Source organism: Lepidochelys kempii, chromosome 8 (genome assembly GCF_965140265.1).
Source record: "Lepidochelys kempii isolate rLepKem1 chromosome 8, rLepKem1.hap2, whole genome shotgun sequence".
NCBI lineage: Eukaryota > Metazoa > Chordata > Testudines > Cheloniidae > Lepidochelys > Lepidochelys kempii.
The window spans coordinates 53,563,946-54,140,661 of record NC_133263.1 but is presented as its reverse complement, the minus strand read 5'-3'; the positions used below and the strand labels follow the sequence as shown (position 1 = coordinate 54,140,661).

The 576,716-nt window shown below is 48.1% G+C and overlaps 4 protein-coding genes across 11 annotated transcripts; all 4 read right to left on the bottom strand.

Moving 5' to 3' along the window:
- Window positions 1-267: 267 nt before the first annotated feature.
- On the bottom strand, window positions 268-7,647 carry LOC140915933 (uncharacterized). Of its 5 annotated transcripts, none has more exons than XM_073356595.1 (3): window positions 7,123-7,427; window positions 6,229-6,522; window positions 268-2,817 (listed from the first exon to the last, which is right to left on the bottom strand). In XM_073356595.1, the coding sequence occupies exon 3, from the start codon at window positions 2,704-2,706 to the stop codon at window positions 1,549-1,551; it is 1,158 nt and encodes a 385-aa protein (XP_073212696.1). In that variant the 5' UTR covers window positions 2,707-2,817; window positions 6,229-6,522; window positions 7,123-7,427; the 3' UTR covers window positions 268-1,548. The 5 variants fall into 5 exon arrangements, with proteins under 5 accessions (XP_073212696.1, XP_073212694.1, XP_073212697.1 ...); XM_073356593.1 differs by having other exon boundaries at window positions 6,229-6,517; XM_073356596.1 differs by lacking the exons at window positions 6,229-6,522; window positions 7,123-7,427 and adding an exon at window positions 7,534-7,647.
- Window positions 7,648-7,858: 211 nt separating this feature from the next.
- On the bottom strand, window positions 7,859-17,360 carry LOC140915932 (uncharacterized). 4 transcript variants are annotated; one of them, XR_012160324.1, is made up of 4 exons: window positions 16,897-17,360; window positions 13,490-13,728; window positions 10,860-12,399; window positions 7,859-9,863 (listed from the first exon to the last, which is right to left on the bottom strand). XR_012160324.1 is itself a non-coding variant. In XM_073356589.1 (3 exons), the coding sequence occupies exon 3, from the start codon at window positions 12,285-12,287 to the stop codon at window positions 11,124-11,126; it is 1,164 nt and encodes a 387-aa protein (XP_073212690.1). In that variant the 5' UTR covers window positions 12,288-12,399; window positions 13,490-13,728; window positions 16,897-17,360; the 3' UTR covers window positions 10,473-11,123. The 4 variants fall into 4 exon arrangements, 3 of the variants coding, with proteins under 3 accessions (XP_073212690.1, XP_073212691.1, XP_073212692.1); XM_073356589.1 differs by lacking the exon at window positions 7,859-9,863 and having other exon boundaries at window positions 10,473-12,399; XM_073356590.1 differs by lacking the exons at window positions 7,859-9,863; window positions 13,490-13,728 and having other exon boundaries at window positions 10,473-12,399.
- A 2,945-nt stretch (window positions 17,361-20,305) lies between these two features.
- Window positions 20,306-30,290, bottom strand: LOC140915931 (uncharacterized). Its single transcript, XM_073356588.1, has 2 exons — window positions 30,062-30,290; window positions 20,306-22,994 (listed from the first exon to the last, which is right to left on the bottom strand). Exon 2 carries the CDS (start codon window positions 22,888-22,890, stop codon window positions 21,724-21,726), a length of 1,167 nt encoding a protein of 388 aa, XP_073212689.1. The 5' UTR covers window positions 22,891-22,994; window positions 30,062-30,290; the 3' UTR covers window positions 20,306-21,723.
- A 121,769-nt stretch (window positions 30,291-152,059) lies between these two features.
- On the bottom strand, window positions 152,060-573,881 carry CACNA1E (calcium voltage-gated channel subunit alpha1 E). The gene is made up of 51 exons (XM_073356587.1): window positions 573,773-573,881; window positions 567,731-567,937; window positions 415,258-415,732; window positions 381,045-381,310; window positions 360,533-360,639; window positions 359,813-359,952; window positions 325,672-325,775; window positions 322,788-322,940; window positions 320,708-320,889; window positions 283,942-284,045; window positions 252,212-252,327; window positions 247,761-247,814; window positions 247,240-247,329; window positions 246,644-246,853; window positions 245,693-245,805; window positions 245,299-245,411; window positions 244,991-245,122; window positions 244,534-244,606; window positions 242,928-243,045; window positions 242,308-242,375; window positions 238,921-239,018; window positions 235,652-235,708; window positions 229,740-230,348; window positions 227,899-228,188; window positions 220,882-221,041; window positions 220,071-220,200; window positions 217,604-217,663; window positions 216,090-216,196; window positions 208,014-208,025; window positions 204,326-204,422; window positions 202,418-202,578; window positions 201,320-201,457; window positions 200,340-200,541; window positions 197,992-198,156; window positions 196,844-196,954; window positions 194,869-194,952; window positions 194,608-194,733; window positions 193,827-193,892; window positions 190,554-190,645; window positions 189,741-189,906; window positions 187,679-187,806; window positions 184,770-184,866; window positions 176,496-176,601; window positions 172,807-172,914; window positions 172,123-172,223; window positions 171,601-171,707; window positions 167,326-167,434; window positions 164,804-164,932; window positions 162,554-162,734; window positions 159,329-159,519; window positions 152,060-157,577 (listed from the first exon to the last, which is right to left on the bottom strand). The coding sequence occupies exons 3-51, from the start codon at window positions 415,704-415,706 to the stop codon at window positions 157,038-157,040; spliced, it is 7,320 nt and encodes a 2,439-aa protein (XP_073212688.1). The 5' UTR covers window positions 415,707-415,732; window positions 567,731-567,937; window positions 573,773-573,881; the 3' UTR covers window positions 152,060-157,037.
- Window positions 573,882-576,716: the final 2,835 nt, after the last annotated feature.

Sequence of the window (576,716 nt, the reverse complement as noted above, 5' to 3'; positions counted from 1 at the left end):
GTGGCAAGGGGCTTGGAGTCCACAGCTCTTCAGTGAAGCAGAACGGAAATTCAGATCAGTTTAAAAATCGGTATTTTACTAAATTGAATATGCAAATGAATAATACAATCAGTACAGTATCCCTTATGTTACTTGAATTGATACTAAATGTAAGTAACCTTATGATTCCCCAAAATTTTACATTGTCAATGTGCTGCAGAACTTCATATTGAAAATGCATAACTGCACTGTATAATTTGTTGAGGGAAGCCAGTAATTTTGGGATACCAGTATCTTTTGGCATGGGAGGCAGTTTGGAACTGTGGGATGAATACATAAACTGGATGTTCCTGCTAAAATGATCAGCCATTAAATATTTAATGTTAACATTTTAATGTCCATCATTAGGTTTCAAAGTCAACAGATCCCCTAAGATGAATTGTGCAGTTCAGACCTCCTTTAGAGTAATTGTTTCCAGTATTTGCAGACTCCGGCAGATCTCACTGAGAACTAGGTTTTATTGGGACTTAATTTTTAAAATGACAGCTAAGATTCTAGTGAACACTTTGTGCAGCACACAAGGCCCTAGGTACAGGCATTGTGAGTTCATGGCATTCAAATGATTTGTTATGATGAATTTCCTCATGCTCACAGGGCCCCAGAAACAAGGAAATTTAAATTAAAATGTAATAATCAGCAAGACGTAATTTTCACTTTGTTGTTTTTGCCACTCTTCTGATTTTAAATTCTCAAATATTTGTTATTGTAATGCAGTAGCTGGGAATGGTCTCTACTCCACTTAGACACAAGTGGCACAGATCCATACAAACAATCCACTCTTCCACACACTTCACAGCCACTTATACAAGTCTCTTTCCACCCACCGATATACATACATAACCATGGACAAAAGAGTATGTATTGGCTTCAGCTGTTTAATTAATTGTCAAATTTATTAGGGTTCTGGATTTTTACAGCCAACATACTTCCCTCCCAAACAAACATACTTCAATAAAAACATGACAGAATGCACAGAGAGAAGGTATGGATTGGCCAGCTCTGACTAAATGGACTGTGCAGTCCTTGCAAAGACTGCAATGACAGATCTCCAAATCCAGTGCTGAAGAGCAGTCACAATCAGTTCAGCCCAGGACTGCAGTAGGGCTCCATTTAACACACCAGGCCTAGAGAAAAGCTCAACTTAATGCACCCCAAGAAAAGTCCAGCTAGTTATGACAATGCTCACTACCTTGTAGGAGCTTCACTTCCATATATGTCCTTTGACTTCTCTGACCTCATTATTTAATGGACATGGAGCTTTTTCCTATTGTAACTCCACAAGACAGGTGCCAGGCCGGTCAGTATTGACTACCTGCAGGGATCATGGAGTTCCTTACAAGGCAATATCTCCATAATAGACTTATACTGGCCCTCCTTCAGGAAGAGAGTTGTGGACCAGTTTGTGTGTGTGGGGGGGGGGGGCTGGGAGCAATCTCTCTAGGATAACTGAACAGTTCTTGTTCTAGTGACAGGCAAAGAATGGTGACCGCAATCACAGAGCCCTAAACACTAAGATTTGTCCACTTTATGTGTGCGCTCATGCCTCCTTAGAGTGCCTGACTCTGTGAAGGAATGACCACAGTAAGCACAAGAGTAGGGTTTTTCTCCAGTATGGATCCGCTGATGGCGCTGTAGTGATGCCAGTCTTGTGAACGTCCCTCCGCACTCTTCACAATAGAAAGGGCGCTCTCCAGAGTGAGTCTGTTGGTGCCGTTTCAACCTCAGTAGTTGGACAAAGGCCATACCACATTCTTGACATTTATATGGTTTGTCCTCTCGATGGATCACTTTGTGTTTCGACAGCAGATTAGGTTTACGGAAACCTTTGCCACACATTGGACAGATGTAAGGTTTAGACTCTTCTTCCCCAGGCTTTTTATTTTCTGAACACTGCTGGTCAGTGTTTCCACTGCCATGCTTGTTTTGGTGCAATATTGACCATGGGTTCCTAACCATGCCATTTCCCAAAACTACCTTGGAGCGCTCAATTTTGTGCACATTGCGTAGGTGCCTCCAGACATCAGCCGTGCGGATGAAACCCTTGTCACACTCTGGACACTTGTGTGGCCTGTCACTAGAATGAATGAGCTTGTGCATTCGCAAGTTTGCAGCACGGAAGAACTCTTTGCCACAGATGGGGCATTGGTATGAATGCTCTGTCAGATGGATATGTTTGTGTTCTTGTAATTCACCCAGATCCTGGAAAGAGACACCACACTTCTTGCACCTATAAGGCAAAGCTTCTCCAGAGATGGGCTCCAGGTCCTCCTCATCAAAAGCATCAACAAGAATGATGTTTTCATCATCCTCACTTAATCCTCCCTGAGGTTCCTCAGAGGAATAGAACTCCAGATCCTCATCTTCACATTGAAGGTCAAAGTTGGTGTTGGAAGTGACAAAGACCCCAGCTGTAGTCTCACCTCGCTTCTGGTAGTAGGTCTCATAGGTTTCCTCATCTTCACACTGCAATTCTACAGGGAGTTCTTGCTTACCTGAAGGTCCAGCAGGGCTACAACCAGGACTGCATGGTTGAGAGTAGTCTATGTCTACCTCCAACTGGAGACTAGATTTGCGACCCACCCGCTCAGAGGAATGACTGGAGTCATCTGAATGCTCCTCACCTGTGTCATAAGTGCCGTTATCGGACTCCCAGTCCACCTCGTCCATCCTGTGGTGTCATATACGGAGAGTGTATATGGCTTACTGTGGATGTAAGTATACCATGTTCTTATAGTCCTTCATGATTGGTTCATCTCGTTCTCAACTCCAATCACAGCCCTTCCGAGAAAAAACAGGTGATGATTTCATTAGCCAACTCGCCAACATTCATATTAAGTAAAACGAAACAACCACAACAGAGATCTTTTTCTGGTGAACAGAATAATACTGAGACTTTGTACATTAGTTTCACTGTAGGGGACACTGGGTAGTTTACTATGATCATCAAATGGAACATTTCTATATCTCCATAAAATTAAATCCTCTATTTTAATTGGATCGTTTTGGCAAATCTGAATAATTAAGGTAACAGCTACTCGTTTCTCTACTCTTAAAAAAAACCATTAAGAATTTCTACAATTTCTGTTTTAGAATTTAATAATGTGGATGCATCCACTTCACATATTTGGTGATCAGAGATTTGGTTTTGAGTTTTCCCTTGTTTTGTAATATGATTTAAAAACTATTCCCACACTTCTTTAAACCCTTCTACATCTATTCTACTCTTCTCCACAATATGTATATCATCATAAGATGGGACTTGTTAGATCTGAAATTCATTTTCCCTGGTAAACATTGATCCTGACAAACTTTTCCACACAAATAAACCACATGCCCTTTTCGTATTAAACGCTCAGTAATGACCAACAGCCTGCCAGGCTACATAACAGAAGCAGCAAGAACATTTTATCATCTATTTTTGATGTTGTTGTTCTTGGGCCACTCCAAAACATTACTGTACTCTAATTGCTTTCTACTTTTCTAGTCTAGATCATTGTCTCCTTGCTTCTAGCTAGCAGAAGTCCTTCTGGGGTCTAGTACAATTTATAAAATATTTTAAATTGCATCTCTTCAATATTTAAATCCCTGCCAGCCATGTTGCTTCTTTTATGTTATTTGGCCTATTTGTGTGTCAGCCATCTAAAGTTTCCACATCAGATAGCCCTAGCCAATCCTGAGAGAACAGCAAACATTTTTCTTCCTTTAAACATGGGCGGGACTGAGATATTCAAACTTATTCACTTAACTCCCAGGACAGACTCCCTTCACTACACAGGGCTTTATCAGAAGATTCATATTAAGTGTTCTCTTTGCATTGCTAGAGATATATCATTATGTATGAGTGACCACCAAGCACTTTATTTCCCTGTGCCCCGAATCTGCTCCCTGGCAGGAGCGCCAGGCAAGCCTCCACTCCCTGGCAGGAGTGCTAGGATGGGGAAGCCCCCATGCCCCAACCCCATTTCCCAGCAGGAGCACTAGAGGGGTGGGGATTTGGGGGGGGGGGCAAGGAAAGTGCAGGTGGAAGGGATGGGGAGGGGCCCACACTTGCTCTGGCCCAGTGCCCCACAAAACTGTAATCCACCTCTGAATACCAAATCAACAGCCCCCTCCCCAACTCACTGACTTTCCCCATACATACCCTTCTACTCATTCTCTTATGTATAGTATGTGATTTGCCCCTTGCGCGCCCCATCACCTTCCTTTTCTGTCCCATCTTTCCCCCCCTGCTACAGGTGATTCCCCAGCTCCACCCTTCCACATCCTTATTTGTATGGATTTGGTGTTCAATGCCCCTTCACTTGAATCCCAGCACTTTCCTGTGTACCCAGTAACCTCCACCCATCCTAGTTCATTCTTTTTATTGCCTACCCATTTTCTCATTCTCCCACATGTTATCATCCCATCTTCTTCCACACATTCACATACCTCACAGGGCTAAACCTGGAGCAGTAAATTGTTTAAGGATGTGGGAATGATGTGCCATCCTAACTCAGTATTGTGTGTCACTTACTCCCCTTGGAAGAATCTGGTGCCATACCCCAATGGAGAACTGCTCTAAATACTGCTTACACTAGACATCTCGTGCTGAATGCACTGCTAGTATATATTAAACAATAAACTAATCTCATAAGAACAGTCATACTCGGTCAGACCAATGGTCCATCTATCCCAGTATTCTGTCTTCCAGCAGTGGCCAATACCAGATTCTTCAGAGGCAATAAACAGAACAGGGCAATTTATCGAGTGATCCATCCCCTCTTGTCCAGTCCCAGCTTCTGCAGTCAGAAGTTTAGGGACACCTAGAACATGAGGCTGTGTCCCTGATCATCTTGCTAATAGCCATTGATGAACCTATCTTCCATGAACTTGTCTAATCCTTCACAACATCCCCTGGCAACAGATTCCACAGGTTGACTGTGCATTGTACAAAGTACTTCCCTTTGTTTGTTTTAAACCTACTGCCTATTAATTTCATTGGGTGATCTCCTGGTTTTTGTGTTATTTACTCCTTCACATAATACTTCCTTATTCACTTTCTCCACACCATTCATGATTTTATAGACCTCTATCGTATCCCCCCTTTGTTGTCTCTTTACTAAAATGAACAGTCCCTCCTTTTTAATTTCTCCTTATATGGAAGCTGTTCCATCCCTTTAATCATTTTTGTTGCCTTTTGCTGTACTTTTTCCAATTCTAATATATCTTTTTGAGACAGGGTGACCAGAACTGTATGCAATATTCAAGGTGTGGGCATACCATGGATTTATATAGTTGCATTATGATATTGTCTGTCTTATTATCTAACCTTTTCCTAATGGGACCTATATTCTGTTGGCTTTTTTGACTGCTGCTGCACACTGAGCTGATGTTTTCAAAGAACTATCCATAGTGACTCCAAGATCTTTTTCTTGAGTAGTAATAGCAAATTTAGACCCATAGTTTTGTATGTATAGTTCGGATTATGTTTTTCAATGTTGATTCTTTACATTTCTCAACATTGAATTTCATCTGCCATTTTGTTGTCCAGTCACCCAGTTTTGTGAGATCCCTTTGTAACTCTTCACAGTCAGTTTTGGCCTTAACTATCTTGAGTAATTTTGTATCATTTGCAAACTTTGCCACCTCACTGTTCACCCCCTTTTCCAGATAAATTATTAATATTTTGAACAACACTGGTCCCAGTGCAGAGCCTTGGAGGACCCTGCTATTTACCTCCTTCCACTGTGAAAACTGACCATTTAGTCCTACCCTTTGTTTTCTATCTTTTAATTAGTTACTGAGCCATGAGAGGCTCTTCCTTCTTATCCCATAACAGCTACTTTGTTTAAGAGCCTTTGGTGAGGGACCTTGTCAAAGACTTGCTGAAAGTCCAAATATACTATATTCACTGGGTTACCCTTGCCCACGTTTGTTGACCCTTTCAAAGAATTCTAACAGATTGGTGAGGCACAATTTCCCTTTACAAAAGCCGTCTTGATTCTTTGCCCCCAACACATCATGTTCCTTTATGTGTCTAATAATTCTGTTATTTACTATAGTTTCAACCAATCCGCTTTGTACAGAAGTTAGTCTTACTGGCCTGCAATTGCTAGGATCACTTGCGGAGCCTTTTTTAAAAATTGGCATTACATTAGCTATCCACTAGTCATCTGTTACACAGGCTAATTTAAGCAATATATTACATACCACATTTCTGCAGTAGTTCTGCTATTTCATATTTGAGTTTCTTCAGAACTCTTTGGTGAATACCATCTGGTCTTGAGGACTTATTACTGTTTATCAATTTGTTCCCAAACCTCCTCTATTGACACGTCAAGCCAGGACAGTTCCTCGGATTTGTCACCTAAACATTCTCTGCAGTGAAGACCAATGCAAAGAATTCATGTAGCTTATCCACAATGGCCTTATCTTCCTTGAGTGTTCCTTAAGCAACAAAATTGTCCAGTGGGCTCACCGTTTGGCAGGCTTCCTACTGCTGTACTTAAAAAAAAAAAATGGCACTGTTAATTTTTGTGTCTTTTCCTAGTTGCTCTTCAAATTATTTACTGGCCTGCCTAATTATACTTTTACACTTAACTTGCCAGAGTTAATGGTCCTTTCTAGTTTCCTCAGTAGGATTTGACTTCCAATTTTTAAATAACATCTGTTTGTGTCTGACTGCATCTTTTACTGCTGTTTAGCCATGGTGGCATTTTTTTCAGCTCTTCATTGTTTTCTTTTATTTGATGTACACACATAGTTTGAACCTCTATAATGGTGTTTTGAAAAAAATTTCCATGCGGCTTGCAAGCACTTCACTCTTGTGACTGTTCCTTTTAATTTTCCGCCTCAACCATAATCTCAGTAGTACAACTATCCCCGCTACAACACTAGTAGTAGTTCCAACATCGGACACTCCAAGTATAGGGAAGTGGAATATGGGAGAGAAAAAAAGGCCAACAGGAGGGGGAAGAGACCAGAGGGGACTGTGGCTGGAGATGCTGAAGGAAGGAGGAGGAGGAGAAATCAAGGGAGAAAGATGCCATGCCAAGACACAGAGAAGAAAGTTCCCACCGCGCCAGGCCCGCCCACCAGACACACCTGCCTCCAGCACAGCTCCCTGCAGTCCCGTTATCAGGCAGCGGCTCCAGGGACGGGGCGGGCTACATCCCCCGACCTGAGACAGACACCGACAGGGAATGAGCCTTGCGGGGCCGGTCCCTCCGCTCCCTGCAGCACCGTGACCCGCCCCGCCCGGGCCAACACGCTCCCTCTGGCGGCTGGTGCCCGCGGAGCGCTGCCCCCCGCCTGCTCCCGGCTCCGGTGGAGCGAACACCGGCCATTCGCTGCCCCGCCCCGCGGCTCTGCCCGCAGCGCTCCTCGCCCGGACCCGGCCGCCTCCCGGGCGTGTCCTGCCCCGGCCCCTCCCCCCGCGGGGCGGAGCCCGCCCTGCGCTCACCCGGCCCGGAGCAGCGGGCGCTGCCGGCAGGGGGCTCTGGCCCCGGGGCTCACCGTGCGGGGCGGCCCCGCGCCTCAGCCCGAGGCTGCCGCCCGGAGCTCTAACGGGGCCGGCCCAAGCGCGAGAACGGAGCGGGGTGAGCGCCCCATGCCGCGCCGGGGGTCCGGAACCCTCCGCCCCACTGCGCACGCGCCGAACTGCAGGAGCGCCTGCGCAGCGGCCGCCCCGCAGCCCCTGGCGCGGCTGTTACTGCCCGGAGTCCACCAAGCCGCGGGGGCTCCGCGGGCGCGGCGGGTGGGGGCGCCGGCTGCGTGCGCGCAGAGAGTGGCGGGGCCGGCGGCCTGAAGTGGCGCTGGGTTTTTTGGCGTGTTATTTTTTATTTAGCCTTCCCGGTGCTCCCATCAGCTGTGGGCACCGCTTCCCCCCGGGGCCCTCCCGCGGCCAGCCTCTCGTCTCTGTCCACATCCCTCTCTTGGTGCCTGCAGCAGCCCCCCGCCCGGGAAAATACTCTTTGTGTGAGGTCTTTGATCAGCGGTCTTCTTAGTTTTACCCCAACTGGTACCTTGACTCCAAACTCTCTTTTCCTGCTCTACCACCCATCACAAGCTGCTGTCCTAGGGCACAGCCACGCACTCCCCCCCCCTAAAAATGTACAGGCAGGGATAGTATTTGCCCACGATGAATGTTACTTCAAATTTCGGTTGTGTAGTCTCCCCCTCTTTAACCCCTGGGAAGCAGAGGAAAGGTCATTGGCCCCTGCATCCCTATTTAAGGTGGGCACTTTAGCACATACTTAAGTCCCAGTGAAGCCCCTGGGACTCCCACCCATGCTTAAAGTCAAACATATACTAAGCTGCTTTCTTGAATCTAGACCTCAATGAACTGATTAAACTATATTCTAGTGCCTTTCTTAATGCATATTCCAGGGGTGGATGTATATAAACTATAATTGCAAGGATGACTATAACCATCCATTAGTAAATTTCACCACAAAGATCACCATCCTACAGAACTAGAACTTTAACCGTTTTGTCCAAATATTGGGAAGTTGTTATATGTTTTCCTCAAGAACCATGTGTGTCCTTCCATCAGCATGATAAATGAACACAAATGTTGATTTCCCTTTTCATAGCAGAAACAAGTGGCCTTTCCACCACTGGTTTGGAAAACCTCACTCAAACTCACAGTAATCTCTCTTTGTCCATATTTAATGATACTTCAACCAAAGAAGTGGCATTCCTGGATGAAAAATAAAACCTTCAAAGAGACCAGTTTTCATGACTGCATTTAGTCTCTCCCTTTCAAAAACTAGGGCCATTAACTGTTGCAGGGTAATATTTTCTGGTGACCCTAAACATTTGTATTTTCATTCTGTAAAAAAGCAAACAGGATGCTGAAAACTACCCATGGCAACCAGAGACGTTATTTCGTGCAAGCCCGCTTCAAATCTAAGGGAGCCCAGAAGACGTATACAAATGCCTCACACTACAGAAATATATAGACTTTATATACAAAGTGTTTCATAAAAAAAAATATATATACCATCCCTGCATACTGCAGCTAGATCCATACTTCAGCCTTAGGGGAAAGAACAAGTATTGTGAAGGAGGGTAGCTCAATGAGCTGGAGCAAGAGGACAGTAGAAAATATTTTCATCACAGGCACTGTCTCCATCCACAACCATTCATGGCAACTAGTGATGAGCTGAAATAAACTCTAAAACAATGCATTTTTAGAGTATGACTGTGTAATATAAGCTTATAAGGAATTTTACTCCTAAAGTTTTCACCTTAAATCACTTTTTTTCAACTAGGTGGGCAACAGACTAGACAAGGGAGGGCATGAGAAGAAGACAGGAAAACTGGGGGCATTTTTACTTCATCTATCGCACCACTCACTGCAAAGAGTTCCTACAACCATGGGTAAAATAGCAGACACCACCTTGGAAGCCATCCTGCTCCCACGATCCCTCACCATAATATAGCCAGCTACAGGAGCAGTTGGCATATACAATGTTGCCAGCAGAGGAAGCACAGGTGTGGCTTAAAAGGACATTTATCAATTACATGCTCTCATTAACATCCCTACCTACTTTTAAGATATCTAATAGGCCCTACATAATGGTACTAACTGCTTAGCTGAGTGATTTATGGGACACTATCAACTTGAAATAATGATTACAGCTAACAATTTTGTACTTACTGTAGTTACAAGTAACTCCCAAGATTTATAGGACTTAAAAATGATTGTTCACACTTGTTTAGTTTACACAAAGTGTTGTCAAATGCCCAAAGTAGAGAGAGTCAGGTTCACTGTTTTTGTGAACAACATTCTCAGAAATTTGAAAAAAAATGGGTGGTTAGCAGTAACAGCAGAAGCAGAGCTGAAATGAAAAAAAGAGAACAATCAGCACACAAGTGAAGTAAAAGGATACAGGAGGAGAGGTGTTCCTCTTAGGCCAACCCAAAAGACCCTTCTGGGACCGCCCCCCAACACATAGCAAACCAGAAACCACATTTAAAACATGTTAAAAAACTTTAAAAGGCATGCTATTTTAAGGGTTCAGTAGCTGAAAATTTGGCAAGGGGGGCTAGTCAGTCAGTTTAGAAAAGAAAATTAAGTTGACACCATCCCTTTAAAAGTGCCCTAGAATTTCTAATAAAGACAGATACTGCTTAGCATATTGCATCTTCTAGAGTGAGGAACCTTAAATCTAAATATTAACAGTAAAAATCAGGAGTATTCTCCTTATTTTTATTAGCATTTTCTGATTTTAAACTTTCTGACATTTCTTACTGTAATGCAGTGGCTGGGAAGAGGAAAGGCTCTCCACCTAGCCACAAGTGGCACAAATCCATACAGGCAACCCACCATACTCATATGCACTATCACAGTGAGCCATACAACACTCTCTCCGTTTATCAATATACATATATAGGACATGGGTTATGTAAGCACATCAAAGATCAATAAATCCATAGGCAAGTGCATGCATAAAGGATGCAACTGAATTAGTTATCCAGTTTAATGAAGTCCTGGATTTTTACAAACAACATGATCCCTCTCTTCAAAATAAAGATACTTCATTAGAAAACATGACAGAATAAACAGGGAGAAGGTACGGATGGGCCAGCTCTGATTAAACGAACTGTGCAGTCCTTGCAAAGGCAAAAAAAATGACATATCTCCAAATCAAGTGCTGGAGAGCAGTCACAATCAGTTCAGAGTCCAGGACTGCAGAAGGGCTCCATTTAACCCATCAGTCCTAGAAAAAAGCTCAACTCGATGCACCCACAGAAAAGTCCAGCTAGTTATGACAATGCCCTGTACCTTCCAGAAACTTCACTTCCATATATATATATCCTTTGACTTCACTGACCTCATTATTTAATGGAAATGGAGCTTTTTCCTCTTGTAACTCCAGAGGACAGGTGCAGGGCCAGTCAACAAAGACTACTTGTGGAGATCATGGAGTTCCTCATGAGGCAATGTTTTCTTATTAGAGTTATGCTGGCCGTCGTTGGAGAAGGGGGCTGTGGACTGACCTGTGTGTGTAGGTTGGGGTAGTTTCTCTAGCAGTCTTGAGCAGGTCTCGTTCAGGTAACAGGAAACAACGGTGACCACAACCATGGAGCCCTAAATACTACGATTTGTCCACTTTATGTGTGCGCTCATGCTTCCTTAGAGTGGCAGACACTGTGAAGCAACGACCACAGTAAGCACAAGAATAGGGCTTTTCTCCAGTATGGGTCCGCTGATGGCACTGTAGTGTCACCAGCTGTGTAAAAGTCCTTCCACATTCCTCACAGTAGAAAGGGCGCTCTCCAGAGTGAATCTGCTGGTGCCTTTTCAACTTGAGCCGCTCAACAAAGGACTTCCCACATTCTTGACATTTATGTGGTTTGTCCTGTCGGTGGATCACCTTGTGTCTGGACAGCAAATTGGGTTTACGGAAACCTTTGCCACATGTCGAGCAGATGTAAGGTTTAGACTCTTCTCCCACGGGCTTTTTATTTTCTGAACACTGCTGGTCAGCGTCCCCACTGCCATGCTTGTTTTGGTGCAATGTTGACCATGGGTTCCTAACCATACCATTTCCCAAAACACACTTGGAGCGCTCAATCTTGTGCACGTTGCGTAGGTGCCTCCAAATATCAGCTGTACAGATGAAACCCTTGTCACACTCTGGACACTTGTGTGGTCTGTCACTAGAATGAATGAGCTTGTGCATTCGCAAGTTCGCCGCATGGAAGAACTCTTTGCCACAGATGGGGCATCGGTATGAATTCTCTGTCAGGTGGATCTGGTTGTGTTCTTGTAATTCACCCAGATCCTGAAAAGAGACACCACACTTCTTGCACGTATAAGGCAAAGCTTCTCCAGAGATGGGCTCCAGGTCCTCCTCATCAAAAGCATCAACAAGAATGATGTTTTCATCATCCTCACTTAATCCTCCCTGAGGTTCCTCAGAGGAATAGAACTCCAGATCCTCATCTTCACATTGCAGGTCAAAGTTGGTGTTGGAAGTGACAAAGACCCCAGCTATAGTCTCACCTTGCTTCTGGTAGTAGGTCTCATAGGTTTCCTCGTCTTCACACTGCAATTCTACAGGGAGTTCTTGCCTACCTGAAGGTCCAGCAGTGCTACAACCAGGACTGCATGGTTGAGAATAGTCTAAGTCTAACTCCAGCTGGAGACTAGATTTGCGACCAACCCGCTCAGAGGAATGACTGGAGTCATCTGAATGCTCCTCACCTGTGTCATAAGTGTCATTATCGGACTCCCAGACCACCTTCACCTCCATCATGTGGTTTCTTACACAGGGCTTATATATGGCTTATTGTGGATGTAAGTATACCATGTTCTTATAGTCCTTCATGATTGGCTCATCTCATTCTCAACTCCAATCTCTGCCCTCCCTAAAAAAAACAGGAGATGATTTCATTAGCCAATTTGCCAACATTCACATTAAGTAAAGCTAACAACCACAAGAGATTTTTTCTGGTGAACAGAATACCACTGAGACTTTGTACATTAGTTTCACTGTAGGGGACACTGGTTAGTTTATTATGATTATCTAATGAAACATTTCTATATCTCCATAAAGTTAAATCCTCTATTTTAATTGGATCTTTTTGGCAAATTTGAATAATTAATGTAACAACCTCTGGCTTATCTAGTCTTAAAAAAAAACATTAAGAATTTCTATAATTTGTGTTTTAGAACTTGATAACATGGATCCATTCACTTCAAATATTTGGTGATCTGAGATTTCGTTTTGCGTTTTCCCTTGTTTTGTAATATGATTTAGAAACTATTCCCACACTTCTTTGAACTCTTCTACATCTATTTTACTCTTCTCCACAATATATGTTGTCATAAGATGCGGCTTGATAGATCTCAGATCTATTCCTTGTGACAAACTTTGTTCCTGACGATCTTTACCCCACAAATAAACTAAATGAAATCCACTTGATCTTTTCATAATAAATGTTCCATAGTGACAAGCAGCCTGCCAGGATAATATAAGAGAAGTTGCAAGAACGTTTTTATTTTTGTTGTTGTTGTTCTTGGGCAATTCCAAAACATTCTATACTCTTATTTTCTTTCAGCTTTTCTAGAACACATCATCATTTCTCACTCCTAGCCAGTGCAAGTCATACTAGGATCTAGTATAATTTATTAAATATTTTAAATTGTATTCATTCAATATTTAAATCCCTACCAGCCACTTTGATTCTTTTACATTATTTGACCTATTTCTTTCCCAGCCATCTAAAGTTTCCACATCAGACAGCCCTAACCAATCCTGAGCGAACAATGAACATCTTTCTTCCTTTAAACATGGGCAGGATTGAGATATTCAGACTCATTCAAGTGAAGGTCTTAGACTTAACTCTCACCACACTTGGTTTTGTCAGACGTTTCATATTAAGTGATCTCTTTGCATTGCTAAAGATATTTAATTTTGTATGAGTGAACACCAGATTCTTTCTTTCTGACACTGACCACATAATCATGCAGCAAGCACCAACAACATCAGGCACACCAAACAGCCAACCATATAGCAGTAAGCAGCCATGTGTGGGGTGAAGGTCGAAAGAAACTGCAGAAGCTCATGTTGTTCACTCTCAAATCACCAGGAACAAGAAAGCATTGTGATTTCTTTAGCCACCTCCAGCCTGTCATCATAACTTGCGTTATTGTGAAGCTCTCCAGGATCTTCCACACTCTTGGGTAACCTCCAGCTGATGCCACAGAGAGAAAACATTTTGGAGAAATAAGTAGGCAAGAAAAGGATTCTGAACTATCCCCAGAGTCAGGTAAAATTACAGTAGACGGCCAAGCTGCAAATAGCAAGAAAGATTTTTCAAAGAAAGCTAGCAGAGTGAGGAGGGGACAGTTATAAGGAACAAATCCAGTTCTTAGGTTGAGGAGTTTCTACAATTCTGATCTTTTTGATCAAAAATATGGGGTTATTTTATCAATATTTTCCTTTCAAGACAATATCCGTTGATGCTGCAGTGTCAGACCACTTTGATCACCCTTCCCACAACAGCAGTACAAAGTACTAACACTGGCACCATTTGTCAAGAATCAAGTAGCGTGACAGAATTTAGATTAATTCCGGCTCTCTTTCTAATGTTGACCGGCTGATAACAGCATCTTGAGAAATAACCCCTACTGCACTGGTTAATTGGGATTTTATTTCCTGAGGGCTAAAATAAATCCTAAATCTCAGAGAGCGAGCCAAGATTAATCCAGTAACCAAGATAAATGTTTCACCATTGCCAATCTATAAAAGAAAGTTTGCAGCTAAACCTACGTGCATCATAAACACAGCTGAGAATCCTTTAGCACTGGCCCAAATGAAATAGCTTAATACTCTCTGAAGAAACTCCCTTTACAAATAATTTTCATTGGCAGTGGGTACGGCCTGTCTGAACTGGTCAAAATCAATCTCCCTGATCCATAGAAGCTTCTTGTAAGGAATGCACTCACTTTATGCCACATCAAAGTGTAGTTTTGAAGGACATTTTCCAGACCTCCCCCAGCAAGTTCCAGCACCTATCCCACTCCCTCTGCAGTTTCTTTTATTTTCCTGACATTTCCCTCCCACCCTATTAACATTTTAGTCACCCTGAGACTAAGCTCCACTCAAGACTGAGCTCCACTCAAATTGCCAGTATAGCCCAGCAAGTGCATCTATACTATTATCCCAGCTGCCCTTGGCCTGTGAAACTAGCTCTTTTCACATTCCTCTTTTCCTTTGCTCTCCTCTCCTTTTCTCCTCCCTTTATTCCCCAACTCTCTCTCCAGTTCCTCTTGATCAACTTTGTTCAGGTTCCACTCAAAATCATTAAGGTTTCTCTGGCTGCAAGTGATTGTGATCTTACACATAAATATCAAGCCCAGGCCAGTCTCATTAATTTCACTTGGTGTTTTTCATATCTCAAGATAACTTAGTAATGTATTTAGGTTGAATGCCTTAACTTACACAAGTCTTAAGAAAGACTTGTTTTATTCACTAAACAAACTGACCTTTGTTACTATCTTTCTAATGAAATATTAAATCTCTTCAACTCTTCATTAGTCATAGCCTGGGAAACAAGGGGGTAATTTAAGCGGGGCCAGGCTTTCACCCAAGGTCTTTATCCAGAATGATCACAAAAATAATAAACCAAAACACATGCACTCCTTCTCAGTATACAGAATATATATTTATTCCAGCAGAGAAAAAAAGAAAAAAGTTATGCCCTAATAATTCTACCTATACAGTACTGCAACAAATCCCTCTAACTACAATATGAACTCAAATATGCACTCCAGATGCACATAGAGGGGGGCAGTCTTGGTTGACACTATACTTTCCAACAGATAACTACAAAATCAACAGCCTCTCAACTCACTGACCCTTCCCATAATACCCATCATCTCCTCATTCTCTTGCATATAATATGTGATTTGCCCCTGGGTTGCCCTATCACCTTCCTTTTCTGTTCCATCTTTGTCCCCCTATTTCAGGTGATTCCCCAGCTCCACCCTTACACATCATTATTTGTATGTATTTGGTGTTAAATTGACCCTTCACTTGAACCCCAGCGTGCACCTACTAACCTCCAGCCATCACCCACCTATCAATTGCACAAATACAAAATGGGATATGACTGCCTAGGAGGAATTACTGCCAAAAAACACACACACACACACACACACCCCATCACGATCTGGCGATTATAGTGGATCAAAAATTAAATAAGAGTTAACAAAAATACTGTTGCAAAAAAGGCAAAAATCATTCTGGGAAGTATTAGCAAGAGTGTTGTAAGCAAGACATGAAAAGTAATTCTTCAGCTCTGCTCAGCACTGATAAGGCCTCAACAGGAGCATTGTGTCCAGTTCTGAGCACCACACTTCAGGAAAGATGTGGACAAACTGGAGAAAGTTCAAAAGACAGCAACAAAAATGATTAAAGGGCTAGAAAACATGACCTCCAAGAAAAGATTTAAAAAACTGGGTTTGTTTAATCTGGAGAGAGAAGACTGGGGGGGGGGGGCATAACAGTCTTGAAGAACGTAAAAGGTCGTTATAAAAAAGAGGGTGATAAACTGTTCTCCTTATCCACTCAAGGCAAGACAAGGAACGGGATTAAACTGCAGCAAGGGAGACTGTTTAGACATTAGGAAAAATGTTTTGCTAGGGTAGTTAAGCACTGGAACAAATTACCTAGGCATGTTGTGGAATCTCTGTCACAGGAAGTTTTTAAGAAAAAGTTGGACAAACACATGTAAGTGATGGTTCAGATAATACTTAGTCCTGCCTCAGCACAGGGACTGGACTAGATGACATAGTGGGATCCCTTCCAGTCCTACATTTCTATGATTATATTTCATTCTTTTTATTGCCTACACATTTTCTCATTCTACCATGTATGTTATCATCCCATCTTCTGTTGTCATACCCACATACATCACAGGATAAAACCTGAAGCAGTAAATTGTTTCAAGATGTGCACTGCACACACTATCCTAACTCAGTAATGTGTATCTCTTACTCCCCTTGAAAGAATCTGATGCCATGTCCCAGCAGTGAATTGCTCTAAATACTAACACTAGACACATCATACTGGATGCACTACAAGCATATATTACAGAGTAAACTAATCCCAACCATAATCTCAGTAGTACAACTATCCCCGCTACAACACTAGTAGTAGTTCCAACATCGGACACTCCAAGTATAGGGAAGCGGAATATGGGAGAGAAAAAAAGGCCAACAGGAGGGGGAAGAGACCAGAGGGGACTGTGGCTGGAGATGCTGAAGGAAGGAGGAGGAGGAGAAATCAAGGGAGAAAGATGCCATGCCAAGACAGAGAAGAAAGTTCCCACCGCGCCAGGCCCGCCCACCAGACACACCTGCCTCCAGCACAGCTCCCTGCAGTCCCGTTATCAGGCAGCGGCTCCAGGGACGGGGCGGGCTACATCCCCCGACCTGAGACAGACACCGACAGGGAATGAGCCTTGCGGGGCCGGTCCCTCCGCTCCCTGCAGCACCGTGACCCGCCCCGCCCGGGCCAACACGCTCCCTCTGGCGGCTGGTGCCCGCGGAGCGCTGCCCCCCGCCTGCTCCCGGCTCCGGTGGAGCGAACACCGGCCATTCGCTGCCCCGCCCCGCGGCTCTGCCCGCAGCGCTCCTCGCCCGGACCCGGCCGCCTCCCGGGCGTGTCCTCGCGCTCAGCCGGCCGGCTGCGGCCCAGGCGGGGGAGCGGAGTGGGGGGAGCCCCCCCGGTACCACGCCGGGAGCGGCAGGACCTCCAGCCACACACACTCACCCTTCGCCTTAGTGCGCAGGCGCTTAACTGCAGCAGCGCATGCGCATTGTCGGTACCGAAGCCGGTTGCGCGCCTGCTGATGCCCAGGGTTGAAGCAGCTCTGGGGCTGGGCGTGGGGGTGGCGCCCCCGGCCGGGCGGGCGGAGAGACAGTGCCCGCGGATGGGTGGGGGCGGGCGGTTAACGGAGGGGCGGAGCCCGGAGGCAGGTGGGGGGCCCCTGTCGCTGCTGGACAGAGAGATCTGGTGTCCGGTTTTTTCACTCGCTAATTAGCTTTAGCCTCCTCAGGGCTCGCAGCAGCCGTGGGCATCGCTTCCAGCCTGCGGCCCTCGCCCTCTGCCAGCCTCTCGTCTCTTCCCACATCACTGTCTTCTGGACTGCATCCGCTGGCTGGCTCAACTCAGGGCGGCTCTACCTTTTTGCCGCCCCAAGCAGCGAAGCAAAAAAAACAAAACAAAAAAAAACCAAAAAACGGCCGCCGAAGAAAAATAAAGCGAAGGGCCGCCGACGAAGGAGCGCCGCCGCCCCAAGAACGGCCGAAGTGCAGGCCCGGCTCCAGCTTACTTGGCTGGTGCCTAGAGCCGGCCCTGGGCTGAACAAGAGCTTCCTGCGAGTTAGTGCTCCACAGACAAGCCCCCCCGGCCTGCGAAAATATTTTTAGATCCTTGATCAGCGGTCTTCTTAGTTTTACACCAAGCGGCACCATGACGCCAAACTTTCTTTTCCTACTCTACCACCAATCGCAAGCTGCTGTCCTAGGTCGCAGCCGCGCACTCTTCCCCCTCTACCCTCAGACTGAAAAAATGTAGTCAGGGATAGTGTTTGCCCAGTATGAATGTTACTTCAAAATTTGGCTTTGTAGTCTCCCCCTCCTTAACCTCTGGAAATCAGAGGAAAGGTCACTGGCCCCTGTTTTATCCCTCTTCCCTTGGGTGATGTCTGCCCTCTCTAGCTAAGATCCCACTGAAGTCAACAAGACTCTGACTCATGCATAGCCAAGCATGTACTACTTTCTTGAATCAAGGCCTCAATACACTGATGAAACTATATTCTAGTGCCTTTCTTAATGCCTGTTAATGAGAGGTTGGTGTGTATAAACACCAATTCCTAGACGTTCCTTTGGTCTGACCCAGTATAGCCATTCTCTCAATTGTGAGGATTACTATAACAGACTGCTATGACAAGACAGGTTTCTATTTGTAAATTTCACCACAAAAGTTGCCACACTACACAGCTAGAACTTTCACCATTTTGTCCAAATGGAAATTAATATTGGGAAGTACCATAGTTACAGGTTTCCCTGAAGAATCATGTGTTTCCTTCCATCAGCATGATAAATACACAGATGGTGATTTCTCTTCTCATAACAGAAACAGGTGGCCTTTCCATCACTGGTGGATGACCATTTGTAGGGAAACCTACCAAAAACCTCACAATTCTTCTTTATCCAGATTTAATAATTCCACTTCAACGAAAGTCATTTCCACTTTATGAAAACTGATCTCTTTGAAGAGCTTATATATTTTCATCCATGGCACATTAATACAGTTGCTATCCATTTAGATCAAGAGCAGAAGTCCTGAGCTTTCACATAAAGATGAATTTCTTGCTTCAACCCCACCACTTCTCTCCCTCTCCTCAGCATGCTGCACGATATTTATTGACAAAATGAGTGAGTGCTTGAACTGTTTTAGACAGTAATGCTATCGAGTCAAAACAATTCAGGTTGTACGATTCTGGTTAAGAAAATCACATGCTGATGTCTGTATTCAACTCTAGTGCCTACTTTCTCATCAGAAGATTACTCTAGTAACTGGAAGAAAGGTCACAAACTGATTTTCCCCACCCGTTTCCCCCAAGCAGTCTAGATACTGTGAACAAAGTGGATGCAAACACTTTCCTTCAGTCAGCCTCGTGCTAAAGACAGGATCACAAATCAATTCAAGCATTTAGATCTGACTGCATATAGTCTCCTCCTTGCAGGGCCATTAACTGTTGCAGGGGAATATTTTCTGATAGCCGTAAACATTTGTATTTCCATTCTGTAAAAATGCAAACAGAATGCTGAGAATTCCTCATGGCAACCAGACTTTCAAAAAGTTAGGAGGCATTATTTCATGTGACCCCTCTGCAAAGCTAAGGGAACCAAGTGGATATACACAGATGCCTCACTGTAGCAACACAGACACACAACTTGTATATAAAGAATGGTCTTAAATTTAAAAAATACCATCCCTGGATACTGCAGCTAGGTCTAAGATTCACGTTTCAGCCTAGCCTAGGGGCAGAGCAAGTATTGCAAAGGATGGTAGGTATATCAGCTGGAGCAAGAGGACAGTAGAAAATAATTTTTCATGTCTGTCTCCATCTACATCCACAACCATTCATGGCAAGTAGAACAACGAACCCACTAGTCGTGAGCTTGAGTCAACTCTAAAACAATGCATTTAAGGAATATGAGAATACCAGTGTGTGTAATATACGCTTATAAAGGAAGTTTAGGGATAAAGTGTTCATCTTAAGTAAGTGTTTTGTAACCAGATGTGCAACAGACTAAATGAAGGAGGGTTTGGGAACAAGAGAGGAGTAGGAGGGGTGTTTTCACTTCATCATTCAGATCAATCCCACTGCTAGAAGAGCTCCTACAGCCATGGGTAATGCAGCAGGAAACTTCTTGAAGGGCACCTGCCTTATCACCATGCTCCCACAGTTCCCATTATACAGACAGCTACAGGAGCAGTTGGCATATCCAATGTTGGAAGCAGAGGCAGCAACAGGAAGGTCAGGTGAGGCTTAAGGAGACTTTTACCAATTACAAGCTCCCTCATTCAAGTCCCTACCTACTATTATGTTATATAAAAGGCCTTACATAATGGTACCAATGGCTAGCCGAGTGATTGAGGAGGCACTATCAACTTGAAATTACAAAACTGTTGTATGTAATCGTTCTTACTATAGTTACGAGTAACCCCCAAAATTACTATGACTGAAAAGAGATGGTTCACACTTTTTTTGTTTATTTACCTGTGCATTTGACAACATGTAGCAAACCTGATCTTATGCAGTTTTTGTGAACAACATTCTCAGACCTTTGAAAAAAATGGGTGTTTAGCAGTAACAGCAGAAGCAGAGCCAAAATGAAAAGTGAACAGTCAGCAAACAGGTGTACACATATACAATGAAAGAGCATGCAGAAGGAGAGGTGTTCCTCTTAGGCCAACCGAAAAGACCCTTCTCAAAAAACAAGGTGGGGGAAAAAGCCAGAAGCCATCACATTTTTAAAAAAGAACGTTTTAAATATTCAAAGGCATGCTATTTTAAGGGTTCAGTAGCGCAAAATTGAGGATTTTTAATTAGCCTGTTCAAAAAAGAAAATTAAATTGCCAGGATCCCCTAAAAAGTGCCCCAGAATTTGTGATAAGGACAGATGCTACTTACCATATTGGATCTTCTAGAGTCAGAGCTAGAATCAGGAACCTTTAATCCAAGTACTAAACAGTGTAAAAAACAGCACTATTTTCCTTATTTTTTTTTTAATTAGCATTTTTGTGATTTTAAATTCTAAAACATTTGTTACTGTAACACAATAGCTGGGCAGGGTAAAGCCTCTCCACCTAGACACAAGTGGCACAGATCCATAGAGACAACCCACTGTTCCCATATGCATCATCACAGTGACCCATCCAACCCTCTCTCCATGCACCAATATACATACAGGTGACATGGGTTATGTAAGCACATGAAGGATCAGTATATCCATAAGCAAGTGTGCGCGCAAAGGGTGCAACTGTTAATTAAGTTTCCAGTGTATTAAAGTCCTGGATATTATTTTGCAACTGACATGATCCTTCTCTTTCAAATAAAGGTACTTTACTAAAAACCATGAAAGAATGCACAGAGGTGTGGATGGGCTACAGCTGACTAAGAACTGTGCAGTCCTGGCAATGGCCTGCAATGACAGATCTCCAAATCCACTGCTGGAGAGCAGTCACTTTCTAGACAGTAGTACCCATCAGTTCAGGGTCAGGACTGCACCAAAGCTCTATTTAACACATCAATCTTTGGGAAAAACTCAATCTGACACACCCCAAAAGAAATCCAGCTACTTATGACAATGTCCAGCACCTCCAAAGGGCTTCACTCTCCACATTTGTCCTACAGCTTCTCTAACCTCTTTCTTCAGTGGCACAGCAGCTTTTTCCTCTTCACTTATGTCTTTACTTGTAGAGATCATGGAGTTCCTCCTGAGACTCTGCTTCCTTATTAGAGTCATATTGGCAATATTTGGGGAAGGTAGCTGTGGAATGACCTATGTTCATAGAGTATGGAGGTTTCTTAAGAAGCACGGACAGGTTTCACTCAGATAAGAAGGGAAACAAAACAACCACTACAGCAGGTGAGGTACTATAAACTCTAAGACGTCTTCACTTGGTGAGTGCGCTCATGTCTCCTCAAGGAGCCTGACTCCGTGAAGTCTTGAGCACAGTAAGAGCAAGAGTAGGGTTTTTCTCCAGTATGGATCCGCTGATGACGCTGTAGTGATGCCAGCCGCGTGAAGGTTCCGCCACACTCCTCACAGTAGAAAGGGCGCTCTCCAGAGTGAGTTTGCTGATGCCTTTTCAACCTGAGCAGCTGGATAAAGGACTTTCCACATTCTTGACATTGATATGGTTTGTCCTGTCGGTGGATCACCTTGTGTTTGGACAGCAAATTAGGTTTATGGAAACCTTTGCCACATGTTGGACAGATGTAAGGTTTAGGCTGTTCTCCTCCAGGCTTTTGGTCATCTGAACACTGCTGATAGGTATCTCCGCCACCATTTTGGTTCTGGTGCACTGAAGACCATGGGTTCCTAACCATACCATTTCCCAACATTTTTGAACGTTCAATCTTGTGGACATTGCGTAGGTGCCTCCAGACGTCAGCTGTGCGGATGAACCCCTTGTCACACTCCGGACACTTGTGTGGTCTGTCACTAGAATGAATGAGCTTGTGCATTCGCAAGTTCGCAGCACGGAAGAACTCTTTGCCACAGATGGGGCATCGGTATGAATGCTCTGTCAGGTGGATCTGTTTGTGTTCCTGTAATTCACCCAGATCCTGGAAAGAGAGACCACACTTCTTGCACCTATAAGGCAAAGCTTCTCCAGAGATAGGCTCCAGGTCCTCCTCACCAAAGGCATCAATAAGAATGATGTTTTCATCATCCTCACTTAGTCCTCCCTGAGGTTCCTCAGAGTGCTCAGAGGAGTAAAGCTCCAGATCCTCATCTTCACATTGCAGGTCAAAATTGGTGCTGGAGGTGACAAATACTGCAGTGGTGGTTGAATCACGCTTCTGGTAGTAGTTTTCATAGGTTTCTTCCTCTTCACACTGCAATTCTACAGGGAGTTCCTGTCTAACTGAAGGTCCAGCAAGGCTGCGAGCAGGACTAGATGGTGGTGAGTAATCTTCCTCTACCTCCAGCTGGAGGCTGGCTTTGCGACCCATCCGTTCAGAGATATGGCTGGAGTCATCTGAATGCTCCTCACCGGTGTCACAAGTATCATTATCAGACTCCCAGTCAACCTCCACATCCATCCTGTGGTGTCATAGAAGGTGCTTACTGATGGGTAATCATGGAGACATGTACATATGTTCTCTCATGATCAGACCTTTTCATCTTCCGCTCCAATTGCAGCCTCCTGGGGAAGGATAGAGAGGGGGAAGGGGGAGTGGGGCAAGGAGAGGGAAAAAAATATTTCGTTACCTGACTTGCTGAAGTTGATGTCAGGAAAAGTGAACAAACGATACTGAGACATCTGCCTGTCTAAAAAGAAAAAGGAGTACTTGTGGCACCTTAGAGACTAACATTTATTTGAGCATAAGCTTTCGTGAGCTACAGCTCACTTCACTGGATGCATTCAGAGGATACCCTGCTATTTTACTACACTGGCATATGGAAAATTCTTTTAATTGAAATATTTAAGTAGCCACATGTAATGCAACAATTTGTTTTATGATAAAATCTCATTCTCTCTTATACCTGGATGACCCATATGCAACTACCTCAAATAGAAAGTGCAAAATATCACATCACCAAGTAATTTTTTTTCTTTTCTAACAATTATTTAGAAGTTAGCCCCACCTCTCTTTGAGCACTTCCGTTTCCATTCTTCATACCCATATTACATTTTCATAAAACGTGCCTTGTTAGATCTGAACTCTGCTGGCCCAGATATATTGCTACACGATCTCCCCACTTTTCTGACAATTAAGCTAAGTAAAGCACTTTTCTAGCTGTAGTGCATACATGGTCCCCATTAATATTACATCAGTGTCTGAGCACAGTGTCTAACTCTAACATTCATCCTCACAATACCCTGTGAGGAAGGGAAGTGCTATCACCACCATTGTACAGATTGACAACTGAGGCACAGAGAGGCTAAGTTACTTGCCTAAGTTCACAAAAGAAGTCTGTGATGAATCAGGGACTTGAAACCGGACTGCCAAAATCCTAAACTAGGGACCTAACCAGTTGACTATTGTCATTATCCACAGTCTGTTTGTGAAGTGTGTGTCAGTGTACACAGTCGAAGCAGCAGGTACATTTTCTTTTATTATTATTTTGTTCTCTGCAAGATTTGAACACTTTTTTTTTTTAATCTCAGGCAAATCCAAAACCATGTCCGAGTTCTCCATTTTCTTTGAAAGTTCCCCACAAGATATCATCTCTCATTGCTGGCTGGTGCAAGTCAGACTGGGGGCTAGTACTGTATAATTTGTGAAATATTTTAAACTACATTCAATCGAGAGCTGCAATCCCTACTGACCATGCACCTTCTTCTACCCACCTGGCCTATTTCTTTTCAGAATATTTTAAAATTTTCATATCAGAGAGCTCCAGCATCTGAGCAATTAACAAATGGGTCCCTTTCAGCAGGAGCCAGCTTGAGATATTCAAACTCACCAGGCCAGAAGCATAACAAGGGATTTTAGTGCTCAGGGCAAGCAAGCTTATTTGCGCCCCCTAAAGGCAACGTATATGGGGGGGGGTTACGTGCCCCCCAGATTTCTGCTTCCATTTAGCACAGAGATTTTCATGTCCCCCAGGATGCCCATCCCACATTTTGAAAACCATTGCCTCCTGCCAGGAACCAGTGAATCAGAAGCTGGTGGGAGCTGCTGGCCCACTCAGGCCCCTGGCTCTCTGCGCTGTGGGGGTCAGGGTGCCAGCTGACTGCCCTCCCTCCCTTGTTTCCCAAGCTGGGCCACCTCTGCATGGCTGGGCGTTCCCCAGGCAAGCAGGGCAGCAGTCCAACCTGCACCTCATTTACTCTCGTTTCTCCCCCGAAGGAGCCTGGCGCCGGACGCCATGAGATGTTCCTGGAGGCAGTCACTGGCCGCTGCCCTGGCACTCCTGGGTCTGTTGCTGCTGAGCAAGCGCCTAGCTGAGCATCTCATGATAGTTGGGCTCCGCAAGCAGGGGTTGGCTCCAGAGGGCGTTGCTGGCTGGTGCGGGCTCCTTTGGGGAGAGGCGTGTGTCAAGGGTTTACTTGGAGCTGTGCCATCCATCCTGCCTGGGGAGCACCTGGCTGTGCAGAGGTGGCCTGGCTCAGGGAGTAGGGCAGAGAGGGCTACCAGGCAGCCAGCCAGCGCCTCAGCTCCCACAGCACAGAGCCAGTGGTCTGAGAGGCTTCCGCCAGCTTCCCATCCACTGGCTCCTGGCAGGAGGTGACGGTTTTCAAACTCTGCTAAATGGAAGGCAGAAATCTTGGGGGGGGGGGGTGTACCTGACCCCAGCCTGGTTACTGTCCTGAATTAGGCTACAGCAGCATTTCTCAAACATGGTCACCAGGAAATTTTTGTGTGGCTATGACAGCCTCCGAAGTATGGGCAGAGATGGGGGGGGGGAAGGGGCGTGTGTGCAAAGCAGCAGCCCTCCCTGCAGCACCCAGATGTTGCTCCTGAACAGCCATTACCAAGGGCAGCAATGCACACTCTTCAGAGGCTCCAGGCTGCACCTCTGGAGACACGTGGCGCCAGTGTGCACGATGTCAGCTCTTCTCAGTGGAGGTGGCTACAGTGTTTGGTCACCAGGGCACTCCCCTGATCCTGCCTGGGGCACAGGGAGCCTGGGACTCTGCAGGTAACTGGTGAAATCCTGACCTACCTTCCCTGGGAAGAGCTCTTGCTGAATGGCCGCGGGAGGCAAGGACAGAGAAACAGGGCAGGGCTTCCCCTTCCTGGGTCCACACTCACTGTTTACAGTTGCTGTAGCTACCCCAGCAGCTCAGTGGCTTGGCAGTTCCCCAGCAGGATGAGGGGCTCCCTCTCCATGACAGGCTCTGAGCACGAGAATAGGAGTAAAGTCCAGGTGCACTGAATGGGGAGCTCTACTTCCTACTGCCCTCCTACTACATAAATGAATGACAATGATTTGGATGTGTATATATGCATATTTATTCATTTTTCCTAAAGTTAATTAAGTACTTTAGGAAAAATTGTCAGTGATCACCTGCACTCTGAGGCCACCAAAATTTTTGTTGAGAACCCCTGAGCTACAGATCTAATCTTTAATTCCCAGGAACAGAACTCCCAGAGGAAGACAAGCTTCTTTCAGCAAACAGGAGAAGAAGATTCATGTTAAGTATGTTACTAGAGATACAAGGTGAGTGAGGTTTCAGAGTAGAGCCGTGATAGTCTGTATCCACAAAAAGAAAAGGAGTACTTGTGGCACCTTAGAGACTAACAAATTTATTTGAGCATAGGCGTTTGTGAGCTCACTTCATCGGATGCATACAAAAGCTTATGCTCAAATAAATTTGTTAGTCTCTAAGGTGCCACAAGTACTCCTGTTCTTTTTAAGGTGAGTGAGGTAATATCTTTTATTGGACCAACTTCTTTTGGTGAAAGAGACAAGCTTTTGAACTTACAGAGCTCTTCTTTAGGTCTGGAAAAAGTGTTCAGAGTGTGACAGCTAAATAGGAGATGGAACAGATTGTTAAGCATAAGGAGTTCACCTTAAATGGTCTCTTGAAGCATGTGTGAAGTGGGCAGTTAACACCTTTGCAGTTGTAGGACAAAAGAGGATTAATGGGTTACAAATTTTTGTAGGTTTCAGAGTAACAGCCGTGTTAGTCTGTACTCGAAAAAGAAAAGGAGTACTTGTGGCACCTTAGAGACTAACCAATTTATTTGAGCATAAGCTTTCGTGAGCGACAGCTCACGTCATCGGATTAGTTTCTAAGGTGCCACAAATACTCCTTAAATTTTTGTAGTGAGCTATAAATCCAGTATCAAGTATCCGGGGGTAGCAGTGTTAGTCTGTATCCACAAAAACAACAAGGAGTCCGGTGGCACCTTAAAGACTAACATTTATTTAAATTCAGTATGTTTATGAAGTTATGATTTTTAGTGCTTAGCAAAGTTACAAATTTAAGCTCCCAGGCTCATCTTTTGAAGGTGTTGTGCAGACTTCCTTTAAGAAGGAGGACAGAGATCAGATATGGAATGAATGTTTTATGAGAAATGTTCGCCCACAGGCGATATGGTATTTTGTTTTTGTTTTTAATCAGTTTTCTGTGCGAGTTTGACAGCACAGTGATTCTCATTTCACCCACACAGTTGTTATTGGAACAGTTAGTGAACTGGAGGATTTACACCAGATGTTAAGCCAATTACTTCACCCACCTCATCTCTCTCATATCCTGGGACCAACCCAGACTACACTGCCACTGCAAGCCACGTTGCTAGAGACATTTAATTTTTATGCGTATCACCAGGAAGCTTTGCTACCAAGTATTTCTTTCCTGATACTAATTATAGAAAGTAAGCCACAAGCTCCAGCCACCGTAGAGAGATTGTACAGTCAACCCCCATAGCAATGAGCAGCTGAGGATGGGGATGGGACAAAAGAAGTTGCCGAAGCTCGTGCTGTTCACTCTCAAAATTACCAGGGGCACGAAAGCATTGTGATCTCTTTGGCCACCTCCAGCCTTCATCATAACTTGCATTATTGTGAAACTCTTCAGGATCTTCCAGACCATTGGTAACAATCAGCTGGTCCCACAGAGAGAAGAGATTTTATAAAAAATGAACAAGTTGAGAAAAGGTTTTCTAACTATAACCAAAGACACAAAATCTATGGCTGAGCGATAAATACAGGAAGTTGTGCGGGGGAGGGATGAAGAGGAAGAGAATTAGGAAAGAATTGCTGGAACACTTTGACCAGGTGATGATGCGAGTACTCTGATTTCTCAAACCTGTGGTTTTTTTCTTAACATGTGCAAGTTTAAATTGTCAGTTACTTCCACAAGCAAATGGTTCCTAACTCATTTTGCCAATATCCACTCTGACAGCTCAATTTATAAGCCGGGTCCAAGACTGTGAAGTCAAGAGAGATGGGTCTATTGCTTTGCAGACTTCCTTAACATATGGTAGGACAAGGAAAGTGCAGATTCAATAATTTCTGCACAGCCTCTGACACTTAAAAAAAAAAAAAAAGAGTGGTGGGGAAGAAGTTTTTCCTCCTGATTTAAAAAAAAAAAAAAAAGGAGTACTTGTGGCACCTTAGAGGCTAACCAATTTATTTGAGCATAAGTTTTTGTGAGCTACAGCTCACTTCATCAGATGCATTTAGTACATATTTAACGTTTGATTTAACAAACAAACATGCACAAATCTAACCTTAAAAACTAAAACAGACTGAGATCCTTGTATACGCTGAAGGACTACCAAATATTTTTGATCTATATTTTTTGGTATCATAATTGTCATCTACTGATTCCAGAAAGTATCATCATCTAATTATGTGTGCATCCAAAACACAAGTGGGATTTCTCTAATTCTTCCCTATGGAATGTCTAGATTCCAGGGAGGAACTTTTAACAGCTTCACTTGCAGTGGACATGGGTTTTCTGCACAATTGGACATAAGTAATTTCCCCAAACCAGACAGGCTTCCTGTAAGGATTGTGCACTCATTTAAAGCATATCAAAGATCAGTTTGTAGGGAACTCCTCCCCAATGTGCCCCCAGACTTGTCTTGTTGCCTCTGCTGCTTCCCTCCCCTTTTCCTGACATGCCTTCCCAACTATTCCTTTTAGAAGAGTCCAGTGTCCCACCAGAATGAACACTAAGGCCTGGTTTACTCTAGGAATTTACATAGGTATAGCTACATCTTAGGGGTGTGAGAAATCCACACCCCAAGACGCATAGCTACACTGTCCGAACCCCCAGAATACTTCTTTCGTCGACTTAGCTACCGCAGCTCAGGGAGGTGGATTACCTACTCTGAAAGAAGAATCCTTCCCATTGGCGTAGGTAGTGTTTATATTGAAGTGCTGAAGCAGTGCAGCTGAAGTGTTTTAAGTGTAGACAAGCCCTAAAATAAACCCAGATTGCCAATCTAGCCCAATCTTTATTACAGATTAGGATGAGTTCATCACGGGGACAGATTATCCCACATCTACCTCCTAGGGTTTCTTGCCCTTTCTTTGAAGCATCTGGTGCTGGCCACTGTCAGAGACAGGATACCCGACTACATGGACCACAGACCTGATCTAATATGGCAATCCCCTTGTACCTAACAGACATCCTATATGTACCTCAGCTCACTTTGCTTATGTAACATGCTCCTCCCACACCTCTCTCCTCCTACATTTCCTCTACTTCTCCCTTTATTCCCTGCTGTCTCCCCATTTCCTCTTGCTGAGTTTTGTCCAAGTTCCGCTCCAAGCGATTAAGATTTCTCTGAGTCCAAGTACCTATTTCTCCCAGACAGAAAACCAAGCCTGTATTTTAGAAGGCAAAATGAAGCTCCCAAAATACTAGTCACTTGAGAGCTCTCCCAACACACTCTGGCTTTGCCCAACTACCACTTATTTTCTCCCCCTCCAGACCAGGGTTTACCTCTCAATTTCCCATCCCTCACCTCCGGGTTGGACCAGTTTCCCTGGCCCCTCTTTTCCTTTATCTATCTACAGGGAGTTTCAATGGTGAAACTAACATACGTTAATGAATTTATTCCTCAGTGCCAGGCAGAGCTCTTCAGGACTCTTGGACATCTTTTTTTCTATTCTAGCAGTGCTTTTGATACACCTGCTGAAAACATTCATCTTTTAGACTGGATCTGCCTCACGCCTCTCTTCTTTGCTGACATTACCTTTGGTTAGCCTTTCTATGCAATCCTCCTAGCCACTTGCATAGCAATGCCTGTATCCTCACAGGTGCTAGAGCTAGGGGTGCTACTGCACCCATTGGCTTGAAGTGGTTTCCATTATATGGAGCATTTACAGTTTGGTTCAATGGCTCTCAGCACCCTCACTGTACAAATTTATTCCCGCACCCCAGTGTATACTGTCACTGTGCACCACCTACTCTGCCCCCTCCCCACACTGCTACAGCCAGGCCCTTCCTGCAGAACAAGGTCCACTCCTATACCCCCTTCCCCACATTAGCATGGCACACACATCTCCTGGCATCTCCCCCCACCCTTGCTAGCAGGGCCAATCTCCTGCGGGCTGCGGCTTCCCTCCTGGGCCTAGTGGCATGCAGGGCCAGGCCGAGGACGGGGAGGGAATGGGGTACCCTGGCCTGCTCCCCAGCCCGCCGGGGCAGCCCCAGAGCTGCCAGCTGGTGCCCGGTGGGGAGGGGGCAGCAGCCTGGCCGTGGCCGGGCGGGGAAGGCACCGGGCCAGGCAGCAGCTCCCCGCCGCGAGCAGGGGAGGGGGTGACCCAGACTGGGGGGAGGGAGGAACCGCGGCTAGTTACCGGCGCTCCCAGGACTGGAACCGCTGACACGGGGAAGCCCCCGCTCTGCAGCCGAGCTCCACGCGGCGCCGGCCGGCCGGCCGGCAGACCCAGCCTGCCTCGGCCCGACAGCCTCCCCCGGACGCCGCTTACAGCCCGGCCGAGCCGGCGGAGGCCATTGTCTGCCGGACCGCCTGCAGGAAGGAGGAAAACAACCCCCCACCGTGTGACTGACAGAACCAGAGACCGCCCCCGCGCTGCCCAGCCCCGTCTGACTGACAGAGCCAGAGACCGCCCCCCTCCGCCCGCCCCCATCTGACTGACAGAGCCAGAGACAATCCCGCCCTGCTGTGACTGACAGCCAGAAATCAGCCCCCCGTACCCCACTGCACAGCCTCCTCTGACTGACACAGCCAGAGTCTGCCTCCACCCACCCCGCCATGACTGACAGCCAGAGACCAGCCTCTCCCGCCCCACGCCACTCTGCACAGCCCTCTCTGACTGACAGAGCCAGAAACCACCACCCAGCCATAGCCCTGCTGTGACTGACAGCCAGAAACCACCCACCTCGCACCCCTCTGCACAGTCCTGGTGTGACTGACAGAGCACCATAGACCACACCTCCCGCGTCCTTCTGCCCAAGATGGATGTGACTGACACAGCCAGAGAACAGTCCCCCCCACCTGCCCCTCTGCATGGGCAGAGCCAGATACCATCCCCCCTCCTCCCACTTCACAGCCCCCGTGTGATTGACAGAGCAAGAGACTGGCCCCCAAGACCCCAGCCCTGTACACAGCCCCAGTGACCAGTCCCCCTCCCCACTGCACAACCCCACTGTGACTGACAAAGCCAGAGACTGCCTCCCTCACCCTTGTGCACAGCCCTGCTGTGATTGACAGGCCCAGATCAGTTCTATCCCACCTCTCTGCCCAACCCTATTGTTACTGACAGAGCCAGAGACCATCCTCCCTTCTGCACAGTCCCAGAGTGACTGACAGAAGCAGAGATACAACCCTGCCCCCTTGCACAGTCCCAGTCACTGTGAAGGAGCCTGATATCAAGACAACCACAGATGCATCTATATTAGCAAGATCAGGAGCAGACTAGTCTGTGGAATCCTTGATAAAGAACAACAAAATACTTGACCAGGAACAACAAAGAATGTAAAAGACAAATTGGATTCTCCCTTGAGAAATAAACCACCAACCTTTTACTCTAAATACAGTTAAACAAGTTGAAAAACATAATTCCCTACCCTACTACATAAATGCCCCTGAAAGGGGAAGATATGTCTGTTCCATAACCTTTAAAAGTATTTGACTCAAAAGGGCACTCTGGACTTACCTTTAAAGTCTCTGAACCGAACTGATGGGAAACAAACTAAATCTACGTACAGTGCAACCAACCATCCCTGATCCCTACAAGACACAGAGGAATAAAATAGATGCAACTTCAGCCCTACACTTCACAGCATATATATCAGTGCACTATCAAATCTATTAGAGAACTCTCCAAACCCAGGACTCTATATTAAACCGACTCAGATGTATGATGCTTGAACTATGCAAGTAAGCTGTCATATTATCACCCCCACAAAATACTCTGCAAAGGAACCTACACCTGCTACAAATATACTGCAACATATGGATTCTACAGGTCAACCTTGAAAAAAAAAAAGAATAATGATTGTCTCCAAAAAAAGCTTTAAACAACCCAAATAAATTTAAAAAAACATTATTTTGGAAAATGCAGAAATAGAACAGGTTGAATTATACATATCTGAGTTCCATCTTCAAACTTCAGGCTTTCTGTAAAAACATTAGGAGAAAAAATATGTTTTCAGGCCTTTTATACCATAAAAGAAACCAATGAGTAAATAAAATACACCAATAAAACTACTAATGAAATTATTTGACAGCACCCTTTATTATGGGAACAGAGTCTGAGGCCAAACCTATTACAGCCAAAAATACCAAGTTGAAACTTTGATAGAAACCCCTCAGTTTTGCAAGCAAGCATAATGTCTACATAGCATTTCATACAAGAATGGCTGCACAACAGAGATTAAATGTTTATTACCATTTTCCAAGCCATCCTAGAAAAAATATAATTTCTGGTGCCACCTCTATGAAAGCAACACATACATCTTCCACAGCAGATCACTAGAAGCTTAACAATTCAAACCAACTGACTTGATTGACAGAGCCTGAAACCAACCTACATTTCAAATTGTGGAGATGCAATCTGGTACTCTTTCATCTGTGGCAGATATTTGTGTTTATGTTGGTGCACAGTTCTGACCATCATTCTCAACATGTTTCTATACCTTTTGTCTCTGAGGATTGGTAACTTTAAACCAAACCCCCTGATAACTGATGCATTGCTTTTCAACAGATCTGAGGGCATAATGAGAACAACAGGGAATTCTTAGGACTTTTTCTTTAAAATTTGTATATGGCATGTTTAAAAATAAAATATCTTTATTAAAGATAATCAATAAATCACAGTTACTATTTCCAGAGTTGGTGAAAGAGAGCACAGTACTGACTGGAAAAAATATATCTGCAAGGAAGAATTATGCTGGTGAGGTTACATGGAAAGGGAAGAAAATAGAGAGGAAGCCACCTGGTTAGACAGAGATTTCTGCCTGCTTTCAAATCTCAATCCTGTACCTGGCAAATCACAATCCAGACTAAGGGGGAGCTGTTTCAGCCCATACCCTGCAACCTTGGGTGCCTTATAATGCCTTTCTGAAATAGCTCATACCTGGACCACTTACAAACAGGTTTCCCTGAGTGTCTGTGTGCAACTGCAGTCTGACAGTCACACTTGGGTTACATTCTGGCTCTCACCAGCCTTGGTTATATAGCAGGGTGACCCAAATACACCCAGTATGCCCTGTACTGTCCAACCCTTTCCCAGACAATACAAGTTATATTAAGTGTGGAAGTAGATAAAGGGAATTTGGGTGCAGGCCTCTGAAATGAGCAGGAGTCAGGCTAACTCTAGCTTTAATAACGCGAGATTTGTAGAAGCAGGGATAGTGCGAAGCGAGTGGGAAACGAACTGTGAAAGAGGCTGTTGTGACCTTGTATTAGATAAGAATAGAATGTAGACTATAAGAGAAATTGGTGAGAAAAATAAGATATCATGAAGGAACATGTATAAACAATATGCAGCTGTTGCTTATTATTGTCTGTAATAAAGGTATAAATGCTTGCTCTAATTGTTTATCTTTAGAGAGACCTGCCTAGGTGGGGGAAACCCTGTGTCCTAGTGCACTCTCTCCCTCTGTGCAATTGCTTGAGATAATTAAGTGTATCTGACTTGCTGCACCTAACCTGAGAGTGAGAACTGTGTTTTTCTCCAACAATTTGGGGGCTCGTCCAGGATGGCAACGCCTGTGGAGACAACGGCAGCTGCTGCGGACCGTTCCCCTTCGAACCCCATGGCGCCACAATAGAGGTAAGAGACCTTTTGAAATCTCTATTGGGGTATCGGAGGAGGACTGCCCGTGAGGCCGTCTGTCCCTTTTGGGCTTACGCCATCCGAACTTATTGATTGTGCAGCAAGATCAGATACAGAGCGGTGCTGGGGAACTGTTTTACCATCCCCAACAAGGTTAGTTTGATGTGGTGCTGGGGACTTAGTTTTGCCACCCCCAGTAAGGTTAATGCATTAGGTTATTGCTCCAGGGCTGAGGGGTTGCTACCGTCTCAAAGGTTATATTAAGTCTGGACATAAAGCATTAAGATTATTGTACAGGAGATGCATCGTGGTGTGAAGATACAGAAGTCTTGGTGTGTGTGTGTGTGTTAGTGTGAATGAGGGCCATCGAAAGACGCCCAGAGCTCCCTGCGCAGCTGTAACCTCGTGACCGGGGATATCTCTAACGCAAGCTCAGTGGCTGCATCTTAGTGGATCGGTAAAAGATCTGACCCAAGGCGGCTGTCTCTGCACGGCATGACCGGCGAGGGGTCTGCCTGGGTCTAGGATTGTGTGACCCCATCTCTCCTCCCTCTTCTCCTCCCCATTTGAACCACTGACTAGTCTAATCACCTCACCGGAGGCAATTAGAGTATGCGGCATTGTCTTTCTGAGGCTAGCCGACGCTCTTTGCTGAAGGGGGTGTAGGAGGGTCGTGGACATCCTCAATAAATCTTTCCTGTGTGAGTGCCTGAGGAGAGAGAGTGAGAATCCCTTAGCTCATGAGCTGCTGAGCAGACAGGGCGCCTCCTCCGGTGTGTGTGATTGGAAAATGGGTGGGGGGCAGTCTAAGAATTCCCCCTCACCCCCTAAGGGTACTCCTGCATACCACATGTATGTGTATTATGGTCCCAAAACCTGCAGGTATTTAGAAAACTGGAATTTTTACACGCGTGATAATCCATCTAAACAATTCCCACTAGAAGGTACCTTCAATTTAGATAAACTTACACACCTCAGAGGAACCCTTACATCATCAAAAGCCTCTGATAAACAGTGGGAGCAATTTGTCTATTGGTGGGAGGAAGCGACAAAGAGACTCCATGAGTCTCGGGTGCGGAGTCTAAAGGACTCCCAGGAAAAATTAAAAACTCAAGTACAGGACTTAAAACATAAATGCAAAGCATCCGGATGCCCCCCTGCCCGAGCAATTCCCTCTGTTCCTGTATATCCCCAATTGGTCAAGACTGAGAATGAGGGGGAAGCTGCTGAGGACACTGTGGATTTTTTCAGCAATGTTCCACAGCAGCCGCCATTGCCTCCTCCCCTTCCGCAGGCTGTGCCTGCTAATGATCTCCCTGCAGCAGCGTCAGTCTCACCCACCCATGTATCGACTAAGCAGATTACTTCTTCTCCTGGGGGAGGGCCTTCCTCTTCACCACAGAAAAGCGATTCCGATACCAGGCCCTCAACTAGCTCACCTGATCCTGATCCTTCTGGTCCAAGAATCTACCACACTAGGAGCCAGGTATCAGCGCTCCAGGCTCCCTTAAGAGAATTGCCTGGTGCTGGAGGGGATTTGGTTATAGTTCATGCCCCATGGACACCAGGGGACCTTAGAAACTTGGTAAAAGAATTTCCTAATGTCAGAGAGGAGCCAGAAAAGTTTAGAGAAGAGCTCCGGACAGTGATTCAGTGTTATAATCCATCATGGGCGGATGTTAATCAGCTCTTGCAAGTAGTTATGCCAGCCGAAGTTCGACAACGGCTTTCCAGGCAGGCTGATTGGCCCGATGCTGACCCTGGAATTGAACGTAATTTAAGAGAGGCTAGAGACCGTCTTTTGAACTCCATTGTGGAGGTTTGCCCTAAGAAAACGGATTGGACAAAGATTAACAACTGTAAACAGAACAAAGGAGAGCCCCCTGCTGATTATCTAGACAGACTGACTAAGGTATTTGAACAACACTCAGGAATTGCCCAGCCAGCTGAAAATGCCAGAGAGGCAGTAGGGGCTGCCTTTGTTCAGGGACTCTTGCCTAAGGTCCAGCAGCAGTTAAGGACTATCTGCATTGGCTGGCAGACTAAACCCCTTTCTGAATTGGTGACATTTGCCAACCATTGTACAGCTTGCATAGAGCAGAAGAAGGAAAGTACTGAAACAAAACTTTTGGCTTTGCAGTTGCAAACTTATCAATATAGAGGCCGTGGGGTAATGAGCGGAGGACGAGGACGAGGTCGGGGGAGAGGGAAAGGTCCTTCATATCCTGCCCCGACAGGGAATACTGCATGCCACTTTTGTGGCCCAGAGGGACGCTGGAGGAACGAATGCCCAAACCGAACATCTCAGAATCCTTCACCCCCTTTCCCAAATCCTGAAGCACCGGCCTTTCCCCCACCAATTCTTATTAGGACAGCCTGAGGGAACATAACTGCATCATGAATCCTTTAATTCCTATTAATCAAGAAGGCCCATATGTAAATTGTAAAATTGCAGGACAATCTGTTGCTTGTCTTGTGGATACTGGAGCTAGCTGATCAGCCTTAAGATCCTTAGAATTTCCCTCTGTTTCTTTGTCATCTTCATCTATTAATGCCATTGGCATTTCAAACCAACCTGTTCCACATCCTGTTACAAAAACCCTTTCTATTTCACTAGGGCCCTTTTCTGACCAACACAAGTTCTTCCTTAGCCCCTCCTCTCCTGTGAATTTGCTGGGAAGGGATATTTTGTACAAATTAGGCTGTACTATCTACTGCACACCAGATGGCGTATTCTTACAAGTTCCTGATGAGAATACCAATCTGGTGTTGGCCACGCTTCATAGAGCAGTGCCAACTAAATTGCAGACACCTCTCAGCCCTGATTTTGTTTATTTGCTATCACAAGTTCCCCCTTATCTTTGGTCTCGACATGCAAATGAAGTGGGACAGATTCAAACAGCCAAACCAGTTAAGGTTCTTGGTTTTTTGTTTTGTTTTTTGTGTGTGTATGTGCATCACCATGTTATTTCAAACAGCAAAAAACTTAAATTCAGCTCTCCCCACCCCAAGGATCCAGCTTCCTCCAGCACCAGCTCATGCCTTAGCTGTCCCCTTGCTCTGGGCTCGCTGATACTCCTGCTGCAGCTGGGCCAGCACCTCCCTCTGCTGTTCCGCCTTCCTCTCAGACTCCTGCATCTGCAGATTCTTGTTGACCCTTCTAAACCACTGCCAAAAGTACCACAATACCCACTGCACCCTGAAGCAGAGGAAGGAATAGCTCCAGTAATGGATTCTTTATTACAGCAGGATATTATTGTTTCCACTACTAGTTTTTGTAATACACCTATCTTTCCTGTCAAGAAGACAGGAAAGAACACCTATCGCTTTGTTCAAGATCTCTGTGCGGTTAACGTTGTTGTTTTGCCCTCTTTTCCTGTGGTTCCAAATCCAGCTACAATCCTTTCTTGTATTCCCCCTTCAGTCACTTATTTTACTGTTGTGGATCTTTGTTCAGCATTTTTTTCCATTCCCATTCACCCTGATAGTCAATATTTGTTTGCCTTTACCTACAAAGGACGTCAGTATACCTGGACCCACCTGGTATACCGAGTCTCCATTCCTGTTTTCCCAGATCTTAAAGAAGGATCTGGATGATGTGATCTTTCCAGGCAAATCTGTGCTTATACAATATGTAGATCTTTTGTTGGCATCCCCTTCCTTTGAATCCTGTGAAGTTGATACTTTGGTTCTTTTGATTGCTCTAGCTGCTAAGGGTCACAAGGCATCCAGGGGTGGCAGGTTTGTAGAAATTTTGGTGGTGTCCAGAACCCTCTGACCCCCCCAAACTCCGCCCCCTACCTGCCTAAGGCTCTGGGAGGAAGTTTGGGTGGGGGGAGGAGGTCTGGGGCAAGGGGTGGGGGTGCAGGAGGGGGTGAGGGGTGCAGGCTCTGGGAGGGAGTTTGGGAACAGGAGGGTGTGGAGGGACGGGGTGCAGAGGTGAGGGCTGTGGGGTGGGGCTGGGGATGAGGGGTTTTGGGTGTGGCTGGGGATGAGGGGCTTGGGAGGGGGCACAGGGCTAGGGCAGAGGGTTGGGGTGATGGCTGTGGGGTGGGGCTGGGGGTTCATGATGCAGTAGGGGGCTCAGGGCTGGGGCAGAGGGTTAGGGTACCTGGGGGTGAGGGCTCTGTCTGTGGCTGGGGATGAGGGGTTTGGTGTTGGAGAGGCTCAGGATTAGGGCAGAGGGTTGGGGTGCAGGAGGGGGTGAGGGGTGCAGGCCCTGGGACAGAGTTTGGGAGGGAGTTTGGGTGCAGGAGGGGGTGGGAAGGGGGTGGGGGTACAGGCTCTGGGATGGAGTTTGGGTGCTGGGTCCAGGTTCCGGGCTGGGGCACGGGGAGGGTGTGCAGTATGGGTGGAGGGGTGCAGGCTCTGAGAGGGAGTTTGGGTGCAGGTTCTGGGAGGGAGTTTGGGTGCAGGAGGGGGTGTGGGGGAAGAGATGGGGGTGCTGGGATAAAATGATGCTACTATGTGCCGGCACCACAAGTTTACAAGGGTCAATTAAAAGTGGAAAGTCAGAAGCAGCACTTGCCTGCTTCAATATATTATATTTTGTTGTATCTGTTGTGATGAAATGGGAATGTTCTTAATGTTTTCTCTGAATACTGTGTGGGTGCCTCAGTTTCCCCTATGCATTTCTTAAGGATCTAGGTGGTGGGATAAGGGTGTGTGATTGTTGTAGAACCCTAGAGGGTCAGTGTGATGCTGTCTGCCACACCGTGTGCTTCCCACAGCAAGTCTGCCCAGGCGGGGCTCCTGGGGAAGCTAGAGGGCCCTGCACCCCAACTCTGCAGTCAGACATGACTCTCAGCCAGCCAGTAAAACAGAAGGAACACAGTCTAAAACAGAGTTGTAGGTACAGAAAACAGGACCCCTCAGTCAGGCCAATCTTGGGGGGTGGGGAGCCCAGACCCAAATTCTGGGTCTCTCCCTGTTTCATAAGAACATAAGGACATAAGAATGGCCATACTGGGTCAGACCAAAGGTCCATCCAGCCCAGTATCCTGTCTACCAACAGTGGCCAATGCCAGGTGCCCCAGAGTGAGTGAACCTAACAGGTAATGACCAAGTGATCTCTCTCCTGCCATCTGACAAACAGAGGCTAGGGACACCATTCCTTACCCATCCTGGCTAGTAGCCATTAATGGACTTAACCTCTATGAATTTATCAAGTTCTCTTTTAAACTCTGTTATAGTCCTAGCCTTCACAACCTCCTCAGGCAAGGAGTTCCACAGGTTGGCTGGGCGAAGAACTTCCTTTTATTTGTTTTAAACCTGCTGCCCATTAATTTCATTTGGTGGCCCCTAGTTCTTACATTATGGGAACAAGTAAATAACTTTTCTTTATTCACTTTCTCCACACCACTCATGATTTTATAGTCCTAGCCTCTTTAATCTCTCCTCATATGGCACCTGATCCAAATCCCTAATCATTTTAGTTGCCCTTCTCTGAACCTTTTCTAATGCCAGTATATCTTTTCTGAGATGAGGAGACTACATCTGTACTCAGTATTCAAGATGTGGGTGCACCATGGATTTATATAAGGGCAATAAGATATTCTCCGTCTTATTCTCTATCCCTTCTTTAATGATTCCTAACATCCTGTTTACTTTTTCGACTGCCGCTGCACACTGCGTGGATGTCTTTGTAGAAATATCCACAACGCCAAGATCTTTTTCCTGATTAGTTGTAGCTAAATTAGCCCCCATCATATGTATAGGTGGGGTTATTTTTTCCAATTTGCATTATTTTACATTTATCCACATTAAATTTCATTTGCCATTTTGTTGCCCAGTCACTTAGTTTTGTGAGATCATTTTGAAGTTCTTCAGTCTGCTTTGGTCTTAACTATCTTGAGCAGTTTAGTATCCCTGGCCAGCTCCAAACTGACACTCCCTCCAGCCTCTTCTCTGGCCTTTGTCTCTTTTCTGGACAAGGAGGGCACCTGATCTCTTTGTTCTCCAACAGCTTCAGCTGGCACTTGCAGGGGAGGGCCCAGGCCATCAGTTGCCAGGAGACAGCATGTCAGCCATTCTCTGTGCAGACAACATCACACTGGCCCTCTAGGACTCTACAACAATCACACACCCTTATCCCACCACCTAGATCCTTAAGAAATGCATAGGGGAAACTGAGGCACCCACACAGTATTCAGAGAAAATATTAAGAACATTCCCACTTCACAACACCTGTATACAACCAATTATATACTTTAAAGGGTGTAAAATAATCAAGTATTGTGCTAAACACAATCCTACCCCAAACTGCCAAATTTAAGTTGTTTTTCCCCTCGGGTGAGGGCTCTGGGGTGGGGCTGGGGATGAGCAGTTCATAGTGCAGGAGGGGGCTCAAGGCTGGGGCTCAGGGTTGGAGTGCTGGGGGTGCAGGCTCTAGGGTGGGATAGGGCCAGGGATGGGGAGCTTGGGGTACAGACAGGCTGCCCCAAGGTTAGGATCAGAGAGGCCTCCTCCCCCCACCAGCAGCAGCGAGCTCCAGGTGAGGGACCCCCCCCTCCCCTGCTGCCCCTCACCGTAGTCTCACTGGGGGTGGGGGATGGGGCTGCCTCTTGCCCAGTGTGGGACAAGAGTGGTGGCTGCGGGGCAGGGCGGGGAGGGCAGGTTGTCACAAAATTAACCCAAGCCCCAGCTGCTCAGGTCCAGGAAACTCTCAACCCCATCTCCCCTGCAGTGGGTGAGTAGGTGCTGGGGGGAAGGGGACTGCCATCACATGTGGCTTCCTTCCTCCCCTGCTGCCCCTCACCATAGCCTCACTGGGGATGAGGGATAGGGCTGCCCCTTGCCCAGCATGGGGCAGGAGTGGTGGCTGCTCGGGGGGGGGCACATCAGGGGGTCAAACTCTCACCGAAGCCCCAGCAGCTGCTCAGGTGAGTGAGGTCCACTCTGGATGATCATGTTTCCCAGAAGGCCCCCTTGGCATCGCCTCCTGGTGGGTGCCGGGGGAGGGGAGGGCTGGCAAGCACGTGTGTGCCTCCTCTCCCTCCCCCTGCTGAGGTGCAGCAGCCAACTGCCCCAGAGGTGTCCCTTGTGCTGTTGCCATAGGCACCAACAACCAGCAGCAGCAGCTGGAAATGCAGGCAGACGAGGGAGAGGCGTGTGCCATGCTTTCATTCAGGCAGGGACGCTCCGGGGCTGGGAAGGGCGCGGGGTGCTCTGGGACTGGGGCCCGCTCCAGGCAGGGCTGGGGGAGAGACCCAGCTCCAAATATTGGTGGAGCAGGGCCCCCAGCCCTGAATAGTCCTGGAGCCCGAGCACCACGAGAGAATATAACTCGCCGCCCATGAAGGCATCCCAGGACAAACTCCAGCAGTGTCAACCCAGAGTTCATTATTTTGGGCATGATATTTCACCTGGCACTCGCCATTTATCAGACTCTCGTATTTCAGCCATTTTAAATGTGCCTAAGCCTGGTACTGTTTCTGAAATGTGAACTTTTCTGGGCATGACTGGGTACTGTAGACAGTGGGTTTTGGGGTACACAACAGTGATTAAGCCCTTACAGGATCTGACTAAGTCAGGCACCCCTGAGCCACTTTCTTGGTCCCCACAGGCTGAACAAGCCTTTGTAACTATTAAGCGGGCACTCTCTAGTGCAGTGGTCTCCAAACTTTTCGGATCGCGCACCCCCAGGGCCAGCTCTAGGGAAGCAAAAAAAAAAAAAAAAGACCTGCCACTGGCGTGCCGCCGAAGACAGAGCGGGGAGAGCCGAGCTGCCACCACCGTGGCCGTGGCGCTCCTTCGGCAGCACTCCTCCTGCTGCACACCTCCAAGAACGGTCTTGCGCACCTCCCACTTTGGAGACCACTGCTCTAGTGCACTGGCCTTGGGGCTTCCTGATTGTGCTAAACCATTTATTCTTTTCTGTCATGAGCGTAATGGGTTTGCTTTGGCTGTACTAACACAAAAACACAGGGATAAACACCATTCAATTGCTTATTACAGTACTGCCCTAGATGCTGTGGCAGCTGGGTTTCCTCCCTGTCTTTGGGCTGTGGCTGCATCAGCCTTGTCTGTTCAATTATCTGACTCTATAGTTTTAGGATCACCCTTGACTGTCGCTGTACCTCATGCTGTGGCAGCACCTCTGTTAAAATCTAAGACACAGCATCTGTCCACGTCTTGCCTCACAAAATATGAGCTTGTGTTGCTGCCTTCGTTTCATATTACCTTGTTTGGCTGCCCCATTCTAAATCCTGCCTCCCTGTTGCTTGGGCCGGAGGATGGGGAGTCACATGACTGTGTGTCTGTGATGTCAGTGCTTACCCATCCAAGAGATGATTTAATGGACATACCTTTGCAAAATCTTGATCTTATTTACTTTGTGGACAGCTCATGCTTGCAAGATTCCAAGGGCAAATTGGTTGCTGGTTATGCTGTGTGCTCTTCATATTCTGTTATTGAAAGCGCTTTTCTTCCTTCTAAAGGAAAGGAGTACTCTCTAAGGTGCCACAAGTACTCCTTTTCTTTTTGCGAATACAGACTAACACGGCTGCTACTCTGAACCCTTTCCTCCTTCTATGTTTTCAGCCCAGGTGGCTGAGCTCATAGCCTTGACTCGAGCCTGAATTTTGGCTCAGGATCAAGCAGTTACTATCTATACAGATTCTCGCTATGCCTTTGGAGTGGTACATGATTATGGTCTGCTTTGGAAGTACAGAGGTTTTCTTACATCCTCTGGTTCTCCTATTAAGAATAGTTTGTATGTATCTACTCTGTTGGATGCCCTTTTATTGCCCAAAGCTATTGCTGTTGTCAAATGTACAGCTCACCATACCCCTCATGATGAAGTTACATGTGGAAATGCTTTGGCTGATTCTACAGCCAAAACTGCAGCCCTTTCTGCCCCTCAGGCTGCATATACTTGTGCCTTAATCAAGCAGCTCCGTTAGCTTCCCTTGAAGATCTTGCCAAGATCCAGGAGGCAGCGCCAGAAGCTGAGAAATGTTCTTGGAGTGCTGCTGGATGCATTTTACACACTGATCACCTTTGGCATTCTCCAGATGGCTGCCTGGTGGCGCCTAAGATGTGTTTCCCCTATTTTGCTCGTGTATACCACAGAATGGCACACATAAGCAAAGGGGGGGATGGTTGCTGTAGTTAAACGAGACTGGTATGCACCGGACTTCTCCTCTGTGGACCACCACTACTGCCAACAATGTGTGATTTGTCAGCAACACAACATTGGTAAAGCTGTTAAAGTTAAGCAGGCAGCCCATCCCCCTCCTTGGGGACCTTTTGTAAATATTCAGATTGATTTTATTCAAATGTCTAAATGTTGTAATTATGAATATGTGTGAGTTTTAGTTGATGTATTCTCAAATTGGGTTGAGGCCTTTCCCTGGAGAAAGGCAGATGCCAAGACTGTTGTGAAGCTTCTGCTTAAGGATTTTGTACCATGATTTGGCATCCCTGTGAGTATCAACAGTGATCGTGGAACTCATTTTACTGGACAGATTGTAAAGGAGTTATGTGCAGCCTTACAGATTCAGCACAACCTCAACTGCCCCCACCATCCGCAGTCTGCTGGGACAGTGGACGTCAGAATGGGATTTTGAAAAATAAACTGGCCAAGATCTGTGCTGAGATGAACTTAAAGTGGCCAGATGCCCTCCCACTGGCTTTAATGAGTATGAGGGCCACTCCCAATCAAAAGACTGGACTCAGCCCTCATGAGATTCTGACCGGGCGCCCGATGCGACGACCGGCTGCACCCCAGCTGACCCTTGCCCAGATGGACATTCATTTAATGGATGACATAATGTTTAATTATTGTCAGGCACTAATGAAATGTGTTAAGTCCTTTTATACACAGGTGAAAGAAGCCCTACCCAAGGATCCTGAGCGCCCCTGCCACTCGCTGGAACCAGGAGACTGGGTCTACATAAAGGTCCATCAGCGAAAGACCGCCCTGGCCCCAAGCTGGAAAGGTCCTTACCAAGTCCTGCTAACCACCAACACCACTGTGAAGTGCCAAGGACTGACTACCTGGACCCATGCTTCTCAGTGCAAAAAGGCCTCTCCACCTCGGGATGATTCCCCGACTGATAATCAGTCTCTCTCTCCTCCTGATGCTGCTGTTCCATCTGGACAGCAGGAGAAAAAGACAAGGTGAAGTGCTAGTAACCTCTCCCTTGTCCACTGACAGACCTACTGCACCTTTGAATTTTGCTAGAAGAATCAAAGCATTTCAGGGTGATGTGCTAGTAACCTCTCCTCTGTACAATGCAAAACCACGACTGTTCCAAGAGAGAAGAAGGAACACCCGCTCTGCTGAAACCACCAAGATGCAAGGATTCCTGACTACAAAAGACATTGAGAATTGGCCTTGGTGGCGAAGACGGAGCATTGTACATTGGCAGGGAGGGAGTTGCGGGATGTATTCTTGGGAATGTGGAGTGAAGTGGTGGGGTGGGTTTATTCCAGGGGCTGGAATTTGTGCTTATGGGCAAGTACCAGCAGAATGCACTGCCCTCCCTAATTGGCTTCCGGATGATGAATACCAAAAACGCCTTACTGCCACGAACATTACTCCTACCATCCCCTCCACCTTTGCCACCACTCCTGTAAGTTATCCAAATACAGACGATACTGTATATTCTAATGAAACCTATTGGCCAAGACCTTCACATCTGAGTGACTTATTGAAATTTTGTTCAGAAAACCTATTTTTTAAGGTTCAGAATAGTTCATATGAGAGAACAATTGAATGGAAAACAAATGGATCAGTGGAAATAGAAATATATGATATCACTACAGATGAACCCCGAGAATCAGAAATTGTGATTAGTGGGTTCTATAGCGAAGTAGATATGATGGTCGTTCCTGGAGTTTGTAAACTGTTAGATGAAAGAGGCCCTCGTTGTTATTTGGTCACCCAATTAGTGAATAACCAAACATATACCCAAAGAGTTTGTTCTGTAACTGGAAATTTTACCTGTACTGAAATTATTCCAGTAAATAATAATTTAACCTGTACCATACTGCAATATACCCCCTCTTATGCCATTGATGCTAATGCCTCTCGGAAGTATATAAAGGTGTTTAGCCAACAGATGTGGTATAGTACTGTACCAGAAAGAGATGTAGTAGGATATCGATGGACTGTGATTAATACTACACTAGGGACTATAAAATTCACACTGCCCTTGTCCAGTTTTCAGATCACCTCTACATATCCAAATTGCTCAAGAGGGGCTGCCATTAGGTTAGCACAACAAAGGGCCTTGGTTTCCTCTAGAAAGAAGAGGGACTTAGATGGATCCCTATGGGATGGGGCCAATAGTGCAGCAGCAATTTGGAACATTTATAGAAACCAAGAACATGAAGAGAAATTAGGACAATTGGAAAAAGCCACTGGCCTTATAACTGGAGCGCAACTAACCCAGGTTCAGGCTGGAGTTGGTGAATTACGTGTTATCTCCGCCCTTAGTTCGATGACCCAGAAGCTGTTGACAGAGATGGTACTGAATATCACTGAGGCTGGGAAGGCATTGCAGTGGGATCTGGCTTGCTCAGAAATCCAGGATTTCCTGAATGACCAGCTGATGGCCATTCGGAGTGATCTAGAGCATCAGGCCTGGCCTACTGCCCTTACAGACACTTCAGGCGTATCATCTGATCTGTGGCCATGGAGACACACTTGGAGATTTTCTGGGTGGAGGTGCAGACGTTCGCAGTGTTCCTTCCAAGCATACGGACCGGTTGGAGGGATGTGGGCTCCCACATACCGAATCCTGCCGGGTCCGTGGGGAGGATGCATGTGGGACTGGGTAATTCACCGAGACATTTGGGAACTTAGACTACCTGGTATGCCTAATCGGTTTTTAGTCAGTGCTCCCAGAATAACCCCCGACATTTGGATAGGGATAGGGAGTCAATGGACATTCTGGCCATTAGAACCCCCACAGCTTCAGTGTGTACGTAAACTGAAGCCAGGGGAAGTTGTCACCGTTCATGACAACGTTTGTTGGGAAGGTATGGGACAAGGAACTACCCTGACAGGACACCTACTCTTCCAAGCTAATGATAGCTGTGTGCATGTTGAGGCCACCATGTTACAAGATATTCATTTTAATCTCACCACTGCTGCAGGCAACCATATTATTTATTGGCCTGCAGATAGAATTTTACAATCAGCCCTTAGGTTTCAGATACCCTTGAACTGGACCACCCTAGTACCTGATCGATTTCAAAATTTACTTTCAATCCTACCAGAGATTCAGAAAATTACTGAATTACAAGGGCAACTTCATATGCTTCAAAATATATATCAAGTTGAAAAGTATGCCTTTCATACTGCATATAGAGTGTCTACTTTATGTACTAAGTATGATGTACTGTGTTTTGTGACTAAAACTGTGCAACAACCCCATCATATTATCACTATGGGAATGTTATTGCTTGTATTGCTGTTATTTGGTTTAGGGTTATGTTACTGTTGTTGTAAAACATGTAATGATAATAATACTTTCCATGTCCATACTAACCATGCATTGTCATTGTATCCAAGTAAAACCCCTAAGGTTGAAGTATTTGATGCAGAGTTTGAAATACAAAATTTAATGAAAATGGAAATTTAAAATTGATAGTTGTGCTGGAAGCACAAAAGGGAGGAGTGTAGAAATAGATAAAGGGAATTTGGATGCAGGCCTCTGAAATGAGTAGGAGTCAAGCTAACTCTAGCTTTAATAACGTGAGATTTGTAGAAGCGGGGATAGTGCGAAGCGAGTGGGAAACGAACTGTGAAAGAGGCTGTTGTGACCTTGTATTAGATAAGAATAGAATGTAGACTATAAGAGAAATTGGTCAGAAAAATAAGATATAATGAAGGAACATGTATACACAATATGCAGCTGTTGCTTATTACTGTCTGTAATAAAGGTATAAATGCTTGCTCTAATTGTTTATCTTTAGAGAGACCTGCCTAGGTGGGAGAAACCCTGTGTCCTAGTGCACTTTCTCCCTCTGTGCAATTGCTTGAGATAATAAAGTGTATCTGACTTGCTGCACCCAACCTGAGAGTGAGAACTGTGTTTTTCTTTCTATATGGCAGGGTGACCCCAACACACCCAGTATGCCCTGTACTGCCCAACCCTCTCCCAGACAATACAAGTTATATTAAGCCACTTACTCCTTTAAAAGAATAATATGCACACAACTTGTCGCCCCAGATGTAGTTACCCAGACACATCAATTTAAAATACACTGGATTAGATAAAACAGGTTAATTAACTACAAAGAGATCAATTTTAAGTGAGTACAAGTAATGAGGCATAAAAGTCAAAAAATGGCTACAAGTAAAACAAAGATATGATGTTTACTATTACCTGATTTAACAAATTACATTAGATTCAAGCAAAGTTTCTCACCACATGCTTTCAGCAGTCTTGCTGACCCAACCCTGTAGGTCAGGATCCCTTCTCCCCATAATCCAACAAATGCTTCCTTTGTTGCTTCAGGTGCAGCGAATGTGATGGGCTGGGGTACCTTGGGCTGTTTGTCCCTCCTTTTTATAGTTTCAGTCCCCCTCTTGAAAAACATTTCCAGATGGGCAGTAGGAGACAAAGAGTGTATGTGGAAGGATGTTCCCTGCTGCTTTTTTCTCACCCCTATGAACTTTCTTTTTTCCTCTCACTGCTTGATTACTCTGTTTACTACATAAATGCAGGAGAGACCTCTTTGCCAACCTTAGTTTGGGCAGGGCTGTAGGGTTTGGAACTTGTGTTAATAACACCATACAGTGGAATCTTATAACTTCACATTTCAATGTTGCCAAATACTGGCCACAGACCAACAAATTTTGAGTTTTCAAATGATACCTTACAAGGCATATGTTGAACCAAGATTATTACAATAGTATGTATTCTACCACAAAACCCATCGTGCAGCTGAACATGTGCAGAAAAGGATTTTATTCTTTTTAAAAGGGGCTAAAAAGGCAAGAGCTCGGAAAAGATTACAAAAAAACTCCCTTCCCCTATCTTCTGTCTGTCATAACTATTTAGGTTAGCTCTGATCCTACAATCCATTGGAGCCATGCCGGTGGTCACTCACATCCCCGTGGAGCCCCTCTGAAGTCCAGGGATGCAAGGATCTGCCCACGCAGACCTGATGGCAGGATCAAGGCCTTATCTTGGGAGTTCTTCGGGGCAAGTCCTTCATCTTCGTAAGACTGCAGCAATCATACATAGCACATTGTGAGCACTAATGGAATATAAATGATTACAGGGAGCTCCTTGTGGCAGAGGGCCTGTCTTAGTACATCTTTATTAATGGGGATAGCTCTTTATTTCTCTCTCCCTCCTCATCTACACTATTAAGGCTCTAGCGATGAAGAAAGGAGGGACTGTGAAAGAGATTTGTATAAGAATAGGAGGGGGATAAAGGTATCCTTGGGCCTGGTTAACTAAAATGGTCTTTCTTCAGGGAAGAACTTTATATCAAAGGGGAAGTGTCATCCACACACTGAGTCAGCCATTTCCACCCTTCTAGCTTTCCTTGTGAGAACCTCAGGGTAGAGAGAAATACAAGAGAATCCCTTGCAGAAATGCAGCTCCCCAGTTCAGATGATCTGACTTCATACCAGCTTCCGACCCTCATTCTGTGCTCTACAATCCCAGTCTCCCACAGAAGGGAAACCAATAGCACACATGACATCTTACCTACCACGGTGATGGGCACCTTAGAAATACCATAGAGGGATGTGCTCAGGCTGGACCCAGCCTGTGGCCTTCATTGGCTAGGGGAGGGGAGCAGAAACAGCAGGAGGCTACCACCAAGGCTAGAGTTCAGCAACTTAGCAACAGTTTCCATAGCAACAGAACTCACTGTGGTACAAGGCAGCAGCTTTTGTTCTCTGGCCGGAGGACTGCAAGCCTCTTTCTCTCTGCAATGTTGATGCAGCCCAGACCTTGCGCTAGGTGAGGTTACTCTGAGCCCTGGTCTACACTAGGAGTTGAGGTAGAATTTAGCAGGGTTATCTCGATTTAACCCTGCACCCGTCCACATGACGAAGCCCTTTTTTTCAACTTAAAGGGCTCTTAAAATCGATTTCCTTACTCCACCCCCGACAAGGGTTGGCTTACAGGGAATTAAAATCAACAAAGGGGGTGTCTTCACATCAAGGAGAAACAAAAACAACTGTCATACAGAATAGCCCCCTCAAGGATTGAACTCAAAACCCTGCATTTAGCAGGCCACTGCGCAATCCACTAAGCTATCCCTCCCTCTTGTACTTCAGGCAGGACTGAATCTCCATTAAACTTTTCAAGGTGCTCCTGACAGACCTCACCAAGATGATTGTCGGCCGTTGATTTCACGGGGGGAAGGAGGGAGCAAATGAATACAAAACAAATCTGGTGTATTTCTTGTTTTGATCCACTCCATCTATCTTTTACATCTTAGGCTGGCAGCAGATGGTGCAATAGGACTACTAGCCATGCTCATCTCCACCCTGCTCGCCAGAAGACAGTACAAAAGGGCTGCCGGCAGGACTAAAGAGAATGACCTGGTCAAGTCACTCCTATTTTAGTCCCTGCGCCCATGTCTGCCCAGGCGCTCCTGACTGACCTTACCAAGGAGGCCAGGAGCACCTTGGACATGATGACGATGGTTATTGCACCGTCTGCTGCCGCAAGGCAATGTGTTGCTGCTGTGTAGCAATGCAGTACCGTGTCTGCCAGCACCCAGGAGATGTACGGTGACAGTGAGCTGAGCGGGCTCCATGCTTGCTGTGGTATGGCTTCTGCACAGGTAACTCAGGAAAAGAGGTGCAAAACGATTGTCTGTCGTTGCTTTCACGGAGGGAGGGAGGGAGAGAGGGCCTGACGACGTACCCAGAACCACCCGCGACAATGTTTTTGCCCCATTACGCATTGGGATCTCAACCCAGAATTCCAATGGGTGGCGGAGAGTGCGGGAACTGTGGGATAGCTACCCACAGTGCAACACTCCGGAAGTCGACGCTAGCCTCGGTACTGTGGAAGCACTTCATTGAGTTAATGCACTTAATGCACTTAGAGCATTTTGTGTGGGGACACACACAATCGACTATATAAAAATGTTCCTAAAAAACCGACTTCTATAAATTCGACCTAATTTCGTAGTGTAGACATACCTTGACTCGCATGTCTCCAGAAGCCTGAGTTCCAATATGTGGGGAGCTTTTCTTAGGAAGCCTTCTTTGCTCTACAATGCATCTCCATGTCAGTGCTTTACCCTCAGCCACCAAGGTTATCCACCCACACTTCTCCAGGAGGCAGCTGAATCTGTACTGCCCTGATTGCAGAAGGTGATCACTGCAGCTCTTGTAAGGTGTGAGCACAGCCTAGAACAAACTAAAAGCTCTGCACTTCACAATGGGGATACGGATTTCAGATAGTTGATCCCTTTCATATCATCACCATTATAAATTATTTGTATAAGCCCTTTATTTTATCAAAAGGCTTATCATTGTTAGATCCTTTTTCTGTACATTTTTTTCTTGCTGGTCACTGAGATCTAGTACATGAGACAAATTCTCAATTGGTGCAACACTGTTGTCTTCGGAGGGGTTACATTGGTTTAATCTGGAGCAGAATTTGGCCACTGGTATGTAAAACACACACTCTGCGTTATGGTCTGCCTGCTTGATTTCTTCAGCAGCCACAATTTTGGGGCACACTGCGCTTAGCCGTGAAAAGTTGTGCAAGGAGTCTCCCTGTGCGGTCGAGCACATAGGCCGACCAAATTTCCAGGGGGCCGGGGAGTGAGCATGGGCCCTGCTTGTTGCTCAGTGCCATTGCCAGTGATAGCCACTCAAAAGGGTGGGGGAGAAAGCAAGACAAGGATCCACCCCCCTGCACGACTCAGCTGAGCTGGTAAAACATTGGAGGAATATGGGTGTCGGGGCCACTCCATCATGCTACTGATTTTAAAAGACAGACTCCAGCCCCCATATTTAATCACAAACATTGCAGAGGGACACCCCTGTAGACTATAAAGCCACAATAGTACATTCATGGGTTTGGATCTGGTAGTATCCCCAACTCAGACCGCAATAAATGCAATATTATCCTGTTATGACTAGGAGATCACAGTAAAACACTCATCTGACTTTGATGCCTATGATTTCTATACAGTAAGAATATAAGTCTAACCTTTAAAATTGTGCACAGGTGGGGAGGAAATGAAGTGGTAGGTGAGTAAACAACAGAAATTAAACAAACAGACATAACAATAGTATAGCTGAAAACAGGACCAAAGGCTGGCTTAAACTGATTAATGGCAACAATATTGCTTTAGACACAATGGTAACATGCAGTTTCCTTTAGTACATCCCTGCCTCTGTTCTTTCACAACCCCATAGCTGTTCAAATTACAAACACACACTCATAACCTGCACAAAGCCACCTAATATTCACTATGCTTCTACACAAATGTACATTATTATTTATATTACCATAGCGTGTAGGAACCTGAACAGTTGTCTCCATTAGTTTGGCATGAAAGTAACCTTACAAGTTATACTAAACCTAGACAAGTCGGCTTAAAGTATATTTTTAATTGTTCTGCACATTCTCTGTCATTTATATTTCTTGCATGGAGCTAGGAAACTCGGGATGGTGAGTCTGGATATTGACTAAGCAGAAGAAATAAAGTGAGGGTGGACAACTGAGAAAATAAAATTCTGCTTGTTTATCCAAAGTATCCATGAATTGTCTGTCCTGGATTTTCCATTAGTCATTTCTATGGACATTGTCTAGCTCTGCACAAACATTGCTTACCTGCATAGCCAGCTCACCATTCAACGGATAAAATATTGCTACATATTAGAGCTGGTTGAATAGTACTTGTTCACTTGTGATGTTTGTTGAATACTTCTGAATAGTTTCACCAAAACCAGGATTTATTTGCAAAGCCACCAAGTTTACAGTTAACAAGTGGCAACCTATGGATTATTTGCAAAGTATCCAAAGTTAATAATCGGTATCCACGCCTAGACAATGATTGCTCAAATCACAGGGTTCCATTTCTTGCACTTCACTGGATGACTTTTAAACCAGAAAATAATGGACAACAAATAGTGAATAGTACAATCAAACACAGTACAACTCTAACACTTTGAGGATACCCAAACATTTCACAAATGCCTGGCCACTATCCACATATTCATGCCTTAGGAAATAGCAGCCAATGGGATTCAAGGTGTTTATTAATAAATATATTTGCAGCGCTATTTCTCATTCTTTGATCAGCTCTATCATTTATAAGAATTCTGGTTATTATTCATCATTTGTATAACAGTGGTGCCAAAAGGCCCCAGCTGAGACTGGGTCTCCATTATGTTCGGTAATGTACAGAACAATACACATATACATCCATACACGAGACAGTCCCTGTCCTGAAGAAATTACACTCTAAACAAGACAAAAATGTACAGAAGTACCTGAGTCTAAGTACTTTCGTTGTTGAAATTTTATTTATTTAATTTGAAGTCTGACTGTACAAGCAACCATTAGGGAAGGTGAACAATTGAATAAATACTTTCCTCCAACTTTACATGTTCTGTGGCTTATAAACAAAATTATATCTATGGTTGCCTGCATTTATATACTGTAGTTTGTGGTTCCTGCTCAAAGCCCACTGCCATAAGTATATGACAGCATTAAAAAGGTGCAATGAAACCACTTTCTTACATGCCCCAGCTTGCTATAGGCCAGTGGTTCCCCAAATTGTTCTGCTACTTATGCAGGGTAAGCCCCTGGCGGGCCGGGCCGGTTTGTTTCCCTGCTGGAAGTGGCGTGGGCCGAGGGACGTACTGGTTGCCGCTTCCAGCAGCTCCCATTGGCCTGGAGCAGCGAACCGTGGCCACTGGGAGCCGCGATCGGCCGAACCTGCACACGTGGCAGGTAAACAAACCGATCCAGCCCGCCAGGGGCTTTCCCTGCACAAGTGGCGGAACAAGTTTGGGAACCACTGCTATAGGCATTCCTCTCCATAATAGCTTCACTGACCATAATCAGTGTCTTTTGCAGTCCATGGAATTAGGGCTACTTTGTAAGTTTCCTCCCTGGTCTCTAGTATGTTGATATGTGAATTACTTAGGTTGACAATGTTCATAGGCTGCTGGACTGATCGGTAACCTCCCAGTGGAGTTGTCCCTCTCCCACCCTTTTCTCTTCCCTTTTAGGTAGTAAATGGTTAGGTTGGGGGACCTACTACAAAGTAGGAACAAGGTAAACTTTTCTCTATTGGACACATCTCATTCCCTGATTTAAAAAGTCATTTAATCCAAAGTGGATAAAAAACTGACTTCTATACTGATCATCTCCTCTTCAGAAAACACTTTTGTTATTTTAGAAGCTCAGTCTGGTGACCAATGAAGTATATTTGCTGAAGTATGTTTTATGCAAAGCAGATTGGGGACAGGGCAGTGCTGAAATACTCTTCCTCAGGGTGCAAATCCCCTCCAGCCAGAAGAGAATTTCATTTTTCTGGTCTTGTTTCTTAGACAAATGAGAAATCTGCACCAGATAAAACTAGGACTGACTTCAGTAGCACTTGCATCCATTTATCAGCGTTAAATTTGGCCCAGAGACCCGTGTAGTTGTGTGGGATAAGAGCTCTCTACTGATCAAGGATGAATTAAGCCATTGATGCACACAGTATTGTTTTATGCTAACACAATCATGAAAGATAACCATACACCCTTAAAAACACAAACAAAACAAACAGTTTGCTAGAGTATCACTATAGTAACATACCACAGAGAAATCATTGCACAACAAAAGGCCATTTAGCCAAATAAGAATGCATGCTTAAATTTCAGCCCTTCTTCTCTGTGGGCCCTAGTCCTCTCATTGTATTCAATTGGCATCTTACCACTGACTTCTATTGGAAGAGAATTGGCACCCCTCATTTCCTTCTCAGTCTCCCCATAGACATCACTAGCTCTCAGACTTATGTACATTGCTTGCTTTGGCCTTACTTGACAGATTCTTCCACATGTTTATTGTTCCCTGAGTGGAAGAGATCTGCTCGACTCTTCTTCATATCCTCATTCTGACAGATCTACCACCAGAGCTGGTAGGAAACCAGAATTCCTATTCTGTGGGGAATTCCAAAGTAGCAAGAAAAAAAATTGTTCCTAATCAGAATAAGTAAAAACATTTTTTTTTCCATTCTGCAGGAAATTTTGATTCAGGACCATTGAACCATTTTGTTTTGATAGTCTTTCATTTTGACTCATTTAATTTTGACTGTTATATTAAAATATATTTATATGTTCTATTTATATATAAAAATAAAAATTAAATGGATTAAAATGCCAGTCAAAATGATTCATTTAAACTTTTTCTCATAAAAAAATTGAGTCTAAATCAAAACACCTTACAGGAATATTCCAGTTCCTTTCTCCAGAGCCAAGGAAGAGCTCTGTGTAAGCCCAAAAGCTTGCCCCTCCACCTGTAGAATTTGGTCCAGTAAAAGATATTATCTCACCTACCTTATCTCTCTCATATTCTGGGACCAACATAGCTACAAGACCACTGCAAACATTCATGGGAGCATGCTGATTTCAACAAAACTGCATTTTCTGGTGGAAAAACTTTTTCTGTTTAAAACTTTTCAACCGGTATAAGGAATCAGGGTATAGGTAGTCTGGCTTAGCAGTCACAGCTGGGCTGGTGTGCACATATTAAGAACAGCTACGAGGCATACTCAGCGAGTAGGGATTGGAATAGTCACTAGAGCAAGGATCAAAGAGCAAAAGTCAGGGTGAGAGTCAGGCCAGGGTCAGAGACAGTAGGTCAGGGTCAGAGTCTGGCTGGGGTGAGGTCAGAGACTGGTGATCAGAAAGCAAGGGGATATCAGCAGGCCAGAAGTCTGTGTAATTTCCCAGACAACTTCTTGGGGCATCCTCCAGAGTTAAATGGCCCCTGCACGCTAATCAGAGTGCCCCAGGGTGCTGTCACTCTGGATCCTTTGGACGGTACTTCTTGCAGTGCCTAATCTCCACAGTGCTCCTTGGATATGGCTCTGCACAGCTTCCCAGGGGTGATGTGGGAATGTCAGCTGTCCTAGATTCTGCAGATCAAGGGATCTAGTCTCATGGATCCTCACAACCAGCTCTAATCTCAAACCCCTCCAGGGCTTTTTAGTGTAATCATTGAATTAGATGACTTCAAAATCTCTTCCCCAGTGAGAATAAGCTCAACTTCAAAAAATTTTCCTCATTATAACCTACTGTGACAAAGTTCCTCCTCTGCTTTCGTGGGTCCTGCGCTTATTGGCAGATTTGCTTGCCTCAGAGATTCACGGCAGCCCTCAGTTTGGACACTTTTGCTAGTGGCTCAAACCTGTCATTCACTCAGCTAACCTCATCACTGGCCAGCATGGGGAAACGGAAGAACAATCCCTGCAGTCTCTGCTGATCCACCTAGTGGGTCGGGGGACAGGCCAGGGACCTTCCCGTCTGGTGGGACCCACAGTCCAGGACAACTCCTCCTGTATCCAATAGGGAGTTGGGGGGATGGGGGAAACCTGGGCCCGCACTCTACTCTGGGTTCCAGCCCTGTGGATCTCAGCTGTCTATCATGTTTCTTGTACCAGCTGCATGACAGCTACAACTCCCTGGGCTACTTCCCCATGACCTCCTCCCAACACCTTCTTTATCCTCACCACAGAACTTTCTTCCTGATGCCAGATAGCATTTGTACTCCTCAGTCCTCCAACAGCATGCCCTCTCGCTCTCAGCTCCTTGCGCGCACCTCACTGACTGAAGTGAGGTCCTTTTTAAACCAGGTGCCCTGATTAGCCTGCCTTAATTGAGTCTAGCAGCTTCTTAATTGGCTCCAGGTGTCCTAATTAGCCTGCCTGCCTTAATTGGCTCCAGCAAGTTCCTGTTAGTTCTGGAACCGCCCCTGTTACCTTACCCAGGGAAAAGGGACCTGCTTAATCTGGGGCTAATATATCTGCCTTCTATAACTGTCCTATAGCCCCACAAAGTCACGGGACCTCCTGGTCAACCTCCTCCTGGCCCTGGCTAAAGTGGCCATCTATAAAACCAGAGTGAGGAGGTTGGCCGATGGAGTCTCCTGTGACCGTGGGGCCTATTTCCGATCTTCCGTCTGTTCATGTATCCGGGCAGAGTTCCTCTGGGCAGCATCCAGTGACTCCCATGATGCCTTTGAGGAGCAGTGGGCGCTGTCTGGGGCTCTCTACTCAGTGTTCCCGTCCCGTTCCCTTCGTTTGACCCTTTGACCACACTCCTGTCCCTGTTAGTTGTCCCCCATATTCAATTGGTTTCCAGGTCCTGTGGATCTCCCTCTTAGGCTGGAAGGGTGGGGAGTGGATCCTTTAGCAGTGGGGCGGGCTTTGCCTGCCCACTTCCCGGATCCCAAGAGGATCACTCTCCTGTAGCCATCTGGTCTGACCCTATCACACTACATTAAGCCAGTGTGGGTCTTTGTCCACCTCTAGTAGCTGGTCCCCACAAGGAGCTAGAGAATCTGCTACTGCTGCTAGCTAGGGGATTGTAGGCCCAGATTTTTAAATATATTTGGGCAGTGCTTTGCCCAGCGTCGCAACACCTAACTGATTTAGGAGCCTAAATCTCATTTTCCAAAGTGACATAGGCACTTAGGAGCTTAAGTCTCATTGCAAGTCCATGAGACAGTCTCCTAGGTCAGTTAGGCATTGCAATGCTGAGTACAGCAACACCTAAATAGCTCTAAAAATCTGCTCCTTAACCTTTTAGCTCAAGCAGTAGCTGCTCATACGTTTAGATCCAGATGTCTTGTGTTTCATCCCCAGTGATGTCCCATCTACACAGAGTCATCATGTAATTTATAACTTGGAATCATCTTGGGTGCCCGGCTCTTTCTCCTGTCTCTCAAGGGCCTTAATATCCTTCCACTGAATAGGCAACAAAAGCCAACTAGCAAATAGTACTTGTGTTTTAACCATTTGATCCATAGAATATCATTTATTTTGATGTGCATTCTCTGTCTCTCTGTTGATGCACTCCAATAATCAATTGGCCTTTTGTACCATGGCATCACATTTATGACTCCAAGCATTTTTGCATAACACATTGTTTTTCTTGATTAACATGCTGGATGACTCTTCTGTGTGTACAACATATATTTACTGGCCCAGCCACCTAAAAGATTCCTCCATCCCACTAACGCTGGATTTGCCACATCTTCAGCTCAGCTTTCATACAGAAACTATGTGATTTTATAGTTAACATTCTCATCCAAACCATTCACCTAGGAGGCCCTAAAGTGACCTCAAAGGACACTTTGAGGTGAGGCAGGAAAAAGCAGGACAAAGACCTTTATGACCAGTGACAGCCCATGGACAAACCATTTGTGATGGGTTGGCTCACAGAAACCCCCTTGGGTCTGCCACCTGATATGCTGAGACTACCTGTGAGCCTGTTTTCCCTGCCAGCTTGGGACTTCAGTGTCCTGCCTAGTTGTGCCAGACACACTAGCCTGCTACAAACACAGACCCAGGTCTGAACAACGTCCCACAAGCTGCAGGCTTAACTGAAAAACAGTTTAAGAAGTGTTCCTCTCTCCAGCACTCAGATACCCAACTCCCAGTGGGGTCCAAACCCCAAATAAATCCATTTTACCCTGTACAAAGCTTATACAGGGTAGACTCAAATTGTTCTCCCTCTATAACACTGATAGAGAGATAGACACAGCTGTCCCCACCCCCAGGTATTAATAAGTAAAGGTGATTTTATTAAATACAAAAAGTAGGATTTAAGTGGTTCCAAGTAACAAACAAAACAAAGTGAATTATCAAGCAAAATAAAATAAAACACGCAAGTCTAAGCCTAATACAGTAAGAAAGTGATTACAGATGAAATCTCACCCTTAGAGATGTTCCAATAAGCTTCTTTTACAGACTAGGCTCCTTCTAGTCTGGGTCCAGCAATTACTCACACTTCGAATAGAAAAATGATACATGCATACAAATAGGATGAATATATTCAGTAGATCATAACCTTTGCAGAGATATGTTACATGGCATATGTAGCATAAAATATATTACAGTTATGTCATATTTACATTAATAAGCAAATTTCTATAAAGCATTAAGGGGTGCAACGTCACACCATGGTTACAGGTAAAGGGAATTGTCCAATGAGAGGCCCCCTTGCAAAGGAGAACCTACCTGCTGACTGGCCGGTAGAGATCATATGTTTCTAAAGGGCATGGCTTCTGTGCCCCCCAGCCCTGCAATGGCTGTACTGGCTGGTATGTTTTGTCTCATACTGGGAGTCTCTGTTTGCTAGCCATTAATCAAATACATTTCCCCTATCAATTGCAATGGCAATTTAAAAAATGCCAATAAGTTAAACAAGAGATCTATTTGAAGTGTTTTATAGCTCATTACCATAATACCCCATTCTCATCTCTTTCTAAGCCCTGTTGGCCGTCTCAGTTCAAATGGCATTTTTCAAGGAGATTCCCCACTTTATACATTTTCACTACAAATAGGCCAGCAATTGCTTACTGTACTTCAAAGTGTAGGTCAGGGATTCTCAAACTGGGGGTCGGGACCCCTCAGGGGGTCGTGAGGTTATTACATGTGGGGGTTGCAAGCTATTAGCTTCCACCCTAAATCTCGCTTTGCTGCTAGCAGTTATAAGGGTGTTAAATATATTAAAAAGTGTTTTTAATTTATAAGGGGGGGGTCACACCCAGAGGCTTGCTATGTGAAAGGGGTCACCAGTACAAAAGTTTAAGAACGACTGGTGTAGGTGGTTGGGGTTTTTTTTTTTTTTTGAATAATAGAGATTTACTTGTCAAATTTGCAGCCTCCCCGAACCTGACCTGTCATCACATGCCTTAGTTACGTATGATGCCTCCTGTTTTTCTCTCTTAATTCCCACTAAAATTCATGGACTGGGTACTAGTTCTATCTGTCATGTGGCACAGTAAGTCCTCTTGTCTTTCAAATGGTATAATATTTTCTTACTGTGTTTGCCAATTACTGAAAGGTTTTTGGTTAGACAAGGGCTGGCAACCCACAGTGCAGCTTTTCTCTTATTTTTATCTGCTGTGTTTTTGTTGAACATGTGCAGATTTCATTTCTCTTATTGGGAAGCAGCTAGGGCCTGATTCCTGGCTATTGCTCCACTTCTAGGGTGGTTGTAATGCTTTAGAGTTCAACCCTGGACAGTAAGAGGTTGCGTCACTGCCTGACCTGTAACCCTCAGCGTCTCTATGCTGTGCAGCTTTGGTTCAGAGCTCTGATACCCAACAGCCTGCTTACAGCCTGCTGACCTGACCCTGGTTTCCACCAGCCTGGTTACTCCTTGCAGGGTAACAGCAACACCCTTAGTCCTCTGTAGCGCTCAGCCCCTCTCTCTGCAGCACCCATAAAACCTTAACAAGTTCGCTGCTCCTTTAAAGAGACAGTACACAGCTAGCTTCTCAACTCAGCTGGGGTTGACAAACCCTCCACGTCAATCAAAGACCTGAGCTGGTTTACGGTAAAAGCAAAATAAGTTTATTAAAACAGGCCATAGGTTTAAGTGATGCCCAGTATAAGGAATAAGGATAGAAATGGTTACAAACAAACCGAAGTAAAAATAAGCTTTTAAGACTAAAACTCAACTTAAACTAAAATCTATTGTTTAAATAAGTTTCTCTCACCTATATTCAGTTTCCAAAGACTTTCACAACCCCCTTGGTTAAAGGTTCCACTTTTCTCAGATGTACAAGAGCTCTGGCCTCTTGTGTCTGCCCAGTAATGGCTACCAAAATGGCTGTGTGTCCTTACTTATAACTTCTGAAGTTAAATTACCTTGCTTCAGGAGACAGGAAGGTTTCCTGGGGCTGCAGCTTCCATCCCCCACTGACAGTGTTAAATGGCCATCCCCCATTCCAGAGGCGGATTTACAGTAAAACACAGGGTGCCCTGGCAGAAGGTTGGTCCTGCCGGCTCTTGGGGCTCCTGCTGCAGGCTCTGCACCCACAGGCAGCCAAGCTCCCTCCCCCCCTAAGCTGCAACGTTCCCATCCCTCCCCCTCCCAGCGCTGCCACCACTACTGAACAGCTGTTTGCCAGCACTCAGGGCGCTTTGGGAGGGAGGAAGGGGAAGGAGCGGGGCCACAGTGCGCTTGGGGGAGGAGGTGGAGGCAGGGCGGCGCAAAGCCAGGGCCCAAACACTCTCCCTACACATACCCTCCCCCCCAACTCAGCCCCCTGCCGTGAGCCGCTCTGGGCAGCGGTGGGGCAGGGGGGTGAGAGCACCCCTACGACCCCAGTCCACACCCCCTGCCCAGACTCCTGCACCCCCCTCACACTCCCAGCCATGACTCCTGCACCCCTCTCACTCCTCCAAATCCCTGCTCTCCCTGACTCCTGTAACCCCCCCATACACCCTGCCCCCCCACACCCCCAGCCCACCCTGACTCCTGCACCCCCCCCACTCACATCCCCACCAGCACCCCTCGCACCAAACAGGAACTGCCCCAGGTAAGCGCTCCACATGCCAACCCCCTGCCCCAGGCCTGAGCCCCCTTCCGCACCCTAACTCCAGGCCAGACCCTGCACTCCAACCTCCTTCGAGGTACGGATTATTACAACTGTGAGCTTGGGGTACACTGAGCAGCGCAGGACAGCTGAGACTCACTTCTAGATCCCAGGAAGTCTCCTGCCCTCTGGCACTGGGATGATATTAGGTGGACAAGGGTTCAACTCCATTGCAATGACTGTGGATCTCAGTGGAGTTACATCAACCAAGGACGGCAGTTATGCAGTAATGTACCAGGCCCCTAAAATGCTGTAGCAGAAAGGTCCCATGCACAAAATGATACTCTTACAGTGAAGTTATAGCACTGAATTTCTAATCTCACAGTCACTGCTACAGCAACTGTTCTGATGCCACACACAGGATTGTCCCTTAATTAATTAGTAAAATGAAGCCTAAGACTCTGGACCGGGACTCAAGAGAACCGAGTTCATTTCTGAGCTCTGCCACAGATTCCCTGTGTGACCTTGGCCAATTCACTGCGTTGCAAGCAGAGGGTGCAATTCCAGAATGTGTCGAGGTACCCGATTTTACTTTAAATTGAACTAGCTTCGGCGCTGACCGTGGGGAAGCCCTGGCCGCACAACCCCAGGTACTGGTGCTGAAATGCATCCTGCTGCGGCTTCCCTGCTATCGGTAGTAGAGCTAGCTAGGGTACGTCTACATGTGCTGCCGTTGCACCCTGGTTACAGAGTAGACACTCCCGAAGTCTCTGTGTCTCGATTCCCCATCTGCAAAATGAGGAGAACAGCACTTCCTCTGTCCCATCATTTGGGGGACTTGTCCATGGAAGAAGAAATTTCCAAAAGGCACAAAATGGCACCATGTGCTAAACTCCTATTGACTGTGTAACCCTTCTGCCCGTCAGAGTTGGCAGCAACAAGGGCCGGGTTCAATATCTAGGGGATCCATTCCAATAACACAATGCAAACCGGCTCGAGCCCCCACCCAGTGACCTGGGACAAATATATACCACCCCCGCTGGGCGCCTCCAAGAGGCAATACTTCCCCTCTCGCAAGCACATAGTCTGAGTGTAGCAAAAGTCTTTTAATAACAGAGAGAAACAATGTGGCATTATGTTGGGGAAACACCACCAACAGGATTCATAACACAACCCATGAGCAAAAACAACCCCACCCCAGGCAAATTGGGGCATGCCCTTTTCCCTTTGGTTCTTGAGTCCAGCAACCCCAAATCACCCAAAGTCCCAAAAGTCCAATGCCCCAAAAGTCTCTGTCCCTGGTCAGGGCAGCCCCAGAGTTCGAAAGTTTATCGGCGGAGCTTTACCTCCCAACCTGGGTGGAAATGGGACGGGGGTAAGAGGCACCTTACGTGATCTGAAGCTGACCGCCCCATAGCTCCATAGCGGCGCTCCGCTCCGCCAGCCGCCCCACAAAACTCCTTCGCTCAGCTGCACTCCGCTCCGCCAGCCGCCCCACGAACTCCTTCGCTCAGCTGCGCTCCGCTCCGCCAGCCGCCCCACGAACTCCTTCGCTCAGCTGCGCTCCGCTCCGCCAGCCGCCCCACGAACTCCTTCGCTCAGCTGCGCTCCGCTCCGCCAGCCGCCCCACGAACTCCTTCGCTCAGCTGCGCTCCGCTCCGCCAGCCGCCCCACGAACTCCTTCGCTCAGCTGCGCTCCGCTCCGCCAGCCGCCCCACGAACTCCTTCACTCAGCTCCACGGCCCACAAGCAGTTCCTGCCATCCACACACTGCTCCGTGTCGAACTGCTTCACCAGCCGTCCGGCAAACTGCTCCACAATATATCTTCAGGCTCCCCCACTACTTAACACAACACTCAGTGATTTCAGCTCTTAGGTGAATTCAGCTTATAGTAGGGGAGCCCCAGTGCTGGTGCACTGTCAGCCCAAAGTGAGCTCAGCAGCCTATAACTAGACTTCTAATGAAACCAAAATTAGCTCTGATATTCCATAGTGGAGAGAGGAGGAAGTGCAATCAGCATGTAAGGCCCTCACCAAGGGGCCCATGCCACCAAGTATTAATACTTGTCCCCAGCCTCTCTCCATTCACACAGTTTTGGAACCCATGACCCTTGCCTAGCGAGTGCTACTTAGTTGATGGTGAATCCCTCCATCATAACAAAAGGCCACGTACAGTTCCAAGCACAGTTCCCATAATCAGGGTAATAACAATTTATTCTTCCTGCCCCAATAACAGAGACACTGGGGATCCCACAGCAGCCAAAGTGACCATTTGGGCAGCTATGGTCTCATTCTAGGCGGGGTGGGTGTGCCTATGCAAATGAGATCAGCCCCTGAAGTTCTTTTCCACAACTTGCCACACCTCACCACCAGATGTCAGGGTGGAGCTCATCCTGACACTGCTTACAACTGTAAGCACTTTAGGGACTCTTCCACACCCTGTGGTGGTGGTGGTTTTTTTACAGCACTGAGTGAAATGGAGCTCTGATCTTGGCTGGGGTCTCGACGCCACTGTAACAAACAGCCATAGCCTCCCGAAATACTGGCCAAATGCATTTTGCTAACTACCAAAGTCTATTTTCTAAAGCTTGCCATTATGCAAGCATCCCCTTTGACAGATTAAATCGCTCATTTTCTTATCCTTGGTCTTTGTTATCCCATTCATTCTTTTTAACTTCTGTCTATTTCAAGTGGGAACAGTTTTCATGAGGTGTTATTGAAGTTTCTTCTGCAGTTTGACATTCAGGTTTTTTGCTCCTTTAATTGTTCCACTAGCTTTTATCGGCTTATTATTTTTTTTTAATAGTCCTTGAGTTCTGTTCCTTCCCACATTGCTTATGATTTGCTGCTTGTGGAAGTGACTGTTTATAACCATATTGAATCACACAGCAATTAAATGTTATCCCCATTAAGTATAAATAGGGAAAAGGGCATCTGAAGCCAGTTTCTCCAGCTGTTCTTTTAATATTCCCCAGCTTCCTACAAGAGGTCCTTCAAATAATGCAGTATTTTAATCAAAATCTTTAGGGGCTTCCATTTCACAATACATCTGTCATAAATATAAAGGGAATGGTCACCACCTTTCTGTATACAGTGGTATAAAATCCCTCCTGGCTCGAGGAAACATCCTGTTACCTGTAAAGGGTTAAGAAGCTCAGCTAACCTGGCTGGCACCTGACCCAAAGGACCAATAAGAGAACAAGATACTTTCAAATCTTGGGGGCAAAAGGCTTTTGTTTGTGCTCTTTGTTTACATGTTTGTTCTCTCTTGGGACTGAGAGAGGCCAGACAGAAATCCATCTTCTCCAACCCATCCTAATCCAAGTCTCCAATATTGCAACCAGTATAGGTAAGCCAGGCAAGGCGGATTAGTTTAGCTTTTGTTTTATGTGAATTTTCCCTGTGTTAAGAGGGAGGTTTATTCCTGTTTTCTGTAACTTCAAGGTTTTGCCCAGAGGGGGATCCTCTGTATTTTGAATCTGAATACCCTGTAAAGTATTTTCCATCCTGATTTTACAGAGGTGATTCTTTTACCTTTTCTTTAATTAAAATTCTTCTTTTAAGAACCAGATTGATTTTTCATTGTTCTTAAGATCCAAGGGTTTGGGTCTGTGTTCACCTGTACAAATTGGTGAGGATTCTTATCAAGCCTTCCCCAGGAAAGGGGGTGTAGGGCTTGGGGGGATATTTTGGAGGAAGATGTCTCCAAGTGGGCTCTTTCCCTGTTCTTTGTTTAAAATGCTTGGTGGTAGCAGCATACTGTTCAAGGACAAGGCAAAGTTTGTACCTTGGGGAAGTTTTTAACCTAAGCTGGTAAGAATAAGCTTAGGGGGTCTTTCATGCGGGTCCCCACATCTGTACCCTAGAGTTCAGAGTGGGGAAGGAACCCTGACAACATGACACTCAGTATTCAAGGACAAAGTGCCTGATCCATTGAATTCAATGGAAAGACTCTTCCTGACTTCACAGGGCTTTGGATCATGCCCCAAACCCTCTGTGCTGCTTCTTTCTCCTTTAATCACTATTAAAAATACCTCACACATCTATGGATTATTGACCAGAACATTTTGGATGGCTCCCTTACAGCTACTTCTTTATTTACCATGCTTAGCTTATATCTTCAGATAAGGTCCAGAATAGCATGTGGTTGTCTTGGCTGTTCAACCATCTGAATAAAGAACCAAAATCCCAAATGGGTCGTCTTTAAAATCACTTCCTTATCCCTGGTTTTTAACTGCCCCAGAGACCTGCCCAAGAATTACTGGGCAACATTTGTGCTCAAAAGTTCTCTGCTGTGTTGGCTCCAAATCTGCATCTTCTTTTCTTCTGCAGATTCAGTATCATACCCTTCCCACCCTCTCCCAACTGCTACAGACTGCTAATGTACAATATTACAAGTCATGTTCCTATATAAGCCAAATCGTTGTTATTCCACTTCCAGTCACCTTATCTAGGAAAGCAAGTAATTTTTGTTAGGCAGGGTTATGCATTTGCTTCTGGTATTTGTAGAGGAGATAGACTTTGTTAGGATATAGATATTCAGGCCTGTCTGTAAAGGCCTGTACTTTAAGAATTTAAGTGTATTCTTATCACTTGGCTAGTGATAGAGGTATAAAAGAAAGAATCAAAATCACTGTCTGCCAGTGTAAGGGCCTTCTCTTACTGTGACAGTCTGAGGCCCTGTTCTTAAGCTAAGGCCTTTGGCTAAGCAACAGAGGCAGCCATAAACTGGGAAGCGACCAGTCACATCCTCACATTCCAAACTAGTCACATTGAAATAAGGTGCTATTGGGCTGTCAGGCACTATCAGGACAGGATTGTATTCCTATCACCTCCAGAGAAAGGGAAGTGCCTAGAAAATGTAAAAGGAAACTTAGTTTGATAGCATCCTGTCTGGCAAGAACTCACTTATCAATAGCTGGGATGTGAAATCCTCACTTCTGTATTGTTTTGTCATTATAGTTCCCACTTTGCTGTTGTTTGTCTGTATAATCTCTGTCTGGTTCTGTGATTGTTCCTGTCTGCTGTATAATTAATTTTGCTGGGTGTAAACTAATTATTGTGGTGGGATATAATTGGTTACATAATCATGTTACAATATGTTAGGATTGGTTAGTTAAATGTCAGTAGAATGATTGGTTAAGGTATAGCTAAGAATATTACTATATAAATTAGGGGCAAACAGGAAGTAAGTTGGGATTCGAAAATAAGGAAAAAGGAACTTGTATTTAAGCTTGCTGGAAGTTCACCCCAATAAACATTGAATTGTTTGCACCTTCGGACTTCGGGTATTGTTGCTCTCTGTTCATGCGAGAAGGACCAGGAAAGTGGGAGAGTGAAGGAATAAGCTCTCTAACAGACTTTACCCTGCTTTACCTGCTACTACAGATGTAGTAAAAACAGTACGTAAAATTACTTCTTGGCATGTAAGCAATACCACTGTAAATTCCTCCCTCCTCTTGTTTGTGCTCTCAATCCCTGCTACTCTTTTGGGGGTCTGAGTTTCTAATCCAAAGCTCAGATTTGGGGCCAGACCCTGAATGCATTGTGAAATTTACAAAGGAGTTGAGCTGGGGGAAATTTAGGGAAGCTATTGCAAGATATGGCTGCTGTTAGAGATTACCTGCAATTCCTTCTTTGCAGCCGGACAGCTGAGGTGCACCTTGCGTATTTCTTCACTGTTGTCTCCCCTCAGTCAGGTAGTCCTGGTGAAGGAACGCACGCTTCCATTGTGCAGACTGGGTTATACACAGCATGGTAAACTGAGGCACTGGAAGGTGACAGGACTCTGCAGGCAGAGAAAATGCAGCTGGACAGAGCTGAGCCTGCAATGGTCACATTAAGAGTCACCACTGGGGACAAGAAGCCAGACACATATCAATGTATAGGTAAGGGTGAATGGATACAAGGATGGGGTGCTGAGACGCAGGAGCTGAATGGGGGATGTACAAAGGATAGAAAGGTGGGTAGATGGGCGGAGAGAGGACCAAAGAGATGAGTGGTATTTTAATGAGTGAGAGAGGAATGAAGGGATGGCAAGAAGAGTGTAAGGAGGTAGGGGAGCATAGTTTACTCCTAAGGGAATTCTGCACCAATATTAAAAATTCTGTGCACAATATTTTAAATTTCTGCAACATTCTGCAAGTTTTATTGGTCAATAAATAAAAGTGGAGGCTCCAGCATGGCAGTGGGGAGCACAGGCCACTGGCTGCATGAAGGTGGGAGATCACCCTGCAGCCCCTCCCTTCCCCCAGGACACAGACTCAGTGGTGAGGCTACACCCGACCCTGACACAGCACAAGGCCTCAGCCTGCCCCAGAAATACCCTGGGCCCCTACCCCTCTGAGCCAGGTGCACCAGGTGTGGGGCAGGCAGGCTCAACCAGGGAGCATCCAAGTGTGAAGGGGTTCAGTGTGGGGGGAGCCAGGTGTGGGGGGAGAGGATTCTGTGTGGGACAATATGGGAGCAGGAAGCTCAGTGGTGGGGGCAGGGGGGGAGATCTGGATGCACAGAGGCTCATTGAGGGAGTTCCAGGTGCAGGGGCTGTGGGACTCTACAGGGGCTTCTAGCTGAAGGTGGTTGGGGCCCTCAGTGGGGTGGGCGTCTGGGTGCAGCTAGTTGGCAGTCAGTGGGGTGGGGGTCTGGATGTGGGGGCTCAGGGTGGTGCAGGGAGGTGGGGCTCATCAGGATGGGGTTTGAGTGCAAGGAGCTCAGTGCGGGGGTGGTCTGGGTGCAGAGGTGGGGGTCTGGAGGCAGGGGGTCTGGTTGCAGGGGGGCTCCAGATGCAGGGGTTGAGGTTCAATGGGATGGGGTATGGGTATGGGTTTGGAAGGCTGTGGGGGGGTGTCTGAATATACAGAGTGAGGTTTGGCGGATAGGGGAGCAGCTCCCTGTACAGTGACTCCTCCTCCTGCGGCTGAGGAGTGATAAGGATAGGAAGCAAAGGAGGATGCTGAGCTTCCTGCATTCGGGGTAGGCGAGTCTGACACACCCCAGCCACTCCTTGCAGAGGAAGAGGATGTTCCATCCTCTCCCACCTCCAACTTAGCCAGAACTAGCAGCTGATCCTGGTGCAGGGTAGGAGCCACTGGGTGAGGTGTCCCCAGCCCTGCGGTGATTTACCTCTCCTCTGACTGCTCCGGGTGCCTGAAATGATATACCTGCACTGCTAGGGACCACTCTTGCAGCTTCTCTTTGCTTCCCTGTCAGAAGCTAATTTTTCTACGGGGAAGCAAAGAAATCTGCAGGGGACATGAATTCTGCGCATGCAGAGTGGCACAAAATTCCCCCAGGAGTAATAGTTAGACAACACAGCTAGTGCTTTTTATCCTTCACCCTAAAGCCAGGATCCTCATCTGCTGTTAATGGACACAACTCCACTGACTGCAATGGAGCTATACTCTCCATTGGCATACAATCAGCACTGATTTAACAGATTCAAATTCATCATCCGAGCATGGGGATTCAGGGTGTGTTAGCTATTCACAGAAAAGCAGTTAAGAACCTATCCAACCTGTCATATGTTTGTATCTTGTATTAAAAACTAACGGTCCTCCACTGAGAGTGAGACCAACACCTCTGCAAGACCCCAGACGAGCAAGCTTCCAAGGTCACTTCTGAGCCCAGATATTCTGTGTGCTCTCACCACGTGTCACCAATGCAGCAAAAATGCCCTTGTTCTTGAATCTCTAAAACTATTAAATGGAAGGGGAAAGGCATTACACTATTGAAGTTCAAGACATCCCATCTCAGTGAGGCTTCTGGTTCAAGTCTGCAGACCTAGGACTGAAGAGACTTCAAGGAAATCATTCAAGATGTTGTCTATCTAAATCCAGCCCTGGCTCTGAAACTTTATAGGTTTGCCCACCCCTAATTTAAATGAGATAAACCTTAAAATAGCTTACAGATATGGCTGTCAAAGAGCCTCCCTCTGTACCTAATAGAGGAAGCTTCAAAAACACGATCATGTCTGATAAGAACCTTCTTTCATTAGGGCTCTGTGCTCACATTTCTGAAGGTAACTGGTAAAAACTTTAGATGCTCCCATTGAGATACTCCCCAATTTCTTTACAATAAGCAGCTGCAGCAGCGATTACCCAGGCAGTAGGCTGGTAATGCTGATAATGTACCTGATGCCTGCCGGATGGCTGCTGTCTTTCAGATTGTCCTGGTGGACCCTGCATGAAAGACTCCTTCAGGGGTTCAGATCTCGATGTTGTGTAGCTTGTATATCCAAGAAAAGAAGGCTGCATGTTAAAACAGTGAACGGTGCGGATGGACATAGCCAGAATCTGCACTTAGAGAGATGGGGATTGGTGTCTGGCCATATAGGATCCAAACCTTGTCTTCAGAATATAGGTCAGCAATCTGATGCCACTGCCTGATTTGGAGAGGAAGAATGGTCCAGTGGTTAGAGTAATAGCCTAGGACTTGGTTTCCATTCCCTGCTTCATCACAGACTTCCTCTATGACCTTGCCCAAGGTCGCACAGCCTTTCTCTGCCTCAGGTCTCCATCTGTAAAATGGGATTACTTCCCTACCTCAGATGGGTGTTGTGATGCCAAATGCATTAGAAGATTGAGAGCTATTCAGATACTACATGATGAGGACCATTAAATTATCTAACGGAGGTAGATATAACTTTGTTCCATCAACAAACAATCCATTTAATGGCTGGGGATGCAGATGTGGACCCAATAAATGTAGAGACTCAACTGTTATAGAACTGCACTTCAAATGACAGAGAAACCTACACATTTCAGAAGGTCAGTTAAAGGGAATGTCATGGTGGAACCAAGGCTCAGGCCTTCTGAAATTTGAGGAAACTACTTTGAATCCCTGCTGATATATTCAGGGGTGTATGGGCCTTTAGGTCACATCCAAACATGACCAGAGAGGACCAAACTTTCAGGCAGAGTCTGATTTTTGAAGCTGCAAAATTGCACATGTGGTATTTATGCACAGATTGGGTTGCGGGGCACTCAAGTGCACGATTTGTGCTTGGAAATGAAATTGCATGTGCAGTTTTGTGGGGGCTGGTAAGGGAATGTGTGAGGAATGGAAGAAAAAGATTTTTCTTCTAATAGATATTTACATTTCAGTAGCACCATCACTGCAGTATCGGCCCATTCCTTCAGTCAGCTGAGCCCTGAATGACCCACAACTACAAACCTGTGCTGAGATACTCTAGGACTGATTCTTTTCTGTTGATATTTTTCTTTAGTATTTTATTTCTGATCCTTATTGTTAAGGTAGGCATGGGTATGTATTGTATAAAGCCTTTTCTAGTCTCCCATTTCTTGTGTTCGGCGCTATCGCTAAAGGACAGATTGGGATACCCTTAACTCCACAAGCAGTTCTGTTAATTTTGATGGGGCTACTTATGATGTAAAGTGCTCCTTAGCACAAGTCAGGCTATCACAGGCCTAAGATACTTGTAGATAGTTATAAATAATGGTGAAGATTTTCAAAAGTAATGATGCCTGTATATCTGGGTTCCCAACTTGTGATGTCTTACAGAAACCTTAAGCTCAGAGGGTGGGTGCTCAGCACTTTCTGAAAATCAGGCCCCTTTAAGGTCTCTCAAAAGCTAGGCACTTCAAAATTGAGTCTCCTGAAGCCACTAGTCACTTTCAAGAATCTTGACCAAGCCTCTTGGTTGTTATAAGTTCCTGTATGTAAAAGTCATCTTACCAAAGGAAGGGAGGAACAGTAACATTTGGAAATGTTGGACTTGCCTGTACACTCACTTGAGCATCCTGATTTTCCCAGTCTGTATTGCATTTGTTTCATTCAATCAGGATCTGGATGGTGGAGCTGAAAGAATCTCATCAGACATGCTCACTGACGGAGGCAAACATCAAGAGGTAAACGTAGGTCATCCCTGTGTAATGGTGCCAGAAGGATTTAATCCTATTCCACTTGACATCAAGATATCCTAAACGTTGTTCACCTTCTGTACCTAGAATCACTAGAGGAAGGATCAAGAGGTTGCTGTGTCACTCACTGGAGGTCCCTGAGGCCCCTTGGGTCCTAGATCCCCTCAGAAATTTTTCTGGCCCTGTGGGATTGGTCCAAAGACAACGCTCACATATGAATGACTGCATTTACTTGGGGGCGAGCTGGGAGAATATTTGGGAAGTAGCACGAGGGGGTGCATTTCCCCTGCAGAATGAACTGCAATTTGATAAGGAGAATGAGACGTTCTGCAATCAGCAGTCAAAGATACTGCCAGGAAGAAGGAAGCGAAAGGAGAAGATGAAGCGGGCGTGGGTGCTGTTGGCGACAGTGGGGAATAAGGATATTAATTTCATGAGGAGGATAGTTTTGAGGGTGAAGTTGAAGCAATTCTGTAGTTTGTGATGACAATTATGGTGAAGATGAAACACATGGTGGCTGAGTAACTGGAGAAGCGCATATGTTTTTATATGCATTAAGAGGATGCTTCAGCAGGGACAGTGATAGGTTATGTTGTTCTGGCGATGATGATGACGATGATACAAATGAAGAAGATACGATGCCAGAAAAAAACAACAATTTTTTTAAATGACGATAGAGAGATTTACTGGGAGTCCTGAAAATAATACTAAGAGAGAAGAGGGATTAAGATTCAGTAATAGAAAATGGCCTGTTGGGTCGAGTCCATCCTCCTGGCATAGCGGGACACACTGCAGTCATCCAAGAGAGGGAGCATCAGATATTAAACTGATTATGTGGTACACTGTACCATAGCCAGAATAGTGGTGAAAAGAGGAGGAGGGTGAAAGATGAGTAAGCAAAAATTTTCAGAGCAGTGAAGTGCAAAAAGCAGTAAGCTATGAGAACAAACACCATGGGGGCTGCACTAAGGATGCTGGAGATAAGCAGGATGTTGGGGTTGGCAGTAAATATGAAGACAATAATGGGAAGACATTGGTAAGGAAGAAACTGACATACAGCAAGATAGTATGATGATTTGCGGATGGCAGCTAGTTGGAGGAGTAGTTTTTTTTCTGCTGACAGTGCTCAAACCGCCTTAGCCTGGCAGATCACATAATATTGTCATCAGCTCTGGATATGGTGGACAAGTTCTGGAGGTGGGAATGGCATGACTAGCTCATAATAGCAGATAGCTGGATTCTTCTGCCCACCTTAAGTTTTATCCCAGACTACAGACTGGAATCCAAGTATTGCAAATTCTAGCATTTGGCCTTCATCAGTATTCTAACAAACTTTGATCTCTACTGTAAGGAATATAACTTATGGTTAAGTTACATACAGGAATGGTTTTGGCAGACTGCTTACCTTGGCTTCATAAGATCTCTGCGGGGAAAAAGGGAAATATATCCATAAGTACAACAGGTTAAAAGAACACAATTTAGTAATATACTTTAGTTGCTAGCCTGGCACCATTAGCCCTCTTAGTGCTATTTTAAGGCTATGATTACACCTTGGATGAAGCTTCCAGTTTTCTGCTGTGCCAATTTCTCATTGAGGAATTTCATCCAATTTAATCAAATTTAGCAAAGCTTCTATTATGTCTAGAGTTTCACGGTTACCGCATTTGATCGTGCACTTCTTTCCTTTTCAGGCAAACTTCAACAAAAGCCGAAGGGAAGTCTGCCTGAGTCAGGAGTGGGAGACTGAGCCCTTAGTGTCCTTTTCCCCCCATGAAGTTCTGTGAAAAGAGAAATGTTTTGCTAATGAAAAAAATTGTCATCTGCTGTCAGGCAAAGATCTGGTAAAACAGATTGCATTGTCAAAGCGGCAGAATTTGGCTTTTTTGAATATAAAATGAAAGTCAAAATATGCTGGTTTCATTTTATGTCTCCACTATTTATTCCTTTTTCCACAGGATTCAATACAGAGGTACCCTATAGTTTCATTTTAGCCCCCACTGCTACATAAAATGGATACCTAGTATGAAGAACCCCTGGTTCTGTTTTCCTGTTATTACTTTGCATTAGGTTCTGGCCATATAAATGAGGGTTGTCAATTAATCACAGTTAACTCACGCGATTAACTCAAAAAAAATAATCGTGATTAATCGCACTGTTAAACAACAGAATACCAATTGAAATTTATTAAATATTTTGGATGTTTTCCACATTTTTATATATATAGTATTCCGTGTTGTAATTGAAATCAAAGTGTGTATTATTCTTGATTCACAGTGCAAATATTTGTACAGATAAACAAAAGAAATCGTATTTTTCAATTCACCTCATACAAATACTGTAGTGTAATCTGTGTCGTGAGAGTGCAATTTACAAATGTAGATTTTTGTTACATAACTGCACTCAGAAACAAAACAACGTAAAACTTCAGAGCCTACAAGTCCGCTCAGTCCTACTTCTTGTTCAGCCAATTGCTAAGACAAACAAGTTTGTTTACATTTACAGGAGATAATGCTGTCCTCTTCTTATTTACAATATCAATAGAAAGTAAGACCAGGCATTTGCATGGCACTTTTGTAGCCGACATTGCAAGGTATTTCCGTGCCAGATATGCTAAACATTCGTATGCCCCTTCATCCTTTGGCCACCATTCCAGAAGACATGCTTCCATGCTGATGATGCTCATTAAAAGAATAATGTGTTAATTAAATTTGTGACTGAACTCCTTGGGAGAGAATTTTATGTACCCTGCTCTGTTTTACAAGCATTCTGCCATATATTTCATGTTATAGCAGTTTCAGATGAGGTTATTCATTTTAAGAACACTTTCACTGTAGATTTGACAAAACGCAAAGGTGGTACCAAAGTGAGATTTCGAAAGATAGCTACAGCTCTCAACCCAAGGTTTAAGAATCTGAAGTGTCTTCCAAAATCTGAGAGGGACGAGGTGCAGCGCTTGCTTTCAAAAGTCTTAAAAGAGCAACACTCCAAATGAGGAAACTACAGAACCCGAACCACCAAAAAAGAAAATCAACCTTCTGCTGGTGGCGTCTGACTCAGATAATGAAAATGAACATGCGTCAGTCCACACTGCTTTGGATTGTTATTGATCAGAACCTGTCATCAGCATGGACGTATAACTGGGAATGGCGGTTGAAGCATGAAGGGACATATGAATCTTTAGTGCATCTGGCACATAAATATCTTGTGATGCTGGCTACAACAGTGCTATGCAAACGCCTGTTCTCACTTTCAGGTAACATAAATAAGAACTGGGCAGCATTATCTCCTGAAAATGTAAACAAACTTGTTTGAGCGATTGGCTGAACAAGAAGTCAGACTGAGTGGACTTGTAGGCTCTAAAGTTTTACATTGTTTTATTTTTGAACGCAGTTTTTTTTTTTTTTGTATCTAATTCTACACTTGTAAGTTCAACTTTCATGATAAAGAGATTGCATTACAGTACTTGTATTAGGTAAATTGAAAAATACGATTTCTTTTGTTTTTGTTTTTTATGGTACAAATATTTGTAATACAAAATGTAACGTGAGCACAGTTCACTTTATATTCGGTGTTGTAATTGAAATCAATATATTTGAAAATGTAGAAAACATCCAGAAATATTTAAATAAATGGTATTCTATTATTGTTTAACAGTGCGATTAATTTGTTTAATCACTTGACAGCCCTAATATAAATAAATGTGTAATGTATTAAGAGCCTCCCCAGGCTTCCATTTGGTTTACCTTGTCCATCATAAATATTTGTTTATTTTTTGCATTAGATGATTCTATTTCCAGACTGGAGTAACTGGGTTACAGTAAATCCCTAAATCCTAATGATTGTTTAAACACTGGTCTTAGCTCCAGGTGAGAGCAAGGTATGCCTGTTCTCCAGCCCAAATGACCCATCACCTCCGCCAACTGCAAAATGCAGCTCTGCCACTGCCAGGTCTGGAAACAGAGAGCAGCTTCCACAATTGCACTTTGCTGGCATTTGCACTCCCAGCTTCTGAGCGCTTTGGGATCACATACTGCAGTGCCTAGATTCACACTCAGAATAGACGTGTGTTCTCAGATCCACCCACCTGTGCACTAATTCCGGCATTTGTACTCCCAAATGTGACATTCACTGATGCTGTGATTTGCATGACTCCAAGTGCTGTGGAATAAGAAAGCTCTGGGCTCAGTTGTGTGCCACCTTTCTATTCTTTTCCTTTCCTCCCTTCAGACTAGTGATCCTTTAAAACGCTTTGGGACCAGCAACACCTTGTGAGAACAGAGACACACTTGTGGTTTCCCTACATGCTTTACAGAAACACTGTTTGTAGCAGTGACTTAGTTCAGAGAGGCATGTCTTGGAGTACCAGGGACACCAATCCTAAATGATACCCGACTTCACATCAGTCTTTTGTTAGAGAAAGCACCCTGATAATCAGCTCTTGAATCTGTTTTTCCAAGGCTCCTGCTTCGGAACTTATTCACATATCGCTTCACTGCCAAGGAAGCCACCCTCAGTGACGCAGACTCTACCCTGCTCATGTTTCCCAGCAAGAATAAGTAGTGATACCATGGGTTACTCACTGGTGATCCAGCTGGGCCTGGCAGCCCTGGGCTTCCTCTGGGTCCCTGAAAGGAAAGATTTTCTTCAAAGGAAAACAGTTTGTAAAAGCTGCCTGCAAGGCTTGCCTGAAAGTGCTTTGGGTTAAGCAGCTGGTTCCCAACTCTTTGGTTCTGCCAATTGCTTTGCAAGCAAGCGCCTTTCCTGGATCATCTCTTCTCAACACCCCACAACTCAGTCCTCAAAAGGTTTTACTCTGTTCAAACATCAGGACTGGGCTCCACAGATCACTAAGAACAAGCTGTATGGAGCTCCTTCCCTGCCTGACTCTTTGCTACACAATGTCTTGGATCAGTGTGTTCCACAGAGCTACATGCTGGAAAAAAGGTGACAGATTGACTGCCACGGAGATATAACCCCTCTATCCACAGAACAAGATACAGCATGGGCAATAGCAGTGTAAGATCACCTTGAGCCATGCTGCCAGTGAGCCTCAACCCCTATCTGGAGGGAACACTTGTAGGAGTAAGAGGAGAGTTCAGTTTCCATGGCCCATTCATTCTGGTGCCTCTCTAGTGAGACTGCCAGAAAGATGCCAGTCAGCGCCAATTGAGGTGAGGAGGACACTCGTCCACTGAAAAGCCCCAAACAATTTAACATAGACCAACATCTGGTCATGACTTCTGGCCATTACTACAAGGCACCATTGGAAGGTGCTTGGATAAGAGGGTGATGAAGGCAGTGTAAGAATCAAGACAGGACAGAAAGATAGTTCTTGGGTGGAGTCAGACAGGTTACCTCCAGGGGAGAGGATCCATGTCCCACCCAAGCCAGCTGGTCTCCCTGTGAAAAGTGTTTTGTATTTTCAGTATAACATTTTGGTTGAGGTGCGCAGTGCAGGTTGTCCTGGCACTTCTGTTATACATTCTTATTTTCAAGGCTCTTGGGAGCAGAAATCCTTAGATCAAATCTGGCACATAAGGTCAGAGTTCAGAGTATCAGCCGTGTTAGTCTGTATCCGCAAAAAGAACAGGAGTACTTGTGGCACCTTAGAGACTAACAAATTTATTTGAGCATAAGCTTTCGTGAACTACAGCTCACTTTGTCGGATGCATGCAATGGAAAATACACTGGGGAGACTTTATGAACATGAAACAAAAGTTGCAATTCTTCAACAAAAAACCTTCAAAAACAGACTCCAACAAGAGACTGCTGAATTGGAATTAGTTTGCAAACTGGACACCACTACACTAGGCTTGAATAAAAACAGACTCTCGTTGGAATCTGTTTCTGAAGGTTTTTTGTTGAAGAATTGCAACTTTTGTTTCATGTTCATAAAGTCTCCCCACTGTATTTTCCACTGCATGCATCCGACTAAGTGAGCTGTAGCTCACGAAAGCTATGCTCAAATAAATTGGCTAGTCTCTAAGGTGCCACAAGTCCTCCTGTTTGTTTTTTTTTAAGGTCAGAGTGATACACTATACATTTTTCAAAAGGTTAAAAGCAGCTATGTTAAGCCTTTTTTGACAGCAACAAAAGGTATTTGCAGAGGAGATTTCCCAAGAGCTTCAGGGTGCTTTCAGTCTTAAAACTGATCAACAGTGGCAGCAAACATGTATTTCTTCTTCAGAACTAGCCACGGTTACAAAGAACAGACCAAAAAAGGTGTCTTAGGTTCAAACCTGGATCCAAGTCGTATGTGATATCTTTGTAGAAACTATGAGTGAGGCACCTAGGAAGCACGTTACTGGCAGCAAAGCATCGAGAGACTGTCTGGGCGGCCAGACTACAAGAGTTATGTAAGCAATAGGTCCTTTACATCCATGCAGAATTTTACAGAGAGATGACGGAGAGGTTTCATATCAGGGACTGGATTGCTCGGGACACCAAGAATGAGGATACAGAGCCTTTCACATCTCCAGGTTGCTTGTCCAAATCCAGCTCACATTAGGACCAACTGGCAGTTGGTACCATCTGCTGGCTCTCTGATGCCCTATGTAAGTGGATTTGGGAACTCAGCTCAGTCCTTAGGTTTCCACAGTCCACAAGTGTCACCATCACAAGCTGGGAATTTTCAGCAGAAAGTGCAAAGGTGAAGAGAGGCCTATGGTTCCAAAACCACACCTCAGAGGTGGGCCCTGCAGCTTAGGGGTGTGTTATGGGAAGCTACCATGTCCGTTGTCTGGGCTGTACCTGTCCCGTGAATCCAGTAGACAGAGGATGTCAGTCCTCAGGGCTCTCCCTCCAACACTTTCCCCCAACAGTAAATGCATCAGGGTAGAAAAGGAGAGACCAGGGGAATGAATATACACGTCCCATTTTAACTTTGAAGTGGAGGGAAATAGGTCTTTTTTCCTGACGTTTTTTTCCCCCTTCCTCACTAAAATCTATGGCAGATACAAAGCCACCAGTCGCTGCCTCGGGGCAGCTTTTTGAAAAACATGAGACATTAACATTTCAAAGGTATTCCCACACGCTCCCAAATGAGGCAATGCTGCTTCCTCCTCCACCCACTTTGTCGCTAAGCAGTTTGGGGACTTGTTAATACAGGGATTTTCATAGCAACATTGGGGTAAAGCCATCAGCCCCGCCAGGAAAAATAATCTCTAGAGCCACACCATGGATCACAGGCAACTTGGAAGAGAATGTGTGAAGCTTCCTATGGGAGGGCTGCAGCTGATCATGTGTGTGCTGTGCCCCCAACAGCCCTCAGCCACTGATTGGAAGGGGGAAGATGGGGGACTGACTGGCTCAGGGAAATCTGGTTAAGAGCAACAGAGAACCTTTCACCTCTAGGTGGCCAGCTCCAGCCCAGCCTAGGTCTGATAGTAAACATACCATGATGGATAGATTACATACGAGTTTTGTGGCCTCCCTTCACTTCCTAGCAACCTCACTGTTGGCACTTATTTGTACCAGTTCTAGATAGTCTCAGAAGATGCACCAAGGCCTGAAAGGACATTGAGACTACGCTACCCTAAGTCTAAGAGGTAGCCTTCTCCAAGGAAGAAGGGTGACTGGGACCTTGCATTCCAGCTGTGTGTGCTGTACCTGTTCTGTGGTTAGAGTTCTTCAGGGCTGTCACTCCAGCACTGACATTAAAATCTATACAAAGCCTCCTGTTTTTCAGGTAGGGAAAGAGGTTGTTAAGGACTGATGCCTGGAACCACCAAGTTAGCCCCTGGTGCAGTTTTTATAGCTGTGTCTGTTAGGGACACGTTCTTTTAAAAAAATCAAAATGGTTATCTAGGTACAAGGCCTAGTTTGGACACAGCTTCAGATCAGCATAAAGGTGTCTTATACCAATGTAGCTTGTTCCTCTTCCCGTATGGGAATAAGCTATTCAGGTGTAAGACACCTTGATACCAGTATAACCGCACCCATACTAGGTGCAGCTTAACTAGCTTAACTACAGAGTGGTACAATCTTTCATGTGTAGACAAGGCCATAGTGAAGGCAGGAGAGCTAATGAAGCAGGGAAACAGCTTCAGAGGACAGGAGGAGCTGGCAGACCTGGCCAGTTTCTTTGGCTTCTCTTTGAGGAGCTAAATTATGAATAAAAGAAAATTATTTTTGCATTAACACAGAAGATCTGAAATGTGATCTGTATCGGTTTGAGAGGTTACAAGAATGTATGGATGTGTGTGAACATGAGTGAAGTCTGGAATGACTGGGGATGTTAAACACCAGGGAGCCAAAAACTCATGAGATTCTCAGGCACAAAGTTCAAAAGAGGATCATTATAAAATATTAGTAAAAATGTAACCAACCAAGTATTATGGAAAGTTCCATTTTCCTTGGAAGAATTACTGGGTAAAATGTGGCAACTAAATTTAATCATTAATGTGCAAAATAAAAGGGATTTTAACTCTTCTTGAAGTGCACATTTAAATGCAATCTTAACTGCAGAGCTGCTAGTGTCACCTCCATTAAAAAAAAAAAAAAGCGAGAAATACAGCAAATATTTAGACCAGGCCTTGGGTTTTCATGCCCATTTTTGTCTGTGCACCCATCTGCCAAAGCAGATGTATGCTTATTTTGTGTGGGCAAACTGGCATTTGTATGTGCAAACATCAGTTAAGCATGCCCATTTTGGTGGGCACAGAGTCAGTTGTATGCACCAAAACAGCTGCGTATAAATAAAGACTGGTTAAAAATGTGGCTCATCTACCTGTAAATGTGAACTCTGCCTACAGTTCCCAAACACAGGGATCTAGGGAAAGTGCAAAAGTACAAAGGTCAGAGTAAATAAATTCTAATGTTTGGCATGAGTTAAAGGAGGAAATGTTACCAGTAGTCTCACTCCCTGCTTCCCAGGCAAACCAATCAGTCCCATTTCTCCCAGTAACAGCTAGTTAAAATGAGGGATTGACCAGGTTAATCCCAAATCCGGGATTGGTTAGTGGAGTTCCATATTGTGGCAGCCAACTGTTCTCTTTTGAGTCTGAGCATTCTGCCATAGAACTGCAACGGTAGATCTGCTAGGACAGTTCGAAGTCCTGCAAAGTCACTTTCATGTTGCTGGTTGTGAAAGGTAAAGCTAAGTACCACACAGCCTCATCTAACACAAAGATTTCATTTTCCTCCCTGTGTAGGAAGGGATGAAGGACAGAGGAAGTGGCAGCAAAAATAATGTGCACTAACCACCCTAATGTCTTATGCAGGAGGGACTTGACGTCTCCTCTATAATCCATCAATAAGAGGTAGGATATGATTCATTCACAATGCTTCCATAAGTGAAAATGAGAGGGATACAGCGAATTGCTAGTTTCAAATTGAGTAACCATATATTGTAATTAGAGCAGGATTGTTGCTACAATGTGTATGAGACTGAACATTAACTAGTTTTGTAAACACATCACCAGAGTAACACTCAGGAAATCTTCTCTTCATACGAGTATCGTTAGCCCTCTATTGCTCTTAAAACACACTCCATAAATCACATCAGATACTGGCTATACTTCACTATTAAACCCCAGGCTCTCAGTATCCCATTAGTAAATCCAGAAGTGTTTTCCATATGGAATCACACCAGCAAATGCAATATGAGCCCAATCCAAAGCCCAGTGAAATCAATGGAACGGCTCAGTGACTTCAGTGTGCCTCAGAATAGACTCTGTATTCTCAAGCTAAATAGTCTATGAGTGAGAAAGTTACCCTCTTTCCTGGGGCACCAGAGAGCCTCACTTTCCTTTGAAGCCATCATCACCCTAAAAACACAATGGCAGAGTGAGTGATGTCTGATTTGTCTCATAGATAACTCAGATGTGACTCTAGACAGCAGTAACCAAAGGGCTGGCCCTGGTACGGCGCATAGTCACTTCCACATGTTGCTTAAATGCTTCAGGTGATTTTTGCCCGGAAGCAATCAAGACATCCAAATGTATGTTTTGGCTAATGAGGCTCTTCCCCCATAGTGACTTGCCCTGGTAAGTGGGTTAGGAGACTGACAGACATGGTCATTAGACCTGTGTGACACTTTTTCAGTGAAACATTTTTATTCTGATGGGGGGGGGGGGGGGGAGTCAGCTTTTCCAGCAAAATGAAAACCTTTGCAAGAAAAAAAACAAAAACAAAACAAAAAACCCCCCAACCTTTTGGTTCATTTCCCCCCCTCCCAGTTGAAAAAATGGAAACTAAAAACGGAACTCTTTTGGTAAACATTTGGTTTTCAGTAATAATTATTGGATTGTGGTATAATTATATATATGTTTTTCAAAAACTAAACTTTTACTTTTTTATTTACTTTTAAATATTTCCCAGAAACTGAAAATATGTGGATTTTGGTTTTCATTAATAAAAAGCAAAAAGTTAAAAACTATTTCTCCCCCTCCCCAAATTGAAACCTGTCATAGAAAGATAGGTGTCATTGTTCAAAGGTCCGTAGTGAGAGTGGCCTGACAACTGTGGAGAACTTGCTGGTAGTCCACAGAATACTGGCTGGTCACCTGAGAACTAAACACCATCCCTTTCAAACATGGGTTTGTTCAGGCTTTTCCTTGGCTGGATTGTCTACACCAGTTCAACTCAGCCCATGTGGCACTGTCAGTTGCCTTCTATTAACTGAACACTCAAGCCAGGTGCTCCGCCAGCTGGGTAATGGACCTTAATGCCCCCGGTTACTCTCCGGGTCCTCTGCCAGCTGAGTGATAGAATCCAGAGCTTCTGGTTGTGGCCTGCAGGCCCTGCCAGATGGGCAATGGAACCTAAGCTTCCTGCTCCTGAAAGCAGGCCGTATAGTACCGAACCAGGCTCCCCGCGACCACAGCTAACCAGCTATGGACAGGTCCCATATAACCAAATTACTTTGAAGGTGCTGTGTTAGCTGGGGATTGCATCTCAGCTCCCCACTCACTGCCTAAGGCCTCTACAAGTGTTAATTAAATGCAAGTAATAGTACAGTCAGGAAACAAACAATTTTCCAGTTAGAACCAGTCATTCGATCTGCTGTTTAAGAATCCCAGACAGTTCATTACTGATGGTTCGGGGCTGGAAGAAGTGGGTCTTACCAGTGGTATAGTTAGATCACTTCTGCCTCGCTTTCCCTGGGTGCCAGTTGTACCCAAGAAAAAGGTTATGAAGAGCTCAGTTAAACTCTCCATTTGTCTGCAGCACATCAAAGAGTGCAGATCTATGTCCCACAGTGAGAAGCAGCATCTGAATTAATTTCCCACCGTCTGATGGGAGTAGGTTTCACATGGCAGCAATCTATGCCATGATTCACACGCCTCACTACAGTGCAACGGGATTCATTTCCTGAGTGCACTAGTGCCAGGGCTCTCACACACCCAGCTCACAAGGCAGCAGGATCCACTTACTGTGCACCTAGTGGCAGCATTTGCTCATAGAATATCAGGTTTGGAAGGGACCTCAGGAGGTCATCTAGTCCAACCCCCTGCTCAAAGCAGGGCCAATCCCCAATTTTTGCCCCAGATCCCTAAATGGCCCCCTCAAGGATTGAACTCACAACCCTGGGTTTAGCAGGCCAATGCTCAAACCACTGAACTATCCCTCCTCCTCATGTGTGCCAGGACCTACCCACTGATATGCTGCTGCCAGGTTTTATCCTCCTAGCCCACCGAGCAGTACAGGATCCACACACCAGGACTAGGATTAAAAGTCCTGTCCTCTGAGTGCAGCAGGCTTCATCTTCCAACGCCCTAGTGTCATGGTTCACACTCACACTCTGACAGTGGTAAGTTTCCTCAGCGTGCTCATGCCATGCATGCCCAGACCCTACAGTAGAGGGGTATGGGCTTGCAAACCTGTCCTGTGTATGGCAGTAGCTCATCTTGCCTTTGCTCCTGGTTCCCCTTGAGGCAAACACAAGAGAGGAGGTAAGAGCTCAGCTATGAACCAGTGAGAACAGGGCAAAGCAGCATCTTTACACAGCTAAACTTTAATGATGGAGTGACCAATACATCTGCAATAGCACTGCAGATAGATATGGGATGTGAGAGTCTGGTGTCAATCTTGTTTCCCTGTGGGTACAGGCGGAGCTTGCTCACTTCTGCGTCATCTCTCTCCAAATCGACCGTTTAGACCCTGAGGTCCCACGGAGAGCCAGCGGGACCTGGATTACCAGTCACATCCTACACCACAGCTACAGATAAGTGTGCTTAAGTCTAGTCACATATAAACACACTGATCTATAAAACCAGGCAGCGCATTTCCCAGCACTGGGGAGCCCCAAGGGAAGCATGGGAAATGGATGGCTTAGCACCATGAGGATAGATGAGTGAGAGTGAGGAATATTAATATCCCAATTTAGAGAAGCCCAGGGACTGGCCTGGCGACAGACAGAAATGTGTCATCCCGAGAGGGGCCCAGGATTCAACATAAGGCGAACAGCAGTGTCTCAGGGCTAATTGTCCCATGCATGGAGAATGGTAATGACTCAGTGCCGCCAGCCACTAAAAGCGACAACACAACAAATGGAATTCTCTCAGCTTGAGGCATGGAGAATGGAAATATCTCCACTCTGGCACATAAATACAAATGCTAAAGCTCAGAGACGCTGGAGAGGACCACGAATGGGAAGTGCTGCCCAGCACTCGCAAGGGAAGCAGTTCCTGCACAGCGCTTTCAGCATGAAAGGTGAGACACAAACGTAAAATGTTGTCATACTGTAGTGGGTTAGCGGTGGTCCTTCCCCCTTTGGGTCAGTGGGAGGCCACTCCATCTCACTATGGCGCTGGGCATCACCCACAGTTAGGGAATTAGCTGAGCAACACACAGCCCATGCTTCTGGCCAACAGTCCGGGCAGAGCAGTAGTCAGCTGGGGTCTCCAGCCTGCAATCAGGGCAGAGGAGCAGACAGTTATGGGTCCAGACAGTCAGGGTGGAGCAGTAAGGAGTCTGTGGCTTGGACCTGTACTCAGGGCCAAGCAGCAAGCAAACAGTTATTAAGCCAAGCCCTTAGTCAGGGCGAGGCAGTAGCGAGTCTATGGCTCAGGCCTGTATTCAGGGGCAAGCCACAAGAGGGTCAGGTATCCTACCTCCAGCAAATGGTCGACAAAAGCAGAGGGGAAAGTGCCACTCCAAGGATGGGGTGGCAGGGATAGGGGACATGGGCCATCCCGACTCCCCCCCCCCCCCCCCGGCCCAACCCACGGCCCTAACAGCAGTGAAGTATTTTGCCATTGGGTCTCCAGCAGCAATGCAGCCAGGTTAGGGTCAACTGTCCCTGGGCCACTTCCTGCCTTCCCTCGGGTTGTACCTGGCTCCGTAGGGGGTCCTCCAGTTCATCAGGGTAGAAAACCAGTGGCAGTCCCAGTGACTCCTCAATGTCTTTGTCAGTGAGTAGCTCTGGCCAGTTTTCAGCCCAGTGGGAGTCTGCTGCAGTCTCCCAACTTGGGAGTAGGCAGGAGGCATCTCTCTCCTTCAGCAGCTGCAGCACAACTGAGCTCCAGACCCCAACCTTTATACGTCCTGTTCCGGTGGGAGGGGCGAGTGCAGCCTGGCTCCGCCCATCAGGGTTTGCAGAGTGGTCCCTCTGCCTCTGGCTCAGTGGGAGGCCACTCCACCGCACTATACATGCTGATAGTAGCACCTCCATCAAAGGCCTGTCAGCCTGGCAATAGTACGTACCAAGGGCCTTTGGAACCGAGTGCCCTTTGCTCCTATTTGGCTAATGGTTCTCTGGAAGATACAGGAACAGGAGATCAGCCGTGCTGTCAATGCCACCACGCCACCTGGCATCCCATCGTTAGGCATGCACTCCCAGCAACGTGCTGCCAGTTTCTCACAGCACTGGCCTGTTGATGCCAGCAGGGTGTAGATCCGTGCGACATTCTTCCCAGCAGAGCCAAGCAAAGTGTCAAAACAGCTGCATGGAACTAGGTTTAAAATTATAAAGGGAAAATACACATGAGATTGTTCTGTATTATCCCAGCAGGACAGGAGGCAGAGCAATAATTTAGATGGCTCCTGCGTTTCCGTGAAATAGGACTTCACCTATAGTGACGGGGAGGCACACAGCTGTCTCTGAATGATTTCCATTTAGTTAGAGTGATGCCTCTCCTCTGAGCCTCCTGCAGCTAGAGCACTGACTGTTCCCAGGGATGTACTCTCCCTGCTCCCTAGCAAGACCAGGGAACCCTTCATCCCCCCAGAAGCCAGTCTGATCCTACACTGCAGCAAGGGGAAGAAAGGCAAAGGGTAGATAAGCCCTTCCACAGAGAGAGGGCTAAACTCACATTGCTTCTGACAAGGTGCTGGTTGCACAGGCTTCAATCCTCTAAGACATCTGCAGGAATACTGCAGCAGGCTGCGCCATTCCCAAACTCTTCCTATCCCCATTTTGCACCAAAGGCTCCAGGGGAGCTTTACAATTGCTCATGAAATGTGCAGCACTGACAGCTGTTGGGACCGTGGGCCCATTTGTGCACAGAATGAATACAGCACGAGCAGTGGCTGGCAGTACAAGCTGTCCCCACCTGCTTGCTCTGCCAGCATGCCTCAACCCTGCTCTGGATAGACCATCTCTAAAGGGAAGAGGGAGGTGTGACCTCCAGACCATTCCATCCTGGGCAAATTGGAGGAGATTGCCAACAATGGGCTCCTGTAGGGATGGTTTTTCTGACCCTTGATTCATCGTTTATGAGCCACAGAGTAGCCATCAGGTGGCTGGCAACACCGCGCAGCATGTCTTCGGTATGAACCTTGTGAAACAGAGGTGAGGGGCTCCAGCTCCTATTACAGATCCCTTGAACCGCACAGTCCCCTGGCTCCTAAGGTCCCAATTTAGTGGTCAAGTTTGAGGAAGGAACTCTGGAGTGTCCAAGGGTGAATATTAGCAAAAGCAACCTGTGTGATGGGACTGAGCAAGGGCTTTCTTGGTAACATCAGTGCTTAAAGCGGATACCAAGGTGACAGGCACCATTAGAAATACCAGCGCTAGATTAGACAAAGGGACCCAGGCCACTCAGCCTCCCCTTGCAGTTTGCTGTGCCCACAGTACAAGACTGCAGAATCCCTGGGCGCACAGCTTAACCTGAGATCGAACAGGAACGCAAGAGGCATCTGGTGCCAGGAGACTCACTTCCCCCCTGGAGCACCTGAGATCCCCATGTCACCAGCCTGGCCCTGGAACAAGAGACCTTTGTCATTAGGGAGTCAGCGTGGACCTGAGTCCTGACAGAGAAGAGAGAGAGAGAGAGAGAGTGTGTGTGTCACACACACAAAGTCCAATACACCAAAGGGAGGCTAAGGAAAGGCTCATGCCATTAAAAACCCCAACTTGCAGATCTTCCCCTTCCAACCCCAGCAATTACTGACTGGGTGTCCTAGGTGCCCTGCAGGCTCTCTCACTTCAGAAAGCCCCTTACAACTTGGAGGGCCCTGAAGGCCAAAGTCCCCACCAGTTCCTGCCACTCCTGTGGGCCCCTGTGACAAAGCAAACACTGTGCAGTGTACATAGATACTGCCTGCAGCCAAGTGGGGATCTTGTCCACTCTCACACTGAGCAGGGTTCAGCCTAGTCACTAAAGGACAAGACAGCTCTATGGGCAGCTTAAGCAGCTGCAATAAATGTTGCTGATGATCCAGTAGGAGGGTGCTCTTCCCTCTGAGTCAGTGTTAGGCTAGTGTTCCAGCACGGCATTAGGGTCCTGGTGCTGCTGATGTTTGGATGAGACATAGAATCATGCTCTGATTGGTAAAGCGATTCCTGTATGGATAGTTTAGAAAGCACGTTGAGCTCCTTCTGGAGCAAAGGTGCTGCTCAGATGCAAGTCAACATCATTACATTACACACAATGTAGAACCAGTGGCGTAGCTAGGATAGGAAAACTGGGTGGTCCCCGGCTTTCAGGTGGGCGGGCGGGCAATGACAGGGGGGCCGCCTACTCCCAGAGGGAGATTATGGTTTTGTGGGGCTCTGGGCCAGAACAAGTGGGGGGACCCTCCCCACCCCTTCCGCCTGCGTCCCACCTCCCATGCTCCTGAGCAGGGTCGGGGTGTGATTTGTGTGGGCCTGGATGCTAAGTGAGTGGGCCGGCCCACCTGTGGCTACACTTCTGTGTCGAATCGACAGATCTGTGTGTTGCTGTCTCAACTCTCCACCTAACTGTCTATCTGCCTTTAGTGGAAAGTGGCTGCGCTGGCCTGTTACGATGGAGAATGTTGTAATGTTGTAGCATGACTGTGCCATGACAGGCCAGTGCTGCCTGGTGGCATGACGGGGCCCATTGTCATGGCAGCTGTGATGCAGTGTTGTCAGCCTCACTGCATGGCAACACCTGAGGGTTTTTCCACACCTGAATGGAACTAGGAGTTTCTGCTACTTCATGCTGCTATTGCAGAATATGGGAACATGCCAAAGTCTGGGAGCTTCTATAAAATTTGGTATGAGTGGAGACCCTTGTTCCTTTTCCTTCCTAGGTCACTTGTTTATACAGCATCATCTCAGTTACCATTTCTTTATTACAGATGCATCCACCCCTGCCACACACACTGTTTTGCCATACATCCTCTCCTTCTCCAATCCAGTCCGATCGTTGATGACCATAGGACCCGCCCAAACTCCTGTGCTGTATGCTCCAGCAATTAGAGAAGCTAAGAACCTGGGGCCTGATCTCAAACGTGGTCTGGCGACATACAGCAGCTGGAAACCTAGTAGATCCAGGCCCGAGGATTGCCCCTGATGAGGGGAGTCCTTGGATGATGTAGAAGTGATATATGGATTTCATGCCACCCCACTTCTGGACACGCACATGGAGGCCTGGCTGGGGAAAAGTTGGCATGGCTGGAGCACCCTTACTCCCTGGCAAACCCCAGCTGTTGGGATGGGTCATTAGGCTTGTGGGAAACTGGCTGTAACATCTCACCAGCCCCAGGATCAGGGGACTGCAAAGGTGGCATAAACCCACCTTTGCCCTCCACCCTCTCAGGTTCTGTGCTGAGTACAGCTCACCTAGACCACAGAGTCCAGACTGTATTAGCTAGCGTGGCAAAAACTCATTGTACTATCCCTAAATAGGAGTCAGGACCTAGGAGAGTCACCCCAAGATATCCATAGAGAACACCCACTGGCCACCTGGGGGTTCAATTAACCAGTCATTCTAACCTAGACCCAAGTGTCAATGCAACGAAATACAACTTGGGAGATGTAGAGGAAGCATAAGCCTCATTTTTAATCTTCATGACCACCAGATGTCACTGTTCTACAAAAAATGCGGCAGCTGGAGCAGGACTCTCAGAAGAGACCGTCCTGGTGCCCTTCTCCCTGGCTGCTCTCAAGGTGAGAATATAGACAGCTCATCACATGCCCCCATGTTAGTCATCAGACCTCAGCCCCTCTCCCGAATGAGCCACATCTACTTGCAGCTGGACAGTCTGTGTTGTCCCATTGGTGTGGAGTGATGCATGTGGGTCAGAACATCCCAAACAGCTGCAAACGTGAGCAATCCCCACCGGGGACCCTGGTTCCAGCTTGGGCCCTGGATCAGTTATAGGCCCTGGTAAATAAAACCAAGCGGTGACTTTTCATCTCCCCTCAACACCCCGCACTTGCTATTTCTTTTCTTAAGGGAACGCAGTTCTCATTATCTGCTTCTAGGGACGTGGAAACTGAACCTAACAGCTGAACCCAAGCACAGCCCCACAGGATGACAAGAACAAGGGTGACAGCAACCAATCAACAGCCAGCCAGCGACTATCAGTGTGCAGAGACAGCTGCTGAAATGCCAGGGCCCGTGGTAACACGCTGCACAGGTCAAGTGAGACTCAGCCATTGATGGTTGCCCTAGACTTGCGGGAATGGCTTGAGTTTGCCTGGCACAAGCCAGAGAGTTTAAGAGCTCTCAGAGACAGAGGGGGTAGGCTCCTAGACTCAAAGTTTAAGGCAGAAGGGACAGTCATAATCATCTAGTCTGACCTCCTGCACATCAAGCCCACAGAACCTGACCCTCCACTCCTGTAACAGGTCCCTAATCTCTGGCTGAGTTACTGAAGTCATCAAATCTTGATTTAAAGACTTCAAGTTATGGAGACTCCACCATTTACACTAGTTTAAATCAGCAAGTGACCCTGCCCCACACTGCAGAGGAAGGCAAAAAAACCCCAGGGTCTCTGCCAATCTAGCCTGGGGGAAAATTCCTTCCCAACCCCAAATCTGGCGATCAGTTAGATCCTGAGCATATGGGCAAGACCCACCAGCCAGCCACCTGGGAAAGAATTCTCTGCAGTAACCTAGAGCCATTCCCCTCTAGTGTCCCAACGCCAGCTGTTGGAGATATTGGTTAGTAGCAGACACAGATGGGTCATATACCATACCACCCCCTCTCCATAAACTCTTAGCCAGCCCAGTCACTCCTCTGTGCAAACCATGGCAGCATGTCACTTACTAGACTCCTGGTCTCCCTGGTGCACCAGGAGGTCTGGGTCTGCCCTGGAATTCAGAGAGATCTCCCCGATGGCTGTGAACTCTCCTCCTCCGGCATGCAGCACATTCTCTGCTAAGCTTGGGGCTGGAACAAGAGACATTTTTCTAGGTGTGGGATCAAATTCTGCTTGTGGAGTCACAAGCTCAATGGAGTTGCATGGAGCATAAGTCAGAGTAGAACGTGTGAAGTCAGTAAGCAGCCTGATTACCCAAAGGAGTTTCACTGAGCACAATGGGGCCCTGACCTCAGTTGAGGTGGTTAGGTGCTACTGTAATACAAATGATAAACAGCTACTACAGAGCTCGGTTGCATTAAAAAGTTATTTTAAAATATTATTCAGGAGACTAAATGAATATTATAAAATCACTCTGTTGCAAAAGGGGCAGCTAATTGGTCACAACCACTTCCTTTTATTTTGTACCTGAGCAGTTTATTTCCTTTCCCCCTTGGCGTAGGGTTTAACATTTATAAGTACTAAGCCTCCCCCTGGTTCCCACAATCCCTGCTGCTCTCTTGTCTCTAGGTCACTCTCCTGCCTTTATTTCTAGGGACCTCACCAATTTCAGGGTCCATCCTCGCCTTTGATCACGGCTGAATTTGCACTGAAGTTCCAGCCCACAAAAGCAACCTGAAGCAGCCACCCTGGGAGGAGAGCTGGGTTAGGCGTGAGCTTCCTTGGTCAAAAAGAAGCCTCAGAGCCCACCCCTAAATCAGAATCCTGGACAGGGCTACAACTATCAGGAGGCACCGATACCTGACACCTACGCAATGTGTCACCACACCTGCTGTGCCCTGCAGCCTGCCTGGAACAGCTCTGACCTACAGTCTGTGAACCACTGAAAGTAGATTTCCTTCCAAAGGTTCAGTGTTTTGCAGGGCTAGCTGGCGGAAGACAAACCAGGATCCAAGCGTTCACGTAGCATCCCCCTCCACTATGGGTTTTCCTAAGTGCATGGATAACAAAATGTCTCCTTGCATTCTATTTATATTCTGCAAAGTTCAAATTCTGCCCCTCAACCCCAAGACAGGATAACTGCCTGTGGTTTAGTCTCTAGCATCTTCCCATCCCCCTGTTGACTTCACAGGTAAATTGGGCTACCGTTGTGTTGGCTTAATTTACCTGGGAACCCCAACAGGATGTATATTTACCTAACAGTTGTCTGGAAGAATCCGGTTTTTCTCTTTGGTTTTATTTCCAGTACATATTCAGAACTCCTGAAATATCATCCATACATACATCACGCAATGATCACAAGGGTCAGTATTACATAAGCTTTTATTAGCAATTTTACATGATCTTCTTTATGAAAGTAGTGGGCTACGTGCAATGAGTTTGTCAGGCCTGCTAAGAGTTGCTGCTGCCGAACAATAAGCTCTTTACAAGTTGGCACTGAGGGGTTCTTAGGGTTACAAACCCATCTCCAGCTAGTTTCCTTTGCAATACTAGGAAATACTCCCACCAACCTTACATCCACCATCTCCAGAGCTCAGTCCCACAGATGAAGGCTACAATTTGAGATTTTCAGCAGGCTCAGTGTGTCCCGGACACAGCACCCAGAAGCTAGGCTTGGGTATGATGAATCTCAATATTTAGGCAATTCATTTCCCCAGCGAAGTCCATCTTGACCTGAGCGTTTATGAGATTACATGCTTGAATCTACTCTGGCACATTGCACTGTTGCACGTGTCTGCAGACTCCTTTTATGTTACAGTCCTTCCTTCGCTAAGTCCTAGGCAGGCGATACACTATCCTTCAGGAAGCAGAGAGTGTCAAGTTTCAGTGAAATGCTTCCATTTACCCATTATAGCAACCACCTAATGGAGCAACCCTGATCCGGTGTCTGACTCAGAGTACCCCTAAATGCTGCCTGTCTCCATGCCTCCCTCTAGCCTACTTTACGTTAGATACCTGCGGGATTCACCAGATGGCACTGGGCCACAGTCACCATGGAAGCGTACGCAATAGTGCGTACAAGGCACGCAATGAGATCATTTGTTTCCTTTCACTAGTGGCGATGGAACCCTTTCAGTCGCACACTCCGTTTTGCAGGCACTCAGCCTCATTTGTGACAGAAAGTCACTGGATTGTTTAGAATTTTGTTCCCATTTATAACTAATTAGACACCAGATTCCTTAACCTCACAAAGCAGTGTACAATGGTAATTGAGTGGAGATTTCACTGCTGTTGTTTGGAAACCCACACCCATGTTACCCTCAGTCTTCCCCTACCCCGTAATTGTATTGCTGAGTCCCTGGCTCAGCTACAGGGGCTCTGGGCTCTTTTCTGCTAGGTGTAGGCAATATGGTCTGGCAGTCAAGAGGCCTGAGTATTCCTGGCTCTGCCACTGATTTATTGTGCAACAGTGGACACCTTTCTGTGCCTCTGCTTCACTGCCCACCCTGGGTCCGTCACTGCAGACTGTAAGCTGTTGGGGGCAGGGACTGGCTCGTGCCCTCTGTTTGTACAGCACCTTGTACACTGATCTGAGCTGGGAACTCTAGGCACTGCTGTAATACAAATGATAATTTTTCTATTCCAAGGCTGTAGATTCTAACACCTAAGAAGAACTTCCCTGGGACCCACATTTCATGTTATACTGCAGGTTAACACATTCCAGCTGCACCCCTGGCTGACACAGTTATACCCATGTAAGTTTGTAGTGTAGACCAAACCTCAAATAGCATGGTACCTAGCACAACGGAGCCTAGGGTTTCCTCAAGAGACGTCCCTCGTTTCCTCATCTCTATACAACAAGATCAGGAGTGTTGCAAAAAAGCAGGAAGAAATACCCCCGGCGAATGCAGGTGTGTACTGCTTATTATCATTACTATTATTAAATAATAAATTCAGGCGGAGGGGGTGGGTAGGGGTGTTAGAAAATAGTTCCTTATTTTTGAAATACATCAGCAAACCTAATAGAGCTGTGCTCTTAGTTGGCATTTCAGAATGACCATAACATGGTTGCAGTAAAGAGGAACTGGGTATTCTCCCCCCTTTCCGAGGCGAGAGGGGATTAGGTCCCTATGTTCGTTCAGCCCCAGGTTGCCCCCATACTACTTCATTAAAGGGCCCTATCTGAGGAGAAATACATTCTCCGAAGGGAAGACAGTCCAGCCCGAAGTTTTGCACTGACTGTGCAGCACTGAAGCAGGTGCAGTGCCCTTACATGCATGCCAACAGCTCCCTGGGAGCCAGGTGAGCCCATCTTCCCTGGGAGACTGCAGAGCAACAGAAAGAACTCCCTGAGGTCAGGCCACTAAGAAGACCCATTGATTCCTGACTCCCACTCACTGCTAAACCAGCCCTGGTGGATGGAGAGGGCCCCGTGCACCAGCATGCGCAGCTCGGCTGGCTGTGTGATCCCCATGTGGATCGACTCTGGCATCCACCAGCCTCAGCTCCTTCAGGGGCCCCTTCTCAGAACTGGCATTCTTTTTGGCTGCTCTTATTCAGAATTGTGCACCTGGAAATTGAGCGACGAAGGCTAAAAGTGGCCTGTGTGAATTGGAAACGGCATAGCTTAGAACAGAACAAACTGTTCTCTAGTGGTGCCAATGAGATCACTGGAGACAAGAACCATGAGGTTGACTGGGGAAAATATCCAGCTTCAGGGAAGGCTGAGCTGATAGGAAAAGAAACTGAGGATCTCCTTGGAGCCCCTTTCAGGGTAGGAGGTTTGGACTGACGTCATGCCTCAGTCCACCCCACCACAGTGTATGATACGCAATGCGCTATGCACAACTCTCCTTGCTGCACTGGTTAAAGTAGATCAAAGAGTGGCTTGTCCCTTACCCCGGAGGCTGTACGCGGTCATGGGTGTTACTATCATGTGACCAAGTGACACTGCAACAACTTGTGTGACTGGCCATGACCCAGGGAGGCAAATGGGGAAGTGTATATGAAAAAGCACCCATGGCCCCAAGCAGGCCCAGAGCCAGACAGCTCGGGTGGGGAGTTGGGGGCGGGGGTGTGGGTGAGAGAGAGAGACTTGTTCCTTAGTGGAGCAGGTAGGAGCCCAAGGAGAGAGGCAGCTGACAGGACTATTCTGTGTCCTCTCATTCTAGCTAGTTGGGGGTGGCCAGGTCTAGGATCAATCTCCCACCCCCACCCAAGGGGAGGGAGGGCTGGCAGCATCTGGTGTTTTCTGCCTCCTAAAAGGGATGAGGAACAAGTTTGGGGACAGATCTTCCTATAGGAGAAAGAAGGCAGAAAGAGAGATGCCAGCTTGGACAGTTCCTCTCCTGTCTGGTGTGAGACCCATTAAAGCCCCATAAACCCTGCAGCCAGCTCTCAGCTCCTTCTGCTGCTCCTACTTGAGAACTCCTGAGGCAGGAAAATCTAATTGCACCAGCCAGGGAAGAGGGGGAGCTCTGGAAAGTGAGAGGATGGGGAATAGCCACCCCCTTCTATAACCCCTGCTCACTAGCACTGTTCAGACAGGTGCCAAGGCACAGTCTGGATGAGCTCTTTAATTCAGGAACTCTAGACTGCTAGGCTGAAACAAGTGCCAATTCTCTTGCTCAGCATTACCAGCTTGTGAGTCTGAGGTGAAGGCACAGGGCTGAGACACCACACTGGCTCAGCACCTCCAGCTGTGATTACTGGGGCTATCTTGCATTTTGGAGCCAGGGGGAATCCTTATTGAAGTGCAGATAAGAAAGACGTTCAAATTGCTATTTCTCCTCAACATGGGGACATACAACGACAGCTAGTAAAGGCCCCAAGAGCAGCTGCTTCACACTTGATTTGCAAAATAAATGGGTTTCCCACACGCAAGCATGGAACATAAGGGTCTAGTAAGACACTGGCTAGTGTGTATGCGCACCACTGCCTGGCTGGATGAAATTCATCCACTGCACCGTGTCAGAAGCACAGCTCTGGAAGGGAGAGGTCACGTTTTATTTAAGCCAGTTTGCCCATTGCTAGAAGAAATGGGAAGTCACCACCACTCCCTTCAATTACAGTCACAGCAGACGGCAAACTCCGGTCTCCCTTCTCTCTCCCACCTTCCTTCATCTCTCCTCCTCTTTCTCACTCCACCACTCTCCCCAGGGCAGGGTGACAAGATTGTTTATATGGCATACATGGTGCTGTACAGACACACACAAGGTAAGATCCCTGCACCAGGGATCCCACAGGACTGAGGAAACACCCGTGTGGATAATAAAAATCTTTGTGCTTTGGACCCCAAGGCCCTTCCCCACTTTCCTTTTCTTCCACCGCCACCTCCCCTTCTCCCATCTTCCTCTCAGCCAGCAGGCCTTTGGCACTCCTGTCACAGGAAGACCTGAAAAGGAGTTTGAGGCGGCTGGGGGGGGGAGGGGAAGGAACCAGGGGCTCCTTGTACAGTAACTCCTCGCTTAATGTTGTAGTTATGTTCCTGAAAAATGCGACTTTAAGCGAAACAATGTTAAGCAAATCCAATTTCCCCATAAGAATTAATGTAAATAGGTGGGGTTGGGTTCCAGGGAAGTCTTTTTTCACCAACAAAAGATTACACACACAGAGTGCAAGTTTAAACAATTTACTACTGTACACAGGGCTGATGATTGTGAAGCTTGGTTGAGGTGGTGGAGTCAGAGGGTGGGATATTTCCTAGGGAATGCCTTACTGCTAAATAACGAACTAGCGCTCGGCTGAGCCCTCAATGGTTAACCTATTGTTGTTAATGTAGCCTCACACTCTACAAGGCAGCACGAATGGAGGGAGGGGAGGCAGCACGGCAGACAGAGACAGACAGGTATTGCCCCTTTAAGGACACAATCCCCACTCTAAGTACACTGCCCTTTTAAGTAGATCAGCAAGTTGAGACAGCAGCTGCTGCCAGCAAGCTCCCTCCATCCTGAGCCCTGTTGTGGCCCTCCCTCCGCTCTATGGAGAGGAGGTAAGCAGGGTGCAGGAGCAGGGGTACACCCTTACATTAGCGCCCCTCTTCTCCCCCCTGCACAGCAAGCAGGAGGCTTCTGGGAGCAGCTCCAAGGCAGAGGGCAGGAGCAGCAGATGGCAGTGGGGGGCGGGGGAGAGAGGGACAGCTGAACTGCCCGCAATTGATTGGTGGGCAGCTGCCACACAGGGAACTGAGGGGAGCAGGGAGCTGATGTGGGGCTGCAGGTCCACCCTTGTTCCAAGCCCCCACCAGCTAGCTCTAATGGGCTGCTCTTCCTGCAAGCAGTGGACCAAGCAGGCGGCTGCCAAACAACGACATCTAAGGGAGCATTGCACAACTTTAAATGAGCGTGTTCCCTAACTGATCAGCAACGTAACAACGAAACAACGTTAACCAGGATGACTAAGTGAGGAGTTACTGTAGGTCGGTATGAATGGCCTAATCCAAAGCCCTTGGAGGTCAGTGGGAAAACTCCCATTCTATTCAAGGGCCTTTGGCTCAGGCCCACAGGCTAGCGTCGCCAAGGGCAGAACCTCACCGGCGACATGCATTAGAAGGACAAACTGACTCTTTATGAAGTACACTGTGAGAGATGCTCCAGCACTGTGCGCTGGAGGGTTTCCACTTCAGTCAGCCCAAGGCCTCCTGGTCAGTCACTCAAAACCAGTTGTGCCGCAGAATCCTTTGCGCTGATTACTACAGAGCTTCAATGACAGAGGCCAGCAGGAACGGAGTGCTGCGTATGCAGCATTTCCGGTACACCAGAAGGACCCGATGGAAGTGACAGAACAAATTCCCTTTGGCAGAAGAGAGAGAGAGCGTGCAGCTCCTATCTCCTTGCCCCGTTCCAGCCCTGGCCAAGAGCTGGCAAATGCTTTTGGGGGTCATGGCTACAGCTCAGTAGCATTGTCTGGTTGACTGGCAACTCCTATTACAAAAACGCTGAGCCAAGTTCCCCCTTCCAGAGCCTGACACACCTCAGGGTTAACAGCTTTGTGCTAGTTTCAATGCACAGCTGCAGGCTCACGTGGGGCAGTCCAAAACAGAGCGGGGCCCAAAGAGAGAGAAAAGCAGGTCATGTAGTTAAGCCATTAGGCTGGGACTCAGGAGAACTGGGTTTAATTCCTGGCTTTGCCACAGATGCCCTGTGTGACCCTGGCCGAGTCACTAAATTGCACTGTGCCTGACTGCCTCAGGTGTAAAATGGAGAGAATACTGCCTCTCATCCTTTGCTTGGCTTTTCTAGTTAGAACACAAGCTCTTTGGGCAGGCCCCGTCTTACTGGGTATTTGTACAGCACCTAGCACAACAGGGACATGGACTTAATTGTGGGTCTCTATTATTTAGATTACAGTAGGATCTAAATAGTGAAAAATAGACACTGATAGTCTGGGCATGCGCACACGCCCACCCCAGTTTGTATCTAAACACCAGTGATAATAGGCTTGTATTCAGGAACTGGAGGTACAAACACTCCCCCTTACACAGAACATCTCCTCCTTTCCCTTATGGCAGCTCAAGGGAAACCAACACTTGTTCCCCTCACCTATGTGAAACTTACCAGTGCCCCAGGGAGTCCCTCCAGCCCTGCACATGGAGGCTACCCACTAATTCCCTTAGGAAAGGGGAAGAAAATTCAGTTTTGTATGAGGGGGGGATAGACACATCCGCACAATCAGAAGACAAAGGACTGCACTGAAAGTCCCCGTAGAGCAAGGAATGCAGCAGTGCCAGCTTCCCCCCAGCAGTGCTCCCCCTCTCTGCAGCAGCATGCACAGTGCCTCATTAGAGCTAGCAGGGACCCCGGCAGGATGAACTGCCTCCCAGCAGCATCCTTTTATCTGCAACAGCGTAAGCTCTCGGACACAACAGTCCCCTTGGCGATGCCAGCATAGTCCCCGGGGGTTTGAGGGACCCACAGAGAGGAGCTGTCCTACTTCCTGGGCTGTATTTTCTGCACTGGTTCCAATAGAACTCTGCTTTCTTTACCTTTAGCCCTCAGGGGCAGTCCTGTCAGCTACTCCCTCTGGCCCCGCATGGACCGTAACTGGAGTTCAGCTGATTTGCATCCATTAAAAAGGAGCACCTTTTTCTGGCTTGGGCAATCCTTAAATATACCACCATAAAACCAACCACACCTTCCCCCATTCAGCCATCCAGCAGCCTAGCCCCAGCAACCAGCAAAATACAGCCCGAAGATCCACCCCCATTGCCTTCCCACTCACTCACAGCTAGAGCAAAGAAACAGGGCTTGCAGTTTCACAGGCGTAGGTCTGTCTAACCTCACTCACTGGTGCGGTTCCAATTTGGACGGTCTGCTGTCAAGTCTGAAGCATCGGCAGCCCTGTAAGAACAGCCCCCTGCCAGAGGCGGCTGATTAAGATTCAGCAACGGGGGGAGGCTTCTTTTCCTGAGGGCTGGGCTACACTAAAGTTATGTTGACCAAGCTACATCATTCAGGGGTGTGAAAAATCCATTACCCCCCCGAGCAACATAGTCCCACCGACTTACCCGCCTCTGTAGACAGCGCCAGGCTGATGGAAGAATTCTTCAGTCAACCTAGCTTCCATCTCTCGGGGAGGTGGATTACCTGTGCCGACAGGAGAACCCCTCCCGTTAGGGTAAGTAGTGTCTACACTAGCACAGCTGCAGCATTTCAAGTGTCGACAAGCCCTAAGACTAAAACTCTATGTCAATGAGTTTTCACTGGGTTAGGTCATGGGCGGCCCCGAGCTCTGGGTTACAAGTAGCGGGTAGCTCCCCAATGGCTGAGCCCCTCTGAAAGGAGGGGTGGGCCAAGGCTCCAGCTGAGCCCCTCAACTGGCTGCAGCAGCAGCCGCCTGGCAGTGGCTGCTCTCTCCTACTGCATGCGGGCCAGGATGTAGGTGGCCCATGCAGTGGAGCATGAGAAGCTCCCCTCACGCCCTTGTGAGGGTGGGAAGAGCAGCTCCTGCAGGAGCCTGCAGGAGCCTGCAGGAGTACACTCTCCCCATCCCTCTGGCCCAGAACAGTTTTCTTTCCCCATCAGGACTCCCTGTGGGCAAGACACTCAGCAGCACAAAACTCAGCAGATCCTTCCACCCTAAAACCTGATCAGTTTGTATTGCCTATTACTAAAGTCCCAGGGTTACTTCAGTGCAGGCTTAGCTATTGGCACCAGAATTATTGGACCTTATACCAGCCCTGCCTGCTACTGCTCAGCTGAGCTCCATCCCCAATCAGTGCTTGCCTATCAAGGCAAACTCTTTCAGGTGGGACCTATCAGGTTACTTAACTCCTTTCCAGGCTAGTGTGGGACTGAACACCCCATCACAGAAGGGAAAAGGTTCAAGCCCCATTGCTTAACTCAGAGTGTTCTCTCTAGACCAGGGAACCAGGCCTCAGGACTTCTGCCACCAACTAGGTGACACTGTGCCTTAGTTTCTCCAGTTATAGAATAATACTGACCTCCCTGGGGTGATGTGAAAGGTAATGGTTATTTGTAGAGCCTCATCTGTCAGCCATTTTCAGTGTGTAGATTACTGACAAAAACACTAGAGAGTACACTGCAAAGAAGAATCCCATGCTGGTTGAAGGACGGACTAGGTGACTTTTTCCTGTCAGTGTCTTGGATCCTAAGCAGCGTGTATACAGTGAGCTTAGTCCTGGCACCGAGTGGCTTAGAGGAGTTTGAGAGAGAGAAGGGGATGATACAGAAGCCAAGAGTGGGTTTATCATGTGGCTTGAGGGCAGAGTCTGTGTCCCTCCACTTCTACCCTGTGCTCATGTGAAGTGACTGCTCTGAACAACACTCTCAGACTGGAATGGAGGCAGGAGTGGGCATCAGCAGTTCAGAGGGAGAACACAAAGCCCCTGCACAGAATCACCTAGAAGATAAACACAGTTCATTTAAAAATTTTATATATATATATATATATATATTACACATACATACATACACACACACACACAGAGTACACCACATGCTTGGTGAGCTTATTATTATTCAACCCCGTATGCCATGCAGACAGCCTGAGCCTCATACTGGGGCTGGAGTGTTTTGGAGCATACATCTAAGCGTCTCTGCAAATCATTGATTCCTGCAAAGCTCCTTCTCCTCTAGTTCAGCTGAAAGGTACTTATGAAGGAGCTCTCTCATCCCCCTTTATGCTAAATAGATGGACAGGGTCCCTCTTGCCCACTTGCTGTTTAAGGTGAGGTGGTCAGCTAAGAGGAGACTAGCTAGGTGCACAGACAGTTAGAATAGAGCTGCAGACATTGTGAAGGGCGGCAGCAGCAGTCTATCCAATAGCATATGGATTGGGTGGACAAGGAAGCACGAGAGCAGTCATATCCTGAAAAATGTGTCATGGCTATGACTCTAGGACGCACGGCAACAGGAAATATGCACACACACACACACACACACACACACACCCGGGATGGGGACTCCTTCTGATCCTCCAGCTCTGAGCTTCCCCTTCTCACCCTGGGGTCAGGAAAGATCTCAGGAAATAGAGAAGAGATTTACAAGTACCCAGAAGCTAGGAGATCAGAGATTCCCTCAAGTACTGCAAAGGCAGTCATAGAACATGGTTCGGCTCTGAAGTGACTTAAACAGTATCATGGGCATATTGATTCCAGAATAAACACACTGACAAATATGAAGAGGAGATGCTCAGCCTGGGATCTGAGCATCATGCTTGACCAAAGTGTCTTGACCCTTCAAACTTTAAAGGTAAAAAAAATAGCCCAGTACCCCACTGGACCAGATAAACCATTGGTCTGACCTAGTCTGGTAGTTCTTATGTGCCATTAACATGCCTCTGAGTTATCTAGTCTTTCCAAAAATTTGGAAAACGAACAAGTGCAGTCATATTACATAGCTTCAATGGAGTACAAGAATCAGCAAGAATGGACTAAGCATCACTTGCAGCCCACGAATTCCAGCAAAGCCCTGACCCCTACATTCCTGTCAGTCCTAGAGGCACAGAACATTAGCAAGGGCTGGTCTATAAACACACACAGACCTAAATCAGCTTTAATTCACACACTTGATTATTTCAATGCCAGTCAGCACGTGGACACTTCTATTTCAGTTTGAGTGTGCTATACCAATTTAGCAATTGAAGCACATTGAAACCCGTTTCAGAGAGTCCACATTAAGGGGTTGCACGGATTTAAATAAACCCATTTCTAAGGTTAAATCAGTTCAAACACAGTATGTCAAGAAGGCCTAATGTGCTGATGGAGAGCAGCCAGACCCTAGGTAAGGCACTTACTCAATAGCGAATCTCTTCTTGAACCTTAACTATAGGTCTCTGGACTTAGTCATATTTATTAATAATTCCAGCATTCCTAGATGGTTTGAAAATTGATATCTATTTATAGCCTTAACTGGATTTGACAGTCCCTGCCTGGGAATACAATTCAAGACACAGGTGACATTTCTGTAGGAGAAGTGACTGATAAATAGAAAGCCTCTTATTTTCATTTCAGACAGACCTTGTTTTCTTTGGGGGCAGGAAGCCGTCTCAAGCCTGCTGAGCTACTGCCCCATCCCCTTGAAAACAGTACAATCAATGTAGCTTTGGTGAAGCAGGATCTATCACAGAGGTGGGCAAACTATGGCCTGCAGGACCCTCCTGCCCAGCCCTCGAGCTCCCCGTCCCCAGTTCCTCCCCTGCTGACCCCCTCCCCTGCAGCCACACAGGCAGCACAGCTGGCTCCATCTGGGTGGCAAGGCTGCAAGCTCCTGCTGCTCTGAGCAGCATGGTAAGGGGATGGGGAGCAAGGGTTTGGATAAGGGGCAGGGAGTCCTAGGGGACAGTCAGAAGACAGGGAGCAGTTGGATGGGGTGGAGGTTTGGGGGGGGCACATTGGGGACAGGGGGAGTTGGATGGGAGTGGGGTCCTGGGAGGAGGCAGTTTGGGGCAGGGGACAAGGAGCAGGGGGAGGGGTTGGATGTTCTGATGGAGGCAGTCAGGGGGCAGAAAGTGGGAGGGGGTGGGGGCCAAGCTGTTTGGGGAGGCACAGCCTTCCCTACCCAGCCCTCCATACAGTTTCGCAACCCCGATGTGGCCCTCAGGCCAGAAAGTTTGCCCACCCCGATCTAACAGAAAAGTGTCTGGGGCCGTAAGGTAGTGTACTCACGCTCGGGAGCGCCCTTTTGCGGCAGGGTGCAATGCTGCAAGCGACCCTCATCTCCAGCCACCTGTTGGGTCTTTTGCAGCTCAGCCACATCACAAAGTTCAGTCCCCTTCCAGGGTGACAAAAAAAGAGTCTGATTGACAGTCTAAGCTACGTGTCCAAATAATTCTCCTGGCCCACTCAGGCTGCACTGCAGTGTTCCAACCGGCCCTCGCTCAGCAGCCTGGGCTTGTATGCCCCTTTCTTCAGGGGCTAGCACAGGAGCCCAGGCCCACCCTCTGCTCTGTGTTCTGGCCCCAGGACCCTGCATTGCTGCTTCTGCAGACATGCTGCTGTTTTCCTGGGCCACTTCCTTGCTCTAAGCCCCCTTATGCTGCTTCCCCACAGCCTGTGTCTAACACAGCCTCTGGCTTCTCCCTTCTCTGCTGAACCAAATACATCTCCTGCCCCTCCTAGGCACCACAGATATGCTTTTGCTGAGCCTCCCCCTCCTGCAGCATTCTTCCCAGATTGCTTCTTGCCTCAGCAGGTTTCCTCTCAATACCTGCCTCCCATCCCCAGGGACTCCAGCAGTTTCCCCATGGGCTCTCCCTGCTCCTCATAGGCCCTAGCTCAGGCCCCCCCGGAGCCTAGCCCTACTCCCTGTGGGTTTTCCCACCTGTAGGGCTGTACTGCCTTCTCCAGACTCTTCCCAGAGAGAGGATCTTCTGCAGTCTTCCCCCTCTCTCCCTACAGTTCTCCGCTCTGTTACCTTTCATAGCTGGGGTCACTAATTATCATTATGTGGCCATATCATCATCAGCTGGGAGCTAGCTGCAAGGTCATTGGCCAGGTTGGCTTCCCTTAAAGGGCCAGACAGTGACAGGACCCAATCTATCTCTAGGGTAACTTCGGGTATGTCTACACATGGGGAAAAGACCCCTGTGCACTGCAGTGCCTCTGAGCACATCTTTACTGAATGTGCAGCTTAGGGCTCACTCCCAGAAAAATCTGATATTCTCAAGAGCCTGGAGGGAAATAGAGAAACAGATGTCCCAGGTTCAGACAGGTGGATCAAAGGCAACTGATTCCCAGCACTTGTAATCCTGAGCAGCCTTGAAGTGATAGTCAGGAAGGCAAACTGATGTTCTTGTTCCTTTTCTTCTAGGGAACTCCTGACCTTCAAGGAAAACCAGGGCCTGCAGGTGATGCAGGAAGTCACATTAAAGCCTTTACTTTCTCTTCCTCGTCATCTTCAATTTCTCTAGATCGGTCTTGGTCCTCTTCGCCCTCTCTCCCTGCAGAGCCTCTCTATTTCTCTCTCTGGGAATTTTGCAGTGGTGTAAATGATAACACAAGACGCAAGGCAATGGTGAATCAGGCCCTCTACCTTTCTAGTGCTGCTAACCTCTGCCAGGCATAGGGCTGTCTGACTTTCCCTCCCTTTTCTTACATGCTGTTTCAGCATGGTTCTTGTTTTACTTTCTGGCTGGCACATAACCATCAGTGGAGCTTCAGATGTTGGGGGAATGCTGCCGTAGAAACAGTGCTCGCAGTATGATTGGTTGAGTTTGCTGGCTTTTTAATACTATGTAAAAAGTCTCGGAGGGTAACTCTATGGTTTTCTGAATTGATTACTGTAGGATCTCTGAAAGAACATAGAGGACCCAAAGGGGAGCTGATAAGTACGGATGGAATTTGGTAACTGCACTTTGTACAAAGGGGCCTCATGACCACTGGAAAACATCCCCTTTGCTGGCAGTGAGCGACCAGAGCTGAACATAGTGTAACTACCAGTGTAGCCAAGGCCAAGATGTCTTCAGCCATTAAAACCTTGCTGGATTGAACATGGTTTTTTAAATGCTGCTAACCATAGGTTGCTAGGGCCTGTGCTTGCAGCTACATAGCATTCAGAGCTAGCTCAGCTGCACCTGTTGTACATTTCTTAGCATCTTGGTTCTATATATCCCTTGACTCTTGCTCCCATCGCAAGAGCACAGGTTTCCACAGAGATGAAAGATCACTGTAGGTGGGATGCAATCACCAGATTGCATTCAGTGGAGTCACACCCACTTCCACCAGCTTAGAAGTTCACCTGTTGCATTATGCATCTCGTACTATATTTTCACATGGGTGAAGGACAAAACAAACGTCCCTGAATTATTTACACAGCCTTAGAGTGATTCTGCATATGATCCATTCCGTACTGGCCCCTACCTGTCAAATCTGGTTTGTCACATCACATAGCTGCCGGTTTGCTTGCTTACATCTGCTAGATATTTAATGTTTATCGAGGGCCCACCAGGTTGCCTGGGAAAAAGGGGCTCAAGAAAAGGAGGGCAGATCTAGGCTTAAGGGAATCACAGTTCAAACAGGGTCTAGGATAGCTGTGGTCCTGGGAAGATGCAGATTTTCTGCATACTCTATTGCAGGGTGCTGGCTTAAATGTTAGCTGAATTTTTCCATCAAAACAGCTCCTACCTGCTGTTAAAATCCTCCCACCTACCAAGGAGCACCACTTATGCAGACTGATTCTTAACCATCCCCTGCTCTCAGCCAGGCTTGGGCTCCAGGGCACCCCCCCACTCTGTCTCATGTCGACCATGTCCAATATCCCTCTTTAGTAGCCTCAAAAATAAGTTCCTTTATTTCAGAGTTTTCCTCCTGAACTCCAGTGGGGCCATATCCCAGGCTCTCTCATTATCCTCCTCATTGCTACCATAACGTGCTGGCCTGGATGTTTGTTTAAACCCTATACTCTTATGGCAAGGATTCTCAAGGCAAACGAAGGAGCCCATCCCTGGCATGGGAAAAGGGGTATTGTTTCAGCCTATCTGCAGGCAGATAGATGTAAGGATTCCAGGGAATATATCCATGCACCCTTCAAATTCATTCCCTCTATGTCATATTGAGGGCAGTAACAGTATCCACCCCTCTGACCATCCTCATGGTAGAACACCTGCAGCTGTTTTCGTTTGCTCCTGTGTAGGGCATCAAGGGTAGAATGGGTGAACCTGGGAAGCCTGGCATAGAAGGACCACAGATAGGTCGTGCCTTGAGTTAGTTCAGACATAGAGGGCCAAATTTTGCTCTCATGTTCATGGGAATTATGCCAGCATGACTAAGCAGAATAGCCCAGAGACTCAATGTGTCAAGGAAACTACCAAACAGATCACCAGCTTAGGTAGGAGCAGTGTGAGACCAGAAAGAAAAGGTTCTGGTTACAGCCCACGGAGTTCTCAGACAGCTGAAGGCAAAGGGCTGGGGGACTCTCTTGATTGACCCTGAGGAAACGCACAGATTCCTGGGAAAGATTGCAGCACAGAGCAAGTTCACCCCTTAGACCCATCAATGGCTATTGAGGGTACGTCTACACAGGGATCAAACACCCTGCTTTTGGCCCTGATTCAGCAAGATACTTAGACACATGCCACGCTTGACACCTGTGAGCAGTTCTGTTAGTGGCAGTGGGATTACTCATGTGCTTGGTTAGCCACATGCGTCAGTGCTCTGCTGAATCAGATGCTACAGAAATTTGTACCAAGGCTGCAAGGAGTGAGTGCCTGCAGTTTAGAGCCAGCCTGCTACAAAAAAGATGAAGGAAGTGTCACTGATGTAACCTGAATACTCTCAGTCACTGTCAAAGCTGTTTGGGTCATTGTGTCAAACCAACTATTTGTCAAATTTAGGCTATTTATTTTGGTTTGAGAACCACTTACAAGCTGTTTCTGGTTTCCATGAATGAATTAATAGGTTTTTAAGCATTCACCAGACAGCCTGGACAAATCATCTTCAAGCTACAGGGTGTGTGTGTGTGTATAGGTGTTGTTTGAGTGCTGTTCACTACAGCCACTCACTATTTGCAACTATTTGCAACTGCTGGTGCACAATGAGTCACCTGGTGTTACCATCTCTGCTCCCTGGTCTGCCCCAATTCTGCAAGCTGATCTGTATGGGCGAAACCCTGGCCCATCTAGCCCTGCAGAACGCCGCAGGACTCTGTGCAGGGGCAAAGTTCTTCCTGCACAAAGCAGCTTGCAGGATCAAGACTGAAATGTTTAAGAGAAGAGTAACAAGCGACAAATCATTCATCTCTGGTACAAATCCGTGAAACCTTAAGGATTCATGAATTCTTTGATGAACCTGGTGGTCACCCAAACAAGAAACAGGATCAGCCCTCAGGGAGAACAGCAAATTGAATCAGTTTCATTGCTTGGTGACTATATTGCAGATCTGGTCTTTTGTCCAGCTCTCTTTACTGGGTGCACCTGCCAGTTAAACACAGCTTGCTTTATTCTCTTGGCTTGGGGTTATGGAATTGGCTGCTATGTTCTGATTCCAGCTAGAATCTCCAGTGAGAACAGCCTTTTTGGTAGGGTTTAGGCTTTGGGGAATTGTGCACAAATAAGGAAGGGGGGCGGGGGGAGAATCCAAAGATTGATGAACTCAGGAAACAGAGCTTTTGGGCATTTCAGTGCAAGACTAGGGGAGCAGATTCAGGCTGCTTACTTCATTTCAACTGAGCAGAGTCGCTCATTCCAAACACGGCCATGCAGACAGATCCAGGCAAGGTTTTCTCAAGGGGGTGGTTGTAGACAGAGGGCTGGGGCTGTGGGGGAAAAGCCCAGCTGGATTGAGGGAGCAGCCACAGTTGTGGCCAGCTCAATCAGGCCCAGCTGGCCCCTATAAGAGGCTGTGAGCCAGAAGCTGAGGCAGTCTCCCTTTGCTTGTAGAGGGAGAAGGGCCTGGTTGCAAGGTGCCAAGCAGGACACCTAGATTGGAGTAGGGCTGAGGAAGGGCCAGAAGAACTGGGAGCTCCGGCCTGGAAAGCCTCAGGCTGAATAGGTGCAAGGTTGCAGAGGGGCAGCCCATGGGTAGGTGGAGGCAGTAGGTCCAAAACCCCCTTGCCTGTGATGAGTGGTGTATATGCTGCAGTCTGCCCCTGATATAAGGGGCTAAGTGGGGACTGGCAGTAGCCCAGACTGAGGTGAGGTGGGGTTAGAGGGTGGGGGTTCCCCTGGGTGGGGAGACCCAGAACCTGAGAGGGTGGGGGTACTGCCAGGGAGGCAGCACCCCAGAGAAAGGGGCACCGGGTCCTGGGAGGGACATGGGGGCTGGCAGTAAGGCAGATCACTGGCCTGCACAGGGCACTCTGGTGGCTGGATGAGCTAATTCCCAATGACTACCAGCAGGAGGCACTGCTGGATGAGTCCGAACCTTTACAGTGATGGAAACTATTTCAAGCCAGTGGGTGTGACAGCACTCCCAGTATCTCTAATTCCAGCACCTATGAAAGGAACCACAATGACCCTCTAGTCTGACCTCCTGCATAACATAGACCGTAAAAGGTCTTCTATTGACTCCTGGGTCAAGCTCATAGCACCCAAAAGTGATTAAAAAACTTGGTGTAGGAAAATCCACTATGTCCTTGGTAAGTTGTCCCAATGATCAGTTACTCTCCGAGTGACAGGTTTCAGAGTAGCAGCCGTGTTAGTCTGTATTCGCAAAAAGAAAAGGAGTACTTGTGGCACCTTAGAGACTAACCAATTTATTTGAGCATAAGCTTTCGTGAGCTACAGCTCACTTCATCGGATGCATTCCGAATGAGAAATCTGCAGTTTTTCTAGTTGGAACTTGTCTAGCTTTGGCTTCCAGCCCTTGGATCCCATTAGGTCTTTGTCTGTTGGACTGAAAAGCACTCTTACCAGAAATTTCTCCCCCTGAAGGTACTTATAGACCATGATCCAGTGACATAGGTATTTCAGCCTCTGTGATTCACATCACCCCTGGCGGTGGTCCCTAATGGTCAGCAATGAGGGGTGGGGGACTTGGATTGCCGCTCCCCGCTGTACTTGTTCTGTGACTAACTAGAGGAATTCAGTCTCTTGGGCAGCAGATCTGGCACGCTTCACTAAAAATAGCTCCCATCCATCCCTCGACGCACGCCGCCTTCTACTGATTTTCTTGTGACAGGAATTTGGAGATCAGAACAGAGGTTCAGCTTCCAAAACAGATGGACTCTGCAGAAATCTGACACCCTGCTCTCCCCCTCACTTACCTTAAAAAGCCACTTCGCTCCCCTCAGACGCATCCCTCTCTGTGGCCTTCTGTGTCTCTCCTTCTGCTCTCCCTGCAGACTCCCCACTTCTACCTTCTTCTCCCCACTGCTCCCATGACTTTGGGACCACATGGTTTCCCTCTTTTTGTGGTTCCTTTCCTCCTCTGGGCCTGACTCAAACCCCACAGAAGTTAAGGGGAGTCTTTCCCTTAACTTAATGGGCTTTGGATCAGGGCCTACAGTTACTGCTATATGCATTTTGAAGGTGCTAGTTACCAAGGTTTCCCTGCAGCATATTTGCCCCTCTCCCCCACCCTTCCTATGACTAGGTCTATCACAGACTTACCCTTCCTCACACCCATGTTTTCTTCTACCACGGGGAACCCACACCCTCCCTCAGCTTCTCTTCAGTCCCTGTTTGCTCTGAACGTACGTTAGTCAGGAGACAGAGGTGGGAGCTGAAAGGTTTGTCCCACTGTAGTGGGCGATATACCAGCTCCTCCGCTTACTAAACACCACCCCACAAGTACACGCAGGTATTGCGCCCGGGCAGCCGGTCATTGTCTGGAGGAAGCAGGACTAAGTCCAGCCAACAACGCCTCAGTTGTCAACCATGGCACCATATAGTATGGCCTGAGAAGGGTACAGAGAACAGAAAGGAGGGGTGAAAAAAAAAAAGACGATTAGGGGTATGGAACAGCTTCCATGCAAGGAGACATTAAAAAGACTGGGACTGTTGAGCTTAGAAAAGAGACAAGTAAAGGGGGGGGGGAATATGATAGAGGTCTATAAAATCATGACCGCTGTGGAGAAAGTAAATAAGGAAGTGTTATTTATTCCTTCTCATAAACACAAGAACCAGGGGTCACCCAATGAAATTAATCGGCAGCAGGTTTAAAACAAACCAAAGGAAGTATTTCTTTACCCAACGCACAGTCAGCCTGTGGAACTCATTGCCAGGGGAGGCTGTGAAGGTCAAAAGTGTAAGGGGTTTTAAAAAAAAAAAAAAACACGTTTATGGAGGATGGGTCCCTCAATGGAGAGTGAGCAGAGGATGGGATGGGTCCAGCACAGACCAGCTGAGCGCTCAGAGGGAGACTATTTTTTCCCCTGCCCTTTACTGTGACGTGTCCCAGGTATTTCATCCTGAAGAGGGAAGTGAAGAGACAGCCCCTTCTCTCCCTACTTCCTTGATGCCCTCCTGGCTGTGAGCTCATGCTCAGCATGGCTCCGGGAGTTCCCGATGCTCCATTTTCACCAGGTGGTCCCTGAATGGGGTGGGAGAAAGCCAGCTCCTCTGTTAGATATCACATTCCTCATTACTCCATGACTCTGGAGCTGGGGGCCTGGACAGACCCATATCAGAGGGGCAATGTGCTTACTCACAGGAGGTCCTAGCAGTCCCATGCATCCCCTGGGTCCGTTTGTGCCTGGGATGCTCTGGACAGAATACACAAAGATCAGGAGGACCAATCACAGCAGCTAGCCACAGAGATGGAGGCCAGCCAGGGCCATAGAAACCCAGGGATAGAAGGGAAGAATGAGGCTAATTTCCCCTTTGTCTAATGCCCATTTTGCACTGGGTCAATGATTTCACAAGGTGGAGGGTAAGGGGTATGCTGTAGCGAGTCAGGTAACAGCCAACAGGGGTTGCTTTGGAAGAAGGCATAAGTCAGAACTGTGCAATATTATACACCGAGGACAGCTCCGTCCTGAGCCCAGCTGGCAACCAGGCCATGACCCAGCATGGGAGGGCCAACAAGCTGTGTAATTGTGTTCTGCCTCATTCTATCGTTGTGTCTACCATGCCTTCATAGAAAGTGGCAGCTCAGCTGTGTGGCTGGGGGCTGGATTTACAGCCATTCCCCTGTCTGGTCCCTCAGTGGCTACGGTTCCTGTTCCAGAAGTCATTTTCAGGCTCTCCCTCCCCACTTGATGCTCTCATGAGGACATGATCTGCCCCTCTCTCACTCTGAAGACCCAGGAACAAGGGCTGTTAGGGTGAGTCATGCAACAACTATCCAGAACCAGGACCTCCTCCCACACTCCAATGCTCACTCATTTCTGCTGGAGAAAGCAACTGCTTTGATTCCTTTTAAGAGGTGCAAGACAAGAGCTGCAAAGGGGACAGGCTGCAAATTCACAGCTCTTCCCACAGCTGACACAGACTCCTTAGTATCTGTTAAAAGAGGTGAGACCAGCTGACAGTGTCACAGTCTCTAGGAACAGGGATCTAAGCCACAACTCTTAGCTGGGATGCTATTTAAAGAGACACTCCCATTCAGTTGGAACCCACAGTTTGGTCAGTTTTAAGGTTTATTCTAATCTGGTGAGAAAGCCTCCACAAAATTTAAATAGACACAGTTTTAAGTGAAAGCAAAATGCAAAGGAATGGCCACAGGTAACCCCAGCTTCAGACCTTCCCCTGCCAGTCTGAGCCACTGATGACCAGATAGCTCTCTTACACCCTATCACACCCTTAATGTGGAGGCCTTTTTGAATGCAAGCTTGGGCCCTATCATCTAAAGACTAGGACCCAAGCCCAGAGCTGCTGTCTCATTAATGCTTCCGCCACTCAAGCAAGTGTCTTATCAAGCTCTGGGGCCACTGAACAGAGTGTTAGCAGAGAGCAAGAGCATCTGGAAGATCACAGGTGTCAACTGGGCAAATGCAATACTTGCATGATAGCCAAGTCCCCCATCAGCCTCATTTCACCGTTGTTGCCCTGCCAGAGACAGGAGAAGGCCACTAAACCCACACACCAATACTCTGCAGCATAGGGGCTGGAACTAGGAGAGCTAGGGGTGTTGCGGCACCCCCTGACTTGAAGTGGTTTCCATAACATCCAGGGTTTACAGTTTGGTTCAATGGCTCTCAGCACCCCTACTATACAGATTGCCCCAGCACCCCTGCTCTGAAGAGCCCTGTGCATCATGGACAACCCGTGGCTAGAGAGGCCTGCTCCCCCTACTACTATCTATGCAGTGGGGAGCTCCAGAGGTTAGAGGGGTTTCTTTTCTGAACAATTAGAAACCCAGGGAATGCAGCGTTAGGGCTGCACATCTCAAATATGGCCCTGATGCACACTTCGACAATCACAGCCTTAACTCTGCCCTAGCAGAGACAAACAGCACTGAACTATCATTGTTAGAAACATGAATCAGTGTTCCACTACACTAATTGCTCATCAGCAATTGCAAGCAGAAAGGTTGCAATGCTATAGTAGAAGCCGGCTGTAATAAACCTACTTCAAAGTATTTCAGTTTCCATGCTCAAATCCAAACTAGCTTTACGTTCTGCTTTTGTGGGCATCAGGAAAACCTCTCTCAGAGAAGACGTGTGCTCTTGCTCTTGAGTTAGAAGTTAAAAGGCAGACGCATTACAGATTCTTGCTTAACAAATTCCATGTTTGCAAGAAATAAAAATATTTAACTAAAAGTAAAGGGAAAAGCACCATTTAAAAAAGGCATAATTTAAAAGACATTTTTCCATCACAAGGTTTGCACCCATAAGTGTGTGTGCCCAAATCACGCATCAAGAAAGCAATGGACTGTAGTGCTACTCCTCATCGCATTATATTTTCCATAATTAAAGATATCCATGGGCTTCTTTAGGCCCATATTCCTCTCCCCACACAACGAAAAAGTAGTCAAGGCCAGACATTCATGGTGGAGACTTGTACAAATTCTCCATAAGCCAAGTCATCTATGGCAGATAGTTAACTGATGGATGGAGCTCAGTTCTCCCAGGGAGAGCCAGCCAGCTGAGAGGATAATCTTCCTTAAATCCAACCACAGGAAACATGTGTAGCACATTTGGCTTTATTCTAAAATGAGATGGTTGCAGCACGAGTGGGGCACAATTTAGGTAATGGCTGTTGCCTCTGGGTGTTGTCATAATACAAATAAATACTAGAGCACGAGTCAGTGCCTTGTTGGAGGAATCTAACATCAGCTTTTCATTCTGTGGGGCTGGAATGAGCTGTTTGTTGGTTTAGCTGGAACACTCTGGAAAGGTAACATGTCCTCAAATCCCCAAGATGTGTCTGAATCCTTAACTTCACTTTAAAAAAGTTTTTTTGTGGTAGAATTTCCATACTTATTAAAAAACAGTCTTACAGTTTTCTGTGGGTGAACCCTGATTTCCTTACCTTTATCCCATCTCTCCCTGACACCCAAGCACTTCTTCATAGCCCTGCAACAAGGCACATAAGAACGGCCCTACTGGGTCAGACCAAAGGTCCATCTAGCCCACTATCCTGTCTTCCGATAGTGGCCAGTGCCAGGTGGCCCAGAGGGAATGAACAGAACAGGTAATCATAAAGTGATCCATCCCCTGTCGCTCATTCCCAGCTTCTGGCAAACAGAGGCTAGGGACACCATTCCTGCCCATCCTGGCCAATAACCATTGATGGACCTATCCTCCATGAATTTATCTAGCTCTTTTTTGGACCCTGTTATGGTCTTGGCCTTAACATCCTCTGGCAAGGAGTTCCACAGGATGACTGTGTGTTGTGTGAAGAAATACTTCCTTTCATTTGTTTTAAACCTGCTGCCTATTAATTTCATTTGGTGACCCCTAGTTCTTGTGTTATGAAGTGAAAAGTCCCAGTTTTATTAATCTCTCCTCATATGGAAGCCATTCAATACCCCTAATAATTTTTGTTGCCCTTTTCTGAATCTTTTCCAATTCCAATATATCTTTTTTGAGATGGGGTGACCACATCTGCACACAGTATTCAAGATGTGGGCATACCATGGATTTATATAGCAGCAACATGATATTTTCTGTCCTATTTTCTATCCCCTTCTTAATTATTTCAGCACTCTGTTCACTTTCTTGACTGCCGCTGCACATTGAGTGGGTGTTTTCAGAGAACTATCCACAATGACTCCAAGATCTTTCTTGAGTGGTAACAGCTAATTTAGATCCCATCATTTTATATGTATAGTTGGGATTATGCTTTCCAATGTGCATTACTTTGCATTTATCAACATTAAATTTCATCTGCTATTTTGTTGCCCAGTCACCCAGTTTTGAGAAATCCTTTTATAGCTCTTCACAGCCTGCCTGGGTCTTAAATATCTTTAGTAATTTTGTATCATCTGCAAATTTTGCCACCTCACTGTTTAACCCTTTTCCCAGATCATTTATGATTACATTGAATAGGAGTGGTCCCAGAACAGACCCCTGGGAGACACCACTATTTACCTCTCGCTATTCTGAAAACTGACCATTTATATCTACCCTTTGTTTCCTATATTTTAGCCAGTTACCAATCCATCAGAGCACCTTCCCTCTTATCCCGTGGCAGCTTACTTTGCATAAGAGCCTTTGGTGTGGGACCTTGTCAAAGGTTTTCTGAAAATCTAAGTACACTACATCCACTGGATCCCCTTGGTCCACATGCTTGTTGACCCCCTCAAAGAATTCTAGTAGATTGGTGAGGCATGATTTCCCTTTACTAAAATGAACAAAATTCCACAAATTATGTTAATCAAAATGTCTGACAATATTGTTCTTTATTATAGTTTCAACCAGTTTGCCCAGTACTGAAGTCAGGCTTACAGGCCTGTAATTGCTGGAGCCCTTTTTAAAAATTGGCATCACATTAGCTATCCTCCAGTCATCTGGTACAGAAGCTGATTTAAATGATGTTACAGACTACAGTTAGTAGTTCTGCAATTTCGCATTTGAGTTCCTTCAGAACTCTTGGGTAAATACCATCTGGTCCTGGTGACTTATTGCTGTTTAATTTATCAATTTGTTCCAAAACCTTTTCTAATTATACCTCAATTTGAGGCAGTTCCTCAGATCTGTCACCTAAAAAGAATGGCTCAGGTTTGGGAATCTCACTCACGTCCTCAGCCGTGAAGACCGATGCAAAGAATTCATCTAATTTCTCCGGAATGGCCTTATCGTCTTTGAATGCTCCCTTAGTATCTTGATTGTCCAATGGCCTCACTGGTTGTTTAGCAGAATTCCTGCTTCTGATGTACTTTAAAAACTTTTTGCTATTACTTTCTGAATCTTTGGCTAGCTGTTCCTCAAAATTCTTTTTTGGCCTTCCTAATTGTATTTTTACACTTCATTTGCCAGCGTTTATGCTCCTTTCTATTTTCTTCACTAGGATTTAACTTCCACTTTTTAAAGGATGCCTTTTTGCCTCTCACTGCTTCTTTTACTTTGTTGCTTAGCCCCAGGGGCTCTTTTTTTGGTTCTCTTAGTATGCTTTATAATTTGGGGTATACATTTAAGTTGAGCCTCTATTATGGTGTCTTTAAAAAGTTTCCACACAGCTTGCAGAGATTTCACTTTTGGCACTGTACCCTTTAATTTCTGTTTAACTAACCTCATTTTTGTGTAGTTCCCCTTTCTGAAATTAAATGCTACAGTGTTGGGCTGCTGTGGTGTTTTTTCTGCCACAGGGATATTAAAATTTAATTATATTATGGTCACTATTACAAAGTGGTCCAGCTATATTCACCTTTTGGACCAGATCCTCTGCTCCACTTAGGACTATATCAAGAATTGCCTCTTCTCTGGTGGGTTCCAGGACCAGCTGCTCCAAGAAGCAATCATTTAAGATGTCAAGAAACTTTATCTCTGCATCCCGTCCTGAGGTGACATGTACCCAGTCAATAGGGGGATAATTGAAATCCCCCATTATTATTAATGTTATACACAAGGTTAAACACACTGATATAATGAGCAGGAGCATGTTATTCAGCCAGGTAAGTGGTCAACCATGTAAGTTCCCTTAAAGCAGAAGAAAAGGGCTGCCAATGCCAACCCCAAGCTGAAGTGTTGGCCAAATACAGTAGACAGCATGCCTGCAGGACCCTTTCTGATTTAAATTACAGTTGTTGCTGCTGCAGCCCATGGATCAAATTCCACTCCCCATTATGTGGGTGAGACTCTGAAGGGCACAATCTGGCTCTGCTGTTTTAGCTCTGCCCCTTTCATTATGCCATTTGATGCTTAATTTCTTTGGCATCCTGGACCTGCACTGGCCAAGCACCCCTGACACCACTCATTCCCATATTGGAGCTAACTGGATGCATTACACAAAGGCAATTGCTCCAAGTAAGTAAAAGTGTGGAAGCCAGTTTCCTGCAGTTGGATCATCAGGACAGCCTCAGGTACATGATTGTATTTAACCCTTAGATTTCATTCGCCCTCCCTGCAAGGATGTGGCGTGGTCAGTTGGGAATAAGGGCTTTGTTCGACCCAAAACATTTCGTGTTTAGGCACCATTCCCAAACCAGAAATGACAGTGGAGGTTTTGGAAATGGTCAAACATTTTGACATTTCCAAACTTTGTTTCAGTCAAAGAAAACAATTTGCCAAAAATCAGTCACAAAATGTTTTGTTTGACCTGAAACTGGATTTATTGGTCCCCATCTCCCAAAAGCACCCAACTCTACTCCTGAATCCTGTATGAAGAGCACTGAAGCAGCTGGTGAAAGGTGGACTGAGTGCTGGCAGATCTGTGCTGAAGGGATGGGCAGGCTGCTGTATCTCCCTGCTCTGCTCCCTGTTCTGAACAGTATACAGCAAACCTCCGAGAGAGAGAGCAAACCTCTCCAGAGAAATGGAGCAGCCATGGACCTGCTCCACAAACAAGCTTGGAGCCAACAGTAGCCCAATAGCTGGAACTGGGCACTAGCAGCCAGGCCTACTATGATAAAGGTCTAGGGAGAATCAAAGCCCTGGAGTGGGACTCAGCAGAGCTGGGTTCAGCCTTGGCTCTGACAGACTGCATGACCTTGGGCAAATCACTTAATCTCTGTGCCTTGCCTGTTAGAGGAGGGTAATGATGTTTGTACACCACCTAACACAGTCTCCAGCTGCTACTGTTAAATCATAACAGCCAGAGTCCCTGCCAGTACTGACAGAGTGTGATCAGACAAGGTGCTGCTGCCTGCCTGGAGAAACAGGAAAGGCAATGAGAGTGGTTTTTGCTCCCAGGCTCTGCACTACCAAATCTAAGGGCAAGTCTACACAGCATTTTGGAGTGAGTGGGAACCTGGCCCCCAGCCCAGTTTGATATCCCATCCCCCTCCCTAGGTTTCAGACCCTGAGCTCCAGCCTAAGCCACAATTCAGTGTGCTGTCTACCCAGCTTTCTTCGAACACTAGTGCGAGTCCATCTGTCAACCTGGGAAGGGAGGCTTGCTCCTGCTCACTCCCAAATTTAGTGTAGACATACCCTAAGTAAGAGGCTTCAGCTCCTGGCAGCAGCAGCAATCCTGGCGAAGGAGGCAAAGGTTGGCTTGGATGCAACCATGTGGGAGTGGTTTTGCAAAGAAAGTAGAGATTATGCATATCCCTGCAGGAGAGCTGGAACCATGGGTGTGGGAACAGGTGGGCCAGGGGGCCCTGTCCCCCCCTTCTACCAGCTGTAAGGGTGAGTGACAGGGAGGGGGCAGAGCCTCATGGGGAAGGGGCTATGGTTTGGGGTCCTGTGCTGCCCCCCCACACACACACACTTTCGGGGACCTTCCATTGCTCCTGTCTGTCCAACCCACGTGCAAGCTTTTAACCCACAAATTCTTGCTCTCCCAGGGTTTTTTATATATTGTAACACCTCCTGAGGGCCGGGGGGGATGAGAAAACTCCAGGAATCCGCCCACCTTTCTCCTCGAGTCACCCTTCCTGCTACAGCACCAAAGCTCCCATCTGGCTGCAGAGAGCTGTGTATTAGGGCTTCCACCCCTAATGCTGCTGTGGGATGGAGAGCAGTACAAAACACGGTTCTCCTGTTCATGCCCCCGGGACCCGCCTGCAGCATTTGTGACCCTCCTAGGCCCTGCCAGCCAGGAGAGGAGGGGAATACACTGAGCCCCAGTGTGAGAGGCTGCTGGGGTGGCATTGTGAAGCCACAAGAATAGAATGAAGCTTTATGTTATAGAACACCTTTATATGGGCGCTGTCACCAAGCACTTTCCCCAGGAGAGGAGCAGATGCAGGAAGCGTGTAGGCAAATACTGCGGCAGAGAACTGCCCACACAGCACCTTTGAAAGCTACTGTATTGCGAGAACACTAGCCAGAAAGCCAGGCCTGCGGGTAATACATCAGCCGCCCACTTCAACACAAAACCCCTTTGGGTTGGGGATACGGTTGGAAACAGTTCAGTGACCTAACGTGGGGGAACCAACCCCACGGCTGAGAAGCTCCCACAGCTTTTCATCTTCAAGTGCTTCAAAAACATCCGCCTATTTGAACAATGGCAGCAGGCCTTATGCCAATGGTGAGCTGGAGCCAGTTCACACCAACCGGTTGTTAAATTTAGAAGCAGTTTTAGAACTGGGTTGTTAGAGCTCCCGGCCGGGGAGGCTCCCTTGGCCCCTCCCCAGCCTTGCCCCTCTTGCAGAGCCTCAGCGTGTCACGCTGCCAGCGCTCTGGACCGCTCCTGGGCAGCTCGGCAGCGCCTGCCGCTTTGAACAGATTGGTAAGGGGGTGGGGCTGCAAGCTCCAGTGGGCTGTGCAGCATCCATACACACTGCCCTGAGCAGCATGGTAAGGGGGCTGGGCCGGGGCTGGGAGGAGGGGTTGGATAAGGAGCAGGGAGCGGTTGGAGAGGGTGGAGGTTCTGGGGGGCAGTCGGGGAACGGGCGGGGGGAGATGGGTAGGCAGTCGCTGCCCCAGAAAGTCCCAGCCAGGCTGGGGCAGCCCCCCAGGCAAAGGGGGCCCTGACTCATGGTGCTAGGGAGGGTGCATGGTGTAGGACTCAGTGTTCTAGAAGGGGGCTGTTGGAGACAGGGCCGGCTCTAGGCACCAGCAAAACAAGCAGGTGCTCGGGGTGGCACATTTCTAGGGGCAGCATTCCAGCGCCGGCCCTGCCACCCCTAGAAATGTGCCCCCGCCGCCCCAGCTCGCCTCTGCCTGCTCCCCTGAGCGTGCCGCCGCCGCTCCGCTTCTCCCCCCTCCCAGGCTTGCTGCGCGCTAAACAGCTGTTTCATGCGGCAAGCCTGGGAGGGAGGGAGAAGCTGAGTGGTGGCGTGCCCGGGGGAGGCAGCAGTAGTGGTGGAGCAGAGGCGAGCTGGGGCAGGGAGCGGTTCCTCTGCCACCTGCCCCCGTTACTTCCTGTGCTCCCCACTCAGCTTTGCCTGCTCCCCTGAATGTGCTGCCTCTCCCTCGCCTGAAAGGGAGGGGGGAGAAGTGGAGCTGCGGTGTGTTCAGGGGAGCAGGCAGAGTGGAGGTGAGCTTGGTGGGGAGCTGCAGGAAGCAATGGGGTGGGGGGAGAAATGCGGTACGCCCAGGGGAGGAGGCAGCAGGGCTGGGGATTTGGGGAAGGGGTTGGGAAGGGGCGGAGCTGGGGGGGCCACAAAAAAAAGCGGGAGCAGCTAAAATTTTGCTTGGGGCAGCAAAAATCCTAGAGCCAGCCCTGGTTGGAGAAGAGGCTCGGTGCTAGAGGGGGGTGCATGGAGCAGCACCATTTGGGGGGCACAGGGCTATCCTGCGTCCTGTCTTGGGGCAGGGGCCGCGCTGTGGCTGGTACCTGTGCTGCGCAGTCATCTGGGCAGCTGCTCCGGGGCCCTGAGTGCAGAGGCTGATCCGATGCCGCCTCGCTCAGCGGCTGTGGCCAAGCTCCATGCTGCTTCCTGCTGGGCCCAGGAAGCGCAACTGGCTGCTCTGGGCAGGGAGATCAGGCACCCTGTGACTGGGCGCTGCGTAGGGCTGGGGAGCTGACCCCTGGCAGCAGCAGCCTCCTCTGCCCCAGGAGCCGGGCAGGGCCAGCTGGTGCCATGGCTGGGGGCTGCCTTGGGCATGCTGGGGCAAGCCCCGTCCCAGTCTCTCCTGCTCCTGTGCTGTGGAGCTGTCCGGCCTCCGCTGCTCGGGGCTGCTCACATCCTGTGGTGGGGAGTCAGGCAGAGAGCAGCCTTTGCCTGCAGGGAGCCACCGCCCCACATGCCGGGAGCGACCCCACTGATGCAAGGGCTGCAGGACTCCTGCGCCACCAGCAGGCACCTGGGATGGAGAATGGGCCTGGGGAGGGCAGAACGGAGCCGAGGGGGGTGGTGGGAGGGGGCAGGACAAAGGCACATCCCTTAAATCAGAACTTTTTATAGGGAACTGGTTGTCAAGATTTTGGCAGCTCATTACTGCCTTACGCCCACCTGGAGATGCATGAAAGATCTGTTGGGCAGTTTCTCTGAAAGCCAATCCCTCTGGGAGGGAATGCACCCCTGGATTCACACCCTACTGTAATAATCTGTGAACAAAATATGCCTTGCAAGGTATCCTTTGAAAATTAACAACTCTCTGGTCAGCAATATGATAAAATGCCTGTAGCAACATTATACATAAAGTTATGAACATAAGATGAAATTCTGACAGAAGTGTGTTTAGCAGATGAGGCTGGGGCAAAGGGGTAAGCCTGTTTCTCAAAGACAAAAGATAAGTGGGCACCTCTAACCAGGGCCCATCAGCTTTGATGACATCACCTGTCAAGTAGCCATTCTTTGGCAAGGAAGCGGGGCAGGAACCAACATCCGCATCTTAGTAAAGATCATGGAACCTCTTTCACCTCAAGATGCCTCATCTCCATCCTCACAGCAGGAGCGAACTTCATCTAGGGGTAACCCTCAGAAATATGCATTTCAAAGAATGCCTGGACTATAAAAAACAAGGGGCAAAATCTTGCCAAATTCTCTCTCCCTATCCATCCCTCTCTCTTCACCCAAGACAAAAAACAGCCACTGGATTTTGGGAGCCTGAGTATTTGGTCAGCAATATTACTCAGAATGTGCAGTAAGGGGCTTCCCCCTTGAATCAAGTCTAGTTTGTTAAGTTTTAGTATTTTCACAAGCATTCTCTTTATTTCCCTTGTACCCATTTCTGACTTTAATGCCTTAAGTTTTAATTGAGTAAAAGTGTATCTCCTCGTAGTTAAATAAGCTTGTTTTATTCTTGAATTGAAGCTAATGTGGTGCATTTGCACTGAATTGTGTGGGTAGCTCCATTAAAAGTAGCAAACTGTTGTATATTGATCCCCTTTCAGGGGCATGGACCTAACATAACTGGACTGTCTAGAAGAGGGCTAGAACATGTGTTTTTTGGGGAACTTCAAGACTGGGAGTGTACTGGGGTCACCCCGAGACCAGTAACAAAGGCTGCTGGAAGCCAGAGTGTGGCTGGCTTGTTGCTGATGGGGTCAGACTTGTTGGACCAGGGCTGCAACTATACACTGCCCCTCAGGGTGGGACCTGCATGCTGGTGGCCCAGGTAGGAGCTACAGCAGCTAAGCATTGTGAGGCATCTGAGGTTGCAGGGTGGGGTGACAACCCCTCACTGGTCTGGATTGCACCCCAAAATGTCTTAGCCTCTCAGAGCTTAGCAGCCCTTAGCATCACAATGAATATGGGCCTGATCCAAGCACCATTAAAGATGACACTGAAAAGATTTTCCATTGACTTCAATGGGCTTTGGATCAAACCCTATGAGCATTGTGTGTGAGCCCAGTTCCTGGCACATAACTTGGATAAATGACTTTGTAGCCCAGAAAACAGAGTTACCAATTAAGTTATTAGTGGTATGAGCCAAATGTGACTGGCATCAGTGAAGCAATGGGACTTGCACCAGGCTGAATTTTGCTCTCTGTTCTATTTGCCACTCTTGGAGCATAACTGGATAAACAGCCTTGTTCAGTTTCAGGCTATGGGTCCTCAAAGGGTTTGGAAGGACACTAAGCGGGGGTAGGCAGCACTTACAAGCTTGCATGTACATGTAACTCAGTTACTGACAGGAGATGGGCTGTGTGATTAAGAGCCAAGGAAGAGAAACAAAATCTCTTACCATCAATCCCAGGTCTCCTTGAGCTCTGTATGGTTGTAGGCCCACCAGTTGCTGGAAAAGAAGGAATACAGTTCAGCCAACTGGATCCTCAGAGTCCAAAAGAAATCTCACATACCTGTGTGTACACATATGCTCATACCTTTGCATATACATACATATTGTACACACACAAAATCCTTAGGGAGGCAGGGGGGTTTGTGATGCAAAGCAGTCTAATGATTCCTTTCAGTTCAGTCTCTTCAAGGTCTGGCTTTTCCTTAGTCTCAGAATTGAAATCCCTCTTCCCTCCCAGTTCTATGGGCCAGATCCTCTGTGGGCATAACTCCACCAAAGCCAGCAGCAGAGAACTCAACTCTATGACTTTAACCATAGACTTTAACCTTGGGGGAGGGATAGCTCAGTGGTTTGCGCATTGGCCTGCTAAACCCAGGGTTGTGAGTTCAATCCTTGAGGGGGCCATTTAGGGGTGGGGCAAAAATTGGGGATTAGTCCTGCTTTGAGCAGGGGGTTGGACTAGATGATCTCCTGAGGTCCCTTCCAACCCTGATATTCTATGAACCAGAGGGCAGAGGCATATTCGCTTCCCCAGCCAGCACCAGCTAGAATAATCAGTTGGCAGAGATACTCTTGGGAAAGGCAGATCTACTCCTGGCATCTTGTCAGTATCAGCTATCAGCCGGGACTCCAGCAGTGTGAACTTCCTCCCAGCAGTCCCAGCCAGAAGGTCAGCAGTAAGGTACTCCTCACAGCAATCACCCATCACTGCCAGCTGGAAGCCCAGCAGTTATAATAGGTAGGTACTGGATTTGATTGAAGCAGTGGGACTTACAAGGCTGTTACAGAGATCGTGTTCCTTACCATTGAATATATTCTGTTTAGAGCCATTTTAGAGCCATTTTTAGACAGAAAAGAAAGAGCAGCTTCCCTTTTGAGTCCGAACTGCCCACGCCCAGTGAATTTAAACATCGATGCGGGAAGTGGTCCAAAGACAGACATCCTTAGACAGTCAAAAAATTAAATTAGTTCACCTTCTTACTTTGTTATAATGTAAAATATAACAAGTCTGCAGTTTGTAAAGATTTCTCCACCCCCTTTTTATTTTAAGAATATCAAGTCTGAGTTGCACTCATTTTCCTGGAAGTCTCCAAGGAGATGAGTTCTCAGCTCATCATTAAAGGTGCTAAGTTGCTGAATATCTAGGATACATCTTCTCTCCCCTCCCCGCCCCAAGTATTTTTCAGGCATTCAAGTTAAATGGATCAAAAAACCAAGGAGCCAAAAGTCTGATTAAAAAATTCTCTCGTTTTCCTTGCCTGGGATCTCACAATGCTACCAGCTCTGCTAACATCTAGGGAGGAACTCCAAGATCAGAACAGCCTTCCTTCTGGCCTTAAACTATGAACCTATTGTGCCTTCCTAAGAAGGCACTAACAACCCCTTCAATTTCTAATGGAAAAGAGAATAGTTTGCAACAATTTTAGGGCTTCTTTAGACATGGCAAAGGAAGGGCTCAAACGGCACAGACTGACTTGCAGCTGATGCTTCTATCTAAGGTATTTATCAGACCACACCATAAATGTAGCATCTGAGGGTATGTCTACACTGAAAAGAAAACCCCCTGGCACTGAAACTCACAGCCCGGGTTGACTGACTCGGGCTTGTGGGGATACAACTAGCAGAGTAGATGTTCAGGCTTGGGATGGAGCCTGAGTTCTGAAACCCAGCAAGGGGAGAAAAATCTCATAGCTTGGGCCCAAACAGCTACACTGCTATATTTAGAGCTGCAGCTCAAGCCTGCGTCAATTAACCTGGGCTCCGAGACTAGGTGCTGCAGGTTTTTCTTTGCAGAGCAGACATACCCTGAGTGTCTCACAATCTTAATGCATTTATCTTCACAGCACCACCAGCTGCTAGGAAAGTATAAGCTCCATTTCACATGTGGGAATCCGAGGCACAGAGAGACTTTCCCCAGGTCATACCCAAGAAAGTTTGTGGTGGAGCAAGGAATTGAACCCAAGACTCTCACATGCCAGGCCCCAACCACTGAGCCAGTCTTGCCTGCTTAAGCTTCTTTAAAAAACTAAAGGGGGGGGGGGGAAGACGGAGAGAAAAGCAGGAAGGGGAGAACTGAGGCTGAGAAAGAATGTAAAATGAAAAAATTCCCTGGAGAATGTGAAAGAGGCAGATGTACCCGTGAGGTAAAAATCAGGGACACAGTTGGAATCTACACCTCTGGAATGAGTCATCTAGGGGAACATTGCTGCTGGTCGTGTCAAGATTTGCAAAGATACTTTTCCATGGACCAGGAAACCCCTGAAGCAGGGAGAAGGCAGTTAATTTACCTGCAGCGCCTAGCAGCATCTCACCCTACTGACAGATTGTAAAGGGCAGCAGGGGAGTGATACGATGGAGGGACAGGACTGCAGAATCAATGCAGAGCAAAACTCCCAGAAAGCTCCAGGCAGAAATGGCAACCCCTGCTAAGAGCCTTATTGCCCTGCTGCTACATAGCCAGCAAGGCAGGGCTTCTACTCAGCATTAGATAGAAGCACTAGATAAGGAAATGGTTTCACTCGAGCCATGCAGCCATTAAGGTTCCTTCATGGTGGGAATGGGTAGGATGGTTTTGGAGCAGACAGGGGCAGGTGCCAGCTACTAGAGGAATGTGACACCCTCCTCTTATGAGTGCCCCCTGGCTGCGGGGGGCATCTGCTCCTCTCTCAGTTTATGGTGATCCGCTGGTAGTGTCAGACAGTTTTGGTGTCTCAGTCCTACACACACATGTCCACACGAAACACAAACAAAGCAGACCCCGTGTGGGGTAAACCAAGGCCTATCACAATGCCTCTCAGTCTTTACACTATCCCAGCCCTAGTGTTGAGCCATACCCACAGGGCTTCCTTCCTGGGGGCAGTGGTTTTGCATTCTCTGGGCCTTTCTGGCCCCAGCTCAGCCACTAAGCAGTTCAGTTCCCCTTCCAGGGGTATATCGCAGTTCAATATCCAATAGCTAATGGGTTGTGTGACACCCAAATATTCACCACTGTGATGTAATTAGGACATGTTCTGTACAAAGTATGTCTTCTGAGGTATCATTCTAAAAGTGTTGATCTGCTAGACAGTAATACCTCATTGGACCATACGTGCTATCATCATATGTGAAGTTTGGCTATGTATGTGTTACTGAAACATGTTGTGAGGTTGAAAACACCCACAAGCAGCCTTTCAGGTATGACAGTAAAAAGGCCCAACAATGTTAATGGCTTATTGAGGAAACACACACAAGCACAAGGATTACCCCAGGAACTGTGTACAATAGAAACCTCTCAGAGACAGCACTACACAATGGGAACTGTTTGACCAAGGTCATAAGAAGAGACTTTTCCAGCAAGTGGGGAGGAGATATAAAGGGGGAAAATTATATCATGGGGGGACCTCACTCTCCCTATAACACCACACCTAGAAACACCTGAGGAACAAAGACTGAACTGTGGGAAGTGATGGTCCCAGACTAGAAGGATTTTTAGCCTGTGTATGAAAACCCAGGAAAGCCAAAGCCACTTGTGCCTTAAGAATTTGCCAGCCTGTTTATCACTCAGGGTGAGAATTTGCTAATTTAAACCCTACCTATCTAGTGTCTTAAGCTCAGTTTGCAGTTTATTTACTAAGGTGATCTGTTTGTTATCACCTATAATAATTTTTAAAAATCTTTTGTAGTTAATAAACTTGTTTTGTTTTGTCTTTGAAACCAGTGTGGCACTCACACTTGGGGCAGAAAGCTGTTGCATATCTCTCTCTATATTGAGGGAGAGGGTGAATTTTATGAGCTTACACTGTATAGTTCTCTGTGCAGTTCAAGACAATACAATTTTGGGTTTTCACTCCAGATAGGGTGTGCACTTGCATGCTGGGCAGTTCCTTAGCTGAGCTCTACCATGCAGAGCGGATCTCAGCATCTGTGTGTGTCTCTACCTGTGTGTGCTAGAAGAGGGCTGGAGAGCCGTCACAGCAGCACAGAGTAAGTGAAACTCAGGCTGGTGGGACAGGTAGGCTCAGTGGTATCCCAGTTCCAAGTGGCACCCCAAGGGGGAACCCATCACAGGGGGACCCAGCCCACCCACTACTTTGGGTCCCAGCCCAGGGACCATATGAATAGCAGCCACATGCCACTATGTCCACTTTAACTTTTCACTATTCTGCTATAGTTCCAAGGGTCATTTCCCCACAGCCCAAGCATGAATGCTTTATGCTTACCATAGGGCTGAAGTCTTATACTCCTTCCCAGCAGCCAGCCAAGAACTCCTTATTACTCCCCTGGTCCCTGACAGCAACTGCTCTGTCCACAGTCCTGTAGCTCCCTCAGCCAGCCAGGAATACTATTCACACTCCTCCAGCTCCAAGCAGTAACTACCTGATTCTGGCTCTGCAACTCCTTTTATATGGCCCTCCTGGGCCCTGATTCGCTGCTCCCTGCAGCCTCTCTCCAACTGGCTGCTTCCTGTGCAGCCTCTCTAGGCCACTTGGAGGATTCAACTCCTCTGCTTCTTTCTAAGACATAGTGTGGTAGGGCCCTGTGGCTTCCAGAAGAGGGGCCTTTGAGACTAGTACACCCTGTAACAAGCCAGCAGGCAGTATCACAGGATAGCGGCCAGACCCTCTATGGGCAGCAGAGGTTGGCCAGGTTGCACATCTCTGCACTGTGCTTTAACTTTTATTGCTGTTTATAAGGTAATTCTGGGGTTCCCTCAATAAAGGCCTGATCTAGAGCCCAGCGGTCATAGAAAGAATTTAATGGGCTTGGGACCAGGCCCTAAGTGGTATCTTCTGGATGGGAAGCTACAGAAGCTGAAAAGGTCATACAGTCCTTGGCCACCACATATTTTAAATCCTGGAAGTAGCCCACCTTAGAGCAAAACTCAGGGAGTTGAAACTTAAACTCTGTTTTGTGTGCTTGAAAGGGACCATTCTGCAGCAGATCAAAAGGCACCATGAAGGGAAAGGGAAAGGACGCCCTGAGAGCCAAAGTATCACCAGACCCAATCTGATTGAGTGAGCAAAATGGGTGAAATACCTTCTGCTAACACCTCCTTCCCTCACTGGGCTGCTGGCACAATTCAGAGCCTGTCCAACAGCAGTTCGCTTGCAAGTGAGGAGAGCTCCCAGGGGAGAGAGGCAAAGGCCATTCATACACACAGCATCCCTTCACAGCATTCACAGCCGAAGGGCTATTACAGCAATGATGCTGTTGTAAGCTGCAGAGTCACTGTGGGATAGGGTCGCGTCCTCTATAAGGCAGCGGTTCTCAAACTGTGGGTCGGGACACCACAGTGGGTCACGATCCTGTTTTAATGGGGTCATCAGGGCTGGTGTTAGACTTGCTGGGGCCCAGGGCTGAAGCCCAAGCCCAAGACCCACAAACCGGGGCTGAAGCCAAAGCGGAAGGCTTCAGCCCTGGGTGGCAGGGCTCAGCTTATAGGTCCCTTGCCTGGAACTGAAACCCTTGGGTTTCCCCCGCCCCTGGCTCGGGGGGACAGGGCTCAGGCAGGCTCAGGCTTCAGTCTCCCCACCTGCGGTCGTATAGTAGTTTTTGCTGTCAGAAGGGGGTCATGGTACAATGAAGTTTGTGAACTCCTGCTATAAGGGGTGTTGGCTATGTAGCCACATATTTGATCCGATGTTTTCTAAAGCCAAACAAACCACCTGATTTGATTAGTTATGTCAGCCCTGGAGTTCAGACCTCATAAAACAAGCAGCATCCCTGCGTGGGAGCTGTAGCCCAGCTCAGGACAGGGCCAGTTTCAGGCTTATCACCCCCGCCCCCGTTTCACACACCCAGAGGCACCGGCTCTGTGCGTGCTCCAGGGCTGTTTGGCGGCAGGTGGGAGGCACTGGGGGGAGGGGGCAGAGCAGGGGCGGAAAGAGGCAGCACGAGGGCGGGCCGTGATCAAGGGAGGGGGCGGAGTAGGGTGGGAAGAGGCGGTGCGAGGGCGGGGCATGATCGGGGAGGGGGCGGAGAAGGGGCGGGAAGAGGCGGCGCAAGGGCGGGGTGTGATTGGGGAGGGGGCAGAGCAGGGGCGGGAAGAGGCGGCGCGAGGGCAGGGCGTGTTCAGGGTAGGGGGCGGAGCAGGGCAGGAAGAGGTGGCGCAAGGGCGGGGTGTGATCGGGGAAGGGGCGGAGCAGGGATGGGAAGAGGTGGCGTGAGGGTGGGGCGTGTTCAGGGGAGGGTGCGGAGCGGGGCGGGAAGAGGCGGCGTGAGGGCGGGGCGTGATCGGGGAGGCGGCAGAGCAGGGATGGGAAGAGGTGGTGCGAGGGTGGGGCGTGTTCAGGGGTGGGTGCGGAGCAGGGGCGGGAAGAGGTGGCGCGTGGGCGGGGCGTGTTCAGGGGTGGGTGCGGGGCGGGAAGAGGCGGCGCGAGAGCGGGGTGTGATCGGGGAGGGGCGGAGCAGGGCGGGAAGAGGCAGCACAAGGGTGGGGCTTGATCAGGGGAGGAGGCGGAGCGGGGCGGGAAGAGGCGGCGCGAGGGTGGGGTGTGATCGGGGAGGGGGGCGGAGCGGGGAGGGAAGAGGTGGCGCGAGGGTGGGGCGTGTTCAGGGGTGGGTGCGGAGCAGGGGCAGGAAGAGGTGGCGCGTGGGCGGGGCGTGTTCAGGGGTGGGTGCGGGGCGGGAAGAGGCGGCGCGAGGGCGGGGTGTGATCGGGGAGGGGAGCGGAGCGGAGCGGGGCGGGAAGAGGTGGCGCGAGGGCGGGGCGTGTTCAGGGGTGGGTGCGGAGCAGGGGCGGGAAGAGGTGGTGCGTGGGCGGGGCGTGTTCAGGGGTGGGTGCGGAGCAGGGGCGGGAAGAGGTGGCGCGTGGGCGGGGCGTGTTCAGGGGTGGGTGCGGGGCGGGAAGAGGCGGCGCGAGGGCGGGGTGTGATCGGGGAGGGGGGCGGAGCGGGGCGGGAAGAGGTGGCGCGAGGGTGGGGCGTGTTCAGGGGTGGGTGCGGAGCAGGGGCGGGAAGAGGTGGTGCGTGGGCGGGGCGTGTTCAGGGGTGGGTGCGGGGCGGGAAGAGGCGGCACGAGGGCGGGGTGTGATCGGGGAGGGGCGGAGCAGGGCAGGAAGAGGCAGTGCGAGGGTGGGGCTTGATCAGGGGAGGGGGCGGAGCGGGGCGGGAAGAGGCGGCGCGAGGGCGGGGTGTGATCGGGGAGGGGGGCGGAGCGGGGCGGGAAGAGGCGGCGCGAGGGCGGGGCGTGTTCAGGGGTGGGGGCAGGGCGGGAAGAGGCGGCGAGAGGGTGGGGTGTGATCGGGGAGGGGCAGAGCGGGGTGGGAAGAGGCAGCGCGAGGGCGGGGCTTGATCAGGGGAGGGGGCGGAGCAGGGCGGGAAGAGGAAGCGCGAGGGTGGGGTGTGATCGGGGAAGGGGCGGAGCAGGGGCAGGAAGAGGCAGTGCGAGGGTGGGGCATGATTGGGGAGGGGGTGGAAAGAGGTGGCGCGAGGGTGGGACTTTGAGGGAAGGGGCGGGGCCTTGGGCTGGAGCGGGAGTGGAGCACCCTGCCGGAAAGAAGGAAGTCGGCGCCTGTGCGCACACCAGTGTTATGCTGACGTAACTCCATTGGTCTCAACTGCGTTAGTCTTGGTTTAATGTCAATGTAGCAAGGAGGAGAAACCCAACGTGTTTTCCTCCTCCACTGTCTCCTCCCTTCTGTCTCCATTCAGCCTCCTCTCCTTTTGTCACCATTGCCGGTTGGTCAGCTGCTTTTAGCCTGCAACACATTATCAGCAGCTTTTGCATCTGATGGCAGCTGCTCCAGTTAGAGACGCGGAAGTGTTTACTTGAGATTCAGAGCACAATTGGAACCACTGCTCAGGTACCATGCTGCTGGGCACCTTTTGAATACTCAACTGTAGAGACGCTCAGTGCCAGATTATAATCTCATTTACACTGGGCTAAATCCAGGGCATCTCCTGGTGAAATAAGTGGAGCTAGTCCGGGATGTACACCAGTGTAACTGAGATCAAAAGCTGGCCGTAGGATGGGCTTGTTTGGCGGAGAAAGACTCTGTGAAAATACACTTGTTGATCTGGGGTGGAGTCAGGCAGAGACATCAGCCACTAGAGATTTGTTGCCTGGGTTGTTCTCTTCCAGTAAAAGACCTGCTGAACTATGGTAAGAAAAGAAAGATTTTAGGGCAAAAAAAAACCCCTGTCTCGCCCTGACGTGAACAGCTCCTGCGATGGGCTCAGGACACATGGATAACTTAGGGTTGCAGTTTGCACAGAGCAGACCTTTCTGCCTCCAGAAATGGCACGTGCACTGCTGCTGGATTACCGTAAAGACCGACCGCCTCTCTTTGCCAGACACGTAGATACCCGCAGGAGGGGCATGGTAGATGATCACTGATCCGATTAGAGATAGATGCCCCGCCCTGAATAACAATGTAGTTTCCATACATCTGGTGAAAACGCTGGCATAGATGTGACAGCCTAAGGCAGGGATGAAATGACAGTGCAGAGCAGAAAGCCAGCTGTGACCCTGCCATGAGCTCATAGGCTCGCTGGCCTTGCTGCCACGCTTCAGCCAGGGTTTTGATGCCGTCACTGTAGAATCAAACAGAAGGCAGAGGTAGTGCTAGCCATGATGTAGCAGCTGCCAGCGGGTGGTCAGAGGCTAGCTAGGACACAGCGTACCAGTCAGTACATGGGGTCCCCAGATTCTAGGCCTGCTTCCTGATCACAGTATCACAGCAATGAGCCGCAATGGGACCCTTGTGGCTGCTACACAGCAGCTATATCAGGGGAGCCAAAGTCTATTGCTTGTCCCAGCAGATGATTGATTTTGGCCCCATGCTGCGGGGAACGTGGCCAATCTATGACTTTGTCTATATCTGGGCTCTGTGCAGGGAACTTTCATAGGAAACCAGAGAGTGATTTGTGTGTTGACGAACAGCCCTGGCACTAAAACACTTTGAAGTCAGCTCCCCTTTCCCCGATGTCGCTCCTGATTCAGATGCTCCACAAGACCGCTCAGGAGACCAAAGCAAAGAGTGCCATTTGCAACCTTATTTCCCCACATCATCCCCAGTCAAGAGTGACGCTGCCTAGGAGAACGCAGGTTTACCTTGGGTTGTTCCATAAGAGAAGAGAGCAGATGCCATTGCACCATTCCTTGGAGCTCTGACTTTCCAGAGAGCATTACAACATCTTCAGCAGTGCTTTGCACTCCAGAACAGACGGCTCAACACCCGGTTGGTTAGCCAAGTTATAGTTAAATTGGGGGCATAATAACAACTCTCATTTGCCCTAACATTCACAAGTGTCTGTCACATGTGAAAGCACAGTAGCAATATAGGAAATAGGACAGGGACATCTCTTTCCCTTTTTAAAGATAAATTTGGTTTCTCCCATACACCCTCTGGCTGCCTCATAGACAACATTATCATCCAGCCGTATTAGGACTTTCTGGTTTTAAGTATCACTTTAAAGTGTAAGTGTGTAAATTCACAAGCCACCGCTTTATCGTCAACAGGGGTTGGCAAGTCGAGTGAGCAAAAGGCAGTCTCCCGCTGGCCGTGCTGGCTGGCGCTGTTCAGAGCTCAGCTCAGCCGGAAAGGGCTCTTTGCACCGCTGATACGGAGTGAAAGCTCTTAGGGAAAGCACAGTTCTCTGCCATCGCTCTGACTTTCACCGCGGCCCCTGCCAAGTTGGCACGACTCACTCACGCTGCAGAGATTTTTGAGATATGGCTCATTCGACTCCAGTTTCCTTCCAAGAAGAACCCATGTCCTTGTGATGTACAGCACGAAGCAGGCTATGGTGGGAGAGGATGCTACCGCAGAGCACTACAGGCCACACCTGTCCCCCCAGCCAGGGAACCTGTATGCAGCCATACCTTGTACGCTACACCCCAGGGCAAGTGGGACGAGGATGCTGTGACAGTTGGCAGGAGGGTGCTGGTCTACTAAAAGTGAAACCATCGCAGTCACTTTCCATGTCAAGGGCGGAGAGAAGGAGCTGGAGTGTAAACATGCTGAATCTAGGGCAGCCAGAGCACCCATGCAGCAGAGACAGCCTGTGGTGGGCTACATATGCCCCCCTGCCGCCCCCTGCCACAGCTGACAAAAGGTTATAGTGGCCCAAGAGCCCAATTAACCTACCAGGGTGCACTTGGAGGGGTGTGAGGCCTAACTGGGGATCCAATCCAGCTACGGAGGGGCTGGGTATTCATAAAGGGAGGAGCAAGTGCCAGAGGAGGCGCCGGGGGAGAGGCAGGTGGGGGAACAAACCTGCTAGATTACACCCTGAGCTGGAAGCCTGATTGGAGTCCGGGACTGCAGCCTGCCGAAACCCTGGGTAGAGGGAGAGTATGACAGCCCCTGGGTTGTGAAAGTGAAACCCGGGCATTTAGGATGGGGCTGGGACAGTCTGAAGCTGGGGCTAGCCTGCAAAGAAGGCGGCTGCCAGCTCTGAACCCAGCTGGGTTGAAGATTCAGTATTTTGCTATTTTCTGTCAGGCTTTAAGTGAAGCACTTTGAGGCCCTGCAAAGGGATGGACTTGTACCTGGCTTGGCCGGAGGGCCAGCTCACGCCAATGGCCGAAATAGGCCAAGGAGGCATGGGAGAACCGGAGTTCCAGCTGTTGCAATGCCACATACAGCTGTGAGGGGGCCTGGTGCAGTGGCAACTTTGCCACACACCCTGATGTCTGGCGAAGCATCCGTCATGGCCAAGGGCTCACACCCTCCAGGTCTCTTCAAGGCCAGCTCCTTGGTGCAATCCAATCTGCGGGAGGCCCTGCAAAGAGTTCTTAGAGAAATGACAGTGTGTAAAATACACGAAGGTGCCTCTTCTCCCTCCCTAGGCGTTCCCCCATTTACATATTAGAGCTTCTCCAGGTCCCCGCAAAGGGTCTGAGTGGGCAGAGAGAGGCAAAGGATGAAGCTAAAGAGGATACTCAGGAGGCGAGCAAGGTGGGGTCAGTTCACCAAGGTAATGGCAGACACCTGAAAGGGGAGGCTGGTCTGAATACGCCTTCCATCCCTCCTCAGACAGGGGGAAGGCAGGTTTAGGAGGAAGGTGTTACATGCCCCAAGCCATCGCCATGAGGCACCTGGGGGCAGTGGGTAGGGAAGGAAAGGGCTTGAGGATAAAGGTTTCGCTCAGGCCAGTGCAAGGAGCTCACCTTTGACAGGCTCAGAATGAAGCTAGACTGAGCTGAAGCAGGGTGAGAGGGTCATTGGGGATAGCAGAGGGAAGTGAAAGGGGGGAAATGGGTCACTTCGAAGCCCAGTCTTTGGGGCGAGACTCAAAGCGTCTCAGACTTTGCTTTCATCAGGCCTCATCCTTCTCCATGAAGGAATCAAGGCCATTGCAGTCACCTACATTGGGGGGGAAATTGCAATGTCAAAGTGGCTCTCCTTCTGAAGGGGCTGAAATGGGCCTGTTTTCACCTGGCCAAAATTCTTTTCAATATATGTTTCTGATGATCAAAAAATGCTCCCAAGATGACCCCTCTCCCCAGGGTTACAAAAATAAAAATGTCATTAGCTGGTTTAACAACATTTTCAATGCAAAGATGGGGGGAGGAAACATTAAAAAAAACACCCACAAAATATTTTGAGCGAAACAAAAAATTTCATGTCAACGATTTTGCACAAAAAGTTTAATTTGCTTATAAAGGCTGTATTTTTTAAATGAAAAAAAGCCTTCAGGCACATATTTCAGAAAGACTTACATGACTTCGGAGCCTATGCCCCATTTTCAAAAGAGACCTGGGCACGTAGGCGCTTAAATCTAATTGAAAATCAAAGGGACTCAGGCTCCTTGGTGGGACTTCGGAACTTCTGTGAATGTTTCGCTTCATTTAAAAGGTTCTGACCGGCTTCACCCATCATCCACAGTGAAGGCAGGGTGGGGTCTACAGCTGCCATGCCACATTCCTCTGCTGCCTTGGTGTAAGCATCAGCTTAGTCTCCATCAGCCCCATAGCCCAGGGGCTGTGTTATTACCTTTAGTGCCTGAGGTCCAGAACCACTGAGCCCCCACCCCAAACATTTAAACCAGCGAGTGCTATGGGTCTTCAGCACCTCTTGCAATCAGGCCACACATTGCTATCAGGTCACTCCTAGACTCACTGGGTGACTCAGTGGCATTTGTCACAATGAATGCTTAACAGCTGGAGTCAGGCACTGGGTTTTTGGGAGAGCCTTCGTTTGGGTTAAATCTTATCTGTTGCAATTACCCTAGTACTGCTTTTGGCAGCCCGGTATAACCCACTCCCCCTGCTTGCTTTTTTGAGTGGCATTCCTGAGAGACCTGTTTTAGGGCCGCTTTTGTTCTATATTCCTGTGGCTTTCACCACAATCTATCATAAGCAGCTGTGCTCTGCATTGCCGTTGTTCTGCTCGGCTATATTTAACCTTTCCATTCCCTCCGGATGAAATGTTTGACTCAGCGGCTGACAGGCTGTGGGGGAGAGCAAACAATGGCTAGAATAATTTTATGCCACTGGATTCCCCTGAGCTGGAGGTGCCTCAGTCAGTTTGAAGCCCCAGCTGAGTGTTTTTTTCCCACCATAAGGGTTCCACTGACTCCATCTTCATTTAGTAAGGTCCGGGGTGAAAGTAAGCTGGTACGCCCTGGTACGGCGTACCGACAAGAGCCGGTGCACTGTACCGGGGTAGCCCGGTGTTGTCGGTAGCTACCGGTATGGTGTTCTGCTCTTGTTCGATGATGATAACAGTCGGCTGTGTGCGTGTTCCCTCTGTGTGCTGCCCCAGCTCTGCGCAGATAGCTAACACAGCAGACCCCGAGAGAACCCCTCAGACTCTAGTAAGGTACGAAGGAACCCGAGCCAAGTTTATTGTCAAACGAAGCACAATAATAGTTCCCTATAGACTCTACAGGGCATACTATGAATTTGTGCTCCCTGGCAATGGACACAGCTCAGTCAGTGGCGGGACACTCCACTGCCCCCGAGGCTGGACAAAGATATGTGCTCCGGGACCTACTTTTATACCGTTGCAGGACAGATTACTCATCCTAGTTCAAAGGAATCTATCCATCATGTTGTCCTTTTGACCCTGTCTTTAAGATGCACCTGCCTGTTCCTTGTTATGTCTGTGGAGTGTCTTGCCGCCGTCTTGGCACGAGTTCCTCTACTTAGCACTTACGCGTGTGTGCGCACGTGCCTCTAACAACCTTTTCTTAGAATCATAGAATATCAGGGTTTGAAGGGACCTCAGGAGGTCATCTAGTCCAACCCCCTGCTCAAAGCAGGACCCATCCCCAATTAAATCATCCCAGCCAGGGCTTTGACCTTAAAAACTTCTAAGGAAGGAGATTCCACCACCTCCCTAGGTAACGCATTCCAGTGATTCACCACCCTCTTAGTGAAAAAGTTTTTCCTAATAGCCAACCTAAATCTCCCCCACTGCAACTTGAGACCATTACTCCTCGTTCTGTCATCTGCTACCATTGAGAACAGTCTAGAGCCATCCTCTTTGGAACCCCCTTTCAGGTAGTTGAAAGCAGCTATCAAATCCCCCCTCATTCTTCTCTTCCGTAGACTAAACATCCCCAGTTCCCTCAGCCTCTCCTCATAAGTCATGTGTTCCAGTCCCCTAATCATTTTTGTTGCCCTTCGCTGGACTCTCTCCAATTTTTCCACATCCTTCTTGTAGCGTGGGGCCCAAAACTACAGTACACCAGATGAGGCCTCACCAGTGTTGCATAGAGGGGAACGATCACGTCCCTTGATCTGCTGGCAATGCCCCTACATAGACATCCCAAAACGCCATTGGCCTTCTTGGCAACAAGGGCACACTGTTGACTTATATCCAGCTTCTTGTCCACTGTAACCCCTAGGTCCTTTTCTGCAGAACTGCTGCCAAGCCATTCGGTCCCTAGTCTGTAGCGGTGCATGGGATTCTTTCGTCCTAAGTGCAGGACTCTACACTTGTCCTTGTTGAACCTCATCAGATTTCTTTTGGCCCAATCCTCCAATTTGTCTAGGTCCCTCTGTATCCTATCCCTACCCTCCAGTGTATCTACCTCTCCTCCCAGTTTAGTGTCATCTGCAAACTTGCTGAGGGTGCAATCCACACCATCCTCCAGATCATTAATGAAGATATTGAACAAAACCGGCCCCAGGATCGACCCTTGGGGCACTCCACTTGATACCGGCTGCCAACTAGACATGGAGCCATTGATCACTACCCGTTGAGCCTGACAATCTAGCCAACTTTCTATCCACCTTATAGTCCATTCATCCAGCCCATACTTCTTTAATTTGCTGGCAAGAGTACTGTGGGAGACCGTGTCAAAAGCTTTGCTGAAGTCAAGGAACAACACGTCCACTGCTTTCCCTTCATCCACAGAACCAGTTATCTCATCATAGGAGGCAATTAGATTAGTCAGGCATGACTTGCCCTTGGTGAATCCATGCTGACTGTTCCTGATCACTTTCCTCTCCTCTAAGTGCTTCAGAATTGATTCCTTGAGGACCTGCTCCATGATTTTTCCATGGACTGAGGTGAGGCTGACTGGCCTGTAGTTCCCAGGATCCTCCTTCTTCCCTTTTTTAAAGATGGGCACTACATTAGCCTTTTTCCAGTCGTCCGGGACTTCCTCCGATTGCCATGAGTTTTCAAAGATAATGCCCAATGGCTCTGCAATCACATCTGCCAACTCCTTTAGCACTCTCGGATGCACTGTATCCGGCCCCATGGACTTGTGCTCGTCCAGCTTTTCTAAATAGTCCCGAACCACTTCTTTCTCTACAGAGGGCTGGTCACCTCCTCTCCATGCTGTGCTGCCCAGTGCAGTAGTCTGGGAGCTGACCTTGTTTGTGACGACAGAGGCAAAAAAAGCATTGAGTACATTAGCTTTTTCCACATCCTCTGTCACTAGGTTGCCTCCCTCATTCAGTAAGGGGCCCACACTTTCCTTGACTTTCTTCTTGTTGCTAACATACCTGAAGAAACCCTTCTTGTTACTCTTAACATCTCTTGCTAGCTGCAACTCCAGGTGTGATTTGGCCTTCCTGATTTCACTCCTGCATGTCCGAGCAATATTTTTATACTCATCCCTGGTCATTTGTCCAATCTTCCACTTCTTGTAAGCTTCTTTTTTGTATTTAAGATCAGCAAGGATTTCACTGTTAAGCCAAGCTGGTCGCCTGCCATATTTACTATTCTTTCTGCACATCAGGATGGTTTGTCCCTGTAACCTCAATAAGGATTCTTTAAAATACAGCCAGCTCTCCTGGACTCCTTTCCCCCTCATGTTATTCTCCCAGGAGATCTTGCCAACTTCTGTGAATGGGACCTGCCTCTGGCTCACAGCCCAGCTTTGCTTATCACTGCCTGGAGGTACTTTGGTTCAGACTTTACTTTAGTTCAGGCTTCAGGCTTCAGACTGGGCCTCTGATATAAGAATTCATGTTTCAGGGCCTCCGCTTACTACACCCGGCTTCCCCAAAGGGCAAGAGCCGGTACACCATACCGGGGTAGCCCGGCTTCCCGAGGGGGCAATTTAAAGGGCCTGGGGCTCCCAGCAGTGGCTGGAGCCCCAGACCCTTTAAATTGCCTCCAGAGCCCCGCTGCTGGAGCCCTGGGTTAGCGGCTGCAGGGCTCCGGTGACTATTTAAAGGACCGGGATGGTAGAAGCAGGGGAGCTGCAGGCCCTTTAAATAGCCCCTGGAGCAGTCATAGAATCATAGAATATCAGGGTTGGAAGGGACCTCAGGAGATCATCTAGTCCAACCCCCTGCTCAAAGCAGGACCAATCCCCAATTTTTGCCCCAAATGGTCCTCTCAAGGATTGAACTCACAACCCTGGGTTTAGCAGGCCAATGTTCAAACCCCTGAGCTATCCCTCTGGGGGCTCCAAGGCTATTTAAAGGGCTGGGGCTCCAGCTGCCTCTGCTGCCCTGGTCCTTTAAATAGCCGCTGGAGCCCTGCTGCTTCCCCAGGGCTCTGGCAGCAAATTAAAGGACCAGGGTAGTAGAAGCAGGGGAGCCCCGTGCCCTTTAAATAGCCCCCGGAGCCCCAGGCTGCTGCTGCTACTCCGGTGGGGGAGGGGAGGAAGGGGAGGAGAAGGACGGGGGGGCACTTACCTTACAGGGTGGGCTGGGGCTGGCTCTGACTCCCTCAACCCCGCCCCTTCTGCCCTAGGCCCCACCCCTTCCAGGGGCCAGAGCTAGCCCCAGCGTATCGGTAAGTCACTCGACTTACTTTCACCCCTGAGTATGGCTGAGATTGCTTCAGTCGCAACTGGTGATTTCTTTTGGGTGCTTCTTTTTTCCCAAGGGGGGGGGTCAAGTTGGTTCCCCCTCCAAAAGGGTCCTGATTGCCAGACAGTGCTGAGGAGCCGCCCTCTGAGAAGCTTGGCCTCCAAGTTTTGTCATTGCACTGTCCCCCCATCTCCTCCCAATTAGTAGGCACATATCGTTGCTCTCTTAGCAAAGGATTACACATTATCCGCTATGCACTAGCACCAGGTTGAGGGCATTGCTTAGGGATGATTTAAACCCACTTCTTCATACTTTCATCTTCTCAAGGCTACGCTTACGGTAATTCTTTATTCTCCAAAATTGCTGGTCCCTTTAAACCCAGGCTGGAGCTTATCCGGAACAGTGCAGTTACTATCCTTACAGGAGACTGGAGTCTATTACCTTTCCTTGGGTATGTCTTCACTGCAGAGTAAACACAGGTGAGCGGCATCTGGATCGGAGCAGCTGGGTTAGCCTAGCTCAGAGTGCGAGTAGCCATGCTGCAAAGCTAGACTCGAGCATATGGTGTCCTCACTGGTGTTGGTCTCTCCTGTGGGTCAATAGAACTTCTGCGGGCTTATTCTATTGTTCTTTGTGCTGCAGTAAATTTCCCAGTGAATTGTGGGAGAACTTGTTTGTCCTTCTGGCCTCACAGGGGAATTGTGGGAAGGCACTGGAGGACTATTAGCACTCCAGTGATTTAGCCTGAGTCCTCATTGCAAAATAGGCACGTTACCAGCTCCAGTGAAAGCCTCACTTGGGCTCTGCCTATACTACAAGCTGAGCCATATAACCTGGGTTGAAAGCACCCCTATACTTAGGTGAGAGGGTTTTGTTTGTGAAGAGAAGGGGGCAGGGGAGGCTAAAGCCAAGAAAGACCATTTAAAAGGGCCAATTTCACAAAGCTGAAAATAATTATGAGCCAAATCATCTGAGGGGAAGAATTTAATCAGAAAAATGCAAATGGTAGTTGAGAATTGTTTAAGAACACTTTACTAGATGCCCAAAATGCCACAATCCCATAATTGAAGAAGAAGGTTTTATTGGTTAAAAAAAAGTCAACCTGACTTTGAGGAGATGTGAAGGCAGTTATAAAATAATACGATGTAATGAATGGATGAGAGGGGCAGTTGATAGTAAAGAGTATAAATCATAAGCTAGGAATTGCAGAAAATTGATCAGGGAAGCAAAAGGATACAAAGAGACCTCTATGACCCCCAGATCTAAGGAAAATAAGTTTTAAAAATATATTAGGAACAAAAAGAATTGTAATAATGGTATTGGTCCATTACTGGATGGAAATGGTAAAATTATCAATAATAAAGCAGAAAAGGCAAAATGTTTTATAGCTAGTTTTATTCTATATTTGCGGGGAAAAAACAGATGATGTAGTCATATCATATGATGATAACATTCTTTCCATTCCACTAGTATCTCAGGAGGATATTAAACAGTAGGTACTAAAGTTAGACATTTTTAAATCAGCAGGTCCAGCTGACTTGCATCCAAGAGTTTTAAAAGAGCTGGCTGAAGAGTTTACTGGATGTTAATATTGATTTTCATTAAGTCTTGGAACAGTGAGGAAGTTCCAGAAGACTGGAAGAAATTTAATGTGTCAATATTTTAAAAGAGTAAACAGGATGACCTTAGTAAGTATAGGCTTGCCAGTCTGACACTGATTCTGGGCAAGATAATGGTGACTGAGATGGGACTCAATTAATAAAGAATTAAAGGAGGGTAAAAGAATTAAGGCCAATCAACATGGGTTTATAGAAAATAGATCCTGTCAAACTAACTTGAAATCTTTTTCTTTATGAGATTTCAAGTTTGGTTGCTAAAGGTTATAATGCTGATTTAATATACTTAGACTTCTGTAAGGCGCTTGACTTGGTACTGCATGACATTTTGATTAAAAAACTAGACCAGTATAAAATTGATATGGCACACATTAAATTAATTCAAAGCCAACTAACAGATGGGTCTCACAATGTAACAGTAAATGAGGAACCGTCACTGAGCCTGTGTGTTTCTAGTGGAGCCCCACAGGGATTTGTTCTGGGCCCTATGCTAGTTAACCTTTTTATCAATCATCTGGATGAAAACAAAAAATCATCACTGATAATGTTTGCAGATGACCCAGAAATTGGAGAGTGGTAAATAAGGAAGAGACAGGTCACAGATATAGGGCAGTCTGGATCGCATAGTAAGCAGGGTGCAAGCAAACAATATGTGTTGTATTCATGGCTGAATGTAAATCTAGGCTGAATGTAAAGAATGCAGGCTCCAATTACAAGATGGGGGACTCTATCCTGGGTATCAGTGACTCTGATAAAGATTTGGGGGTCATGGTGCATAATCAGCTGAACATGAGCTCCCAATGCAACGCTGTGGCCAAAAAAGCTAATGTGATCCTTGAATGAAGAAACAGGGCAATCTTAAGTAGGAGTTGAGAAGTTATTTTACCTCTGTATTTGGCACTGATGCGACTGCTGCTGGAATACTGTGTCCAGTTCCGGTGCCATAATTCAATGAGGATGTTGACAAATTGGAGAGGCCTCAAAGAAGAGCCACAGGAATGATTAAAGTATTAGAAAACAGTGATAGACTCAAAAAGCTCCGTCTATTTCGCTTAACAAAGAGAAGGTTAAGGGGACTTGATTACAGTGTATAAGTACCTACATGGGAAACAAATATTGAATAATGGGCTCTTCAGTCTAGAATCATAGGATCGTAGACTTTAAGGTCAGAAGGGACCATTATGATCGTCTAGTCTGACCTCCTGCACAACACAGGCCACAGAATCTCACCCACCCACTCCTGTAACAAATCTCTAACCTAGGTCTGAACTACTGTAGTCCTCAAATCATGGTTTAAAGACTTCAAGGTGCAGAGAATCCTCCAGCAAGTGAGCTGTGCCCCACGCTGCAGAGGAAGGCTAAAAACCCCCAGGACCTCTGCCAATCTGCCCTGGAGGAAAATTCCTTCCCAACCCCAAATATAGCAATCAGCTAAACCCTGAGCATGTGGGCAAGACTCACCAGCCAGCCACCCACCCTGGAAAGAATTCTCTGTAGTAACTCAGATCCTACCCCATCTAACATCCCATCACAGGCCATTGGACATATCTACCGCTAATAGTCAAAGATCAATTAATTGCCAAAATTAGGCTATCCCATTATACCATCCCCTCCATAAACGTATCAAGCTTAGTCTTGAAGCCAGATAGGTCTTTTGCCCCAACTGCTCCCCTTGGAAGGTTGTTCCAGAACTTCACTCCTCTCATGGTTAGAAACCTTCATCTAATTTCATGTTTAAACTTCCTGATAGCCAGTTTATATACATTTGTTCTTGTGTCCACATTGGTACTGAGCTTAAATAATTCCTCTCACTCCCTGGTATTTATCCCTCTGATATATTTATAGAGAACAATCATATCTCCCCTCAGCCTTCTTTTGGTTAGGCTAAACAATCCAAGCTCTTTGAGTCCCCTTTCATAAGACAGGTTTTCCATTCCTCAGATCATCCTCGTAACCCTTCTCTGTACCAGTTCCAATTTGAATTCATCCTTCTTAAACATGGGAGACCAGAACTGCACACAGTATTCCAGATGAGGTCTCACCAGTGCCTTGTATAACAGTACTAACACCTCCTTATCTCTACTGGAAATATCTTGCCTGATGCATCCCAAGACCGCATTAGCTTTTTCACAGCCATTTCACATTGGCGGCTCATAATCATCCTGTGATCAACCAATACTCCGAGGTCCTTCTCCTCCTCCGTTACTTCCAAGTGATGTGTCCCCAGTTTATAACAAAAATTCTTGTTATTAATCCCTAAATGCATGACCTTGCACTTTTCACTATTAAATTTCAACCTATTACTATTACTCCAGTTTACAAGGTCATCCAGGCTCTTCCTGTATGATATCCCGGTCCTCCTCTGTATTGGCAATACCTCCCAGCTTTGTGTCATCTGCAAACTTTATTAGCACATTCCCACTTTTTGTGCCAAGGTCAGTAATAAAAAGATTAAATAAGATTGGTCCCAAAACCGATCCCTGAGGAACTCCACTGGTAATCTCCTTCCAACCTGACAGTTCACATTTCAGTTGTGACCCGTTGTAGTCTCCCCTTTAACTAGTTCCTTATCCACCTTTCAATTTTCATATTGATCCCCATCTTTTCCAATTTAACTAATAATTCCCCATGTGGAACCGTATCAAATGCCTTACTGAAATTGAGGTAAATTAGATCCATTGTGTTTCCTTTATCTAAAAAATCTGTTACCGTCTCAAAGAAGGAGATCAGGTTGGTTTGGCACGATCTACCTTTTGTAAAACCATGTTGTATTTTGTCCCAATTACCATTGACCTCAATGTCTTTAACTACTTTCTCCTTCAAATTTTTTTTCAAGACTTTGCATACTACAGATGTCAAACTAACAGGCTTCTAGTTACCCGGATCACTTTTTTTCCTTTCTTAAAAATAGGACCTATGTTAGCAATTCTCCAGTCATATGGTACAACCCCTGAGTTTACAGATTCATTAAAACTTCTTGCTAATAGGCTTGCAATTTCATGTGCCAGTTCCTTTAATATTCTTGGATGAAGATTATCTGGGTCCCCTGATTTAGTCCCATTAAGCTGTTCGAATTTGGCTTCTACCTCGGATGTGGTAATATCTACCTCCATATCCTCATTCCCATTTGTCATCCTACCATTATCCCTAAACTCCTCATTAAAGACTGAGGCAAAGTATTTGTTTAGATATTGGGCCATGCCTAGATTATCCTTAACCTTCACTCCATCCTCCGTGTTTAGCGGTCCCACTTCTTCTTTCTTTGTTTTCTTCTTATTTATATGGCTATAGAACCTTTTACTATTGGTTTTAATTCTCTTTGCAAGGTCCAACTCTACATGGCTTTTGGCCTTTCTCACTTTATCCCTACATGTTCTGACCTCAATAAGGGCTTTCCTTGCTGATCCCTCCCATCTTCCACTCCCTGTATGCTTTCTGCTTTTTCTTAATCACCTCTCTGAGATGCTTGCTCATCCAGCTTGGTCTACAACTCCTGCCTCTGAATTGTTTCCCTTTCTTGGGATGCAGCCTTCTGATAGCTTCTGCAGCTTTGACTTGAAGTAATCCCAGGCCTCCTCTGCCTTTCGATCCACAAGTTCTTCAGCCCAATCCACTTCCCTAACTAATTCCTTAATTTTTTAAAGTTAGCCCTTTTGAAATCAAAAACCCTAGTCACAGATTTATTTTTGTTTATTCTTCCGTTCAGTCTGAACTGAATTAGCTCATGATCGCTCAAACCAAGGTTGTCCCCTACAACCATTTCTTATATGAGGTCCTCAATACTCAGCAAAACCAAATCTAAAATGGTATCCCCTCTTGTTGGTTCAGCAACTACTTGGTGAAGGAATCCATCAACTATCGCATCCAGGAAAATCTGAGCCCTATTATTATTACTAGCACTTGTCCTCCAGTCTATATCTAGGAAGTTAAAGTCTCCCATGATCACACAATTCCTATTAGTATTTACTTCATTAAAAACATTTCTCTAGCAGAGAAAGGTATAAAAACGAACCAGTGGTTAGAAGTTGAAGCTAGACAAATTCAGACTGGAAATAAAGTAAATTTTTGACAGTGAGGGTAATTAACCATGGGAACAATTTACCCAGGGTTGTGGTGGATTCTCCATCACTGACAATTGTTAAATCAAGACTGGATGTTTTTCTAAAAGATCTGCTCTAGGAATTATGTGGGGACATTCTCTAGCCTGTGTCATACAGGAAGTCAGACTAGATGATCACAATGGGCCCCTCTCTTCTGGAATCTATTAATCTAAAACATTCAGGTAAGAGCCCAGGCTAACTCTAGCAGGGAAGAGATTCCCCTTTGAGTCACTTCAGCCATATCTGCACATTTCACCCACCACACCTCAGGGGGAAGGAATGCAGTCTGCTGGGGTTCTGTAAAACATTCCTCCTACAAGGGGCGGGTTCTAACACCCAGCCCTTGTTTTGCAGCTTCTGTGGGGCATTCAAACACAATTAGCTGAGCTGACTCCTCTTAAAAATTGTCAGTCAGGGTTATTGGCCAGTAGAGAGAGGTTTGAAAAGCCTGGGGGCTCTTTGGGAACCTCCCCCCACACATGGTTTCATCATGGAAGAATTTCCTTTGTGATAGACTTGTGGATTTTAAGGTCAGAGAGGACCATTATGATTACCTAGTCTGACAGGCCTCACCCCAGGCGCAAGCTCAATAAGGCATGGCAGAGTGGGAGCACATCTTTTAGAAAGAGATACAGCCTTGATTTAAAGATTTCCCGTGATGGAAAATCCACCACATCTCTTGGGAAGTTGTTCCAATGATTAATCACGCTCCCTGTTAACAACATGTACCTTATTTCTGGTCTGAATGTGTCTGGCTTCCACTTCTTGCCACTGGTTCTTGTCAGTCTCCTTGTTCAAAGTGCCCTCTGCTCTCGGTATTCTTTTCCCCATGTAGGTCCTTTCAGACATGACTCAGGGCCTGGCTACACTGGAAACTTCAAAGCGCTGTCACAGGAGCGCTCCCGCAGCAGTGCTTTGAAGTGCGAGTGTGGTCGCGGGTGAGCACTGGGAGAGAGCTCCCCCAGCGCCCCTGGTAACCCACCTCCACGAGGGGATCAGCTCCAAGTGCTGGGAGCGCGGCTGCCAGCGCTCGGAGCCTGTTTACGCTAGCGCTTCAAAGCCCTCAGGCTTGCTGCGCTCAGGGGGGTGATTTTTCACCCCCCTGAGCCAGCAAGTTAGAGTGCTATAAAATGTAAGTGTAGCCAAGCCCTAAGTCACCTCTTCAACTCCTCTTTGATAAACTGAATAAATTGAGCACATTAAGTCTCTTACTGTGAGGTGGGTTTGCCAACAATTTACAGCACAAAGGGGAAACCAGCACACATGTTGAAGTAAGAAAAAATACAAAGGCAAGTACAGCATAAAGCCAAACACGATAGGTCAGAAAAACAACAGTTCACATGTGTTCATTGCTTTATGCCGTAAGGAAAATCAGAAAAGAACCACCAATGGAAAGAGAAACAAGTAATAAGAAATGAGGAAAACGAGGGGCTATAGAGTATCAGACAGATGAAATACCATAGGCTGTAATTCTTTTAGAACGTTACTTAATTCAAGAATGAGAATTTAGGACCTAACTCTAGGAAAGTATCCATATTCATGGAGTCACGTAAGTAGCGTATGCATTGAAGTAAAAGCCTCTTAACACATGCTTACTTGCTTCCCTGAATTGGATCTAAAAAAGGAGATTCGAGCCTCAAAGGCCTTTTTCGGTTCCAAAGAGATTAGCATCGTGGAGGCAGTGGACTCATGTGTCAAGACCATTATATTTATCAGTTGCTGCAAATTCCTTGGCCTGTATTGTTTTCTTACAATGCTTGAATGAATAACGTTAGCCGGGATAGGATTGATTCAACTCTTCGGCAGGCAAGTACCTTGGCCAGTATTTTCCTGTCCCCATATTCATCACAGAATAATTGGAAAACTGACCTGTTAATCTTTTATGCCAGGAGAGGGTTCAGAATTATTCCTAGGCCACCCCTAGCATGTGGTGTCTAGCTGAGCCTTGAATATCTCCAGTGATGGGCATTTGAGAACCGCCACTGGCAGGTTATTCCATTTCTCTAAATGCTCTCTAAGGCCCTGGGCCAGCAGAGCTCTGAAGCACATGCACTGAATTCAGTGAGACTCCGCCATGCTCAAAAGTTACGCATGTGCCATGCTGAACTGCTGCCTGCTTACACAGAACTCAAAAGGACCCTTCACCTTGACTTCAAGAGAAGCAGGAGCTTAGAGACCCTAATCGGGGGAGGGATAGCTCAGTGGTTTGAGCATTAGCCTGCTAAACCCAGGGGGGTGTCAGTTCAATCCTTGAGGGGGCCATTTAGGGATCTGGGGCAAAAAAAAATTGGGGATTGGTCCTGCTTTGAGCAGGGGGTTGGACAAGATGGGTCCCTTCCAACCCTGGTATTCTGTGATACTTCATCTCCATTTTTCCTCCTCAGTTTCAGTCCATTACTGCTTGCTCTGACCCCAATTACTACTAATGAGACTAAGTTAGCCTGGTCTCCTTTATAACTTCCTCTTACTGCCTGTATTTGCAATCATTTGTCATGTCTCCCTTGGGCTTTTTTCTGCCCTCTGCGATAAATAAGCCTAGTTTTAAATGTTCTAAGATGAGCGGAGTAATTTCCTTGCTCTTTTATTGAACTCATTTATTGGTGCTGCCTTTTTAAAAACAAAATCCTTTTTTAAAACCTATAAAATATTTATCACAGATGCACAGTCTGCAAAACTCTTTCACTGCTGATTAAGAACCAGCTATTGTACTGAGAACCCTCAGCTTTTTAAATAGCTCTGCAAAAATGGAGAGCTTGAAACAGAATACATGTTCTGATTACTTTTCTGCACATTTTGGATCAGACGGCCTCCTCCAAATGGTCAAACTGCGATGTCTTATTCCCTGCCGGAACTGTGTTCAGAGTAGAGAAGTGCAACAAGCAGGTAAGAGAAAACAGTATCCTGTTGGATTGTCAAACGCCCTGAAGTTGGCATGAAAGGGCATGGTTATGACACATATTGAGCCCTGGTACCCTGAATTTTCCTAGTCTTTTTTATTATTCTACAAAAAGCTAATGGCTTAGCTAGTGCACTGTGTGCTACAGATAGCTACACTATGCAAAAGAAGGGGGAGAAACACATGATGCCAAATACCATGTTGGGTATAAACAATTCTTGGGTGTTTTGATGTCAGCATGGTTTCAAGAACTTTTTAATAAACTCCCTCGTATACAATTTTTAATTTAATTTCTCTTGTAACAAAATGCTTTTATGACATTCACAGAACAAAATGGGTTTTTTCTGGCAACCTTCATGCCTTGAGATCTTCACTGATGTCAATCAAGTCAATTTAGTCCTGTGGATAAAATTGCTACTTTGTATTTCAGGGATGCCCATTCCAAATCATCTTGGTGACACATTGTTATTAAAAACTTGTTAGAGCTTTTTCTCACTCTGTTGGCAAAAAATGCATTACTACATTTTCAAAGTCTTAATTATTTATAGCATTCCAAAATCCATGGCATTCAACATGTTTAAAAGACTTTGTTGAAGCAGTACAACATGATATACAGTATTACTCACCAGAATACTGCTATCCTGCCATTTAAGAGCATGGACATGCCTGCAACATTCAGAAAGCTAAACCTGGTTTCTCCATATCCACTGGGGAATGGAGAGATACTTCTGGTGCAAGACCCTTGACCCAAGGTATCAAGCAGGGAGTGCAAGTAAGATGGAGCACGTTGGTTGTGTTTTGAAGGGAGCTGCCACTAAAGGTAGGCAGCTTCACATTGCCCACACAGCCCCAATGGCATATAGTTCAAGAGGAAGGGGGTCTGGCATGCAGAAGAACATTACTGTAATTCCTGGGGAAGGAGTTTGTGAGGAGTGTCGAGACCTGATCATGTTAAACTGTTGTGTTTAACGTTTTGAATGTGGAACATTATATTTCAGTTTGTTAACAAAAATTCTTGTTAAATCCAAGCCAGAGCATAACTTTATTATACAGGTAATGCCAGAGCTTATGCAGGGCTTGGCTAATAACAGGTGTTTGGGTTATTTGGCTAGCTTGTGGCTCTGTTTCATGACTTCGGCTACCATGACTAACTCGGTGTACCTGTAACGTTCCTAATGTGATGCAAGCGTTTTTGTGTGTCACAAGCCAGTGCGAGCAGGATCAAACCCGAAGTCTTATTTTAATGAACTTTTGCAAAATTTTCCATCTAAGAATGTTACCTGCTAGTTTGCTGTGGGCATTCGCTAACTGCCATACATGAACTATTGGAAGCCTCTAGCCAATTTTGTCTTTTTCAATGGGTTGTTTCCAGTGTACTGCAGCTGCCAGACTAGAAAAGCAACAGTGGGTGAGTGATGTCAAGTGAGATCAGAGAGACTGCTAAATCCACAATCATCCTAATGAATAATTATAAGGGAATGTAACTGTTCTGAATGAAACAGAGTCAAGAATGTCACATTGGAGCATGGGCCAGAGAAAGAGTTTCTCACCACCAGAAATGATTGGTGCTGGTAAGAGTTTGTTAAAGAGCATACAAAATGAGAGGGTGCACTTGACCCAGTTTTGTGCAATCTACCAGAGTCAACACAGAAATGAAATGTCTTTGAACCACCAAGCAACAGCAAGCACAATATAATTAAATGTGATGTCCTCCCAAGGAACATCACTCTGTGTGTATTATTTATTGTATGTGCTACAGAACATGTGTAGAGAGGCACTGGGGCAGATCCTCAGCCAGCGTTAAGCATCATAGTTCCATGCTGGAATAATTTAAGTCAGCTGAGGAGCTGTCTCCTGCGTTCTATTCCCAGCTCTTCCACTGACCTGCCGGATGGCCTTGAGTAGATCACATCAACTCTCGGCCTCTGTTTCCCCTTGTGGCCTTTGTCTAGTTAGATTGCAAACTCCTTGGGACAAGGACTGTCTCTTCCCAGATGTCTGTACAGCACCTGATAGACAGTGATCCCAGCTGAGCCTGCTGGGCGCCACTGTGACACAAATCAGAAGAGAAGGAAAAACAGGAAGCCGCTGGGTTAATTCTTTAGAACAAGTTTTTATTTTATTTTTTTCTCTGACAAAAAAACATTAAAGTTTTACATTTCTCCCCCCCCCCCTTTTTTTTTTTTTGGTGGTTTTCCTCTTGGAGCCAAACGAGCATTTATGTTACAATATATCCACCTCATCAACATGCAGTGCTGAGCTCAGCAGCTGGCTTGGGAGAGGTGCACCCAGACTTCCACAGGGATCACGGCTTTGGGCTGCCAATAAGAACTGTATTTACTGGAAGGGTCTCAGACTTGCCCTGGATGTGCCAGGACTGTGACTTTGGGGAAAAAACGAAAAGGGAATGCTGTGTGCCCATTTGCTGAGCATGTACTTTGCACCTCAGCAGCTGCTCTGCTTTCTCTTAGTCAGTCTTCACATGCTTCGGGTAACAAGCAAATGAAAACTGCACAGAGTCAACTCCAGAGGCAATGGTTATTGTTGAGAACAGCTGGATGTCTCAGTACCAACTGGGGATCAGTTAGCCAGCTGTGCACTGGTAATAGTATTGTATCAGTGCACCTCCAGTTGGATTGGACTGAGTGGGGTCTGGTTTATCCTGAAACACTAGATCCAGATCCAGAGATTGAACTATTTCCCTGATTTCCTCTGCCTCCCCATAGCCGGCCATGGTCATCCCTGCATGGACATTCTTGTTAGCTCCTCCCCCACCTGATGTCCTGCCGTGGCCCGCTCTCTACATGGAAGTATATTGTTACCGCCCCAGTTTTCCCCCTGCTATGTTGAAGGGTTATTAAGTCATAAAGAACATGTCATGGTTGGATTTAAGAAAACATCCCCTTGGTTTGGAGGTGCTTGCTTCAAGTACAGCAGTGATGCTTGGAACCTGACCATAAGCGGAGAGCTTAGCAGCAGAATCTCATGGGCTTGTCAAGGGGGAGAAAGGTTCTGTTGCTGTCAAGGCCATGGAAGATACATTATAAGGAAGCAAAGTTAGTCCGGAGACTTACAAAAGGGTATGCAGGCTGCAACAGTATCTTGAAACAATTTGCTCCCCTAGGGGGAGTCTTTCCCTTAGCTCTCTCATTTTTTGGTTTTACAGGCTGATACAGTATTGTCCCCATTTGCTTTCAAATCCCATGACCCCCCTGGGGTACTTTATCCCCTTCTAGAAGTGTAACCACACCCTGGACTCTGCAAGGTAGATCGAGTCAGTCCATGCTTATGGCGCCAGTGAAAAGAAAGACTCCCAACACTGAGGTTCATAGTGTAGCTGCAAACGAACAATTTCTGTATGTTAACAAAACACCAGTGTAGCTGAGTGAAAAGCTCTGCTCAGGCTCCGTATCCATGCTAGCGATGGGTGCTCATTACTTGGCCGATGAACCCAACAGGTTTTCAATAAACCAGCTGGTATTGGCGTATCATCGGCACCCCCCCTCAAATCATTTGGCCGAGGGCTAGTCTCGAACGGGGGTGGCAATGTTTTAGCTCGTTTCACACAAAGGGGCAAATTCTGCTCTAGTTCCATGGATGCCAGCCATCCCTCAGTGTTTTATTTTAATGGCACTTCGATTTTTACTGTTTCTCCTCGCTCCTGTTTTTATGGTTTCAACAGCAACTAACTTGTCAAACTGGAAATCTCAAATGATTCCCACCCAAGATCACGGATAGTCAAGAAGAAAATGCTTCCATCTCCTAATCCAAATATGTAGTGAAGTGTCTGTGCAATACATGGGGGGACAAGGGGAGACAGACATTCCATACAGGAGCTGGGAAGCACACAGCTCCCCTGACTGGCAGCTTTAACACCTGGAGAGAGATCCAACCTTCATCCTACTTCAAAGTTTTGGCTCCAGGAGCTGGACATGCCCCTTTCCCATCACCAATCTCAGTTCTGATTTGAGTGTCATGGCTCCACCTTTTGGAGAGAGATTGAGTCTCCATTCTGATTCAAGGCGTTTTGGGAAACAGCTTGAACCGGAGACTGCTTTCATGTGTCTGGAGAGCAGGCCAACCTCTGTAGGTGCTCAGATGTTATGGCAATAAGCAGAGTGTAAATAATTAGCTTGATCAGATAGATCTCTCTAACCTATCTCAGCCCCATTTGAAGCCTCTGGCGCCATCACTAGGCTGGAAACTCCATCTAAGTCCCGATCCTGCTGTAGTATTCAGACAAATCTGAGCCCACTCCTGGTTCTGTGCTCTAGGATCTAAAGTGTCAACTGATCTCAGTCCTGAATCCAGATTTCACTACCTGCAGAGCCACCTGTAGCCAAAGCTAGATTCTAGTTCCAGCCATGAGCAAATGACCCAGTCGACAACTTCATGGCCAGTCAATAAACTCTGAGCTGAAAGATCCATTATTTCCCTGGTGGCATATACCAGCACTCAGTCTAGATTCCTGGGGGCAAGGGGAACACACCTTCCCTTCAGTGGGGGGACCAGGATAAGCCTTCACAGGGGAGAGAGATCAGTTTGTGTGCTGAAGTGATATTAAGCTTGAAACATGATTTTAAAAAATTAATATTTCAAAACTCATAAACTTCATTGCACACTTGCTTGTCTCTGCTAGAACCATAATAATGAGACATAAGTTATAAGCTTTAAAACCAACATGAAACAAGGACCCTCTTTATAGTCCTCCCCCCCACCTAATGCACACACACAAAGACCCCCACCTCCCACCCCCAATAATGTATTTACACAGAGCATGGCTTATTGTCATAAATCTTTTTGCATTTAGAAGGTCAAGATGCAAACCGCTTTATTTACAATATGTATGGGGGGGGGGTCATCTCATCCACACCCCACCCGCCCATAACCACCTCCTATCCCAACAGTTTGTACCATGAGGAGATATGCCTTTGCAAGAGACCTTTGGAACAAGCTGACAGTAGCACAGCTGCCTTCCTGCTGCTGGAGAATTAGAGTCAGTTCCTCAAAGCTGATTGGTTCAGAATTATCCAGCTGCTGATTACTTCTGGTCAGTTCTGGAGTAATTCGTCTTCCCTTTGTTTTGTTTAACTGTGACACATTTCTCTGGTATCAGACTGCAGGACAGTACAGCCATGCACCCCTCCACCCCAGTGCAGTTGGAATAATAAATGTGGGCTTCATCCTTAGGTTTCAGAGGAAACAGCTAACGGGGATGAATAAGGCAGGTCTCACCTCTTGATCCAGACAGGTACTGAGCATCGACAATGTTCCTTAGTCACAGGGAGTTACGAGAGCCAGAATGGGCCTTTTACCGCTACTGATTCTTCCTGTATGCTCAGCCAGGCCCAGTTCAACACCCACTGGCACCAATGTGAGTTTTTCCATTGCCTTCAGTGGGCTGCAGACCAGGCCTTAGACCCCCTCCCCCCCCCCCCCCACCGTTGGTTTGCATTCTGCTCAATTATGAGAGAAATGCTAGTTATTTTTACACTAAAGCTTATCTCCGAGGAAATCGAAGAGGGCCCTCACTGGGGAGCGGGTACCAATGCTCCTGAGGATCAGCTTGGTCTGGTCCATGGCCCCGGTGGCAGTGAAGGCCCCAGAGCCAATGCTCAGCAGCTCTCGAGGCTCTTGCTCTTTCCCCAAGCTCCAACATTCCCCAGACCCCTGCCCCTCACAGCTCGCCAATGGCTCTGAGAGGTGGGGAACAAGCAGGTGGTGATGAGGGCCCAAAAGACCTGACCTGGGCTTAGGGTTGCCAACTTTCTAATTGCACAAAACTGAACACCCTTGCCCTGCCCCCTTCTGACCACTTTCCCTGAGCCCCCACGCTCTGCCCTGCCCCTTCTCTGAGGCTCTGCCCCCACTCGCTCTATCCCACCTCCCTCTGTCGCTTGCTCTCCCCCACCCTCACTCATTCGCTCATTTTCACTGGGGTGGCGCAGGGGGTTGGGGTATGGGAGGGGATATGGGCTCTGGGCTGGGGGTGTGGTCTCTGGGGTGGGGCCAGGAATGAGGGATTTGGGGTACTAGAGGGGGTTCCAGTCTGGGGCCAAGGGGTTCGGAGTTCAGGAGGGGGTTCTGAGCTGAGGCAGGGGGTTGGGGTGCAGGAGGGGGTTTCGGTTGTGGGCTCCAGGATGGAGTTTGGGTGCGGGTGGGGGCTCAGGGCTGGGGATTGGGAGGGGATGCGGGGTGTGGGCTCTGGGAGGGAGTTTGGGTGTGGGAGGGGACTCAGGGCTGGGGTGGGGGTTGGGGCACAGGTGCGGGTTTGGGCTCCAGGAGGGAGTTTGGGTGTGGGAGGGGACTCAGAGCTGGGGGTTGAGGCATGGGAGGGGGTGAGGGATGTGGGCTCTGGGGGGGGGAGTTTGGATGCGGGAGGGGGCTCATGGCTGGGGCAGGAGGGTGGGACATGGGAGGGGGTGAGGGATCCGGGCAGCACTCACTTTGGGCGGCTACCCACAAGTGGCTACATGTCCTTCCGCTCCTAGACAGAGATGTGGCCAGGCGGCTCTGTGCGCTGACTCTGCCCGCAGGCGCCGCCCCTGCAGCTCTCATTGGCTGTGGTTCCCGCCCAGTGGGAGCTGCGGAGCCAGCGCTCAGGGTGGGGACAGTGCACGGAGCCCCTGTGGCCATCCCTTCGCCGAGGAGCTGAGGGACATGTCGCCGCTTCTACGGCCCGGTCAGCGGTGCTCACTGGAGCTGCCAGGGTCCCTTTTTGACCAGGCATTCCCGTCAAAAACCAGACACCTGGCAACCCTACCTGGGCCTCACTGCACTTCACCTAACCTGAGAGGCATCAAGCTCCAGGGAGCTGCTGTGATGCATTGTGGGAGCAACATCTAGCCAAGAAAAGCCCAGCAGCTGGGTGGAGGCTCACCAAAGGGTCTTTGTTCAAGTCTCCTTGGGGGTGTTGTGCGCTGCCCCAAAGCGACAGGGGCTCAGGTAGTTATTGGCTCAGAGCTGCAGAGACAGTGGTTGCTGCCGGCAGACAGCTGCACCTTCTCCAGTTTCACTTTACATGGAAAGATTTGGGTCAGGAAATCCTCTGAGCGAGTCTTTACATTTTGGCTAAATGAAGGACTTAAAAGAGTGAAAGGAAATCAATGGGCCTGGACCCATATACAATGGGGCCTGTACTGCCTTCTCCTGGCTGACAGGCGGCCCAGCAGATATGTTCACAAGGTCTCTTCTGTCTGCCTCTCCCTGCTGTTCAAAAATGCTCCTGTGAGCTTCCTGGGCAATAACATGTACTACAAATTGCAGGAGAGACGCTCTTCGTACTGCCAAGCAGCTACCAAAAGCTCTTTATAACGGCAAACAGATTGGCAGGGGAAAGCTCCATATCGGAGATGAGCCTGAACGAAACCCCCAGACCCGGACAGCCCCAACTCTCTGAGCTGAATTCACACAGCCCAGTGCAACCTGAGTCTAAAGCCCCTGAGAGGGCCCTCTGCTCAAAACACAAAATGCCCCACCCCCTCGAAAACACTGAAAGTCAGAGCCACATGCCTAGCCCTGGCAATGACAGCCCAGCCCTTTAATCACTGTTGGTTTGTTTTTAAATGCACCCATCCCCTTATCATCTGGTGTCTGACAAATTAAAACCAAGCAACACAATAAATGAAACTGCTACGTTTCTGTATGGTTTGGCAGGTAGGCTAACAAGATCAAGCATAATGAGGTAGAGAGATCCTGCAAAGTTGTTTTGGATGGCAGAGAATTACTGGGCAGCCATTTGGACCTTGGGTTAACCCACATTACAGTCTAGCAGGATGAGACCTGGAAACTGGCCAGCATGGGAGCTGACAGGCCTGCTGGGGGATACTGAGAGAACTTAAGGCGCTGGAAGGGGATGGTCCAGGTCACTTTTAGGGATGCTTTGTGTGACTTCAGCAGCTGAAAGAGCTGTGCGGGGATGGATTCATCACTTGTTTAGGGTCAGCGAGAGGATCAGATAGCTAGGAGAAGGGTAGGATGGCTGGGGAGGAATTGGGCAGCTTGTTGGGGTGTTTGGGGGTGGCAAGAGGATTTGGCACACAGGAGAGAGGGACAGACACTCCTTGGAGTGAGGCCCAAGGGCACAGAAAGGCAGTGAAAGCATTTGGCACCTAGAATACAGATCTTTCCCCCAATCTCTGCCCTCGAGAACTGGGCAGTTCTGAGAGCTGGCTGAAATTTTTCATTGAAACATTTTTTCAGAAACTCAGAAAATGATGTGGGAGGCTGATCTTCACTTCCTGTTGCAGGTCAGCGAATACCACTGGGATTTCTAAGGACCGAGCTGTAGCTTATCCAGTGGGTGGTGCAGAATTAAACATCATGTGTCTAGAGTTAGGTTCTGGGTGGTCGAGGCTGCTGCACAAAATGGACAAAATAAAACACAATAACCCCACGACAGAAACGAGGGCATGACTGCAAGACACTAAGCTAAGGGCCACGTGCTCACACTTCCCAGATAACCCACCCCAAACATGTGCCTTCAGCGCACAGCATCCCCTCCTAGTCTGACAAGGCACACCAACGTAACTGTAGATGCACAATTCAGCCATCACGATTGGCTCGAGTAATATAGTACATTAGGTATTATTATTACATAGCATCTTCGGTCCCAAAGCATTTATACAGCCCCTAAGCCAAAGTCTAGTCCTGCTGAAATGACTAGCAAAACTCCCACTGACTTCAAAGGAACCAGGCTTTGGCCCTGTATGTACAAATATCACTCCTCGCCCTACTGAAATGCAACCACCTCTGGGGTGGAAACAAAACAGCCATCCTACACTAGCATCCCTCTGCCACAGTGGGCACAGCAGAGCAGGGGGAATTCAGGCTGGCAGAACAGAATTACCAGAGCAGTTACAACTGGAGCCGGAATTTAGCCACACACTGTATTTTAAATAGTACAGTTCCTGTATTAGGAAGTTAACCCAGATGGCTCAACTTCATGAACTCTACTACGGATAAGCACACTCGTCCCGAATATGCTGCACCACAGTACTGCAGGCAAGCTTACTCATCCTACACTGCTCAACCCTCTTCCTACAGCTGGACAACCCCCGAGTCCCCCAGCACCCCTTATGCTGAATCCGCTACCACCCTCCACTTCACCGCTCTCAGCAGGAGCAGGATTTTAGCCCATTTATCTGTACAGGTACCTTAAGACAAAAGCTGCTATATAATAATACCCACTCCATTATATTATTGTTGCCAGCCGCTGATTGCTGGTTTGTTCCCTTACATTTGCACATGTGTATGTGGAAGGGAGGGGCCAGGCCATCCTGGGAACACTGGCCGGTTGTTTTACTGTGAAGCGTGGGCAGTCAGCCCTCTCCTCTCAGACTGGATTTATTTTGTGCATAGCTGGACTTTAGGAAAGGAAAATTTCAATTTTCAAGCAGACCAGGCCAGCCAAAAACTAACTGCAGACAAATCCATTCCAATCCAGTACTGCCTGCCGGGTAAGCTTTTGGTCTGCACTCGTATATGCTTTGTGCATTCAGGTCCCAGTTCAGTATAGCATCTAAGCACATGCTTAAATCCTTTCCTAATTCAGCGTAGTTAAGCATGTGCTCCCATGCTTTGCTGGAGAGGGATGGATTGCTGAACCAAGGCCTGAACAACCTAAAACCGGAAGTGAAAATCAGCCTCCGACCTCAATTTCTGCATAAAGGCCACTGAATGGGAGAAGAAACGGTTGATTTGCTAAATCTGTCCTTTGGTCCTCTGAAGCACTTGTGCCAGGTACTGCACATTGGGGACAGCACACACAGCTGATTACATATGTGCTTCCTTTGAAGATTATTGCTGAAAGAGAGAAGACAGAGCATGTACCTAGAAACACAGCTTCCGAGGGAAAATCAGTCCTGTTCAGGTTTTGCTGTTTACAAGAAAGCCACATCATATAGAATAAACGCGCTCCCCCGTCCTTCTCCCACAGACTGAGGTGCTATGCACGTGCAGAATTGCAGAGCTATGGGAGAAAAATGGCATAACCGCGCAATAAACTGCATTCATCTTGCTCCTTCATTCCCCGCACTTGCACTCTGCCCACTAATCCATCCTCACACCAAGATGACTTCGAACAGCCGAAAACCCTGAGCAGCTCCCCAAATCAACCTGCCACGGAACTGTTTCTTCTTGCCCTCAAATGTGGAATTTCTTCCCATCATAATTAGACTGAGCAGAGGTCCCTTGATAGGTGATCATCATTCCTGACACAGGGACAGCTCGATGGCCAAATACTACATGATGCTGAAGTGCTAGAAATGGGAGCTTTAAGGGGAGATTTTTTAAAGGCCCAAATGGGAGTTAGGTGCCCAATGTTCACTGACCTTCCAATGAGATGTCGGTGCCTAACCCCCATGGGCTCCTTATCCCATTGGAGAGGGGAGATTCTCAGCGAGATACACAGCATGCTGCTCCTAGCTCTGGGCCTTTAGATACTTTGAGATACTGGGCCTTGCAGCCATGACGTTTTTATGGTTAATAAAGCTCATTTTAGGTCCTGTTGCACCTGGCTAACAGGTGAAGGGATACAATAAACAGTTCCAATACACCTGTCTAAAACTTGCCCCAAATGGATTGTTTCTGTACACTGCATGGCATTATACAGCATGATGGTGTAATGGAAAGGTTGAATAGGCCCTTGGTTTGGGTTGAGCTGACAATTCACCCCTGAGTAACATAACCTTCTCAAGCCAATGCTAATAAAACCCCGCTTGCATGACACTGTCCCATCAGGTACTTCATATATATATTTTAAAGCTTCTCAAACAAACCTTTTTCAATCCATACGAGATTGAAGGCACGTTGACGGTGCCAATCTGTTTGTGAATTGGGGGAGAACATTCTGCCTAGAACTGCTCCAGTGTGCCTGTAATTTGCCGGTGGAAGAGTAGGCAGCAGGCCACGAGGCAGGAAGGTTAAGATTTTGGAAACTGACTGGGGTCACATGGCTCATGGCGAATTGAGAACAGCTGAGAAGCTAAATCCTCCAGTCGGCTTTGAAAATCTCAATCCAGGTCTCCTTGGTCAGATCAAAACCCTCCTCCATTCCAGGTCAGAGGGTTGCCAAGCCCAGGAGAAGTTCCAATGATTGTGGTGATGCAATCCACATCCAGTTCCTGCACCTGAACTTGGGAAATAAAGGATGCTGCCCACATTTTTTCCAGTAGGGACATGGGGACTGGATTCAGTCTGTAGCATTGCCTCTGCAGGAGATCTTGAAAGGCTAATATGCCTGAGTGTTCCTCCATGCAGCGATGAATCTGCTTGGGGAGAAGGACTTACCCCCAATGGCCATGCTTTCCATCTACACCTTCCATCTCCTCTCTAAACCAATTAGTTTGTTTTTGAAAAGTACTGTGCTCAGTCCTTCAGTTTCATTGTTCGAGAGGGTGGATTCATTTCCTCTGGGTCTCTTGGGTTAGGACTGGGCTGGGCAGAGATTTACATACTTCTCTGCATCACCTAGCCCTGCTCAACTGGCACTAGGGTGGCTCATTAGGGCAGAGTCTGCTTGTGTTTGCCAAAGCAGTTTGCTAGTGCACAAGACTTTCACGCTCAGCCAGTACAAAGGGGCATCAATCAGGACCTGATCCAAAGCCCACTGATATTAGTGGGAACACTTCCACCGACTTTAGTGAGCTTTGGATCAGACCCCTAGTGCACACTCTGTCCGTGCATCAGTGAAACACAGAGGCACCTGAGCCGCAAGGACGGGAGAGTATGGTGCCAGGCCAGCTGCACACACGAGAGGGAGTGGGGAGGTATTGGTGTAAAGAGATATTCCCACCCCTTTCTCTAGATTTTCAAAGTCCCATAGCCCAGCAAGGAACTCAAATAAGTGCCCAAGTGTAAACTGTGAAGTGGTAACTTCCTTGGCACACACTCAGATCCTCAATCTAGCTGGTGCTCAACCACATGCAAAAATCACAGCCCAGCCCAAAATAAAACCGCCACCCATGTTAATATCTCCCGGAAGGTGTTTTCTTTTGTTTTAAATCCACCTACAACTGTATTTTGCATTTCAAACAACAGGTCTGCCGCCTTCCAGGCAGGGGAAAAGAGGAGCCTGACCCAGCCTCGTTTGTTCAACTGAACAAGACGCAGGTTAGGAAAAATACCATACCTGGCACCGTAACTCAAGAGAAAGTCTTCGCCTGCTGGCTAGAGGTCCTGCGGGAGAAAAGTGGCCCTGAAGATAGCGTGCACCAGTTGACTAAAACAAATACCTGCATGTGTATATCTTTATATATACAGCATATAAATATATATACACACACATACCGTATATACACACACACATACCTATAGTTCTCAGTATATAAATAATATATGTATGAGCAAGGTGGTTACGTTCAGCAGCATTGCCCCCAGCCCCTCCTCCCACAATCTCCCCATGGTACAAGCTGTTTTGTTTTGGTTTCACCCGAACCCATCCCCTCCCACCATGCACAGCAGTGGCTGGCTGTCTGCTGGGCCCCAGTGCCATCGCCCGCCCCCACCCCACCTTCCTCCTGGCAGTTTTGTCACTAACACATCTGGGAAGCAAACCAAAAGCCACGGGCAGCACAAGAGAACCCCAGTGATGGTGTCTGTGTCTCTGGAAGGGCCCCGCATCTGTCTCGATCATCCCACTCTGACTTCCCAAGGGAAAAATGAAACGTGCTCAAAGCCGCCTGCCGGGATCTTTTGCCAAGCTTCAAGGGAACAAGGCAAATACATATAAATCTCTGGGTCCTGGCTGCTTCCTGCTGAGTTTTGCTTGGCAGCAGATCCATCCTCTGGTTTCCCATAGGCATAAAGTCCTCTTTTGCTTGGGAGGGGCATTTCCATGGTTTCACACTCATCCCACTGGTGTGTGAGCCTTACTGGACCAGAGGCGTGCAAGCGAATCAAATGCTTCTTTGTGCAGAAAAAAAGTGGGGAGTGGTCAGCGGGTTCAAATTTTTTTTTGCACAAAGATTTTATTTCTCCTGCATTTGATTTTGGGTTCGTTTCATTCCCACGCGTGGCGAAGAGCATGCAACAGAGGGAGGGAGCGGCCTCTAGCACTTGTCATCTTCTTCCGTATCACTTAGCACATCGATGCTAGCCCCACACATCACCCCTTGCGCCGCCCCTCTCCTCCTTCTCCTGTAGTGCCCGTTGGGCATCTGCCAGCCGTGCCGCAGGGGAGGGGCTGACCCGATGGTGTTGGAGCGGCCAAGACTGGTGGCTACAGCAGCCTCAAAGGTGAGCGTCTCCTCCTCGCCGCAGTCTGAGGCGTGGGAGTCGTCGTGCAGGGCCAGGTATGGCTCTGAGATGTAGCGCTGGGGGGTGGAGTGCCGGCTCTGCTTTCCCTGCGGAGAGCTGGAAGACTCGGTCAGGCAGGTGTCGTTCGTCTCCAGGGCCTGGGAGAACAGAGGGGACCCCCCCTCGCTCTCGTCAGGTTGCGGGGAGGTGTCACAGGAGTGCCGCATCATGGAGGCATAAGAGAGGAGCGGCCGCGGCTTTGGTGGGACTGGAGGGAGCTGCCGGCGGCCTCGTCTCGGGGTGCTGGTGTCAGATATAGAGGGGATGGAGCTTTCACTCAGAGAGCCCATGCCCTGCAAAATGGAAGAAGACAATCACGTGTACAGCACAATTGGGATGGGATGGTTTGGTCAAAAGCTGTGTCCTGCCCCTTCAGAAGCCCCTGATGAAAAGTCATCTCTCCATGGCTGTGTCTTCCCTAGAATATGAGGTGTCTTCTTAAATCCAGTTAGCCACGGGAGAGCCTGGTCTTGAACTCAACCTGCAAACTCCTGTGAATACTCCAATCTGCTTTGTCTTCACGAGGATTTTACCTTGAGTTACACCTGGGCTACACCTAAAATTCCTCGCTACATTGCTCAGGGCTGTGAAAAATGTCATGTTCTATGCAATGGAGTAAGATCAACCTAACCCCACTGCAGACACCGCTAGGTCGACGGAAGAATTCTGGTGATGTAGGGAAGCGTCTATGCTACAGCATCAACGCCGCAGCAGTGCCCCCGGTTCTCTCATTGGTGTAGCTAATCCACCTCCCTGAGAGGCGGTAGCTAGACTGATGGAAGAATTCTTCCATAGACCTAGCACTGTCTACACCAGGGATTGGGTCAGCTTGACTATGTCTTTGAGGGGTGAGAATTTTTCACACCCCTGAGAGACGGAGCTACGCTGATGTAGCTCTTCAGCATAGACCAGCTCCTGGTGAAGACCAGGCCTCAGGAAATTAGAACAGAGTAAACAGAGGTGGAAATTGTCTCAGCTGCTCCCACTTTCCTTCAGTGATCTCACAATGGTGTGCATTGGGCATCACAATCATCCATTTCACAGTCCTACACTTGTTGCATCACAAAGGTGCACCGACAAGGTCAGGGACGGACGTCTGCAACCCCACATGGTGTCAGTGGTAATTAACGGTGTTCTCAAACACACTGACAAAGAAACTGTTCACATGAACAGGCCTGATTCTCCCCCGCTGTGCTGCTTGGGCAGCTGTTTGCACTAGTGGAAAAGGGGTGTCAAATACTACCAAGAAGAATGGTACCATTTCACACCCACACATCATGGGTGTAAATGATTGGACAAGGGGCAAGGCTCTGGAGAAGCTGGGCTTGTGTCTTGGTTGGGGGGATGATAGGGAAGAAAAGGCAAAAAACCCTTAGACTTAAACAGGGATGGGTTGAAGGTGGCTGGGGCTCCTATGGCAAAGAGCTGTATGGAGGAATGAGACTCTTCCTCAGCTACTGGTAGCACTACAATAAGCGTTCTAATTGATGGCGCATGGCATAGGACTTGGTACTGTTATCACCACCACCACCAGTTCCCTGCTAGATTTACAGAAGAGGCACTTACGTCCCTGGGCACTGGGCTTTCACAAAGGCAAAGCACACAGGTTGCACTAGGATAATACAATAACACCCTGTGTGGTCTAGTGGATAGAGTCCTGAATGGGGACTCAGGCGTCCTGGTCCAGGGTCTGCCATGGACTGACTCTGTGACCTAGGTCACATCACCTGTCTGTGCCCATGTTTCCCCTCCCACCCATTGTCTGTCCTGTCTAATTAGCTAGGACGCTTTTGGAGGCAGAGTCTGTCTCTGGCTGTGTGTTTGCACAGCCCCTATCACAACAGAGCTCCAGTGGCAGGTAGGACTTTTCAGCGCTACCGTAATATACAGAATAATTGACCAACGGCTGCCTAACCCCAGAGATAGGAGTGCAGGGATCTCAGTGTTTTTACAGATTTCCGGGGGGAATGATTGCTTGCCTCCTTTCCTGCCCCAGGATCCCTGCCTGGAACAATGGCGTTTGGGCTGCTGGTTTCATCCCTACCTGCCTGTTTGGCGTCTGCGACCTGCCCTCGCTGGGTGACCTGGACTGGCGCCGGACAGGAGACTCGCCGTCTGCCTGAGGACTCCTCTCCTCCGAGTTGCAGCGGGAGATGTCCGGGGACAGCAGGTGCTTGCGTTCTTTGGATCGCCCTCGTTCTCTGCCGCCCGAGCGATGTGTCTCCGACCTGTGGCCTGGGGAGGACAAAGCCAGACTGTAAGGCTTCCCAGTGGGACAGTTGCTGCAATTTCTTCAAAGTGGGGGTCCAGAGATCATAACCACCCTAGGAGGGTGCTGTTGTCTTAACTCTAATGTCCAGAGCTCCCTCTCTCTCATACTCTCTCCATTCTGCTAAACCAACACTTCCCCTAGGCCAGGCAGGTGCGGCACTGTCCCCATGCCTAGGATCCTGTAAAAGTTCCCTCTACCCCACCAAAGGAGGAGTGTATCTCTACTGCTTAGTATCTTCTTACACCCTCCTCTTCCTCCTAAGCAAAGTGCTTGTGACAGCCGTTGTGATTTCCTTCAGTCTGCGGTGGCTCTGTTCATAGCATGGAAATTGCTCTCCTCTGGATAGTTAAAGACCTCTTTACTTGGGGCTGACAAAGTCTTTCTCCTTCCTCTTTCTCCAGAGCCTCAGTGCGTCCTCTGACACCATGGACCACTTTCTCCTTCTGCGGCACCTTCTGAACTGTACTGCTCCCTCCTACAATGGTTCTGCTCTCGTTTTATTGGGCTGTTTCCTCTCTGTCTCTGATGGCGACTCCTCCTGTGTCAAGACACCACCTTGACTAAGCCCCAGAAGGCTCAATTCTCAGCCTGTTGCTGTTCTGTGACTTCTCCTTCTCAGTCAACTTATCTCCACCTTTATGCTTCCCTGCAGCACCACTCTCAGCCAGATGGAACTGTAAGTGCATTTGGTGAGCCGCGCCCCATGTACTTTCGACCTGTCTGAACCAAGTAAACACCAGGACTCTGTCGCAGCTTCTTTCAGGGGAACGCCTGGCCATCCTCAATCACAACTCTACCTCCTGCCTTCTTGGCACAGACCTCCCATTTGCCTCCACTGCCTGTAATCTTAGCATCTGAACTTTCCTTCTCCTCCCACATCGCCCGTGCCTGTAAACCTGCTCATCACCCGCTCCACAACGATGCCAATGCAAGCCACTGCCTCACTTTCAGCGGAAATTCTCATCCATGCCTGAGCCATGGCAACTCTCTTCTCCATGGCTTTGCCAAGTCCCACCTCACCAGACTCCAAGAGGTGCAGAATGAACCCAATGCACAACTACAGACTAGGGACCGAATGGCTAGGCAGCAGTTCTGCGGAAAAGGACCTAGGGGTGACAGTGGACGAGAAGCTGAATATGAGCCAGCAGTGTGCCCTTGTTGCCAAGAAGGCCAATGGCATTTTGGGATGTATAAGTAGGGGCATAGCGAGCAGATCGAGGGATGTGATCGTCCCCCTCTATTCGACATTGGTGAGGCCTCATGTGGAGTACTGTGTCCAGTTTTGGGCCCCACACTACAAGAAGGATGTGGATACATTGGAGAGAGTCCAGCGAAGGGCAACAAAAATTATTAGGGGTCTGGAACACATGAGTTATGAGGAGAGGCTGAGGGAACCGGGATTGTTTAGTCTGCGGAAGAGAAGAATGAGGGGGGATTTGTTAGCTGCTTTCAACTACCTGAGAGGTAGTTCCAGAGAGGATGGTTCTAGACTATTCTCAGTGGTGGAAGAGGACAGGACAAGGAGTAACGGTCTCAAGTTGCAGTGTGGGAGGTTTAGGTTGGATATTAGGAAAAACTTTTTCACTAGGAGGGTGGTGAAACACTGGAATGCGTTGCCTAGGGAGGTGGTGGAATCTCCTTCCTTAGAAGTTTTTAAGGTCAGGCTTGACAAAGCCCTGGCTGGGATGATTTAATTGGGTATGGGTCCTGCTTTTGAGCAGGGGGTTGGACTAGATGACCTCCTGAGGTCCCTTCCAACTCTGATATTCTATGATTCTATGAATGCTGCAGCCCTGTCTCCATACAGTTCCACTGGCTCCCTGGTCACATCAGGATCCAGTTCACACCTGGTTTCTCAAGTCTTCTACAGACTGACTCCAGCTTAGCTTACAGACCTGATTTCTCTCTACTTCTCACTCCCTCTTGGGGCAGCTCATGGATATACACCAAACCATTTTGCCATTGTTTTGGCCCATCCCTGCATAGCCCCCTCTTCTCCTTCACATAAATAGCACTTGCCAATCAGAAAGCCAGTGGCACCAAACTCAACTGGTGCTGCAGTGAATCCTTTCCACCTATAGTGGGAGCCAGAGTTGAGGATCTGCAGCCACTCATGTAAGGCAGGGATGGCAAACTTGACCACTGCCAATCCTGATGCTGCCTGGGACAGGGGACAGATGGCATTGCTGCTGTAGAAGAGTGCTAGTGGCTCAGCACAACTCCTGTACATGCTGCTGCCGGCGTGAAGGAGCAACAGGAGACCAGGACGGGGGTGGCCCCCTTCAGGGTTAGAGGAAGAACACCCCACACCGAGTAGAGCTGAGCCAGATGGACACTGGAGCAAGGGCCTGGTTGGTAGCCCAATCATAGGGACCTGAGACAGATGTTTTGTGGCCCATGCCAGCTGGAGGAATGCTGGACCGCAGTGGGAGGGACCCCAGACCAAGACCCAAACATGGGACACCAGCTGGCCTGCTGCAGCTGTTCTGGCACCTCATTTTGGCAACTCTTGGACTGCAGGTGCAACTTTTATAGAACACTATTTCTTCCCTGGTCTGCCTGCTGCCCCCTCTGCTTGTTCAGCCCCCGCTGCTTTTCTGTCATCTCCACACCTGATACAAGGTAGCTTTCCTCTTTGCAGCTCCTGCATCTCTCTGGCTCATGGACTCTCCATCTATTTTCAGATTTCATAAAAATATGTCTCCCTTGCCCATATTTCTTAGCAGCTCCCTCACCTCCTTGCTCCTTGTGGAACTCTCCGACTGTATAATTTAATCCTGTATACTGTTCTACTGCACATCTCACATGAGAAGAGCAATGCATGATGATAAAGCTAGACTGGATTGGACTTCTAGTTCTCGATTCTTTACCATTGTCTTTGGGCAGAGTGCTCCACGACTCTGCCATACCCAATAGTAACACTGAAGCTCCGCCTGCAGAAAGGAGTGAATTACTCACCGAAGAAGATTCTTGTACTCTGGGAAAGACCCCCCTCACCTGAGTCTGCATTCAGGCGGCGAGCAGACAGCTGCAGCGAGGAGTGGTAACTGCGCCGGCGTGACTTGTAGGTGTTTTCACTGCTTCGCTCCATGGAGAACTCATCCAGCCAGGAGCTGTTAGGACGCTTGTCCCGGATGGTGGAGAATGATCGTCTCATAGAGCTCGTGTCTGTAACCACCTGGAAATGCACCCCATGGGATGATTAATGGAAGCCAGCAGCAGCAGCAGGGGGAGGCAGATAGGCCACTCCGAAGTCAAGGTGTCTAATATCAGAGAAAGACTAGTGCAGTGTCTCCTGCTCAGACACCTTCCAGGAGGGAGTGCAGGAAATTTAACAGCAAAGTCTCCAGAGCTGCTCCAGCATCTACCATTGAATTAAAAAGATAGGGCCAGATTCTCAGCTGGTGTTAATCAGCACAGAAAAAAGAAGAGCAAAGGAAATTCAAAAGGGAAGAGAAAGGAAAGCTCCTATTGGCTTATTTGCTCCCATGTCTCTCTCCTTTTCAATGTATTTGCATAACTACTGCCATATTTCCATGTACTTCTCCTCGGCCTGTCCCCTTCTTACCAGCCCACCATCCTGTCCTTCATCCCATGCCCTTCCCCATCTGCCCTCTCTCTTGTTGCTCTCATAGCCGACTACCTGCCCTTCTAACTTTATACACTCTCCATATCCTTCACCCCCCTTACACCATTTCTCTTCCATCCCTCCATCCCTTCTGCCACCTTATTCCTCCCCATTCCCTCTCCTCTCTCATCTCAAAGGATCCTTTACAGTTTCCATGCTTCTCCTCTTCTGTTCACCATTTCTTTCCCCTCCTGTAATCCAACCCTTGTTTTCTTCCCTTTCTCCACTGTTGTCTTCTCTTGTCCCTGCTTGTATTTTTCTTGCCTTTCTTTATCTGCTTTTCCCTTCTCCATCTTTGTATCCATTCTTTTCCTTCCCTTCTATCTCCCACCCAATCCCCTCTCCTTGGATTTATCTCCCTTTCTCTTCTTGTGCCTTCTTTCTGACTTGCTTCCCGCCACCTCCCCTTGCTGCTTGTGCATTTTTCCCTTTAAAACAAAGCTATTTCCTTCCATTTCCCTCCAGTCCCTTGGTGCTGTTGCCATATTGCCTCCCTTCCCCACACTGTGTTCAGCCACTCCTCCCAGAGATAGTCAGTCCCCTCTGTGCCTGATGGTAGAGCAGCTTCTGCGTCCATTTGGACTGTCTCAGACGATTTGGGGATGATTGTGCAGGCAGTATTTGGGAAAGATACAACAAAGAGCCATTAAACATCCATCCATCCATTACCAGGTGCCAAATTACCAGTTCACTCGGTAGCATCAGCAGAGCAAAGTTCTCCTTATCTCCCCACTCCCCAAAGGGCCACTGTAGACAAGCAATGTGGATTTAACCCAAAGAAAGTACTAGGAACATTGCATCCCACCCCCTTTGGCATGGAAGGGCCTGTTGATACTGTCCCCACTACTGAAGAAATATGAGGTCCTGATACTCCGTGCCAAAGGGTTATGAAAACAACCAGAGAAAAGCTTTCATGTCTCGGTCAAAACAGAATACGAGACAAACAGACAGAAAAACCAGGCAGACAAACAAAGAGATGGAGCATGGCCTGGACTGATCAGGACAGACTACCCAGGGCCAGACACGTGTGCATATGTTTGGGGACAACAGCAGAAGAAGGAAAGATGAAATTGGGTAATTGTCAGTACAAATGTTTGTCAGGTGGGGAGGGATACTTTGAAAGTGTTGCATGTTGAATGAAACACCAATGAACCAGTCCTGCTGAACTACAATGGGGGTGTGCTAGGGGGAACAGAAGGATGGTCCAGTGGCTTGGGTTCTATCTTGGGAGATCCGGGTTCCATTCCCTGTTTCACCATAGGCTTCCTGTGTGACCTTGGGCAAGTCTCTCTGTGCCTCAGTTCACCATCTGTACAATGGGGATAATAGCATCACCCTCCCAGGAGTGTTGTGAGGGTAACTACAGTACGGACTGTGGGGTGCTCAGGTACAGTAGGAATGGGGGCCATGTCAGCACCTAAGATAGACAGTTTCCCAATGCCCTCCAGATAGAGACCCACCGGAAAAGCACTAGCGATACCTGGCACACTGCAGTAGGGCCTGGCAGTGCAGCATCAAACACATCACAGGGAAAAATATGGGTTCTCTTTTCATATCAGATAGCTACAGCCATGTACTTCCACTTCTGCTTGTCTGGCTATGGTTTTGTTTGGTGTTACCTGGGGATCCACAGTCAGGCGTGGCATGGAGGAGGCCCTCCCAGATACAGCGCGCTCCTGAGTGTCCACGGGGAGATAGTTGCCACGGTTAGAGGGCTGCACGCTTTGAAACTCTCTAACCTCTGGCTCCTGGAAATAAACACACAGCCAAGCTCGTGGGATTTTGTTTGATTAGGTCACCACTCCTCTCCTGCCAGTGTCTGTGCTCCTGTCGGACTGGGAACCACTTGACAGGAAGGGAACCTGCCTCTTTCAAATCTCAGGACCAGAGTGCAGTTTTTTGGTTGGCCAAACACTGAGAATGGCTGGATTTGGTATTAATAGCCATTTCAGTCTCAGGCTCCATTACAGAGACCCAGCTCACAGGTTCCTGCGCTGGCTGACACCCAAGTAAACTTCACTACTTTTTTATTTTAGCAATGAGAGAAGGAAAACCAAGACTGATTTTTCTAGCTCCCTGGAATATCTACCCTTCTGCTGCTTAGTTTTCTTTTATTTCCTTTTTTTAAGCTTGCAGAATCTTCTAAGTTTTGATTTTCTAAAAGATTTTTCCAGTCATGTCCAAGTTAAATGAATCAATGTCACATTTGTATATTTTGGTTAATTTCTGGCTTTAAAAATCTCTTTTGTTTTGGTCAAAGAGGAAAAACGGAAGCAAGTGCTACTATTTTGGGTTGCCAGGAAGTGACATCCGATAGATATGGTTCATCATCAGGAAGTGACAATAGAAGGGATGAATTCAGAGACCCCCTCCTTCATAGCCAGCAGTCTCCACAAGAGGTTGACCAGGCAGTTTCCGTTTTTGGCTGAAGGGCTGAATTGTATGGAGAGGTGCCGTGTGTGTGATACAGAATTCACAGAGATAGTGCTACAAACTCTGAGAAGCATACAAATCAGACTGGAAATGTACAGTGATACAATACTGCAGTCCAACAAGTGTAAGGGTGGTGCCCAATGCACACACGTGGACATATATACACATACACAGACACTAGTGCTGCTGACTGGAATGTGGGCATATGTGTATGTTCACGTTTGTGCAACACAGTTCAACAGTTCAGTTTCGATAATGGACACCAGCACTGACAACAAGATGAACACGAATCCCAAAGCAGCCGATACCATCGTTCAGCACAGGGTACCCACTGAAATGAGTATTTAATAAAAGGAATCGACCTGTGAAGAAAAGGATAGTTTACTGCATTATATCAATCCATTGTACTACAGCATCACAAAGTCTTAGAGCACCTCCCAGTCTGTGATATTTCCTGTGCACTGATGTCCTGGGCCCAGAAACAGAGAGAGGAGGAACAATGGGCTGCTCAGATGTTCTTTAGAAACATAGTTAAACAGCACCAGGCACATGGCATCCTTAGTAGCTCTGATTAACATGTCGGGCCAGATCTTCAGCTGCTGTAAACTTGCATAGCTCCAATGGAGTCCTGCTGATTTACACCAGCTGGCCATCTGGGTCTACCTGTCAATATGTGGTGTGTGTACATTTTGCATCTCCACACTCCCTACAAACCAGGCCTGTGCACGATCTGAAACATACCAAGATGGGCTCAGAACGCTTGTGCATGCTCAGTACAGCCATACAAACATGGGCTCTCTTTCTCCCAAAAGACTACTGGACCACTAGTCAAGTAGGCAGAGGAGCCCATGCACTATACATGGGGGAGGAAGCAGGGCCCTTAGAGTGCTGCATGCGTGAAGAGCCAGCTGAAGCCCACCTGCCTTACAATGGAAGGACTCAAAGGTTAAAACCATGTTAAAAGCAATTCTAGAGAAGGATCTAGCATGAAATGGGTTTCCATATTCCTTTTATGTAGGGCCATCCTGGTGTGACCTATTTTAGGACTGGACCCAAACCCCACTGAAATCAATGAATGGAAATACTCTCACTGACTGCAGTGGGCTTTGGATCAGGCCCTTAGACAGGAATACGTCTTAATTTGTTACAATGGGTTCCAAAAGATAGTTAAGAGATCAGTGTTCTCCCTCTTTTGCTCCTGCTATTGATCCCCTATTGGCAGAAGCCGGCACATCGTGACCTTACATTGTCAGTGACAAGAGATCCACACTTCCCACTGCCAAGCAGGAGGATGCTGTCAAAGCATTTGTTTCCCAAAATCAGGGTAGGGGTAGGGGAGTGGGCGGGGGATGGAGGGAAGAAGTAGCAAGAGGGTTGGTATTATTGCTTGGACCAGTGGTTCTCCACCTGTGGCCCACAGGCTGCTTGCGGCCCAATCAGCACAGAGTTTCAGCCCATGTGACATGCTCAGGGCCATATAGGTAGTACTGGATGTAGTATAACACGTTGTGGGCTGCATATGTGGTCCACAATGGAAACAGGTTGAGAACCATGGATCCAAGAAGGTTTTTGAGCGGTGTGCATGTGTGTGGGACCGCCCATGCCCGCAGGTTGGGGCAATAAAATTGGAACTACCTTTTGGAAACAGAGCAGGGCAGTGGTGCTGAGACCATAAAGGAACTACATTAAAGGTAGGGCATTGGTTTACCAGAGACTGCTGCTCCTGGAACTGCCCATGTGTCGAATCCATACAAGCCAGTTGGAATATCTCTTGAGGAGAGAGTGGACTCAGCGACGGGTACCCACTCCGGCTGCTCCTGCAAAGATATTCCAACTTCAGAGAGACAGAGAGAGAGAACAAATCTTCATGCTGCGATCACTGACAGCCTCTCTGACTTAAACCTCTAAAAGAGAAAAAGGCGACCTCATTTCACTCAGCACTGCATTCTCAAAGTTCTCCTGGCTAAAGGCGCTCCTTTGGTGGGTACGCTGTGAATTGAAATTAACAACTTCTCATCTCCCATACAAACTTCAACCTGGCATTCCTGAGTACTGTCCTGACAACTGGCACGTCACTGAAAAGGGACACCCGTTGTGCCACCTGCAATGTGGGAGCACAGTGACAGTTCCAAAATGAGCCTCCACCTGGCGGTCATGGTTGGCTGACAATCACAAGAGCTTTACTGTTCCTAGATTGACATTTTGTTTCTCTGTGAAGCAGTCCAGTTCTTTTGCAGCTAACGGTGGTGCAGTAGTACAGGGATGGCTTCCCCAGGGATGCCTGCGATTATGGGGATGGCATTACTAATGTGACATGCACGTGCCTGGTGGCTGCACTGTCTCTGAAGAACAGGGTGTTGTGCCACTCAGGACAGAAGTGTCAGTCATGTTCAAGCATTATTGATTTTTTCTTTTCCTCTTTTAAAATTTTTTCAGGTGAATTTAGAGTTGGCGAAAGCCACTAGATTCCCGGACTGAAGTGCACACTGACTCTCAGAAATGGTACAGCAAGAGTAGAGTCAGGGCAAGCTTCCTCATACTGTGCTGCAATGGCCTTCAACTCTGACCGAGAGGGACCACCTCTAGGGACGAGAGGGTAACACAGTCTTTATGCCACATTTCTCATTTATCCCTTGGCCTCTCTGCTGAGACTGATACAGTTGCCACCGGCTATGGTGGTGCTTGCCTACTGGGAGAAAGGTTGAGACCATGCGCTCACTTCACATGAGCCAAACAGCAATCAGATGGCAAGGACTTAGAATCCTAGAAATTTAGGGATAGAAAGGACCTTGAGAAGTCATCAAGTCTAGCCCTCTACACTGTGGCAGGACCAAGTAAACCTAGATCATCCCTGACAGGTGTTTGTCCAACTGGTTTTTAAAAACTTCCAATGATGGGGATTCCACGACCTTCCTTGGTGGCTATTCCAGAGCTTAACTACCCTTAGAAAGTTTTCCCTAATATCTAACCTAAATCTCCCTTGCTGCAGATTAAGCTCATTACATCTTGTCCTACCTTCCATGAACATGGAGAACAACTGATCACCAGACTCTTTATAGCAGCTCTTAAGATATTGGAAGACTGTTATCAGGTCCCCGCTTTAGTCTTCTTTTCTCCAGACTAACCATGCCCAGATTTTTCAACCTTTCCTCATAGTCATGTTTACTAAACCTTTTATCATTTTTGTTGCTCTCCTCTGGACTTTTTCCAATTTGTCCATATCCTTCCTAAATTGTGGCACCCAGAACTGCACACAGTACCCCAGCTGGGGCCTCACCTGTGCCAAGTAGAACTGAACAATTACCTTCTGTGTCTTACAGACAACATGCCTCTCGTTACACTCCAGAATTATATTAGCCTTTTTTGAAGCTGTATCACATTGACTTGTATTCAGTTCATGGTCCACTATAACCCCCAGATCTTTTTCAGCAGTACTACCACCTAGACAATGATTCCCCATTTTGTGTATTTGATTTTTCCTTCCTAAGTGAAGAACTTACTGAATTTCATTTTGTTGAATTCAGACCAATTCTCCAATTTGTCAATTTTGAATTTTAACCTGTCCTCCAAAGTGATTACAACTGCTCCCAGCTTGGTGTCATCTGCAAATTTTATAAGCATGCTCTCTACTCCGTTATCCAAGTCATTAATCAAAATATTGAATAGTACCGGACTACGGACTGACCCCTGTGGGAATACACCCTCCCAATGTAACAGCAAGCCATTGATAACTACTCTATGAGTATGGTCTTTCAACCAGTTGTGCACCCACCTTATAGTAAATTCATTTAGACCACATTTCCCTAGTTTGCTTATGAGAATTTCACGTGGGGACTGTGTCAAAAGCCTTACTAAAATAAAGGTAATATCATGTCTACTGCTTCTCCTCATCCACTAGGGCAGTTGTCCTATCAAAGAAGGAAATTAAGTCGGTGTGACATAATTTGTACTTGACAAATCCATGCTTACTATTACTTCCAACCCTATCATCTTCCAGGTACTTACAAACTGATTGTTTAATAATTTGCTCCAGTATCTTTCCAGGTATTGAAGTTAGGCTGATCGGTCTATACCTCCCTAGGTCCTCCTTGTTCCCCTTTTTAAAGATAGGTACTATGTTTGCCCTTCTCCAGTCTTCTGGGACCTCCCCTGCCCTCCAAGAATTCTCAAAGATAATTGCTAATGGCTCCACGATTGGGTCAGCTAGTTCCTTAAGAACCCGAAGATAAATTTCATCAGGCCCTGCTGACTTGAACACATCTAACTTATCCAAACATTCTTTAACCTGCTCTTTCCCTATTGTGGCTTGTGTTCCTTCCCCTGCTTATCAGTATTACTTGTGTTGAGTATCTGGTCATCATTCACCTTTTTCGTGGAGACTAAAGCAAAATAGGCATTAAGCACCTCAGCTTTCTTCATGTCATCAGTTATTAGCTCTCTTTCCCCAGTAAGTAGAGGGCCCACACTTTCCTTTGTCTTTCTCGTGCTCCTAATGTATGTAAAGAACCTCTTCTTATTGCTTTTATGTCCTTTCTTCATGTAACTCATTTTGTGCCTTAGCCTTTCTGATTTTGTCCCTACATGCTTGTGCTGTTCTTCTGTACTTCTCCTTATCATTTTGACCATGTTTCCACTTTCTGTAGGATTCCTTTTTGATTTTCAGGTAATTAAAGAGCACCTGATGAAGCCATATTGGCCTCTTCCTATCTTCCCTTTGCATCGGAATAGTTTTGACTTATAGTCACTACTAATCTTGACCTGGTTTTAAACTAGGGACCTTGAAGTGAAAAGCTCACTATCTCTTTACCAGTCCCAGGCGCATACTAGTCCTACTTGATCGTACTGCTGGTTGTTCTGCTAATGCCATGCTGGGTTTTCAGTGCTGTCTACATAGAGCTTAGTGAAATTTGTCTGCTGAAAAAATGCAGATTTGGGACAACTGAAAGTATTTGCAAATTCATGGTGATTTCGGCAAATGATTTTGGCCCAAGTAAAAAAAGAAAATAAGTTTGAAAATGTAAGAACGACATTATCAATACACAACTTCTGAATTTTTTTTGACAAGATTCAAAAGGGCAACAGTGGGACAACTGCAGACTGAGTGCACCCCACTTCAAAATCGCTTATACCTTGGGGGGTAGGCACTCACCCAGGAGACCTGGGTTCAAGGCCCTGTCCCTGAATGATTCACACTTGAGTCTACCACATCCCCGGTAAGTGCTCTAACCACGAGGATATTGGGTGTATGGGGGGGGGGGGGGGGCTCTTCCTCCTTATTTTCTGTGACTCTAGACCAATGGTTTTCAAACTTTTTGTACTGGTGACCCCTTTCAAACAGAAAGTCTCTGAGTATGACCCCTCTCCCCCTTAAAAATTAAAAATGAATTAAATTAAAAATTTAATTTAATGAGGGCTTGAGGCTGTTAGCTCCATGGAGTTGACAGCTCGCAACCCCCATGTAACCATTTTGTGACTCCCTGAGGGGGTCATGACCCCCCGTTTGAGAACCCCTGCTCTAGACCTTCATTTCCTTTGCTCTTATTAAAAGGATCCAAAATGAAACATTTGAGAAGTTTCCCAACTTTTTCAATTCATTGAAAAGTCCGAGACATTTCAGGTTTGGTGTGTGAATGGAAATATTTTTCCAGTTTTTTGGAACTGCCAACGAACTGAAAAAACAGTTATTCTCACAGTTCTATGTCTATGTGGCTGGATACATGTTGATGCTGTCCATGGGCTGAAATGCGGCTCTTTGTGGTCCTTTGGTAACACTAATAAAAACACACCAGAAACTCATACTTCTGGACTCATCCTACAATGATCGAGATGTTTCTGCTGACCACCAGGATTTCCTTTTCCCCTGGGCTCTGCCTACTACCCCTATCTGAACCTCCAGTGCCATTCATTCAGGAAATAAAATAATGTCTGTAGGAACAGAAATACCAGAGCAGATATTCTACAGATATTTAAGGGCTATACTTACAGGCCTGAAAGGGTGTCCTGCTGGACGTAAGGCAAAGCTTTGGCATTAGAAAGGATCTCTGGAGGCAGAGATGAAGGCTCCATGCGCTGGAACATAGGGGCGTTTTTCTGTAATAAAAAATAAACAGACTGAGTCTGTTTAAAGTGCAAAACATTTCTGCTGCATAAAAAAGAAATCCCTTGTACAGAAGGTTAAAAGCATGACAATGCTCCCCCTTTCTGAATCCATCTTCTATCTCTCTAGTATAACCTCTACACTGCTACGAATACATTTGCTTTAAATCACTCACCTCTTCTTTTACCCGTCATCTCCTTCACTCACCCATCCCTTAAACCTTCAGATGGTCACTGTCTTAGTGCTGTGCCAGCCACTTGCTGCCAGCAGGTCGAGAATCTGTGTGTGGTCAGCATCTTGTCTGAAGGCCACATTGATACAGAACCCTTGCTCTGAAGGCAGTGTGAGCTCTCCGCTCTCCCCACAGCCAAAAAGCACCAGCCAACTCTTGCAGTGGTTGAACCTCACCTGTTCCTCCAGCTGCTGCTTCTGCTTCTTTGCTTTGCTCTGCTTATAGTAGTCCATGATCATCATGGCTGCATATATTTTGCCCACCGTCAGGTCAGAAGCTGCAAGCGTAAGGGGAATACTTTTATGTTAGCAGAATCAATAGGTGGGAAGGTCTGAAGACTCTATTGCCCACCCCTTTGCGATCTCATGATACCCATCTTACTCTCCTGATCCTTAAAAGACAAACTCTGTTCACTGCTCCAGAAGAAATGGAATTAAAAGACCAAGCATTGTGGGTGGAAACCCCTCCAGATTTAGGACAGTGTGGAGGTGGACAGCTTAGAATTACAGTAATGAAACACTGGAGATATGCAGCCTCATCAGGCAGTTGCTGTAACACCATCAACAGAAAGGGGGAACAAACAATCCTCTCCCCCCCACACACATATGGGTCAGAGGATCCCCCTGATCAAAGGGGTTTGATCTGAGAAGATCACTGCATGCTATTTATTTTCCAAGCGGGTCCAGGGTATTGGGGTGGAGAAAGGAGAAATTTTGCTCGTGTTAGAGAAAATCTCCTCTGGGCTTCTCCTTAAGCAACGTGCTGCTATTGCCATGTTTCTGTTCCCCTTGCGGGAGATGCCTCCTGCACCCTGGCATTGTGAGAAGTTGGCAGCAATGATGCAGAAGGAGGAGACTCACTTTTTGGCAGGGGCACTAGTACATCCAACATCTTCTGGGACAGGTGAGGCCAGATGGCCAGAATCTCCTTTTGCAGCTCTGAATCCAACTGCTGCCAGTCTGCACCACCTGGAACAGAGAGATAGAATGGGTCCTCAAGACTACCGATAGGATGGGCTGCAGGGAGGACGGGAGGTCCTTATGGGTATGTCTACACTGAACATAAGAATGGCCATACTGGGTGAGACCAATGGTCCATCTAGCCCAGTGCCCTGTCTTCTGACAGTGGCCAGTGCCAGGTGCTTCAGAGGGAATGAACAGAACAGGCAGTCATCGAGTGATCCACCCCCTGTTGTCCACTCCTAGCTTCTCACAATCAGAAGCTAGGGCCACCCAGAGCTTGGGATTGCATCCCTGACCGTCTTGGCTAATAGTCATTGTTACATATATCCTCCATGAACTGATCTAATTCTTTTTTTAACCCAGTTATACTTTCGGTCTTCACAACATCCCCTGGCCACGAGTTCCACAGGTTGACCATGTGTTGTGGGAAGGAGTACGTCCTTTTGTTTTAAACCTGCTGTCTATTAATTTCATTGGGTGACCCCTGGTTCTTGTGTTATATGAAGGAGTAAATAATACTTCCCTATTCATTTTCTTCACACTATTCATGATTTTGTAGACTCTATCATATCCCCACTTAGTCATCTCTTTTTCAAGCCAGACAGTCCCAGTCTTTTCAATCTCTCTTCACATGGAAGCTGTTCCATACCCTTTTTCATTTTTGTTGCCCTCCTCTGTACATTTTCCAATTCTAATGTATCCTTTTTGAGATGGGATGACCAGAACTGCATGCAGTATTCAAGGTGTGGGCATACCATGGACTGAAATAGTGGCATTATATTTTCTGTCTTATTATCTATCCCTTTCCTAATGGTTCCTAATGTTCTGTTAGCTTTTTTGACTGCTACTGCCACTAAAAACTCATGGCCAGCCCATGCCAGCTGACTCAGGCTGATTAGACTCGGGCTAATGGGCTGTTTAATTGCGGTGTAAACGTTTGGGCTCAGGCTGAAGTCTGGGCTCTAGGACGCTGCGAGGTGGGAGGCTCCCAGAGCTCGGGCTACAGCCCAAGCCCAAATGTCTACACAGCAGTTAAACAGCCCCTTGCCCCAAGCCTGAGTCAGCTGGCAGGGGCCAGCTGCTGGTGTCCAGCTGCAGTGTAGACATACCCTATAAGTCCAGCTCCATGCCCTGGGCATAGCTGAACGTAATCCTTTCCTTCTCTAAAGTTAAGATGGATTTGCTTTTAAATGATATGGCACCATGCAGCCATAATTGAGAGACAGAGCCACTACCAAGTGGCAACTCTGAATGGGAACATCCAATGGCATAAAGTGCTAGAAGGGAAATCAAATCCACATAAAAGCCTTTCACCCAGTGCAGATCTCCCTCCCTCCATCCCCCACACACCTGCTGCTAGCCCACTGTCTCTTCCTTTAAACTAAGTGCTGGTGAAAGGTATTGACAACCCGGGAGAACAAGGGTAACCCAGGTGTGATGTTACTGACATAACCTGCAACCATATAGATCATTGTTGCAACCACTGTATGTATTTGCAGCAAATATTGTACAAAGATTGCCATGTAAGGTGTCTACTGAAAGGTTGTGATTTGCTGATTATGATTGTGCTGTCTGTATGTGTGTATCATTTTTGTATTTAAAGTTATAAGTTTTGGCTCTATACTGTCTGTATTTCAAACTTGTGCTGTGCTTCTGGGTGACACCCCAGAAAGTTTAGCATCAGCACTGCCTAGCCTGCTTGATGGCCCATTAAGGGCCATCAGCTATACAACTGACCCACTGAAAGAAGGCAGATATACCTTATGACTCAGCAACGCATGCAGAGACATGCCTATGGAAAGAACTCTAAGGTTTTTTCATGCCATGTACTGGAATGCTTGTCTTTGGAACAGAGAAAGAAAGGCCATATAACAAAAGACTATAAAAGGCTGCTGCATCTCCTCCATGTTGTCTTCAATCCTGCTTCTTGCCTCTCCAGGGACTTTGCTACAAACTGAAGCTATGAACAAAGGACTGAATGACTCATCCCAACTGTGGATGTACTCCAGAAACTTGATTTGAACCTGCAATTTATTCCACCACTGCTACAAGCCTGAACCAAGAACTTTGCCATTACTGTATGTAATTGATTTCATTTAACCAATTCTAGCTCTCATCTATATCTTTTTCCTTTTATGAATAAACCTTTAGATTTTAGATTCTAAAGTATTGGCAACAGCATGATTTATGGGTAAGATCTGATTTGTATATTGACCTGGGTCTGGGGCTTGGTCCCTTGGGATTGGGAGAACCTTTTTTCTTTTACGGAGGTATTGGTTTTCTTAACCATTCATCCACATAATGAGTGGCAGTGGTGGTGATACTGGGAAACTGGAGTGTCTAAGGGAATTGCTTGTGTGACTTATGGTTAGCCAGTGCAATAAAACCGAAGTCTTCTCTGTTTGGCTGATTTGGTTTGCCTTGGTGTGCAAAGGAACCCCAGCCTTGGACTGTAACTGCCCTGCTTTAAGCAATTTGTCCTGAATTGGTACTCTCAGTTGGGTACCACCAAAGCCAGCATCGTTACACCAGGCAGAGCCACTGCAAGCTTCCCTATATGGCCTTACCCACGGGCTTCACATTTCACCTGGTGCAGCCACCTCTGGGATGAGAAGCTAATTCCACCCCCCCAGACCCATTCAGACCATGGCCTCTTAGCTGAGGCTGTCAAGAAGGGCGCCAGTTTGCTGGCGACATGGATACTTCTCCCATGGCCCCGTGGCTGTTCACGTTCCCACTCCAGTTCACGTTCACACAGGCCACTGGACAGCTGTGAAATCGGGGTTGCTTTCAGTCTCTTACACCTGGCCCCCAAGAAACCCAGTACCATGCCCTGTCCATTGGACTTTCTACTTGTCTCTTGTCATGGACCAAGAATGGGCAGAGTATTGGAGTGAAGTAATTTCCACATCCTCATAAGGGTTATTTTAAATATTTCCCTTTCTAGGGGTCTCCCTCCAGGGCTCCACCCACTCTCCCCCACCTTTCAAGCTCCCACAGGCTGCTGAGCGCAGGGTGTGACTTCCACAGGCTCCTATGAATGCTACTTTCTGCCCTTTGGGCAAAAGAGGTAGCTAGAGAACATCAGGTACTTGGGGTCGGTTTTTGTGATTCTCTTCTGCTAGGAGGAGGGGAGCTCTCCTCCTACATCTCTCCCTCTGGCTGTCATGGCCAGGAGATACATTCCTGCTTTCTGAGCACCACAGCTTCAAGTGGAAAGCTGCCCATCATGGAAGAGGGCAGCATCAGTACTTATGAGGAAAGCAGCTCCTTCTGGACCCGAAGATAGTTTCACACTGGAAAGGTTACAGAGCCAGCCGCAGACTGGGGTTGATTTCTCTCTTGCCTTCTCTTACTAGCAATTTCCTCCATCCCTGCATCTGACCCCAGAGCAATGATCCCACACTTTGCCCTTTGTGTCCCCGTGATGGCAGTACATATTGCTCAGCCTGCCAGAGGAAGCAGATAGGACTGAATGAACGGCCCCCTGCCCCTTGCCAATGTAATAAATAAATCAGCTCCGCCACCCCTCCCGCCGCCTGCACTGACCACTCCTGAATCCTCGTGCCGCTGCTCCCCACCGTCACCTTTAGCGATTTTGATGTCCAGTGCTGTTCGGATCAGCGCCATCAAGGTGGAGGTGAAATGGACCGTCATGTCCTCGGCCACAGGCATGTTCATCAGCACCAGCCTCTGCGCAAGAAAGAAAAAAAACAGCAGGCAAAAAACAATATCGAAAAACACACTGAGCAGGCAGGAGGGGAAAAAGCAAGAGAGCACGTAAAACAGCACAGGCAAAAAAAGAAGGGCAAGGATCAGCCCCTCCCTCCCATTCCAGCTCCTTCCACCCCCAATATTCCAGCTCACTGCCTTCCTATGCCTGTCATTTGGCTCTGCAGGACCCTCTGCTACAGCCCAAGAGCAACCCCTTAGCCTGGGGAGTGAGGGGGTGTTCCCTGTGCTTTCTGAAAGGACTCCTGAAAACTCAGGGATTCGGCTCTGGAAATTACTGAGGGGGAGACAGCCCCGGGGGATCGTTCCATCTCCTGCTTCACAGCAGCTTTGCAATCCAGCTTCTGCCTCATCCCCTGGGGACACCCTAAACCATGGGCACTTCTGATTGGCTGGCTTGCCTAGTATGCAACATCCTGGCGCCCCCTTTTTGAGTCTTTCAGAGATGACATTTGCTGGCATATGATCACACATGCATAGGATCCAACTTATCCAAGGGGGAGATAGAGAGAGGGCAGCCGGGGAGAGAGAGGAAGGCGACCAAGGCAGGAGAGGCAGGCCATGCTCCCTTCACCCAGAGTGGGACAAATCAAATGGCCAGATCCACTTTCCAGAGAGTATATTTTGCTCTGTGTATACATCAGGATTTCCCTCTCCCACACCGACCCACATCCATCCCATCCTTAGTGCTTCCTGCTGCATCATGCACAGCAGTTCTCCTGGGCACGTAGGTTCTCACCCAGCCACAACGCTAGCAGGGGTGTACGTGGGAGCAAGAGAGAGTGCTTGTGCGAGTGTTAGCAGCTACAGAGGAATATGTGGGTGCAGAAGCTGTTGCTAGCTGGAACACGGCAGACACTATCAGCATTCAGTAGGGGAAGTCTAGAAGCCAAGTTCCGGGGAGATCCTCCAGTGGCTTTTGAACCAAGTATCCCAGCCCCTGATCTTGGAGTCTCCCTCGTAATTCTCTTTGAGTTTTGTCTCCAACAGGGTATCTGACTCTGCATATCTTTTTGGGCCAGCCTGCCCAGAGCTCAACATTGCATAGCTCCTGTCCCATTCACAGCTTCCTCCCACACCACACATCCCATGCAGCTGGCCAGCAGGTTCTAGAGTGCCTCCCAGAGGCAAGAGCAGAGGGCACTGCACCAGCAGAGCAATCAAAGGGTCAGTTAAAGATAGTCATTCTAGCGCCCAAAGGTAAAAAGCCCCAGCTGGCAAAGGGATGGGACTCTCACCAGCTCAACCTCAGCATGGAGTGTTCTCTTTCCAGATTGCACGAGCTCTCCCTGGGGAACTAGTGCCAGGCTGGCACACCATGATCACTGCACGTCCAGGCCTACAGGAGGAACCCTCATAGCCTACCATCTTCTCATTTCAACATTTCCAAGTGAGTTGGGCTGGGAGCAGTATGGTTCAGGGTCATGTAGGTGATGGGACATCCTGGAGTTTCCTCCATCACTTGGAGGAGGCCTAGTTCCAGAGATCCCCTATCAATCCCACCTGTGGGGGCTGTCCAATTGTCTCTACTGCAAAAGGCCTGTATTATCCTTCCACTTCCCATCCTTATACTGAGTCAGATTTCCATCCTTTCCCATAATAGGAATGCTACATCCCTGGGTGTCCTGGTGAGTGTGTCAGACCCAAAACAGAGCTCTGTCAGAGTGGACAGTACCTCTCCTTATGGGGCATGTGATTTCTGATTAAATCAAACCAGGCTGGATCTTCCTGAGTATTCAACAGTTCCCCCTCCCCCTCAGCGCTAGCCCAGAAGGAAGGAAGGAAGGGTTGGTCTACCTTATAGGCCACTTTGGAGGGACATCTCTTGCCGAGGCCTAGCGGTGGTGACATGAGAGTCAGCATTTCATACATCTCAGTGTAATGGATGCGGCCACTGCTCATGGAGGAGGAAGGGGTGGATGGGAAAGATGGGGAGGAGGAGTAAGGGAGGGAGGGTGGAGGAGAGGAGAGGGAGGAAGATGCAGCGAGAGAGAGAGGAGAGGAGAAGAGGCATTCCCAGAGAGCAAAAACAAACAAACAAACAAAATAATAATACGGGAAACAGGAGAGAAAAAAACAAATGGACAAACAGGAAAAGAATAGGAAACCCGTTAATCAAGGCAAATCATACACAAGTGTCTGTCCTGATGAGGATTTATATCACTCCGCACACAGCCCCAGGAATGCCAGCTTAAACCATTCGCCTCTCCAGCTCTCTGCTGCTGGCTAGTTCTACTTTTCCCTGCAGTTTTGGCATTCGCTTCCTCGTCTGAACCCACCCTGCCCACCCCTCCAAAATACAGTTGCTCCAGAAGTCCCAGGGCTGTGTGCAAGCGGCATAAATCAGATACACGGCGCTGAAGCGATGGGTTATTTGGGATGTGGTGGCACATACCTCGGTGCCACAGAGGAACCAACAGTGTTGCATGGACTCTGCCGTTTCTTCCCTTTCTGTGTCCCAGGCACTATGTCAAAATGTCACATAACCCATGGCTGGAACGTCGTGTATCCCCATCTTGTAATGTCTATGCAATTGGGGGCAGCGTCTTGCATAGAAGGCAGTGGGCCAGGGTCATTTGTCAAAGGAAATATGCCCAGTTGCTTCCGTCTGGCCCTGTGGATGGAGCACTTTCCCACCATGCACCAGTGCAAAAGGCATGCTAGTGGCTGAGAAAAGAAAACCAGGAGGAAAGTTCTGCATGCCATGCTTCCGCCCCGGCTCTCTCCCACATGCTACTGCAAGTTCCACCAGGTTGGAGTTTAAAGAGTCTCAGCAGAGGCAGCTGTTTGGTCTTCCAAGATTGGAGCTCATTGGGATTCCCCCAAATGGAACAGTTACTAAGATTGCTTCCTTGATGGATTCCCACCTTGTGCTCCTCTGTTTGCAATGACCTGTCCAGATCTGTTGAGCTGAGGAACAGTATCACATATTTGTCATCTGATGGATTTCCTTTCTGGGACTGACCTCTCCCACAATGAGACTTTTGGGCTGCACCTCTCTTCCTGCAAATACTGAAGGCAGTTCAGATAGGTCTCACAGGGCCCCCAGGCTTGGCCACTTCTCTTCTGCCCTTGCACCAGATGAATACTTCAACATCTAAATTGAAACACCAGATGGATAAATGTAAATGCTTAACAGTGACCGTATTAACTATACATATGGAGTGGCGAGGCAGCCATTGCAGAGGCATCTGAAGAAGGTATCTCAGGTAGGGCTGACTGGGAGAGCGGTCAGTTCTAGAGAGGAAATTGTCAAGGAACAAACATTCCATTTAGGATCCTGACCTCTTTCCCAATCAGATGTAGCGAGCAATAAGGAAACATTAGTAGAGAGAGACAGATAAGGAGGACAGAGGAAGAATATTTCCTCTTCTCTAGTATTAGTCTAGTTTGGGAGCAGCAGCTTCCTCTTGAATGATGCTACCACTGAGGACTGGAGGTACAGGATGCAGTGCTTTCTACAGGTCTTGCTGCATAACCTGGGGGCAGCTTTGCAGATTATCTCTGTAGCAGCTGATGCCCTTTCTGTCCAGGATGCCATCAAGGAAGGTAATGAGTGAGCTCTGTCCCATCCTGGAATTGGCATATTAGTGTCTGCAGAGACTTCAGAAATGCAGCACTCGATCCAGCTGGCTATGGAGGATTTTGATGTGCTCAAGACCAGGCATTTAAGGCAAAAGTAAACAAATGAAGATGATGTTTCCTGAATGGGTCCATTCCATCTGGGTAAATTTTAGCAGTTCTTTTCACAGCTACCATGCACCCTGCTCCTCCCCGGAAGTGCGGAGCTTTTCACCAAAATGAAGGAAAAATGATTTCCTGTGAGGCGTGGAAGGAAGAGTTTACCTTGGTAATAAATGACTGATGTATGAGAGCTATGTTATCCTCACAGAACATGCTGTAAGCTTTGTGTCTTCTCAGAGCAAAAATTTCACAGGCTTCTTATCAACACGACTGTGACCAGAAAACTTGTCTTTATGACAAGGAAGAACAGGGAAACCGGGGCCATCAACTCAAATGGGGTGGGTAATTGGCTTGTAGTACTGCGGGCAGATCCCAGACAGGCCTAAATGCTGGTTTGGATGGAAGGGACGTTGATCATCTGGCAATCCATCAGTAGTTGGACATGTCTGCTTTTATAGCACTGTTTATGATGAGATGCAAAATGTGATGGGTGGAGGGTCTTAGGCTCAATTCTTGGCTGACCTATAAGAAATCCAGGACAGGCATGCCTTGTTTCCCAACTAACATCGCTAAGAGGATCCTGTTTATATGCTCTGCATAAACGGAAAGGGCAGAAAGCTTGCAGGGGGCTGGGAGATTATACATGGCCTTGCACTGCCCATCTTGGTTAGAAATTACTGTTCAACATCCAAAGTGTCAGGCTCAGATAGTCTGGGCTGTGATGCAGGAGTGGATTCGTTCAGATGGGACCAGTCTGTTGGGAAGGTGAATTGCAGGTCTCTGTGACTGCTCTACTAGGGCTGAACCATGGTGACAATCTTGGACAATTTGTGGCGAGAATGACCATCACTTCCACCTTTTTAAAAATAATCTTTTAATCTCTCTTCCTAGTAGTAGTAGAAGGGAAGTGGGTTGCACAAAGAAGCAGATTTGGCTAAACAGTGAGTCAGAGCTTCCGTTCCCAGCAATCTCTGGTCTGTGTTGCTGATGAAGAGCTTTGCTTTCATGTTCTGACTGAATGTAAATAGGTCCCCTGGGGGAATCTAGCTCATTGGATCTCAGCTAGAATACTTCTCGTTTCAGTGACCACTTTGATGTGTCTATCTGCTTATGGCCTAGCCAGACAGCTTTTGTATTCAGTGTCCATTTTTGTGCACTGTCCTGAAGGAGGCCAAGCAACATTCTGCCCAGGAGACTATCTCCATCACTTTGGCATTTAGACCTGCCTTCTTGTGGATTTATGCATGGCACAGCCATTGTCCCATCTGAACGAATCAGAGCATGCTCCTTCTTCACCTCTTCTTGAGTCATCAAGAGCCTGATCGTTCTTTTCTCTTTGATCCTAAATATGTTCCTTGTGCCCCGTGGGTCCCAAGCATGCTCCTCAAGCTAAAAGGCTGGTGTTTGTAGTCAGAATTTTTGGATGTGGATTGTGGAGGAAGAATGGTACTATCATGTGTTCTTCCTGTTTTCATCAATTGTGGGTGGCACCTCTCCTTTCCTTTGCATCTCTTGTTGGGAATAGTTCTAGGAAGTATTTAATTTGTGCTGGGGCTTGCCAGGGCTGAGCCCCAGCACCTCTCAGCTTGGCAGTTCATAGCCCCGGCACCCCTGGGCTTGCCGTGCCAGTTATGAAAGTCAAAACATTGCTTGAGTCCCAGCACTTAATTGCTTGAGCCCCAACCCCTCTTTCATTACAAATTAAGCACTGGTTCCAGACCTGCAATAGGAATCCCTGAAGCTCTTTCATGGGCACTCTTGCCCATTGAGTGATCTCTATATATAAGCCCAGAAGACTCAGTAGTTGCAGGTGAAGATGGATGGAAGATGCTGGGTTCCTTGACACCATGGAGGTAGTGGAAGTTAGTGTCTCCATCCTGAATTTCACCACCTTCATTGACCAGTCCAGCCTCTAGAGCTCTAAGATAGCCCCACTCCTCCAGATTTTTATCTGACTATGAGGAATTGAGGGGAGAGTTCCAAGCAGTTTTCATGCTGAGAGACGGGCTGTTCTGTCCCTAGCTCTGGGACGTGAAAGATCTCCTTCAGGATGGATCAATGCTTCTCAGCATCTCTTGAAGTTGGAGAAGGACTAAAGAAGGGATGGGTAGGGGGAGAGTCTGGGGCTCCAAAGTATTCATACTGCGACTCTCTTCTGTATCTACCTGTCAACTAGACTCTGAGGCTTGAAAAGTGTAATGCCCATGAATCCACCTGCTATGAATGTAACTTCTTTAGCAGTGAATTCCCTTTGTCATAGTTCTGAGGAGGCTGATGCTTTTTAGAATGTTGCACCAAGACATTGTGGCTTTTGTGAAGTGGGTGGTTGTCAGTGAGACTCTTAGGGTCGCTGAAGAAGCTTAGAAGTCCCTTCTGATCATGTCTTCTATCTTCTTGTCTGCAGGGTATTTTGGGAAGAAAGAACCTCCAGCAAAAATTATCATGCCCTTTGCCAGGAAGGCCACTGCTGCATTGGCTGAAAGGAAGATGAAGACAGAGTCTTTAGCTTCTCAGCCCCTGTGGAATTTCAGGACTAACCAACCAAGCCTTTTGTCAGGAATCTCCCACTCTTTTCAAATGACTTTTGCAAAGGAGGGACAAAGGAACACACCAACTTTTCTTGTAATTCTGGACAGGAGAGATTTGCTCTTGGCTTTAGCCTATTCCCCATGGTTTCAAACATGCCCAGGGAAAGAACGTCTCTGCTTCTCTGGCAGAGGGCTATGTTGGGAAGAAAACAGTTCCCGTGGTGTGGAGAAGGAGCTGGTGAAGGAAGATGAGGATCTCGGATGCTTTCTGGCCTCTCTTGTGTTTTCTAGCCATTTTGCCCTTTGGAAGGAAGATTCTCAACCACATCAAAGATGAGTCTATTTTCTTCATTGGGGCTCAGCCCTTGGTGGGGTAGGAGGGGCTTCTGTAACTGATGAGGAAATGCTGGGATACATCTACCCTGAAAAAGCTAAGATCCCCCGCTTGAGAAGGAAAGTTGGAAAGCACGGCAGCCTCTTCACCATGTGAGTCCATTATCCACTTGAGCACAGGGGTGAAGCCTCTGGGGATTTTCCCTTTTGGGACCAAAGGGGTTGAGGGGACTTTTGTGCTATCCCCAAGGTCATTGAGGACCATCCAGCTTGTTGAGTTCCAGGCACTGAAGATGATTGACCCACACTCTTGTGACAGTATCCTGGGCTGATGGTGGGGGGATGGGGGTGGAGGTGGAGGCTACATCATGCCATCCAAACTCTGAACCCCCTTCCCTGGTGGAGTGAGGGACTGTAGACTGGGAACGATTGTGGCACAGAGCACCCCTTTTGCAACTCCCAAGAGAGTCTCCTCCCAAAAGGAGCAGCTCTGGTTCTTCTGCTTGCTCCACCTGACCTGTTCTGCCAAGTTGGGAGAGAATAAATGGGGAGAAGGAGGCTCAGAGGGTTGTCCTGTTCCAATGCAAAAATTTGGACCTCCTGAGGAAGAGGAGGCAGATGGGAGGAAGATTTTGCTCACTGCTGCCCCAAAACGAGCCTGAAAGATGGGACGGCGAAGGATCTGGCTGGGGTGCCGAGTGGCTGCTTTGTTTGCCCTGCCAGAGGCAGAGAATTTAGCACAAACAGTGGCAGTGTGTGGCCAAGACCCTCGTGGACAAGTCTGAATTGCTGCTGGAAGAGAGGCACAGCCCAGATGTCTTGGACTGTGGGGGGGGGGGGGGGAGATCAGAATAAACCAGAAGCCATTGAGTCCAGCTGCTGGAGTCCCAATGGGTCACCTGCTCCATTGAGTTGTCATCTTTTTGCATCATGGCAAACCAAGAGCCGTGGTCTCCATTTGTCACCATTATGTGACAGCTCTTCATAGCCACTGTGCACCATGGTAGAAAACTGCAGTGTCCTGCGAGCTACCACAGCGACCGAACCTCTGAACAGGATTCCAGCGATTGATCAATGGGGTCTTTGCCTCGGTCACCTGCCTCGTTCTCCTTTCTAGTTTGCGCTCCCTCTTTCCGGTGACATTCCCGCACCCCTGGCTTTTATTCCTTCTCATCCACATCCCCTAGTTGTAAACAACATTTGGTCTCCATTCATCACAGGAAAGAGTTCCCATTGGGACAGCTCTGTGATTCTTGGAATTAAAGGTGCCTTCTCTGTGCCACAGGCAACATTCACATGCTGCACAAGTGTTTTGGGAACTCCAGGGTTCTCTGCTTTAGGGAGGAAGGCAAGGGAATAAATTTGTCTAAATCCACATCAATGGGGCTCTAAGACGGATCCCCCTCCCCTGTACCCTAAGGTAACAGCTGCTGGTTCTGGGCGGGGTTGGACCTCTTTAAACTCGAAGGAAAGCAACGTGAGGGTTCCCTTGTGAGACGCAGTGGTGGTGGAGCAGAGGAGGGTGAAGGAGGGGTTAATGGTGCGTCCCGTTGCCAGGTTATGGCTGGGGACTGGGAGGCAAACCTTGCACGCCACCCTGTAGGGGCAGTTCTTTCCCAGGCCCAGAGGAGGCGAAATCACCCGTACTAATTTGTACATATCCTTATACGGGATCCTGCCGCTGTAAAGGAAGCACACGTGGGTTAATAGGACACTGAAATAACGGAGAAGAGGAAACGAGAGCTTAACCAGGGGTCAGAGACCCAGTTCAGGTCCATGTCTCTCTCTTTCTGGCTCCAACAGACCTAGACTGGAGAAGGCTGTGAAAAATCACCACTATATAAGCATAGCTACCACCTTCTCCACTCCAAAGGGGTTAGCACCCTCATTCTCATCCAAACTGGGGATTCCCCGTGGAAAGTCTTGCCCTAAAGGTGCACTAGCTCAGATACCCCAAGTCCCAATAATGCCATATCGCAAGCCTACGACTGGTCAGAGTGATCTGAAATCCAAGGACATGATTGTACATGAGTACACAACTACTTGTTTAGGGTTCTAGGAATCTTTGCATTTTTATGGAGTTGCACCTAGTTATACCAGCAGAAAATTTGCCCTACATGGTCAGTTCATTATAGAAATCAGTTAATTAATCCTCACAATATTTCTATGAAATCAGTAGATGAGTATATTTTAACTCCATTTTACAGATAGGGAAACTGAGGCATGGAGAGTTAAAGTGACTTGCCCAAAGCCACATAGCTGTTCAGTGGCAGAGACCACTGAAGCCTCTCTAGCCACTATTAGAAAAGCCAGGGGGTGAAGCTGCTTTGTCTGTTATTTCCTCTGGTCCCGCCACACTTTTCTCCCATACCCTAGGTACTTTTCCATCACTGGCCAGAGATAACCCAACTTGTCTAGGCAAAACCATTCAGAACAGAGTGCAGGCAACTGGACAGAGTACATGGCATCCCTATGGGTCCCTTTATTTAATGTAGCTGGGGGCCTCTGATGACATTCATTTATTTATCTATCTATCCCCTTCTCAACACTTAGACCCGCAGCTCCATTCAGGTGACAGGACCCGCTCACATCTAGTGACCCTTCCCCACTCAGCGACGGGGATTAGAGCTGCCACCAATTTAAAAATTAGTCTAGAGCAGCTTGTTTCCTCCCGGTGTTTCCCATAATAACCGGCTAGACTCCATGACAAAACAGCATGGGCTCTCTTGCTTTGTGAGACTTGGGTGAGAGCGGGCACTGTACTACATTTGGAAAATGCCATCCACAGGGCCTGACAGCAGGTTCTTTCTTTGACTGGACTGAAGAACCCACGGTAGCACCCAGGTCCCAGGGCAAAGGGCACTACGAATTGCTGGTATCAAAACGTCACCCTTCCTAAACTTCTGAGGAGAGAATGAGCCTGCTTTGCGCTGCTTGGACCTCCCGAGTGTACATGACCATAGCTTCTCTGCTCTACGGCACCACGCACTGAAGTCTCAGAACTGTATGATGCATGTGCATCTGATAAGAGGACAGCCCTGCCTACTCCAGCCTTGGGGATGCTTTCACAGCGTGGGATGCTGCTGATGAGAAGCAGTCCTGGGGAGATGGCATCCACTCACTTGAGTCAGGTTGGAAAAGGTGCTGAAGTGGATCACGCTAAGGACAGGTACTGTTAGGAACAATCACTGCCTGGGTTAGCTCTCAGGAAGCAAAAAATCAGGTTGCAAAGGCGTGAGGGTAGATTGATTCCAAATGGTGAGATTCCAAGTGGAGCAGGGCTCCGGAGCTGACATCATCTCGTGCCTGAAGCCGATGCAGCACCGAGTGTATGTGGTTTCAGAGAGGCTGCCCAAAGTGCTGACCCAACACCGACAGGAGATGGAGCCCTGCGGCACTCGCAGTGCCAGTGAAGATCTGCACCCAGAGGGGGCACTCACAGTATTCCTAATGCCAATAAGGGCTGATGCTGTGACCAACAGCCCGGATGCACTCCCAGTGCTGCTGAGGGTTAGACCTCAGTAAGCTGCCCCAGAAACACTCCCAGTGACCTCAGGCATGCAAGCTGACAGCAGCCTTCCTGGAGCACTACTGGGGGTTGTGTCTGGAGCAGTCACCCTAAAGCACTTTCGGCTCCACCCCAATGGCCATGTGAGAGACCACCCTGATGCAATGCTTCTTCTCCAGTGTGGCAGGGCTAGATTGACTTGCTCTCCCAAGTGGGAGCTCTCTTTTCAGAGGGATCCTGGAGCAGCTGCCTGAGGAATCATTAGAGGATTCAAAAGCCTTCTCTTGTCTCAACAAGGATGAAGTGCATTGGCTGTATTAAATCTAGCCCTGTCCTCAGGCTCATCCCCATCCAAAGCATCTCAACCCTTTCTCAGTGTCTGAATATGGTCCTGAGCAGCTAAATTAGCAGGAGCCCAGCTACCTTCGCAGTCTCTCTGCTGGGCTCACGCATTGATTTAAATGGCGATTTTGCACACTCCGGTGTACAAAGTATTTGGGGGCTGGAGGAGGGACAGCTGCTTGCAGAGTGTCTTGAGGGTGTGGGAATCTGATTGGCAGGAGGAAAATGGGAAAGGAGGAAGATCCAGAGCCAACAGTTGGAAGGTGGCGGTGTGCGGAGGTAGCTGGGGACTACCATAGGAGCTACAGAGAGGGATGCAGCAGGAACATCCAAAGGTTTGGATAAACACTGTTCGTATTATGCTTATCTGAAAAGAACCAGCCAAAACCTTTGGACTTTAGCCCATCGCTAGTTATCAAAGGAGCAGGATGCCTGGGGGCTATAAGGCGGCCCACGAGCAGGATGGTGGCTCCGTGCCATTGGACCTCCTGGAAGCCAGCCAGTATTTTCCTCTCACAGCTGCGTGTTCCAGCAGCTCTGATTCCCTTCCCTTCCCTGACTGTCCCAGGTATTACAGCCAAATGGATTCCCAAAAATGGGGCTTCGAGAGGCCAGGGAAAGGAGGAGGAAGTTGGCTACATACCACGCAGCTCTGTCATATTCCGCCCAGATCCGGACAAACTCATCTAAGTGATGAGGCCCCAGGATGGAGGAATCCCGAGTCAGGTATTCAAAATTGTCCATGATGACAGCCACAAACAGATTGAGCATCTAAGTGAAAAGGAAAGAGACAGAGAGAAAGGGATGGAGAGATAGAGACAGAGCATAAAAGAGGGAGGGAAGATGGGAGAGTAATATATGGAAGAAGACAGAAGAAAAAGGAATCTGTAAATAAAGAGCATGGCAGTTTTGTGGCAGTTCCCCCATACACAGAACTCCTAAGTGCATGCGTGGAGCAGCTACAGAATCAGATGCTTAATTGTCACACAGCCCAGTAGTAATATTTTCAAACACAGCATCCGACTAGGTGCATAGTGTATCACAATGGAAATAGCCTCCCTTTGGTGTGTCAGTTACACCAGGCAGAGGACTCCTCCCTGACACAGTACGTGTCAACCTGCGTCCATTACGCTTGGGAGCTGTGGATTGTACTGGTCTGAATGTCCCCTAAACACCAGCATTTAACCTTCTGGCAGCCGAGAGCATGAGTAAGGAACCACACCACACTGGGCAAGAGGCAAGCAGGCAGAAAGGGTTAGTACATCAGCATGACTCTCCTGGGCTGTGTCTAGCTAACCAGTGAGAATCTGAACAGCACCTGGGCTCTCCTCACAACAGTGACTTGGCTGAGTCAGGGATCAAAGAGCACAGAAGCGAGGAGATCTAGCTAATGCCTTCCGACAGTGCTTTCCGAACCCCACAGCGTTCTTTAGCTGAGGGGTACACGGTGGAGGCAATGACCTTTTACCACCAGGATACTACACCATTACATTTGGATCACCGCATTTCATGCCCAGGGCTCTACCTTTTATTACTTCCATTCCCTTACATACAGTGTCCCCTCTTGTCTCTCTGTCTGTCCCTCTCACTCGCAGTTTCTCTATCCCACACCTTTGCCTTCCTTATGAAGGATGGGCAGAGTTAGACAGCTGACTGTAACTGAGGTTCTCCATCGCATTTCTGGCTTAGGGGCTTTGCTGTACGGGGAAATTTACCTGCATTATGTAACTGGTGCTATAGTTAAGAATACCCAGATAGAGAGTATATAGCCATATCTGGCACAACAATGGCCTTTTTTCAGTGTAGCTCATGTCGCCCTGGAGGCATAGTGGTTCCCAGCCGTGAGGACCTGGAGAGCTACTTTACCTTTGAATGGAATCCCAGGAAGCCACTGTGAACTGAGACCAGACAGTGTAAGTGGAGCTCTGATACATGGACTGATACCACCTGCTTTGATCAGCTACATGTAGGGATGCCAAGAGCCACAGGCTGAGTGTCAACTGATTCAGTGCAAGCGCGAATGGTGCCTTTCCCATGCACCCTCCTGACTGCACCCCCTTTTTCACAAAACAATTGAGTTCACTTCCCGCTCCATGAGTAGGCTCAAATGTCTGTGCGCGCGTGCACACGCTGGTGGGGGGACAACTGTAACTCCCCCCAGATTCCTGCCCCAGAGAGCATACATTCTCTTTTGCAACCACAACTTCCTTGTTCAATGGTAAAATAGGGACAGAAGGCAGATACAGATCACACACATCGACTTGACCCAGACAGCAGGTGGGCCTGCTCTCCATACGGGCAGTCACAGGGCAGATCATTTGAAATCTTAAATTAGCTGCAGGGCAAAATCTTGCTGAGTTGTATTCGTGATGAAAGGGACAGACCTCTGGGTTAGAACAGCCCCTCCTTACCACTGTCCCTGAAACCAGCTAGGCATGACTCAGAGTGATAAAACCCTTTTTTGCTGTCCCTGGGGTAAGAGTGCTAGCTTCTTTAGCAACACGGGGTCACGCCAGGGTAATGGAACCTGGAGCAGAGAGCAGAAGGCGAGATCTCTCCGAGTCTCTCTGATAGTGAATCCCACCCATTGTGGAGTAGTGGAGGGGAGGGGAGAGTAGGGTGGGGATGTCCCTCGGTTAGGAGCAGTCAGTGCTGAGTCCTCCCCAGAACTGAGAGATCAATGGAGTGGAAGGAGGCAAACTCACCAGGAAGGAGCAAAAGAAGATGAAGGAGACAAAGTATACGTAAGCCAGATCTGTGCCACAGTGCTCATTCTCATGCTGTCCGGACGTTGCCGTGGTGTCTGGCTCACAGCCTTTGCCTTCCAGGCATGACAGCATGATCTCCTGCCACGCCTCACCCGTGGCACTCCTGCATCCAGAACACACCCACCATTAAAAGCTGCTCAAAGCAGAGCCCCTCACTGCTCCACAACTTTACTACATATGAGTGAGATGCTTGGAAATTCACCACAACTCTCCCTTTGTAAATAAAATCTGCTACCTCAGAACTTATGGTCTCTGCCAATAACCAATGCCAGTGGCTTCTGAAGATGGCATAAAACCCCCATAATAAACTAAACTATACAGCACTGTATCATGGTGGGAGGCAGGTGGCTTCCTGACTCCAGCTAGTGATCATCTTATGCCCTAAAGCAAGAGGAGAAAGGACCCTTGAATTCCAACTGGCATGACTGCAGATGCTGTTCATAGACACAGCTGTTTCATTTCTATCCTGCAGCAGTAAGTTCCACACGTCAGAAATCCAATGCCTGAACGTCAGCAGCCCAAGGAGGACAGAGAGATTAACAGCTCCAAGTGTAAAGCTAAAGAGTCATTGTTGTATGTTTGGAGCTAAGGGACTTGTGATCCCCACCCGCTTTTTCTAGCTGGGGCACCCCAGCTGATCTGCTGTGGCAGACACTCCTGCAGCCAGGCAAGCCTTCAGTATTATGACTCAGGTAGGGATGAGATGGGGAAAACTGATATGTTTAGTAATGATTAAAAATGCACATGTACCTAAAAAGGAGCATAAGGGAGGCCAGGAAGCTGCGGAAGTTGTTGTGACGGTTAATGTGGCTTTCTTCATCTAATTTGATATTCCCAAAAACCTAAGGGCAAAAAGGAAAGAAAACTCAACACACAAGAACTGCCAAGCCAGGAAGTGCACCGACCTGCGCAGCCAGTCACTGGCATCGGTTACCTTCCCTCCCACCTGCCCGTGGAGCAGACAGCCGGTCTGATCTCAGCAAGGATTACACATCACAAAGGCTGCTCCTTCTGCTGGAGTGCACCCTTCAGGTCAGAGAGCAGTTACACTGGCTATCACCAGGGGAGGGACTGCACTAACACAGACAGACACACATATGTGGGGATGGTGAGGAATCCATCTGGCCAGCAGCTGTCTCCTTCAGAAGAGCAGATCAGGAAAGCCGTCAAATGCTTTTCATACTATGCTATCAAGAGGTTCTCTTTGTAAAAGGGTAGTAACGCCTTGGGTTAAATTCTCCCATCTTTCAAAGCATGTTGGTGCAACTCCATGAAGCCAACCCGTCAGTAATAAATGACGGGAGAATCCGGCTTATTGAATATACAGTACAGACCCGTTTACGCGCAGATGTCGGGAGTCAAGCCGTCACGATCGCGTGTTGACGGACCATGGGTTAAGAGAGCCATGCTGGAAAAAATGTCTATGATTCACTTAGAAAAAAACACGGTTATTTTCTGCTCTTTCTGGCTCGCATTTTTTTTCTTTCTTATGAAGTCTGTCATCCGCCGCAGATGAAACGCATTCGCGACCGATTCATCGGCTGATCGGCTTTCTCCAGAAACCGATACCTGCGCTATGCCGTGACGCTTTTTAAAACGACCTATAAACCCCTTGCTGGCTTGGAATGATTCATCCCCCGTTAAATTTCCAAATTTTGCCGCTTGGGCTTGAAGAATTGGCCCACTGAGCGGCGTTCCTTTCAGCCTTTCCTGAGCAAACCCCGTGCGCATGGCTTTGCCCGCTGTGGGCTTGGCTGACTAGCGCACAGGTTTTCGCTTAAGCCCTGCGGCAGAATCGATATTTTGTACAAAGCCGTTCAGTTTAGATTCATTTTTAGCCAGCCTCGGAGATCAGATTTGGCAAGCCCCATATCTTTTGGGGCTTTGGCCTGGGTTTCTCCGCTATTTACTCGATCTATTGCAGCTAGCTTTTCTTCTGCAGTGTAGGAACGCCGACGCTTGCCCTCTGCCATTATATTAGGCCTATGGTTAACATTTTCTAATGTAGTATATATATATTACTATATAGCTACTATATATTATATCTCTCTCTTGTGTGACAGTGACTAAGCGTGCGTGATACGTCTTTACCAATATCAGTAAAGACTTACAATACGTTTCCGCTCCACACTTCCTGTTGATTTCTATGTCAGTGAGTTAGTGAGCAAATCTGTAGCACTATATAGCAAGTTCCTGTACTACGTGTTAACGAGTCTCGCGTGTTAAATAGGCAGCACTGGGAGGCATGGTGCTACAGCGCGTTAAGCGGATTTGTGCATAAACAGGTCTGTACTGTATGTGCAGACATTTCTGGTACACCTCAATACATGAAAGACTGTGAAGCGCTCAGATATTATGTCAATTGGGGCTGCATAAGTATCAAAGACAAAAGAAATCTAGATATGATGGTTGCTGCATCTTGTGTGTGTTTCAGTGAGCTTTGAGTACATGCATCTTGAGAAAGAGGCACGGTCTGAACACAGAACTGGAGCCAGCTAAATTCTAAATCTGACTCTGACAGTGACACTTAACTCATGCCTCAGTTTCCCATCTGTACGATGGGGATAATAGTAGTGACCTACAATCCTGAGGTGTGGTAGGGCTGAATAAGTTTGTGTCTGGAAAGTACTTTGAAGAGGAAAAGTATTTTGTTAGTATCATTACGTATCTATTCTACTTTCAGCATACCTAAAAATACACTAACTGCTGACTATTTTTCCCACAAAGGGTTTTGGAACGTGTAATTGTAGAATATTTTCTGCCTCCAGCTATTTTGCTCAAACACCGCCCACTCAGCACTGCTTGGGGAATTTGTTCACAAAGGTGTTAAAACAAATCAAATACTATCGCACCACAAGGGGGATTAAATCTGATGGCACTTGTGAGGGGCTGAGAAAGCCTGGATGGGGGGGTGGGGAGGCAGGGGAAAGCGGCCAAAAATAGACCAATAGAGCACAGTCAGTCAAATTTTTTTGGGGAAACCCACTAAACAACTAAATTTCCTCTCAAACAAAGGAAACCAGATTCTCTATCCAGAGCAGGTGGCAATGACAGCCCTAGCAATGACCTCCCCTTCCCCCGCTAGCCAAAGCGCTTCCCAGCTGTGAACATCAGGCAGTTTTACTTGTCACGATGCCTCAATCACCGTGGAACAAAGCCCTGAGTATTAACAGCCAAAGCTGCCTTCCCAGACATCAAGTGTGGGTCTTGGACAGCCTTCAAACCACAAGATCAATCCTGCAAACCACATAAGCATCTGCTTAACTTTAAACGCACGAACAACCCCATTGACTACAGTGGGGCTACTCCTGTGCTTATGAGCTTTGCTGGACTGCGGCCTAAAAGCCTGTGTTCTGCAAAGCGCTGAGTACCCTCAATTCCCACTGACTTCAACTGAAGGATCAGGTCCTAGCCCTGGTTTCTGCAACACGAGGCCTTCCCAAACCCATACAAGGATGTTGGGCAACAGAGATTAGCGAGAGGAACCAAATCACCAAAGGCTCTCGCAAGGACCCTGTCAGACACGATGTTAGTTGTGAACCGGATTCGGCAGGTTGGGGCCAGACATTGGTGGGTCCTGAGTCATTTCTAAGGTTTTAGGAACTAAAGAGTTCTGCTTGGAAAGAAAGAGGTAAACTGAGCTGTCCATGTGGATTGCCCACTTGAGCATAATATGAGAGATCTCTGATGATGTAATCAACAGGAAGGGTTCCATCCATGTGAACTACACCACTGGAGTCACGGTGACATACTCCCTGGAGAAGGCAGTCTGGAGATGTACAACTCAGAGGATTCTGGGGGACACACACTGCAACCTGTGGGTGTATTAAACACTATAGCTCCTACTGCGCAAGCCTTCAAACCTCTTCAGCACCTGACCTGGTCAACAGACTCCAACACAATAAGCAGATGCTAGACTGGATAATACTAAAGTGGGTGACAGAGTGGACCACTCTTTACTCTGTCTGCCCCAGGAGAAGAAGCCTTGTAGGAGGATACGCACACCTGGACGCCTTTGCTTACCTGCATCCCAATGATTGCATATATGAAGAAAAGCATAGCGATCAAGAGACAGACATATGGGAGGGCCTGAAAGGGAAATACACAATAGTCTGGTTTACTACAGTAGAGGCTTCAGAATATTAGTAAAATGCAATAGCTTGTGACCTGTGCTAACCCTGCTATTGCCTATTGCAATTAGTTGCAAAGAACCAATCAGAATCACACTCCTTGCTGGAGTGGTGCAACATCTTCCTGACTGTTGAATTCCAAAACAAATAGAGGGACTAGAAATTAAAATGCCACATAATTGTGGTTTACAAAATACAGACAAAGAATTTAGCCTATGCAAAAGTATAACACCCAACAGCGCTACTGTCAAACAGCTGGCAAAGCATGCTGCGTACTGCTATGCAAATGAGCACATTCAAAAAGACCTCCAAGGACCCTCTGGAATGGTGCAGTCCCCTCCCCTCCATTTTTTGCAAGGAAGGTTTTACTGTTTCTCCCTCCTGCATTTAGAATTAGAGGTGGGTTAATTTTATAAAGTTCAGAGGGTTGGTTCATATAAACTCTCCACACTTTGGATGCTGATCCAAAATTTTCTGGTTCTTCCTGAACTCCAACAGCTCATAAGATCATAAGAATAATAGTTAGTCCTGCCAAGAGTGCAGGGGACTGGAGTAGATGGCCTCTCGAGGTCCCTCTCAGTCTTACAGTTCTATGATTCTAAGAATGACCCAAGTTGAGTAACTGTTCCACCACCACACTTGCCCCCGACAGGGGACACTGATGTGTCCTTTACCTTGAAGGACTGCACAAAGGTCCACAACAGGATACGGATGGTGTAGCCCTGGCGGAGTAGTTTGATGAGGCGAGCTGCCCGGAACAGCTTCAAGAAGCTCATGTTGAAGCTGCTGGTGTTCACCAGCTGTGAGAAGATCAAACAATCAGAAGAAGGCAAAAATCACTACATCTATCTACACCCCCAAGGAGAGGCAAGGAGCAAGGCACCCCCCTCCAGCCTTCCATCGCTGGCACAAATGTCCAAGGTCAGAATATTCACCTTGGTGTCTGTCAAGATGATTTCTGTGATGCTGCCAATCACAGTGATGAAGTCAAAGATGTTCCAGGTGTCCCGGAAATAATTCTGCAAAGAGATCAAAAACATGTGGATGGGGAGCACAATGATGTCAGATTCAGGCAACGCTGAAACACATGCCAAGTCTTCACACATCACCACCACCACCACAGATATTGTCTTCTTTCTGTGAAACCAGCCTCTGGAATACTGTCTTGTGTCTGAGGGGGTTGTAGCCCAGAACATATCTATGGTGAGGCAGATTTTCTATAAGGTAACTCTTGCACTGAATAGGCCAAACTGCTAAAAGAACATACAGAATTCTCTTGCATTGTCAAAAGGGGAATATAAGAACAGAGAAACTACTGCAGTCCTTCCTGAAGGCACAATCACAAGTGGGTGAGCCCAGAGACACAGTTGTCTATTTAAACTATGCAGCGGAGTATCTATCTATGAATATTTAATACAGTCAGGTGCCTAAATGGCTATCTACAACTTCTGAAGTCAATGGAAGTTTCGCCTGAATAAGAATTTCAGGAACCAGCCTACCAATAACACTTTGCCTTTACATAGCACCTTCCATTTGAGGAAATCAAAGTGCTTTTAAAAGGTGTGTAAGTATCATTGTTCCCATCTGATAGATAGAGAAAGTGAGACAGAGAGAGAGAGAGAGCCCAGGAAGTCAGACATGCAGCCGGAAACAGAATCCAGGTCTTTTGATTCCCAGTCCTTTGCTCTAAACACTAGACCATGCTGCCTCCCAGAGAGATAGATCTATGATTCAGAAAAGGGTTGCTGGTGTGCTGTGCACCCCAAGCACACATGCTGCTGGGATAGAGGAGGGCTCTTTGCCCTCACAAAACTGTCCATTGACTGGCTCAATATTCTGTCTCCATGTCACGGAGGGCTGTACACGGAGGTTGGTTATTCACTATTAATTATTATTTATCAAGTGCAATAGGTGTACATGGCCCCTCGTCAGCTTGCAACAAAAAAGTCACTGCCCCTTGCATCTTGCAATCTGACAGTAATAGTTTAATGTAAGTGTGCCATATGCTGGACTGCCATAGTGGAGAGCAACAGATGTCATCCAGCAGGACAGGTGAGAAACAAAAGGAAAAAGAAATAAAGAAAAAACAGAATCAGCTTTTCCTAAGGGTAGCTGAAGACAAGAAAAAGTGTTATGTTCACAAACAACAGATTCCTTGGGCTGAAAAATGAGATAATTAGTGAGGAGTGGCTGAGACTCAAGGGAATGATAATTAAATATGAAGCCTTTCACCACTATATTACCAGTTCCAATCTGGTATAAACCATTATCAATGAATGGGTATTTCATGGCCTGGTTGAAAGGAATTAGTGTACTCAATCCAGTTCCTAGTGCTCAGGCGTCAATGTAATATCAGCTGCCAACACAACTGGTAATAAACTGGCACCCTGGTTAGCAGCATCAGCAAAAAGGACAAAGGCTGAATAGGTCTAGACACTGAATTGCCCAGGTGGGGAGGGGTGACAATCTGAAAGCTGTCACCAGCAGTAAATTCACACCAAATATAAAAGTCCATTAAAAGTAACGTCGCCATTTGGGTTCAGCAGTGGGGGTGACACTCAGTTGCTCAGATTAAATGAAAACCCCAGATATTTCACTCTAAAATATTGACTCAGGAATCTGGAAAGCTCCAGATGTTGGGCTAGGAATCTGGAAAGCTCTGGACTGACCAAGAAAGCAGGTAGACATCCAGTGTCATGGTGCTTAACAAGACTCCAACACCCAGAATAAGTACAGCTCTCAAGAAGATGCCAGAACTAAATACCAGTTACATCCCAGGAAGCTACATCCCATTACTAATGCCAAAAGAAGAGAGTATTAGCTACACACTAGGAAGCCAAAGTCCACTACCACTGCCAGTTGAACTGAGTACCCAAAGCTGGTATGGAGTACTAGTACCAAATCACTTACCAGGAAGCCAAAAGCTATGATCTTCAGGACGCACTCCAATGAGAACACCATGGTAAATGCGATGTTCAGGTACTTAAGAGCCAACTCATATGTGTAGGGCGCGGAATAGTACTGCCAGAAAGAGAGAGAGTCAGAACCATCTACAGTCAGCTACCAAAATTGGGTATTACAATGAACCTTTAGTTCCATGGTAGGATTAGGCTTTGCCCAAGCCCCTGAGATTTATCCCAGGTGTTTAACTATTGACTGGCTAGTGACAAGCCCCCCACCCTTTTTTTTAAACCAGCTACATATCCAGTAATCCTCATTCTGCCCTTCCGCTTTGTTTCTGCTAAGGGAAGAGGATGGAGCTGACGGGAAGAAGGGTCTCCCAGGGGGCAACCACTGCTACGTGTTTATCACAGAATCAGCCCAGATCACATTACAATCGCCAGTGCCCCACTAATTCATGAGGTCCTTCTGTTGAGGGCAATTGTTGTTGCAGCATCACTGTTTGTTACCTACACTGTTCACATCGTAAGGGTGTACTGAACTTTCAAGTGTGCGTTTGTGCTCTTGAAAGAATTTCCTACAGGCTATGGGGACACCAACAACAGAGATAGGCCATATTAAAACAGGAGAGTATTAGCCATCCTCCTCAAGATTTGAGGAGATGGAAGTTGGCACTTCAATGTAGAACATGCAAGTGTCTGCACAAGGAAGACAAAAAAAAATCCTTGGGTGGAAGAACCTCATTTGGGCAAGCAAATCATTTAGTCAGATTCCTAACGTGTGTGTGAAAAATGCAGGTGCCATTTCAGAGGCTGGGGTGAAGTCCCTTTGAAAATCTGTCCTTGTGTGTCTTCGGGATTAATTGCCTTCCACATTTCACAGCAAGGACTGTGCTCAATGGATTGAGTGCAAACTGGAAATATTTGCTTCAGTAATAAAGACACCAGTGTAAGAGCCAAGGCTGTGACCACATCAGCTTCCCTAGTCAACTATACTAACAGACATGATATGATATGGGACCTGGGTGCCAAGACCCCAGCATCTTCTTAAAACAAAAAACATACTTTCTAAATCCCTCCCTGGCTGTTTCACCTCCTCTCCAATTCCCTACACAGAGGCATGTCATCCTGGGTCTCTGGTCTACCCGGTCAGCTCACCTTCATCATCAGCACCACGGTATTCAGCGCTATCATGGCCATGATGGTGTACTCAAAGGATGGGGAGACCACAAAGTGCCAGACGCGGTACTGGAAGGTGTGTCGGTTTTGAGGCATGTAGCGTGTGAGAGGTTTGGCACTAATGGCAAAGTCAATGCACGCCCTCTGGAACAAAACAAAGTCTGTCAGCTTGCACTCAGCTTCTCATCTTTCCTCCCACTACCCATGATGTCCTGTTACTAGTTCTCTGCTACAGGCGAATGGACGAGAGTGAATATTGTCCTCCTGAGCTGCGTGAATCCCAAGTCCCTGGGGGTTTACTGCATGTCATTACACAGAAGTGTGTTGACAGCCGGGGTAGATGAGCTGGGGAGAAATTGGGCAGAGTATCTGTTGCTATCAGAATCCTCAGGTCCTTCCTCCCCTGGAGGTAGGTGGGTTGCCCGTGGCCATGGAGGCTACTCTGATCATTATGCTGGAGATGCAGCCCTACAGAAACTCTTCCGCCATTCGGAGATCTTGGGGGATGATGAGTTCCCCAGCACCCAGCTGAGCTAATCAAGCTGAACATGGGTCAAGGATCTGTCCCAAGAAGCAGAAGGTCACTATAATCTGCAGCAAAATTTATGCCCTGTGATGTAGTGAAACAAGGCAGGATTTTCCCGTGACTGCACTGTAAGCAGTTTCTCTCCATTCACATTCAGCATAAAATAATGGCATGAGTTAATGACATTACTACTGTGGTTTAGGCTCAGCTGGAATAAACTTAGTCAATCAGAGCATGGGGACCCTGTACACTTACTGAGCTGTTACGTGACAGTTATTTTCAGAAACTGTCTCCTATACAGATCCCCGTGTCCTATACTGCCCTCCACATGCACACACTCCCTACAAACCACATGATCACACCAAAGCTGGCGGCCCCAAATACTTATTTTATCCAGCTGACAGAATGTAAAAAACTAAACTTAACTGAATTATGTCTCAAAATTGTTTCTTCGCTAGACGTTCCAGGAGAGTCAGACTAGGGTTTTTCCTGTGAACTCAGTAATAGCCATACCTTGGAATAATGAACACATGTGTCCTTCCACCTTGGCATTTCTTTAGGCCAGGATATGGTTATTGCCACATGGACAGGAAATGGCCTCAAATTATCATCTGAAAATCACCCATTATTTGGGAGCACTTAGGCAGTAACAGCACAGGAAATCCAGGCAGTTACATGTACGCCCACACCTTGAATACTGCGGTACAGTTCTGGTTGCCTCATTTCAAAATAGATATATTAGAATTGGAAAAGGTACAGAAAAGGACCACAAAAGTGTTTAGGGGGATGGAACCGCTTCCATGTGAGGAGAGATTAAAAAGACTGGACTGTTCATCTTGGAAAAGAGAAGACTAAGGGGGGATATGATAGAGGTCTATAAAATCATGACTGGTGTGGAGAAAGTGAATAGGGAAGTGTTATTTACCCCTCCATATAACACAAGAACCAGGAGGTCACCCAATGAAATTAATAGGCAGCTGGTTTAAAATAAACAAAAGGAAGTACTTCTTCACACAATGCAGTCAATCTGTGGAACTCTTTGCCCAGGGATGCTGTGAAGGCCAAAAGTATAACAAGGTTCAAAAAAGAACTAGGTAAGTTCATGGAGGATAGGTCCATCAATGGCTATTAGCCAAGATGGTCAGGGATGCAACCCCATGCTCTGGCTGTCCTTAAGCCTCTGACTGCCAGATGGTGAGACTGGATGACAGGGGATGGATCACTTGATAGTTGCCCTGTTCTGTTTATTCCCTTTGAAACACCTGGCATTGGCCATTGTCGGAAGACAGGATACTGGGCTACATGGACCAATAATGCAGGATAAAATGAAGATGAGGAAAATAATTTTCCTCTTCCAGTCTAGGGCAAAGCCTCTCTGGCAAGGAAGCAGGTGGGGGAGGGAACATGGCTCCCTAGCTCTCCCATTTGAGTGCCAATAGGGGTGATTCACAGCAGCCACAGATGGGTTTCCTTTATAACAATAGTCTCCTTTTCAAATAGCTGGGAAGCCTGGTGAACTATTGTTGGCTGCACGGTCAGGACAAAAATGTAATTAGTGAGAATGACTCAGGTGTGATTAAAACATCCTATGTTCCAGAAGTAAATGCAAAGGGAAGGCAGATGTCACATAAGCTGGAGTCTAGGCTGAAGAGAACTTTACTGGATTCCATCCAGACTTTCACATCACATGCCTTAGCCCTCAGCTCCACCACTCTATGGTCTATAGCTGAAGCTGTCTGTTGCCACAGTACATGAAAAATAAATTCATCCTGCCCTCTGCTCTCCTGTTTTAATGTGTTACCTCATTCTTCTCCAGACTGCACTCCTCCATCATTTTGTCTCCTTGCTCCTGGAAAGTGATGATGATGAGAGCCACAAAGATGTTGACAAAGAAGAAAGGGAAGACCACAAAATACACCACGTAAAAAATGGACATCTCCATGCGGTTACTGCGGCTGGGCCCCCGGTCCTCCTCAGTCACATCCACTGAATGCTGCAGCACCCTGGATGTACACGGAAAAAGAAAGGCACAAAGGGTCTCACAGATGCCAATGGCTGGTCCATTCTGGATGCCTCTCCACAGTGTACTTGACTAGGAGAACATCATGTACCCAATGGTACCACCTTTAATATTCATCTCCATCTGTCCCCACTGTGCAAACTGGTTATGGTGATAAAGCAAACCTTCTACCTCACCTGCTCAGTCATGGACACATTCTGACAATTCTGGTTACCTGTTTCATGACAAGATATTCCCCTCTCCTACATTACAAGAGTCCCAGAGCTCTTCCCATTGTCTACCCTGGCTGGTGGGCTTTGCCAGAGTTAAACATACATCCCTCATAAAAAAGGGGTATCCCAGAGCACTCCCTTGTTCACACACATGGAAGGAGATTGTCCGAGTTCAGCCAACACGGTGAGTGGACTAGCCCACAGAGTTCCCCTTTGACTTATGCTGGGAGATTGACTGGTCTCAAATTCCCCTCAGGCCTACTCAGGGTAGTGGACTATCCCAGCATTCGCCTCCCAAGAAGAGAGCTGGTTCCGCCAGGCTCCTATACCCATTAACTGGTGAGAGTTCTCACATACTGATATAATTTCTTGACCTATCTCCTTCCCCCCAACTCTTCTCTCAGTGCCTTCTACCCCTTTCCCAACTGGAGAAACCCAGTTACTATCCCTACCATTTAAACAGCTCTTCAAAAGGGGAATGTGAAGTTTCTTCATGAATCCTGTGCCCACGGACACCTGCAAGCAGACAGGACCAAGCACAATACTCACTGTGGCCACCCCTCTCCAGTGGAGACAGTGAAGAGCGTAAGCAAAGCCCAAATGATGTTGTCGTAGTGAAATTCATGGCGCTTCCACTCACGACACTTCACCTCCATCTTGTTTTTCTCATGGTCCACGTAGTTGCCTCTGTAAGGTTAGGGGGGAATATCAGGACCTCTTTATACTGCCAGGACTGAAGAAGATTTAATTTTGCGGGGCAGCAGGGACACTCTTCTCCCCTTGTAAGGATGGAGAAGTCTTGATGGGGAGAGAAAATTAAGGAAATTGGAGGTGGGGAGAAACAAGATGAACAGGTTGAAGGAGACAGAGAGAAGGGGAGAGAAAAAGCAATCAAAAAGAGAAGGAAAGAAGAAACCAGACTGGGAGAAGAGTGGGGTGAAAGAGTCAGGGAAAGATTGAAAGAAAAATGAAAGAGAGAAGGAAAAAGGGAGAGCTGGTAGGTTGAGCTTGTAACAGAGAATGTGGCAGAAGGAGAGTTCAGAGCTCATGTGATTCTTCAGGCAGCTGCACCTCCAGATTCTTAGCCCATCACAGGAGTTAATGTGAACATTTTGAACAGGGCAGCAATTCAGAATCAGTTTTTTCCCCATGGAATTTTTAATTGAAAAATGTGCTAGAAAGCAGCAGTGATAGTGCAGGAGCTGCCCTTGGAGCGAAGGAAGCACAGCTCTGGCTTGAGGAGACCAGTCTGTCTTTAAGTGAGATGGGAAGCTCACTGTTCATTTAAAGACAGGCCTTCCATTACTGATCCCACAGTGGCCTTCCCCCCGGAATGGCAGGGACCATGCTCTGAAACGCAGCAACATTTCACTTAAAGGATGAGAAAGGAATTCAGCCCTCACCGAGTCCAGACATCTGTACTAGTCCTTTAAACAATGCTTTGTGGCTTTGATTCCCTGGGAAATGAGGAGTGGCTCCAACCCATGACCAAGGACTTACTTCACACCCCAAGCATCTGAGGGGGTGAAAGACCAGAGTTTTCACTACTAGTCCTTCATGTATCTACTTCTCTCCACACCACGGGCAGGAGTGGATGTTTTCACACGGGAAGCAGACTGGATCATGCATGCTGCACAGTGTACCTACATGCAATCCTTCTCTGTGTCCTTAGAGCTGTCCGTACAGTAGAAAAATTTGCCCTTGAAGAGCTGGACAGCGATGACTGCGAAGATGAACATGAAGAGCTTGTAGACGATAAGTATGTTGAAGACATTCTTCAGGGAAGTCACTACACAGTCAAAGACAGCCTGCAGGAGAATGCAAACCCAATGGCATGATTCACCACGGAGAACCTATGTATTTTGTCAGAGGGTGGGACCAAAGCTACCTAAAAAGGACATTTGAGGAGATGTGACTCATTCCTGGTAGGAAAAGGTTGCCAGAAGCAGACACTGTCCCAGGCAGAATAGGCTATTTTATAAATGACCAGAACATCCCAAAATCACTTATGGGAAAGCATTGCCCCAATGGGCACAAAGGATATTTATACCATAAAAAGGTTCTTCACAACCATGTCTCAGGGCAGGATACAAGGCACCACAGTACAATTAGCAGTACTTAAGAACAGTTAGTGAACACTTATTTATTTAGCCTCACCTCCAACAAGAAGACAGACTGGATATCTCTAATTACAATTGAGAGACACTGTCCTGTATGGCAGGTAGGCCTGAGGAATAAAGAACTGCAGGCAGAGATCCATAACCTTACTTGCACTAGATGTTTACTCTTTCAGCATGATCATTCTTACCAGGGATTTCAGATAAAAGAACGCTGCTGTTTTGTAAAATATGCTTTTCGGAAATAACCTCGAGAAGGCTTACTCTCAACAGAGTACACTTTTTAAATAAGTCATTAATGTAAAAGCATTCAGCTGCTTTCAGTATACTATCAGCCTTGGGTTTTTTAAAACTCAAGTTTCCATGTATGTGTCCTGTGACCAACCCAGGGTGTGAAAACTCCAGTGCAGTTGGGCTTGTCTTTTTGTTCTCTGTTTGTGCAGCACCTAGCACAGCAGGGTCCTAGTCCATGACTGTACTAGACACTACGGTCATACAAAGTAGTAATAATTGCCAGAGCAAATGAACCCTTTGGACCTCTGCCGGCCTACCTGTGCTGGCAAATCAGATAGGTAGACCTCTGTGCTATCACTTGCAGCAGGTGAAGGCTGACTTTAAAAATCGGGCTCTGTGAGTTCACTCTTGCAAGGGAGTATTTTGTTTTATTTTGTCTCCGCTTCATGCAGTCTCCATTGTAGTATTCTGGACTCTATTCTGGATTCCGCCACACTAATTAAATCAGAACTGGAGGGGGTGTGAGAGATACTTCAGCCAGCCTCGTGGAAGCATCAGAACGACCAGCAATGCTGAAAAAGGAACAATTCTCAGTGCAAAAGGAGCCCAAGCGGCCTTGGTGGGATCTAAAGACAGACCTTTAAATCAAGAGCTGAGTTTTTCCAAAGTTGGTTGGTGGAGGGATCCAGGTCTGGAGGTTCGATCAGCCTACCAGTGTCAGCATCCAGGATCTGGGGGTTCGTGTTGAGGCTATTTTTCATTGCAGTGGCAGGTTAAATGATTCCTGTATATTGTGGGTGCTGAAACAAGGTTCTCCAGTCCCACATCAAACGGGCATTTAAGAATCCACACCTGCTTTACATGACTGAGTATCCATATATGAAACTTAAGCCGTCTATTATTAGTAAGGTGCCACAACTGAAGACTGAGTTTGTAGGAGACCTGTAAATCAACCTGTACGGTTTGTTGATTTCTTTGAGGTTTGGGAATGAAAGGCAATTGATATAAAGTGCAAGCACTACTCTATCTATTTCTAACCGGGAATTGGTCCTCATTCTGTCGGCTGGAATTCAAATACAATGAGAGAGGAAAGAGGAAGGATCTCTCTTCTACATTGGGGGACACTCTCTGATTATTACCTCACCAAGATTCTGTCTGAACCTGGCGATAAACAGAACCGAGGACAGAGAATTTTAAGCATTACCTTGAGTTTGGGCAATCGCTTGATGGTCTTCAGAGGCCTCAAGACCCGAAGCACACGCAGAGACTTAATGGTTTTGATATCCCGGCCTTTGTTGGTCCTACAGAGTTGGAAGGAGGCACACACACCCAAAAACAAAACAAAGAGAGGTAATAAACTTCCAGAGTTTGGGAGGAACTCACTGGAGATATTTAACAGCTTTCACTACTTCCCAAAACAGGGACGCATGAGAAATCTAGGGCCACAGGCAGCCTAGGTGAGAGCAGGTGTCAATCTATTAGCATCTGTGGGGCTGTACCTGCCTCCAGAAGCAATGAGTGTTCAAAACACATACTGAAAGTGTTTGCTAATGAAAAATTAGGACTCTCTGGATCAGAGGAAGGCAAGCAGACCACTAAGCTCAACATCAGCTTTAGTGCATTCCCTCTTCAATGAGGATCAACTTCAGTAGCAAATCTTGTTATTGTGAGAAAGACTGAGGTAACAAGGTTAAAGCAGGTGATCCAACACTTTCGCTGTGCTGGGCCATCTGTTTCAAAGGCACCACGCCACGCAGTATTCCTGTGGTGTCATAAACTCATGCTGCCTGGCAGGTCTGAGTTTGTTTTCCTAATGCAAACGCTTTCTCCGCTCTGTGCTATTTGCAAACGTGAAGAACAAAATGCCACCAATGTTGCAATTTTAAAAAAATTGCTTCTGCTGTAAGAAAATTACATCTCTATAACAACAATAATGTACAAAATAGAAGAATGCAAATTTCCTTTGTTGGCAAAGTGCTCTATCTACTGGTATCTAGCATAGATTTTTCTATTGCTCTCATCTCTAGTATCAGCCTTCTCTGTCTCACAAGAAAATCCTAGAAAAGCTTAGGCCATGTCCTCAGTTGTTTCATGGCTGAAAAACCTGGGCACACTCCCATTAACTAGCCTACTATTAGCTGTGGCTTGCTGGGCTGAGGAATGCTTTCCCTAATCAGTCTGACAGGTAATCTATAGCATAACTTATTACTATGGTTATAAGGAAAAAACAGATTTTTGTGAAGGGAAATGCTGTTAAAACCCTGATTTAAACTGCGATTTAAAAAAAAAACAAAACCCCAAACCCCAAAACCAAGGCAGGTAGCTACCACTATTGTAATCTGAGAACAATCAGAATCTTATTTTGTGTTGGTAAAATATACAAGGCTTTCAGTACATTGTGCATCCATCTGCTGTACTTGAAAACCTCTAGAAGGAGACTTATGACAGAGGGTACTTCTAATTGCACGGCTCCTTTTGTAAGGGTTAATACAATAGAAAGCACAATAACAGACCCAACCATAAACAGATGCAAAGAAAACCACTAATTAATACTCTTCAATAACAGTACACCACCACAAATACCCCATTTAACGCAACTGCACAAACATTGGGATTAACCCACTTCATGCTCTGGCACCACCGTTACTCTGTGGGAGATGTTTCAACACATTGAGGCCACTCCCGGAAGTATTTATCAGACTCTCCTGGCCTATGGCGCTGCTTGTGCAATTTTCACCTCCGATTTTTTATAAAGCTTTTGGGAGACAGACAATTTTTTATTTGGAAGGCAAACTTGCAGCCCATTTTCTCAACCCAGCAGCGTGAGGGTCCCCCGGTGAGATGTTCTCCTCATGAGGAATAGGCTGTGAAAGGGATTGGGGGGGAACATCTAGCTGTCAGTGGCTGACATATTACACTCGGACTGTGTGAGCTTTTTCTCATGAAACCAAGAGCTCGTGAGGGGTTTCAACAAAGCTTGGGGAGTTTAGGGTTAGGCCCAAAATGTGAAATCAGGAAGATTTTGCCTTGTCTCAGGTTTCTTTTGGCTTGGCAGGTCCTGGATCACCATCTCCAAACAGGCTTCCTCCTGATCTTTTGGTATCTGCTGGGGGGAGGAGTGCGGAAACCTTGGTGGCCCTTGGGAGCTTTTCAGGGGCAACGGTCAGATCCTACCCTGATCCTCCTTCTTCAGGAAGGTGGAGCAATGGCAAGACAAGCCAGCTCTTGCCAAATGCTCAGTAAGACAAGCATTTCACAGTGGGACCAGAAAATGGTGCTCAGACCCTATTGCTGTGCACCACCCTTTTCTTTATTCTGGGACTGAAACGCCAATAGCCGAGTGCACCCTGGAGGTCTCAGCCCCAGACCAAGGTAAAGGGCAGTGTGAAGCAGCATAAAGTGGGACTGGAGGATCATTTCTCATTCCTATTGCTGCAGGATGGAAAAGGATAGGGCAAAGCACCTATTTCCTGAATTTACCTGCTAAGGATTTGCAAGGAGTGAGAAAGGAAAAGTGTTTGACTTGTTCCTTTCTCTGAAGCAGAATGGGGAGGGGGACAGGTCATATAGCCATCCCTGAAAAGTCAGTGGGAGAAGAAGAGCTAGCTAGCCACAAGATTTCCACAGAAGATGGCAAAGTGTAGGTGGAAAGCCCAGGTCTGTTGGGGCTTGTGATCCTTGCCTGAGATGCGGGAGAATTAAGGGATGTCAGGGATCTTCTCCCTCTGTCCCTGCTGAGACCAAGGAAAGGGGCTGCCGGAGAGGGATTTACAATGCCTGGTGAAAAGCATGTAGAACTCTCCATAGTTTTAACCTGGGCATTGGTAAGACTCAGCAATTTCAGCTTAATTTCATGCAGCATTGTCTCATGTGTCTAAAACACAAGGGGTGCACATACAGACAGTGGCCCTTTAAAACGGCCAGCGGAACTAAAACCATTATGTGTTACACTGCTCTAACATGAACACCGATGACTGAACAGTGCTATTTCTTCAGTGAGAACATGGGAGTCTCTTCCACAAGACACTCTATTACCACACGGTTCCCAGACAATACTTCTAGGAAAGTTACAGGCTGGCTCACAAGCATTTTGACTAGTGGCCCCTGGGAACAATGTTATCAACCACTTTTCCCAAAGGAAAGGAACTCAAATGTTTTTGGAAACGATCTTCAGGTTTCTTTTCATTCTGGGGTCCAAAATTAAACATACAGGACATGATTCTGGAGCTATGCTGGTCTATGCCACCCAGTTGAAGGTGATAATTCACTCCGCCTTCTACCACTTGAACATGGAACAGTCCAAACAGCAGAATGCAAGGTTCTGAAAGCTCGGCCAACTGATCCCTCTGATTGGGGTAGCATCTGCTACTGCTTTATGAAAAAAGAAGGATAGGGCATATAACCATGGCTTCCTAATGTACCACGGACATGGTACTCTTCATCAATCTCCACTGTGTGTTTATTTCCAACACACACACACACACACACACAGTTCTGTGTGTTCTTCTATCTATCTTGGAATACAAACCCCTCTCTCTCTCCTTGTGAGGATCTCCCATATACACCTGGTGATGTTCTATCTGAGGCCCAGTTCATTGAGCCTTGATAGTCACAGCTGGAAAGATTGAGTACGGGGCACAGAACTTGCATCCTTTACAATGTTCTGATGTGTGCACCCACACAATTTTGATTTCCCCACCCCACTCCACGTCTTTCCGTCTTTACTTCCTTAGCGTGAAGTGCTGATGACTTTGCAAGGTGGAAAGGACAAATGTAGGCAGGAAGTCATATGGGATAAGAAAACTTCAGTTACACAGACAGACAAATCAGCTTCCCCAGAAGTCCATTTTCCCTGGCTTGTAACCCCAAAGAGAATCAAACAGTATAATTACCCCAATGTATTCCTGTGGGTGATCCAGTCAGGCAGCAGCAAAACAAAAACGAACAATAGGTGGGGAGAAAACAGAGAAGATAAGAAAATCCAAGAGAGAAAGAGAGCCAAGGATGACAGGGAACGAGATCTGCATTAGAGTGGAATCACAAGCCCGTCTCACAGCCTTGGCATTCTGATATTCTACACATTTCAGCACTACAAGGACATGTTTTGCTTGCCGCCCCCTCTCCCCCACCCCCTCACCCAAACTCAACCCAACCTGAATTTAAAAAGCAATCTGTATATCCACGGTACCATTAAGAAGATTTCCTTTACCAGGAACCACAATTCCAGACATTAACCTCTTCTCCATGGGAAATCAGGAAGGACTAACCTGGAGCTACCCCCCTCTCTTAATCCTGATGAACATACTCTAAATTTGGATGAGAAGAGGAAGTTGATTTGTAGCTGAGGTGTGGTCACTATTACAAGAGAAGCCAGAGGAGCGTGGTATTCTGGATGACACAATGGGCACAAGCCCTACCCGTGTCCTATCTGAACAAAATAGACAGAACATGAAATGAATGTGGTAGTCATCCCAGTCTGGTCCCTGAAGGACATGTATATGGAGCATTATATACTTTGGAGACTATATATATAAAATAACTAAGCTAAAGGTTTGACTGTGGGGATTCACTGGAGCTGTGGTCTCTCTGGAACTGCTGTTGTGCCAGGCTTCTCCCCTGTTGGTTAGAAAATTGGTCTTTGATATGAGCAGAATGTTGCTGAGAATGTAGCTGGTTATCGTGTTATCTCTAAACCAGGGGCAGACAAACTTTTTGGCCTCAGGGCCACATTGAGTTTCCAAAATTGTAAGGAGGGCCAGTTAGGGGAGGCTGTGTGGCCCCCTATCCACCCTGTTCCCTGCTTCTTGTCCCCTGACAGCCCCCCCGGGACCCCTGCCCCATCCACCCCTCGTTCCCTGTCCTCTGATGGCTCCTCTGGGACTCCTGCCCCATCCACCCCGCCACACTCCACTTCCCCTCACCGGCCCCGGACTCCTCCCTGCCCCTGACTGTTCGCTACCGCCCCATCTAACCCCTCCTCTCATTCCTGACTGTTTCCCCGGGATCCCTGCCCTATCCAACCACCCCTTCTCTCTGTCCCCTGACTGCCCCCGGAACTCCTGCCCCATCCACCACTCCCCCTGCTCCCTGTCACCTGACCGCCCCCAGATCCCCTGCCCCTGACTGCCCCCCGCTGCCCCATCCAACCCCCTCTCTCCTTCCTGACTGCCCCCCGGGACCCCTGCCCCCATTCAACCCCTCTGTTCCCCGCCCTCTGACCGCCCCAACCCCTATCCACCCTGACCACCACCCCAAACTCCTCTGCCCTCTATCCAACCCCCCCTGCTCCCTGCCCCCTTACTGTGCTGCCTGGAGCACCGGTGGCTGGCGGCGCTACAGCTGTGCCGCCCGGCTGGAGCCAGCCACGCACCGCACAGCACAGAGCACCGGGTCAGGCCACGGCTCTGCAGCTGCGCTGCCCCAGGAGCTCGTACACCCGCCACCCAGAGCATTGCGCCGCCGGCACAGTGAGCTGAGGCTGCGGGGGAGGGGGAAGAGCAGGGGAGAGGCCGGGGCTAGCCTCTCAGGCCAGGAGCTTAAGGGCCGGGCAGGAGGGTCCCGCGGGCCACATCCGTAGTTTGCCCACCTCTGCTCTAAATGGACCAGGATTTGCTGGAGACCGTTTAGCCGACTGACCATTAGATTTGCAGTGGAATAAAATTAGGTGAAATCCAGGTTAACCAAACGGCAGTTTGTATGAAGATTCCCACCTCTGCGTTTCCTCTACATTGGCACTACTACCAGGAAGCATATGCTGGGAGCTTTGTCTCTGAGCACTAGCTCTGGCTTGGATTTAGATTCAGACAGGTGTCCTTTAGGTTCACCTGAACTCTGTAGGCACTGAAGGTTTTGTTAGTTTCTAATTACAGGTTTTATCTCTGTAACAGTGGTTTTCAGGGCCTTGTGACCCTGACCCATCACCTACACACATGGTCTATTATGAATCAGCTTTTCTATGAGACTTACCACCACCCTCAATCACCATAGTAACGAAGCTCTTCACATCCCTCCCTCACGGGGGTGTTGGTTAAGTATCAGTCTCCCTATTTCACGGATGGGGAACTGAGGCACAGAAAAAGTGATTTGCCCCACGTCACACAGAAAGTCTGTGGCAGAGCCAGGAACTGAACCCAGGTCTCAAGTCACAGTCTTGTGCCTTAACCATCCTTTCTATGGGAATTTCCAATGGTTTATGCCTTACTGCTCCTCTCCTGCCCTGGCTTGGGAAGGAGGCTCACTCTGACATTAGCAAATGGTTGCACAGGCAGAGTTTCATGCAGTGAGTTTCATGAGGAGACTTCTCAGGACTATGGCTCATCCCCAACCATCAAAACAAATCGGACTGGGAGACCCACAATTTGGCTTTAAAATGCTGCTTCATGTTAGTAAATAAACTTTCATTGATAAATTTGTTGATTAGCAGCAGATGATGGGAGTTTCTTCCCGTATGAGTGAGGCCTCCTGGTAGGCCTGGAATGCTGATAGAAACCTGTCCACAGCTTGCTTTGGTGTCTACCCTCTGATGCCACAGCAGATAGGGCAGGTAGGCTCTGTTTTATCCTGCAAGCTGACAAGAACTGGAGATGCTACTCCAGACTGTCACCTCGGGGTTAGTGCGCTGTAATACTTTGTGGCCTCATAGAAAAATGCTGCACAGACTCCCGCATGCCCAAAAAAACTGCCCAGAGGTTTCTGGAATTTCCGCGCACACTCAGCACTCTTGGCGTGCCACTCCTCTGAGGGAGCGCTGCTCGCTGCTAGCCCTGCCGAGGGCACATGAAAATTCCAGAAACCTCTGGGGAGTTTTTTTGGGAGTGCAGGAGTCTGTGCACCATTCTTCTGTGAGGCCACAAAGTATTACAGCACTCTGACCCAGAGGTGACAGCCTGGAGTAGCGTCTCCAGTTCTTGTCAAAGAGCAAATTGACTGTGCCTTGGTGATTCATCCAAGGGCTCCCCATATTTATTTGAGCCAAGTCCCTGCTAGATATCTGCTGAGGCCAGTCTGAGCACGACTGTGAAGTAGGAGAAAGTCTGATGAAGCAACACACTTTTTAAAATCACTCTGCCCTGGATATTTAGAAGCAGTTCCCAGCCATTGTCCAAAATCCTAAGCTAATGGAATAGTTTAAAGATAAAGTTAGATGTGGTCTGTTAACTATTATATTCCCAGTGATGGAAAAACAGAGCCTTTATTTTGACTTGTCTAAACATGGGCTTAGTATAAACTGGGTTTGTTTGCATAAATAGGGCTCTATATTATTAGTATTATCAGGGTGCAGGTGAGGTATGAGAGAAGATGAAGAGCATATCAACAGGTGCTGCAGGTTAGGATTAAGATATATTAGCAGTTCTATGTGGAGATTTGCTCTGTAACTATTTACACTTGGCCTCGCTTTGACTAGGGCTTTAATCCAACCTAAAAAAACACACAACTTGCACCATTAATGTTATTCTGACATTGTTTCTAGAGACAGTACTGAAAGTTCTTCCATGCTGGGTGTTAGGATAGTGCTGTTTGCTCATAACTCCAAGAGAACTCAGACCTGCTACTACCAAGGGATGGAAAGACTTGCTTCTATCCCAGCTGTTCAGGGCCAAATTAATGAGAGGACTGACAGGACCATGGTTCGAGCTCCCCACTCTCAAGAAGTATGGGGGCTCAATCTTTTATAATATTGTAGAAATGGCTATCGCCACCTTTGGTGAACATGTAAAGCTGCAAATGAGTGCTGCTAGTTTACATAATACCTATTAAGAGCATGAGGGGAGACAATACCTAGCAGTGTATTTAGTTATTATTAATTTATTATTATTATTATTATTTATTAAACAGAGACCTTTGCAGGTATGTTGGGAAGTTTATGTAGGCTACATTTAGTTAGACACATTAGCTCTCCAGGCAGAGTTTGAGTAAGAGGCATTGAGATGGCTGCTCTCTGTGATGGCATACCAGAGTTTTAGGTGACATGGTGAAGTAGCAGGTGATCTATGGATTTGTGGCTTTACAGATCTGGGTTTGTCTGGATTAGTTTTTAATAACAACCGGGCTGTGGCTATTTCTTTGGAAACCTCACAAGAACTACACAAGGATTGCATGGCTATTTTGTGTCAAGTGTGCGCCATCAAACAATAGACTGAATGCTGTGTATCTAGAGAAGCCATTCTTCTGACATCTGGCCTTGTGCCCATTGGATTGCATCAGATACACTTTACTGATTCCACAACCATAGGGGAGCATCCCAGGGCAAACTTCCCTGAATGAAGAGAAGGTGTCAAAGCTTGTACAAATTTACAGAACATTCAAATACTCCATGAGTGTTCTAGCGTTTTTTCCCATGAGAAATGCTGAAGGTGATGACATACCTTTGTAAGGATATTCTATACATGCCAACCTCCTCTCCCCGCCTCCCGCCCACCTGGATTCAGTGTTCCATCTCTCACTCACTAAGCTCAAGTCTCCCGATTTCAGGACTCTACCACATTGCGACTGATAACAAAGATAACAGACTGACATCACCCGCAGACTTAGTGTTATGGGTCGCCACAAATATACAGCAAGGCCGTAAGACAGCCCCTCCTTCACAAATAGCATGGCAGTAACCCAGCTAGATGTGCAAATACCCAGAAAGTCCAAGGCTGTGTGCCTTTGTTTTGCTCCCACAAAAAGCAAAGGTGGACGAGGGAGAGGGGTGCATGGCCCCTGTGTGAAAACCAAATTCCACACAAAGAAGATCATCCAGGGAAAAGAAAAGTGAATTCAAGAGCAACCTGGAAGGCACTTCCCCTTGAAACCACAATGGAGCAAGGCAGGCAGCTATGGACATTTATAGTTGGTGAACATTCTGCATCTCCACAGGAACAGAGGATGGCAGCAGAAGGTGCCAATGCCTGGCAGTGCCCAGTGCCAGAGAAAAAGCTCCACCCACCAGGCTGAGGAGGGGACAGGCAATCCAAAGGAGAGACAGGTGTTCTTATAAATGCTTTATAATGTAAAAGCCGATTGGAAATCACAAAGGAGCAGCCGTCATTATGCTGAGGCAATTCTTCTCTTCTTTCCCTACCCAAGGTTATGAGCATCAGATCATTCTTCAAAAACAGGAGACAACTGCCCCAGGAAAAATTTGCAGGTTTACATTATAAAGTGCTCTTGTACATGGTGTAAGCAGCTACTGATCTATATATCTAGCACTACTACGTAGGGCAACATATATGTTTGTTGCAAACATACATGAAGGCATGTGGGCCTTCTCTGTGTTGGAATTTTGAGTGTCTAAACCAATGGATAGAATGCTTTCCATTGAGAATTCAGCTGCTCCCCAATGCCAAAAGATAGATTCCCCTTCTTAGAGATGGCCATAGTTGTAAAGGAGCCAGTTGCCAGTCACTGAGGAAGCCAGGTGGGTCTGCAAAACACTGGGGACAGAACCTGGGCAATGTCTGGGTTGGTGGGAGGGAGAGAATGTGCTGGTGACAGTGTCAGGCTGACAGCTCTGCAGACTGAAGTTCTGTTTAGCCACAGAACAGGCACAGCCCACGTGGTGACAATGCAAGCTCCCCCACATTGCCCTGCTGATGGGCCCCAAACTGACCAAGAAGGACCACCAATGTGGGTGAGAGCAGCATAGTCACCACGTGCCATTCAATCAATCTTTATCTTTCTGTTGAGGCTGAAAACCCGGGGGTCGGTTAGTGCTAATTGTGGCGGTGGTTTTCATGATGCAGACACTTGTCCATTGGGAAATGGCCTGAGAAGCCACCAACAGCCAGCAGATGGTAAGAACTTTCAGTAACTATTAGCCTGGATCTGAATGGCAACCAAGACATGGAAGGCTCCATTACCCTACTACCTATCCCTCGAGCTGCGTAGCCTGTCCTTAATTGCTGGTATCCCCAGTACAAGCAGCTATCCTGTGCGGAGCCACAGCCAGAATAGTAGCTCAAATGAGTATGAGTTCAATCTCCACAAGAGAGAGAACCTGGACAGGAGGCAGGAAGACCTGTATTTTCTACCCACCTGATAGAGCCACTATACAGCTCCTGTGGTATGGCTGACTCTAAATCACCTGAAGACTATACAAGGAGTCAGAGTCATATCCCCACCTAGCAGAGCACCTGCTCAGTCACCTGGCAGCCTGGCTCAATCCCCAAGATATGGCACCAGGGAGGTCCCAGAGGGCTGACCTCATTCCCCCCCTTCACTTTCTGGTTGGGTCCACAGGTGCATGAGCTAACCTGGTCAGATGCAGAGCCAGCTGAATTCTCCAGGGCTCTTGGCAAAGAGAGAGCCATGACTGAAAGGACCAGAGAGTGTGAGAGAGAGAGCAAGAGCAAGTGCATGAGCCAGTGAGAGAGAGGGAGCGAGAATGAGCAGGTGTATGTGCCGAGGGAGCGGGAAAAGTGACACGCAGAAAGGGGAGTGATGGATTATGGCCCATAATCCATCAAGTGACCTCAGGCCTCAGGATCCCTGAGGCCCCCTGCACAGTACCTGAGCTGTGGACAAACAGAGGGCTTCGCTCTCCACGACTGTCAGTCCCTCCCCTTCCACCAGCACTAAAGCCACGAGCGCACGTTTCAAAGGCACAAAGAAAGAACAACAACATGACAAACTCACAGCATGCTGGCACACAGGACCCTGCTCTCCGCTCCTTCCCTTCTCAGGAGGTACCTGAGCACTGAGCAGACACTGCTCAGCAGGATCATTGGCCCTCGAGACGTCCTTCTCTGAAATTCTTCTTCTACTGTGCCCATCACCATGGGCTCAGAGCCCCTAGATACCCACCCCCATCCTTCCCATGGAAGTACAGCCCAGCCCCTCACTGAGATGACACCGCATGTCCTCACTCAATGGGAGAGAGGGGGCTGGGCAAATCGGTAGAAATTAATTCCAACCCCCAAATATCTCCCTTGGAAACAGAAGGAAAAAAGCCAGATCCTCATTGACTGGGGCGAGGCCCTGATGAGGTCAGCCTGAGGAGCAGGTATGCTCCTGTTCTCTGTCCCCGTCCCAACGCACAGAATAAGCAGGGCAGTGCCATCCTGGTATTGTAGTGCCATCGCCTTGGTAACAGTCTAGGTTGCAACCACTTGGCTTCTGTGTGTTCAGGAAGGTCAGCATGTCCGGTTCTTCCCCCACCCACACTGTGTGCTAAGTGCAAAGCATCTCTCCTGCTCCGAATGGCTTTTAAATGGCAAGCCAGTCCTCACGCCATACCCCTGTGAGACTGAGAAACTGCATGCCACAAGCCTGCACCTGAAAACGGAGAATGCCGATCGAGGCGAAGCTAAGGACCTGCAGAACTTCCTGCCCCTTGGAACCGGCCTGTCCCTGCTGGCTAATGCACTGCTCCCAGCATGTCCCTGATAATGCAGCTGGTGGTACAGAGGACAAAGGGGCTAAAACAGCCAGTTGTGCTGCTATCTTTAATGAGGAGCACAAACCTGTAGCATATCCTGAGGGAAATGCCCTCCCCTCCACCAGGAGGAGTGTGATGGGAACTGGCCAGCAGATGTTATCACTGCATGGGACTAAGTGTTCGTTTGCCAGTACCAGCTCTGCCTCACACCGTACTTGTGTCACCTCTGTCCACCTTAGGTATAATTAGCAGATGCCTAACTCCATCTCTGCGAGCCCTGCTCTCCTTCCTTCTTCCCCCCTCTGCCTCCTCCTTTCTTCCACATCCGAGGCTGATGTCCCTGGCTGACGTCCCCACCAACGCTGACAGGGAGAAGCCAGCAGCTGCGTTGCTGGGCGGTCGGGCCAGGCTCGTAAGATTCTGTCTCTGCAGTGTGACTGTGGATTGCCAAGGGAATGGGAGGTATTCAGAAAGTGAAGGAGACCGAAGGAGGAATGGATTCACAAGAAAAACGCAGCTGGCTCTTGCTGCCATTCTAAGCTCGCCCCGCCAAGAGCGACTCGACACACCTCCCTGGGAAGGCAGCATAAAATGGGAGACAGCCACTTACGCCAAGGCGAAAGCCACCAGTGCCCCGACTACCACGATGAAATCCAGGATATTCCAGAGATCTCGGAAGTAAGAGCCATCCTGCAGGATCAAGCCCTGGTCTATCATCTGCAGGGAAGGGATGAAAACACAGGCAGTAAATACTTCACTTAGCACCATCAAGTAAAAACCACCCCACAAGTGGCCGGATTTGCAGGGTTGCTGAGCACCCCACTGGTCCCATTGACTTCAGGGAGCATCATGGTTGACCAGCCCTTGGACTCTGCTGAGCTGAAGCTGCAGGGGGCTGCACCAGGGACACCTGCTCCTGGGCCATCTTGTACCTACATAAGCGGCCTGGTCATCAGAAGTGCAGAACACTCAACTCCCACTGATGTCAATGGGAGCTCAGCACCTCTGAACATCAGGCTTATTCAGTTGCCTAAATATGGATTAAGTAGGTTGACCAGGTAGCAAGTGTGAAAAACCAGGATGGGGGTGGGGGGTAATAAGCGCCTATATAAGAAAAAGCCCCGAATATCAGGACTGTCCCTATAAAATTGGGACATCTGGTCACCTTCGGATTAAGGGGCCTAACTCTAGGCACCCAAGTGTAGAAATCCTGGCCCTAAGTCCTTAGAGGAGCACCACACAGACTCAGCCCTATGGAATTCAAGAGGTGGCCAGTAATAACAACACAACAACAAGCAGTGCCTATATAGCACATTTCATCAGTAGGTCTCAAAGCGCTTCACAAAGGAGGTCAGGAACATTATCCCCATTTTACAGATGGGGAAACTGAGGCAGACGGAGGGAGGTGACTTGCCTAACATCACCGAGCAGGCTAGTGGCCTAGCTACGAATAGAACCCAAGACTCCTGTACCCCAGTCCAGTGCTCTACCCACTGCGTCTCACTGCCTCTGTCTTGTTGGGATGCAATCGGGTCAGGATGTGGAGGAGGTTCCACAAAGGGGGTTTTTTTAATCCAAATTTAAGACAGAACTAACCCCAAGCTGTGATTTCGCATTCTGTTCGCAGTAATGCTCAGACAATTTCTACTCACAACGAGGAAGTCACTGTAAATTGAGACTGTGCCAACAGCTCCCCTTCTCCTCCCCACTCTGCCTGACCTTGCCAGGCTCACTCGGCGCTAAGGGAGAGACGGTTCAGGGCTAAGCTCCGCTGCCTGGAGTCCCCTCACCTCCAACAGCACGGCACAGCCGGCAGTTCCGCACGCCAGGCAGTGACAGGGCGAGGCATAGGAACGGATCTGGGCGGCTCCAGGGATTAAAGTGACAGCTACCCTCATTTACTTTCTTCTGACCAAATATGTTGGGCAGAATTTTGCACAGGTAGAGCAGCAGCCCGCGGGACAGCCCTGACAGCCTCTCTGCTAGCCAGTAGGTGGCAGCACTAAGGAAACAGCTGTAATTTAAGGGGACCCTGTTGGGAAAGCAATGCACGCCCGTCCTCCCGCTCCCCTCTTCAGCACACCTACACAAGCCTTTGGGAGCTCCTCCGAGTGATTCTCTTACCTTTATAATCATCTCAAAGGTGAAGACACCCGTGAAAACGTAGTCAAAATACCTCAGGACCTGCGAAGACAGAGCAGAGGCAGTGGGTGTTTGTGAGGAACATCCCCTCAGGCTGCACGCCCTGGGCTCACTCGTGCACCCTTCTAGGGACGCACATTAACTCCTCCACCACTGAAAATCAAAAGAAGGGCCTACATTCTTGTCCTGGAGCCAAGCTAGGAAAGAGCCCATTACCCAGGAGCACGGCACAGCCAGAAACGTAATCCAGGTATCCCATGAAAACTTCCTGGCCATTCATCAAGCCGCTACCTATGCTATAAAATCTTGGGTGCCTTTCTGTCTCAGCCAGGAGAAGATGGAGGCCTCTCTGCAGAGACTTGTGGCTGGGATGCCCAGTTCCCACCCCTGCAGGTAAAGCCCTCTGTTCCACTAGCATTGTCGCCTCCCCCCAGCTCATGTGCCCCGCCAGAGCTAACCCATCGCAGCCACTGGGTCTAGAAATCATTCAGTGCTGGGGGTAGCTAAGGAGGATTTCCAGTGGCCTGGGCAGTAGCAAACGCTGCTTTGATTTTTAACTCAGACCAGTGCAACAGGAATGCAAACCCTCCGTGTCCCTGCAGCGCAGTGAGAAATAACTGGGGGCATGCTCATCCTTCCCCTCCCCCACTTCCATTCCTTTCTGGCCCTGCTCTGCTCCCCCACTTCACTCTGCCTCCCATTAACCTTCCCTCGCTGCCCACTCCAGGGCTCCCTGCTGCTCCTGACACAGCACTGACTTCAGATTCCTTCCTCCTCTTCTGCAAACCCTCCCTTCTCCTGTTAAAGGGGCAGCGCCCCACCACTCTGCTAGCTGGGGGTGAAATTCACTGCTGTGCAGGATCAGCACCAGGTGTGCATCCTCTTATGTCCCCCCAAAGACGTCTTAGATCCTGCACCGCCTTTGGGCTGACACTCTGCAAAGGGATGAATTTCTGCCTGCATGAACATCAGTAGAAAGGGGACGATTTGACTACTGTGACATGGTATCCTCGGGGCAGTGACTGACTGGCTCACCTGAGCTGAGATTCACTAATGCCAGCTTCCTGACTCACTTTTCCTGTGCAGTCTGTGTCACCAACAACAGAGACAAGTAAGGATTTGCCATCCCAGCTTGCTAAATTCCAACTCTGGTTCTGCCCCATGGAGCACGAATGGCTGGTTTCAGGTAGGCACTCCTAGAAGGGCCCCTCCGTTCTAGGCGTGAGGCCATTCTACGTGGCTTACAAAGTAACCAAGGCTGGTCTGTGCTTTCATCCCCTGCTCAGTCTGGTTGGTCTGTCAATGCACCCAGGCTGCTTAAGTGCAGGTGAGATCAGATCAACAGCTTGTCCTCCAGGAACTGACAGACGTAACGCACCCATTACATTGCCACAAAATACCGGCTACAATAACACCAGAACAAACTGTGATTTCTCATTCAACAACCGAGCCCCCGATTCAATTTTCCTTGGACAAATCAACACAAAACCTTTTTCCTAGCCTCCCTCCTGCTGGATGACGTGATGTGATAAGATGAGACCCACGTCACAGCAACGGTCGTCTCTGTCCTGCTCCCTCTCTTTCTTGTGAGCCCTATCAAACCACCGGCCTCTGTTCACGCTGTTCCTGTGACCATCTCGCGGCATAGCCCCTCACTCAGTCTCCTTTCCTTTAACCTTGACATCCCCCAGCCCAACTCAGGCTATGTCTTCACTGTTAAGAAAAAGTGCAGTTTACTGCAGGAAAGTCACATGCACTCGCTATCTCGCTGTACTTCCTACTGGAGGCCAGGCTCTGCAGTTTTACCATGCAATATACTAGGCGAGTCAGTTACAGGCAAAGATATAGTGCAAACCTTACCTTGCTATGTCATGGGGAAAACCACAGGTGCTTTGTTGCCCCCAGGATTTCACAGTGGGATAATGATCACGCATTAGTTCTTGGGCAGCCTCAGTTCACCTATCCATCACATCGGACAAGTACCACCAACCTGCCTCAACCACCCTATTTCCTTCTCTGGCCTGACACCATATCCTCTCCCATCAAACATCCGCCCTTCCTGACCCTTGGTACCCAGTTGTATCTTTCTCTCCCAGCTGACTCTGAGGCCTCCACACATATTCCTAGACTTCAGATCTCCCTCTCTCTAACAGCACGCTAAAGGGTGCCAGGTTTAGAAATGATACGTGAGCATCTGGTTGCTCTGAGGGTTTGTAGTTCTGAACTTGATGCTGAGGCAGGATTGTGGGTGTCATGTGGATGGGCACGTGCAGTAGCAAAGAGGATGCTGGGGAATATATCCCAGCATGCCATCTGCTACCACTCTGCAAAGGAGCAAGACAAGTTAGCAAGTACAAATGCTCTTCCTCCTCTCCCCACTTTGTTCTGAGCACAGCTGATGGATTGGGCAGGAGGGGGCAGGGAGATCAGTAAGAAAGCGTGCAATCACTTTATTCCTATCTGAGTTAGTCAGGACAGGGTCCTCTGCTGCCAGGGCAATGCTGCTCGCGGCAATCACCAGGAGGATGCACATCTCGAAGTAGCGCAGGTTCACGATGTAATGGCAGGCCCGCCGCACTCTGCAGGAGAAACAGTTCAGAGCAATCAATAGCTGTGCGTCTACATTACCCAGGTCTTAGACAAGGTTACACACAAAAAAATGCATTGAACGGTCATTGGTTCGGTTGCACTCAGAATTAGGAAATGCCAGATTTGTGGTTGCCTGTGCAACCTTAATTTGGCCCCCTGTGCATTGAATCAGGCAGGGATCTTCTGTGGAAAAAACAGTCAATGAAAATGTAATTAAAGATCACAATGCGCACGTTGGGGGGACGAATGGAATGGAGCCAGGCATTGTAGGAGCTGGGCAGCTGGAGTCACAAGGAGTCCATGCACCGGCAGGAGCTGAGCTCTACCCCTGTATGGCTTCAGGGGTAGCAAGCATCAGGCTGCTCATGCATCTCCCAGTCCTGTTGTGTTGCTGAAGCCAGCTGGCCATCTGAGGTTGCTGCGGTAGCTGAGCAGGTGGGTGAGGGAGCCTGGGCCAGTATTGCTCCTGCCCCCCTGGAGCTGAGGAAGCAGCAGCAAATACAGAAAGTTGGTGGGGTGCAAGTAGGGGGCCGCAATGCTGGCTCAGGCTTCCCCAGCTCCTCCAGAGACCCAACTGGCTAATGGTAAAAACCTACAAGGCCCTGACCCATCAGATCCTTCCCTTCTCCAGGGCTCAGTTATTCCGGTACAAAGACCAAAGAATATCTCACGGGTTTGTTGTGCTGAAGATAAACATGGAGCTGTGAGGCACCATCGCTTTGCCCGTCTCTGAACTTTTCTCCTTCTTCCGTTTCTTCTTCTCTTTCTCCTCATCCTCTTTTGTCTCTGCCTCCTTTAAGGGGCTGGCTTCTCCATCCGTCTTGTTGCTAACTGCAAAAGAAATCAGTCCTTTTACTGACCCAGCAGGCTAACAGCTGCATGAGACATTTACCCTGGATGAAAGTACAGGACATTTTCACAGGAGATGGGCTGACCATGTCAACAGCTACAATGAGCTTTGGCTGCAGAGCTAGTGATGGGTTATCCACAAGGAACTGGCAACTGGTTGATGGCTTCCTGCCTGGAATACACTGTCACTCCCAAAATTGACAGGTTTCAGAGTAACAGCCGTGTTAGTCTGTATTCGCAAAAAGAAAAGGAGGACTTGTGGCACCTTAGAGACTAACCAATTTATTTGAGCATGAGCTTTCGTGAGCCACAGCTCACTTCATCGGATGCATACCGTGGAAACTGCAGAAGACATTATATACACACAGAGACCATGAAACAATACCTCCTCCCACCCCACTCTCCTGCTGGTAATAGCTTATCTAAAGTGATAAGCTCCCTTGCAAGAGCACTTTCAAGAGAGTATTGCACACCGAGGCTGCTGTAAAACTTCATGCTCTTCAGTCATTGCTCTGGCTGCTGCCTTGTGAATGCAACAACAAAAAGAACAGGAGTACTTGTGACACCTTAGAGACTAACAAATTTATCTGAGCATAAGCTTCCGTGAGCTACATCGGATGCATCCTTTTCTTTCTGAGGATACAGACTAACACAGCTGCTACTCTGAAACCAACAAAAAGAATGATGCACACTACTCAACCGCCTAAGAATATCATTTCTCCACAGCGAGAGGGACTGTGAACGGCAAGATTGCTGTTTTACATTCCCACATCCAAGTTCTGCTGTTAGCGAGAGACAGATGAAAAGGAAAGGACAGACACAGACTGTCATGCAGAGACAGAGACAAGGGCTCTAATGAGGCACTTTTTTGTGGTGATGTTTAATTAATAACACAATTTAAAATCTCTCACCTTGAAGGTGAGGGGAAATGTTCCTCTCATTTTTAGGGTTTGATTGACAGGCAATCAGAGTGGGATGGGTTCACTGTAGATAAAGTTTAATTTAGTGTTTCACATAGGCCTTGGCAATAGGGAAGGAGACAGAAGGGTGGGAAGGAGACAGGGAATGAGGGAGTAGGGAGAAGGAGACAGGATGGAGGTGAGAAAGGGGGAAGGAGAGAAAAGGGGAAAAGGGAAAAGAGAAGGGGAAAGAAGTCATATGAGTGAAGATGGATGGGAAAGAGGGGAGGGAATGAAAGAGACAGTAGGAAGGAGAAATGGAGAGGGAGAAAAAGACAAGGCACAGCCTGAGAGAAAGTGGGCAACTAACAACCACTGTAGAGCAAGCCACGACTGTGAGATGCATCTGCAAAGTGCAGGAGTCAAGACCAGAACCAGGGGCTGAGTTGCACATTTGAGCACAGCACACGCCCAAAGGGGAGATGCTTCTGTTTTGCCTGAGGTCTGGAGGGTTTGTCCTGAGCAATATGCAACAGGCTGTTCCACCCTCCTGGCACAGGCCTGGCCTTTTTTCTAGCACAGCTCTTGCGGGGGGAGTTTCCCTGTGGGCTCAAAGCACGGCTGAGAGACTCCTCCTGCATTTCTGTGGTTAGTGGAAAGAAGGCCTTGCCCCGCTGGGGATCAGCCTCGGTTACAACCTCCAGTGTAGCTGTACTAATGCAAACCGCTCGTGTAGAAAGGAAAAATCATGTTTCACTCCACTGCTGCTTTTCTTCATCTGCTTAGTTGTTACAGCAGTGCCTGAGGCCAGGGGTGGGCAAACTTTTTGGACTAAACGCCACATCTGGGAATAGAAATTGTATGGCGGGCCATGAATACTCACAAAATTGGGGTTGGGGTGTGGAAGGGGAGTGAGGGCTCTGGTTGGGGGTGTGGGATTTGGGGTGGGACCAGAAAGCAGGAGTTGAGGGTATGGGAGGCGGTTCTGGGCTGGGACGTGGGGGAGGGCTCCGGCTAGGGATGTGTGCTCTGGGGTGGGGCTGGGTATGATGTTATTGATGTAAACTGTGACCGTATAGATCATTGTTGCAACCACTGTTATATATTTGCAGCAAATATTGTACAAAGGTTCTCCAGTAAGGTGTCTATGAAAAGGTTATGATTTGCTGGTTATGATTATGCTGTCTGTATGTGTGTATCGTTTTTGTATTTGAAGTTATGAATATTGGCTATATACTTGTATCTCAATATGTTTTGATTCTAAGTAGCCTCAGTGAAGCATCTGGTCAGCTTCTTAAGAAAGGACTATTCTCAGGAAGTGCCCAATCAAGAAACACTTAACTGACAATGGACTTTGGGAGACGCCAATCCACATCTGAGCTTTCCTGGGAACGTTCAAACTAACATGTAAACAATGGCGTTGGCCTGCAAAGAACTGAGTCATGCATGGACATGTGACTTCCATGTGCAGAGAATATAAAAGGCCCTGAAAACCCCTCCATTTTGTCTTCAGTCCTGCTTCTGACCTCTGGAGAAACCTTGTTACAAACTGAAGCTCTGAACAAAGGACTGAATGACTCATCCCAACCGTGGTTGTATTCCAGATACTTGATTTGAACCTGTAGTTTATTCCATCACTGCTACAAGCCTGAACCAAGAACTTTGCCATTACTGTATGTAATTGATTCGATTTAACCAATTCTAGCTCTCATCTATATTTCTTTCTTTTTATGAATGAACCTTTAGATTTTAGATTATAAAGGATTGGCAACAGCATGATTTGTGGGTAAGATCTGATTTGTATATTGACCTGGGTCTGCGGCTTGGTCCTTTGGGATCGGGAGAACCTTTCTTCTTTTATGGGGGTATTGGTTTTCATAACCATTCATCCCCGTAATGAGTGGCACTGGTGGTGATACTGGGAAACTGGTGTCTAAGGGAATTGGTTGTGTGACTTATGGTTAGCCAGTGGGGTGAGACCAAAGTCCTCTCTGTTTGGCTGGTTTGGTGTGCCTTAGAGGTGAAGAACCACCAGCCCGGGGCTGTAACTGCCCTGCTCTAAGCAATTTGTTCTGAATTGATACTCTCAGTTGGGTCCCACCAGAGGCAGCATTGTTACACTGGGGATGAGGAGTTTGGGGTGTAGGAGGGTGCTCTGGCTGGGGGTGTGGGCTCTGGGGTGGGGCTAGGGATGATGGGTTTGGGATGCAGGAGGGTGCTTCAGGCTGGGACCAAGGGGTTCGGAGAGTGGGAGGGGGATCAGGGCTGGGGCAGGGGCTTGGGGTGTGGGGAGGTGAGGGCTCCGGCTGGGGATGTGGGCTCTGAGGTGGGGCTCGGGATGAGGGGTTTCGGGTGCAGGAGGGTGCTCCGAGCTGGGATTGAGTGGTTTGGAGGGCAGGAGGGGGATCAGGGCTGGGGCAGGGGGTTGGAGTGTGGCTGGAGGCTCAGGAGTGCAGGCTCCGGGTGGCACTTACCTCAAGTGGCTCCCGGAAGCAGCAGCACGTCCCTTCTCCAGGTCCTACGCAGAGACATGGCCACGTGGCTCTGCATGCTGCCCCGTCTGCAGGCACCGCCCCTGCAACTCCTGTTGGCCGTGGTTCCTGGCCAATGGGAGATGCGGGGGTGGCACTTGTGGCAGGGGCAGCGTGCAGAGTGGAGCCCCCTGGCTGCCCCTATGCATAGGAGCTGGAGGGGGGCCATTCCATTGCTTCTGGGAGCCGTGTAGAATGGCCCCTGACCCTGTTCCCCAGCTGGAGCGCCGGAGTGGGGCAAGCCCCAGACCCTGCTCCCCAGTGGGAGCTCAAGGGCTGGATTAAAATGACTGGCAGGCCAGATCCAGCCTGCAGGCCGCAGTTTGCCCACCCCTGTGCTAGGCACTGTACAAACACAGAGTGGTAGACAGCCCCACCAGGAAGAGCTAGCAGTTGAACTAGACCAGACCCAGGGTGGGAGAAGGGCTCTAGCACACAAGCAGAGTGAACAATGGAATGGTAAGTTTCAGAGTAGCAGCCGTGTTAGTCTGTATTCTCAAAAAGAAAAGGAGTACTTGTGGCACCTTAGAGACTAACCAATTTATTAGAGCATAAGCTTTCGTGAGCTACAGCTCACTTTATCGGATGCATTCAGTGGAAAATACTGTGGGGAGATTTATATACACAGAGAACATGAAACAATGGGTGTTATCATACACACTGTAAGGAGAGTGATCACTTAAGATGAGCTAATACCAGCATGAGAGCCGGGGGTGTGGGAGGGGGAAGAAAACCTTTTGTAGTGATAATCAAGGTGGGCCATTTCCAACAGTTGACAAGAACGTCTGAGGAACGGGGGGCGGGAATAAACATGGGAAAATAGTTTTACCTTGTGTAATGATTTCAACAATTTCCATCCCACCATCAACCTCAGCCTGGACCAGTCCACACAAGAGATCCACTTCCTGGACACTACGGTGCTAATAAGCGATGGTCACATAAACACCACCCTATACCAGAAACCTACTGACTGCTATTCCTACCTACATGCCTCCAGCTTTCACCCAGATCACACCACACGATCCGTTGTCTACAGCCAAGCTCTATGATACAACCGCATTTGCTCCAACCCCTCAGACAGAGACAAACACCTACAAGATCTCTATTAAGCATTCTTACAACTACAATACCCACCTGCTGAAGTGAAGAAACAGATTGACAGAGCAGGAAGAGTACCCAGAAGTCACCTACTACAGGACAGGCCCAACAAAGAAAATAACAGAACGCCACTAGCCGTCACCTTCAGCCACCAACTAAAACCTCTCCAACGCATCATCAAGGATCTACAACCTATCCTGAAGGACGACCCATCACTCTCACAGATCTTGGGAGACAGGCCAGTCCTTGCTTACAGACAGCCCCCCAACCTGAAGCAAATACTCACCAGCAACCACATACCACACAACAGAACCACTAACCTGGGAACCAATCCTTGCAACAAAGCCCGTTGCCAACTGTGTCCACATATCTATTCAGTGAACACCATCATAGGCCCCAATCACATCAGCCACACTACCAGGGGCTCGTTCACCTGCACATCTACCAATGTGATATATGCCATCATGTGCCAGCAATGCCCCTCTGCCACGTACATTGGCCAAACTGGACAGTCTCTACATAAAAGAATAAATGGACACAAATCAGATGTCAAGAATTATAACATTCATAAACCAGTCTGAGGACACTTCAATCTCTCTGGTCACTCGATTACAGACCTAAAAGTCGCAATATTACAACAAAAAGACTTCAAAAACAGACTCCAACGAGAGACTGCTGAATTGGAATTAATTTGCAAACTGGACACAATTAACTTAGGCTTGAATAGAGACTGGGAGTGGATGGGTCATTACACAAAGTAAAACTATTTCCCCCTGTTTATTCCCCCCCCCCCCCCGCCACTGTTCCTCAGATGTTCTTGTCAACTGCTGGAAATGGCCCACCTTGATTATCACTAAAAAAGGTTTTCTCCCACCCCGGCCCCCCTGCTGGTATTAGCTCAACTTAAATGATCGCTTTCCTTACAGTGTGTATGGTAACACCCATTGTTTCATGTTCTCTGTGTACATAAATCTCCCCACTGTATTTTCCACTGAATGCATCTGATGAAGCGAGCTGTAGCTCACGAAAGCTTATGCTCAAATAAATGTGTTAGTCTCTAAGGTGCCACAAGTCCTCCTTTTCTTAATGGAATGGTAGCAAGTGTCATGTTAGTTCCATAATTTTTTTTAGCGGGTGTGTGTTTAGTCAGGAGGGGAATCACCTAACTGGCAAGAAAAGGGAAAGGGTTGAAAGGGACAGAGCAGGGGACGAGGTATGAAGGGCAGGTGTGGAGTGAAGCTCAGGTGACAAGATGCAGGTATGTCTATGCTCGAGGAGACACACCCACACTAGTGCTTAGCCAGCTAGCACGCTAAAAACAGAAGCACAGCTGTGATGGCCCGAACAGCAGGACAGATGATGCCATCCGAGACGCTAGCTACATACTCAGGTTGACTAGCCCTGCCCCGTCACTCAGGCCACTCCCAGCTGCACTTCTCTTCTAGCGCACTGACTCGATGGGTCCCAGCGTGGGTACGTCTCCTCGAGTGGGAGCAGTCACCTCCCAGCTCTAGCACAGACATATTTGGCGAGGGAGGCAAGGTGGGAGCAGACAGCCGGTCAGCAGGGCAGGGGAAGGGAGAGAACAGTTTTGAGTCTTTTGACTAGAATGGCTGAAGGTCTCTGCTTTGTTTGCTCCTTCCCCTGACGGCTGGAGTCTCTGGCTGGTTGCTCTCCGCAGTTTTACCCCAAGGCCACAGTGGAGTGGATTGGGGGCGGGGGGGTGGAGAGAGACATGCCCCGCCTGTTTCCTGCTGTGTGTCTGGGAGCGGGGTTCAAGCAGGGATAAACTGCCCTGGATCAAATCACAGTATAAAGCATTTTTGGCTGTCTACACTAGGCAGGTGCATTAGTGCGGCTGTACTGGGCCCTGGCTACTAATGGCTGAGATGCTCAGTGGAGACGTGGCCTAACCACGAGGCAATGGAGAATGAATCATGGTGAAACATGGCGAATCAGAGCTGCAAGTGCCGTTATCCTGTGAGGCAACCTGGTAACCACCCAGCCACAGAAAAACCCCAGTGTTGGCTTTCCACATGTGGTAGCAACAGTGGGGGCACTAGTGTCATCTAAGCCCATCCAGAGCTTCCTTCGGGACTTAGGTCCAACTTGCCACACAGGATATGGGGCCTTGGCTATGAATTCAGGGTTTGAGGGACGATGGGGTGGGGGTGGAGGGTTGACAGTGCTGGGGCTGCATGAATGCTGGAGGATTCTCTGGGGAATCCACAGTGTTCCCACCAGCCTCAGGGGCCACTGCAAAGGAAGGCAGATCAGAGAGAGGCAAACAGCAAAAGAGACAGGTCCTCACTCTGTACCACAGTGGAGTCTTGGACATCGATCATGATGGTGGTGCTCTCGGTGACTTTCTCCATGTTGGCTGTGACGGAGGACAGCTCGGGTTCACTCCTGCTGATGGCTCGGCTCATCTCCATCTGCAAGCTGCCCAGCAGGGCTTGGTCACTGGTCTCCAGGCCGCTGCAGTCCTGCTCTGTCAAGCTAGCGTTCTTCTCCTCGTTGAGCTCATGGGGGACTTTGAGGGGACTCATTTCCCGCATAGCCCCAGCAAAGGCAGCATCACTGGCTGGGATTTCATTGGTTCTACAGGAAGAAAGGAGGAAGGCAAGGGGAGAGAGAAAGACAGGTGGGATTGTGTGGGAAGAGGTGGGATGGGGGAACAACAGAAGTGAAGATGACAGAGGGGAGCAGGGAGAGCAAATGGAGAAGACAAAGGAGAGAATAAAGAGGGAGAAATGGAGGTTGGGAAGTAAAGATAAAACAGGGAGAAAGAGAGAGAAATGAAACCATGTGTGCTTTTGGAATGATTGTTCTTGCAATATTAGAAAGGCATCAGCTGGAATACAATGAACACTGGATACAGTGCCCGAGCTCCAAAAAGCAACCCTCTGTGTCTTAAGCGACCGTTTTAAAGTATTCCTAAAGTTTTCTGTGCAATATTCTTTAGTTAAAGATCAGCCTCTGATAACCAACCAAGTTTTCATTGGTCACTTGCATAGCTGGTTAAAATGGATTTCCCAGTATTTCGTCAGTAAAGGGGGATCTGAAGCACTCCTGGAAATAATGACTATTATATTATTGTTATATTCCTATTTATTAGCAGCTGTTGGATTTGGCTCTGGTGTGCATTGAACTTTTCTCAGCGAGTTCCTCTGGCTACAGCGACACCAGTTGGTGAAGGCAGAAATAACAAACAATTCTATAACATTTTTCATCCATCGCTGTGCTCCAAGTGCTTTAACATCCTACTGCTGGAGACTCCTCTTTCCTGAGACAAGGACTGCCCTGTGTCCCCGAAACCCCATGCCAGCAGAAAAGACCAGAACAGCTGGGATTGCAACAAGCTGCTGGGGGGTTGGGAGGGACCAGCAGATCCTTTCCTGCCTTTGCTAATCTCCAGTCTCGAGGATGGGGAGAGAAATGATCTCCCTGTGGGATATCCAGGGGGCCCTGGAGAACACAGGTGGGAACATCTGAATAGGCTGTTGTATTCTGTTAGATTTAATGGATTGGGCATAGCAGCCATAACACAAATGTTACATTTCATGTTGGACCTTGTAGGGAGATGGGGGGAGGGGTCCTACTTAAACCAGGAGCCACGAGGTTTGCTGTCCCTGTTCCCGATCTGAAAATACTTCTCTTACGCCAGAAACTAGACATAGACCTGGTCAGAGCTTTATCACCTTGGGAGGAGACAGGGAGACTTCCCAGACCCTGGAGAAATGAGGATTACAGACCAAATCAGTGCCTTGTTTAAAAGCCAGCAGATGATGGTATTCTACATGACGGCTTACAGAAAGGTTACTACTGCACCTCGGGTGATTACTGGGGCACTGTCTGGAGCGTTGTTCTGAGCAGTGCTTCCTGCCTAGGGGAGGGAGCTATTGACCAGGATCAAGGGACAGACTGGCTCCTCAGGACAGACTGGGTGGGGAAAGCGAAGCAAAGCAAAAACGGACTAGAGGCTGCCAGAGGCTGGATGACAGATGAAAGGAAGGGCTCATGCCTGGGGATGCAGAACCATTGAGAGATCGGCCCACCCACACTGCCCTCCCACCCGCAGGCGCCAGGCTTGCCATCTCTCCACAAGAAGGAGCTGCAGATCATAGCCGTCAGGGATGGTGTGCCCTTTACCTGTTCAGCTCCTCGCCCACCAGTGGCTCCTCCTGATTCATGTCCTCCTTCCCCCCTTCATTTCTGGCCTGCTCTCCTTCCGTGGGATTGGCTTCCTCCAGGCTGGCCTCTTGGCTGGCTGATCTGCTCTCCAGGGCCCCAGCCGGCTCCTTCCCCTCAGTTCTCACTCTCCGGTGCCGGCTGCGCCTCTGGCTCTGCCTCAGCCGTGCTCGGTCTTCAATCCCTGTGCCTCCCCCTCCCTCCTCCTGCTCAGTCAGATCACAATTCCCGTGGCATGATTTCTGATGCCATTGTTCCCTGTCTCTCTTGGCTCGAGGGGATGGGCTTTTCTCGTCCTCTTTGGTGCTTGGGCATGAGTTGGTGCCTGCAGTGGGTTGGTCCAGGCCTTCCGCCTGCGGGTGCTCTGCGCTGCCTCCATGATCCTCTTCACCCTTCTCCAAGGTTACATTTTCCCCAGGCATTTTCCTCCTGAATATGCTGGCGTGAGGGTTGATCAAGGGAGGGGCGTCCTTGTTGAGGCCCTCCTGGCTCGACATCTGCATGTGCCTACGGAGCTGACTGGTACGCTGCTCCCACACCGACATGTGATGTCGCCTTCTCCTGTCCCTCCTGGGAAAGGAAAACAAAGGGGTTCAGGCCACCTCTGTGCTGTCAGAAACCCGAGAACCCACCCCTAGACATAGAGCGTGCACCTGGGCCCAAACGGACCCACACGGAGACCCTCATCGCCCTGCTCCTTGGGCAGGCGCTTCCCACGCAGCGGGCATGCAATGCTACCACTCTGCCTTGGGAGCGTTCTGCACCCACTTGGCACTGGTGTCAAAGCCTACACAAGACGCAGGGCTCTGGGAAATCCAGCCCAATGTATAGGAGAGCTCAGACATGCAGACACGTAGGCTCTGTACATCCAAAGACAGAACCCCGCAGCTGGGCAGGCCCATACACACAAGCATGTGTGAGCCTACATATGCAAACACAAAACCATACACCTACAGACACAAGGGAACGTGGGCATGCATGAGCCCACACATGCAAATACATGAACACTTGAACCCGTGGAGTCAGTATATGTGGAACAATGTATACAAAAATATGGATGTTACAACTGCAGCTCTACCGACGTAAACACCTAATGCACAAATGGGCCATTGTACCTAATGTACAAACACACATGGGCCACTCTACGCGAAATCCAGAAGCCGCTCCATGCAAAACCATGGGCAGATGTGCACAAACGTTCGTTAGCAGTCTGCTGGTCTCATCCTGAGAACGCGGTGCATCCGCTGACAGGGATCGTGCTGCTTGGTTCATGCTGTTCAGGGTGACGTTGGTGGATAATAAGATCATTGCTGTCCCAGATTAATCCAAGCAAAGCGCTCAGCTTTGTGTGTATCACCAAGACCTGGCTGGCTGATGCAGCTGCCCCTGCACTGACCGAGATTTCCCCCAGTTCGGGATGAGCTGAGAGAAGTCAGAGCAATAGTGGAGTCATGTTATTTGCATCTAAATCCAGAGGTAGGAGGTGCCCTGTTCAGAAATGGATTCGTCGTAGGCTATGTCTACACAAGAGACCTTACAGCAGCACAGCTGTGCTACTGCAGCTGCACCACTGTAGGATCTATCGTGTAGTCACTCTGTGCCGGCGGGAGAGAGCTCTCCCCTTGATGTTATAACACCACCGCCAACAAGCGGTGGCAGCTGTGTCGGCGGGAGAGAGCTCTCCCCTTGACGTTATAACACCACCGCCAACAAGCGGCGGCAGCTGTGTCGGCGGGAGAGAGCTCTCCCCTTGACGTTATAACACCACTGCCAACAAGCGGCGGCAGCTGTGTCGGCAGGAGAGAGCTCTCCCCTTGACGTTATAACACCACCGCCAACAAGCGGCGGCAGCTGTGTCGGCAGGAGAGAGCTCTCCCCTTGACGTTATAGCACCACTGCCAACAAGCGGCGGCAGCTGTGTCGGCAGGAGAGAGCTCTCCCCTTGACGTTATAACACCACTGCCAACAAGCGGCGGCAGCTGTGTCGGCAGGAGAGAGCTCTCCCCTTGATGTTATAACACCACTGCCAACAAGCGGCGGCAGCTGTGTCGGCGGGAGAGAGCTCTCCCCTTGACGTTATAACACCACCGCCAACAAGTGGCGCCAGCTGTGTCGGCGGGAGAGAGCTCTCCCCTTGACGTTATAACACCACTGCCAACAAGCGGCGGCAGCTGTGCCGGCGGGAGAGAGCTCTCCCCTTGATGTTATAACACCACTGCCAACAAGCGGCGGCAGCTGTGTCGGCGGGAGAGAGCTCTCCCCTTGACGTTATAACACCACTGCCAACAAGCGGCGGCAGCTGTGCCGGCGGGAGAGAGCTCTCCCCTTGACGTTATAACACCACCGCCAACAAGCGGCGGCAGCTGTGTCGGCGGGAGAAAGCTCTCCCCTTGACGTTATAACACCACTGCCAACAAGCGGCGGCAGCTGTGTCGGCAGGAGAGAGCTCTCCCCTTGACGTTATAACACCACCAACAACAAGCGGTGGCAGCTGTGTCGGCAGGAGAGAGCTCTCCCTTTGACGTTATAACACCACCGCCAACAAGTGGCGGCAGCTGTGTCGGCAGGAGACGCTCTCCCACCCACACAGCTCTGTGCACACCACCACTGGTGCTGGCGAAACTTTTGTCGCTCGGGGGGGTGGTTTTTTCACACCCCTGAGTGACCTACATTTTGCCGACATAAGTGGTGGTGTAGACATGGCCTCAGTGGCATACGTGTCCCAGGAGAGAATGAAATTGGGATCACAATGTACAGGCTGCCATCGCAGATTTCCCATGCCTGCTGCCTGGGTATTTGTCTAGGTCAGTGTTGGAGTCACTGAGGCTTTGGGCTGGTTCTTGTTTACACTACAGCCCCTTAAGCAACGCTCTGGCATTTACATTGACACCCGCATCAGGGCCTCTCTTCCCTGTCAGAATGGTGCTGAGGGGCCTTAATATAAATAAGAATCAAGCCGTACTGCACTGGGTGACCCCAAGTCCACACTCAGGGCTCCTGGGGGATCTCAGAGCTGCTATGAGTACTATCGAAATGGCCCCAGTGACTTCTGGCTCTGCACAGATAACTGGAGGTGAGGAGGATGAACTCCTGTGTCATGCTCTCATTATAGCTCCTTCAAGTTTGAAGTCAGGACCCTCCATAACTCCTACTGGATCAGAGGATTTATTTTACTGGACTGACAGACTTGGTTGGGTTTCAGATCTCTCTAAGGAGCATACTGTGTAGCCAATGGCCCACTCTAACAATGACCTGATAGGAAAGTATGATTATGTTTTGTCTATTAAACGTCCTCTTTCCATAGATTTTCCTCGCAGACCACAGTGTTATCCAGGTGGCTTGTGATGGATTAAATGTCAGAATGAGCCATCATCCCATTAACAGGATTCAAAAAAGAACTAGATAAATTCACGGAGGATAGGTCCACCAATGGCTATCAGCCAGGACGGTGTCAGCAGGGATGGTGTCCTTAGCCTCTGTTTGCCAGAAGTTGGGAATGGACGACAGGGAATGGATCACTTTATGATGATCAGTTCTGTTCATTCCCTCTGGGACACCTGGATTGACCACTGTTGGAAGACAGGATATTGGACTAGATGGACCTTTCGTCTGACCCAGTATGGCCGTTCTTATGATCTGTTCATTCTAAGGCGGACTGAGTCAAGTATTTTTGCTGCAAGGATTTCTTCATTTACTTCCTAGGGAGCATAAATCAGATCTAGACTGAAACGGACTCCCTTCATGGCAGCAGGGCAGCGTCTGGAGGGGATAAATGCAGTATCTTCTCTGGCTGAATTTCAGCCTGTTTCGCTAGAAGAGCTCTAATTGCGCCAACGGATAAAATCTAGCCTGGGAATTCTGGGCCTATTATTGGATAACAGTATAACCACCTCCCTTGGGGAGGGCAGGATGTTAACCTCCTCCAAGTGAATATTCTCAGCATCCAGCTCAGAAAACCATCTTCTAATGTTGCCTGTCCCTAACCTTCCTCTGGTGGGGAAGGTCACTGGGAAAGGCGTTCCAGGCAGGTGTGGGGTCATTTGGAATCCTCAGATTTCCTTGACACTTTGAGTCTGGCTTTCTACTGTGTGGCTGAGATACTGGTAGTCTTCCTGGTAGCTGACTTGCCTCTAGCAAAAGCTGACGGGCAGATATCCACGTTGATTCTTTCAGATCTATCTTTCCCTACCCTTTTTAAAAAAAAGTAATTGAATTTTTTTCTTCCAAAAATAAGGGGACAAAAGGGAAAAAAGACAAAAGAACAAAAAAAGTAAAGGAATGCGAGGGGAAAGAAAGGAAAGGAAAAGAAGGGAGAGACCAGGAGGGGAAAGGAGAGCAACATCTCAGTTTCCATCTGCCAGGAATTAAACAACGGTTGCTAATTAGATGTGTCTGTCACCTTGCAAACTCTGGTTCGGTGGTTCCGTTCTTCCCTGATGAAGAGATTCCAGAGGATAGTGCTTGGCAACTGCTCACTTACCCTCACGCACAGGATTCAGTTTTGTCACCCCTCCTCTTCAGTGTGGACGTAAAGCCAGTGGGGGGGGGGGTGCGTTTGGGCTCCATTGCCATTGACATGCAAATGACAAAGAGATGGAGGTCTTTGGCATCAGACCCAGAATGCACAGTCTCCTTGCTGACTCAGCGTGTAGCTGAAACAGGAGTTTGGATAAGAGGCCGGCCAAGATGTAGGGTGGTTGGGTAATGGACGTCAGGTATAAGGTCTGCCTCTCTTGTGGAAAGGGAGCTCTTACAGAACTGGGAGCATGGTGTGCTTTTATCCCATCTGCTTCTGGTTGAAACAATGGCAAACTTTTATCTTGGACATGAACTGCATCCCAGCGATCCAGACCTGTCACCTTCAGCTTGGACTGCTGCAATGTGGCCTACCCAAGGCTATCTTCAAAGACCAGTTGGAAACTAAAGCTAGTGTAGAATCCAGCTGCCTGCTCACTGAGCAGTACAGGGAGCTATAGCGATAGGGAGCATGCTACACCTGTTCTGCAACATCTGCACAAGCTGCCGCTTCCCTGCTGGGTGAAAAAGGGGCTGATTTTACTGATCTACAATGCCCTGTGTTGTCGGGGACTTTACCCCTGAGTGCCCCCCACACACACACAGACACCACTGCACCAGCTGAGATCAGCTTTTACTCACAGTCTTTCCATCTGAATGGCTGGAGGCAGGGCATTCTGAGTGGAAGGCTCTCACCTCTTGTGCTTGCTTCTCTTCTGGTCTGACAGAGCCAGAGTCTCTTGGCCAACAGGGTGGCAGTAATGTTCATCTGCCTGCTCGGCCTAGTGCCTTGGCAGGGGAGGGCTAAATTCTGGGGAAGGAGGTTTGTACACGTACATTCTCATAGATGCGCTCAGAGGGTAGGCTGATGGGTGTGTTTTAAGGGATCAAATAAAATCTTCAAAATATCGCAAATGTGCACACAAACAGGCTTCAAAGGACAGACACCCCCACACAGGCACACTGACACACATGGATAAACGCACGTACAAGCAAGCACACGCATACGGCACAAACATATGCACAGGCAGACACACACCGGCACACACAAATAAACAGACGCCAGCTCACATGTACCTACAGTATCTGCGCACACACTAAAGTGCTAACCTACACAAGCACACGCAGATACAAGCAAACGGAGGCACAAGAGAGCACACTTAGTTTAGACACACACAAATGCACACACACACTAACAGATGTGCAGAGGCAGGAGCACACGCAAATCATATGCCCAGAGGAGCAAACATACGCTCCGAAATAGGCTATGTAAAGGCCTAAATTTAGCACACACAAAAATGCATGTAGCCACATATGCACACAGCCACACACAACACGCAATCATATGGCACACATACAGTTGGCTGCTGCGTGGCTCCCACATCGACATGTGGTGTCTCCTCCTTCTGTCCCTTCTGGGAAAGAAAAATGAATGGGTTCAGTCCACCTCAACCCTGCACGGACTTGCACACCACCAGCCACAAGCAGAGAAACACTCGCACTCCTGCGCAAACGCATACAGTGATTTCAGGCATCCATCACCAGCATGCACGTGTGCCTAACTGCACAGCGTGCAGATGTATGTACAAATGGAAATGGGTTCATCACACCCACCAACTTCTGCATAAACATGTAGAGATCATGGAGCAAATACTTTTGCAAACAAATTCATCCATTCACACACACGCAAACAGATTTATACAGAGATATCCACATACTGATACAGGCATTTCAAAGGTGTTGGGCTGGCAACACAAGAGGGGCATATAACATTATATATATACAGACACCGACACTCACTGATCCTTAAATACACAGCACCTGATTTTCATTTACATGAAGAGCCCTTTACACTGCTTTGACAGTATAAAGGATTCCTAAAGAGGATTATGGAGAATTATGCCCATACACTTACTGTATGCATTCAGTCACATATACATACACATGCCACCTAGAACATATGTGCATGAAACACTTGTAAATATATGTACAAAAATGTACACATTTTGCCAACCCATATACAAATCATACATATTGTGCATACATATGATATATGCAAGGATATATTCACAGACTGCACACAAGCAAGAACTTGGTACCCATACAAAGTACATGCACATAGGACATGCAAGGAAGCAATGACTGCATGCACACAACTGCATAACTATACACTCATCACCAGGGATAAGAATGATAGTCCTCTTTGTACACCTCAAACAAAGGTATACAGACATGCAAAGAAATATTCACAGAGTTACACATTAATAAAGGCATACGTGCCCACATGGTGACTTCATGACTGATATTCACACGTGCAAATACTAATGCATATGTATGCAGTTATATGCCAGAACAAACGCAGACGTAAAAAGTACATGCTAATATGACCATTCCTACATTCAGTGGCAAAAGCATAAACATGCCCATGTGCCAAACCTGCAAACCCATCTGCACATTAGGCACTGACATACCACACCGCACACCCAAACCCATCTGCACATTAGGCACTGACATACCACACCGCACACCCAAACCCATCTGCACATTAGGCACTGACATGATGCACCTTACACACAAACCTACCCATGTGGTAGGAACCTATGCACCATACACACAAATCCATCTGCATGGAAGGCACCTGTGCACTACACATGCGAACTCATCCACACAGTAGACACTCATGCAAACCTGTCCATATGGTAGGCATCCACATCCCATTCATTCAAACCTACCTTCATGGTAGTCACCCAGTCACCATATACACAACCCATGCATATGACAGGCACCCACATATGTACAAATCCACCCTTGTACACACATGTCTGCACACAGATACACGTACTTCCATAATTTCACTCTTCTTCCCCACATCATTTTAGCATTAGGTCTTCTCCTCTTCACCTTTTTGTACACTCTACTTTAATTCCCACTGTTCCTACCACTGGTACTCCTGCACTAGCAACCATGGAAGTGCTAGAGTAGACAAGGCACAAGCAGCTGTCTAGAGCTCTGGCCAAATTCGAGTTCCCCGACTATCTTTCGCGTTAGTGGAGTACACTGTACTGGCAATGCTTGGTAACCTTTGATGGAAAAGTCTAGTGTAGACACAGCCTTTGAGTATCAAACTTATTCCATCTATCACCACTTCATCCCAATTTGCCTATATCCATCCATTCTCTAATCTTCTGCTACAGTCTAAATCCCTTCATTTCTTAAAATCCATCACTCACTCTATAGATCCAGCAGCCAGCTTCCCACACACTGACAGCCAGCATGGCTCTGGAGAGCCCATCGCAGCAGTCAGACTATGAGGTCTCTCCCCAAAACCATCCCCCAATATAGCCTCTTCCACTTCCACAGAAGCGTCACATAGGCAGCTCCTTTCCCAGGGAATGGGCAGGTCTTACAGCATCTCTGGCTCAACTAGAAGTAGGACATGCCAGAATTCCAGCAAAGCAGCCTGTTCTCGTGACAATCTCAGCCCAGTGTTGCAGACCCAAGAAGTTCAGACAGTTTGGATGCTATCTGGAGAAACAGATGAAGTCAGGAGCTTCCCTGAACCTTCACAGTGGAGCTGACCAGAGGATGACAACTCTGTTTTGCAAAGGATTTCAGCATTTGGTTTTGTTTCGAATCAGAATGAAACATGAAAACTTCAAAATCCTCCACGGAGGGAAAATTCCAAAAAGATTTCCTTTAGGATCAAAACATTTGTCTTGAAAAAAATCAAAACATTCCATTTTGACTTCATTTTAGAATACCAAGTACAAACGTTTGAAACTCAAAATCATTTCAAAACGAAAAATGGAAATGTTCTGTCCCCAAAGTGACATAATGGGAAGTTTCGACACTGGCAGAACCTTTTTGCTTTTTTCCCCCCCGAAACAAAATCTCAGCAAAATTGACACAATTTCCCAAAGCGTTTAGATTTCTATGGAACTGCTTTTTCTGATGGGAAATGGTTCTGTCGGTGTTGTTCTGACCAGCTCTAATCCAGAGGCTCACTCATTAAATCCCCTTTTTTGCCCCCATAATGGAGTCACTGATGGTTGCCCCCCAACCCCTGCCACAATGGAATTGTTAGTGGGCGCTCCTCTTACAGAGGAGCCAACAGGGCTCCTTCCTCCTCCTCCAGGGATGACTGTGGGGTCTTCTCCTTTATCAGAGGACTCAGTGCAGACCTCTTGCAGAGGGCGTAGGTCTCTGACTTCCCACTATTAGCACATGCAGAGATGAAAACCTTCTGTATTGCTTCTGTATAAAGACTGGAGCTTGGGATGTTTAGGACAGCAAGCGCAATCAGTAACCAGCGCTGTCTGTTGATGTAGCTACCACCTTGAAACTGCCAAGGTCCCCCATAATTAACAGCAGACCTGGCCCCTTTCTATTGGTCTGATCCAATTGTGTTGCTTCAACACCATCAATGAACGGTGCCCTTGCCCTGCACGAGAGCAACACCTCTGTGTTACCTGTACCCTAGGTCTGCATGCATATGTATATGCCTCACATTGGTGCTACCCCTTGCATAGTCCCCTCTCTCTTTCACGGCATGAGTGGCTATCACCATAAAGAGCTTAGGGACAGGCGGAGGCAGCTGCTGACACGGTGCATGCAGAGGGTGACTCACTCAATCGCGGGCATGTTTGGAGCAGACATCGGGCTGACTTCCTTGGCTTTCTGCAGGGCGTGCTTTTGGTTAAAAGCCTCCTCTTCCTCCTGCTCATCCTAAATGTCAAACAAAAATGTCTGTTACCAGGGAGCACCAGGGAGCTTACATCCATCCAGATGTTGCAGGGGATTTGCATGGTTATGCTGGATGCAAGATGCTGCAAACCAGGCCTGGTGCAGCCAGTAAGAAAAGGCTCGGAATGAAGCCACCAGAGTTGAGATGAGCCTTCTGAATTGCCCAGTGTGGTTTTTATTTTCACAAAGCCCAGTCAAAACTGACATGGTTTCCTCATTATGCCCAATCTTTTCAAGGGTTTTCTCAGCAGGTTAGGCTCCAGCATAGTGCCCCATCACATAGTATTTGCCATAGCAAGACCTACCCAATCTGGCATTCTGACTCTGGCAGGTGCTAATATATGATGTTTATCAGGAAGTAGACAAAAAATCCCATAGTGCTCCTGACTTATTATGACCAGAATGTAAAGACCAGAACCCAGGATACCTTCGATACTGCTGCAGTGAAGAGGGGGAGTATATGGTACTTCCTTCCCCCCAAAAGACATGTGAGGGGAAAAGACTACACTGGAGAGAATGGGACACTCCCTGCACCTCACAGACCCTGAGAGGGGCGGAATGGGGCACCCTCTGACCCCAAACCAAGCAAGTGGGACAATGGGCGGGGCAGAGGGGTGTGCATGAGGATGAAATTGGGAGACCACCTGCTTCAGTAGGTGTGTGGGGAAGACTGGTGCCACTCTGCCCCCAGAGTATGTGGGGAGGAGCTGAGGAGAAGGAAGCTCACCCTGCCCCCAAAGTGTATAGAGATATACACGTGCACAAGCACATAATGGGGGGGAGGGTATTCACAAGAGCACAGTGTGTGGGGGGTGCATGTGAGTGCTGGGGGGGTGGGGGTGGGTGTAGGGGGGAGCGCAAGAGGGTGCATGTGTGCACATGCAGTGTAGGGGGTGCACGCAGGGGTGTGGTGCACAGGGGGGGCATGTGTTGGCACTAACGTCTGAACAAATATTTCCCGGGACAATTCTCAGCATAAGCCTGGGGCAGTTCAGTGTATGCCGGTGAATTTTAGCAGATTTTCTCTAAGATTACTGAGGAGATTGTAAAAGTCTGGGGCTGGGATAAATTACTAGATATTTAGGTGCTTATCCATATCTGCAGATGCCCCATATGACCCCTGTATCTCGCCCCAACTTCCGACTCCCCCTTTCTTTCTCCTTCCCTGAGTCTTGCCCAATCAGCTACTGCCTCTGCCAGTATCTGCATAGTGGGGTCTAGTGGCAGGGCGCAGCTATTGTAGTTAAAAGAGGAAATCCAGCAGCAGCAGCAGCCAACCCTGCCTAGGCATGGGCCAGGCCTGGACTCCCTGCCAAAGCTGGTCTGATCCAAGGCTGCAGTCTCTGTACTGGGCAGCATGGACATTTAGATATTTCTCTGCCTGTCTGACAGGGTGGTCGGGGTCCATTCTTGACCCTACCTGGGATCATATTACCCTCATGAGTTTGGCTGAGTTACTGCAGCAAGAAATGCCATTTGTCGCCTTATGTCCATTCAGCCCCAGTAAAAACCCAGCACACTCTTTCCTTCATTGATGCTGCCCAGAATCAAGGATGTGAGGAAACGGAGGTGACTGGGAAAGCCTAGATTTCAATATCTCAGGTGCTTCCTTCCCCACTTCGGCCACACACACTGTCCTGAAAGCATTAGAACTGCAACAGTCTCCTCCCTCTGAAGTTAGCGAGGCAGTGACAGTAGAGAGTGGAGGTGATAATCTCCCTGCGTGAGTCACCCTATGGTCACCCCTCCCTGTTCCTCTGAGGTGCCATCTGCACTACCCAGGAAATGAAGTCCTCTCGGCTCTGCTCCCCAATGGGAAGATACACATTTGTGTCCGTGTCCCCGCCCCGAGGAAAGTTAGATAACATAATGGATTATTCTGCTCCATTTCACTTGCCTCAAGCAAATCCGATTTACACAGGTGCTGGAGGCTACTCGCTGAGCCCTGAGAGCATAAGGAACAGACAGACCAAAAAGGAAATAGGCAGCATGGAGCCTCTACATTTTGGGGTCTGACCCATTCTAAGACTAACAATGATCCTGGCTGTTTTTACCTACACACAGCAATCCAGATGGTGTCACAGCCCAAAGACTTCCCAGCAGGGCACTGAAGTCTAGTCTGGCATCGTCCCAAGCTGCGATTATTAACTAATGATAACTGCACCAGTGTCAGACACGTAATAGGTGAGATGATTTTAAAATTGTTTGCACTTTCCATTTTCAGAATGCTGGACAAATCTTAGCTAATGACTCCTCACACCACACCTTGGGAGTGGGAAATAGGCTAAACTGAGGCGGAGAGATTTCGGCCCTGATTCAGGAAAGCACTTAAGCACACGCTTTAGTTTAATCATGGGTTTGAGGACTTCAATAACTCAGCTCAAGGCTAGGGGTCTATTATAGGAGTGAGTGGGTGAGGTTCTGTGGCCTGTAATGTGAGGAGGTCAGACTAGATGATCATGATGGTCCCTTCTGGCCTTAAAGTCTATGAGTCCATGTGTGTGAGTGCTTTCTGGAACAGGGATGGACTTTAGCACGTGCTTTCCTGAATCAGGGCCTAAGTGACTTGCCCAGTGGTAAGGGCTTGTCTACACTTGAAAGTTACTTCAGAGTAAGGTAGGGTGGAAATTTGAAGTACAATAGCTATTGTGAAATAGCTATTCCGGTCAATTTTCCCCACATAGACAAGCCCTAAATCAGTGGTAGAACCAGGATTAGAAATCAGGCTTTCATCTCCAACCTTAGCCCACCAAGCCATGCCATCTTTCTCAAGGCAGGAGCTCAGTGATGCAGGTTCTTGATACTCTTGCCCTTCACCAACAGAAACACAGGTTCAAATCCTGCTTAGGTTCCAAATGGAAGTGAGGTTTGGTGGTCATAGCCATCACACTCTTCAAAACTACTGCCCAGAAGAGGCCCAAGGCTGGAAGAGCAGTGCATGACAGAGATGCATTGACAGAACTCTGAGGGGGAACCGGGCTAGAACAGCAGGCGTGGGGCAAGGTTAGCACTGAGAAGCGGACAGAGGCCAGACTCAGTGCAGCGTTACTAGCCCTCCTCTTCCATAAGCACTAAGTTTACTCACAAATTTAAAATCAAAGAAGGAAAAAAATAGGGAATGGGCTTCCCAGGTGACCATGACAAGGACTCAGAAGTGGATTCCTGGGCCATATGGCATGGACCCTGTGTGGGGTCCATATGGACAGTCTGAACGAAGCTCATTCTGTAGTAAGGTGTGGGGGGGAGGGGAGAGAGCATTCGCATCCCTTACCTTTGTCAGCTCCTGAGCATTGGCTAGGTTGTCCACAGCGATGGCCAAGAACACATTCAGCAGGGTGTCTGGGGGCGTTAAGAGTCGACACATCATGTGATAATGGCCTGAGCTTCTACAGTGACCAATGAGGGAACACACAGGACCCCACTCCCTTGACACAGAGGAACGTGCCGGCTTCAGAGAGAGGAAACCAGCACCACTGAAGGGACCAGGCAGTTGAGGGGCCCTACTTCACTTCAGGGATAAACACTCTACTTTTCAGAAGCAGAAAGAAGTTGGATTTGAACCAGGGTGGGAGGGAAGGGGTCCCCCGGCCAGCCTATAGCATGATCCCTCAGCAGGAGACAGGAGCACGGAGTGTCAGGGACACACTTTTTCCTCCATGTCTGAGGGGAATGATTGTGGGACCAGGCTCCCATCCTGGCATTTGTGGTGGGATAGCTGTAGGACAAGGCTCTTACCCCTGCCATGTGAGATGCAGAAAGGAACTTGGGGACACCCACTCCCTTAATATGAACAGAGCACTGAGTCGCTGATGAGCAATGGGAGGAGTTATCCTCTCACAGAGAGACAGGACAGAGGGTGCTCTCTCTAAAACGTAGCAACCAAGAGGATACAGTTTCCAAACAAGGTGAGGATGATGAAGTAGATGGAGGACCACATGCCTGAGCGGACTCCGCCCTGGGAGCGAATCCCATTGTACATCACCTCGTTCCAGTCCTCGCCCGTCAGGATCTGAACAAACAAACAGACAGCACTATCACCCACGCTATTATTTTACATATAGCCCACCAGTTTTCTGTATGCAAATGTGTGCAGGAGGTGGTCCAAGGACGGAGATCCTGTCTCACGGACGATGCTGCCCCACAGCTGGATTACGTGGGGGAGCAGAGATCCGCTCTGTGGTGAGGAGTTAGGTGTCTTCCAGAGATTTTTGGAATCTACAGCATGTGGGAGTAGAACTCCAGCTTTCATTTAATTTAGGGGTGTGGCTCTCCACTCCTTTATGCCAGCGTAACTCACTGAAGGCAATGGAGATACACTGGCATAAGCCCCCATGTAGCTGCATGGAGAACCAAGCCTTAAGCTTAAGAACATAAGAATGGCCCTACTGGGTCAGACCAAAGGTCCATCTAGCCCAGTATCCTGTCTTCAACAGTGGCCGATGCCAGGTGCCCCAGAGGGAATGAACAGAACAAGTAATCAAGTGATCGATCCCCTGTTGCTTATTCCCAGCTTCTGGCAAACAGAGGCAAAAGACATGTGAGGGGAAAAGGCTACACTGGGGAGAATGGGACACTCCCTGCACCTAACAGACCCGAGCAATGCCAGTGTGAGAGCCGAGGGGGGCAGAATGGGGCACCCTCTGACCCCATTCCTGCCCATCCTGGCTAATAGACATTGATGCACCTATCCTCCATGAATTTATCTAGTTCTTTTTTGAACCCTGCTATGGTCTTGGCCTTCACAACATCCTCTGGCAAGGAGTTCCACAGGTTGACTTTGTGTTGTGTGAAGAAATACTTCCTTTTATTTGTTTTAAACCTGCTGCCTATTAATTTCATTTGGTGACCCCTAGTTCTTGTGTTATGAGAAGCAGTAAACAACACTTCCTTATCTACTTTCTCTACACCAGTCATGATTTTATAGACCTCAATCATATCTCCCCTTAGCTGTCTCTTTTCCAAGCTGAAAAATCCCAGTCTTACTAATCTCTCCTCATACGGAAGCTGTTTCATACCCCTAATCATTTTTGTGGTCCTTTTCTGAACCTTTTCCAATTCCAATATATCTTTTTTGGGATGGGGCAACCACATCTGCACAAAGTATTAAAGATGTGGGCGTACCATGAATTTATATAGAGGCAACATGAGAATGTCTGTCCTATTATATATCTCTTTCTTAATTATTCCCAGAATTCTGTTTGCTTTTTTGCCTGCCACTGCACATTGAGTGGATGTTTTCAGAGAACTATCCACAGTGACTCCAAGATCTCTTTCTTGAGTGGTAACAGATAATTTAGACCCCATCATTTTATATGTATAGTTGGGATTATGCTTTCCAATGTGCATTACTTTGCATTTATCAAGCTTCTAGATCTTTTGGTTGTAAAGAGAACTTCAGAACATGAACCACCCCGGGTCATGGATAAGAATCAGATAGGTGGGGGTATTGACTGTATGGTAGAAAAATCCAGCTGCCTCGTTTTTACCAGGCCCCTACCTGAAACACTGTCATGATGGCTGCAGGGAAGGTGTCAAAGTTTGCAGAAGGAGTCCCATCCATGAAATTAAATCTGAAAATGAACCAAAGGGAAATGCACAAGCTGGAATATAGAGGTGGCACCACATCATTGTTTTCTGTCCTCTGAGGTCTGCTGCTCCTATAACAGCCTACCCCATCCATTCACCACTTCCCTTGACTTTCCCTTCTTCTTTGTCCCCATTTCACCTTTATCATGAGACAGATAAGGACCCTGGAGCGCTTGTGCAGGAATCTGAACAGACATCGTGCCCATTTTGCCCTGAACTAGCCTGATCTAAGGTCCTTCAGAAAAAGGAACATCACTGGTAATCTGGTGCGAGTTGGTGGGTCAGTGTTTCCCTTGAAAGGGTGGGAGATGATATTATTCACTGTAAATAAAAGGGCTCCAATCTTCCCTGGCCTTTCATGCACTTACCTGCCTCCAAACAGCTGCATTCCCAACAGGGCAAAGACAACAATGAAGAGGAAAAGGAGGAAGAGCAAGCTGATTATCGACTTCATGGAACTCATCAGGGAGACCACCAAATTCCTCAAGGATGCCCAATACCTGGAAAATGCAGACGATACTGTAGCACTAGCAATAGGACTGTGCAGGACAAGGGGAATCTGGATCTGTGATGGCAGCCAGATGAGAGCGAGGAGCCAGAAGGGGACAGTGAAAGGGCCAGGTGGGCCGAGGGGTAGGGAGCCAATAGGCAGGAATGCATGGTCCTCTTTACTTACTTTGTTATTTTAAATATTCTCAGAAGACGGAGGGCTCGTAAGACACTGATCCCGAAAGAGGTGCCTGGTCTGAAGACAGCCCAGACCACTTCAAAGATGCTTCCCACTGTGACCTGGGGGATCAGAAACACACATGAGAATAGAGCCTGTGCATATAACATGGGCCTAGAGTGTCAAGGACCATAGTAATCACAGGAAGTCCCTCTCAGGTGTGCAATTCCGTGTGATGCTCAGTCCTATGTAATCAGAAGCTAGTAGTTTGGATCTCAGTACTGCTGTAACAGACTATGTTGCTTGCCTTCCTATCCCTTCTACAAGGCACACCCCCTCCCCACAGCCCTCTGGACTGTTCTGCTGTCCTACAGCATTTGCCCTAGTTTCACGTGCTGCTTACCCCACAGTCAAAGCAGTTGAAAGAGGAATGAAAGTAAAGGCGCAGCCCCATTCCATACATCTTTAAGGACATCTCCAGGAGGAAGAGCCCAAGGAACAGGAACTCTGCATAGTCTGAAACAGGGAAATTCAGGTGCATTAGCTACACATCTGCTTCTCCTTATCTGTGATTAGAATACAGTGTAAAGAGCTGATACAGTGACCCCTGCATGGGGTGTCAGCAGACAAACCTTCAGCACTCCAGGACAAACCTCTACCACTTGATCTAAAGGAATAACTCCATTAGCTGGTTGCAGCTGTAGGTTATTAAGCTCTAGTGGCCCAGCCACTTTGACATGCATTTCTGTGCTGGGACAAAGGATTCCACTCCGACCTGTCTCAGAGGGTGTTAATTAGTCTTTGTTCATTACATTACTATAGCAGGGTAAACTTACTGTTATGTCCCCACTTCACACTGACACAAAACAGAGTCACTTCCCTTGAAATCTGTATTGGATTTGAATGACATGGGTCCAGTCAAACTCATTCTTGTTTATCTGCTGGGAGGGAAGCAGAACTGAAAAGGATTTCAGTGATAATGAGCAAGACCTCGGGCATCAGTAGAAATGGGCTGTGTACAATATTCTGGGTGGCAAGCGTGATTCTGATCTCCCTACAGGTTCGTGCCAGTCTGACTCCATTGATCTCAATGGAGTTCACTACTGATTGACACTGGGGTGACAAGAGAATCAGCCAACAGCTAAAGATCTTCCTGTAACAGGCTGTGAGTTGCTGCCCCCTCCAGTCCTCCTGGAAAGGCGGCAAACCATGCCATATGCTGATCATCCTGGGGCTCCAAGCACCCACATGCCTTGCTTGCACAGATGGCTGACCCGGGGTCAGGGGGACTGGTGTTCTGTACAGCCTGTGTCGCTGTAACATACCCAGACAAAGAGGGGGACCTGAAACTCACAGAGGAGGTGGGTGAGCCACGGAGGCTGGTTGTGATGGACAATGGCCACACAGGCAGTGTTGAGAGCCACCACGCTCAAGACGGTCCAATAAAACACTTGGGATTTCACCATATGGCGAACGGAGATGCGCAGAAGTCGCTCCTTGTGCCGGAAATAGGAGGCACCATCCACTTTAGCGCTCCTGATGCTGCCACGAGCAAGAGGGGTACCTGAGGAAGAGAGGCCAGGAGAGAACAATGGAACACAGTGGTTTTGCTCAGCAGAGGACCTGAGCAGGTCAAACTCCCTTCTGACCAGGGGATGGGAAGAATTATTTCTTCACTCAAGGGCTCCACTATGGCAGGATGGGCTTAACCTGCCAGCTTCTATACAAGCTCTGTAATGCATTAGAAACAGGGAATATCCATTCCCTGTGCTAACAACGGACAGAAACATAAGGTCTTCGTCCATGTCCACTTTGGCTTTGCTCCCCACAGGATTTTAGAAGATGCTCCACATCATTAGAGGACTTGTAGGGAGGAGACTCTGGACTGCCTTAGCACTGGGCTCCGAGTCAGAGTCTTTCACACTGGCTGGCGAACCGGTCTCCACTCACCCACAGAGGAGATATCGACGCAATGTTCGTCACTTGAGTCACGATTCACGGCTTCTGTCCGGTTCCTTTTGATGGTTGCTCTCCTGAGCACTGGAAATGAAGAAGAGGGGAGCTCTAGTTACCACTGCATCTAAATGCTGAGCACAGACTGTTCGACTGTCTCCTACCCAGGCTGTTCCTTGGTACCCAGCTAACCCGGTAACAGGGGTCTCAGTAACTGAATGGGGCTGCCATCCAGTTCCCAGCACTCAAGCCAAGTCCGGCGCTCTACGAGAGAGGCTGCAGATTGGCTCCATGCTCTTTGGCGTGTTTCACCCTTCCTAACTAGGAGAGGCTGCTGTTGAGCCCCACTGCTCTAACATGATAGCCTCCGGTTAACCAGCAGAAACAGTAGTTTGGGTCCCAGCACCCCCGACAAACACCTATCTGGTTCCCATTGCTCTAGTGAGCTAAACTGGAGGTTGCAGCTGGAGGCAGAAAAGGGAATGCAGCTACATGAGCTAGCTTATTGTTTTCCTTACCTTCCAAGGCTGAGGTCCCAGCATTTTTATTCTCTTCAGCCAGCATTACTTCTTCTGCAGAAAAACAAATGGTTTAGTAAATTGTCTCCAAGTGTCTGATATGCCAGGGAATGAAAGAAAGAAAGCTCAGAGCTCCCACAGACCTCATGTCTGGCGCTCCCAGCCAGAGAGAGGAGGAAGGGCAGTGAGGAAGAAAGAGACACAGAACCCGTCAGAATCATAGAAGTGTAGGAGTGGAAGGGACCTTGACAGGCCATCTAGCCCAGTCCCCTGCACTGAGGCAGGACTCAGTATTATCTAGACCATCCCTGACAGGTGTTTGTCTGACCTGTTCTTAAAAACCTCCAATGATGGAGATTCCACAACCTGCCTAGGCAATTTATTCCAGTGCTTAACCACCATAACAGTTAGGAAGTTTTCCCTAATGTCCAACATAAATCTCACTTGCTGCAATTTAAGCCCATTGCTTCTTGTCCTGGCCTCCGTGGATAAGTAGAACTATTTTTAACCATCTCTTTATAACAACTTTCTATGTACTTGAAGACTGTTACCATGTCCCCACTCAGTCTTCCCTTCTCCAGACTAAACAAACCAAATTTTTTCAAGCTTCCCTCATAGGTCATGTTTTCTAGACCTTTAATTATTTATTTGTTGATCTTCTCTGGGCTTTCTCCAATTTGTCCACATCTTGCCTGAAATGTGGTGCCCAGAACTGGATACAGTACTACAGCTGAGGCCTTATTAGTGCTGAGTAGAGCGGAAGAATTACTTCCTGTGTCTTGTTTACCACACTCCTGCTAATACAAACCAGAATGATATTCGCTTTTTTTGCAACCGTGTTACACTGCTAACTCATATTTAGTTTGTGATCCACCATAGCCCTCAGTACTCCTTCCTAGGCAGCCATTTCCCGTTTTGTATTTGTGCAACTGATTATTCTTTCCTAAACTGAGTATTTTTTATTTGTCCTCTTTGAATTTCATCCTGTTTATTTCAGACCCTTTCTCCAGTTTGTCAAGAGCATTTTGAATGTGTTTTGAAGGTGAAACGATGGAGGAAAGGCAGCATCCATTACAGGAGAAAGCCATGTAGTGAAGTGGAACAGTTCCACCATATGACAGCAACACGAGATAACACATGATTAGTCAGGAGATGCTGCTGCATTGCCATTCGCGTTGATTAGAACCGTACTAATGTGCAGTGGAGACTGGGAGCTCCACCATGGCTTCCTGCACCTTGTGAATGAGCAGATATGATTTGACAGCAGTGGAAAGAGTGAGCTACACAACACTATGTCAGCCAATCGGAAAGAAAAATGACTTCCAATCCACTGTCCTGCTGCCTCCTCCAAGAGGTAAGTTATCTTAAAGGCTAACAAAGATGTTTAATAAGTAGAGCCGGGCTATGTTTTTAGACAAATGTTTATTCATTTATTCGATGAAAAATGCAGTTTTAGTTGACCTTAAACTATTCACAAATTTTGACACAAATAATTTTGGTTAGTCACAAAATGGCCACAGGAGGAGGAGGTGGTCATGCTACCACCCCTCCATTATAGCCTTTCGCCCAGTGATTAGGGCACTCCCTGGGTTGTGGGAGATGCAGATTCAAATCCCTACTCTAGAACAGACCCAAAACGGGACCTTTTCAATTCACCGAAAATTCTGAAAAATTTCAGATTCGGTTTGATGAGAACTGATTTTTTTATCCAAAATTCTTGGGTCTCCAAAACATGCCTGGAAATCCCCACTCTCCCTTGCAGGATTCCCAGTACGCCCTGCTTCCACTCAGAGCAGAAATACCATAGAAACAACACTTTGTGTTGTATTTGAGGGCTTATTTTTCTGTCCCCAGCCAGAACCAGGAAGCACATAGGCATGAACCAAAACCCTAGATCCAAACTCTCCCAAAACTGGAGAAGTCTGGAACTAGATTTACAGCTGAACTTTGTGGCTCAGGCAAATCTTGAAGTTAACAAAACTTCTGTGAATCTCAACACATTGTTGGTATGAGTTTTGAATGAAGGTGCAAGTCTTTTCTTATTTTATCTGAATCCACTCCCCCAATCCTATTTAAAACCCCTTCCTACACACCATGCCCTAAACAGAATCCTTTGGCTAAATTCTTCAGTGACAAAATGAGGACATAAGTGACACACTGGTGACAAGTTAGAAAACAGGTGTGATATCCAAAGTCTATATCATGCCTATTTGGAAATCTTTAGTTGTGCAGAAAAAACCTTCGTTTTCTTAGATTCAGTCATAGGTTGGGAGCTGGGGACGGAGTTGCTCACAAAGGGACCATGCATCCAGTCAGAAAACCCTGCAGAGGTGGAACTGGCTGGAAAGTGACTAACTGACCCTCACCTACTCTAACTTATGGCCCCACCATGGTAGATAACTTCAGAAAATTCAAAGCCCACCCAGGCCTCTCAGTGTTACGGGAAGTCTGACCACACAGAGTTTCAATATTTAAAATATGAAATTGGCACCTGTAGATAACTCCTACGTACACACACAAATCTTTGTTAGAGTGAAGTGAAGCGCATGCCGGTGGTATGACTTGTATACGACCTTTCAGTAATGTGATAGTTAAAAGAAAATCGCAAAAAAACAAACATTAGAAACCAAGGATATTCAGGGTTAAACTAGAAACCCAAATCTGCGAACATATGAATGTTCACAGCTAAGTTACCAAACTGCCTTAACTCTGTTCCCGTATAAATGCTAACCTATCATTGGCCCTTCTTTGCATGCACAATATTAAAAATAGGTTTCAGAGTAGCAGCCGTGTTAGTCTGTATTCACAAAAAGAAAAGGAGTACTAGTGGGACCTTAGAGACTAACCAATTTATTTGAGCATAAGCTTTCGTGAGCTACAGCTCACTTCATCGGATGCATACTGTGGAAAATATAGAAGATGTTTATATACATACAAACCATGAAAAAATGGGTGTTTACCACTACAAAAGGTTTTCTCTCCCCCTACCCCACTCTCCTGCTGGTAATAGCTTATCTAAAGTGATCACTCTCCTTACAATGTGTATGATAATCAAGGTGGGCCATTTCCAGCACAAATCCACATTGTAAGGAGAGTGATACACAAATACACATTGTAAGGAGAGTGATCACTTTAGATAAGCAATTACCAGCAGGAGAGTGGGGTAGGGGGAGAGAAAACCTTTTGTAGTGGTAAACACCCATTTTTTCATGGTTTGTATGTATATAAACATCTTCTGTATTTTTCACAGTATGCATCCGATGAAGTGAGCTGTAGCTCATGAAAGCTCACGCTCAAATAAATTGGTTAGTCTCTAAGGTGCCACTAGTACTCCTTTTCTTAATATTAAAAATAAACTCCCCGGAATGTGGGCTTGATAATCTGGTTTGTACATCTACGTTTCCAACACAGCTCCTAAGTGCTATGCTGGGGTCATCACACCTGCTGAGGCTGTTTTCCTGAGAGCCCTGAGTTCATGATCTGAGGCCGGGAGGGTTGTGCACATGGAGATGTGTTAGCTCGGTCACTAATGACACCTGGACAAACGGCTGCCCCATGGAAGCATTAGCGCTGAGCTCCCAGGATCAGCTCGTTCCTGAGGATGGGGAATGCTAGCATACTGACAGCAATCGGTCAGACTCCTGTCCGTGTGCTGTGCATGACCGCAATGGTGGTCATACAGCAGCATAAGCACTCTGGCTTCCATGCTACAGTGAGCTCCGTGCAGGCACAGGGATCTCCCTGCGGGGAGCTCCCTGCAGGACTGGTGGGTGGAGGTTGTATGGAGCGCTAGAATTGCGGCCAAACTACTTGGTACTGAAGGATAAGTATGAATTTCTGATTTCCTCAGGGCATCCTTATGGGAGAAGAGTGAAAATCTTTCAGCTGTGTCATTGGGCAGATGTGTTAATGGGTACTAAAGTTAGCGCCAATGCTCATAGGCTACAAAACACGTTGTCCCACCCACTCCGCCCGGGATATAGACCTGCCTTGTTGTGCACATTCAGTATCACAGTGTACCAAAGAAATACACACCCAAGCCAAATCCTGCCCTCACTTCGACCCCCGTCACCTCCTCGGATGGCAGTGGATTTGCGCACTTGTAACCGAAGGCAGAATTCAGCCCAACCGTGGCACCTTTCATGCCCTTTGGCCGCCAATGCGCAATTCAGTCACATGTGACTCAGCAGAACCCTTTCTGCCCCGGTGAAATATTTTGTGGGGGAAGCGTGCGGCAGAGCCAGTCTGGGTGTGGGGGAGGAGCAGAGAACCGTATGGACCCACAAGCTGTACAATACGGAGCTAATTCATTAATCAGTGATGGCAGCCTCCGACTTCGCAGGCATCTGCTGAACTACAGAGCGAGCGCAGCAGCTCCCCTCCCCCGAGCCAGTGGGGTCACCCTCTCAGTCACATTGAAACACTGACCCTAGGCCTGCCACCAGCCTTACCTGCTTTGTCTATCCAGGCCCGATAGCCGTTCAATTCCCGTTCGATCTGCTGCTGGCGCCGCAGCTTCATGAAGGCTCTGCGGTTCTCCACCCGCTCTCGCTCTTTGGCAAATTCCCTGTAGACACAGAAGGGCAACGTTGGTTTTATTGAGGGATCGTGGCACGGCTGGGATAAAGGAGAGGTGTGTGTGTGTGAGAGAGAGAGAGAGAGAGCAGGGCAGCATGGCAAGGGCGTGGGTGTGGGGGGGTGTGCGCAGGGAGACATGGCCAGGACCATGGGAGGGGGGTGTGCGCGTGCACAGGGTGATATGGCGGGGATCATGTTGCGGGGGGAGTGCGCACGCAGGGTGTTATGGTTGGGGCCATTGATGTGTGTGTGTGTGTGTGTGTGTTTGTGCACGCGCACACAAGGTGGTATAGCTGGGACCCTCGGGGTGTGTGGGTGCGTGCAAGGTGGTATGGCTGAGACCACTGGGGGGGGCTGTGTGCAGGGTGGCACAGCTGGGACCATGGGGTGTGTGTGTGTGTGTGTGTGTGCGTAGGGTGGCACAGCTAGGAACATGGGGTGTGTGTGTGTGTGAGACAGAGAGAGAGACAGAGAGAGAGTGAGTGCAGGTGGTGTGTGTGTGTGCGAGCACGCATGCAGGGCAGTATGGTTGGAACCACTGGGATGTGTATGTGTATGCGTGTGTGGGTGTGCGTGCAGGGTGGCATGGCTGGGGCCATGGGGGGTGGGGGGGTTGCAGGGTGGCATGGCTGGGGCCATGGGGGGTGGGGGGGTTTGCAGGGTGGCATGGCTGGGGCCATGGGGGGTGGGTGGGTTTGCAGGGTGGCATGGCTGGGGCCATGGGGTGGGGGGGTTTGCAGGGTGGCATGGCTGGGGCCATGGGGGGTGGGGGGGTTTGCAGGGCGGCATGGCTGGGGCCATGGGGGGTGGGGGGGTTTGCAGGGCGGCATGGCTGGGGCCATTGGGGGGTGGGGGGGTTTGCAGGGTGGTATGGCTGGGGCCATTGGGGGGGGGGGGGTTTGCAGGGTGGCATGGCTGGGACCATGGCGCATGTGTGCGTGCAGGACAGCACAGCAGGGTCAGTGGCAGGGCTGGAACAGTTGGGGTAGAAGGGTGGGCCCGGGGCAGCATGGTTGGGACAGGGGACGGGGGACAGCTCTCAGGGCACAGTGTGGGGTGGCAGGCTTCGAGGGATGGACAGAAGGATACCTGGGAGGAATGGGAGGAGAGCCAGCACAGTGGAGGGGTGGTCACACAGCTGGCCGGCTAGGACACAGGGAAGCCAGAGGGATGGCTGAGGCAGATGGAAACACTGCCCTCAGACTGAGGCACATGGAGGAAGTCTGGCTGGAGCAGATGGGTGAGATGAACAAATCTACTGAGCCAAAGCATCAGTATAACTGGGATGAAGGGGATCAATGGATGGGACCACGGTACCGATGAAACAAATCTACAGTGTGGCGCAAGGAGTGCGGTGAACAGGTAGGAAAAGTAAGGAGGGGTGGGGGAGAGAGGAGTGAAGTTGATGAATGTGCAATGACATCCCCATGTTCTCCAGCATCCCAGACCAGGGGCAGTCCTGCCCAGCACCAGTGCATCATCCAGAGGGGCAGGTTATGGCCCAGATACTAATTCAACTCTCCCTCCTCCAAGTGCTCACCAAGGTCTGCCTCCTCCCCCTGCCCCCGCCACCCACTGACCCCTTTCAAAGGTGTGGGAGGCACGAGTGGGCGGGACATGCAGATGCTCTGCAGACTCCTTGGCGTCCCTCCACTTGGATGGGAGGAAAGAAATAGCAGATGGGACCTGAGAAGGGGCATGCACAGTGGGTGAAGAGCCAACCCTGGGCAACCCCAGGGGGTGGGCAGACCGGGGCGGGTAGAGCCAGTCCCTGCAGTGCTTGATTCAGGAAGCCAGGTGAGAGCGTTCCTGCTGCATGAACTGATAGTCTCTCGGCCCATCTCCCAGAGAGATGCTTAAAATGCAACTCAGTCACTACGTGCTGGCTTGTAGTAGGCACAGCTCCTCTTCACACACACTGCAGTGCTGCTGGGAGGTGGGGGGGGGGGCAGAATGCATTAAGACAAAATTTATTCCACTGCAGCCCTGCCATGTGCTCCATGGATCTGTGCAAGCTGGGGAAGGCTGGGGTGCAGACGTGAGAGGATGGGAACTCCCAGTAACTCCAGCCTTCTCCAGCCACAAGGTGAAGGCGAGCTGGCCTCTAGACTGGCCTCTCTCTCCCCACCTCCAAAGAGCTGACAGCCCAGCACGGGAATGAGAAGGAGAATCAAAAATGACCAACGTGACCTAGGTGAACACATTTTTCCACCCTTGCTGCATGGCACTGACTGAGCACTGCGATCCCACCCGGCCAAAGAGACGCTCCATCTCTCAGTCATGGAAAACAGATCAGGCAGATATTTTAAGTTCGCAGCCTCCTCAGTGCCTGGCTTCAGGGCCCCTTCTGCCAGGACAGCGGGGCGGGGCAGGGGGGGAGAACGACTCTCAGGGGGATGGGCAGAGGGCCCCTCAGCATGCCACTTGATTCACTGACAGTTCATGGGTTTGCTCTGAATCAAGGGCCCAAGGGTTTGGGAATTTAACCTTTGAGGCTATCTGCATGCCCCTTCTGCTCCCAGACAGCTCTCAAACACTGAGACTGCCCCCCACTCCCAACAGGGCTCGTCCAAGGTGACCCAGGCCAGGAAGGCTGTAGCAGAGCTGGGAACCCAGCTCTCCTGAGTCCCAGTCCAGGGCCTTAACCACTGGAACATCCTACCTCTGTTGTCTTATTTCTCCTTCTTATTTAGTCACCCATTCCTTGTTTGAGGGAAGGCTGTTGATCACATGTGCACTAGCACAGGGCATTGGGGACATTTTCCAAGCCAAAAATACACAGCTATACATCTGGGCAAACCCTACAGTGATTCGGCTGCATGGGAAGTCATTTCTTTTCCTCAGGTTTACTCGTACAGCACAGAGCACACTGGGTCATTTGGTGCAATGATCATAAAGCTCAGCTAAATCTGATCAGGTCTGTCAGCAGGAGCCCCCACACACCAGTCAGACAGGGGCAGGTGAGGAAAGGAAACAGAGGAGTAGCCTTCCCTATTTTAATACTTTACTATCTTTAAGAAGAAACAAACAGATTAGTAAGTTTCAAAGGAAGATCTGACACACAAGTAAGGGTTCTCTCTGGGGCACCGCTAATGATCAGCCCTCCTGCTTCATAGTCCAAGCTGTTCCTCACTCAAGAGGCAGGAGGAGATTTCCCCTCTGTAGGATAAGGTTGCATGACTGGGGCTAGATTTTCAAACAGAACTCAGCTCCCAGTTAGGCACCTGCACAATTGGGCCAGGTTTTCCAGAGTTTAGCACCCGACACGCTGAGCTGTTTTGAAAACCTGGCCCAGTTTGTGGGTGCTGAGCTCCTTTGAAAATTCTGACCTTAGGAATTGTGTGTGTGTTGGGGGGGGGGCGTGGACGGGTTAAACCTTTCTCTGAAACGTCCAGATTTGGCTGTGTCCAGAGAGAGGACACTGGACTACTGGGTCTGGTCTGGTGTCTCCTATAGTTACGATCATAAAAGGAAACCACAGAAGCTTAAATCTATGACTGGATTCCCTTTGCACTCCAGCATACACCTGTAAACATCAGGAAACTCAGTGTAAAGGCTGAGATTCCTTCCTTAACCCACCACCATTGTACTTGCATGCTACTGGCTCACCACCCTCTGAGAATCTTACCTACTGCAATTCCTAGGCACACCACGGGACAGCTAGAGAAAATGGAGTTTCTGCATCAACTCTAGCTTACTCCTGACTGGTTAAGCCCTTGATGGCACTAGAACAGGAGGCATTTGTGGCTGGAGACCCAACTACCAGGTGGGTTAACTCCCAGCTCCATGGCAGCCATGCCTGATGCAGGAGCTGCTCCTCCATTTCCACCCATCCCCATCCCTTATGCACCTGAACTGAGGGTCAAAGGATTAATCTACGTGAGGGAGAACTTCTTAAAGGTTTGTAGGGAGACCCCTCACTCAGGAGAAGCTGCTTTGCTTTAGTGATCAGCAATGCATGGTTCTCTGATTCAGTACAAACAAAGCTTTTGTGTATGGATTCAGGGTCTCTTGCTGTTGTCATAGTAACCCAGTCAGAAATGAACCCCTCCGGGATGGGCAAGCCTGCAAGATGCAAAGACATACTTACATACACGCAAACAGCTCTACAAGTCTGCACACATGAGCATTAATGCTCATACACTGGAACCCAGAGGCTCACCCATCTGTAGGTTTTGCACACCCACACGCTGGACATACACAAAGAAAAGCACACAGATGCAGACAAATCTGTGACCATACCAGCACATATATACACCATGCCAATCATTCGCAAAAGAAAACATGCACACACCTGAGGCTTCACACTCACGCCCCAGATTACTCAGGCAGCAACACACACATAGAGCCTACCCAAATGTATGAAAACACATGAAAGAAAGAAATCCATAAATACAATCTTCTGCAATCACACACATAATCAAAGATGTACATGCAAACAACATATATACACACAGGCAGGAAAACACACAAACACATATACACACCATGCACCAGTGCAAACTTGCATACATACATTCCCATAACTATATATAGATATGCATATGCTAATACGCAAATAGAACCATATACCTATACTTACAGTCACTCAAAATGCATGATCATATGCTGACAATTCTGGTTTACAAACTTGTGTACACATATCAGTGACCATATCCATAAGCAAACATGCACCCTTCTGTATGCTGCTATACAGAATGACCACATACCAATATGAACAAATATGCAGGACTACATACACTTATGTATGTATGGAGCAAAAGGTCGATGCAGAAACAGAAACATGGGAGAATACGCCAAGTAACACACCTATGGAACTGAAATGCACAGGCTCATACGCATACTGCTTGCAGGCATGGCACGCACGTCAAAACAGGAACCATATGCATGGAGGCTCACATGACTACACACACTGTACAAAGTGATGCATTTGCTTTACACACCCACACATGCATGTTTAGTCATAAGCATAAGATGACACATGCACACACACACACTCTGTGTTGCCACTTGCATAGACATAGAATCATAGAATATCAGGGTTGGAAGGGACCCCTGAAGGTCATCTAGTCCAACACCCTGCTCGAAGCAGGACCAATTCCCAGTTAAATCATCCCAGCCAGGGCTTTGTCAAGCCTGACCTTAAAAACCTCTAAGGAAGGAGATTCTACCACCTCCCTAGGTAACGCATTCCAGTGTTTCACCACCCTCTTAGTGAAAAAGTTTTTCCTAATATCCAATCTAAACCTCCCCCACTGCAACTTGAGACCATTACTCCTCGTTCTGTCATCTGCTACCATTGAGAACAGTCTACAGCCATCCTCTTTGGAACCCCCTTTCAGGTAGTTGAAAGCAGCTATCAAATCCCCCCTCATTCTTCTCTTCTGCAGGCTAAACAATCCCAGCTCCCTCAGCCTCTCCTCATAAGTCATGTGTTCTAGACCCCTAATCATTTTTGTTGCCCTTCGTTGGACTCTCTCCAATTTATCCACATCCTTCTTGTAGTGTGGGGCCCAAAACTGGACACAGTACTCCAGATGAGGCCTCACCAATGTCGAATAGAGGGGAACGATCATGTCCCTCGATCTGCTCGCTATGCCCCTACTTATACATCCCAAAATGCCATTGGCCTTCTTGGCAACAAGGGCACACTGCTGACTCATATCCAGCTTCTCGTCCACTGTCACCCCTAGGTCCTTTTCCGCAGAACTGCTGCCTAGCCATTCGGTCCCTAGTCTGTAGCGGTGCATTGGATTCTTCCATCCTAAGTGCAGGACCCTGCACTTATCCTTATTGAACCTCATCAGATTTCTTTTGGCCCAATCCTCCAATTTGTCTAGGTCCTTCTGTATCCTATCCCTCCCCTCCAGCGTATCTACCACTCCTCCCAGTTTAGTATCATCCGCAAATTTGCTGAGAGTGCAATCCACACCATCCTCCAGATCATTTATGAAGATATTGAACAAAACCGGCCCCAGGACCGACCCTTGGGGCACTCCACTTGATACCGGCTGCCAACTAGACTTGGAGCCATTGATCACTACCCGTTGAGCCCGACAATCTAGCCAGCTTTCTACCCACCTTATAGTGCATTCATCCAGCCCATACTTCCTTAACTTGCTGACAAGAATACTGTGGGAGACAGTGTCAAAAGCTTTGCTAAAGTCAAGAAACAATACATCCACTGCTTTCCCTTCATCCACAGAACCAGTAATCTCATCATAGACGGCAATTAGATTAGTCAGGCATGACCTTCCTTTGGTGAATCCATGCTGGCTGTTCCTGATCACTTTCCTCTCATGCAAGTGCTTCAGGATTGATTCTTTGAGGACCTGCTCCATGATTTTTCCAGGGACTGAGGTGAGGCTGACTGGCCTGTAGTTCTCAGGATCCTCCTTCTTCCCTTTTTTAAAGATTGGCACTACATTAACTTTTTTCCAGTCATCCGGGACTTCCCCCGTTCGCCACGAGTTTTCAAAGATAATGGCCAATGGCTCTGCAATCACAGCCGCCAATTCCTTCAGCACTCTCGGATGCAACTCGTCCGGCCCCATGGACTTGTGCACGTCCAGCTTTTCTAAATAGTCCCAGGATATGAACCTACACATACAACCAGACACCTACATAGACTCCCACTCCCATACCCACAGTGGGCCAAATTAATCTCTGCTGTCACTCCACTGAAGGAAATGTATGCATAAGTGTGAAATGTATGAATTCTGCACATTGTGCCCAGTCATACATAGGCACACCCATGCTGGTGTGTGGTATGTATACACACACACATACACACACACACTGAGCACATGGCTCAGGTAAGTGTCAGTCACAATACTTGAGCAGGTACAAAAGCCAATGATGCATGAAGAATAAGGCACAAAGAACTTCACTTCATATACTGCACCCCCCTTCTGGCCCCGCAGCATTCTAATTACAGCATGAAAGAGGCATGATTATGAAGAACAAATGGCTGTGTTCTTTTACAAGACAAGTGTCTCACTCTTCTGAGATCCCAGCAGCCATCTCCCTCCCCAAAACATTCAAAGGAATCTAAATAATTTATGTCTGCTTTAGAGGGAGTTTGAGTTTATTACCCAGGCAGAACCATTACACACTTAGCACTGTGTGGACATTTTTTTGTGAAAAAAATTTTCTGACTGTTCCCAGAATCCTTTGTTTAAGAGCCCCAGACAATCCGAGCATTTTTAATTCCACCCCAGGAAGGTTAAGTTTCCTGCCGGTTTGGTGTTCAGCATCAAACAGCTCTCCCCCTCCATCTGCGGACGTCAGACAAAAATGAGACCTTCTCTACTCCTACACTAGAGGAGGAGGAGGGAGAAGAGCACTGAGAGAAAAGGAGACTGAAAATGGGAGAAAGAGGGAAGGAGAGGAGAAAAGGAATGGGAGAGGGGATAAGAAAGAGTCTTTAACAGCCAATCAGCAAATAGGCTCACAGCTCTTGGCTTAATATTTGGGAACAAGGTGTGTGTACAGGATTGCAGAGGGCAGTAAAAATCATCTGTGCAAAAGTGTCTATTCTGGATCATTCATTACCTCCTGATCTCTGCTCACCAGCAGGTTCTGGGTGCCACAAAACAGGGAGATGCCCAACAAACTAAGGGGTTGTCTACGTTTGACATGCTACAGCTGCTTCCATGTAGCCACTACCAACGCTGACGGGAGAGGTTCTCCACCCACCTCCCACACAGGCGACAGCTCTGTCTACACTGGGGGTTAGGTCGGCTTCGCTTCACACCCCTGAACAACGTAGCTGGGTTGAGCTAACTTTTTAGTGCAGATGGGGCTTAAGCTAATTTGGGTCAAAGGTTGGGCTACCACACCTCCCAGTTTGTTCTGCTGCTTGAGCTCATTGCTTTGTCACAACATCATTATGTTCCTGATACCACCTCATGGGGTAAAGCTTCACCTTCAGGGCCACGTAACAGCCAGCAAGCCCAACGTGCAGGGCAAAAGCCAGCAGAGCTCCAACTATCTTGTGAAAGTGAGCACGAGGGGCTATCCTGCCGCTGCTGCAGGCAGCTGATGTTTTAAGACCCACTCTCCTCCAGATGAAAAGCTCAGGTGAGCGGGAAGGAGTATCAGTTTCTGCAAGGTCCTGGCCCCCACTAGGTGGATGCGCTGGCTAGGAGGTCTATTTCTGATTTTCATTCACTGTGTGCCAACAGTGGGCCCTCCACTGCACGGAAGATACAGGAGACGCATCTTGGGTGAGATTCTCTGCTGGTGCACTTCAGCACAGCCACAGGCAATAGAGCAATGCTGGTTTACCCCAGCTGAGAATCCGGCCCCATCTCTCTTCCCTCTTGCCTGTCCCTGCCATCTTATGAAACCTTTGGCAGCTCTCACTTTGGCTGTGCGGGTGGCCTTGCCTCCTTTATCTGAAGGAGACGCTTGCTTAGCGAGAGAAGCTGTCATAACTGCGCAACAATGGTGAAAGGGATGGAAGTGAGCGTCTCAAGAGGCTCAGTCTGTTTAGCTTAAAAAGGAGAAAGTTAAGGGGTGACTTGACCACGGTCTCCAAGTACCTACCTGGGAAACAGACACTGGGTAATCGGGGGCTCTTCAGCTTAGCAGAGAAAGGTGTAGAAAGAGCCAGTGGCTGGAAGTTGAAGGTAGACGAATTCAGACTAGGACTAAGGTGCAAATTTTTAACACTGAAGGTAATTAGCCATGGGAACAACTTACCTGCCAAGGACTGTGGCAGATTCTCCATCACTGGAAATCTTTAAATCAAGATGGGATGTTTTTTCCAATAGGTAAGTTCTAGTTCAAACAGGATTCAATACAGGGAAGTCCTATGGCAGCCAGACCTAGACCTTCACAGTGTTCTCCTCTGGCTTTACAATCTAGGAAATGCATCCAAGAAGCAACCCAGCCAGAGAGGCGGTTTGGGAATGAAAACAGCCATTTTCAAGGACTGAATCCCCAGGGAAGCCAATGGAAACTTCCCCTTCCCAATCCCCCTTTCTGCAGCTTTATTAGGCACAGTGAGCTCACATCCTCTCAGCGCATGAGGCAGGACACTCCAGCGCACCCTCCTTAATCCTCATTAACGGGGTGGGGTTTACACTGATGGTCTCTTTCCACTGCAATCAAACCCCTGTTTGGGAAGACCTAATTTAGGGGCTGATGCCGAGAGAGGGTTTCCTGGGTGTGGCAGGTGTTCAGCATGTCCAGGGATTGGGCCTAGTCCACTGCTGCTGTATTTTCAAAGATAAAATTTGGCAGATTACAAAGCTTGAATACGGGGCTAATTGCTTTTGTTCATTAGGAGGAGGGGGAAAAATAAGTTAAACGCAATGTAACGAATTAATTCATTTCAAAGAGACTCAGTACCGAGCAGGGCAGCAGCGGAGGCTGGTGACATCTGAAGGTGGGTGGGCAAAATTGACAGATCAAGGCTTGCTCAGAACCAATTTACAGCACTGGGTAAAGATAATGTAGCTGAATAAGAACCGGGCAGGCAAGGCTGATTGACAGCCATTTAGGGACATGCTAAACCAGACGGAGGGAGGGCTTTTCAAAGGAGCCTAGAGGTGTGAGGTGCCCAGCTCCCATTGAAAGGCTTTGGGCAGGGGAATCCCACCTTTGGCATATCAAGGGCTTGTCTACACATACAGCGCGGCTGTGGCGCAGCTTCACCGATGCAGCTGTGCCACTGTAGGGTTTAGCGAAGGCGCTTCCTACGCCAACAGGAGAGCATCTCCCATCGGCGCAGGTGCTCCTCCTCCCCAAGGGCTGGTAGCTGTGTTGACGGGAGAAGCCCTCTCGTTGACATAGCGTTGTCTATGCTGGGGGTTAGGGTGGCATCACTCAGGAGCACGGATTTTCCACCCCCCTGAGTGACGTAGTTATACCGACGTACGTCTGTAGTGTAGACCAAGCCTCAGATGGAGGAGGAGGAGGGGGAGTTCTCTATGATATTCCATTTTCCCCTTCAAATACCTCTGACTGGACAAACCCAGCCAAGGAAGGCAGGGCATGGCTCCCTCTGACACAACACTTGTGTGAGCTACTCCCTTCTCTCAAGACCTAATCTCTTTGCCTCTCCAGGTACCCAGATCCTGCAAGCCTAAGAAGTGTTGGGGATCCAAACTCTGAGCCCACTGAGAGCACTGGGCTGTCCCGGCTGCCCTATTCTTAAAACAATGGCTGGGTAGCACGCACACCCCTCAGCACACTCCAGCCTGCAGGCCAAACTGCCACGCATGAGCAGAGCCCCTGTTCCTAGTGTTGGTGACATCCCATAACCCTCCCTCTCTGGCAGGTGAAGGACAGCAGGTCAAACTCAGCACTGGCTTAAGGAGGCGAAAGCCCACTGATGTCAGCAGAATGACGTCCACTTATGCGCCGGGGCTGAGGGCGACCCATCAGCACCTCAGGATTGTGTTCTGTAAAACTGATGCCATTCACTAGTGACTGAGAGAAACAGTGAGGGTTGTGACAGGGAGCACAGGAACTCTGTTAAGCAGGGACTGGAGAGAAGCGCGCCATCTGCCCTACACAGGCGAGCACCGTCATAACAGTGTGCCCAGTTTATCTGGGCATTCGGAGCACAGATGGTACAATTCTTCCCTTCACTGTGAATTCTCCTGGTTCCTTGCTGCTCTCCAGTACAACCTTGGCATTCCTTTCATCTGGTCTGAGAATCTGTTAGGTACTATCCGCTACCAGGACCCAGACGTCACTAGACACCCTGACCGTCAGCAATGGGGAGTGTTTCCCCTTCCCTACAAGCACACAGGCTGTATAGGAGAGAGAGGGATTCTTTAGCTAAATCAGGGTCCCCAGGTCTGTGCGTGAGGAGCATAGAGGGAGAAGTGTTTTCATATTTAAAAAAATCTCACCATGACAATTGGCTCCCTTTTTGGCAGATGCATCGAAGAAACCAAGGGTTGCATGGAGATTGAAATCCTCTGGCATCCTACAGGTGCTTCCCTTCCATTCAGGCTTGGTGCACACTTTAAGATCAATCATGGTAACACTATCCATGCTGTGAACAAAGAGCCTCCATATCCAAGGCCACTGATCCAACACCTTTCAGCAGCACCAAATACACCACTCACAAAACAAGTAAAACCTCTCTGAATCCCAGCCAAGCCAGCTCTTTGGACTCCATTTCACCCCTTCCATAAAGTGGTTTGGAAGCTAAAGCTGAGATGTGCACAGGGAGTCCTCAAATCAGGTCTTTGGAATCTAGTTTCCAGATAACGTTATGGAGGGTTCACATCTGCCATGGTAAAAGTGGACTGGCATTTTTGCAATCTAAGTCCTGCTCCCAGGTTCCATCTGTGTCCCTCAATGTCAGGTGAGCTCTTACAGAAAGATGGCAAGTGCTTTTCTGCTACACTATTCTTTCCAGTATATTTGTCTAGTTAGGTATTTATACTTCAGTTATCACCGTGGCATCTGAACCCCAAACTCGGGTTATTATTGTGGGAAAGCTATGGCAAAGAGATGGGTCTTAAATTTCGTCCTGAATGCATAACTGACAAAGCTGGGGCTGACTATAGGTTTAAACCAAAACTTCAGTGGTTAAAACCATGGGCCTCTCTCAGTTGAGGTAAAGGATTAACTCCATTAATTGACAGCTGTAGCAAAACTCTACTTTTGCAGAGCAACCACTAGAGGGGGACAAAGAACCACTCCATTCTAGTGTGGGCTACAAAGGCAATGAAATGGAGGCCACTCAGCTCTTATTAGAGGAAGTTCCATTGCTGTAGGCCAGCCAACAAAGAGACTGTCTCTGTTGATCTCCCTCTTGGTATAGGGAGTTGCATTGTCCCTGAGGAGTGCTGCTGTCATGGGAGGATTTCAGCATAGTGGAGATGCTGTTTGAGATCTCTCAGGTCCAGCCCATTGACCACTCTGAAGGTCAAGTTCAGGAATTTTAACAACCTGGTATTTGATAGGGAGCCAGACCAGTGACAGAAGCACCAGAGTGATGTGCTCATGTTGTCTTACCCAGGTCATTAGGCAAACCGCCACAGATATTGCACCTGCTGGAGCTTTTCAAATGTCTACTTTCATTTCCAGGTACAGAGTGTTCCAATAATCTAGTCTGTAGGTCACAAGCTTACCATGTCTGGACCTGTCAAGATAGGTCATAATCTTCTTGCCAACTGCAGGTAGAAGGTGGCAGTTTCAACAGTTGCTGCAATTTGGGTACCTAATATCAGTAAGGAGTCTAAGAAAACTCCTATGCTTTGTATGGTATATGATGGGGAGTCAAACCCCATGGGTAATGATATGGTGTTGGCAAAGTCTTGTAAATGTCTCCCTCTTCCCACCAATATTCCTCTATCTTGCCTGGGTTTAGCTTAAGATAGCTGTCCTTCCTCCAGGAGCTGATTTCACTCAAACACGGGGGACACTAGCAAATGGTGCTATTTAAGTTTGATGTGAAGGAGATACAGAGCAGGGAACATCGTGTGTATCTTGCTGCCATCAAAGACCATGGTGTCTTTACAGATCCTCACCAGTATAAGCCGATGTAGCGCCACTGACTTCAGAAGCTGTGGGTTCTATTCTCAGCTCTTCCAGAGCCTTGGGAAAAATCATATGATCTCCTTGTGCTTCAATTTCCCCCATCTTCAAACTGAGAACAATTGGAACCAACTTTTTCAGGTGCTTAGAGAGTCTCAGTTGAAAAGCACAGTATAAGTATTAAAGCTGAAAACTAGTGGGGAAAATTGCCCGCGAATATTCATGCAATTACGAAAGCAAATTTTGATTCAACTGCATTCACCACCCATTCATGTTCACTTCCTGGGAACATTCAAGTGCTCAAATTGAATACTTCATTAGTCAGCTAAAGTGAATTTTGAATTGTATATTTAAGCGTCAAATTCACAATCCATGCTATTTTGGTTATAGGTCACCTTGTCACAGAACACTCACAATGGTCTACATTTTAAACAGTGACCAGTAATCTTAGTGCCTCAATTTTGGGTACTCATCTTGAGTCACCTTAAAGAGGTCTGATTTTCTGAAGTACTGAACACCCAATCTCTTAAAATCAGGCCACTTAAGCAGTCTCAAGTTGGACACTCAAATGCTAATACCAGTACCGAGTTTACAATGGCGCAGGTGGTGTCCTAGTGCCGGGCCCACACTCAAAAGGGGCCCCAGCCCAGCCCGCTCGAATCTGTGTTGCTCCCTGAGCCACCAGTTCCTCTCCACCCTCTGGCCCTCACTCGCACACTCCTCTTGGCCAGCTGACCCAGGGCTTCCCTCCACGCCCTAGTCCTGCCAGCCGGCTCCTCTCCGCCCCCGGCTCTCCTCCCACCCACTGCTCGCTCCTCTCAGCCGTGAGGGCTCCTCTCTGCCCCCATCACCAGCAGGCAGCAGACAGCCACAAGGCCTAGTGCCTGGGGGTGCCCTGCCCAGTCCAGTCTCTTGTCCTGCAAATAAGCACTTGCAGATTTCCCAGCCAGACTCCGTTAGTGGCTCTGCTTGGGCCCCCTTGCTCTGGCTCCCTGCCAAGCCCCTTCTGCTCCCCTACAAACCTTACGCAGAGCAGCACCAGCTGTGACATCTGGCAGGTGCAGCCTGTTCCACATGCAACTCTACCCGAGCTTCCTGGGGCTCCCACCCTCTGACAGAGCCTAGCCACTCCCTGGCTCAGGACTGTTCCTCTTACCTGGGCAGAGGAAGGTGGATGTGCAGTGGAGAGGGGCTGAAAGGAGGTGTAGTCCCTTGCTTTGCAGATCCATCACCCTGGGAAGCAGGGGATGGGGCAATGGGGTTTCTGAGCAGTGGGATGGGGAGCTGAGCAGACTTGGGGAAGAGATGTTCAGCTGGCAATGGTGAGGACTCCCCCCCCCCCGCTGTAACCACTAGACCCCGCTTTCCTCCCAGAGCTGGGGATAGAAACCAGGAATCCTGGCTCCCAGCCCTCCCCCCCATGCTCTAATCCACTAGACCCCACTCCCCTCCTAGAGATGGTGAGAGAACCCAGGAGTCCTGACTCTGAGTTTCTCCCTTCTGCTATGCCTAGGGGCATGTCTAGTGAAGACATGATAAATCGACCACCAAGCGCTCTCCCGTCAACTCCGGTACTCCATTGGAGGGAGAGGCGCAGGCGGAGTCGACGGGGGAGCGTCAGCAGTCGACCTACCACAGCGAAGACGCCGCAGTAAGTAGATCTAAATACGTCGACTGCAGCTACGTTATTCACGTCGCTGAAGCTGCATAATGTAGATCGATCCCCCCCCATTCCCCCCCCAATGTAGACCAGGCCTAGATTGCACTGCCTCCCAAGAGATGCGAGTGCCCAAGCGTGCTTCTAAATCACAGAAAATAAGCATGCGAGGAGAAGGAGCAATGACACCAGTGTGGCTGATCTGTGACCCTAACGCGGGGATTCATTAATTCAGTCAGTCACACATACAGAGCAGGTCTCAGTCCCTCGAGCAGGGGCCAGACACACACTCTCCAGAATTGGCCGGCCCATCTCTGCACAAATATCTTTGTCTCGCCCTACGCCCGATTCACAATGAAATATCCACCCTGTTCCGAGCCAGAGTGACCGGTCCCTCTGCTCCTTCCACCTGCACGGTCTGAATCGCTGTTGCCTCGTGTCTTACAAACCTGGGTTGGCTGGGGCCACCACTGTGGTGCAAGCAGTGCCCATTGTGATCTCTCTCCAGCGCACTCGTTGGGTGACCCAGGTGGAACCACCCAGCCAGGGGGCTGCAATTGTGTTAATGACATAGGCCCAGGTGGGTTTGGAGCGTTCCCCTGCAGGAGCCTGTGACAACACATGTTTGCAGAGACACAGAACCAGCATCTTCCAAACAATATAGACTTTATTTTCCCCCAGGGCTACGAAGCATTCAGGGAGGTAAGTTAACGTGGGGGCTGGGAGAAAGTGTCCAACCCGAACTTTTTTTCCACTGAAAAATGCCGATTTGGGTTTGAGGTGGGCTTGGGCCTGATTTTAAGCCTGGGTACTATGGGGGCCCACAAATATGTTTGGCACTAGGCCCACAAAAGGTTAATCCAGCCCTGGCTGAGACTCCCAAAACCACTTGTAAGTCTCAACATCAGGCCAGTGCCGCAGGATTTTATGTAACTAACCCCCACAACATAAATTGTGAACATTTCCAACAAGCTTTTCACAAACAATCAGCAGAGCAAGGATTATTTGCCAAAGAGATTCACAAGGAATTCTCAGTAATGAACATGTTTGAAAGACAAGATCCGTTGGTGAATAATTCATGAACAGAACTAAAAGGGGGAAACTATCAACTCAATTATTTGATGTGGATTTTTCCACTCAGCTGTAAGAAGAATATTATGTCCTGTAAAGTGGGGATAACACATCCCAACCTCGCAAAGCTATTGTGACCCTCCTTGTTTGTAACGGGATCAGAGACCCTCAGATGAAAGGTGCTACAGAAGTGCAAAGCATTCAGCAGCTTATTGAATATGGATGCCCACCTGTCTACTGAATATAGATGACCATCTCAAAGGCTCCTTTGCTTGAATTATGGGAAGGGATTCAGATACCATGGTGATGGTACAAGAACCTTGCTAGAATAGAACAGAATTATCTGGGTGCGTTTTGCTCACTATTCAGGATATTATCGAGCAGATCAGCTTCTTGTTTCTGTAAATCCAAAATGCACCTTGCGATGTCAGTTGAAATAACCTGGAGAGTGGCTATTTACTATGGATGTTCGGAGACAAGTGGGAAGATCTCTTCAGATGCAAGTAGAAAAGGAGGACTTGTGGCACCTTAGAGACTAACCAATTTATTAGAGCATAAGCTTTCGTGAGCTACAGCTCACTTCCTCAGATGCATATCGTGTATCAGTTTCCACGATATGCATCTGAGGAAGTGAGCTGTAGCTCACGAAAGCTTATGCTCTAATAAATTGGTTAGTCTCTAAGGTGCCACAAGTCCTCCTTTTCTTTTTGCGAATACAGACTAACACGGCTGTTACTCTGAAACCTGTCAGATGCAAGTGTTTCTCTACCCCCTTCCCCCTGCCTTTCCTATTCAAAAGTAGTTCAAAGAGGCCACTTTCACAACTCATTAAGTTGTCATGGCAACTGGAATTTTCAAGGTTTATTTTCCCTCCCCTCTACTCACCATCACCCCTCCCCAAACACACACACACACACACCCTTGTCGGCTTCATCAAAGCTGCTTCTCCAGAAATTATACTCTTTAAAGGAGAAGAAAACACAGTGCTAGTTGCAGTGAAGTCCAAAAAGGTATTCCTTGGTTGTGTTTTTCTGCCTCTTAACATCTCTCATGATCTCTCCCCACATAACCTTTCCATCTTCTAGAGACAATTCTCCCTCGCCACAAACCACCCACCCACTTTCCCAGTAAACTATTATCTCGCAAGCATTTCTTTTTCACCCTCCCAATCCAGCTGGAACACCGCCGGCCCCGGGTTTTGCACGCAGCCAGCCAAAACCCCAGCCTCTGTCAAAAATGTGCACTCGCTCCTTTAACGGCTTTATTATTAATCGCTAAAACTTAATCTTATTCATCGTTTGTTATGCCTCCAAAATTGGCTGGAAATTTTTTTTTTAAATTAGGCGAAGTGAAAAGATTTCAGTGATGGCTCAGAAGCTTCTTGAAGAAGCTGAAGAATGCTCTCCGGAGACTGGGAACACTACAGTAACCCAACCTGAAAGAAAGAAGATCTTAAGACAAAGAAATGTTGCCAAATTGATCCTTTAATTATAACATTAGTCGTTTCTTTCAAAGGCTTAGTAGTGTGTGTGTGTGGGGGGGTGTTTCGGAAAAGACTTAAAAATGGAGAAAATGAAATTTAACATCACCGGAATGACTGCAGGCAATTAGAAGGGGATTTAAATCACTCTCTCATTTGGTGCAAGGCAGCTGGACGGGACTTTTCTGGCCCTAGTGGTTAACTTTTTGTGCTGTTCTTGGCTCCTACTTCTCAGCTGAGCCACTTCAGAGCTGCAAATCCTGTCTCCCTCTTCTTTCAGGCAGAACTCCATTGCCCATCACACCTCTATAAACTCAAATTATTGCTCCTGACAGTACTGAGCTGGAAGTCCGAGACTGTGGGTAAAGGAAAGGACACGGTCAATGGGTGGATGGTCAGAGGTAATGCAGGCAGTGGCAGGGCCACGTGTTGTACTTTGGGGAATAGAAGTAATGGGGAACTGTATTGCAAACCACATGGGGAGACTGGGAGACCTGCTTGGCATGGGAAGACAAGGAGTTTTTCTGCAGGAGTGGGAATAGCAGGAAGGATCATGGACAACACACCCTTTTGGGCCAGGAAACTCTATGGATCCTGAAAGTTATGCAATCAAAGCATGGTTCATGTTTCCTTTTTTCTCCCTACTCTAATCTATTTTGTTCTTAAGGACAAGCTGATTAGTTTGGCACCTTTTCACACACCTAGGATTTAACCAAAACAACTCAAAGACCATAGGAAAAAGGATCTCTCCAGGGTCTGGCTTGGCAGGGAGATAACTTATATTTAGGTATTAAAGAAAGCATTGATGGCACTGTCAGTGCAAGACCCAAATGGATGGGGAATTTGCTACATTGCTTTTGATCCACACCTTGAATACTGCATGCAGTTTGGGTCATCCCATATGAAAAAGGATGTATTAGAATGGGAAAAGGTACAGAGAAAGGCAACAAAAATTATTAGGGGTATGGAACACCTTCCATATGAGGAGAGATTAAAAAGACCAGGACTGTTCAGTTTAGAAAAGAGATGGTGGATCTGATAGAGGTCTATACAATCATGAATGGTGCAGAGAAAGTGAATAGGGAAGTGTTATCTACCCCTTCACATAACACAAGAACCAAGGGTCATCCAATGAAATAAATAGGCAACAGGTTTAAAACAAACAAAAGGAAGTATTTCTTCACACAACACCCTGTGGAACTTGTTGCCAGGGGAAGTTGTGAAGGTCAAAAGTATAACTGGGTTAAAAAAAGAATTAGATAAATTCATGGAGGATAGGTCCATGAATGGTTATCAGCCAAGATGATCACGGATGTAACCCCATGCTCTGGGTGTCCCTAGCCTCTGACTGCCTGAAGCTGGGATTGGATGACATGGGTCACTCACAACTGCCCTGTTCTGTTCATTCCTTCTGAAGCATCTGGCACCAGCCACTGCCACAAGACAGGATATTGGGCTAGACGGGCCATTGGCCTGACCCAATTTGGCCATTCTTGTGATCAGATTTTTGTTAGTTTTGATTTGTAGAAAAGCAGCAAGAATTAATCTGATCCAAAACTTTTCACATAAAAAAGAGCCCAATTAGAAAATTACAGACCTGCCCTATAAAGACATAGGACCAGAGCCTTGGCTATAGGTGAGAAACACAAAGCATAGCTCTAGTGGGGTGCAACAGCAACATCAGCTTGCTCTGTGCCAGGCCAGTCCCATTACATTGGCCAACAACCCCAAGGGGCCAACATCATTGCCGGAGATCAGTAGGATATAGGAACACTATAGACACTCCCTCTTCTTCCTAGCCACCTCCCCACCCACACACATCACCAATAGCAAATGGGGTGGCACAGGTGTTATAACACTCTACTCTACCAGAAGATCCCCCGTTGGCTTTAGGGCCATAATTAACCTGCAGTGGGTGTGCAATGACCACACTACACTGGAGAATCTGGACAGTAAAAATCATATCACCCTTAGAAAAGGATTAGATATTTCTGTGTTCTGGTTAAATTGTGGCATGACCTCTGGGGTGTAAACAGCCTAGACCAGCGGTTCCCAAACTTGTTCCGCCGCTTGTGCAGGGAAAGCCCCTGGCGGGCCGGGCCGGTTTGTTTACCTGCCACGTCCACAGGTTCGGACGATCGCGGCTCCCACTGGCCGCGGTTCACTGCTCCAGGTCAATGGGAGCTGCTGGAAGCAGCGCAGGCCGAGGGACATACTGGCCGCTGCTTCCAGCAGCTCCCATTGGCCTGGAGCAGCGAACCGCGGCCAGTGGGAGTCACGATTGGCCGAACCTGTGGACACTGCAGGTAAACAAACCAGCCCGGCCCGCCAGGGGCTTTCCCTGCACAAGCGGCGGAACAAGTTTGGGAACCGCTGGTCTAGGCTGTTTACACCCCAGAGGTCATGCCAAGTTTAACAACCAGGGGCTGACTGCTGACAGAGATGAGCAATATAACCTAAAGGCTATAAGATTTGGACTCAGTCAGATTTCTGGTGGCAGTAAATAACCTGGTCCAATGCCCTTTCTCCAGCTTGTGCGGATTCAAACCTCAGCTCTGTCGCCATTATGTCCCTAATGAAAGCAGCTGCCCTCATGAAGTGAGGGAGTGGGGCTGCCTTTGAGTTAGCTAGCCTATGTAGGACTTGAAAGAGAAGGAGCAAGACCTTGAACTGTACCCCAGGATTGCATTAGCAGAGAATAGAGTATTAGAGTAACATGCTCAGGCTGAGCTGTTCTGCTTAGCAGCTCGTGCTGTTGTGTGTTGCACCATCTCTAGATGATAGAAACCATCTTTTCTTTGTCAGGTCAAAGTAGAGCACGTTGAAATAATCCAGTCTCCTAGTGTGAAAAACCCTAATCACTGTGGCTCGCTCTGTATCTGGGGGTATGTCTTCACCAGAGAGTTAGCCTGCGCTATAGCCTGGGTCTTCCGTCCCTTCTTCCGTCCACACAGAAAAAGCTCTAACCTGGCATTAAGCCTGATTAATCAGGTACAGCTGAGGGTACAGGCTTGAGTTTGGGTTTTGCTTCAGCCTGGACTGGCAACCCCCTTCACTCCGCAGTGAGTACACTGGCTAATCATGAAAGGGTGCACTTAGCCATCCAGTGCTATCCCACAATTCCACACGGGCTGTGCTTTCTTGTCTAACAGCTCCCTTTTTCTCCATTGTTTTTTAAACCCATGTTTGCCTGCTACATTTCTGCTGTTCTTCCACAGCATTTCGGTAGAGGTGCCATCCAAGAAATCCTTTTCCTGAGCAATCAGTTGGCCATAAGCTGGGATGTGAGATCAGTAAGGCCCATCACTTGGGGAAATGCCCCCAAATGACACCTTTATGTTTAGTGGACAGGAAAGAAACAGAGAGTCCGTCAGGTGTGCTATGTTGTGGTCTGCAGACTGGATTCCTTAATGACAATCTTCATTAAAAGTAGGGCTGTCAATTAATCACAGTTAATTCAAATGATTAACTCAAAACAAATTAACTTGACTAAAAAATGTATCACAAGTAATATCCATTTTAATCGCACTGTTCAATAATAATAGAATACCAATTTATTATAAATATTTTTGGATGTTTTTCTATATTTTCACATATATTGATTTATATATCGATTTCAATTACAACACAGAATACAACGTATACTGTGCTCACTTTATATTATTATTTCTGATTACAAATATTTGCACTGTAAAAAAGATAAACAAAAGAAATCGCATTTTTCAGTTCACCTCTTACAAGTACTGTCATGCAATCTCTTTGTTGTGAAAGTGCAACTTACAAATGTAGATTTACATTTGCCCTTTTGTAGTCAGCATTGCAAGGTATTTACATGCCAGACATGCTAAACATTCATATACCCCTTCATGCTTTGGCCACCATTCCAGAGGACATGCTTCCATGCTGATGACACTCGTGACACTGATGACACTTGAAAAAAATAATGTGTTAATGTGACTGAACTCCTTGGGGGAGAATTGTATGTCTCCTGGTCTGTGGTTTCACTCATTCTGCCATATATTTTGTGTTATGGCAGTCTCGGATGACAACCCAGCACATGTTCGATTTAAGAACACTTTTGCTGCAGATTTGACAAAATGCAAAGAAGGTACCAAAGTGAGATTTCTAAAGATAGCTACAGTGCTCGACCCAAGATTCAAGAATCTGAAGTGCCTCCCAAAATCTGAGAGGGACGAGGTGTGGAACATGCTGTCAGAAGTCTTAAAAGAGTAACACTCCAATGCAGAAACTACAAAACCCAAACCACCAAAAAAGAAAATCAACCTTCTGTTGGTGGCATCTGACTAAGATGATGAAAATGAACATGCGTCAGTCTGTATTGTTTTGGATTGTTATCGAACAGAACTCGTCATCAGCATGGAAGCATGTCCTCTGGAATGGTGACCGAAGCATGAAGGGGCATACAAATGTTTAGCATATCTAGCATGTAGATACCTTGCAACACTGGCTACCACAGTGCCATGCAAACGCCTGGTCTCATTTTCAGGTGACATTGTACATAAGAAGTGAACAGCATTATCTCCCGTAAATGTAACAAACTTGTTTGTCTTAGCAATTGGCTGAACAAGAAGTAGGATTAAGTGAACTTGGAAGCTCTAAAATTTTACATTGTTTTATTTTTGAGTGGTTATAAAAAAATATAATAATTCTACATTTGTAAGTTGCATTTTCATGGTAAAAAGATTTCATTACAGTACTTGTATGAGGTGAACTGAAAAATACAATTTATTTTGTTCGTCTCTTTTATAGTGCAAATATTTGTAATCAAAATAATATAAAGTGAGCACTGTACACTTTGTATTCTGTGTTGTAATTGAAATCAATGTATGTGAAAATGTAGAAAACATCCAAAAAGATTTAAATAAATGGTATTTAGTTGTCTAACAATGTGAATAAAACTGTGATTAATAGCGATTAAAAAAATAATCTCATGATTAATCATGATTAATTTTTTTAATTGTTTGACAGCCCTAAGTAAAAGCTCTTGCTGCCAAATGCTGTTGGCTTTCACCTTCAGAACTGATGATCACTTTAGATAAGCTATTACCAGCAGGACAGTGGGGTGGGAGGAGGTATGGTTTCATATTCTCTGTGTATATATAAAGTCTGCTGCAGTTTCCATGGTATGCATCCGATGAAGTGAGCTGTAGCTCACGAAAGCTCATGCTCAAATAAATTGGTTAGTCTCTAAGGTGCCACAAGTACTCCTTTTCTTTTTGCGAATACAGACTAACACGGCTGTTACTCTGAAACCTTCAGAACTGTTGCCATTCATAATGAGTAAGTCCACTTGGAGGTTATTTACCAGAATATTAGACAGCAGCTCCACGCTAGCAGAGAGAGAGGGCACAACCTGCAAAGGCAATCGTACAGTGGTCAAGTTTAATGCATCGCTAAGAACCACGTAATAGCCCACCAGCAGTCCATGCCAGCACATGGGCTCGTACAGCACCCCATTGTGGACACAGTTACACAAGAAGCGCTTTGCTGGGGAGACACTTCACCCATGCTAAGACAGCCCAGCTAATTGCAGGGAAGAAATACCCTAAGAGGTTAGGAAGTAGCCTCTTGGCCAGCTAAAGGTGAAAGAAGCTGTTTCCGACTACATGCTATCTGGGTATCCATTAGGTTGTGCACCATCTTTACAGGATGGCACGCACCCTCAATAGAGGGTGAGGTCACAATTTTCATTGGTTCCTTCAAATGCATCCCACTTCCCACTGGCATCGTCTTCTCCTGAGTACGCACAAGATAGCTAACCCTTTCTGACACTGGAAGAGCAGCGAGACAGCACTGCACATCCTAGAGGAGAGGTAAAGCAGAGTGTTGGGAGCACTTTGGCAAGACTGTATTCCATATCATCTCATGATTTCACACAGCAGCCACACACGTGTGGAATAAGACAGGTGATAGGACTGAGACCTGAAGAACTGGGCCCATGACAGCTCTCAGAAAGGAGTTGCTATCTGAGAGGAAGGAGCTAATGTAATTTACCCAGCTTAATTTGATTCCATCTATCACTGGTGAGGTCCAACAGGTCAGTGAGAGCTCATGATTGAATAACGTCAAATGCTGCCAATAGCTTAATAGAGCTAAGTGTGGAAGTTTGGCCCTTGGAGAGTGCCCGTCAGCATTACAAGTTTTGTCTCCATGCCAAACCCATGTCTGAAGCGAAATTGGAAGGGCTCTTGGATCTCAAAAGAGGTGTTTGCACTGCTGGAGCTAGCCAGCCATCGATTTCTGATGGATTGTACCCAGGAAAGGAGACGTTAGAGACAGGGCATTAGTTGGCAGGTTTGTTGGAATCAGATGATAATTTTCTGAGCCCAGACCAGATCTGTGCATGTTTTGGGGATGCTGAGAGTATGTGATTTCAGAGGAAAGCATTGCGGGGCTCTATTAGAAACTACCCCTTTGGGTTCTACAAGTCACAAAGGAAAATGTCCCGGTTCACATTCGATGTCATGGCTTCCCCAGTGGCTTTCAGAATCTTTGCTTGTAAAGCTGGCCTAAAATCAGTCGGGAAAGGAGACATGGCTTCCTTCTTTGTCCCTAAAAAGAAAAGGAGGACTTGTGGCACCTTAGAGACTAACAAATTTGAAATCTTCTTTGTCCCTGACTCTACTTCCCCAGAGCTAGATAGTGTCTCAGACGCACTCAGATTGACACTCACTCCAACTGTCTCAGACACTATTCCACGAAGCAGTGCAATAGCTTGATGGAAATACTTATTTTATGTCTAGGCATTTCATCACCATAGCACCTCAATGTCCCATGCTATCTGACTGCAAATAAACCTAGATCTGTGCAAAGAGTCCGGACGTGACAGACTCCCTAGGTTTATGCAGTCTAACTATGACACTTGGGAGTTTAAAGGGAGGTTTTTGGCCTCTGGAGTACACCCCAAATACTTCCCCTAACACAACAGAAACCCTAGGCACAAAGGATGTAATATAAATTAATAAAGGCTAAAGAAGTCAAACAGCATGTGTTCTAACCACAGCCTAATGCACGCACATTTTTATGACAATCAGACTTCATCCGACTGTGCGTCCCAGATGAAGAAAAGTTTTCTACATTTTTGCCATAAAGGTCTCCACTGGGCACCTGTTAATGCTCCAGTAGTTGATATTAAGGGAACAGCCCAGATTCCCTGTCACACTGGGGCCTTGTCTCAAGTCACAGCGATGAACATTATGCCCCTCTCTCTCACAGCCATCCAACTTTCTGCTGCTCTGGAGTGAAGCTTCGCCCCCTCCTGCAGCACTGCAATGGCAACATGTGCAGGAATCAGAGTAGCAGCCATGTTAGTCTGTATTCGCAAAAAGAAAAGGAGTACTTGTGGCACCTTAGAGACTAACCAATTTATTTGAGCATAAGCTTTCGTGAGCTACAGCTCACTTCATCGGATGCATTCAGTGTAAATACTGTATTTTCCACTGAATGCATCCGATGAAGTGAGCTGTAGCTCACGAAAGCTTATGCTCAAATAAATTTGTTAAGTCTCTAAGGTGCCACAAGTACTCCTTTTCTATGTGCAGGAATGTCACACTCTCGGTCTGTTGTCTGGGCATCTTGCAAAAGCCAAATCTTCTTCACCTATCTCGGTCCTCCTGGCAGCTGAACAGGGTTGCTGTTCCCTAAGTATCTAGCACACCACTAGATCATCACCACTGCCAATTAGGCGAACCACCCACTTGCATCCCTCCCCAATACAAATCCTCCTAAGAATAAATAAACAGTGGAAATGCCAGCCAGTGCCTGGGAAGATCACTAGACAGCTATATCCAATGCAATGCAATGCAATCAGCAACGAGTTACCTTACATAGGCCCAGAACAGACAAACACCAAGACCTCAGCCTCACACAGAGCAAAGAAAGATCTGTGATCAGCAGACCCTTTGCCATCCACAGTCTTACTGCTGATGGGTCACCCAACCTGGTCTGCATCACAAACTCTTGGCTGGCTGACACTGCTGGACCAATGTGAGCTCACATTGTCTCATCTACCTACGGGACTCTAGTCGTCACACACCCAGAGCAAAGGAGGGCAAATATGGAAGCAGAATAGCCATTCCCCTCTCTTCTGGGCTCAAATGCAGGAAACATTCACTAAAAACAAAATCCTTTGAATGCATCTATTTAATCTGTGACTCCTTAGACAAGACTAACCTGGGAAATCTATAAACCTCCACACACCCACATGGTGATTAAGTTCACAAAATTCACTGCCTTGAAAGACTTTAACGTCAGTGTAGATGATGCTTCTGACAGGTTAGCCCCAAGCCTCTTATCCTAACCTTCCACACTATGTTTCTCATAGGCATATTCTGAACCAGCACAGATACCTGGATACACACTGGCCTGAATCCTAATGCTGGACATGAACATTCGTAATGCAAGAGCCACCCAGTTCCAATTGTATCACTTCCTCCTCTAGGAGGAAATAACTCCCCCTTATTGCAAGAAAGTGAGAAACCCACCCAACCCCCACTATGGTCTGCCCCCCAAAAAACTCTTGGACTTGGCCAGATTCCAGAATTTAATTATGGAAAACTCTACGCCACCAAGAGGCCACAGAGAAGAGTCAATGAAGCAATACAACCACTATCTCTGATGGCTGCTATAAAGCACTCCCATCCACCCCGTCGCATACACAGATTGCCACAGTTTTTGAACGATTTATGACAGGAAAAGAGGGGAAGAAGAAAGCTTAAGCATCAGAGGTGAAAAAATGAAGTCTGAAACAGACAAATTTGGACCAACTTTCCTACAAACCTCCATCACTGCCGTGAAGGAGGCAAAGAGAGCGTACCTCTTCCTTGCCACCCCAGACAGCAGATTTACACTCCACAGAGCCTACTGTTGTGAGGGATTACTTTTCCACATAGAGAAGATCACCCACATACGGAATTACCTCACAGACCACCAGGAACAAGCAGAAAGTGGGACCACTTCAGACATCAGCAAGAGCTGAGGGAATAACTGGTTATTTGGTTCAGTGACCAAAACAAGACATCAAAATATATATATATATCTGGTTCACTTCAAACTGAAACTGAATTTTTTGTTTTTTTCTTGCCAAAACAAAAAACTGAAAAAGTTTAGTTTTGGTCAAACGAATTGTTTGAACATCCTTTCAAAATGGCGTTTTGAAACAAAACGGTTCATTTCAAAACAAAATGTTGAAATGGGTCATTTAGACTTTTAAGAATTTTTCACCGTGTTTTATCCAGCTGAAACTATATGCCAAATTTGACACAAATTCGCCAATAGTCTCAATCGCCCCAAAACTGCATTATTCAGCGTATTTACTATTGGACTGAAAACTTTCGCCCAGATCTGTCAGCTAATCTGAGGGAAGAGTAGAAAGGACAGTTCCAATTTTCGATCCTGCACCTTGAAACATCCCAGAGCATTTTACCAGCTTCACAAACAGGAATTATTCCATCTAGTGCTGGGTAATAGCTGCCTGTGGGGTGGTATCCAACAACACTTCAGCGGTACTCATGAACTCTACAGAACCACTGAGAACGGGAAATGAAGAAGAGTACCATCATGGACTGAAACCTGAGGAGAAATGAATTAGGCATAATACCGACCTGCTAGGCTCAATATCCCGACTCTTACTTAAGTAGATCTACAGTGAGATGGGAATGTTTCATCTGAAAAATAGCACGTCTCTACCACTGCTCCCACTAGCGCTAAGCTGGGACACTGTGTTGATTGTCTGACATTAATATCGAAGAGGACTAACCATCTGGGTTTGACATAATCAGCCAGTGAATGACACCTGAGGAACACTTATCTGACATTACAGCTATTATACGCCCTCCATAACCCCCTGTTTACTATACAAATCATTATCATTATTATTATTCACGGTGTCTCAATGGTGCTCAGAGCCGACATCAAATAGTACAGGACAATGGTCATTATGTATGTTACAAAATGGAACTGCTGTTTCCGTGGTGTCCTTGTCATAACTCATTCCTTCTCCAGCTGCCTGAATGTGTTAGGTGACTAAGGATAGAAAAGGGCCCTTCCAAGCACTGAGCCACCCCAGAAACCAGAAAGGCTGCATCCATTCATTCCCAGGCATTTGGAGTGTCAAGTCATTATTGTCCTACCAGCATGACTCCATGTGTCACAACGCAGAGCAGCACATGGGGCTACGAAGCCCACACACCTGCACTGAGCTCCCCGGGCTTTACAATGGAAAGTCAGCTTGTGGGATACATTTTCTCCCCCCACATGGCTGTTCCTGGACAACCCCAGTTCAGTCCTTCTGTGCAGACCTCCGGAATGATGAAAAAGGAGGATTAGGGAGGAGATCGACTTGCTGAAGTTGTTCTCTTCTTGCTCATCTCATGCTCTAAGCCTCTGACAGTATTTCAGGACATGCCGGTGCAGTCATGGTTCATCACCATGGAGACAAGAAGCTCTGTTTCTCTTCAATCCCCAGCTAATGGGTTTCATTAAACTCCCATGTCCTCAGAGACAAGTAAAACGGTTCCAACGCTGCTGTCTGCACGCACCCGACCCCACACTCACAGCTCAGCCATACCCTGGCTCAGAACTGCACCCTGCACTCACAGAGAGCTCAGCCACCCCCTGCACTCATACACAGCTCAGCTACAGCCCGCACTCACAGCCACAGCCCACACTCAAAGAGAACTGAGCCACACCCCACACTCCCAGCCATATCCCCCAGTCCCACACAGCTCAGCCCGCCCCTGCACTCCCACACAGAAAGAGCAAACACACATAGCCACATCCTATACTCACCTCACTCTCTCACACGCAGGTTAGGGCTTCACTTGGATCTGGGGGTCTGATTCCCAGCTCGCGTAGACAGACTCACACTAGCTCCCATCAAGCTGGCATGCTGAAGATAGAAATGTAGCCAGGCAGCAGCAAGAGGCTACATGGACTCGCCACCCTGGGTGCACTCTCAGCATGGCGAGCCTGTGCTGCTGCTCACCCCTGCCCAGGCTGCACGGCTATGTTTAGCATGCTAGCTGTATGAGAGCTAGCACTGGTATGTCTATTTAGGAATCACACCCCTAGCTCCAACTGTAGACACAGCCATACACACCTCATAGCCACGCCCATGCCCTAGATCCTGATCCACAAGCTCCATAGCTAACCAGCCTGCAGCACACACTACAGGTCCCACACACTCTACTTCTATGCTCTAGCCCCCTATGCCCCACCTCCCAACACTCTCTCTGTGTGCCCACCCCCTACACCTTAAACACCCCCCCACCTGACACCCAAACTATACACCACACACTCTCCCCCCAGGAACACAACGATCCAGAACATTTTCCCTGACGGCTTTCGGCATCAAATGGGAGGCTACATTAAAACACAAACTTCACATTGAGAAGAGAACAGCCAGCCCTTCCTGCCCTCATTGCTCTGCCCCCAGTGAGATGGCTCAGCTAGAACCACCCAGGTAGAAGGAAACACTCCAATTCAGCCTCTTGCTGCCCCTGCTCCACGTCCTGCTGCCAACACCCCTTTCCAGTTCAGGATTTATCTGCACACCAGTTCTCCCTGGCTGCTGCAGCTTCACAGGCTCCTCCCGAAGCTCATGAGGCATCTGTCATGACAGCGCTGTGAGCTCTCCAGCCAAAGGAGATGCCATTCCTGGCTTTAAGAGAGATCCCAACACCAGGGCTGACTCAGACCAGCTCTTGAAAGACCCCTAGACTGCGTTTTCCATTCATATTGTGCCAACTGTCCCTGTCTAGGTTGGGTTGAGGAGCCAGACAAGAATAGAGAGAGCAAAGTATGTGTGTAGTGTTAGTAGTGACGGAACTATACGTGCTCTGGTTGGCTACTCGAAGCAACCGCCCTCTATGACCCTGTGATACCGAGACAGCGTCCCAGCCTGGTGACTCAACAGATCTTCACCCCCAGACACAAAGCATCATGTGACACTGCATCAGCCATAACAGGAAGACACGAGTGACAATCCAGGTCCAGACATCCCACGTGGAGAACTGGGGAGCTGAACCCAAAAGAATAAGCAGCCGAGTCGACTGATTGGAGCCAATGGTATTGTGTTATAAAAATGTTTCTAGTACGGTCTTTTATTAAAGCTTGTATCTGAACTTAACGATCATTATGAGACATGTGCAGAGCATAGTTATGAATTCATGTATATATAGAGAACTGAGCTCATAAACTTCGGCTCCACCTCACAGCAGGACAGTGAGCAATCAGACAAGGCGAAGTACCCTCCAAACCAGGTATTTACACAAAACCAGACACGTAATGAATAATGATCCATTGAACAATCCAGGAAAAGACAATGCTGGGCCACTGAAGTTATTGGAAAGACATTGAGAGACCTGAGGATTTTCCCACTTTGAATATCTATAATGACTGAAGAAAATAAACCTGCAAATCCCTTAACTATGGAAGGGTTTGGAAGTAAAAGGCATTCAGAACTTGAGGGACAGCCTGTAGGCAGGAAGCTATCCATGAAAGGCTGCTGGGTACGCTGGGAAATTGTTCAATGGCAATAGATAGTTTGTATTAGCGAAGGGATTTTATCTAATACAGAAGTAAAGTCTGAGGTTGCATCTTTTATGTTTCTTTTCTGTGTAACCGGTATGTGTTTGCTCTCCCCTACTATTTCATCTCTGAATTTGTGGTTTTTCTAGTAAATAAACCTTGTGTTTATTTTTATCCCAAGCAGGTCTCAGTGTGCAAACTGTGTGCAGTGTGGGGACCAAAGCGAACTGATAACTGGGGGGCTGGTTTCACACCTTCGGGGCAGGGGAGGCAAACCAGAGGGGAAAGGTCTGAGTGTCCAGTAATTAAGAACTTAGGGAGGACAGATTTGGGGAGACTCGGCACTGAAATGGCCATTGGGGTCACCCCGCCAGGAGTAACTGGGCTGGTGGAAGCCAGGATGAGACCTTGTGCTTGTGGGCAGGCTGCTGGTGTTGGCGCTTTCAGCCACAGCAGCACAGCATTAAGTCACCCCAGGGTTACAGGGCAGATGGTGACAGAACCCCTTCCTGGTCTGGGTGAGCCTCCAAACACCACAATGAGGCAGTAGCAGCTGGCTGTATGGCACCAGAGAGTGAGCCCGTTACATTATGTGTCTCTTGTCTTTTAGCACGGCTTGGGAGATTCAGAAAGGCTGGAAATAGGCTGAGCTTTCACATCATACCAGAGGCTGGGTGGAGTGACAGGGCCCAGAAGCCCGCCTGCTAGGCAAATGACCGACTGTGTGACCAACCTGGGGCATCCTCCTCCCCCGGAGAAGCTACTGAGATGTGTGGAGCTGGTGCGCTGAGGATTAGCAGGGAAGGTGGTGTGGAGGGCAGAAGTCTGTGTCATGCACTAAGCCGAGTAGAGAGAATGTCCAGCATGGTGAGACAAAGCCAACTCTAAACCTAGTTTCAGAGTAGCAGCCAGGTTAGTCTGTATTCACAAAAAGAAAAGGAGGACTTGTGGCACCTTCGGGACTAACCAATTTATTTGAGCATAAGCTTTTGTGAGCTACAGCTCACTTCATCGGATGCATGTTTTCTTCTTTGGAAAAGTAAACGTCTGGTGAGACTGGGGCCATGTCAAGGGAACTGTGCGTGGTCGATAATTGCAAGTGGCATTTGATGCTCCAGAGACACTTATACCATAATACAAAACATCCTGCCCAGACCAAAAGAGGACTGGCCAGCAGCAACAGCGGTACAATCACATTGACGAGCTGGGAGGGACCAGGAGGCATGAGATACGTTAGTCTTGCTGATACAGCTGCATCAAGGGGGCCTTTCTCACTCCACTAGTGGCTGCACTTCTGAGCAGGCAGCCGTGGAGGGAACAATGCAGCTATGAGCAAGTTCTCTGCTATTCACAGATTCCAAGGCCAGAAGGGACCACTGTGATCATCTAGCCTGATCTCCTGTACAGCACAGGCCATAGAGCTTCCCCAAAATAATTCATAGAGTGTGTCCTTCAGAAAAATATGCCGTTGTGATTTAACAATCGTCAGTGATGGAGAATCCACCGTGACCCTGGGGAAATTGTTCCAGTGGTTAATTCCTCCCACTGTTAAAAATGTACACCTTATTTCCGGTCTGCATTTGTCTAGCTTCAACTTCCAGCCATTGGAACGTGTTAGACCTTTCTCTCCTTGATTGAAGAGCCCAATATGAAATATTTGTTCACCATGCAGGTACTCAGAGACTGTCATCAAGTTATTCCTTAATGTTCTCTTTGCTAAGCTAAATACACTGAGCTCCTTGAGTCAATCTACCCCAGTTTCTCCTGTTAACACATCCCAGGATCACTTTAGCCCTTTTGGCCACAGCATCACACTGGGAGCTCATGTTCAGCTGATTATTCACCACAACCCCCAAATCTTTTTCAGGGTCTCTGCTTCCCAGGAGAGAGTCCTGCATCCCCTAATATGGCCTGCATACTTTATATCTAGATGTCTACATTTACATTTAGCCATGTTAAAAAAACACATTCTTTGCTTGTGCCAATTTACTGAGCGATCCAGATCATTCTGTCCTCTTCATTATCTACCACTCCCCCAGTTTTTGTGTCATCTGCAAACTTGATCAGTGATGATTTTATGTTTTCTTCCAGGTCAATGATACAAAAGTTAAGTAGCTTATGGACAAGAACAGATCTCTTTGGGACCCCACTAGAAACACTATTGCAGGCCAAGCCTTCCCCAGGAGGAGTCACTGAAGGGAAAGCTGAAGGAGGGCTGAGCACGAGGAAGCTCCCAAATACCCCAGTGCTAATCCAAGAGCAACCAGTGATTGGGTCAGGACACAGCAGGGTTAACAGGGGTTAATGGACCCAAAAGAAGGGGAAAGCAGCTTGCTTACCCGGAAAGCACTCCCAGGACAAGGTTAAGAACAAAGAAGGAGCCGATGATGATGAGGGGGATGAAGTACAGCCAGTTCCAGGTGGCTCCTAAGGCATCATTGGTCTGAAAGGGAAAAAAAAAAAACAGCGTTACACTTTATTCCACCTCTGTGTGACCATGAAGGGCTCCGGTTACTTCATCCCCCAGGGTCTATAACCAGGGCCCTGTGTGCCCCGGGATTCCACAGCCACGGAGCCATCTGCAGAATCCTGCATGTTGCCCAAGTGCCATAGAACTGGCTATTCCACCCTCCCACCCCATGTAATTCATTGAAGTTGCCATTTGGTACCCAGCACTGGATGGAAGCCTTTGCTCCCTGCCTCCACCCTGCCTGTGCTGTCCTGTACTGTCCCTGTCAGGTGCAGCTCACCAGCACAGGCCCCCTGGTATGGCCCTTTAAAGGGCAGAGCAGGAGCCAGAGAGGGAGAAACTGGCTTGGCATCTTCCTGTCCTGAGCCAAGAGCACATCCAGACCTGCCCTGATCCAGCTAGGGAGGAGCCACTTGTCGCACCTTGGAGCGGTGTTGTTTGGAGCTCTCACCACCAGGCTGGATTAGGCTGAGGAGCTGTGCCATGCTCAGACAGCTCTGCTCCCCGCTCAGCCCTGATGGATATGGGCAGGGGTTTGGGGAGCCATGGTATCTGCAGAGCAGCACCACAGCAGGCCTGAGAAGGAGAACTGAGGCTTGGGAGGGAAGCTGCTCTAAACTGGCTCAGCTGCCCTTGTTTCCCCAGGGACTGTGCAGCAGTGACCTGCGGTGGGGCTGGGGGGCTGGGCTCAGAGCTGGGCCGGGTGGTAGCGAGGTTGAGAAGAAAAGGAGGACTTGTGGCACCTTAGAGACTAATCAATTTATTTGAGCATAAGCTTTCGTGAGCTACAGCTCACTTCATCGGAGGTTGAGAAGGGAACTGGAGCTGTGAGCGTTAGAACTGGCCTGCATGGAAAGCACTGAGTGCCCAGCACAGAACACCTTATGTGGTGCTGAGCTGCTGCTGGCTTATGAGCTTCCTGGACAGTCAATGCTCAAAGCTCTGCATGCCAAGCCGCAGCAGCCTGGAGGGAAAGAGAAAGGTTGGTGCCCGCTCTGACACTGCACACAGTGGCATACAGCCAGAATCCCAGCTCTGTCTTTATGCCAAATCTTTACACAAACATCAGGAGCTGGGCACTTGGGGGTTTGCATGCAAACTCTTACAGAGTCCCAGTTCCTCTGCTTTTGTTCCAGTGCTTTTCCCCAAGCCTCTCCCTCCAGTCATGTCCCAAGGGAAGGGAGGGGAGCTAAACTGATTCATTAGCTGGGCTGGCTCCTGGCAGCAGGCTGCCTGCTGAGCTGGGCTGGGGTGCGAAGGGGACGGATACTGCAGGCAGTAGGCTGGAGGCTGTGCCAGAGAATTTAGGGGGCCTTGCCCCATAATACACGGGGCCTTGGCTATTGCACTGCCCTACGGAAGCACAGGTCAAATAACAAACAAATGAGTATTGCTCATGTCTGAGTCTCCTGGAATAGAGCTAAGGCGGCTGGACACCCTGGCTGCAATGGAGAGAATGGCACCACGTTAGCTGCAGGACGTCAGACTAGATCAGGGGTAGGCAACCTATGCGGCACGTGAGCTGATTTTCAGTGGCACTCACACTGCCCGGGTCCTGGCCACAGGACTGGGGGGCTCTGCATTTTAATTTAATTTTAAAGGAAGCTTCTTAAACATTTTAAAAACCTTATTTACTTTTACATACAACAATAGTTTAGTTATATATTAAAGACTTATAGAAAGAGACCTTCTAAAAACGTTAACATGTATTACTGGCACGCAAAACCTTAAATTAGAGCAAATAAATGAAGACTCGGCACACCACTTCTGAAAGGTTGCCGACCCCTGGACCAGATGATCACGATGGTCCCTTCTGGTCTGAAAATCTCTGAGTCTATGAGCTCAAGTATGGCCACAGACACTACCGGTCCTACCAAACAATGTTTTATCTTGATCCAAATAAAGGATGGAGAATCGTACCCAGAGACAGAGTGTCTCAGCAGGCCACGCCTTGGCATACTAGAGAAGGCAGCTGAAATCTGCTCCATTATATGCAAACCAGGGGAGGTTCTCAGTCTTCTGACACATAGCGAATGCTGCTCTCCAAGGGAAAGAATGGGCACAGCTCCAGCCCAAGTCTTCCCCTAAAACGGGTCATCCCATGCACATGAACCAGGAACCCCTCTTCTCTTCCCCACCTCTACTGCAGTTCTGTGCTCTCTGCCCTAGTGTGACAAGAAAGCGGCAGTCTCATTACGGCTTGGGACCTCTAGCGTTCCTCCAACACAACCTTCCTCCTCTGGACAGGAACATGGAGCCAGGACTTGTGCCAAAGGAGGGAACTGGCAGACACATGGCTCCTCTCCTCGTTATCCCAAAAGAAATTGACTGATGACCAGAACTGTCTGAGAGGAGGGAGGAAGGTTGCAGTTTGACTCACGTATTGCTCTTCTGGATGTGCAGATGATAATGCTGTCTCAGGCCAGGCATGGAGCAGACAAGTGCTGTGTAAACTTCACCCGCACAGCTCTGCCAGTCTGACCCACAGAGCAGCCTCTGCCACTCCAATCCTGGCCCCGTCACACTGTTCTGCTGGCGCCCCTCAGGGCTGACTTGCAGCATCTCCTTGCTATTCCAGGGCCAGCCCCCTCAGAACTGCTGTATAAATACATCTCCTAGGTGACCTTCAGCACCCTCTGCTCTTCCAGCCCTGTTGTTTCTGATAACAAAGCTCAATCACCGCCCCATTATTTCAGAGCTGAGCCTCTCGTACACACAATGCTGCCAGTGTACTCTGTGAGCTGAGGAAGTGGGTGAATACCTAGGACCAAGCTCAGCCAGCTCATTTCACACACTGAGAGTCTAGATTGGGAAGCTATTTCCCTACTCCATCACCTAGAACCCCTCAGAAGGCCTCCCACTAACTGAATAGCAGCAGAGACTCGGACTGCTGACAGCATCTGCCTGAGCCAGTCACCTCAGCGGAGGTCAGGGAGTCCTCCCCTGCCCCACAGGACAGGAACACGCTCTCGGTGCTCCTCGCTCAGTACAGACAGGGATTCACAGTGCCAAACCCAGGCTGAAATGTTGTGCCTCTGCCCTTTCCTCCTCCACCAGTCCCACACTGCCATCTCAAAGCTGGGGTAAAAACTCTTCCTCCCCACAGAGCCTGGATTCTAGCTATACACCATCGTAGGCAGTGCAAGTATTGGCACCCAGCCCTCTCTGTCACCTCCCCTCCATCCCACCGCAGCTGACCAAACTTGGGGATACAGACACTGTTGGTCCCCGCATTATGACCTGACAGGTGGGTGGATGGGGACACATTTCCTCCTCTCTCCCCACTATAATCACACCTATCATTGTAATGGCCTCCCACTAGGGTGCGACCAGCCTGCGTGGAGGGGTGGGAGTCAGGTTTCACATTACAATTAAGGAAGAGATAAGCAACTTCATTGCATAGAATTCTTCCCTCTCAACCCGGGCCACGCTTCACAGATGCAAACACTGTGGGTTTTGTATTGCTTAGCATGGTGTAGACAAGAAAAGAGAGCCCAGAATGAAGTCAGGCGGGGAACGTGCAAAGAGAAAAACCTCACATTCCGCTCTGTGCATGGCTTCAGGCCTTACCTCCTTGGAGAGAAGGATGGGTCTCAGCTGCCGTGTTTGGATGGGATGGAAACTTCTCTAGAGTCCAACAGTGTTTGGATTTGGTATTTTGCTCCATCCCATCCAAACACAGCAGCTGAGACCCATTCTTCTCTCCAAGGAGGTAAGGCCTGAAGCCATGCACAGAGCGGAATGTGAGGTTTTTCTCTTTGCACGTTCCCCGTCTGACTTCATTCTGGGCTCTCTTTTGTCTCGTCCATACCATGCTAAGCAATACAAAACCCACAGTGTTTGCATCTGTAAAGCGTGGCCCGGGTTGAGAAGGAAGAATTCTATGCAATGAAGTTGGCATCTCAGCTAGAGGCTGCCAATGTTTGTCTTTCTAGTTTGGGGTTATTCCAAGCACACATCTAGTCTGATCATGTCGTTGTTAATAGCATATCAACCGTCCTGCATTATGGACTCACTGGTGAGACTCAGAGGAACAGAAAGAGAAGATGCCAGCGCCCAGGAGAGCACTAACGACAGGGCCAAACCATATCAGCTTTAAAGGCTTCTAGAGAGCACCGCTCCGTAACATCTCAATACAATTATTCACTGAGCCTTTTAATAAAGCAGTGCCCCATCTCCACCTCACTGCCACTTCCTAGTTCCCATTCGTCCTCTTCTCAAGTCATCTGCGCATGACGCCGGCCTGAGCAGTGATGCGGCAAAACGTGACCGTCTGTGGGAGGTGGCATCAATCTTGTTGGAATGAAAGATTCTTTTTTTCCTAACGCTAATTAAGCCCTCATTTTCATCTGACTCATCGGCAGTGCATCTCCAGATCAGCCAGGGTAGGAGCCACCGCGAGTCTCTTCAAAAAGAAAAGTAATCTCCAAAGATTGGAAGAACAGGCCAAAAAAAAAAAAAAATCTCCGAGGGGGGAAAAAGCCCCCTTCTTAACGGGAGATGACAAATTGCCGGCTAAAACCCCTGAGCTGTGACATTGGTTCCTCACTTTCTGTGCCTCCCAGCCCTGCCTTGCCTCCCAAAGGCTTTTAATGAAAGTGAAGCCAATGCACTAAATCAGGGGTGGGCAAACTTTTTGGCCTGAGGGCCACATCAGGGTTGCAAAAGTGTATGGAGGGCCAGGTAGAGAAGGCTGTTCCTCCCCAAACAGCCTGGCCCTACCCCCTATCCAACACTTCCCGCTTCCCACCCCCTGACTGCCCTCCTCAGAACCCCTGACCCATCCAACCCCCCTTGCTCTTGTCCCCTAACTGCCCCCTCCCCGGGACCCCCCCGCCCTGACAGGCCCCCCGGGATTCCCACCCCCTATCCAACCCCTCTGCCCCGACTGCCCCGACCCCTATCCACACCCCCTCCCCCGATAGGCTGCCCGGGACTCCCATGCTTATCCAACCCCATCATTCCCCGTCTCGATCCCCCGAGAACCTCCGCCCCATCCAACATCCCCCTGCTCCCTGTCCCCTGACTGCCCCGACCCCATCCACACCCCCACCCCTAACCACCCCCCAGGACTCCCTGCCCCTTATCCAACCCCCCGGCCCCAGCCCCTTTACCATTCCGCTCAGAGCAGCATGTTTGGCAGCCGCACCACCCAACCTGAGCCAGGCACGCAGCCCCGCTGCCCTGCAGGAGCACGCAGCCCCGCCACCCAGAGCACTGCCCGCGTGGTGGCATGGCTGCAGGGGAGGGGGGACAGCAGGGGAGGGGCCAGGGGCTAGCCTCCCCGACCAGGAGCTCAGGGGCCGAGCAGGATGGTCCCGCAGGCCATAGTTTGCCCACCTCTGCTCTAAATGCTCCTGAAAAGACCGAATCAAGGCTTTGAAGCAGCTCCTGCCGTCAACCCAGAACAGACTGTGACACTGAGTGTTGGGAGGTAGTGAAAAAGGGCCAAATGGGACTACATCCCCTGTCCAGGAGGCAGGCAGCCCATTCCCTGATCCCCCCCAAGACAGCGCCACTGTACATCACTGCCTTTCTCTCTGCCCTAATACCTGCTTGCTGATGCTCCCAGGCTTTGTGTCTCTCTCTTGTTGTCTCTGCCTTGCTTTCCTCACCTGCAGACTCTAATTACTGAGAGTGACACACAAACGAGAGGGGGATCATGACAGACGGTGAAAGCAGCTTGGGGGCGGCGGTGCACCTGTGCCGGGAAAATGGTCTCAATTACCAGCCATTTCAGCCGTGACGCAGCAGCAATGTTTTCTTTGACGAACGTGCCCAGCTGGGGGCGGTGCCACTTCTTGAAGTAAACAGTCACACACGGCAATTATCACATTAACCTCCGGAGGGGAGTGCGGGAGAGATGGGCGGATGGATGAGGTGGCGGTGGCGGAGCGGGGATTAGAACCCGTGTCTCTCCACGCTTTGCAGGCAGCGCAAAGAGGGGCGTCTCCTGCCTTTCCCAAGTCCTTTGGGGAAGACGGGTAATCAAAGCCAGATGAGAGGAGAAGCCCAATTCGTAAAGCACCGGAAAAATGGAAGCAAAGCTCCCATCTCTCCAAAGGCAGCTGCCCTCAGCCAGGCTGGGCTTGGGTGAGAGGCATAGGTTCATTCCTCTTCCAGTCCTTCACACGTCTCTCCAAAGGACCCTGCAATTTGAGAGCTCTCCTTGTTCCCTTGATATCCTCCCTTCCCAGCATGTCCCTGTGCCCTGCTGCTCACCATGGCTTGGAAAGATGGATCGGGGGAGCCATCCCTTCCCTGCCCCTACTGACAAGCACCATGCTTCTTCCCAATGGCCTAGCTCTCAGACAGACCCTCCCACCCCCCACCCCCATGGTAACAATCAGTCTCACCTCCAGCTGGCCTCCCAGCCTCCAAGCTTCCCCCTTCACACATGTTCTTTGTGGGAATCAGCCTGAGGCCCTCACAAAGCTAAGATGGCATGGGGCTCTCCTGAGCAGTGGCCTGAGCCAGACAGCTGCCTCCTAACTGGAGCTTGCTGGGGAGGCCAGCTGGGGAGTGACTACAGAGAATTCTTTCCCAGGTGTCTGGCTGGTGGATCTTGCCCACATGAACTGGTTGCCAGATTTGGGGTTGGGAAGCAATTTTCCCCCAGGTTAGATTGGCAGAGACCCCGGGGGTTTTTGCTTTCTTCTGCCACATGAGGCACGGATCACTTGCAGGTTTGAACTAATGTAAACGGTGGATTCTCTGTAACTTGAAGAGTTTAAATCATGATTTGAGGATTTCAGTAACTCAGCCAGAGATTAGGGGCCTGTTACAGGAGTGGGTGGGTGAGGTTCTGTGGCCTGCAATGTGCAGGAGGTCAGACTAGATGATCATGATAGTCCCTTCTGGCCTTGATGTTCATGAGTCTATAACGAGAGGCAGTATCTAGGGGTAGACACGGGTGTTGGGTGGGAGCTCCAGGCACCGCGACAACTGATAGAAGCAAACCTCTGGAAAGTTAGGAGTCTGGGGTGTGCTGAGCATGAGAGTGGTTGGATCCTTACCCAGACCCCCTCATCTAGGCCCACTCAGCCACTCCCAGCCCCAGCTAGAACCAGGAAAGGTAACGGTGCACAGGAATGAATCACAACGAGGGGCAGAGTTGATCAAAATCTTTCAAAGCTTGAAAGCACAGAGGTCCTGTCTGAGATTGGGGTGACAACTGTTTCACTCATCCCTAATATTGACATGGCCTTTTGCATTAAGCTACCTTCTCCCCCACCCCAGTGTAGGTGAGGAGACACCCTGGCCGTTACTAGATGATTAAGGCAGCATGGCCTAGTGGGTAGGGCACTTGACTGGGGTCCATTCCCAGCTCTGAGCAAATCACTTCACATCTCTATTTCCCTCTCTGTGTTGCCCATTTTGACTGTAAGCTTTTTGGGGCAGGGACTGACTTGCTCTGTGTTCAGACAGCATCTCACACAACGCAGCCCTGACCTCAAGTGGGGCCTCTAGGCACTACTATGACCTAGATAATCATGCACCTGGCCTAGATAGTGCTGGGGACTCTGACTCCAGGTAAAACAGACCAGGACAAAGTTGCCAAGAAGAACTGGGTTTCAGCTCACAGCCTAAGGGACTGGCTGGTTTATTTCCTTCATACTTCTATGTGAACTGACTGCAGGGGGGCCAGTGCCGGATTTATAGCCCTGGACTCTGTAGTCCTCTCTTTATCTACCAAAGAGGCACAGCGTGGGCAGCAGCCATCCCCCTCCGGTAAGGCATGGACGAGGACACACTCTTCTAGGCAGGAGGCATCTCCAGGCTTTCTGCATGTCAGTCCCCGGGGCGGGTGGTTGGGGGGGGCAGACAGGGGAGGATATGTGCGGGAGCGACAGCCACCCATTGAGTGGGAAACAGACTCAATAGCAAGCAGGTAGGAACTTTCTGTCACTACTGACCGGGGGCAGATTCTCACCCCTGATCTGGAAGTTCTCTATTCCTTTCCCAATCACCCAGAGCATCGGCCTGACCCCTCCCAAGAAGCCCCAGGTCCCCAGTTCTAATTAGCTAGGCCACTAAGCACTCTCCTTTCCAGCCTTTCTGCTGCTCCCCCACATGCCAGCCTCTCATGGATTTGCCAGGACGCTCCAGCCACACCGCCGGCAGCATCTGCAGCTTTGTTTGAAGTGCTCTTCAAAGCAGAAACAGAGATGAAAAATCACCATGGACTTTACCAGCTGGAGGGAGACTGTTTGCCCGACATGCCAAAGGGATAGGGAGCCAGGGTGGGGGTGGGGAGAGGGGGAGACAAGAAATGCAGTAACTTGGGAGACAAACCACACAAGCTTCCTTCTGACATTCAAAGTGACTCTGGCAATGCCCAGGCTTGTGGAGTCCCAGGTCAGCAAGGGCCTTTAACAAATGTGCTACGGTTCAAGATTGATACTGGCTTTTCCCCCCACCTTGCTTTCTGTCAGGGGATCTCCAACCGCTTTACACTCACTTGTCAGTGCCCCCGCATTATAAAGTATTATGCTCATTCTTCAGACAGGGAAACTGAGGCATATAGGGGCTAAAGGCAACATCTTCAAAAGCTTGGGCAGGTGCAGATAGGCATTTGGGAGCCTATGGGCTCAGGGGGCAGTTGGGTGCCCAAAAGTTTTCCAGCCATGCCAGTGCTGCCTGACTGCCCTGGGGTTTCAGCATCCCAAGAGGGAGACGTGTGGTAGGAGGAGTCACTGTCACAAGGCCTTGGGACACTCCCGGGCTGCAGGTTCGAAGTCAAGCAAGCAGAGCAGATGGACAGCTTCCCACTCAGATGCTCCTGGCAGCCCCCAGCACATGAGGACCTGGCAATCTCAGGGGTCAGTTGCTTCCTCAGGACCATGGTAGCTGTTCCTTAGGTATACTGAAGTTAACTACACTTTGGGTGATGGATCAGGGCTCTCTCTGCAGCTGGCCACAGCTATGAACTCCCTTCCACCAACTACCAGCCTGGCCGCAGATCACCCCACCATCAGAATACAAGGTGAGCTCTGCCTCGTCATGCGACGCTTCCTCCCACCAGCTCCCTGTAGCTGGCAAGGACAGTGAGCAAATATTCCCGACCAAGCAAGCACAACTGCGCAACATCACACAGGGAACAAGACAGACTGCTTGTGTTATTGACACATGCCCTGCACTGATATGGAGGGTGAGTTAAAACTACTTAGACGGGACGATTTGCACTGTCTCTTCCCCCCACAGCTGGTTTAGAACAAGCTACATACAGTGTGTTGGGCAGATGGAATTGGGGGTGGGGGTTGTAAATTGGGTCAAGACCGAGCGGGGGAATGAGAAGGATGTTGGAGACAATAAGAGAAGGATTTTAATTGGTGAGCCGGACACTCTCTATGGCAGTTGCATGCTGTACTTGTGCACAGCCCACGCTTGAGTAAAAGGCATTTATAAACCACTTTATCCCCCGGGAAAATAAAAATAGCTGTTCACCTCAACGCGCAACACATCCTGCTCCCTGACTGACTTGGCGACAAGAGACCTCAGGCGGCACGCTGAACGTTCACATGGGAGCGCAGCGCTCTCCAGCCACTGGAAATGAAACCCAGGCACCAGCAAAGAGATTCAGTGAGGCTCAACCAATCAAGACGGGAGTTCAATTGGAATGAGGCTTCCCAGGGAAGTCAGCACCCTGGGATTTTTTTTTTTTTTTTTTTTTTTGCCACTTTACAGAGCAGCATTCAGAAGCAGATTACAAGCAACTTCACCAGGATTATTGCTTAATAATAACGCCCAGAGAACACTTTACCATCTGTGGAATTCAAAGCGCTGTATAAAGGTGGCTCAGGATTATCGGCCTTATGCGAACTGGGGAAACCAAGTCACAGGATGAAGGACTCATCCCAAGGCCATGGATCAGGGCAGGCTTCCTGGGTGACCCTGGGCAAGCTAGTCACTCTCTCTGGGCCTCACTTCTCCCTCTGTAGCAAGGGAATAGCCTTGCCCTGCCTCACAGGGGTGTATGGAGGATAAATACCTTACAGACTATGAGGGGCTATGGTGAGGGGCACCAGAAAGGAGTATGTGATATGGGTGGACGGTAGCTGAGCGGGGAAGAGACCCCAAAGATCCTGAGCCCCAGGGCAGTGCCCTCTCCATGGGACCACACTGCTCTTCCTTGAGTCCCAAACGTAAGAATTCCAATTCATCCTCAGAAGCCCTGAGAAGTTTCTCTGACAGCCCCCCTGCAGATATCCCAGCCTAACCAGGGCTATCAGCAGGAGTGGCAGAACCTGGCAAGACTAAGGTGATCTCTAGTCTGACGGTCCCGCCCTCACTGCTCAGGGAACTGGGAGAGGAGAACATGGGCAAAGGAGAATCTCAGCTTGCTGCACCTGCAAATGGAACAAGTGTTTCCCAAACACTCACAGTGGAACAGCTCCCCTAGGACCGCATTCCCTCCCTTGTCACAGCTGCCATAAGCCCCACCACATTTGCACTAGTGCTATACCCACATCTTAGCCTGCAATGCCCCTTCCCCCTCCTGACAAACACTGGCTGTTGCGGGCAGGGCAAGGACCCCACTTCTCCCGCCAGCAATCTGCTCAGCTGCTTTGGCACTGGGTAAGGGGCATGTCCCATCAGGAGGCATCTGCACCCGGACAGAAACAGAGCATGGCTTTGTTAGATATTGCTGCTGAATTGAATCCTGGCCCATCTCAATGGGAGCACAGTAGCATCACAGTTCCCCTAGGTCACACCAGTTTTGCCAACTGGGGGATACATGTGGGCTGGATTTGTGCTCCCCAACCCCAAGTCCTGTAGTCCCCCCCCGCACCCGCCACCGCTGCCAGCCCTCTGTCTCATGCAGCCCACTGGTGTAACTGCACCTATTTTGTATCAGGGCAGAGTCCCCTTGCAAGGTCCGAGTCGGGGCAATTCCCTAGCACTGAGGTTTAACGCCCACTTTGCGCCAATGTGGCTGCCAACACACACAGTGGGGGGCACAAAGGTTCCAGCCAGCTGTAGTCCCCATGACGGCTGCTCATGTCTACATAACGTTGTCATCGTCCTTACAGCCATTAACAAGATTTAAGTTCTGGTCTAGCAGCTCCAAAGCCCACCTCCTCTACTGGCAAAGCTGAGGCCTCCATTCTGCGCGGTGCTGAGCAACCTGGCCCTCCCCACGGTACAGCACTTACACCCATCCTTAAACAGAAGTCACTGAGATTACTCAGGTGCTTAAAGCATTTTGCTAGATCGGGGCCAGAGCGCCTAGCGCCTCGCAGGACTGAGCCTGAAATGGACAGCTCCTTCTCTGGCCCTTTAGCAGAGAGAAGTGCTACAAAAGCACAGCTTTCACAGGATAATAAAGCGCTACAGTGCATATATTACAAACACACACCTCCTAATTGAAGCCCATCATGACAGGAAACCAAGCACGTCCGAACCCTAGCCGTAGGACCTATTGTGTTTGTGATATTTTGACATGCGCTGTTTCCTCATATTGGTCTCCACCGAGCCCAAAGGATTTCCAGTTGATCTACAATATAATCCTTGCATATCAACGATTCATGTGCAAAGACAGAGGTTAGCAAAGCGAGCCCAGGACAGGCCTAGCAACCTGTGATGGTTGAGAGAAGATTGATAGAGTGGAGGGAGAAGGGACACGCTTTTAGGCTGAATATGGTAGTTTTAGGTTCTGATCCCTTTTTCCACTGTAAGTTTAACCTTTTTTCCTTTCCATTAAAGAAAAGTAACTGGTTTTCTAGTGGAAGAGAAACTAGTGCTAGCACAGAACGTTGCCTGGGCTGATTTACACATGTGAGACGGGCTTGATCCTGACTGGGGTTGATCTCCTGCAATTCTCATGGCCAGCGGGGACCATGAGTCAGCATCAGTCAGGACCAGCCTTCCCCAGGGTATTTAATTTTTGTTAGCATTTCTCTCCCACTCCCTCACCCTGCTAGCTCCAAATTTTACTCTGTCTTTAGCACTGGATTTTTGGGTTCACATACTTAGCTTGTGGATCTGCACTGGCTCCCTGGGTGTAAGCCATGGATATTATAAATGGCCTGACTGACCCTCTCCCTGTGTCATGCCAACACTGCTGAGCTGCACAACGGTGCTTGAGCAGAATCCCCTACAGTGCAATGGAAAGAGGGCTCCTCGCAAGGTGGTCTTCACATGGGCCTTTGGCATGTGCTCACCCTCCGATCAGAAAGAGCCCAAGCCTGTTGCCTTTCAGAGCTCGCTGCAAATCTAGTCTCTTTAATTCAGTTTCCAGAGGAGGAAATTGCTGTTGGAGGAGTGGATGTCTAGGGGATGGGGATTTATTTACATGAGCCCTCTACCGTTCTATTAGCTATGCCTACTGCCATAGTTGGTGGGGTTGCTGCTGGAACCCTTCTCTTGAGAATGCATTTGTAACGAACAGTTAGGGGCATACAGAGTATAAAATAAGGCCTCATTTGGGCTTTTAAAAATCCAAAGAAATCAATATATTAAGTGGAATGCAAGAGCAATTTTGCAACCTACATGTATCCTTCCCTGATCCGTGTTCATATGGGGTGCACCTGCCATGGGTGGAGGGGACCATCTCCTACCTAAAAATAAATATAAACATGCCATTTTAGCAGCTAGTCTGTTCCTTTTCCTAGTTACTTTTTGTACTGTGGTAGAACCTAGAGGCCCTGAGCAGGAATCAAGACCCCACTGGGCCTACACAGACAGACAGAGTCCCTGCCTCAGAATTTCTACAGTCTAAACTTCCTGGCCAGAAAAGTAGCCAAATCCACCTATCCCCTCAAAACACAAGCAGAAGTCTCTGCAGCCTGTATGCAATGGACCTTCCTGCACAAACTCATCTACATTAGCAGATAGTCACTGACTGGTGCTGGGAATCCAGGCCAAAGATGCACACAGTTTGATTGGTATAACATACAATCATTACTGTCACCAGCTTTCCATGACCTATTCATGGAATAGATTGTGCTGTGGTGGAAAAAAATGATGTGTACACAAACTTGGCCTATAATTGTGCAAATCTGTACCTTTCTGCAAAGAAAACCTCAGGGTTAGCTGAGGGGCCCATGTCTGCCTTGGGCTGCTGGGGAGCTTATATTCATTTCATGCCTCTGGCAAGACCTCTAGGAATTTTCCACCCATTCTCAAATTCACCCACACAGAGATCCATTAATACTGCCATGCTACCAGCAATAATGCTACCACCTGTCCACAAGAATAGCTCCAGCAAGAGACACAGTTGCTGCCATGAATAAGTAGCATCTGTGATGTCCCAGGATGCGGGGAGCCTTTCAGTAATATTCTAAGGCTCAGTATTACAATAACTAACATCTTTAATGACTACATCCAGTTTGGCTGGAGATCCACCCAGAGTATCCCGTTCCAGCATGCCTGGTGAGAGACCTGAGAATGATTACACAGGGATTGTCTCTAGTTGGGGCATTTCAAAGTCTTGCTTAGAAACAGGGAGGGGAATTTCTCCAGGACACTATGGCATCACTCAGACATGAGATAATCTCATTCCAGCTCACAAATAAACTCAGCAGCAAGTTGACATGCCAAATACCTGCCTGGCTTGAGGGCAAAGTGAGGTGGAAGTGGCTGACAAAGGAGAGTCTCTTGTATAATCTCACCACAACAGGAGGGATATTAATGTCATATAAAGCAAAAGTAATGAAAGAAAGGTTTTAAACTAAGGATATTCGCTAAAGTCAAAATTACCACCAAAGGGATCCACAGCCTTTCTCCCGTCCCATTTATACATTTGAACAAGAGGAATTGGGGGAAGAGAGAAAGGCAGCTGTTTCCAGTAGTCTCTTGTCCAACATCCGCATAACTCTGTCTGCCTTAAAGTTCACAGCTGGTTTTATACTGACATCTCATTTAGAGGAAGGGTATTTTCTAGCAATCAGCCAAATTGGAACACTGGGTATTAAACCACCTCAAGAGTAGGATCCAGACCCAAACTTTGCAACTCCATCTTCTCTCAAAATGGGCAAAACGCTCCCAGACTTTGGAGATGTTGGGATCAAGGTCTGAATTATGTGGCTCAGACCCATCTCTACAATCTTCACCTGGAGTGCTGCCTACCACCCCATCTTCAAACCTCTTCCTCTCTGGCCTGTCCTGACATGTAACACATCCCCACGGAAGATGGATCCCGCTTAGGTGGACGGACACATGGATGGACTTGCACAGTGATGAGCTGCCAAAATCTTAACAACAGGTTCCCTCCTCACCCCACGAGGGGGTCGTTGCCCTCCCCCGCCCCCCCCGGGACTCCTGCCCCATCCAACCCCTTCCCCTGTCCCCTGACTGCCCCCAGAACTGGGCAGAAGGGTCTCGTGGGCCATCGTAGTGGGTGCCCAGCCCACCCCTAAGAGCCAGAGGCACCTGCCAGGGGGCGTGGGGAGTCCCGGAGGTGCTTACCTGGGGCAGGTCCCAGGAAGCATCCAGCAGGTCCCTCTGGCTCCCAGGGGTGGGGGAGCGTAGCTGGTGGGGAGCAGGGGGAGCAGCCGCTCCCCCCACTCATCACATCAAAAGTGACACCTTAGGCACCGACTCCCTGGGTGCTCTGGGGCTGGACCACACACGGGGAAATTTGGTGGGTACAGAGCACCCACCGGCAGCTCCCCACCCCGTGCCCAGCCCCAGATCACCTCACCTCCGCTCCGCCTCCTCCCCTGAACACGCTGCCCCGCTCTGCTTCTCCACGCGCCCCCCCACACACACACTCAGGCCGAGGATGGCGGAGGTGAGCTGGAGCGGGGAGCGGTTCCCCTGCGTCCCCGTCCCCCCCCCCGGTTACCTGCTGCAGCACAGGCAGCCCTCCTCACGCCCCCCCAGCCCCCCACCTCCACCTCCCTGGGCCTGAGCGGGAAGCCACAGCCTGCTTCTCAGCCTGCCCCAGCTTCCCACGCGAACAGCTGATTCACGGGAAGCCTGGGGGGAGCGGAGAAGCGGAGCGGGGCGGTGCGTTCAGGGGAGGAGGCGGAGGCGGAGCGGAGGTGAGCTGGGGCCAGGGGTGGGGCGGGGAGCTGCCCTGCCGGTGGGTGCTCTGCACCCACCAAATTTTCCCCTTGGTGCTCCAGGGCTGGAGCACCCATGGAGTCGACGCCTAAGGTGCCACTTTTGGCCGGTTAAATTTAGAAGCCCTTTTAGAGCCGATTGTCCCTCGCAGAGCAACCGGTTCTAAAAGGGCTTGTAAATTTAACAACCGGTTCTAGCGAACCGGCTCCAGCTCACCACTGGACTTGCACACAAAAATGACACCAAGCAGGAAAAACCATCACGACTAGAATATTGCAAGCGAAGAGTCACAACGTTCCCCCTGCTCCCAGCCCCAAACTCCCTGCCACGCGCTGCAGAGCTGTCCATAAGGAACCAGATTTACTTCTTCACCTTAATAGCTGTAATCTGATCTCCTGTATGTATGGCCATGCTTTATTCCTGGCTGCTGGTTCCTGGCATCCATCGGCTCCCCAGTTACTGTACATGGTTTGAATGAAAATGCTTTGCTTTTCTAAATTAGCTTAACAAGGAAATTGGTAAATTTCCTTTGCAGAACAAGGGCTGCTGGCTCTTAGGGGGCTGGACTGCTGTTCTACAGAGCACTGCTGAGGCATGAGGGTCAATTATGGGTGTCATGTGACTAAGAATGCACATGCTACTCTGAGGATTCTATAGTCAGGATCCTGCCAGAGCCCCAGAGCCAGTGATGCTGTGCTCAGCAGCTGTGTTTCTACTTTCTCCTTTGAGCTGACAGTTGGCCACTGTAGGCAAAATGCAGGTTCCTCCTACCTTCCAGGAGATCTGAATTTAGGACTTAAGTGTACTTCCTCAGTTCCACTCTGGCAGGAGCTGGAAGCACTGTGGAGGCAGCCATCCCACCTCTCGCACCAGAGGAAAACCCATGCATGGTTTATTTGTGATCCTTCTGGCTGATTCTGTCAGGGCGGTGGCTGGCTCTGGTTGGCTCAATGTGGGGGCTAAAGCAGGGGAATTGCAGGGGGATGTTTCTAGGAATCCTCACGCAGGTCAGCCTCAGGCTCTCCTATTCATCTAAAATTTGGCCGATTCTAACCCAAATCATTTTGCACAGTTTGGGTTTGAGTCCCCCACAGCTAGCTGCTTCTACATGCAGCTGGGCCCCTGCCCCCCCTCCGGCTCCCCAAATGGGGTAATCTGTGCAGGTTGCTCCCCTATAGGCCAGGCCTCTCCTCCTGCCCACTCACTGGGGACTGGATTCCCAAGTGGCAAGGCTGTTGTGATCACCCTAGAACCTGGCAGCCCAGACTCAAGACATTTCAATGAGCTGGCAGTTGGGGTTTAGCAAGTTCTGACTCCCACCCTGCCCTAATTCTCAGAACTCTAAAAGGAGCGAACACAACTCCCCTGTACGAGGAGGCCCTTCTGCTCAACTCAGGACTCCATTGACAGCCATTACTAACACCTTCCCCATGCACAACTCCCTGGCTCCCCAGAGTCTTTTTATTATGCAGAGGGAGCTTGAAAGAGGTGACACCTAGTGGTCTGAATACAAACCCAAGAGCCAGGAACTCCCAAGTTCTAATCCTTGCTCTAAAGTTGACTCCTCTTGAACCCTTGCCAACTCAGATACACTATTCCCATGCAGATAATATTTACGTACTTACAGGGCTGATGAACTTTTCATTATGCAATATTTGTAAAGTCCTTTGCACTCATCATCTATTAAACTCAACAGCTTAGGGTGGTGTCTCTGTTTCCACTCTAAAGCTCTGTCCCTGGGTGCGTGAAACTTGAATGTCAGGATTCAGACTGAAGCACGTACTTTGCTTTTCCAGCAGGATGGATCCCATAAGTTTCCAAAAGGTAAAATAAGTTTAGGCCATTTTCCAGTTATAAGGAGAGATGGATCCAAACTGCAAGGCTATATACTGCCACCCATCACCAGCATATGTGAGCACCTTCTGCATAAAATCAATAGCAAGATTTCATGGAATCCCTGGCACTTCTCCCTTTATAGGGTCAGAACTCTGCTTAGAGCAGGGATTTTTTGTGGGGCGTTTGAAACTAAAAGGGGGGTTTGAACTGTGAGCATCACTTATGGTGGAAAGGCTTTCTCAAAGAGGACGGCTTTGAAATGTTTTCTGAAGATAGTCAGATTCTGGATTTGCCTGATCTCACCTGGAAGATTGTTCCACAGCCAGATTCCCTAGACAGAAAATGCTTGATAGCAGATGACAGGACAAGGAGTAATGGTCTCAAGTTGCAGTGGGGGAGGTTTAGGGTGGATATTAGGAAAATTAGGAGGGTGGTGAAACACTGGAATGCGTTACCTAAAGAGGTGGTGGAATCCCCTTCCTTAGAAGTTTTTAAGGTCAGGCTTGACAAAGCCCTGGCTGGGATGATTTAGTTGGGATTGGTCCTGCTCTGGGAAGGGGGTTGGAGTAGATGGCCTCCAGAGGTCCCTTCCAACTCTGTTATTCTATGATTCTTTGTCCCTAGTTCTCACTTGCTTCATGTTCTGCATTGTCCCAGGGGATTGCAGCTGTCACAGGAGTTCCTAGATCAGAATTCGATCTCTGACATAGCTGGGGCTTGGTCCATTCAGTCAGAACATTTGGAATGTTAATGTTCTGAACATCCAGAGGTGTTGGTTCAGGACTAGCTCTTTAAAATGGTGTTGACTGATAAGTTTGGTACATTCAGAGGCCTCCCTGATGTCTTTGCTTTAAAATTAAGGTCTGGGAATGATTCATCCATGTTAGTCAATCAATTGTATATCTAGGGAGGAAAAGGTAGTCTTGTATTTACAGCTCTCTGCAAGGACTCAAGGGATTTGGGTTCAGTCCCTCACTCCACCTCAGACTCGCTGTACAATCTTGGATAAGCCACTTAGGCCCTGATTCAGGAAAGCACTTATGTGCAGTGTCAGTGGAGATGCTCTCCAGAATCGGGGCTTTAATCTTTCAATTCCTCATCTGTAAAACTGAGGCAATAATTCGTCTCTTACACCTTTGTCTTGCCTATGCTGATTGTAATCTCTTGGAGGCAGGGACTGCATCTTACAGTGTGTGCGCCCAGTGCCTAGCACAACAGGCGATCTTGGTTGAGACCTCTAGACCCTCTGTAATACATATACATGATAGTAATTATTATAGGGAGATTTATAGAGCAACTCTGTGAATTCTCAGTGATATGTTCCAACCTCAAAACTGAACTAGCTAATGAATCATAGAATCATAGAATATCAGGGTTGGAAGGGACCTCAGGAGGTCATATAGTCCAACACCCTGCTCAAAAGCAGGACCAATCCCCAATTAAATCATCCCAGCCAGGGCTTTGTCAAGCCTGACCTTAAAAACTTCTAAGGAAGGAGATTCTACCACCTCCCTAGGTAACGCATTCCAGTGTTTCACCACCCTCTTAGTGAAAAAGTTTTTCCTAATATCCAATCTAAACCTCCCCCACTGCAACTTGAGACCATTACTCCTTGTCCTGTCCTCTTCTACCACTGAGAATAGTCTAGAACCATCCTCTTTGGAACCACCTCTCAGGTAGTTGAAAGCAGTTATCAAATCCCCCCTCATTCTTCTCTTCTGCAGACTAAACAATCCCAGTTCCCTCAGCCTCTCCTCATAAGTCATGTGTTCCAGACCCCTAATCATTTTTGTTGCCCTTCGTTGGACTCTCTCCAATTTATCCACATCCTTCTTGTAGTGTGGGGCCCAAAACTGGACACAGTACTCCAGATGAGGCCTCACCAATGTCGAATAGAGGGGAACGATCACGTCCCTCGATCTGCTGGCTATGCCCCTACTTATACATCCCAAAATGCCATTGGCCTTCTTGGCAACAAGGGCACACTGCTGACTCATATCCAGCTTCTCGTCCACTGTCACCCCTAGGTCCTTTTCCGCAGAACTGCTGCCTAGCCATTCGGTCCCTAATGTGTAGCGGTGCATTGGGTTCTTCCGTCCTAAGTGCAGGACCCTGCACTTATCCGTATAGCTGCTGGGCTACAGACTGACCCGAGACCCCCTAATTCTGCTCCCAAAGGAGCAGCTGTGCCAACCCAAAGTTTCTTGTGCATTTCTCCCCTTTAAAATACCAACTCTTACTCAGACTTTTCAAGAGAGTGCTTTCCCCCAGGGCAGAGCATTATAAAAGGGGAAGGGCAAGGAGTTTTTGACAGAACAGATCTTTAACTATATGGATTCAACAGACACCATGTGTTTCTTCCTGTGTCATTTCAGCAAAAAGCAGGAGCATTTGATGCCCAGGGCTCTGACCTCACTGAGTGCTAAGTACCAAAAATGAGCCAAGAAGAAAAGATATATATTTTTCCTTGTTCTTACTAGGTAGCCACATACTTTCTCCCTCGCCTGTCACCCTGCAGAACTGCTGGGGAGGGCAGATTGAGCAACACTGAGCCAAACTCATTCCTTTTATAACTGTATTGACTTCAGCGGAAAACCAGCAGGGATGGATCTGATCCACTGATTACACACATCCATTGGGACAACAGCCTGCTGTTTAAGAGCAAAAATGTTAAAGGCTCCTCTACCAGCCTAAACATGGATTCACAAGAAGGACCAATAGTTCTCCAAAGGTGAGAGAGGCCAAACAGCAAGGAGGTTGGACTAGATGACCCCCTGAGGTCCCTTCAAACCCTGATATCCTATGATTCTGTATATGTACTTTGCCTAGGCTACCCCGCCACGCAGCATGGTATTGTGGGCCAGTCCGTTTGCACTGATCTGTATTACATCCCACAAGTCTAGCAAACAGACTTTGTCCCCATGTTTGAAACCATTTTCAAGCAGGTTTTAGCCACACGTGACTCACTAAAGATGGGCCTGAACACAAAAGCTTGGGAATGTCTGGATCCAGGTTCTGGTTCAAAGCATAAAAGAGATCGGGGTCAGAGCAGTGACAGCATCAGAATGGGCCCAGTTTGCAAAAGACTGGTTTTCTCATTTTAGAGGTTATGAAGATTTTAAATCTTCAGGTTGGAACTTGCTAAAGTCCTTGCAAATTTATATCATGTTAAAGCATAGATTTGCAGCCACTTTAAAATGGGAAGTAAGCCTCACGGTAAAACCTACTGCATGGGTACGCACCAGGATTCTGAACTGTAGATCAAGCAACGAAAAATAAGAGAAGCCTAACTTTAAGGTATGTATGTGAAAAAAAACCCAAAATGTTCCCAACTTTACAACTACCAAATCAATTTCCTTCCCACTTGGTTTACTCCTTAGCTCCCAATGAGATCTGAGAAACAAGCCAAATTTGTACAAAATCCATTCAGCCATTGGCAAGGTATGCATGCAAAAAATGTCTGACTGGAATGTGTCAGGCTAGGATTTAACCACCAGATACTGTAAGTCCCCGGGTTTAGAGCTAACAGGCTTGCAATGCTATAAAGATTCTGTACAAACCTTAGTCTGGAGCCGGCTGGCCTCTCGCACTAATAAACACCACTGTTCCCGTCCACAGAGGGGAATATCCAGCACATGTGATGATATAAAGCAGGGGTGAGCAAACTATGGCCCGGGGGCCACATCCGGCCCTTCAGACGTTTTAATCTGGCCCTCGAGCTCCTGCCGGGGAGCGGGGTTGGCGTTACCTAGGGAGGTGGTAGAATCTCCTTCCTTAGAAGTTCCTTAGAAGTTTTTAAGGTCAGGCTTGACAAAGCCCTGGCTGGGATGATTTAATTGGGGATTGGTCCTGCTTTGAGCAGGGGGTTGGACTAGATGACCTCCTGAGGTCCCTTCCAACCCTGATATTCTAGGATTCTATGATTCTATGATTGCTCCCCACAGCTCTTGAAAGCAGCAGCACGTCCTCCCTCTGGCTCCTATGCATAAGGACAGCCAGGGGTCTCTGCACACTGCCCCCGCAGCTCCCATTCGCCAGCAAATGCGGCCAATGGAAGCTGCAGGGGCGGCACCTGCAGACGGGGAAGTGCACAGAGCTGCCTGGCCGCGCCTCCACGTAAGAGCTGGAGAGGGGACATGCCACTGCTTCCCGGAGCTGCTTGAGGTAAGTGCCACCCAAAGCCTGCACCCCTGACCTGCTCCCGCACCCCAACCCTCTGCCCCAGCCCGGAGCTCCCTCCTGCACCCTGAACTCCTCATTTCTGGCCCCACCTCAGAGCCCGTAACCCCAGCTGGAGCCCTCACTCCCCCCTTGCACCCCAACCCCCAATTTCGTGAGCATTCATGGCCCACCATACACTTTCCATACCCAGATGTGGCCCTTGGGCCAAAAAGATTGCCCACCCCTTATATAAAGGCTGTATTGGCATTTGCTTACTTTGCATAACCCACTTTGATTTGCCACTTGCAAGTTACGTAGCCATCCAAAACCCATATCAATAAACCCGTCCTACCATGCCACACCAGCACGTTGTCTCTCTGTGCGCACGTGTGCCTGTATGTATTACACTCTCTTGTACGTACATACACACTCACTCACTCTATTTCCTCTCTCCTTCTCCCTAGCCGCTGCTCTTGCTGGTACAGAGTCAAGCAGTCAGATCCTCACACATTCTGGGCAGCAGCACCGCTGAGAGGGCTGGAATCTGACAGAAATAGCTGAATAGGTAATAAGAGTTGTGTTTGCTGCAGAATTGCTAAGAGCACTGGGTGTTGATTAAATTTTCATACCTCCCAGACAGGGATTTTTGTATCTTTTTTGTTTTAAGCACAAGAAGGGCTTTTTCTTTTCTTTTTGTAGCTGCTCCAGCCTGAGAAGCTGGTGCAGCCCCAGGGCACTGCTCCTGCTGCTCACAGGACCCTTTATGTATGCTGCAATGCATTAAAAACCTAGCACACTCCTTCCCGCCCTCTGGATCCCTCCCCGCACCTGCCCGCTCCTTCCCCTCCCCTACATACATCTCTCCTCTGTATTTGCCACTTCTCTCTCCCTGCCATGCTGCCCCTCACTTTCACAACCTCTCTCTCCAAAGACACCCCTTTATTTTCTGCATTAGGAAAGGGCATACTAACAAGCCTGCACACCATTTGGGAAACTAGCAATTAGCCACTGCTTCCTCCTCGCTTCATTATTACAGACACAACCATTTAACCCAGGGGTGGGCAAACTTTTTGGCCCGAGGGCCACATAAGGGTTGCAAAATGGTATGGAGGGCCGCATAGGGAAGGTTGTGCCTCCCCAAACAGCCTGGTCCCTGCCCACTTCCCACCCCATGACTGCCCCCCCTCAGAACCTGCAACCCATCCAACCACCCCTGCTCCCTGTCCCCCCATCCCGGGATGCCCCAGGACCCCACCCCCCCGCTCCCTGTCTCCTGACTGCCTCCCCCCCTGAAACTCCACCCCATCCAACCGCCCCCTGTCCCCTAACTGCCCCCCGGGACCTCCTGCCCCTTATCCAACCTCCCCCGCCCCCTTACCATGCCGCTCAGAGCAGCAGGACAGGCTTATTGGAAAGCCTGGGAGGTGGGCGGGCGCAAGGCGCACAGCCCGCACTGCGAGCTGAGGCTGCGGGGGGAGGGGGGACAGCAGGGGAGGGGCCGGAGACTGGCCGGGAGCTCAGGGGCCGGTCCTGCAGGCCAGATGTGGCCCACGGGCCGTAGTTTGCCCACCTCTGCTTTAACCTCTGCCCTGCTGCTGGAGCAGCAGGGTGACTGAAAGCTCCCAGCCAGCCCCAAAGCAGCTGGCTTAGCAGGCCATGCAGAGGGTTTGCTAAAAGGTTGAGCCAAGCCTTTCCTCCTCCAAAGCCCCCAGGCAGTTTTCTGCGGGGTGGGCGTTTTGGCTACAGAGGTCTCTGCTTCGCACGCCCTTTTCGTAGGACAAGGGGTGTGACAGGTCATGAAGCACAGCAGGCTTCCGTGGACAGAAATTGGCTCTCCCAGCCTTCTCTCCAATCTAGGGGGGCTGGCCTTTCGAGCTGGGACAACTGGGGTGGTGGGGAAGCAGAGGAGGGGCTTTCAGTGGGATCAAGGAAGCGGGCATATGAGGGCTTCAGCACCTCAAGGATGGGGAGAAGGAAAGGGTGCCCACTCCTCACCAAAGTGACACCTTCATCTCCCTCTCCCCACAGCCCCGTGTGTCTGGCTCCACGCACAGGGGAGAGCTCTCCTGAGAACTCATGCAGAGATGGCAGGGGTGGGGAAACCACAGAGAAAGTGCCAGGCCTGGCGGTGGGGAGGGGGGCAAGGTGTCTGAGGTTCACAAGCGCAGCCAGCTTGTCGTCAGTGGCACCAGCTCAGATGTCCAGGGGCTCCATCAGATGGCTGGTTTGCTGGGTCACGGACACAAGGTTGTGGCAAGCTCTCTGCCGGCATAACTCCACTGACCTTCACGCAGATGTATGAGCAAGGAGTTTGGCCCACTGTCTTCTCTGAAAAAGGGACTACTGGGGAAGATGGAAAACAGGGAACTTCCCAGTCCCCCTCCCCAAATTCTAGGGATGGGCAAGCAGGGCGGGTGCCCTGGGCACCAACTTCCAGGGGGCTGTGCTGACAGGGTGGGGGTTGTTTTTGGTTTCTTGCTCCACCCTGATTGGATGGTCTTTTCTCCCCCTCCACTGATTGGCTGACTGTAGGGTTTTGGGTTTTTTTGGCTCAGATAGTGGGGTGGGGGGAAGCACCGAAAACATTTCCCACCCTGGCTGACTAAACGACTATGGCCCCTACTGCCCCAGCGAATGGGCAGCGCCGTGAGGACGATCTAATGAATGTACAAATTTCCCAGCACAGCACTGTCCTGGGAGCTCTCGCCGGAGAGGAACGGAAGCTGGGGACACAGACTGCACACCAGGGCCTGGAGGGGGAAGCCTGGATGCACCAAGCACATCATTCTCTGTGGTGGCGGTTAAAGGGGCCCATAAAACAGAGATAGGGCTGAGCCACCATGTTCAGCGACAGGTGCAAACTTTCCAAACTTCAAGGGGGTGTGACTGTGACGGGGGAGGGGAGGAAGGGACGGCAGGAGCTTCGTTTGGTGAATTGGTACAGATCTTGAAATAGATGGATTAAAAGTATTGATGAGAGCCAGATTCAGTACGTGTAACGCTAGGAATGATTCCTGTGCAAGCTCTGTGAACATACCTCAGTCCTGGCCTGCAGCGCACCCCATGCTATTCCTATCCTGGATCCCCTCTGTACTGGTTCTACTCATCCACCCCACCCTTGCTTCAGAAAGCCACATTCTGCTCTGCTGAAATAAGGAAGACAATAAGTTCAACCAGTTCTCAGCTCTGCGTGGGACACTTTAAGATTTAAAACCATCCCCATGTCACACCATTGCAAGCGAGAGCCAGATCCACCTTTTCTTTTACCTCAAACACCCTCCGAATGTTAGATCTTCACAACTTTGGGTACGTCTGCACTGCAGCTGGGAGGGCGCTTCCCAGCTTGGGTGGACTGACACGCCAGCCCTGCTCAAGCTAGCGTGCTAAAAATAGCAGTGCAGCCAGGGGTGGCATGGGCCGTGCCTCAAGCTCGCTGTCTGAGTCCATACTCAATGGGCAGGCAGTAGCCTGAGCTGCTCCCTGTGCTACCTGGCTACACTACTATATTTAGTGCAGTGACTGGAGCACAGCTAGTACCCGTCCGTTACCTGTGCTGGGGAATACGCTCCCAGCTGCAGTGTAGACGTTTCCAGAGAGAATTCCTCTGAACTCCCCCTCCCAGTGCCAGGCTCCTCGTGACTAAGGGGTAATCTCTCTTCATTTGCTTTAACTGCCCGTTTCCTGCCTGTGTTTGGTTTTAAACTTTTCTCTCTTGGGAGCTTCTTCACAGTCACTGGTGTGCAGTTACACCGCAGCAGCATGGCTTTGAGCTTTGTCATCACTGTGGCAGGGAAAACTTCCCAACACCTAGAAAGCAGCTACCAGAGGAGGAACAATCCAACAACACATTCTCCTTCTTTCTCAGCCAAGATGCAGAGGGAGCGGGGCTGATGCTATGATGAGAACGCAGGGAAGTGATAACAAGGAGTCCCTCTCTCTCTGGATATGATCACTTCAGAGCAATGGCTCTCTGGCAGGTTTCATCCTAACCGAAACAACAAGGCAAGAAATCGTGCCATTTGCACCACTGAAGGGCCGAGCATCACTCATCTCAACCATTCCAGAGGAAGGGGCTGGACTCAGGAGATCACAGGGGAGATGTGAAGATAACTACATTACGGATTGTGAGGAGCTCGGATACCATGGTGATGGGGCCAGAGAATTACCTAGGAGAGCGGCAGCATAGGCTCGTGCAGCGTTCCCTAAATTGGGATTATGGAGTCATGCCAAAAATCTACACACACACACCAAATAATACATTGAATTTTAAACAGATCCAAAACTTAAGTCCTGTAATGCTATGTCCCTGTAAGGCCACCATACTGTGGAACCTGAGAACCACAGTGGTTCAGCACAGAGCCAGGGCAGGTGATAGTGATTTTGGGCAACTCCCATTTTGGGGTGCCCCGTCTGAGATCACAAGAAGGGGCCTGATTTTCAAAGGACAGGTGTTCAGCTCTTTGGGAAAATCAGGTTCCTTTAAAGGTGTCTCAAGTAGGGCACTCAAGAATTTAAACCACCCCAAATCACGGATCACTTTAAGTAATCTTGGCCTCAATATGAAACCTGGACTTGTGTGTGTGTGTGTGTGTGTGTGTGTATCTAGATTTAACTCATACCAGCCAGTATAAGCCTAACCTCACATGGTTTCAGTAGTCCTTGTGCTTTCAGTTTCCTGGGTTTACTGCAGATTTCACTTGGATAAATTCTCTTCGTTGGTAGCCTTCATGCCTACCCAGGAGAGGACATTTCAGACTCTGTTCTTGTGCTTTTCAATACTCAGATCATCGCTGAGGATCATGGCTGACCTAATGCTGTGTATTACAACATGATGTCCTCTATGCATAATCCCAATATAGGCAAAAATTTCAACTCTAGCTCCCAATACATGTTTATGCATGGAACCGTTTGGGCTGTTTCTGCTGGGCATCGATCTAGAATTACTCTTGTAAGGTTGACTCATTCAGTGTTTCGCATTTCAGCTTGTCAAGTTTGGTGGCAGAAACGTGTAGCATTTGAGTCATATTTACTTCAAACTCCTCTTTCTGCAACAACTTGATTCCCTATTTATAGGCAATCTTGAAAGGAGTTTCTGCTGTCAGCAGCTCCATACCAGGCTTGGATTTCATATTTAACGAGAACATTTGCGATTTCATGATCATTTACAGACTGCTGTTCAACTCCAGCACAAGCGGGACTTCCTGTTCCACAGCTTCAAACCCTACCAGGTGGGATCCCTCCTTAGCCTGACCAGTCAGCCTAGCTTTCGTATCATGAACACAAGATCTACTTTTGTGTCTACGATCTGACACAATCTCTAACAAGAGATCATTCCCCTTTGTGCGTGTGTGCGGTATTGCTGGATGACTACGCTCAGTTTCAATAGCTATTTTGAAACGTGTCTTTTGTCCATCTATGTCAGATGTCAACCTCTAATCTGTCATAGCATCTTGCTCTGGAAATTTAAGAGGACCAGCCAAGAACTCAGTTTCTGCATCCTCATGAAAACATTTTGCTCTTCTGTGCAGGTTGTGCTGAAAGCGACACGCTTTTGAAACATGGTTGCATTTTGTGGCACAAATGCCGTTGCAGCTCTTTTGCTGGGCACCTCTGCATTATGCTCCGATTCCTCCACTTTTATTGCTAGCTAATCTGGTCTGTATCCTGTGTTTATGCCTTGCCATTCATTTTTAATTAGAGGCACGTCTGCTTGTTCACTGCTTGTTAGCACTCCCATTTGGGAAGTGTGTTTCACTTGCCCTGCAAAAAGCCATTATTCTTTGCAAAGTCAAGTCTATTTCTTGCAATAACCTTGCTGTAGCTTGGTTATCAGTTACTGCACAGATAACTCAGTCTGTAATTAGTCTATCTGTGAATTTGAACAATTCACATGGCTTAGCTTTACTAGCTCTATAACATAACAATCAAGAGGCACACTTGGCAGCTAGTTACTTATCAAGACAATATGCCTTTCCCAGTGACATTCTTGCCAGAATCATGGCATTCTTGACATCCTTGAATGACTGCATAGCAGTTTGCAGTGCATTTCATTCTCCCACTGGAATTACGGTAGGTCTCCAATGCCTCTGGTCCTGCCCAGTGTAACACTGTAGAGGTTTTCAGCCTACCCGGTTTCTCTGCAACCTCAGTTGCTCCTGGGAAATCTTGAAAATGTTTCATCCACCCTCTCCATTCTCCACCAGGTTCCCTTCCAGATTCAGGTGGTTGCATTTGCTGCAGCAGTGACAGAAAGGTGGGTTTGTCTAATCACACATGTTTAACTGCCACTGTGAGACTTCAGAGTCCAGGACACAAATTAAGCTAAGTCTTGATGCCATATAATAAAGGTGTGATACAGAGGAGTGCTGTATCACACAACGTGGTGCTGGGTTGTGCCACGGCTGGGCTGTGGCTAATGCTACAATCACCAGCTCCCAAGGTTTAGGAAATTATTGTTCTGTGGCCTGAGCAAAGGACTAGAAGTCAGGAGCTCCTGAATGCTAATCCCAGCTCCCCCTCTGGCTATGGGCAAGTCCAGTGTTGTCGGCTCCTGGAAGTCTTGCTAGATTTGGTATTTTTCTTAAAGCCCCAGGTCCTGGAGTCATGTGATGAGAGTGTATCTTAAAATCATTATATTGTTATATTTGGAAAAACTATTGCAGGTGACTTTTAGAGATTTCTAGGATGTATTAGCTATGATTCTCTTCTCCCTCCAAAACCTGCACAGCAAGCCTCATGGAGCCAGATGCTGATCCCCGTACTCCTGCTCAATAGTAGGTACTCCATAACAGTCCCACTGCAGTCAGGGAGTACCTCATACTCAGCGAAGGACACAGAATATAGTGGGAGTAAAGGTATCACATTCTGGCCCCTGGTAGCTAATAGGGCACCCTGGCCTAACAGGCAAAAGAATACCAAAAAAAAACCCCACACACCAATAAATATTGTCATGGTTACAAGGCTAGTGGCACCTCTGTCCAATTCTCTGGTCTTTGAGTGCACCCCCTGCGGGGTGGAATTCCACAGTTTTCCCCATCTTTAGACTGGGCCTTGGGCTATAATACCCTGAGTATCCAACCTGCTTATCCAGCAGGTCCAACTGGCTTCAGCATCTGTGGCTCTTCCCTTCAGGGGACTATGACCAGTGGCGCATAGCTTTACAGAGACTGTCTGGGCACTTTTTTTACATTAGCAGTAGGAAGAAAGCATCTAGAGAAAAGGGATTTCACAAGAACCATCTATCTTACCTGCAGTCCTACCATCCTGTGGTGATGACCTAGATAGGCCTAGCTTCACCAGACACCACCCCCAGCAGGTGCCTGTGTCACAACCTGGTTCCCTCAAACAACTATCACCTTCTTCTTGAGAGAGAGCGTGCCTCTTTGAATCCTGCCACAGTTATTTTGCCCTGTGCTGGGGGCCTTCTCTTGTCCTGGTCCAAGCCAGTTTTTTGCTTGGCTGGAGAGCAGGCAAATCATCAAAACTAACAGTCCCACCATTGTCCCTTATGAACTCTCAAGTGTTTGCTTGAGACAATCTTTTCCTTCCTTCCAGACAGTCCCTAGTTGAGTTAAACCAATACAGACATACCAAAAACATCCCAACAACATGTTTATTGCAGCCCACCCCACCATGCATGCTTTACACACCGCTGCTGGGATGAGGAGGGTACATTGCTTGGTGTCGTGTATGTGTGTGTATATATTAGAGAGAGACATGGTGGGTGAGGGAATATCTTTTATTGCTCGTGAGAGAGACAAGCCTTCGAGCCATACAGAGCTCTTCCTTGGGTCCTTGAGAAGTTGACCCAATAAAAGATACTACCTCACCTACCTTGTCTCTCTCATATCCTGGGACCGACTTGGCTACAAGTACATGGCATATGTGTATTCGAGAGAGGCAGGCAGACCACGCTGCGTTTGCTGGGGTTTCTGTTCAGCTTTCAGTCCTGTGTCTGGGCAGGACTCCAAATACAGCTCTGAGGGAAACCACTGATCTTGCTGTCAGCGAGGTAAAATTGGCCACGCACACTGCCCCATCATGGGACTGTCGTTCAACATGGGCCAACTCCAAACCTCTCCACACTCGGGAGGGTTGCAGCTGTGTGCGGATAAGCAGAAACCCTGCAAGCAGGTGCAGACACATGCTCACATATTTTCAAGATCGAATGCCTTCTGCTGGTCCCGTTTCTGAAGTCTCTAACCACAACCGGCCTCTTCATTTATGCTAACTGCCCACTCCCTTTCCCCCAAGCTGGGTGAAAGCTGCTCAGGGTCCTGTAGAAATACTCTGGCTTGTGGCTTATTTGGTCAAAGAGGATAGTCTGAAGCCGAATGCAATAAATAAGTATAGTCTCAGAGCAAGGCACACACTCTGTCTCACACACAGACTGAACACCAGTAATTATTCTCTGCAGTAACCTTCCCCTGGCACTGAGGGCTGGTATTTACAGCGGCATAGGCAACAGAAGCTGATAAGCAAGGACTTTGTCTCTCTGTCGGAAGGGGCTGGTGCCACCCCGCGCGTGTGGCTGAGAGCAGCTCAGCAGCCCCACTCCCTCCCAGCAGGGGGAGCAGAGCTGCCGCACCTGCCCTCCGGGGCTGCTGGGCACTCAGCTCCAAGGAGGACAATCTTCTCCCACCACCTGCTTCCCCCGTGGGCGTTTGCTGGTGCTTTCATCTGAGCCCCGTGATGCGGGTCCCACGGGAGTTGTGTCATCCCCACAGAACGCAATTATCCAACTTCAGTACGTGTGTGATTAAAGAAGGGGGGAGAAGAGAACAAGCTGAGGGAAGGGGTGTTGAGAAGTGTCACTTCGCTAATTGCCAGCTCTGCCCGTGACAGGCAGACGCGTGCTGTCAGGAGCCTGAACTCTGTGCACTCGCGTGTGCGCACCTCGCCATCTCCCGCTCCGTGGATGTTTTGTCAGGAGCTGCGCAGACTAACAGGCTGTGCTGCGAGGCGCTGGCAGAACAGTGGGCTGGCCCAAAGGCAGCTGCCCCTCTGGGAGTCAAAATACGGGCTGGGGGCAGAGTCTCACCATCACAGCAGCGGCGCCTGGTGTTTGAATCATTGTGCAGGAGACGAACAGAGTCCCCCGGAGAATGGATCAAATGCCACATCTCCTTCCACGGGGGAAAAAGGCTTTGGGTGGACCTCCACGTGCGACCTTTGATCATGCTAGCATGCTAAAAATAGCACTGTGGCCATAACAACCCGGGCAGCAGTTCAAGCTAGCTGCCTGAGTACAATGCCATCCAAAATCCTAGGTAGGTACTCCACCGCCCCACGCCACTGCAGCCACAGTGCTATTTTCAGCACACTAGCTCAATCAAAGCTAGCATGTGTATGTCTGCCCATGCTCAGAATGGCACCTCCCAGCTGCAGTGCAGATGTGCCCCAGGCTACAGTGCATGATGGGAAGAATGCATCCTGGGAAGCCCTAAAGAGCATGGCCCCTGAATATGCAGCTCTTCCCTTACTCCTCTGCTGACGGAAGCCCAGCGCCCTAACCAGAGATGGCCATAGTACATGCAGAGAGGTGCAAATGGAGGTCTCAGTCCCAGTGAACACTGATAGTTTGACTGTGTGTGGGGACGAATTCCATTCACATTATCACCATAATGTAAACTATATAAACACTGACTCCTGGAATTAAAGATGCGAGATCACTGAGCAGGGGAACTTCTGTGAACCCCTTGGACATTTATCAGAGCTGCACAGCCTTCGGAAACAAGAACTGGGCCCCAAACTAAAGCCCAAATCTCCATCTGTATTAAACCTTTTCTGAGCACAGATGGGCTTGAGCCACAACGTTTAGATCAATATTTGGGTTTCCACAAAATCCAGGTTATTTAAATCCAGGATTTCTGTTTGGTTCCTCTGTCTCTGAGCTTTGCAAATGAGCTATGGAGTTGTTTGGGCTTATTGGCAGCAGTGATGAGTGGGAAATCCCTCTTGTGCATTTCCACACTTCCTGGGTTTGGTGGGTCCAGAATTACCAAAACAGTGCAGGACAGGCTGTTCCCATGGGATCTCTGGTCTGGCTGGAATTTGAGGTTACTGGAAGCCTCATGGGACTAGATGTCCGGACTGATTTCTAGTCTGAGGACAGGGGAAACAGAAGCTGAGCTGAGCCAAAACTCCAAGCCTTTTGAGGCTCAGTCGGCACTTTGTAACTGTAGATGGGTAACCAGCGGTGCTTGCATACTAGAATGCAAAGCCTGCAAGGATACTGGTCCAACTGCTTTTTGGAAAACTTTTTGTACAAGGCTTGATTGGGGCTGTCTCCATTGGCCTGCTGTGTTTCTTTGCTTCTGCGTATTACATGGTGTGCAAGGAGATTTGGGGTGCTTGTGAAAAGAGCTGTGCATAAGAGGGGCTCAAACCATGAAGCTCAGCTCTTGATCCCCTCCACCCTCAGTTCCTTCTGGCCGGAAACTCCGACAGCAGGGAGGGGGGGCGGGTCGTGGAATGGACATGAGCAACACGTCTCGAAGAACACCAGTTACGGAAAAAGGTAACTGTCTGATTGCTCATGTCTATTCAACTTAGGTGATGCCCAGCAGTACCCGTGGAGGTGGGTAAGGAGTTCACGGATGTGTAGATTGCAGCACAGCTCTGCTGAACCCAGCGTCGTCCCTGGCCCGCTGCATGATGGCATAGTAGGCTGTGAACGTGTGTACCAAGGACCACGTTGCAGCTTTACAGATGTCCTGGATCAGAACGTGCGCCAGGAAGGCCACTGACAATGCCTGAGCTCTAGTCGAGTGGGCTCTGGTGATCGGCAGCAGAGGAACTCCCGCTATCTCGTAGCGGGTCCGAATGCAAGAGCTGATCCAGTTAGAAATCCTTTGTGTGGACACTGGGAGGCCTTTCATCCTACCAGCTGTAGAGGTGAAAAGCTGAGTCGACTTACGGAAAGGCTTTGTCCGATCTAGGTAGAAAGCCAGAGCCTTTCTTACATCCAAAGCGTGAAGGTGCCTCTCTTCACGAGTCTCATGGGGCTTAGGGCAGAAGACTGGAAGGAAGCTGTCCTGGCTCATGTGGAAAGTGGACACCACTGAGTGACAGGTTTCAGAGTAACAGCTGTGTTAGTCTGTATTCGCAAAAAGAAAAGGAGTACTTGTGGCACCTTAGAGACTAACCAATTTATTTGAGCATGAGCTCACGAAAGCTCATGCTCAAATAAATTGGTTAGTCTCTAAGGTGCCACAAGTACCACTGAGTGAGGAGTGCTGACAAAGGGAACTCCTTCCAGGACTTTCCCGGGATCGGTCCACCATCGCAGTGAGGTAAGTACCGTCGTGGGGATGGTGACAACCTTCTCCAGGTGGTCCCTGGACCGGGAGTAACCATCCCTAGCCATTGCTGCAGGGGGGTCGCATCTGGAGCCTGGCGTGGTGCACCACATATATACATGCTGCCATGTGACCTAGTATGCGTAGGCAAACCATGGTCGTGGTCAGGGGAAATGCGGAGACTTCCGCAATGAGGTCCGTCAGTGCCCTGAATCACTCCAGCGGCAGGAACGCCCTGGTGCAGGTCGAGTCGAGCACCGCTCTGATGAACTCTCCTCTGTACTGGAACTAATATGGATTTTTTGTCATTCACCAGGAGGCCAAGGCGATGGCACATGCCCAGTAGCACCACGACATCCCCTTGGACCTGTAGTTTCCCTTGACAAGCCGGTTGTCGCGGTATGGGTAGATCTGGATGTCCCAGCATCTGAGGTAAGCCGCCACCACCAACATGCACTTGATAAATACCTGTGGTGCTGCCGCTAGGCCAGACAGAAGGACTGCAAGCTGATAGTGGTCAGGACCTACCGTGAACTGGAGGAAGCGTCTGTGTCCCCCGAAGATGGCGATGTGGAAGTATGCATCTTTCAGATCGAGGGAGGCGCACCAGTCTCCCGGATCCAGGGAGGGGATGATGGAGGCCAGGAGACCATGCAGAACTTCAGTTTCGCTAAGTAGAGGTTCAAGTCCTGCAGGTTGAGTATGGGCCGCAGACCGTCCTTGGCCTTAGGGATTAAAAAGTATCGGGAATAGAACCTCTTGTTCCTGTACTCCACTGGAACTACGTCCACCACACCCAGCGGTCGCTCCCCTGATTGATGGCCCTGTCCCGATCGGTACTGGTCGCCCCTCCTGGGATCTGGCTGACCTCAATAAGCATCTGGATCGGGGCCTCGGGGACCGGCAGAACTCGATGGATCCGCAATGGCACCAGGCCAGTGATCTACACCTCACACTTGATGAGCGGGACCGGGATGTGGAGCGGGATCAGGAACTAAAGCGGGCTTGGCATCGTGAAGATGTAGCTGCATGGGGTGACGCCACCCTGGGGGATCGGTGACGGTCTGGAGAACAAAACAGTTGGTCCCTCGACCTGTCCCTGCAGTGGAACTGGTGCCACGGAGATTCCGGGTGCCAACTCCGAAACTCCTGCTGGGGGGGGGACGGGGGACGTGTGCCTCGTTACCAGCGAGCCATGCCTCAAGCCTCACTGCCCTTGACAAAGGTCGAGAGACCGGATGGGACTATGAAGCTTCTGCTTATCACGATCAGAGGCGTATCAGCTGCGAGAGGGCGACCATTGGCGGGACGTCCCCCACAACGGGGAGCAGTGCCAGAAAGGTGGAGACTGTGGTGGTCTCAATGCAGGTTTACCCCGGGACTGGGAACCCGCAGGGGCCAGAGTGGGCAGCACTGGGAGGGAAATAATGTCCTGTGCCACTTGGAGGGCCTCCATCTTGGACGGCACTCAGAGCTGAGGACCTCCGCCGCTATCCGGGGTAGCTGGCGGGGAGTGGGCTTGGCTACACTGCTTGACCTGAGCTGGGGCCCAGGATCCCCAAGGGGGTGAAGAGGCACCTGAGAATGCACCTTGGTCCAGCCCAGATTTGTCCTTTCCCTTGTGGAAAACTGGAGACGTTCCTCGCCCTGTCTTCCTGGGCTTCTTGGCTGGAGTCATGGAAGGAGACTGGTGCCGGCTTGTAGATGGTACTGGCAGGGTGCTGCGCACCAAGGTCATGATGCTCTGCGCCGAATCAGAGCGCTGCTCTGGTACCGGGGTAAGGGCAGACTCCATCAGGAGCGCCTTCAAATGAATGTCACTCTCCTTCTTCGTCCTGGGCTTGAAGGACTTGCAGATTTTGCACTTGCCACTAATGTGACCTTCGCCCAAGCACAGTAAACACCTATTATGTGGATCGCCAGTGGGCTTAGGACTTTTACAGTGATCGCAGAGTTTAAAGCCTGGGGACTGGGGCATGCCCTGTCCCAAGGAGAAGTCTCTAACCTAACAAACAGGTTGAACTAAACTAGAGGGAAACTATATATAGTAATCAATTTATTTGAGCATGATGCATCCGATGAAGTGAGCTGTAGCTCACGAAAGCTTATGCCCAAATAAATGTGTTAGTCTCTAAGGTGCCACAAGTCCTCCTTTTCTTTTTTGTATATACAGTAATATTTGCAAGAGGCAAATGAGTTTGATTGAATGAAACGCAACAGCTGAAGCAGACCAGTTCCATGCACCATTTCTAGAGAAACAAAACCAGTTTAGGAAGGGAGTGTGCCAGGAGAAGAGAAGGATGGATTGGGCATGAGAGGCATTTAAACTAAACACCTGACTTCCACAGAGGGTAAGCTACTAATGTGAGAAACAGCCTGCCAAAGGCAGCAAGAGGAGCTGCGAATGTACATGCACTGAGAATAAGAGCAAGGTTTTAAGCAGAAAACAAGATTGCAGAGCACAAAGGCTAGTGAGGTAGGCAGGGGGACAGAGATGGGCTGCAGTCCCAATATTCCTAAATGAACAATAGGCGAAGAGGCAGAGAGGCACATTCCCTATCAAGCTCAAGCCGTGTGTAGGAGGAATATGTACATCTTATTTGTAAATTAGCTCACTGTCTCGTATGTGCATGCATCACAGAGTGAGAGCCACACACACAAGAAGGGCTAAGATCCAGCGTTCACCCTGATCTTCCCATGCTATTGCAGGACATTGTGTGGGAGACGCAAAATAATTCTAACAGGCAGCTCCTATTTAAATGCTTCAAAGGAATGGAAAAAACCCCTCAAGGCTTTCTGTGGGAGAAAATCTCATTCCACCTCCTAGTCGGTTCTGCGTGGGCAGCCATCACTACAGTTAAGCCTGTAATCCCATTTATACCCTGAGACACCACTGGTGTCCAAGAAAATATTCCGTTTTAAATCCCAGGAAGGTAGATTCTGCCACTCACTTCCAGGCAGAGAATTCCAGACACTGAAGAGCTTCTTATAAGGAGGAAGAACAAAGCCCCTTTGTGGATTTAACTTAGTATCTCTGTTTTCTTGCCGTGTTTGTTTTACCCCATTCTCTGCAATCCCCCCCCCCCCCCACACACACACAGCTGCTTATTCCCTCCCAGAAAAGCCCTGTGTCTTATATACATGGACTAGGACCCTTCTAAAGTTTGGATAGGCCATATTGTGTCTCTTGCCACCATAGGGTTAGGTTAGCAACTCTGCTGACAAAATACACATTCAAACTAAGGGCACCTCTGCACAGCATCCAGGCAGCAGAGTTTGCATGATGTGCTGCTCTCCAGTCACTGGGGTTTGCTATTCCCAGATCTCTCCGTGATACAAGCCTTTCTACAAACTTCTGTATGGGCTAGACAAAATGGGACAAATACATCCTGGTGTAACACTGCTGGTGTCAGCAGAAATTACACCAGGGATGAATCTGGCCCAATTGTTTCTAGCCCAGACCTTAAAACCCATACATAAAACCTCAACCCCACAACACAACATCACCTTAGACGTTGTCAGTGTCTAACACTTGACAGTAACAGCTCCCTTACAAAGAAAAAGCCTCAAAACTCAGGCAGCTTCATCAGTGCATCACAGAACTTGCTCCACAAACGTGTAAGGCACAAAATCCACCTCGTGTCATCATCACACAACCCCCTCTCCTGCTCTCAAGCAAAGCAGCACAACTCATGCATTTATCGCTCCACTCACAGGAGGCTGCACGTGTTACTGAATTCCAGCCCTTGCCGAGCGCAGCGAAGCACACCTGCAGTCATGCTGCAATCTTCAGTGAAGTTTGGCATACACAGTGGCTGCAGTCTGTTTGTTCCGCGGGGACTGGGACCGGTTGTGCCATGAAAGGTGCTCATGCTGTGCTGGTTGCCAACAGGGGTGAGGGAGGAAACGGTGTGTAGGGCTGAATCTGATCCAGCCCATTTTTCCCAAAGCCCCACCCCTCAACTGAAGGTTCGTTAGAGCCAGCACGGGGGACAGGTCTTTGCCATTTGACCAGCTCTTTGCAACATATCACAAATCCAACCACTGATGGGTGCAAAGTTGCATTTGGCTCTCCAATGAATTAGTTTTTCCTCCTTCTCAAAAGGTACCCAGATGTGCAGTGGAACCAGAACTGAGTCCGGCCTGCGCTCACCTGTAATTGTACATCCCACCACTAACGAGCAGCCCCATTTCCATCATCAGCCCAAACAGGAGACCCAGGAGAGCTCCACAGCCTGGAAGATTTGTTCAGCAAAAACACACTTCACTTCTGCTTCTCCAACCCGTGGAGCTTCTAAGAGCCCCGAGTACCACCGCAGCCTCACTCACATTGTACAGCACTGTGGTCCACCCTTCCATGGTAATGCACTGGAAGACAGTCAACACAGCAAAGAGGATGTTGTCAAACTGAGTGATCCCGTCATTGGGACCAATCCACTCCTTGCACTCGTAACCCGAGGGGCATCCCTGCACCCCACACGGATGTGGGGGATCCAGTTCTTCCAGTTCACCTGCAATCATAAAAAAGCAATGCCCGGAGGGCACAGAGATCAGGGAGGGGCGGAGGAGATGCAGAGAAGCAGACAGAGCCCAGCCCGGATACCCAGTGGAAGGCGAGGTGGGATGAGCATCTAGCTGTGTTATTAAAGCTTTCACATTTGGGGGGACATTAGGTCACTGGAATGTTCATGGAATCCTGACCTACAGTGCCCTGATTTTCCAGATTTACTCCCCCACTTTCTGACCCTCAACGCTCTGCCAGTACATCTCAAGCTTGACCCGAAGCACTCCTTGCTAATGCAGCCCCAGAGCTCACATGCCTCTTTTAATGCACCTCACTCCTGACCTAAAACAATGCTGAGCCTTCTGAATTTGGCCACTCCTGAGCAGGGATGGCTGGTTCTGTTGATGTATGTTAGTATGTTTCTTCCCATTCCCCCCCAAACCTTAGACTGTGAACTCTTTGGGGGAGGGACCTCTCCCTTTTTGCCTGTCTAGAAAGCAGCTAGTACACAGTGGGCACAATAATCTAAAGAGGTGGCTTTTCTTCTCTGTATTGAAGTATTATCAATCCTTATGACGAGTCTCATGATGCTTGGTGTTTTCCTTAAAGCCCCAGATCCTGAAATCCTGTGATTACTTGAGCATCTCAGGAGAGTTTTGTAAAGCAAGTTTCTAGCCCCTATAATTGTGAAGAAAATCTTGAAAATGTGACTCAAGTGCACCCAAGAGGGTGAAAAACCCAAAGGCAAGTAAAATCCACATTGTATTACCATCATCATCATTTTAAATCCCATGATTTGTATGCCAATCTCATGATTTTTGAGTCCTTATTCATGATTTCTGGAACACTTACAGTTGCCCATGCTAAGTCTCAAGAATGGGAATCCTCTCTCTTTAAATGAGATCAGCTGGTATTGGATATGAAGACAAGAACAGATATTGGGGATGGTTTTGATTGATAGAAACCACTCATAACAACATCAGTCACTGGGCCTCAGAGCACACGTGCACCCGTTATGGTCCTTGGGCCCTTTAAGAGCTGGCATTCTGGGAAACGTAGTTCTCTACAAAGAACTGAGAGTCCAGAGGTCAGCTTTTGGGAACTGTATAAGGGATAGCCTGAGGGCAGTATGGAGAAAGAGGAAGGCTGAGCCTGGAAGGGCTGTTGGGAGGTGATTGAGTTGCTTTGTTCTTAGCTGGATTTTACTTTGTTAAGCCCTGAGGAAAGAGACTAGCAGTGACTTATAATTGTTTGTATTTACCATCTCCGGCTGAAGAAGCTGCCCGTTATCTCACAGTAAGGTTATCCTTGGCTGGAATCTATTACAAAACCAACCCATCTCTCCATCCCCACTGGAGAGCTGGCTAGAAAATGGGAAATATAGTCACGACAAATCTGTTTTTGCTGACATTTTTCTAACCATGAATGTTTGCAACCAGCTCTACCTCACTGCCACCCTCCCTGGCTGATAGCAGGCTCAAGGAGAGGAAAACAGAGTGTGGCGTTCAGTAAAAGAAGAGAGGAAATCACTGAGCCCAGAGCTCCAACAGGAACATAGCAGTGCGAAAAGGGAGTGACCCCTGAGATGGCCTGACTCCAATTCCAGCGGGCATTGTGTGGAAATGGAATTTCTCCCCACCATGCACCAGGGACCAGCAGCTCAGTCTTTACTCAGCCATTGTGATCGTGTGGTGACAGTTATGTGTTACAGTCTGAAGTGTCAATACCACCATGCCGCAGCATGGCTTATGCCTTGCTGCAGCTGAACCAGACAAGCTGGGGTTCAGCGTGGCAAGGCCACAGAGTGGCTCATACACAGTCAATCATCTCATCTGAGCTGAGAAGGGTGCTGCTCACAACGGTTTGCCATGCACAACAGACAGAGTGGAATGGCAGCCTGCCTACCTGAATTATTCGTGTAGCAAGCTCGGTGCAGTTTCCCACTGTAGAACTCCAGGCCGATGATGGCGAACATCAGAATAGCGAAAAAGAGCAGGAGGCCTATCTGAAGAAGGGGCACCATGGCCTTCATGATGGACTTCAACACGATCTGTAAGCCTGGGAAAGAGGAGAGAGGACATAGCTCACTGACCCTCCCACCACCTTGCCCAGCTAACAGCAGAGACAACATCTCTCCCTTTCCCTACAGGAGAGGCTCTTGGTAAAAGGATGGTGAGCTACAGAGATGTGGAAGGATCAGTAATCTGCCAGATGGGACCAGGCAAAGCACAGCGTGCAGAAACCTTTGCCAAATAGGCATCTGCCACTCCCATAAGCACCCAGCATCGACTTCTGGGTTTTTGGGAACTTTCTTCTCTCCACTGCAGCTCTTTCTGGGCATATTCCGCCTGTGGAATTTCCACTGAGATTTACAGACTTCTGCTCCAGAAGCAAGGATAGAATAGGCGATAGAGACATGCAGTGAGGCTCAGGGAGGAGAATTTTGCCCCTAGAGGACCAGCATGACCTAGTGGACAGGACAATGGATTCAGGATGGGTTCTGTTCTTGACAGTGCCTGCTGCATGACCACAGGCAAGTCAGTTCACCTGTCTTTGCCTTGGTTTAACCCCCCCACCCCATGTTTGTATTGTTTATTTAGACTGAAAGCTCTTCAGGGCAAGGATAGTCTCTTACTTTGTGTTGTGCAGCACCCAGCACAATGGAGCCCTGATTTAAGTTGGGGCCTCTAGGTGCTACCATATAAAAACATCCACTACTCATTCGGATTTGCCTTCCGAGTGGCAACTGCAAGGTAAACAGGTAGGACCATATTTCAAAGTCCCGCCGTAACAGAAGAAGAATCACCTAGTAGTCACTGCAAAAGCACACCTGCATGCAGCTGTTTGTGAAAGAAAAAAAATCAAGCAACTGCACGTACAGCTGCCAGTGTCCATGCGCAGGTATCTAGTTTGTGCATCCAAATGCATGCATTTGTGCATGCACAACGGGTAAGTGCACATCCTGCATGGCTCCCGTGTTGTGTGTGACCTTTGATTGCTTCCCTCTGAACAGCCCACCCATGCATTCACTTTGGATAACAATGGGGGAAAGCCATCCAGAGCACAGAGTTTTGCCAAGTACCTTGCAGAAAGGGAGGTTTTTAAGGATTTTCCCCACCTGACTTTGACAGGGCAAGAGGAGTGCCGACAGCAGTGCCAGGAGCCAGGCATGATGTGGGCCAAATGCAATGGTGTGTTTTCTCCACACCCTGCTCTGTCACAGCACCTCGCTCCTGACTTGTTCTCCCATCTCACGGCTCTCCTGAGCAGGGACCACAAGTGCTGGCTTGCTGTCAAATTCACACTTTAAAGAGAGGATTTTGCCCTGGTGAAAAGTGCCAGACTGAGACGGGACAGATGAGGGGTACAAAGGACAGCAAGCACAGCAAATCTCTCCCACTATTGCCCTGCAACTACGCCACCACCTTTGAGGAAGAGATGAGAGGTTCAGTTTCTGTGACTACGAAGTTCCCAGCCTCTCTCTCGAGGCTGTTGACAAGAGAACCACTTGCCATGAGGCTGGATTCTGTGATATGGCCCTGTGTGCACTAGAATCTGGGTCAGGACCGTCCTACACAGACCACTGACCAGCTCTCAGATGGAAATTGACTTATGATGCAGGGGAGAGAGGCCACCCGGTGAGCAAGAGGGATATGATGCCTTCCACCATGACAAATCCCTGCGACCATAAACCAAGTCACATCCAGTCCCATTGAGGACATTCTGCTTGTGACCAAATTCCTTACCTCCCAGAGGTCTCTCTTCAGAAGCGGGAGCCTCAGGCATTAACTTACAGTCCCCCTCCTAGCCCCTTGCCACCCCCTCATTTATTAACCCAGCAAGCCGTACATTCAGGGCCCAGGAGAGGGACAGATCAGGAGCACCAATAGACTGATTCCTTTACTTGTTTAAAGGGAGGGAAAAAGGAAATTACTAATGGATACACCGCAGCCCCGGAGGAATTAGTGGAATGGGAGTCTCTGGCCTTTGTGAATCCTGGGATTCCCAGTTGTGCTCCACCAGAAAGCATTCAGCCTTGTTCTAGATCAGGGCCCCCTGGGGCAGAAGGGACAGGGGAGGCAAAAGGGGCAATTTTCCCCAGCCCCCCCCCCAGGTTGAGAGGGCCACCAAACCATGTGGCATTGTGACCTGGTGTGAGGGGTCACTGAGCCACTCAGGTTTGGGCCGGTGACCCTTGTTTGGCCCAGCAGCCCCTCCGTCATGACAGTGGGGCAGCAGAGCCAAACCTGTGCAGTGCTGTGACCCTGGCGCGCCAGGTCACAACACACAGCATGGGGAGCCAGGCCCATCCCCACGGCATGGGAACTAAGCCACTGCTGTGGGGTGAGAGCAGGGCATGCTCGCTCTAACACCACCACTACGCTCCCCCGCACCCTTGTCCCCACAGCATCCCCCTCAGTGGCAATTTTTTGGAAAAGGCGGGGGCTTTGTTGCAGAATTTACCCCTAGCCCCCCAAATACCTCTGTATGGCCCTGATCTAGATGCAGGGGTGGGCCCCAAATCTTTGCATGCTGAATTTACCCCTCTCCCTTCCACATCACCGATGGCACCTCTCCTGTAGGAATCTAGGAGAGGATGCACTCCTCCCTGCTGGAAAACATCACTGGTGAAATCATGGTCCCTCTGAAGTCCGTGGGAGTTTTGCTGTTGACTTCCATAAGGCCAGGATTTCACCCTCTGTCTCCAGCGGTGGCATGAGTGCTTTCCCAAGCCTGAGGGACATACACAACTCATGTGCCCCGCCAAAGAGTGGGAGATCGAACTTACTGGGAATGCCTGAAACGAGCTTCAGAGGCCTGAGCACTCGCACTGCCCTCAGGGTCCGCAGGTCCACATGGGTGTTGAAGTGAGTTCCAGCTGTGGCGAGGATGCTGCAGCCAGACAATGAGAAAGCAGAGTTATTAGCCACAGAGACTTGGCAGCGCGAACGTGCCTGCGAGAGGGAGACATCGTGACTGGGCCATCACAGACAAGGCACCTGACAACCTGAATTGGTGCACCTTACCCTCCAGTGAGTCAGCAGCGATTGCTGGGGTCTAAACTTAGCAGTGTTAATGGAGTGATAGAGATAATAATTAAAACAAACACACTGTTGCCAGGATCCGCATTTCCAGCCGGAGTGCAGTGCAACCCGCCCTGCATCGTGCCAGGATGAGGAGTCATACTCTTAGCCTTTGGCTCAGGTCCTCAGAGTAGGCCGGTCAGCATCAGGAGCAGCTCAGGACCTGGGTGGGGATGTTAAACCAACTTCATGTCTCCCTGATCCTGGAGCTGCTGAGCATCAGTTGGGTCCCAAGGCACAACTCAGAGCAACCTCAAGGCTGACTTAAGTTAGCCCCCCAAATTCATTAAGACAGACAAGAGATCGTCCAGACATAGCAGTTCCCTGGCCATACCCCCTACACCAAGAATCAGGAGGGGTGACCCAGCAGCTGCCAGCACTACATCACAATGCTGCATAGGACCCCAATTAAGTTTGTTTTTTCACTGGCAGACCAGCCCCAGGTGGCTGCTGGAGCAAGGATCAGGCCCTCAATCAGTGCCAGGAGTCACACGCAGTCTCTGAGTGCAGTGGGACCCAACCAGCCACACACTAGAGCACAACATGGGCCTGATTCACTGCTGCTTCTCAGCTCATGCGACCATTTACATCTGTGCAAAGTGTGCGCAAAACACCCCCGAACCAGACAGGTAATGTTTGACATTCGCTTTGCACAGGAGCAAGTGATTACAGTGCATGGCCATGGAGAGCCAGGCCCCAAGATTCATGCCCTGCTGCTCTAACCATTAGCAATGCTATGTAATTATGCTCTGGGTTTTTAGACTGCCAGGACAGTGCTCTTCAGATCTGTACTTTGCCTGCTTGGGATCAATTTAATCTCTCTCCAGGGCACTATCAGTCTGGAGCAGAGACAGTGCTCAGAAGATCAGAGTCTTTGCCCGGGTGGTTAGCTACACATCTCAGGATTAATGCTCCGCAGGCTCAAGGTACCAGGCTCCCTGAACCTGGAAGTGCCACAGAACGGCAGGACAAGGATGGAGATGAGACTTAAGAATTAAAATGCAATCAGCAATCAGGGTGGGTAGGGGAAGCAACAACTGGGATGGGTTCCTTCTGCGGGGAGGTTATATGCCCACCCGGCCTCAGCTGCATTGACCCCAGATGGCACGCTCCGCTCGGGTCACAAGGCAAGACGGAGGGCCACACTGGGATTAGACTTTCACAGATAGGCAAAAGGAGGTGGTGGTGGTTCCCCCTTGAGCAACCCCACCCCAAGGTCAAGCACAACAGTAGTGCTGGAAGACAGGACTGCTCAGCCCTGACTCCTGCTGGTTGAGGGCAGGTAGGGGCGGAGCTGGGGTCACAACAGACAGAGCTGACAAGACTGCCCGGGATGTTTTAGAAGGAGGAGACAAGATGGAGAGCGGGGCAGGAGGAGGGAGCGACCTCAGAGCTGTTTGCAGCAATCCAAAAACCAAGGAAAACTGGGTCATTGTTCCACTAATTTATCTAATTACAGGCCAGAGCAGCTCTGTGCTAGGTCTCTTGTGTGCAGCGCAATTAGCAATCTTCTCTCTCTCTCTCCCTTCCCCCTCCGGCCGCCGCCCCAACGTACAGTAGGTACAAACCTACCCCCTTCAGAAACCAGAGTTCTGTTTCCTAGGATACAGACAGGAGAAATGATTTAACATAATCAAAATAGCTTATTGCATCTGATTTTTCCCCCTTTCTGTTTATCATGCTGGATTCAAAAGGGGTGAAATGACAAGCACTGGGAGACAAACTTAAGTCCTGCTTAATCTGGGAGGTAGCTGCAGCTGTGGTGTTCTGACCCGACAGTCTCATGCCTGGGCCACCTAATCCCACAATATCCCACCCTGGATCATGGTAAGAGCCATAGGCTCCGACCACATGCGTGGCTGAACAAAGCATCCCCTTGCCCCCCCCCACAACCAGAACCCAGCTTCAGCTGCTCCATCAGGGGCCAGACGTGCTGCATATGGCCCCAGGCTAGGGACAGCCTCCCCTGACCATCCTTGGGGTGGGTGCACTTCTGCTGCCATGACTAGTCCTCCTCCTCCCCTCCAAACATGCCCCAGCGCGGGAATTTGAATGAGAAACCAGGCAGCCATGAAAAGGGAAGATCTGGTGGAACACAGGGAGCCTTAAGGAGGGGGTTGCTGGAGAGAAATGGGAGGAGAGGACATGGGGTAGCGAAAGGCAGGACTTGACACCAGAGCTGTGGAGCGAGAGAGAAAGCCCAAGGAAGAGTGGGGAGGGATCAGGTATCAGACCTTGCCACAGTACAGGAATGCAGAAGGGGCAAAACGGAGAGGAAGACAGGAACAGAAAAATGGGTAACAAGAGGGGATGAAGGGAAGACAGAGTGGGGAGCAGGTGGGAACTGGGAGTGAAGGAGAGAGCAAAGGGGTTGGCTTCAGGCTACAGAGGGAGGAGCCACCAATAAACTTTGTCTCCCCATGTTAGACTTGTCCCTCCCTGCATCTCCTGCCCAAGGAAACTTCTGCCCCCCAAACACGTTGCACAGCTATTCCCAGACTTCTCCACTAGCACTCCCTCCTCACCATGTAACCCCAGCCATCCCCACCATGCCTAACCGACACGGCCGTTAGTCCACTCCCAAAGCACCCTACCACGCTCTGCCCAATGCTCCCCCTTTGCCGCGATCAGCAGGCCCCACCGGCCCAGCCCCTAATCTGACTTTCCCACCGTGCCCCACCCATGGAGTCTCTCCTGCCACTGGGGTCTCCCACAATGCCTCCCAAGCATCTCCCACCCTTCCCTAGAGGCTCCCCAGCAAAGGCGTACAAAGGCCATTCTAAAAAACCCAAAGAGGATTCTAATGTTATGGTTTCCAGAAAACCTTGATAGCAAACAAATGAGAAAGACTGGAAAACATCCGGTCTAGACTGCACAGAGAAGGGAGCTGGAACAAAGCCAGGGAGGTGGCAAATAGCCAGGCAGCTGCTGATGAGGATGGCATGTGTGCGTTTAATGGGCCTTGCTTTCCAGCCTCCCACAGTCATAGTGGTGACATGCTGCATTATGCAGAGACCTGGACCCGGCAGAGATGTGGTCAGCTGTTGCACGTTGGGTGGTTATGGGCTCACCTCTTCCTCTAGAGGAGGAGGTGCATTTGTGCTGCAAGCCCTTGCTTTAAAGCCCAGAGAACTAAGAGGTCTGGGGGACCTGCACCTCTCCTCTGATCCAATACTCCTACAGAAAGAGAAGGAGTGTCCTGGAGAGGTCCTCACCCTGTGAACTCGCCTCCCCTGAGCCACCACAGCTCCAATCTGTTGGCATGCTGGTGGCCTCCTTCCCCCCACGGGGATTTGAGAAAGGAGGGGCAGGACAAGAGCTGAGGTCAGATACAGTTTGGGATTCATTTAATCTCTGCTTGGCTATTTTCCAGTTTGAAGGGGATGGGAGCTGCTGGCTTTTGCCCATTTTGCCACTGTGCTTTTAGCCCCCAGTTCAGCAAAGCACCTATGCACATACCTTATTTTAAGTGAGTCGCCCTATTGACTGCAATTAGGCACAGGTGTAAATACCTCAGCAAATGGGGCCTTATTTAAGTCAAGGGTGCCTAGAAGCCCAGGATGGCTGCTTTGTTAAACTGGCTGTAAAGTCAAAATCAATAGACTTAAGTTGTGGTTGCACTGGAGTATCTAGGAGGGGTCAAGCAGAGAAGCTGAGATTTCTCCCCTTCCTTCTGACTGGTAACTAGAGCCCAGGCTGTCACAGCAGGCTCCCCACTTCTCCTGCAAAAGGAATTATAGTGTTACACTCTGGCCAACTTAACATGCATTTTAGAGCTGTACCAACTCCATGCTTTAGGTTGCAGGGGTGCCAAAGAACCTTTCCTTCAGCTTCACATGCCTCCAACGTTTGGGGTCCAAATGAGCCTTAAATGTCCAAGCAAAACCCAATTTGAAACCAAGTTTGATACAGTTTTACACCTAAACTATCTGAACCTGCATCCCAGTAGACAAAGACCCGGCCTCAGCAACACCCAACTCTCGCCTGGACAACAGCAATGTGATATACCTGGGCAGGAAACCTTCAGTGCTTAGGAAATTCCAGTGCTATGGAACACTACAGTGAATCTCGTCAGCAACACAGGCTACCGTGAGCACATCAAACCTGTCCTCTGCTACATGTGCTGACTTCCCATAGAACATGAAATCAAGTTCAAGGCCTTGAGTCTTACCTGCAGGGTTCTCAGAGGCTTTGTCCTGGGGTATCTAAAAGACCATCTAAATTCTGGGGAATAATGGAACTCTCTGACACAAGGTTTCAGAGTAGCAGCCGTGTTAGTCTGTATTCGCAAAAAGAAAAGGAGGACTTGTGGCACCTTAGAGACTAACCAATTTATTTGAGCATGAGCTCAAAGTACTCCTTTTCTTCTGACACAAGGGTAAAGCTAGTTTGTGCAGGAACCAGAACTTCGTCAGGGGCCAGTCTGAGACTGTGACTTGAACTCACCCAAGAACAAAAGGACCATAACAAACCTCCCCATCGCTCCCAGCCCAAAGTTCATTTCTTTTCCCAGCCTTCTCTAACAGAAACATATAGCAAGCTGTGTGTATGTGGGTGTAATTAAATTCCCAAACGAGACACTTCACTGCACACACTTACTTCTCCACCTGGGGAGAGGATGAGAGACCAACCGTGACAGATGCTAGTCATGTCGCTTAATGCACTATCGGAAGACACTCAGATACCACAGGGATGAGCGCAGTATAAGAACCTATATAGAATACTTTTGACGCAAAGCCATAAATTAACCCCAATTTATTTGAAGCGTTGGGGACCTTTAGATGAGCCTTCTCTGAGGAAACCCTGTGTCAGGGCAATACACACCACTCTCAATTAGTGACTAAGAGGGGGATTATCTTATGGCAATGTGAAGTACTCACTGTCCCCACTCAGGGGTGTGAGGTCCATGGATCATTTCAGAGCAGGTTTGAACAGATTATTTAAGCAAGACACCTGATGTGCCGAGCAGGAGACAGCTCTGAAATCTGCTTGCAATCAAAAGGATCACCCTGGATATTTTTCCTTCTAGGGTCTGACTGTCAGAAACAGGAGCTTGCATTACGAACACAAAAGCAGATAGTCAATGGCCAATGGAATATGCAACTGCCCTTGCACACACTTTGATGTTCACAACAGGTGCCACTTAAGAGTAAAGAAATGACTGGATCTCTCAGATAAATTGCTGAGCAGGCTCTTCAGCATCCATTCCAGCATGCAAGTGTATACTAGTCTCCAGTATTACCAGAGATGGGGCTGACCCAAACACATGGATCCCCATCCCAACACCCCCAAACTCTGGAGAAGTTTCTGAACCATTTCTGAAGACCATCTCTCATTGTTAGTAGCGCACTCAAACAGGAATATTACTTTGCATGTCTGTAGCCCCTTCCATTTGAGGATCTCACAGCACTTTACATAAATGAATGAATTAAGCCTCCAAGCACCCCTTCAAAGCAGAGAAGGGTTATTACCTCTATTTTCCAGCTGAGGAAACAGAGGCAGAGAGAGACTTTGATTGAGGTGTTCAGTACCAGGTGAAGAATTGACCCCTGCCAGTCTAAAATCAGAGAAGGAACATGGACCAGGACTGACACAGAGATTCATGTGGTTGTTACCACCAGAGGAGGTGGTATTTAGACATTTCTTAAAGGAGATGAGGGATGGGGTGTGGCAACCATTAACCAGGGTTTTTTTCCAAGCACGAAGGAGGCACTGAGTCCAAAGTGGGTCCTTTCAATCTGCCACGCCCAAGACTGAATGCAACATGTGGCAAAGACTCAAATGAGGGTCAGAAACAAAAATCATTGAAGGTACTTGAAATGCTGCAGGATTCTTCTCTGGGAGGATTTCTAGATCCTCCACTTCATGGTTCTTTGTTTCTGGCACAAATATTATTCAAAAATAAAAGCAAGTAGATGCCAAACGTGTGCAGAATGCAGGAGCTTTGGGACCTCCCTCAGAATGAAAGGTACAGGCATTGAATTAGTCAAAAGCTGGGTCCAAACATACTTGAACTTTGTACCTCTAGCTCATCTCCACTCATTGGGCGGAGACTATTTAGGTCGCATTTGATATGAAGATTCCCTTTGTAAAGGGTTAGGAAATGATTCACAGATGTCTCAATAAATGGCTAATCAAGACTAGAATACAACACTCCACTCGGTTTTTTTAGAACCATAGTTTAGGAACTCCCATAATGTCATCTACTGAGCTGTGTCTCACCATCTAACACACACACTAGTCAAGTATGTTACAACAAGGTACAATTTTCATAAGCGCCTCAGAGCCAAAGGTATTTTCCTATCTGCAATGGCACCTATTAGATGTTTTTGACAATCCCACTGGGCGCCTATCGGCATCTTTAGGCACATAAATATAGCCCTAAGACTTAGGCATTTATAAAAATTTTTACCCAACATCTAATAGACATGTATTAAGCTTTTTAAAACTACTTCTAATTGGAACTTTATTATACAGCGTGACCCATATTTGCATGTGTATACAATTCTGATTTACTGAGAAGAATCTCATCTGTATGACATTTTGTTCTCCATTTCCCACAAATCAAATTACATGGGGCAAGATCTGAATCTGAAATCATTTGGGAAAGATCCTCTTTGGGTTATTATTTCCTTTTCTCTGTGCTAAGTGGCTGCAATGTTACAAAGACAATTTAAAGAGCTCAAGCAATTGTACCAAATACACCAGAATGAAATAAGGAACAAACCTGAGTATAGAAAAACATGGAAACCTGTTTAAGGCAATATAGAAAACAAGCTAGAACTAAGTTGTATACAGACTATCAACCCATGTATTTTGGGATATAAAACAACCACTCACTGCCTGGGGTTAGGAAGGAACTTTTCTTTCCTAGTCTCCCACGGACATCTTGTTGCTTAACTTTTCATTATGGGGTTCCTTGCTCCATCTTCTGAAGCATCTGGTGCTGGTCATTGTTAGAGAGAGATATTGGAGTAGATGGGCCATTGGTCTGATCCAGTCTAGCAATTCCAATGTCCTTAGAACAATTTAAATTCTATCTAACAGCTATAATAAACACAGTTTATCTAAGGTTGAAGCACTAATAATTATTCCTTATTTTTAGACAGAGACCCAAACTAAAATTATATCTCACAGTCCAAGTTATCTGAAAAAACTGCTAGATTGGTCTATAAGAATCCCAGTGATCTCATGCTTTTCATCACACATATTGACAAGAGAGTGAAGGTGTTTTATAGGCCATGCAGGCAAAGGGTTAGTTTTTAACTCCTGAAGGAAAGGAAAAAAAGATTTCAGGTGAGAAAAGAGCAGAGAGAATCTATTTGCATGATGCAAATGAGGGCAGAGGCAGGAGGGGATGTACAGGCTAATGAGCAAAGTGCAACTGATTAGGGAGCAATCAAAAGCAGAAAAAACTCACCTTGGCAAATCTGATATTGTGTGTACACAACTGGGTGATTATTTATTTACAGCATTTCAGTTTAATTAGAAAGCTCCACTCTGTAACTGTGTGATTGTACATTCTTTGGCCCTGACTCTGATCACCCACCAGCAGTGTAATTCCATTGGGTTGATCTCACCTACAGCAAATTAGCAATGCTCTACAGAAGTCAATGGAGCGACACTGATTTGTCCCAGCTGAGGATCTGGCCCCAATGATTTTAGTGCTGTTACTCCTGATCTGTCCCAGTGTGAGGGATTAAAATGTTAGGCCCCTTCTACTTAAGAACAAAAATGTGTATAAAAAGTTTCATTGCAACAAAGCTCTCAACCCACCACAAATAAAGCTCTTCCCCTCAATGCCCCATTCAAACCGCCGGCTTGGGGAAAGCTGGAAAAAAATCAATGCCTCTCAAGTACTCTGAAGATCAACAAATCTGGGTTCTGTCGAAACAAGAAAATTGACCAGAGGCTTGATTCTCCTCTCACTCACACAAGTTCTATTCTGGTGCAAACTGCATCTACTTCAGTGGATTGACACCAAAGTCTGTGAGGTCAGAAGTAGGGTCTAAGTGTGCAACTGCATACACACAAAAACATCCCTATTCCTGATACCCCACTGGCCTGCACTTTGGATAATCATTAACAGCTGTTCAAGTGAGGGCAAATTTCTAATCCGGGAGCGTTTCACACCTTATTTGCTTTCATGTGTCCAGTATTACTCATTATGCCCCCCTGAACAACAGACATTTTAGTGACAAAAAGCACCCGTGTGGACAGTGCTTCATTGGCAGGAGCTGTGCTCTCAGCAGCGACAAAGCTACCGCTCCTTGATGGTGGTGGTTTTATTTTGTTGCCAGGAGAGCTCTCTCCAGGCGATAAAGATTGGCCACACAGTGCACTTTACAATGGCTCGGCTGCAGCAAAGCTAAGAATAAGAGCAACATTCCTTTCATCCTTATCCTGGGATTAGGCAGAGGGGTTACTGAGATAGATGGAAAACTACCTGCAAAGGGCTTCAGTACAGGCACGTAAGTTTAAACCAGGCAGGTTGCAGTCCCTGTTGTGGGATGTATGATAAGAGATACCTACAAAGATATTCCTTGATTAGATTTGAACACAGATTTGCTACCATTTTCGTTTCAGATTATTATTTCTCAAACTATGGAGACCCATGTAATGGTGTCCCAGCTGGAGATAAAAGACCTTTCTTCTGAAGCAATCAGAAGTCCAAGAGCAATGAGAGGACAAGCTGAGGCAGACACCAATCAACTCAAAAACTGGGCAATCCAGAGTTGTCAACTGAGCAATGAGCAAATTAACATTTATAATGAAATGAAAAGGCCCCTCAAGGGTTATTCAGCCACTTTATTCTGCTAGGGAGGCTCCTTCACAATTAATAGAGCAGGTCAAATTATTCACTGCAAATAAGTTACCAGATGAATTTAGCCCTTTTTTTCTGCTGGTGAATCGATCCCAGTTTGTACAAATGGATCCATTATTATTACATATTTGCCCAGTACTTCAGACAAACCAATTTCAGCCTAGGGAATGTTTGCAAACTGTTCACTTGGACTCTCCATTATACATTATTCCTGGTTGTTCACTTAAGCCACGTGGCATTGCTCCCAATCCCTTCTTGGACTGACTGAAACACGTGAACAGGGGAAGAGAAAATAATGATGAGTGAATTCACATTCCCCAGACATCTGTGCAAATAAAATCCCACTTCTGCGAATCTCCACAAGGAAAGACTAAGACAGGGTACAGGCATGGACAACGCAAACAACCACTCGGAATTCAAATGACTGTTTGTGAACAAGCTGCTCACCCACTCACATAGTTAAACAGAAGGGAAAAGGTGAACATCTGGAAATTACTGATATTTGTCTACGTTCCTACTCCTTTTCCCCAAGGATGCAATTTCTACACCAACAGTCTCATCATCAAACTCCTCTTGAACTGCTTCTCAGTCAGAAATGCCAATAAAGTTGTACCCCATGGTTTAGTGACTCTCTAGATGTTTTTGGTTGTCCAGAGATCATCTTGGTAGCAGGCGCCTTTCCCAAGCTGCTCTAAAACACAGTGCGCACAATGGGCCCACATCTTCAGCCGGCATACATTAATGAATTACAATAGCTTCAGTGGCATTACACCAACTTACGCCAGCTGAGATCTAGCCCATTATGCAGAGTCCAGGCTCACCTTTCCTTGGTCACCTTTATGAACAAACATAACATGATGTGCAGCCGAAGCCTTGTCTTCAGGCATGGCTACTGCTCTTTGGGTTCCTACCTCAGGAATGGTCATCTCACGCTCTAGGTCCTCTCTGCCTCAGATCCAAGATCTCTGTAGACAGAAGGCCACTCTCGCTTCCGTTATACCTATAAACAAGCCACACCTGCAACACTGAGTCAGCAAGATTCACTTAGCATCTCCTTAACCACACCTGCTGACAGGGCTGACTCACAGAATTGCCAGCCTGCTCCCGAGACAGCCACCCCCATTGGCATTGCACCCTCTTACTGTCTCTTAGCTATTCTGTATCTGGATACTTTAACCCCAGACAACAGCAAAGTACCCAGTCTCTTCAGAGGCTTATTGCTTGAGAGCTGGCTTGAAACTGCACAAACTGCTGAGCGAAGCACTGCAGTCCGGGCTGGGGGAGCATCCATCCCATATCCTGTGGGCCAGGCCTACTGCCCACAGCTACAATGTATCCAATATACTTACGCTCATGCAATGTGGGGATGCAGCACCACGGTGTGACAGCACCTAAGGCTAGATGCTGAAATGTGCTAGAGCTCTGCTTAGCAAGCTGGGGGAGAGGTAGTGCAAAGGTGATGCTACGTCCACTGGTCCTGCAGCCAGCCAGGGGAAATTCAGCTCCCTGCACATTTTAGAGCAGCCTTGAGACTGCTGTCAGTTTTGCTGGCTAGAAATGGCTGTACCAGCCATTATGCTGGCAAGGGTCACCTAACGTGCAAGGAATTCCAACCCCAACCTGAATCATTCAGAGAGATGTGAATGGGTTTCAGTTGCCACCTCCCCTTCCCCTTCACAGGGTACTTCTCTCACATGCATAACCATAGCACTAAATATGGTTACTACTGTAAAGACTGAATTGGTGGTCATTACCTGAGGTATCCCAGAGGTAGGGCTCTCACAGGCTCCAGTAAAGAGTTTGTTTGGGAAGGGAGACATTAATATTCTCTTGCTAATTTTTTTTTCTTTAACAAATGAATAGAAACATATCAACCCCAAATTCTGAATTTTGGGGGAGTGTGGATCCGGCTTTGAATTCCACAGACCATCTGTACGGGAGAGGACCAAAACCCTGGCTCTGAGTACCCCTGAGTTGCGGGGAAGTTCTGATCCACACAACTCCAGATCATCTGTAAAAATTAAGTATCCTCCTGCTGAAAGTTTTGGGTTTCTGTTCATGGAGCTTGTGATGTTTCAGATGTGTCAGCTGATCTCACCCTTTCTGAGAGAATTAAAAAAGCCATGTATTAACAAGCCTGTGTGAGCTGTGAAAATGGCTGTGAATTTTACACCTCCTAGCAGGACTTTTCACATGTGCTTCCTATCCTGGAAACTAAAGACAGAGGAGTTCAAGCATATCATAGCTCTAACCAGGGCTTGGCAGCAGTCATTTTGGCTCAGTCACGGATAACAGGACCTGTACTTTTGAGAGTGCCAATTTCACCGAAGGAGGATTTAGGAGATCATGTATAGCAGACGGACTTCTGGAGGGATGGTGCATATCAAGCCCAGGATGGTTCCTGCCACCTGATGACTATTCATTAACATACATACAATGAGTTAGTTGGCTCAGTGCACTGGTGACCAAATCACAGAGACACCACGACTGGCACCCTTCTGGCTGGCACTCGCAGGCTGTGTCTGTACTGGGGGCAGGTGCCCCGATTTCAGTCCCTGGTGAAGCTGTGCCATGGCAAACCCCTAGTGTGTCAGGATAAGCCGTGATTTGCACTTATGCACTTTCCCAAGGTCCCCAACAGTGCAAATAGCAGCTTTGCCGATCTACACTACGAAGTTAGGCCCACCGAGCTACGTCACACCCAGATGTGAAAAATTCACTCCCCTGAGAGATGCAGTTAAGCTGACCTATGCGCCAGTGTAGACACAGGTCGACAGACAGAGTCTAGCTACCGCGTTACAGAGAGGTAGATTTACCTCAGTGATGGAAGAATAGCCTACAGCTGTGCTGCTGTAGTGCTTCCGGTGTAGACACACCCTAGGGCAGAGATGGGCAAACTATGGCCCGCAGGCCACATCCGGCCCACGGGACCCTCCTGCCAGGCCCCTGAGCTCCTGGCCCAGCAGGCTAGCCCCCGGCCCCTCCCCTGCTCTTCCCCCTCCCCCGCAGCCTCAGTCACTGTGCTGCCGGCGCAATGCTCTGGGCGGCGGGGCTGCGAGCTCCTGGGGCAGCGCAGCTGCAGAGCCCGGCCTGACCCGGTGCTCGGTGCTGCGCGGTGGCGTGGCTGGCTCCCGCCGGGCGGCACGGCTGTAGCACCGCCAGCCATCGGTGCTCCAGGCAGGGCAGTAAGGGGGCGGGGGGAGAGGGGTTGGATAGAGGGCAGGGGAGTTTGGGGGGTGGTCAGTGGCTGGGGATGTGGATAGGGGTCGGGGCGGTCAGAGGGTGGGGAACAGGGGGGTTGAATGGGGGCAGGACTTCCGGGGGTGGTCAGGGAGAAGGAGTGGTTGGATGAGGCGGGGGTCCTGGGGCGCAGTCAGGAAGGAGGAGGGGATTGGATGGGGCAGCGAGGGGCAGTCGGAGAAGGGGTTCCAGGGGTAGTCAGGGGACAGGGAGAAGGGGTGGTTGGATGGGGCAGGGGTCCTGGGGAGGGGGCAGTCAGGAAGGAGAGGGGGGGTTGGATGGGGCGGTGGAAGGCAGCGGTGGGGGGCAGTTAGGGGCCGGGGGCTGTCAGGGAGAAGAGGTGGTTGGATGGGGCAGGGGTCCCGGGGAGGGGGTAGTCAGGAAGGAGATGGGGGGGTTGGATGGGATGGCAGGGGAAGTTAGGGGCAGGGGTTCCAGGGGTGGTCAGGGGACAGAGAGAAGGGGGGGTATGGGCAGGGGTCCTGGGGGGGCCGTCAGAGGGCGAGAACTGGGGGGGGTCGGATAGGGAGCGGGGGCCAGGCCATGCCTGGCTGTTCGGGGAGGCACAGCCTCCCCTAACTGGCCCTCCATACAATTTCTGAAACCCGATGTGGCCCTCAGGCCAAAAAGTTTGCCCGCCCCTGCCCTAGGGGTTCACCAGTGCTGTTACGCTGATTGTTGGCCAGTGACGGCTAAAGCCAGGGCAAACCCCAGTGTAGACAAGACCGCAGCAGAGATGCAGAAGACTGACTGGGCACAGAGACTGAGCTACCCTCTCAGCTCTAGCAGTGACCCCATCAGGGCAGAGCACAAGGAAAGAGAACAGCCTGTGTTTGGGGCGTGGCAAAGAAGGAAATCAAGTCTCAGAACACCATGCAGACTCTTGTGCAACAAGCCCCCACAAGCTCATGGAGGACACTAGAGTCTGGTACTCAGCAGCTGCTGGGGAGGGGGAGCAGGACTGAATGATCCCTAGCGCTCTGCCCCCGTTGCTGGGTCTTGTGACGGGCAGGTGATCTGACCCTGGGAATGCAGGGAGGGGTCACAGTTCACAGGGGCAGACCCTGGTCTCTTGGGTTGAATCTCTTCCATTGTTCTCAGGCCTGTCCCTCTATTACTATCCCCTCCCACAACCATGACGGGGCCCAGGAGACAGCCCCCCGCCCGCCCCCTCCCCTCCCCCGTTCCACAAAAACACCCTGTGTACATGCCAACGAGGGGGGCAATACCACCCCAGAATCACATCCAACAGAGGACCAGTCTGATACTGATTGGTATGAAATCCCCCAGGCCTCCCCTCCTTGGCACACTTCTAGGTTCCTAAAGCCATTAAGCCCTGAGATGCCTTGTCTGCACAACACATAGTTAATAATGAAGGATTTGGCTGGATGAGCTGATGTTTGTGCAATGTTATTTAAACAAATGATCCTGTGGACTCCTAAACTAATTGCGAGGGAGACTGGAGCCTAGCCCCAACACAAACAGCACAGTCACCAGACAGCTCCAGATGCGCAGCCAGGCACAGGCCCTCTGCTCCCACAGCAATCAGTCCCGGGGGCCAGCTGCATCCAGCATGACGTCTCCACCAACAAAGAGACGCACCCAGCATCTGAAGGAGTTCATTATACCTCCTTTGAGCTGGCACCAGTGGCAGCTTTAAAGCCAGCTCTCCGAGATGCGGCATAGCAAGGATATCTCAAACCACGGCCTAAAGACATCCATTATCTCTTAAGAAACCAAGAAAACCAATCCTCACAGATTAGGGCTGTAAATCAGTGCCCCGACCTTGCTCCCACCCTACACCCTGCCCCAGAGATGCATGGATTTAGACCACACAGCATCAAGTCAGACTGTGAAACTAAGAGAAACACAAAAAGAAAAGGAGTACTTGGTGCCACAAGTACTCCTTTTCTTTTTGCGAATACAGACTAACACGGCTGCTACTCTGAAACCTAAGAGAACTGAGTTTCACTCTGGTGCTTGCTTGAACCCACAGTTCAAAGCAACGACTGGGGGATAGAGTCCACATGGATCACACCACAGGGAATATTCAGATGCACCCACGTGAACCAAAATTGCAGTGTCCATGATGCTCTTACAGAGTTTGGGCCAAAGCCTAATGAATTCAATGGGAGGCTCTTCATTGATTTCAGTAAGCTCTGAGTCAGGAGACAGGCCCAGATCACAGTATTCAGCTCCCGATCCAAAGCCTGAGGGGAGTTTAGTTACGATGCTCTGGCTGGGCCCAGTTCTAACACTTAGCCTATAGTTAGCAATAGATACTGTCTCTCAATACAGGCATCTGATTACGAATAAACCCTTTAACCTCTTTCCCCCTCGGGTCACATTTCTAACCAGAACTCCATCCAGGCAGCAGGTCCAAGCTTCCACCAGCCACTCAGCAGCCTGTGACTCAACAGGAAGAGGTCTGTATTAACACAGAGAAATGGAAGTCAGAGAACAGGGACAGAGTTTGGTTTTATTCCTTCCTTGCTGGCATGACGTGAGGGCTTTGCTTCCTACTCAGCTCCCCATGTGACCTAGGACTTCTAGCACATAGAAATTCAGGCCTCAATCCCATCTCAGCAATCTCAAGGCCATGGCATGGGGCATGCTGCTTTGGAGGGAAGAGGCCTAAGATTTTCTATAAGGTCTGATGGGTTCGTGAAGGAGGAGAGGGTAACCCAGAAGACAAGGGGCTGCGGAGGAGAGACAGGGATTCATTTCCAAACAGCCCACACATTTCAAAATGCTGCCTGAGGTGATGCATGGGGATGCATGAAGCTCATGGACAACACAGGAGAGGCAGTTGGTGTAGCTCCAGCGACTTCAGTAAAGCAACACTGATTTGCACCAGCTGAGGATCTGGCCCCCAATGTTAGTAACCTGAGGAATCCAACTCCCACAGGATTTAAAAATAAAGAAGACCCTTCTAAACTCAGTTCCTGTTTCTAAACAGTCTAAACTCAGTACCAGCCTTATGATACCAGCCCCTTCTGTTCCCTGAACCCCCATCTCTCCTCTTCTGGACTGTACCCCAGCCCCGATCTCCCTGAAAACCTGTCCCCAGAGCTAGCCTGACAGGGTTAAGAGTTAACTGCCCTGAGGCAGGACCAGCTGTGCAGAGGGTGAATTTCCCCACATCTGGTCCTTTCTGCCTAGCTCTCCAGGTGACTCTGGACGATTTGCCACTCCTCGTTACTCATATTTCCAAAGGGAAATTGCTACTGAACCCTCTGTGCAGCCCTATCGCTTGATCTCATTCTCCATCAGGACACTGGGAGTGGGGGATTCGGGGAGAGAACACATCTGGGAAACAAAATGGGAGATGACTGCCTAGGAAGGAGTATTGCGGAAATGGGTCTGGGGTCATAGTAGATCACAAGCTAAATATGAGTCAACAGAGTAACACTCTTGCAAACAAAGCAAATATCATTCTGGGATGTATTAACAGGAGTGTTGTAAGCAAGACACAAGAAGTAATTATTCTGCTCTACTCCACTCTGATTAGGCCTCAACTGGAGTATTGTGTTCAGTTCTGGGTGCCACATTTCAGGAAAGATGTGGACCAACTGGAAAAAGTCCAGAGAAGATCAACAAAAATAATCAAAGGTCGAGAAAACATGGCCTATGATGGAAGATTGGAAAAATTGGGTTTGTTTAGTCTGGAGAAGAGACGACTGAGAGGGGACATAACAGTTTTCAAGTACATAAAAGTTTGTTACAAGGAGGATGGAGATAAATTGTTCTCATTAGCCTCTCAGGATAGGACAAGAAGCAATGGGCTTAAATTGCAGCAAGGGCAGTTTAGGAAAAACTTTTTGTCAGGGTGGTTAAGCACTGGAATAAATTGCCTAGGGCGGTTGTGGAATGTCTGTCACTGGAGATTTTTAAGAGCAGGTTAGACAAACACCTGTCAGGGATGGTCTAGTTAATGCTTAGTCCTGCCATGAGTGCAGGGCGCTGGACTACATGACCTCTCGGGGTCCCTTCCAGTCCTACAATTCTATGATTCTCTCCCGAGACAACACAGGCATGACTGGCAAGCAAAAAGATTCCCTCATTCACCCGCTTTACATATAAGAGCTGCTTCAGGTGGGGGGTGTTATACAGAACTGGGGAGCCTGTCCAGCCAGGCAGTTAGAGTGGATGGAAGGAGAGGAATGACAGGCAGACATGCAGCCAGTCAGAGCGATACAAAGTGGAAGTATTTCCAGGTGAATGATAACCTAAGAACATGAGAATGGCCACACTGGGTCAGACCAAAGGTCCATCTAGCCCAGTATCCTGTCTGCCGACAGTGGCCTGTGCCAGGTGCCCCAGAGGGAATGAACAGAACAGGTAATCATCAAGTGATCCACCCCCTGTCACCCATTCCCAGCTTCCTAGCCCATCAGCTGGCTCTGAGAGGACTCCATCCTGCAAGGTGCCGAGGGCCTCCTGGGAGATGTTGCTGGGAGCCCTCAGCTCCCACTAGAGTCAGTGGGAGTAGTGCCCCTCGAGCATCTTGCAGGTTCGTACCTAGAAAGCCCAAACAGAAGGTGGCAGGTGAAGCATTGCTCAGCAACAGAAAGACAGCCTGATTCTGAGAGGAGCCGAACGTCCCATTCACATCAATGGGAGTTTCAGGTGCCCAGCACCACTCAGTATCAAGCCCAGAGATGACGACAGAGAATCAGTTGTCTCTACAGTCGCCTCCTGGGCTGAGAAAGGAATGTGGCAGAGACTCAGACTGCAGGAACCAGATGGCCTCAGTCATGTCTGTGTGGGAGACACACACAGGGACTCTCTGACCCCATTCATTCAATGAAGCTGGCAGGAGGTGCCCCCTGGAGACCCGGCCCATATGCTGCGAGTACACACGCAGCTCTGCCTGTACGAAGCCTATCCCTGCCTCTCCTGTGCTCCCACCACCTCCCCAAAACCATCTTCATCCAGACAAGCCACTCACAGCGCGAACCCCCCCTCTCCTCCCACACACCAACCCCTCTGCTAGACTGGGAAAATGGCATGGCCCTTGCACGAGGTGACAGTGTCACACACATCCTGTCACCATCGCATATGGCACATGAATCATTCACAAAGCCTTGGAATTAATTATTCATCGAATCCAAAGACTAAGCACTTTCCTAATTGTCCTGGAAGAACAGAAAAGGGGGGAGAGGGGGAGGGAGATCGGGAAGGCATCATGTAGGTAACCAGCAGCATTCATGATTCACTGATTTAATAAAAGAGAGAAGGGGGGGCTCTTGTCTGGGTTGACCAGAGAATTAGCTTGTATTCAAAATTAAGGTTGCCCCTTTGTTTGCCTTATAGGACAACCTTCATGCACTGGCAAACAGCCACATTTCTGTGGCCACATAATGCCATAGACTTCCTCATGACAGTCACGTTGCTGCTCAGGGTCTCGCTGTTAGATAGGGACTCCCTGATGTTATGGTGTATCTCCTCTCTTACAGGTGTTTCTATCCATGCCTTCCCACTTTCCAGTCAAGAAACGCCCTCGGTAACTTAGACCCACATTGTAACCTGCCTTCAAGGATGGATATTCACCGAGGAATGTCTGTGAGGTTCACAGTACCCATCTCTGAGAAAGGAAAGCAGCCCTGAAAGGCCCTCCCCACTTTGTGCAGGCAGCAGGTCGGTTAAAAATGCAGGGCCTTGCACCTTGCATGTCAGGGGCTCCCATTCAGAGTAGGTCGTGTTTCGACAGGCCTTTAAACGAGGACACAAGGAATAAAGCAGTGCAGGCACAGACCCACTGCACATCCTCAGGGACGCCCTCACCTAAGAAGCGAACGGAATTGAAATCATGATCCATTTAGCTGTTGGCAGGTGTGACTGGACCCATTGCTAGCTAGGAAGGTCTGGGATCACTCTCAGTTCTGGTGGAAGAGAGATCCACAACCGTGAGACACCTGCCATAACAGCACTGGTCTAGTGGGTCTCTGAGCCATCATCCCCAGTGCATGCAGCTGCTGTTACGGCAGCACAGACCTGGGAATACCAGCAAACACACTGGGGGGGATCCCGAAATCACTGCCTGGGCCAAAGGGAGGTCGGCAACTCTCCGAGCTGGGAAAGGAGGGAATCTATTCTAGAGCAATTCATACAAATGAAATACTTTCTCTCCAAAAGAGAGAAAAGGCTTTTAAAGCCTTTTAAGCCAAATTGGTAATAAAGAGAAAATGCAGCTAAAGGGACACAATTACTGCGCTGTTTGTGCTCACAGCTCTCCACTGGATACAAAAACAGGGAGATACCAGCAGCTGGGTAAAGATACAGAGGTGCTTTCACATGGGATGACACACACACAGCATGCCAGGCTGCACATGCACACACACACACCCAGAAACAGGGACATCAGCTCCCCCCTTCCACAGAAGGGGAAAGATTCCCTGCTCCTCCTCCGCCAGCCACCCCCTTCCCCTCTGGGCAGCTCCTGACAGTGCATCAAACTTTAATGGGTTCATCTCTCCGCAGCAGCACAAGCTGAATACAGATGGATAGATACAAGGCTCTCTGATGGCTCCCTTATTGTGAGGAGGAACAGGGTACTCAGGAGAGAGGGGGAAGGAAACAAGGAGCAGTGCCTTCAATACAGTGCCTGCATTCAGGGCTTGATCCAAAGCCCATGGGAGTCAGTGGAAAGACTTGGTTTCAATAGGTTTTGGATCAGGTCCAGAGAGAATGTACCTTATGCCGTGCTTGGGTGTTCAGTTAAAGACCTGCAGGTAGCATTTGTCAGCCTGAGACAGATGGAAAGAGCACACAAATCAAGCCCCCTTAAGTGGGGAACATCTGAGAGACAGCGTTGTCTAATGGATTGTCCAGGACTTGGAGCCAGGAACTCTGGGGTTCTAATCCCAGCTCTGCCAACCACGTGCTACGTTGACTTTGACAAGACAGATTCTCTGTCTGTACAGTGGAGAGTATGATAGTGGCCTCCCAGGAGTTTTGGGGATTAGTTAATATGTGTGAACTGCTAATGTCATGGGATACTAGGTGCTAGATAGAGGAGGAGTAGAGCGCAGCTGCACAGGAAGCAAGGAGCTCCATTTAGGAGAAACAGATGATATTCTTCCCCAGGGTAAAAGGACAGAGATTTCCTTGATGAGCGGGGTCAGAGCACTAACTGGAGCAGGAGCTATAGGTGGACAGACAGCTGGGTAACAATGTTCTCTTTCACCTGTTGAAATGGAGACGTTTGCTCTTGGGAAATAACTCGCTAGCAATTCTCTGTATGTGTGTTTGTGTGGGTGAGAGCGAGAGAACACATGCACGCATATACCCGTGCACAAAATACACCCATGGGAGGGAATGACCTCACAGGCTCAGCACAGCCACGTCCGTGGCACAATCTCCTCTTGTCCATGGACTTGGAGAACACACACCATTCTCCCTCAAGCCTGAAGGGGAATCAGCCCCAGAAGGCAAACTCTCTTGTGCAGAGCTGCTTCACACCTCATGGGGGTGCCAGGAGCAGCCTCCTGGGCAGGATTCCATTGGAACCGCGCAGCTGTAGGCTTGTGGGAAGGGTAGCAGCAGGCAGAGATTCAGGCCAGCCCTCTGCGCACAAGATACTGCCTCTCAAGAAGATCCTTGGAGACGCCAGCACATCTCAAAGGATCTGCAAAATGTGGGGGCTGAGCTGCCTGCTACTCTGCTAGTATGGAGGGGGACAAGGGAAAAGCCCTTCCCCTAAGCCTGCCCCTTCAATAAATAAAAATATGGAGGAAATTCTGGGGTGGGAACCTAAGAGCTTTCTTCCGCGCCTTGTGCCAACCCTTCTAGGGGATTCCCAGAAGGAGAGTAAGGATCGGGCCCATGACCATCATGTAGGAAACATGTCACCAGCTATGGGAAACAAATGCTCCAGAGCAGCCCCTCTGCCTCTCAGTCTTTTTTAGAGGTTTACAACAATAGAAACACAGCTGTTTAGAATCATAGAATCATAGAATATCAGATTTGGAAGGGACCTCAGGAGATCATCTAGTCCAACACCCTGCTCAAAGCAGGACCGATCCCCGACTAAATCATCCCAGCCAGGGCTTTGTCAAGCCTGACCATAAAAACTTCTAGGGAAGGAGATTCCACCACCTCCCTAGGTAACGCATTCCAGTGTTTCACCACCCTCATAGTGAAAAAGTTTTTCCTAATATCCAACCTAAATCTCCCCCACTGCAACTTGAGACCATTACTCCTTGTTCTGTCATCTGCTACCACTGAGAACAGTCTAGAGCCATCCCCTTTGGAACCCCCTTTCAGGTAGTTGAAAGCAGCTATCAAATCCCCCCTCATTCTTCTCGTCTGAAGACTAAACATCCCCAGTTCCCTCAGCCTCTCCTCATAAGACAGTTTAACAACTGTCCCCTGCACCTCAGCCCAGCCATGGCACAGCATGGGCTGTAACTGCAAAGAGGATTTCCCAGTGAACAGCACAGCTGGGATAGGATGCACCAGCAAACGCTGCTTACCCCCCACTGGGGGGACTCTCACCCAGAATTCCCCTCGGCACTCCGCAATGGAAGGTCTATACCTCGGAGGCTACTCATCTTTCCCTCCAGTGCAGGCTGGTTCTGTCAGGCCAGTTGTGAGGTGGTTAGTGGCACGGCACTTCGCATGGCACTACCCCTTGGCACTGCGAAATGCCAGTGTTTGTTCGTTCATTCATTCATTCATTCGCCCTGGCCACGTTCCACCACATGAAGTACCTTAATGAAAACCACAAAGCCCCCAGGGCTTCCAAGAGGCATTCAGGTACAGCAGCCATTATTAAACTCTTGTTAAAAGGCCTGAAGCTAGTACTTATTTTATTGACCCCAATTTATTTATCCTGGTTTTACACAGTCAATAATTCATCTGCTGCTTCCCGCATCATCACCACTCACACAGAACTAAGGCTGTGGGAGGAGAGGACCAGCAAAATCTAGCTGGTTTACATCGATCCTCACTCCCTCTAAGCCCTTCTCCAGGCAAGTCTATTCTCTGCATTCGACAGGTGTAAAAATGTCGAAGAATTGGATCTGGCAGGTATCAGTGAGGCTTGATGGATCAGCAGGACCACACTACAGAAGCCCGGCCAATAGCATCTGCAATTAATAAAAGCTGGGTCTCCCTACAAGTTTGCAAAGACTGTCTTTTTGAATATTAAAAAAGTTCTCCCAACTCTGTCTCTCTCTCTGCTGTGTCTTGTCATTGTATTATTACTGTAATTGCTATGGGAAATCCAATACAAATTCTATAATACTAAAGAATCACAGTGTGCAGAGCACGCCCATCTAACTGTTTGCAAGGAGTTAACCCCTTTTTTTCTCCTTCCCTGCTTTCTAAAATTATTTCATGTGAATTTAATTCAGGTGAAAGGTCCCTGACTGACAGCTCTAGGGACAAAAGTCCTCTCTAAGTCTATGGAGCAGGTACTGCATGGTTGGACGTTGGCAGTGTAAGCTTCTCCCACTGTCTTGTCAGGTGGATAGCCACCATTAGGGGGCAGAAGGGAGTTGATTCTCCAGACCCATTCAGTCCTTAGTGTCTCTGCTGAGACTAGCAGTAAAGATGGTAATTGGTGTCAGTAGTAGTGTCCCTGTTTACATAAATGATGAGTGCTAAGATCCTACATATGCTCAATAGGCAGTTTTCTAATGTTGATAATTATGCTAATTTCCAGCCAATATTTGTCCATATTTGATCATGGACATACTACTCAATGAGAGCTGACAATTCAAATTTCAAAGGCTGGCCAATTTTTAGTTGTGTGTAGGGAAAAATGAAAATATATATATATACCAACAGGGAAAAACACATTTTCCACACAAACACTCATACCTCCAAATGAAGAACAGACTTTGGCTCTCATTTAAAAAAACCCATCCTTTCAGATGAAAAGCAAGCATGGAAAAAAAGCATTTTTTCAGAAAATTATGATTATATGGAAATACAGGTTAGAAACAGAAAAAGATGATATACTTAACTGTAGTGTTAGCTGTGTCACTGTCAGACCAGCTGCCAGCTCATGCCAAGATCCCAGGCCTCACTGAACACTTACAAATGGATAGCTGGAAAGCACTCTGACTCACCTGTGTGTTAGCATTATCCAAATAATTTTTTTTTTTTGGCAAATACAGACTAACACGGCTGTTACTCTGAAACCTGTCATTATCCAAATAGATTATTAGATGTTACATTGATAAGAATGTGTTTACCATGTTTGGACTTTATAAAATGTTTGTAGGATGCTGCATGTATTGATCTCACTTATAACCTCTATAGCCCTTGGTGTAAAGTTTGCATTGTAAACCTCTGTAATTGTAAAAAGAAAAGGAGTACTTGTGGCACCTTAGAGACTAACCAATTTATTTGAGCATGAGCTTTCGTGAGCTACAGCTCACTTCATCAGATGTTTACCGTGGAAACTGCAGCAGACTTTATATACACACAGAAATCATGAAACAATACCTCCTCCCACCCCACTGTCCTGCTGGTAATAGCTTATCTAAAGTGATCAACAGGTGGGCCATTTCCAGCACAAATCCAGGTTTTCTCACCCTCCACCCCCCCACACAAATTCACTCTCCTGCTGGTGCTAGCCCATCCAAAGTGACAACTCTTTACATAATCAAGTCGGGCTATTTCCTGCATAGATCAAGGTTTTCTCACATCCCCCCCACCCCCATACACACACAAACTCACTCTCCTGCTGGTAATAGCTCATCTAAACTGACCATTCTCCAGGTTTAAATCCAAGTTAAACCAGAACATCTGGGGGGGGGGGTAGGAAAAAACAAGAGGAAACAGGCTACCTTGCATAATGACTTAGCCACTCCCAGTCTCTATTTAAGCCTAAATTAATAGTATCCAATTTGCAAATGAATTCCAATTCAGCAGTTTCTCGCTGGAGTCTGGATTTGAAGTTTTTTTGTTTTAAGATAGCGACCTTCATGTCTGTGATTGCGTGACCAGAGAGATTGAAGTGTTCTCCGACTGGTTTATGAATGTTATAATTCTTGACATCTGATTTGTGTCCATTTATTCTTTTACGTAGAGACTGTCCAGTTTGACCAATGTACATGGCAGAGGGGCATTGCTGGCACATGATGGCATAGATCACATTGGTGGATGTGCAGGTGAACGAGCCTCTGATAGTGTGGCTGATGTTATTAGGCCCTGTGATGGTGTCCCCTGAATAGATATGTGGGCACAATTGGCAACGGGCTTTGTTGCAAGGATAAGTTCCTGGGTTAGTGGTTCTGTTGTGTGGTATGTGGTTGTTGGTGAGTATTTGCTTCAGGTTGCGGGGCTGTCTGTAGGCAAGGACTGGCCTGTCTCCCAAGACTTGTGAGAGTGTTGGGTCATCCTTTAGGATAGGTTGTAGATCCTTAATAATGCGTTGGAGGGGTTTTAGTTGGGGGCTGAAGGTGACGGCTAGTGGCGTTCTGTTATTTTCTTTGTTAGGCCTGTCCTGTAGTAGGTAACTTCTGGGAACTCTTCTGGCTCTATCAATCTGTTTCTTTACTTCTGCAGGTGGGTATTGTAGTTGTAAGAAAGCTTGACAGAGATCTTGTAGGTGTTTGTCTCTGTCTGAGGGGTTGGAGCAAATGCGGTTGTATCGCAGAGCTTGGCTGTAGACGATGGATCGTGTGGTGTGGTCAGGGTGAAAGCTGGAGGCATGCAGGTAGGAATAGCGGTCAGTAGGTTTACGGTATAGGGTGGTGTTTATGTGGCCATTGTTTATTAGCACTGTAGTGTCCAGGAAGTGGATCTCTTGTGTGGACTGGACCAGGCTGAGGTTGGTGGTGGGATGGAAATTGTTGAAATCATGGTGGAATTCCTCAAGGGCTTCTTTTCCATGGGTCCAGATGATGAAGATGTCATCAATATAGCGCAAGTAGAGTAGGGGCTTTAGGGGACGAGAGCTGAGGAAGCGTTGTTCTAAATCAGCCATAAAAATGTTGGCATACTGTGGGGCCATGCGGGTACCCATAGCAGTGCCGCTGATCTGAAGGTATACATTGTCCCCAAATGTGAAATAGTTATGGGTAAGGACAAAGTCACAAAGTTCAGCCACCAGGTTAGCCGTGACATTATCGGGGATAGTGTTCTTGACGGCTTGTAGTCCATCTTTGTGTGGAATGTTGGTGTAGAGGGCTTCTACATCCATAGTAGCCAGGATGGTGTTATCAGGAAGGTAACTCAGCAAACAGGAAAAGAAGCATTAATTAAAGGGCTAATCCTGCCTACAAGATGGCCTTTTGAAGGCAAATGAGGTATTGTGTAGCATCAAAAAGAGAGGCCCTGTTGATTGTATTCCTAACTCCCTCCAGGAAAGAGAGACCTATGCATGAACTCATCCCATCAGTTTGTACTCTGGAGTGAAGGGGATAAAAATTTCTCACAAGAAGAAACTGAATCTCCTTCATGCTGTCTGGACCCTGCGGGGCAAAGATTCCTAAACATAAGCAAAGAGATCACCATACTGCTTAGCATGGGTTAGCCCTGAAAGACATTTTGAATTGACAGATTACTAAAACTCTGTCACTAAAACTCTGTCACTTGTCACAGACGGACACTCGTTTGCATATATATGCTCACTTGCTTTAACCTGTAAATAACTCTCATTTCTTTTTCCTAGTAAATACATCTTTAGTTATTTATTACAGGATTAGCTACAAGTGTTGTCTCTGGTGTGAGATCTAAGGTACAAATTGACCTCTGGAAAATGACTTGTCTCTTGAGACTAGGAACAACCTAAATATTTTGTGATCTTCGGTGTAAATGACCATTTATCACAGATACAAGATGGGTCAAGTAATAACATTTATTGGACCAACTTCTGCTGCTGAGAGAGATAAGCTTTTGAGATACGCAGAGCTCTTCTTCAGTTCATTTATCAGATAGTCTAGCTCGCCTGGGTGGCAAGATGGAGTGTCTAAAGGGACTGTCTGTGACTGCATTACAAGACGATTGTAGTACTTTGGGAGTTCACATTTGTTACCATGTACATTGGTCAAACTGGACAGTCTCTACGTAAAAGAGTAAATGGACACAAATCAGATGTCAAGAATTAGAACATTCATAAACCAGTCAGAGAACACTTCAATCTCTCTGGTCACGCGATTACAGACATGAAAGTCGCTATTTTACAACAAAAAAACTTCAAATCCAGACTCCAGGGAGAAACTGCTGAATTGGAATTCATTTGCAAATTGGATACAATTAACTTAGGCTTGAATAGAGACTGGGAGTGGCTTAGTCATTATGCAAGGTAGCCTATTTCCCCTTGTTTTTTCCTACCCCCGCCCCCCCAGACGTTCTTGTTAAACCCTGGATTTGTGCTGGAAATGGCCCACCTTGATTATCATACACAATGTAAGGAGAGTGGTCACTTTGGATAAGCTATTACCAGCAGGAGAGTGAGTTTGTGTGTGGGGTGGGGGGGTGGGGGGTGAGAAAACCTGGATTTGTGTTGGAAATGGCCCATCTTGATTATCATACACATTGTAAGGATTCCAACATTCCACACAAAGATGGACTACAAGCCGTCAGGAACACTATCCCCGATAATGTCACGGCTAACCTGGTGGCTGAACTTTGTGACTTTGTGCTTACCCATAACTATTTCACATTTGGGGACAATGTATACCTTCAGATCAGCGGCACTGCTATGGGTACCCGCATGGCCCCACAGTATGCCAACATTTTTATGGCTGATTTAGAACAACGCTTCCTCAGCTCTCGTCCCCTAAAGCCCCTACTCTACTTGCGCTATATTGATGACATCTTCATCATCTGGACCCATGGAAAAGAAGCCCTTGAGGAATTCCACCATGATTTCAACAATTTCCATCCCACCACCAACCTCAGCCTGGTCCAGTCCACACAAGAGATCCACTTCCTGGACACTACAGTGCTAATAAACAATGGTCACATAAACACCACCCTATACCGGAAACCTACTGACCGCTATTCCTACCTGCATGCCTCCAGCTTTCACCCTGACCACACCACACGATCCATCGTCTACAGCCAAGCTCTGCGATACAACCGCATTTGCTCCAACCCCTCAGACAGAGACAAACACCTACAAGATCTCTGTCAAGCTTTCTTACAACTACAATACCCACCTGCTGAAGTAAAGAAACAGATTGATAGAGCCAGAAGAGTTCCCAGAAGTTACCTACTACAGGACAGGCCTAACAAAGAAAATAACAGAACGCCACTAGCCGTCACCTTCAGCCCCCAACTAAAACCCCTCCAATGCATTATTAAGGATCTACAACCTATCCTAAAGGATGACCCAACACTCTCACAAATCTTGGGAGACAGGCCAGTCCTTGCCTACAGACAGCCCCGAAACCTGAAGCAAATACTCACCAACAACCACATACCACACAACAGAACCACTAACCCAGGAACTTATCCTTGCAACAAAGCCCGTTGCCAATTGTGCCCACATATCTATTCAGGGGACACCATCACAGGGCCTAATAACATCAGCCACACTATCAGAGGCTCGTATACCTGCACATCCACCAATGTGATATATGCCATCATGTGCCAGAAATGCCCCTCTGCCATGTACATTGGTCAAACTGGACAGTCTCTACGTAAAAGAATAAATGGACACAAATCAGATGTCAAGAATTATAACATTCATAAACCAGTCGGAGAACACTTCAATCTCTCTGGTCACGCAATCACAGACATGAAGGTCGCTATCTTAAAACAAAAAAACTTCAAATCCAGACTCCAGCGAGAAACTGCTGAATTGGAATTCATTTGCAAATTGGATACTATTAATTTAGGCTTAAATAGAGACTGGGAGTGGCTAAGTCATTATGCAAGGTAGCCTATTTCCTCTTGTTTTTTCCTACCCCCGCCCCCCCCAGATGTTCTGGTTTAACTTGGATTTAAACTTGGAGAGTGGTCAGTTTGGATGAGGTATTACCAGCAGGAGAGTGAGTTTGTGTGTGTATGGGGGTGGGGGGATGTGAGAAAACCTGGATTTGTGCTGGAAATGGCCCACCTTAATTATGCACATTGTAGGGAGAATGGTCACTTTGGATAAGCTATTACCAGCAGGAGAGTGAGTTTGTGTGTGTGGTTTTTGGGAGGGGGGTGAGGGGGTGAGAGAACCTGGATTTGTGCAGGAAATGGCCCAACTTTATTATCATACACATTGTGTAAAGAGTTGTCACTTTAGATGGGCTATCACCAGCAGGAGAGTGAATTTGTGTGGGGGGGTGGAGGGTGAGAAAACCTGGATTTGTGCTGGAAATGGCCCACCTGATGATCACTTTAGATAAGCTATTACCAGCAGGACAATGGGGTGGGAGGAGGTATTTTTTCATATTCTCTGTGTATAAATAAAGCCTGCTGCAGTTTCCACGGCATGCATCCGATGAAGTGAGCTGTAGCTCACGAAAGCTCATGCTCAAATAAATTGGTTAGTCTCTAAGGTGCCACAAGTACTCCTTTTCTTATTGTAAGGAGAGTGATCACTTTAGATAAGCTATTACCAGCAGGAGAGTGGGGTGGGAGAAGGTATTTTTTCATGCTTTGTGTGTATATAATAAGATCTTCTACACTTTCCACAGTATGCATCCGATGAAGTGAGCTGTAGCTCACAAAAGCTTATGCTCAAATAAATTGGTTAGTCTCTAAGGTGCCACAAGTACTCCTTTTCTTTTTGCGAATACAGACTAACACGGCTGTTACTCTGAAACCTACCATTTGTTACTAGGTTTGTGAAATCTAATTATGGAGATGCCACCAGTTTGAGGTGTCTGCCTTTCTTTTTAAGAGCCTGCCCTGAGGTTAGAGAGGCAAGATTTGGGGAGGTGATATCTTTTATTGGACCAGCTTTTGTTGGTGAGAGGCATAGGCGCTGACTCCACGGGTGCTCTGAGCACCCAGGGGAAAAAATGGTGGGTGCTCAGCACCCACCTGCAGCCCCCCTATCAGCACCTCCCCCTCCTCCTAGATCAACACCTTCCCCTTGCTTTCCATGTCTCCCACCCGCAAACCGTTGTTTTGCAGCATGCAGGGGACTGGGGGCAGGAGCGAGAATGCAGTGTGCTGAGGGAGGGGGAGGAATGAGATGGGAAGAGGCAGGGCAAGGAGAACCAGGGGTGGGAGGAGGTGAAGCAGGGTGGGGCAATGAGGGAAGGGGTGGAGTGGGGGCAGGGCCTGGGGCAGAGCCAGGAGTTGAGTACCCCCCCGGCACAATGAAAAATCGGCATCTATGGTGAGAGGGACAAGCTTTCGAGCCACACAGAGCTCTTCTTCATGCTCTAAAGTTGGCACTCTTGGTCATGAGCCACTCCAGATCATGTGATGTTAGCTACCAAGTAGAAGCTAGAACATTAGTCAATTCTGATTATTGGTTTCCGTTGGGATGAATATCCAGATTTATTGATCTAAGAAATAAATATTGATTGAGGCAAAGTCAATGTCAACACAATAACAGGACAGATTCGTAGCCTGTTCATGGAAACATGAATCCAATATATGTATTGTTCCATACCATCCAAATGTTTCCATCATAAAGATCTCAACAGCCCTACATTAGGGCCACAGATTTCAAAAGCATAACAGCTTTTCCTATTAGACACTTTGTAAAGGGGGGAAATGAGCTACAGGTCTGTGAAAAAGAACACCGTCTTAACTCCTGATGAGCCAGTCAAGAACCAGATATCTGTGTGTGCTGATTGGCTCGTCAAAAAAGGATCACTATCTAGTCAAGATGCAGTCAATTATGTACGCATTCTGATTGGTTAACATTGATCCAGACTCCTGAACTGTTTAGCTCCTCAGAGATCAACAGGATGGGCTTCTTTCTAAACTCCAGAGCAGTTCCCAAGGACCATATCTTCCACTTCAATGACAGTGTCCTCCTTCCCCCAGGAATTTTTTGGTATCCGGGAGCTTCACTTGATAAACCTTGAATAGCCTGTATACCCCATTATCCTCCTGAACAGAGACTTATAAGCTCAAACACTGAAACACTTGTTGAAAGCAAATTTCAATCTGCATATTTGATTGCAAAATCCTGCATTTGAACTCAGCTGATTAGTTACGTAAGTCACCTAGGCAGGGGGCAGAAACAATATTACCTGACTTATGTAACTAACCAACCCAGCATGAACTTCACAGCGCAAATATTCACCACAAGCTATTCATGAATGATTGACAGCCCAAGAATTATTTGCTGAAGAAATCCTCTAATAATTTAGAACAGCAAATACACTTGGCAATTTCATGATCAATCGACAAATCCATTACACAGAACAACAAAACTTGTTCTGCATCTTACCCACATCTTCCAACCCAGTGCCCAGAGCAGCAGGGGTTCACAAAATCCCCTCAGGTAACAGGGTGTGAAGGCAAACACTACACCAATGGTAGTGTCCTGAGTATGCCACAGCACTCAAACCTCAGCCTACCTCATCTCCTAGTTACACAAGCTTTTACTTCTCAGATGTGACAGCATGGATCTTAGTCCGAACTCAGAACCGGGTCTTGGATGGGTGGGAGAGATGGGCTCAAGTATTGCAGTGGCCTCCTTAGAAGATCCTTTATACATCAAACATCAAATATTCTTATAACAGGTAGTGATCCATAGAAGAATGGGGCTGGGAGAGGTGCATCGCTGGCAGGGTAAAAGCCATGCAACAGCTGGCAAGAGCAAGGTCTCATGTGAGGGAGGCAGGAGGAGGTGCTGCCCTCGGAACCACCCCCAGAAAAAGGAGCGCTTTCTCAATAAACACCGAGGACACTTGCTGTTGAGGCCTATGCGCTTGGTAACTGGGTCCCTGACATTTGTCAGCATGTCGGGGTTGTATGGAGCTAACAGCCCTTCCTGGACGATTGATTCCCTGGCACCAGAGCACCAGGCCCAGAGCACGGAGAAGCTCAAAAAGAAATTGGGAACGTGTTCAGAGTGCTGACTCAGCCGCCTGTCAGTCATGGTCAGCAGGGAGAGAGGGGAAAGGTGACTGGTAACCTTCCCCTTCAAGCCAGTGTTTCCCCATGTCCCCACACTGAGAGGAGGCCTGTGCCAGAAACCCCCTTTGCCTCTCCACTGAAGGGCCCTGGTCTGGTGAGGGCTGTCTACACAGCTCCCGCCCATGCAGCCCCCCTCCCACATCCCAGGGCATGCCCAGCTTTTTGACGGACAGATTCAAGCCAGAGCCTCCTGCTTATTCCCCTCCATCTGGAAGGCTGCCTGCCCCATCCGAAGCCCACTGGGGAGCTTCCCTTCCATGTTTCTGTCAGTGTAAATAGGGGGTGAGGTTGTCTTCCATTTTCTCCAGGAGACTGGGGGGAATATCCCTGCAACCTCCCCCTCATCCACCCTCCAGGTGACATGAACCAGCCCAGTTGCAGGGGCTCATCTGGAAGCCTGCTTCTCAGGGGCTATAAACCAGGAAACCTCCATCCTGGAAAGAAGAGACGGGCTTGCCCACTCCACCCCAGGGAGGGCAGGGGGAGAGGGGAATGGTACTTCTCTGGGACATCTGCCGCCCTGAGGCGTCCACAGACTCGGCACAGCTGACTATCTCCTTGCTGCTCTGGGTCTGCCACAGTGCAAGTCTACAATTTATGTATGCACCAGTCCCCGGACAGCGAGTCACAGCCAAGGCCATCACTGTGGAAAGAGAAGGGGGATGCAAAATGATGCCGGAAAGACACTGATCTGTCTCAGCAGAGGCCGCTGCTCCCCTCCCTACAATCATTCATCTGGCCCAGGAGCCAGCTTGGAAAGCTCCCAAGAGGATACCGAGATAAGATCAATTTCACTGACCCTGCTGCTTCTGCAAGCCAAGCACTGCTGGGTCGTGGGGAAGAGAAACCAGTAGTTGACCCGGCTGCAATAAGGAGCAGCACAGCCAGCCATGCCCTCACCAGCCTGACAAGGAGGGATAGTAGGAGGGTGCCTGGGGGAAGCGATGGCTCAGAGCAGTGGGAGAGGGTTTTCTCCTTGTGTTCAACATTGCTAAGGAGTAAGCGAGGAGGAATACCCCACATGCACACACCCAGCTGCTCCTCCTAAATCACAGCCCTTCGGAGTGCGAGTATTTGTTGTACGTACAGCCCAGAAGTGAGCTAGCTGCTTAAGGTAGCCCTGGAGAAGGGTCAGACATGGCACTGCCTGCCAATGGGATTTCATTAGTTCATAGCAACCTTTCAGGGCTGAAATAGCTTCCTTAGCATGGGTACTAGCGAGAGCAGACTCGGAGCAAGCTCCAGAGGGAAATGGCCTGAATGTGCCAGTGGGTGAGCACCGGGCGACAGCACAAGAAGGGGATGGACAGCTGAGCCTGAGGGGCTGCTCTCCAACTGGCAAATGGCCAAGCCATTAAGAAAGGGACACCAAAGACAAGCCCATGAGATCATCTCCAGCTGCAATTCCACGCACACCCAATCCCCAGGGCACAGGACCACCCCTCATACCTGTGCATTGTAGGGCCATTGTGAGTCGCATCCCATCCAGCGTGACCCAGCACACTTTACAGTTTGAACCTATGGCACACCAGAAAAGATGTTGCAAATCCACCAGGAAATAGACTATCTCCTGCTTGTTACTCTCTGAAGAGTGAGGCACGTCCTCTGACAAACAGAAAACCATCAGCAGAAAGCAGAGATGTATGCGCTTCCCATCAAATCCCTCCAGGTCCTGTGATCACTACTGGCACTGGGCAGGCAGAATCCATGGCCACAGTCCCTTGCTCCTTCACCCCAGTTCTTCTACCAAACAGACATTTCTAAATAGCAGACCATCTGTCAAACATGCCAGCAACCAATCAGAATCGCCCGTCACTGTACTTCTGGCAAGACCCCCTTCATCTCCCTCCCATCAAAGCAGGGAACCAACAATGCCCCAAGTAATGCATCCTGCCTAGTGGACACTGAACAGTGAATGGTTGATACTGCCCCATGACGGCGTACTCCTGGAGACACACACATTCATGCACTCCCTGGACCTGCCTCATTGGCTTTAGCAGCTAGACAAGTGACGGAACTCACTGCAATCAAACAGGTGCTCCTGCATGGACTGTCCCAACATGGAGTCTCTCTAAATGCAACACGGAATACCAGCCCATCAGCGTTCGTTTCCAGGAGATGTGGACGGGCAGTTGCAGCCATGAGCTATACCTAGGCAGCAGACATTTGAACAAGATGGCCAGTGCCACCCTTAGCCTTGTTTTATCCCATTTCCACAGCCTGCCCATGAGGTGGGGAACTGCCACCTTCAACAACACTCCAGCCCTTTCCTCTTCGGACCTTGTACCCAAGCATAAACCTCCCCAGCAGGCATGACAACGTAACTGAGCTCTGGGATTCAGGTGTCCTGGACTCTACCCCAGCTCGGTCTCTGATTAGGCAATAAACCTTGGGCAACTCACTGCACCTCAGTGATTCAGTTACCTTCTCTGCAACATGGGGGGATGTAATAAAACGGGATATGCCAGGCTTTATTAATTAAGCACTTCATTAATTATTATTAATAATGTGCATTGAGATCCACAAATGACAGGAGCCACCTGCTTCTATATACTAAATTGGCTTCTTTGCATGGACTGGCAATATTTCAATCAGCACAACACATACAAAGGACTAGAGCTGCAGTCTGGATGAGTTTTTTCCCCACTTTGAATCTTGGATGCCAGTTTCCATACACTCCACTTTTCCAAAGGTCCCTGTCCAAGAGGGATTGCACTTGGGAAGCTAAGGAGTCCTGATCATTTGATTTGTCTTTGCAAATTATCATCATTCTAGCAAGTTTACCAAAAGAAAATGATGTTTGTTTGCTTTCATATTATCTATATATAGACCGCGAACATCTTTCGATATCAGATCCAGAGGTGAAACCTGAGACTGAATCACGAACCCAGGGATAACCACCAGTCCAGTGATATATGGCATGCCCAACAATTCCCAGGAGTCCAGAAGTGCTTGGTAGACAACCATCCATGAAGTCAGCACCCCGCCCCAGCATAATGGATTGCTGAGGGGAGCGTTATGTGGAAATGGATTCCCACTGCTTTGAACTGCTTTCATTTCTGTTTTTCTTCATTTTATTTATTTATTTTTATTGAGAAAGCAGAAGCCAGCACACTAGTGACTGGGCCCCAGAAGGCACTTTTGGAGTGGCTGGTAGAAGAACATTTCCATGCCCCAGTTCTGAAATTCTAACACAGCCCCTGCTTCCAGTACCAGAGCTGACCACCTCCTCATCAAAACAATCTGCCCTTCATTTTGAACAGGAACCCCCCACACGCTCCCACTTTCCTATTTTGCTTTTCCACCACAGAGTCCCAATGTCCAGGTGACACCACTGCTCTAACTGAGGAGAGCTGAACATGACTCCATCTGGCACGTTAGAATGAGGTCATTCTCTTGCCCGTGAGAGTAAGCATGTCACGAGTGGAGCATGCCAAGCCCCTGCCAAGCTGGGGGAGCGAGGCCCAGGATTAAAGCAGACTGAAGAGCAGCTCCCAGCCTTTAATAAGGATTAGTAAGTAGTGCTAGTGAAAGTCAGGCCCCAAAGGAGCACAGCATTTGGTTAATGAGGTTGCAACGCAAACATTTGTGCACTTTCTCTCCTTTGGGGATGTATTTTAATCCCTGACAATGGATTCAATAGGGAAATTGTCCCAAGATCTTGACATTAGACACCTAATTTTACACCATTTGGGACCTGCTGTTGGATCCTACCACACAGCACCCTCCTCACCAGTCTTTTGGCCACACCACTTCATGCACCGAGGAGAACTTACCCGCTGAGGACCACGATGAAGTCCATGACGTTCCAGCCGTTCCGGAGGTATGAGCCCTTGTGGAAAACAAATCCCAGAGCAACTATTTTAATCCCAGCTTCAAAGCAAAAGATCCCAATGAAGTAAGGCTCTGTCTTCTCCTGTGGGAAGGGACGAAGGAGATTGGTGAGAGAGGGAGTTGCAGCAAACCTCCAGAGGGGAATGCTGCTTATGCCTTTTTATTTAACATTGTGCTGGAGTTTGGCTGTTCCACCATGCTCACTACTTGACATTGGACCTCACTCTGCCTGCTCTGCTCTCAACACACTCTGAGGCCCCACAAAACCCTTGAATAGTTAACTGCAGGCTTCAGGCCTCATCTCTGTTCCCCAGTCACCCTCCCTGCCCCACTTTCTATCTGATAACCCTTTCTGAGACCTCATTAATAGCAAGTATCCCTGCCCACCCTCCAGAGTTGGAGAAGTCTTTCAGAAGCATGAAGAGCCCAGAGGAAAGCTCCAGCCACATTCCATCCTTCCCCAAAGACACTCTGGAATCACCACCATCAGAGAGACAGAAAGGAGATCACACCTCCAGTTTTCTGAGAAGCTGTAGGCATCAGAGACTTAAACCTCAGCAACTGTGGTTGCCAGTGGGCTTGCTACCAGCTGACACCCATGCCTGTGAGAAAGCTGCAGCCACTTCCAGGAGAGAAGGAAGATACAAGAGAAAGGCACTTACTAGTCGTCGGGACATGGGTGTCTTGTCATCCTCGGGGAGGTGCTGCTCCAGCGCTAGGACGATGCAGTTTGCAATGATGGTGGCCAAGATCATGTATTCGAAGGGCGTGGAGAGGACAGTTAAGGAGCAGAAATGACATAACAGAGATGGAACAAGACTCTAATCCACTTCCTTCCTCACCCTTTGTTGCTACTTGTGACTGCTCAGGAAGCGATCACCATTTCTCCTCGCGCACGCGCGGGTGTCCACACAGCAGCCAGATAAGCTTCCATTTTCCTGTGCTCCTAGCTGGCAGGATGAGACCTACTGATTCAGCTGTTTGGAAATGAGACAAGACAGCCAAGAGTACCAAGCTCATCATCAGCTTCTCGCCAGGGATCCAGTGGTGCCCAGTGCTCCTCCTCCACCTGGTAACTACTATTCTGGCACTGGTGATGGAAGGAAGCCAGTGCCTATGGTGTGCAATACAACGGACTGGGCACCCATAGTAGCTTTGAACTAGGACCATGCAGGATGGTGGGAAGCCGGAATAACATACAAAGATGAATAAGTACAAAGGTTTAAAATTGCCCACAAGCCCCCTTCAGAGCCCACATGAAAAGCCATGTGACCCAGCAAGCCTACCAGGTCAGGCTGCAAAATATAAATGTAAAACTCCCCCATACTTTCACCGGGAGGGAAGGGCTTTATCTTCTCTATAAAGGTCCAGCCCAACCAACCCTCCCTCACCAAGCTCTGCTGAGAATCTGGAGAAAGCTAAGCTCTTCAAAGATCCGACATAGGCTCACACACCCTCACACCACTCCTTCCCTACTCAGTCCTACCTGCCATCCTCAGGCAAGCCCCCCACCTGTCATTTCCTTGGGACCTCTCTAGCCAATAAGTGCCTGTGCTGGCATTAAATACAGCCCCTAACATGGAATTTAACATCAGTCACCTGCGTTTGTAAAAGCCTAGTTCAGCCCAGCTGGGCTTGGGAATTATAGACCAGTCCATACTCTACCATTTTTGGATAAGAACCAAGGCAGAGAAAAACTGGGCTTACTCGTGCATCTGACTGATTTCTGTCTGGTTTCAGGAAAGGACACAGGGCTGAGTCTAGTTTGTTAGAGTCATAAATGAGACACTCCCTCCAATGGACAGAGGAGATCTGTCCTTCCTTGCTGCTTTTAACGTGTTGCTCATCATATTGCACTGCATTGCCCCGCTGGTCAGTTGGATATGCCTGGGGATGTTTGGAACCCATTTGGGCCACCCCGTTTGTAACATGGGTTCAATTCCTGTCAGCCTTGTAGCTCGGATGCTATCTGCAGTTACTTAGGGATCAATGCAGCTTCCTCTGCTCTGTCATTTCTGCATGGTACCTCTAGGAGCTCTGAGTGAGGTTTGGACTGAACAATACCCATTTCCCCATTGCCCCTCTCCAGCCTTTGAGAAGGTTATTAGGCGTCTGGGTGCTTGCAGTGGGGAAATGAGATATTGGATGGCTTGGAATTGGCTGGAGACTAAACTACAGCTCTCCAGGCCAGGGGCTCACTTGATTATATAGCGTATCGCACAGCCCAGCACTGAGTATGCTGTCAGCACTTAACAAGGAATAAGAATCAAAAAATACGGCAAGGCTGAAATTATCTTAGCTGGGTCAAAGAGGTTATGTGAGGAGACTTTCCACAAGTCACCCATTCAGTAGTGGAAAGTCCCACAGAGGGCAGCATACCACTGGACCTGGGCAAGGGGGTGAGAATGGGAAGTCCCTCAGAGCGCAGCATACCCTAGGACCTAAGGGGTGCAATGGGGAGTCCCTCAAAGGGCAACATACTCTGAACCTAAAGGTTGGATTTTCAGAAGCACTCAGCATTAGCCCAACTCTGCTCCAATGGGAATTTCCCTGTTGATTTTAATGGGAGCAGAGTGAGGCTGATGGCGAGTGCTCTTGGGAATCTCATCCTGAACACAGCTTTAGAGCAGGGGCTGATCTCAGAAGATTTGGCATTAGCTGGGGTCACAAGGATCTCAAGGTCGACTCCCGCCTTCGCTCTGCAAGCACTGTCAGCCCCACTTGCCTGATTCTCCTCTTCCCCCACAAGCACTTTCGTGCTCCCAGGCAAAACCCATACAGTTACTGCCTTGACCGCCTCAAAACTCACCTCTGCTGTAATGCATAAGGACTTTGCCCTCTGACAACAGCTGGCAGCTTTGCTGCTGACTGGCTGAGGATGGCATACACCCTGGCATATCAGTCCCCCTGGTTCCCCTAGCCCACGTGTTATGGCTTGGATTTGAGATTGTAAGCTCTTTGGGGCAGAGAATGACATTGCCTATTTGTTTGTCCTGTGCGTAGCACAATGGAGCCTGACCTGGCTGGCCTCTAGGCACTGCTGCAAGCTGCACATTATATAACAACAACAACACAGGTTTTTGCCAGCTCAGCTGCGGCTGTAATTCTCCCCTGCTGATCTGATAACTGTTATGCAGGAGGCCCTTTGTGATGCCGAGGTCAGACTGTGCAATATGCACTTAATGTGGGCTACTGAAAAGGCTGATCTGTCAGCTCCTGCCATTATGTGGCCTCTCCATTATTGCTGGAGGGTAGGCAAGGTGGAGCTTTGGGGCTGGAATGCGCTATGTAGGGACCGAATATTAATATTATTACTGTTATTAATATTACCTGCTGCTGTGCGCCCTTCACCACCTGGCAGCGTGGGCAGGGATCGACTTTAAAAGGTTGGGGGGTTGACTTTTCAGGCCATTAATGGCCTGGGTCCTAGATGCCACTTGACTCCCTGGGGTGCGTTCCATCCGGCTCTCCGTGATCCAAGGAGATATGGCTGTTAGGCTCTGATCTCAGAGCTCCCTCCCTCCCCCTGGTTAGCCCAAACACAAGCAAAGAGGAAGGCCTTTCCAGAGCACACCAGTGCACCTCTCTCTTTCCAAAAGCCTGTGGTCTGACACACCGATTGCACTGGCACGTGGGTGCTAATCACCGTGTTTCAGCCTCATGAACCTGAGCTTTGGCAACTCTCCCAGGGTCTGGCCTTTAGGGGCTGATCTGCAAAGAGTCCCAGCCCCATGGACCCCCAAAATCAGTATCATCATCCAATATCTATAACATGATGGTCCCCCGTCAGGATAGGGGACCCAGCGTGCGGGACAAACACAGGAAATGGACACTCCCTGCTCTGAAGATGACAATCTACCATCAATGGGACTTCAGCCAGGAGTAAGGGGCTGTCTGTAGAACTCTGTAAGACCCAGCATTTAGATCCCAACCAGTGTGGGTGCACCTTGACACCCACAAGGAGGCCCAAGATTTTCAAAAAGCGATGCCTCCAAGTACAGGCGTCCACTCGAGATGCTTTGGCAGAGCCTGAGTCTCAGAGGTGAGTGACAATTTGGGCCCTTTAAGGCATCTCAAGTTGAACACCCCGAAATGGAGGCAACCAAAATCACCGGTCTCTTTGAAAAATCTGGATCAATGATTTCAAAGAGACCCCACCCAGCTGTAAGGCCCCAGGCGCATCGATCTGACTGCAGGGCCTGAGTCTTTATGTGTTTTATCATGAAGCAGCTAGGGTCCTTGGCAAAGAGAAGTGATATAGCATACACATGGCAACTAATTATTAGGATTATTAGATATCCTCCCTTCAATTTAGATTGACCCTACTACAAATCACCTAGATATTAACATTCTCCTAATTGGGGGAAGAAGGAATAAATTGAGGGTTCTTCACATTTAGAAGAGACCATGAAGCCTAGCTCCCCTGATCCTTTGATCTCAAGACGGCTGTGTTAAACAAGGCGGACACGTAAAGAATTCCCTCCTCCCATCTGCCCTGCTGCCCAGCAGCGCCAAAACAAAGCACACTTCAGAGCTAAAGGACGACTAAATCCTTGTCAATGGCCACTGATCTTTAACATGTCTTTGTAATAAAAGTACAATTGTCATCAATGAACACGAGGAGACGGGCGATGCTTCCTAGCCCTGCTACCTCGCAGCTGGGAGGCAGGAGGAGGGGACCTTAGATACACCACTGTTTCGGGATAGAGAGTCATGTTTCAAGAACAGTGAGATACTGATGGAGAACAGACACCTCTTTACCCTGCAGGTGAGTGAATCAACTGCCATGCTCCTGCCTCCTGGGGGACATTTTCCTCCCAGAGTTCAAGAGGAGGCAGTAAATCCAGTGCACCAATTCATTGTACTGGCTGTGTTATGGGAATAAAGATCCTGGGCAAAGTGAATAGCAGTGGCTGTTTACATGGCTGGCAGGAGGTCTCCACAGGTGCCTCTTTTAAATTTGGGCTTGATCTTCCCTGTAAAAGAAACTGGGTGAATCCTAGGTCTCGTGACAGACTGGGAACATGGAGGGGCTGGCTGGACAGGTCTGTCGGTGCTGTGCCCTGAAACGCAGTGATGTGCTCAGGGGGACCCACTGCACCAGGCAGCAGCCTAGCAATTAGGGTTCAGCATTAGCTCAGAGAGCTAATTAGGCCCAGTTGAGTTCAGTTAGGCTCAGCACTTTTCACAGAGGGGCTGAGCTACTCCCCTGGGAAAAACACAGGAGGGGGTTGCTGACCAGGAGGCAGGATAGGGAGCCCTGGGGAAGCAGAAGTGCAGTCCCATAAATTGGTTTCTGTGTTTGTGTTGGAGCTGGCTGGCTGGAGAGCAGCACGGCAGGAAGGGAGCAGCCAGGGACTTCTGCCAAGTGTGGGCCACTTGAGTTAAAGCAGAACTGAAATAATCCTGACAGGGAGGGATTGTGCGTTTAAACCAGAGCCCCTGTCAACTTCTCCTCTCCAGCTGCCCCACCCTCTGGCCCTGCCATGCACTGGTTAGATAGAAGCATATGCGCAATGCAGCCATCCCATGGCATGGCTCTGCCACAGAACTTCACTGACCCCACCGCCCCTCCTGCTATGCCAGGACCCACACCCTCAGTCATGTACCTTAGTCCTGATCTGCAGTGCCCTGCACTGTCTCCTCTGCCAATCCACCTCAGTGCCAACCTGCACTCCCTGGACTGGTCCAGTTCTCTAGTTAGCATGGACTGTCACAGGGGTGGGGATGGCTCTGGGATCTGAACAAACATTCACTGGCGAGGGATTACATTGAGATCAAACTACTCATTTCCACCATTTCTCTTTCTGCGCAGGTCCTTGTAGTGCCCCATCACCATCGAATCTGAACTTCTCCCAAGTATTTAAAGTCTGAAGTAACAATCTCTCTCTGTCTGCTTTCCTCTCCCCAGCCTGTAGGAGAATAGTTTGATCAGTGTAGAGGGAGGGATGGGATGAATGTGACTTAAAGCTAAGCAGAAGTGATGTCTGCATTTAGCTCTGAAAGTGGAGAGGCCCGTTCCCTTGGCAGATGTTCCAAAAGGGAGTTCCACCGCTTAGGCCCATCTCCTGGGTAGTTCTGCCTCCTGCACTCAGAACCGCCCCCTGCTGGTCAACAGTATAATTGCTTCCCTGAAACAGCTGGTGATTTGGGGGTGGTTGTGATGAGGAAGAGGCAATCCAGGAGGAGATCTGTGGGCAGTTTTGAATAGTGGGCCAGACAGACCTTGAACTGGACTCCCATTCTATAATGAGCCCATGTAGAGAGCTGAGCACCAGAGTGACTTCTGGTGCTAAGCAGATGGGCTGTTGTGCTTTACACTGGCTGGAGCTTTTTAGGGCTTGTGGCTTCATTCCTAGGCACACTAAATTACCCTACACAAGCCTGGAGATCACGAACATGCATATCACCATAGCCAGGTCTGTGTTCCACAGCATGGGGCACAATCTTCTGGCCAGACACAGGGAAGGGGGCATTCTTTGCCACCACAGCTAGCTGGGCATCCTGTAGCACTGAGAAGTCCAAAAGGGCTTGTAAGTGGCAGACCAATTTAATCTGAGGCCAGATGCCCCAGATCGTGGGTGAGACTATAGGAATGGGAGGCTCTTCAAAGCATTTCCCTTTTGCTACCATCCTCGCCTCATTCTTGCCTAGGTTAAGCTTCAGCCAGCTGCTCTTCTATCCAGGTGCTGGTTTTGGATAGGCACTGGGAGAGCTAGAACATTGTGACATCTATCTTTGCGGGAGAGGTGAGATATAGGGCTGGGTACTGCTGGCACGCCGATACAAAGCTAGGACTGAGCCTTGCATAACTCTGTGGCTGAGGGCTTTGGAAGTGCAGGGAGTGTTGACCCTCTGGGTTTGGTCTAAGACCTGAGCAATTTTTAGGGCATGTCCCTTCATTTCTGCAGCTTCCTGAAAGTAGGGCAAGAGTATCGCCTATCTGGTGACCAAAGACAGGCTTTCAATCCATACCGCCGGTGATCTCGCCAAGACGAGTAATTGCAGAAGCTAATACTTCTTTAGCCTGGTATGGAGAGGAGCTGGGGATTCAGATGAGGTATGGAACAGACCAGGTCACTCAATGAAATTAATGGCCAGTAATTTAAAAACAAATCAAAGGAAATATTCCTTTATGTAGCACATAGTCACCCTGTGGAATTCACTGCCATGAAGTCACATCCTGTTATTGACATCCTGTTACTGATATTAGCTATGGCAGCATTAATTACGCTTGTCATTAGAAAAGATAAGATTGAGGCGAATCAAATCTCCTGCTACAGAGCATATGCTGGGCACCCCAGCGGTCAGGCAGGAAGGCGTTGGCCACCTGCAGCATTGCACAGTGGTGGGCCTTGGGGGAGGGTGGGTCTCATCAGACAGGGGCACTACCAGAGGCAGGACACTCTGAGTGGTGTGGCAGGTTCTCCATTCTCAGATGAAAAGCGATAGATAAATCTATGGTGCCACCACCCCTCAAACTGGGGATGTTCTGTGCTCAGTCGTAACATTTACCTCGCAGTGTGGGGCCAGAACAGGGTGATGGAAACTGCCATGAGGTGACCAACCAGGTATCAAAAATTTTCCCAGGGGGCTTTATATCAGCTGTGATTTCCCTTCAAGGCTCCTGTTAAGGCCACACACTGCTTTGTTCCCCAGCCACACCAGCCAACTTCCAGCAATTACATGAGAAACAATATTTGAGCCACTGGCCTGTTTTGGGTCTTTTGTTCCCTTTTCCTGAAAACCTGTGAGCAATTAACACTGGTTCAAAGAAAACAAGTGCTTTAGCAGTGCTGTTACAGCAAGCAAGGTGAACTATCAGGCTGTAGGGAGGTTACCAGTGGAGTTCCTCAGGGATCGATTTTGGGACCAATCTTATTTAATCTTTTTATTACTGACCTTGGCACAAAAAGTGGGAGTGTGCTAATAAAGTTTGCGGATGATACAAAGCTGGGAGGTATTGTCAATTTAGAGAGAGACCGGGATATCATACAGGAAGATCTGGATGACCTTGTAAACTGGAGTAATAGGATGAAATTTAATAGTGAGAAGTGTAAGGTTATGCATTTAAGGATTAATAACAAAAATTTTAGTTATAAGTTGGGGGTGCATCAATTAGAAGTAACGGAGGAGGAGAAGGACCTTGGAGTATTGGTTGATCACAGGATGACTATGATCTGCCAGTGTGATATGGCCATGAAAAAAGCTAATGCAGTCTTGGGATGCATTAGGCGAGGTATTTCCAGTAGAGATAAGGAGGTTTTAGTACCGTTATACAAGGCACTGGTAAGACCTCGCTTGCACCATACTGTGTGCAGTTCTGGTCTCCCATGTTTAAGAAGGATGAATTCAAACTGGAACAGGTACAGAGAAGGGCTACTAGGATGATCCGAGGAATAGAAAACCTGTCTTATGAAAGGAGACTCAAGGCTTGTTTAGCCTAACCAAAAGAAGGTGGAGGGGAGATATGATTGCTCACTATAAATATATCAGAGGGATAAATACCAGAGAGGGAGAGGAATTATTTAAGCTCAGTACCAATGTGGACACAAGAACAAATGGATATAAACTGGTCATTGGGAAGTTTAGACTTGAAATTAGATGAAGGTTTCTAACCATCAGAGGAGTGAAGTTTTGGAATAGCCTTCCAAGGGAAGCAGTGGGGGCAAAAGACCTATCTGGCTTCAAGATTAAACTCGATAAGTTTATGGAGGAGATGGTATGATGGGATAACATGATTTTGGCAATTAATTGATCTTTAAATATTCATGGTAAATAGGCCCAGTGACCTGTGATGGGATGTTAGATGGGGTGGGATCTGAGTTACTACAGAGAATTCTTTCCTGGGTATCTGGCTGGTGAATATTGCCCATATGCTCAGGGTTCAGCTGATCGCCATATTTGGGGTCGGGAAGGAATTTTCCTCCAGGGCAGATTGGCAGAGGCCCTGGAGGTTTTTTGCCTTCCTCTGTAGCATGGGGCATGGGTCACTTGCTGGAGGATTCTCTGCCCCTTGAAGTCTTTAAACCATGATTTGAGGACTTCAATAGCTCAGATATAGGTGAGAGGTTTATCACAGGAGTGAGTGGGTGAGATTCTGTGGCCTGCGTTGTGCAGGAGGTCAGACTAGATGATCATAATGGTCCCTTCTGACCTTAATATCTATGAATCTAAGACAAATCCCTAGGCACTAGATCCACTTGCCTAGATGAGAAGTGTGGGGCTGGCTGGCAGCACTGGAGTCTCTCTCCTCCCGCAGGGTCTGTTTCACCCTGACAAGTTGTGCTTGCTATTTCTCACTCCCTTCCTTTCTGAGACAGATGTTTAATGCCTCTCTCTCCTTCCTAAAATCTTTAAATTTGATTATCCCAGGATGGAAAAATCCAGATGGAAAAACCAGGTAGCTCTGATAGATGCAGGAACCAGAGGGAGACATGAATGCTGTGGCTGGGGCATTACAGAGTGGGACAGAGGCAATGGCACTGTCTGGTAGGACAGCGCCCTCTAATCTCTGTGAACACAGACACAAGCTGAGCACATTCCACTCAGGGCTTGTCTACACTGGCAATTTACAGCGCTGCAAGTTTCTCGCGCAGGGGTGTGAAAAAACACCCCCCTGAGCGCAGCGAGTTTCAGCGCTGTAACGCGCCAGTGTAGACAGTGCCCCAGCGCTGGGAGCCGCGCCCCTCGTGGGGGTGGGGTTTTTAGAGGCTGGGAGAGCTCTCTCCCCGCGCTGCGCCGTGACCACACAAGCCATGTTACAGCACGGCCGCGGCAGCACCTTAGCGTTGCCAGCGTAGCCGAGCCCTACGAGGGGAGAAGCGGCTTGTAGCCACCTGACCCTTAACACAGAGGTGTGGTGCACAGAGACGATGGGGGCGGGTCAAAAAGCACAAGTGTTGGCCTAATTCTTCCCCAACTGAAGTCAAAGGGAGTTTCACTACTGACTTCAAAGGGAATAGAATTAGGTCAACACCCATCTCCTTTGGGAATCCCACCCTTAAGGCCCAAGCATGTGCTGCTCTTACACCAAGTGCAAGCATTCAGATGGACACTGAGCATTGCAAGCAGGGATCTGTAGCCTCCACAGGCCCCATACCTCCAGATCGAAGAGGGCAGCTTTGCTCGGCCCCATTCTGTATAAATGAGGTGGGATTCTTGGGCAAGTTACCAATGAAGCCCTCAAACGGGTCAACGTTGGGTGTTCCTGCCTTTGTGTTACCCCTTCCTCCAGAACACCTAGCACTGAGCGAGTGTCCCTGATTAAGCTGGCCCAGCCAGTGTGAGGATAAGGTTCCTTCACTCAGATCAGGGGAGGAGTTAGGGCCAACATTTTCAAAAGTGGCTTTTCATTTTCAAAGCCTCATGCTTTAGGTGCCCACCATGCGACACCTTGACCCTACATCCCAGCAGCACTGAGCACCCACAGTTCCAGCTGACATCATTGGCCACTCTCAGCACCTCGGAGAATTAGGCCCATGGTCTCTCAGTTTGGACCCAAGACTGAGGCACCCCAAATCAGAGAGCACTTTGGAAAACTGGGCTGTAAATGGTCTGGAGATCCCCAGATTCCTCTGCCCCACCCCAAGAGAGGTAAGAGTTGGAAACTATTAGCAAAAGGGTGAGGGGATAGTCAATAAACACTAAAATCAGTCTGCCTTTCATTCTGCCAAGGAGGTGATGATCCTCCCAGCTCAGAGATGGGGACCCCCCAGAAGATGTCCTGTCTCTCTCCCACTTCCTTCCTTGTTAGGTGTCTAATTATAAAAAACTTACAGTCACCCAAAATGCACAGTAACACTTGCCTCCCTCTGAGCCTAGTAATGAGAGCCTGTCTCTTGCCAGCTCTCTCATTTTACCTTCATCTAGCTTCTCGGATAAGATCATTAGGGAAACGATAAAAATAGGCTTTCTTATTGATTTATCCCCTTTATCCAATGCTCTCTCCCTTGAATAGTTGACTTGTTTCCCTAGCAACTCAGCTAATTCCAGCCCTGCTGCACACCTGCCGTTTGTTAATTTCCTTCCTGGTGAATTTCAAGCTGGGGAAGGAGATGAGAGGCCAGTGGCAGCAGTGTTGACTTGTTGTTAGTCACCAAGCCAGGCAGAAATTAGCCCAGGCTTCAGCAATAACCCATACTTCTCCCTCACACCCAGCTATCTCCTGCCCTGGGACCACTCCACTAGGTTCTGACCTGGTCTGGCTTGAGCCATAAGTCTGTAATAGTGGCAATGGTGCTCCGTGCTGAGCCCTCTTCCTCCATCAACTACTGAATTACATCAGAGAGATAGAGGCAGAACTTTTTTTGTAGTTACCACGTGGGGATTAGCTAAGCAGAGCAACAGAAGGGAATGTGGAGCTCTTTCCCTTCTCTTAGGAAGAGCAGCCAGCTAAGGAATATGGGCTTTGGGGGAGCAGCCTCTATGCAACTGGGTGCTTCCCTCTGGTTACAAGAGAGTGTGCATCTGCACCAGAACCCACCACAGGAACAGGTCTAGGATAAGAGCTAAAACCAGATTCACTCATGCAGAAAGCACGCCCAGATCCAAGCCCTGAAGGGGGATTTATGATTCTGACGGCACGCTGATGCAATATGCCCAAATGGCTGGATAGGACATAAATCACACCCTGGCTGAGTGCTGCAGAAAGCCTTCACAGATTCACCTGCAGCGTCTGTGACTTAGTGATCTGAAAGCAGTGAGATCATGCTAGCTTCCCTCCCTGCCTTCCTGCCTACTCCCTCCCTGCCTTCAGAAATGAAATGTGCTGGTAGAAGGGTGGGATTGAGAGGAATGGGGGCTGGGATACATGCAGCATCAAAGAAGCTATGCTAGCATCTGCATAAAGGCTGGACCCATTTAAAAGTCTGCCTTAGAGAAACCAGCTGATAGGGGCAGGAATTCAGTCCCCATGTTTATTAAATCAGGATTTGCTACACTGCCTCACCAATGATCCCCCAGCCCTGCACTCAAGGAACCAATTTCTCCGAGGCTTCTTCTCCATCTCTATCTTCATTTGATTCTGACTTCCCCCATCAATAGACCCTAATCCAAACCCTGGAGGAAGCACTACCCTCTGAGATGAGAGGGAATTCAGCCTCTATATTCATTCATTCATTCATCTCTTTGCTCCCAATCCCTTCTTCCTTCTGCTTGTCCACCACCAATCTCCTCTCTCTCCCTCCGCATGACGTGACCCCTGTGAAGGAGCCTTCTCCTCCGCAGCCCCTGTCACTTGAACAACCTTCCTCTCTCTGACTCCCCAGCGCTCCATCTAATTCCAAATCACAGCTGAAAGCAATACTTCTCTTCTCTGCCCCTTCCTGTTAGACGCTGCAAAGTATTCTGGGGTACATTTTGCATGAAAGATTCTATTCGCAAAATAAAGTTGTGGTATTGTCCCAAATTCAGCCCAGAGCTTCTCCAAACCCCCACTTCACTAACCCTGCTGGGGCAAGGAAAGGGGACACAAGAAAGTGAAGAACCTTTCTTCAGTGGGTAGGGAAGTTTGTTTCTGTCTTTAGTTCAATGCTCTGAACACTGGAATTTCGATAATGGTCTCATGAACATACTCAGTCTTGTGACATTCATGCCTCTGTCCAGTTCAAGTCTGGTTTAATGCTTGAAAGAAGACTGAATTACTTCTCTAAACCTATCACCCACACACACCAATTGCCATTGGGTACACAAATAGCACTGAAAGTACTCTATGCATATACCTTATATGGCATATTTTTATATAATGTGTGTGTGTGGGTATGTGCATTTGATTCATGTCTCCATATGGGGAGGAGCTGCAGGGCTGTCACGTGGGTCTGCTGGTCCCTAAGCGACTGCCACATTCACACCACCACCTGACAGCTCTGGCGGCACCACGATTGACGGGCTGTGAGCCACGTGGGCCCAAGCACCACAGGATGTGGCACCCACAAGGGGCTTGATTGGCAGTGCTTCAGGAGTCCCTGATTGGTCCAGGCACATTATTAAGCTGGGTGGGAACACTAGGAAGGTGCCTGGGCAACTAGGCGGATCCTAACCTGCCTGCTGTGACAGACCCTGCTCCTTTGCCTTGCTTTCGTTCCTGGCTTCCGACTCCATCTCTGATCTTTAGTTCCAGTCCTACCCACTAGGCATGACTGCCCAAGCCCTGACCATGATACAGATACAAATAATGGGCCAGGCCTACGTGCCTGATATGGTCCATTTGTCTCCAGTAGCATACAAGAACTGTGAAGGTGCCTAAATTGAGCAGCTAGGGAGCCCCAGTTGCAGGGAGCCTGTCAGAACATGGCCAAAAGAAGAGGTATGGCTGATGCATGCTGCACTCCAGCAATCCTCAATTGGAGCTGTGCCCTCGACAGGGCTGTTACTGCCAATGCAAGCTAAAAAAGCGCAGAGGCTGCTCTAAATTGCAGAGAGCGCCAAAGAAGCTGACAGCAGCCCCCGGCTATAGGGGAGCACAGATGTGGTGTACAATCACCCTAGCCCCTCCTCCTCATCTCTTCACACCGATGTCTTGCAGCAAAGAGACCTCCATCATACCGGAGGATTGGGGCTATTGAACCTAATTCTCCTTCTTTCACATCAGTGCCATTTAGCTGACTTTAATGAAGTTATTCCTGATTTAGGTCAGCTTATGTTACAGGGGAATCAGACTTAGTATCTGGAAGCATTAAAAAAACATGGTATATGTTTCTAAAAGTTCACGCTCTAAATCTACATGAAGGGCCAAATTCAGATCTGTGTAAGTGGGCACAACTCTACTGCCTGCCCCCGCCTACATAAGGTTTGAATTTGGCCATTGTAATTTATACATATATACATACATTAATAAGTTGTATGCATGTGGTTTTTACCTGTCATATATGCAGTCATATATGTATACAAATCTTTTTTCTCCACCCAGCCTTGCCTTAACTGGAAACCAAATCTCTCTCTCTCTCTCAAACAAAGAAGAATCACATGTGATTTTGCTGCCTTAACATCAGTTTTTTAACTTTGGTTACCATAGCAATGGGATGCAACTTGGTGTCACCATGACAACAGCTGTTTCTGTTTAAATTCACCATCTGACAGGCAGCCTCTCTCTCTCTCTCTCTCCAGCTGTCAGAAAGATGGACCTGCCATTACACCTACTCCCAAAGCAGGCTTGAAATCTAATGAATGAAAGGCAAAGAAAGCAGCACTGAAAGAACAACAGAAAGATGTCAGAAGGCTCAGAATGTTTCTCCCAGGTAGCATGGTCATGCTACCATCCCGAGGCATACACCAATGGATTAAGTTACTCCCATTAGGAAATCCCCAGTACTAGCCAGTTTTGTTTCAAACAAGTCCATGCAAAACTTTTTCGGCTCTTCTAAAGGCTCCTCTCTAGGCCCTGATCACCTTTAACAGAGCACTGCAGTGCATAAGCCAGCGTGCTGGAATTGTGGCTGGGCACGAGAGACAGGGAACTGCAGTCAGGCACCCCCCCACAGCTGGTCCGTGCTAGGTACTAACAGGGCTCTGCTGTGCACTGACAGGGCGCTGTAAGAAGGAAGCACCTACCGATGGCCCTGGCTGGGCACTGACAGAGAACAGCTGGGCTTCAATAGGGCGCTGCATAAGGAAGCTTGCACAGCAGGTCCTCACTGGTCATTGTCACGGCATTGCTAGAGTCCTCACTGGGTCCAGACAGAGTAATGCAAGGAAGATCCTCAGGGATCTTCTCCACTGCTTTGTACACCTGTGCAAAGTGACTGCATAATGGGGGCAAAGGGTGCAAATGACCTCACAGGATGCAAGGCAGTGGAGAATGTGGCCCCCGCTATCTGGGATCTCAATGGGTACTGTTGCAAGGTGGTTGTCACAAGACAACCTCTGCCACTGGAACTTTTGATGCAGATGACATCAGAGCGAGCGCAGTAGAGAAGAAGTAATGAAGGTGAAGGGAGAGAAAGAAATGTTGTCAGGAGGCCAGCAACAAGCCAGTTTAGCCCTGCACGTTTGGGCCATTGTGTGAATTCCTCCAGTTAAGCAGGATGACTATGATACACACACTGCCACTAAGTCATTACACCCAGCACAGCGGCAGGTGCTTCCTGAGTCGAACAGGGTTAACTAGCACTTTCTGAGGTTTTAGACAACCACAATCAACACAACTGTCCTTCATCTGAACAATCTAATACGTCTCAATGAGGCTCCTTTCTGGCGTTGTTGGCTTTCAGTGGGCAGTGCCAATGCAGCCAGCAAACAGGAATGCGTCCTCAGTCTGTGTATCAGTGATGTGAGCAGAAAATTAAACCATGTGCATCTCCTACAGAACAAAATCCACAGACTAATTCCAATTCCAGTCTCGTGGAGGGACAGCTAGGCTGCTATGTCCAAAACTTAGCTCTGTCGCTGGTTCGGAACGCAGTACTAATGGAAATGCAACTGGGATGTCTTTGAATTACAGCTATCTTGTAAATTACAACTATGTGGAAATTCACCGCCATTCTGTCCCAGACTGGCACAGGGTTCCTGGTGGGAGGGGGTTTGAATTAAGCGATTGCTTAAGTTCTTAATTGAACTTAAGTACAATTAAGTTCTGGCCTTGATTAGCATAGGGATGTTGGAGAAGAGAGAGTCAGAAGCAAGTCTCAAGGAAGGCCATTCTCCCCCTCAGTGTGGATGGATAAATATTAACAAGGGGATACATACAAGCATCAAGGGGACCCTGTGCCCCCTGCTGTTTATTGAATTAACAGGGATACCAGGAGAGAAGAAGAAAGGGGACTGGAACCAGGGACCAGCAGATCACACACAAAGAGATTCTGTTTCTCTCTTGGGATAAGATACCTGCAGAAAAAGTGCCCACTATTTACCGCACAGGTGTCCAGACAAGCTGAGGGTGGAAGATGAGGCAGAAGAGAATAAATTCTCTTCTTATTCATACCCATCGGTTTGGTCTCTCTTTCAGAGAAGTATGGCAGAAGAAAGATGGCTATCAAAACAGGAGATTTCTACAGCTGTCTTTCCTCTACCATAATGGCCTCACTGAAGCCTATGGGACAACTCACATGCTTAAAGTTTAAGCACATGCTCAACTGCTTTGCTGGATCAGGGCCAGAGTGCTTAGAACCTTGCAGAATCAAGCCCCTAGGTAGCAACACGGGGGTTAAAAAATAAAATACCAGGATATTTCTCCAGCGGACCCTCTGCAGTAGCTCTCATGCACCTCTAGATCAGCCCAACAGCTTTGCATGTCAGCATTCACCAAGTAATCCTCGGAAAGCCTGCACGGCCAATGCATAATTCATGAAGATGCACAGGAGTCAGTCCTTGGGAAAAGGAGCCATAATCATAACACACCTTTTGGTTGCTTTTCCCTCCCACTTTCTTTTTTCAGAGGTGGGAGTTGGTCGAGTTGTGGTCAAACCTGATTAATAGAAGATGAATTGAGCAGATATTGATAAGCTGCTTCCCATCTCACACTAACTGAATTGTAGTTCTCCAGGCAGCCAGGCAAATGAAATAAAAACAGGAGGTCTGGGCATTGACAGCTGCTCCCCTGACAGAACAAGTGCAGTCAAGGGAGCAGAAATGGGGCTTTGTTTTTAACAGATGTAATTCAATTTTCATTTGAATTTTTAAAATGACTTAAGAAAAACAATTCTAATGCTCCTCCAGCTAAAATACAACCAGCTCCTGTTCAGTATTTTGCACACTAACAGCAAAAAAGGGGCAATTCCACCTGAACTAATAAATCTGGTTTTCAGTTTTGTATGACTGAGGATTGGATCCCCCACAAGAAAAGAAAGCTCTTGTCTCATATTTCTCTTTCTTCCTCCTTATGTATCATCCCTGTTTACACTGAAAAGCAAAACTGAAGAGGCTGCTGGTTATAATTACACATTTACCCAGCAGATATACAGGCCTGAATCACCAGGTTATTTTTATCCCTATTACCTAGTCAACTGGATTTTGATAAAGAAGGCACCTCTCCTCCCCACACCTTCCTGATCCAAGTTGGTTTTCCTCTGTGTTATCCCCGTGATAACCAGCACCAATCACCGCTGAAAATAGCCAGCCTCCTACCTTGGGCAAGTCACCCTCTCATTTACTGTAGTCAAGATCTAATACTCTCCTCCATCAACTAGTTTGATTGCAAGCTCAGAGGCGGTTCTGGGATTCAAACAGCAGGCTTTGCTGTAGAGTGTGGAGACACTCACACAACTGTTTGAAGTCAGTAGCACTGGTTAAAGGCACTTTTATCCCTTTTAACTGATTGCACCAGTGTACAATTACAAGGAGAAAATAACAAGTATTTTACATTATCTGATAATAGTATGCAATTACCATGCCCCCTCATTATAAGCTTAGCCCTGTCCTAAATTATTGCACTTTGAGCTCTCACTCCACTGAAGAGCAATATAAACTGTCCTGTCATTCCAGACATTTTGCCACAGCACAAGATGATGGTACTTCCATGCTGTCTAAAACAGAAGGATCACAGTATTATGCTGACAGATTGAAAAGATTAAATGTTCACAGCATTGGCGCTTTGCCTCTAACCGCATTTCAGTTTTCATTCTCAGTGCATATTCCACTCTGTCCAAGACACACATTTATTGTACAAGGTTACTGTCAAAAAACCCCGTCAACGTAAGAGATAGCAGAAGCTACCAGGTAACGTGCTGAAGAACAGCATGAATGCTTTCAGGTCGATGAGTTCCCTGGAAAGAGGAGACCTTCATTTGTTCCATCTGTTCAATGGACAAGTGATCAGAAGGAGACCAGGATTCCAATATTTAAATTAGAACTGTGGCTACTATTTGCATGGGAATGTAGCATTTACTTTGACAAATGTAACTAAAAGCTAAACTACTGTCATGCTTTGTAAATTCTTGGGAAGAATAATGTGTGTGGGGAGGTTACGTATAGCGGGAAAGCACTATGAATATAAGCTGTATGGGGCAGAGACTGTTTTTATATTATGTATGTGTACAGCACCTAATACAAGGGGACCCACTTGGGGATTCCAGCCATCAGCAGCATACAAATAAATGATGATAAAGCAAATTAATTAGCCCCTCCCTCCATCTCAGAAAACAAAGCTTATGAATAATTTGGCATATTTTGGAAAATGAGGCTTATTCATCTAAGAAATGGCATGCGGTGACCCAAAGAAATTTGCACAGATGTTCCTGGGCTCTAGATATCTCTTGATGCTTGTGATCAGACACCTCAGCCCAGACTGCAGAGATTAGTAATATATTATATGGATAGTTAGGAGAATGAGATTTAAACCTGTCATAAAGCATCTGAAGTATTTAATAGACTTAAGCAGCTCCTTCAATAACAAAAAGCCCTTTCATTTGCCTTAACTACCTTGTGTGCACTGCCAATGGCCTAACATCTTTCATCATGTCACTCAGGGGGATTGGCCCCATTTCAGCAAAGCACTTGAGCATGTGCTTAAGAGTTTTGCTGAATTGGGGCCTCGGTGTTAACAGGACTATTTTCTTGGCATATTTTTGTTCAATCAGTCCCTCTAGCCTCCTTTTATATTCTAGCCTTTCTAAAAACAGCCCTTTGCAGTGGATGAAGGGAATTTTCATTTGGTACCAGGGCAAGTTCCTTTACATCCAAGCAAGGAGTCGTCAGCTCCCTCAAGCAAGCCAAGTAGTGTGTCCGGGGAGAAAAGTAATGGCCGAAACTATGGATATTTGTCACTGCAAGTGCAAAATATAGGGCAGAGTTAAAAAGTGAACATGGCCAGCTCTAAGCTTGTCAGCTTGGCTCCCTTCTGCACCGAAGAGGCTATGAAGAGAGCAGTGTGAAAGCAACCCATCTACCACATCCTACTGCAAAATTTCCAGGGTGCCCTGCATCCCACCCAACCCTACACAAAAATCTTCCTTCTCCAATACATTGGACAGCAAGCGATGCAGGGTGAGCCCAGAGGTTCCATTGTGCTGCCAACACTTTACAGAGGGCGTCCTTCCTGGCACACGGCTGACCACGAAGAGGGAACTGTCCCGGCTGAAGCAGCAGCAGCAGCTGTACCCGTGCCCTGGCCAGAATCTCCCGGCGAGCGCCACGCAGTGCCGGTAGGAACGCCGCGCGCTGGGGAGCTGTCTATGGTGCTGAACGCGTGCGTTGGAGAAGGGCTGATGAGGAGGGTGGAGACTGGGCTGCTGCCTAGGAGGGAGGGGGAGATCTCTGCGGCGGTACTAGGAGCTCCCTGCGGGTACACACGGAAGGAGAGGAGAGCTCTCTGAGCCAGTGCCCGGCGCTGGACACAAGGGAGGGGCTCCTGGGGTAACCCCAGGCAGAGTTCTCAGCAGTGTTGGATACCACAGAGCTGTCAGAGAGGCTGTAAGGGGGGCGTCCTTCAGAAGAGGGGCCGCCAGCAGCTCGGAAGCTCTGCATGGGGCTGAGCAGTGGGGGCATGGGGAGCACCCACAGAACAGCAGCTGGGGGGGTGAAGCCAGGGAAGAGGGGATGGCTGAGGAGGGGAAAGAGCAAAACCCACCCTGGTTGGGGAGAAGCTGGACAGCAGTGCACAAGCTTCTTGAGGCCCTGAACCCACCCAAGGGATTTGCACTCCCCTGCCCATGGGCGCCAGGTTTGTATAATTTTTGCTGGTGCCCAGAATGGGTCCAAGCAGAGCCAGGACTGACCGGCCGTGCCCCCGCACTTTGGGGGGTCCCACACTTCAGAGGGATGTGGGGTCTAGGGCAGCCTGAGGGGTCACTGGGGGGCCTGGCACCACCAGCAGCAAGTGACCCAGCCCCAGCCCACCCCACTCCACCAGCTCCTGGCATCGCTCGGGGGAGGGGGTGGAAGCTGGAAAGAGATAGGGCAGGGGCTTGGGGGAAGGGGTGGAATGGGGGAAGAGGCAGGGCGGGAGCTTGGGGAAAGGGGTAGAGTGGGGGCAGGGCAGAGCAGGGCAGGTCAGCACCAGGCCCCCCACTGCTGCCGGTGCCAGGCCCCCTGTTTACCCCCAGGCTGCCCTGGATCCCAAGTACCCTGAAGCTTGGGGCTCCCCAAAGCACGGAGCCCTGGGTGCTTGCCCCACCTGCCTTATGGATAGGATGGCTCTGATTAAATATAAGCTCAAACATTGGTGGAGCCGGGCCCATGTTCCTGAATATTGGTGGAGCAGGGGCACCACGGGCCCATATAACTCACCACCTAAGATTAGGCAGCTGACCTCAGCTCTGGTACTCAAGCCCAATAGAGGAGGGGGGAGTGGAGGAGGCCTCCTCCAGAAATTTTCAGCATCTCACTCTGCCACAAGTGGCAGCAACCTAGTTTCTTGTGCACCCTGGGCCGTAGGGTGCCAAAACAGTGTAGCCATCCCTTAGCAGTTCCAGCACAGCACTGAAAAAGGCAGAGTTTTCCTGTGTGTCTCAGTGGGGGCCTGGGGAGGGCATGGGAGCCCCTGGGAGAGAGGATAAAATGAAGCATTTATTAGAAGGCAACATACCAGGAAGCAGAGTCCTGCAGAATCAAGGAGGGGTCTGTTCCCATAAAGTGAAACACAGAATCCACTCTCCACAATGCCTCCTCCATTCCAGCAAGTAACAAAGAGCAAAAGGATTTCAAGACCTTTGAGGCTTGGGGAGAAGGAGGGAAGAGTCATCAATGAGCTAAGGGGGACCCCTGTTAAGTTTCTCTGCGTGTCTACAGAGTTGGAGGAGAAGCTGAGGAGCTGAGCTGTGAGTTGGTTGTAGGTCCGAACTCGGACACACACACCCGCACCCAAGCTTCCTCGCCAGACATGACCCCATGGGTGATCCAAAACTGAGTCTCTGGAGTCAGTTGTAGGGACCAATTTGATTCTAGCCCAGAGTTCTTAAGTCAACTAACTGGAGCCTTTATTCCCGAGGAGACAACACACTCAGCTTCCGCTCTCCCTGCCAAGCCCAGGAAAGGGGAGAAAGAGACAGCCTGAAAACCGAAATTAATGCAAGCCTGGAGGGGGACAGGGGGTGGAGAGGAGCGCACCCGATTACCCCAGGCACTCTGCCTCCATGTGCCAAAGATTCTGGACTGAAAGCAGAAGGCAGGCGCTTACCTTAGACACACTGCTGCGTGCCTGCCAGCTAATGCAACACACATGTGGCGTGGAATTGCACCGATGCAAATCCGGGCACGAGAAGCAAGGGGTTTCCCCAGGGCAATGAGGAGGGAAAGGATATGGCCAGTCGATGAGCTTCTTGGCGTATTTCCTGACCATGTTATCTTCCCCAAAGAGGAAGAGGGATCTGTTGACTGTGAAGCAGTTCTGTCGGACTGGGATGGGGTTGTACAGAGCCATAGTCCTTGCCCTCTGCGCTTTGGTTTGCTTGAAGGCTCCCGGGGTCGCTCCGGAAGGCGCGGGGGGTCCCTGGCGGATCCTGTTCTGCTCAGAGCCCGCATCTCCGGGTCCCAGGCGGCCAGCCACCGCCTCCCCAAAGCGAGCCATCCTGGAAGAAAACAGAGAGGCGATCCAATCAAGGCACCCACCAACTACCAAGCAGCAGAGCCGGAGGAGGGGGAAGGGGGGTGAAGCGGTCCCAGTCGGCAATCCCCCGCTCTGAGCTGCTCAGTCTAATGGCCAGCGCTCTGGGTCTCCTCCATTCCTCTGCCTTTCAAAACCAGCCCCGAGGCATGCTTTAGATCTGGCCGCCCGCGAGACAGAGCTGTTCTCCCGACCGCCCCGCCGCCTGGGCAGGGAGCAGGCAGGCTGCAGGCAGACGGCTGTCCCGGAGGGTAACAGCTTGCGGAGCTGGGGGGGAAGCGGCGGAGAGGCTGAGTCCCTTGGCGCAGCCCCTAGGCAGCATCCGCGCGCTCCACCCCGGAGCCGGGGGTTAAACCAGGCGCAGCATCGTCTCGGGTCTTTGTTGCAAACCAAAAGGCCAGGTCCGATCCCCGGCTGCCGCCTTTAACTCCGCGCAGGAGCCGCGCCAGAGCCCCCTCTGCTCCGGCGGCTCAGAGCCTCCGCGCCTCCAAGCCTTGCCATCGGGCCATGCAGCCGGGCGGCGCGAGCAACAGGGCGCGGGGAGCACAGGCGGCAGGCCGGCCCCGCTAGAGCCGAGCGCTGAACTTCCTCGCCAGGGGCTCCATCTTCTGCCTCAGCCTCCCAGCGGCTCTCTGGCGCGCGTGGAGCAAGGCGCACCCCCCAGTCCCGCCCCGGCGCAGGGCGGGGGGATGCAGCCACCGGGGCCGGCGAGGAAGCTGCGGCGGCTCCGCAGCCCCGCGCCCGTTAGCGCTCAGGGAGCCAATGGCAAAAATCCACCCGGCGCCTTTCTTTGGGCGAGCGAGCGACGGAGCCGCGGGGGGAGGGCGAGCGCTCTGGAGGGAACAAAGAAGCGAAGTGGAGTCCGCTCCAGGGAGCTGCTGCCTGGCTGGCTCGCGCTACTCCCTCTTCTCCCCGAAGGGCCACGTGGGGAGACCCCTCCCTGGCCAGGCAGCCCCCAAGCGCTGAGCCCGGGCAGGGATTTAAAGCAATCCCTCCCCCCACACACACACACCGCCCTGGGCGCCACAGCCCCTCTGCCCGCTCCGGGGAACCTGCCGGCTGCCCAGCAAAGCGGCCCCGGAGCCAGCAGCACGCGCCCCGCGCAGGGAGCCGCCCCTCCTCTGCCTGGCCGCCCGGGCTCCCGGCACGGGCCTGCTGGGCACCAACTCACCCGCCGCGCCGGAGGGGGCCCGGGCGGGTTTGGCTGCTGCTGGCTGAGGCTCTGCGCTCTAAGCCTTGCGCGCCCCCAGCGCCGGCGCGAGCCAAAGCCGGGCGCCCTCTGTCCCTGGCTGCCTCGGATGGGCTCTAGCTCCGGCCCCCGCTCCACGGGATCCCATCGCCACCCTTCACATCCGCCAGCCAGCGCCAGATGTGCCAACGCTGCCTCGAGCACCCTCCCAGCAACGAGGGGGGTCACTGGGGCCAGCACCTGGCCACTGACCTCCAGTGCTTCAGTTCGTGCGTGCCAAGGAGGGTGAGCAGACCTCCACAGATTAGGGACTTGGTCTTAGAGACATAACTATCCGCCCACAAAAGAAGTGTTCCGATTTTTCACACTTACAATCCCCTCACCTCCTGCCCAGCTTTGGAAACCTTAGCCTCCTTTCCAGAGGCGCTGAGCCTCCAGGACTCCAGCCAGCACCAAAAGCTATCACCAGTGTACAGCATGTCTGAAAAACCAGGCCCAGGTGTCTGGAGTTGGTCACCCAAAAGCAGAGGCCCACCCAAGTCAGGGGCCGCTCCTGAAAACATTGTTTTAATGCTCTCTATCAGTGGCCCCCAATCCACCAGAAGCCTCACTAAGCCCACTTCCAGATGTGGTCTTTAAAGCTTAAATTATAGATTCATTAAGGCTGGAGCTGTTTCCAGGGTATAGTTGGACAGCTGGGCACAGTGGGCCCCAAAGTGCTACTGTCATAAATAATAAACCACAACACCTGAGTTTTCTTTTTAAGCAGAATGATCACCCCTGCTAGAAAGCAAGCTCGGTTTGGTAGGGGGTGCAGACAAGAACCTTAGAGCACAGGCCTGCTTCAGAAGGCAGAGTGAAACTGGGGTTTTAAAAAAAAGGGGTGGATGGGTGGGTTGGGTTTATTTCAAACCCAAACAGCTGTTAGGACACTGTTAACATTTAGATTTCCCGTCTGCTGTGTCTCCAATCACCTTTGCTCCACACAGCACTGATCTCACCAGGGAATTGAATTATAACTGGTGGTTTCAGTATGGTCTTACCAGATCCCTTAGAGCGATCCCATTGACATTGTCTTCCAACTCCCCAAGGGAGCAGAGCGCATGGCCCACCCTGAGAAGTTAATGGGTTCCCAGAGCCACCCAAGCAATTCCCAGCACAGAAGCAATCCAATGGATTTCATTCCCTCTCCCCTGCCCCCAAACTAACAGTTTGAATTGTTTGTGAAACTCTCATCTTTTACTCAAACCAGGGAGTGAGCTTTTTCAGTAAGTGGGGGGGCCGGGTGAGCAGTGTGTGGTGAATATTCACAGTCCGCATGGTGCTGGTAAATTTTATATAATTACATGGCACTGCCACTGATTCTGGTCACTGATGGGATGGCACATGTGTAGCTAACCTGTGTGTGCACACTGTAAAATCAACAACCAGCCATACAATCTGACATGTCCTTTGGGCCAATATTCAAGAATCCCTGTGTACAGCCATCTAGGAATGCGTATTCATGCTGGCCAGCTCCAGCGAGCATGAGGGGACTGCCAACGTGCCATGTGGGACTCATCATTTCCTTCTGCATGGGAATGACTGGCCCAGCTCCGGGCTGTGCATTGTGCCTGTTACACTGGACTGCTGGCAGAAGGCAGCCCAATAGGAGCCGTAGCTGGTAATGGATGAATCATCCCACAGGCAGGTGGCACAGAGCTGGCGTGGCTTCCCTCTGCTCGGACAATCCTCAGCTACTGGACTGGTTACTTGGGAAATCTCAGAGCTTGGCAAAGCTCAGAGAAAACCGGGCTGGAGGAGGGCAAAGATGGATTTAAACCCACCTTTTGTTCCCTCTCCCTCCCCCGTGTTGTGCTGTGTACTCCTTAGCCACAGCTTTCCACTTTTCCCTCTGCTCTAGCACAAAGACACAACCAGAGGCTTCCCCTTAATACATCTGCAAGGCTGGGAACTCCAGTCCTGCATCCCCACCACCCTCCCCCACAGTTCCCACACATAGGGAAACAGTTTCCCCACACAGGGAAGATGCAAAAAACCCACACCTTCAAGAGCACCCTCTGGCTTGAAGCGGTTTCCATCATATACAGGGTTTACAGTTTGGTTCAATGGCTCTCAGCACCCCCACTGTACAAATTGTTCCAACACCCCTAAGTTTAGAGGTTCTAAATAGGGAAGAAAGACAAATATTTGGGCTTAGGGAGCTCAACACACTCCTGCCATAACTGCTGAAGTCAGAGGCACCACAGCCCTGGATTTGGCCTGCTGTCTTAGAGGCGTGGCTGCACTGCACACTAGATTCAGTGCAACCTGGAGTGGTTCCTAGGCATTGCCAACATGCTGCTAGCTCGGGGAAGGGGTGGAAGCAGTACTGACTGATGACTAAATACAGTACAATTGATTCACTTCAGACAAGATGCTGCCCTAACTGAATTATGATTTGTGGATTCTTCCCTTCCCCTCCACCCAGCACCGCATTAGGAATGAGGTTGCTGTTCCTACCTTTCAACTATGTTAATTCAGCCTGTAGTATGGCAAACTGCCATATAACGATCCCAGCCCAGCCGAGCTCCCTGCCCTTCCGCTTGCACTGCCAGGTGCTCCCTGGGTTCTCATTCATGTCAAGTTAGCAAAGATCTTCTTGGTTTTGGTATGAGCATTCTCGCTGGGCCAAATGCTAACCAGGTATAGCTAACTTCACAAGTAACTATGCAAAATGATTTCCTCATCCCCCTGCTCCCTCTGTGTCTCACACACCCAAGGTGGCTGAAGGCAATACAACAATAGGCTCTTTCCCCTCCAGTGAGAGCCAGGGACAACTAGAGGCTCCTTTCTCCCATCAGAGCAAAGAAGGAACTCCTGATTGCTCCCCTCCAGCCCAACGGAACAGTCTGGTAGTCATCCCCCCACCCATCCTCTCCTCTTTCCCAGGGTGCACCAGGGAATCTGTAATATGGGAATTCCTTCATGGGATGGGGTGCTTCTGAAGCAACTTCCCTATGCCAGTGGGACAAAGACGTCTCACTACATCCCCCTACACGGCACAAGATGACAGTGTGACGGGCCACTCACTTGTCCCAGTGTGGAACAAAGGGAATGCCAGTGTTGAGAGAGAGAGATTCTCCCCCAGGGAAAACAGAGGATGCTTGAAACAAAATTGCCCCAGCCAGGCGAGGAGCTGCAGAACTTATTCCCCAGGAGGATCATTACTATTTTGTTTAATGACTCCCACTCTGGCATACGGCTCTGCTAGCGTTTTGTTGGTCAGTGGGAAAGGTGACGAACATACAGATGTTTAAGCAGTACAAAGGCCCAACAGGTTTAGAGCTGGCTAAATATATTGTGAATGAAAAATATCAGGATAAAGTGTTACCAACAGACAGGGGCATGGGGAGTGCTTTGAGGGTAGCAGGATTGGGGGTGTTGTGATAATCGGGCCTAGACATTTACTCGAATTATGAGCTTACCCACAAGAAGTGAGAGAAAGTTCATAAAATGTCACAATAACTTGTAACAAATGTTGATGGGACAAGGTATGAAAGGGGGGTGGACAGACTGAATTAGTCCAGACAAAAAGAGCCCCCTGATAGAAATCGAGGACTGTGTTAAGATCATGCCTGGTAAACAGGAAAAGTGTGGAACCAGAAACCAGTGAATCTAAATTGATGCATCAGAAATTAGGCCTACTTTGTGGACAAAACAATGAGGGAATGGGCTATTCCACCCACCACTCCCTTTTTGGGGTACTTACAAAAGAGACCTTTAGGACAAAAATTGGCTATTGGAGCAAGCTTCATCATCATGGCTACAACCCACACCATCTCCTGGGACCACAGACCTTCTGTGTCCTAATCCTAAGAAATGTCAACCAGACCAGACAAGAGTGGAAGGACCCAGATGATATCACCAGCTCTGCTGGCTCCAGCTGAATCCCTGGGATGAAACGGGATTCAACTTTAGCAGGAGCAGCAGTAACAGCTCCAGCCCATCTCAGCTAACTTCTCTTTTCCTCACAAGAACGGTGATTGCCACCTTTGCTACCTTCTAAGATGGTGGTTTTCAAACTTTTTTTCTGAGAACCCAGTTGAAGAAAATTGTTGATGCCCGCAACCCAATGGAGCTGGGGATGACGGGTTTGGGGTGTGGGAGGGGCTCAGGGCTGGGGCAGAGGGTTGAGGTGCAGGGCTGGGGCTGGGAATGAGAGGTTCAGGGTGTGGGAGGGGGCTCTAGGCTGTGGCACAGGGTTGGGGTGCAGGAGGGAGTCAGGGATCTGGGCTGGGGTGCAGGCTCTGGGGTGGGGCCAGGGATGAGAAGTTTGGGGGGTGCAGGAGGGGCTCCAGGTTTGGGGGGGGCTCAGGGCTGGGGTTTGGGTGAAGGAGGGGATCTGGGCTCTGGGCTGAGGGTGCAGGTTCTGGGATGGGGCCAGGGATGGGGGTTTGGGGTGCAGGAAAGGGTTCTGGGTTTGGGGGGGCTCAGGGCTGGGGCAGGGGTTTGGGGTGCAGGAGGGGGTCAAGGCTCTTGGCTGGGGGTGCAGGCTCTGGGGTGGGGCTGGGGATGAAGGGTTTGGGGTGCAGGAAGGGGTTCCAGGTTTGGGGGGGCTCAGGGCTGGGGCACGGGATTGGGGCACAAGGTTGGGGTGCAGACTTACCTCCAGTGCCTCCCGGTCAGCAGCGCAGCCGGGGCGCAGAGGCAGGCTTCCTACCTATCCTGGAACCATGGACCACGCTGCGCCCCGGAAATGGCCAGCAGCAGGTCCAGCTCCTAGTCAGAGGTGTGCAAGCAGCTTTGCGCAACTCTCGCCAGCAGGCACCGCCCTCCCCCAGAAACCAGCCAATGGGAGTGCAGGCCAGTGCTCGGGGCAGGGGCAGCACGCAGGGAATACATACAGAGAAAGTGGAAGCTGCCATACAAACTGTAAGAGACTAATTAATTAAGGGTTCAGAGGAACAGCCGTGTTAGTCTGTATTCGCAAAAAGAAAAGGAGGACTTGTGGCACCTTAGAGACTAACCAATTTATTTGAGCATGAGCTTTCGTGAGCTACAGCTCACTTCATCAGATGTTTACCGTGGAAACTGCAGCAGACTTTATATACACACAGAAATCATGAAACAATACCTCCTCCCACCCCACTGTCCTGCTGGTAATAGCTTATCTAAAGTGATCAACAGGTGGGCCATTTCCAGCACAAATCCAGGTTTTCTCACCCTCCACCCCCCCACACAAATTCACTCTCCTGCTGGTGCTAGCCCATCCAAAGTGACAACTCTTTACATAATCAAGTCGGGCTATTTCCTGCATAGATCAAGGTTTTCTCACATCCCCCCCCACCCCCATACACACACAAACTCACTCTCCTGCTGGTAATAGCTCATCTAAACTGACCATTCTCCAGGTTTAAATCCAAGTTAAACCAGAACATCTGGGGGGGGGTAGGAAAAAACAAGAGGAAACAGGCTACCTTGCATAATGACTTAGCCACTCCCAGTCTCTATTTAAGCCTAAATTAATAGTATCCAATTTGCAAATGAATTCCAATTCAGCAGTTTCTCGCTGGAGTCTGGATTTGAAGTTTTTTTGTTTTAAGATAGCGACCTTCATGTCTGTGATTGCGTGACCAGAGAGATTGAAGTGTTCTCCGACTGGTTTATGAATGTTATAATTCTTGACATCTGATTTGTGTCCATTTATTCTTTTACGTAGAGACTGTCCAGTTTGATGAGCTATTATCAGCAGGAAAAAAAAAACTTTTGTAGTGATCATCAAGATGGCCCATTTAGACAGTTGACAAGAAGGTGTGAGGATACTTAACACGGGGAAATAGATTCAATATGTGTAATGACCCAGCCACTCCCAGTCTCTGTTCACACCCAAGTTAATGGTATCTAGTTTGCATATTAATACAAGCTCAGCAGTTTCTCGTTGGAGTCTGTTTTTGAAGCTTTTCTGTTGCAAAATTGCCACCCTTGAATCTTTTACTGAGTGGCCAGAGAAGTTAGAGATGCTCTAAGAGATGGTCAAATAAGAAGGGTTTCCTACTAAAAACTCTCTCCAGCTCAAGGGAAAGGGAACAAGGGATGCTGTTCAAATGAAAGCCTCACTTAATACTTCACATTTCAAATGCTTTAACTGTTTTTCTTTCTTTTCTTTATCTTTAATAAAAGGTGAAAAGGATTTTTAATGGTGTGTTTGCCATGCTACTAAGCAGGCTGAAGCCTCTGTATACCAAACCCTAACACACTGTTTAACGCTGGACAGTGACTAGGTTGTAACAACATCTTTGGCCCATTTATTCCATCCAAATTAATACAATGGGGGGAATCTATTTTGACAGAGCACCGACTAGTTCCTAAATGGACACTGACCAATCCAAGAGTCTGGCAGGGAGCAGCACACTGCCAGAATACGGGTTTTCTTATAGCCTGACTTTGAAAGAGAATATTTTAGCATAGGGCCTTATTTTAACAAATGCCATTGTATTACATATGGTCTGATCCTGCACTTGCCATCAACTTCACAAGGAGCAAGATCGAACCAAAATGGTGGGGCAGCTTGCATACAGCTTTGTTTGGAACAATAATTCTGAAGTATTGTTATAAGAGAAACTGCATTTGGCTTGCATAGCTCCTGAAAGCTTCTCTCTGCTACCACAGCGCCATCTTCTGGCTATTTGTTACATCTCTAACTGAATGAGAACCGACAGACCCACATACCTCTCCAAAAAGAGTGACATTACAATTAACGGGACATTTTACAGGCAGGCATTTCACTTATTGGGACTTCACAATCATACTAAGAATGACTTTTTCCTTTTTGAAGAATTTGGAATGTGACTCAAAGGCTGCTATCCTCCCAGAAAAAAAACCCATTAACAAATGCAATTACACTAAGACGATACAAAACACAGCAAAAAGGGCAACTATTGCCTACAATATATTTTGCATTTTCCTTCTGTCCAGCAGATTCAATTTCGCACTAATCCACAGAGGTAACAAATGCTCCATGAGGTGCTACCCAGTTCCGCTAATTGTGATTAAAATATTTTTGCGCTTACTATGCAATGCATGAATATAGCAAAAATAGTGTTATCTCCACATCGGCCCATTTTACCATAGATAAAAACACACAAACACAGAGGCTGAGTGTATGGCAAGCACAAAGAATCAGTTCACCTTTGTAAACGTTTTATTCGCGCTTATAAAGGCTGAACTTCACAATGAGCCACGAGGGGATTCCACAGCAAACTGAGCCTAACCGAAGCCCATGGAAGTCAATAGGAGTTTTTCCATTAACACCAAAGTATCTTGGATCATATTCATTGTAAAATGAAGGATAGCTTTGTGATAAGGTACTGGATAGGGACTATGGAGATCTGGGCTCAATTACTGTCTCCTCCTCAAATAGTCAAGCTAAGCGCTTTCTCAGGGGCCAGCTCAAGACTGTGGAATGAACTCCCCCAGAAACTAAGGACCATCACAAACCTGACCAACCTTCTACTCTAAGTGCACGGCACATTTCTTTGCCCTTGCCTTCTCTAACAAACATGTAGAATTGACTATACAACTCCATTACACATGCTTCTCCCCATGGGGAGAGGATGACAGAAACACATGACAGATGTTAGGCATGTGGCTTAATGCACTACAGGAAGGCATTCAGATAAGTCAGTAATTAGTGTGTTATAAGAACCTACAGAGAACAGAACTATCTGGCCTTGTCAGGGGTGTAGAAAACCCACACACCCCTGGTGCCATGGCTATGCTGACAAAACTCTGGGTGTAGATGCAGCTGTGTCACTGAACGAGTGCTTTCCTCAGTGTAGCTAGAGCTTTTTCGGAAGGTGGTGTTCCTACACCAGCAGGAAAACTCCCTCGCTCAGTGTAGGCTGCATCTACAGTAGGGAGCTATACCAACATAGGTTCCATAGTGTAGACAAACCTTAATCTCTCTGTTTCTCAGTTCCACTTCTATAAAATGAAAGTAATAATACCCCTCCCTTCCACTCTTTTTCTGTTTCATCTAGTTAGATTTTGGGGGCATGGATTGTCCCTTATACGTTATTGTAAAAAGCCTAGCACAATGGGATGCAAATCTTGAAACTGCCTACTAATCATAATGGTCAGAATCTTAATACATATTTATGACTAAGTCCAATTTCAGAACCAGTAAAAAGAAGGGGACACACACCGACAGTGAAGCAGTAACTCAAAATGTTGGTGATGTTTCAGATTTGACCCTCTTTTCAGTTTTGACATTTTTAAAGTGTAAAACGAAGGCTACATCATGAGTCCCATCAGCCAGTTGTGTTCTTCAGGGACAGTGCAGCTGCTAACAAAGCCAAGGATGAAAACTATCAGATCAAAGTGACTCATGTTTGTGGATGGTGAAGGTCTCTGCTTTCCTCATTTGTGATGTTGCCAGAATGTTTGATGAGTTATACTCTTTTATAAAAAGTTGACTTTTAGCATCACTTTCTTTAAAAATGATGTTTCAATTATAGGAAAAAATTCCCAATGTCAAATTAGTGTCATATGAGGTACTGGTGCTGGATTTTAAAAGGGACTAGATAATTTTGTCACCAAGAACAAAATTTGTAGCAATACAGGCAATCAAACCTCCTGCTTCCTGGCATAAATTGATTATTGGCAGGGATCAGGAGGGAATGTGGCCAGGTGCATTATGGGTTTAGGGCATTTCTCCCTCTGAAGGGACACACCCTTCTGTGAAGTATCAGATAGTAGGCACGGTCAAAGGCAGAACTCCAGAATTCGTGGACTATGGATCTGATCAGGTATGGAAGATCCTATGATAATATTTTATTTCTGTAACAATGCATAGAACTTTTCAGGTCATTTAACTTTCCCCTGCACCTACAATGACTCTCACCAACCCATGGCACCCAGTGGGGAAGGAGATTCCCTTCCTGCTTTTTGCCCTGAAGCTTGCACACAGACAATTACCTACTCCTGGCTTTCCCTCCCTCAAGACCTGGACAGGTTGTTTTAAAATAAAATGTGACTGGCTGTTTATACCAATAGATGTAAAATGGTTAAATAAAGAGCTGTGATTATACCTATGACCAAATGCATGCCTGTATTCACACCATACACACTATTATGATAATCTTCGTACACAATATGCCTTGTGAGGTGTCATTTGAAAATGAATAACTTGCTGGTCAATATCATCATGGTGAAATGTATATTGCTACACTGTGTGTAAAGTTATGAAATCTCCCCAGTATGATGTTGAAGGCACATGTTCAAAACTCAGATAGTCCCGATTAGGTAAAACTGATTAAGCAGGTCTGGAACAAAGGGATGTGTGTTTACCTCAATTGTAAATAGAGTCCTCAGACAGTCAGAGGAAGAAGGAAGAAAATAAGGAGCAAAAACATCCCAAGTGATCTCTCCCTATCCATCTCTCTCTTTTCCATCCAAGACGACAAAAGAAACAGCCTATGAACTTTGGGTGCAGATCCTGACCTGAAACTTGGTCAGCAATGATACTGGGAACCTGTGGTGAGAACTTCACCTTAGACCAAGTCTAGTCTGTTACATTTAGTAGTAGGAAGCATTTTATCTTTATTTTCTTGTAACCATTTCTGGCTTTAATCCCTTAATACTTGCACTCATTTGAAAACTCTCTCTTTGTAGTTAAATAAACTGTTTTTGTTCTTTAATCAACATTAATCCAGTGTTGTAAACTGTGTGGGCCACTTCATTTAAGGTGGCAAGTTGTTGTATATCGTTCCCTTACAAGGCAACAGACCTTTGTTATCTGAATTGTCCAGGAGAGGGCTGGACAGTGCAGTACACAATACATGTTTGGAGGGGGTGGGGGAAATCCAGGACTGGGAGTGTGATGCGGTCACCCTGCAAGTGGAAACTAAGGCTGGTGGAAGCCAGAGTGTGACTGAAGAGTGGCTGCCAGGCTGCAGCTACACACTGACCTTCAGGGTGTGACTTGCATGCTGGCAAGCTGTTTGTGAGCGGCCCATGTGAGAACTACAGCAGCAAGGCATTCCCTAGGTTGCAGGACAGGGTGACACTGCCCCCCACGGGTCTGGATTGCACCCCAAAATGTCATAATATCCCTATCAACTGTACACTATGGAAAGGATCACTAGCCTGGCCCTAAATTTAAAGTTACACTGCACGAAGCCTATGGGACAATTCTCTCCTGGTGTATATATGATGCAGCTCCAGTCACTTTGATTGCTATGTTGATAGCAGATTGCCATCTGCTGATCTAATCTACATGATCTGTCTAATTTACACTGTAACATGAACATAAACAAGCAGATAAAGACAACAAGGAGGGACCTGAGTATAAAATAGCCAATACATATTGAAGGTCTGTACCTCCTCAGGTCTAGCAGGACCTTTTTCTTCAGGCCTGTGTTTCAGCAAGGATCTCATCAGGTTAACGGTGTATGTGTGTGTATATATATAATGAAGGTACTTCAAACAATTGGGTCCAGAACACATTTTACAGCCACACCCAGTGTGTATAAAATGCTAACAGATCAGGCTGGTAGCCGTTTTACAGCCATGTGGCCCAGGTACAAATGACCTTGCAAGGCAGTGGAGAACCAGGCTTCTTGAGGAAGATTTTCAAAGGCACAGATGGGAATTAGGCACCTCCCACTGAAAGTCAATAGGAGTTGTGTGCCTAATTGCTATCTGTCTCTGAAAATCCATCCCTTGTGGATACACTCCTTGTCTGCACAGAGTAGGTATGGTCTTAGCACCAATGAACACCACAAAGCCACCCTTCAATGTTACCGTGGTGGGGTACTTATCACATGCAAAAAGCCATTACAAGATCCTCCCTCCCCCCATAAGTAGGGACAATACCATTCATTTTAAAAACTCCGAAGTCAGAAGTTGGATTCCCAGGGTGTCTCCAATTAAAAGCAGCAGTGTGTGTGAATTACAGTATGCTTTACACCACTGTAGAGCAAATTAAACATTTCACTTAATATGGTTTGAAACACACCTCGCCCTCCCCCATTGTTGACACTGGCCTCAATGCCTGGCATGGCTGTTCCAGGGGGCTTTTGGAGATTGTGACAGTTAGTTAAATTTGGATGCATAATTTATAGCTTTGTGTTAACTGTACGGGCCTCTCTGATCTCTTATCAATATAATTTCTCTTTGAATATATGTATGCATTTGACCTTGGAAAGTCAGTTTCCTGGGTTTGCCTAGGTGACATATCCAGGCACTTATCCAAGTGTATGCTGTTTAGGAGTCATTAGAACCGACAAAGAAAAGTCTAATAATTATGTAGGCAGTTCCTGAGGGTGTGATGGGCGTAGGAAGTAACATGAGTCAGGCCAAACTGTTATTGAAAGAGGAATGTGTTTTAATGAGCAAACAGCAAAAAGGAAATACCCATCTTGATCTGGACTATGGGATGAGGTAATCCCCTAAATACTAACTGAGATTTAAACATGTTAACTGCCAGAGTCTCGGGGCTATAATGGTAGGATCTTTAGCTACAGTGAGTCGTGCACCTTTCTTGGATGAGAGTTGAGAGAAAACAGATATCTGTAGCCAGGGGGGAAACACAAAGGGTCAAATTCTTTGCCAGTGTAGCAATCCTAGGCACTTCTAGGAGTCCCTTCCACCCAGGGATCTCAGAATGCTTTGCAAAGAGTGAGTGAAGTTTTACTCACCCATAGGAGCTAGAAAGTCTTATAACCTTTGTACAGGTGAGAAAACTGGGGAACAGAGAGGTTAAGTGCCTTGCCCAAAGGCTGTGCAGTTAGCCAATGCCAGTGCTGGGAACAGAATTCATGAGTCTCTCTTTCCTCCGGCCACGCATGCACACACCTCGCCATGCCTGGTTTCTCATGACATTCACCTTCATGAGAAACAAATGCTATGACAAGGATGCCTCCGCAAGTCAAATTAAAGGTCAGAACAGGAGTCAGTCACTATAAAACCTACCACTTTCCCCCTCCTCGCTGTTCTTCAACACTAAAAATGCTGTAGGGTCAGGAGTGTTTGGAAGATGTAAAAGTCACAGGCTCCAAATACTGCTGAACCTGTGACAACTTGCAAGTTATGCCAATGAGACACAGAGGGCCTCATTCTCATTTACACTAAGGCCCCTTCAGACTGCTCTGGCACTGTGATGGTGCTGTAAAGTGGGTGTGAATTATATTTTTAAACCTACTTTAGGGGCCCTTAAAGCAGTGTAAAGGGGCACTAGAGTAATTGAGAATTAAGCCCATAAGCACGTTGCCCATTTCTCCAAGTTTTTATAAGACTGCCCATCACTATGGTATCAGAACACCTCTACCTGCAAACAAAAAGGGGATTTTACATATATTCTGTCATTGAATAAATTGTAAGCCAAGAAATGTGACTTTTCAAGGGCTAAAATAATTTAAAACAGCTTTAAAGGGAACACCAAAAAATCTGCCAATCTAGTGTCATGACGTTAAAAGAAGAACACCGAATAACTTTTGCAGATCTGGAACAAGCGGAACTGCACCATGCCATATCAAGGTCAGCTCTTCACGGTTAGGTGTGTTACCACAAATGTCACAATCGAAAGTGCAACCTCTGCACCTTCCACCCTCCAGCCACTCTGATTCATGCTTAACAACATCCCCAGTGTTTTTTGTCCTGTTGGCTTTGTTTTCTTTAAAAAACAGAATGCTACTTAAAATAAGCACTCAGGAGGGCTTGGTGCCTCTGCATGGAAATTTAGTAGGAACTTGGTTCACAGTGGAATCTTACCCATCAAGAATATAAAACATGGATGGCAAGGGGAAAGTGGAAATTAGGGATCTACACACATCTCGCGGCTGGGCTGAGCTGAATATTTATAGCCTTGCTGTTCATAGTTAACTGTCTGGTAGCTGCATATACTGGCAAACAAGAACTATGTTTAGTGACAGTTAAGGTTGTGGCAGGACAGACCACATCCACCCAAAACCTTAAAAGCATGGAAAGAAGAAGGTAAGAGGAAAGGCTTGTGCATTCTTTTCCACTTTCATGTTGCCTCGAACACTACTGATAACACACTCCTGCGCTCCATAAGGCTTTTCACTTCTGTCAAGGCTGATTCCTGTCTCTGGCACTTCGAGTACAGAAGGTGTGTGCCCGCAAGGCCTCTAAATATTAATACTGGCCATTCCAGGCTTGTATTAAACTCCCAAGCTTACAGCTTTTCTCTGACCTTGGATTGCTAGATGCTGCCACCTCTCAAGTGCAGAACCCCTTTGAGAGCCCAGGAGGGTGCACTTGGGAATTCCTTCCTGTGGAGTACCCTCAAGCCCTTTCACACACCCCTCCAGGGAAGAGCTGAGAAAGGAAAAGAAAAAAACAAGAAATCAGTTGTTGCCATCAGCTAACTAAAATATATGTGCACAACCTCTTAAGACACAGAAATCCAATCCTGTTCCTAAAAAAAGTAAATTTGATTTTAAAAAAAGAAAGAAAATACAACTGGAAACTCAGGCTATTGCTATACTTTAAAAGAGTAACTACAAGGATTAAGCACCAAGAATAACTTTCTTGAGGTCAGACTTAAAGGTTACAAGCAAAACAAAAGCATCTGCCCAGAGGAGTCCACAAGCCATAAAGAAATAAAAAGAGAGAAACCTAATCATGTCTTCCTAGACATTTCCTGATCTACTTACATCTCTGGGGTTTCAAATTAGTAGTTTCTAGGTATGATACTGAGGATTTTTCATACCTGGCCCCAAGCTTCTTACAGCATAGCTGCTGCCAAGTCCGCCTCTCTAGCTGGTAGAACCCTCACAGATGGACAAAGGGGAAGTTTTTTTTCCAATTTTAAAAATTTCTAGCCTTCCCATTGGCTCTTTTGGTCAGGTGCCCACTTTTGCCTGTGCACAGCAGTGAGACTTTTTAACCCTTTACAGGTAAAGCAAGTAGAGAACAACTACTAAGAGGGATTTTATAGCTAACTGGCTAGCTGGGTGTCCATAAAAGGGAGCTCTCCCCCGCCCCCTTCACTTATCACAACTTCCATCTCCATCACACACCCAAAAGCCAGCATACCCCCAACTTTATCAAAGTTGCCCTCTAGCATTCCGATTCAAATAGTATATAAGGCAGGGGCCACACGATGAGCAATGACGAGAAAACAAAATATTGAATAGTTAAGTGAACACTGTCCATTCTGTGCACTGAATGAGGCAGGGGCTGTGGGGAAAAAATAGAATTGGACCATGTAATTAAAGACTGTAGCCTAATGCATACACACAAGCGGGGCAAACTAAGGTTGCAGAGGCAACCTTCATTCTGGCATTTCCCAGCTTTTGAGTGCTTGACTTTGCAACCTTAATAATGTTGTTTTAATGTAGTTCTTGTGTGTAATTTCCTCTGTTTTTAGAAAAAACAAACTGAAAAAACACAAATTCCATCATGTGACATCCTATTGACACCCACTTGCATCATCAGCAGGGTTGGAACCTTTGGATCACCGCACAGACCTCTGCCACTGGAGCTAACAAAGCAGCTGATAGCAGTAGTAGGCTGTCATCCTCTATGAGAATCAGCACTAGAGGGGGAGGACACACACTTTACCAGATAGTTTCACAGATAGTTGCTGACAGCAGAGGAATGGGGAGACTCAGGGACCTTGGGTTCCATTCCAGGCTCTGGAGGGAGGTGTCCTCTCATGGTCATAGACCCTTCTACTTGTTCTCCCCACCATAGGATTGACCTCATCTTCTCTGTCCCTGTCTGGAACTCTGTCTCTTCCTTACCTTTGGGCTCCATGCCCCAATCTCATTTTTCCTTGCCTATGCAGTCACATCTCCACTCACGATTCTCATGCCAGTCCCAGTCTCCTTGCCAAGATTCCCAGTCTCCTTGCCTAGTCTCCCCTCTGGAATATTTTTCCAAGTCTCCCCTTCCAGTCTTACTGTCTCACCTCACACTAATCGCTCCCCAATTTCTTGTCCAAGTCTCTTTATCCAGCCATACCTCACCTTCCAATCCAATCTTTCTTCCTCTACGCCCTTCCCTCTCACACTGATTCCCAGTCCCAGTCTCCTTGTCCCAGCCAGTCCCAGTCTCCCGCTCCATCCAGCTATTTGTCCAATCTCGTTGTCATCTTCGCCCTGCCCCCATCAGCCAACTGGCTCCCAGTTCCCCCCCTCACTCCATTTCCCTCACCAGCGCTCAGTCCCACTCGCCTTGCCCAGCCAGTCCTCCCCTCCCCTCCGCTACTCACTGGATTTCTGCCCTAGTCCCCTTGACCAACCAGTCCCAATCTCCGTGCCCCACAACTCCCAGTCAGGAAAATAATCAGGGTGGGGTGAGTAGGGCAGCCGCCCAGGGTGCCAAGATGCAGAGGCAGAACAATGGGGCACAAGCAAAGGCGACATGTAAAGCCCCACACAGCAGGGCTCGGGGAGGGAGCACCACCCCCATTCCCTGACTCACTTCAGTGGACTACCCAGCCTGTCTGGGTTGGGGGGAACAACCAAAAAAATATGGTGGGGGGCACATGACCCCCCCACCCCATCACCTCTGGGCAGAAAAATGAACAAAAAAAGAGGTGGGGTGGGGGCACAAATGCTCACGCTGAGCACTAAAATACCTGCTTACAGCTCTGCTCCCAATCACAGTTTCTCTTCCCCCCAACTCCAATCCCAGTGTCCTTGTCCCATTCTTCTACTTTCCTTACTCCTGGTCCAGCTCTTGTTCCCCTTGCACGAGAGTCAGGCAGCTGCCTCCTCCATGCTGAAGGTGTCTGCAGGATGGGGTCACAGGAGAAACAGGATCCCTGCGCTGGACCCCACACTGGGCCCCGACCCCACACTGGGCCGGAGCAGCTGGGAACTACAATTGCAGGGAAAGTCCTGCTGAGCCCCAATATCCTTCGGCTGGTGCATGCTCAATTGCTCTGTAGAGATGGCTTGTGCACCATCTGGTCACACGCAGGAGCTATGAGACGCTCGGGCATGCTCAGTGAGGACAGAATATTGGGAGATTTTTAGCTGCTAAAATTGTAGACGTCTCCACCGAGCATGTGCAAACTGCAATTTTTCAAAGGCTTATAAGTTGTCCAATTTGGGTGGATTTTCACAGGAACAGCAAAAGAGCACATCCCTAACCTAATGGCCATCATCTTGGCACACTCTTTCAAAGCCTGGGGGTGCAACAGCTTCTCAAAGAAAATGTCTCAAGAATTTTTTTTTAACATGGGCAAAACAGGGTCTTGTCATGGGAAACATTGGGCACCTTGATAATACGCAGCGCTACCAGCCCCACCTACAACATTGACAGGTTTAAATCAATGTACTATTATTATTTGTATTGCAGTCGTGCCTGAGGAGCACCGCACATGGACCCAGACCCCACTGTGCTGTACAAACAGAAGAAAAAAAGACAGTTTCTGCCCCAAAGAGCTTTCAGTCTAAGTAGTTTCAGAGAGTGTCCCCATGCAGAGTTGCACCAATTTAAATGAATCCATTTAAAATCACACCTTTAGTTAAACTGGAGTTCTGTGTGCGGACCTGGCCTAACTGGGGTCAATTAAGTGGCCTCATTGAGTTGTTTACACAGACATGGGTGCAATATCAACTCAGGTAATTAAATTTCCGACCATTGATCAGCTGTGACCAATCACACCCCTAGGAGCTGGCAGCGGCATTTGCTCCTACCGGGATACCCACTTCCCCCATCCCAATGCGATGCCCACTGCTAGTGATGACTATCCCATTATGTCGATGATAGAGTGGACATTCCCTGGTCTCTCCCATACTATCAGTAACTGGTGGGAACCTTCCACTTTATACTCAATACATTAGCCTCTTTCCAAGAGCTGACATGCAGCCTCAATCCCTTGAGCACCTGGCTCTTAGGCTTGTGAGCACAATGACCTCTCCAATTCATACATCCAAAACAAACTCTCACTCTTCACTGGAATGCACAGGGTTTGTCTCTATAAGAGGTTAATTCCTTGTATCCTCCACTCAGACCAACTCTAGTTCTGTGACAAACCCAGGGAATGTAGACAGGGGTTTGTTCTCCCCTTTCACGACCCCACACTAGTTTTGATCATTTCTATTTCATAAGAATAGGACACTCCAGGCTGCGTGTTCACTGAAGAGCGTAGCACTTCTTGGGCTCACTCCCTCTGCCTTAGGCTGCTGTGCTTTACATGTCCAAAGAGGCATGAAATAATCAGCCATTAATAAACTGCCCAAAGTGCCCTGCTGCTTTATTTAGCTTTCAGTGCCGGTCTCTAATTAGCAATCCAAGTCACATCCCTGATGCTGAAGTCACCTTTCCACTGGACAAAAAATAAATCGTGCACCATTCTTGTCCCACCCCTAAAGGCAAGACATGCCCCTTGCAAGGTGGAACCACACCCCCTTGCGTTTTTTAGCTTGGGAAGAAGAGGTTCTCCTTTTGACTGCCCAGTGACTCCCTGCCACACATCCCTTTGTCTCCTTCCTCCTTCCCCAAGCCTCACCCCCTTTATCCCCTGCCCATGACATGGAAGCACCATTCATGAATCTCCCAAACAAGCAGTCTATTTGTTGGGAGGGGGGATCCTATCAGAGGAGCTGAATAACTAGACAAATTATAAGGGGATGGCATGTGAAGTGTTGACAGACCTTAGATAGGAAGCTACAAAACAGGGACAACATACTGGACAGTGGATCAGGGGTCTTTTAAAAAAAATTCCCTTAGACAAAAATCAAGCAGGCTCTAAGCGTCGTTTCAAATCTCTCCAGTACAGCACTCACCTATCTCTGTGCTTTGCAAACCCTGCACGAGGTCCTGTGACAGAAGGTGCTATAGAAGTGCCTGCCAAGTCAAAGAACAAGTAGGATACTGTAGGCTAGATCCTCAGCACCACCCTGGCAGCATAAAGCTGACATGTAATGGAAAGGGTGGCACTCTAGAGCCAGCTACGGCACTCATCCCACCCCCAACACAGGAGCCTGCACGGAGCAAAGGGTGTGCGACTGGGGCATCCCTACCACCTGCCAACCCCTGGCTGATAGAAGAGCTCCTTGGGCCATGGCTGGCCAGCCATTGGTTAGAACAGCCTCACGTTGCAGACCCACCCAGGCCATGCCCAGAGACTAGGAGAGTGTAAAGGGTGGCTTAAGGCTAGCCCTGGCCCCCATCCCCCATGGGGCTGAGTACAGTTCAATCAGAGCGGAGGATTTGGCCCTTTGTTTGAGGTTGTATCTCGTATCCATCCATGCCTGAACGGGGAGAGGCTGAGATCATACGTACAGGTCTCTCATGAGGAGAAGTTCTCATCCCCTCCCCTTTTATGTTCCCTCCTCCTCTCCCTAGGTCCTGCGTGAACCTACCCACTGGCCAAGGTGAGCAGGGCACAGCACCCTCCAGAACCAGGCAGTGCTGCTCCTGAGCACATTGGCAAGGAAGGGGGTTGGTTAGCTGGAGAGCGATGCAAGGGGCCAGTCCCTACAGGGCAGGAACCACACTGCCCCCAGGACATTTGGCCCTGCACACTGTGATACACCAAGGTAACACACTGAGAGGCCCACCTAAAGCCTTTCTGACACAAATATCCCCACGTAACAGCAGCCATGAGCACAAGTCAAGAAAGAGCAGCTGCCTCAAGGAAAGCAAGGGCTTGCAGTCCCAAGGTTGGCCCTGCCTGCCTCCCTCCCCAGCAGCGGGACTAGAGATGGTGGGAGTGAGTGCCTGTCAGACTCCCCTCCTCCCCATCAGAAGACCCATATGGGACAGCAACTCACAACCTGATCCTCATTCTCTGGCAGCCTGGGGCCCCACACTTAAGGAGCTAACAGTCTTCATTGACACACCCCTCATCAGTCTACTCCACCATCCAAAAAAACCCACTCAGGAACCCAGTCACTTCCCAAGCTCATTTCACCATTCACCTCTGGACAAGGAGGGAAGGAAACCCCCACACATGCCTCACCGCAGCCTCCTCATCTGAACTGTGTCGTTGGGATGGTTGCATTTTTACTCCACCAGGAGGAAGCAGTGGAGGAGGTGCATCCTCCACCCAGTCAGTCGGCTCCCGGCTCAGAAACTGATTCTTCAGCTAAATCTCCCTGAGAAGAGTACAAATGGAATGAGAAACTTTGGCACTCATGGCCTTCCCAACAGCCTGGGTCACTGGCCGATCCAGCTCTCTGAAGGAGGAGCTCAGGCATGCTCAGACAAATTCCCTGCTTTCAGCAGAAGACTGGGAAGGGAGAGGGTCCCACAAGAGCCAGGAGGGGCACATGCAACATCTCGGAAGATGACATTTCCACAGTCTGTTTACTGAGAGGAATTACAAAAAGAGGTTCCAGATTCTGAAATCCGCGGGTGGGTCGTTTGCCACCATCACATTGTTCACTCTGCTAGTGTATTCTACCCCCTTCCCCCACCCAGTGTCTGTATTGCCTACTTAGACTGTAAGCTCTTCAGTGCAGGGACCGTCCTTTTGTTCTGTGTTTGTACAGTGCCTAGCATGGTGGGGTCCAGATCCATGACTGGGGCTTCTAGGTGCTATGATAATACAGAACACTAAAAGTGCTATGGCTGGTCACAGATTGATTTCAGGCAGAGACCATAACAGGGAACGAGACCTCTCAGTTTCAGCCACAGAGATATTTGCACGGGGGAGGGAAGAGAGCATTTAAACTAAAAGCGATGCACTTTGTAGTTGTGTGCACTCCCTCTGCAGTTATGGGCACTGGCACCAATCAGATTCTTGCTCCTGCCAGATCCTCCAGGCTGCTCCAAGTCTCAGCCCTTGTGACACCTTACACAGTTACAAAGGGAATATGGACCTTATTCCATTAAACAGAAGTCTGTTGCCAATGCCGTCTCACACGGGCCTCCCACGTGTGCTGCTTACAAAGAGGACATCCGCTTGTGGCCACTAACGGAGCTTGCAAAAGAAATGTCCACACTCCAACTAAAAGCTTCTACTATAACCTCAAATCAAGATACCAAATTACTGGTCCACAATAAGCTATAGCGAACATGTTCAAATCTCTAATTAAACAAGGGTGGTCCCTAAAGCAGAGCAAGGGAACACTAAACCCTATAAAAAAACTCACATCATGCAAGGGGGGAAAAAGGGGAGGCTCTCTTGCACCACCAACGACAGCTAAAGTTGTACACTGCTCTCTTTCTGAAACCAGACATCCAAAAACGATAAAAGAAAAAACTCTAACCATCAGCTAAGCCAGGGACCTAAAGTCTGCAACTAAAAGAAAAGAAAAAAAGGACTGATCAACTCCTGATGTGCAAAAGAAGCTCAGGTTATTTGCAGCATCAGAACTAATTCTCATCTAAAACCAAATCACATATGTTAAAAACAAAAACAAACAACCTAAGAGGGCTTTTGTATAGAATTCAGAAAAGTCTGAATTCTCTAACATTTCATGAAAAGGTGTGCATTTGTGTGTCACTAACCATTTTCCCAGGTTGATACTAGAACCTCCCCCCGCCCCATCTTTTATTTAATCAGTAAAAGATTATTTTGGGTTAAAAGCATGTTATTCCGAAGCCGCTAACTGCCTAATTTAAAAATCACTTCATCATCTGTGTAAAAGTGTCAAAAAATGCAAACACTGTATTGGTGTAAAAAAACTAAATAAATAAGCCAAGCAAATAAAATCTAGGTTAGGTTATATGCTAAAAAAACTAAAGGTAAAACACCAAAGTGAAAAGCTATTTAAAAAAAATCATTCTAAAACTTATACTCTCTTAAAACAAAGGCAAGAGTTAGCTTTTGCTTTTAACACATTCTTAGCCCAATTAACTACATTTTTAAAATGTTCTTCCTTAACTTTCCTGCACCTATTAAAGTAATTCTTATGTTAACATTATAAACTAATTTAATTACTGATGATAGTAACTGGCAAGACAAATAAATTAAATCATTAATCTGTTAATTTAATTTCAATTGTAACTTTAATTTAATCACTACATTGTGTTATATTTAATTAGTTTCAAAAAATTAAAAGTAAATTAATTAGTAACATTGGTACATAGCTTCATTTTATTTACTTATTCTTTTAATAACCTTATAAAAGCACACTAAACTGGGTCCTCTCTCATACTTCCCAGGAAAACGACCTATTGAAAGGTAAAGGTGCCGTAGCTCCTGGACCTATTCGACATTGGTGAGGCCTCATCTGGAGTACTGTGTCCAGTTTTGGGCCCCACACTTCAAGAAGGATGTGGATAAATTGGAGAGAGTCCAGCGAAGGGCAACAAAAAAGATTAGGGGTCTGGAACACATGAGTTATGAGGAGAGGCTGAGGGAGCTGGGATTGTTTAGCCTGCAGAAGAGAAGAATGAGGGGGGATTTGATAGCTGCTTTCAACTACCTGAAAGGGGGTTCCAAAGAGGATGGCTCTAGACTGTTCTCAATGGTAGCAGATGACAGAACAAGGAGTAATGGTCTCAAGTTGCAGTGGGGGAGGTTTAGATTGGATATTAGGAAAAACTTTTTCACTAAGAGGGTGGTGAAACACTGGAATGCGTTACCTAGGGAGGTGGTAGAATCTCCGTCCTTAGAGGTTTTTAAGGTCAGGCTTGACAAAGCCCTGGCTGGGATGATTTAACTGGGAATTGGTCCTGCTTCGAGCAGGGGGTTGGACTAGATGACCTTCAGGGGTCCCTTCCAACCCTGATATTCTATGATTCTATGATTCTATGACCCATCTTTTCATTAAAATCCTATTTCCACTACAGTTACCAAGGAAAAGAAAACAAAGGTCCAGGCCTCCAGGCTGTTTCCCAGCCTCAGCCCTTTTAAGGATGATGGGTTTAGGATGTTTACGGTACCACCATCGGCCATATTGAACAGGAAGTCACCGATTCATAGTTATGATTTCACTCCTGAATCAGCTAGAAGGATGAGAGAGAGAGAAACACTCCCGAACAGCGTTGATCCTTCCCTCACGTGGCAAGGAAAACAGAAGGCAGAGCTGCCAGAGGTAAATGGAGTCACGCCATTAGATTAGTTTTCAAACGCAGGTGCCAAGTTTAGGGCACTCAGTTCTGTATTTCAATACTCTCATAATAAACAGCAACCCTTCTTTAGCACTTTTCATCATTCACGTTTGACAGTTGGCCAATACCTTCCTGAGAAGGTGATTGCTGTAGTTGCCAAAGGGCTGTTGTATGATTGTGAAAGCGCTCATGACTAGGAGATGGTCTCGAGACCCTCTCACTGTTGAGGCATGGTCCACACGGTGAAGAAATCTGAGAAGCCCTGCACTAGAGAAACCCTCTGCAATTGGGAGAAGCTGCAGTTTGATTCCCAGAGTGCTGGTGTTTTTGACTCTGAATGACAGAAAGGACGTGGTTTGAGTCTCGCCACTTAACCACAGCCTCTCCTGGTAACGGAGGATCTGATGCACGAGGCTTGAGCCCCTGTCTCTATCAGTTGTGGATGGGCCAGGGCTAGAAAGAGACAGGCACTGACCCTCCTGCTGTCCTGATTACAGAGGGTCCGACACACTGCTGTGCTAAAACTTGCACTGTAGCCTCCCTCAGTTATGTAGGGCCCAGCACCAGGAGGCATTGAGAAGCAAACTGCAGCCTCTCTGACTCAGAGACTGCACGGCACCAGGACACCAAAGGTAAAACTGCCAGCTCTCTCAGATAATGAGGGTCTGATATTCCCTACAGCAGCAAGGCCAGCTGGGAAAGTTAGAACCAGGGCTGCTGTTAAATTCCCAGAAGCCAGTGCTTGAAAACCAAGTAAGCAATCTGAAATCCTGTTAAATCAGATTCTGGGCTAATCAAAGGGCAAGGCATGACATTCCCAGTGGCAGCCTGTCACCATATCATTCCAAACAAACAAAGATATGAAAGCAGAAATAAAACTGTTTACACTATTGATAAATATAGAGATAACTAGGCCTACTGATTGCTTTCTAGTAATGCGCTACCTGGTGGGTAAATTACATAGCTATGAAGTGGATCTGAAATTGCCAACATACTGTATCCTTTCTGTCATTAATTCGGGTTCTCCAATGTGAAGCTTTAAACCAGAAATGAGCAATGGAGAAATCAAACAAATTCAAATCCCAAAGAAAATTTACCAAAAAAAAAAAAATCATAAAAATAAAAGTATGAAGGGCAGCAGTAAGTTTGCACAGAGAAAGTCATTGAAGGAGCTCAATTTAAAGGGACCTGTCAGGTAATTTGGACCCAAAATGTTGGGTTTGTGAAAACTGTTCAAAATTAACATGAACAGAAATGAAAATAAAAAGTATCAATGAAAACAAAAAGAAAAGAAGGAGTACTTGTGGCACCTTAGAGACTAACCAATTTATTTGAGCATAAGCTTTCGTGAGCTACAGCTTGCTTCATCGGATGCATACTGTGGAAAATATAGAAGATGTTCTTACACATACAAACCATGAAAAAAATGGGTGTTTACCACTACAAAAGGTTTTCTCTCCCCCCACCCCACTCTCCTGCTGGTAATAGCTTATCTAAAGTGATCACTCTCCTTACAATGTGTATGATAATCAAAGTGATCACTCTCCTTACAATGTGTATGATAATCAAGTTGGGCCATTTGGATTTGTGCTGGAAATGGCCCAACTTGATTATCATACACATTGTAAGGAGGGTGATCACTTTAGATAAGCTATTACCAGCAGGAGAGTGGGGTGGGGAGAGAGAAAACCTTTTGTAGTGGTAAACACCCATTTTTTCATGGTTTGTATGTATAAGAACATCTTCTGTATTTTCCACAGTATGCATCCGATGAAGCGAGCTGTAGCTCACGAAAGTTTATGCTCAAATAAATTGGTTAGTCTCTAAGGTGCCACAAGTACTCCTTTTCTTTTTGCGAATACTGACTAACACGACTGCTACTCTGAAACCAATGAAAACAAAGGCTTGTTTGGATTTTAAAACATTAACAGGAACTTAAGAGCGTTGGGCAGTGCATGAAAGCCAAAGCCAGAAAGTGACTAAAAGGAAGGATAGTTTTGTAGCTACGGCAGCAGCCCAAGACTCAGGAGATCTGGGCTTGATTCCCACATCTGCCACAGATTCCCTGGATCATGGTCAAATATTCGAAAGAGCCACATGCCCAATATGCTGATGTGTTTTGAAAATCTGACCCCTTATTCTGGTTCTTAAATAGGAGCCAAGCTGTTTTGAGGATCTGGTCCCCCCGCCTGTGGCTGCTGAGCTTTGCTGAAAATCTTGCCCTTATCTCTCTGGTGTCTCAGGTCCCCAAGCGTAACATGGGGACAATAATGCTACCCTATTTCATGGGGGTGTTGTAAAGGAGGAACTCATTCACATTTGTGAGATGCCACAGTGATTGTGGCCATCCAATCAGAGAGAAGTGGCACCAGACACAACACGATCAGCAAGGATTTGTTTATCAGTAAGAGGAGTCACCAATTTTTAAATACACTTTTATGAAACTGACAGTGTCCTCTTGACCTGATGTCTCGCAGAATCACATCTGACAAGTACGGGCATCTGTGACAGGGAGTTTTACAGAGGGCTGTCTCCTTTCACCAATGGCCAGCAGCAACAGCTGAAATCCTTCCTGAAGATGCTCAACAGTTGAATCAAAAGGGAAAGGGGGCTGGGCCCTGGACCAAATGAGCTGATGCCAGCAGTGCAAGAACCCACTAAGTTGCTGAGACATCCTGTCTCAACCCAGTGACCTGTCAGTCACTCGCACCAGTTAAAGCTAGACAGTACAAAGCCCTGGGGAATATGCTGCAGGCAACCATTCTAGACCGGCCTCTAGGGTATGGTCAGAAGGCTCTATTAACTTTCCACCTCTAATCCTATGATATACTAGACAATAGACCCTTGTATGTCAGTTAGCCAAGTCATGCCTGATGAAGGCCAGACTAGATGTCTGCTTTTAAAAAAAGACTCTGCGGCTGGAGTTGACTGATCAATAAACATCAAAGACTCTTTTAAAGATGATGGATTTCCTGGTGCTGAACTGTATTGATTCCAGTGTGCGCAGTGTACACATACCAAGCAGACTGTCCCAGTTCCAAAAGTGCCACTGAATACATCTCATGCATTTTTAAGCTGTTTTATTCCCTTATTGTTCCTAGTAAACCCACAAATGCTAAATTAGGGTTCCATCGTAATCATTTTAATGCTGGTTAATATGCCAGATGCTGTACTAGGTTGGGAAATGGCATGTTCTCTGGCAGGCCTGCTCCACGTATCAGAGACATCATGATGTTCCACTGGGATTTCATCGGCCGTCGCTAACCAGATGATGGAAGGGAGAATGAACAAAGTCAAGATATTAAACCCACTAAGTCATCCATAGCACTGCTTTCCACACAGGGCGTAATTCACCCCAGTGCAGAGCACAACGCACGCACGCTAAAAGCAGGGCATACGTGGGACTTCAGTGATGCACAGGGATGAATTTCATCCTCATCTTTTGTCTGTAGGGCTTTGCTTGCAACCCAGAGCCTGGAAAGAGTCCAAGATGACTTGGTCAATTCACAAGCAATTCCAAACTATTCTCACCCATCCCCCAAACTCTTTGGGCTGGTGAGTGCATCACACACACACACACACACACCCTACTGCTCTAAGTTCTAAGAACCTCTTCCCACAATCCCACTTGAGGGGTCACTGAGGAGCAGGGATATCTCACATGCTGCAGAACTTACTGAGGTGCAACATGGAGCAAGCCGAGTGCTGTTTCTGAAAAGGTTGCTCTACTTAACTATAAATTTTCCAGTTTGGGGAATTCAAGACAGACTACACATCACTTTAACATAGGATTCTGATGATTTAATTAAGTCTTGGAAGCCATAAGTAGTGCATTAGTGACATGAATACCAGAACAGGGAACAAATGACTGCAGTAACTCTTCGTTGCATGAGCAGAGAACACACAGACTAAATAATAAAACAGTGGTCTGCTGTATTAATTAGATCATTTATAATAGCCCTATCCAGGAGTGCTGTACTATAACGTGATCAGAATACAGCACTGTGTACTGGACACTGAGAAAAGTCTGCATTCTGCCATTTATTATAGCTCGAGCATCCTGGGTTCTCCTGCTCTAAGACAACCACATTACCTCCACTCTCCACCAGATTACACAGCACTCACCTGGGAGACACAGCTGCATTACCTCTGTCCTACACTAGATCATAGTGCATAAGGCAGGGTCCTCCAGCAACAATGATCACACCTCCTTCTCTAAACTACAGTGTAGCACCAGAGACCCTCTGGCACTGAGACCCAACGCATCACCACTGTATTGTGTCACAGTGCCTTGAAACCTGCAGCAACTGAAATACAATGGCATTATCCCCCCGGTATTACAGTGCAGCACCCAAGATCCTCCAGCAACGAGACACAATTGTATTACCCTCCACGTATTACATGGGCTTTTCCACCACCAAAACATGACTGCATTAACTGTACTGTATCAAAGCACAGCCTCACAAGCAACTCCAGCAGTGTGTGGTGGCCCATGATTCCAGGATGTATGTTGCAGATGAGAAGGATCAGACCCCCAGAGATGTTCCACCCTCTTTCTAACTGGCCTGCAGGGAGAGAGAGGAGTGAGAATCTACACCTGTGATGAATACTGGAGAAGCACCTGAACAGAGGGGAAGCAGCAGGCATGATCGAATGGGAGAACGGAGGACCAGCGGAGTGGGGAAAGCTGCCAAATCCTCTCCCCCCATGGCAGAAAGCTCTTCCTGGTGCCAGGAGGTAGGAACGGGACTGGCAGAAGCCGTGAAGCCACCTGTCTCTCTGCTGCTGACCTTGGAAGCAGCACATGTGGTAAGACAGCCATGCAGAAGGTTAGTAGTGGGGGCTCCTCTTGCAGACCACCAGAGCAAGTAGACAAAGACACTAGAGAAGGCTGGGTGCAAAGGGTCAGAACCACCATCGGAAGGGAGAGTAAGGAGAGGGGCAGTACCACCAGAGACTAGGTGGAGCCAGCTCCACTGCTCTTCACCCCTCCCTGCCCCACATTGGGGCACAGGGCACCCCTACATACACTGTACTCTCCTGAGCACAGGAAATGCAGTTCACCCAGACCTTATGTTGCTGTGCAAGAGGAAGACTCCATTAACCCCTCACCAGCTGGATACCTGGCTATGGGCAGGGTAGGCTTTAGCCTGAAATGATTAAATACAGCATTAAGAGTCTAATACACAGAATAAGACCACACTGGACTCTACTAAACATAGAATGAACAAAACCATTCCAACCTAGGGTCCTCTCCCACAACATAAGCAGCAGCCCTGCTGGCCACTTGCCAGAAGCCTGAGGGTCCCAGCACAAATGTATTTAAATATATTAACACAGTTTGTGCTTTGTCTGTCCCCCTGTCTTTCCGATAGATACAGTACATATAAATTGCCATCTAAGATTCCCCAAATAGAAAACCCTGCAGCTGATCAGCTTTGTCCTCTGCAGTTACAGGGAGAGGACAGCTGCAATCCAAAATTATCCCTGGGGCTGCAATTTGGACATCCGTGGTCTGACCCAATAAATCCTACATTTTTCTAATAAGGAGACAGAAAAGGGTACAAATCAGAGATTCCAAGGCCAGGAGGGACCATTGTGATCATCTCATCTGACCGCCTGTATAACACAGGCCACAGAGCTTCCTCCAAATAATTCCTAGTGCAGTTATTTTAGAAAAACATCCAGTCTTGATTTAAAAATTGCCAATGATGGAGAATCCACCATGACCCTTGGTAAATTGTTCCAATGCTTAATAACCTTTGCTGTCAAATATGTATGCTTTCTTTCCAGTCTCAATTTGTCTAGCTTCAACTTCCAGTCAGTGGATTGTGTTAGACCTTTCCCTACTAGATTGAAGAGCCCATTATTAAATATTTATTCCCCATGTAGATACTTCTAGACTGTGATCAAGTCACCCCTTAACCATGTCTTTGTTAAGCTAAAAAGATTGAACTCTTTGAGCCTATCGCTATCAGGCAAGTTTTCTAATCCTTTAATCATTCTCATGGCTCTTCTCTGAACCCTCTCCAATTTATCAACATCCTTCTTGAATAGTGGGCACCAGAACTGGACGCAGGATTTCAGAAGCGGTCACACTACTGCCACATAGAGAGGTAAAATAATCTGTCTATTCATACTGTTTATGCATCACAGGATTGCTTTAGTTCTTTTGGCCACAGTATCACATTGGGAGCTCACATTCAGTGGATTATCCACCATGATCCCAAATCTTTTTCAGAGTCACTGCTTTCCAGGATAGAGTCCCCATTTGACAAGTATGGCCTATATTCTTTGTTCCAGGATGTATACATTTAGCCAAATTTGTTTGTGCCCAATTTACCAAGCAATTCAAATCACTCAATCAGGGACCTGCCTCTTCATTATTTATCACTCCCCCAACTTTCAGGTCATCTGCAAATGTTCTTTATCAGCAATAATTTTGTTTCTTTCTGGGTCATTGATAAATATGTTACATAGCATAGGGCTAAGAACCCATCCTTGTGGGACCCCATAGGAAACATGCCTTCTTGATGATGATTTCCCGTTTACGATTACAATTTGACCTATCAGTTAGCCAGTTTTTAATCTATTAATGAGTGCCTTGTTAATAAAATGTCGTGTGGTACCAAGTCAAAGTCTTTACAGAAGTCTAAGTATACCCCTAGGGAGGAGAAAGAGAGTGAAGACCCTGATCTGCCAGATTTATGCTACTGGAACAGCACAAAGCAGACAGAATAGGACCTGGAATCTGGCCTGTAGCCTAGAACACAGTTTAGCCCTCTCCTTATTGGCTATCCAAGCCATATTAAAACCCTGGGGCAGCAATGGGCTTTGAACTGTGCTTAATCATACTTCTCAAATTCAGTTACAAGGATTTCGCTAAATGTGACCAAATGGCCAAGAGCCTTCATATGATGGACCGCTCCCAGTCATCACCACCATAATGACAGAGTCCCAACAGTGTAACAATTAGATGGCAAGGAAATGGTGGCCAACAGGACCCAGCCTGTATAACGTGAATTGTACCCGGCTTAGAATGGCTGGATATTTTAAGTGTTCTTCTCTGTAGAAATCAGGCCGCCTGCAATGGAGGCCATCTCTACCTGCATGACAACGGCGCCTCCTCTCAAGAAGTGTTGACTGCTGAAGGCAATTAATGAACAAATGAGGATTTGTGTGACCAACCAAAGGCCACATGCAGGGTGCATCCCTTAGATCCAAAGGATGCAAGGACAATGGGGCTGCATTACCTAAACCTGCCAATAGGGGAACAAGCAGATTAAGCAAAAAAAGATGCACACACAAGAACGATTTTTCTGTGTACTTCCCATACGTGGGTCTAAGGGAGAAAGCCCATCTGTACAGTATTATGCTAGACTTACTACTAGACTGAACAGCAGATACCCACGTGGGGGAAAGGCACAGATCATACATGCAACAGAATAAGCAGTGAGGAATGGGATGGCATTTCACTGGCCTGAAATAAAACTGCAAATAATCAGGTCAGTTTTACTGTTTCACTACTATTTTAGGTACTCAGCACACTCGCTGACAATGAAGGGCTCCATCCCTCTGCTCCTGCTTGTCCATTATTTATTAATTTTGTGTCCCGGGTGGGTCCCAAAAGATAACGAGGCACTCAGCACTTGCAAAGCCCACGTGTCAATTCCTATCTCCTGCGTCCAGTTTCATGAGTCGCTCTTACAGTGAACGCTGGTGTACACTCTGGTATAGGTGGCACAAAGTGGGAGAGGGATGGACATATCTAATAGGGACACAGGTGCCAATTACAGAAGAGTGTGGCTATCAGTGCGTTTTATTGTAGGCAGGGCTAGTAGTTTGTGATTGAACCAGTCGGGTTCTCAGCATCTCAAACTGGGCCCCTAAAGCAGCAATTCTGGTCAATTTTTCAGGGTAGACAAGCCTTCAGGAAACAACATACCTGGCAATAACTGGGGAAATGTGCTTTGTAATGGTGCCCTGCAGATGCAGAGTCCGGGCCTGAGATGAGGCACCTCTCCCCAAGCACCACTGCTTTCACCCAGCATCACCTCGCAGCCCCCTCATCCAGGGCATGGGGACAGTGCCTGCCCAAGCAGAGGAGGCTGGGAGCAGAGCGAAGGATATCAGTGGAGGAATCTGCCTCCAGCCAGGTCCCAGCAGCTGAGCTGAGCTGCCACCAGATCTGCACCATGCCAGGTCTCCCCCACTGCCAGCTGGACGCACATGCCCAGGAGCAAAGGAGGTACAGGGAAGTACGTATCACCCCACCCCCTAAGTAAACCAGGCCTGGCCTGATAGTATCCCCTGGCCTTTGTAGCTGCCATCCTCCTGGGCCCAGGAGCCCACAGTCAGAGAGGAAGATGAGAATCAGGTCGGGGGTGGGGGGTGCAGGGAAATTCATGCCCCCCCCCCACACACACACTTCCAATGGCACTCCACAGCCCCAGTTCAGATGTTTACAGGGAGCACCTCCCAAGCACCAGGGGCAGCATGGGGAAAAGGACCACAGTGCTTGTTTGAAAATGTAACAAATGGACGATGAAGCGCATCACGGACCTGATGCATATGAAAGGTAGGATGGGGATAAGCCATAAAGGGCCCTGAAAGTGAAGACGAGTAGCTTATGTTTGATACTGTGGAGAAAGAGGAGCCCGTGGAGGGATGCAAAGATATGGTTAAAGCAATGGGATAGGAAAATGATCTTGGATATGTGCAGGGCAAGATTGCATTTGTCCGGGCCAGAGAAGAGGACATTGCAGTCATCAAGATGATGAGAGTGTTAGCTGCAAGGATGGATAGGCAAGCCTGCCCTTAGAAATGTCCTGCAGAGATGTTATGCATCTAATTCCTAGTGGTTAGAGTGGGTGTACACAGACGGTGGACACAGGGTGAGGCATTTATAACAGCTCAGTACGTATATTGCACTTTTCCTTTCCAAAGCTCTGCGCAAACACTGACCAATTATCTCTCAACACCCATATGAGGTGAGTAACTATTCCCCCATTTTACAGAAGTTGGAGACTTGCCCCAGGCCACAGAGGTGGAGATTCCAGGTGTAGTATCAAACACAAGATACCATTTCTGCAGTGATGACCTGGCCGTTAGAAAAGTTATCTTTGATGTGCAAACCGACCCCATTCCACAGGAGAGCCTCTGCGATGCTGTAAGTGTGGGCTCCTATGGCATCACTTGTAATCACAGTCCCTTTTCTCATTACAGCCCCATTTTAATTCAAAAGAGCTCGAAGTCCAGAATAGACGCTTCATGTGACAACAGGCAAGGCGTGAGTGCTGGCAACCAGAACCTTATTGGCATGAGTCTACCGGGATCGATGGGGACTAAAATCCCCATAAGGAAGATGTGGTTGACAAACTAATAACCTGCACACCTCAAAAAAAAGGAGGACTTGTGGCACCTTGGAGACTAACAAATTTATTTGAGCATAAGCTTTCGAGAGCTACAGCTCACCTACACACTTCAGCTGCACAGCATTTACATAAGCAATAAAGCTTGAAGCCAGACAATCAGCATCAGGGACGTCTCCATTCCTGATCCATTTAAAATAAATCACTTCCAGGATGCAACCAGGCTTACCTGGAAACTGCATCTGTTTGTTTAGCAAAGGGTCACATTGCCCCAACTCACTGCCTGCAGCATCATTTTCAGGTCCCCAGTTCCAGAAATATTAGCTTGTTCTCTGTGTCTGTCCTACCAGACAGTCAAACCCTCCTTTCAGGGTTGCCCTTAGAGCTTCTGGTGCCTTAGGAGTCACTAGGTTAGATTGTTCCCTGTGCCTCTGGAGACTGTGTCTAGAGATCAAAGTTACATCACGGATTTTATGCCTGTAGGGTTTCCCCACTACACAGTACAGCTAAATACCCATCACCAAGGTAATCTGTAGAGAGCTTTTTCCTGGCCCTCTAGTGTAGTTACAGTCAGACACTTCGCTACAACCCAGAGACAAGGGCAGGCAGGAGTGGGAGAGGTGTGAATTCTGTTTGGCCTTGACTGATGAGTACTGAACTCCCTAATATGGTGCAGTCCACTATGGCACACATACCAACCTCCTCCCCTCAAAGCATCAAAGCATAAGGAATCCAGGCCCTTAGAACAACGTGCCCAGAAATTCCCACCGTCAGCGCAGAGCCAAGGGTAACAGCCATGAAGCCAGGAGAGCACTGAACGCAGTAATGGTGGGGAGGACACAGAGAAGGGACCAAAGAAAGGATAGCAACTAGCGTTGAGCAAAACTCCTTAGCAACACAAAGGGAGGTTAGAAGCCATGTCCCGGGTTCAAAGAGCTGGTTAAAGATCTGGCCCATTCCCAGGGGAAACAGCAGAGAAAAGACCCCAGACAGGGATTTTTTCATTCTATTTTAGAATCGCTCCCTGCAGGAGGGGACAGAAGGCTGGGTGGGGCACGGGAAGATATTGGCATTGGTAGTTTAGCAGGCAAGGCCTCCACGATCCCTCCAGCTCTTCCTCTTTGTTTCCCAAAGGGCCTGCACAATGGGTTGACCTATCTTTCTGGCTGATGATGGCTCACTTTAAGGGTGATTGTGGGATGGCAATTGTGTAAGGCTTTTCCTCCCCGCAAAGCTGGGCATGCTGCCTCCAGAACCCTTGTGAGCTCCCGCTGGCCACTGGAGTCAGGGGCCTGAGCTCCAATCACCCGTGAGCAGTGAGAAGTAACATCTTCTCTTATCTAGAGCCGCCTCGTGCCACCACCACAGGGCCTGCTGGGTACTTACTCCCACTCCTTCCGCCTCGCCTGCGGCGTGCTCTGCATCTTGTGAGCCTCGTGCGCCTTGATGATGTCCCTCTGTTCGATTAGCCCGCCCCTCCGGCGCTTGATCACATCTGGGCTCACTGGGATGTACTGGCTCAGTCCCAGGTCAAAAGTGCTGCTCCCCTCAAAGCCCAAGCAGGCCTCCCCCTCCCGGGACCCTGGCTCATAGAGGACGTCAAAGCTGGCCGTGCGGGAGACCAGAGCGTCCCCCAAAGCCTCGGGCTCCAGCAGGCTGCAGGACTGGGTGGCTTGCATCAGGCCGAGCTGGTGCTTGCGCCATGTCTCTTCCTCTGGAAGGGCCAGGACGTATCTCTGGGAGTCGGAGTCCAGCTCGGCAACCCCACTGGCCGTGAGGGAGCTGGCCTCGGAGAGCGTGCGAGTGCTGAGAGAACATGCGCCGAGTCCAAGCATCTTCGGCACCGTTGCGGTACATCACTCTAGAGAGGGCACAAGACAGACAGGGGAAATTAATAGCAAGCTCCTGATCAGTGAGAAGTAACATAACCATGATCCCCAGGTGGCTGTGTGTTGTGCCACCACTACCGAAGAGTTTAACAAAAAGCTAGTCACCTCCGGGTACCTGCATGTGACGGGGGGCTGCAAAGCAGGAGGGAGATGGCTGTTTACTCCATACCTGCAACACCCTATTTCTCGGGGCCTTTGCCTGAGCAGGTGAATCTCCCCCTATCTTGATTTGTCACTAGGTCCCTTTGCCTGGGCTGGAAAGGGACCCCCAGTTCTCGTCTAAATCCAGCTTAATCACAGGCCCAATCCTTCCACCAGCAGCGATGGATTAACCCTCTTTTGCCCTGGGCCAAGAACAGACAAATGTCCCCCACCGCTTGCTCTTCCAAGGGCAAAAAGAAAAGGAGTGCTTAGAGACTAACCAATTTATTTGAGCATGAGCTTTCGTGAGCGACAGCTCACTTCATCGGATGCAAGGGCAGAAAGTAGTTAACTTGCCCCCACTCCCACATTCTAGCGGCTGGTGAGGGAGTTTGACAAAACTTCAGGCTGCAAAGGTAAATGCAAGTAGCATCTGTGACAGTAGGTGGTGCTGTCCCCTAACTCGAGCGCGGGTCCCAGCGCATGTGGCTTTGCTGCTGGCTCCTGCAGCAGGTTTCCTCTTTAACCTGTGCATGTTGCGGGGATTTGCAGCGTTGTCACAGGAAGGAAAGGGGCAGCAGCTACAGCACTGCTGCCTGCTAAGAGTACACGGCCACGCAGAGGGCTGGGGAATAACTTTTCATCTGGGTGAACGAGCAGTCCGGGAAGAAAGCACCAGAGCATCCCGGCAATGCAAAGGCCTTTCGTCAGCAGCCTCCCATTGCTGGCTGGGGATTGTGTAAACAGCTAGTATAAGTAACCAGAGCCACTATCAAGGAGGACTAGCTCTTCCGAAATGCCACAAGCGATAGCAGGTCAGGATACGCCAGGCGGGCAGCCCCTCGCTAGCTACCTTTGCACTTTACAGAGGCTTTGACACAGCATCGCACCCAAATCGGAGAAGACCCAGGTGAAACAGAACCTGCTGTACTGAATGTTGAAGCCGGCAAGCTAGAAAGACCCTGTGCTGCAGGCAGTGATGGAGCCCATGGCTGGCGGGTATCATAGGCTGCGGGAGGCTGTGCCTCCCCAAACAGCCTGGCGTGGTCCCACCCAAGCTCCGCTCCCAGGCCCCTCCTGCAGTTCCCTATGCTCTGCCCTGGCCCAGGCTAGCTGGGGCTGGGGCTGGCCAGCCAGAGCACCAAGACTAGGGGTGCTGCTCCCTGGCACTCCAGGGCTGGCCACCCGGCCCACCAGGGCTGGGGGCACTGTGGCAGTGCCGCCCGGCCACCCAGCACTGGGGCCAGGGGCCGAGGTGGGGATGCTCTGGGCTCCTGCAGGGGAGGTGGAGCAGAATGGAAGAGGGAGGGGTGGGGTCTGGGGCTAGCCTCCCCCAATGGCCGGGTTACCGGCTGCCCATGACAGAGCCCTGTTAGGAAAGTCAGATTATAAATGGCTTAACAAGCTAACTTCCCGATCTGCTGGCGAAGGAAGATAACGTACCCATGAATAAGCGGATGGGTCAGACTAGAAGCAGGGTTACAAACATGCAAGCGGACAGACTGATTCTGACTAGCCTGTCAGCTATTAGTTTTCAGTCGCATCAGGGTTGCCATTTCAGATTTTGATGGGGGGGGCAACTTTAACCGTTATTCCAGGGGCTACTTGGGCACTTGAAAACTCTAGTTTTTTGGCAGATAACTTAGCAATTAGCTGACAGGAGCACTGTATCTAATTCCTAAATAAAAGAAAGAAAATTAAATAAATATTAGATCCACTCCGCTCTAATACTAACATGTTCGGACATCTTGTGGCAAGTCACTTAAGAGACACTGGTTAGGTTTAAAATTTTAATGTATATTCTGACTTTGTAACTCTGCAGAGAGAGAGACCCCATCAGGACTCCTGGGTTCTATCTCAGCTCTGGGAGGGGAATGGGGTCTAGTAGGTTACAGCAGGGGCAGATACATCTGGGTTCTATATAAGAACACTGGAATGCCCATTCTGGGTCAGACCAAAGGTCCACCTAGCCCAGTATCCTGTCTTCCAACAGTGGCCAATGCCAGGTGCTTCAGAGGGAATGAACAGAACAGGTAATCATCAAGTGATTCATCCCCTGTCGCCCACTCCCAGCTTCTGGCAAACAGAGGCTAGGGACTCCATCCCTGCCCATCCTGGCTAAAAGCCAGTGATGGACCTATCCTCTATGAATTTATCTAGTTCTTATTGGAACCCTATTACAGTTCTGGCCTTCACAACATCCCCTGGCAAAGTGTTCCACAGGTTGACTGTGAAGAAATACTTTCTTTTGTTTGTTTTAAATCTGCTGCCGATTCATTTCATTTGGTGACCCCTAGTTCTTGCGTTATGTGAAGGAGTAAATAACATTTCCTTATTCAGTTTTTCCACACCATTCATGATTTTATAGGCCTCTATCATTTCCCCCTTAGTCCTCTCTTTTCCAAGCTGAAAAGTCCCAGTGTTTTTAATCTCTCCTCATACAGAAGCTATTCCATACCCCTAATCATTTCTCTTGCCCTTTTCTGTACTTTTTCCAAATCCAATATATCTTTTTTGAGATGGGATGACCAAATCTGCACGCAGTATTCAATGTATGGGCATACCATGGATTTATATAGAGACAATATGATATTTTCTGTCATTATCTATCCCTTTCCTAATGATTCCCAATATTCTGTTCGCTTTTTTGACTGCCGCTGCACATTGAGCAGATGTTTTCAGAGAACTATCCACAATGACTTCAAGATCTTTCTTGACAGGTAACAGCTAATTCAGACCCCATCATTTTATATGTATAATTGGGATTATATTTTGCCATGTGCATGACTTTGCATTTATCAACATTGAATTTCATCTGCCATTTACCCAGTCACCCAGTTTTGTGAAAAGAAAAGGAGGACTTGTGGCACCTTAGAGACTAACCAATTTATTAGAGCATAAGCTTTCGTGAGCTACAGCTCACTTCTTCAGATGCATATCGTGGAAACTGCAGCAGGCTTTATATATACACAGAGAATATGAAACAATACCTATTCCCACCCCACTGTCCTGCTGGTAATAGCTTATCTAAAGTGATTTCCAGCACAAATCCAGGTTTTCTCACCCTCCACCCCCCCACACAAATTCACTCTCCTGCTGGTGATAGCCCATCCAAAGTGATAACTCTTTACACAATGTGCATGACAATTAAGCTGGGCTATTTCCTGCATAAATCCAGGTTCTCACATCCCCCCCACCCCCATACACACACAAACTCACTCAACTCTTTGCAGTCAGCTTCAGATTTAACTATCTTGAATAATTTTGTATCTGCAAATTTCGCCACCTCACTGTTTACCCCTTTTTCCAGATTAATTACAAATATGTTTGACAGCACTGGTCCCAGTACAGACCCCTCTGGGGCACCACTATTTACCTCTCTCCATTCTCACCATTTATTCCTACCCTTTGTAACTTGTAACTGGAGTGCCTGGCAATGCTTTCAGGATCATCGAAGGATCCTTAATTTAATGACAAGCCTTTTGTTGTCTTAATCACCCTGCCCCTGTTTATAAACAAATTCCCTGCCCCAAAGGGGGAAACTGGGAGCAGCACTGAACTCATCATATATCACACGCAAGCTGTACGCTATGTGCAGTGAGCAGACCTCAGGGACGAAACTGGCGCCCCTGGTCACATGCTGCCGGGCTTTTCCAGTTTCCCATCAAAATCAAGAGGGGTCTGACCAGGAGGCAGGTAGCAGGAGTGGCAGCAAAGGGCTCCACTGATTTTTCTTTTTCTTCTTCTTTTTTTTTGTGTGGGGGAGGGGCGGGTTGGAGAGCAGGGAGGAGAAACCCCGGGTGGAGTAGGGAGGCTGGCTGGAGTTGGGCGAGAGGCCCACTAGACCTAACCCTCAACTCTGAGGTCACTGCCTGACCTCTGCTGGTCCCCTCCCATGGGGCGGTCACTGCCTCGCCCCAGTGTCCTGAGTGACCAGGTGATGGTTTTAGTGGAAAACAGGCTTTTCTGATGCTTCCCACTGATGCGTAGAACACTCCCAGAGAGTTTGGAATTGATCAGATGTGATCTTCAAGTTATCACACTACAAGCAAACAGAGAAATGCCACTGCGTGCCTTGCTTGACTTGGCCAACTAGAGGAAGCAGACATGCACACAGCTCACAAGCCACCCTTTGATCAGATGAGGGTGGCTAACTCTTCCCCAGTTGGGCCACATGACATTTACAGGGGAGGTAAAGGGCATTTGGAAATAACTGCCCAACCCAAAGGAAAGAAGGAGGGGAGTTAGGAAAAGTGGAGGTTGCCAGTGTGTTAAGATTACCAGGACAGCCCTGTTCAGCACAATTCCCTGCACAATATCCACATATTCCCGATGGATGTTGGTAGGAGTAGGTGCTCACTCCGTGAGGAGGTCAGGAGGAAACTCTTGGGAGCTCAGAGGTCCCACTACCATAACATCAGGTGGAGAGGTCAGGATCACCACATCAACTGTCCTGTCCCATTCCTGGCCTGGAGTAAAGTTGCTATGAAGTTAAGTCATCATGCACCACTACAGCATGCACCTGTAAAAAGAATGGAAAGCTGTGGAGAATCTAAGGGCTTGTCTACACTGGCAATTTACAGCGCTGCAAGTTTCTCGCTCAGGGGTGTGAAAAAACACCCCCCTGAGCGCAGCGAGTTTCAGCGCTGTAACGCGCCAGTGTAGACAGTGCCCCAGTGCTGGGAGCCGCGCCCCTCGTTGGGGTGGGGTTTTTAGAGCGCTGGGAGAGCTCTCTCCCCGCGACCACACAAGCCACGTTAAAGCACGGCCACGGCGGCATTTTAGCGTTGCCAGCGTAGCTGAGCCCTGAAGGAGCATTCCAAGTTACCAATACACAGTCAGAACTGGCATTTAGCACGACTCGGTTTCAAGTAGCCCCGAAATGGAAAGTTCTGGGTCAGGGTAATCAGTGTGATTGAGAAGCAGATACTGCTGGTAAACAATTAGCAGGAGACAGTGTTATCAGAGGTGCCACCTCATCATCTGTCCCAGGGGCTGTGGCCAAGAGATGAAAAGCAGCCCCATCCAGAAAGCAATTTAGAGGTGGCCTGCACAGAAGCTTCAGTGAAAGGGGATGAAACTAAATAATTAGAACAGCTGCACCAATACGTATGTGACTGAGTGCTGCGGCACATTTCCTATCAACTTAGGAGTGCCCTGCTAAGACATCCCCCTGGTGGCAGCAGTAAAAGAACAGCTCTATCCCTGGCTGGAGGACTCTATTAAAAAGTCTAATAGAGACAGGAAACACATGGCAGACAGGTAAAGACAGCCATCCTTTGTTAACATAACGGACACTTTGGATAATGGCTGGAGCAAAATGTTGCAGCAGTTTTGATTTAGGATCCAGACCCCAGCAGAGGAGCAGCAAAGGCAGATCAAGGAAAAGCTGCCTTTGTGACACATTCTGGATTGTTTCATTATTCGCGAATAAGATCTTTGGAGGCTCTTAACTTTCAGACTCCAGATCATCCATTAACGGTAACAAGATGCGTGACAGTCTGCTGTTGGATTTGTGTTGGAGAAGACTGATGACCTTGATAAACACTGACCAGTGGTTTCTAGGACGAATTGAATTAGAAAGAGATCAAGTATTCAACTACTGGAGCATCTGGCTATTTAGCCCCAACTTGCAAATGTGTTAGGTGCAGAATTCACAGCATATATACAACGAGGGCTCCAATCCAGAGGGGCACTTATTGTCAGGGTCTAGACAAGGGCAGTCAGAGCAGGAGTTAGGAGTCAGGGACCAGGAGGTCAGAGTTTGAGATAGGCCAGAGGGCAGACCAAGGTTCAGGTGTCAGGAGACAGGCAGGGTCAGGTTACCAGGAGACCAGGGTCAGGTGCCAGGTTATAGACAGCAATTGAGGAGTGAAGTTGAGGACAAACCAGGGTCGGAAGCTGGAGTCTAGGGCCCATTGCAAGCAGGGTCTGGAGCAGAGACAGACAGGCACTCTGTGTTGCTGCTCAGACAGCTCCCTTTCACGTCTTCCTGGTTTAAGTACTGGTACTGGCCAATCAGTGGTCTGTAAGGGGCACACACTCAGGTCCCGTTGGGTGATACTTCCTGTCGAGCCCAGACTCACAGGGTCCTCCTGTGGGAGCCCAGCCTACGCCTATAGTGGAAATGCAGAGGCATCAGTGGCACAGAACCCACACAGACCTAGGTTGCAGCCCTGCAGGTTCTTATGCTTGTGGACACAGATTTGTCATGTGGTTGCATATATTCTTAGCCTTCAATTTGTCTTGCTCAAACATCTTGGAAGAGTAGCCTAAATACCCTGAGTTACTTTTCAGTAGCCCAGCAGATCTGCTGGAGGAAGACCTAGAATGGGAAGACCTCACAGCATCCATCAATCCTGGTCCCAATTTGCTCATGTAGGGAGGTGATGTCCTTTTTGGGGGAAAAGAGAAAAAATTAGTTGATATGGCCTGGGACTGTCATTGTCGCAATTAAAGTCCTATCCCATTTCCTAGAAAGAAAAGAAAAATACACACACAAAAAGGGAGAGAAAAGAACAGCAAAGATAGAAAATGCAGCTTCTGTCTCCGGCATCGACTTTCACTTGCAACCACATTGCTGGAAAAACACAGGCCCAGCACAGCCACTCTGAGAACTGGCAAACTTGTACCAGCATCAGGCTGTGTAGGGTATTGCATTTAGCTGCCTCTCTGGTCACAAGCTCACTGCAGTGTTGCATAATATGCAGTCTTGGCCGCCTAAGCCAGACTCTTAGGCCTGGTCTACGCTACGGGGTTAGGTCGAATTTAGCCACGCTAGGTCAATTTAAAAATGAATGTGTCCACACAACCAACACCGTTCCGTTGACCTAAAGGGCTCTTAAGATCGACTTCTGTACTGCTCCCCGACAAGGGGAGTAGCACTAAAAATCGACCTTGCTGAGTCGAATTTGGGGTAGTGTGGACGCAAATCGACGGTATTGGCCTCCGGGAGCTATTCCAGAGTGCTCCATTGTGACCGCTCTGGACAGCACTTTGAACTCCGATGCACGAGCCAGGTACACAGGAAAAGCCCTGGGAACTTTTGAATTTCATTTCCTGCTTGGTCAGCGTGGCGAACTCAGCAGCACAGGTGACCATGCAGTCCCCCCAGAATCATAGAGCGTAGAATGTTTCTATGCTCCCCCTATCATCTCCGTCCCTGAGGTTATTGCAGATTAGAGGTGAAAAAAAACACACTCGCAATGACATGTTTTCCGAGCTCATGCAGTCCTCCCGCAATGATAGGGCACAGCTTAATGCATGGAAGCATTCAGTGGCATAGGCCACGAAAGCATTAAGTGAGTGCGAAGAGTGGAGGCAGGACGCGATGCTGAGGCTAATGGGGAAGCAAACGGACGCGATGAAGCATCTGTTGGAGCTGTAGGAAAGCCAACAAGAGCACAGACCCCCGCTGCCTCCACTGTATAACCGCCTGCTCTCCTTCATGAACCCCAGTCATGCTGGGCTGTTTGCGCTTGGCTAAAAGGGATCAACCCGGAGAATAGCCACATGGTGGGGGGAAGGATGTGCTACACATCCAACTCAAAACCGTAGCCCCTCCTTTTAAACGGCAAACCCAACCGGCGTTGGTTGCTATGGGAAAGGAGGGCGCTGCAGTTTGAAACCATTCCCACGTGTTATGAATACGGAAGAAGTCAACTTCTGTGACTTGACATTCAGACTTCAGGAGGTAACAGACCTGGGAAGAAGCACAGGGGCAGTTGAAGTGCCAGGTTCATTCTAGTGGGCAGTGAAACAGGTGAACAACTCAGGGTCAGAATGCCATGAGTGAAAAAACAGTTTGGCTACACCACTGGACAGAACTGGAGGAAACCCTAAATTGACTCCATTTTGTGGGGCATTACACAGTCATCAAGATACTAAATAACATATCCTTGCTCCTAAAAGAAAAAAGATTAAGGTCTTCCTTCAAGTACATGCAGAATGGATGCACAGATTCATGAGAGAAGAGACACCAGATGAACATGCATGCCAGACATCTTTTACGGGGGCAGAAGGATGTTTGGAAATCTCTCAACACGTTGATCTCAGAGAACAAGTTATGGAAGAGAAATTACCAGGAATTCTTTTGGAGCCCAACTTGTTACAGTCATTGAAAGCCAGCCCATAAGAAGTCAGTCTGATTTGGAGAGTAGCCACATACAACCTGATGACTCACATCCAGTTGACTAGATACAAGGCCAAACACTCTGCTGTGTATATTGGCGCAGCTCCATTGGCTTCAAAAGAGCTGTGCCAATCAACACCCACAAAAAAACTTGGCCCATTGTTTTGATTGTATACAAGACACATCCAGAAACTTACGAAGATGGGAGACTATAATCTGCAGAACTTTTGTTCGCAGTTTTAGAACCCTAATTAAACAAAATGAGGAGAAAGCAAGATCATAAATGCAAACAGCACTGAGCTATACTCTAGCCTGCACGCATTATTGCTGGTCTAAAAAGAGGAGGTCATGTCAGAGGTTTTTCTGCTGCCTCAGTGCATGTGCTGCAATGACATCAATACAATCTCTTATCCAAGTACCCATGTATTACCATCATGATAATATTGAGCACTTAGGTAGCACTTTTAATGATCAAAGCACTTTTCATCTATTCTCTGAATAACCCTCACCAGAGCCCTGCGAGTTACGCCTGCATTAGCCGCACACTTGCACTGCTCTCACTCCACCGACTACAACAGGGCAACATCACGTACGTAGGAGGACAATGTGTCTCCGAACGTCCAAGCGATCAAAGGGCATCCCATATGCCACAGCACAACATGCTGCTGAGTCGTGCTGATGCCATCCTGAAAAATCCACTCTGTGTCAGTTCTCTCTCTTCTGGGCACTGCATGCTGCCACTGGCCATGGCTCATAGGTTAATGCAATACAGTCTGCAAAACTGGGCCACTTGTCTCCCTTCACCCTATCCCTAGCGGTAGGGAGGACTAAGGTGGGGTCTCATCTGGTGCACATGCCACACCAGATTATTGCTTTCCAAACTAGACATCTGTCACATCCCCTTGGTTTATGAGTCCATCACAGAATGACTACAACCAGCACCTTCCAGAGGCAACTCTGCAAGGCACAGTCCTCTTCGTACCAGGTGATGAAGACGGTAAGTGGCAGGGAAGAGGTTTCATCCAGCCTCAGAGCAAGAACACAAATATTCAAACTCTTTGTATCCCTGAATTCAGACTCCAGTCAATCACAGAAACCAAACAGAGCCAGGGGAAGGGGCAGTCACCTCAAGAGCGGTAAGGCACGAGGAGAGATCTTTGCTTGAGGGCAGATTTAGAAGTTGATTAAGGCAGCTTTGGAGACGCTTTCCCCTTTTCGCCCACTCCTCCTGCTCTCTCTGCATCTTTTCACTCAGCCACCCCATCTCCCCCTCCCTGAGACTTCACACCCATTTCACCTTCCTTCCCAGTTTCTGCCCGCTCTCTCTGGCGTACCCCTCTGACCACCACCCCCTTAAGTCTCCCATTTCACCCCCATTGCCACTCCAACTCACCCCCTCTACCTTAACATCAAGCCACTTAATTATCACATCCAATGAAGTGAGCTGTAGCTCACGAAAGCTTATGCTCAAATAAATTGGTTAGTCGCTAAGGTGCCACAAGTCCTCCTTTTCTTTTTGCGAATACAGACTAACATGGCTGTTACTCTGAAACCTTAATTATCACCTGTTTTCCTTCCCTGAACAGTGTTCACTCTATCTGAGCTGCAGAATATTAGTCCTTGGTCAAAGAGATGTGAGAAAAATGGGGGAACCATTTAATGATGCAAAGCAGTGCTCAGAAGCAGAGCACAAAAGGTTAGCGTGATAACAGTAAATTAATTACAAGGCCTCACAGAGCAAAGTCAAGTGGACCCTCAAATGAGTGATTCATTCTCATTGCTTCACTATGTCTCTTATCATCTTAATATGTTTAGTTGTAAATTACCCTTCACTCCTCTTGTATCTACGCTTTTGTTTCACAATAGCAAGGCAGCAGTGGGTGAACAAAACCTAGAGCTACTTGGAATTCAAGGTTTAGTTTCATTTAACAACAAACTCAAAAACTGGCCAAGTAGCAGACAGCTGTGTCTGCAGTTATGACCTCTGGGTAAATGTAGGTGTCTCTTTCAACTGATGATGTATACAATTTTGAGTCACATGGCTGTTTGTTACTTGAGCCTGAGCAAAAGCTGCTTGGTTTTGGTTAATAAAGGGCCTCTCTCACAACCGGTGTTTGGGATTGTTGAGGCTCTGTATGCGATAGCAGAAGTGAGCACTTAGGCCTAAGGGCTTTGTCTACAAAAATTGTACCACGTTAACTATACTGGTAGAGGTAAAGAGATACAAGCCCCTAGCATGGATGAAGTAACACCAATATAAAGGTGCTTTATATCAATATAGCTATTCCCATATGGGATCGGGAATAAGCTACACTAAGGCATCTTCATTCCCGTATAACTGCATTCACATTAGGGATTCTACCAGTATCACTATCTCACTAAAGGAAAAATCACACTGCAAATACACATAAGTACAAAATCTGTGTGAAGAACAGGACTCAATGTGGACTCAAGTTTTTCTGGTGCAACTATACCTGTAGTAAGAAGAAAAGGAGGACTTGTGGCACCTTAGAGACTAACCAATTTATTTGAGCATGAGCTTTCGTGCGCTACAGCTCACTTGTAGTGTTTTACTAGCGTAGATGCAATTCATGCCAGAAAAAAATTGCTTTTGTTATTATAGCTTATACCAATTTGGGTAAGCAAAATAAAATCTTGTCTCTATTTAAAAGGATTTTCTGGCATAGAAATACCGGTAGAGTTATACCAGCAAACCTCCCAAGTGGAAACGCAGCTTATTACCTGCAAAAGAGTTCTTTTGCCAGAACAGTTTAAACTAGTTCCATGAACGGAATAGGTTATACCAGCAAAAGGACTTTCGCTGGTGTAAGCATTATCTATGCTAGCTATGTCCATTAGTCAGTGATTTTTTCACACTCCTAGCAGTCATATCTGGGGCCCTACCAAATTCACGGCCATGAAAAACACATCACGGACTGTGAAATCTGGTTTCCCCTGTGAAAGCTGGTCTTCTATGTATTTTTACCATCTCCTTCAGAGCTGGGCAGCTGGAGAGCAGCAGCTGCTGGGTGGCCGTAGAGCTGTGGCTGCTGGGTGGCTGGAGAGCTGCGGCTGCTGGCCAGGTGCCCAGCTCTGAAGGCAGCGTCCCCACTACCAGCAGTGCAGAAATAAGGGTGGCAATACTGCTGCCACCATACCATGCCACCCTTACCTCAGTACTGCTTCTGGTGGGGACACAGCCTTCAGAGCTGGGCACCTGGCCAGCAGCCGCAGCTCTACGGCCACCCAGCTCTGAAGGCAGGGCAGAAATAAGGATGGCAACACCACGCCCCCCCCACAATAGCTTTGCAACCCCCTTTTTAGCTGGGACCCCCAGGTTGAGAAACGCTGAGTCTTAACGACTTTACATGTTTATATTTTGCTGTTTGAAAAATACATATTCATAGTTGTTAAAACACCATGAAATTTAAGATTTAAATATCTGTAACCATAAAATTCAAGATTATTAAAATGATATGATGGTGAAATTAAAAAAAAAATAGACCACGAATTTGGTAGGGCCCTCATCATATCTATGCCAGCAAAGCTTTCTAGTACAGACCAGACCTATGCCATACCAGCAAAAGCACTTTTATGCCCGTGTAACTGCATCCGCACTAGGGCTTTCCTACTGTCATAGAAATGTCACAATAAAATAAATAAATCACACCCTGACATTGTTATGCCAGAAAAGGTTTTCTAGCATAGACCTGGTTTAGACTTTAACTCACTAAAGCACTTAAGCATGTTCTTAAATCCCACTCATTTCAAAGGGAACCATTAGGAACCACTAGGAAAGGGACAGATAATAAAACAGAAAATATCATAATGCTGCATTATAAATCTGTGGTACACCCACACCTTGAATACTGCAAACAGTTCTGGTTGCCCCATTTCAAAAAAGATATACTAGAATTGGGAAAGGTATAGAGAAGGTCAAGAAAAATGGTTAGGGGTATGGAACAGCTTCCATATGAGGAAAGATTGAAAAGACTGGGACTGTTCAGGATAGAAAAGAGAAAGCTAATGGGGGGATATGATAGAGGTCTATAAAATCATGACTGGTGTGGAGAAAGTGAATAGGGAAGTGTTACATAACACAAGAACTAGGAGTCACACAATGAAATTAATAAGCAGCCAGTTTAAAGGCAGAAACAAAAGGAAGTACTTCTTCACACAGTGCACAGTCAACCAATGGAACTCTTTGCCAGGGCATGTTGTGAAGGCCAAAAGTATAACTGGGTTCAAAAAAGAATTAGATCAGTTCATAGAGGATAGGTCCATCAATGGCTATGAGCCAAGATGGGCAGGGATGCAACCCCATTCTCCAGGTGACCCTAAATTTTCAAATGCCAGAAGCTGAGACTGGACAACAGAGGATGGATCATTTGGAATTACCCTGTTCTGTTCATTCCACCTGAAGCACCTGGCGTTGGCCAGTCAGAGACAGGATGCTGGGCTAGATGGAGCATTGGTCTGAATGAGTATGGCTGTTATGTAAGTGCATGCTTATGCACTTTGCTGAACTGGGGCCTCAAAGGGATGTTACCAAATATGCAACCATGTTTTGGAGTCAGGAACTGCATAGAACCAAACAAGAGTCCATTAAACCTGATTTTTAAGGGACAGCTCATATTTCTATGAACATTCAGGTGAAAGAAAATTACTTGTTGGCAATGAGCCAAGCTGGGCAGTGCTTAGATCCCACAACAAAAGGCACAACAAAAGGCACTATAACCAACTAAAATAGATCAGATAAAGGAAGAAGGAGCTCTGATTACCTGACATTTCTCCTTGGGACATGAGATATTCTGGGACTAGATATCCAGACAGCCTTTAGTCTGGGCAAGTGCCTTTGTTCCGCTGTACAATACTTCTCATGTATCTCACACAATGCTTTAACTTAAACCATGGGCCTGCACAGCAAAATTTTGCAAAGCATCCAGCCAGGCGAGGGTGTGTTCGACCAATCTTACTTCCTGACTCTTCTAATTTCTCAGGAAAGTCTGTTTCTATTTTAGATCCCTGGAACTGGACTGTGTGTGGATGGCACAATCACTGGCAGGCATCTCAAAGGAAACTGACCTCAGGGAAGGCAGAATCAAAAAAGGACAATGGCTGATGTACAAAAGAGTCTAAGGCTGCTTTGTTCATCTGCGAACAGTGCAACAAGGAGGCCAGGTCTGAGGAGAGCCAGACACACTGGGAGGTCAGTTACAAGCCTCTTTTCACAGAAATCTCATGAAAGGGGGAGAGAGAGAGAGAGAACGAACTCAGGGCTATTTCCAGGGGGAAAGAGGCCCATTTCTTAATGGTTGAAGGTATAGACCCATAATTGGTAAATTCAGTCTGTAGTTTCGATGTACTCCTGGATTCCTCACTGATGCTAAGCTCTTGCTTAGGAAGTATTACTTGCAGATGCTGCTGTCATCTCTAGTTGGCTAGGAGACTCGGTCCCATCCTGGCAGACAACAGATCTGGCCTCAATGATTCACACTTCCATCACCTCTCAGCTGGATTACAGCGATGCAGTATACGTTAGCATGAAGCCTTCAGTGCCTAGAAACTCCAACTAGTCCAGAACACAGCAGAATGTTCCCTGAACAACACTGGCTACCATGAGCACATCAGACCTGTCCTCTGCTCCCTACGCTGGCTTCCCACAGAATAATCTAATCAAGTTCAAGGTATCGGTCCTTATCTTCGAGGCCTGGGCTCAGGGCATCTAAAAGACCATCTAGATCTCTGGGATGAAGATAGTGGTCAACTACACTCCTCTAGCACAATGGAACTCTCTACAATAAGGGTAAAGCTCATCTGTGTAGGAGACAGGTCCTTCTCGGGAGCTGGCCTCAGACTGTGGAATAAACTCCCCCAGGAACTAAGGACTATCACAAACCTTATCACCTTCCACTCCAAGCGCAAGGTACATTTCCTTGACCTTGCCTTCTCTAACATAAATACAGAGCAATGTATCTAAAAAACCTCTACTGTAACAAGACAACTCCACTGCACACACTTTCCCCTGAGGGAGGGAGAGAGAACAAACAGCACATGACAGATGATAGTCACGATGCTTAAAGCGGTACTGGAAGGTGCCCAGATACTATGGTGATGAGTGCGGCGTAAGACCCTATATAGAAATCAGAGACAGCTCTCATCCAAACCATGTGACTGTTCGCATTTCCAAAGCAAAGATAGACGCATCTAGACCGGACGCCTTTTGAAAAGAGATGCTGAAGCTCAAACAGAAGGGATGGGTTTGCTGCAGGAATCCCTAGGGGAGATCTCCGGCCTGTGTTATGCAGGTCAGACTCTATGACCACAATGGTCCCGTCTGGCCTTGGAATCTATTAATTTTGTTCAAATTGCAAATACACTAAATGTGAGGTGGGAGAGGCAGAAAGGGTGTGAAACGCACAAAACGGCACCAGGTTCTTCTGGGTGAAGTTCTGTGCCACATTGTCAGTTTTGCTCAGCCTTGGGAAATGATGTGAATATTCCACCCTCCTCCCTTTCTGAGCCACATGCAGGCTGCTCCCACACACCATCCCCAGGCTGATTCCCTATGTTTTCCCAAGGCTATTCTCCCACACCCCTACTGGGGCAACCCAGGCCTCTGCCCCATGCCCTTCCTGGGCCACTCGCTACTCCAGCTCTTTTCCATGATCACTCTGCTCCCTAATACTCCCTTCTCCAGCTGCTCCAAACCTACCCCAAATAGCATCTAGATTCCCATGTCCCCTCCTCCTCAACTGCCCCTGTTCTCTCCAATGCCCTTCCCCAAGTGATCGGAGACTCTGCCCTCCCCCTCTCAGAGACGGAGGATAGAAGACAGCTCTCTCCGTAATACATACCAAGCTCCAGATTCAAGAGAATCAATGTTAAGAATATCAAAACATGAAATTATCTCATCTTTCTTTTAAGAATAACTGTTAAACAACCCCACTATTATTTATACAAATGTATGTCAAGGAAATCAGCCCTCCACCTCAGGCACAGTACCACGGGGAGAGCAGGCGGCTGCAAGGAACCAGGCCTTTCTCTTCAGCAAAGCAATTACTGGAGCAGACAGGGATGGCTGCAGGGAGATTAACCCTCAGCCACCTTCTCAAGTCAGAGTTGAAATGATCCCTGTGAGGCTGTTGGAGGAGACACAGGGACAGTCTGGGTTGCACTGTCCTATGTGCAGGACACATCGATCAAGGACTCCTTATCCTCAGGCCCGGATGGTGAGGTGTCTCAGCGCCTGACTGGGCTTGGGATGCAGCTGAAGGTGAATGCAGACAAGAGGAAGGGGGTCAAGGAACGTTCTTGAAGACGGCTCCTGCCCTGGCGATGGACGGGGTCTGTCCACCCTTTGTCCAAGAGGTTGGTATCTTGAGGGTGCTTTGTAATCCCCTTCTGCTACTGGAATCTCCGGTGGCATTATTGGCTGTAAGAGCCAATTGGCACACGGCAAGAAAGCTGCAGGTATCTATCTCAGCACAGCTCTCCATGTCTGTGCGACTCTTAGAATGTATTACTGCTCTGTCCAGGGCCACCCTTCATTTAATAGCCCCAGCTTTTGCAGAATGTGGCTGCCTGACGGTCCTCAGCACTTACTTTGGCTTCCTATTTGGCTTTGGGTACAATTCCAGGCTTAGGCATTGATCTACAAACCCTTCTTCATGGCTGGGGTCCTGGATGTCTGAGACACCTCTTGGCATGACCTGGCCCAGTGCTGCCCTGTACGGACACCGCTGTGTTGAGATTGGACCCAACAACTTCTGTGGGTCCCATGTGCTTCTAAGCCAACTGGGGCTGGGTAGAGTGTAGTCACTGTTCCTAGCTCTGGGACTTTAGGGTGCACGCTCAGACTCAGACCTCTCGAGACATGGGACGCCACGATCCAGCTGTCCTAGAATCCAAAACCAGTGCCTCAGGCCTCCCAAGCCCCACAGTCACTTACACAAGCTCCCCTAGCGTACCACTCAGCTGTGGGCACTCTGGCTTCTACTTTAACCTCTTCAGCATTAACATGGCAGGAAAGCAAGGAACATAAGCTTAACAAAAGGGTTTCTTAACCACAGTCACTTTACTCTTAACAAGCACTAGAGAGTTTCAGACCTTAGAGTTGCACCCAACCCTACTCTGAACTCACTACTTCTATGAATCCAAGGTTTGTCAGACATACTCTGGGCAAGGTGGGCTGGTGCCAAAATAGGGATCTGCGTTCCATCTATCAATCCACCACAGTTCAGGAACCCCATTGCTGCAAATCCATCCACTATGTCCCGCATATTGCAGAGAGTCGCAGTCCTGCGTAGCAAGAAACGATTAACAGCCCTGCATATTTGCATGACAACGGCTGCCACAGTGGATTTTCCAACTCCAAAATGATTTCTCACTGGACCAGTTGCAATCCAGTGTTGTAAGTTTCCACAGTGTGATCGCCACTCGCTTCTCCACTGTCAGTGCAGCTCTCATTCTGGTATCCTGGCACTGGAGGGCTGGGGTGAGCTCAGTGCACAGAACCAGGAATGTGGCCTTCCACATCCAAAAGTTCAGCAGCCACTGCTTATCAGCCCCAACCTGCATTACAATGTGATCCCACCAATCAGTGCTCATTCCTCGGGCCCAGAAGCAGCTTTCCACCATCTGCAGCTGCCCGGTGAATGCCACGAATCACCTTGAATTGGTTCTCACTATCTCCCACAGCAATCTATCATCCTCCAAGAAATAGTCATGTTCCCTGCTGATGCGATTCTTCTTCCAGCTCTGCAAATACCAGAGAACGATGAGTCCTGTGCTTGAAATGCTCATGACAATGGTGCAGAGCTGTGCAGGCTCCATGCTTCTGTCAGAAATGGTGGACCGCATGGGTTCATGAGATTTTTTTAAAAAGGCATAAAAATAATAGGATACGGATGACATTATGGGATGGAGAAAGTTGCATGCTGGGAACTTGACCTCTTGCTCCCAGTCACCCCTAAGCAACTCGCTTCCACCCCATCATGCATTGTTAAAACTTCCCAAAGGACAGTGCACTGGACGGTGGTGGGTTGCACACTTGGATACCTACCCATAGTGCACCGCACTGTGCATTGACCCAAGCATGACTGATAGATACGTGCAGCACTGATGCAAGGAGCTAAGTATGCACACGCACAGGCGATATACTAACTGCATCGGCTTTATGCTGATGTAACTTGTGTTGGACAAAGTTTGTAGTGTAGACATGGGCCATGACAGATACAGGGAGGCAGAAAAGAAGGATTGTTCTCCCTGTTTTACGGAGGGAGAACTGAGGCATAAAGAATCATTGCCCAAGGTATGTCAGAGCCAGAAATTGAACCCAGATCCTGAGTCCCAGTCCGGTGCCATGAGCCACAAGACCAGCCTTCCTCTCTATCTTTCAGAAAGAATGTCATGATCTCGAGAAATAAAAGTCAGCTCCAGCAGGGGTGGAGTACCAAGACAGAGATAGCTCCATCAGAGGTAGGGAAATCCCCCTCCCACTCCCTTCAGCTTGAGTTTTAACAAGGTTCTCCCTGGAGCCCCTCCAGCATGTCACTGGAGATGCAAGTGTTATTCAGATCACAAGCTCTTCACTGGACCATCTGTGCCTTGTCCTGTGCCATGCAGACTGCGGACACTTTAATAACGTGCCATGTATGTAAACACCTGCCCAAAATAGCCCTGCATCTTCCCAAGCTGCTCCCGTAACCATTTGCACTGGGAGAGGGAGCTCCACTGTGGGACAGCCTGCAATTCCCTGTGAAGTCTTAGCTCTGCACTCCAAGCTGACAGCTTGCACATGTAGGATATAGAATATGGAACATCATTTTACATGCAGCGGCAATGAGGAGAGCAGAAATTCATGGTTTAATAAAGCAGTACGTGACAGAGCATGTTCTTCACATTTCACATCCTGAGTACTGTTCCTCCTGGCTGCTCTAAATCCATCTTAACATCTTCGCCCACTGCTGCTGGAAGCAGCTGGGCCTGGCATAGAGGCAAGCTTCTCCATAGCAGTGCTCCTGCACCATTCCCCACAGTGACTCCTGCTGGAAGAAGCTGGGACTGCAATAGGGATGAGCTCCTACAGAGTCAGTGCTCCTGCACTGTTCCCAGCCGCGACTCCTGCTGGAAGAGACTGGGGCTGTAGTTGCTGTGACCTACTCTCCTTTAGATTGCAATACATTTGCGGAAAGAGCTATTGATCTTGGGTGGGATCTTCAAAAGTGCCTCAGTGACTTTCAGCGATAATGGGACTTGTGCTCCTATGTTAGTCACCTGCCTCATCCCAGGAGCAACAGCAGAAACGGAAAAGAGCCAGAAGAAGAAGAAAAAAAGACATGACTGGAGGCATGTTTTTGTAGGAGGAGCTTCCGTGCAAGGAGTGTAAGAGTAAGACTAAGAGTATTTCATTTGGAAAGGAGAAAACAAAAATAGATAAAAGACATAATAGTTAATGAACAGCCTAGAACAGGGGCTCTCAACCTTTTTCTTTCTGAGCCCACCCCCACCCCAACATGCTATAAAAACACCACCACCCACCTGTGCCACAACTGGTTTTTCTGCATACCCGGTAGAGAAAAAGCCAGGGCTGGTCTTAGCGGGGAGCGCACAGGGCAATTGCCCAGGGCTCCATGCCGTGAGAGGTCCCATGAAGCTAAATTGCTTGGGCTTCAGCTTCAGCCCCAGGCGACGGGACTCAGGCTCCAGCTTTCTGCCCTGGGATCCAGTGAATCTAACTGCCCTGCTTGCTGCTTTATTTTGGCAGAACCCCTGAAACCTGATCGCGGCCTCCAAGGGTTCCCTGGATCCCTGGTTGAGAACCACTGGCATAGAGAAACCCAGTCAGGAGTTACTGTTTACACTTTCCCATAATATGTAAACAAGAGAGGCATTCAGAAAGCAGCTAATTTCTATAAGGAACTTACATTTCATATATGACCTGTGGAACTCACTGCCATATGATATTATTGAGGCAAAGAGCTTAATAAAACTTTGGTTATAAAGTATAGTTATAGCCATGTTGGTCCCAAGATATTAGTGAGACCAGGTAGGTGAGGTAATACCTTTTATTGGACCAGCTTGGTGAGTGAGACAAGCTTTCAAGCCACACAGAGCTCTTCTTCAGGTCTGGGAAAGGTACTGCGAGCCTCACAGCTAAGTGCAAAGTGGAACAGATTTTTTAGCATAAGTAGTTAGCACATAGCATAGATGCTGACTCCATGGGTGCTCTGGGGCTGGAGCACCTACGCGGAAAGTCACCTAGTAGGTGGTGTCGGAGAGTTGTCAATTGGCCTGGTTAATTGGCCTGGTTAAGGTAATCATCACGGTTAAGGACTACAATGGCACCTCCTTTATTGCTGATTCAATCACTATCTGGTGGTTTGATTTCAGGGCAGTGAAGAGATTATGGTGGATGTGATGTTTGTTAAGGATTTTTCAGTCAGTTTTCTTCCCAAAGCAGTCAGTGTAATGATCAAGGGTGTGGTTTCATCCACTAACCCTCTCCTTTTGTCCTATGACTTCAGAGATGTTAACAGGCCACTCTGCCTTGAATAGTCTCTTATGCTATGTGCTAACTACTTATGCTAAACAGTTTATTCCACTTTGCATTTAGCTATGACACTCAGAGTACCTTTCTTGGGCCTTGTCTACACTGGCAAGTTTCTGCAGAGTAAAGCAGCTTTCTGTGTTGTAACTCCCAAGGTGTACACACGGCCAAGCCACTTAGTGCGCAGAAACTGCACAGTTGCTGCGCTGTAAAAACCCACTCCGATGAGAGGCGTCGAGCTTTCTGTGCCGGGACTACACGCCGCGGTGTCAGTGTAAACACCATGGTCAATTACAGCGCTGCGACTGGCCTCCAGGAGGTGTCCCACAATGCCTGTTCTTGCTGCTGCACCTAATTTGCATTTGGGGAGAGGAGGCTGTCCAGTCCCAGCTGCGCTCCAGACGTAGGAATTATGATACCTACAAACAGATTTCACAATGCAGGACAGAAAGTGGTGATGACCGGGACACACTGCAGTGCAGAATCAAAGTGAAGGAGCTGCGGAACGCCTACCACAAGGTGCAGGAGGCAAACGGCCGTTCTGGTGCTGCGCCCACGAGCTGCCAGTTCTACAAAGAGCTGGCCGTGCTACTCAGTGGTGACCCCAACTCCACTGCCAAGGCCACTGTGGATATTTTGGTGGCTCACATGCCAGTCGAGAGTGGACCAAGCCAAGAGGAGGAAATCTTGGATGAGGAGTGGGAGGGAGACCCAGAGGCAGAGGATGACTTGGAGTCAGAGATGCATGCAGCCAGGAGCTCTTTTCTACCCTGAGGAGCCTAGCCAGGCACAGCAAGTGGATACTGGCGAAGCGCAAACAGGAGAGGAGGCCCCTGGTAAGTGGATTTGATTTTGGGAATCACTGAAGCGAGCTGTTGGGGGCAGGAGGGTTGCAGAAAGCAGGCTTGTCTCCCACCACATGCCTAGTCTGAGTGGCGGATCAGGCTGTTGATTGATTCCCTCACTTCACGAGAATCTGCCTCAGAGATCTCCAGGAAACTCTCGTGGAGATACAGGGCAATCCGCTGCCACAGGTTCTTTGGCAGAGCTGCTTTGTTTCTTGCCCCATTAATGGTAACTTTCCTGCACCACTGTGCTGTCATGGGTGTGTGTGTGGACCAGGGGAGGGCGAAGGGGAACCATTGCTGCACACAGGCAAGCCGCATAAGGGCCAGGGCAGAAGCTGCAGTCTTGGAGATTCCCTGCTCACCCTCAGCAGCAAGATATGTCCATAATGAACACAGCCTGTGGAAAATGTAGGGATGGGAATGATTACCAGACCCCACCTACACCCCCAAGAGCCACGTGCCCAATGTACGGTAGGGCCCGGGAAGACTGATTTACTCTGCCCCAGAGACTACTCACCATTTGGGGGGTCTTGTGGCTCATGTGTGCTTCCCTGGGGTCAGCCAATTAGTGACAAGTGTGTGAATACTGGCTGTGTTTTAAATCACTGAATCAATGTTATGTGTATTGCAAACAATTCTGCTTATGTAAAATGTTGCGTTTTGGCTTCACAGAGATGACCTTGGGAGCCCAACCTCCCTCTTTGTTATCGCCAGCTGAATGGCTGCGCAGAATTCGAAAGCGGCCAAGAAGGAGGACTTTGTGTGTGATGTAATGATGCACTCTGTGGCCAAAAAACAGGAATTGAAGGAGTGGCAGGACAGCAAGAAGAGGGACCGAAAGGAGAATGCAGCACGCCAGAATGAAGCCACAGAGCAGCTCTTCAGCATTATGGAGTGCCAAGTGGACACGCTCCAGCCGATACTAGCACTGCAAACCGAGCAGCTCCACACCCGCCCTCCCCTGCAGCCGCTGTCGCAAAACTCTTTCCCATGTGCCCCCCAGACACCGCCAACACATTCTTATCAACCTCCTGGCTCCAGTCTGTACCTGCGGCATTCCAGTCCTCCCCCCCTCACAGTCCAGCACTATGGACTCCCACTACCCACTGCACTCAACACCCATCCCTCTGCAGTTTAGCCCTACTGAAGTACAGCACCCGCTGCACTGTATTCCAAAGGAGAAGGTGGGATATGACTGTGACGGGTTCAGTCACAAAGATCCCGTTGGGACTGTCACCTGATGTGCTGAAATTACCTCCGAGCCTGTTTTCCCTGCCAGCTTGGGACTGCCAGAACCCTGTCTTGTTGAGCCAAACATGCTAGCCTGCTGCAACACAGACCCAGGGTCCAGTCCACGCCCCCAAAGCTGCAGACTTAACTGAAAACAGCTCAGCAGGTTACCTCTTCAGCACCCAGACACCCAGTTCCCAATGGGATCCAAACCCCAAATAAATCTGTTTTATTCTGTATGAAGCTTATACAGGGTAAATTCATAAATTGTCCACCCTGTATAACACTGATAGAGAGATATGCACAGCTGTTTGCTCCCCCAAGTATTAATCAGTTGCTTTGGTTTTATTAATAAACAAAAATGGTTTTATTAAGTATAAAAAGTAGGATTTAAGTGCTTTCAAGTAATAACAGACAGAACAAAAAGAAAAGGAGGACTTGTGGCACCTTAGAGACTAACCAATTTATTTGAGCATGAGCTTTCGTGAGCTACAGCTCACTTCATCAGATGAAGTGAGCTGTAGCTCACAAAAGCTCATGCTCAAATAAATTGGTTAGTCTCTAAGGTGCCACAAGTCCTCCTTTTCTTTTTGCGAATACAGACTAACACGGCTGTTCCTCTGAAACCAGACAGAACAAAGTAAGTCACCAAACAAATAAAGCAAAAACACGCAAATTTAAGCCTAATACATTAAGAAACTGATTACAGGTAATATCTCACCCTCAGAGATGTTCGAATAAGCTTTTTTCACAGACTAGACTCCTTTCTAGTCTGGGCCCAATCCTTTCCCCGGTACAGTCCTTGTTAGTTCCAGCAGACATCTCAGGTGGTAAGTAGGGGTTTTCTCATGAGTGGTTGCCCCCTTTGTCCTGCTCCACCCCCTTTTATAGCTCTGGCACAAGACAGGAATCTTTTGTCCCTCTGGGACCCCACCCTTCCTTCTAAATGGAAAAGTACCAGATTTAAGATGGATTCCAGTATCATATGACAGGTTCACGTCCTGTAAGACCCCCATCCTCCATTCTTCCTGGGCTGGCCCACACATACACAGGAAGGTTTGCAAGTAAAACAGAGCCATTTACAGCTGATTGATTCTGAAGCACCCTTAATGGCTTCCACTTAATATGTTTACATCAGTGATACAAGTTTATATCTTACTCTCCTAACTCCAGACATAGAACTAATACATGCAAACAAATAGGATGACCACACTCAGTAGATTATAAGCTTTGTAATGATACCTTACGAGAGACCTTTTGCATAAAACATATTCCAGTTACATCATATTCATAAGCATATTTTCACAAAGCATATGGAGTGCAACATCACAATGATTCCTGGACATTCACAAATCTTTAGCCGTGCCGGGACCTCACCTCCTCCTGGGACCTTCCCTTCCCCCCAACCCTCAGTGCTGATGTGTTTGTTTGTCTCTCTCCTCGGGTTGTTGTTTTTAAATAAAAGAATTGTGCTGGTTTGGAAGCAATCTTTATTCTATTAATTGAAAGCAAACAAAGCCTTGCAAAGCAACAGACAATTATCTTAAACCTTCATATTGCATCGTCTGCACCAATCACAATCACCTCCTAGCATTACAACCACTGCACTCCCAAGCAACAAATATTAGTGGCTTTCAGCTTCAAATTGCTGCCTCAAGGCATCCCTGATCCTTATGGCCCCAGGCTGTGCCCCTCTAATAGCCCTGGTCTCTGGCTGTTCAAATTCAGCCTCCAGGCACTGAACCTCAATGGTCCAGCCCTGAGTGAAGCTTTCACCCTTCCCTTTACAAATATTATGGAATGTATAGGACCTTGGTTGCAACAATGATCTATACGGTCACAGATCATGTCAATAACATTAGAATGTGTGTGTCATGCACCTTTCCAGACCAGCCTGTGTTAATGTCAGTGAAACGCCACGGTGATCCACAAGCACCTGGAGAACCATTGAGAAATACCCCTTCCGAGTAATGTACTTCGTGATTAGGGGGTGTGGTGCCAGAATTGGAATGTGTGTGCCATCTATCGCCCCTCCGCAGTTAGGGAAGCCCATTTGTGCAAAGCCATCCACAACGTCACGCAAGTTGCCCAGAGTCACAGTCTTTCGGAGCAGGATGCAATTAATGGCCCTGCACACTTCTGCCAACACAAGTCCAACGGTCGACTTTCCCACTGCAAACTGGTTAGCGACCGATCAGTAGCAGTCTGAAGTAGCCAGCTTCCACAGTGCAATTGCCACGTGCTTCTCTAGTGACAGGGCAGCTCTCATTCTCGTGTCCTTGTGCCACAGGGCTGGGGCGAGCTCATCACACATTCCCATGAATGTGGCTTCTTTCCTTATCCAAAAGTTCTGCAGCCACTGCTCATCATCCCAGACGTGCATGACGATGTGCTTGTTTCCTGAGCCCAAAAGTGGCCTTCCACTGTGGTCAGCACCTCCGTGAATGCCACAAGCAATCTCGTGTCGTAGCTACTATGCGTGGCGAGATCAATGTAGCACTCCTCTTGCCTTTGTAGTTTAAGGAATAACTCCACTGCCGCTCGTGAGGTGTTGGTCAGAGCGAGCAGCATAGTGGTCAGCAGTTCGGGATCCATTCCCGCAGCCCAAAAGAGGTAGGGTGTGCAGTACACAAACCGTTGAAAGATGGTGCCAAATGCGGACGGAAGCACAGGGATTGCTGGGATGTGAAGCAATGCATCACGGGGCATTGGCACAGGACCCAGGATGCCCCATGTCCCCCTCAGCCTTCCCACAACTCTTAGCGGCAGAAGAGGTAGAGAGGCTCTGTGGGATAGCTGCCCAGAGTGCACAGCTCCGAATACCACTGCAAGTGCTGCAAGTGTGAACACGCTATTGCACAGGCAGCTGACAGGGTGAACACACAACAGCGGTTTCCCTTCAGCGCTCTCTGAGCGGTGCTGTAACTGCCAGCACTGTAACTCTGCCAGTGTAGACATGCCCTTAGACCTGAAGAAGAGCTGTGTGTGGCTTGAAAGCTGGTCTCTCTCACCAAAGTGAAAGCTGTCCATTAAAAAGATATTACCTCCCCCACTTTGCATCTCTGAAGTTTTGGGTGGTGTTATTGTTGGGGGGTGTTTGTAGAATAAAAGGGAAAGATGGGATGAGGAGCACGAGGAAAAGAATCTAGCAGTGCCTTCCAACCATGCAGGCCTGCTCACCAGTCACCAAGGTAGGATGGCAGAAGGTACATGGTCTCGATTCCCAATTCTGAACATGTAGACGCAGGCTCTGATCCAGTGTGATCTTCAGGGCAGGGGCTGTGTTGGGGTGTGTATGGACAGCACCTAACAGGGTGAGCACTACCAGAATACCCCCACTACTAATAATCCCTCCTAATGGCACTCGTTCAAGATGGTTTCACTCTGTTGTATTTCCCCAGCCTCTGTGTTCAAGACAACAGTCATCAGCAAGACCTCCCATCTGGCAACATACTCATACTCCACAATCCCTCTGTGCTACTAGCTGCTGAGGTCCTGCCGATCCAGAGCTGACTACCCTCCCACACCAGACATGTACTGTATTTATTTTAAAGCCGCTACACCCCCTGCTAGATTCATTTCTAGGAAGATCCAAGCAAAAACCCACAAAATTAAAAAAGAACACCTGCCCCATGGAATTACTACCTAGCTATAACACCCCTAAGGAACTGGGCAGGGAGGGTATTTGTAATACTTTGCACTAGTATAGTACTTTCCAGAGGATCAATTTTTACACATCAGTGAATCGAGCCTTGAAACGTCTATGTATTGTAGCTACTATTATCCACATTTCACCAAGGGGGGAAACTGGGGCACAGATCTGTTAAGTAGCTTGCCCAAGGGCACAAAACAGAGCCAGGAGAAACCAGATTTTCTGTCTGATAGCCCTCTGCCTTAAGCACAAGGCCAACCTTCCTCTCCCATTGTGATCCACAAGCCAAGAGGAGGTGGGATGTATACGCTTCAAGAACTTTGACAACATAAGACAGGGGCCCAGAGAACTGTAGGTTCTAATCCACGCTAAAATAATACTTTATCATGTGATCTTTGGTAAGTCTGTGAAGTCCCCCTGATATCCCCAAATACAATAGCTCCCTGCAAACAGACAACAATGTTTTAGGCCTTTCTTTCTGGCTTTTCCTACTCACGGTTCATACCCATTGAGCTTGCTCACTGCTCTTTTCACTTTGTTTTCCTCTCCTGCAGTTTGCTGTATCGTTACCAAAATAATCAATCATAATAATGATGAAACCCTTATTTAACCTGGGGGAAGCCATTGAGAATGAGTCCTCCTTGCCATTAGTGCCTTGGCCAAGGTGACTCACAAGCCACAATGTGCATCTCTCATTACTCAATAGACCTATGAAGGCAATTATAAGATCTTGCAAACATCAAATTCAAAGCCTAGGGAGTCATAGCACCCCAGAGAGGTTAAAACAATGGGATCCTTTAAAGATAAATTACAAAGGAAGACATGGTTTTGCCCTTTAATCCTCCTTTATTATGCACAAAGGCTGGCTCAAAGGGTCTTATTGTCTGCTCCCAATTATTTTTTTTAATTTGCATTAGAAACAACAGATCCTTATTTCTCCTTTTCTGGAGACCCTTGGTCACAGCTGTAGGACCCAATTCATGATGTCACACCCGGCTGCAACCTACATTACCTAGAAAGCGTCGTATCTTACACTTCCTGGAGGCTTTACTCGCCGGCACAGGGAGGATAGGTTGATTCCTTCCCCTTCCCCCCCGCACTGCCCCCTGCAGCCCTGGGCCCTTCCAGTGGGGTGGAGAGAGAAGGAGCTGCAGCTTCATGAGGCAGGATTAATCATGGCCTCCAAATCTTGCAAGGCATCTGCCTCCTCCAGCAGAGAGAGAGAGACATGAGGATCAGCTGGTTTTAATGTACAAGCCAAACCATTTCTTTTTAAACACCGAGGCCACCTTTATACATCATTAAACAGCAACTAAAGGGAAGAACAACAAGCTGGCTTAATTTTGTAGTTTGCCTTTAAGCTTTTCCTTAACTTTTAGGTTGTGGCTCAAAAGGCGCTTGCTCCTGTTAATTCTCCCAACAACTTTTCCCAGTTCTCACTCATGCTAAGGCCCCTTCACACAACTCCGGCAGCACAAAGGGGCCTTAAAGTGAATGTAACTATAATTGACACTGGCCAGAATGGTGTAAATGGGCCCTAGTATCAATGTGAATCTGGCTTGATACCATCCCTCCTAAAATGCTATTCCCAGTGCTGCCCAGCACTTGGGTGACTTTCATGCGCTTTGGCCCAGTGCTGACCATTGGCTGCTCAGCCTTTACTCACTGCCCAGCTCTAGCATTCTGCAGTTCCCTAACCTGTCACCTCCAGCAGCCTTCTCCTAGAATCCCCCACGCTTCCAAACACTTGGGTGACCTCTGAACACAGGACAGCCCCCTTACTTCCAGCACTCACGGCCAAGGTGAGGCTGTACTGGTTGCACTGTACCCAGTTTCATTGCACGATTGAACTGTTGTGGGCTGTTCGGCACTTTTGTTTGTTCATTCTGCACTTTCAGAATGCTGGGAGGCTGGGAGGCCTGCAATGGTTTTCTAATGTTATTTCACTGCTCCTTTGTCTAGGAAGAGATTGGTTTGGTTGCAATCAATGTCAGTGTTTGAATGCACAGGAAAACGGGGTGAGTCAAAGTTGTAGCTAAAGGCTTTTAAAAAACAACAAATCCCATATAAAAGCAGTAGCAAATAAACTTCTGTGTCTACTACAACACAACACAGCATCACATTTCCCCATGCAGGTCACCATGCAATGCAAGGATGTGGGTGCATACAGCATCCTTTATTTCCCTTGCTCACCTAGACCTGGACGCGGTGATGCCAGCTGCACTTTCTGGGTGCCTGTACCAAGCCCAACAGCATCCTGAGCCACTCCATGCAAAACTTCTCAGTCTTATCCTTGCAGATGTTGTGCAGCACCACAATCATATGGACAGCATTGACCCTGCTGGCATCTTTCAGCCTGCCAAATGCACGCTCCACCAACATCCTGCAACTGCTAACCATGCACTGCAGTGCCTTCTTCCAGGCTTGTGAGCTCAGGGTACAGTTTCACGAGTCACAGAAGGAGAGGGTAAACACTGTCACCGAAAATAAAGCAGGCAGAGATACACCATTGATAACCATGTCATTTAGAGGGAATACCATTCCTATTTGTCCAAACAGGTAAACACCACTTCTCCTCAGCTCAGCACCCTAGTGTCCTGCACCTGGCCAGGACTTTTCACATCGGTGTTGCCGGCACCCAGTGCCGAGAGGCTGAACAACAGCTTGAGTGGTTCGTTACCCGGTGTGCTACACCCAATAATCACAACGGGGTGGAGAAGCAGAAAAGTTTATTTGCAGCTGCAAAAAGGTACAGGGAGAATAAAATCTCAAATCCTGCACAACAGAACAGGAAGTTACACAGGCTTTTATACATCCTTTTTCCTAGCATATTTATCCAATAGCAAGCTGCCCCAAGTATCCATATAGCCAGCCAATCCAGTTCCCAGCTAGTTCCCTGATTCTCTGTATCATTTGTTAAACTATACATAAAGCTGCTTTATTCAGCATTGTTCTTCCATATCTCCCCTGTTTGGCCTTGCTTAGTTTCAGGCAGTCTGACTCTGCAACATACTGTTGCAGATTCTCAGCATAACTGCTGTGTGTGCCTCCAGGCGGGGGGGCCAAGGACACTTGGGCCTAGTACGCAGAGCTGCTGCGAATGCCTCCAGGCAGGAGGGGGGGCCAAGGACACCTGGGCCTAGTGCGAGGGGGCTTCATCGACACTCGTGGTCTTCCATCCCCTCGAGTTACCTAGTGGCCATGCCCCAGTGTCCCCAACATCGGTGTTCATGAATCTGTCCCTGAGCTCTGAGCAAGACCTGCAGAACCATCAAGCAGTATCCACTGCACTCCATATATTCACGTGTGCCTTATGGCAGGCAAGCTATGGGCATTTGAGTGCCTTCAATGGGCCACAGTGCAGTCTGGGAAGGCCATTCCCTCAAAGCCAGCTGTTGTTTCAGGCACATTAATTATGTCCACCACTTGTGGGCAAATCACAGTATTAATTGTCTCACAAACCCTCCCTACCCCAGCGCCAACAGGTGATTTGCTAACACTAAATTGTTTAGCCGCAGCCCTATAGCAATCTAAAGTTGCCCACTTCCCAATGGCAATAACATTCCGCTGTTCACACCCTACACACTACTGTAATAATCTTTGTGCAAAATGTGCCTTGTAAGGTATCATTTGAAAACGTATAATTTGTTGGTCAGTGTCGTCCCGATAAAATGTGTGTGGCGGCAACGGTGAAGTTGCAAGATTCCCCGGCATATTAAGAATCTACATTCAAAATTGATGTAGCACCAAACTGGTCAGACAGGCCTGTCTTGAACAAAGGAGTGTATGTTTGCCTTAATTTGCATTTAAGCAGTAAAACAAACAAAGGAAAAACAAAGGAAGCTCAAACAGGTGGGGGGGGGGGGAAACAGCAGGGAAAATCCTTCCACATAGACTCTGTATCTCTTCTTTCCCAGCTGGAAATGTTTTTGAAGAGCAGGACTAAAACGATGAAAAGCAGAGGCAAACACCCCAAGACACCCTCACCTGCTTCCCCAATCTGTCTCTGGCATCACACCTAACTAAGACAACAAAGGAAAACAGCCATTGGACTTTGGGGGAAGGGTCCTGACCTCCAGGAGTTCTGGAGCCACTGCTGAGCATGCCAGGTCTGCAGGACGATGCGATGCCACACTGCTGGGCTTTCTCTCCTGCATCAGAAGCACCGGTCTACATCTGGGAAATCTGCAGCTATGGCAACAAGTATCAGGTGTTTCAATTGTACTAGGGATGAGCTCCCCTCCGAGACCCACCACGGGCTTCCAAAGGATGAAAACTGTCACAGAAACGTCTGCCACTGTTTCTCAGACCCTCTAGCTGTATCCTGTAAAACAGGAACAGCTCTTCCACTGGCACTGGATCCATGGTTTGGCTCCAACTGGATGGACAGAAGCCAGGAGTGTGCAAAGCCTGAAGTTCCTCAGCTAGAGGCATTGGAGGACTAAGAACACTTCTACACAGGGGCTTCAGAAGGACAGACAAGTTTTCCCACAATACATGCTGAAAACCCCACTACAGCAGCTCCAGCTAGTAAGACCCAGAGAACCCTGGCATATACCCTCAGAAATCCTACCAGCAGACATGTGTCACTGCAGCTCCAGTGTGGACGTGGCTACAGGTCATACATGACTCTGCAACATGGATGCTGTGAGGTTGCCTTGGCAAGCATGGGTTTGTATGCACAGGAGCATGGACACAGGTATGCTCTGCGGTGCAGATATGCCCAAAGTCAGAGACTCCCTGTTTATTTGTATTAGGGTAGTGCCTAAAGAAGCAAAGATGAGATCAAGGCCCAAGTGTGCTAGAAACAAGTAGTATGAGATTGTCTCTGCCCTGACAACATTACAGCCTAAGTACACAAGGCCAAGGGGAAATACAGGCTCAGAGAGATGAAGTGATTTGCTCAAGCCTCAAGGTCACCCAGGAGGCTAGTGTCAGAGCCAAATTAGAACCTGGATCTCCTGAGCCCCTGCCCAGTGCCCTGTGCACTAGACCACACTGCCTCTCTCCTTACCGACTTTTCTGTCATCCCCACCCCTGCCATTTCTCTCTCTCTCTCTCACTGTAACTCCCCATCTTCCCTGCTTGTGCCATTTAACAGGTATGAATAGGAAATTCTTCTTGGCTGTCACACAAACACAAAGAGTTCAGCCTCTGAAAGAGTTTCCCTGATCCCACTTCATCGCTCAGCTGTACTCAGTATGAAAGGGGAAGAAAATAACTATAAATAACTATTTAAGAGGTGCTAAAAGGAACATTTTGACAACCCTGTTTTATCTGCAAATATGAACAAATGAGCTAAGTTCAACGTCTAATATGAAGAGACCGCAGCTGGCTCTGTATCCATCTATGGCACCATCTACCCGCATTTGACCTGGGCCAGGAATTCTAGTCAGAGTAGCTTCTAGAGTCCTAGGACCTTTGCTCCCATTACACAGCGGCACGAAGTGGCCGAGCCCTTTTGAAAACGCACCCACTTCATGCAGGTGCCTAAATGGGAACAGAGCTCTTCAGAAAACCATTAGGAGCGGAGGGGTGTTGAGACCTTTTTGAAAATCTGGCTTCATTTAGGTAGCTAAATGGGATTGCAGCTCTTCTGAGACCCATTGGGAGCTGCTGGACACTGCTGAGCCCTTCTGAGCATCTGGCTACTTCATTTAGGTAGCTAAATGGCATTGGAGCTCTTCAGAAAAAGGTGCTGACCACGCAGACACAACCTGCTGCAGGAGGTGGCAGTCGGGGATGACCATGCAAGCAGGAAGACTGGCATTTGCAGACAGAGAGGGGGCGGGGATGATTGTATTTCCCAGATGAACACGTTGATTTTTACTGCTCCAGAACACAGAACAGTTGGACTCTGTGCAGCGTGAATACAGAAAGCATGCCACTTACATGCTTACAGTCACAGCCATGGTTCATTAGGATCATGAAGACTGGGACAGGAATGACACTATAGTTATTGCAGACTGCACTGACTATTCCCATTAAAAAGGTCCGAATGTGTGTTCATTAGAGTAAATGTCTATAGAAGGAACAAGAGCTTGATCTCCCTCTGCCCCCCATGTGCATTTCATGCTGCACCTAAGACATAACATCAAAGTTTCAATTTCATAGAGTTTAAGGCCAGAAGGGACCATTAGATAATCTAGTCTGATCGCTCTCCTGTGTATCACAGGCCATTAAATTTCACACAGTGGCTCCTGTACTGAGCCCAATCACTTGGGCTGGACTAAAGCATTTCAGTCCTCAGGAGACTAACTTGTTGTGTGCCAAAGAAAAAGAACAGGAGAGACCAAAGTGCCACCAATGCCCATGTCAGTGCAATGGCAGGGAATTGATTAGTTGGCACATTCCCAGATGATCCCAGCAGGCCAATCATGCCCCATGCTGCAGAGGAGAAAAGCCCAAAGGTCCCTGCTAATCTGACCTGGGGGAAAATAGCTGAGTCTCTTAGTTACAGGAACTTCTACCAAACAAAAAGGACTGTTTCCTGAACGGCCCACATGCACGTCTGCTCCATCACTGTCCAGCCAATTCCCCTTCCCCAACGTGTGGAAAGAACAGAGCCCAGACGACATGCTAAGTCTTCCTGGGTATTTTGTGGACATCTGAGTTTCTCCGGCATTAGACTGCTCCATACATATGCAAATCACTGCACACAGGTCTACACGCTGCCCTCACAGCACCATCAACAAAAAGCTTACCACAGAGATCATGAACTGAGGGTAGCAGAGGTTACTACACACCAATTAGAGGACCAGACAAGAGTGCTTAGTGAAAGCACAGACTCTGCCCACTGCCCGCTTAATGCCTCGGTGCCTGGGCACCAACAAATAGACATATTTTCTAGGGAAAGACAAGTGACTAGATATCCCAGTTTCCCCATCCCCACCCCTCAGAAAAGAGGCATGACCCTTCAGACCTGACTAATCCATGTGGACACACACAACACCACAGCACCCACGGGACCCGCAGTTCTGTACACCAGTGGAGCTAGGCAGCCTCCCTGGGTGCCCAGGGTTCTGGGGCTTCCTGTGCCCTGTGTTATACTGAACAGGTGGTTGGTTAGTGCCCTGGCACTGTTTATGACAGGAGCTCACGCTAATTGCAAGTGGATCCATTCGTCTCAGCCTGTCAAGGCTGTCAAAGGCAGACTGGCACCCAGCCCTCCTCTGATGAGCCCTCCCAATCATTCCTCTGATGAAAAGCCCTGTATTTACTCATGATGGTCTTTCCCAAACACGTTACCTATGCCATGACCACAGCCCACTACTCACCATTTACATCTGTTCCCCTCCACGCACACACCCCAATCTTCTCTTGGTGGTTTCCCAGGGCTTGCACCACAGAAGGCATGTGAGGCTGTGCTTCCGTAGCTGAAAGGAGCAGGCAGTGTGGTCTAGTGATTAGAGCAAGAGACCAGGGGACCAAGATCCCTGGGTTTTATTTGCCATTGTTTTCTCTGGTTTGCTGTGCAACTTTGGGTAAGTCACATAACTGCTCTGTGCGACTGTTTCCCCATCTACAAAGTGGGGATGACAACACTCACCCCACCTGCGCGAAGGCATGGAAGGTGCTAAGCATTAGTTACTGTTATTAAAACTGTGGACAAATTTTGATGTCATCACATGCCTCAAGACTATTTGGTGCTTTTCTTAAAGCTCCAGCTGTTGGAATTAGAAGAATCTCAACTTTCTTTTAAACCAAAAGTTTCTAGCCCTCTTGGTTGCAGAGAAAAGCTGGAAAATATGATCTGAGAGTTCTCTCGAAGCCCAGAAACCAAAGGAGATGAACCCACTCTTTAATATTTTTATCTCATGACTTTTTGACCCCTGGGATTGGTGACAGCTATTACTTTTCTAGCACAGAACAAGCTTTAACAAGTCCCTCATTTGTCCATTCCCTCTCTGCTGGGTGGTAACTTCTCTGGCCTCTCCTCCACCCTTACATTTGATCTGTAACCTGAAGACTGGAGGGTGCAACTCACAGTCCTACATTCATTAGCAGGCTATAGGAAATGCCTTGGAGTATTCAGCTTTCAGATGAGGTCTTTTTTGTGGGTTGCTTGGCTCTTACAGCCTAGCATCACTTCTTCTACCAGTTCACTGGTGTGAAGCCCTAACATACAGGTCACAAGGGAGGTAGCTGAGTACGGGACACCAGCTAGTGTGTCAGCAAAATCTGTGTTGGCACCATGTGTAACAAGTGATTTCAAAAGGGGGTGGTCATTAGACCATAGTTAATTTGCTATGGACTAGATAATAGCAGAGCAGAGGAATAATGCTCCTGCTCAGCCTACCTAGATATTAGGCACAGAACTAGCCTGGTGTGAAGCCCCTGTGCTCGAGGTCTTCTCCGAATAAGCAATCAGCTAGGGATGGGACAAAGCCTGTGACAATCAGTGAGAATTTTATGTTTTCTTCTAGGTCATTGATAAATATGTTAAAAAGCGTAGGGCCAAAAATCAAGCCCTGAAAGACCCCACTGGAAAAAAACACCCACTCGATGATTCCCCTTTTACAGTTACATTTTGAGACCAGTCAGCTAGCTAGTTTTTAAATCCATTTAATGTGTGCCATGTTGATTTTTACATAGTTCTAGTTTACTAATCAAAATGTTATGCGGCACTAAGTCATAAATGCCTTACGGCATAAGTCTAAGCATACTACATCAACACTATTAACTTCATCAACCAACTTGTAGTCTCATCAAAGAAGATATCAAGTTAGACAAGAGCTATTTTCTATAAACCCATGTTGATTTGTATTAATTATTTTACACTCCCTTAATTCTTTATTAATCAAGTGCTATATCAGATATTCCATTATTTTGCTGAGAATAAATGTTACACTGACAGGCCTATAATTACCCAGGTCATCATTAGCACAACATTAGCTTTCTTCCAGTCCTCTGTAATTTCCCCCGTGTTCCAAGACTTAGTGAAAATCAACACTAACCATACAGAGAGCTCTTTGGCTAGTTCTTAAAACTTTGGTATGTCAGTTATCTGGATCTGCTGATTTTAAAATGTCTAACTTTATTAGCTGTTTAATATCCTCCTGGGTGAGTAATGGAATGGGAAGTATTCAATGTCATCAGACTTTTTTCTAATTACAGAACAGAAATATTTATTGCCTTAACTCCGCTCTCTATAGATTTCTCCTTGTGTCCTTTTACTTCCCTCATCAATTTTCTACAGTTCCTAGCTTCTAATTCATAATCATTATCTACTATCCCTTTTCCCCATTTGTTTATATATAAACATTTTATAGCTGTTTCTACATTCCCCTCTAATCCAAGTAGGGTTTTTAATCAGTGTAGCCTTTTCTCACTTGTGACTTTTGGGGCATCTAGTAAAATATTCTTAAATAGTTCCCAATTATCATTAACATTTTTCTGTTTAAATTCTCTCTCTCCGCTGATTTGACTCATAATTGTTTCCATCTTTGTGAAACTGGCCCTTTTAAAACACCATGTATACAAATTACTGGTTTGGACTTTATTCTGATAGTATACAACAAACATCGTAAAGTAATGACCAATTGCATCTAAGCTACCACTAATTTCTGGTTCTGTGGTCAACTCCTATTTACCTGTCAAGACAAGGCCTAACGTAGAATGCCTCCATGCTGGAAGCAAAACTTTTTGACTTATGAAATTGTCATATATAATGTTTAGAAATTCTAAGGATGTTTTAGTACAGGCAACATGAGACCTCTGGCATGTCACTCAAATTGAAGCACCCCATAATAATTCAGCTTTTTTTACTACACATTATGGATAGGTGCGTTAGGAGCTGATTATCCTTGTCTCTTGTGCAATTTGGGGTTCTGCAGCAGACACCAACTAGCACCCCATCTTGCCCTTTAAGTGTTAGGACACCAATCCATAAATATTCAAGATAATTTGCTTCTGAGTTGTCAATGACTTGGAACCACGTAATGTCATTTTTGACAGCGTGCCACTCTCCCTCGCCTTTTGCCTTGCTCTAACCACTGATTTTAACATTCTAGTCATGCAGATCTTCCCACTAGGTTTCAGTAATATCAACTAGGTTGTATTTATGCTCATTATGAGCAATTTCAGTTCCTCTTGTTTATTACCAGGCTCCTCACATTGGTGCAGGCGATTAAAGAATTTCTTCTCTTCACATCTCTGATTTGAGTAAATGATCACATTTACTAATTTTGTTCTCAATATCTTGGCTTTGTGCTAAATGAGCACTCATCTGATTCCCCTTTTCACCCTCCCCTTTCGTTGTTAATTTAATGTCCTCTTGACTAGTCTAGCCAGCCTGTCCCCTACACGATTTGTTCCCCTTCTACTGAGATGGAGGCTGTGCATTTTACGGCTGGAAGTTGAAGCTAGACAAATTCAGACTCAAAATAAGACACAAATGCTTAACAGTGAAAGAACTTAACCCTTGGAACAACTGACAGGTTTATAGATATTCTCTAGTTCAACCAGGAATTAATTTAGAGAAGATGGATGGCCTGCGTTATGCAGGAGGTCAGACTAGATGATCACAAAGGTCCCCTTCTGGCCTTGGAATCTACAAATCTGTCTTGGCTAAAAAGCGGCAAACAACATACAAATGTGAATCTTGTTCAGCTCCCCTTGCACAGTATGGCACATGGCAGGCACAATACAACTGATGCATGCAGGCCAAGCCCAGCAGCTGAAAGAGAGCGGGTCATTTGGAGATGTGGCAACGGGAAATGTACCTGCCTGGCCTCCCCGATTAGTGTTCAAGAAGCACCTGGCAATTGTAAAGTAAAACTGGCCCAAGCAATGGGACATGAAGCCCAGAAAGCCAGGTCACAGCTGGCTGAGCACAATGGGTGTGCATGCCTCACGGATCTAGCAGTGCCTCAACACTGTATCACAAACCTGGCAGCTTGGTCTTGGCTGTCTGTGTTTGTGGGCTGTACTCATCTCATACTGCTGCATGAGGCACTGCTTTGTACTACGCATCTGAATCCATTGCTATGCTAAGAAAGGTATGCAGTACGTAATCATCAACAGCTGGAGGAAGAAAATGGCGCATTCCCTGTAGAGCTGTGTACTCTACCCTATTATCCTCACTACCTACTGGACATTTGCTTGTCATAGGCTGTGGACCAGCAAGACCAGCATGCTACTGGCATAAGATTTGTTATGACCCACATGGTGCTGTATTAAGCTGCCCTCTGTGCAAATTCACCCTCCTTTATGAGTCTCTTACACCAACCCTTGCCTCTTACCTTCCATATACAGACCGAAGATCTGTCCCTCTCTTGTCTTCCATTTCCCACCATGGTGAAGATGCTACAACACTTGCACATCTCACCCTCTTCACAAGGTCCCCAAACATCCGCCACTACTAACTATGCCACTATCACCCACAAAGGCAAGGCTGTCAAGCAGAACTGATTCAATTGGCCCTGGCCACACTTCTCGATTAGAGCTGGTCAAAATTTGCCACATCCTGAGCATAATGTTTTTCCCTGGAAAAAATAAAAATAAATCAAATTTGATAGAATCCCTCCCCCATTCCCTCCAAAAATAGGATATTCTGGTTTTCCAACCAGCTAGAAAGTTGGTCAAAAAATTTTGACAATAAAACTTTGATGAAGCTTCAGAGCGTCAACAATTATTTCAATTTTATGGGAGGAAAGAGTGATACATTTTGAAAAATTCCCACAATTTTTATCCTTTCCCCCCTGACCAGCTCAACTCTCTGTACATACAAAATCACCCCTAGTCTGCCTTCCAGTGTGGGTCTGAGCCTAAGGCATCCAGGCAGAACCAGGTATCTACCCTACTTCCCTCCACTCTGTGAATATTAGCCACAGATCAAAGATTCAACCAGCTTCCCACTCTGTAAGCTGCACACTCTGACCTTACCAGCTGCACACGCAGGATAAGAGGGCCTTGACCTGCTGGCAGCATATGCCTTCTGAATTGTTCACTTTTTCAGACATTTGCGAGGTAGCTGTAATGATAATCCTGGACACAAAGCAATCTCACATGCTACAAAGGCAGCCTGGTACGCCAGAATACAGGGGGAGAGCAAAGGTTGTTTATGGAACTTTAACTTTTGAGTTCTACATGTTATGACTTTGCGCTTATTATAAATATGAATATTTTTATGAGTTAATTGATGTATTTAAAACTTAACTCTGCTTTGCTAAGGTTTTTGAGTGAGAGCCTAGTTATCTAAGATACTTATCTAGCCCCCATCAGCGCAGTATCTGAGCACCTTGTAATACTTACTGCCTTTGTCCTCACAACAGGTAGGGAAGCATTAGCTCTATTTTGCAGATGGGGAACCAAGGCACAGAGAGATTTGCCCAAGGATGTGGCAGAGCAAGGTCTCCTAAGTCCCAGGTGAGCACTCTAACCACTAGGCCATCCTTCCTCTGCTCCTGAGCCTGCAAAGCTTCTGTTCATAGTTCTCCCATTGAAATCGATGCCCCTTTCCCAACATGGAGAGTTCACAGAAACAGGCCCTAGGATTCTACATACAGCACAAGTGGGTTTTTCAAAAGCATTCAGCTTTGGCCAAACTCTGCTTCTATGGAAGTCAATGGGAATTTTACCATGGGAACAAGGTTAGGCCAGTGCGGAGTGCTTTTGAAAACCCACCCTGCACTCTCCCGGGAGACAAAGATTACATATGTGCAGCCTGCTGGGAACCGGTGACAAATCTCCTTTATTCCACCCTGGGCTACTGGCGTACGCAAATGAAAAATAAAAAGTCAAAAAGCAGAGACGAGATAATAAAGCATTTCCTATCATTTCCATTGCTATTTAAGTAGGAAAAGAGCCTCTGCTGGGAAACCATCATGCCATCTTTAAGAAAACCCATGCTTCTGAGAGTGCCACTCACACAGGAGTTAGAAGAAAAACTTATAATAGCGGATTATCAACATGCTTCCTTTACAAAGAACACCACTAGCTGAGTTTCCTTGCTGCTGCATTCATATGTAGCATTTATTTTAGCAACTAGTTATTTTAACAGCCAAGAAGTAAAATACGTTACATACATTTCTTTGGTCAGAACAGAGGTACAAGACTCAGTGCGAACATGAAACCCTCCCAGACTGCAGTCAAACAGAGCACTGACAGGACACAAGCATGCCACACAAGCATCAAACATCAAACAGTGAAGGGGTACGGAGACCGCTTGCTATGATTGCTGTGCATTGAGCCCCCGGGGCACCCATCCAGCTGTTTCATTTGGAAGGAATGTTGTGGTGGTAGCTTTAGGGAGACAAGTGTCCCAGCTAAATTCTAACTGTTCCACCTGCATTCGCTGGTCATTGTAGCGGTGGGGTGAAAGAGCACGCTCCACTTCTTGACCTGAACTGTTGTGTAGTGTTGCTGTTAAACATCTGCTGTGCCTCACCCCAGAGATGGCTGCATATTACTTGGCGGTAAGGTGATCCCTTTAAATCAGACACAGTTCATCCTTAACTACGGAGCCATGATCACTATCTCTGTGACACTCTACAAATCCACTTGTCAAGTGCATGGGGATTTTTTAGGAGAAAGGCACTAAAATAATGACTGACGGACTATTATTAAGGACAAAGGGCTGAGAGCTCCAAGCTCCAACTGACATCGGCATCTTGTAGGATCAGGCTCTAGGGAGCTTTACATATCCAAGGTACCACATAAGAGAAGCTGACAGAGGCAGCATGGGGGTGACACAGCAGTAACCATGAAAGAAGTAAAGTGGGTGCCATTAAGAAATGAGTGCTATTCACATGGCAGTACTCATCTCTACTGCGGAAGTTGGAGGATCCTCTATATATAGAATGGAAATGCTACAAATCCCAGAAATAAATTTTGCTTCTGCAGGTGGTAACTATCAAAGAGCCAGTTCTCCCGTGCATTCTGGCCCCGGCAGAAAGGGGGTTGGAACAACCCCCAGAGAGCACCCCCAATGTAACGGGGTTACCAGAGCAGTGAAGAGCTGGAAGAACAGCACTCCTCTGCCGCTCCACCCAGTCTCCATCACATGGGGTGCTTCAGATGTGGGCATAGAGAGGGGGAACTTGGCTGGAGCCCAGTGTTTCTTGCCGCAATTACCATGAAAGGGGCTGTTGCAGCAGAGCATAAGTTAGAGCAGCCCAGAGGCACCTTTAATTTACTCCAAGGGTCCATCAGCCCTTTGATGGCTCTGGGTATCTCACATCTCAGTATTACTGCACTGTCCTCTTCTCTGGCCTTGACTAATGCCCTCTTGCCCACACTTGTATGTAGAGCCCCGTGTTTTCTGCAAACGTGAAATAGCATGAAACAAAACAAAGCAGAACGTAAAAACCAACACAAAATGAAAAACGCCGCCAGGCACCACAGCAACTGCCTCTACTGCCCCCCAGGACTGCCTGGGCTCAGCTCCCCGCTCTGAGCCATACCACCTCAGAATGGCAGCGCTGCTCAGGTTTGGCCCACCCACCCCTCTGTCCTGATGGTGAGTGGTGGCTACGCCCACGCTGAGCAGCTCCGCGACCCAATGTGCCAAGTCGTAACACCTACTGCAAGAAGCAGAGTCCAGCCAATTCCTCGGGACAGGAGCCACATGCACCGCTGCTGCAGGGTGAGTGCAGAGAGGACTTGCTCTGCACACCCAAGGCCTACAACCCCATGGAGAAAGGACCCAACCCACCCCCCCGGGGTGTTGAACTAGTGGGGGGGTTGGGGTCCAGTGAGGGAGGGGGAATATATAAGGGGTGTTAGGATATAGATATTCAGGCCTGTCTGTAAAGGCCTATACTCTAAGAATTTAGGTGTATTCTTATCACTTGGCTAGTGATAGAGGTATAAAAGAAAGAATCAAAACCACTGTCTGCCAGTGTAAGGGCCTTCTCTTACTGTGACAGTTTGTGGCCCTGTGCTTAGGCTCAGGCCTTTGGCTAAGCAGCAGAGGCAGCCATAAGCTGGGAAGCGAACGGTCACATCCTCACATTCCAAACTAGTCACATTGAAAGAAGGTGCTATTGGGCTGTTAGGCACTATCAGGACAGGATTGTATTCCTATCGCCTCCAGAGAAAGGGAAGTGCCTAGAAAATGTAAAAGGAAACTTAGTTTGATAGCATCCTGTCTGGCAAGAACTCACTTATCAATAGCTGGGATGTGAAATCCTCACTTCTGTATTGTTTTGTCATTATAGTTCCCACTTTGCTGTTGTTTGTCTGTATAATCTCTCTCTGGTTCTGTGATTGTTTCTGTCTGCTGTATAATTAATTTTGCTGGGTGTAAACTAATTGAGGTGGTGGGATATAATTGGTTACATAATCATGTTACAATATGTTAGGATTGGTTAGTTAAATTTCAGGAAAATGATTGGTTCAGGTATAGCTAAGCAGAACTCAAGTTTTACTATATAATCTGTAGTCAATGAGGAAGTGACTGGGTGTGGGTGGGGGTGGGCATGTGGGTATGTGAGATGGGAACAGGGAATGGGGGTAAGAAAATTGGAATCATGTTTTGCTAAAGGGGGAGATGGGAACAGGGAATGGGGGTAAGAAAATTGGAATCATGTTTTGCTAAAGGGGGAAATGGAAACAGGGAATGGGAGTAAGGAAGTTGGAATCATGTTTGGCTAAAGGGGGAAATGGGAACAGGGACACAGGTGTAAGGCTCTGTGGTGTCAGAGCTGGGAAGGAGGATACTAAGGAAGGAAACTGGAATCATGCTTGCTGGAAGTTCACCCCAATAAACATCGAATTGTTTGCACCTTTGGACTTCGGGTATTGTTGCTCTCTGTTCATGCGAGAAGGACTAGGGAAGTAAGTGGGTGAAGGAATAAGCCCCCTAACAAGGGGTATAGAGGTGTCGTCCCTTGGACTAGTGGTATGGCTGGGGCACTGGAGCTCAATGGGGAGGGAATATTTAAGGGAGGGAGGGGAAGGGGAGACGTTTCTTGGGCTAATTGGGGCTGGGGACTCAGTGGAAGAGGGGGGAATACATAAATGGGGTGGGAGCATCAGGAAGGGGCCCCTGGGGATATAGAGCGGGGAGACTGGGGGGGGGACGGGACAAGAGGACGAAGCAGAAGGGGTTGGGAAGATCCGTGGTATCCCATGGGGTTTGTATCACTGAGTGGGCATGGAGAAGTGCAGGGTTTTTAAATTATTAATATCAATGGTATAAAAAGAAATAAAAACATTTTAGTGGATTCAATGAAACAAACGATTCCTGGAGAATAAAGTGACAAACTGTTAAAAGAAAAATCAGAAGAATTCCCTGGGGTTCTATTCAGATTCATCCAACATGCTGCTGCAATGGTCATTTTCCTGGTCTGTCGTTTTGATCACGTCACCTTTGCAGTCTATAGAGATGATGCTTGCTTACGTTAAATAGAAATGTGCTGAAATACAAGTAGAGAGCCGGCCTTTAGGCCTAAAGTTTAGGCTTCATATTAATTGCAGTTAAATTATTAGCATGAGTAAATAGAGGTATCAATAGAAGTGACTCAAGGCATAACCTTGGGTCATATAGTAAATAATAATAATAAGGCCAAATAAAATATGGGTGGAGTAAAGTGAGATCATTTAGAAGCAAGTTGGAGATAAGTTGGGACACAACCCCAGGCCATGTTGTAAACATGCTTTGGTTTCCACTGCTTTTAGAAAGCATTGGGGGGGAATTTTTGGATGTTCTGAAATACTGGTAATTGCAGAATTTGTATTGATGCTAATGATAATCAGAATGATGTTTGATGTTAATAGCCAATAAAGAAGTAGAAGATATTAGGGTCTGGGAATACAGAAGATGAAGTATGGTAGCAGAAATACAGATATGGTAAAAAGGTAGGCTAAATGCTAAGAGGAATTATAATTGATTGTCAAAGGGTAGAATGCTTATTTTAGATTAGCACACTTATCCACCATCAAGATACTGTTAGGGAAAGGACCGTATACCCATTCTTCTCATCCAGGAACTGAGCACCCTGGATGCAACATTTCCTCTTGGACCATGAATACAAATGCAGAGTGTGGCTATGCTGTAATCCCTGTTGTCTTTACCTTATTATTTTATTTTAAATAAAAGTCGTTAATGCTATCATTCATTGGGACATTCACCGTCCTCCACAAAATTAGATGATCAGTAACCACCTTGGAGACTTGGTTCTATTCCTTATCTTTAAACTATGACTAGGGACACATGAATCTAGGTTACCCCTTCTCTTTGCATCCCTTCGCTGGCTCCCTCACCTCTGTTGCACCAAACGTAAACTACTTGCCTTCACTTTCAAGGCTCTTCAAGGCCTATCCCTGCCCCACCTATCGTCTCTCACTCAAATGTCGACTCCCACCTCTGATCGGCCCATGATACGAGCCTCCATCGCCCACTTGCTAAATTTTCAAACTATCTTTGTGCTTTCTCCTGCCCCCCAATTCTTGTACTGAGCACGGCTTGGCTGGAACGGTGAACCTGGATCTTTAAGTGGTACTCACTGTATTATGTGATGTTCACTCTCCATTGCTCACCGACAGTAATAAACCCTTTGAGTTACCTACACCTCCCCAGCAATGTCCTCCCAGCTCCACCTAGAATCATCATCATAGACCCCAATGAGCGATTAACCCTCAAGCTCCTAGATCATCCCAACTACCCCGGTAAAAGTCTGAAGGAACATTTACAAGTGACACACAGGGTATGTCTGTACTGCAATCACAGGCTGCAACTGCAGCTCAAGCTGACTTACCTGAGCTAGCTTTAATCTGGCTGGGGTACCAGCACTTGTGAAGTTCTGGCAGTGCACGCTTCAGGGCGGGCTGTGCAAACCCACCTGGACCCCAGGGTAATTATTCCTGGGGCAAGCCCCAGCTGAAGCTCACGCTGCCGGGAGCTAGATTAAAGCTAGCTTGGGGATGACAGGATAGACACATCCGAACTGGCATTGCAGGAGCTAGCTGCGCTCCAGTAAAGAATTTCCACCCCACAATAACGCTGCCTGGTGGCCATCATCACTTCACCTTCGCACACAACTCAATTTGGCATCTGGCATTTCCAGACACAGCCAGGAAGCTACTCTTGCCACTCGCTCCCCGCCGGGCAGAGTTAGGTTAGGAAAGGAAAATGTTCCATCTTGTGAAACCAAAGGACTGCTCGTCACTTGCACAATCCTTCTTCATCACGGACAAAATCATCACAGCCTCCGTGGTGGCCACATCATTCAGATTCTCTCAAGCCCTGTGGAGAGACTGGCTTTCCTGGGATCAGCAAACAGGAACTGCAGCCACGTGGGGGAGTTCAAGGGCACTTGGACTTATTGTTGGAGGTCTGCAAAACTAGCCAAGTCTGGGAGCCCTTTGCACCGCATAATTTAAACCATTTTGTAATAAATCCTAATTCAAGGGAAGCCAACCCTATTCTCCACAGATTCTTATACAGCTGTCATTCCCACAGCATCTGAGAGCCTTCCAGTAGCACTGTGACGTGACTAACACCTGTCACATACGATTAACATCCTGCACCATGTATAAGAGGAATCAGACACACACACACACCCTCAGCAGTCTAGGCAGACAGGAGTGAGTGGCCTACCTATAGCATTCATACTGTAGCTATTTTTTCCATTAGAATTTCTCTTCCCCTCTCTGCTCCCTCACACCTGCTTGCCACAGTCTCTCCTAAGCATATCCACAGGGACCTGATTCGCAGTTACTCCCTTCCTGCTCTGGGGTCAGGAGGATTAAGGTGGCTTTGAAAACCACTTTTGCACTCTTCATACTCTGGGGCAGTGCAGGGGCCTACCCAGCCCCAGTGTAAGTTAGAGCAGCCTTAAGACTGCTCTAACTTTCTACTCAAGGTTGTGGGACGCAGAGTGTGACTTGCCATAGTGCGCTGCACTCAAGTCATGTCCCCAACACACCCTGATGTGCCCCCATGCCAGGACCTTGGTGGAGGTCTGGTTTAGAACTGGCCAGGAGGTATTCTCTGGAAGCTACTTACACCCATTTTAAAGCCCCTTTATGCTACCAACTCTCAGAACTTTACTTCAAGTCTCACAATGTTCAACATGCTTCTTAAAGCCCCAGCTTCTGGAGTCAGGTGACTGGGTGAGCATCTCTGCTTTCATTAAAAAAAATTTTTTTTAAAGTTACTAGCCCTCCTGGTTTGTGGCGAAGAGATTGAAAGCATGACCCAAACACATTCTAAAGGCTCAGAAACCAGAAAGCAAAGCAAGAGCGTTGTTAGTTTGAAAGAATATCAGATTTCAGGGGGGCCTGACTCAGGATTTTTGAACACTAGGAGTTAGCAATACTGGGAGTGTAACTGTGAATTGGCCCCTTAATGTTGAAACTTTGAACTCACATAATAAGGGGGTGTTGAAATCAGGTGTTAACCCATTCCCCATCAACAAGCAAGGAGACTAGCCCAAACTGTGTAGATAACCCAGCCCTCCAGAAACGTACTCAACACGCTTAGAGACAGCTTCTTATAAATAATAGTGCTGGGAATCAGCCCCGGCTTATGGGAGGTTATTTGTCTTCTTCTCCCTATAGTACACACTAATAGGCTGTGGCGGGCCTGGTGATTTAGCGGCAGTGGTACAGTAGAGGATGGGGGACAGTTAGAGTTTCATGCTTGAGCCAGTGCTGTGAAGGTGGCAGCTTCAGGGCTCTGCATGGGAGAAGGCTGGGGTCCTCGCTCCCTCCTACTGTTTGTTACATTCATGGTGTCCTGTTGCAGGTAGATGGTAACCACTTCAGGGCAGTGACCATCTCTCTCTATATATATGTTTGCACGGCACCTTCTAACACAATAGAGTCCTGATCCAGTCTGGGGCCTTAGGATGCTATGTAATACAAACGTTAACAAGGTAATGCTCTGAGAAGCTGCCGCTCATCCCTGAGGAAGAGAAGGTGGGGAAGGATTGGCTGCGTAGGGGAACGAGGCTCTGGCTGGAGAACTAGAGAATGAAGCCAAAAAAAGTCAGTTACTTGAAAGGCTTTGTGGAGTTCAAGCCGCTTTGTCCCAGGAGATTGGCTTACTTAAGGAGCTGGTAATAGGGTATGAAAGCTTTCAACTGCTCTTAAACTCCTACAAGGTCAGTGGTGACAGAAAGCAGCCGTTCCTCATCTGGTCTCTGTGAAAGGAGTTGGCAACTTCAGTACAGCTTCACCTCAGAACAAAAAAGCAACAAGTCCAATTGGCAGAGACTCCCTTGCTGTCAGCCTCCACAGAGAGGCTAGGGGTTGACTGAATGTGGAGTCTTAACTGTTATGTTCACAGCACACACAGAGAAATTAGATAAAAAGAGAAACACTTTTGCGGGCAGTGGCAACGTAACATGATTTTATTTCTGAGAATTCGGACCACCACCACACAAGAACCCAAAAACAGAAAGAGAGAGAAAACAGGCTGCTCCCTAAAGCAACAAGCCACAACTCACCCCACCTGGCTTTAAGCTGGTTCTTTTCACAATGACTCTGATATCACACTTTGCTACAGAGCTCCTAGCCTGCAAACAGGACCGCCCCCTTCCCCCGCCCCATACACACGAGCAATTCCAAAACACTCCTCAACATACCACATTAAGCTGCCCTCTCCACCACAACACATGGTACCTCAGTCCAGGACAAGGTCGAAGCCCACTGGCAAAGGGTAGGAAATTTGTCCTGTGGCTGCCAGCCAGATCATACCTGCCTTGTGCAGAGAGGACATTGGCTTCAGTGGCCCTCAGTCTGACACCTTTCAAAATACAACCTTCTCTCCTGGTCTGGACAGCATAAGAGAAGCCATATTCTAGGGCTGATGGCTTGCAAACTACAGAGAAACCAGTTTAACTTAAACCAGTGCAAAACTCTACATAGATACTCTTATTTCGGGTTAGATTAAGCTTGTAAGGAATCAATTTAAGCTAAATCAACATGAGCCACTCAAATTGAAGTAATGGTGTGTACACAGGGCTACACACTGGTTTCCCCAAATCACTGTAAGAACACACTTTTATGTAATGGGACTGTTGCCCCCTTACTAACATTCAGTGGGGGTGTTTTGGTTGGCTAGCTCCCAGTACTAAAAGGGGAAGGGTCTATGGGAAACCAGGACCCTGAGACTGACAGTCCCCAGGAACAATGGGGACAGGCCAATGCTCTGGGTCAGCCTGAATGACAGGGTGGGCAGGCTAATCAGAGAGTCAGGAGGCCAGGGAGTTTCTGTCCTCCATGTGAGCTGGATTTCCCTGGGTCAGACAGAGTGGGGCCGAGCTAATGAGAAAGGCGGGGCCCAAACTAAGCTGGGGAGCAGAGCTGTGCCAGATCCAGAGGGACCAGAAAAGCAGCCCAGAGAGAGCAGACCCTGTCCTGGGAGCAGAGCTGCGGCCCCAAAGCCAGAGGCACAGCCCAGAGAGAGCAGACTTGCCCTGGGAGGAGAGCTGCAGCAACCAGAGCCAGAGGGGCCAGAAAAGCAGCCCAGGAAGCAGGTCAGTGCTGGGAACAGAGTCACAGAAGCAGCCTGCAGAGCAGACTTGCCCTGGGAGGACAGCTGCAGCAACCAGAGCCAGAGGGGCCAGAAAAGCAGCCCAGGAAGCAGGCCAGTGCTGGGAGCAGAGTCACAGAAGCAGCCTGCAGAGCAGACCTGTGCTGGGAGCAGAGCTACAGCAACCAGAGCCAGAGGGGCCAAAGAAGCAGCCCAGAGAGCTGGAGGCAGAGCAGCAGCAGCAGCGCAGAGACCAAGTGGTGCAGCTGGGGCTGGAGCAGCCCGGAGCTGGGTGCAGTGAGCAGCTGGGGAGACCGAGGGGGACCCTGGGCAGCAGGCCCAGCACAGGGAGACGCCTCAGCCAAGAGGCTCTGCAGGCCAGGCTTGGATCGTAACCCCGACAGGGCGTGGGTGATACTGGGAAGAAGGGTCCTACCACTTAGAGCCAGAGAGCGTGTGGCCACCACCAGAGCAAGTGTCCAACCCCACAGCATCCCTGCAGCACAGCCAGGGCCTGAGAAGGCGGCCTGGGACTTACAAGGAACAGACTGTGAACTGCCCGGATGTTCCAGAGACACTGTTTGTGATGTTCCCTGCCACCGAGCGGGTTGATGTGTTTCCTTTAACCGTTCCCATTTTTCCTTATTCTTTTTAAAATTAATTGTTGATTAAATAACTTGCATTTGCTTTAACTTGTATGTAATGGTCAGTGGGTCAGAGAAGTGCCCAGTGCAGAGAGAGTACCCCAGAGTGGGGACACCCTAGCCCCTGTCCTAGGTGACCACAGCAGGGTTGGGGGTTGAGCCCCCCAGGAATCCTGGGCCCAGCCTTGTTGGGGTTACGAGGACTCTGCCAGACAGGAGAGTGGAAGGGGAGTCCTCAAGGGCAGGGAGGCCACTGGGTAAAGGAAGTGGGAGCGAGGACACAGATCCTTTCGCTAGCCCACTTCACCGGGGTAGTGCAGAAGCCGGGAAAGTTCCCCGCAATAGCAGGACTATTCCCCTGCTTACATTTAGTTACACCAGCGTAAGTCTGTGTATTAGACAAGGCCTTAATCTCCTTGTACCTCAGCTTCACCTATCCATAAAATGGGCACATTAATACTTCCCGATCTGCCAGGGTGGCAGGAGGCTCTCTTCACTTTGGAGAGTGCTCAGAGATCCTTGGAGGGAAAATACCCTGGAAGTGCCATCTATTACAGAACAAGGGGGTGGGGGACTCCCTGTCTGGTCTAGTCTACACAGAATTTGTTGCCCTGCATGTTAGGCCTAGGGCCAGATTTTCAGAAGTTCCCAAGCAGGTTAGGATGCCTAAATCCCAATGGCAGTCAGACACCTAGCCTGCTTAGGTACTTTCAAAAATCCCACTGGGCACCCATCTACATCTTTAGGCATTGAAATACCTTTGTAAATGTGGCCCTAAGTTCTTCGCCCCTCTGAATCAAGGCACCAGCCCCCCCTTTCATTGACAAGGGCTCTATGCTGCACTAAAACGCTGGGCATGGCTCTGCAAGCACGCTCAGCTGTTACAGACAGTTTCATGCAGGGAAGTTGTTTGTGTCCCAGTCATGCTCCCTGGGGGATGCTTTCAGCATTATAGATGACAGGATCAGGAGAAGAAAGATCCTGCGTATGAGAAACGTCTAAAATTAAAATGGAGAATGTGGCCTTTGGGGAAAGATTCCTAGATAATTAAAGCATTAATTCAGACTTCAGCTTTGCTTAGACAAGGCTAGTGCCAAGAAATTCCACCTGAAAAAATCTGCAATTCTAAGCAAGGCTACGGACGCTGAACAGCAGCTCCACACACTGTGGGATAGGCCGAATCCAGCATCCCCCCACCACATTGATAGCTATGGGAAATTCCTGCCAGTTCAGAACTGAGGTCCCCCAGAGGGGCAGTGTGGGAAAAGCTCAGACTGAATGAGTCTGGAGAGTGGATTTCCCTTCCCCCCCAGGAGAAAGGCTCTGTTGGATTGCTGTCTGTTGATACAACAGCAAGAAGAGCGGACGGGATGAAGGGAAATGGGGAACGTATGAATCCCATGCTCCACAGCCCCGCCCACACTCTACTAGCTTCAGCATATACAGCGCGGTTTGTGACCACATGACAATTCCAAAACCATGTTTCAGCCGTGCCATACGCTGAGTGAGTCGTGCTGAGTGCTGGAGAAGTAGCGTCTCAGATATTCTTTGACACGCCATGTGTCTAACCCACTGCTCAGAGTGCATTATGAATATCCCTCTGAGCGTGCTCCACAGAAGATACAAATCTGCTACAGCCACTAGCTTGGGGATTCGGTCCTTTAGCCCAAGCTGTAGAGGCTCACTCTTTAGCTCTGGAAATCCTGGGCTCAGACCCTGGGAATGACCAAGGATATGGCCTTCAGATGTCCACCCACAAAAAGGCTCCCAATGGCATTCAGCCGATCACAGCTCCTGCGAGCCTAATGACCAGGTGGTCTTCCATTATGGCAAGTTCCACATGGTGCATCCATCACAGCCTGTCGTAACACGGACGAGGCTTGAGAGAGTGATCCTTTCAGGTCCTAGTGACAAAACAGACTGGGAAGCTCAGTACTTAATGAACATTGGGCAGTAGGCTCCCTTGTTTGAGAAGAGGTAATGTTTACTGTACAAGAGCTATTGGAGAGCAGGGATCTAGCACAGAGCTAATGTCCAGGACTGTCCTTTGTGACTGAATGCATCTACAACCCAGTGCATTAACTTAACCAACTAGGATACCAAAGAAAACAGGTGACAGTTTTCAACTTAATAATCCCCCTGATGACACGAATATTTTTCTGCATGAGTAAAACATAAAAATGGCAAAAACTAAGTCACGACACTCACAAATAAGTCAAATGAGATATGCACATAGCTACGTTTCGTCAATTAGCTGTAAGCAACCACTAGAATAAAAATCACTGAGCGTCGAAGTTCCAAACCCTGGGGAGCCAGCCCCAGGCCTACAAATAACCACCCTGTATGAATGTGTGACTTTTTTTTGGAAAGAGTCTGCGTTCTTCTTAATGCACCTGAACAGAACAGCCACAATTGCGCCACGCTCTTCTAGGACTGAGAAAAGCAATACTATGGGACTGTTACATCTGCAGAGATAGAACGCCCATGGGTTGCATGGACGTGGCACGAGCACAGAATCAGACACATTACAGATAGGAAAAGCATCAGGCTATAGTAATCAGAGCTGGCATTTACTGACCTCAAAGCCACTGCTGAGTCCCCCTGCTACAGAGAAGCAGAAGGGTAAAGGAGAAGACTAGCTTTCACTTAAAAATCACAGCGATGGGCTTGAATTTCAAAGGTTCTGTGCACCCACAAGGCCAGGGGCAGCTCTAGCCCCTTTCCTTGTGAGGGCAGCCCTGGAAACCAATGGATCACTAGGGCTGAAAGCCCCATATTGATTTTTCTTGGTAATCACAGGTTATCCAATCTCCCCTCCAGCAGCCTCAGATGGAATTTAGCATCCATTGCACATATGGTCAGAGGTCTCTCGATATTTGGGAGGACTCATGATCAGTTGCTGGCTGACAGAGGCGATTCTGTAGACCGATTCTGAAGGTGGCTCCTCTACTAAGTGGCCATTGACCTCTGGCCAGAAGGAGGGCCCAATACAATAGTAGGGTCCAGTGAAGTAACCACAGGACTGAGAACAAGGTCCCCTGCATTCCAGTCTTTATTCCAATGCAGACTCCCTCTGGAGCCTTGGTAAAGTCACTGATCCTTTCTGCCTTAGTTTTCCCATCCTGTAAGAATAGTTCCTTTCCGCTACAGGGAGCGGTGATGAGCTGTTAGTATCAGTAAAGTGCTGTAATTCACTGGAACATGCTCAAAACCCTACACTGCCTGTAGGCCTTGTGTCCCCATTCGTAAAGCGAGGAGCATGATACACACCTCCTTTGTAAAGCACTTTGACATCTGAAGAGGAGACACTATAATAAAAGCTAGGTATTACCGTCGTCCCTGAGTTTAATTGGACAATGCTCCCTTGCAATGCTTTTATAACGTTGGCAATTGCATATAGGCCCTCATAAGATATAAGCAATAGAGCTGTGCAGAGGATGGAAATCCTGTTTTGTGGAGGGTTTCAAAATTTCGACATTATGAGGAGGAACAAAACTTTGTAAAATTCTAAATTCTCTGCAAAAGAAATTGCTTGGGGTTGACTGAAACATTTAGTTTCAACAAACTGAAGCATTTCATTTCAATTTCAGTTTATTTCATAAGAAAATATAAAAAATTCTGAACGCAGAGTCATTTCAAAATGAAATCAAAATGGAAATTTTCAGTGTTGTCAGAACGTTTTTCTCCTGATTTCTCTTCCCAACAAAATTTCAGCAAAACTGACAATTTCACAGAGCATTTTGATTTTGATAGAACCACATTCTGCAAAGGAAAATGGTTCCATCAAAGATCTTTGGACCTGCTCAAAGCATAACCTAAAGATTAGAACTGGTTGAGCATTCCACAAAATGAAATTTTGCCAAAATATGCTGTTTCCTCTAAATGGAAACATTTTGCAGAGATGTATTATTTCAATGAAGTTTGGTTCAATCCCTGCTCTGCCCGATTCAAGCGATCAGAGATGAATCGGTCAGAGCAAGGACTTGAACCTGGGTCTCCCATAGCCTAGGCAAGTGGCCTAACCACCAGTGCTAAATACCCACACACAAGAAACCCAGATTTTGAACCGAAAATGGACATTTTGACACAATTTTGTTGTTGCAAAAATGTTCAAAAGCTTCCAGTTTTATTCCAATGAGAAACAAACACATTTCGAAACTTCAAAAATTGCCACAAAATAGAATTCTTGTCCTCCCCTCATCTCTAAAGATCTCCAGCACTCCGCACTTTGCAGTCAAGCATGGGGTGCATCCCAAAGGATCATCTCACTAGCCCCCCTTAGGCTGGCCCCAGGCATACTGATGCAATAAGGAAGGAATCAGTTCTCTCCAAGGAAGGAGGGACAAAAAATGACTTTGCAGCCCTACCCAAAATAGGCTAGGGCCAGTCCTGATCATTATGCTCTGGGAACATCCCCTCTGGACTGCTGTCTTGGGCTTTGAAACAACCTCAGTAGAGACAGCCCCTAGGAAATCCATCTCAAGTCAAATGCAAAGGCCAGTGCCTTGGCCTAACTCTGCTCCCACTGAGAACAGTGTGGCTCACACTGATTTCCTCAGGAGCAGAGTTAGGCCAACATGGCATGTTCCTAAAAATCCCACCCTTACAAGAGTTTAGGGCCTCACTCAAAGCCCAAGACTCCCGTTGACTTCAGTGGGTTTTGGATCAGGCTCTCGTGAGTGCTGCGTAGCTAGGATATCCACGCAGTGCAGACATGACCAATAAAGCTGCTAGCAACATTACTATTCAATCTACGCACTTTGATTTAAGGAGCTCCCAGTATGACTGGGGACACAGTCATTCAGTCCATCCCTCGGGGGCCAGAATCACTCCTTTACTAAACCTCTTCCCCAGGTCTTTGCCCAATCGATTTGTAAGTGGCTCAGACGATGGGGCTTGCACCACTGCCTTTGCAGAGCCTATTTCACAGTCTAATAGGTTTCACCATTAAGAAATACTTCAGCCTACATTTGTTTCACTCAATTGCATCCCACTAGATGGAGAGGGGTTGAAAGAAATTCCCGCTCCCAGCCACAGGAATTACACTGTTATTCCATAATCACAGATACACACAGAATAGAGCAGCAGCATTTTCAATGTCATCGAGAGAGGAATTTTCAAGAATGCCCAGCACCAATCCAACTCTGCTCCCACTGAAGTCAATGGGAATTTTCCTATTGTTGCAAATTTTCCCATTGACTCCAATGGGAGCAGCTGATGCTGAATGCTTTGGAAATTCCCACCCCGAAAGGGCCATGGACCATGCCCCAAGGATCTCACAATCTAAAGGAGACAAACCTAGAACACTCAGGCAGGCAAGGCATGGTGATATGGGACAGAAGGAGGAGGATTAACGCAAGTGACACTGCAGCATTGATAGAGTCAGAATATTGTAGGCTAGGTGCTAATGATTTTTAGCGTAGACTAAGGCAGGGTGAGAGGGGAGGAATATGTCGCCCAGGATCGGACATCAGCCGTGGAAAGGAAGGTGACAGAAATGCGTTTGCAGGAGGAGAGCAAGGCCGTTGGGTGCCCAGCCAGAGAGATGTCAACCCAGCCACAGCGTGCAGCATGAAAAGAAAGGCACAAAGGCAACAGCAAGAGGAGACAAAGGGAGCAAAGGTGAGACCAGACAGAGCGCAAGGTGGGAGAGTGACTGGAGAGGAGAGAAGAGAGACAGCACTGAGCAGAGCATCAAAGACCAGGATGTCAGGCAGAAAGAGACAAGGAGCCAGTTCAGGAACTGGAGGTAGGGTGATGTTGTTGGAGCTCAGGGCAAGTCTACACCACAGCACTGTGCCAGAGCAGCTGCACCAATGCACCTGTGCCACTATGGCACGTCCGGTGAAGACACACTGTGCCGATGGGACAGCACTCTCCCGTCAGCGTAATTACTCCACCTCCACGAGAGGCAGAAGCTATGCCGACAGGAGAGTGTCTCCTGCTGACATAGCACCAGTGTGGACAGTGCTTAGGTTGCTGTAAGCTGAGTCGCTCCGGGGAGTGTCTTTTTCACACCTCCGAGCAATGGAAGTTACATCGATTTAAGCGGTAATGTTGACCTGCCCTCTGAGATACTAGTTCAACTGCTGGAAGTTGCATGGGCTGAAGAGGCTGAGCCAAGGAGGCTCCCCGGGAACTGGTTACTCAAGCCCAGGCAAGAGAGGACTATGGGAAAGGACAGGGACAAATCAAAGTTAACCACAAGGTTGGAGGTTTTCATGGCAGAGGAGGATACTGGCCACAATCTTGCAGTGGTGGAGGTGATGGTGGAAAGAAGGGCTGCAGGTAGCATGTGGATGCTGAACTAGGCACTGTGGAAGAGCCCACGCAGTGCCTGTGTTTCAAAACTAAACTCTAAAAGCAACTTTCGGAGCAAATGACACATTTGCAAATAGCTGAAGAAAGCGGCAGAACACAGAGCTAGACATTAGCGTGCATCACCGGAGCTGTGTTTTGTAAACATTTTTCAGGCTGCTTAGTAAGTCGCTAAACTTCAAACACAAGCAGCGCTCTTCTGATGTGTCTGAGATAAAAAGGGGGGGCTAATAGGAGACAAAATGCAGAGTGGCACTATGAAAACCATACAAAGACACTGCTTGCCCACTCACTGGGGGCACGGAAGGGTGTGGCGCTAACCCAGCGGCTCCTGAAAAACCTAAGCTTTTATTTTTAAATGAAGTTTCCCACCCTGTCTCTGCTCCACTGAGACAGCAAGATCTTTGGGGCAGGGTGTATCATGCACAGCAGCACCCTCCACTCTGAGTTCATTCCCCATTTCTCTCTTGGCTGCATGGGTTGGGGGACCATATGCCCCATTGTGGATGGGACAGTCCCTTTTTTAAGCCCCGTCCCAGCTGTCCTGACTTTTGGCAAAAGTGGGCATTTGTCCTGTTTGCTCTTGCCCACTTGCTCTGCCCGTCCTCACCACTGCCTGCCCCCCTCCCTGACTTCCTGCATAGGAGAGTCGCTAAAGGCTCTACAGATGCTGCTCTGTTCCTTTGTGGCCTGCAATCCAGGTCTCTGCCCAGAGATATAAAGGTACTCGATGTCCACTTACTTCCCTGCACAGCTCCTTCCCTGCATCGCCTACCATGATGGGCCTCAATTGGAACCTCCAGGCACTACTGTAGTACAACTAATGACTAGTCCGAGCCCTTTGGGTTGTTTGGAAGGATTCCTGCAGGTGACCTGGCATGACACTGCCTTATGAAGTCTTCAGGCAGCTGGAAATAACAGTGAGGTACAATCTGCCTCCAGGCATCTCTGGGGTACATTAAACATGTATTTCTGCAGCCTCCCATCGCCATAATATCTGTAGCCGGAGCAAAAAGACCCAGCTCTGCAAGCTCAAAGGCTGCAGTGGAACATTCAGCTTCTATGTGGCTCAGCCAGTGGAGGGTGACAGAGCCGGGCTGAGTACCACAGGGCCCACCGCACTGAGCAGCAGGTGACATTGGGAAACAAATGTTACCGACAGTCTTTTCCGTCTTGGAGGCAGAGCAGATGGTTGGGTTCATTCAAACACACGCGTGCATCCTGGAAGTGCCAGCAGCCCTTAGGCCACCTGACAATGGCCTTCAAATATAACTCTCAGCACTTGGTGACCGACAGGGCAGTGCAGATTACCGCCATTAGAAGAGCCAGGCTTGTTATCCAACCCAAGCCCCTTGTGCAGCCAGGGTGCTCTGCTGAGCGGGGGAATGTGCCACGAGCAGCAATTCCTTAAGCTGGCTGAGGCGTGGCATTGGCAAGTTTGCCCTGATGATAGTATCCAATCCTGGGCTACTAGAGTGCTTGGTGGGAGCAAAACGACAATGTATAAAGTGGTGGGGTGGAGTGGTGGGACTCAGAGCGCTGACAAAGAAAGCCTTCCCACCATGGGGGAATTGGGTGGCTTTTAACCTTACATGACTTACAGTCTTGGCTAATTAGATCTGGGCTGTAGCTGCAGAGCAGAGCACAGATGGTTGGTGGGGACAGCTTAGTCATTTTAGCTGAACATGAATTACAGACCAGTCAGCCTAACTTTGATACCTGGAGAGACACTGGAACAAATTATTAAACAATCAGTTTGTGAAGTCCTGGAGGACACTAGGGTTCTAAGGAATAACCAGCATGGACCTGTCCCAAACAAATCTTGCCAAACCAACCTAATTTCCTTCTTTGACAGGGTTATTGACCTAATGGATGGATGGGGGGGGGGGAGCAGCAGATGTGATACATCTCAATTTTAGAAAGGCTTTTGACAGTGTCCCACATGTTATTCTCATAAACAAACTAGGGAAATGTGGTCTTGATGAAATTACTATAAAATGGGTGCACAACTGGTTGAAAAACTGTACTCAAAAGGTAATCATCAATGGTTTGCTGTCAGACTGGCAGGATGTATCTAGTGCAGTTCCCAGGGGTCAGTCCTGGATCTGGTACTATTCTATATTTTCATTAGTGACTTGGATAATGGAGTGGAGAACATTTTTATAAAATTTGCAGATGACACCCAGCTGGGAGGGGTTACAAGCACTTTGGAGGACAGGATTAGAATTCAAAATGACCTTGACAAACTGGAGAATTAGTATAAAATGAACAAGATGAAATTCAATACAGACAAGAGCAAAGTACTTCATTTAAGAAGGAAAAAAATCAAATGCACAACTACAAAATGGGGAAGAACTGGCTAGGATTTTAGTGCTGCTGAAAAGGATGTGGGGTTTATAGTGGATCACAAATTGAATATAAGTCATCAATGTGGTGCAGTTGCAAAAAAGGTTAATATTCTGGGGTGTATTAACAGGAGTGTCATATGTAAGGCAAAGGAGGTAATTGTCCTGCTCTTGTCAGCACTGGTGTGGCCTCAGCTGGAGTACTGTGTCCAGTTCTAGGCACCACACTTTAAGAAAGACATGGCAAATTGAAGAGAGTCCAGAGGAGAGCAACAAAAATGATAAAAGGTTTAGAAAACATGACCTATGAGGAAAGGTTTAAAAAAACTGGCATGTTTAGTCTTAAGAAAAGATGACTGAGGAGGGGAACCTGATAACAATCTTCAAATTTGTTAAGTGCTGCTATAAAGAGGACAGTGAACAATTGTTCTCCATGTCCACTGAAGGTAGGACAAGAAATAATGGGTTTCATCTGCAGCAAGGGAGGTTTAGGTTACATATTAGGAAAACCTTGCTAACTAGAAGGGTGGTTAAGCTCTGAACTAGGTTTCCAAGGGAGGTTGTGGAATCCCCATCGTTGGCGGTTTTTAAGAGGAAGTTGTACAAACCCCTGTCAGGGATGGTCTAGGTTTACTTGGTCCTGCCTCAGCGCAGAGGGCTGGACTAGATAAACTCTTACGGTCCTTTCCAGCCCTACATTTCTATGATTCTGTGGGGAAGCAGATGGTGGGAAAATCCACAGATCTAAAGAGAAAAAAAAAATCACATGGCAAGGAAAATATAGACTATACACAAGTGACGACAAGCCAGTGAATGAACTCTGAGTTACACGCGAAACAGGCAGCCTCAGAAGTTGGGAAAGATACATGCACAGTGCAACCAGGTTTAAAAACGGGTTGCGGTGGGAGGGGGGTGGTTGGCAGGATCATGAAAATTAGGGACAATAGCACCTTGGTATATAAACTAGAAGTCACAGTGGTTGGTGGGTGGGTGGGGGTATCTGTCCCAGCTGGTGCAGTTACCTTTACATGGCAAATATAAACCCCCATGAGGAGAGGTGAAGCAAGACCTTGGGGGTGGAAAGAGGGGGAGAGGGCAAAAAGGTAGGTAATAGGAAAGAGACAAGAGAAAAAGAGGGCTCAGAGGAAACGCAGATGCAAAGGATCGCTGACATCAGCAAGATTGTGAGATGGTAACTGGGGGCAGGATTTGATCCCAAACTGGACAAACAGAAGAGAGAGATAGAGGAGCGGTGGCAGTGAAGTGGGGGCAGGGCAGCAAATGTCCTCGTTTAGCTCATGGGAAGCACTCGGATACCATGATGATGAGGGCCAGGGAAGTACCAGGAAAGACAAAGTCAGAGAAAGCTAAGAGAAGATATTCCTCAACAGAGCCAAATATGGGCTTACCCAAGGGTGGAGCACAATGAAGCTCAAGAGAAATGGAGAGTGAATGGCTGAGCAAGAGGAGGAGAGAGACAGAGATGAGCCCTGCAGTGAGGGAAAGAGGCCAGGTGCCTGGGCTATGGCAGAGGATTTCCTACACCTGTCTGAACTGTTGAGTATGGTAGAAGCTGAGATAGGAGAAGCTACAGACGCAGCTCTTTTTACACTAACCTCTACCCGCTTGGGGTAAGGAGGGAATTTCCCCCAGGAACGTGTTATTGCACAATGGCCCATGCGGAGGATTTTACAACTTTCTCTGAAGCATCTAGTACAGAGACAATTTACCATTTGCACAGCAATTCCCATATTCTTAACCTCCAGCAGAGGGCAACCATCTAGAGCTAGCAACTGCCCTCATGCTCCACTAAATGCCAGCTCAGGCAGGGGTAACAGGTGCCATAGGCCATAAGGTTCCATGTCCTCCTTTCCAAAGCAGCCGAGTCTGTCCAATACAAATAATATTCACATCCAAGCTAACATGATCCATTAAGATGGAGGCAAGGTTGAGAGTCCATACAGTAACTTAAGAGTAAAAACCATCACAGGGAAGTTGAAATTATCCCCAAACCGAACATTAGGGAAAAAAATCCAGAAATTCAGAGTTCAGGTTACACTTAAAAGAAATCCAAGCACGTTCATATAAGAAATGCACAATGAAGGCACCCAGATAACCCTCCCGCTGTCCTGTAGCTGTGCCAGGGACTCACAATACAATTGTGATTAAGACATTTTAGAATTTGTGGCTTCTGTGCATGGTTTTTTCCCTTGGGATTTCCTCGTTTATTAAAGTTATTAAACGTTGCAGACATGAACACTGAAGAAGAAACCTAGAGTGAAAACTGCTATCTGATACTTCTAATGAAGACTTATAACATTAACTTTCAATCAACTTTTAACTTTTAAGGCCAGATTCATCACTGACACCTGAGCAGTCCAAAGCAGCCCAAGCAACTGGTGAATCTGGCCCCGCCTTTGCAGCTGACTGATTGGCTGAGAGGGCTGTATTAATGAAACAGGCAAAATGTGAAGGGAGGTGTGGGGGGGGCGGCCCACTCCCTGAGTCCCAATCTTTCTGTGCTGTGAGGGTTCCTCATGTGCCCCTGCCTCAGTCCCTCAAAGAGTGCTCCCTTGATGTACAGGGGAGCTAAACCAGCAGTGGTATGGCAAGTCTCTCATGCACTGATCCCCAGACTAGCATGCAGCCATACAACCTGTAAAGAGCATGGACAGCTGGGCCAAGCAGTCGACCAATGAGAATTCTGGACATGTGTCCAATCTCCCTCCCACCACTGAGTCACTACAACCAACGGAATCAGTCATGCAACATAGTTGTAGAGGAAGAGTAATGATGGTTGCGTTATCTCTGATTTCACAATGCCCCCACTTAAGAACTATCTGAATTGCTGAGCTGAGCTTGTCTGTAGCCTATTAATCATAGCAATTAGATCCAACAATCATTAATAACTTCACTTAATTACAACCTAAATTTCTTCAAATATAGTCTGTGCACAAGATTTCAATTAACTCTAACTATATGGAAAGTGAAGGGTCTGCATTCGTCCCTTGTTAAGATCATTCTGGATAAAGAAAAGACTGGCAAATGTTAAATTTCTTCAGGGATCGAAATCCATTAATTTTAACTCAAACTAATTGCAGGATTTACCACAAAATTCATTCTGGACTCAAAGGGCAAGCACTGTAAATTTGAGGCAACACTGTAGTTTTCATGCATAACAAAGAGATTGAATCCCTGATTTGAATGCAAAACAGAACTCATTCTTAACTCTGGAGTTGTGACCAACACCTCCATATTATCACATGGAGGGGCATCTCTCAGTTAACCCATGCTCATGTCACTTTCACCTCACACAGGGCACCAGGCCCAGCTGTTACAAGGTCACAGACCCAGGGTAGCGAACACACTTGCTTTAACTGCCACAGCTCATATTTCCTTCTCAACTTTCGGCTACAAGGGAGCAGCCAGCCTGCTGTTTCTTTCCTTATTGGGAATGGGCCATCCCTGAACCCCCAGACATGCAAATTTCCCAGGGCTGCTTGCAGATCACTGGGTGACAGGGCCTGCTGCAATGTAACTGAGTGCTCCGCTGGCTAGGATTTAGTTGATTATCCTTCACAAATGAAATCTGGAGCCATCACCATTAGTCTCTTTCCGTTGCCTCACACGTTTATCAGTTTCACAAAGCTATCTGACCAGGCACCCTGGTAAGGAAGGTTGCACTGGCATTAATAGGGAGCTTTGTTCCAGACACGATGCAGGGAGACTACTCAAAGTGCTGGAGATTTCAACTGGCACCCAGGACTGGATTAACCTTTTGTGGGCCCGGCGCCAAACATATTTTGTGGGCCCCCATGGAGGCAATGGAGCATGGCGCAGGGAGGTCAGTCCCCGGAGCGAGGGGCCAGCCAGAGGCAATGGGGCATGGCATGGCATGGCAGGGGTGGTCCTGCTCCACCCAATGCGAGGGCACTATTTACAAACCGGCAGTTGTCAGACACACAGTGGCCCACCCGGCCCTGTGCTGCCAGCATGCCCCTTCCCTCGGGAGTGGACTTATGCCACACCACACAGCTCCCCCCCCACACACACACACACCCAACACCCCCCGACTCCCTATGGCCAGAGGCCCCCTGGACCCACTATGCCCAGCACCCCCCCAGACCCACCCACAAATGCACAGCGCCCTGCACGACACCACCCCTGCCCTGCACGCCTCTGCTCACAGCCCCACCACAACTGCCCAGCACCCCCCACAGAACCCGCCCTCCCTAGTTCCCCAACATACAGAGATCCTCCCCGCCCCTTCACAGCCCAGCACACCCCCATACTCCCCACAGACCCACTCCTGCAAGCCCTGCCTCCCGGCCGTACTCACCAGCCATGCTGGGAGGCGACTGTGTCTGCCGGACTAAGCCGGCAGCGCAGCCGGGGCTGGTCCCAGGGCCAGGAATCGCTCCGTCCCCTCAGGAGTGGCACAATCAGCCAGGCCAGGACCTGCCCCGGCTGGGGTCCCTCAAGACGCACTTGCCTGGAAGGGCCCAGCCAAGCCCTCCACACTATTCCCTCCCCCCTGCACCCCCCTCCTCACACACACACACTCGCTGAGACAGACCAGGCTTCTGCACCAGTCCGAGGCAGCTCAGCTCCGGGGAGACAGGTGGGGCCCCACAGGTGGCGGGAAGCAGAGACTGCCTGGAGCCGGAGGTGCACTGGAGTCCGGCCGGGGGCTGAGAGGAGCACAGGGTGGGGCCAGGGGGTGAAGAGGAGTTCTCAGCCAGCCAGCAGGCAGGCTGAGAGGAGCAAGTGGTGGGTGGGGGAAGCCAGTAGGATCTCGGGGTACAGTACAAGCGGAGCAGGCCGGGGCCCCTTCTGAGTATGGGCCCGGCTCCATGGAGCCACTGTAAACCCGGCACTGCTGTCACCACCAGGGGACTACAGTGATGAAGCACAAGCTGCTAGCAACCCATTGGCACTGCCAGGACACTGCTGTGAGGAAGCTCACACAATGTCTCAGCTATCCCTGGATAATAAAAGCATGCAGACAGCATTGGTGACAATGAGCTCTCTTTTTCCCTGCAGTGTAGTGACAACACCGAGAAGAGGGGACACAGGGCAACACAAAATATTTTGCTGAACCAAAAGACTTCCTTAGAAATATTAGCCTTGGCTTAATTAGCTTTCCCTGTGCACTCATCTGAGAGGGAGAAGTCTCATTATCTGCCCAGTGCTGCCTACATCTCAGCACTTTAAGGAACCCCTTCTGGCTGGTTTCAGACTTATTTATAGGCACCAATCCTCTGTGACCTCTGAGAAGAGATTAAGCCCAAGCCCTTCAAAGGATTTAGACAATCTTGAGTTTTCTTGCCACCTTGCCAAGTTAGGAGAAAGGGAAACCAGCCTTATCGGGGGGCAGAATTAAAGTTACACAGGCTACCTTAATTCTGACCAAGCCTAACTTCGGAGCACTTGGACTCCACAGCCTTAATGACATCCTTTTCCTGAATATTTTGTGTGTGTGTTTTAAGGGGAATTTCTAAGGTATGCTCATTTAAAAAAAAAAATTCCATGTGCCTCTATTTACTAGACAGCAATAGACGGCTGAAGCTCAGGACTCCTTTGTCCTGTTTTGGACAGGGAGTGGTCTAGTCAGGACTCAGCATTGGGCATATTTGTTTAGATGATATTTTGAAAAAAATACAGTATTCAATTTAGACTGCTTTCAGAGGCGGACTGCAGTAACCCAGCAACAGCACCAAAGGTAACACTCTTCCTGCGCTTGGTTAAAGTGTCATGTCAGATTTAATGACCACTCACAATCAGGACTTTGGTTCTAGGTCTCATCTGAAAGAGGGCAGCTCTAGCCTCAGTGGCCCCTGGCACTATGCCGGGGCACCGGCTCAACGCTGACTCAGAGAGTTAGATGCTGAGTCAATCCCCACCTACCCAACACCATGGGCCATATCCTGGAACAACTGAACGATTCCTGAGAACTTTTAGAAGGCGTGCCCTTCTTCCCACACAAGCTGGCACCAGACAACACATGTTCTTATCATCTGGTCCTAAGAATCGGCCTTCAAACCTGCTTCAGGAAATAATCTCAGGCTGTAGCCATGGGCTATCTCCCAGCAAGCTTTCAACCTGGCTCCCATCCTCAGCATCCTGCTGCATGGACACAAGTTACACTCCTCTCCGCCTTTGGGGAAGTTATATTCTTTCACTAACTTAATCAGGGGCAGCTTAGCCGAGGAGGCACCTGTCTGGTCAGCCAGCATCTCAGCATAAAGGGGGGGAAAGACAGCCTTAATCTGCACCAGAGTAATCGTGAACCAGAGGGAAGCAGGTGAAGAGAGTAGAGGGCATGGAGATCCCAAAGCCAGAATCTGGCCTCCGACAGTCCCTTCTCCCCCCACCCTAAATGTACTGCTCCTGCAAACTGTGCTCATTTCTCAGCCTGCCATGGAGCTCAGCGGTTGCTCCCTGGGCAGAAGGCCTCACAGCTGCAACTAATGGTATGTTTTGACATCTCTGAAATACTCCAGCACTTCATTTCAGCCGCAGGGAATAAGGAAGAAGGAGGGACATGATGGTGAGGAGCCAAGCCAGAAATGACAGAGGGGAGGGGTTGCAGCAAGAGCAACGAGCACAACAGAAATAAATGTGCCAGGGATGTAGGGTTTGGCCAAAAGAGAGGAAAGGGCTGGAGGCAGGGGGCTAGGACCCTAATGGCATGTAGGACACTAACTTCACTCTTGCAGATTAAACACACTTCCAGTAATCCACAACTTGTGCAATGCAGCTCCATCCAACTTGGATGAGATCATGGACCCTGGAAACCAGAGCCACGTGGCTGCTGCACTAATTACCAGAGTGAATCCTCTTCCCAGCAGAAAGATCCCTCCAGCATCGAGAAACAGCGCTACCTGGAACAGCCGCCAGCCCCGTTTCTAACACTCAGCCTGGCAGGGAAACGGGGGAAGGGAGGGTGCTAGAAACATCCCTCCAAGCCTGCACCCCTCCATCTCTGCAATGATTCAGAGTTTCTCTCTCAGAAGCGCAGTAGGAATGGAGTGGGAGGGGGGCTGAGGAAGGTAATTAACAAGCATCTTCCCATTGTTAAAACAGTATCTCCGGTTCCAGGGGGCCAGCCACAGCCACAGCCCAGGCCTTCCGCAGAGAAGCAAACCAAGTATCCTGGCCACCTGCTGAGCAGACGACTGCTGCCATCTGTCACACCAGCAGCATGAGGGAGAAGAGCAGAAAGAGCATTCTGAAGGCTCTGGCTCCTGTCAGCCCCTCACGCTGGGGTTAAGATGTTTCTTGTGCACTCAAGGGGCCTGTGGTGGGCAGGAAGGGCTGGGGGAAAGTCACCAGATCTGCAGACTGAGTCTGGTTTCTCTCTGTATTTGCAGCAGGAGTGAATCGGAAGGGACACTGGCAAAGCTACCCATGGAGATGCCTCTCCCCTACTCTCCCCACCACAGTCAGTGGAGCCAGGCCTCCAAACCAGCTCCCTTCCCACCTGCACCCAGGCCGCAGATCAGTTGTTCCAAGCCCCGCCCCCACCCTGCACATGCCCCCAACCGCAGCCCGTGGGCCAGGGGTTCCAAGCTACCCCCATAAACACCCCACCCCAACCACAGCCCCTGGGCAGGGATTCCAAACTCCGCCCCACACGCGCACACACACCCCTGACGGCAGCTCATTGGCCAGGGTTTCCAAGCCCTCTGCTCACACACACACACACACTCTCACACGTGTCCACAGCGAGGCGTTCCAAGCACCCCACACACACACACACAACACACAACCACAGCCTGTGGGCCAGGCGTTCCAAGGCGCCTGTATATACACACACACACACACACACAAAACCCATGGGTCAGGGGTTCCAATCCCTCCACACATGCACGCGCACGCACACGCACACACACACACACACCCCGTGGGCCAGGGGTTCCAAGTCTCTCACATATGCACACACGTCCCTGACTGCAGTCCATGGGCAAGGGCTTCTCTGCGCACATAAACACGCACACACCACCACGACCACAGCCCGTGGGCCAGAGGTTCCAAGTCTGTTCCTCTCTCTCTCTCTCTCTCTCACACACACACGACTGCAGTCAGTGGGTCAGGGGTTCCATCCCCTGCTGGTGGAGGCCCCACACCCTAGCTGGTGGATGTCCCCTCAGCCCATAGCCAATAGCCTTAAGGCTAAACTGCTGGATCCTCCTAGACATTAAGCAGTGGGTCCTTGCTGGTAAAGCCCCTGGATACAGATCAGAAGGTGCCTTGGTTCAATCTATGGATGTAGTTCATGGGGACAGAAAAGTGAGGGGAACTTTGGCTCCAGGCACCTGGCCTGAGCCAAAGAGCTTGGTTCGTTGGGGGGGCGGCGGGGGTCATTAATTGTTTTATCTTTTCAGCTGTCACTATAGTCATCATTGTTGCTGTGAGTGAGTGATTCACACCAGTGTATGAAAAGCCTGTGACTCACTGTACTGGATTCAGTGGGTGGGCTGCATTGACTCAACCACTCGGGGGGAGCAGGAGAGAAGAGGGACCACAAAGTCATAATCAATGGAAGAGTTTTATTCACGTTGAATAAGAACTGACACTTGCCCACAGTCTCTGCTGTGCAGGGTTCAATCCACAATGCCTAATGTGTGCCTTCCTTCACAGGGAGCAGAGGGGGGCCAACAGACAGGAAGCAAGGCAGCAGAGACCCATCAACACTACACACAATAGCAGGCTCCAGCTCTTGCTTTTAATAGCACCTGGCCAGGACATAATACAGTTTGGTCTCGTGTGTGGGGATAGGACCCAAATCACATTATAACCAAATTGCTGGACTGTGCTGCACCCCAGACCTTCACCAGGGTTGGAGTCCAATTCCTTAATGTGGAGCATGCTCAGGGCAGAAGAAGAAGAAACCCGCCAATGACAGAAGCAGGGTGATCAGAGTGAGTCAATCACTAGCAGTATGGGACGTAAAGAGCCATGGGAATGTACAACACCCCCCAACATGAAAACAGGAGGAGGCCAGCTTGGAGATGGTGGTAACTGGCATAGCTCTCTCTTCCTCTGCGGAGAGGGTGCAGAGACCAGAGGCAATCACACTCCCTGGGACAGACCCTACTGACCACTCCTTCTGGAGGCCTCCAGCAAGCAACGCATAGTTCTCCCTTTGGCTGGGGGATAAGCAAACTGGCCAAGGAACTTTGGGTATTCATCTCCTGGGCAGTGCTGCCAGGGAGGCCATCCTGCACAGCATCCATGTGGCCAGAAGGCACTATGAGAACAACTGGAGGACTGCAGGTAGCTGGCCTGAAGCTACAGCTGGTTTGGGCAAGATGACAGGTAGCAGATCTAGGCTGCCCTGGCACAGAGCAGCTACTTTGCAACAGGTTTCAGAGTAGCAGCCGTGTTAGTCTGTATCCGCAAAAAGAAAAGGAGTACTTGTGGCACCTTAGAGGCTAAAAATTTATTTGAGCATAAGCTTTTGTGAGCTACAGCCCACTTCATCAGCTGCATTCAGTGGAAAATACAGTGGGGAGATTTATATACGCAGAGAACATGAAACAATGGGTGTTACCATACACACAACTCTACACAAAGGATACTAGGAGGCGGCAGTGGAAGGGAATGTCTCTAAAAGAAGCTATGGATTCTGTTAAGGAGAATCATTACTCAGCTGGCAGCCAGTATTCCAAGGATTCAAGAGCCGTAATGCTCCAGATCCTGCCAAAGATGACTCCTGATGGCAAGGCTGCAAGTTCATGTCCCATCCAACAGATAGCACCTTTGGCAGCACAATGCCTCTTTAACCCCATGCTGGAACAATAGTCAGTACCAGCTCAGAGAGTGTCATCCACTTCCTACAGCTCAGAGAGTGTCATCCACTTCCTTCCTAACTTGCTCCAGCTTGTGAACTAGGAGGCAATCACAGCCCCAGGTGGCATGGTGCATCTTGGAATGTAACATAGGCCAAGATCTTACGAACCACAATATCCAACTCCTGCAAGCCAAGAAGAGTCCATTCAGTGTCTTTCAGAAAGGAAAGAATTGGCTTCCTTATAGTGAACGCTGCAGTTGAGCCAGGTCACAGCACTTTAAGGCGGGGACAACATTTGCCAGACACGCACTCAGTATAATGCTCAAGAGCCAAGAGAGCTGCAGAAGCAAGACAAACAACACAGTGCTACAACTTGGAGCCAATCATTCATCACTCTGCAACCAATGAGTCTTGAATGGCCCCAGGCAGAGCTCCATTTGTTAGCTGCAGTAGGACCCAGCCTCACTCAGACCAAACAGAAATGCAAACTCATTTGGCAAGGGAGCAATGTGTATGATGATTACAGGGTCATCGCTCCAAGGGCATGCAGGTGGAGCAGCGAGGGAAGTGACATGTCATAAAGACATGCATTTTATAGGGGGGAAATCAGGGAGGCAAGCTTTCTAAAGGAAAGGAGATACGGTACATTACAGAGGCCTCAGGTGTGGGGAGAAGGACAGAACCAAGACTTGTTTGAGCAAGGCCAGCAGGCTAACCAACCGATGGGCAATGGACATGACCCTGGACAGCTGTGGCCCAAGTAGGCTTTCAAAACACCTTTGGAAGGGGGAACAAGGTTTCCAAGGGCCCCCCATAGGGAGAAGGGGAACACAAATGGAAGCAGCAGTCGTGGGTCACAAGAACACACAGCCACACACTAGCAGGGAACTGAGCCAAGTGGCCAAGCTAGAGAAACAAGGAAGCTGTGGAATATAGAGCAGCATCACTAACGAAGAGTCAAGCTAATGGAGAGAGAGAATCAGTGTGCCAATTGGGTCTGGAGCTGCTTCACTGAAGTGCATCCAAGCCAGAGGAGTAGAGGAGCTGTGCACCAGGAGGGGCCAGAGCTGTACCCTATGGAGCAGCCAAGCCAAAGTAGTAAAGGGAGTTGGGGGGCTGCACTAATAGGGCGCAACCCCAAGTCACCAAAGGGCAGCCAAGAGAGAAGAGCAAGGGTAGGATGGCACAATCCCACTTTGAGACAAGAGCAGGAGTGCTGGAACTAGGGGCACTGCGGCAGCAATCCCTGGCTTGAAGAGGTTTCCATCACAGACAACAGGTTTTACAGTTTTGTTCAATGACTCTCAGCACCCACACTATAAACACTGGTCCAACACCACTGGACCAGAGGCACCAATGGGTCAAATCTAAGCCTTCAGCATATTAAGACCAACAGCCTCACAAAAGACCCTCGCAGACCCCCACCATATAAACAATGAGGATTCCTTTGCATGGCCATTGGCCCAAGCATGGAGAGAGGTGAATGGAAGCCTCATTTCTGCAGCCCCAATGAATGGGGTCCACAAACATGTAACTAGAAAAGGAGGACTTGTGGCACCTTAGAGACTAACCCATTTATTTGAGCATGAGCTTTCGTGAGCGACGGCTCGCTCCATCGGATGCACGAAAGCTCATGCTCACATAAATGGGTTAGTCGCTCAGGTGCCACAAGTCCGCCTGTTCTCTTTGCGGATACAGACCAACGCGGCTTCTGCTCTGAGCCCTGTACATGAAACCCGAGGAGTTTGGCACCCATAAAGAAGGAGCTAGTACACTCTGCCTGCATGGAAGGGGAGCGACCAGAATTGCTCTGATGGAAATAGCCTCAAATTGCCTTAAAAAAAACAAGCCAAGGCAAGATAAATCCAACAACACAGAGCTCACCACTTTCCCCATCTCCAGCCTCCTTCATCTTGCAGTCCCAATGAATGGCATCTTGCCCCTCTCCTTCTCCTGAGCCTCTGCCCACTTAGTCAAAGCTCATTTAAGGAACGAAAGGATCCACCTTAAAGTAACTGAATAGCCTCAGGATGCACAAAGGCTACCTTAATAAAAACTTTCTTGAGCCAGAGCTTTTCCTGTGCACAGCAAAGCCCCAAAGGTGCAGAGAATTCTCCTGTGAAGAAGTTCCTCTTCCAACTTCAAAGCCACCTAAGTGCAGTGTAAATCCCCTGTAGTGGAATGTGGAGACATTGGTGGGGAGGGAGGAGAGAGAATATACACAAAAACACACACAGACACAGTCGCGTGCAGAAGATCCATCAGAGAGGAGAGTTGTAAGTGACAACACAGTACTTTGCTTTAGACCAGGCTCCCGTCGCATGGTTTGTATTAGGCAGCAACATACAGACCCAGAGCCCAGAGCACTGCCATAAGGACAGATAACACAAAGCCTTGCAAAATTTTCAGCAGAGACTAAATCTCTTCCTGAGATAAAAGCAAAGAGGGACGCATTCTCCAGAGAGGATTTTTTTTTAAGTATATATATAAATATGTTTTTAAAAGGGTGTGGGGTAGTTGGAGAGCAGAACACCAGCAATTCCCCCCCAACAGGTAGCAGCACTTGACAGAGTCTGGCTCCAGTCTAAGGTTCCCTGTGCTAGGTAGGAATGCAAGATGCCAAAAAAAAACCACACAGCATTATCTACTTTTAGAAAGCTACTGAGAAACACCAGCCATACAAACAGCAAGCAAAAGCAAGAGCTTACCTTGTATTAAATGCATGGCTCCTGCACTTAAGCTGGGAGAGGTTATGATACTATTCCAGAGACATTATTTGTAATATGAAGAGAAAAGAAGACAGAGGAGGGGGGAAGAGAAGGGGGGAGGGAGAGACACAAGAAGAGGAGGGGGAGAAGGAGAGAATGAAAAAGAGGAATGAGAAGGAAGGGGGGGGATAAAAGAATGATTTTTTTTAAAGGGGGAAAAATAGAGACAGTTAAAATCTGTCTCCTGCCCACACAGTGGAAAAGAAATTTCTGACAATCAGAAAAAGAACTCACACATATACCAGAGGGGGCAGACGGGGAATAACAAAGCAGAAATAGCGAGTGGAGCTAAATCAAAACAGAAAAAGAAATGTCCAGGCATATCAAACACACACACACGCGCACACACACACACACACACACACAAAAGACTGGGGAAAGGCTTGGCCCATTTTGCATAATTAGAGTTGTAAACAGCCACGTGCCTGAGAATTCAGGTCAGCACTGTTGTTAAGAGTTCAGCACCCTGTAACTTACTCTTTAGCTGTAGTCGACAAAAAAACAAACAATTGTAATATTCCAAAACCGCATCTACCTCCCATCTCTGCAGAGAGGAACCAATACACCGCACATGCTCCAGTCTCGCTCTGCCACCTCTGACTGGGATTTGTGACAGGCTGCTGAGTTATTGATCAGGGCACTGCCGGGAGGAAGTTCTCCAGGACGGGGGAGTCGGGATGGGCAACCTGTGTGTGAAGGAGATCATGCATGGCTGCCAAAATTCTCATGTCATTAAATTCTCTTTACAGGCTGGATTTCTTTGCAGTCCAGTTACCTATTGGTTTTTAATGTGCCCATGACCTGGTTTTCAAAGGCACTAAAAATCCACAGCACTGGACACCTCTGTAAATCGAGCCAGTATAGTCACATGCTAAGTGCCACATCATAAATCAGAAAAGCATAATCCCATTCAAATGGCCCACACTTCCCACCCCTCACATGTCTACACCAAGTTTTTTAATGAGAATCCTACCTGATGATCATTTCTACCTCAACCAACCACTGAAGCATGGCTCGGAACCACAAGGCGGAAGGTGGGGAGAATCAGGAGGTCCGTTTTTTGGGCCAATCAGTGAGATCAGCAACGGGGCTGGAAGACACCAGTGATGTTTTGCTTTCACAGCCAAGAATTATCCATATCCCATTTTTCAACAGCCCGGAGTCCAGGAGAAGGAGACAGGGTTGAATAAAAAAACTCCAGGTTGAGTTCAGCCCTAATTAACAATAAAGAGTTATAAGATAAATTAATTAAATGGATTCTTGTGTAAAAGGCTCCTTGAACCTGGGAAATATTCACCCCCAATTTCAGCGGAATCTAGAAGGAAAAAAAAAGTGTGGAAGGGTCTATGCAAAGCATTCCAGATTGAAATCCATGTCATTCCATTAGGCATTCCTCTCCCAGTCCCACATGGGACAGGCAGACACACCAAGAGAGAAGCTAAGGGTTATTCCTGGTCTTTTCTCCTCTTTGCTAAAATAAACAATCCTGAAATATCTGAATGTCAGTACAAATAGCATTCCTCTTCTCCTCCCAGGAGATCAAGCACCAATCCAGGCTTAGGGTTCATTAGGGAGAGATATGGAATAATCTATGGTTAAATGAACATGAAACTGAATTCGTCCCTTAGCTCAAGGAAAGGGTGGCCTTCCCAGGTCATGGTCTACTGAAGGAACAGCATGAGGATACTCAGAACTGAGCTACTATAACTCATGGCTTCCCCAGCTCCATCCTTGCCACGCAGCCATCTGGACAAAGGCAGATTTAAGGTATATATTTTTCAAGGGCACAACACCCAGAATGAAGTTTCCATATTAAAAGTTTCCAACTAGAAGCCCAGGCTTGATGCTGTGACTGCATGTAACTGCAATCAATGGTCCATGCTGTGAGGTAGGTCATCAGCAAGTACAGCTGTTAGCAACAATTTTCTGAATGCTGTCACTCAAAGTGAGGGCAGAGAATGGAGAATTTGATGGGTGGACTCAGTCCCACATGCTCTGTTAACTAGAACCTTCATTATGTCCCCTTCAATGGCACCAAGAGAGACAGCCCTGTTTACCCAGGGAGTGAGGGAAGAAAAGGCATCAACAGAGAGTCAGTTGGTATCCTGCTTGAGTTGTGCCAGATACATCATGAGGAATTTCAGTCCGGTTCCTAGCAAAAAGGGGTTTTGCCTCTCAAAAACCACTGCTAGATTCTGCCAACTTAGCCAAAGAGGCCAAGGACTTGATGTGCATGGTGGCTGAACTCCCTTCTCACAGTACAGAGGTGAACTGAGTGGGCACCTTGTGGCTGCCCACCCCGTGGGTCCTAGAGAGCTCGGACACAGAGCTGTCAAACCAGCAGCTTTCAGCAATACTAAATTCACTTGAGAAACCAGCTGATTGGAGTGAAGAATTTCAACACTAAGGACATTGGCTTCGAAATCACCAAGAGAACAACAGTCAGGCCTTCCCGCTCCCGCCCAAACACCAAGCATCTGTCCCATAGGCCCATGCTGGAGCAACAAATCCTCTCCACCTCTAGCCCCATGATAGGATGGTCCCAGGGCATCCCTGCTTGATGGGTATTTGTGGGTGGGTGGGGAGTCCACAGCCCCTATGATACTCATGTGCTCTCCCAAATATGCACAGTTCAGCCACTCACCTCATTCCCTACCACACTCAAAACCCACCAACCAATTAGAGCAAGGTGGAGTCCTTCCAAACAGCACCACACAATATGGGTTTGGTCCTTATCCCTCACACTCCAGCAACGGCTTCTGTCCCTGCCCTTTTCCTCCAGACAGAGGGGCTGGAGCAAGGCGGCTGGGAGGTCCCTTGAAAAGTACCCTTCTTCCCCATGCGCCAGCGTGCATCCCTGAACGCACACGTTTGGAGGGCAGGGGGATTGAAGGAAGGTTCTCTAACTATGTCGAGCTCGCTGGCGAGGCCTTTCCCTGCACTTCTCTGCTGTGTCTGAAGCCACTCCCGATGCCACTCCCGACAGCAAATGCCTTTCAATAGCCTAGCAAATGCTCCATTCCACAGACTGTGCCACCTAAAGTGACTTCTTTAATGGGAGCAGCAGCTCTGAAGAAAAGGCCCGGTTTAATAATTCAGACAGCATGGATTCCATTTAGTAGCCATGGCAACCAGCTTGCTGACATCCAATTGTAAGCAGGACATTATTAGAAGGGGAAAGGGAAAAAAAGAAAGAGCGTGCACACATGCACACACTATCAGGCATCATAAACTTTCCAATGACATATTGGCACAGGCAGCCTCTGCCAGCATTATTAATCCTATTCAGATTTCACACCTTCCTTGTTTTTGCTGATTGCTTGCAACTAATGTCACAAAAGTGCCTCAGCTCCCAGAAGGCATCAGCCTGTGTGACATCCTCTCCTTGTTTGGCTTTTGTCTTGCTTAAAGAAAATAAGAATTGCTTGGAGGAATTTGTACAATCTCAGGAGAGCCACTAGATCCAAATCAAGATCGCTGCCCAGACAAAATGGGGGACAAAGTTGTGCACACGAAGTACGCCCAAATCCACATGCCAGCTAAACATGGTGAGGCATATTGCAAGGCAAAAAAGTCACACATGCATAGCCAGGCATAATAGTGCCTGCATAGAAATGCCCACTGCCCAGGAGGTCACACATCCGTTTGCACATCGATTCACGCAGCAGACCTCTTTGCAGACAATCCGGCAAGTTAGGGATGTTGGGAAGGCTGACAGGCCGACAATATAATTGAGATGTAATTACTGTTTTGTTTTTAAAGATACCCCCGGAGAGTGAAACATCAGCCTTTGTAAATCTGGCAGTCTGACACTTCCTGCTCAGGAGAGCAAAGCGGGCTGGGAAAGTGGTTTGAGCAGGCAAGTGGGCTGTCTAGCTGAAAAGCCAGGATTTTAAACAGTTGAGTTCTTTTAGAGGGATTGTCAGGTTTTGGAGGATCCAGAGGTGGGTTTTTTTTTACCCATAATATTATGGGTATGTTCCATTTTGACACTGTCCCTTTAAAACCTTCAGCTGTAAATCTGAATGAAACTAGGAGAAGGAAAATCCTGTAGACAAGTGTTCTGTTCAAATGCTGCCGTCAGAATTCTGTGTTTCATTCACACACACAAAATGAATATGCTCCCATGCAAATGCAATTCCACTTGTAGGCTTCTCGGAGACATGGCAATCGTACGAAATGAAGAGAGCCACCCATTCAGACAGCAAGCAAATTGAATAAAAGCCCGTATACCCACATTTGGGGCACAACACATGCAAACACTGCACATACCCAGCTCATTAATATTATGACAGATTCATTCAGAAGTACAGTACACAGCACAGTGAATGACTAACAAACCTATACCAAACCATAGAGTCCACACACCCCTTTGGACACACATGAGAAAACAAATAGTGCCCACATATATGCACAAACAAAACCTGATAGGTTCAGACTTTACATGTGTAGCACAGAGGCAGAATTACATACACATCCTATCTGCAGCCATGCATATCAACATAATATGCGGAACAGCACATCCACACACACTTTAATGCGCTTTATTACTACAGTTCACACTTTGCAGACTAAGCCACCAGTTTCCATATATACACACCCAACACTAAGAAGTATGCACAGAGTATGTGAGTATGCACAATTTCAGCATCCTCAGGAAAGTTGGGAACATACACATTCCAACATACACGTACATGCCATAAACCCTACTTATACATACAAGAGGACAGCTGGCACACAAGAATCTTGTACTGCCCCCCTGCCCAAATGGCCTGCCCAATGGCACTGCCTACGCACAACTCAAAGGAACCCCAACATGGCACCCATGCTGTGTGTATACAACACAACCTACTCCCCCTCACTGACATGCTCAGGATTTTTATTTTTTATTTATTTTATTTTTGCTGTTGCTCAGGGACGATGGATGCCTTGGATTATGATGTTTCCATGGTTACCTTTTGTGGTGGGAGCTGGGGTAATTGAGCTCTTGGGGTTCACTATTCAGCACTCTTGCTCTCTCTGCATTTCATCACAGATCAGCTCTGCTCTTCTAGGTATAAGCCATGCCAGTGTGAATTCCAGCCCTTACCTGCTCTATGGGAGCAGAGCAAACCAGGGTTCTTCCCCAGGGCTCCATTAAGAGTATAATTTGCCAGCTCCTCAGGGAAGCAGATGTTAATGGGCATTACAGGGAAGGGATTCTATACACACCGAAAGGAAGGTGACTCCACATGCACAGAGAGAGAGGAAAAAAGAGTCTACTCCCACTAACTCAGCTAAGGATAGACTGGAATGAAACACGGGAAGATGTAGTCATATCAGTGCTGACAACTGAGCATTGAGACTGCATTAGTCTCTTGGGAACAAATCACAAAACACACACTCGCCCACATGCTGGAGTCTCTCCACAGCAGTCTGCCAGTCTGGCGTTCCCAGGATTTTAACTAGAGCTTATTTATTATTTGTATTATTGTAGCATCTACAGGCCTTCACCATGCACCAGGACCCCACTGTGCTAAGCACTGTACAGACAAGATGGACTTATGGTGCAAAGTTCAGGTCTCCTCCCTGTTTCCCACATCTGCTCCTTGAGGAACTGGGCTTTTGCCATCTTCTCCTGTATCAACAGGTGGTATTGCAAGTAACCCTTGGTTTCCTTGCGTCCTCCATTTCCAGAACATAAGGTTGTGATTGTGCAACAGGGATAACCATGCTCACTGCTAACAGGCTTCCAGCTGGTGCAGTCAGTTATCAGGTGGACTGACCTGGACAATGGTTAGATAGGTTTATCACAGTGATGGTTTTCCCCATCTCTTCCAGTTTTACCTTGGTTAGTCTTGAGTGACTGAGGTCTTGTGGAAGTAAAGTCTCCATTTTCCCTTTAGCAACTGTGCAGAGAATGCCACACACATCATACTATTGTTCTTGTAAGATCCAGCGTTGTTAGAAATGGGTCGTTATCATCACAAGTCAACGGATTTTATCATCCTATCTTTAAGGGATTTTTCTATGTGGCTCTCTCGGCCATCCCATTACTCTTGGGGTGATTTTGGCAAGGAGATGATGAGCTGTGGTAGGATTTTCTGATGTGCCTCACTTGTGAGGACATCTACCTCTTGCCAATCATGGGAACCTCCTACATTCCGTGCCTTTCAAATCATAATTTGATCCTGGGAAACACCATTCTTCTGCATGTGTTGGGTATTTCTGAAGCCACCATCAATATAGAAATCACCATCAATTAACAATAAATCCATGTCTTTGTCAAATGGAAATCAGTCACCTTCTTGGCTTTGCCAGGGTTACCCTGTGATTTTGTGATCCTGTATATTCTTGTTTGCTCTTTATGGAAACAATTGGATGGATAACAATCAACTACTGATACTGTTCTATCACTTGTCCTAGGCAAGGACAAAATAGCTCTTGCCCGTTGCTTATGTTTTTCAGCACAGAAATCACAACTATGTGTTATAATGAGCATTTCTTTTCTCTGGAACAAGCCTTCTTTCTCCTTTTCATAAAGCATTGCCCCCTCATCAATTTATTTCCAAGATGGATTAAGTTTCTGGCTCTAGCTCTGCTTTTTTTTGAGGGCATCCTTGTAAAATTATTAATTTCAGAATATTCAAAGCAGGATTGTGTCTGTGATTTGAAATGCTGCTAATTTTGAAGTAGCAGCAGGATGAGTTTCACTTCCTGAATTTCATATTCATCAAAGTCTCTTTCAAGGTGATCTATTTGCGGTTGTGCTAAGGGAATCCAGTCTGTTTCCATATATATATTTTAATATCTGAGAGAAAAGATACAGGTAAAAACTGACGACAAGCCATTTGAAAATTTGTTCTTAGGGGAAAAAAAACACATCTATCTTTATCTTTAGCATAGCTTAGAATCCAGTGCACAATGATGATGCTGAAGCTGCAAAGATATGGGGTATGTGATTTTCTTCTCACATCAGTGCAAAACTGTAAAAGAGAAGCAGACCCTGGCACCTGTTATATCCTCCACTGGTGTAAATCACTGTACTTCCATTGGAGAGAGGATCTGGCCCATAATTTCCATAAGTAATATAAATAGGTTAAAGATTTCCATATAGTTTCAACACCTTGTAATGCCTCAGAAACCTGTGAAATTAGTCACTGACTACTCAGGAGCAGAACAAAGAGAATGCCTTTTAGTACAAATGTATATTATCTAAATGCTGTATTCAAATACTTGTTAAAGCTGTGTCTTTTATTGCTATTTGCATTTCATACCACTTGAGTTCATAAAAAAATTATAACAAACATCCTTTGTGGAAAATTTTCATTTTGGTTGAAGTTTTCCAGTTTTCCTCCAAATAAAGCAAACCAACAAAATTTGGGGGTTTGTTCCATTTTTTAAAAATCATTTTGATTTTCAAAAATCAGGAATTTTTACTGAAATGCCTATTTAAAAAAATCCAAAAACAGTTTTAAAAACTAAAGGAGACTTTGCTGTTCTTTTGGGTTTTCATCAAAAAAACAAAAAGTTTTCATGGGAATTATTTTTAAATGAAAGATTTGCCGAGAAAAATTGGTATTTTTGACCAGCTGTAAATCCTAAGGAATATTTTCATTTCTGAAAACTTGGTTGCCACTTCAACAGTTTAGTCAATCAATACTTATATTTTAGGACTTCATTTAAAAATCACCTGGCTCAATGCATATCAATATTTAACTTGGCTTTTGGATTCCAATTGAAAAATTAACCCAGCCTGTAGGATGGTCTTACTTTTCAGTAACTCCCAGCTTTACTGTAATATCAAGTTTAGTTAATTTATCACATATGGCAAATGGAATATTTCTTTTAGTTGATGGATCACAGAAATTACAGATTTGTCTATTTTAATATAGCATTCATCTTTCAGACATCATAGGCCTTGGCAGATATCCAAGAATGTCCCTAATGTACTCTTTATGTGATTCTCTTACATTTACAGCAAACATTCATTTGCTTCATGGCATGGCAATTTTAATTCTAACACAGATAACTTTCCAAACAGCAGATATGCTAAGTCACTGGTTTTGAAAAGGTTGTGCTAGCAAATCCCACTAGGTACTTTACCTTGTACAGTTGGTCTATGTCCTGATTACAAAACAAGCTTTATTTTAGATTTCTGATCTGTTTCCTTAGCCTTAGCATTATATATTTGCCTTGCACTAATTTTGCATTGTGCTCCAGTATCCAGTTTAAAGGCTACAACTCTGCCATTAAGCGTTGAAGCTGCACTTGCCAATTAGACACTGTGACTAGGCCTACAAAGAGATCTGCAACATTGCCTGGCTGTGCTCCAACCACTTTGAAATGCCTGGATTTAAGCATACAACACACCTTTGATTATATTTCTAGCTGCATTTGACATATTTGACCAAATTCTGAGCAATTTCTTGGCTTGCGTCTCCTCCCCGCATCTAGTGCGGGAGAAATTGTTGCCAGAAGCCATTTATTCCTATTCTGATTATTATTTTGTTTTCCATCCTTTCTAGTTTTAGATATTTGAAATGATGCCACATGAAAAATGCACATTATGTATGAGATCACAGAGACCACAACTGCACTTTATTAGTAAATTAGTAATTTCACTCTGTAAAGGTCTCTGGATCAGGTTACATTAGCTTCTTGAAACAGCCTGCCCCTTGCAAAGCCATGTCACATTCCATGTTCTGACAGGATCGGGACAGATGGCTATAGGAGAGTAATTCTTTTTTTATAGGAGAGTAATTTTTTTATTTGCATAACGCACTTACAAAACAAAACAACAGCATATGCAATGTGTAACACAGCAACCAATCACAATTGTTTTCTCATTAGCTTCAGAGGAGGGAAGTGTTTAAGCTTGCCTGGGCCCAGAGCGGGGGGCTTCCTCGACTCTTGTGGTCTTCCACCCTTCCAAGTTACCTGGTGGTCCAGAGCGAGGGGGCTTCATCGACTCTCAAGGTCTGCCACCCCCTAGAGTTACCTGGCACCACGCCCAAGTGTCACCAACAATTCCCTCCTCTGAAAGCACCCAACAAAAGGGGCAGGCTGTGGGGTGGACAACCCGGGAGGGGGGGGGAAAAGGACCCCTCTAAGGTGGTGGTGTCCGCAGCACCCCACGTGTGAAAGGGCCCCTCTAAGGGTGGTGGTGTCCACAGCAGCAATGGCTGGGGTTGGGGTCCCTTACTCTCTCCCCCAATCAAAGGGTCAAAACAAAGGGAGCCGGACGGGGACACCGAGCAAAGAGACTCAGACAGCACTCACTGCTCCTCAAAAGCATCAAGGGAGTCGGTGGACGCCGCCCAGAGGAACTCTGCCCGGATACGTGAACGGACCGAGGATTGGAAAATGGCCCCACAGTCACAGGAAACTCCATCGGCCAACCTCCTCTCTCTGGTTTTATAGATGGCCGTTTTAGCCAGGACCAGGAGGAGGTTAACTAGGAGATCCCGTGACTTTGTGAGGCCACGGATGGGGAGTGCATAAATAAAAAGGTGAGGGGAAAAATGCAACCAAAAACGTAATAAAAGATTTGTGAGGAGCCGGAACAGGGGCTGCAGCCTGGTGCACTCTAAATATACGTGCGCCAGGGTTTCCCTCACACCGCAAAAGGGGCAAGTATCTGGGATGGGGTTGAACCGTGCCAAGTACGTGCCCGTGCTCATAGCTCTGTAAAGGAGCCGCCAACTGATGTCCCCGACAGGCCTCGGAACCAAGGTGGAATATAAGCTGGCCCACCGGGGCTGCTCACCCTCCAAAGGTGGCAGGTCTCGCCACTTTGTGTTGGAGCGGGACACTAGGGTGAGGGTGTGAAGGGTGTGGAGCACGAGAGCGTATAGATGTTTCCTTGGAACGGTTTGGAAGCATACCGGCTGCAGTTCATGCAGCCAGCTCACCATAAAGGGGTGAGCGGGTCGATTGGGTCTACGGGGCAGAGGTCCAATTAAAAGGTCCGGCAGGCATGGGGTAGAGGGTGGGTGGGGCGTGCCCTCGAGCAGGACCCGATCAAGGTAAGCTCTAGCAGTGGGCGGCAAAGCGGCCTTCACCTCCTGAAGTACGCGCCGGGGGGTACGAGGTCTGGAGACCCCCATGCGCCGAGCGAGCATCAGGGGATCCAGCCAGTCTCCCCGGTCAGAGTCCAGGAGGTCTCCGACTCCTGTGACTTCTGCCAGGATCAAGCTCTGACGCACCGAGCGGGACTTCGCCACCTACACAAGGAGCTGAGGGTTGTGTAGCAGGGGCTCCGCGAGGAGATCTGCCCCCTCGGTGGTCGCCACGGACCTGGTCATTAAAAACAGTTTCCAAGTCCAGAGGAGGTCATGGTAGAAGACCAGCAGCCCAGAGTGGTCTCACAGAAGACCTCCCGGACAGAGATAAAAGAGCTGCCGGTCATATCGGAGCCCTCGGATGTGGCGCAGGATGGCGTGTGCCGGTATGCTCCACGCCGAACTGCCTGCACCATAAAGGAGCCTCTGTAGGGCCTGGAGGCGGAAGACGCAGACCTGCGTGTGCAGACACTTCAGGCCCTGTCCTCCTTCCTTCAGGGGTAGATGAAGAACCCCTACAGGGGCCCAGTGCATTCCTGACCAAAAGAACCCCAGAATCGATGTCCGGAGGTTGGTCAGGAAACCCGGGACCAGGACCAGGGTGTTGAGCCGGTACCAGAGCTTGGACAGGACTAGTTGATTAAGCACCAGCGCTCTCCCACGAAGGGAGAGACATCAGAGTAGTCCCGTCCATTTCCGGAGCCGCTCTATCACCCCACCCTCTAAATTTTCCCAGTTCTCGGGCGGAGAGGGATGCGTGGCAGAAAGGTAAACGCCGAGGTAGAGCAGCGGACCCGTGCTCCACCGGATGGTCTGAAGCGTGGGTGGGAGGGAGCTTGCCTGCCACCAGTCTCCTACCGCCAAGCCAGAGCTCTTGACCCAGTTGACCTGGGCAGAGGAGGCTGCCGAATAGATGGCCTGTCAAGCCTCCACCCGCGCCAAGTCGCCCGAGTCCTGGACCACAAGAAGCACATCATCAGCGTATGCCGACAAGACCAGCCGCAGCTCCGGCTCTCGCAGCACCAACCCTGTCAACCTCCTGCGGAGGAGGCAGAGGAAGGGCTCGATCGCCAGAGCCTACAGCTGGCCCTAGAGGGGGCACCCCTGCTGTACTCCTCGCCCGAAGCTGACCAGTTCAGTCAGGGTCCAGTTGAGCTGAACCAGATACTCTGCGGAGGCGTACAGCACCCAGAGAAAACCCACAAACTGGGGTCCGAAGCCAAACGCCCGCAGAGTGCTCAGGAGGTACCCGGGTTCCACCCTATCGAACGCCTTCTCCTGATCTAGGGACCGGAGGGCGAATGACAGACGGTCTCTGTGCCTGAGTTCCAAAAGGTCCCAAACCAGAAATAGGTTATCAAAGATACTGCGGTCCGGGATGGTGTAGGTCTGGTCTGGGTGGATCATGTCCACCAGCACAGACCCTAGCCGCAGCGAAATTGCTTTCGCTACGATTTTGTAGTCCATGCTGAGGAGTGAGACGGGACGCCAATTTCGTAAATCACGGAGGTCCCCCTTCTTCGGCAATAAGGCGAGCACAGCTCGCCTGCATGAAAGAGAGAGGAACCCGCTCTGCAGAGACTCGGCCCAGACAGTGACTAGGTCTGGGCCAAGGACGTCCCAAAACATGCGGTACAACTCCACGGTCAGCCCATCCATGCCTGGAGACTTATTAGTGGGCATACGACGGAGGTATTCCGAGAACTCGGCTAGATTGAGAGGCAACTCTAGCCGATCTCGGTTGCTCGCGCTGACCGTAGGGAGCTCCTCCCAAAGCACTCTGCAAGCGCTAGGGTCGGTCGAATCCAGGAAGAAAAGACTTGTGTAGAAGGCTCGGGCCCTACTGCACATCTCCACCGGTTCCATGAGGGGGGTGCCGTCTTCTGCCAGAAGGTAGGTGACGTGTTTCTTGGCCCCCCTCGTTTTCTCCAGGGCATAGAAGAAGCGGGAGCCATGATCCATCTCCCGAAGGAGGCGGATGCAGGATCGAACAAAGGCAACCCGGGTCTGATGGTCCTCAAGGGCCCGGAGCTCCTCCCGCTTCTCCCGGCACGCTCTGCAGAGGAGCAGGTCCTTGGGGCTGGCGGCCAGATGCCTCTCCAGCTCTAAGACCTCCCGTTCCAACTGCTCTATCGCCGCATTTCTCCGTCGGCTGGTGCCCCGGGTGTAGTCGCGGCAGAAAAGCCAGGCGCGCACCTTCCCCAGGTCCCACCATCGCCGCACCGAGGGAAAGGCACGCCGCTACCCTCGCCAGGCCAGCCAGAATTCCTGGAAGGACATCACAAAGCCCTCATCCTCCAACAGGCTGTTGTTAAAATGCCAATAGGCCAGCCCCAGCCTCTCCGCACAGAGGGAGGCTGTCATCGTGGCTAGGTGATGGTCAGAAAATGGGGCCAGCCAAATGCTGGAGGAGTGGGCTCGTGAGAGATGGAAGCATGATAAATAAATGCGGTCCAATTGGGAGTGGTTCGACCGATGGGCTTCCACCCAGACAAAGGTGAACATGGAAGTGTCATCCGGGTGGTGGTCACGCCAGATGTCCACTAGGGAGTGATGTTCAACTATCTCCTGGAGGGTGTCCACGGTGGCCAGGCTCTGCTCGGTCCCCGAGAGGTCTCGTTTCTCGAGGGTGGTATTAAAATCCCCTCCCAGGACCAGGCACTCGTGAGAATCTAAGGTGCCGAGGAAGGCGGACGCCTGCTGATAGAATTGCAGCCACTCCGGGCCCAATGTAGGGGCATAGACGTTAATGAGGTTAACCACGAGCCCCTCTATACAGACCCAGAGATGCAGCAGGTGACCCGGCACGGCAACCCCTAGCACCTCGGGCCGTAGGTCGGGGGAGAACAGGGTCGCCGCTCCAGCCTGCCGAACCGTGGAATGGCTAAAGTAGACCCTGTCCCCCCACTCCAGTTGCCAACTGTCTTCGGCGGTTGGATCCGTATGGGTCTCCTGCAGGAAAATCACAGAGTACCCTCCCTCCCGAAGGAAGGAGAGCATCTGGGACCTGCGGAGAGCCATCCTACAACCCCGGGTGTTCAACGTTGCGATGGTGAGAGGTGTCATGGGGAGGGCCGGGGGGGATCCTCACTAGCAGGGACGCTCGTATCCCCCAGTGGGCCGTGCAACAGTCCTTGACCTGTCCCGTAGATGAGTAATTGGTCACGGAAGATGCGGACCCGCCAGTAGGCCATGGCATCCTGTTTCCCCGTCCCTTTACCTTCCCCCATGAGGGCCCTTATGGCCCGGAGGATTTGAAAAAAGTCCCACCATCGCTGGAGAGCAAGCTGTACCTTGTTGCGGGAGCCACGGACATCCTCTAAAAACTTCCACAGCTCTCCTTGCAGCTCATGGGGGGGCGGGGTTACGATTTCCCGGTTGTTCCCCAGCGGGGCCCTTGGTGCAGCCCCGTGGCCCACTAAAATGGGCAAGCAGGGTGCGGACCCCCGACAGGGTGCCTGATGGGCTGGACCTTCTAGGTCCTCCTCAAGCCCTCGGGCGATAGGGGGTGGTGGAGGGAAAATAGCAGCCCCTAATGGGTCGGGGCAGGAGAACACAAAGGCCGCTCCCTGGGGGTCATCAGTTGGAAAAGGGAAGGAGACAGCTCCGGGGGCGGCGATAACATTGCAGGAGGTAGACTGGATAGGGATAGGGGCAGGGGCAGAGGCGAGGTTCTGGGTTTTGGGAGGCAAGCAGCTGGATGGTGGCACCTCCCGATCAGGCTCGAGGGTTAAGGGGGTGGGGAGGCAGCTCTCAGTGACACCGGGCATGGGCTCTATGGTGGATTTAGCGGCCACAGCATCAGGAGGTGGATTATCTTCTGTTGGGCCCCCCCCCGGGAAGGAAGTCGATTGCTCCGCACCAACAGGGAGTGCCCCTGGCGACTCGTGTCCCGGCCACGGGGCACCGGCTGTCACCTGAGCAGGCTCGGTGGTCGTCAGCGGGGTGCCATCAGCGGCTGGGTCGATGAAGGAGTCTAGGGGCTCTTCAGAGGTGGGAGCAGAAGCAGCAGTTAGGGGGAGGGAGCATGGGGAAAAGAGGGGTGGAGTGATGTCACCCAAATCGAGGTTTGCTGGCAAAAAGTCGTCCTCCCCCTGGGCGACCGGGGTCAGATCTAGGGCCTCGATCTCCTCAAACATGGAGGAGAGGAGACTTTCCATCGCCCCGGGGTTCTCCCCGCTGGCACCCACCACAACGGTTGCCTCGGGGTTCACGGGGGCTTCGGGTAGTGTCAGAACAAGAGGGGCTTCCTTGAGGCTCTTGGAGGGGAGGGTCTCCCGTGGAGGGGAGACACTACCCTCCGGTGCTACCACGTCTTTCCCGGCTGACACCGGTGGATGGGACGCACTCGTGGGCAAATCGGAAGGCTCGGCATCGGTGCCCCCCTTCCTGGTCTTCCGGGGGGCCTCTGCCTTGGGTAGATGAGGCGGAGCTCGAGCCTTACGCTTGCCTTGCTTCCCCTGGACTAGGGCCTAGCCCTCCATGGCATCATCTGGGGGCTGGTTAGCAGGGGTCATGTCAGAGGGTAAAGGCGATGGCTCAGGGACTTGGGGCGGGGGCGGCGGCATAAGGGAGGGAGGATTCTCCCTGGGGCAGGCTCTCTCCTGTGCCTGGTGGTATCTCTGCCACACCCTCCTCCATAGGCCCCGCCAGATTGTCAGCAGCGAGGGCGGGGCTCTCCCGCTCGTCTGGGCATTGTAGGGGAGGTGCCCCTTGGGTCTGAGCAGGAGAAGTGGTGGTCCGAAGAGGAGGGGGGGCGGGTTCGGGTATCGGGCGGCCAGGGGCATTGGCAATGACGAGGCCAATGTCCTGGCAGGTCTCGGGGATCCCAGGTGCCCCTCCTTGCGGGCTAAGGGGCAGTCCCTCCGGACATGCCCTGATGCCTGGCAGAGGTAGCACTGGGCTTCCCCCATGGAGAAATACACCCGGTAACAGGCCCCCTGGTGGGGGACTAGGAAGGACCCCTCGAGCGCCTCTCCGTCACACGCCGCCGACGGCGGTAGAAGTTGCACTTGCCGGCGGAAGGAAAAGATGTGACGGAGGGTGGGGTCCTTGCAGCCCAACGGGAGAGGGCTGATGACAGAAACAGGTTTCTCCAGGGTGGAAAGGGCGGGTAACAGGGCAGCATTGGGGAGAAAAGGAGGGACAGAGGTCAGGACCAGGCGGACACCCAGGTCCTCTAGTGGCTCTAGGGGGACAAACACCCCCCCCAACCGCCAGGCCCCTCTCCACCGCCTCCTGGGCGGCAGCCTCTGATGCTAAGAAGAAGACGACCTTCCCATACATTTTGGAGGCTGCCACAATGGCCGAGGGCCCCACCACCCTCGCCAACGCCTGCACGTAGGTCTCCACGTGGGGCGAGGCGGGCACCAGGAGGCATCGGACACCGTGCTTCCTTGTCATGGTGGAGAAGGGGCCCCGGCCGCTGTTGATGGTGGCGCTGTTGATGGTGTGCAGGAGAGATGACGAGGCGGCAGGCGGGGGGGCTGCTGCCGCCTGGGCATACATCCTGGGGGGTGAGGGAGGGACACCCGCAGAGCTGGTGGATGGGGTAGTGGGGAAGGACACCGTGGTCAGTGGGGGTGGCCCCTGCCATGGAGGGCCTGGTGGTGTTACCGGGGCCCTTCCCCTTCTTCTTGCCCTGGCCTTTCCTGCCGGCTGGGGGGGCTCCCCTAGAGTCTGGGGAGGCGGTGGGCATGGCAGCGACGGAGGTCAGCCTGGTGCCCTCCATTGCCGATGCCCCAGCGGGGGTGGTGGCAGGTGGTTAACAGGAGTTGGGGTCAGGTAAAAAGGGACAGATTGTGGGATGGGCAGTTCAGGGGGGGCATATGAACCACCGTACGCTTGTCCAGAGAGTCCTGTTTGGTTGGCTGGTGCCTCTGGCCCACACGGTGGAATCAGGCCAAGCAGCTAAGTCCAGAGGCAGATGTTAAACAGCCAGCAATGACGATGGAGGGGGCAGTGAGGAAGATCGTAGTGTGAGGGTTGGGAGGACACAGATGGATTGGGGGGCAGCTCCATGCCACACCCCCTGTGTCCCTACAAACACAGTCAAGACACAGTCAAGGCCTCCCCCCACACAAGAGCACAGTTTGAAAGTTACTCAGTCTTGGACCCCCTCCATGGCGATTTGTAAGTTCCCCGGGTGGTGTTCCTCCGGTAGACAGCTGTTTCTCTTTCTCTCTGTTCTGGGCTTTCTCCATAGCTGTAAAATTCCAGGGATGCCGGAGAAGATGATAAAAGTTCCTGTCAGCCAAATACGGGTCCACAAACAAACAGCAAGCGGCTGGGTCTGGGTCCCTCCACTCCCCCCCTCCAGGGAGCGGGTCAGCAGGCTCCCCCTCTCTCAGGGGGGGTTTCAGCTGGAGCGGCAGCAGCGTCCAAGGGCGGGGGGGGGCGGCTAACAGCTGGCCAGCACTCTAGCAACAGCAGAGAAAGAAAAAAAACAACAAAAAGAAAAGAAATGGGGGAGAGCATCTGGCCCGGTCAGGGGGGGAAGCCGAAAGCAGGGGCAAAAAGCAAGGAAAGCCCAGGCCAGAGGGCAGCAGCAGGAGAGCAGGCTAAGTAGGTCCCTTTTCCCTGGGTAAGGTAACAGGGAAGGTTCCAGAACAATCAGGAACCTTCTGGAGACAATTAAGACAGGAAGAAAAGGAGTACTTGTGGCACCTTAGAGACTAACCAATTTATTTGAGCATGAGCTTTCGTGAGCCACAGCTCACTTCATCGGATGCATACTGTGGAAACTGCAGAAGACATTATATATGCACAGAGACCATGAAACAATACCTCCTCCCACCCCACTCTCCTGCTGGTAATAGCTTATCTAAAGTGTTCATCAAGTTGGGCCATTTCCAGCACAAATCCAGGTTTCCTCACCCTCCGCCCCCCCGACACAAACTCACTCTCCTGCTGGTAATAGCCCATCCAAAGTGACCACTCTCTTTACAATGTGTATGATAATCAAGGTGGGCCATTTCCACCACAAATCCAGGTTTTCTCACCCCCTCACCCCCCTCCAAAAACCACACACACAAACTCACTCTCCTGCTGGTAATAGCTCATCCAAAGCGACCACTCTCCCTACAATGTGCATGATAATCAAGGTGGGCCATTTCCAGCACAAATACAGGTTTTCTCACCCCCCCACCCCCATACACACACAAACTCACTCTCCTGCTGGTAATAGCTCATCCAAAGTGACCACTCTCCCTACAATGTGCATGATAATCAAGGTGGGCCATTTCCAGCACAAATCCAAGTTTAACCAGAACGTCGGGGGGAGGGGTAGAAAAAAACAAGGGGAAATAGGCTACCTTGCATAATGACTTAGCCACTCCCAGTCTCTATTTAAGTCTAAATTAATAGTATCCAATTTGCAAATGAATTCCAATTCAGCAGTTTCTCGCTGGAGTCTGGATTTGAAGTTTTTTTGTTGTAAGATAGCGACCTTCATGTCTGTGACCAGAGAGATTGAAGTGTTCTCCAACTGGTTTATGAATGTTATAATTCTTGACATCTGATTTGTGTCCATTTATTCTTTTACGTAGAGATTGTCCAGTTTGACCAATGTACATGGCAGAGGGGCATTGCTGGCACATGAGGGCATATATCACATTGGTGGATGTGCAGGTGAACGAGCCTCTGATAGTGTGGCTGATGTTATTAGGCCCTTTGATGGTGTCCCCCGAATAGATATGTGGGCACAGTTGGCAACAGGCTTTGTTGCAAGGATAGGTTCCTGGGTTAGTGGTTCTGTTATGTGGTATGTGGTTGTTGGTGAGTATTTGCTTCAGGTTGGGGGGCTGTCTGTAGGCAAGGACTGGCCTGTCTCCCAAGATTTGTGAGAGTGTTGGGTCATCCTTCAGGATAGTTGTAGATCCTTAATATTGTGTTAGAGGGGTTTTAGTTGGGGGCTGAAGGTGACGGCTAGTGGCGTTCTGTTATTTTCTTTGTTAGGCCTGTCCTGTAGTAGGTGACTTCTGGGAACTCTTCTGGCTCTATCAATCTGTTTCTTCACTTCCACAGGTGGGTATTGTAGTTGTAAGAATGCTTGATAGAGATCTTGTAGGTGTTTCGTCTCTGTCTGAGGGGTTGGAGCAAATGCGGTTGTATCGCAGAGCTTGGCTGTAGACGATGGATCGTGTGGTGTGGTCAGGGTGAAAGATGGAGGCATGTAGGTAGGAATAGCGGTCAGTAGGTTTCCGGTATAGGGTGGTGTTTATGTGACCATTGTTTATTAGCACTGTAGTGTCCAGGAAGTGGATCTCTTGTGTGGACTGGACCAGGCTGAGGTTGATGGTGGGATGGAAATTGTTGAAATCATGGTGGAATTCCTCAAGGGCTTCTTTTCCATGGGTCCAGATGATGAAGATGTCATCAATATAGTGCAAGTAGAGTAGGGGCGTTAGGGGACGAGAGCTGAGGAAGCGTTGTTCTAAGTCAGCCATAAAAATGTTGGCATACTGTGGGGCCATGCGGGTACCCATAGCAGTGCCGCTGATCTGAAGGTATACATTGTTCCCAAATGTAAAATAGTTATGGGTAAGGACAAAGTCACAAAGTTCAGCCACCAGGTTAGCCGTGACATTATCGGGGATAGTGTTCTTGACGGCTTGTAGTCCATCTTTGTGTGGAATGTTGGTGTAGAGGGCTTCTACATCCATAGTGGCCAAGATGGTGTTATCAGGAAGATCACCGATGGATTGTAGTTTCCTCAGGAAGTCAGTGGTGTCTCGAAGGTAGCTGGGAGTGCTGGTAGCGTAGGGCCTGAGGAGGGAGTCTACATAGCCAGACAATCCTGCTGTCAGGGTGCCAATGCCTGAGATGATGGGGCGCCCAGGATTTCCAGGTTTATGGATCTTGGGTAGTAGATAGAATATCCCAGGTCGGGGTTCCAGGGGTGTGTCTGTGCGGATTTGATCTTGTGCTTTTTCAGGAAGTTTCTTGAGCAAATGCTGTAGTTGCTTTTGGTAACTCTCAGTGGGATCATAGGGTAATGGCTTGTAGAAAGTGGTGTTGGAGAGCTGCCGAGCAGCCTCTTGTTCATATTCTGATCTATTCATGATGACAACGGCACCTCCTTTGTCAGCCTTTTTGATTATGATGTCAGAGTTGTTTCTGAGGCTGTGGATGGCATTGTGTTCTGCACGGCTGAGGTTATGGGGCAAGTGATGCTGCTTTTCCACAATTTCAGCCTGTGCACGTTGGCGGAAGCACTCTATGTAGAAGTCCAGTCTGCTGTTTTGACCTTCAGGAAGAGACAGGCTGATTAGAACACCTGCAGCTAATCAAGAAGCTGCTAGAATCAATTAAGGCAGGCTAATCAGAGCACCTGGGTTTTAAAAAGGAGCTCACTTCAGTTTGTGGTGTGCGTGTGAGGACCTGGGAGCAAGAGGCATTAAGAGCTGAGAGTGAGAATGTGGACTGTTGGAGGACTGAGGTGTACAAGCATTATCAGACACCAGGAGGAAGGTCCTGTGGTGAGGATAAAGAAGGTGTTGGGAGGAGGCCATGGAGAAGTAGCCCAGGGAGTTGTAGCTGTTGCACAGCTGTTCCAGGAGGCACTCTAGACAGCTGCATACCACAGGGCCCTGGGCTGGAACCCGGAGTAGAGGGCAGGCCCAGGTTCCCCCCAAACCTCCCAACTCCTGGTCAGACACAGGAGGAGTTGACCTGGACTGTGGGTTCAGAAAAATTGCCAAGCTGAGGGCTGCTGTGAAGCTCCAAGGTGAGCAAATCCGCCAATAAGCGTAAGACCCACCGAGGTAGAGCAGGAACTTTGTCACAGTGTTCACTCAGCTTTTAATAAGATATCTCAAAGTCCTCCCAGATTCAGCAACTGGCTCATATTGCCCTGGCCTATGTGAGTGGGTTTGCTCAGCAGGTGGCCTAGTTACCCTGCTGGTGAGCCTAGCAGGAAGACAGGGAGTCTGCAATCAGGACTCTGGCCCAGAGAGTTGGAGTTGATGGTTCGGGCTGTTTTAATTCTTTAATTCTGAAGGAATCCAACAGAAGCATCTTGACACTAGAAGGGGAGGCCTGTTATGGAATCTTGTTTATTGTTTTTAGGTCTAAATTCTTACAGTCCACTAGGCCATGGGGAAGCCTCTTGACCTGATGTGGCAAGCTGCTCTGCGCAGGCTGACCCCTGCACAGAGCCCTGGAGGAGTGCAGGGGAAAGGCCTGTGCTGACCTACTTGCCACGTTGGGGCCTTTGTTAGCTGGGGCCCAGCATTCAAATACAATGAGCCAGCCAGCACAAAAATCAGGAGATGAAAAACCTGGGTCTGTGCAGCAGCAGGTGTGCATGGGGTTGGGGGGAGCATTACTGGCCTCCCCTTCTGGGGGGAAGCTACTGGCCCCCAACGTGTGTGTGATCGTTTCAGGTTCAAAATTCAACTGAAGGGAAGATGCAACAATGCAGCTTTCCTCGCTGGCTGCTCGGAGAATGCCCCTTCCTTCCCTTCTTGGGGCTGCTACTATTCTGTTCCTCTCCATCCCCCACCACTGTCTTCCTCCCTGCCCACTCTCCTCACCGTTGTCCCTCCACACTCTCCTGCGGCACCATGCTCCCTACATTCATGGTCTCCTACCCTCACATTTGCCCCCTCTGTCCCCCCCCCCACAATTACCCTAAAGTCCCTTCGCCTCCCTCAGGCACTCCCCATTTCCCTCTCCCCTGCTCATCTCTCACAGAAGGGAAAGCTCTACATGTTCATGCTCTAGCCATATCATCTAGAAATGTTGTCCCCTGGCAAAGAGTGAGACACACATTAGCCTTCAAATAAATGGAGTCTGTGACAGGATTTTCCTATGATCTTCCAGAAGATCCATTTCCCTGCCTTGAAAAATCCTCCTAAAATCATCATTATTACATAGTTGGGGTAATTTTTTAAGCGTACCTGCCAGGTCACAGTTCTGTAAGCACACGTACAATAAAATCAGCTACAAATCCTTGTCAATCAGCCATTCAAGTACTGAGAACTAGTTGTAATCACCCGGCCACCCAAAGGGTATGTCTACACTGTAATAAACTCCTGGCACTGAGCCTGGGTCAATTGACTCTGATTTGTGGGACTCTGGCTGTGGGGCTAAGAATTGCAGTGTAGACATTGGCGCGCAGGCTGGAGGTAGCTCAGACTCCGATTCACCCTGCTTGCGGGGTTTTACAGCCCAGGCTCCAGCCTGAGCCCGAATGTTCACACACTGCAATTTTTATCCCCCGCAGCTGGAGCCTCATGAGCCCAAGTCAGCTGACCCGGGCCAGCCACAGCCATGTATCTATTGTAGCATTGGTGTACCATTAGGGTCTTTCCTCCCCCTCATAGACTCATAGACTTTAAGGTCTGAAGGGACCATTATGATAGTCTAGTCTGACCTGCACAACGCAGGCCACAGAACCTCATCCTCCCACTCCTGTAATAAACCCCTAACCTAACCCTCTTGACTGCCTGGGGGAATAGATAAACCCTACAGCATGCTCTGAAAGTCAGACTTGGGCATTGCTCGTGTGACAACTAGACCGATGAGGTGAAAAAACAGAGGACTGTGAAGGGCCCTAACACACAGACAAGAAAGGCCCATTCTTCAGACAAGGAAAGGGGCCAAATAAAGGAACTTAAGGTAAAAACTCAGTCTGGAGCAGAAAGCTCAGCATTCGGGATCTATCCGAGAGGCCAAACCACAGCTTTGATTTTGATCGGTTTGGACGTTGTTGTGGTCTGATGCCTGGTCTGCTGAATTATATTAAATGCACACTTTGATCTGTGTCTTTTCTCCCAGTCTTGGTCTGTCTCATCTGCTTAGACTGCAAGTTCTTCAGGATAGGGACTGTCTCTTGCTATTATTATTATAACAGCGCTATGTCTGTGCAGAGCCTACCCCAGTCAGGTCCGTTGTTGGGAGACCACTGGCTGAAGAGGACATCTTGCACTGAATCAACATACAGACTGAATCCCACTTTTTGCCTAGGAGGAGGAGTTCAGTCCAGTTCACGAACTATGTGGGATATTGAAGGAACAGCTTGGGGAAGCTCAGGACTGAGCGAACACAGTCACGGGATTTCTCTACTGTCCACTGGAATTGCCACTTTAACACCACATTCCAACTTCAGTCAGTGGGAGCCCAATTGTATTCCTCTCTTCCCCACACACAAAACCTGTCTCCTCCACTGTTACTACCATAGCTCAGTGCTTTCTGATTTACCCCTAGGTTTCTCCAAGTGCCCTTAGTGTACCTACACCTAAATCCTCCCACGGGAATGCACCTCTGGGGAAGAAATCCTTCAGTTAAAGCACCATGCCCAGGTCCCGCCATGCACTCCAAGGCCCTGCAGTCTGATTCATTAGTCATTCTGTTCAAGTTTGGGCTCTCACACACGGGAAAAGAAAAATTAAACAAATAAGAATTTCTTTTCAATTAATTAGCTTCCTCTTGGAAGCAGTGCACTTTCTATAGCACTCCCCCCAGCCCCTAGCAGCAGGTAGCTTGGAACTTGTTGAAATCATACTAGAGTAAGCCTCTTGAGTGGCTTCATTTGGCTGCTGTGCATTAAAAAGGCCTGATTATTATCTCATAGATTTTTCAGCCAGAACGTGATCATCTAGTCTGATGATCATCTAGTCGTGATCATCTAGTCTGACCTCCTGTATGACACACACCATAGGACTTCCCTGAATTCATTTCTGCTTCAAGCTGCGGTTGAATTCGAGCACATCTTTTTCAAAAACATCCAATCTCGATTTTAAAATTTCCACTGAGGGAAAATCCACCGCAACCCTTGGTAAACGGATCCAATAGTTGATTAACTTTATTGTTAAAAATTTACACCTTACTTCTAGTCTGAATTTGTCTAGCTTCAACTTCCAGCCACTGGAACTTGTTACACCTTTGTGCGCTAGACTGAAGATTCCTCTATAATTAAATTTCTGTTCCCCATGGAGGTACTTATAGCCTGCGATCAAGTCACCCCTTAAACTTTCTCTTTGTTAAGATAACCAGATTGAATTCATTGAGTCTCCCACTAAGATATGTTTTCTAATCCTTTAACCATTCTGTGACTCTTCATTGAAACCTCTCCTACTTATCAACATCCTTCTTGAATTGTGTACAGCAGAACTGAACCCTATCTTCCTGAAGTCAGGGCACTAAAAAGGGGTAAGATAACCTCCTTACCCCTACTCAAGGACTCCATTAGCCCTTTTGGCCACACCGTTACACAGGGAGGGGGGCTCATGTTTAGCTGAGAAGCACCAAGACCTCAAGTCTCTCTTCCCACAATAGAGTCCTTCTGTGATACATGTGGCAATTTCCTGCAATATCTTACTGCATTAAGATTATGTATCATTGTGGGCTGTATGTAATTCCATGGGGGAGGGTCACTACAGCCCTCCAGGAATTAAGAACAATGCAGAGTGATTAGGCAAATTCACTCAGGCTGTAACACCTCCAGTGAAGTACCCCCACCTGGGGATGCTCACCTATACTAATTCAAACTGGGTTTTCCAAAGATCAATAGACAAAGAAAGAAAAGGAGTACTTGTGGCACCTTAGAGACTAACCAATTTATTAGTCTCTAAGGTGCCACAAGTACTCCTTTTCTTTTTGCGAATACAGACTAACACGGCTGTTACTCTGAAACTAGACAAAGAAAGGACATTTGGATAAATAGCCTGAGTTTAAACTGTCTCAGGGCCTTCATTCTGATCCAGCAAACAGACGGGACCTTCTGTCCCCGGGAGGACCCAATCCTTAGAGAAGGGTTGGAAGGACTGACTCCGACCAGAGCCCTTGCTGGAGTTGTGGGGTTCTCTGGTGAGCTTCTTAGCCTACATATAGATACTTTTATTGTTTTTAAATGTGTTTTCTCTGTAATGCTTTTCGCTTAAGAATTAACGTGATTGCTTAGAAAAAGCTATGTGGTAACTTAAAACCGTGACCAATTACCCTTCGAAGAGAAAGCAAAGCACAGACACTGGCCTGTCAAGTCTGTCTGTGTGAGGATATCACAGCCTAGGCAGGGCACTGTGCAACCTGGAAAAACTCCGGTCAGGAGGGAGAGAGACAAGCAACTCCACCCAAGAGAGGTGACAGCTGAGGAGCTAGGAGCCTGAAGCAGGTGCCCTTGCTAGACCACAAGAGGAAAAGATAGGTGCATTTTCCCTGAACTGTGACACCCATCCTGTAAACATGGCCTACCTTTTTTGTTCTTGGCTATCTAACTTTACATTTGGCAGTATTAAAAAACATATTGTTTGCTTGCGCCCAGCTTACCAAGAGATTCAGATTGCTCTGTAACCGTGACCTGTCCTCTTCCTTATTTACTGCTCCCCCAATATGTGTCTCACCTGTACACTTTGCTGGAGATGATTTTGCACTTTCTTTAATAATAAAGAAATAGGACAAAATAGCTAAAGAGCATAGGGCCAAGAACCAATCCCTACAAAATCCCACTTGGTGATTCCTATTTACAATTACATTTTGAGACCTGTCAGCTGGCTTTGAATCCACTTAATGCATGCCACATTGATTTTATATCATTCTAGTTTCTTAATTAAAATGTTGTGCATTACTAAGTCAAATGCCTTACAGAAGTCTAAGTATATTACATCAAACACTATTACCTTTATCAGCAATCAGAGGAGTTTCTTACTCCTTAGACTACAGTCACTCTCCCTCTCTCTCTCTTTGGCCCAATGAATAGTTAAGTATTTGTGCAGAGTGGAGTAGCTTCCACAGGAGAGACAGATGCCCACCCCAGAATAGTCTGGTTGGTAGGGCATTCACCGGGGAAGGGGCAGACTGGGGTTAAAGTCCCTGCTCCAGAGTAGGGGATTCAAACCTAGGTCTCCCATACCCTAGAGGCAGTGCCCTATCCACTGGGCTAAAAGTGAAGCCATGAACCCTGAACCCCCTCTTCAGGCGTTCAAACAAACTCCCCCTGCCCACGCCAGCCTCTCCAAGCCCATCATCAGAAGCAAGCTCCCCACACACCAGGACACACCAACTAAAAGCAGCACCTAATCCTGCCAGAACAGCAGATGCAAAACCTGCAGACATACCTCCACTGCTACAATCAACACCCCCCACAACACACCTTTCAAGATCCATGGGTCCCACACATGCCTATCACAACATGAGGTGTACCTCCTCCAATGCACTAACCACCCCAGTAACAATTATGTGGCTGAAACCAGACAGTCACTGTGCTCTAGTCTAGAATGAACTCACACAGGAAAATAAGACATAAACACCAAATCACCTGTGGGTCAACACTTGTCACAAAACAATCACTCCATATCCGACCTCTCAGTCCTCATCCTCAAAGGAAACCTGCACACCACCTTCAAAAGACAAGCCTGGGAGCTTAAATTCATAACTTTGCTAGGTACTAAAAATCATGAACTGAACAGAGACACTGGATTTATGGCTTATTACAATAATATATAACCCACTAACAGCCCTTACCTCTGCCCAGCTACCTTCCTCCCCTCTTCTCCCCCCCCCCCACCTCCCACTTCCTTTCCCCCCTATGACTGGAGGGGTGTTAATGGCCCACTTCTTGAACAGCTCCTTGAAATAGGTGTTGACTACTTATGCAAAACAACCTGTTCCATCTTGCATTTAGCTGACACTCCGAGTAAGTTGTTTCCCAGACCTGAAGAAGAGAAACTTGGTGTAAACTTTAAAGCTTGTCTCTCTCGCCAACAGAAGTTGGTCCAATACATGATATTACCTCACTCACATGGCCTCTCTAACATAAATAGCTGCTGTTAACATCCTCTTTAGCTACTGTTGGAATGGAAAAGTATTTCTTCATCATCTGATATTGAACTTTGCTAATCACCTCTCGTGCCATACGAAAGAAGAATAATCTGATACAAATAAATCATCTGGCAATAAATTTTGCAAATATAGAACAGACATTTTTGTTTAACACTTTTACCTTGCCTGCGTTATTAAGAAGTCAGTGGGAGTTATACATGTGCAGCTGATGGGATAACTGGATTCCAAACTTCCCTGTTCTACTGCCAAGTATTGGGGAAGTTCATTTCCATGGGGCTTTTTATTTTTTTAATAATGGCCTGCCATTGCTCACATGCCTATTTCTCCCCTGATAGACTCATAGTTTAAACCTACAAGTGATTTGTGCCCCATGCTGCAGAGGGTCTCTGCCAATCTGATCCTGGGGGAAATTCCTTCCCGACCCCAAAGACACCAGACCAAGATACTGTTGCAAACAACATTCTAGTATGTATTAGCCGGAGTGTTGTAAGCAAGATACAAAAAGTAATTCGTCTGCTCGCCTCTGTGCTGATTAGGCCTTAATTGGAGTATTGTGTCCAGTTCTGGGTGCCACATTTCGGGAAAAATGTGGACAAATTGGAGAAAGTCCAGAGAAGAGCCACAAAAATGATTAAAGATCTAGAAAATATGACCTATGAGGGAAGATTGAAAAAAAATTGGGTTTGTTTAGTCTGGAAAAGAGAAGACTGAGAGGGGACATGATAACAGTTTTCAAGTACATATAAGGTTGTTACAAGGAGAAGGGAGAAAGATGGTTCTTCTTAACCTGTGAGGACAGGACAAGAAGCAATGGGCTTAAATTGCAGCAAAGGAAGTTTAGGTTGGACATTAGGAAAAACTTCCTGTCAGGGTAGTTAAGCACTGAAATAAATTGCCTAGGGAGGTTGTGGAATCTCCATCACTGGAGATTTTTAAGAGCAGGTTAGACAAGCACCTGTCAGGGATGGTCTAGACTCTAGATAATACTTAGTCCTGCCGTGAGTGCAGGGGACTGAACTAGATGACCTCTTGAGGTCCCTTTCAGTCCTATGATTCTATGTGGGCAAGACCCACCAGCCACCTTCTTCTCCTTATCAGCGAACTGGAAGCACCAGCTAAGACTAAAGTATTTATAGGGATTTCACTGGCACTCAGTCACAATATTAAAGCTTCAGCAAGTTCCCTCTGCAAATCAGAGCTTTTCTACCTTCTACTTTTAAGCTGATTCCTTGCAGCAGCAAGGCTAGAAGTTGATTCTTTCTGCACTGGGTGTCATTGATAAAGTAATTGAAAAGTAGCTTGGTACCTGACCCTGTCCCACAGAAGTCAATGGGATCTTTACCAATGATTTCAGCCCTTAATGCTGTCCAATAGGTGCAGTCACACAGGAGGAATTGAGGATTAGGAATACTAAAGGCACTGGGCGGGTACCTTGGGGTAATTCAGAAAGCTCTGAATGGTGAGGGTGTTATTACTACATAGTGGCTAGTTCAAACTGGAGCGTGACGAGTCCTGGGCTGGAGCGGTAGTGGAAAGGGAGCCCTCTACGGCGAGTGGGATGGTATTTCTAAACCTGTGGCAGATGGGTTGGGGGAGTGGGCCAGCGAGGGTGAAAAGCAGCATGACCCCACCCAGATCCACCTTCCCACCTCTCTCTCTCCCCAACACACATGGGCTTCTCCTCATCTTCCTTCCCTTTTCCAAGGGAGCTGGCTGTTGGGAGCTGCTCTTGCAGGGCTGCCAGTGCCGCTCATCTGTCGGTGGCGAGCAGCCCAGCCTCCTGGGGAGCGCAGGAACCTAGCCACACAGAGAGAACAATATTTATAAAACAGAAGAATTTTTCTGTTTCAATAGGAATCCCGCCCCCCCCCCCCCCGGAGAGGGGACAACCAGAAGAAGAAAAATGGCAGCGGAGAGGAAAACGGAGAAAATTTGCAATGGTGCTGAGCCATGGAGCGAGGGACACCAACGGGAGGCTGGGGATGGGAGCCACTGCCCTACACACTGTAGAAAGACTCCAGGAGCTACTCAGCAACCTCCCCCATGCAATTAGATCTCTTCCCTCCTGACCCCTGATTCCCATTTTGCCACAGACGTCCCTTATAAATCTGTACATGATCAGCTAACGTGGACAGGTATCAGCATTCACTCCTGGAAAATTTCAGACACTCTACTAGTCTGGCACTCAACTTTCAACACCTGCAGAGCCCATGGAGTTTCAGTGGCTTGAAAGACTCACTTTCTTTCCACAAGCATTCTTCTCACCCTGCCCCAGACCCAGCAGAGCAAGCTAGAGAGGTTGAGCTGAACCTTGCCCCAAGAGAGCAGTGTTTAGGGGCACGTAGCACTATATGCAGCTCAGTAGCCACAGTCTGAGTATCACTGCCCTAAATGCTTCCATTCCTCATTCACACAAGAGACTGCAGTTCAATACGCCCAGGGGTTTAGTGGGCAGTGCCTAATTCACCCCTTTTGATGCCCCTGGGTTTGGCAGTCAGAATTTAATTCATCTGCTTTGATGCTGAAGGATGTAGCAGACAGAATCCTTTCACCCACAATCCTGAACACCAAAGGAGCATGAATCTCATTCCCCTGGTATTGTTGCCTAGGAATTTATGGATAGATCCTTGTTCACTCATGAGATGCTGGCCCAACTGTTTGGGACTTTCCCCATCACTTCATTATAGTTACTGTCTGTGGCAATGAAAGCAGTCTGGCTGTGGAGGACCCTCAGAAGCATTCTCCTTCCCACACTACAGCAGGCAGACTGCAAGCCCTTTATTCTCTGACTGGAGCTTAAATAACTCTGGCCTGCTTCGCACCACTGCATTATTCCAGCTTTATGCTGGCGTAAGATGAAATCAGTGGAGTTTCACTGGCGTAGGTCTGGCATAAGGCAGAGAGGAATCAGGCCCTGGATTCTCAGAATAAGCCGTTTAAAAGAAAAATCGCATGGAAAAGGGTGAACTGAAAAACCATGTGAATGTCAGATACAGACATGGAATCCTCCAGGCATTTGTTCAGCTCAGGGTTCTATATATCACACACACACATGAAGAAGCAAAGCTGCAGCCAGAGGCTCTGGATTCTCTCTTCTTGTTATGTTACCTAGAGCCCGTGTGACCTGGGCAAGTCACTCGTGTCTCAATTTCCTTATGCACAGAATGGGAAGAGTACCGACCTTCCCAGCTGTGCTGTGAGCCTTAACCCATTCATGTTTATAATGTGCTCTGAAATAATCATACGAAGAACATGATGCGCCCTAAAGGGCATTCCAACTGAGGTCTGACTCGACTGCTCATTTCCTCCACTCTGTGCTGAAGCCACCAGAAATGTCTTGGTAATACACACAGCAGTGTGGTGAACATCCAGTGTCACCCCTCTGCAGCTGCTTGGAAATGGCTTGAGTATTAGCCCTGGTCTACACTACGAGTTTAGGTCTAATTTAGCAGCGTTAGATCGATTTAACCCTGTACCCGTCCACATGACGAAGCCATTTTTGTCGACTTAAAGGGCTCTTAAAATCAATTTCTGTACTCCTCCCCAATGAGGGGATTAGCACTGAAATCGACATTGCTGGGTCGAATTTGGGGTAGTGTGGACGCAATTCAATGGTATTGGCCTCCGGAAGCTATCCCAGAGTGCTCCATTGTGAATGCTCTGGACAGCACTGTCAACTCAGATGCATTAGCCAGGTACACAGGAAAAGTACCGGGAAACTTTTGAATTTCATTTCCTGTTTGGCCAGCGTGGCGAGCTCATCCGCAGAGGTGACCATGCAGAGCTCATCAGCACATGTGACCATGCAGTCCCAGAATCACAAACAAGCTCCAGCATGGACCGAACTGGAGGTACTGGATCTGATCAGTGTATGGGGAGACAAATCCGTGCTATCAGAACTCCAAAAGATGAAATGCCAAAATATTTGAAAAAAAATCTCCAAGGGCATGAAGGACAGAGGCTATCACAGGGACCCGCAGCAGTGCTGTGTGAAACTTAAGGAGCTCAGGCAAGCCTACCAAAAATTCAAAGAGGCAAACGACCACTCCAGGTCAGACCGCTAGACATGCCACTTCTATGATGAGCTGCATGCAATTCGAGGGGGTGCCCCTAACACTACCCCACCCCTGTGCATGGACTCCTGCAAGGGGGAAGTCTCACACAATAGGGATAAGGATTTTGGGGAAGAGGAAGATGAGGAGGAGGAGGATGAAACTGTTCTCCCCGACAGCCAGGAACTGTTTATCACCCTGTAGCCAATACCCTCCCAAGGCGGGCTCCTGGTCCTTGAAGGCGGAGAAGACACCTCTGGTGAGTGTACCTTTGTAAATACAATACATGGTTTAAAAGCAAGTGTGTTTAATGATTAATTTGCCCTGAAGACTTGGGATGCATTTGCGGCCAGTACAGCTACTGGAAAAGTCTGTTAACTTGTCTGGGGATGGATCAGAAATCCTCCAGGGACATCTCAATGAAGTTCTCCTGGAGGTACTCCCAAAGCCTTTGCAAAAGGTTTCTGGGGAGGGCAGCCTTATTCCATCCTCCATGGTAGGACACTTTACCACACCGGGCCAGTAGCACATAGTCTGGAATCATTGCATAACAAAGCATGGCAGCATATGGTCCAGGTGTTTGCTGGCATTCAAGCAACATCCGTTCTTTATCTCTGTGTTATCCTCAGGAGAGTGATATCATTCATGTTCACCTGTTGAAATAGGGGAATTTTATTAAGGAGGCATTCAGAGGTGGCCATTCCTGCTGGGCTGTTTGCCTGTGGCTGAAAAGAAATTATCTCCGCTGTTAGCCATACGGTGTGGGGAGGGGTGAAGCGATCATCTCAGAGAATTACGGGGTGGGGTGGGGTGGGAGGGGTGCATGCACAACCTTGTACCGAAAGCACATGTGCTATGTAATGTTAGCAGCTTGGTTCACTGTGAGAGAGTCTACCCATTGTTCTCTAAAATGTGTCTTTTTAAATACCACTCTCCTTTTTTTCCCTCCCGCAGCTGCAAATGTTTCAACGCTCACCCTATCATCTCCGTCCCAGAGGCTAACGCAGATAAGAAGGCGAAAAAAATGCACTCACGATGAAATGTTCTCTGAGCTCATGCACTCCACCCTCCTCCCCAAGTTCCATAGCCTCCTCACCCAGACGCCCAAGAACTTGGGGGCGGTGCCTCTGGGCACCCAACCACTCCACCCCAGGAGGACTGCCCAAGCAACAAAAGGCTAGCATTCAATAAGTTTTGAAGTGCAGTGTGGCCTTGTCCTTCCCTCCTCCCCCACCCCACCCCATGCTTCCCTCCTCCCCCACCCCTCCCGGGCTACCTTGGCAATTATCCCTCTATTTGTGTGACGAATTAATAAAGAATGCATGAATTTGAAACAATGACTTTATTGCCTCTGCAAGTGGTGATTAAAGGGGGAGGTCGTATGGCTTACAGGGAAGTAGAGTGAACCAAGGGGGCAGGTTTTCATCAAGGATAAACAAACAGAACTGTCACACCATAGTCTGGCCACTCATTAAACTGTTTTTCAAAGCTTCTTTGATGTGCAGCGCACCCTGCTGTTCTCTTCTAACTGCCCTGGTGTCTGGCTGTGCATAATCAGCAGCCAGGCAATTTGCATCAACCTCCCACCCCACCATAAACGTCTCCCCCTTACTCTCACAGGTATTGTGGAGCACACAGTAATCAGTAATAACAATGGGAATGTTGGTTGCACTGAGGTCTAACTGAGTCAGTAAACTTCACCAGCGCGCTTTTAAACGTCCAAATGCACATTCTACCACCATTTTGCATGTGCTCAGCCTATAGTTGAACAACTCCTGACTACTGTCCAGGGTGCCTGTGTATGGCTTCTTGAGCCATGGCATTAAGGGGTAGGCTGGGTCCCCAAGGAGAACTATAAGCATTTCAACATCCCCAATGGTTATTTTCTGGTCTGGAAAGTAAGTCCCTTCCTGCAGCTGTTCAAACAGACCAGAATTCCTGAAGATGCGAGTGTCATGTACCTTTCCCGGCCATCCCATGCTGATGATGGTGAAATGTCCCTTGTGATCCACCAGTGCTTGCAGCACCATTGAAAGTACCCCTTTCGATTTAATGTACTGGCTGCCAAGGTGGTCTGGTCCCAAGATGGGGCGACAGAAGGAACGCATATCCCTACCACAGTTAGAGAATCCCATTGCAGCAAAGCTGCACTTTCTCACACTATGACCTGCATATTTCCCAGAGTCACTACCCTTGATAGCAGCAGCTCAGTGACTGTGTTGGGTACTTGGATCACAGCAGCCCCACACAGTAGATTTGCCCACTCCAAATTGATTCCCAACTGACCGGTAGCTGTCTGTCGTTGCAAGCTTCCAGAGGGCTATCGCCACTTGCTTATGAACTGTGAGGGCTGCTCTCATCTTGGTATTCCTGCACTTCAGGGCAGAGGAAAGCAAGTCACAAAGTTCCATGAAAGTGCCCTTACGCATGCGAAACTTTTGCAGCCACTGGGAATCATCCCAGACCTGCAACACTATGTGGTCCCACCAGTCTGTGCTTGTTACCCAGGCCCAGAATCGGCATTCCACGGCATGAGCCTGCCCCATTGCCACCAGGATGTCCAAATTGCTGGGGCCTGTACTTTGAGAGAAGTCTGTGTCCGTGTCCTCATCACTCTCGTCACCATGCTGCCGTCACCTCCTCGTCTGCTTTTGCAGGTTCTGGTTCTGAACATACTGCAGGATAACGAGCGAGGTGTTTACAATTCTCATAACTGCCATGGTGATCTGAGCAGGCTCCATGCTTGCCGTGGTATGGCATCTGCAGGAGAGTAGAGTTGCAGCGGAAGCGGTGGCTGACGATGGATGCCACGAGAATAGATATTTATAGAGAACGATGAGAGGATCTGAAAGGTGGATTCAGAAGAGCAGAGTTACAGTGGAAGCAGGAGCCCATGACAGCCAACATGGAGAAATTCACTATTGAGACAAGAGCAGGAGAGCAGAGTTGCAGCGGAAGCGGTGGTTCAATGACGACGGTTAGCAGTCCTACTGCACCGTCTGCAGAAAGCAGTATGGCATCCGCATGGAAAAAAAGGCACAAAACGATTGTCTGCCATTGCTTTCATGGAAGGAGATGCGACTGATGACATGTACCCAAAAATCACCCGTGACAATGTTTTTGCCCCATCAGGCATTGGGAGCTTAACCCAGAATTCCAATGGGCGGCAGAGACTGCAGGAACTGTGGGATAGCTACCCACAGTGCAACGCTCCAAAAGTTGATGCTAGCCACGGTACTGTGGATGCACTCCGCCGACTTAATGTGCTTAGTGGGGACACACACACAATCGACTGTATAAAATAACTTCCTAAAAAATCGACTTCTATAAATTTGACCTCATTTCATAGTGTAGACATTCCCTTAGTGTAAAAAAAATAACCATGCTCTTTTCTGTCTCTCTTACGGTTTCATACTGCAACCCGTTACCATTGCAGCTGAGTGCCTTCCACATACAATGGATAGTAAGAGCAGAGCTTCTAGTGGACTTCATAGAGCCTTTGGCAACACTGTTAGCAGTGAGCTAGACAACACATTCTGACGAGTCTATAACAAGCCTTCTGAACCAGTACAGGAAAGTCTCCTCTCCACTTCACTAGGAACCAAGCCATTTTCAACAGGTAGCTGAGGCCAGTTGCTAGTGGCCCCAGCGTGCTTCAGGCCTTTAGTTATTACTGTAATATTTAATGAACAATAATCCAACATATTATAGTTTAGTTGAGTCCCAAAGTTTATCCTCCTGCTAACACATGAAGGCAGCCTTTAACTAGAAGGATTCAAACGCATCTAGGTGAGAAACAAAAGGAATATTTCTCACAATCAACAGCTTGTTGGGTTTTTTTTTTAAGAGACTATAAAGCTGAGACAGCTGGGAATTCTGGCCTCTGAGCAGCCTGATCCCTCTGGGGGAGTGTAGGGGATGCCTCTGAGCTGCAGTTAAAGGAAAATGTCTCATACTTAGGGGCTGAACTCAAGTATGTATGCAACCATAGGTGCCGACCCCGTGGGTGCTCTGAGGCTGGAGCACCCACGGGGGGGGGGTGGGGGGGGTGCAGAGCACCCACCGGCAGCCCCCCTATCAGCACCTCCCCCTTCCCCCTCACAGTGTTTCCTGCCTGCCAGCAGGCCCTGCCAATCAACTCCTCCCCCTCCCTCCCTCCCGCCACAATTAGCTGTTTCGCAGTGTGCAGGAGGCTGCGGGGGCAGAGGGAGGAGCAAGGACACAGCACGCTTGGGGAAGGGGGCAGAACTGGGCAGGAAGAAGCAGGGTGGGGGTGGAACAGGGGCAGGAAGAGGCGGGGCAGGGGTGGAGTGGGGGTGGAAAGAGGTGGGATGGGGCCTAGGGGGAAGGGGTGGAGTGGAGTGGGGGTGGGGATGGGGCAGAGCCGGGGGTCGAGCACCCCCGGCACTTTGGAAAGTTGGCACCTGTGTATGCAACCCCACCCCCCGCCTTCCCAAAGTGCGCTTGACTGGTCTTCAAAAAACAACCTGGACACAGAAAGCCCAGAAGGCGATTGGGGAAGCCAAGTTTTAGTTCCTCCCAAATTAATAGATTCCAAGGCCAGAAGGGACCCCTGTGATCATCTAGCCTGACCTTCTGGATAACACAGGCAACAGAATTTCCCCAAAGTAATTCTTAGAGCAGCTTTTAGAAAAACCTCCAGTCTTGATTTAAACATTGTCAGTGATGGAGAATCCACCGTGACCCTGGGTAAATTATTCCAATGGTTAATTCCTCTCACTGTTAAAAACGTATGTCCTATTTCTAGTCTGAATTTGTCTAGCTTCAGCTTCCAGCCATTGGATCATGTTAGACCTTTCGCTGCTAGAGCGAGGAGCCCATAATTAAATATTTACTCCCCATGGAGTTACATATAGACTATAATCAAGTTGCTCTTCAACCCTCTCTTAGCTAGGGATAGTTCCTCCAGTAGTGAGGAGACCTGTCACAGAGTCAGGGGTTCCCCATAAGATTAAAGTCTCATTCACTCTTGCAGCACAGAATGGGACCAAACCACACTCCCAAAGCATCAGTGTTCCTGTCTACATTTCAATCATGAACAGTGCTAGCTGTGTCCAGAGACTAGCATGCTGTCATTTATGGGCCATTTGCTTACTTAGAGGAGCAGCGAGGAAAACAATCACCATGACAAGGAGATTGCAGTGATTTTACTGCACAGGCTACATTCCACATTCCCCGCAAAGCAAGAGCGGACGTTCCCAATGCTTAAAACTAATCCTCAAGCCACTCACATTAAACCTCTCCATATCCTAAACCTCAGCTATTCTAAATAGCTCTTATCCTTGTACTTAGCAGAACTATTTATAATGTGATTTAAGCTCTTCCAGAAATGGCTGTCAGGCACCATATCTAGGAGAGCTGGGATATCTCTGAGACAGCTCTTATCAGGTTTAATTCAGTTCACCCAGTATGTCAGTTGAAATGAGATCCCAAGGGGACTGGTAAAGAGCCTTTCCCATCCAGATTGTTGGTTTGAATCCAGTCAGGAGGGAAATTGTTACCTTCAAGGGGCTGTTTGGTGGCACGGGTGAAATGCATGAGTGGTTTCCTCAATCCACTTCCCAGTGGATACAATCAGGACCACCAGTGGCCTCTTTGCTGGTAGTCTTTCAGGTCAAGGACTGAATGGGCATGAGATGACTAAGGCTCACTGGTGGGTGAAGGTTGGGGAAGCTCGCACGGCCAATGCCTATGCTGCTGCACCTGTCTTGTGAATAAGCCACACTACAAAACCCAGAGCTGTCAATCCAGCTCCTTTCATAAATACTCAACAAAAATGAATGCCACTGAGCTGGTGCCTAATGTTCAACGTAAAGAGCCCCCTGGTTCTTCTAGCCACAAGGGCACTGGAAGACCTAAGTGGTCTGAGTCCATGCTCTCGCAGAGGAAATCTTAAGTGTTTTCACTCACATATTGGGAGAGATGATCTCATTCGTAGGCAGTCTGAATGAGAGCCATGAAGCAGGCCCAAGAAAGGCATGACGTAATACACTTCTGAGCCATAATTTAGAAGTGCAGACCTAGCTTGAAAGTTATACTGGCACAGCTATAGTGGTCAGGGGGTGAAAGAAACACACTCCTAAGTAACACAGCTGTGCTGGCAAACCCCCCAGTGTTGACGCAGCTATGCTGGCGAAGAGCGTTTGTGACGCAGCTAGTGTCGTTCAGGGAGGTGGTGTTCCTACAGCAACAAAAAGACACCTACTGTCGGTGTTTGCTTTGTCTACACTAGGGGGCTATGCCAGCATAGGCTGTGCAGTGTAAACAGAGCCTCAGTTATGTGTAAGGTCAGATCTAGACTTAGATGGCTGTGTCCCACCCCTGTAAAGTAGCTATCATTCAACTTCCAGAAACATTCAGCTTGTAAGCTAAAGGGTTTCTTCACTGGATTGCTGCTGGAAAGTGGGTATTTTTAAAATATCTGAGCCAACTTCCCTTCAGCTAGTTTGCAGTGATGGGATGATTAAAAAAGCTTCTTCAGTCCAGACAAAAAACAGACAGACCAACCTCTCTTTTCCCCAGCGATAACTTGAGGAGACAGAGCATGTGCCGTAGAGAATCCTGCTAAAGCAGTTACTTACACAAAGAACAAACCAATGCAGAGGTCAACAATAACCCAACTTTATATTACCTTTTATGGGATTGGCCATCTCTTATGGAAACAAATCAAGGGTTGTGTGTTTTATTTAGACTGAATCAAGCAGTCTGTAGGATTAAATGCACAGAAATGAATCATAATCCAGGCCATCTCTCCTCCTCCCTCTCAGCCCCTTCCAGTGTCCTCAAGTGTGTAATCCATCTACTCACTCTTGCTCTGTTCATTTGCCTTAGATAGAACAAAGCAGGTCTGAGCACCATTTTAAATACACGTCACCTCTCATACGGATGTCACCAAAATGGTATCTTGGTAAGTGGAGCACAAAGAGGAGTTTGTTAATGTGCAGCTCTCTCTGAAGTCATGCTTATGAGAAGGCCATGCAAGGCTTTTGATACTGACTCACATTAACTTCTCATAAGCAAACTAGGGAAATATAGCTTAGACAAATTAAGCCTCCAAGTGGGTTGGAGGAGAACAAAAGTCAGTAGCTCCCCTCTTTATGCAGTGAGTGAGGTTCAATATTTTTAAAAAAGCACATACTGCCAGAGCATTCATATTTTAAGAGCCCCTTGGCCCATGCAAATTGTTTGCCTTTGTGCTCAGTGGTACGGAGTGACTAGAACTAATTCTGATTCACCAACTATACTTCACTCATTGCGGTGACTTGTACATGCTATGAACAGGTCTGCAAGAGTATTCCAAGAGAAAGCTGCACTATACCATTGAGCGCAAAAAGGCCTTGTACGTGTTAGCTAACTAAAACCTGAGAATGCTGCTCTAAGAGGACTTCTTTGCTCATTCCACATTGTTCGAGACAGAAGGATGCTGTCAGGTTCAAAATAGAGTAAGCTTTTTAAAAGAATTGAGACAATACTCCTGTGAATAGCTACTCACCAGTGTAGCAAGGGGTTCACAAACTGGACTCTGGGTAGGAACAGACCATAAGGCTAACAATCCCATAAACTTTATTTTCATTCTCCAAAAGAATGACACACCTGACTTCTGGGTAGGAAAAAGGTAGTTTCTGTACTAAGCAGTACTGTATTTAGAATTACCACTAGTGGGCACTCCACACACCGGGAGCTGGATTCCCCTCTCACAAATTGGTATATAACTCCATGAAGTCAGATTGGAGTGAGATCATGTGTGCACAGGTCCTGATTCTGATAACAGGAGCGTGTGTCCTATTTACAAGGTGATTGTATCTAGGGCTGAACAACATACTCCAGCCTGTGGCTGTGGTATTTTTATCAAGTTCAGAAGATAAATGCCTACAGATTCCTTAGTGAAGGACTTGGTTAGCAACGAGCTGATGAGAACAACTCAAGTTGTTGTAGTGCATATTTTAAGTGAAATTTTCGAATGTTAAATCTAAGAAAGATAATACAAACCCCTAGAGTGGGCCACAAAACTGCAGAAAAATAGACTTGCTTTTAAGAAGTTAACCCATTTTGTGCCCTCCTTTCTCCACCCCTTCATAGGAATTGCTATACTGAATCCATCTAGTCCAGTATCCTGGTTGACAGTGACTAGCACCAGAGAGAAAACTCTGCAGCAGGCAGCTATGAAATGAACCTGCTTCCAGAGAAAATTCCCTCCAATTATTGACTTAAGCCTTGAAGCGTGAGGGTCTAAAGTCCATCTCCAAAACTCTTGGGTGAGTTTTGTTTTTAATTATTGCTGTTCTAACTTGGGTTATTTTTAATCCACATGAATGTCTAACCTCTATCTGAACCTTGCAAAGCTCTCGCCTTCAGGGATGTCTTTTGGCAGTGAGTTCCACAGGCTCCTCTCCCCAGACTGCACTACAGTATATTTGTTTCCGCTGTGTTTCAAAACTAATCTGGAGAGCTGGTTGGAAAACTTCAAACCTTTAGAAATTTTGACAAGGCGAAAAAAGGTTACTGTGCCATTTTTCAACCAGCTTTGATTTCACAGGGAGAGACTGGGATCAACTGATGAAAACACACTGGAGATGGTAATAAAGTCAATAGGAGAATTCCCATCAGATTAAGAGGGAGCCGGAATAAACATGGACACTGGAAGAGAATCAAGGCCAGGGTTGTATTGGGTTGGGGGGTGGGGAGTAGGCTGTAATCTTAACTTTAAGAACATTTTTTCTTTCAATTTCACAGCCTTAATTTTCTGTGCTATTTGGTATTTCCCCCACTTCTCTTGCATGTTAACACTGGTGTCTTGCTTTTGCTGAAGGGAAACAGAAGCTGCAGAGGCATATTTGTTGCTGGGAAACAGTTCAAAAAAATCCTGGCTAGATGAACCAAACAGAACACAGGGATGATGGTAGCCCATCAGCATAGATTTACATGGTTATGGACAAATTGCTCCCTGATTATGCAAACTTCTGCACTCTGATTGGCTGACTACTGTTATTAGCTAGTCCCAGCATAGGAATTTGCATATTCTACATTTAGCATTAAGCATACAGTGATTATGCAAATCAGACCAACAGAACCAATAAACAAATAGGAAATGATAGGTCAAGATCCCTACACTAACCAGGATTTTCACCTTATTAAACACTTTACATAAGAACGGCCATACTGAATCAGACCATCTGGCCATCTAGCCCAGCATCCTTTCTCCCAACAATGGCCAGCACAGATCTTTATTTTAAATTTCACAAATGTTTTGATTCATATTAAGTTTTGTTGGACTTGCTTCCCCCACTATATTTTGGGCCTATCCTTCATGACAGTGTTTGGTTTTGTATGGTTGAGATTAAAAAAAAAAATGGGATGAAGTAATGACTAGATCTGTGTGAATAATCATCTTTTTGGTTTGTTAGCAATTCTGAAGTTGGAAAAAAATTCATTTGGGGGCAAACCAAAAATAAGATTTTTTTAAACCTTCTTACAAATCAAAGTAAAAAATGTTTAGTAACTGAACCAAAGTATCTAGCTTTGAGCATTTTTAAAATGTTTGATTAATTTGATTTTAAAACAAAGTACATTTTGAAAGCAAAAGTCCCTTCACATTGGGAAAGAAAAAAAACAGGAAAAAAAAACCAGACATTTTTTAGAAAATGTCCAGACATTCGACCCCTCCCATCCCCCCCCAAAAAACAATTCCGCAAAAACACTAATTCACAAAAGGTTTCAGTGTTGATGAATCTGCATTTTTTATCAAAAAGTTTTGTACTAAGGATACCACCCACCTCTAGCAACGAGCTAAGTAAAACCTCCTAGAAAAATTATTTCTGTCCTTTGGGGTAGAGGAGAATTCAGTGTAGTTCTCAATGTTTTGTAACAAAACATAGTGCAAAACACAGGCTGTTTGTCCCACACAGAAATTTGCTTGTCTCTTTCCTGTCCCTAATGGTGGTGCCCAATGTTCTGACCATTTTGGAATTCATGAAGCTGCATAGTTCTGGAACGTTCTAATCCGCTTCAGTCTCTTCTCAAAGGAATCCAAAAGTCACTATGACCATCAGCTCCAGGTTACCTTCCCCCACCCACTTTGTAGTTAAGGGACTTTTCTCTCTTCCCCATCTGGAGCTCGTGAGGTATCTGTGGAGTCCTGGAATGGCACATGGAGTTGATGCAGTGTCAGCTGCTATCTTTGAGTCACATTTGCACCCTTCATCTGACTTTAAGGTCAGAAGGGACCAGACTAGATGATTACTGTGACTTCCTGCACATTGCAGGCCACAGAACCTCACCCACCCATTCCTGTAACAGGCCCCTAACCTCTGGCTGCGTTACTGAAATCCTCAAATCATGGTTTAAAGATTTCAAATTACAGAGAATCCACCATTGACACTAGTTTATTCCTGCAAGTGACCTGTGCCCCACGCTGCAAAGGAAGGGGAAACCCACAACAGGGTCTCTGCCAATCTGGCCTGGGGGAAAATTCCTTCTGACCCCAAATATGGTGATCAGTTAGATCCTGAGCATGTGGGCAAGACCCACCAGCCAGACACCTGGGAAAGAATTCTCTATAGTAACTCACCCCCCTTCATCCTGGTCATTGGAGATATCTGCAGCTCACACTCGCACATCAGCTACATGCCTTTGTAGTAGTCTCATCATACCATCCCCTCCATAAACTTACCTTGAAATGAAGAGCAGACCACTGGCTGAAAACCATACTTTGCAGGAACAGGGAGACGAAGGAAGTATCATTGCCTGAACGCGTGTTATCTGCAGGACCAGATCCTCTGCATGCCCAGGATGCAGAGTAGAGGCACCAACAACATTCAGCTTTGTCAAATCTCCATTTTATCTATACTACTTCTTAAGTTCATGTAATTTATGTAATTCGGGGTATGAAAATGATACCACCCTGAGCAACATAAGTTACATTGACTTAATGCACTATCCACACCACACTATGTCAGCGGGAGACACTCTCCCATCGGCATAGCGTGTCTTCACCAATGGTGCTGCAGCTGCACTGATGTAGTGTGGTGGTGCAGACATGCCCTGAGTGCCCAACTTGGTGCCTAGTACCCATCAGCATGCCCAAGAATTGCCCTCTGAAAATTCTCCTAGTTGAGTTGTTCAAGATCGCACAGGGAGTTTATGGCAGAGCCAACAATAGTCCCAGTCCAGCACACTAACCATTGGACCATCCTTCCCTTATTCCAAGGCTGTATTCCCTCGGGGACTCAGTGTCCTTTGAGCCACTTGACTGCCTCAATCCTTCCTGGATGCCACAGCTGTTTATGTTACAGTAGGGCAGGTCTCAGATGAGTCGACCCCTCCCTCAGGATAGCCATTTCCTATACTGACTTTTACCTGCCAGTGTAAACTGTCCCTGTGTAATCCTTGTCAGTTTTGCCTACCCACATTCAAAGCATTCCTGCTGGCTGTCTTTTGCCATGGCATGCTACAGTACATACATGCCAAACAGCCAATGGCCTGTTGAGGGGACAGCAACTTATTCTTGAGCCACAGTGTTGATTTTTGGGAAAAAGCTAGTCAGGATCCAGGACTAAGACCTTAAAATGTAGGCCCTGCTGAGACAGGCTGCTGTTTTGCAGAGTAGCTGGGTGTTCTTTCCCTGCCCCCAATCCCTGTGTGGAGCATGTTAGGACCAGATGGGTTTCTGCTGCATCATGTTTTCTGTGTGTTCACCTCAGTTCCTAACCTTCCGTTGAAGAGTTTTTTGTGGAGAGAACTTTCTCCTGACTGTAACTTGTATTATTACCTCATTAAAGCAAGAATCCATCACTGCAGTTTAATAGTTCAGATTGCTAAATAAAGGGTCCAGTGCAAAAGGAAGTTTCAAAAGCACTGGGAACTCTATTTCATTACACTATGTGAAGGGAGCTGGTATCTCCCATTGAGAGCTGCCATCTCACCAATACTTGGCACCAGAGCATTCAGCTGGATGATGGTGTTTTAGAGAAATGAAATGTAGCTCAGCCAAAAGATTTCCAGGGATGGAACTTTCCTGACATCAGCTTTGAAACCATCCTCTCTTAACTAGCCGCATTTCCTGCCCTATAACCCAGGGTATTCAGAGTGATAGACAGGAAATTGACCTGTTTTGTCAGTGCTTTATTGCACATAATATTTGTAGATGATTTGCTTATTATACTTTGTGTAACTACAAACACAAATGAGAACCAAAAACAAAACTAATGAAACCCACACACCAATTGATGCCAGCCAGAGGCGTACTAATTCCAGAAATAAATAATGCGTTTGCATTGAGCCCTACTTAACAGTTACATTATCTCCTTGGAGGAAAATAACTGGACACTCGATTACTCTTTTTAGAGAAAGACAGGCTTCTAGTTAGGCTACAGAGGTGGGCTCAGCTCCTGGCTCTGCTGCAAACTCCTTGTGGGACCCACCCTGGGCAAGTCACCGAGGTGCTTTTGAAAATTTTACCTTTAAACTCTTTGGCTCTCAATTCCCTTCAAAAAAACAAACAAAACACAGGTACTAATTCTTACTCTCTCACCCTTTTTCTATTTAGATTTCCATGTCTTCAGGGCAGGAACTGTCTGACACTTTGTCTGTACAGCACCTAGCACAGAGCCCCCAGTCTCAGCTGAGATCTCTAGGCATGACCCTAATACAAATAATATTTTTGCAGAAGATGCTAACAGCTCTGATTTGAGCTTACTGTGTGCCAAAGTGGCTAGATTCATTTTTCTTTCACTAAATACGTGAAAAGTCATAATGCAACTTAGTTCAAAATTCTTGGCATTGAAGGATACGTCACCTCCCAGCACAGGCTACCCAAAACATACTGCTACCACACAGCTATCATATGGTTAAATTAGCGTTTTCACCCAGAAGGCATCAGTCTGGTATTGTTTAGCTACTTTCCTTTTCTGTTCTCTTCTGTAAAACTTACTGAAAGCACATGATTCCCTTCTCTCTCACTACTGGCCCAAGGTGACCTATCCAGGACATGATTCCCCTCTCTCCGAGGGGAGGGGGAAACCACACACAACAAGTTAGGTTTCCAAATGTTATTTGTCAGATCAGACCAACACAGTTGTAAAAAAAGCAATCGAGAGATGGAGGTGGGGTGGAGAGAGCAGAAAGCAGTTTATTGTGGACTTTGCCCCAGGGTCACCCAGGGCCAGGCACATCCTCAGCTGGTATACGTTGACATAGCTCCATTGCTCTGAGAATGGAAATACCAGAAACAAAAGTATTTCAGCTTGTCTGAGGCTCCCTAAGGGTGTGGGGGGTAAGAGCCAGGGTCTCATGAAAGCTAGGTTCAGTTCCCATTCTGCCACAGACTGACTGTCTTTAGAAAAGACACTTAATCATGCTGTTCCTCAGTTTCCCCTATCTGTACAATGGGGACATCATCTTTTGTCTCTCATCTCCCACTCTGTGTGTGCAGCCCCTAGCACAAGGGGGTCCTGATCCCAGTTGGGGCCTCAAGGTGCTAGCATAATACAAACAAAGGGATGATAATAAGAGAACTGGAGGAAAATGGGAAAGAATATGTACTGAATTGAAGTATGAATCATTCCCTCTGCATTGGCTGCTTCCTCTTTTCCCCCCCTTCTCCCCACTCCCCATTAAATTTGGTTCTTCCTTTAGACAAAGCTGAAGAAAATATTCCTTTTCCTTCCTATCTGTCATTTGGTTAACACCAGAGGGTATTTTCCCCTGTGCTTCTGCTGATGTCAGTGAAGCTACTGAAAAGGCACCTATAAGGTAACACTTCTAAAAATCTGACTTAAGTCCCATTTTCTGTAGTGACTCTGGCTACTTAGGCATCGAAGTCTCATTGGAAGTCACCCCTGGATGGCTTTGAAGCTGCAGAGTTTGCATTTAGCTTGGCTCTTTGCTCACCTCCTGGCTGGTGCACCAGCCTCAGTGTCGGACAGCAGCCCAGCTCTAGCTGTAAAAGTTACTAGCTGACAGCAAATGCATTGCACCCGGCTGAACACTGTTGACAGGCTTGTGTGTGTCCCCTTCCTTAGGGCTAGACTGTCTCCCCTATGAGAGGGTGGAGAACATGCTTAAAAACTGGAAGCAGGTCTTTAGTCTGAGATTTGCAGAGCCACCCAAGGCCTGGGCTCTCAGCTAGGGAGTCATGTACCCCCAGAACTCCCCCATACCCTGCCTTTCACATAGGGCTAGATGGGAGGGAGGCCCTGGCTAGATCCCACCCTAGAAGAGGTCGAATGCCACTAGCCATGGGATCTGAATGCCCAGCTCCCATTAGTTTTAATGGGCACTGAGCACCCACTGATATAGGAAAAATCTCAGCCTTAGAATCCAACAAGACATTCCCGACCTGGCTTATAACCAATCTGGCATCTAAATGCCCTGAAAGCCTCTCTAAAACATCGTGGGGGAGGGCACTGCATCCCTTTAAGAGCCCTTGGGACTCATTTGCACAACCAAGAGCCTCTGCTCTCTTGTGCTGTCTCCTGTCTGTGCAGCCTTTGCGCCCTGGGGAGTGCACATCCCTCTTGACTGCAGGGAGCATCTCGCTGGGCAGAGCTGTAATTATGATTAGTTGAGAGGATTAGGTTGGCCAGCCTCCCAGGGGGTCTCTCGTGTCCCCTTCAGCAGCACATGGCAACTTCTCCCCCGCCCCTCCCGTCTCTCCCCCCACGCACCCCCCCCCCCCCCCATGATTTACCTTGGCTGCAAAATTGACTGCTCAAGCCCAGAGCTAATTAGTTCCTACTAGAAAAAAAAAAAACAAAAACCACCAAGCCAAGTGGGACACTCTGGAGCAGCAAAGAGACTGAAACACACACACCATAAAACATGCCATGCTGTAACCAGACAGGCAGCAATGAAACAAGCCCCTCACGCACCACCTACATCCTGGCCTACCCTTAACGATTTTGCCCAGAGCCCAGACAGCGCTACATCAGCTTAGACTCCCTCCAGATTTAACATGCTATGTGGGTATGAGTCTAAGGCCATGTCTACACTACAAAATTAAGTCAGCATACAGCTGCCCCAGTAATTACATTGCTTGTGCATGTCTGTGCTTGGCCTCTTCTGTTGGTGCGCATCCTCGCCAGGAGCGCTTGTATCAATCCTACTGTCAATGTGGGGCACCATGGGACAGCTCCTGAAAGCCAATAACAAATCGGCATAAGCAATGCAGTGTCTATGCTGACACTGCGTTGACCTAACTACAGCAACTGTGTCTCTATGCTGCTCATGGAGGTGGAGTTATTAAGTCAGCACAGTTGGGCACTTACCTTGTCAGGAGTGAAATTTAAGTGTCGACCTAACTACGGAAGCGTCCACACAAGGCAGCTTATGTTGACCCAACTCTGTAGTGTAGGTCAGACCTGAGTAATGGACAACCTCCTCCTCACCCATCACCTCTGACTTTAGTCCACTGGGTGTGAAGGAGTCTATGCCACCAGAAGATTAACCATTAGCAAATGTTGACCATATCTTTAAGAAGAGGCAGTGGGATGATGCTGGTTGCTACAGACCAGTGAGCTGTTTTCAGTGCCAAGGAAATTGGTTGAAATTATAATTAAAATAGAATTTTAAAAGACCTAGAGCAGAGGTTATGAAGAGGTCTTCTAGGGGGTACATCAACTCACCTAGATAGTTGCTTAGTTTTACAACAGGCAACATAAAAAGCACTTGTAAAGTCAGTATAAACAAATTTTGTACGGATAATGACTTATTTACACTACTCTATATACTATACATTTCAGTGTAAATACAATATTTATATTCCAGTTGATTTCATAATTATATGCTAAAAATGAGAAAGTCAACAACTTTTTAGTGAGAGTGTGCTGTGACACTTTTGTAATTTTATGTCTGATTTTGTAAGCAAGTAGTTTTTAAATGAGGTGAAACTTGGGGGTACACAAGACAAATCAGATGCCTGAAAGGGGTACAGTAGTCTGGAAAGGTTGAGAGCCACTGACCTAGAAGAATGTATGGTAGTGATAAACCCACAGGACTTCTGTCAAGGAAATTCATGCCCCACTAATCTACTGGAACATTATAGCATGTCAGCAAGAGAGTGGCTAAAGAACTGGTTGGTATAATTTACTTGATCTTTCTAGAAGCTGTTGATAAAGTCCCCCATGAGAGGCTGTTCAGGAAACCTAGTAGGTATGTAGTGAGAGGTAAGTTACAATCATCGATCAGAAACTGGCTAAGAGACCAAGAACAAAGACTAGGAATAAATGGTCAATTTTCAGCATGATCAGTGTTTAACATTGGGGGGCCCCCCCCAAGGTGCCACACTGCAGCTGGTGTTGTGTCTGTTAAGAATCTGGAAAAGCTGGTGAAAATTAATTGTCCTCTGTAGATTTTTTAGGATAGTCAAAAAGACTGAGAAACTCCAGAGTCAAAGGTAGGTGAAGGGCAGCATGATGGCAGACAAAATTCACTGACAACAAATGCAAGGCAATGCACATCAAAAGAAATAATTTGAATTTGCTGGGTTTTACATTTATTAGAACCATTTAGGAAAGAAATCTGAGTCCCATTGCCGACAGTTCAATGAAAACCCCCTGAGCAGAGTGAAACAGCGATCAAAAAGAAGAGCCAACCAAGCCGTCGGGAGTGGGAAAAGACAAAAGAGTGCGATTCTCAGAAGCGGGTCAGCCTAATTCCGCTCTCACTGAAGCCAATGGGAGCTGGGTTAGGCCAACGCGGAGTCCTTTTGAAAATCCTACTCTTCAAAAATTATTCTGCTGCCATTCTGCAGATCAATGGGATGCCCTCTCCCGGCCCTCTGTGTTCAGGTCTGCTCTTCTCATAAGAGGCTAGTTCAGAAAAGGGGCCGGGGGTGGGCGGGGGTTTCCAGAGACAAGCAACAAATCAATTAGCAGCATGGGAAAAGCTTCCATATGAAGAGAGATTGAATGGGAGGCACTGTTTAGGTTCAGACAGGAGACAAGAGGGGACATGAGAGGTCTACAGAGCTATGAACGATATGGAGAAGGTAAACCAGGCATGCCTGTTTACCCTCTCTCACAATGGGGGGAAAAAAAATCCCACACCCATTCAAAATACTGAAAGGCAATAAATTAAAGACTAATAAAAGGATTTTTTTCAAAACATATAATTAACCTGCAGAGCTCATAGATTGCCACAAGCTATAATTGAGGGCAAGAGCTCCCAAGGATTCAAAAAAAAGTTTTATATTCATAATGCAAACACTCCCACTAGATAGTAGAGCCACACTAGACAATAGATTGGATAAAAAAATATGAAGATAAGCTCTCATGTTTCAGGGCACAAGCCAATCACTAGCTGCCAGGGGGAGGAAAAAGTTTCCCCTAGAAGTATATTATTCCATAATTGTTTCTTGTACTTTCCTGTGAAGCATTCAACAGCTACACAGACCACTGGTCTGAGCCCATATGGTAATTCCTTGGCACCCAGCTAGTGGGAGCTGTAAGGCAGAATGGTGGAGGCTAGACCCATTTCAGACCAGTGAGGGGGAAGACTGGCAGACAAGCCATCCAATATCTACATTATTTTATAGGTAAGAAACTGGGTATTTAAAAAAACAAACAAACCATAAATAAAGACTTGCCTAGTTCAAAATTCAGGTAGTATCGATACAGATCCTCCCCCTTTCTAATGACACTTTCACAGCATTATAGCGACTAGCTGAACTGTACCCTTCAGCACAGGCCTCTACACGTGGAGTTAGAGCACAAATGTCATTAGCGGGTAGCAGTCCTGTTGGGATCCTGGAAGTGGGTGGGCAGAAGTCAGCCCACTGCTAAAGGGCCTCCCCCAGCCTAAGGGGAGGATCCACAAGGTCCAGCCTCTCAGTTAATTACAGGGAGCAACAAAAGATATAACAGGGACAGGAGTGAGGTCACAGGGCTAAACAAAGGGAACCTGACAGGGACACTGAGCAGAGAACCCCAGACAGCACTCACAGCTCCTTAAAGGTGTTAAGGGAGCCAGCGGATGCCACCCAGAGGGACTCTGCCTAGACACATGAGCAGACAGAGTCAGAAATCGGTCCCACAGTCACAGGAAACCCCATCAGCCAACCTCCTCTCCCTGGTCTTGTAGATGGCTGTCACGAGGCAGGACTCACCCCTGCAGTGCCTCCTGCTGGTCTCTCAGGGAATTAGCTCTTCCAGCCTCCAGAGCACCCTCTGCAGGCTGGTGTCTCGCTGCCACTGGCCCCCATGACTCTCCCAGACCCCAGTGCCCCTTTTACCCAGGATACTGCTCCCTGGCAGTACCCCTAGCCTCTGGGTCTCCCCTCCACAGGGAACCCCCACCCACTATCCCCACCTCACCCTTTGGCTACTGCCAGTCACCATTAAGCCCCCACATACTGCAGTGGGTAAGCCAATCATCACAGGCAAGGGGGGTTTGGACCTGCTGCCTCTCCCTACCCGTAGGCTGCCCTGTTACAACCCCAGTACTCTGTCTCAGGCCATCTGCCAGGCCTGCAGCTTTTCCAGTCTGGAGCCTCCCAGCTCCTCTAGCCTTCCCCAGCCCTGTTTCCCCTCAGGTACACTGGTGCACTCCCCAGCAGCCAGACCCATCTCCCCCCACAGCTAGAGGAAACTCTGTCTGCTCCTGGCCCACTGCCCTCTTATAAGGGCCAGCTGAGCCCTGACTGGAGCATGGCCACAGCTGAGCCTGCTTCCCCTAATCTGCCTGGGAACTGCTTGCTCCCAGCCACAGCCGTCTCCTGGGCCGTTTTAAGCCCTTTAAGGCAAGAGCAGGTGACCACCCCGCTACAATGGCCATTTTGGCCAGTGCTAGGAGGAGGTTGACAAGGTGGTCCTGCAACTTTGTGGGGCCAAGGATAGAGAGTGTGCAGATAAGGAGGTGAGAGGAAAAGTGCAGCCAAAAATGCAATAGGCTATCTAAGAGGAGCCGGAACAGGGGCTCCAACCTGGAACACTCCAGATACACATGTGCCAGGGTCTCCCTCACGCTGCAGAAGGGGCAGGTGTCTGGGACGGGGGTAGCAGGTAGTAGTTGTAGGCTGTTATCCTTGAGTGCAGCAATCACTAACTATTCTCAGTCCTGCTAGTTCTCCAATCATTTTAGTCTCTATCAGGACCAACAGGCCAGACATGAGTTGAGATTCTAAGGCAGGGGTGGCCAACCTGTGGCTCCAGAGCTGCATGCGGCTCTTCAGAAGTTAATATGCAGCTCCTTGTATGGGCACCGACTCCGAGGCTGGAGCTACAGCAGCCAACTTTCCAGTGTGCCAGGGGGTGCTCACTGCTCAACCCCTAGCTCTGCCACAGGCCCTGCCCCCACTCCACCTCTTCCTGCCTCCTCCCCTGAGCCTGCCATGCCCTCACTCCTCCCCCTCTGAGCCTCCTGCACGCCACAAAACAGATGATTGGGAGGTGCGGGGAGGGAGGGGAAGGCGCTGATCGGGGGAGGGGGGCTGCCAGTGGGCGAAAGGCACTGGGAGTGCGGGAAAGGGGGGGGGGGCTGCTGACGTATTACTGTGGCTCTTTGGCAATGTACATTGGTAAATTCTGGCTCCTTCTCAGGCTCAGGTTGGCCACCCCTGTTCTAAGGTAAAACCACCCCTTGCAAGTGTTCTTTATCAATCATGAAGCAGGCAAAAAAAGGGCACAGACCCATTTCCTCACTTCACAGATCACCTTTAAAAATAAGCCTTGTTGCATTTATTAACAAAGGGGGAAGGGGAATTGCATACAGCTGGAGGCAGACACATCACAGCAACACACAGCAGGGAGGAGTCTTGGGACAACTTTGTCCCAAATGGAGACTGCCTGTGGCTGTCATTTTCTGTGTATTAGAACAGGCATGTGGCGCCTCACATGGCTCTTTGTAGAACAGAGACATGGGATCTAATTCTCATTTACACTAGAGCCTCTGTGAGCACCCCGGCAGTGTAATGGGACCTTACGCCCATTTTCAGGCCAGAAACACACAAAGGGACCTTACTGCGACCAACAACCAAGAAGCCCCTAGACCCTATAACAACAACACCCTTCCTTCTTCTCCACTGTATTCTGACAGCCCACAGACATTCACCCTGCTGGAGGGATGCACTAGATGGGAGTGCAAGGCCCTCAGAGCAAGGCTATTGCCCCATGTAAACAATTCTCACTCTCTTGGTGTTTTGCAACACACTTCAGCATTCTCCTCTCGGCTCCAGTGGCAGCCTCTGGCTCCTTTTCTCTCCTGTGCTGTAACAGCACTGAAGTTTGTCTGTGTCAGTTCACAGATTCAGGCACCGCTGCATTTTCTCATTCTCCCTTCCTTATTTGGGCTGACTGCAGTTCTCCCTCTTCCTCTTGCCGTGGCGCATTCAGCCTCAGAGCGGCATTGCTTGGCCTGATTCTTTTGGCCTGTCACAGCAGGTCGGACTCACGGACCTACATTAAAGGTCACCTTTCAGACAGTATTATCTCTGAGTGGCTGGAAAAGCATCTGGAGCACTGCTTATTTTCCCCTTTCTCTAGCCACCAGCTAAACGCCTTTGTCCTCGCAGGTGCTACCTGTGTTTCTGTAACTTCCACTCTCCCCTGGAGACCCAGACAATACTTTTAAAAACATGGCACCAACAGATCCCATTGATTCTCTACTAACCTTTAGATGGCTAGGGTTTAACCCCTCACAGTAGGTCACTGAATGATCAGTCTTTGCTCAAAGTCTACATTGCCAAATCCAAACACACTGTCAGGGGCACAGTGAGAGAAAGCTGCCTAAACTATTGTCTGGTGTCTGATCTTAAACCCTCCCCACCACCAACTTCTCACGTCATTTAGCACCCGGGTGAGTAGAAAAACATAGGGAGGAAAATTGTAAAAATCTGTGATACATTTGCTTGATTCTTTGCAAAGCTGAGACTTGGAGACTGGCTAAGCAGAGGGATTGATAATAACCCACTGATATTGTGGGTTTGTATTGGTTAGTCTCTAAGGTGCCACAAGTACTCCTTTTCTTTTAGTCCAGGACTGACGTAGCCAAAAGCTATTACTATTGGCTGTCTGATCTATATGAAATGTAGTCTCAGTTCAGGACCCAGTGGACAAGAATCCACTTCAAACAACCACCACTGTAGTTGGCAGCCTTGTGCTTTGGCAGGGGAGAGATGAATGTGGACAGAGATTCAGATACCCTCTGACTCCTAAAGTCACTTGCCCTGCTAACCAAGTTGAAGCATTCTGGAGGTGCAGCACAAAGAGAACTTCCCCCACAAACCACATTTGCAGTATACTGTGACTGTTATGCACTTCTCAGTACTCAAAGTCCAATTGCTGCAGTGTATTGTGTTTGCTAGAGCTGTGTGTACAGAATTTTTCAGTTTGCTAGCAAATCCAGAACATCTAAAAAAAAATTGATTTGTGTAGATCCAAAAAACTGAATTTTTAAAGTTGTTTGGCAAAGTGAAACGTTAAAAAAAATAATTTGGGGAAGATAAAATGTTTCATTTTGATTTTGAGGAGTTTTTATGTTTAATTTTTTTTAAAATTAAACTGAAGGAAATTTCTAAACTAAGAATCATTTTGAAAACATGGAAAGGAAACATTTCAAGTTTGGGGAAAATTTTTTTTTCCCAAACCACAACAATTCAGCCACACAAACACAAATTCTTTAAATGTTTCAGACCACCCAAATCTGCATTTTTCACTGGAAAAAATTTTAGTTGAAAAATTTTGCCCAGATCTAGGTGTTTGCCTTAAAATGTCATAAAAAAGCACACACATACAAAATCAGCTGCAGCCAGGAGTCTCTGTGAAGCTCCTGTACGTCAGACAGTTCAACGGATGGTTAAGCTTAAATCTAGACCAGTGGTTCCCAAACTGGGGTTTGTAAATCCCTGGGGGTTCGTGAAATGTTACAGGGAGTTCTCCGGAAAAAACTCCCTCATGGCAGACAGAGCTGTCCCTGGGGACCCTGGGCAGCACGGCGCCAGCAGCCTGGAGCCCCTGGACTTCCAAGAGCTGGGCGGATCAAAGCAAGCATATCTATCACACTGAGGAGATTTAAACTTCAAGACATCCGATGAAGTGAGCAGTAGCTCACAAAAGCTTATGCTCAAATAAATTTGTTAGTCTCTAAGGTGCCACAAGTACTCCTTTTCTTTTTGCGGATACAGACTAACATGGCTGCTACTCTGAGACTCCTTATAATAAATGGAAAGGGAGGTGGACATTTTTTGCTGTTTTTAAAATTAAATAGGCAACTAGTAGTGTTTTTAAAATTATTATGAAGAGCAAGTTTAAGCTTTGTTGTAACGTGCGTTGTTTGCCTGGACTGCTCAAGACCTGAATGCTTGTGTAGGAGGAACTCTTTGAGTTGGCTTCTTAAATACCTAAATACTGTTTCTCGTCTGATACTCCTTGATGAAACATAGGAGACTTGTCTTATAACAGGCTTATTCTAAGTGATACAAGCTACGAAAGTGAGATCTTGGAAGAATGTTGCTGTTTTCATAATGTAATAAAAATACTGTAATGATAATAATTGATACTAAATAGTGTGTAATAAGCATGTCATAAAAACAAATGTTATATTTCCAAGATCACTGCTTTCATAATTTATACTCAGGTAAAGGAGAAAATCCCTGGAAATATTTATTTTTAGGAGGGGGTTTGCGAGACTTGACATTTTTGTGAAAGGGGTTCACAGGTTGTTAAAGTTTGGGAACCACTGATATAGACCCAGCCTTTCACTTCCCCAGAGGGGCTAGGCAAAGCAGCAATGTCTACTGGGACTCGGTGGGTGAGGAGCAGGCCCTGACACTGCTATGCAAGGCGATGTGTAAAGCTGACTGCAGAAGCAAAGGGGAGCAGGGAGCAGTATGCCTAGCTTCCATTGCACCTGCAGCCGAAGAGGAGAAAAACTCCCAAGCAGAGAGAACCTAGATCTTCTCCTAGCCTAGGCACTGGGGCAGGAATCCCTGCTTCAGGAGTTGCTACATGGGAATAGAAATTATCAGTCATTGTCTCCAGCATGCTGGCTCTGACTCCATGTGCTTCACTACTCCTGAGGGTATTTGGCACCAAAAAATTAAAAATTCTACGCACAATATTTTAAAATTCTGCATATTTTATTTGTCAATAAATAAATGTGGAGGTGCCAGCATGGCATTGGGGTGCACAGACCACTGGCTGCACAGAGGTGGGAGATCACTGTGCAGCTTCCCCACAGGACACGGACTCAGCAGTGAGGCTGCACCCAACCCTGGCACAGCACAAATACCAGGCCTGCCCCAAAAACACCCCACGGCCCTGCCCCTCTCTGCCAAGTGCATCAGGTGTGGGCAGGCAGGCTCAGAAAGGCAGGATACAAGTGAGGAGGGGCTTAGTGTGGGGGGATCCACGTGTGGGGTAAGAAGGTTCTGCATGGGGCAATCTGGGTGTGGGTGGCTCAGTGGGGGATCCAGGTGCAGGGGGGATCTGGATGCACAGGGGCTTGTTGGGGGGTTTCTGGGTGCAACGGTAATGGGACCTGCAGGGGGGTCCAGGTGAAGGTGGTTGGGGCTCAGCGGGGGAATGTCTGGGTGTGGAGGGGATAGAGATCGGCAGGGAGGTTTGGGATTCAGGGTCTCAGTAGTGGGTTCCAGGTGCTGGGAGAGTGGGGCTCAGTAGGGTGGTGATCCAGGTGCAGATGGTTGGGGCTCAGTACAGTGGGAGATCTAGGTGCAGGTGGCTCATTGGGGTGGTCCAGGTGCAGGGGGGAAGGGGGCTTATCGGGGGGGTTCTGGGTGGAGGGGGGGTGAGGCTTGGTGGGAGGGTCCTAGTATGAGGGGGTCTGAATGTGTGGGAGTTGGGCAGATAGGGGAGCAGCTCCCTGTATAGTAATCCCTCCCCCTGCAGCTGAGGAACAATGGGTGCAGGAAGCACAGGGGGATGGAATTTGCAGAGCTTCCTACAGTCGGGGGAGAAATCTGGGGGTGGGTCTGACACAGCCCTGGATGCTGTGCACGGAAAGAGAAAGTCCAGTCCTCCCCAGCCCAACCAGAACTAGCGGCTGAGCCCAGCGCAGGGTAGGAGCCATAAGCTGGGTCTTCCCCAGTCCCTCCCTGTACCCCACAGTGATTTACCTCTCCGTCAGCTGCGCTAGGCACCTGAAATATACTGCTGGGGTCATATGACTGCCCTTGGCTTCCCCATCAGAAAGTCACTTTTCTGTAGGGAAGCAAAAAAATCTGCTGAGGACATAAATTCTGTGCATGCACAGTGGCACAGAATTCCCCCAGGAGTAGCTTCCCAGAAGGGTGTAAGACCTGGGCTAGTGCACAACCCTTTCACATAAAGAGAACACGATTTCATGCCATCCATTCAGGCCAGCCCAAGCCATGTCACCACACAGGCAAGCGGTATGGTGCTTCTACCACTAATGCTTGCAGTGTCAGCATTCACCTGGCCAGCAACAGTGTAAGCTTCCTCCATAGTTACAGTCAACAAGCCAGGCAGGGCTATTATGCCCCCCCTCCCAACCATTGTACAGATGGGGAACTGAGGCCCAGAGAGACTAAATGACTCAAAGTCACAAAGGAAATCTGTGGTGGAGCAGGGAATTGAGCCCTGGTTACCCAGCTCTATACTAGCACCCTAACCACTGGGCCATCCCACCTCTCCTTGCCCCCTGGGGCGTGGCGGGAGGAGAACCTGTGGTGACAGGTTTTGTGATTACACCTGTCCACTAAGAATGGCCTGAGGCCAGTAACTCCTTTCCCATAGTGTCAGTCACTGTGCAGCTATCAGATGCTAACAACGGATTCCTGTCAATCTGGTGGACTCAGTGAACAGTAAGTGAAAGGCAGGGCCCCTGAAGCATCACCCCTGTCCCCCCTCAGAGCAGAACAGTTTTACCCTGGGGACTTCAGAGAAAGAGGAAAGTGGAAAGGAGCTGGAATGATAGTTGGGTGGAATGAGCTATTTGCTGCTTGGAAAGGAGGAGAGAATCATTAATTTCAATAAAATCATTCTAGGTCTGCAGGTTAGTTCTATTACTTAAGAGATGGCAGAGGGTAATTTATTGATCAAAGGAGTAAATGTTGCTGAACAATTACAATTAATTCTTTGCCTCCGTGCTCACAAAAGGGACAGATGGAGAGGGGATGGGAGGGATGCCAGGAAACGGGGATGGAAGAAAAGCTGAAGGACCACAGAACGAACGAGTGAGAAATGAGCCTGAAGAACGATGAGACTCCTGGACCAGAAAGGGCCCATCCCCCAGAGTGGATAAAGGTTACTAGTGAAGCAGTGGTACTGAGGGAGAGCTCGCAGCAGGCATATTTCAGCTTTTCGTGGAAATTGTCCAGGTAGCAATGGACTGTAGAGCATGAGGTGTGACCATAAGCAGAAGAATGGTCAGACCGAGCTCTTGGTTACAGCCAGGCAACAGTATTGAAGGCAGAGGGGATCTGCTTGGGCAAGAGAATTGGACGCACTGAGTTCTGCTGAGGTAAACGTTGATCAGAATATCTAGAACGGTTAATCCCGGGAAAACACAGGTCTTGATCCGAAGGCATTCACTGAACCAGGAAGCTGAAAATCTCTTTACCCAGCTTGGAACTCGGCCAGGAAAACAAGGATTCCACCACCACCTTTCCTCCCGCCAATGCTCTCACGGGCCTTTTGTCTACTCATCAATAACTGACTCATAAGAATTCAGAGCCCAGTTTTTACCCCTGACCTGAAGGGGCGCCCTTTATCAGCACTGCACCCTCTAGTGCAGTGCCTCACAACCTTTCCAGACCACTGTACCCCTTTTCAGGAGTCTGATTTGCCATGCATACCCCCCAAGTTTCACCTCACTTAAAAACTACTTGTTGACAAAATCAGATATAAAAATACAAAAGTGTCACAGCACACACTCACTGAAAAGTTGCTAACTTTCTCATTTTTACCATATAATTATAAAATAAATCAATTGGAATATAAATATGGTATTTACATCTCCATGTATAGTATATAGAGCAGTATAAACAAGTCATTGTCTCTATGAAATTTTAGTTTGTGCTGACTTCACTAGTGCTTTTTCTGTAGCCTGTTGTAAAACTAGGCATATATCTAGATGCGCTGACATACCCCTTGGAAGACCTCTGCGTATCCCCGAGGGCACACGTACCTCTGGTTGAAAATCACTGTTCAAGTGCCACGCTGGGACCCTGGTTCAGCACAGACTCCAGGAGGAGGTGCTAGACCTGCTGAAGCTCTTGGGTTGTTCCTTGGAGGGCTCCCATCCTCCTACTCACCAGGCCCAGCCTTGCAACATCTCACCAGGTCCACAGCCTGGGGGCGGGATATGGGACCTCTAGTCACATGCAACTGCTGACTCTCCTCGGTCTCAGCCCAAAGGTTCCACCCACAAATCACCGGGGGAGCTAAAACATGTGAAGGGCTCTCCCTCCTCTAGGAGGGTGCAGCGTATTCTCCTTTTTCCAAAACCCTGTCCTCCGAACTACTGCCTTATCCAAATCCGCTCCTTGGCCCCCAGCATGAGATGGATAAATGCCCTCTGCAGTCGGTGCTGGGGAACAAGGAGGGGATTGGGCTCATGCAGAGGTTCAGATAATAGAGCACAGGTCCTGGCCAGGACAACGAGGAGGACAAGCCCCCCAGCTGTGGGAGACGCCTCCCCACTCCTGAATGGCTCCTGCAGCAGCACATGGAGCTCTCTGCAGCCCCACTGTCATGGGGTGAGTAAGTGGGACAGTGACCCCTGAACCCTTCAGGCACAAGGTGTGGAGAGGAGGCTGAGGTCCTGGAAAGGCTGAGCAGAAGCCCCCAGCCAGAACTCTGTTCTGCCCTGCAGGGATCGGGAGTCACTGGCCCTGCGGCAGTACAGACCTGTCGTCATGGGAGTGTATGAGCGGGGCAGAGCAGAGACTCCCCGGCCAGGACTGCAAGGAGGAGGATGACCCCCCCCCAGCCACTGCTGAATGGTTCCTGCCCTCTCAGTTATCCAAATAAAATCCATGGCCCCCATGCTTTTTGGATAGCCAGCAATATACTGTACAAGTATTTTTACAAAGGGGTATGTTCAGGGTTTGGTGTCCTGTGTCCTGAATGCCCACCTCCCAGCCTGGTTAGTGGGGGAATTCAGCACATAGATCCATGCCACCTTCACAATGGTGAGCACCTTTGTACTTCGCTTTTAAGACCCATGAAGGTGGGCAAGGCCACTAAATCTATGTCTGACGGCAAAAGAAAGCGAGCTCCTCCTGGCCTCTCCCTGCCAAACTGAGCCAGATCTCTACTGGGCGAGGCGTTGCCACACCTGTTAGTTTTGGTCTCCTACTGGACATGTCCTGTGAGAGATAGGAAGTTTTAAGGAAAAGCTCAGTGAACTAAAAGCTGGAAAGCAGAGAGCCCTGCCTTCCCTGACAGTGTCTTTCACAGAAGCTGGGGCGTTGGGAAAGTTAGGAGCAGATCAGAGGCGGTTCACAGACTGGTAGGAATGGGGATGAATGGCTCTGCCAAGTAAGAGCCACTGCAGGTGGCCAAAGTCCCTGGCAGCAGAAAGCTTCCGCGGGCAGTGAGGGGAGAAGTAATTCCTCAGCACGCAGAGAGAAGATGCTGGTTTTTCAGCAGGCCAGCTGCAGAGGGGCGGGAGAGAGAATGGATTGAAATGACTTCAGTCAATGATGAGATGTGAGCAGAGCAGTTATTTTTCATGCCGTCGCTGTTGCCTGCAGTGTCATGATTCTAGCGCAGGCCCCTTCCCACCAGAGCTGGTGCATGAGCCAGATGGGGGACCCGTCTCCGAAGCAGAGCTCGAGGCTGGTGTCAGGTCTGCATGGCATCGCCATCGAGGAGGAGCAAGCGGTGGCATTGCCTCAGGCACGGCTGACCCAGGATTGGCCGCCAGGGCTTAAGGGACGGGCACTGAATGATTCAGAGACCCACACCAGTGGCAGCCAGACCCCTATTGCCCGGCCGCGCTTTGGCAGATCCCCTGCCTGCTTTGGAGAGGGCCCTGGTGGCACCTCACACACTGACAGCTGTGGCCAGGGCTCTCCAACACCCCACAGCCAGCCGGTCCTGCCTGTTGCTACCAAGCAATGGGCTGTGTATGAAATTTCCTTGTGCCCCTGGCGCAGCCATCACCTTCCTCTCACGTCCCTCCCCCAGGTCCTTGGCACACCCCATCCAGGACTCCTCCTGCCTCCCTTCGGAGCCTGTCAGTGTGGCTCCTTGATCAGCTTGATAGCACTGCACCAGGCAAAGCACCCCCTGCTGCAGCCACTGGGCTCTTAGCCTCTGCTGAGGTGGGGTCTTCAGACTGTGGGCTGCAGCCCCACCTGGTGGCAGTTCGGTGAAACACACATCCCAGTGCTGAAAGCCCAACTCCAGCTGGTCATTGCTAAAATCCACCTGTTCCCATTCACGGTGATGCTTCCAAAAAAACAAACAAACCAACAACACCAAAAAAGCCACCACTGGGCAGAAATCGCTGTACTCTGGGCTGGAGAAGGCTGCACTAGCTGCTGTTACCTGGGAGGGAAGGGTCTAACCTGGCTCCTGGCCCATGCTCCGGATGGCAGGAGGCTGTCTGGAAACAGGCGCGTGACCCAACTCCGGGCATTCAGACTGTTCCCCAGTGTATTCTTCTGCAGCCATGAAGGCGGACCATTTTTAAAAGGCAATATATACAATGGATTAGCCCCCAGGAAGATTGCACCATCCGAGCAGACCTGCAACGGCCTCCTTGTGCATTGTGGGCATTTCCCAACCAGAGATTATTCTGCTCACACCTACTGGGCCTGTTGATGAGCTCATCTACACCAGTTCAGTGCCATGGAGTTACTTCTGGCGTTCACTGCTGTAAGCAAGGAGACTCAGCCCCATGTATTCCATAGGCCCAATGCTCCTGTCTCCTTGGCAGCCGAAGCAGACTAAGGTGGATACAGTTTGGGTGTATATGGGGGATATCAGCTCTACAGCATGTGCCCCATTCCCAATAGCCTGGACCCAATCTGTAGCAAATCTTTGCAGCCAGGGCCCAGCAACGGGGGAGGGAATGTGTCAGGGGAGCAGCCACTCTCCACAGCATACTCCCCCTCAGAACTGCCCAGTACCCTCTGGGGTATAGCTGTGTTGGCTCTCATGCTGCTGTGAAAAGCATTCACTCCGGTCCACAGCTCTAAATCTAGTCAGGAAGCAGCTGGCACAGAACTGGGTAGGCAGGTGTCACAGCAGTGAGAGATGCTGCAGTCACTGGCCAGTGCTAAGCCATCAATGGATTGCAGGGGTGGGAGGGGGCTAGATGCACATCCTTGTACTGGGGTATGGTGTATTGAAATCTGTGTTCAAATTACAAGCCATCACTTTAACTTGTAAGGGGTTCTTGGTCCTGCTTTCAGGTCCAGGAGCTCTGTAGGGCAGCCTATGATCTGGGTCTTGTGCAGTCACTCTGCAAAGAGCCAGCCTCGAGTAAGGTGGGGTGAGTGGCCTTAGGGAGTGGCCTGCTTTGTCACTGTTTTGGTTCTGGATTCTAAGCAGCATTATGGCACAGCCCTCCAGACAGAGCATTTGTGATATCTAACTGCACTGCGTATTTGCCATGAAACAGAACCCTGGGCTCTGTAGGTTCCTGACTGCCAGGCTGGACATGACTTGTCCAGGAGGGCAGCCATAAGGACTCCCTGGAGCATGTCCAGCCTCTCCAAGGTCTCCATCACCTCGGCAGCCAAGCCCCACTGGCATGGGAGCCACACAAGGTCACTTTCCTCCTCCAGGAGATGTCCTGCCAGAGGGGACAATTCCACCTTTGGGTTTCAAACCCCCTGCTTTAACTGGATGCTTGATTGGAGACAGCCTTTACTGTAAGACCTCATGTGCTGCTGCTGTCTCCGCACCCCCATACATCACCCAGTGGGTTGCTGTGGAAGTGGCTGTTACACCGAACTGTCTAGAAGCCACACAAGGGCCGTGTCCCATTAGACAAGGTGCTGTACAGACGCTCAGTGAACGTCGCCACCCCCAAAGAGCTAAATGAAGGAGGGCAGAAAGGGAAACAGATGCATAGAGAGGGGAAGACACTTGCCCAAACAGTTCAGCAGCAGAGCCCGGGCTCCAGGCCTACTGACCCCCAGTCCAATGACCTAGCCACTAGACCATGCTGCCTCCTTCCATTACTGTTACTAGATTATAGTAGCACAACACACAGACACTCACTTTAGTGACCCTGACTTTTGCCTTATATTGGGGTGCCCAATCCTTGCCCCTCAAGGGCCCTCTTAACAGCTTCTCAGTTGCCCCTCATGTCTGCACTGTCAGTCAATCTGAGCCATATTCAGACTATTGGAGATAGGATATTGATAAAATTGAGAGGGGTTTATGCTCTGACCAGAGTGATTTAATTTAAAATGGTAGAGGATGGGGCAGGACAGATAATCTAAATGGCCAAAGTGGATTGAGTAGAAATCCCTAATGTTTATACATAGGGTCGTCAGAGTTTGATTTTTTTATTGTGTGTAATTTTGATGGATAAAATTTATGTTTATTTTCTCCCTCCCACCCCAATTTTTATTGATTTAATTGTTCCACAGTTTCATACCAAGACATCTGATCTTGGCAGTGCTAAACGCAGGGGAGGCTGTACTTGTCGGGCGAAGAAGAAACCCCCATTTGATTACTGTAGGTGGATTTTTGGGGCCAATTTCTGTGCGTAAGGTGAAACTGACATTTAATGACAGTTAACAATATAAATCGAATCTTACCATGCCTATTTATATTGTTTATATTCAGCCCCCAACTGAGAGGGAGGCAACTGTACAGCTTAAATGCAACCAGCGTGACAATTTTTTTTATACCTGGAAATACAAGAATATTATTTACTACATACCAAATGCAATACATTAAAATGATTTGGGAACCACAAAAATCAAGTACTTTGGTAAGTTCAGATGCTAGAGGGTGGCAATGTAAAAGCACAGCTCCTGTAGCTTGGAAAGGCGGTGCTGGGTTTATTATGAATAAAGCTGCATTTATACTACGGCGCCTTTCATTCTGAAGGAGCCCGTGTTTATAGAGCTACATGAAAGGCTAAGTCGCCCACTGCTGAAATGGAGCCAGCTCTGGGGTTGATCACAGCAGCCAGCTAGTGTCAGCAACAGTTTTTCCTGGAGTAAAAGTAAAGGAACATCTTTGCCAATGAAACTACAGGGGTGTATGGCTGGGAGGGGCAGGGAAAGTATTTTAGTTAGGCAGGATGTAATTACCCAGACTGGAATTAATCCAGGACTCTGGGGCTCGTAATGCAATATTATTTGTAAAATCACCATTAAACAGTGCCTGAAAATAAAAGGCAAATAATCCCTTAGAGCTGTTCATTCCTTGTTCAGAGAGCTGGAATACTGTCTGTTATTAATATAGCACTGCAGGGGGACACAGTAGTATACAATAGATTGCGTGTACCCAACAAATAAAAGAACCCCTGCTCAGAACGTGCTGTGCAATCCAGAGGCACAAGAGGGGTGCAGTGCAATGCAGAGACCGACCATGCAGGCAATATGAATGTCCAAGATGTCCTGGACAAAGTTTAGGTCTCAACAGCCTGGGCCCAACCCTGCCTTCCCTTACCTGGGTGCTGCGCCCATTCACGTCTAAGACCGTTCCACTGATGTCACTGAAATTTGCCAGATATTTACCGTAAGCATCCCAGGCTGCAGACAGCACAAATATCAGTTCACTGCATAAACATGTACAACGCCAACAGGACCAGACCAGACATACTACAGTAGCCCAGCCAGTTGCCTGCCCCAGTTAGTAGCCCTATGCCAGATGCATCAGAGGAATCAGGCAGTAAAGAACCAAGACACACCAACGGGCAGATTTTCCAGAGAGCTTAAGTGCTCAGCGCCCACAGTTGGGTCCACTTGTCCAAAGAGCTCAGCACGTGACGTGCAGCCAAGCATTGCTGAAGATCCAGCCTCTCACTTTGGTGCCTACGTTGATACCAAGGTGTTTTGAAAGACTGGCGACCTCATACACCTAGATGAGCATTCAGTGCTTTCCACGGCCAAGGTATAAAACATCTCTTCCCCCCCACCCAGGTTTGCCTGAGCGTAAGGGTTCTAGTGTAACTGCAGGAGCTATTCCTCAGGTGCTACTTTACATTTACAGAGAGACACCCTGCAACCAGGTTACTCCATTCCCATAGACCCATGAGGAGTTGACTAACAAGGGACTAAAAAGAAAAAAGAAATCTGCAGTCACAGCTTCATGAGCAGACGTGTTAATTGGGTCAGCACAAGAATAGTGCCCTGTCCATGCTCTCAGTAGCTGTGCAGTGATAAAAACAAGGAAAAGCTTATTTCAGTCAGACACGCAGAGACCATTGTGGGGAGCAGCCAGCTGGGCAGAGTAAGAGAGGGTATTTTTCTTCTTTGTGACTTTTCAGAGCAGAGCTGTACTTTCATGTCCCATGGACCACAAACCACCTTGACAAGGCTCAGTCCCCCATCAGTGAAACAGAGCTGGCTCTGGGGTGGAACGCAGCACCACCATATCGGCCCCCCTCCTTTACCCGCAAAATCTGTATATGCCACCTCCATGTTTCCAAAATGATTCCAACCCATCAGCTATTGCACAAGGAACACAGTAAAGAAGACAGGCCACACGGGTCACTTCTCATCACAAAGCAGAGTCCTTGTTCTTAGCTCCAGTTCATACTGGAAATGCCATCAGCTACCAGATTGTTTTCACAGATTTCCTTCCATGGTCAGCCACGCAAGGACCTGCTGACCTGAACACAAACTCCACTCTATCTTGGCTGATCATTAGTAGAGTCCAGAAACGCACCTTATAGCAACCATTCCACCAAGTCAAAGCATCTGATCTACTTCTCTCACCTCCGGAAGAGTCCAGTGAGCTGGCCAGTGTGGATGGAATCCACATTGCTCAGCTGCACGCCGCAAGCCTGGTGCTGTTACAGGCTAAGAGCTTGATCCAGCACAGCGCACTCAAGCATATGCTTTGCTTTAAAGGCCGAAATGACATTCCTCATGTAGTCTCTAAGGTGCCACCAGTACTCCTTTTCTTTTTGCGAATACAGACTAACACAGCTGCTACTCTGAATTCCTCATGTATGTGACTCCAGTCACTGCGCTCCCTGGCATCAGGTTATGGCACTGCAGGGGTCTTCACGTCTAGAGACCTCTGCTGATCACCTCCTTGGCCTATTTCTGTCTAGGACTTAGCCCTACAGTTAAGTCACATCTGGGCCAGGCCCCTTCCATGGCATCAAAAGTCCAGCTAGCAGTCCAGACACCCCCACAGGAGATGTGCTCACCCCTCTCTGACTGCTCTTCAGTCCTATCCTCTAGGCTCTGCCCCATCCTGGGCTCAGCAGTCCTTGGGCTGGAACTCCAGCCGACTGAACTGGCCCCTCTCTCCAGGAATTCCACCCCGACTCTTTCACAGCTGGAGTTACTAATGGTGATTACAGCACCAGAGCAGGCTCAGCTGGGGATTAACTGTTCGGTCACAGGCAAGGCTGAGTCCAAATCCCCTTCTAGGGCCAGACAGGTTGTGCCAGCGCAAGTGAATACGCACTGGATCAGGGACCCAGGGCTCAGCACTTGGCAGGACTGAATCCTAACAGGGAGCTTTTCTTTTGGCTCCAAGCAGCCAGAGCTTCTGTTCTGGCAGCAGGAGCAGCTCTATCCCCAAATGCCTTTGTGAATTCTGAGCGCCCCTTCTTTGAGATGTGTTGCTCATGTCCATTCCACAACCCGCCCTCCTTCCCCACTGTCGGTTTCCGGCAAGAAGGAGCTGAGGGGTTTGGGGAGCTGGTGGCGCCCCTTATACTGCGCCATGCGGGCGCTACTCCAGAGGGCGCCACAGCCAGTCCCCTGTGGATACTGCTGAGGAGAAAACATGTGCCGAGCACACACACCTAATATGGAATGGACACGAGCAACACATCTCGAAGAACACCAGTTACGGAAAAGGTTACTTTCTTTTCTTCTTTGAGTGGTTGCTCATGCCCATTCCACATTAGGGGACTCCAAAGCAGTACCCCTGGAGGTGGGTAGGAATTCATGGATATGTAGATTGCAAGACAGCTTTGCTGAACCCAGTGTTGTCTCTGGCCTGCTGAGCGATGGCATAATGAGCGGTAAACGTGCGAACAGAGGACCCAGTTGTGGCTCTGCAGATGTTTTGGATAGGGATGTGCACCAGGAAGGCCGCCAAAGATGCCTGCGCTCTTGTTGAGTGGGCACTGATAATTGGCAGCCATGGAACCCCCGCCAGGTCATAACAGGTCCTTACGCACGAGGTAATCCAATTGGAAATCCTCTGCTAGGACACTGGGTGACCCTTCATCCTATCTGCTGTAGTGATGAAGAGTTGAGTCGATTTTCGGAAAGGCTTGGTACTCTCTAAGTAGAACGTCAAGGCCCTCCGGATGTCCAGGACATGAAGATGCCTCTCCTAACTGGTCTTGTGTGGTTTGGGACAGAACACAGGGAGGAAGATGTCCTAGTTCATATGTAAGGTGGAGACCACCTTTGGCAGGAAGGCCAGGAGAGGCAGCAACTGAATCTTATCTTTGTAGAAGACCATGTATAGAGATTCTGAGGTCAAGACTTTAATTTCAGAGACCCGTCTTGCTGACATCACCACCACCAGGGATGCAACCTTCCATGACAGGTGGGAAAAGGAGCAGGAACCCTGGGGCTCAAAGGGCGGGCTGGTGAGCCTAGAGAGGACCAAGTTAAGATCCACTGCAGGACAGGAGTCTGTACCTGCCGGAAGAGTCTCTCAAGCCCTCTCAAGAATCTGACTGTCATGTCATGGGAAAACACAGTCTATCCCTGGATCAGCAGATGAAAAGTGAAGATGGCCACTAGATGCATTCTAATGGAAGAGTGTGCCAGGCCCTGGTTCCTCAAATGGAGCAGGCAGTCCAGGACAGCCTGTATGGAAGAATGCGAGGGAGAGATACCAGGCTCGGATGCTCAGTGGAAAAACCTCATCTACTCGGCCAGGTAAGTCAATCTGGTTGAGGGCTTCCTACTCCCCAGGGGGACCTGTTGGACTCCTTCCAAACAGGTCCATTCTTCTGGGTTCAGCCATGCAGCATCCATGCCGAGAGGTGGAGGGACTCAAGATTGGGGTGTAGGAGCTGGCCATGGTCCTGTGATAGCAGGTCCGGGGGGTTGGGCAGGGGCCAGGGAGGGGCCACTGACAAGCTCATGAGCATACTGAACCAATGTTGGCGAGGGCACACTGGGGCAATCACAACAACCTGTGCTTTGTCTCTCAGTCTTTGCCAGGACCCTGCCAATGAGTGGAATCGGAGGGAACGGGTGTGACGTTGCACTCCATATGCTTTATGGAAATATGCTTATGAATATGACATAACTGGAATATGCTTTACACTAAATACCCCATGTATGGTGTCATTAGAAAGCTTGTAATCTACTAAGTGTGTTCATCCTATTTGTTTGTGCATATTATTTCTATATCTCGAGTTAGGAGAATAAGATATAAACTTGTATCACTGATGTAAACATATTAAGTGGAGGCCATTAAGGGTGCTCCAGAAACAATCAGTTGTAAATGGTCTTAGTTACTTGAAAGCCTTCCCATGTACAGGTGGGCCAGCCCATAGGGAATGGAGACTAGAGGTCTTACAGGGACATGTGACCATGTCACCTGATAATGAAATCCATCTTAAATCTGGTACTTTTTCATTTAGAAGGAGGGGTAGGGACCCGAGAGACACAAGATTCATGCATTGTGCTAATGCTATAAAAGGGGGTGGAACAGGACAAAAGTGGCTGCCAGTCATGAGAAAACCCCTGCTTACCACCTGAGATATCTGCTGGAACTAACAAGGACTGTACCGGGGGAAAGGATTGGGCCTAGACTAGGAAGGAGTCCAGTCTTCAGGGAGAAGGAGGGAAAGACATTTGGAGACCACAGGAAAGGATGGATCCAGGGAAGAGTCTGGTAGGTCGCCCTCGGGCACACCCTCAAAATGACTGTTTGGCCCCCTGCCTATTACCAATCGAGCCCTTGTAGCCCTTGGCTCGTTTATGGGCTGGTCCTGCCGAGGCTGACTTCTCTGGCCCTCAGGCTGCTGCAGTTTGAACTGTTTACGTGCTGAGGCTGGGATATAGAGACCCAGGCTTTTTAGAGGGGTGCAGGAGTTCTTGAGGCCATGCAATTTGCTGTCTGTTTGCTCCACAAATAGGGCCCAGCCATCAAAGGGTAGGTCCTGAATTGACTGCTGGGCCTCGGTGGACAGCCCAGAGAGGAGCAGCCAAGAGGGTCACCGCATGGAGATAGCAGAAGCCATGGGGTGGGCAGCAGTGTCCACATCGTCTGATGCCAACTGCAGGGCCACCCTGGCCACGGTCATGCCCTCATCAAGGATCGCTCGGAACTCCTTCTTGGAAGCCACGTGGAGTGACCCTCCGAACTTGGCCATGGCTTGCCACAAAGAATCATAGAATCATAGAATATCAGGGTTGGAAGGGACCTCAGGAGGTCATCTAGTCCAACCCCCTGCTCAAAAGCAGGACCAATCCCCAATTAAATCATCCCAGCCAGGGCTTTGTCAAGCCTGACCTTAAAAACTTCTAAGGAAGGAGATTCCACCACCTCCCTAGGTAACGCATTCCAGTGTTTCACCACCCTCCTAGTGAAAAAGTTTTTCCTAATATCCAACCTAAACCTCTCCCACTGCAACTTGAGACCATTACTCCTTGTCCTGTCCTCTTCTACCACTGAGAATAGTCTAGAACCATCCTCTCTGGAACCACCTATCAAATCCCCCCTCATTCTTCTCTTCTGCAGACTAAACAATCCCAGTTCCCTCAGCCTCTCCTCATAAGTCATGTGTTCCAGACCCCTAATCATTTTTGTTGCCCTTCGCTGGACTCTTTCCAATTTATCCACATCCTTCTTGTAGTGTGGGGCCCAAAACTGGACACAGTACTCCACATGAGGCCTCACCAATGTCGAATAGAGGGGGACGATTACATCCCTCAATCTGCTCGCTATGCCCCTACTTATACATCCCAAAATGCCATTGGCCTTCTTGGCAACAAGGGCACACTGCTGACTCATATCCAGCTTCTCGTCCACTGTCACCCCTAGGTCCTTTTCCGCAGAACTGTTGCCTACCCATTCGGTCCCTAGTCTGTAGCTGTGCATTGGGTTCTTCCGTCCTAAGTGCAGGACCCTGCACTTATCCTTATTGAACCTCATCAGATTTCTTTTGGCCCAATCCTCCAATTTGTCTAGGTCCCTCTGTATCCTATCCCTGCCCTCCAGCATATCTACCACTCCTCCCAGTTTAGTATCATCCGCAAATTTGCTGAAAGTGCAATCCACACCATCCTCCAGATCATTTATGAAGATATTGAACAAAACCAGCCCCAGGACCGACCCCTGGGGCACTCCACTTGACACCGGCTGCCAACTAGACATGGAGCCATTGATCACTACCCGTTGAGCCCGACAATCTAGCCAACTTTCTACCCACCTTATAGTGCATTCATCCAGCCTGTACTTCTTTAACTTGCTGACAAGAATACTGTGGGAATACATATTGAAGTCATACCATCCAAGGAGGGCTTGGTGGTTGGCCACTCTCAGCTGAAGGCTGGAAGACGATATACCTTATGTCATAAATATAAAGGGATGGGTAAACACCTTTAAAATCCCTCCTGGCCAAAGGAAAAACCCTTTCACCTGTAAAGGGTTAAGAAGATAGGATAACCTCGCTGGCACCTGACCAAAATAACCAATGAGGAGACAAGATACTTTCAAAAACTGGAGGGTGGGGAGAAACAAAGGTTCTCTCTGTCTGTGTGATGCTTTTGCTGGGAACAGAAAAGGAATGGAGTCTTAGAACTTAGTAAGTAATCTAGCTAGATATGCGCTAGATTCTGTTTTGTTTAAATGGCTGAGAAAATAAGCTGTGCTGAAGGGAATGCATATTTCTGTTTTTGTGTCTTTTTGTAACTTAAGGTTTTGCCTAGAGGGATTCTCTATGTTTTGAATCTGATTACCCTGTAAGGTATTTACCATCCTGATTTTACAGAGGTGATTCTTTTACTTTTTTTCTTCAATTAAAATTCTTCTTTTAAGAACCTGATTGCTTTTTCATTGTTCTTAAGATCCAAGGGTTTGGGTCTGAGTTCACCTATGCAAATTGGTGAGGATTTTTATTAAGCCTTCCCCAGGAAAGTGGGTGTAGGGTTTGGGAGGATTTTGGGGGGGAAAGAAGTTTCCAAGCGGGCTCTTTCCCGGTTATATATTTGTTAGATGCTTGGTGGTGGCAGCAATAAAGTCCAAGGGCAAAAGGTAAAATAGTTTGTACCTTGGGGAAGTTTTAACCCAAGCTGGTAAAAATAAGCTTAGGGGGTTTTCATGCAGATCCCCACATCTGTACCCTAGAGTTCAGAATGGGGAAGGAACCTTGACACCTTATGTCCGAAAAGATCCACACTCCTCAAGTTTTTATTTTTGGGGGTGGCCCTGGGTTGTCCCTGCCTCTCCTTGTGGTTAACCACCTCGACCACAAGGGAATTGGGGCTGAGTGGGAGTATAAGTACTCATGCCCTTTGGTTGGCACAAAGTACTTGCTTTCAGCCCTTTTAGAGATAGGGGCCAGGGAGGAGGGGGTCTGCCACAGGGCATTAGTGATCTTAGAAACCCCTTCACGAAGGCGTAGAGGGAGCCACCCTGGCAGGAGCCGAGGAACAGAGAACATCAAACAGAGAGTCCGAGAGCTCTTCTGATTCCTCTGCCTGAAGCTCCAGGTTAGAAGCAACCCTCTTCAAAAATTCTTGGTGTGCCTTGGCATCATCCTGAGGAACTGGGTGAGGGGGCCCCGTGATAACTTTGTCTGGCAACGATGAAGATTATGCCGGTGCCGCAGGAACCTCCATGTTCATTGGTGGTCCATCAGCTTGCGTCTCTGGGCCCTCCGAGACCTGCGGGGTCTTACCCCCCTGAAGTCTCCAGCACCAGAGGGGGACAGGACACCAAGGCCTCTGTCCTCTCCAAGGCTCCCAAAACCAATTGGGCAGCCTGTGAAGGCTGGGTGAACCCCCAAGGGTTTCACGGGTACCATGGCACCGGTCACTGCGCTTCGAGTCATGGGACAGATTTCGGTGCTGATAATGTAGCCGGCACCATCAGTAATGGGGCTTGTCCCACAGTCAGGGAACCTTGCTCTGAGCAGGAGCTACCAGCAGAGTGGTCAGTCCCGAGCAACCAGGATTGGGCTGAGCGGTGGTTCTTATCTGACCTGTGCCGGTTGCTGCGTCCCAAAGCCGACCTGTCCAAAGGAGACTGTCTTGGTTAGGCTCTCAGGCACTGACGGCATTCAGCGGCTCTGCATCGGATACCCAGCAATCTATGCCTCACGCTACTCAACTGGTACCGGGACGTTGAACGGGACCAGGAGCTACTATGAGCCAATTGCAGGGAGGATTGTCCTGAGTAGGGCGACCTCCTTCTTGGAGACGGGTGATGATGGCCCAGCGATTGGCAGTCTCTGGTGCCCGATCAGTCCTGGGCCCTTGAAGATGATCAGGGCCGGTTCTGGAGTTCTTGCTGGTTGGCATGTGTCTCTGCGCCAATCTACCAGCGAGGTATACCTCGAGTCCCTTGATAGGTGCCCCTGGTGCGGGGACCAAAGAGGGCTCCACTGAGCCTGCCTCTCCCATTCTGAGGTGTGATGGCTGCGGGCAAGTGAATGCTGGCGGGATGTCCCTCTTGATGGGGAATGGTGCCGCTGAGGTGGGGACACACACATAGGTCCCAACGTGGGTTTTAGGAGAGGGTGAAGGCGGCACCGGGAGCATCAGGATCTCCTGAGCTGCTTGAAGGGCTTCAGGCATCGATGGCACCTGAAGCTGGCCGGGGCCTGCACCACTATCTGGAGTCGCATGCAAGGCATGGGATGGTCTGCACCACTCGACTTGAGCTGGGGCCTGACTTCCTGAGGGAGATGTTGAGATGCCCGACACAGGTCTTGTCTCGCCCACTGCCCTCTCCTTTCCCTTGTGGGAGGTAGGGCATCTTCCCCTCACCGTCTTTTTTGGCTTCTTGACCATAGCCATGGAGGGAGACCAGTGCTGGCACATGGACGGCAGCAGGGGAGCACTGTGCACAGAGTACATACGCAAGTGGCTCACCCATGCCACCCCCCATGCCATGGCTACACAGCTATTGTGACTCGAGCTAGCTTTGATCTAGCTCCATCAAAGCTCATTTGGCTAACCATACAAGAGTTGCAATCACACATCCTGATTGCAGGGTAGACATACCCTCAGTGGCATGAGGAGCACAGCCAGATCTAGACTATGGTTTCTAGGGGCAGAATATTGCCCTGGCCCAGCTCCAGGTTCAGCAAAGGTTTCAGCCATACCCCACAAAGATAAAACAGACCTGGAGGAACCGGGGAGACTCACAAGGGCTCTTTGCTACCACCTGGTCCCCTGCCTAGCTGACTAACCATGAGCTACTGAGACAAAGGACTCCTGGGCAAAAGCTAATACACCACATCTTCTAAGGGAAATGCCAGTGCCATGGATCCATAAGGGGGAGAGGAAGCCAGTGTTTCTATCACTGGTACTTCAGTGTAGCACAAGCCCCATTAACAGACACTGCCTGTCCTGAGAATTTCCCTGGCTCAGGGATCATTACACATCGCTACCGACTGTCTTGCAGTGCCTCCTTCTCAGCTATGCTGCTGCCTGTTAGCTGCCATGGCTGGGCTTTACTAGGTTACTGGTACAGAGCATTGTTCTGCATAAAAGGACGATGCTCCCCAACCAGGGCAGAACATACTCCCGACAAGGAGGTAAACAGGAGACCCTGGCTGGCATTCTGGGTGCCATCCATTATTCCATGTACTCAGGCCCCTACCCAATGAGCTAAAAAGGGCAACTCTGTTAGTTCAGCTCTTGGAGCCCTTGGATTAGCTACAGCTTGCAGTTCTGACTAGTGCTCCAGCTGCAGGTAAGGGGACTGAAGCAACTCCAGCCTATCCCTCCTTTCAGGTATTCATAAATAGCTCAACGCTTCACCCCCCAGGGTGAAATTAGCCAGACCTGACCTCTGCCTGCAAGTGATATTTTTTCTGACTGAAAACAGGTCAGCTGTGTCTGAGCCTAGGGAGTCAGAGGGGGAATCAATGTCACTAGTGTGTAGTTATTAACACCTTGGCATCCAAAGTGGCTGGGGTAGCAGTTTAGCAGGGAGATGCCTTTATTAAGGATAAGTGCCAATGAATATCACAGTGAAAATGGGCTGGGATTGATCTGAATTATAAAACGGGCAGGTGAGAGGAGAAGGGAATCCCATTGTGCACACATGCAATACATTTTTAACAGCAGGGTTTTTAAATGTAACCAATATTAAGCCTGCGGGCTCTTTGTTACATAGTGTGGCCTCTAGAGAGGGAACGAAGTTTGTGTGGCTGCTACTGGTCTGTGCTAGCAGCTGTGCTCCTGTTTCTTAAGCAGTAGAGATGAATTCTTTTAGTCATAGCTGGCAGCTTTAGTCCCCATCGCTGACCCAGCCAGGGTCATTGTTACAAGTAATGGCCTGTACAGGGATTTGGAACTGATGTTGACCCCCCATGAGCAGGGGCATCTCCACATAAACAACGTTAGGCAGATAGATCAGCCTACTGTCCTACCTGGCAGCTGGGCCTGGCTCCAGAGAGGCACACACTGACAGAGGCTGGGATCCTTAGGGCTCCGTCTCAATCAGCAGGGTTTTCTAAGGTGTGCATTGAGGATTCAGCCACCAGAAAGTGCTGAGTGCCCTCAATTGGCACAAAACTGTTACTTTTTGGTAATACACAAAGATTCCCAGTGCCAGGTTCTGCAGATTTCTAGGGCCCAGTGCACACAACCAATGTAAGCGGTCAGAGGGAGAACCAAGCCTATTGGCTCGTTTAGAAAATGAGAATGCCATCCATAGTCTAACCACTAAGCAACAAGAAATTACCTGCTCTGCCCACAGAAGCAGAAGATACAAAGATTGCATATGCAGGATGCAACAAATATACAAGAATGTCCTGAACAAGGCCTGATTCTTTTCCAAGTGATCTGTTCCTGTCTTGCATTGTCTACGTATGTTCTTGGCACTGTTGGCAGCAGGGGTGTGGAATGGGGAAAGCTCTATAAATAACCTTGTGTAAGCCAACAAGGAATGTTCTGATGTGGGACTCCTGTCTCCCACCTCTTCTAAGAGAGCGATCCTTGTGTATTACATTATAGCAGATGGCTTTTTATCTGATGCGCCGCTTCAGATGTCCACTAGAGGGCTTTGTTGTACAAGAAAACAAAAGTCTATTATTGGAGCTGAAATTTCAATATGCTTTTGGCTACAGCACCAAGTATCTCATACACTTGCTGTGCATCTCTTTGCATTTAAGGTTTAGTAGGTAAGCAGCAGCTGAAGGGGCCCCCCGAAGCACAAACGCAGCATGGGGCTTAAGAGTGGATAGAAAAAACTAAAAAGCAACTAATTCACCCAAGGAGACAGCATAGAAGATCTAAGAAAAAGACTGAGAAACTCAGAGAGAAAAAAAAAAATCAATGGGCTATTCCCTGCAAACCAGCATCCACCTAATCCAGCATCCTGCCTCAGCTGGTAACCAACACCTTGTGCATGGGGACAGGACACCCACAATGTACTTGGCTAGTTATGAGGTACCAAAGAGGGAAAGTTTCCTCCTGACCCCAGCTGCTGAGATAAGTTTATGCCCTGAAGCATGTGGATTGTTAGTCTTTAGATTTTTATCTTCCCTGGTAACACTAGGTGCTATTCTTCATATAATAGTATTGTTTTTAAGAAGAATAGGTATTTGCCTCAACAACTGCCAATGGCAGCAAGTCCCACATTAACTACACACTGTGTGAAATCTGTTAATTTGAGGTACTGGAGCATCCCTTCCCCACTGGCCAGTCCAGTGCTTAGGCTTTGGAAAAGGATAAATAATGGTATACTATTGCCACTCCCTCATCTGCAGCATTTAAGCTAAGGGTTTCCTGCTATCGCAGTGCTTCAGTGGTATTACCATAAATGGTTTGTTTTTGAAGCATCTGCAAGGTAATTTCAGGGTGACCTACGCCCCAGTGGCCTCAGGAAATCTAGCCAGACTTCCAGCCCCTCTGTGTGCAGCTGCCACACCAGCTGGAGTGGCTCAGAGGACATTCTCAGGCACACGATGAGTCTGCAGCGACAAGCGGCCTTCCCGGTTCTTCCCAGAAGGGGTCAGTATGGTAATGAGTTCAGGGATGAAAACCATTCAGAGTGGCGATAGGTTCCATTCCCAACAGTCACCTTCGACCAAAAGCTACCGTCCAGGGCAATTTAACTGCACAGTCAGCTTGCTCTACTCTCGGGTGCTGGTATTGCTACTTTGATAGCTGAATGGATGTCACCAAGATGCATGGGCACAGCCCAAACAAAACAGGTTGTTACTGCTGGTTCTGTAAAGGTCATGGTGTTTCGGTGCTGCTGATCAAGGGTGGGACCGTTTTCCTTGATATGCAAGGCCTGGAAATTAAAAGAAGCTGTGTTGTTGGTTACCACATCACGCAGAGAGAGAAAACTTTCCTAGCAGCTGGATTTCCCTGCGAGACGCGCTCAGTGTCAACTTTCCAGAAGGAATCTTGCGTAAAACCTGGCTCTCAAGCACAGAACTGGCCCAGGGAAGGATGCAAATGCATCGTGGCTAAGAAGCTCATGCACAACACTCTCCAAGGCTAAAAAAGAAGCATACAAGCTTACCTCCTGCAATCTTATCTGGCCTCCATCTCCGTAGTATCTGAGCATCATGTATTTAGTCTCTCACCACCTTTGGGAGGTGCTAGTATCCTCATTTTACAGATAAGGATTGAGGCACAGACAACTAAGTGACCTGCCCACAGTCACACAGAGAAGCTGTGGTGGAACCAGGAATTGCACCAAGAGCTTCTGAGTCCCAGTGTAGTGCCCTAACCAATACAAAAGCATGTTCTCCCAGTGATATAAGTCATCTGTGCGTCTCCCTCCCCAGGCTCCACAGCATTTTCTTGAGTGACAGCTGCTACCAAGTGGGCTTTTTGAGTCTCTATTCACTGATTTTCTAGGGAGACTAACTGACTGGACCCTTTACACTGCTTTTCATTTACATTCTCTTCAGCGTTTAAAAAGAGATCCAAATCATTCTGAGAGGAGTTTTGGTGGTAAAGTCCTCAGGTCCAGGTTAACCGTCATACATGAAGCCAATGGGGATGCACCTGCTTGTGCCAGCGGCCTCTGTTATTTATATTACAGCAGCACCTAGGCAAATTTAAGTGCATTTGTTTGGGTAACTATCGACTCCCGGGTGGAATGAGCGACTGCTGGAAGCAGAACCTTTAAACCAACCCCCTCCCCCCACACTGCAGTGTTCTCACTATGATGGATCTTTAACCACTCCTGATTTTGGTTTTGTAAGACCCAAAGCACAACCCATCTCCAGTTGGTCCATCCAGGCTGTTATCTTAGGATACCAGCCCTTTACAGACAGGTATCAGCATGCAGCCAGCAGAGGGGACAGGAGCGAGGACAGAGGGGGTCAGATTATGATATAGCAAGAAATGACGACAGGCTGTAGAGCCAGCGAGCTGCAGGAGGAAGTGGTAGCTTCCCTTTCAAAGTCATGCTGCTGTACTTCCCCCTGCAGCTGAACTCCACTGGGCAACCCTGAAGCTGAAGTTAGGCTAAGGAGCCAAACTAGGAGCTGGTGTAAGTATCCCAATTCAGTTCCTTAAGAATGAGGGGGAGAGAGAAGAGGGCCCAGGGGGGCAGCCACAGCCTACTGACTGGCAGTTCTGCTTTCTCTTTCTTGCATTCATTGCAGGTGCCCCCTGACGCTGGGTGAACTGGTGCAGGATATGTGCTCAGCTCAATACCCTCAGAGGATAAGATCTGTCTGTACTTTGCAATCAAGTCAGGTGTCCTCTGGCAGGGACCCCAGATGGAATACCTTGTGGCAAAAGGGGATTCTCCTTCAGACCTTTATTGAGGATTCTCCACCCTTCCACCAAGAAAAGCAGATTCTGCCCCGTCCCCCTCCGCTAGAGCCCCAGCATGCAGACATTCAGACACTCTGGGGAAGGTTTGAGCATAAATTCAGAGCCATCAAAATTCCCCGGCTTTCTAACCTCCCAGGAAGAAAGTCCAGGGGAAATGAAAGCGATCCTCCAACTCGAGCCAAGCATGGGGGATTTCTCAGCTGGCAGCCCTGGTGACCAACTCTGAGGTTAGTGCTGGTGGGAAAGCACCAGCCTAGCTCAGTACCCACATCCTGGTCCTGTATGCTTCTACACTCACTATCTGGATTTGGAGAAGCCATGGTCAGTTCCCAGGTAGTGTCCTCAGCAGCTGCTGCTATCAGTCCTGCCACTTTCTTGACTCCCTGTCTTGTAAGCAGCCTTGGGAACCAGGACATGAGGATCTGACCACAAATGCAGGCAAAGGAAACACAGGCACCGAACAAACAGGAGACACTTCTCTGCTCTGTCAGGGAATTGCTGCTAATACCTCATGGGCCACTAACAAAAACAGGCCAGCCACTAGTAGGGCTCATGCCCACTCCTCCCATCCTCCCCATTTGCCTCTCACCTTCCTGAACTTAGCACCTTTGTTACCATCTTTCAGATGGAACGTAAACCCAAGGTTGTGACTGTGGTATGATTTATGACCCAGGAAGGCTCTTCTGGCGACCCACCCTACTAGCAAAGATAAGAAGCCTGCAAAAAAACTATTAAGTTCTGCCAAGAAGTACTGGCAGATGCAGCTTGTTAATTGCACCGGGATAGGAGAGAGGTAAGGCATGATTCACTGTGCCAGGGAAGTAGGAGCAGAAACAAGGTGATCTTGCAGGATACCCTATGTAAGCTTGGGAAAACTCAGGCTGAAGTTAATATTCTGTTGTTATCTGACTCACCAATCATATCAGCCCCAAGAAAGGGAGCATTTGAACCAACTCATGCACGTTTTATTTAGTCATGTTCACATCTGCCTGATAGGTTTCCCCCTTCCAGTACCACCACCTTACCCCTTTAATTGTCAGCACCTTTCCAGGACCGCTGTGTGGCTTCCTCCTCTGCTTGGCTAGATGAGATATAGGGTCTGTTTTAGGAGAGATCCTGCAGGGGGCAGCAGCATGTGCCTTAAAAATTACTTGGTTTGAATGCCGGAAAGATGCAATCTCAAATCCAGAACATCAATGCCAGTAGGGAGCTGTGGAGGAATATGCACTGTGCAATCCCAGAAACAGAACCTGGTAGATGACAGGAGGACCAAACCAAATGGCAGCAGCATTCATCAACACAACTAGATCTATCACCTAAGTTCATGCCTCCTAAAGCTCAACTCTCCTAGCCCCCTCCTGGGAAAGTGCCCAAGGATTGGAGAAGTCATCCACAGATCCAACAGCTTCTAATGAGAAGCTGGGGTGAGAGAGAGGCCACCAAAGCTTGACATGGGGCAGGGTTGTGAAGAGTCATTCAGGTCACCCCTGAAGGCATGGGACATCTTATTATTGCTGGCTTGACAGCCCTGGAGATCTCAGTCCTCTCTTTAGCCACAGGACAGATAAAACATGGGCAGCAGCTCTGCAAGCATCTCTATCATCACTCAAACCAAACCTACAGGAACCACCTTTAAGCCTTAGAAGATCTTTCACGCCTCAAGACCATGGAGAATTGATCTCCCTGCTGAGAAGCCAGGGCTCCAGCTGGTGCTACTGGTTGCTGGTCAGTGAAGGGGCCACCTGGCTTTCTGAACTGGATCAAGACTCTCAACTCTCAACAACAAGACTCCCACAGGCCATAAAACAACCCATATGCATTGATGACTTTTGCCCACTACTGACCTGGGCTGCTGCTGCTGAACTTTTCTATAGTCCATTACCAATCCCATCAAGACACCTGCAGCTATTACTAATGTCAGGCATCCCTAATGTAAAAGAGGACAGCTGAGATGCTGAAACTTGGATCTTCTGGGCTCTGCTCCCCTCACCCCCGCTACAGCCAGAATAGGCACCAAAAGACTTGCGGCAGAGGACAGCCACACAAAGGGGTTGTTGTATACGTATGAGCATGAGGCTGGTTATAAATGCATGAGACATGTGAAAGATACACGTGACATCATGGCTGTGTGTTCATCTGTCAACTACTATCTAAGGACTCCTGAGAATTCAGCTCCCACTGTCAGGCCATCAACCTTTGGCTCAGCAGTTCTGCATCAGGTGCAGAGACAGCGGCCAATTTGCCCATTCCTGGGCACCTAGGAGCCTGCATTTTATCCTGCGGCCACAGGGGGATGCGTCGAGCACCATCTGGATTCCTGCTTTGTGCTTCTCTTTGCACCCTCTCCCCATCCCCCCTAGTCACACTCTGATGCTGCTAGCAGAAGCTGTCACCCACTCGCCGCCTCCTCACCCCCACCCACCTCGCAGCTGTGTGCAGCAGATTAAAGGGGGCTGGCTCAAGGTTTAATCAGAGTTCATTCCAGGTGGGGACAAGATTTCAGCTCAGGTTCTCCTACCAGGAAATAAACCCACTGCCCTTTCCAAGTGGGGTCAAGAATCCAGTTCTGGCTCCCCGCCTGCTGCTTCCTGGTGTGATTCAGATGCTGTGCAAACACTTGCATCTGAGACAGCCACTGGGAAACCTGCAGATGGGCTCCTTGTCCCTCTCTGGGAAGGGCCTGGAACACGTCCATTTGTGGGCCAGGAGAAAAGAGGGATGGGGAAGATTAGCAAAAGGTTCAAATCTGCCCCCCTGGACCCCAGCTCAAGTGCAGATTCCATAGAAGGATCACAGCATGCACTGGACAGGACCGTCCTGCCGTTGGCAATGCAGTGCTGCCACGAGTCAGGTGTTCCAAAATCAGGAGACGGGGCCTGGCAAAATCATGGGACTGACTTAAAAATCATGAGGTTTGTGGGTTTGTTTTTAAAATGTATTTTGGGTCTTTTCCATCAGTCTTCTGGTGCTGAAGCCTTTAAAGGTGTCCCCTTTTTCAAGCTTTTCTGTGCAACCATGAGTGGTAGAAACTGCCGCCTTTTTAAATAGCTGCAACTCTGACATAATCAGATATTAGCCATTGATTGCAAAGTGCTTTACTCCGGTGAGTAAGGCATCTTATCACCACCCCACAGAGGCACCGACATGGCAGAGCTGTAAACAGAGCCCAGATCTCCTGCGTCCCAGCCCCATGCTCAGTCCCCGAGAGCACAGCTGCCCCATTTAGCCGGAGTACTTTAACACTCACATCTCTCTCCCTAGAGAAGGAGTTGGAGAGATCACATGGCCTGGCATCCCCATGCCTATCAATGGGTGTCTTTTTCACCTCATTATCTATGGGGACTATTTATTTTTACAACCCTTCCCTCCCAGTGTCTGCCATTGAGCCAGCTGCTCCCTCCCCTGGCACATCCTGGACAGCACCTTCAGTCTTGCTGTGACCTCTGACCTACGTGGCAATACCTTCTGGTATTCTCTCTGCACTACTCTGTCTTCTCTCTGCACTACTCTGTCTTCTTCTTGATTATTCAAATCAAGACCAGACAGACAGTCACTGCCTGGCCGTCAAACGGGGACAATACATCACAGCCTCTCAGCCAGTGCAAATTAGTGCGGGGACATGGATGAGCTGAGCGCATTGTGCTCAGAGGGGTGAATCCATGCAGCAATGGAGACCAGGGGGAGAGGCTCAGATGATGTCTTCGCTACCAAAAAAGGTGGATTTGCATAGCGAGGTAACTAATGCGCATGAGCTACCTCACCGCAAAATCTTATCAGAGATGACGTGTGGGCAGATTTTACCCCCATGTAGCTAGGAGAGCTCAAAATCCACTTTCTCGTCCCCAGCTCGCCCCAGCTCGCAAGTGGATTTGATGTGAGATTACACCACAGACTGGGCAGGACTGGCCTGAATTGTTACCATAGCGCCAACCACAAGTGATCCACAATGAGGGCCGGAAAATCATGAAATTGGCTGCAGTATGAACTCCACCCTAACTACAGTGCAGTAAAAGCTACAGATGCCTGGTCTCCACATGGCTTTGACAGTAAGGTAGCTAATGGGTGTTAGTTATCCGACTGTAAACTCCACCTTTTTTTTGGCCTTGAAGCCATAGCCCGAGAAGGAATCCTTTCACCAGTGTGTTGGCGGGTGGGTAGATCCCACTGCACTCTAAGGCTTCCTAGCGTTGTCCTATGGAAGCCAAGGGGTAAAATGCTAGAGTGGCTCTTGAATCTTCTCAGGCAGCAGTATCTAATGAAGAAAGAGCTGCAGGGGAAGAGCAGTGTCAGCAGTCAGGCTGGGGAGGCTGTATCCTAGAAATGGGGATCAAACCCATCCTGGGGGAAGTGAACAGAGAGGGTTGGTGCCTCGGCTATCCAGCTTCTCAGAGGAGCCATTACCACAATGAAAGGTCTTTGAGTGGGGAGAGATGCTGCTTCCACATCTCCATTTCCAGCATGTGTAATATCCAAGGGGCAAAGGAAACACAGATTAAAATGCGGGAAGGATCCCAAGGACGTGGACACAAAATCTCTGTGTCCCCACATACTGCTTTCTGTACAGAGTGATGGAGGAGATTCTGTGACTCTCTAGTGGAGTTTTTAACCAAGTCTCTTTGGATGCGATTTCTGCCCCTTTGATGTTTGTTTTCCATGAATATACAAGTGGAGCAGCAAGACTACCCACTGACTGCAGAAATTAAGTAAATGGCACGAGATATTTGCAGCTATTTATAATCACACATTCACAGAAATGATCTGATTCCCAGATATATGCCCCTCCCTTAAGGAAGAGGAACACAACCCTGTGGCCCACAAGTCCAATCAAAACAAAACACATTTTAAAAAAAACAAAAAACCAGCACACATTCAATTTGAGCTACAGCCCAAGGATTAGTCTCAAAAAATATGCCAATTAATGTCATTAATTCAAAAGTCATAATTCACACCCACAAAGAACTGTGATGTGCAAAGACCACCCAGGTCAGCAACAGCAGCAGCAGCTAATGGAAATAAGCTTTCAAGAAGAGTTAGATAACTATGCTACCAGCACTCCCAGCTACCTTCGAGACACCACTGACTTCCTGAGGAAACTACAATCCATCAGTGATCTTCCAGGAAACACCATCCTGGCCACTATGGATGTAGAAGCCCTTTACACCAACATTCCACACAAAGATGGACTACAAGCCGTCAGGAACAGTATCCCCGATAATGTCACGGCAAACCTGGTGGCTGAAGTTTGTGACTTTGTCCTCACCCATAACTATTTCACATTTGGGGACAACGTATACCTTCAAATGAGCGGCACTGCTATGGGTACCCGCATGGCCCCACAGTATGCCAACATTTTTATGGCCGACTTAGAACAACGCTTCCTCAGCTCTCGTCCCCTAACGCCCCTACTCTACTTGCACTATATTGATGACATCTTCATCATCTGGACCCATGGAAAAGAAGCCTTGAGGAATTCCACCATGATTTCAACAATTTCCATCCCACCATCAACCTCAGCCTGGTCCAGTCCACACAAGAGATCCACTTCCTGGACACTACGGTGCTAATAAGCGATGGTCACATAAACACCACCCTATACCAGAAACCTACTGACCGCTATTCCTACCTACATGCCTCCAGCTTTCACCCAGATCACACCACACGATCCGTTGTCTACAGCCAAGCTCTATGATACAACCGCATTTGCTCCAACCCCTCAGACAGAGACAAACACCTACAAGATCTCTATTAAGCATTCTTACAACTACAATACCCACCTGCTGAAGTGAAGAAACAGATTGACAGAGCAGGAAGAGTACCCAGAAGTCACCTACTACAGGACAGGCCCAACAAAGAAAATAACAGAACGCCACTAGCCATCACCTTCAGCCCCCAACTAAAACCTCTCCAACGCATCATCAGGGATCTACAACCTATCCTGAAGGACGACCCATCACTCTCACAGATCTTGGGAGACAGGCCAGTCCTTGCTTACAGACAGCCCCCCAACCTGAAGCAAATACTCACCAGCAACCACATACCACACAACAGAACCACTAACCTGGGAACCAATCCTTGCAACAAAGCCCGTTGCCAACTGTGTCCACATATCTATTCAGTGAACACCATCATAGGCCCTAATCACATCAGCCACACTACCAGGGGCTCGTTCACCTGCACATCTACCAATGTGATATATGCCATCATGTGCCAGCAAAGCCCCTCTACCGTGTACTTTGGCCAAACCGGACAGTCTCTACGCAAAAGAATAAATGGACACAAATCAGATGTCAAGAATTATAACATTCATAAACCAGTTGGAGAACACTTCAATCTCTCCGGTCACTCAATTACAGACCTAAAAGTCACAATATTACAACAAAAAGACTTCAAAAACAGACTCCAACAAGAGACTGCTGAATTGGAATTAATTTGCAAAGTGGATACAATTAACTTAGGCTTGAATAGAGACTGGGAGTGGATGGGTCATTACACAAAGTAAAACTATTTCCCCCTGTTTATTACCACCACCACCATCTCCCCCCCCCCCCGCCACTGTTCCTCAGACGTTCTTGTCAACTGCTGGAAATGGCCCACCTTGATTATCACTACAAAAGGTTTTCTTCCCCCCCTCCCCGCTCTCCTGCTGGTATTAGCTCATCTTAAGTGATCACTCTCCTTACAGTTTTCAGAGTAACAGCCATGTTAGTCTGTATTCGCAAAAAAAAAGGAGTACTTGTGGCACCTTAGAGACTAACCAATTTATTTGAGCATAAGCTTTCGTGAGCTACAGCTCACTTCATCGGATGCATACTGTGGAAACACAACACTCCTTACAGTGTTTATGATAACACCCATTGTTTCATGTTCTCTGTGTATATAAATCTCCCCACTGTATTTTCCACTGAATGCATCCAATGAAGTGAGCTGTAGCTCACAAAAGCTTATGCTCAAATAAATTTGTTAGTCTCTAAGGGGCCACAAGTACTCCTTTTCTTTTTAGATAACTGTGTAAGCAGAGTCAGGATGAGCTCTACCCTGACATCTGGTGGCAAGTCATGGTGGGTTGTGGAAAAGAACTTCAGGGGCTGATCTCATTTGCATAGGCACACCCACCCTGCCTAGATGGTCACTTTGGCTGCTGTAGGATCCCCAGTTTCTCTGTTATTGGGGCAGGAATAAACTTATTATCCTGATTATGTGAATCAAGGACAGTGGAACTGTACTTGGCCTCTTGTTACAATGGGATGACTCACCATCAACTAAGCAGCACTTGCTAGGCAAGGGTCATGGGTTCCAAAACCTAAAGAATAGAGAGAGAGGCTGGGAACAGGTATTAATACTTGGTGGTATGGGCCTCCTGGTGAGGGTCTTACATGCTGATTGCACTTTCTCCACTTTGGAATATCAGAGATAATTTTGATTCCGTTAGGAGTCTAGTTACAGGCTGCTGAGCTGAATTCACTTTGGACCAATGATGCACCAGCACTGATGCTCCCCTGCTACGAGCTGAAATCACAAAAGAGCTAAACTTACTAAGAGCTGAAATCACTGAGTGTTGTGTTAAGTAGTGGGGGAGCCTGAAGATATATTGCGGAGCAGTTTGCGGGACAGCTGGCAGAGCAGAGCGATTCGTGGGATGGCTAGCGGAGTAGAGTCCCATGGAGAGGTGGGGCAATCAGCTTTGGACCACGTAAGGTGCCCCTTAACCCCCCCCCCCCATCTCCACGCAGATTGGGAGGTAAAACTCTGCAGATAAACTTTTGAACTCTGGGGCTGCCCTGACCAGGGACAGAGACTTTTGGGTTGCTGGACTCAAGAACCAAAGGGAAAGGATACGCCCTGATTTGCTTGGGGTGGGGTTTTTGCTCAGGGGTTGTGTTATGAATCCTGTTGGTGGTGTTTCCCCAACATATTGATTGATTGATTCTCTCTTATTAAAAGGCTTTTGCTACACTCAGACTCTGTGCTTGCGAGAGGGGAAGTATTGCCTCTTGGAGGCGCCCAGCGGCGGTGGTATATATTTGTCCCAGGTCACTGGGTGGGGGCTCAAGCCGGTTTTGCATTGTGTTATTGGAATGGAACCCCTAGATACTGAACCTGGCCCTTGTTGCTGCCAACTCTGACGGGCAGAAGGGTTACAACAGTATGAAGGAAGTATAAATGCTTATCAAAGGGAGATGGCCCCGCAGTGGTATTACCTCTGTCTGTGGGCCTGTCTCCTCACCAGAGCTAAGCAGAGCCAGGCTAAGCTTCGCTGGTAGATGGATTGGGCAGGGGCCACTTGAGAAAACCCAGGCTGCTGCAGGAAGCTGTGTTGGTGATTCAATAGGTGGTACTCTTCCTTCTGTGTCAGAACAGATCCATGGTGGAAGAGTACACTGTGCTGCAAACCGCAGTCCTGGCTCCTGCAGCGAGAACAAGGAAAAGGGTTAAGATACCATGAAAGGTCCTGCAGCAGTTTTCTCAGCTGTACAGGTGTTAGGCTTTCCCTCCCCATACACACACTACCCCATCTTCTAACAAAATGCCAGCATGGGTAATTTACAGCTCTCTGGATTCCCCCTGCAGTTTCAATGGGATGCAATATCCCTTTTTCACTTCCTGTCCTAAACTGTTGAATAGTTGCTGCCTTCCATCCCCGAGGTGGCTGCATTTCACAGACTGTTGAATCCCTTGGGACATGATTTGGGGTGAAAGTGCTATCTCAATATAAGGCTTCTTAGGAGGGATACCTCATCCCTCATTGTGTATGATCTTCAGCACTGGATCAGTGTGTGTGGGCAAGCCAAGCCAGCCAGAGGTCTGGTGACAAGAGGAACAACTGCTATAGGAGATACAAATGGAGATAAACAATGAGTCAATAGCCTGGAGGTTTCTGGAGCACTGACCTCAGAGACTGGGACCTCACCCCTAGCAGCCTGGACAGTTATCCCAAAACCAAAATGTCACACTGCAAGAGAAACAAATCTCAGTGCCCCTTTCAAATGACTGGGGTTTGAAAAAGGAGGAAGGGAGCAGTTCACAAAAAGGAGATACTGACAGAGTCTAAGCTGAAAGGTACGCAAAGCGAGGGATGGGGAAGAAAGCCAGAGAGAAGGGATACAGAAAACAGATCCAGACTGAGACAGACAGGGAAGACTGTCTGAACTTTACCCTGTAGGCTCATATCAGCCCAAGCAGCTAGTGGCTGGGAATAAAGCCATATGACAGCTGCGTCCTGTCCTGTGTAAAATGAACTAGTCTCACTCCGGTTCCTAATGGACAGGTGTCCATACTCCACGTGGCACTAATTGGCCCCCTAGTTGACATTCTCAGCAGAAGTGGCTATGCAATCAATGGGACACAGAGAGGGAACCAGTCCCTAGAACAGGTCCCTCCACTTGGAACAGGAAGGAGACAGGTTGTGGGGGAAGCTGCTGCTGCTGCCCATGCTGTCCCTTGCTCTATGGATAAGGAACTGCAGGGCTTTCAATTCGGCCCCTTTCATCAGCAGCGATTTCACCAACGTGAGCATGACACTTACAAATTGTCCTATAGGTGATGTCACTGTGAATAAATCACACTGCAGACATCACTGTGCCTTGGCTCAGCATGGCCTGGCCACTCAGTTCCACTTGGGACCAGTCACAGTCTCCACCGGCCACATGAAAACAGGCCGCTCAGGGGCCTCCCTGCACCCATGTCCATATTTAAAGAGCCAGCGGCTCAAGCAGCCTTGGCTGCAGGGCCTGTTACCGAGTGGACAGCCAGCTGGGGCTAGACTTTGGCTCTGCATGAGGCCAGTTTGAGGTTTGACTTTCAGTCACAAGGAAAAATAAATTCCCCACTCCTACTCCTCCTCTTGCTGCTGCTAGACCCTTCCTTCCTTCCCTCGCTCCCTCCCTTCCTGCAGAAATTGCTCTGCGGGGCCTTCCTGCGGACGCAGCTCCTCCCAGCTTCTCTGCGGCCAAGGGCATCCACGGTCAAATATTCCCTTTCTGAACAAACAGCATGATTGGGTGGAGGAGGTGGGACAGGAGAACAGAGAGCAGCTCTTCAGAGCAGTGCAAGCCAGAACTCAGCCTCAGGGGTGCAGAGCAGCCGGGGAATAGCTCTTCTCATTAGTGTCTTGCTGAGCCAGGGGGCCAGCAGCCACCTCCTCCGAGGCACCAGATGTACCCTAGGAAGCTTAGCTCGCTAGCACAGCCCTTTCCGCCCGGGGATGGGCCGCTGGCATAGTATGAGGGAGATTAGCCTGCTGTGGCTTTAATTGCTTTCTCTCTGCATTCTGTGCTCTTCTCACTGCAGTAAGTGGGGATCACTGAGAGACAGACAGTTCTGGCAGGGGGCAAGAGATGGAGCTCAGGAATGAGGGGAGAGACAGAGCTGACTGTGGGGAAGGGGGAGTCTAGAAATGAGACAGAGGGGGAGGAAGGGTTCTGGAAGGACTAAACAAAGAAAGTAGTAGTATATGGGAGAGGGCAACAGCAGTAATGGGACCAAGAGGAGAGAGCCCTGGAAGAAGAGAATTTCAAGGAGCATGAGAATAAGCGTGTCACCAGAAAGACAGCAAGGAATCAGCATGGGTTACCAAAACCTCACCCATATTCACTGCCAACTCAGCCACCTTGGGCTGAGAGTCTCCTATCCCAGGATCAGGGCACCAGCTGCAGCCACTCTTTTGAGCTGTCTTAGCTCCTCCCCCCCCCCCCCCCCCCCCGCATTGTGCCTAGCAGGGAAACAGTCACTTGTTTATGTTTTGCTTCGCAGCCGCTTGCTCCTGGCCTGCGATAGAATTTCACCCTGGGAGGGTGCCATTGGAATCTCCCCTGAATTGAAAATAGCAGCACCGTTACCATGGAAACAAAACAGCTACTCCTTCCCCAGGCCTGGTCTCTCCCTCCCTCCTGCCAGCGCAGCAGGCTGCTTTCTTCTCCAGCTGTCACACAAGTTAGTCTCTAAGGTGCCACAAGTACTCCTTTTCTTTTTGCAAGTTACCCTGGTAACACATGGCAGGCAAGGGCTGCTCATAAACCCAACCAGTGACTCCTCTGGCTGCAGGTCCGGCTGCACTCCCACGTTCTGGATATGACAGCCCAAGGTTGATGTCAGCATGCTGCTCAGAGCCGCAAGGAGAGCCCAGGCTAGGGAAGGGCACGGCGCTGCATGGGCATATGCAGGAAATCCTCTGTTCAGCCTTGGCCCTGAGCTCTCAAAAGTGGAAGGGAGTTAACACCGTGATAATATTTCCACCGGCTCCACCTAATCCTCCCTTTCTGCCTGGCGTGGGAACAAGGCAAGGAGAGTCCTGTCCAGGGTGCCGCTAGCAATACAAAATGTGCACACAAGCTAGCAAATCTCTGTCGGCCTGCCCCCTCCAGCAGCGACCCCACACACTCCCAGGGCCAGCATAGTCATGGCACTAACCCAACGAGAGCAGCGAGAGACTTAGAGGTGTGGTCTGTGCCCAGACACGAGATTCTGAAACTCACAAGCTCTACTCCTTACTGACACTACTTCCCGCTGTGGCCTTGGCCAAGTCACCTAACCCAGCCCCATCTGCGTCTCCATCCGTAGACTAGGGATAATGGGCCAAATTCCCTTCCACTGTAATGGAGGTACAGCAGGGATCATCTTGGCCCAGTAACACCTCCCTCCCCATGGCAGATCACCCCCGTCTGCCCCTAGCACTTTCACACTTTATCCCATGCTGTTCCAGCAAGAGAGAAGAGCACCCAAACTCCACGTAGCCACCCCCTTATCCTCATTCAAATCCTTCTTCCAAACTCATCTCTTCCATACAATGCATTCCAGAAACTGCAATTGGCTAATAGCCAGGCAGGGGTGAATTGTGACAGTTGCTCCTAATTGTGACAGTTGCTAGCACCCTATTAGTCCTTTGTAATATTGTCTCCCTCGTACCCTTTTCCCGCTCCCAATCCAGCCTGCTTGTTTGTTGCATCCACCTATAATGTCTTGTCTTTTAGATTATAAAAATCTTTGGGATAGGGAGAGACGATCATCTAGTACAATGGGGCCCTGCTCTGGCTGGCCTCTGGGCACTACTGCAATCTCAATGTAAAATCACCACATTTTGCTCTTACATAACACCTTCCAGCAGAACATCGCGCAGTGCTTTGCAAAGGGGAATCATTGTTATTGTCATTTGGTAGATAAATGGGGACAGAAGAAAACAAAGTGACGATCCCAAGGTCACAGTGAGTTGGGGTGAAACTTACAACTACTGACTTCTGGTCAGTCCCTTGCTCCAGCTACTAGACTTTGTGCCTCTAACTAGCACAGTGTTAAGTCCAAAGACCAAAAATAAGTGCTCCTGACAACCATAACAACTACCGCCCTCAGCAAACAAAGTATGCATCAAGAACTAGGATCTGTGCACCTGGGTCCAGAGCCTCAAAGGTATTTAGGCACCTAATTCCCATTGAAATCAATGGGAGTTAAGCACATCAGTACCACTGAGGCCCAGGATCCCTGTCTACACTAATGTGTGCTGTGATTATTGGAGCTACACAATTATCCTAAGATCAATTTTAAAAGGAAGTGAAAGTTCATATGTTACAATAATCTTGAAAAACAAGTCCAGCTGTTTATAATGATGAAGTTTGTAATAGGTGCAAAAACCAATCAGACAGAGAAATCGTATTAGTCTGAACAAAGTGGCCTAGTGATATAAATCAAGGACTGTGGTGAAATTATAGTTGGTAAACAAGAAAATGTGGGAAGCAAGTTAACTATGCTAAGTTTGGCCTTACAAAAATGGGTTTAATTGATGGACAATATAATGAAGATAAAATATCCCACCCACTTTTACTCCTTTTGGGGGCTTTTGAAAAAAGAAAAAAAAAAAGACTAAGAAAAAAAAATCTTCCCCCCAGCTCTGCAACTCATCTAAAGGACTTTCTTCCTAAGAGGAACTTTGTTTTCACCTACGAGTGCTGAAAGTCATCACATTATCGTGACATCCAGTCTTCAGCCCACCAGTGGGGACGACTAATTACCAGCACCACAAAGGCAGGTAAGATTTTATTCCCTTCCCGTGCTGTGTTATTTCCTGACCCACTGTTTCTTTCCTCTTATCCTCTCACTCTCTTCGCTTTCCATCAAATCCTGATGTCGTTTATTCTGCATTCATCCAAACCTGCCCTGTCTAAGGAGAATGGATCCAACCAGATGACAGCCCTGACCAGATCGTAACTAACCAGGGTCCAAGCAGCAAGTCCTGTGGTTGACTTCCAAGCCAAAGCATCCTCTCATAACTAACTAGCGGTACAGTATGCCAAAAACATCAACAAAAGCCACATTTCATCTATCTTATCTCTCTTCCACCTTGTGTCTGTCTGTTAAGAATAGGATAAGTGAAAGCTCTCCACACAGCAGGACTGAGAGTAAAATTAACTTTTTCCTTTTCATCAAAAAAGGTTGTTCCGAAAATAAGAGACCTGATATCAAAGTCTCCTTTTGGAGTCAAACTAAGCTCTGACTGTGCAAAACAATCATTCAATCACAGTTTCAATAGAAACGCTTCTTTTTATATCTTGTTATTTCTTGTGTTTAATCAATAATCTTTCAATTTGAATTCATACTTGTGTTTACCAAGTAATGGAGTAAAGCAAGGGCTTGTTCAAAAATAACCCCCAACCCATCTGTCAAGACGGATTCCCCACTCTGGCACTTTGAGTGCAGAAGGTGGGGGCCCGCAAGGATTCTAAAAATTAATACTGGCTACTCCAGGCTTGTATTAAACTCCCGAGGTTACAGCTTTTCTCTGACCTTGGATGGATAGATGCTGCCACCCCCCCCACCCCCCAAGTGCAAAAACCCCTGTTAGAACCAGGAAGGCACACTTGGGAATTCCTTCCTGTGGGATACCCTCAAGCCCTTTCACCCCTCCTCCAGGAAATAGCAGAGAAAGAAAACAAAGGAAATCAGCTGTTGCCACCAGCTAATTAAACAACATGTACACACTTCTTAGGGACACAAAAATCCGATTCTGTTCTTAAAAAAACAGTCAATTTTATAAAAAACAAAAAGAAAAAATACATCTGGAATTTAGGTTTTCTGCTAGGTTTAAAAAACACCCAATTACAGGGATTAAGTATCCAGGTAGCTTCTTGAGGTCCCGCTTAAAGGTTACAAGTGAAACAAAAGCACCTGGGATTAGCACAGAGGAGTCCACAAGCCATAAAGAAATGAGAGAGAAACCTAATCACATCTTCCTAGACATTTCCTGATCTACTTACATCTCTGGGGATTTAAATTAGTAGTTTTTAGGTATGATCTGATGATTTCCATACATGTCCCAAAGCTTTTTACAGCATAGTTCCAGCCCTGTCTTTGCTCTCTGGGAGAACACCACAGACAGATAAAGGGGAAAGTCCAACCCCCCCCCCCCCCCCGCCATTTTAAAAGGTTCTAGCCTTCCCATTGGTTTTTTTGGTCAGGTGCCCACTCCCTTCCTTTTACCAATGGACTTTTTTTAACTCTTTACAGATAAAGCAAGTAGAGAACAGCTACAAACAGGGATTTTATAGCTAACCAGCTGGCTAGGTGTCCATAAAAGGGAGCCCCATCCCCTTCATTTATCACACCATCTATCGCTGTTTAATGTTGGACAGAGAAAGTTAGTTTATAAACACCCTTAACTCTTTAACCTTTGAGATCAATAACCATACAACATGTCTCAGATCAGTGCTGCTTATATGAATACTAGCTGAGTATACAACTGTATACCACAGTTGTATACTCAGAAGTAAGCTGCACCATAAACAAACTAAGACCAGAGAAAAACTTCTTACTAGTGCGCTATGGCAAGGAGATACAGCCCCGACTCCTGACAGTTTCCCAGAACATCTGAACTGGGATCCCAGGGTTCCCAAACTCCAAAAACTTGAAGGGGACCCTTCCCTCACTCTGAACAAAGTGCCATATATACTGAAACATACCCTTAGATACCTTGCTGCTTTGGTATGTCTACACTTACATTTTATAGCACTCTAACTTGCTGGCTTAGGGGGGTGAAAAATCACCCCCCTGAGCACAGCAAGCCTGAGGGCTTTGAAGCACTAGCGTAGACAGGCTCTGAGCGCTGGCAGCCGCGCTCCCAGCACTCGGAGCTGATCCCCTCGTGGAGGTGGGTTACCAGGGGCGCTGGGGGAGCTCTCTCCCAGTGCTCATGCACGACCACTTGCACTTCAAAGAGCTGCTGTGGGAGCGTTCCCATGGCAGCGCTTTGAAGTTTCCAGTGTAGACCTACCCTAAGGGTAAAAGTAAAAGGATCATGGAAAAGTAAGTTAACCTGGGGAAAGGCTACACTGTCTATGCACCACCAAACCAAATACCCACCAAACAGCAGTAGAGGATTTGTAAATCAATATCAGCTAGGCTGGGGGATTAGGGCTGTTATACAAGGAGACATTTTCCATGCAGCAAAAATAAGACTTTAGCAGAGATCAGAGAATCACAGTGGTGATTTGAACCAAGTCAGAAGAAGAGAACTACATTCTAGTTACTAATACCACAATGGCATTTAGGCTCCTAACTTTTTTCAGTGGGATCTGGGCTTAAGAGCAAATGAGGCCTGAGCTCTGCACAAGTTGGGGTTTTCTTCCTTTTACAGTTGTGAGTGACTTGCTAGTCAAGTACTGGGTTACCAAACATCTCTGCCACTGCACCCACATCCTCACCCATATCATCTCCAGGGCTGGGTCCCCATTCAGCCTTTGTCAACAAACAGCAGAAACCCCTACTGTTCCAGTCATAGACAGACGGCTTTGCATTTGCTCAGACCATGGGAGGGATAGAAGAAATTGTGCGCTGGGAATATGTCCCCAAACTCCTGGCAGTTTAAAGGAAAACTCCCCAACTGGCTAGGGAGCATTTGAGAGAGAAAACTGTCAGATACTAAGAAACATTGGCAAAAGCGACCAAGTCACTTGGGAGCCTAATTCCCATTTTCAGACATGACTTAGTCACTTCAAAGGCCGGGTTTCCTGAAAGTCAATGGGACTTCAGCTCCTAAGCCACTTTGGCACTTTCAAAAATGGCACCTAATGTTCCTACTAGATCCCCAGGACAGCCATCTAAACCAGTGGTGGGAATTTTCTGAAAGAACCACCACCACTCACACTTGTGCTACATCTGGTTTGGTGATACAGCTCCGTGTCCACTCAGGATGAGGACAAGACCTAAACTGGGCTTTGAACTATCGTCGTCTGCAGACCACCACCACCCTGAAACTAGCAAGCTTAACACAGTCGGAAAGCACAGTAACTCGCGATCAGCAGGAGCCCAGTGGCAGAGAACTGGATGACACATACATTTAGAGAAAGGGCAGATACAGGGAGGGTTGGGGGTTGGCAGGGAGATAACAGGTTTAAAGGGCATACGAAAATTTGTTCCCAAATTTGGTGACTGAAGATTGATTGGGTTTTCCCCTCTAAGAAAGTCAGTCACTTTCTATCCTGTCTTTAGTGGCTGCTGAATGTGAAGCAAGTTTGCGAGAGGGGGGTGTGGAAGTCTGCATTCTCCCTGGCCTGCCTTGCTCTGTTGTCTGGAGCTTTTTATTTGTGTGGTAGGGAAGGAGCGGGAAACTGCAGCAAGCCCTCAAACCCAGGAGGAAGGAGGTGGTCAGGAGAGGAGGTGTCCTCTGAGCCTTTGCTTCTTATTTCTGGGAAGTTGAAGAGGGAACTGTCCCTGGCTGCAGGGAAACAAACTGCACATTCCAAACTCTGTTCAAGCGCAGGGGGGCTATTGGCTCAGTCTTCCCACTTTCTCTGCGCCTACTCTTTCCTGTCCTTATGTGCCTCTGATTGTTAATCCTTTCAGGCTGCTCTCCAGATTTCTGTGAGTGATACTCTGCCCTGTTCTCCCCATCTTACTCTGATTGGCTACACTTCCTCTCCTATTTCATCTGCCTCTACATCTCTTTCTTTTCTATTCTCTTCCCAGCTCTCTGTTCAGGGCCTTGTGCTTCCCCTTGCTCACTATTCACCTTATCTGCATCTCTGCCCTCCCTCTTCCTACACAACTGTTGTCTCACTCTTTGAGATTAACTCAGTCATTTTGTTGATGTGACTTTAATGTAAGCCTCACCAAAACAAAACAAAAAACAAAAAAACAGAGGACCAGGAAGAACTGCTGAACTTACAAGAGGAAAAGACCAGAATCCATTACAATCTTACTGAC

Excerpts from the sequence above, each read along its gene's own strand:
- LOC140915931 (XM_073356588.1), bottom strand. The coding sequence starts at position 22,890 with ATGGATGTGGAGGTTGACTGGGAGTCTGATAATGATACTTGTGACACC.
- LOC140915932 (XM_073356589.1), bottom strand. The coding sequence starts at position 12,287 with ATGATGGAGGTGAAGGTGGTCTGGGAGTCCGATAATGACACTTATGAC.
- CACNA1E (XM_073356587.1), bottom strand. The coding sequence starts at position 415,706 with ATGCTTGGACTCGGCGCATGTTCTCTCAGCACTCGCACGCTCTCCGAG. Across the intron at positions 359,953-360,532 it reads CACCCATGTCCCGACGACTA|GAGAAGACAGAGCCTTACTT; the intron begins GTAAGTGCCTTT and ends CCCTTCCCACAG. Across the intron at positions 198,157-200,339 it reads GCAGTCTGGAGAAGAATGAG|AGGGCGTGCATTGACTTTGC; the intron begins GTAACACATTAA and ends GTTTTGTTCCAG.
- LOC140915933 (XM_073356596.1), bottom strand. The coding sequence starts at position 2,706 with ATGGACGAGGTGGACTGGGAGTCCGATAACGGCACTTATGACACAGGT.